This window comes from Felis catus, chromosome A2, assembly GCF_018350175.1.
Source record: "Felis catus isolate Fca126 chromosome A2, F.catus_Fca126_mat1.0, whole genome shotgun sequence".
NCBI lineage: Eukaryota > Metazoa > Chordata > Mammalia > Carnivora > Felidae > Felis > Felis catus.
The window spans coordinates 3,822,497-4,306,366 of NC_058369.1; the positions used below are offsets into that span (position 1 = coordinate 3,822,497).

General features: G+C 57.3%; 14 protein-coding genes and 6 long non-coding RNA genes across 56 annotated transcripts; 7 read left to right on the plus strand and 13 right to left on the minus strand.

Annotated features, from left to right (window-relative positions):
- Nucleotides 1-33,797: 33,797 nt before the first annotated feature.
- Nucleotides 33,798-129,669, minus strand: PTPRS (protein tyrosine phosphatase receptor type S). Of its 19 annotated transcripts, XM_023250849.2 has the most exons (39): nucleotides 100,772-100,919; nucleotides 94,518-94,704; nucleotides 88,009-88,154; nucleotides 87,401-87,542; nucleotides 82,031-82,219; nucleotides 80,697-80,705; nucleotides 79,004-79,021; nucleotides 76,473-76,583; nucleotides 74,569-74,580; nucleotides 65,469-65,738; nucleotides 63,424-64,005; nucleotides 62,326-62,459; nucleotides 61,921-62,065; nucleotides 54,202-54,260; nucleotides 53,955-54,069; nucleotides 52,604-52,797; nucleotides 52,415-52,441; nucleotides 50,005-50,122; nucleotides 47,656-48,261; nucleotides 47,117-47,214; nucleotides 46,219-46,472; nucleotides 45,702-45,795; nucleotides 45,395-45,610; nucleotides 44,888-45,045; nucleotides 44,371-44,382; nucleotides 43,987-44,099; nucleotides 42,530-42,577; nucleotides 41,344-41,441; nucleotides 41,134-41,257; nucleotides 40,474-40,649; nucleotides 40,276-40,395; nucleotides 38,785-38,939; nucleotides 38,423-38,708; nucleotides 38,091-38,269; nucleotides 37,327-37,453; nucleotides 37,039-37,164; nucleotides 35,982-36,136; nucleotides 35,651-35,786; nucleotides 33,798-35,096 (listed from the first exon to the last, which is right to left on the minus strand). In XM_023250849.2, the coding sequence occupies exons 2-39, from the start codon at nucleotides 94,606-94,608 to the stop codon at nucleotides 35,028-35,030; spliced, it is 5,712 nt and encodes a 1,903-aa protein (XP_023106617.1). In that variant the 5' UTR covers nucleotides 94,609-94,704; nucleotides 100,772-100,919; the 3' UTR covers nucleotides 33,798-35,027. The 19 variants fall into 19 exon arrangements, with proteins under 19 accessions (XP_023106617.1, XP_023106608.1, XP_023106607.1 ...); XM_023250840.2 differs by lacking the exon at nucleotides 100,772-100,919 and adding an exon at nucleotides 129,475-129,669 and having other exon boundaries at nucleotides 53,955-54,260; XM_023250839.2 differs by having other exon boundaries at nucleotides 53,955-54,260.
- On the plus strand, nucleotides 101,588-105,959 carry LOC123381877. Its single transcript, XR_006589416.1, has 2 exons — nucleotides 101,588-103,444; nucleotides 104,292-105,959. It is a non-coding gene; the product is annotated as an uncharacterized LOC123381877 (long non-coding RNA).
- Nucleotides 129,670-141,650: 11,981 nt separating the features above from the next.
- Nucleotides 141,651-145,287, minus strand: LOC123381878. Its single transcript, XR_006589436.1, has 3 exons — nucleotides 144,875-145,287; nucleotides 143,574-144,037; nucleotides 141,651-142,506 (listed from the first exon to the last, which is right to left on the minus strand). It is a non-coding gene; the product is annotated as an uncharacterized LOC123381878 (long non-coding RNA).
- A 37,435-nt stretch (nucleotides 145,288-182,722) lies between these two features.
- Nucleotides 182,723-186,397, minus strand: LOC109493827. Its single transcript, XR_006589437.1, has 3 exons — nucleotides 185,868-186,397; nucleotides 184,935-185,005; nucleotides 182,723-183,156 (listed from the first exon to the last, which is right to left on the minus strand). It is a non-coding gene; the product is annotated as an uncharacterized LOC109493827 (long non-coding RNA).
- Nucleotides 186,398-203,201: 16,804 nt separating this feature from the next.
- ZNRF4 (zinc and ring finger 4) lies at nucleotides 203,202-204,989 on the minus strand. Its single transcript, XM_011288395.4, has one exon. The coding sequence runs from the start codon at nucleotides 204,657-204,659 to the stop codon at nucleotides 203,298-203,300; it is 1,362 nt and encodes a 453-aa protein (XP_011286697.3). The 5' UTR covers nucleotides 204,660-204,989; the 3' UTR covers nucleotides 203,202-203,297.
- A 45,347-nt stretch (nucleotides 204,990-250,336) lies between these two features.
- LOC123381165 lies at nucleotides 250,337-253,121 on the minus strand. Its single transcript, XR_006587869.1, has 3 exons — nucleotides 252,998-253,121; nucleotides 250,711-250,886; nucleotides 250,337-250,487 (listed from the first exon to the last, which is right to left on the minus strand). It is a non-coding gene; the product is annotated as an uncharacterized LOC123381165 (long non-coding RNA).
- Nucleotides 253,122-261,057: 7,936 nt separating this feature from the next.
- Nucleotides 261,058-267,077, minus strand: LOC123381898 (ubiquitin domain-containing protein TINCR). Of its 2 annotated transcripts, XM_045044436.1 has the most exons (4): nucleotides 266,775-267,077; nucleotides 264,597-264,669; nucleotides 264,297-264,385; nucleotides 261,058-263,405 (listed from the first exon to the last, which is right to left on the minus strand). In XM_045044436.1, exons 1-2 carry the CDS (start codon nucleotides 267,032-267,034, stop codon nucleotides 264,663-264,665), a joined length of 267 nt encoding a protein of 88 aa, XP_044900371.1. In that variant the 5' UTR covers nucleotides 267,035-267,077; the 3' UTR covers nucleotides 261,058-263,405; nucleotides 264,297-264,385; nucleotides 264,597-264,662. The 2 variants fall into 2 exon arrangements, with proteins under 2 accessions (XP_044900371.1, XP_044900379.1); XM_045044444.1 differs by lacking the exon at nucleotides 264,597-264,669.
- Nucleotides 267,078-275,985: 8,908 nt separating this feature from the next.
- On the plus strand, nucleotides 275,986-278,630 carry LOC102899204. 2 transcript variants are annotated; one of them, XR_439637.4, is made up of 4 exons: nucleotides 275,986-276,779; nucleotides 277,145-277,385; nucleotides 278,187-278,286; nucleotides 278,385-278,630. It is a non-coding gene; the product is annotated as an uncharacterized LOC102899204 (long non-coding RNA). The 2 variants fall into 2 exon arrangements; XR_006589461.1 differs by having other exon boundaries at nucleotides 275,986-277,385; nucleotides 278,385-278,629.
- Nucleotides 278,631-282,100: 3,470 nt separating this feature from the next.
- Nucleotides 282,101-314,985, minus strand: SAFB2 (scaffold attachment factor B2). Of its 2 annotated transcripts, XM_003981706.6 has the most exons (21): nucleotides 314,718-314,985; nucleotides 313,617-313,704; nucleotides 308,923-308,987; nucleotides 308,636-308,839; nucleotides 306,817-306,879; nucleotides 305,855-305,882; nucleotides 304,427-304,937; nucleotides 303,951-304,000; nucleotides 303,309-303,409; nucleotides 298,517-298,666; nucleotides 298,315-298,427; nucleotides 293,785-293,915; nucleotides 292,498-292,589; nucleotides 289,690-289,826; nucleotides 287,901-288,191; nucleotides 286,882-287,022; nucleotides 285,645-285,687; nucleotides 284,531-284,661; nucleotides 282,985-283,076; nucleotides 282,782-282,848; nucleotides 282,101-282,488 (listed from the first exon to the last, which is right to left on the minus strand). In XM_003981706.6, exons 1-21 carry the CDS (start codon nucleotides 314,901-314,903, stop codon nucleotides 282,335-282,337), a joined length of 2,838 nt encoding a protein of 945 aa, XP_003981755.3. In that variant the 5' UTR covers nucleotides 314,904-314,985; the 3' UTR covers nucleotides 282,101-282,334. The 2 variants fall into 2 exon arrangements, with proteins under 2 accessions (XP_003981755.3, XP_044900318.1); XM_045044383.1 differs by lacking the exons at nucleotides 282,101-282,488; nucleotides 282,782-282,848; nucleotides 282,985-283,076 and adding an exon at nucleotides 283,096-283,363 and having other exon boundaries at nucleotides 314,718-314,984.
- Nucleotides 314,986-315,253: 268 nt separating this feature from the next.
- On the plus strand, nucleotides 315,254-352,206 carry SAFB (scaffold attachment factor B). Of its 3 annotated transcripts, none has more exons than XM_011287719.4 (21): nucleotides 315,254-315,573; nucleotides 318,711-318,795; nucleotides 330,482-330,546; nucleotides 330,629-330,835; nucleotides 333,474-333,536; nucleotides 336,217-336,244; nucleotides 337,186-337,696; nucleotides 338,116-338,165; nucleotides 339,004-339,098; nucleotides 340,817-340,966; nucleotides 341,044-341,126; nucleotides 341,474-341,613; nucleotides 341,778-341,866; nucleotides 344,300-344,406; nucleotides 346,594-346,884; nucleotides 348,036-348,173; nucleotides 348,389-348,431; nucleotides 350,751-350,866; nucleotides 351,072-351,178; nucleotides 351,601-351,667; nucleotides 351,875-352,206. In XM_011287719.4, the coding sequence occupies exons 1-21, from the start codon at nucleotides 315,385-315,387 to the stop codon at nucleotides 352,002-352,004; spliced, it is 2,754 nt and encodes a 917-aa protein (XP_011286021.3). In that variant the 5' UTR covers nucleotides 315,254-315,384; the 3' UTR covers nucleotides 352,005-352,206. The 3 variants fall into 3 exon arrangements, with proteins under 3 accessions (XP_011286021.3, XP_011286022.3, XP_044900310.1); XM_011287720.4 differs by having other exon boundaries at nucleotides 351,078-351,178; XM_045044375.1 differs by lacking the exons at nucleotides 315,254-315,573; nucleotides 318,711-318,795; nucleotides 330,482-330,546 and having other exon boundaries at nucleotides 330,701-330,839.
- A 4,564-nt stretch (nucleotides 352,207-356,770) lies between these two features.
- On the minus strand, nucleotides 356,771-358,709 carry MICOS13 (mitochondrial contact site and cristae organizing system subunit 13). 2 transcript variants are annotated; one of them, XM_006928288.4, is made up of 4 exons: nucleotides 358,578-358,709; nucleotides 357,738-357,846; nucleotides 357,396-357,447; nucleotides 356,771-357,008 (listed from the first exon to the last, which is right to left on the minus strand). In XM_006928288.4, the coding sequence occupies exons 1-4, from the start codon at nucleotides 358,604-358,606 to the stop codon at nucleotides 356,911-356,913; spliced, it is 288 nt and encodes a 95-aa protein (XP_006928350.1). In that variant the 5' UTR covers nucleotides 358,607-358,709; the 3' UTR covers nucleotides 356,771-356,910. The 2 variants fall into 2 exon arrangements, with proteins under 2 accessions (XP_006928350.1, XP_003981757.1); XM_003981708.5 differs by having other exon boundaries at nucleotides 357,669-357,846.
- A 157-nt stretch (nucleotides 358,710-358,866) lies between these two features.
- Nucleotides 358,867-363,263, plus strand: HSD11B1L (hydroxysteroid 11-beta dehydrogenase 1 like). 4 transcript variants are annotated; one of them, XM_006928286.5, is made up of 8 exons: nucleotides 358,867-359,082; nucleotides 361,014-361,109; nucleotides 361,191-361,321; nucleotides 361,747-361,858; nucleotides 362,188-362,279; nucleotides 362,456-362,549; nucleotides 362,679-362,844; nucleotides 362,924-363,263. In XM_006928286.5, exons 1-8 carry the CDS (start codon nucleotides 359,061-359,063, stop codon nucleotides 363,117-363,119), a joined length of 909 nt encoding a protein of 302 aa, XP_006928348.2. In that variant the 5' UTR covers nucleotides 358,867-359,060; the 3' UTR covers nucleotides 363,120-363,263. The 4 variants fall into 4 exon arrangements, with proteins under 4 accessions (XP_006928348.2, XP_006928349.2, XP_003981758.2 ...); XM_006928287.5 differs by having other exon boundaries at nucleotides 358,878-359,082; nucleotides 362,718-362,844; XM_003981709.6 differs by lacking the exon at nucleotides 358,867-359,082 and adding an exon at nucleotides 359,160-359,417.
- Nucleotides 363,264-364,796: 1,533 nt separating this feature from the next.
- RPL36 (ribosomal protein L36) lies at nucleotides 364,797-366,930 on the plus strand. The gene is made up of 4 exons (XM_011287701.4): nucleotides 364,797-364,932; nucleotides 365,108-365,202; nucleotides 365,723-365,857; nucleotides 366,798-366,930. The coding sequence occupies exons 2-4, from the start codon at nucleotides 365,110-365,112 to the stop codon at nucleotides 366,885-366,887; spliced, it is 318 nt and encodes a 105-aa protein (XP_011286003.1). The 5' UTR covers nucleotides 364,797-364,932; nucleotides 365,108-365,109; the 3' UTR covers nucleotides 366,888-366,930.
- Nucleotides 366,931-367,000: 70 nt separating this feature from the next.
- LONP1 (lon peptidase 1, mitochondrial) lies at nucleotides 367,001-387,182 on the minus strand. Of its 2 annotated transcripts, XM_003981712.6 has the most exons (18): nucleotides 386,730-387,182; nucleotides 384,025-384,113; nucleotides 383,288-383,407; nucleotides 381,333-381,564; nucleotides 379,722-379,783; nucleotides 379,040-379,169; nucleotides 378,576-378,659; nucleotides 377,228-377,448; nucleotides 376,353-376,491; nucleotides 375,093-375,271; nucleotides 372,954-373,041; nucleotides 372,520-372,642; nucleotides 372,313-372,429; nucleotides 369,684-369,824; nucleotides 369,112-369,277; nucleotides 368,326-368,543; nucleotides 368,067-368,231; nucleotides 367,001-367,366 (listed from the first exon to the last, which is right to left on the minus strand). In XM_003981712.6, exons 1-18 carry the CDS (start codon nucleotides 387,159-387,161, stop codon nucleotides 367,190-367,192), a joined length of 2,883 nt encoding a protein of 960 aa, XP_003981761.4. In that variant the 5' UTR covers nucleotides 387,162-387,182; the 3' UTR covers nucleotides 367,001-367,189. The 2 variants fall into 2 exon arrangements, with proteins under 2 accessions (XP_003981761.4, XP_044900328.1); XM_045044393.1 differs by lacking the exon at nucleotides 386,730-387,182 and having other exon boundaries at nucleotides 383,288-383,472; nucleotides 384,025-384,093.
- A 564-nt stretch (nucleotides 387,183-387,746) lies between these two features.
- Nucleotides 387,747-430,947, plus strand: CATSPERD (cation channel sperm associated auxiliary subunit delta). Of its 4 annotated transcripts, XM_045044397.1 has the most exons (23): nucleotides 387,750-387,930; nucleotides 390,090-390,144; nucleotides 390,972-391,048; nucleotides 394,801-394,873; nucleotides 395,610-395,724; nucleotides 399,724-399,791; nucleotides 401,600-401,713; nucleotides 402,138-402,425; nucleotides 405,044-405,127; nucleotides 407,264-407,414; nucleotides 408,296-408,391; nucleotides 410,552-410,634; nucleotides 411,860-412,036; nucleotides 413,457-413,570; nucleotides 414,334-414,423; nucleotides 415,181-415,239; nucleotides 418,454-418,532; nucleotides 419,933-419,985; nucleotides 422,470-422,544; nucleotides 423,341-423,469; nucleotides 425,072-425,255; nucleotides 429,374-429,531; nucleotides 430,653-430,947. In XM_045044397.1, exons 1-23 carry the CDS (start codon nucleotides 387,857-387,859, stop codon nucleotides 430,888-430,890), a joined length of 2,634 nt encoding a protein of 877 aa, XP_044900332.1. In that variant the 5' UTR covers nucleotides 387,750-387,856; the 3' UTR covers nucleotides 430,891-430,947. The 4 variants fall into 4 exon arrangements, with proteins under 4 accessions (XP_044900334.1, XP_044900332.1, XP_011285979.2 ...); XM_011287677.4 differs by lacking the exon at nucleotides 402,138-402,425 and having other exon boundaries at nucleotides 387,755-387,930; XM_045044399.1 differs by lacking the exons at nucleotides 422,470-422,544; nucleotides 423,341-423,469 and having other exon boundaries at nucleotides 387,747-387,930.
- Nucleotides 400,495-424,581, minus strand: LOC109493850. 2 transcript variants are annotated; one of them, XR_002740700.2, is made up of 4 exons: nucleotides 423,629-424,581; nucleotides 418,764-418,888; nucleotides 401,768-401,887; nucleotides 400,495-400,999 (listed from the first exon to the last, which is right to left on the minus strand). It is a non-coding gene; the product is annotated as an uncharacterized LOC109493850 (long non-coding RNA). The 2 variants fall into 2 exon arrangements; XR_002148304.3 differs by lacking the exons at nucleotides 400,495-400,999; nucleotides 401,768-401,887 and adding an exon at nucleotides 410,295-411,006.
- On the minus strand, nucleotides 428,263-434,686 carry PRR22 (proline rich 22). Of its 4 annotated transcripts, none has more exons than XR_002740692.2 (6): nucleotides 434,171-434,686; nucleotides 434,005-434,067; nucleotides 433,143-433,646; nucleotides 431,728-432,790; nucleotides 430,663-430,933; nucleotides 428,263-428,889 (listed from the first exon to the last, which is right to left on the minus strand). XR_002740692.2 is itself a non-coding variant. In XM_019816099.3 (3 exons), exons 1-3 carry the CDS (start codon nucleotides 434,298-434,300, stop codon nucleotides 432,526-432,528), a joined length of 1,314 nt encoding a protein of 437 aa, XP_019671658.3. In that variant the 5' UTR covers nucleotides 434,301-434,686; the 3' UTR covers nucleotides 432,508-432,525. The 4 variants fall into 4 exon arrangements, 1 of the variants encoding a protein (XP_019671658.3); XR_006589452.1 differs by having other exon boundaries at nucleotides 430,663-431,051; XR_006589451.1 differs by having other exon boundaries at nucleotides 430,663-432,790.
- A 137-nt stretch (nucleotides 434,687-434,823) lies between these two features.
- Nucleotides 434,824-440,249, minus strand: DUS3L (dihydrouridine synthase 3 like). Of its 2 annotated transcripts, none has more exons than XM_045044413.1 (13): nucleotides 440,035-440,249; nucleotides 438,668-438,941; nucleotides 437,901-438,555; nucleotides 437,509-437,550; nucleotides 437,232-437,384; nucleotides 436,854-436,970; nucleotides 436,588-436,653; nucleotides 436,400-436,510; nucleotides 436,053-436,149; nucleotides 435,781-435,856; nucleotides 435,282-435,470; nucleotides 435,078-435,206; nucleotides 434,824-434,983 (listed from the first exon to the last, which is right to left on the minus strand). In XM_045044413.1, exons 2-13 carry the CDS (start codon nucleotides 438,700-438,702, stop codon nucleotides 434,911-434,913), a joined length of 1,743 nt encoding a protein of 580 aa, XP_044900348.1. In that variant the 5' UTR covers nucleotides 438,703-438,941; nucleotides 440,035-440,249; the 3' UTR covers nucleotides 434,824-434,910. The 2 variants fall into 2 exon arrangements, with proteins under 2 accessions (XP_044900348.1, XP_011285991.2); XM_011287689.4 differs by lacking the exon at nucleotides 440,035-440,249 and adding an exon at nucleotides 439,611-439,847 and having other exon boundaries at nucleotides 437,901-438,413.
- A 7,633-nt stretch (nucleotides 440,250-447,882) lies between these two features.
- NRTN (neurturin) lies at nucleotides 447,883-461,874 on the plus strand. The gene is made up of 3 exons (XM_023250885.2): nucleotides 447,883-448,020; nucleotides 458,497-458,672; nucleotides 461,308-461,874. Exons 2-3 carry the CDS (start codon nucleotides 458,504-458,506, stop codon nucleotides 461,730-461,732), a joined length of 594 nt encoding a protein of 197 aa, XP_023106653.1. The 5' UTR covers nucleotides 447,883-448,020; nucleotides 458,497-458,503; the 3' UTR covers nucleotides 461,733-461,874.
- A 2,366-nt stretch (nucleotides 461,875-464,240) lies between these two features.
- Nucleotides 464,241-467,041, minus strand: LOC101093666 (3-galactosyl-N-acetylglucosaminide 4-alpha-L-fucosyltransferase FUT3). Its single transcript, XM_023250884.2, has one exon. The coding sequence runs from the start codon at nucleotides 465,763-465,765 to the stop codon at nucleotides 464,614-464,616; it is 1,152 nt and encodes a 383-aa protein (XP_023106652.2). The 5' UTR covers nucleotides 465,766-467,041; the 3' UTR covers nucleotides 464,241-464,613.
- Between the last annotated feature and the right edge of the window lie 16,829 nt (nucleotides 467,042-483,870).

The window sequence follows — 483,870 nt, forward strand, 5'->3', positions numbered from 1 at the left end:
GAGGCAGCAGGTCGCCCCCCCCCCCGCCCGAAGGACAACTCTGGGGGCGCCTGGGTGGCTCAGTCAGGGTCGATCTCAGCTCAGGTCATGATCTCACGGTTCATGAGACCGAGCCCCGCACTGGGCTCTGGAGCCTGCTTCGGACTCTGTCTCCCTCTCTCTCTGCCCTTGTCCCACTCACGCTCTCTCTCAAAAATAAATGAACATAAAGAAAGGTTTAAAAAAAAAAATTCTGTCTTTGACCCCTTGTTTGTCTGGGGCCAGTGGACACCTTCTCCCACTGCCCTCGTGACCACGACCCAGTTCCAGTGACGTCTGAGCCGAGGAGGGTGCCACACTGTGGGGTCTCCCAGGCCTGGCATGAGGCTGGGCCCCCAGGCTTTGTGAATGTGCCACGAATCCAACAGGTCCTGGGGGGGGGGGGGTTGGCACCAAGGCAGCTCCCTCCTTGGTGGAACCAACAGGACTGGGCGAGGCAGCCGGTAAGTATGGCTCATCCGGTGAGGTAGAAAGCAGGGGAAAGGGTGTTACGTTCGCACCGGGAGTCTTGAAGGAGATGATAGAGTGCCAGAGGGCATGGTCCGTGCAAAGGCCCCGGGGCAGGACCTGGCCTGGCATATCGGAGGAGCGGTGAGGGGGCCTGTGTGGCTGGGGCAGAGTGAGCGAGGTGGGGTGGGGCGGGACGGGAGGACAGGGAGGGGACGGGGCAGGTAGTGCACAGCCTTGTGGGCCTCCGGAGGACCTGGGCTTTGACCCCAGGGAGGTGGGACCCTAGAGGGCTGTGGGCAGAGGAGGCGGGACCTGACTCTGGTGCTCATGGGCGCCCTCTGGTGGCCGCTCTGTGGAGGCCGGGCTGCGGGGGTGGATGAGGCCAGGAGCCTGGGGACCGGGGCTGACGGGACTCGCTGAGCATCTGGAAAGGTGGTTTGGCCACAGGCTGGGGTGAGGCAGGCCAGGGGCAGGGAGAGCAGCTTGGGCTTACGGGAAGCTGGACACACGAGCCTGGGAGCGGGGAGGGGGAGCCTTGGGAGAGACCGGCGTGCAGGTGACATGTTTACGGGACACTCGAGACGGGGACCTGGGACTGGAGCCCTCCCCCCAGGAGCTGGTGCAGGACTGGGGACGAACCGCCAGCGACGTGGGGGACCCCAAACGGGGTGCTCGGTTTTTCCTCCCCGGCAAAGGGCGTCCTCGCGAGGTGGTGGCGTCCTGGACAGCGAGTTCCTTTGCTAAAATCACCTGCCACCGCCACCTTCACCCCACTTCTCGGATCCTCCTTTTCGGGGAGCCCCTGCCCCCAGCCAGGACTCTGTTTCCCCACCTGTTCCAGGCGCCTCTGAGCCTCCCCAGGGCCTGGCAGCCACTGTCTGTCCTCAGCCCCAAGGAGGGGGCTGCAGACCCAGGCGGTCTGGCTGCAGAGGGCCCGCCGTTTGCACCCCTCAGGTGAGCGGCCGTGCCCAGCCGGTGGGGGTGCCTCGTGCCCGGGCCCCGGGTGCTGGGCCGGGCCCTGGAGAGAAGTCCGGGGAGAAGGGAAAGACAGTTGCTGGTTCTCTGGAGTTTAGGGCTCAGGAACGCGGGGGGGGGGGGGGCAGGGCACAAATACAGAGGGTCGGCTGGTGGCCACAGCGACCTCTCAGAGCAGATGTCTGGGAGGTGACGTTTCAGGCATCTGAGCCCTCTTGGGGCGCCTGGGTGGCTCGGTTGGTTGAGCATCCGACTTCCGCTCAGGTCATGATCTCACGTCTGTGGGTTCAAGCCCTGCATAGGGCTCTGTGCCGACAGCCTGCTTCCAATTCTGCGTCTCCCTCTCTCTGTGCCCTCCCCCGCTCCGGGTCTGTCTCTCAAAAAATAAAAATGTTAAAAAAAAAAAAAAAAAAGGATCTGAACCCTCAAGGGACAGCCTATCAGAAAGACTGGGGACAGGTGCCCAGGATGTGAGTATATAGTCCTGGGACCGGCCTCAGCCACCCGTGGCCCTCGAGCCCAATCTGGCCTTCCGCTTGTTTTTGTCTTTTGTAAATAAAGTTTTATTGGCACACGGCCACGTCCATTCAGTTAGTTGTTACCTCCGGTGGCTTTTGCCCTCCAGGGGCAGAGCCCACCCTGCCTGCAAAGACAGACGCTCGGTATCGGGCCCCTTACGGAGAGCAACGCGCTCACCCCAGACTTGGGGTGAGCGGGAGGCCGCAGTCCCCACGCCCCCGCTGTGCCTGCATGTCCCCTGGTTCTCCCGTGGGGCCAGCCCTCGGGCCCCAGGCCCGTCTTGTCTCTCAAAGGCTCCCAGTTAGGCCGCCTGCACCGTTCGCACCCCACCCCCTCCGGAAGTGGAAAGAGAGACTTTGACCGAAGGCCCATCCGCTCAGTGCGTCAGTCAGGCGTCTGGCCCTTGACTTCCGCTCCGGCCATGATCTCACGGTTTGTGGGTTCAAGCCCCGCGCCAGGCTTCTGTGCTGACGACGTGGAGCCTGCTCGGGAAGTCTCCCTCTCCCTCTCATCCTGCCCTTGACCCTGCGCGCGCGTGCGTGCGCGTGTGCGCGCGCTCTCTCTCAAAATAATCTTTAAAAAATAAAAAATAATAAAGAAACACAGCACCCAAGGTGTGCATGGGATGTAGTGTATTTGAAAGTAATTTCTGTGGCACCGGCCCGTCTCAGTGGCCCCTACTGGCCCCTGGACACTTCGGCTCTGTTGTCCCCAAATCGCATCGGCCTGTGACCGTCAGCCTGGGCTTCAGGGCCCACCTGCATAACCCACGATGCTGTCCTCGTCTCCAGACCCTTAACCACATCTGCGAGGACACTTTTTCCAAATGAGGTCAGAGGCACCAGAAAGTGGGGCGTGGGCATGCATCTGGGGGGCCCCGGTCAAGCCGTTCCAGCGTCCTTTCCCCCCCACAGACCGAGTGACCCCTGCCTGGTCTCATGACTGTCCCCTACTTGACTGTGGGCCCCACGCGTGTGAGGACAGGGTCTTGGTCCCCTTTGCAGCCCACCATGCTGGCCCCAGGGCCTGGCGGCCGGATCCTTGAGTCCCGGTGTGGGTGGATGGGCTCCAGACAGCCTCGGGGGCTGGTTCCCTACAGGGGCCGTCGGGAAAGGGTCTCAAGAGACGAGGGAAGGGAGAGACTAGCCGGGTGAGGGGCGACCTCTCGGGGCACGCCCTTCAGAAGAGCTGTGACTCTCCTGTCACCGTCCGATGTCACACAGGTGGTAGCTGACGAAAAGGATCACGCAGGATGCGGTGGGAATCCCCGAATGGAAGAACCACAGGAAGCCAGCCGGGCTACAAATCGGGCTTTGAAAGGAGTGTTTCGACTGGATAGGGCGAGGCCCAAACCAAAACTACCTCGTGACACTAGGACACTCTAGTTAGAAAAAGCCGTGTCCCCACGGCCTAGCCATCCTGGAGCTATTTTGTGTAAATACGGAGGGTTGGACACATGCGTAAATTTAAAAAAAAAAAAAATTTGTTTGTTTTTGAGAGAGAGAGCGCGAGCGAGCACAAGCAGGGGAGGGGCAGAGAGGAGGAGAGAGGGAATCCCAAGCAGGCTCCGCGCCATCAGCACAGACCCCAACGCAAGGCTCGAACTCACGAACCGTGAGATCATGACCTGAGCCAAAATCAAGAGTTGGATGCCCAACTGACGGGGCCACCCAGGCGCCCCAGGCTTTGGGCTTCTACCCCAGGGAGGTGGGAGCCCTGGAGGGCTGTGGGCGGGACCTGACTCAGGTGCTCACGGGCACCCTCTGGTGGCCGCTGCGGGGAGGACGGACTGTGGGGGCGGGGGCGGGAGCCTGGGACCAGGGAGGCGGGGACTGCGCTGTTCCCGGCTGGGGATGACGGAGAGGACCAGGCGGAAGCAGAGAAGAGTTGTTGGGGGTTAGCACCTTGGAGGTCCCCGCTGACCCTGAAAAGGGGCCGTGCGGGTGGAGCAGGGGAGCGAATGCCTGGCTCGGGGTGGGGGGGGGGGGTCCCCAGTCTCAGACACAGAATTCCCCTGTTCTTTGGTGAAAAGCAATACTCCCTTACAGGGGTGGACTGTGATTTCAATAAATCAGTCCCCTGTGGTTGGACACTAGGATTGTTTCCAGTTTTTCCCAGTTAGGGACCATGCTACAGCCAGGCCACATTTGCGTGTCTCCTCTCTTGAATGCATTCCTTTAAAAAGAGCGGGGGGGGGGGTGGGGGGTGGGGGTGGGGCGCCTGGGTGGCTCAGTCGGTTGGGCGTCTGACTTGGGGTCAGGTCATGATCTCAGGGTTCGGAAGTTCGAGCCCCGCGTTGGGCTCTGTGCTGACGGCTCAGAACCCGGAGCCTGCTTCCGATTCTGCGTCTCCCTCTCTCTCTGCCCCTCCCCCACTCATACTCTCCCTGTCTCTCTCTCTCTCAAAATTAAATAAACATTTGGGGGTGCCTGGGTGGCTCAGCCAGTTGGGCGTCCGACTTCAGCTCAGGTCACGATCTTGCGGTCCTTGAGTTCGAGCCCCGCATCAGGCTCTGTGCTGATGGCTCAGAGCCCAGAGCCTGCTTCGGATTCTGTGTCTCCCTCTCTCTCTGCCCCTTCCCTGCTTGTCTCTGTCTCTCAAAAATAATAAACATTATAAAAAAAAAAAAAAAAGAGCGGGGTGGCGATCGCTGGCTGGAAGCATCTGTGAAATTACTTTTAATTCCTTCAGCCAGGTGACCCCCTCATACCCATGCGCCCCGCCGTGTGATGTGGGAGGATGCCACCTCCCAGCCCTCCGGACGGAAGCTGTGTCCCGGCTGTGGTCTTTGTCGGCGGGATAGGTGGAAAGTGGCATCTGACCATGCCTCCACGTCCCTTCCCCTCCCGATGAGTCAGGCCGAGCATCCTTTCACACACGATTAAAAAGCTTTTTGTCAGACCTGTCTTGAAACGTATTATTTCAAAAAGTCCCCAGTGACCGTTCCCATCACCGAGAGGGTTGATTTGATGTGCAATCTCTCTCCACGCTGTATCCGTCCAGCTCAGCGTCACTCGCCGAGCCCTGGGTCGGGGGCCACACCCAGGGCGACTCTCCTCTCATTTGATTGCGTGAAATTAGAAAACCCAAGCCCATAATTAGTGTGCGGTGACCGTGGTGGCAAGTGACTGGTGCTGGGCACCGGCTCCAACCAGGACCCGGAAAATGCAGGGACGGCCCGTCCAACACCTTTCTTGCTCTCCCCCCGCAGGCTGGGCCGGCGAACCTTCCCACGAGGGGGGCAGCCATGCACCCCGCCCCCCGACTTTGGTCCCGCTGACTTGCAGAGAATCCCCCACTTGGGTCTGCTGAACATTTGGACACCATCTCACTTTATTTTTAATTTTTTTAATGTTTATTTGTTTTTGAGAGTGAGCCCGAGCCAGGGAGGGGCGGAGAGAGAGAGAGACAGAGAGAGGAGAGAGAGAGAGAGCTCCACGGAGCCCGATGTGGGGCTCGAACTCAGGAACCGTCAGATCGTGACCTCAGCCAAAGGACACTAGACACTGAAAACACACGCCTTGGGGCGCCAGAGTGGCTCATTCGGTTAAATGTCCGACTCCGGCTCAGGTCACGATCTCAGGGTTTGTGGGTTCGAGCCCCTCGTCCGGCTCTGTGCTGACAGCTCAGAGCCCGGAGCCTGCTTTGGATTCTGTGTCTCCCCCTCTGTCTGCCCCTCCCCCGCTCACGCTCTGTTTCTGTCTCTCAAAAATAAATAAATGTTAACAAAATTTTAAATAAAAATAAAATATACGCCCTGATGGATCACCCGTCTGTGCCCCCAACCAGAAAAGAAAACCCTCGGGTATCACTGAGCGTCAGACGGCCGGTGAGGGAGCCGGTTTTCCAACAGCTCAGTCTCCCAAAGAGCCCCCGACTTGTTCCCGGGGGTGGGGTTGTCGGCCCCAAAGGGGTGGCCCCCGGGACACCCGAGGGGCCCAACCCGCCCCACGCCCCACGCCCCGCCTCTGAATGTCGGCAGCCGTGGACGTGGCTGGCGCACCCGCCGCCACAAGGAAACGTTCTCTCCCAAGTCGTCTTCCGGACACGCGGAGGAGCGCAAATCCTCCAGCGGGCAAAGCGCGGGTCTTTGTCGCTCAGCCGAAGACGGGGCCACGGCCATCGCGCTCATCACTTCCTTCCCCACTGTGTCCCCACGGGGAGGAAAGTCGCCCGCACAGGCCGTTGACCGCGCGGAACTTGTCGCTGACGAGTGCCCCCCTCCCCCACCCTGTCTCTGCGTAGCCAGTGGCGCCTCCTGGCTGTCACCGGAGGGCGCTGCTCACGCTCGCGGCCTATTTCCAGGTCGCGGTATTTACCTTAGGATTGTTAGCACATCTTTTTACACCTCGATGAACCACTTTCGAGCCACTGATTCGTTTTTGGTTTTGTTTTAAGCTTTTACGTAACATACAGATACGTACATGTAAGTGAATAATGACCTGGTGAATTTCGACAGTTGGGACAGCTGTGTGATCGGCCCCCCAGACCAAGAAGCGGAACACGCCCACTGCCCCCAGGAAGCTCCCCCACGAGGCCCTCCGGGTCACTGCGCCCCAAGAGGGTGCCCGCGTCCCATCCCTCGTCATCGCCCCAGATGCGCTTTGCCTGTTTTGGATTTTATATAGATCTGGAATCTCGCAGGATATCATTCTCTTTGTGTCTGGCCTCTTCTACGCAAAACTGTATCTGTGAGATTCATTCGTATTGTGTCTATCGGGAGGCAGTGTTTCCTTGTTCATTTTGCATGAACATCTGCGGGGTTTGCATGTTCTAGCGTATGAATAAACCATGATGCATCTATCCAATTCTACAGTTGCTGGGCATCTGGGTTGTTTCTATTTAGGGCGTCATGAATAGTGCTGAGAACCTTCCCCAACAGGTGCAAGCATTTCTGCTGGGTGCAGACCCAGGAAGGGGACAGCCGAGGCGCACCCTTTGCGCATTTTTCCGAGTAGCGTGACACGGAACTACCCGTGAGAAAGGCTACCCCAGGGACCGTGAGGGACAAAGAGCCAGAAAAGCAATGAAAGGTACTTGCCCACATGTACTGGCCAATGACGCCGTTGAGGCACAGGCGTAGTCTTTAAGGGAAAATCTCACGAGATCCTTGGGAAATGTGAGCTAGACCCCCCGTTTCAATGTTGCAAAGTCGTCTTGTCGCGTCTCCCTCGGAAGCAACCCAGCAACCCGGAGCCCGCACTCGGAATAACGTGGCTTCTGCGTCCGAACTCCTCAGCCCGGCTCGGCCACTCAGGTGCGTCAGGCCCGACTTGAATGTTCCTTCTCCAAGGACGGTTCTCCTGACCCTGGGCCAGAAGGAAGCCCTTCCTCTCCGTGTTCCCATTCCAGCTTTGGATAGATGGTCGTCGTGTCTTCACCCCCGCGGTGAGACATCGCAGAGGGCAGCTCGGGGCCTGGCCTGCGGCCAGTATTACAGGCTGACTAGGTTAGCAATCGACAATCACTCTTGGAAGACTTACCGTTCAGCGAGGTCCTTTGTGTGGCTTTTCTTCTGTGATCTTTGCGACAACCTTACGAGCACATTCTCATTTTATACAGACGAGGATGTGGAAGCACAGAGAGGTGAAGTAGCTCGCCCAAGGTCACACAGCAAGCAAGGGGCAGGGCTGGGGTTTGCATCCCGGATACCTGGGCCCGGAGCCCACATTTTCGGCCCCTTCGGCTGCGGTGCAAGTTGTAACCCAATTACAATTGCAGGAGGTGGGGACTGGGGGTCTACCTCATTCCGTTAGGGCTCCAGTGACCGACTACCACAGACCGGGCGGCTTACAAACAGTGCCCGTGTGTCTCTCACAGTTCTGGAGGCTCTAAGTCCAAGATCGAGGTTCTGCGTCTGGCGAGAGCTGCTTCCTGGTCCATAGTCCCCTGTCTCTCGCTGTGTCCTCACCAAGCAGCAGGACTGCGGGAGCCCCCCGGGGTCTCTTCTATAAAAGCATCGACCCCCTTCACGGGGGCCACACGCTTATGACCTAGTCGCCCCCGAAGGGCCCTCCTTCCCACCCCATCACCCCTGCGGTAGGATTGAAGGTATGAACTTGGGGAGGCAGGACACGCAAGGCAGTCCACGACGGAGATCTGTGGTTCGTGCGCCCGGGAAGTAATTTGCTCGTAGCTGTTTTCGTGAACCTCCTTTTTCACTTAACCTGACGGCGTGGACGTTTCCCATATCATTAAATATTCATGCCCCACATGTTAGTATCCATCTAATATTATAAATATTTTTATTTAGCCGTAATTGATATTCCATTAACGTACACGAAGTTATAAAGCTCCATAGGGTTGGCAAATAACATACCCCTGCCCCCTGAAATAAATAACTACCACCTGAATTCGGGGCGCCTGGGGGGGGGGCTCAGTCAAAGTCCTACTTTTGGTTTCGGCTCAGGTCGTGATCTCGCGGTCTGTGGGTTCGAGCCCCGCGTCGGGCTCTGTGCTGACGGCCGGGAGCCTGCTTGGGATTCTCTCTCCCTCCCTCTCTCTCTGCCCCTCCCCCACTCGCCCTGTCCCTCCCCAAATAAACTGAAAAAAAAAAATATTTCCCTCCTTCCAGAATATTCCCCCGGCAGCCCTCCATGCTCAGAGGCAACCACTGATCTGTTCTCTGTCCCCGTAGACTGGGGTTGCCTCTTCTAGAACTTTCTGTAAACGGAACCGGGCAGAACACAGGCATTTGTGTCTGCTCTCCCTCCCTCAGCTCCATGCATTTGAGATTCACCGAGGCTGTGGCGAGTTGCCCACGCGCATTCCTTTTGCATCGCTACGTAGCATCCCGCCCCGTGGCTGGGCCACGGTCCACGTGGAACGCTCACCGGTTGGCGACATCTGGCAATCACGCATGAAGTGTCTGCGAACTCCCTCACGCCTGCGCGTATCTCCACAGATACAGTTTTATAAGACTTTGCCCTTGGGGTTCGCTCTCACGGACACTTCTCCCGCCTGGGGACACTCAAGGCGGTTTCCAGCGTGGGGTGCTGGAATGCTAAAGAATGTTGCGGTGACCGTCCTCGCACCCGATCGTAGAGCAGAGAAGGAACGATGCATGGGGTCAGGGGTGCGGCAGGGGCGCTAATGGCCACCAGGGTGGCCGGAGGCAGGTAAGCAACGGCTCACAGAGGGGTTGGTGTTTTCTGGAAGATCGCTAGGGAGCACTAGGGGGATGCTGAGCCAGGAAAGGTAGGATTGGCCCAGGGTGCGTTGCAGGGACAGGTCAGGAGACCCCTGTGTTATCTCCTGAAGGGCCATCGCGATGGGACAGAAGAGCGGACCGCGGGCCGCTCTCGAACTCTTGCCTCGGCCGGAGTCAGTGCCGTGACCATCTGATAATGGAATCTGTTCGGAACAGCTGCCTGGTGACAAGTATAATAAAGCGTATTAATGAGGCCATTATTACTCCCTAATTAAAAGCTAATAACTAAGAGTTAATTGCCTTTAAAAGATGAAGCAAGGCTGGGCTGGGATTTATCTCTGTTTGCCTTTGCGTGCCTGGATAGGCTGATATTTGGGAACTAATTAATTGAATCAAATCTTAAGAAAACTAATAATGTCCTCATGCCGTTTGGGCCGTGAATTAAAAGGTGTCTGAGCGCCTTCATCTGGAGTCCTGTGCCCTCGGATCCTGCACTGGGGAGCCTGGGAGCTGGGCGAGGGCGAGGCGGGCGTCTGGGGGCACCTGCCCGTCCTTGGCCTCTGGGGGCCCGGGTGTCCCCGAGTCAGGCTGCCCAGAGCTGCCCACACACCAGACGGCCCAGCCAGGCCCCCGAGCGGCTTCCACTGCTATTAATAATTATTGTTACCTTTGGCCTTGACCTCACTGAGGACTCCCAAGAAATTGCAAAACACTCGTACAGAGAACCCCCAGTAATTGCATTTTACAGACGTCGTGCCTCACGGAAACCAGGAAATCCGCACAAACACAGTCACTCCGGCACGAGCCTCTCGCGACTTCACCAGGGAGCCTTTCTCAAGACTTTTTAAATCCACATATATACAATTTTCTTTTAATTTCTTCCCCCGGTGCTCATAAGGTTCAAACTTTGGGTCATTTAACCATACGATAGGTATTTAATGGTGTCCCTTCTGCCCTTCCTGTGCTGGTGGAAACCGGGGCTTCAGGCTTGGCTTTTAGGGAGCCCCCAGCCCGGGAGGAGATACAGTCGGAACCTCACCCCCCTCGCCCTATGGGGCCGGGGGTGCCAAGGGGACTGGAGTGGGGCCCCCAGAATGCTGCTTGGAGGAAGCCGCTGCCGGAGCCGGGCTTTGGAGGACGACAACAAGTTGTCTGGGGAGAAATGGCGACACGTAGGAAGGCACCGTGTTGCAAGGCGGGGTGGGGAGCCCAGAGCTGGAAGGCAGCAGGGGTTCAGCGGGACCTTGCACTGGGGGTTAAGAGGCTGCCCTCAGTGGAGAGCCACAGGGGGCCGTCTAAATCGCAGAGCTGGCAGAGCCCCTCGGCTGCTCAATCACCTTCCATGGCTCCCCATTGCCCCCAGGATAAAGTTCAAACCATTATGGGCACTGCTTACAAAGGCTGTGGGCATCTGGTCCCTGAGACCTTCGCCCCTTGATTTTCTGCCTTTGGTGCGTCTACACTTACGGTAACTATTGATAGGTAAGGACGCACCGCTGTCCCTTTGTCCACTGCTTCCTGGCTGTTTTGTAGATCTGATCTCCTTTGCTGCTTGGCGCGTTTTGATGTCTTGGGTATCGGTGTGTCTTAGACTGCTTCGTCCTGTTCTTTTGCAAAATTACTATCGGTTTTTCCTTTGTGGTTACCATGAAGCATCCATAAAGTACCCTAAAATCATAACACCCTATTTTTTGAGAGAGAGACAGAGAGAAAGAAAGAGAACATGAGCAGGGGAGGGGCAGAGAGAGGGGGAGACGCGGAATCCGAAACAGGCTCCAGGCTCCGAGCTGTCGGCACAGAGCCCGACGCGGGGCTGGAACTCATGGACTGCGAGATCGTGGCCTGAGCTGCCGCTTAATCGACCGAGCCCGCCAGGTGCCCCTTTCTCGCGATACTTTGAACGGGGCCGCCCGGTGCCCTCCCGGCCTGAGGGCTTGCTGCTGAGACGTCCACCTGTGGTCTGATGGGGGCTCTCTTGGGGCGGGGGGGGGGGGGGGGGGGGGAGCCCCGGCCTGAGCTGCGGGGTCGGAGGGGGCGCTGCCGGCCGGAGGGGACCGCCGGCTTGCTTCCGGCGGCGGGACGGGCACCGCCGCGGTCGGGCTCCCCCTTCGGGTGGGACTGGGGGCTTTGCAGCGGCTCCCGTGGGGGGAGGGGCGGTCTGCGCGAGCAGCCTCCCAGGTGCTCCCGGTCAGGCTCCCTGGCCCGATGGCAGGTGGGCTCAAGTGTGCGCGCCGGGGCTCGGGCCAGGCTCCGGGGCCGTGGGGTCCTTCCCCCCGGAAGGCCCGGCTCAGATTGCTGCCTGGCGGCCGCCTCGGAGGGGAGCAAGCTGCTGGTGGGGACTCCTGCTGGTCTGGCAGGCGGGAGCAGGTAGGAACTCGGTGGCACCACGCGGCCCCGGCTGACCCCTCCCCCCCCCCCACCCCGTCCCTCCCCGGGCACAAGCTTGTTGCCAGGGGTCAAGCCCCAGATACTCCCCTGCACACCCCGCGGTGCGAGACCAGAGCGGGAGTTCCCAAGGGGCGCCCCCCAACGCTGGGGGAGCCCGGTGCCCGCCCTGGACTTCCTGGCACCCCCTCGCTCCCCCCGCCCCAGCCCACCCCAGCAGAGGCGGCTTCAGGAGAGACCCCTGGAGCGGGGCTGCGCCGGCGTGGGGGAGGGGCAGCGCCGGCTCCCTCCGTCCCTCTGCTTCGGCCTCACCCCTGCGTTCTAGAATTTTCTCCCTGCTGTCTGGTCCCCCAGATCGTTTGTTGCTGTTCTCATGAGGGAGCCAAGTCAGCCATGGCCTATGTGGCCGTCTCGGTGACTTCGCTTCCTGATTCTCCACTTTTCGGTTTGTTTGTTTTTTGAGTTTATTTATTTACTTGGAGAGAAACAGCGTGAGCGGGGGAGGGGCAGAGAGGGAGAGAGAATCCCAAGCAGACGCTGAGCTGTCAACACAGAGCCTGACACGGGGCTCGAGCCCACAAACTGTGAGATCACGACCCGAGCCCACACCTCCACTTAACCCACGGAGCGGCCAGGTGCCCCTGATTCCCCGCTTTTATCCTTCAGGCCCACCGGCCTGGGGGTCCCCACCCCCACCTCCTCCAGGCCTGGGTGTTTCTTCTCTCTCTGCCCACGGACACCAGGGCCCTGGGCTCTCAGTTTGGATGTCGCCTGCTCTAGGAAGACTTCCTACTCCCTGATTGCGCTGGTGAGCTTCCTGCCAGGGACATCCGTGTCCGGTGCCCGGCTCCCCATCGGTCGGTGTTTGAGGGCGCCCGGGTCGGCTGAGCATCTTCGAGCATTCCCAAGGGGAGGGAGATGTCCTTGTGGACGGGGAGCGACATCCAGAAAGGGCTCGGGAGGACCGGCCCACGCCAAGTCCCGCAGGCAGGACTGGCCAGCGTCAGGCTCAGTGGACTTCAGCCATTCTCTCTCTCTTTCTTTTCTTTTTTTTTTTTTTTTTTTTAAATTTTGAACCGATTCTAGAATTCTGGGAAGTTGCAAAGACCGTACAGAGAGCAACTCTGGGCGTCCCTCGGCTGCTTCCCAGGGCTTAGTTCCCACCCAAGGGTCAGCAGGGAATCCACGGGGAAATTGACATGGCTACAATGTGTCCAAAATTGACGTGGCTACAATGTGTCTGATTCCGTGCAATTCATCACAGGCGCAGAGTCTGGATGCCGAGAATCAGAACTGCTGCCGTTTCTTTTATAGTCACTGCGGCCCCTGACCTCTTGTCCACCTCTGTCGTTTGCTCCTTTCAAGACGGGTGTATGACCGGGAGTCGTACGCTGGGCTGCACTTCGCGATTGGCTTCTTCCGCTCAAAGTCACGCCCTTGCAGATTCATCTGAGGCTTGTGCCTCTCGGTGGTTCGCTTGTTTTCCTTGCTGAGTAGTATTCCAGGGCCCACAGTGTAACTATTCGCCACCGGCGGCTTTTGCCTGTTGTGAATCAAGCTGCGACGGACAGGCAGGTCCAGGTTTTTGCGTGGACGCAAGCTTTCCTTTCCCTGGGATAAATGCCCAGGAGAACAAATTGGCGGGTTGTAGGGTCAGCGTTCAGTGTTTTAAGAAACTGCCAAGCTGGTTCCCAGAGGGGCTGTAGCATTTTACGTTCCCACCAGCAAAGCGTGACGCGGGGTTTCTCTGTATTCAGAGCATCTTTGAACTCCCTTCAGGATGGTCCTGGAAACCCCACATCCCTGACTCTTGGGGGAGGGTTTTCCTGGGCCTCCTTGGAAGAGGAGAAAACATGGGCTGGTGATTCGGTGTCAGGAGATTGCCTTAGACTTCTTTCTCCCTGGAGTGTGCAATGTACTGGATATTTGCATGCCCCCCCCCCCCACCGCCCCCATTCCTGTATCCAAGGCCTGTGCCCAGTAGAGTGGTATTTGGCGGTGAGGCCTTTGGGAGATTGTTGGGTTTGGGTGAGGTCACAGGGTGGAGCCCCCAGGATGGGATTAGTGCCCTTGTAAGGAGGTGAGGGGACCGGGGAGCACTCATGTGAGCGCACAGCAAGAAGGCGGCCTCTGCAAAGCTGGAGGAGGGCTCTCGCCCCCCCCCCCCACCGACCGTGCCGGGACCCTGATCTCGAAATTCCAGCCTCCAAAACGGTAACCCCACCTCCCCTCCCCTGTCCTTGGCAAACCAAATCTTCTCTTGGCCTCCAGGGTTTTGTCATTTTGCGGATGTCGTGTCCGGGAAGGCAGACCGCGTGCGACCCCCCCCCCCCGAGATCCCCTGTCTCCACCCTGCCTGGCTGCTGCGTGTATCGGGGAGTTTTCACCTCGTGGTGGCCGACTGATATTCCCGGTTTTGCTTTGCCAACGTGTCCAACCATTCAGCCATCAAAGGACATTTTGCTCTTGGCCGCAGCATTTGGCTGTTACGAGTGTCGGTGCAGGCTTTTTTGCAGGAACATATGTTTTCATGTCTGGGGGATAAATGCCCAGAAGCCTATCCATCGGGGGCCACATACAGCAGCTACGCGGTTAATGTCGGGAGAAACTGCTGATCCGGCTTCCTGAGCGGCTGTACCATTGATGTCCCCGCCAGGAACCAGTCTTTCCGCCTCTGCCCCAGCCTTTGGGGTGGTGACGCCTTTTTGGTCTTGCTCTTCCAAGAGTGCAAAGCGGTGCGTCGCCGTGGGCGTCGTTTGCGTTTCCGTGGCGGCTGATGGCGCTGAACATCCCTTCAGTGGTTATTTGACATGAGATCGTAATCTTGCGGAAAAATGATCGAGGCGTGGGGCGCCCGGCTGGCTGGCTCAGTCGTGCGGCTCTTGGCCTTGGGGACGTGAGTTCGAGCCCCACGTTGGGTGTGGAGCCCAAACACACACACACACACACACACACACACACACGTCAATACACTGAGGCTTCCCATACGGCAATGAGCATAGATCTCCAGCAATGCCCATATATATTTACATGCGCACAGGGCATTGTGACCACCACGCAGGCAAGGCCGGCCCCCAGAAGCTTCTCTTGTGTCCCCCCCTCCTTTTCCCCTTCTGGCAGCAACCGGTCAGCTGATATTAGAGTAGACTGATTACCATGGATTCTCCAGGTAGGCGCGAGGTCATCACCAGGATTCTTAAAAGTGGAAAAAGTGGGCAGAGAGAGAGAGAGAGAGAGAGAGAGAGAGATGTGATTTGAGAGGCGCTCCATCCATCCCTGCAGGCTCCAAAGATGCAGAAAGGGGCCACAGGCTAAGGAGCTTCTAGAACCTGGAGGGGGTAAGGGTGGATTCTCCAGGAGGAGCAAGCAAGTGCCCGAGACACCTGGATCGTCGCCCGTGACAGCCGTGTGACCAGGATGACATCCCTGCTCTATGAGTAATTCATTCCGTTTAGTTGACGGTGTCCGTTTGACGGATGGACCGCTTTGGTTCGTATGTTCTGTCGCTAGTGGCTGGACAACTGGGTCTTTCCACTTTGGGGCCGTGAGAAATAAGGCCATTGTAAGTCCTGGAACACGGTTTGCTGTGTGGTCATACGTGTTGATTTCCGTTGGGTAAATTCCTATGCGCAGGATGTAGGAGGAGTGAATAAGCACATCGTCAGTTTCATAAAAACCCTCAAAAAACACATTTTTATCAAGGGACGCCTGGTGGCTCCGTCGGTTGAGCATCTGACTTCAGCTCAGGTCAGGATCTCACAGTCTGTGAGTTCGAGCCCTGCCTCGGGATCTGTGCTGATGGCTCGGAGCCCGGAGCCTGCTTGGGATTCTGTGCCTCCCTCTCTCTCTGCCCCTCCCCTGCGCACACTGGCTCTCTCAAAAATAAAAACATGTTTAAAAATTAAAAAACAAACACACCGCTTTCCACAGCGGCTTCACCGCCCCTCGCGTCCCCGTCAGGATGACCTGTGCATTTCTGTTGCCCCGCATCCTCCCGAAACACCTGATCTCGGGCTTTTTAACGTTTAGATGTTCTAAAGCCGCAGCAGCCTCTGGCCACGCGTGGCGATTCGAGTTCAAATTAATTCAAATGAAGTAAAACTCAAAATCCAGGCCCTCGTGCCGCTCACACCCCACGTGCCCCTCGCTGCACAGCGGCTCGCGGCCACTGCGTCACAAGTCACGGGCAGAGAGCATTTCCATCCGCCGTCGCAGAAAGTTCCATCAGACAGGACTTTATGCTTATGGCTTTAATTTTCATTTTTCAGTATCGTCTTGTAAATCCCCCTTTTTCCTTAAAAAAAATTGTTTTAATGTTTTTATTGTTTTGAGAGAGAGCACGAGCAGGGGAGGGGCGGAGAGAGAGAGGGAGACACAGAATCGGAAGCAGCTCCAGGCTCCGAGCTGTCAGCACAGAGCCCGACTCGGGGCTCGAACCCACGAACCGGGAGATCACGACCTGAGCCGAAGTCGGATGCTTAACCGACGGAGCCACCCAGGTGCCCCGAATGGATCTTTTAAGACACAAATCTGATCACATGTCTCAGTTGCTAGTCTGTCAGCTTCAGGAGGGTAAGGAACTTGCTCAGATTTAATCACTGTTGAATGTTGAGTGCCAGGTATACAGTAGGTGCTCAATAGATGATTGTCGAATGAGTGACCAAATGGCTTCCCGCTGTTACAGCAGAGATTACGGCAGGCCCGCCCAAAAGCCATTCTCCCTCTCTTGTCACAGAATCCTGGTTTCATGCGGGGGACATTGCATCTTTTAATTACATGTAGCTTAAAGACTACATTTCCCAGCCTCCTTTGCAACTAGATCTTATGATTACCTTCTGGCCAATGAGATCCTAGCAGAGGTTTCCTGTGGGATTTCTAGGGAGGTGTTTTGTTTTGTTCAAGAAGCTGATTCAGATGGAAACTGCATCATTTTGTCCCTCCCTGCCCTGCTCCTGGAATGCAGGCAAGATGGCTGGGGCTCTGGCAGCCACTTTGGATTCTGCAGTGACTCTGAGACAGGTAGAGAGAGAAGCAGCAACCTGGGACACTGATGGCTATGAATGTGCTAACCAGGCCAGAATTGCTCACCTTCGGATGCCTTGCTTATCTTGTTTGAGCCACTGTTACTTTTGCTGTGTATCCTGGTTTGAGGTCCCCAGAAGGAGACCTTGAAACAAGGATTTTGGGGCAAGTAGTTAATGTGGGAGGTGATCCCAGGAAGCCCTGGGAAGGGGTGGACAATTGAGACAGGAAAGGAAGGGAGGCCAATGCATAGTGTGCTCAAGGGCAGGTGCTGCCTGCAGGTAAACGGGGCTCAAGTCCCCCCCCAGACCATGTAGCACACAACCTGAGTCGTCCCACCCAAAGGGCATCTTTGTGAGTGAGAGGTGAACTTTGGGGGGGCCCGTATATCTCCAGCACCCCTGGCTCACCCCGCACAGGGCTGACCTTGCCCCTGCAGCCAGAGCCAATCTCGTGAGCAGAGCTGGGGACTTCCAGTTAGCCTTTGGGGCGTTCAGATGAGCGGGAGGGTGTGGCTGGGGTGTGAACTGTGTCCACCGACTTCCAAGGCTGCCCCCTGCTCCGGGGACAGTCTCCTTAGTGTGAGTCTCCAAGTCCACATCCCTTTCTCCCACCTCTTGGGCCTTGCTCCGCACTACACTCCCTCTCCCCGCACCCCCCCCCCCCGCAACTTCTACTCCTCTGTTGGGTCTCTTGCATGACACCGCCTCCAGGAAGGCCCCCCTGATGCCCCCATCCAGCTTGAGCTCCCTGTTCCAGATTTCCACACCTTCTTGTGCTTGCCTTTGGGGAAATTCTCACAGCCGTATTACACAGTTACTTGTAGATGATTTAGGGTTTGTCTCGCGTGCCCGCTCCCCCAAAAGGTGCCGCGCCGTACCTGGGGTCCTCCGCCCGGGACAGGGCATACAGTAGGTGCTCAGTGTTTACAAGGCAACTCCTGTCTGCCAGGGGAAGGAAGTGTGGTTCGGATTTGGCACTCCCGGCACCCTCTCCTGCCGCCACCACGGTCCCCCTGGGGGCCCTTTGGCCCTTTACTCCAGAACTCCCATAATTGAAAGCAAATGTTCCCTCCAGAAGTTTACCATATCTGTGTTCATCTTCTGTGTGGGCTAATTTTATTAAAGTTCCCCAAAGAGAGAATTGTAAATTCATTAGCGTGCATCTTAGACCAGACCCTCCTGTACGCCGGGTAAAAAAAAAAAAAAAAAAAAGATTAGAAGTCAGCTGGGCCCGGTGATAATGAAACAGAAGATGCTCAAACATAATTCTTAATTAAACCGTAATGAGATAAGAAATTGTCGCCGGCTTGTGGGCCTGGCCCAAGTCCTCTGTGTTCCCGGCCTAACGCTGTGATTTATGATTCTCTCCCCTCATTGATGTAATTAGTTTTTCTTCCCTCTTAAAAAATCCTAAACATTTAGATTATACATATATATATATATATGTGAAAAAAATATATATGAAATACAGTCACACATGTAGGGCTGTTTGGGGTCTGCCTCCTGGTCCCTGAGCTCTGTGATCACCATGGGTTTGTATCTCCTGGGGTAATCCGGTAGCAGGTGACAGGACAGCCTCTAGCTGCCTTGCAGGGGATGGAATTTGGCGGCAGGATACGAAGGGGCAAATGGAAGTGACAGGACAGTGACGTTCGCCATATGGCTTCCTGTTATCTCGCCCCCCCCCCGCCCCCACCGCATGTTACTTGCTTTAGTTTCAAAGTGCGTGGAGAGGGGGTCACCCAGCCTAAACCCATCACTGTACCTTGGCACGGGGTGGTGGGGAGGACCAGTCCCTTCATGGAAAGAGGGCATCATGACACCCCAAAAGCACAGGCAGGGAGAGCCTCTGTGGAACAGCGCCAGGTGAGGTCGTGCATGGGGGGGTTGGGCCCCCGATGATGGCTGCAGGGGTTACGGCCGGCTGTTTGAAGACGAAGGGGTGTAGGGGGGGTCTGGGCCCCCAGCCGGGACGTCTCCTGCCCTGGAGCCGGGTGCACGGCGCTCGGCCGTCCACGCCACCACAATGATCGGAGTAATCGAAACCACAAATATTTGACGGGCCCTTTTTAATGCACCTGACGCCGGGGTCGACCACTGTATCAGTCGGTTACTGCTGTGTAACAAATGATACCCAAGCTCGCCAGCCGGAGAACACCACATTTATCGCACTGTTTCTCTAGGCCCCGGGCTCCCGGTGCAGCTTGGGTGGGTCCCCTGCTGGAGGGTCTCGCGGGCACTCATGAGGTTGTGGCTCGGGGCCGAGGCCTCATCTGAGGCTCAGCTGGAAAAGAATCTTCCTCAAGCCCCCTTCCCGTCCGTGGATGAGCCTGCTCCGGACGTCTCACGCACGTTTCACGCACGTTTCACGCACGCGGACTCACACGGGTGTGGCCTCTCCTGTCTGGTTCCCTCCCTGAGCGTCGTGTGTCCAGGGTCCGGCCGCGGGGTGGTGGGGGTGGGGCGCCTCGCTCCTGCTGGCGGCCGAATCGTGTCCCACCGTGTGGACGGGCCACGTGTTTTATCCATTCGGCGTAGGTGGACTTTTGGGTCCCGCACTTTGGCTGCCAGAACCTTCGGGCGGACACCCGGGCCCGGAGCCGCGGGGTCCCGTGACAGCCCCGGGTCCCCAAGCGGCCCGTTCAGTGCCCTCCCCAGCGGTGCTGGAGCGCTCGGGCTCCCCCACGCGCTCTCGCAGAGCCACCGCAGCGTCCCGGGTGGGGGCTCCCGGGGCAGAAGGGAGGGGGTTAAGCCAACGCAGTCGTCCCAGGACAGCAGGGTTGGCCATTCAGGACGCTCATTCAGCCGGAGCCCGTTGCTAAAAGGACCGGGCAGAGGGGAGGCCGGGCCGCGCTGGGGAGCAAAGCCCCGAAAGCAGCGGCCTCCCGCCTTCCCTTCCCGGGTCCAGCGGGCTCTCCGTCTGGGGGGCTGCGGGGGGTGGGGGGCAGCTCGGGGCTGCAGCCCCTCATTGTTTTGTCCTCATTGAAATGCAAAGAGAAAATTAGAATTCACCCGCTTCCTTTCCCCTTTCTTCTGGATTTTAATGAATTCAGCAGTTACAGGCTGAGCAGGGGGGAAAAAAAAAGAAAAAAGGCTTTTGAGGTGTTTTTTTTTTTTTTTTTTTTTTTTTTTTTTTTTTAAAAGGACAATGTTCGTTTCAAGGCTGGTCCTCGCTCTTCATCATCATTCAGCAGGACGTTCCCCCAGCGCTCAGTGGTCTGGGAAGCTCCCGGCCGGTCTGCCGCAACTCACTTATTTCGATTCACAAGGAGACTTTATAGAGCCACACACAGTGTCACCTGTGTCCGTGACAGATCATCACGGAAATCGGCGTGTGGGAGGATGTGTGTGCAAAAGACCCGTCTGGTAAAGGGCTGTGACCGCACGTGTGCAGGCAGCTCTTCAACGTTTATTTATTTTTTTGGGACAGAGAGAGACAGAGCATGAACGGGCGAGGGGCAGAGAGAGAGGGAGACACAGAATCGGAAGCAGGATCCAGGCTCTGAGCCATCAGCCCAGAGCCTGACGCGGGGCTCGAACTCCCGGACCGCGAGATCGTGACCTGGCTGAAGTCGGACGCTTAACCGACTGCGCCACCCAGGCGCCCCAGGCAGCTCTTAACCTTAAGCTCACATGAGGCTCAACGCGGAAAAGCTAGAAGCTCTCCCGCCAAGGTCAAGAATGGCCACTCCTGCTGTCTGCGCTCGACATCATCCTGGAAGCCGTAGCCGCAGCAGTTTGGCAAGAGAAAGAGAGAAAAGGCGTCTGAATGGGGAAGAAAGAAGAAAAATTGTCCGCGTATGCAGAGAGCGGTCGTATTTCTATACGCTAACGGTGAACTACTCAAAAAAGGAAATTAAGGAACCGTCCCATTTACGATGGCATCAGAAAGAATAAAATATAGGAGGGGCGCCTGGGTGGCTCAGTTGGTTACACGTCCGACTTCAGCTCAGGTGGTGATCTCACAGTTCGTGGGTTCGAGCCCCGCGTCGGACTCTGGGCCGACAGCTCCCAGCCCGGAGCCTGCTTGGGATTCTGTGTCTCCCCCTCTCTCTGCCCCTCCCCCTGCTGATACTCTGTCTCTGTCGCTCACTCTCAAAAATAAATAAACATTAAAAAAAAAGAAAGAATAAAATATAGGAATAAACGTAGCCAAGGAGGTGAAAAATCCGTCCCCTGAAAAGCATAAAGCTCTGGGAGAAGACACCAAAGCCACAGATAAATGGAAAGACATTCTGTGCTTGTGGACTGGAAGACAGAATATCGTCAAAATGTCCCCATCACCCAAAGCGATCTCTAGACTCAGTGTGATCTCTGTACACATGCCGGTGGCATTTTTTTTTTCTTTTGCAGAAGTAGAAAAAACCAAATCCTTAACTCTATATGGAACCACACGAGACCCTGAATAACCGCAGGAATGTTGAACGAGAACAAAGCCACAGTCATCAAACTTGCTGATTTCAAAGTATACCTCAGAGCTACGGTGATCGGAACAGTATGGTAGTTGCATAAAAACAGGAACGCGCGGGGTGCCTGGGTGGCTCAGTCGGTTAAGCGTCCGACTTCAGCCAGGTCACGATCTCGCGGTCCGTGGGTTCGAGCCCCGCGTCGGGCTCTGGGCTGATGGCTCAGAGCCTGGATCCTGCTTCCGATTCTGTGTCTCCCTCTCTCTCTGACCCTCCCCCGTTCATGCTCTATCTCTCTCTGTCTCAAAAATAAATAAAACGTTAAAAAAAACATTTAAAAAAAAAAAAAACAGGAACGCGCGTCAGTGGAACAGACCAGAGAGCCCAGAAACTGGCCCACGCTTCTACGATCAGCGGAGCTTTGACAGGCGTGCTAAGCCCACACAGTGGGGAAATGAGGGTCTCTTCCATAAATGGTCTTGGGGAAACCGGACAGCCCTGAGCAAAACAGCGGAATCCGATCCTTAACAAAAATCAACTCAAAATAGATTAAAGATGTAAGTGTGAATGCCTGAAATCGTAAAATACTAGAAGAGAACAGGGAAAAAGTTTTGTGACATTGGCCGGGCAATTTTTTTTTTTTTTTCCCAACACGACGCCAAGAACACAGACAACAGGGGCGCCTGGGTGGCGCAGTCGGTTAAGCGTCCGACTTCAGCCAGGTCACGATCTCGCGGTCCGTGAGTTCGAGCCCCGCGTCGGGCTCTGGGCTGATGGCTCAGAGCCTGGATCCTGCTTCCGATTCTGTGTCTCCCTCTCTCTCTGCCCCTCCCCTGTTCATGCTCTGTCTCTCTCTGTCCGAAAAATAAATAAACGTTAAAAAAAAAAAAAAAAAAAAAAAAGAACACAGACAACAAAAGGAAAAAGAGGCAGAAGCGATCACGTCAAACTAAAAGGATCCTGAGCAGCCAAGGAAGCCAGCCACAGAGTGAAGTCATAACATACGGAATGAGAGAAAATATTTGCAAAGAACACATCTGATAAGGGGGTCATCTCCAAAATATATAAGGGACTCCTACAACCCAGTAGCAACAAAAAACAAACAACCCAATTTTATTTCCTTATTTTTAAAAATTTAAGCTTTATTCATTTTTCAGAGAGAGCGTGAGGCGGGAGGGGCAGAGAGAGGGAGACACAGAATCCGAAGCAGGCTCCAGGCTCCGAGCTGTCGGCGCAGAGCCCGTCACGGGGCTCGAACCCACAAACCGCGAGACCATGACCCGAGCCGAAGTCGGCCCCTTAACCGACTGAGCCACGCAGGTGCCCCTGAAATTGATCTCAAAGAAATATCCGTGTCCCCGCGTTCATTGCGGTGTTATTCACAACAGCCAAGCTATGGACACAACCTAGGTGTCACTGAAGGATGGATGGATGAAGCTATGTATATATCTGCAACGGAATGTTATTCAGCCTCGAGAAAGAGGGAAATACCATCACTGGGGGTCACATGGAGGGACCTGGAAGACATTATGTTGCGGGAAATAAGCCAGACACAGAAAGACCAAAACTGCATGGTACTCACTTATATGTGGAATCTAAAAAAAGTCAAACTCCTAAAAGCAGAGAGTAGAATGGTGCTCGCCAGGGATTTGGCGGGGGGGGGGGGGGGGGGGGGGAGCAGGGGTGACAGGGAGGAGCCCCTGAGACGCTGGTGAAAGAATACAAACCTTTGGTTGCCCGTATGAGTATGTTCTGGAGATCTAGCATACAGCCAGGTCAACGCCCTAGATGCTGTTGGCGAGTTGAAATTTGCTAAGATTTCACCAGGGGGCGCTGGCGGGGCTCAGTCGGTTGAGCGTCGGACCCTTGATAGCGGCTCAAGGTCATGATCACCCGGGTCGTGGGTTCGAACCCCGGGGGCTTGTGGGAAATCTGGACTTCCTGCTCACCTTTGCGGTGAACCTAAAACAGCTGTAAAAATAAAAGTTCGATCATTTGGGGCGCCTGGGTGGCGCAGTCGGTTAAGCGTCCGACTTCAGCCAGGTCACGATCTCGCGGTCCGTGAGTTCGAGCCCCGCGTCGGGCTCTGGGCTGATGGCTCGGAGCCTGGAGCCTGTTTCCGATTCTGCGTCTCCCTCTCTCTCTGCCCCTCCCCTGTTCATGCTCTGTCTCTCTCTGTCCCAAAAATAAATTAAAAAAACGTTGAAAAAAAAAAAAGTTCGATCATTTAAATATATAGGGAATAATTATATTAATAAAAGTTTGCCTACCTAGGGACTTGAGCCTCGGGCCTGATATCCTTTTTTTTTTTTTCTAAAGTTGATTTACTTATTTTGAGAGAGCAAGAGTGAGTTGGGCAAGAGAGAGAGGAAATCCCAAGCAGGTTCCGTGTTGTCGGCACAGAGCCCGGCGCGGGGCTCGAACCCATGAACCGCGAGGTCGTGACCTGAGCCGAGGTGAGACGCTTAGCCGTCTGACCCACCCGGGCGCCCCTCTGGGAGGCCTCTTGAACACCCTCCCGTCTGTGTGCCGTGGCCCCTGTGTTCTACCTGGCAAAACAGAATAGAAATTCCGTTTCTGAGTGTGTTTCCCCCGCTCAGCAACACGCCCCATGAAGGCCGGGGGCGGTGGTGGTGTTGGCACGTCTTGTCCACTCTTGCCCCTCTCGTCGGTCCCCGGACACAAGGCTTGTTTGATATTTGAGCGCCGTGGGGCCGGGAGGCCCGGGTTCGAATCCTGGCCCTGCCCTCTTCTGGCTGGGTGGTCTTTGGGGAGTTGCTTAACCCCTCTGTGCCTCTGTTTTCGCATCTGCAAAATGGGTGATTACAGTAGCGTATCAGAGCGGTGTGAAATAGGACAATTACCACGCAATAAGCGGGAGTCGTCTTTGGGGACAGGGCCGGGGCCCCCGGGGGACTTGGCAAGATTTCGCAGCGTCTTTGTTCTTCTGGGCTGCTGCTAAGTCTCTAGGAGGCAGTCGTGGCTGGAAAAGGCTTTCCTTCCTTCCTTTTTTTTTTTTTTTTTTTTAATTCATTTGTAGTCACATGATCACCCTGCAAATGCATTTCCCATCATGAAGTCAGAGACTTACTGCAAAAACCAAAGTCCGGGTGCACCCAGCGTTCGCCCTGGCCTCCTCCTTGCCCTCTGCGCGGGGCTGGGTTGTGGCAGCCTTTCCGTGGTCAGCCCCAACGACCTTGTCACGTTGTGGGTCCTGATGCTGCGGGCGGGCCACCTGGACCCCGTGGGCCCGGGCTCCTTCCACGGTGTGATATGCGGGGCCTCTGGGCGCGGGTGGGGCTGGCTCACGACCCATGTGGGGCCTCTCAGTGCGGGTGGAGCTTGCTGGTGGCACAGCGGGGACCCAGGGGACGTTGTCCTGAGGAGCAGCTTCCAAGAAGCGAATGTCTCGTAAACCAGGCGAAAGCTAATGGCATGTCACGACCTCACCTGGGGGATCCCTCGGCACCACTCGCCCCGGATCCTGCAGGTGCAGACAGTCACGAGCCCACCCAGATCTGAGGGGGAGGGGACAGGGACTCCACCTCCCCGCTGGAGCCACGGCAAACAGCGTGTGGTCCTCGTGGAAACGGCCATACCGCAGCACAGGTGTCCTCCCAGTGCGTCCGTGTCGCTGCCCGATCTCATTTTTCCTGGGGATCTAAAATCACATATGTATCCTCGAGAAAAGATCTAGCGTTTTCTTTTCGATGTGGATACATTTGTTAATGTCTATGTTGAGAGAGACTGTGCGCACACACACAGAGAAGCACACACGAGAGGGGAAGGGGCAGAGAGAGACTCCCACTCTCATCAGGGAGCCGACCAGGGGCTTGATCCTGTGAGATCGGGACCTGACCCCAAATCAAGAGTCAGACACTCAACCGAACTGAGCCACCCAGGGCCCCGGATGTGGATATATTTATGATCCTTATTATTTTCTTTCTTCTTGTTGTGTCAAAATACACGTAACGTAAAATGTACCATCATAACCGCTTCTAAGCACACAGCTCAGGGCAGCAAATATGTTCACCTTGCTGTGTAGCCGGCCCCGCTGCAGACGTCCAGAACTCTGTTCTTGCAGATCTGAAACCCTGAACCTGCTCAACACTGACACCCCAGTCTCCCCTCCTCCCAGGCCCCGGCACCCACCATGATGATCCGGGATCTTTTTTATTTCCAACTTCTCATCGGCTACTGCTGTTGTTACAACTAGCCGATGACCATAAAAGAATTACCCTAACTTAAAGCAAAAATTTTTTAAGTTTATTTTGAGAGAGGCAGAGACAGCATGAGTGGGGGAGGGGCAGGGAGAGAAGGAGAGAGAGAGAATCCCAAGTAGTCTGTGCACTGTCAGCACAGAACCCGACGTGGGGCTTGAACTCATGAAACCTCAAGATCACGACCTGAGCTGAAACCAAGAGTGGGACGCTTAACCAACGGAGTCACCCAGGCACCTCAGACTTTCAAGTGGGCACTCAAATGGCCAGTTAACCTACAACAAAGGAGACACAAGCCTACAGTGGGGAAAAAGACAGTCTCTTCAACAAATGGAGCGGGAAAAACCACACCACGTTCTTCTCCCATACGCAAAAATAAACTCAAAAGTGGGTTAAAGACTTGAATATAATACCTGAAACCATCAAACTCCTTGAAGAAAATAGAGTCATTAAGCTCTCTGACATGGGTCTTCACGATATTTTTCTGAATCTTTCTCCTTGGGTAAGGGAAACAAAAGCAAAAACAGAGAAGACTCTGTTAAACTAAAAAGCTGCTGCACAGCAAAAGAAACCACTGACAAAATGAAAAGGCATCCAAGTGCATGGGAGAGAGATAGTTGTAAATAATATATCTGATAAGGGGTTGATATGCAAAATATATAAAGTACTCCTACAACTTAACCACAATAACAAAACTAAGCGACCCTATTAAAAAATGGGCAAAAGACGTGAATCGGCACTTTTCCAAAGAAAACACCCAGATGGGCTAACAGACACATGAGAGATGGTCCACATCACTCATCATCAGGGAAATACAAACCCAAACCACAAAACCACCTCACACCTGTCAGAGTGGCTAAAATCAACAACACAAGAAACAACAGGTGTTGGCGTGGATGTGGAGAAATGGGAACCTCTTGCATTGTCGGTGGGAATGCAAACTGGTGCAGCCTCCATAGAAAGCAGTATGAGGGCTCCTAAAAAATTAAAAATAGAACTACCCTATGATCGGGGTGGGGGGGGGGCGCCTGGGTGGCTCAGTTGGTTGAGCATCTGGCTTCGGCTCAGGTCACGATCTCACGGTTCATGGGTTCAAGCCCCGCATCAGGCTCTGTGCTGATGGCTCCGAGCTTGGAGCCTGCTTCGGATTCTGTGTCTCCCTCTCTCTCTGCCTCTCCCCTGCTCACGCTCTCTCTCTCTCTCAAAAATAAATAAACATTAAAAAAAAAAAAAGAACTACCCTATGATCCAGGAATCCCATTTCTCAGTGTTTATCTGAGGACAACAAAAACACTAATTCAAAAAGATACATTCACCCCTATAGTCATTGCAGCATTATTTACAACAGCCAAGATAGGGAAGCAGCCTAAGCGTCCAGTGATAAGGAATGAATAAGGAAGGTGTGGTGTGTGTCTACACAGAATATGACTCAGCCATTAAAGGGAATGAAGTCTTGACATTTGTGACAATGGGTCAGAGAGACAAATACTATGTGATGTCGCTCATATGGGGACTCTAAAAAAAAATAAAACAGAGACAGACTCACAGAGAACAAATTGGTGGTTGTCAGAGGGGAGAGGGGTGGGGGCGATGGGTGAAGTACGTGAGGATAATCAAGGGGTACAGACTTCCAGTTATACAATAAATAAGTCACAGGGGTATAACGTACAGCATAAGGAATAGAGTCAGTGGTACTGTAATAACTTTACACGGTGGGAGATGGTAATTAGACCTATCATGGTGATTATTTCATAAGGTATAAAAGAATCATTATCATGTACATCTGAAGCTAATTTAATATTGTAAATCAATTATAATTCAATAAAAATTATAACTATTTATTTTGGAATAGTTTTACACTCCCAAGTAAATTGCTAAAATAGTAGAGAGTTCCACGGGGCGCCTGGGTGGCTCAGTAGGTTAAATGTCTGACTTCGGTTGAGGTCATGATCTCCCGGTTCGTGGGTTCGAGCCCCACATCGGGGTCTGTGCTGACAGCTCGGAGCCTGGAGCCTGCTTGGGATTCTGGGTCTCCCTCTCTCTCTGCCCCTTGCCTGCTCACGCTCTGTCTCTCTCTCTCAAAAATAAATAAACATTAAAAAAAAAATAAAAAAATAGAGAGTTCTTGTGTATTCTTCACTCAGCCTCTTCCTCATGGCCCAGTGCATCGGTGAAATCAGGAAATTAACATTGATACAATGCCAGTAACTAATCTACAGACTTTATTCAATTTTTTTAACTTTTAAAAAATGTTCACTTATTTTTGACAGTGAGAGTGAGCAGGGGAGGGGCGGGGAGAGAGGAGACAGAGGATCCGAAGTAGGCTCTGTGCCAACAGCACAGAGCCAGATGCAGGGATCAAATTCACGAACCATGAGATCATGACCTGAGCCAAAGTTGAACGCTTAGCTGACTGAGCCACCCAGGCGCCCCCCGACTTTATTCAAATTGAAGCAGTTTGCCTCTCATGTCCTTTTTTCTGGTCCAGAATCCAACCTAGAACTACAAGATGCATTTTGCCATCACACTTCCTCAGTTTCCTCTGGTCTGTGATAGGCTCTCATTTCTTGTTTTACAGTCACGACACCGTCAAGGCTACTGGTTGGTTATTTTGTAGCAACTCCATCACCTCGAGTCTGCCTGGTGTTCACTCATGATTCGACTGAGGTGGTGCCTTTGGGGACAAGAATATCATGGAAGTGATCCCGGGTCCTTCCGTCTCAGTGCAGTGAATCATGCGGTGTGTGGTGTCGATAGGTCTGGTCGCTAGGGGGCGTTGACTTTGATCACTTGGTTAAGGTCTTGGTCGACAGGCTTCCCCGATGTTAAGTTCTTTTCCCTTTGTAATTAAAAAGCATCTTGTGGGGGCGCCTGGGTGGCGCAGTCGGTTAAGCGTCCGACTTCAGCCAGGTGACGATCTCGCGGTCCATGAGTTCGAGCCCCGCGTCAGGCTCTGGGCTGATGGCTCAGAGCCTGGAGCCTGTTTCCGATTCTGTGTCTCCCTCTCTCTCTGCCCCTCCCCCGTTCATGTTCTGTCTCTCTCTGTCCCAAAAATAAATAAAAAAACGTTGAAAAAAAAATTAAAAAAAAAAAGCATCTTGTGTGAAGATACTTTGAGACTATGCAAATACGCTGTTTTACATCCATCTTTTTTTTTTTACCCACTAACTTTATTATTATTTTCATTATTAAAATCCTCTCTTCTTTTCTGAAGCATCTATCCCATGGCTGACTTATACAAGGTAGTACTTGTACACATCCTAGTGCTACAAAACAATGACTTAAAAAAATCCCATCTTTCAAGCAAGTACTTGCAAACTAAAGGGAGGAGCCTAACTGGTTACACACACAGGTTAGAGAAGAGCCAGTGAATTCTGCCTGACTTTGCATAGAGAGTAAGAGTCGGATTCAAATGCCAAGTGTGGGAGTGTGGCAGACCTCGCTTTTATGTGGAAAATTACTTTTCTTCTGGGCTGTGAGCATGTGGTCCTAAAGGTCTAAAAATGACTGTGCCGAGCAGCTGATAAGAAATTGGATCAGAGCTCTCTGCGACTGGAAGTGTTCTTAGTTGAGCTGCCCCGACTTCAGAAATAAGCCAATGACTTTCGTTTTAACGTTTATTTGTGTATTTTGAGCGAGAACACGAGTAGGGGAGGGACAGAGAGGAGAGAATCCCAAGCAGGCTCTGTGCTGACAGCAGGGCTCGAACCCACGAACTGTGAGATCACCACCTGAGCCAAAATCAAGAGTTGGATGCTCAACTGAATGAGCCACCCAGGCACCCCGCCAATGACTTTTTATGATGGCTTCATAATCGGTATTTTACTGGATTTCCTTATTGCCTCTAACACAGTTTAAGGTGATTCTTCTGAGTTGTCTAGGTAGGCAATCCTATCTTTGGCAATATTAAAAACTTTGTCTTTTTCTTTTTCAAACTTGTACCTCATTTCTTGTTCTTGTCTTATTGCATTGGCTGGTGTCACCAGTATTACATGAAATAATTGTTCTGATAATGGATATTCGTTGTCTCGTTTCTGAATACAATGGGCACGTTTCTAAATTAGGGATTGACAAATTGTGACCTGTGGGCCAAAACCAGCCCACCACCTGTTTTTGTAAATAACATTTTATTGGAACACAGCCATGGCCATTCGGTTTGTCTGTGACAGCTTGAGTGCCTTGGAAGCCCAGCTGACTAGTTGTAACAGAGTACTTCTAGTCTGTAAAGTCTAAAATATTTATATGTGGTTCTTCGAAGAAAAAAGTTTGCCAACTTTGCTTCTGAAATTTCAACATTATCGATTATTAATTTATCAAGTTAGAGAAGTTTATCTGTAAAAATCTAATGCTTTGGGTAATATTTCTCCCTCTTCCTATGGATATATTATATTTTTTATTTTATAATTCCTCATACACAGAAGTGACTTAATAGCGTGTTCTTTATACCTAACTTAAAAAGCAAAACACTACACATAGTTGAAAATACCTACATACCCTTTGCTGAATGCGTTCCCCTTCATCTCGCCCAAAGGGAGCACTTACCCTGAATTTGTTTAAAATTTATTTATTTTTATTTTTTGAAGACAGAGTGAGAGCAGGGGAGGGGGCAGAGGGAGAAAGAGAGAGAATCTTAAGTAGGCTCCATACTCAGTCCTGAGCCCAATGTGCGGCTTGATCCCATGACCCTGGGATCATGACCTAAGCCCAAATCAAGAATTGGATGCTCAACTGACTGAGCCACCCAAGCATGCCTACCCTGAATTTGTTTATAGATGAGTTTTTCTGAGAGCTTCATAGTTGTAGCTCTTACATTTAGGTCTCTGAGCCATTTTAAGTTAAGTTTTGGATATGGTGTGAGGTAGGGGTCCAATTGTTCTTTTGCATGTAGATTTCCCATCGTCCCAGCACCATTTGTCAAAGACTGTTCGTTCACTGAATGGTCTGGACACCCTTGTCAAAAATCAATTGGTCATAGATGTATGGGTTTTCTGGATTCTCGACTGCATTCCATTGACTTATAGGTCTATCCCTATGCCAGCATCACAGTATTTTGCTTAGTGTAAGTTTTGAAATCAGGAAATGTGAGTCCTCCAACTTTATTGTTCTATTTCAAGATTGTTTTGTCTATTCTGTTTTATTCTGCTGTATGCCAAGATTTTTTGGTCTATCCTTTGCAATTCCAAAAGAGATTGAGAATTGAGTTTGTCATTTCTGTAAAAAAGATCTTCGGGATTTTTACAGGGATTGCATTGCATCGGTAGATTGCTTTGGGTAGTGTTGCCATAGAGATGAGTTTTTATATATTTGCTGGCATGTGTTTATCCCTAATACATATTTGCTTTATGTGTGTTAAAATGTACCAGGTTCAAGAAAATTAAAATGTTCCATGTTGGGGTGGCCTGGGTGGCTTAGGGAGTTAAACATCTGACTTCGACTCAGGTCACAATCTTGTGGTTCAAGAGTTCAAACCCTACGTCGGGCCCTCTGCTGTCAGCGCAGAGCCTGTGTTGGATCCTCTGTCTCCCTCTCTCTCTGCCCCTCTCCCACTCACACACATTCTCTTTCAAAAATAAATAAACATTAAAACAAAATTTTTAAAGGTTCCATATTAGTTAATGTAATGAAATTCTTGCAGCTTACCTGTTTTGCTCAGAGTGATTGTTTAATTTTTTAATATTTATTTTAGAGAGAGAGAGAGAGAGAGAGAGCACGAGTGGGGGGATGGGCAGAGACGGAGACACAGAATCTGAAGCCGCCTCCAGGCTCCGAGCTGTCAGCAAAGAGCCCGACCTGGGGCTCGAACTCAGGAGCTGTGAGATCATGACCTGAGCCGAAGTCAGACGCTCAACCGACTGAGCCACCCAGGCGTCCCTGTAGTTCCCCACTCATTAATTTCTGATTTTCTTAGTATTTTCCCTAGACTTTTGTTCTCTTTTTTTGTAGATGATCAAGGTGAAATCTTAACGAATTTATTTTGTTATTTTCCTCACCCATCTATAGCAAGGCTACCTATTTCCCTCTGAATACGTCCTTGCTTATTTCATTTATATTCAGTGACCTCCCTCCACCCCACAAATGCACTTAAGACTTAAAATTGATCGCCGAGTACGTTTTTGGTTTTTATTTGCAATGGTCTCGTCATCCAGCGCTGAACATCTTGTAGTACACGTGCGACTTAACTCCTGTTCAACGCTTCCATCTGTGCGGACTTGAGGAACCACGTATCCACGCTGATTTCTAATTCTGTTGCGTCGCGGGGAGCGAGTGAAGTCTGAAGGCGGAGGCCGCCTTTATCCTGACACACGGTCCGGTTGCGTGATGGCTCTCCGTGTTCGCACAGAATGTGCCTTTTCTGTTTGCTGGGCACAAAGTCCCGTCGTACGTGTGGAGTTGATCGCGTTTGCCACTGCGCTCCTGACCTCAAGATCCTTCCTGTTCTGCCAGCTCGGTCTTTTCCTTTGCCGAGTTAGGTTCAGTCTCCTGCACGGCCGTGGTTTGATCCATTTCCCCTCATGGGTGTTTTTGCTTTCAACGTTGTAACGTGACGTTGTTCAGGACAAAGGGTGTACTTAGGGTCTTTGAACTCCCCGGAGCGCTTTGGTCCCCAAGTCCTTGGTGATGGGCTCTGTTCTAGGCTCCGCCCCTTCCTGCCTGGGGGTGAGGTCGGCCGTGGGCAGGTGGAACGCAGATGCCTCGAACGCCCTCACGAGGGCTCTGGGACAGGGGCAAACTCACGTCCGGGCTCCACCGCGTATTATCAGTGTGATCTTGGGTAAGAGACCCGACCTGTTTGCGCCTCAGTTCCCTCATCTGTCCACCGGCGCATCGTTGGAAGGCTTAAACGATGCGGCACGAGCCGAAGCATACAGTAAGCGCTCAACGAATGGGGCTGAGGTCATGCTGTCCTGCTGTAGGGCCAAGGCGCCTGGAGATGCTGTCTCTGGTCACGTCTGTGGGTTTGAGGCAATTCCTTACGTGTCCTCAGTTTCCACGGAGCCTTTGGAACAGTGCTACCAGCACCAATAAGCATCTCAGGGATTGAGCCCCAGTGCTGAGGGTCACACGGGTTATCTTTCCCTGGAGACCCTCCTTGTCCTGTTTCCGGTTCGGAGGGAAAGGTAGACCCTGTTTAGAGGGCTCGGGAGACCAAAGAAGGAAAACAGCTGCTTCCTTGGAGGGGTGGGTTTTGAGGGCAGGATTCTCTGGGCAGAGCAGTCTTGGTCAAGTCCTGAACGATTCAGGCACGACCAGGCTTGGGGTCAGAATCTGACAGTTCCGTCCGTCCTTGTCCCACAGTCTGTTACTAAGAAGATCCCTTCCCCCCTACTTGTCATCAGGGCTCAGGAACTCTGCGGTGGTCCTGCTTCTTCCTAATCTTTCTCCCTTCACTGTCCACGGCCCCCCCCCCACCCTCTGCTCCTCCCCTGCTCATACTCTCTCTCTCAAAAAATAAACATTAAAAAAAAAAAAAAAAAACAGCAACCTCAAAACCGTCCAGAAGTTAAATCTTTTTAGCTTGCTTTCTTTTTTACCGAGATTTCTTCTTTTTCAGTTATTTGAATCGAAAGCTTGGCTCAGGTCTTTCTCGTTTTCAACATGTTCCAGGCTGTACACGTTGCTCTGGGTCTCCCTCTGTCTGCGTCTGACAGGTTACATGATGTCACCTACTATCCGAATTGCTGTTTCAAAAGCTTTGTGAGTTTCATGTCGATTCCTTCCTTAACCTGTGCCTTGCTTAGAAATGTGCTTTATGTTTTTTTACTTTAGTTTTTTTTATCGTAAGCCCTTCTCAAGGGAGGCTAACACCCCTTGAGGCCAATATCTGGTTATCTAGTACTTGTTTCTTGGGATTTGTGAAGATCTCCATTGCTGATCTATAGAAATGTTCTGCGTTGTGTCTGAGAATCCTGGGGGTGGGGGTATAGGGTCTGATAAATCTGTTTGAGCTTGTTAATGGCGTTATTTCCAACTACTTTATAGACTTTCTGACTCCTGGATCTGATGGTTTCTCAAACGGGTGACCCTACCCTTTCCTAGGCTGGGCCCCTGCCCCAAGGCCACCCTTTCTTGTCCCTGGAGCTCCTCTGTGACCACGGGAGGGATCGTTCAACCCACCCCCCGGCACCTCTGCCAGAGGACGAAGGCTCGGGCACACCCTCCAGCCCCCAGCGTCTGACCAGCTCAGTGTTTGGATCCAGTCACTGGGTGGCCCATGGCGTGGGGAGAACAGTGGCTCCAACCCCGTGCTTCCCTCCACGGACTCCGCTCCGTCAGGGGAGGGCAGCATGGCGTGGCACGAATCCCAGCTCTGGTTTAAACCCACTGTGTGACTTGCAGGCGGCACCTGTCCCCCTCTGAGCCTCTGTTTCCCCATCTGTAAACTGGGCTGATGACTGCCCTGTCAGAGCTGGCCCGGCCCCTCTGGTTCTGGGTTCTCAGATCCCAGTACGGCCCTTTAGACACCGTGTGACCTTGGACGAGCAACACGACCTCTCCGGGCCACGTTCTTTAGCAGACTGTTTACGCGATGGAAGGAGTACAGACCAGCTCTCCGGGCACCCGCCTGCCCCAGGGACGGGAGGGGACGGGATGGGCGGGGTTAGGACAAAGACTCCACCACCGGCCGGGGTCAGACGATCTTCCTTTAATACAAAGTCGATATATCTACATACGCAGAGGTGGGAAAACCACCCAACTGCTTCCGTTTGAATAAACAGTGTTGAAAGCGACGGCAGACCCACTCTTATACAAAGAGAAAAACTCACTTTCTCGGGGGTGGGGGGATCCCAGTCTTCTGCCCCGTAGTCCCAGAGGGAAAGGGTCCCTGATCCGCGCAGAACATGGTCTCTCTCTCTCCCGGAAGAAGTGGGACCCCCCCCCGTTTTGTCCAGTCCCCCCTCCACAAGGGCAGGAGACGGCTGGGGCTCAGGCGGCGGGGTGGGGGGGGTCGCTGCCCTCTCCTCGGAGGCAGCACCCACCCCGGTGGGTTTGAACCTGACGCTGGTGGGCCGGAGTCCCCCCGCTGCCCCACCCTCAGAACGGTCCTTGATATGTTTCAGAATTTAAAAAAGACAAGAAAAAAAAAAAGAAAAATGCAAAAAGGAAGAAACCAGGAGCAAAAGGGCCTTCTGTTCTTAAGTGGGGCCCACCTTCCGACGGCAGGAGAAGGAAGCCAGGCGGCCCTGGGGCTGGCTGACCGACCCCGCACGCGCAGGCCTGGGAACACAGCCGTCGCTCGAGAACGTTCTCTACGGTGAAAAAATAGACTGTCTGTGAACGGAACAGGAATACGCAAAGTCCTTCTTTTTAAATTTGTTGACTGGTAAGTCTTTTTTTTTTTTCTGTTTGTTTCTTCTTTAAAAAAAAAATGAAAAAAAAATACACTATTTAAAAAAAGAAATGTCACTGGATACAGTTACACTGAGTTGGGAAGGAAAGCTGAATCCTGCACCCCTTGCCCAGTGGGACCCCCCACCCCCCACACCAGGCTGCAGGGCAGGAGGGCTCTCTGGGGGCGGGGCGGGGGGGGGGGGCGGGGTAGGACCAGGGCTCGAGCTCACCGCCCTGCCCGCCTCCGGTTCCGGGGAGAACCCCTTGTTTGCTCACCGCCCCCCCCACCCCCCCCCACCCCGGAATCTCTCGGTTCAGAATCGGAAGGAAATGAGGAATGTGGCAGTAGCCGGAGGCGGTGGCCGGGCCGGCGAGGCTGCGGGGGGCCGCGTCGTTCCTGGAGGCCGAGCGGAAACGTGGCCGCTGCCCGCTCCTGCCCTGGCGGCCGGGGGTCCAGGTCTCCGGGGGCCCACCCGGCAGGGGCAGAGGCATCCAGGCCGGTGGCACGGGGCCAGCGGCGACCATGGCGTTAGGTTGCATAGTGGTCAAAGCTTCCGAGGTACTCCAGCGCGGCCTGGTAACAGAACTGATACTCGTCCTGCGGGAGGGAGGGAACCGCGGCTCAGGTCGGCGCCTCTGCACCTCCTTAGCCTGCCAGGGCTCCCCGCTGCCCTCGGGAGCAAGGCGGGCGGGCGCCCGGCTCCTGCAGCAGGGGCGAGTCGCACCTCTGCACAGTGGCAGAGGCTGGGCGCTGTCCCCGCATGCCCTCCCCCCCTGCAACAGTGCCCTCGGGGCTGGGAGTCCCACTGCAGCACTGTCTCAGGAGCGACGGGGCGGTCGCAGGGAAGTCCTTTCTAGCTCTGGGCCTCGCTTTCCCCATCTGGGGAGCAGGGGGACTTTGGGGTCCGTGGCCTGTGTCGGGGCCTGGCTGAGCCACGAACGTGCTGTGACTTTGGGAGCTGCCCCACGCCCTGGGCCACTCCCCGGCTCTGGATTTCGGTCTGTTGTCGTGTCAAAAGGTCCGACTAATCCCCTTCTGGCCCCAAACAGGTGCCGAGGACCTTCCCAGACGACCCAGGATGGAAGGTGACTGCCCCCATCTCCCGGAACAGGAAACTGAGGCCCGCCCGTCGCCTGGCCCGCCGCCCTCACCTCCGTCTGCACCATGGCTGGCCTCTGGGTTCGCAGCATCTTCACCGTCTGGAAAATGTCCACCACGCCCTCGTACCGCATGCGCTCTAGCACGATGCTGAGCGTGATGAACACACCCGTCCTGCCCACGCCGGCGCTGTTGGGGGAGGGAGGGGCGGGCACAGCCGGTCAGGGTCTGTTCCCGAGCGAACCCCGTGTGACCGCCCGATGCCTCAGGGACGCAGACAGCCCCAGCGGGACTGCCTGGGTGGGGCTTGAGGCTGCGCTCGCTAGGCCTCAGTTTCCCCAGCCGGGCAACGGGCGCGCTGGGGCCTGAGGGACCGCGGCTCACCTGCAGTGGACAGAGATGGGGCCGTCCTGGCCGAACTGTTCCTTGGTCTTGTGCACTTGGCCGATGAAGTCGATGAAGCCCTCCCCCGACTTCGGGACGCCCTGTTCCGGCCAGTCCGTGAACTGGAACTGCCGCACGGTCCGGGACTGGCCGTCCTGCAACGGAGGGGGTCCGGCCGCGCCGCTCAGGTCGGCAGCGGTCACGGCCGGCTTCCCGCCCGCGCCGGCCTCCGGCCCCGCCTTCCGCCACCGGCCAACGCCACCCTCCAGCAGCCCCCTCGTCCGGTGCTGCCCTCTCACGAGCCGCCACCCAGAGCTCCTCTGTCCCCCTCCCGTCCAGCGGGAGCCCCCCCGCCACGCCGTCGCCTTTCGCTTTCATCCTTCACCACCCACGGCTGCCACCCTCGCCGCATCCAGCAATACCGTCCACTGACTCTCCAGTCCCGCGTCCCGCCAATCCCGTGGGCCCGCCCCGCCCCGCCCCGAGCGCCGCGACCGACAGCTGACAGCTGTTCGGTTGCGTTCATCAGCCTTCGCCACCCGCTGGCAACGTCTCGACTGACCCGCCCCTTCGTCCCAGGCAATCCCCGCCCCCTCCCACCCCTACCTGCGTGACGCTCCGTCGCCCCTCCCCACTGCGGTGGGACCGCCCTGTCCCCGCTGCTCGCAGCCCACGGCCCGCACCCTCTGTCACGTCCCCCCCCCCCTGCTTTCAGCGCTGCGACACAGAGCTCCACAGACTTGCTGCTTCCAGGGGACACCCCGCTCGCTCCCTCTCGCACGGCCCCTTGGGCCTTGTTCCCTAGGGAGCAGCGCGGCACACGCTCCACTGTGGGACCCACACGGGACACGGCCCTCTCTTCCCCCTTGTGGTGGTAGCAGTGATCGTTCAGCTCGACGACCCGCTCTTCCTCCTCCCAACCCCCGATGCTTACGCCTACCCCCGGGCCTTTGCTTCTACCCCCAACTAGGGAAGCCTTCTCCGCCTCACGAGGTGGCGCTGAGCAGAGTCCGGCCCGGGGTTCCAGGCCCTCCCAGCCACCCCTCCCCATACTCACCCGGGCGTCTGTGACCTTGAACTCCCGCAGGATATACTGAGGCATGTTGTATTCCGCCATCGGATCCACTACAAAGTACTGGTAGCGGGCGGAGCGCTCGGCAGGCCAGTACTGGTGACATTTTTCCTGTTGAGAAGGCGGCGGTGGTCAGCTCGGGCCCCACCTCTGCTCCCTGGCCCCACCCTCGCCCCGCCCCCGGCCCCGCCCCAGCCGCGCCCTGGCTCCCGTGGCCCCGCCCCACCAGCGGCCCCGCCCCACCACGTGGCCCCGCCCCGCCCCCCGGCTCACCCTGCCCATCTCCCGCAGCTTGGTCAGCATCACCACGATGGTGGAGTTGTTCTCCCACAGCGCACGCCAGAAATCCTCCGTGGTCTCCGCCAGCGGCCCCTGCGTCGCGATGTAGGCCTTCTGCTGCCTGCGGTGTGGGGGTGGGGGGCACGTGAGATGCAGTGCCCGCCCCTGCCGCCTCAGGACCCACCGGTCACTGGGCCGTCTCCCCGTCTGTCTTGTTCGGTCCCCTCCATGAGCCCGTTGCGCACCCAGGGAAACCGTCAGCCTCGGAAGTTGCATCACCTCCCAGAGGCTGCCGGGCCTCCCCCGACCTCCCCCACCTCGTCAGGTGCCCGTAAACTCCTTCCGGGTGTCTGCACAGGTTGTTTCCTGTCACCCTCCAGCCTCTGAACAGGCGGGGACTTCTGCTGCCACACCCCACCCCTGTTGCCAGGGTGTCCCAACCTCAGCACTGACATTTGGGGCTGGGTCGTTCCCCGGGCTGGGCAGCGTGAGGCGTCCAGCAGCATCCCTGGCCTCCACCCACTCCCATTAGGACCAACACGTCCCCAGGCACTGCTCGGTTTTCCCTGGGCGGCAGAACCGCCCAGGTTGAAAACCAGCAACGGAAGAGGACGGAGGGAGAACCCTGTTACAGACAGCAGCCATCAGTTAAATACCCAGCTAAAGAGCCCCTCCCCCTCGGCTGAGCCTGCCCGTGTCCGGCTTCATTTCCCCCGTGAGGCTGGAGGCCCCTTGGGGGCGGGGCGAAGGCGAGGCACCTGTAGCCGTCGATGAAGCTGGCGTTGATGTAGTCGGAGCCCTCCACACCACGGATAGGCTGCAGGCAGACCCGTGTGCTCTCATAGGGCATGATGTTCACCAGGCGGTTCTTGAACTTGTTACAAGGCAGATTGGCACTGATGAAGCGGGATGTGTGGGCTTTGGAGTTGGCCAGCCGCTGCGGAGACCGGGAGGCCCGGGGTCACTGGCGGGGCGGCCTCCGGCCCCCGGGGCCGGGCAGGGCTGTGTGTTTGCCCGGCCGGAGCGCGAACGGCAGCCCCGATCCCGATCTCGGCGCCCCCCGCCGCCCCCGCCGGGGACGCCTCCCAACCTTGAACTCGAGCTCCATGCCGGTGACGTGCTCGCCGGGCTCCACCTGCGCCAGCTTCTGGATGTAGGCGTAGAGGCTGCGGGCGGGCACCTCCGTGTTGCCGCAGCCCACGGCCTCCAGCAGGGCCTCGTGGATGAAGCTGTACTGGTCCTCGGTCTGCACCATATAGTTGCGCTGGGACCGCATGAGGGTCACGTGGCCGTACACGTCCACCGTCTTCTCCGGCTTGATCCGCTCCAGCATGGCGTCGATGACGATGAAACAGCCCGTGCGACCCACGCCGGCGCTGCGGGGACACGCATCGCGGTCAGGGGCCCCCCGAGGGAGGGCCGGGGGCGGGGGCGGGGGGCGGGCAGGGGTACCTGCAGTGCACGACCACGGGGCCCGCGTCTGGCGGGTTGCAGGCCTTCACCCTCCGCAGGAAAGCCAGGAATGGCGTCGGGTACTCGGGCACCCCGTGGTCTGGCCACGCCGTGAACTGGAACTGCCGCACCTCGCGCTTCTCGCTGGAGCCGTTCTGGGGGCCACGGAGACACTGCCTGTCACCGCGGCCCACGACGCACGTGCAGAGGAGGTCAGCTTCGCGCCCCGCCTCTCTCCCCAAACCCACCCCCGGATCTCGGCCGGGGGCAGCTCCCTCCTCCCAGGTGTTCTGGCCAGAACTCAGAGGAGTGGCCCTTGACCCAGTGGCCCCCCCCCCCGCCGCCGCATCCAACACACGAGCCCAGACTGGTGGCTCTGCCTCCGTCTATACTCCCTGGTCCAGTCCCCTCTACCCTGGTCCCGCCGCTCCAATCCTCACCGCCCTAGTCTGTCCTCCCCGTAGTAGCCCCCAGAGAGCACTTGTGAGCACCTGAATCAGGTTGGCCCTCCTCTGCCCACCACCCTCCAGGGCTCCCATCCACCTTGGGGTAAGAGACCAAGTCCTCCCCAAGGCTCTGTATTCTCTGCCGGGTCCCCTCCCTGCCCTCCCCTCCTCGGTCACTCTGCCACAGCCATGATATAAGGCCTTCTCACTGGTTCTTCATCATGCCAGGCATGATCCTGCCCCAGGACCTTTGCACAGGCTGAGCCTCTGCCAGGAATGCGGTTTTCCCAGATCTCATGGCTCCCTTCCTCACCATCTCCAGGTCTCCCGACAGATACTTTATTTTTCTCCTTCTACGTGTTAAGATTTCTTACTTGACATATTTATTGTCGGTGCCTGGTCAACTAGACTTAAGCTCTGAAAGAGCAAGAGAGTTGGTCTGTCTTGGTCCTTGCAGCGTCTCAGCACCCAAATCAAGCCCTGACATACCACGTGTGCTTAGTTTTGACAGAAGACCTGGCTGGAGTCTGGGGAACATTGGGGTACCAGTAGCACCTCCGCTCCCCATAATAACAATTAAAAAATGCCCTCCAGATGGCAAATTGTCCCAATTGAGAACAAATGATATAGAGAGACACATGGAACCGTGTAACGGACAGCAGCCATCAGTTAAATACACGTCTAAAGATTCCCTCTGCCCCAGTCCTGACTACCCCAGCTGGCAGGGACTTTCTAGCTTTGTTTTCCACCCATCACAGGCCTAGACTGCGCGAGGCCAGAGGGCAAGGAGACAACAGGTTCATTGCTAAGTTGGGTTCTGCTGGTTTTGTCCTTCTGGTGTGGCTGGAGAGGAGAGGTGCCCTCCTCTGAGCCTCAGTTTCCCCATCTACGAAGCGGGCTACAAGACCATGTGGTCAGCCTGGGCCGACATGCCTGGTTTTCTGTGTCTCTCGGGGAGCTCCCAGGGCAGAAGCTGGGGCCTCCAGCCTTCCTCTTCCGCCCCCATCACCCCCTCCCACAGCTCCAGCCCCAGCCCGGGTCCTACCTTGTGCAAAGAGAAGGTCCGAACACAGAACGTGGCCAGCTCGATGGTGTCGAGCAGCGTGACCTGGATGAAGCCATACGTCTCCGTGCCCCGGTTGGGCCAGTACTGATCACACTTGATCTGTGGAAGGCAAGAGAACGGAGGTGAGCACGGGCGGGGGTTGGCCGGGGGCTCGGGGGCCGCAGGGTCCAGCCTCACCCGTGATTTCTCCTCTAGCCGCGTCATCATGACGATGGTGGCTGAGCGCTGTTCCCACACCATGCGCCAGAAGTCGCCGAAGGTCTCGGGCAGCGGCCCCTGTGTGGCAATGTACGCGTTCTGCCTCCGGTAGCCGTCCACATAGTTGGCATTGATGTAATCGCTACCCACAATGCCTACAGCCCGGGGAGAAGCCAGAGATCAACAGGGGTGCTGTCGTCTCCTACGCTGGTTCTCTCTGGCCCACCGCTTCCTGGAAGTCCTCCTAGACTGCCCCAAGCTCTCCCCAAAGAAACCACGGAGCATGAATTTTGTGGTTTCTCCACCTGAGCACTACAACCTCTGGGGGCCAGCTTTCTCTGTGGCGGGGCTGTTCTGTGCATCGCAGGGTCTGAGCGGCGTCTCTGGTGCACCCTCGAAACGCTCCTAGCTCCCTCTCCCCCAGCACGTGAATGCTTCCTGGGCATTGAGAACAACTGACACAGAGGGACGCGTGGAAACAGATTACGGACAGCAGCCATCAGTTAAGTACGTATCTAAAATACCCCAGTGGCTTCTGGCTGGGGCCATGACCAGAATCAGGCTTCAGCTTCCCCCTCCGTGTCCTGGCTCGTCCACACTTCAGAACAGGCAAGGGCGGGATGGGGCCCAGGCCGCTACCTTCGATGGGCTGGAGGATGACGCGGGAGTGGTCGTATGCGATGACGTTGGCGTAGCGGTTCTTGGGCTTGTTCACCTCCAGGTTGGAATGTTCCCACGTGAACTGCTGGCCTGGATCAATGGACTGCAGGGGAAGGGGAGGTGGGGGGCGTCAGGATGGGCGCTGGGGGGGTGGGGGGTCGGGGGGGGCAGGAGGCGGGGCTAGCTCACCTCATACTCCTGGGAGAGCTTGAGGCTGTCGTTGGCCTTGAGGCGGTCCGTGTGCTCCGCCATGTCCGCGATGGGGATCGGGGGGTGGCTAAGCATGCCTGGGGGGAGAGCAGACCCCGTGGTGCGGGCCGGTCACTTGGGAGCCAGCCTGGGGGGCGGGGGGCGGGGGGCTCTACGGTGTGAGTCTGCAATGGACGAGCCGCGGTTAGAGGGAGTGGCGGGGGAGGGGAGGGCTCAGGTCGGCCTGCGCTGGGGCCAGGACCCCCGGCCCGTGGGTCTGTCTGCAGGTGGAGTGTTCGAGGAGCAGCTCCAGCCGAGTCTGACAACCCCGGCTGACGACGTCCACCCATCTTAGTGATCCCAACCCAGCTGGGGACGCAGGGGCTGGGGAAGGGTCGCCCTGGAGGACCTCAAGCTCCCGGAGCCTCGTGGCAAGAAGTGGGCAAGTGACACAGAAATGGAAGAAGCCGACGGGGCTGGCCAGGCCTTTGGAGACACTGTTCCCCAGGGCAGGGGCCAGAGACGCCACCCCTTTCTGGGATCAGATCCTTCTGGGATCAGAAGGACTACAACGTCTTCTGCCGGGCAGAGCTGGGGAACTGGGGAGCAGGGGGCAGTGTGTGTGTGTGTGTGTGTGTGTGTGTGTGTGTGTGCGTGCTCGGGGGTCCCCGTCTGTCTGCGCAGCTGCTTGGAGCAGGTGCGGTGAGCCCCTGACCTCCGGGGGCTCGTTCCCTCATCTGGCACATGGAATGGTGACCCTTCGGCGGGAGGGGTTGCTGGAGGGAACGGGGCGGGGGCCTGGCTCTTTCTCCCCAGTGTCTGCGTCTGCACGACCCCTCTCCCCTCCCGGGGCCCGGCAGGCCGAGCTACAGGCCGGGCTACAGGCCGGGACAGACGTAAAGGACTGCCAGGCGGGCTTACGTACAGCTGCTGCCCTGGGCGCTCCCCAAGAGCCCTTATCTAAGGAGCGAGGGCTGTTTGCCCAGTGGGTCCCCCTGCCTGTCACGCCGGAGGACCCCCCCACCCCCACAGACACACAGTCACAACCAGCAACCTACGGGCCCAACGGACCAGACCCCCAACTCCCTTGAGAAGCCAGCACAGGACAGGTGGACAGAGATGAAAACAAACGGGGGTGTGGGGGTGCGCGAAAGGAAGCTGAGAACAGAGAGACACAGGAACTAACTTTCAAAGTGAAACCCCGGCTCCCTGAGGGGGCTGCTGAGGCCTGAATCTGCAGAAACAGCAAACAATAAATAAATGAAAACACGCAGGGGCCCCGCCTCCCCCCATCCCCCGCTGGACGCACGCACAATGGCCAGCCAACAGACGCAAAGGGCAGAGCAAACTGAAAGGACGAGGGACGCACGCTGCCCGGGCCCCGATCCGAGAACCTGCAGCAGCTGCCGTGTACCCCCTCTGACTGGACTTCAGCCGGTCCTGGCTCTTAGCCGTGACTTCGGGAAGATTCTGAGGCCCTAGGCTCTTTTGACGCATCCCCCCAGACCAACCCGGCCTTGGCGCCCGTTAGGGTCAGCAGAGACTTTAGATGAGTGGCAGGATGGTGAGGGAGGAGCTTGGGGGCAGGCGAAGGACATATGGGCCCATGCCGTGAGCTTTAAGAACAGCAACCGTCAGTTAAATATGTGTGTTAAAAATTAACATCTGGAGGGAAACGGAAAAAACCGATGTAACCCAGTCCAGACACAGAAGAAAAGTGGTACGTGAGAGGTGCCGCAGGAGACCCTCCACGATCCCTTATGGAGGACTGCAGCCATCAGTTACGCTTTGTCTTAGCCAAAGGGCTGAGCAGTGACTGCAGCCATCAGTTAAATACAGATGTTTAGAATCTCCTTTTGGTCGGAAACAGTTAATACGAGACGGGAGGCCGACAGGAAGCAGAGACTGGGTGAGTGTAGATGGTGGTTGTAATCGTGCTGTGAGCCCAGCAGGAGAATAGCAGCCATCGGTTAAATTAAAAACCCCTTACGTGGTGAGCAGCAGCCGGCATGAGCCCAGTAAGAGGGAAAAGATGAGAAAGTATGTGGGTCACTGCACGTAAAGACGATCGAGGACAAGACCCTGGTTGGTTCAGTCTCCCCGAGGCACGGCAGGCGACTTTAGCTCGCTCCCGCGACTCTACAGGGAACCGTCAGGAGGCGGGGCCGCACACAGGAGCCAGGCAGGGCGGGGGGGGGGGGGGGGGGGCACCATCGCTGTATCTCGCCACGGGGACATCCCACGGGAGGATGGGAAAAGGCCACGGGAAAACCCGAACACCCACCACCGAGGGGCCCGGAGACCGGAAGTGGGGACGGAAGCATGGCCCTTTCTGCCAGGAGAAACGAGGGGGTTTTGGTCGGTTTGAGTTTTAGGTGTCCTTTCTGCTCCCAGGGACGACCCCGACCACCAACTGAAGGCAGCGTTTTGTTTTTAAAAGCCTCACTCGGCTGTAACAGGAACCGCTCTGTGGAATCTCCAAGCTGAGGTCCACGCGGGAAGGTGGGCAGCGGGCGCTTAACTGCGCCGGAGGGCGCAGCAGGGGCAGAGGAGGGGCCGCCGAGCGCCAAGGCGGCTGCTTCCTCCTCCGCTCGGCTACGGCCCCTGGCGGTGAGGATCCTGGCGCCTGCGGGAGGCACGTACCTGGGGTCTGGAAGTTAATGCGTCTCATCTCCACGGGGTCCTTGGGGTGGTGGGGGGCGAGGTCAGCGTTGTTCAGTAGGCATTTGGTGCGGGGCTCTGAGTCCTTGCGTTTACTTCGAGGGGGCAAGCAGAGGAGCCCGTGAGCGTGCCAGCGTGTGCCCAGCGTGCCCAGAGACGCACACGTACGCATGTGAGCACAGGCGCCGCAAACGAGCGACCCAGCCGGGAGGAAAGGGACCGTGCACACGTGGGACTGGGGTTCCCGGGACCGCGCGCAGCCTGCCGGCACAGCCGAGGGTCCCCTCGCCCCGCGGGCACGGTGCCACCCCGTTCCTCCTCCTCAGCTCTTGCCCTACGTCTCCTAAGGATGGGGCCAACCCTTACCTGTCAGGTTTGCTGCTCCCGAAAGCACACGCGGGTGAGGAGGAGGGAAAAAGAAGACAGGTGAGGCCATGCTGGCCAAAAAGGGCCTGTTGGGGGACGCTGGGTGGCTTGCTTAACCCCTCAGAGCCTTGGTCTCCTCCGGAAAACGGGGCTAATGCTTCCTGCTCGGGTCCCCGCCACAAAAAGGAACGTCCCAGCCTTCCCTTCCCAAGCGGAGACGTGTCCTGTGTGGCCACTACACTCACTGTCCTTGTGAGACGAGGCAGAGGCGGCCTCCGCCCCAAATCGTCCCGCTGAGCGGAGCGTGGACCTTAAGAGGAACCGAATCACGAGCCCGCTGTGAACCCCGGCCCTTCCCCAGGCTGTGTGACTTTCACCAGGTGGCTTAACCTCTCTGGGCCGGAGTCTTCTCGTTTCTGTTCCTTCTACGAGAGCACCCTTCCCTGGACCTTCCGGACCCTGCTTCCTCTTCCAGGAAGCCCTCCCTCCTATCAAGCGGGGAGTGCGAGGGGCTCACTTCTTGTAGAGCAAGATGGCGATAACAATGCAGATGATGAAGACCACAGCCAACACGGGCCCAATCACCCAGATGAGGCCCTCCTCGCCGTCCACGATGGGCTGGGGGTCCGGGTTATCCAGCTGGAAGGGATCTGAGAAGGGGCTGGCCGCAAACGTCTGCAGGAACAGGGCGCGAGGGGCCCCCGTCAGTGCCCGTCCCGTGCCTCGTGGCCAGGTGGGTCGTCCTCAAACACAAACCTGTCTCCCTCCCCTACTCTAAAGCCTCTGATGGCTCCCCAGGACCCCTGACCCCGGGGACACCCCCCCCCCCCCCCCCGCCACGGCCTGGCCCTTGCCAATCTTTGCTCTCTCCCCTTCCCCCCTGCTCTGCTTCAGCCCGGATCGCAGAAGGCCGGGAGGATGGGGGTCTGGCTCGGAGGCCAGCGCCCTGGGGGCCGAGGTCACTTCGGGGCCCGCCCGCTCAGAGGGCGAGGCCGGACGCAGGCAGGCACCACTCGGGACTCACCGGCTCGCTCTTCTGTAGCACCGCGAGCACGAAGAGGACGTATCGGTGACCGGGCTCCAGGCCCCTGTTGTCAAAGCCGCCGTACTGCTTCTGGTCGCCCGGGTGGAAGGTGGGTGGCAGCACCGAGAAGCGGGCCGCGATGTAGGGGCGGGGCGCCTCCAGCTGGCGTGAGTGCCGCAGGCTGCGCCTCTGCAGCCGTGAGATGTCCTGGATGAGCTGCAGGAACAGAGGTGCGGGTGGCTCAGAGCCCGGCCGGCAGCGCCTGGGCACGCAAGAGGCAGGACGGGCCTGGGCCCCGGGCCCTCACCTCCTCCAGATCCATGTCTTCCGGGCTACCCAGAGGGGCCAGGAACTGGCCACCGCGAGACTTACGCAACGGCACCATCACAATGAAGTAATTCCTGTCGGGAGAAGGAGGATCGGGGGTGCGTCCAAGGGATGCCTTGGTTGGAGGTGGATGGGGGAGCCCCTGCTCTCTGCGTCTTCCCTCCTGCTACTCCCCTGTAGCCCCAGCCATACAGGACTAGGTCCTGACTCAAGCCTCCAGGCTTCTGAAGGGGTGGTTCCTTCTGCCTCGAAAGCCTATTCCGGTTCTATTTCTTGAACTCCTACACATCCTTCAAAGCCCCAGCTTCCATACCCACAACGTCCCCGTAGTCCTTAACTCTCCTCTGCTTCCCAAGCAGAGCTCTCCTCTCCCCGTTGGGAAACCCTCAACCCTGGGTGGATCTCATTCCTGGTATCCAGCGCCTGGCCCCGGTCACAAAGCTGGCTCATGGGGGTGGGAGGAATCTTTCGGGGCACTGGGGTGGTTTGGATCATACTGGACAGGCACGGGGCTCTGGCCGTCGGGCAGATACACCATGATGAAGCCGTCAGAGTCGGGCTTGGGGGCCACGCTGGGCTTGGCACTGAGCAGGTTGAAGGCGGTCCAGGCAGTGACTGTCTGCTGAAGGCCACCCAGGCTGCTGCCTCGGTTGGTCAACACAAAGTTGTAGAAGGTGTTGGGCTTGAGGTGCGTGATGAGCTTTTTGGTGGTACGGCCATCCACGTCCAGTGTGAGCCCGTTGTATTGGATCTGTGGGCCAAGGCTAGCTCAGCGGGGGCCTAGGGTGAGCCCCTGACCCTGGCTGAGCCTTGACCCCAGACTGAGCCATAATCCCAGCTGCACCTCAACTCTGAGCACTGATCCCAGAAGAAGCCTCGACCCCGGACTGAACCCTGACCCTAGACAGACCCTCAATCCCAACGGAGTCCCAGCCCTGACCGAGCCCTAATCCCAATCCTGTCTGAACCTCGACCCCAGGCTAAAACTCAATGCTAGACAGATCGTCAATCCCAGCTGAGCCCTGACCCCAGACTGAGCCTCAATCCTAGCAGAGTCCCAACCCTTGTTAACCCGTAACCTCAGATTGAGCCTAATCCCAGACTGAGCCTCAATCCCTCAATGCCAGCTGAGCCCTGACCCCAGTTCCCATCCCAAGTTAAGTGCTGACCACAGACCGAGTCTCAATGCCAGCTGAGCCCTGATCCCAAGATGAGCCCAGCTCCTGAGCCTCAATCCTCGCACTCGCCTGATCTCACTCAGCCCCGAGTCCAGCTGAATCCCCAGCCTGGTCCAAGCCGCGACTCAAGACCGACGGCCAACCCTGGCCAAGCCCCAGCCCCTAGCCTGGGCCGCCTGTTGCCTGTGGGGGCTGGGGGGGGGGCGGGGGTGAGCACCTTGTAAGGTGTGGGTGAGTTATAGTTGTCAGGAAACTCCCAGCTGAGCAGGACCGAGGTCTTCATGATCATCTTCACCTTGAAGTTCTTGGGCGAGACTGTGCGGGGCAGCAGCCAAGTGGGAGAGAGCAGAGGAGAGGCCCCGTGAGTGCGGGGGTGGGGTGGGGCGGGGCGGTGGGGCGGGGCGGGGTGGGGCGGCCCAGGCGCTCCCTGCCATCCGCTGTGCCTGTGCCCGTGGCCTTCCTGCCTGGCCCTGCCTGGCCCTGTCCCAAGTCCCTGCCGGGGAAGACGGCGCGGCTGCAGAGAGAAGGAGGGGCGGAGGGGGGAGGGGAGGGGGGGAGCGGGGGTGGGGGGGGGCGGTGGGGGCGCTGGTCCCACCTTTGCCAACGCCGGAGCCTCGGGGTCCGGACTCGCCTTGAGCGTCCACGAGGAAGCAGAAAAGTGACCACTTACCTGGGCGGGGGGAGAGGGAGGGGGCTGGGGTGGGGGTGGGCACGAGGCCCGGTCCGGCTCTGGTGCGGGGATCGCCGCGCGCCTACCTTGGTCCCGCAGGAACGTCCGGTAGCGGACGGGGGGGCTGTAGGGGCCGGGGCCCTGGCGCGTGTGGGCCCGAACTTGGAGGTCATAAGCCGTGTCGGGCTTGAGGCCCTGCAGCGTGAGCACGTTCTCGGCGCCCGGCTCGGCCACTGCCGGCAGCTCGGTCTCTCGGGCGGGGCCCAAGGCCCCGGCCTCCCGCACGGCCACCGTGTACTTGACGATGGCCCCGTTGCGCTCGGCGGGCACGGGCGGCAGCCACCGGAGCAGGACGGTGCCGGCCGAGGCGTTGCCGGCCGCCTCGAGGATCTGCGGGTGGCCGCGGGGCGCGTCCTCGGGGATGCTCAGGGCCTCGGCCGCCTCCTCGCCCAGGCCTCCTCGGCTGCGGGCCGCCAGCCGGAACACGTACGTGGCCCCCTTATGCACGCCCGGCGCCGTGTAGTGGTCCTCGGTGGGCGGGAACTCCAGCGTGGCCAGGGGGGCGTCCTCTCGGCCGAACTGCAGGCGGTAGCCCAGCACCTGGTCCTCAGCGGTGCCGGCCGGGGGCTCCCAGTGTGCCAGCAGGCTGCCCTCGGGGGTCTGCTGCACCGACAGGGTGGGGCGGCCCAGCACTGCGGGGAGACAGGGCGAGCGTCAGGGCCACAGGGCCATCCCGGCCTGGGAGCAAGGGCAGAGGGCCGCCGACTTTTGAAGAGGGTCTCGGGAGGGCCTCGCTCGGAAGCCAAGACGTGAGGGAGCCGAGGGTGGCGGCGGAAACGGTGTTCCGGGCAAGGGAAGCAGCCTGTGCAAAGGCCCTGCGGCGGCACTGTGCCGGGCGAGTGGGAGGGCGGGCGAGGAGGCAGGGGACTCGGGGGACCTGATGCAGGAAAACATCTACAGGTGTCGGGCGGGCGAGGAGGCAGGGGACTCGGGGGACCTGATGCAGGAAAACATCTACAGGTGTCAGAAGAGGCCCTTGGACGCTTATCTTTTGTTTTCGTTAGGAAGTCAGTCATCTTGTGCCTCACTGATCTGCCCCTTGCAGGATTAACACCCACGGGACACAGCAACGTCCACGACCCTGCCCTTGCCCCATGGTTCTCGCAAGCAACGTGCCAAGGTCCTGCTAAGCCCTGCAGGAGAGATGCTCTACAAAGAAAACCAACCCTGAGGTGCCTGGCTGGCTCAGGAGGTTAAGCATCTGACTCTTGGTTTCAGCTCAGGTCATGATCTCATGGCTTGTGGGTCGGAGCCCCGCGTCGGGCTCCCGCAGCTCGCAGTGGGGACCCTGCTTGGGATTCTCTCTCTCTCCCTCTCCCTCTGTCCCTCTCCCGCTTGCGCTGTCTCTGTCTCTCTCAAAATAGACAAATAAACTTTAAAAATCTTCAATAAAACCAGGCTTCTTCCCTGCAGGACTTATCAGGACCTTTTGGGAACTGTGCTCTGAGCAGCCACAGCATGTGTAGTGGGTTTTGTGATGCGACGTCCCTGCGAGAAGAGGAAACGATCAGGGGAGGCTGCTTGGAAGGGGTAACGAGGGTGCTGGACACAGAAGGATACAGAGGCTAGGCAGACGGAGGGAACCGCATGGGCAAGGATTGGCAGGAGCGTGGGGAGGGGTTGTGTCCCGCGGGCCTGGAACATCAGGCTATGTGGGCAGAGGGAGGGTCGCTGGGGAAGGGGTGGGTGCGGGACGCGTCGGGGAGGCCTCAGGACCCGTCACTCCTGAAACACAAGCAACTTGTTCTCCACCCCACACCTTTGCCCAGGCTGTGCCATCCGCCCAGAACCCTCTCCCCTTACACGGCTGCCTCTCCCTCCTCAGCTTTGGCTGGGGTAAAAACAGTCCCTCGGGACAGGCGGTAGGGGCCTGGAGGGGCCGGAGGGGGAAACTGAGGCAGGGCTGCACGGAGAAGAGGCGTCGCGGGCAGCGGGGACGATGGGCGCGGTAACTTTCAACCACAACCCACTCGGGGCCATCACCGCTGTGACGGGGGCAGCACGGGGGTGCTGGGGGTGCCCGGAGGGAACCCTGGACCGAGGCTGTGGCACGGGGGGCGGGGTGGGGAAGGCTTCCCGAGGAGGGGCGGGCGAATCAAAGACCTAAGGACGGGGAGCACGCAGCTGGCCCGGAGAAGGGTATCCAGGCAGAAGGAACAGCCCCGGAGAAGCCCGGAAGGGACAGAGGCCTGGTAACGGCTCCCACCTTTCCGGAACTAAGCGGGCAGGGAAGCCAGGGATGAGGACGTGGCAGGGCCGGACGCCCTCCCGAGGAGCCCCTGCACCTTGGCTCTCTGTCCCCGCTGCCCAGCGCAGGAGCTCAAGGACTCCGCGGGACGGTCTGGGGGTGGGGGGCCCGTGCAGGGGTCTCGTACCTGCTCCCTTGGTCACCACCACCTTGGGTTTGCTGCGAGCACCGTCGCCTTTCATGGTGTAGGCGGCTACCGTGATGGAGTAGGCGGTCTCGGGCTGCAGGTTTGTGATGACCATCTCCTGCGGGCAGGGACGGGGAGGGGTCGGCGACACAGTTGGGGCGGAGAGCGGCCCTGCCCATCCCCTCCCCTCCCCAGGCCGGGGTCAAGCAAGGCAGGCGGGGGGCCCGGTCCGCGGGCAGAGGCGTGCATCCGAGCGCATGCACACCCCCCAACACGTCACACGTCCGTGCTCAAACGGGCACACGCAGCCTGACCCCCGTCGTCTTCCACCTGGACGGGCGCGGTCACCCGGGGCTCCCACCCTTGCCGCTCCCTCCGTCCCGTCCCCCCCCCCCCGCAGCGGCCACCAGAGGGCGCCTGCAAGCACCCACCCTCCTCCCACCGCCCTGGGGCAGAGGGGCTACAGGTTGATGAGGCACCTGCGTCTCATAGGGAGCCTGAAAGCGACACGGTGGGGCCGTATTTACGTCACAGAAGTGGGGACAAGCTACAAATCAGGCCTGTCCCCCCCCGCCCCGCCCCCGAGAGCTGATGAGTAAACCTCTGTATCACCGCCGATACCCCGCCCCAGCCAGACTTGTAACTAGACGCATACCGTTGACCCTTGGACAACATGGGGGGGAGGGGCGCTGACCAGCCCCCCTGCCGCCCCGTGCAGCCAAAAATCTGCACACAACTTCTGACTCCCCCAAAACTCGACTACGATTAGCCTCCCATTGACTAGAAAAATGCTTACAGGTAACATACTCGATTTCACGCGTCTTGTATGTTTTTTTCTTTTAAAGTTTATCTATTTTGAGCGAGAGCGAGTGTGTACAAGCGGGGGAGGGCCAGTGTGTACAAGCGAGAGAGAGAGAGAGAGAGAGAGAGAGAGAGAGAGAGAGAGAGAGAGAATCCCAAGCAGGCTCTGCACTGACAGCACAGAGCCCGACGCCGGGCTCGAACCCACGAACTGTGAGATCGTGACCTGAGCCGAAGTCGGATGCTTAACCGACTGAGCCACTCAGGTGCCCCGTTCTACACTGTTTTCTTAGAGTAAAGCAGTTAAAGAAGAGACAGGAGATCTGAGGGAAAGAAAATACATTTATGGCGCTGTAATGTGTCCACAAAAAAAAAAAAAAAGTAACCCCAAAACAAAACAAAAAACCCAAATTCTGCATAAAAGTGAGCCTCCACAGTCCAAACCCACGTTGTTCAAGGGTCAAGTGTATTCACGGCCCTCTCCTGCACTGGACTGTGACCCCCAGGGGGGCGGGCTCAGGTCAGTCTCGGTCACCTCCACACCTGCAGCAGCTCCTGGCTACACAGGATCTACATACAGTAGGTGCTCGGTAAATGCTTCTCTGGCAAACGTCGGAGCCCTCCGACCCGCACGCGTATCTGCGTCCACCCTCACGCAGCTGCACGCGTGCCCACGTCCCCACGCATGCACACCCACAGACACGGTCCAGCATGCCAGGGAGCTGTGGGGCGGCCCCGGGTCAGGGGCAGGAGGAGGGGGACGGGGATGCACGGAGAGAGGGTCTCCTGCCCCTGAGCCGCACGTTTAGCCCCTCCCGGGGTCTTGGTGCGTGGGAGGGGTTGGGCCAAAACCGTGGTGGGAACTCCCCGCCCCTCCCTTCCCTGGGGGGTGGGACGGGTATCGATTGAACATCAGGCTTGGGGCTCTTCTGAGAGCCCGCGCCTCCGTGTCAGGGCTTCTAGAAAGACAGACGGAGGAGAGGAGGCATAGCCATGCCAACCGGCCCAGGGCCTCCTGAGAAAGCCCGAAAGGGTGGAAAGGGTACTGCAGGCCTCCTTTCCTGCCCTGGGCCCACTGACCCTCTGGCCACTCAAGGGCCCCGATCAAGTGGACGCTTTGGCCACAGAGAGAAACTTCGAGGTCAGAGAAGGCCGGGAAGGGTGATAAAACGGTCAGGCTGGGTTGGAGAGAGGCCCAGTCCGGAACTGCCAGGCCTGGGTCCAACCGGGGAGGCTGTGGGGTGCAGGGGTGGGTCGGGGCTGCAGGAACAGCTCGAGCCACAGGGAGCAGCGCTGCCGGCTGGACGGGCAGGGGAAGGAACAGTGTGAGCCCGGTCCCAGGGGCCATCCAGGTAAGAGGGCTGACATATATAACCTGTGGGTCACGTCCTGTGCCCTGCGTCCGGGACCCCTGCGGGGTTCCTGTGCCCATTTGCCTGACTTCAAAACCGAGGCTGCCTGCTCCAAGAGGTAACCAGTAGGCATCTGGGGCCAGGGGGGGAAGACCCTCTTACCAGGGAAGTGCAGGGGAGGGGAGGTGGGGACGGGGTCACGTCACTGCACGGCCCGCGGGAGAACACTGCAATGGCCGAGCAGGGGTGCTACTTACATATTCGGCTGTGTCATCTGTCTCCCACTGAGCGTGGGAGGCGGCGGCAGGGGAGAGAGGAGTAGGTGAGCAGGTGGCCAGAGACAGAGAGAGAAGCAGCAGCGAGAAGGCAGGAACGCAGGGTCCGGGGGGCCGCCCCGCCCACCCGGCGCCCCGCCCGCCCCGGCCCCGCCCCGGCGCCCCGCCCACCTGGGCATCGGCCAGCATGACGTCCTTGATGCGCGGCGGCCCGCGGGCCTCGGCGCCCTCCATGCGTACGTAGTGGACCTGGTAGCCGCGGATCTGGCCGTGCTGCCGGCCGGGCGCGGGCGAGCGCCACAGCACGCGGATGGCCGTGGCGTTGAGCGCCTCCGCCTCCACCTTCCGCGGCGGCGCGCTGGGCACTGGCGGGGGCAGGGGAGGGGCGGGCAGGGCCGTTACTGGGGCGCCCGGCCCTGCCCCGGGCAGCACCGCTGCCCCGTGCCAGGGAGCCAAGTGGCTGCCGGTTAGCTGGGATGCTCTGAGCGCTCACCACCAACGGGGGAGGGCGTGTGCCCCACTTACAGGTGGGCAGCCGAGGGCCCCCCCCCAGAGCCTAAGCCCCCTGCCCAGGGCCACACGACTCGAGCGGGCCCCGCACGCTCCATTCCCCAGGCTTTACCCACACTGCCTCGTCCATCGTAACAGCACCCTTCGAGGCAGGGGCTCTTACTCCCATTTCACAGATGGGAACTGGGGCCTCGATCGCAGGGTGAGGAAGAGGCAAAGCCGGGGCCGAACCCAGGCGTCCGGCTGCCCGTTCCCGTGCGAACCAGTGTGCGGCTAGCCCCACACCAGAGCCCTCCCCACCTGATGGGGGGGGGGGGGGGGCTGCGGGCCCCACCTTTCAGGCAGGCCAGGGCCGGGAAGGCAAGCCGGACTCCCGACGCCCAGGGGCTGCCGTCTTTCTGGACTGGCTGTTGCTTCAGGTCTCCCCGCGCCCCGGCTTCTACCGGAGGACCCCAGACCGGAGCCTCCCCCCACCCCGCAGCTCCGAACTTTCTAGCTAGAAGTCGGCCACGGCAGGAACGTTTGCACCACGGGGGTCGGCCGTGGCTACAGATCGGTGGCCGTGCCCCAGGAGCCGGCCGCATCACCGGCACGCCACAGCCGACCCACTTGCCCGCGGGGACGGCTCAGCCCGAGGGAGGGAACTGCCGATCTTATCTTATCGGCTCGTCCCCGGAGCCTAAACGCTAGGTTTCCGGGGGGTCAGGGAGCCTCATGAGCTTGCTGTGAGCAAGCACCGCTTCCGGGCTTTTCCAGCACCGGACCAAAATGCAGGGCTGCCACACTCCACTTCCCAGGCACGGGGCTCGGGGCTCGGGGAGAAAATACTGCCCGGAAGGGCCTGGGACGGACGATCCCAGGAGCAAGGAGCCCGGCATTCCTTGGGACGGCTCCCGGTCTCCCGTCTCCCCCTCAACACTGTGGCTTCTACCTTCCGACCACCAGCCAGCCCCGGTTCTGCAGAGGCGGAAGGCGCCGAGGCGGAGGGGGGTGGGCCGGGGTGGGTGCTCACCGTCCTCGTCGGTGCGGATGACCACGGGCGAGCTCTCGGGCCCTGGTCCCACCTCTGTGTGAGCGACCGTCGTGATGCGATACTCCGTCCACTTGTCCAGCGCCTCCAGCAGGATCTGAGTGGCGGTCGGGGGAATGCCGTTCACCTCCTTGGGTTGCGGATCCTCTGAGCCCAGCGGTCGGTAGCGGACGCTATAGCTCACCAGGGCCCCGTTGTGCGTTTCCGGCGGCGGTGGGCGCCAACTTACCAAAATGGCCGTGGAGCGCGTGCTGACGCATTTAACGTCTTGAGGGGGGGCTGACGGTTCTATTGGAGGGGGGAGAACGTGGGGGCGGGGAGGGGAGGCGGGATGGGCGGGGGGAGGGGGACGGGGAAACAAAAGATGGGAAAGAGAAAATAAAACAGAAGATGATAACAAACAAAACAGAACTAAACCAAAGAGAAGTCGAACCCAAAAGAAGCGGGTGTCAACCAAAGGTGAGATGGACGGGTGGGGGGAGGGGGGGGGCCGGGAGGGCTGGCCAAGAACGCTGCGCTCAGCACTGCACCCGCCCGGCACGCAGGCGGCCCTGGGGAGGGGGCGGCCACCGTCCCCGGGGGACGCGTGTGTGTGCGCGTGGGTGGCTAGGTGTGCGCGAAAAGCCCCGGTGGCGAAGCACCCGTCATACACGGGGCAGGTGCCAGGGCGGCACGGGATGGCGGTAGATGTACTTAGCGGACACCTACTGTGTGCCAGGGGAATAGCACTGTCAGTGCAAAAGCAGGACGAGTCCCCTCTGTTGGGCACCTACTGTGTGCTAGGGGGTGTGAAGGGCTTCATAGGTTTGGGGCACCTGGGTAGCTCAGTCGCTTAAGCATCCGATTCTGCACTTGGGCTCAGGTCACAGTCTCACAGTTCGTGGGTTTGAGCCTCGCAGCAGGCTCTGCGCTGACCGTGCGGGGGCCGCTTGGGATTCTCTGTGTCTCTCTGCCCCCTGCTTCTAGCTCTCAAAATAAGTTAAAAAAAAAAGCTGGTTTTGCTGTTTTTTAAAGAGCGTCGTAGGTTAACAGCAAAGACACCTACGTGGTGGACACCGGTCTGAATCAGGGGCTCCGGAGGCCACCCAAGGGCTGGCTTCCACTAGGACCGCCCTCTCGGCCTCACTGAAGACAAAACAGCGCCCACGTCTCGAGCACCTACTATGTGCCAGTGAGCATGCCGAGGGCTCTCGAGAGTAATAGCACGAGTGCCTGCTAACTGGACACCAGGCTCAGGGCCTCACAGGGAGCACAGCCCAAATTAGGCAACTACTGCATGCCAAGGTCGTGACGGATGACAGCTCTTCTGCGTGGAGCCCCTACTGTGTACCTGGCACCACACGAAGTCCTTCACAGATCAACGGCAGATCTTACTTACTCGGCACCTACTATGGGCTGGGCATCCTAACCACCCTCTAAACATAAAAATAGACCATTATGTGGCACCTACTGCATGCGAGGCACCGGGCTGGGGGCTTCATCGGGTAACAGTACTAGTCCCCACATACTGAGCACCTACTACGTGCCAGGCACCGGGCTGGGGGCTTCATCAGATTAACAGTACTAGTCCCCACATACTGAGCACCTACTACGTGCCAGGCACCAGGCTGGGGCTTCATCAGGTAACAGTACTCGTCCCCACATACTAAGCACCTACTACGTACCAGGCACCGGGCTGGGGGCTTCATCAGATTAACAGTACTAGTCCCTACATAATGAGTACCTACTACGTGCCAGGCACTGGGCTGGGGACATTATAACAGTACGAGTGCCCACATAATGAGTACCTACTATGCGCCAGGCACTGGGCTGGGGGCTTCATCAGATAACAGTACTAGTCCCCACATAATGAGTACCTACTACGTGCCAGGCACCGGGCTGGGGGCTTCATCGGGTAACAGTACTAGTCCCCACATAATAAGTACCTACTACGTGCCAGGCACTGGGATGGGGACTTTATCAGAAAACAGTAGTAGTCCCCACATAATGAGCACCTACTACGTGCCAGGCACCGGGCTGGGGGGTTCATCAGATAACAGTACTAGTCCCCACATACTGAGTACCTATTACATGCCAGGCACCAGGCTGGGGGCTTCATCGGATAACAGTATTAGTCCCCACATACTGAGCACCTACTACGTGCCAGGCACCGGGCTGGGGGCGTCATCGGATAACAGTACTAGTCCCCACATAATGAGTACCTACTACGTGCCAGGCACCGGGCTGGGGACTGTATCAGAAAACGGTACTAGTCCCCACATACTAAGCACCTACTATGTGCCAGGCACCGGGCTGGGGACTTTATCAGAAAACAGTACTAGTCCTCACATACTAAGCACCTACTACATGCCAGGCACCGGGCTTCATCAGATTAACAGTACTAGTCCCCACATAATGAGCACCTACTACGTGCCAGGCACCGGGCTGGGGACTTTATCAGATAACGGTACTAGTCCCCACATAATGAGCACCTACTACGTGCCAGACACCGGGCTGGGTTTCATCAGATTAACAGTACTAGTCCCCACATACTAAGCACCTACTACGTGCCAGGCACCGGGCTGGGGCTTCATCAGATAACAGTACTAGTCCCCACGTAATGAGCACCTACTACGTGCCAGGCACCGGGCTGGAGGCTTCATCGGATAACAGTACTAGCCCCCACACAATGAGCACCTACTACGTGCCAGGCACCGGGTTGGGGGCTTCATCGGATAACAGTACTAGCCCCCACACAATGAGCACCTACTACGTGCCAGGCACCGGGCTGGGGGCTTCATCGGATAACAGTACTAGTCCCCACATACTGAGCACCTACTACGTGCCAGGCACCGGGCTGGGGGCTACATCAGATAACAGTACTAGTCCCCACGTAATGAGTACCTACTATGTGCCAGGCACCGGGCTGGGGACTTTATCAGAAAACAGTATTAGTCCCCACATAATGAGTACCTAGTACGTGCCAGGCACCGGGTTGGGGACTTTATCAGATAACAGTACTAGTCCCCCATACTTAGCACCTACTACGTGCCAGGCACCGGGCTGGGGGCTTCATCAGGTAACAGTTCTAGTCCCCACATACTGAGCACCTACTACGTGCCAGGCACCGGGCTGGGGACTTTATCAGATAACAGTACTAGCCCCCACATAATGAGTACCTAGTACGTGCCAGGAGCTGGGCTGGGGGCTATATCAGGTAACAGTACTAGTCCCCACATGCTAAGCACCTACTACGTGCCCGGCACCAGGCTGGGGGCTTCATCAGATTAACAGTACTAGTCCCCACATACTGAGTAGCTACTACGTGCCAGGCACTGGGCTGGGGGCTACATCAGGGAACAGTACTAGTCCCCACATAACAAGTACCTACTATGTGCCAGGCACCGGGCTGGGGGCTTCATCAGAGAACAGTACTAGTCCCCACATACTAAGCACCTACTACGTGCCAGGCACCAGGCTGGGGGCTTCATCAGAGAACAGTACTAGTCCCCACATACTGAGTACCTATTACATGCCAGGCACCGGGCTGGGGGCTTCATCGGATAACAGTATTAGTCCCCACATAATGAGCACCTACTACGTGCCAGGCACCGGGCTGGGAGCTTCATCGGATAACAGTACTAGTCCCCACGTAATGAGTACCTACTATGCGCCAGGCACCGGGCTCCATCAGATAACCGTATTAGTCCCCACCTAATGAGCACCTACTACGTGCCAGGCACCGGGCTGGGAGCTTCATCGGATAACAGTACTAGTCCCCACGTAATGAGTACCTACTATGCGCCAGGCACCGGGCTCAGGGCTCCATCAGATAACAGTACTAGTCCCCACATGAGCACCTACTATGTGCCAGGCACTGGGCTGGGGACTTTATCAGATAACAGTATTAGTCCCCACATAATGAGCACCTACTACGTGCCAGGCACCGGGCTGGGAGCTTCATCGGATAACAGTACTAGTCCCCACATACTGAGCACCTACTATGCGCCAGGCACCAGGCTCAGGGCTCCATCAGATTAACAGTACTAGTCCCCACATACTGAGCACCTACTACGTGCCAGGCACCAGGCTGGGGCTTCATCAGGTAACAGTACTCGTCCCCACATACTGAGCACCTACTACGTGCCAGGCACTGGGCTGGGGGCTTCATCAGATTAACAGTACTCGTCCCCACATACTGAGCACCTACTACGTGCCAGGCACCAGGCTGGGGTTTCATCAGGTAACAGTACTTGTCCCCACATACTGAGCACCTACTACGTACCAGGCACCGGGCTGGGGGCTTCATCAGATTAACAGTACTAGTCCCTACATAATGAGTACCTACCACGTGCCAGGCACTGGGCTGGGGACATTATAACAGTACGAGTGCCCACATAATGAGTACCTACTATGCGCCAGGCACTGGGCTGGGGGCTTCATCAGATAACAGTACTAGTCCCCACATGAGCACCTACTACGTGCCAGGCACCGGGATGGGGACTTCATCAGAAAACAGTAGTAGTCCCCACATAATGAGCACCTACTACGTGCCAAGCACTGGGCTGGAGGCTTTACTGAAAAGCACACCAAGAGTTCCTAGCTGCTAAACACCTACGATGTATAAGGCACTGTATTCCGGGCCTTGTAGAACATGAATAGTTCTCACTTCTTAAGCACCTACTGTGTGCCAAGTGCTGTGCTAAGGGCCTTATACACAAATCGGAGCAGTTTTTCCTTCTGGAGCACCTCCTGTGTGCACACAGTGTCAAAGGTTCTGCAGGTAACGACTTCACGTTTTGAGTAGAACCTGCAGACCCCAAACCCCATGCTAGGTCCTGTGAGACTGACAACGGTTCCTATCCGAGCATATGCGCCCAGAGCAAGGCCAGCCTCTTTGAAGAAAGTGCCACTTATCGAGCACTTACTGTATGCCAGGCATTCTGCCAGGGGCTTCACGGAACCACGATCATAGGCCCCGTGTCTGGGGTTCCTACTGTGCAGGGGACACCAGGGTAAGCTTGTCGCAAATGACTAGCAGCTTCCATCTGGTGAGTGCCAATTAGGGGCCTCGCACCACGCCGATCTGTGTTTAGGTTTAAGAGAGCACTTATGAAGCACCTATTGTGTGCCAGGCAGTGTGCTAAGGGCTTTGCTAAGTAACAGTGATAGTTCCCACATATTAAGCACCTCCTGTGCATGTTACAGGCTTTCTGGAATAACACTAAGTCCCCACCTGTGGCGTATCTTGTACGAGACTGGGCTTAAGGCTGTTACTGACGTTAGACCTCACGGTCCGTGCGTCTTCTGGACACCGCACACCCTAAGCCCTTTATGCTCAAAATGTGCCCCCCTGATTAGCCATTCAATTCTCAAGACACTGTAAGTGGCTGGAGCGATCAACCCTCCAGCCTCAGGCCATGCTCCAGGTGGGGAAACGGGTGTCAAAGCCCATCGGCCTGCTTTTCTATAATCACTTTTTTTACTCCTGGCTGCCAGACCCCGCCTACCCGGGGTGCCTTTCACAGATCACCTCCCACTGAACAGATGAGGAAACTGAGGCCCCAAACCAGCAGGCTGCCTTCCCAAGGGCATGTGGCGAGAGCCGGTATTTGAACCGGGGCTCGGCTGTTGCCCAGGGGCTGTCTTGACTTGAGGACGGGGATTCGGACCTCAGCCTGTGTCCTTATCCACTCAGGCCAGTTGAGGACAGCTGGAGCCACCCTACCTCAACTGCCCATGACTCCAGAATTCTCCTTGCCTAGAGGGAGGTCCAGAGAGGTCACTGGCTTTGCTTCACGGCAAGGCATATAGAACCCTACCATCATGGCAACCCTATTTGTTCACTGAGCACGTGTTTACAGGGTACTCGTGACGTGCACACCCCGTGGCGGGGCTACCCAGTGATGAGAGACGTCCTCAAAGACATCAGGCTACGAGACGTCTCAGACGCCACTCCAGGGTCAACTAAAATGACCCTCCGGGCCCACTTAAAGTGAAATACCGGGGTTCCTTCCTCTGATATCAGATACTTGGGGCCCTCTCCCCCATTTCTTGACCAGCCACCCCAACCAAAAGTGCCTGGGGGAATCAGGCAGGAGTGGAAAAACCAACCAAGGGATGTGCCGGAAGGAATGGATTCGCTGAGAAAGGGAGGGAGGAAAAATAAAACCAAAACCATAACAAAATAAGAAACAACGGTGATGGTGATGATGATGAGAAAAACCATAATAAAAGAAAGAAAGACGCCTTCCAGAAAAAACTCCCAGTCTGGTTACCTACCTTCCGCTCTTCAACTGCTAACTTATAAGACTTTCTTACGAGGGAGGGAGTGGCGGAGTGCCGAGCTACAAGGCCAGACCGAGCTCTGGGTGGGTCTCCGGACGCAAGCAGGCCCCCAGTGTGGGCACGCTGTGGTTCCGGACTGGCGCCGACGAGGCGGGAAGGTGAGACGGTGTGGGGAGACCCACGGCTGAGCGGTCTGGCCTCCACCTACCCTTGAGTTCAGCCTAAGAAGCCCGCAGTCCCCGGGGGGGACATGCCTGGCCCTGAGTCTCGCTGTCAGCTCTCTCGGGCCCCACCCGCCTCGGGGGGAGAAGTGGGGAGCCCCTTCTCCCCCGCTCCCTGTCCTGGGCCGCCCCAGAGTTTCGCGTGGCTGGGCCAAAGCCGCTTTCCTGACGACCACGGAGGCCGCCTCCTTCACAATCCGGCCCAACCTGCGTGACGTCTTGGGGGGCGGGGGTGACGGACCCACAGACAGGCTCCGGTGGGAGGTAGCTCCCGGGGCCCCCATTTCCGGGGCAGGCGTGGCTCTCGGCCGCGGGGTGGAAAATTTAGGGGGGACCGTGGACCCTGTGCAGCCCAGAGCTGCTGGGGTATGCGGGGCACAGGCCGGGGGGGCACGCAGGGTGGGCCGTTTTTGTGAACCTGCTTGAGACCAGCGCGTACTCACCTTCGTGGCACCTGTGCCGGTCTCTCACGTGGCCGCCCAAGCCACAGGACACCCTCACTGATCGCCTCACGCACAAACACGCCCAGACGCCTGTGAGCTGCGGAGCGCTCGGCTCGGCACGCGGGAGGGGGGAGGAGGGAAGGGGGCCGGGGAGGGGAGGGGGGCAGGGGTGCCGCGTCTCCGAGGCCCCTGGTCCGCAGCGGCTCGGACCCCCAGGCCCAAGCTGCTGTCACCCGCGACTGACCCGTGACCCCCTGTGCGCACACACCCGGGGGAGGGGACTGGAAGGTCTGGACACCGAGGCTGCTTCCGGAACAAGGCCTGGGGTGGTGCTCTGCGACTGAGAAGGGGGAGGGGAGGGGAGGAGGGCCACGGCGGCGGAGGCCACGGCGGGCGAGGGTGAGCGCGGAGGAGGGGCAGAGGGAGAAGGGGAGGCAGACGGACAGCGGGATCTGGGGCCTGTCCAGGCCCTGAGCTCCGAGCAGGCCAGGAGGGCGGAGGCAGGGACCCCAGCGGGGCCCAGAGCCAGCTGCCGGCTGCAGAGTTCTGGCCAAAAGGCGACCACAGCAAAGAGCTCCAGGGACTCAAGAGCTCCTGGAGCCCGCACCCCCTGCCCTCCTGCTCCTGCCCCTGGCAATGGGGGGCCTGGTCTGGGGGGCAGGGCCATCTGGGGAGGCGTCTGGTCTCTGTGCGCCGGGCTCTCCGGGAACGACGGGGTGTGGGCGGGGACAGCCTCACACGGCCCTCCAGAGCACAGTGCGGCCGTTCCGGGGGCCCCAGGCGCAGGGCGGGAGGAGGAGAGAGAGGTGCAGTGGGCAGCGGCCCCCGACCTAGGGGTGAACCTCGTCCCCCAGGGCGACGGACACAGCGGGGCCTGCGGCAACCGCCGGCGCCGCGTGGGGGCGCACGCGCGAGGCCAGGCGCCCCCCCCACCCGCTGCGGCGTCCCGGCCAAGGTCAGCGTGTGCGGGTGGGGGCGGGGCCCCGCAGAGAAGGGCGGGGTCCGCGAGACACCTACTGGACTGGAGTGTGCGCTGTCGCACCACGGAGGTGAAGGCGCCCAGACCCTGCGGAGACCGCGCTGCCAGGCGGAAGGCGTACTCCGTGTTGGGCTTGAGGTCATCCACCACGAAGGCTGTGGCCGGGTCGAAGGTCCTCCCCACCTGGGGGCGGTGGCGGGTGGAGACAAAGAGACAGAGACGCGGAGATTGTGAAAGAGACACAAGGCGAGCAGAGACCGAGGAACAGAGACATCGATGAATCAGAGCGCAGAGCAGAAAGTAGGGCAGGGGGAAGGAGGAGGAAGAGGGACGCAGCGGCATCCACGGAGGCGGGGGGCGGGGCGAGAGCGGAGGAAGAGAGACATCGAGTCAGCGAGACCCGAGGGCGCCCCGCCCGGCCCCCTCCCGCCGGTGCCCAGTACCTCTCTGCCGTGGTCGCCTTCCCGGAACAGGAGCTCGTATTTGATGATGCTCTCCTGCCGTGGGGGGCTCCATGACAGCCCGATGCTCGTCTCCGACTTGGCCTCCGCCCTGAAGTTCATGGGCTGGCCGGGCACTGCAGGGAGGGGAGAGGGGAGGAGGGGAAACGGGGGGTGTGTGTGACTGGGTAAGGGTCCACTCCATAGGGTGCCCAACCCGCCAGGTGTCCCCAGGCTCCCAAAAAGGGCCCCGTGATGCTCAGCACCGCCCCGAAGGAAAAGCTGCTCTCGATCGTGTTCTGGATGCTTCTGGAATGTTCTCCACTGTGACTTCTCTTATTTTCCCAGGAGCTCCCTAACTGACAATTTCAATTTCCCCACCCTCTCTGCTTCCAGTGGGGAAAAAAAACCTCAAACACAAAAACAAAACCGAACCAAGAAAAACCCTCCTTTTCAAATCACGCGGGGCTCTCTTTGCTTCCCCTACATTAAATGGCAGAGAAATCGTGGGGACGTTTCGAAACACGGCCCCTCGTCCTGTGTCCGCTCTGTAACGGCAGTTCCAACGCTCCCGTCCCTGCACTTGGACAGCTGCTGGGTCTTTCTGGACTTGAGGTCCTGAAACCTGAGCCCGTAAGGAAAGGACCAGAAACCCGCGGACAGCTGGGGCCCCAGACACCTGGATGCCCCACCCCCACCCTGCCCGCTGGCCTGGGCGGGCAGGCCGCCAGCCGCTGCCTTTGAGCTCATGCGTTTCCCCTTTACAGTTTCAATCTCTCCGAGGAGAACGGAGAAGGGCAGTTCTCCAACTCAGACACGGCCGCCGGGACCTGTCTGGATGGCCGATCACAGCCCCGGGGCCTCGTCAAATCCAATTTCCCGCGAGGAGAGAGAAACGGGGGCTTTCTGGGACGAGGTCCTGCTTTGAGACGCCAGCCGGAAAATACCGAAAGCACCCCGCGCGGTGAATACGCCAGCTGCGGGCCTCCGGGCAACATAGCCAGCCGCGTGCTGCGGGGACGCAGGACCCCGGCCCCTAATCCCGCGGTCCCCGCCCCACCCCCACCCCCGCGGAGGCCACGCCTCCCCCAGGCCCCTCACCTCCCTGCTGCGTCTTGACCTGGATGGGGTCCGAGAGGGGCCCGTCGCCCACGGAGGTGAAGGCCAGCACACGCACAGTGTAGGTCTCGTCCTCCAACAGGCTGCCCACGGTGGTCAGCAGACTGTCATCCACGTTGTGTTTCTGCCAGTTGCCCACGGGGTGCTCGGGCTCCATGGTGTAATAGATCCGGTAGCCCCGGATCAGGCCGTTGGGCTCCACGGGCTCTTCCCACTGGATGATCATGGTGGTGGCGCTCAGCATGCGGGCCTGCACGTTCCGCGGGGCGCTGGCCGGGGCCTGTTCGCCCGTGCGGGTGACCACCGACTCGCTGGGGGGCCCCTGGCCGATGGAGTTGACGGCGGACACCCAGATCTCGTACTCCGAGTTGGGGCTCAGGCCCCCGATGCTGTAACGCGTCGTGGTGATGTCCTCCTTGATCTGGTACGGCCCGTCTTGGCTCTTGGATTTATATTCGATGACATAGTAGGACACGGGGTCTGGATTGCCGGAGTCCCACGTGATGGTGATGCTGGTGGCTGTGTTCTCAGTCACCACAGGCGTCCCCGGGGCTTTGGGGAGAGCTGTGGGTGGCAGGCACGGTCACACGTCAGGCACCCTGGCTGCGGAGCCCGAAGGCCCTCGCTGCGCCTTGACTTCCTCGCCAACGACCCCCGGGCCCGGTGACCCCCGTTCCCACCATCTGTAGGAGGGTTCGGCAAACTATGGCCCGAGGACCAGCAGCTGCTTTTATAAATAAAGTTTTATTAGAATACAGCCGCGCCTACGTATCACAAGATGGCTCCTTTCGTGTGACAGGGGCAGGGCGGGGGGGGGGGCTGCAGCAGAGACCACGTGGCCCGTAAAGCTGAAAATGCTGACTTAAAAAAAAAAAAATTTACCCTTGAAGAAAAACATTGAGTTTTGAAATTGCTGGTGCCCTGTCTCCGTGGTTTACTCTGCTCAGCCACGCTGTCTGTTCCCACAGCACACTTGCTGTTCCCTGTACCTGAAATGCTCCAACCCCAGAGGGGCCACACGGCCAGCTGTTTCTCGTTCCTTAAAGCTTCCCGCACCACCCAGGCCACAGGCACCCTCGCCCAGTGCTTAGCAGAGGCCGGAGTTTTGCTCACGATTCTACGCTCCTAGCACCTAGATGATCGTGACTTTCTCTCCCACTCGTCCCAAGTTCTTACACCACCCCGGCCCCAGGAGAGGCTCACTCGCTCAGCAAGATGACCAACAAACTAGCTGATGCTCATGTTTTCCATGGCCCTAGGACAGGGCTTGGCAAACTCAGCCTCCAAAGGGCCACACAGTTAACTATTTGAGCTTTGCAGGCCGGGTTGAGACGACTCAGCTCTGCTGCTGGAGCAGGAGAGCTGCCACAGACAAGGCATGGATGACTGGGTGTGGTTATGTGCCAATAAAACTTTATTTATAAAAAACAAGGGGAGGGCCACATTCAGCCGCAGGCTGTAGTTTGCTGGCCCCTGTTCTAGAGCTAGGAAATGATCTGGGGGCACCTTCCTCTGAATCTCATCACAAACTTGAGCCATCAGGAGACCCCCGCGGTCCCCTGTCCCAGCTCCAGCTCTCTGAGTCTGCACAGGCTGTTTGCTTTCCTTAGAAACACTCTTCATCTTCTTTGGCTCATTCCTGTTCAACTTTTAATCTTTCTCTGACCTAACTTTTCTGGGGGGCGGGGGGGGGGGTGAGACCCTCGACTCTGGGGGGTCTGAACAGGGCCACACGGTCCCCATCACAGTCCTGATCAGCTTGTATCGTGGCTGTCTGGCTACCTGGGCGTGTCACACGTCGGGCTCTCTGCTCGGCACAAGACCGTGCCTCAGTCCGCGGGGCCGGGCCCAGGATAATGGAAAACCGATAGACGTCTGTTCACAAAACAAGCGTCCCCTTCCCAGCCGCGAAGGACCAAAGCCGGAATGGTAACTCAAAGGCTCTCTACCTGGACCCCTGACCTGTGCCCGGGGCCTGGGGCCCAGGGATGACCTCGGCCTCCCTGTGCCCCATGGGCCACACTTACATTTCACTGTGATCTGGGCCACGGCCTCGATGACGCCCAGGCTGGACATGGCCACGCACGTGTAGTTGGCCGAGTCCTTGACGTCTGTGAGTTCCAGCACATTCCGCCCCACGGGCATGTCGTCTTCGGGCGTCAGGTCCTCGGCCCCCTGCATCCACTTGACGTACGGCATGGGCGAGCCCACGGCCACGCAGGTGATGTTCACGTTGCCGCCTGGCATGATCTCGTGGCTCATGGGCAAAATGGAGAATCGCGGGGCCACGCGGCGGACTGGGGGTGGGCGGCGGGCGGGTGGGAGCGAGATGCACAGGGTGGGGGGGTGGGGAGGTGGGATGCAGAGGGGAAAAGAAAGAAAAGCAGGAAGAAAGAAAGGAAGAAGGAAGGAAAGAAAGAAAGAAAGAAAGAAAAAAAGGAAAAAAAAAAGCGGAAAACAATTTAAATATAAACAAGGCTGTTCCCTTCCCCCCAGCTGAAGTTGTTTTTTTTTTTTCTTCCAAATGAAAAGAAAAGAAAAAAACCAAATTAAAAAAGCAAATTCCAACACAAAGAAACCAAAAACTTCAAAGGAAGGTACTCCACAAACAATATAGAGAGAGATATATCGATATATAATAAAAGAGACACAAAGCATTATTCCATAGCAACAGGGTTTCAGAGACCAGAGTGGCTGGTCACAGCACAGTTACGAACACAAAAATTTATCAGCTGTTTCTCATCTTTGCGGACAGACGTGGCTTCGGGGAGCAGCCCCTCCACCCGCTCTCCCAAGCGGGGAGCTTTGGAAGATTCTGGCTGCAGGCGGTGGGGGCTCTGAGGACGTCGGGGAGCGGGGAGGTCACGGAAACCAGCGGTGCTGGAAGGCAGAGGGGGCCGGGACCTCGGCCCCCCACCCTCGTCCCCTCCGGTGACTCGGGGGCCCTGCCCACTTCCCGGGGGGGGGGGGGCCCTCAAGGAAAAGATGAGAAACTCTAATGAAATTTTTGTGGTTTTGGGGTATAGAAACCCTTCTAAAAGCTTCTGTCGGATCTGACAAGTTTCCATTGATAGATGCAGCTCTCAGAATCACAAACAGCATGCAAAATAGGTTGGTTGAGAGGACAGAGAGAGAGAGGAAGAGAAAGAGAAAGAGAGAGAGAGAGAGAGGGAGAGAAAGAGAGAGGCAGAAGGAGGGACGGAGAGGTGATGCAAGGAAGAAGCCTGGTTTCAGGGGCCTTCGGTGCACATTCGTGGGTGCCAGAGACGAGAGACAGGAGCCACGGGAGAGACAGAACAGGAAGAGAGGCCCAGAGAGAGGGGGGCAGAGACAGAGGAGGAGGGAGGAGGGGGCCCACTGCAATCTACATATTAATTCTAGCGGATGTGACCCAATGTGACTTGTCACATTGTCACATCACAGCCCTGGCAGAATAGGATATTAATAATAATAATAATAATAATAATAATAATAAAACGAGGGAATGAGCTTGAACGTTGAGAAAACAGGGACATGTTCTGTGCGTTTCTCAGCGGGGAAGCGGGTGCAGCCTTCTGTCCCAACCTCGCGGACCGTGAAGGCGGCAGGAAGCATTTCGGGGGCTCCATTTTCGGAAGTTGGACGGGTTTCGGGGTGGGGGCGGGGGCAGGGCGCGGATGCTAACGGGACGCCTGAACTTCCAGAAAGGCGTGGCTGCTCCCCAGGAGCCGTGTCACTAACTGCAGCCCGAAGGACTCGGGCTGACCCAGCAGATCGTTGGAGCCAGGAAGAGGCCGTCCCTGGCTAAGAATCTCGGGACCTCAAGCCACGCGGGTGGGTCCCCAGCTTCGGGTGGGTCAAGGGGTCTTGTCTCGCACTAGAGAGATCACAGACTGGAGGCTCGACAAGGCCACACGGGGCCACGAAGTGACGTCTGGCACCCTGCCCCGCCTGATGTCACCTGCCGTCGGCAGGGGGTGGCTGGCAGGGGCCTGACTTGCCCTAACAGAGGAGGGGGCTCCGGGGGGAACCGGTTCCCGCTCTTCCAGCCCGGGGTTCCGAGCTGGAAGTCCCAACCCTTGCTCCCTGAATCCGGATGGAGGCAAAGAGGAGGCGGGAGCTCCGTGGGGGTGGGAGGCAGAGCAAAGCAGCGGCAGCCCTTCGGAAAAGGAAGCCCCACGAAAAGTCCAGTGTCACGTTGGAGACAGGATGGAGGCCGTAGAAGGTATCGCTGGGGGGGGGGGAGTGGGGGGTACGGGTGGGGGGAGACAGAGGGGCCATGCAGACGGACTGGGGGTGAGGGGCGGGGCGCTGAGATGGGGGGGTGGCTTTCTGGCAGGGCTGGGTGGAGGGTGGGGTGGGGGGGGAGTCAGGGGAGAACGGGGTCTGGCCAGCCAGCGGACGCGGTCCAGGCCAGCCGCCGGCATCCACAGCGAGGCACGAGCGGGATGCCCGACGCTGCGTTGTCATGGAAACAGAACATGATGGGGGATGAGTGTGGGGAGCTAATTAATCAAGGACAGAAAACGGCATCGACGTCCAAAGCAAAACCAGGAGAAACAAATGAAAGAACAAAGCGGAAAAAAGGAAAAAAAAAAAAAAAACAACTCAAAAAACCTCAAAAAAAACAAACAAAAAAAAACCCCCAACCGAACAACAACAAAAAAATCCCCTCGGAAACACAACCCCCAAAAGCAAGAAGGAAAAAAGAAAAAAAAAAGAACAAAACAAAACAAAAACACATGGAATGAGTGTGGGGCTGAAAATCGGGGTCTGAAAGGGAGGAGGGCCGTGGCTTTCCCAGGGAGGTGCCCCCCCGCCCCCAGCAGAACACAGGGTCTGGCCTGCCCGCCCAGCACCCAGGAGCCCCGGCTGAGGGTTCGAGGTGGCCACGGAGGTGAGATCCTCGCAGAGAAAGAACCTTCGGGGCAAACCAACCCAGCCCCACTTCTCGGGGACACCCTGGCCCTGGTCAGGGCTCAACGAACAGCCCTGATCACAGACTCGCTGACCACACAGCAAGGCAATCCCTCACGACCTCAGAACCTCCCAGAAAACCTCTCCAGGCAGAGGTGGGAGACGGTGACGTGGGTGAAAAAGCCCTGTGGTCTTGGGAAGGCCCCTCATCCTCCCAGAGCCTCGGTTTCTCCACCCATGAAATGGGGGCAATTGGGGACACGCTGAGAAGGCCATGAAGTTGACTGAGGCGTACCCCAGCACACAGAAGGTACTCAGCCTGGGCGAGGGGCCTGTGAAGATCCCTTCCGGCCTTCCAGGGTGGGGGGTGGGGCAGGGAGGTCAACTAGATTCTCCACCTCAACAGGGTTTGGGATGGATTAGTTAAAAAGGAAACAGAATTTCTATCGAATGCCCATCTCGTTTTATCCCTTCCAACTTTGTGTGGCAGATGAGACGAGGGACTGGAGGCTCAGAGAAGTGACAGGGCTAGCTGGAGGGCGCAAAGGAACTGGTGGGACCAGAGCTCCAAGCCAGGTATGCCTGGACCCTGCCTCTCAGGTAAAGCGGGTCTTGTCTCACCATGGCTAAGTGGTAAGACTTGCAGCGGGTAGGTGTCTCTTCTTGGCACCTGGCTCTTTCAACTCATGTCTTTACCTTCCGGGGGGCAGCAAAGAGGGCAAAAGTACCTCATCACCTATATATTCCAATCAAGTGAATAGTAACCAGTGGCCACCAGTTGAATACTACCCAGCAGCCGTCATAATAAACATCCAGAAGCCATTAGGAAGACGCCCATATTGAAAGGGATTATGAGAACGTCAAAGGGAGGAAGAGCCAGCTTTATGATTTAAAGGTTAAATAGGAGCCAAATTTATCCCCGTGTAAGGCTCAATATCTTGCCCCAAAGACCCCATACATATCTGAACTCATCTTAAAGTATCTCCCCGTGGGGAGCCTTGGAAGGTACCTCTGACTTTTTTCAAAAGCACGGACAAAGCACGCTATCTCCAATATGTAAAAGACCTGCTGTACGCGTCGTTCGTGATAAGTCAGTCCGTGCGGAAGGGCACTGGTCAGCAGTGGTCGTGTCAGTGCTCACGATCCCGAACATGGCCAGCAGCCATCAGTTAAATGGATCTGCCAAGATGCTATGAAGGCTGACGGCTGAGAACCTTTGCCTACGTGCTTTCTCATCTACCTCATCTGCTTCTAAGGGTGTGCTGTGCTGTGGAGGAAGAGGGCTGGTTTGCCACGAGTTTGGGGAGGATCATGCCCACTGGCACTAGGTGGCTCAGCACCCCCTGGGGGGGGGGGGCCTCAGTAGGCCTGTGGGCAACCTCCCGGCCAGCAAGGGCGGGGTGGCTGACACTGTGTTCTGCCCAGTTTGGTGCGGACACCCACCCACGACATCTTTCCACCCCTGGCTGCACGCTTGAGGTGCGGGTTAGAAAGTAACGTGGGTGCAGAGCCCACAGGACGGAGTGGCCCCGCGGGACCCCCGCCCCCAATTACCGACCTGAATGGAGGGTCCAGGCGGGTTATAAGGGGACCACACCAGCCTTGGTCCTCAGCATGCTCCAGCTGGCTCTTGTTTCCAGCTCTTCTCGTCACCGAGTAGCCGGGGGTCCCAGCGGGGGGGACCCGCGTGGGTGAGGGGGTCAGGAGGGTGGGCGGTGGGGGGGTGGCGGGTTGGGGGGGGTGGGTCGCTTCAAACCCCGATTCACATGGAAAAACAACTCAAAAACCGTCAAAGCAACCGGGAGACGACCCCTCCCCCAGGCAGGAAGAGGCAGAAACTCAAAAACCAAAAGGGGGTGGGGGTGGGGGTGGGGGTGGGTTCAGGGGAGAAAGGGTGGGGAGGGGTGAGGGAAAACTCAAAAGTGAGGTGATCTGGTTGTAGCACTAGGTAGGGAACTCAACAGTGTCAGACATCTCAACGATTCGGCAAGCCGCAGCTCCAAGGGGGGGTGGGGGGTGGAGGGGGGGGGGGAGAGCTCTGCCTGGCATTTTGGGGTCAGAGAAGCCACCGGGTTACTCCTCCAGACTCCAAAATGAGGGCGCGGGTGGGGAGGGTGGGGGGAGAGATGCCAAGAAGTGTTGCAGCCTCCACGGGTTTACCGAAGCTTAGATTACACCTGTCCGGGGAAGGGAGGGGGGTCCGAGTCTCATCGAGTCCAAAGCCGTTTCTCAGCCCCTCCGTGGAACCCCAGCCTGTGGCCCGGGGAGCGGGGGTGCTGCCCCGTGGCCTGCCTTGGGCGTCTGTCTGCTCCTGCCCCCTTTGCACAGCCCTGCCTCCTCCCTCCCACCACCAGCTCCCTCCGCCATCGAGATAGCGTGCAAGGCCCGGAGGGACCTGGCTGGACCCCGGCCCACGGGCTGACCAGCGGCCTCGGCAAGTTGTGAAGCATTTTTAGCTGGATGTTTTGCTGTACTGCAGACATTGATCTTCCTTTTTTTGGTGCCCTCTCTCTCTCTCTCTCTCTCTGTCCCCACTTATTATTTTTTTTTTTTAATTTTTTTGTTTGGTTCCAGCAGAAAATGGGTGGACATCTTGCCAATGGAATGACTTCCTTGCCACCCCTCGCTGCGACCGCCAGAGACGCAGGACTTTCCAGACGACAAGGTGTAATCTAATATTCCCCTCACTCCCCCCCCCCCGCCCCCCAACCGCCAAAACAGAGGAAACAGCGATGCAAAGGGTGTGAGGCAGGCAGCAGGCGAGAGGTTCGAGAGCTCAGTGTTCCTGCGGAACGCCCCCTCCCTGCCGCCCGCCAAGCCCAAACAGAGGAAGCCTGCCTCCCCACCCTGGCGCCCCCTCTCCCCTGGGGATGAGGGTGGGATGAGAAGGGCTGGTCCTGTCGGGGTCAGGTCAGGGGCCTCGGGGGCAGGGTAGGGGGAGGCACGGCCAGGCGTGATCAGCAGGGACCAGGAAACTCAACAACACGCCCCAACGGGAATCTTTCTGGAGATACGGGGATTTCAGGGGGCTTCCAGACCCAGTATCTGTATCTACTCCTGTTTCAGGGGGGCCGGGGGGGGGGGAAGATCCAGGAGGTAAGGACAACACCTAGGCGTCATATCCACCAATGACACGGCTTGGGTGCCAGAAATTTAACCTGAAGAACAACCTGTCCCAAAAAATTCCATGCTATGGTTTGATCTGCAAAGGCCTGGGGACGGGTCACAGAGTTCTGAAGAACAGGAGAAATCGGGGCAATCCAGACCCCCCACGGGCACTGGGCATCGAGTCCTAGTTTCTCAGCTCAGCATTCGAGACCTGTCATTAAATTATCCCAGCCCCATCTGACTTCCTCCCAAACCCTAAAGATACCCTGAGTGCCTGGACGGTGAGCCGATCTTCCCCAAGAGGGCTCTCCCCGCAAGCTCTCACGACACCAGGAGGGTGGCACACCATTTAACTGGGTCCCGTGCACCGTGGGTTCGATGAACCAAGCGCTAAAGACACCACCTTTGGCCACTGAGCGATCCCTTGAAGCCTGATGTTAAAGAGACAGCAAGAAAATTCACAGCCAGAGAGAATGTCATCTGATCACCTCGCCGCCTTGTCAAAAACCTAAGCGGCGGCTCTCCCTAGGGGGGTTCTGGAAGGGGCACGCTGGCTGTATTAAAAAAAGAAAAGACGGGGGCTTGGTTTGGATTTGGGCCTTTGTATCTCAGAGATCCATTTCAAGAGGAGAAGGACGTGGTCTGAACATCCCGCCCCCGGAACCACCGAGGGTCAGCAGAAGCGGGCTAACTATGAATGGGAGTTAGGCCTGGGGGGAGAGAATCCTTGCAGCTAGCTCTGCACTGGCAACAATGTAAAGGGAAAGGCACCGGTGAAAAATGACATCTGAGCACATGAACTGGCTTCTGCCCTACAAGTCGTTTCAAAGCGGTTTACCACGGCCGTCTTACCCAAACAGCGGACCTGTGAAGTAAGTACCTGGTGGGGCACGTGGGGTCCCCGAGGAAGGAAAGGGACTTGCTCAGATCGTACTGGAGCATTTAATTAGCTCAACGGGACTCTTCTGCCAACTACCGTGCGAGCCGGTGCAGGAAGGATCCTTCCGGTTCAGATCAATGGGACCCCAAGCGATCAGGTGACTGGCCCGAGGTCACACAGTCAGGGAGGGGCAGAGGCAGGCTTTGGATCCAGGTTGGCCGGAGCCCAAGACCCTCTGCCGCCCCTCGGTTTGAATTCACCGGGACCCAGCTTTGGTGGGGGCGCTGGGAAACCCGCTCCTCTGAGGGTCGGCCGGGTAGCGCTCGCACTGGGTTAAAAAGGAGACAGGAGAAACGAATCTCCTCTCACTGCATCTGAGGTCCTCTGGCCAACTTGGCCAAGGGGAGGGACAAGAGGGGAAAAACCGGTGACCCCAACAGGCTGGCCTCTTCTCTCAACTTCCACTTATGTTGTTGGGTAGGCAGCTGGGGGTGGGGGGGGGCAGGGGCTAGAAATCTAAATCGAGTTTTTATTTGGGGCTGGGGTAGCGTTCTCAAGGGCTTGCCTTTCTTTAGGGAGGGAGCAGACAGGAGTGTGCATCTCTGAAGGTTTGCAGGAGTGAGAGAGACTGGGGGAGGCAGAGACAGAGAGAGAGAGAAAGAGAGAGAGACAGAAAGAGAGAGAGGGAGATGCAGGCAGTGGGAGAGCAGGGGAGGCAGAGGGGGAGGGGGAGAGGCTATGTCCAAAGTTCCCCTGGGATTCTCCAGAATTCCACAGTTCTGATGCTCAGGTACTCAGAAAGTGACCGTGCTGTGTTGCTAGACAAGACGTCTGTGACTGGGCCCAGAGCCGGGGGGGGGGGGGGGGGGGTAGGTATGGAGGAAGCGGCCAACACCGCCTGGGAGGCGGAGGCATAGCACTGAAGGGTGGGGGGTGGGGGGGGATAAGCGGCCAAGTATTTCTTCCAAAGTCGGTCACACTACACCTGCTGACAGGCAGTTTTGTACTCGTGCCCAGCCAGGATGGGAACGTCATCACACAGCTGCCATCCTGAGCGCTGCCTACGTGCCAAGCGCGCATCGCTTCGGGGGAACGCTCCAGTTTAAGGTAGCCACTCCTCACATTTGGACTGCCGCCACGTGGATCTCAAAATGCTGGCTGCCCATTTAGCTGTGCTTCAAAGGCCCGCCTTCTGGGTTGTCTGGGAGAGCGGGGAGGTGGTCTCACGCCGAGGCAGAAAGACGGGAACGTGCCTGCTTAAGCCCCCTTCCGACGTGGCTGCGGTGTGGGGCTGAGGGCGCCAGCTCTGGGTAAAAGGGGGCTGTCCAGCGAGGGCAGGCAAGCCGGGCTGCTCTCCTCACACACCCCCAGCATCTATTATGCCACCTCCCTTGTGCCCCTTGAGCCCGGGCGGTCACTTTCTGCCCCAGCATCCCAGCTGTGGGACCCCGACCCGCCCTCCTGGATGGTAGCTGGGACAGGAACACTGGCTTTTAAATCACAATGCGTTTGGGGAACAACCACAGAACAGCTCAGCCCAAGAAACCGAAACCAAATAGCACGGAAACACGAGACAGAACCAAAGACGAAACGCTTCGGGGGAAGAAGGGGACGGGGCGAACGGGGATGGGAGGGGGAAAAAAAAACGAACGGGTCGGTTTTTTCCCCCCCAAGAACAAAACAAAACCCAAATCATAGTAATAATACTTAAATAAAAGGAAAGAAAGAAAATACGAAAAAAAACAAAGGAGAAAGAAAACAGAACAGGAGACGAGAAACACTCCAACAGAAGGCGCTGGGAATTCACCAAACCGACAAGAGTGGCATGCAGAGAAATTTTTACATTCTCCCAGCATGCATCAGGCCCAAGTTACCATGACGACGAGGGGTGCAAAAAACTTAGCAACAACATTACCAACGGATGCATAGAGGCGACCACAATGCAAGCATCGCATGTGTGCGGCCGGCCCTAGGCCGGGCTGGGCGCGGCTGAGATTTTCGTGTCTTTCTGGGTTTTTGCTCTCGCTTGGCGGTTTTTTTTTGTTTTGTTTTGTTTTGTTTTGTCCGCTTTGCGCTTACGATTCGTTATTCCGTCTTTCTCGTTTTGTCTGCGTGTGTCCGTGTGCGTGTCTGTGTGTGCGCGCGCGCGGGTGCGTGTCTGTGTGCGTTTCGTGTGTGTGCGTGTCACGTTCGGAATGTAAAAATGTGGGTAAAGAAAGTAAAAAAGAAAAAAACACACCAACCTTCTCGAAGCTCTGAGGGATGTAAAGGGGGTTTGATGCAGAACACAATGACATGGGGAGGAGAGAAAAAATAGGGGAGATACAGAGAGTAAAAAGAGGACTTCTCAAGGCTAAAAGCTGCACGTTTGTTGTTTTTTCTTTAAACCAAAAAGAAAAATTAAAATTAAAAAATAAAAACGAACAGCAATGAGACCTTTTTTCCTTTGCTCCACATATAAGATCTACATTTGTCCTCCACGATTCTCTTTTTTTTTCCTTTTTTTTTTTTTTTTTTTTTAAATTCAATTCGGGAGCGTCTGAGACCCAGGCAGAGATTGGGAGGCTGGACCCCCAAAAGATCGGAGGCTCATGCTGGGGACCCCACCTCCAGGGGGCTGAGGACGCGGGGGTCCCCCTCCCTCGTCGCACCCTCGCTAGAGGCCGCCCCCCCGCCCCCCCCACCCCGCCCCATGCCTGTTGTCCACGCTGTCCTTAAACGCTGCCAGACTTACAAACCCCCATCCCAGGTGTTTGCAGAGAAATAAGCAGGTTAGACGAAGACCAGTCAGTTGGAGTCGTGGACGCGCCATACAACTCACCAGAGGTGCCGTGGCAGAGTGGGTCGGTGGGTCACCCTGCCCAACCTCGCGCCCACGGCCCCCGCTCCCGCCCCCCGCGCGGCCTCCTCCTCGGGGACAAGACGTAACCCCCCAGGTGCATAACCAAGGAGCTGCTTCGGGGCCAGTGGGGGGCTGTGCCCGATGGGGACCAAGGTCGGGGGAGGGGAGGGGGGAGCACCCAGCCTCCCGGCTGGAGAACGCCGGGCGCTTGGTGCCTCAATCGGGGGAAACCGAGGCCCGGAGAGGTGTGGGCGCGGCCACGCCTGCAGAGCCAATCGGGGCCGCCCCCGGGGTTTGAACGGGGGGGGGGGGGGGGGCCTGTTTGCCGGCAGAAGCGGCTGTTTCTAGAAACCACGGATCGGATCAGAAACAGCCACCGGGAGGCGGGAAAGGGAGGACGGCAAACGGTGGAGGAGGAAGCGGATTAAAATTTCTGGAAGAACGGAAGAGACCCAGCGCGGGGATAAGAGGAGGGGCGGACGACGGAGGCCCCCGGGGACAAGGGGAGCACCCCCCCCCACCCCGGCGCCTCTGAGGGCACCCCAAGGGGCCCAGGGGGAAGTCCGCGCAGACGCCCCCCGCGGCCTCCTTGGGTGGGGGCGGGGCGCTGGGGGGGGCGGGGCGTGCCTGCGTGGCCCTGGCCTCGCTCGGGCAGAAACGCGTCCTTCCCCGGGGCAACTAGGGGACGAAGGGCACCAGGCTCTGGGACGGCCGCAGGTGCAGGGACCGGCGAGGGGGCGGGGCCTCAGAGACCCCTCCCCGGCTCTTGGATGGAGGGCGCTGGGGGGGGGGGGGGGGCGCGGGGCGGGCGGGGTGTGAAGGGGTGGGGGCTACGAGAGGCCACGGAGTCTGGAGAAGCAAAGCGAGCACACAGCAGAGGGCAGGCACGATACACCACAGAAGCCGACTCGGGTGGGCGGGCAGGCGGGCGGGGCGGGGCAGAGGCCTCCAGGCTCCCCTGGCCCCGTGGGCCCGAGACCGACCCCCCGGCCCTGCCCCGTTCCCTCCTGCCTCCCCACCAGGTCCTGCCGCCCACGGGGTGTGCGTCACCGGCACGGGGGTGGGGGGGGTTTCGCTGCCCCCCCCCTTGCGTCTGACAGGTAAGGAAACTGAGGCCCAGAGAGGGATGCCCCCCTCACCCGAGGTCCTGCCGTGACCAGGGGGTACAGCGGTGGTGGTGGGGGCGGGGGCCCTCCTGCTCGGGTCTGCAGGGAACAGGGGAGCCCGGAGGCTGTGAGCCCAAGGAGGGAAGGGGAACAGGACAGGACGGGTCCCTGCCTTCGACCTGGATACGGCGTTCCCTACCTCGCACGTAGAGGTTGGCGGGTGAGGAGTAGCGCACGCCAGCGCTGTTGGTGGCCACGCACTCGTATTTGCCTTGGTCCGTCTCCTCACTGCTCTCGATCTGCAGGGCCCCTGCGGGGAGAGGGGAGAAAGCCCGGCCAGTCAGGGCAGGCCCGGGCCTGGGCTGGGCGGGCCGTCCCAGAGCCCCGTCCGGCCCCTCTCTTGGTCTGTCTGGGCCACAGAGGCAGACAAAAGACAGGAGTTAGCCTAGAAACCCTGGGGGGGTGGGGGTGCAGAGGTGGGGGCCTCACCTGGCTCATCTCCCCCCACCCCGAGCCTAGCCCAACACCAGCCTGAACACACTGCGCTCTCCTGCAAACCTCCCCTTCTGTGAAAGCGGGCGGACGCGGGGCAGCGACCGCCGCCTCCAACTAGGACGCCGGGGAGGTCCGGGTCACGGAGGTGTGTTTGCAAGAGCGCGGAGTGAGGCGCTCCAGGCAGAGGGTGGGGGAGACTGAGCTGGCGTTCACAACCCACAGCAGTCGTCTGAAAGACCCTGGGGCCGAAGGGGCGGCCACAGGGTATGTGCACGTTCGTTCGGGAAGCTGCGGCTTGCTCTGTTGGTTCAGGCAGTGCCCATGAGTAAACGAACATGGGTCTGGGTTCCTCCAGTGTGTTTGAAACGGCAGGTCCCAAAGCCTGCCGCGCCCGTAAACAGAGACGAGGCTGCACTGGACGCTTAGGACTGGGTTGCCTCTCGCATCAGCTGAGGGAAAGGCTGTTGACACTGATCCACATCAAGTATGTTTGAAATCAAAAAGCCTCGCTCCAAAGCCTCCCGTCCCTGAAACTGATTAAAAAGGAGCTTGAATCTTCCCCGCGGTTGGATTCCCCCAAATAAATCTCAGAACCACAGGCCTGGGTTCAGGACCCTGGTGCTGATGGGTAATGAAGCGAACTTCCTCAAGTGTGTTTGCATGTACGGTCCCAGGGCCATGGCCGTCGTACGCGTGGGCTAAAACGGGAAACTTTTCAAGTGTCTGAAATCAGAGGTCTGAATGAAAAACCTAATGCCCACCAACTGAGGCTGCAACGCCACACGTGTGTTTGAAAACCACCAGCCAGGATCAAAGAATCTGTGGGTTGTGAGTGAATAAAAGTTTAAAGAAGAAGCCAATTCTCAAGCATATTGAACATCACAGGCCCAAACTAAAGGTCTTGATGCCTTATGAGGGTTCGAAAATGCGGCTGATTTCCCCTATGTTTGAAACCACAGGCCCAGATCAAACACCTAGCTCCCCGTCAATATATAAAAATGAACGCCAACTGCTCAGGAACATACGAAAGCCCGGGCCTCGATCAAACACTACAGTGCCCATGAGTAAATGAGAATGAGGCTAACGTTTCCTCCAAGGATATCTGAAAACCCAAGTCTGGAACAAATGCTCATTGTCACAAGTAAATGAAGCTGCCCTAACATCTTTACGCTTAAAATCGCAGACCTCAGTAAAATACTTGAACGCCCAGGAGTAATTAAAAACGAGGCAAAGGTTTCCACAAGTATGTTTGAAATCTAAGGCCTGGATCAAAGTTTCCGTTTTCATAACTAAACAAAACTGAGTGGACATCTCTACGTGTGTCTGAATCACAGGCCTGGACCCAAATGCTTCTTGGCCACGAGTGAACGAATGAAAGACGAAAAGAGTTATCTCCGGGTGCGTCTGAATCACAGGCATCAGCGTTCTTGGCACCAAGAGTCCAACAATCCAGTCCAAGCTCCCCCAGAAGACCCCTCCGCCCAACTGTGTTCGCGGTTGTCTCACGGAAATGATGTGTGCCCACAAATCAGGACCCCAGATTAGTTTCTTTGGGGGCTGTGGATACAGAATCTTCTCCCATTTCACACTTCCTACTTTCCCCCAACCTCAAGCCTCTGGGGAGGCAGGCAGGCAGGTTACTGTGCAGGCCCAGAGAGGGCAGGGAGCCTACTCTAGGTCACACAGCATTTCGTGGCAAAGCGAGGACCAGACACTGACGCTTCCCTAGGGCTCCGACCCAGGCCCATTCTAGTCCGTTCTAGTCAGCACTTGGGGGTGGGGTGGGGGGCTTAGCCTTTGAGACTGACGGTCTCTCTGCTCCCTCGGGCTGGACCCTCCTCTCAGAAGGAGCTGTGGAGCCAGAAGGCCCCCTCTGCGTGCTCGTTTTAGAGAAGGGAAGACTGAGGCTGAAGACAGACGAGGTCTGTGTACAGAGCAGCGATAAGAAACTGGCCCCCAGAGCTCTGGGGGAGGACACGGGAGGCATGGCCCCTTCCTGAGGAGACAGCCCCTTCCCTGCAGCCAAGTGGCCTGGAGGGGCCTCCGTGGGCCACACTCGGCCCCACAGCGACACACAGCGACACAGACACAGAGACTGGACAGACACTGGGCGGGGCGGCAAGGGGTAGATACGTGGGAGGGGCCTGGGTGCAGCCCCCCGCGGAGCCTGAGGGGCTGGGTGGGCAGCGAGAGAGCGCGTGAGTGGGTGGAGGGGGTAAGGAAAGAGCCTCTTACCTCGGATCGGAGTGCTTTCTGTAAGGGAAGCAGAGAGAGTCAGGTGAATTTCAGAAGGTGGTCCTCGGGGGCCGGGGGGCCCCAGGGAGGCCAGGCGGGGCCACAAGCCAGGCCTGTCCACTCTGCCCCCAGGGGCGTGGGGGACTGAGCCAGCCCTGAGCCTCTGGACCCTGCAGGCCTTGCCAAGAAGTCGAGGCCAGGCTCCTGGGAGCAGAGCTGGATCTGAGGGCTTGTGAGTCAGGAAGACTTCCTGTAGGAGGTGGAAATCTCCTGCGTCTAGAAACCCCTCTAGACTGGTATTAGGGCTGGAGTCCCTACGGCCCGGCCTGGGCCCAGGCAGGGAGGTCACGGACCTCCCTTCCTTCTTTCCTTCTGAAGAGGGACAGGGAGCGAGGGGGGACTTGGGAATCTTGTTAGCGACAGGGGGAGAGGGGTTAGTGCCCCAGGGCTGGGCGTTAATAGAGCAAAGGGAAGGCATTTCAGACAGGCTGAGTAATGGGGACAGGGAAGGGCAGCGAAAGGGGACAGAGGGCAGAGGGAGGGCCCTACGGCCTCCTCAACTTCCAAAAGGAAAAGAGGAAAGGGCCATTGGCTTGTTCACCCGGGCGCCGGGGGCAGGCGCGACTCGGGACACACACACACACACACACACACACACACACACACACACACACACACACACAAAAGGCGGTCCTGGGCTAGAGTTACATTCTGGGCCAAATCTTCCCGGGAGAGATCCAGCCGCCTTCCTGCTGGTGGATAGCTGATAACCCCAGGAACAAGGGGACCCCAGGCCGGGGCAGAGAGGCTCGCGGGACAGAACGCTGGCCCCTCCCACGTGGCACGGGCACACGGGCGGACGGATGGACAGACGGGCCAACCGAAGCCCAGAGGGTGGGCTGGGTGCTTTGAACCCAGCGCCCCAGCCTCCTAGGCCTCTGGATGATCTCTTACAAGATCCTCAACCCGACGAGGCCCCTTTCTCCTCGCTACCTGGGAGCAAATGGGAATCAGCCTCGGGTTGATGGGGGTCCAGAGGCCAAACAGCGAGACCTCCCGGGACGGCCAAGCAGCCCACGGCCGCTGTATCGGAAGGAAAGGACAGACCTCGCAGGTATGAAAAGGTGGCTCTGCTTCTGACCCTGAGGAAGAGGAGAAGGAACTTTCCCGGGCCAACATCAGTCACTCCCACGGTTGGTTCAGGGGATTCAGGCTGGGTGTTGGGAAAGGAAGTGCCTGGTGCTAGAAAACTCCTCCTCCGTCCCCTGCCCGTGTCCCAGCTCCCAAAACTTCTGTCACTTTATCATTTTCCAGCCGTGTCAAGGCTGCGGGGCTGTGCGGTGCAAAAGTCCCCTGACCCTAGGATTCCCTTCATCTTCCCCTTAGCCTCCGATCTGGGGTCTGAACGGCCCCTTGTGGCCTTGTGGGGTTTTTTTTGTTTTTCCTCTTTTCCTTTTGGGCTCCTCTCTCTGCAACCCCCTGCTGCCTGATTGGGGAGGGCTGGGCGGCCGGTGGGGGACGGACAGATGGACGGGAGGGGGGGGGGAGGGTCGTTAGTAAACATGCCACGTGGAGCGGGTCACAGTTACTGTCACAGTGGCTGTTAGTCTGGGGGAGGAGGGGGGGCGGGGGAGGGGTGGGGACGACGAGGGCGCGGCGTTAGTCGTTGACGCGGTGAAGAGACAGGACTTACCAAAGGTTTCTGAACGTTTACAACAGAGGGACAAGAAAAGAGAACAGGTACATTAATGGGCGCTCGGCGGACGCCTGAATCCTCTCCGGGGGCGGGGGCGGGGGTGGGGGCGGGGCCGGGAGGGGAGGGGGGACTGATAATCAGATTTATTCCGATCAATAAAGCAGCTTCTGTTCGCCGAGCACCTAGTACGTGCCAGGAACAGATGGACCCCTCGGAGGAGGAGGCCACCGGGCAGCGAGTGGGGGCGGCAGGAACAGCCAGGAGGCCTTCAGGGAGGGGTGGCTCAGGGCGGGCTCCTCAGGGGAAGCCGGGAGAGAAAGCAAAGAGGTGTGCCCCAGCGAGTGTCAGCACGGTGGACCGCAACACACGCGAGCGCACGCCCGCGGGCACGTCCCTACCTCGCGTCTGCACGCAGGCGGCCTAGGGGCGGGGCCTCGACGTGTGCAGGCGGGGACTCACCCAGCGCGCGCGTGCCCGGGAGGGGGAGTAGCGTGGGTGCACGAGCAGCCAAGATGCAGGGGGCAAGCCTTGCTCTGGGAGGGCGCGGGTGAGCCCACGCGCGGCTGGCGGGACCTGTGCTCAGTGTTGGCCCGCACTCGGGGTGGGGGGGGTGGGGGCGGGGGGCAGAAGCCGGTCAGGCCTGCGCCGGGGAGCCCAGACACGCACACGTGGACGCGTCACGAAGCAGGGGGACGAGTGACACGACACACACACGGGCCCCCCCTCCCCCGCCCCCCGAGACAGACAGACTCACAGATGGGGCACGTGGGTGCTATGCCGAGGCACAACCGTGGACCAGCCATCCCAAGGTGGCCGAGGCCCTGGGCTCCGGCCCAGCCGGGGCGGGGACACACAGGCTGGGCTGCCCGTCTGTGTCTCCTCCCCTCCTTACTGCTTCAGTCTTGGAGATGCTCTCTGCCTGTAGCTCTCTGTGGCTCCCCACTGCCTTACCTGTCTGAGGCCTCCAACGTCCTCCGGAGGGGCTCACGGCCTCAGCACTGGAAATACTCACTGGCCCTTGCCTTAGACATCTCCCCTCTCTACTCTGGCCCGGCCGGACCCCGTTCTATCCTCACTGGACACGCCTACGCCTTCGGCAGAGAAGGCGCTCTCCCTCTACCGCCTCCCGTGCCTCGCCATTATCTTGACGGTCCGTGCCCCGGGATGTACCCAGTGGCACAGAAGACGGCCATCCTCACCATTCCCCGTGGCTCCCCACACCGCTGCCTTTCCGTCTCCCGTTATAGTCCCCAGGGCTCGGGCCCCAGAGACGCTGCCCTCCCCCTACTGCCCTCTGTGGCTCCCGCATCCTCCCGGCCACCTGTGCTCACCTGACCGCAGCTGCTTTATGCGCCCGTTGCTGGCGCTGGGGTCCACGGGCAAGAAATCCTTGAACCAGGTGATCTCGGGGTCGGGGTTGCCGCTAGCAGCACAGAGCATCGTAGCCGTCCGCGTCCGTTCCACCACCTTCAGCTGGGGGCCCATGTCGATGTTGGGGAAACCGGGGGGCAGCTGGTCCTCTGAGGGTGGGGACAGGGGAAGAACAGGGCGGGGGCCCAGTTGCCGCACGGCCAGCCCTCCAGGGCGGGCTCGGGCGCCGGCAGGATCTCGGTCCGGCCCCTGCCTGGCCGGGGGAGCTCCTGTGGCCCGTTTCCTCCTGTGCGACGTGGATCAGCGCCACACGATGGGGGGGGGGGGGAACCAGGCCAGAGCTTCTCACCCGGGGCGAGTCTGGGGATGTCTGAGCATATTCTGATCGCCACAGCTGGGGCGGGGACCGGGGATGTTTCTCGACACCCCATGATGCCCCTGCTGCCCCCCCCAGATGATCCAGCCCCGATGTCAGCACCGCTGATCCTGGGGGTACTTTACAGCAACCAGAGGGAGTTTTAAAAACGTAAACCGCGGGCGTCTGGGTGACTCAGTCTGTTAAGTGTCTGACTCTTGGTTTCAGCTCAGGTCATGATCTCGCGGTTGTGGGTTCGAGCCCCGCGTCGGGCTCCGGGCTGACAGCTCGGAGCCTGGAGCCTGCCTCGGGTTCTGTGTCCCCCTCTCTGCCGCTCCCCTGCTCACGCTCTGTCCCTCTCCCTCTCTCAAAAATAAATAAGCATTGGGGCGCCTGGGTGGCGCAGTCGGTTAAGCGTCCGACTTCAGCCAGGTCACGATCTCGCGGTCCGTGAGTTCGAGCCCCGCGTCAGGCTCTGGGCTGATAGCTCAGAGCCTGGAGCCTGTTTCCAATTCTGTGTCTCCCTCTCTCTCTCTGCCCCTCCCCCGTTCATGCTCTGTCTCTCTCTGTCCCAAAAATAAATAAAAAACGTTGAAAAAAAATTTTTTTAAATAAATAAGCATTAAACAATACATAAAAACATCAACCGAACCCCACCCCTCCCCTGCCGCACGCCCACTGTGGTCCTCACCACCCTCCGGAGAGACCCAGGACCCTCGCCTCCCACTGCCCCACTGGTCTCGGCTGTCCCATTTTGAGCCTCCCTCACTCCAGAATATCTTAGTGACCGACTCTATTTATGGTGACGTATCTGTGTCACCGCTGTGTCCCCACTGCCCAGCGCAGGGCCTGGCACACAGTAGGCGCCCAATCAATGAGTGGAACGGCTCAGTCCCAGCTGCCATTAGCCTAGGAAAGTCACCACGCCTCCAGGTGTCAATGTCCCCGTCCCCTGGCCAAGGTCTAGTTTCTCTCCACGCTAAAGGGGGCAGGAGGGACACCAGGAGAAAATGCCCCTCTCCCTGGAGACCCTCAGCCCCCAACGTCCAGTGACCGGCAGGCACACGGCCGCGGGCTGAGGCGATGAGGCGGGCCGGCTAAGTGCCAGGCGGCCTTCGTCTGCGAGCTTGTTGAAGATCAGTGCGGACCCTGTGGCCTGACTGAGCTGGGGTCCCGCCACGGAAGGGAGGCGGCTCGGGGACCTCCCCCCGCCTCCACCTGCTGTCCCACCTCGGTTCTCCCTCTCCAGCACCTGGGCTCCAGGCCCCTTTTGCTCTGACCTCTAACACCTCCAGCTCCGGTCTGGCCTGCCATCCACAACGGACACAGGACTCCCCAGGCCCAGGGACGAGGCTCCTCCGTGCAAATCGAAACAGCCGCTAGCCCCGTTGTGGCCGAAACGAGCCCTCCCGCCACCCACAATTCGTCCGTCGGACCCCGAACCCCCGGGACCCCAGAATGTGATTATTTGGAGATCAGGTCTCTACGGGGGTGATTAAATTAGACTGAGGCCACTGGGGTGCGTCCTAATCCAATATGGTGTCCTTGCAAGGAGACGTGATGACACAGGTGTGCGGAGGGACGACCCCCGTGGGGACACGGGGAGAAGATGCCGTCTGCACGCCGCGGAGAGCAGCCCCACGAGGAAGCGGCCCCGTCCTGATCTCAGACCTCCCGCCTCCAGGACCGGGAGAGAATACGTTAAGCCGCCCAGAGGGGGCGCTATGGCCCATACTAGGAGGGGAGCTTTGGTGCCACCCGCCAGAGACCCCCAACCCTCAGCTCAGCATCTACGGTTTCCATGGGGCACATGCACCGGGGATGGAATGCAGCTAGTCGCAACGGCAAAAGGCCGGAGACAACCTAAACATCCCTCAACTCATTCCGTACAGGCTGGGCCCCCCACGGGACGCGATGCTGAAATACGCAGACGTCACCTTACGGAGCCTCAGACGCGTTGCTCAGAGGGCAGGGATCAACGGGAAAGACGGTACAGGCCAAGGATCAAAAACTACAGCCCCCGGGGCCAAATCCGGCCCCTTGCTCGTTTTTGTGAATAAAGTTTTATTGGCACACGGCCACGCCCATCTGCGTCCCCATCACCTACGGCGGCTTTCCAGCTGGGGCAGCGGAGCTGAGACGTCGCGACAGAGGGCGTCTGGCCTGCGGAGTCAACGATATTTGCTCTCTGGCGTTTTACAGAGAATGCTTCCTGCCACCTGGATGTCGCTGCTATTTGTGAAAGAGAAACGACGCGCACGTATTTGCTTACGAATGCCCAGAAGGAGCAGAGGCCTGGTGAGTGCTCTGGGGGACGGGGCTGGGGGGCTGGGGAACAGGTTGGAAAAAAGCCCCCGTGGGGGAGAGGTCTGAGCCCCGGGCATACGGTCAGGGGACAGAAAGCCAAGATGGGGCCAGGGAGAGGCAGGCAGGCGCAGCACCGTCCCGTTTCTCCAGGGGGACGGGAAAGCGGTGGCCCGCGTCCAGCCGCGCGTGGAGGCCCGACGGCCCCAGTCCCAAGTCCCGTCCACTGTGTAACCAGGCGCCGTGCAGGTATTTTCCTGTGCCCTCCTCAAAGATGGGAGCTATTTCACAGCGGGGGAAACTGAGGCTCGGACAGAAACATACCCGCCCCGGGTCCTACGGCTAGGACGCGGCAAGGCTGGGGCCCGGCTAAGCCCCGAGAAAACTGGGAGGGGCCGGCTGCAGAAGTCCCAACCCCCCCAGACTGGACCCGTTCGAGTCTGAGGAGCTGGCTGGACCCTGTCCACGGTGGGTCAGGCCCGGTTTGCTCTTCCTGGGCCTGAGGCCTGAACCCCAAAGGTGGTTCTGACTGGCTCCCGGAGGCGTCACGGGAAGTTTAGGCCCAGACACCGGGCCTCAATTCCTGGAGCTCAAAGCCGGCGTGCGCCCACCCGGGAAGCATCCACACCCCACGCGTGCTCACACGTGAGCCCTTCCCGCGAGCGTGCAGCCCTCGGGGGTCCCCGTGAGTGCGTGTGGGCGGCAGCCAGCAGGGTGGGGGGCAGGCGAGCGGGCGCCGGGGGAGGCTGGGCCGTCTGACGGCACCAGGAGCTCCTAATTAAACAAAAATGTTCGTCGCGTACCACATTGCGCCCGGTTCCTCGGAGTTTAATTAAAACAACAGCACGGGAGGCGTGAGCGGGGTCCACAATCAGATGGTGGGGGGAGGGAGGCGGGGAGAGCCGGGCCCAAGAGCCCAGACCTTCCCCGCTCGGCCGGGGGACCCTGCGGCTCGGGGCCCGGGTGGGGGACGCCCGGAGGACGGGCGCTCCTGGGTCAGAGGCCCCGGGGCTGGGCACCCGGCCCGGGCCCCGCGTCCTCCGGGCGGCCGGAGAGCGGAGCGCAGCCAAGGAGGCCTCGATGGGGGGCGGGGAGAGCAGACGGGTCTTTCCCAGACTCCCCGCGACTGGGCGGTTAATAGATTCACAGCGTGTCCTTTTAACTCTCCGAGCGCTTACAATGGAGGCTGGCACGGGACAGCGGGAGGCAGGCTGTTCCGTCTGTGCCCGGGAAAGGTCAGGGCAAGAATATCTATTGGGCAGAGGCGGGGCGGGCCGGGCTGGGCAGACTCCCCGCCCCCCTCCCCCCCTGCCCCAGGCCTCCCCCTGCAGGGTCTCGGGACCCACGCGAAAGAAAGTACAGGGCGTCCTGTTAAACAGACGGTGGGGGCAGAGCCTTCTGAGGGAGGGGCTCTGTGCAGATGACCCCCGGGGTCTGACGCAAAGTGGCCCTGACCCCCAGGGTCCGCTGCCCTGGGTGATGCCAGAGAATGCCACCCCGGGTAGCCACCTCCCACCAAAGGGCTGCCCGTGGCTCATGCTTAAAGCTAGGAGAGGGCCAGGGTGTCCCTGTAGGCGACACGCAGGACCCACCCACCCGAGGGGCACAGAGGGGCTGGTGGCAGCCGCCTGCTGGGCACCGGAGTGAGAAGAATGATGCCCGGTAACTGGTCAGCCAAGCGCTCCTTCCTGGTTCACGTAGCTACCCCTTGCGGCCAGCGTCATTTCCCTACTTGGGGGGTGACGAAGTGCAGCTCAGAGGGGTTTATTAACTTGCCCCGGGGCCACACAGCGCTAGAGGCTAAAACCACCTTGCAACAGAGCGGGCAGAAGAGAGAGGCTGGGGTGGGGGGTGGGGGGGTCTGTGGCGAGGCTGTCTGAAGGAGGAGGCTTTTTGTAAGGAGACAGAGATTTCCTGGTGCCCCCAGCCCCCCCCCACAAACGAGGCTTAGAAAACAGCCCAGCAAAGCAGGGTTCCCGAAGGATCTGTGTGCACGTATGGGAAGGGGGGGGTACCTGTTTGTGCCCATCCATTCCTTTGGGGGAACCACCCCTTACTGACCCTGCCTGTGTGGGCAGACACACCCTGGACTCCAGGGAGAACTCTGCCAAGCAGGCTATCTGCTCCTCGGGAATGGTCATCCAACCCAAGCTGGGCCAATGAGCAGTCATCCTGGGCCACCCCGTCCTCTTTGGGTTGGTGGCCCCGGAGCCTGGAGCGGATGGGGGGGGAATCCCGAGGACACAGTCAATATGGAAGCAGACAAACCCAGAGGCAGAGGGAGGGTGAGGGCTAAGAACACCGTACGAGCTCCTGGATCTAGCTGAACCTGAAGCCGGCCACAGCGTGGCCATTTTAATGACACGGATCGACGAATTCCCTTTGTGACGTGAACCAGGTTGAGGTGGACCAGGCTCTTGTAATCAGAGGGGCAAGATCGAGATGACGAATGGTGACAGCGCTAGTCCCTTAACGCGGCTCTCCTGAAAAGCCTCAGTAAATCCCTCCCGCCAGGCTCTGGACCCCGGTGGTGTGACAGGCTGGGGAAGGGACATCACGGTGCCCCAAAGAGACAAATCCAAAGCAAGACTTCCGATGCTTCTTCCTCTCAGGTTTGTCCCTCCCCCCCCCGCCCCCACCTACCCTCCCCACCCCCCCGGGAGGCCAGTACCTCGGAGGACAGTGAGTTTCGCGTGGACCGTGACCTCCCCGACCGAGTTCTGTGCCACGCACTCGTACACGTTCTCATCCCGGGGTGTCCGCAGTGGCTGGATCCTCAGCACGGCCCCCGCACTCTGGTCAAACTCGATCGTCTGCCGTGGGCGAGGGGAGAAAGGTGAGGCCGGCGACCGGGACAGGGGCTGGGCCTGCGTCCTCCACGGGCACCCCGTGCACAAATGCGCCACGGGCAGAGACTGGGCCCGGGGACGTGCAGGAGGGCGCGTGGGCATGTGGGTGCGTGAGCGGCACAGGGGAGTCCGTGTGACAGGCGCGTGAATCGTGCCGCGTGTACAAGTGCGGCTGATGCGTGAGACGAGACAGAGAGGGCGGGGCCTTGCCTGAGGCCACACAGCACACAGCCTGCAGGGCCGGGAGGACCCCTGAGCCGGCAGGCGGGGACACACGGCCGGGGAGGGGGGACAGTTGCTCTGGCCACGGAGGGTGGCAGCCCGTGTGACCCCTGGGAGATATTTCTGCGACGTCTGTGGCCGAGCTACGGCCGCCCCGCGTGCGGAGGGGGCTCTGCCGCCCGACTGTCTCCCCTCACCCCAGACTCACCTCAAAGCGTTGTGAATTGACCTTCTTGCCTTTCTTGTTCCAGGTCACCCGTGGCTTGGGGTCGCCCGTGGCCTGACACACGAAGGAGGCCACGCCCCCCGACACGCCGATCTGGTCCTTGGGTTCTTTGATGAACCTGGGGGGCTCTGGAGATACAGCAGGAAGAGGAGGGGTGTGGCGGGCCCAGGCAGGAGGCCAGGACCCCACGGGGCCACGCAGACGTGCCCTCTATCCCCGACCCAGCCACAAAGTACCACGTGGGCCCCGGGGAAGGGGAGGGAAAGGAGGAAGGCAGAGAAACGCTGAGTCCGAACGCCCTCCCCACGCCCACGCCCGAGACCACAGCCGCACACGCTCCCAAGTGCGCCCGAGACATGGGAGATGGGGAGCCCTCCCCCAAGACTCTGGGGTCCTCAGACTTGGCACCTGGAGGCCCCCAGTGGCGCCCGGCCAAGCCCTGGAGGGTCCTTGGCCCTAAAGACTTGGAAGGAGGTGACTGGTCTGATCCCTGCTGGGACCGGTGGGGAAAGTGAGGCACCAAGCGGAGTAGCAGCAGGTGACCAAGGGATGTGAGGTCAGAGCCCGCATTTTCAACCCGGGGCTCCAGCCTCTCAATCCCTGGGAGGCGTCCGTCCCAGCAAGAGGGGTCAGCGCTGGGAGCAGAAGTTCAGAAAGGGCGGTCTGGTTTCCTGAGGCCCAAGATGCTGACAACCAGCACAGCAGGCACTTACTGGGCGCCTAGTGTATGCAGGGGGCTAGCTCCGCAACATTTCACCCTCGGACAGCGCTGAGTGCCGGGGCCGCCACGGTCCCCACACGATAAAACTTTAGGCACAGAGAAGCAAGGCCTTTGCTTCGACGCACGGCCAGCCGGCGGCCGAGCCGAGCCGTGAAACGGGCTGGCTCACAACTGATCTGACGGACTCGGTCTCTCCAGAAGGTCTCGGGCGGGGCCTGCTGCGTCTTTAACCCCGTCCACAGCCTCGGCTCCGCCCCTTGGACACGTGACAGTGTCCGTGGAGGTACATCGCCATTACTTTCTTTCTTACTGACTTTTCACAGTAACCTCCAAATGGCCCAAAGGGACAATGGATTTCCTCTCCTAGCGATGCTACAATGTATCTCGTTCAACGAATTCAGTTACTCCCGAGACTTTTCCCAACAGCTTCCGGGGCTGGACCGGCTGGCAAGGTCCCTCGGGAAACAACGTCCGTATCCAACAAAAGGGGACCGGCTGAACGTATCCTGGGACCAGGGTGCGTCTCTCACTACTAGGGAAGGAACAGCACGGGACAGATGTTGTCGCGTGGGAAAAAGGACAGCGGATGTTCCTGTTTGCGTGAAAAGAAACATAAAAAGGGCCAAAGAGAAATGGGGCGGGGGAAAGGGAGCACGCGCGTGTGTGGAGATGAGGGCCGCCCCAGGAGAGAAACCAGGCGGCTGGACACAGTGGGAGAAGCCCTTCCGACCTGCTACCTTTTTGAGATTTACAACTATTTAAAGATAAATAGAAATGATTTTTTTTTTAATTTTTTAAAATGTTTATTTTTGAGGGGGGGGGACGGGGCATGAGTGGGGGAGGGACAGAGAGGGAGACACAGAATCCGAAGCAGGCTCCAGGCTCTGAGCTGTCAGCACAGAGCCCGACGTGGGGCTCGAACCCACGAACTGTGAGATCATGACCTGAGCTGAAGTTGGATGCTTAACCGACTGAGCCACCCAGACACCCCAAATAGAAATGATTTTTTAAGTTTACTTATTTATTCTGAGAGAGAGAGAAAGAGAGAGAGTGCATACACACGGGAGGGGCAGAGAGAAGGACAGAGAATCTCGAGCCTGATGTGGGGCTCGAACTCATGAACTGAGATCAGGACTTGAACGGAAACCAAGAGTTGGACGTTTCACTGACCGAGCCACCCAGGCGCCCCAGAAAGGATTTCTTAAGAAACAAGATTTTGAGGGGCCCCTGGGTGGCTCGGTCGGTTGGGCATCCGACTTTGGCTCAGGTCACGATCTCACCGTTCGTGAGTTCGAGCCCCGTGTCAGGCTCTGTGCTGTCAGCACAGAACCCCCTTCAGATGATCCTCTGTCCCCCTCTCTCTGCCCCTCCCCTGCTTGTACTCTCCCCCAAAACATGCATATTCTAAAAAAACGCAAGATTTGGATAAAAAGGTGAGCTGATAAAAGAAAAATATTAGGGAAGCAAAAGGCTGGGGTCCGAGGAGGAGCAGACAAGAGGCCGCCTCGAGCTATGTACAGCAATCCTGGGTCCCTAAGCCTCTGAGATCAAAGGAAACAGCAGAGGCCCGCGTGGGTTCGCTTGGAAAATTCTGGATGCCTGGAAGCCTGAAGCAGCTCAAGGAGGCCTCGGGAGCCCAGTCTTGGTGCCCACAGGCCCCGGCTTCTCCCACCCACGGCTCAGGCGAGGCTTTGAACAAGGGGTGCCCGTCCCAGTGGCCTGAGTGGCCTCGCCTCCCTTATTCAAAGCTCTGCTCCCCCTGATGTGACCGTGTGTGACTTTAGGGGCCATCTCTTGAAAACTGGCCGCCGTGTGCAGCCCCACGAAGCCGTGACTGTTCGTCATCTTGTGCAGATTCAGGGTTAAGAAGCTTCCGGGAGGTCACACGGCCCAGAGGACACCACCCGGGTTTGAACCCGGGGTCTTTCTGTCCACAGGCGCACGTCTTAGGCTCCTATCGCCTCCAGGCCGTGGGCCTGATTCAGATGTTTTGCTCCTTGCTGAGCCGGGGCTGGGCCGGCCCCTCCCTGGCTCTGACGGCCTCGGTCGCCCCTCCTCCAAGCCTCGGAACGGTGACTGGGGCCATATGTGTCCCCAGCCAGCGTCACGGAGGAAAGTCACTGTGGCCGGGGCAGGAATCTTACTTCGGGGGAAATCCTCCCTCGGGAGCCCCCGGAAGGAGGGGCAGAAGTGGGCTGCAGGAGGCATCCAGCTAGCCGTTGATGAGCCCGGACACGCTCCCCTAGGCCAGCACCTCCCCTGGGGAGCCTTCTCAGATTACCACGGGCTGGGTCAGGAGCTCCTCTGTGCACACGGCCGCCTGGGCGTCCCCCCTCACAGCCTTGACCACGCTGGGCCAAGATACCTGGTCCCGTGCCACTCGGCAGGGGGGGCACGGGGCCACCCCCACTCCCCGGTGACCCTTGAGAAAATGGGGCTCTTGACCTGAGCCCCCCGCTCTCTGCAGGGCAGACGCCCTCCCAGGCTACCCCCAGGCGGCTCTGGGGTGACACACAGCCTGGAAGAGACCGGTCGGCTCGCCGCGCCCCCACGCCAACATTTCGTGTGGACGCCTGGAGTCTCCCGTCTGGACAAACCCTCCCCTCCTCCTCTTGGCAAAGGGCCCCCCCCCGACACAAGAAAGGCACTCTGGGGTGCGGCCGTCCGTCCCGGGCCAGGGGACACCCAGCGTGATGCTTTCGCCGGGGACCCAGAGAGGCAAAACCAAGGCTCAGAAAGGGTGAGACCTGCTGGGGGTCACCCAGCTTGTGATGGACGAGAAGCTCCTGGGACCCCACCCGGGGCCCCTGGAAACAGCACCGTCGACGAACGGGGAGGTGGGTCCTCGGGACCGAGAGCGCCTCGGCATCTCCGTGTCACCCACGAGGAGACCTGAGGGTCAGGGGGGTGATACGAACAGCACGGAGGCTGCGTGGAACGCCCCGGCCCGAGTTCTGTGTTTCCAGCTCGGGTTCTGCAGAGCAGAAGCCGGACCAGAGCCGGAGACCCCACCCGCCGGGCCCCTCCAACCCGCCTGGGCCTGCCCCACGGCATCCTGGGAAGGCCCCGCAGGACCAGAAGCCCTTGCTGGGGCACAACTCGCTCCTCTCGGAGCCGGCTGGGGGCTCCCGCTGCCCACGTGGGCCCTCTGTGGCCTGAGAGCCCCCACCCTCAAGCTGGCGGCACAGATCACGGTGCCTGTAGCTCCCCCTACGCCCCGCGGGGTCCCAGAGGACACAGCGCCTGTGGAGCAGACCCGCCTCCGGGGGCAAGATGCCTCCGCCTCCGGGAGGAAGATCTGGGTCTGAGGGTCGGGCAGGAGCGACACCGCAAATGACAGGGCAACAACGACCCAGGGCCCACCAACGGAGCCCCCCTGAGCCAGCCCCAGCTGCCCACCTGGGTGACACTCTCCACCTGCTCACTGGGAGCAACGCAGTCACCTGGGCCCCGCCCTCACCCCGTCTGTGCTCCCTGCGGCGGCCACCAGAGGGCGCCCGTGAGCACCCGAGCCAGGTGCCGCCTTCCTCTGCCCGCAGCCCTCCAGGACTCCCACTCTCCCGGAGGAGAAGCCCCAAGTCCCCTCTGAGGCCCCCAAGGCCCTCCCCTCTTCCCTGTCTCCCCCTCGCTCACTCTACTCCAGCCACGCGGGCTTCCTCCAACATTCCTGGGTCCTGCCCCAGGGCCTTTGCACGTACTGTTCCCTCTGCTTCGGACACTTCCCCTCCCCCCCAGATGCCCACAGGGTGCGCTTCTCAGCTCCCTTAGGTCTCTGCTCAGATGCCACCTCCTTCCCTGATGTTCCCCCATCCCTTTAAAATGCAGCCCCCACCCTTCCTCTCTACACCCACATCCCCAGATGTCCACCATCCAACACACGCAGTGCTTCTCCCTCGCTAGATGATGAGCTCCGGAAAGGGGTGGGACGTTTTTCTCCCGCGTCTAAACCAGTGCTCGGCACACAGTAGGTGCTTATGAGAAACGCACCGAATGAGGGAGAGCACAGATCTGCCGTGGGCACACGACAGAGCCAGGATGTAAACCCAGGCCAGGGTAGTCCCCAAATTCTGTGGCCCCCCCTCAATCACAATCTCTGGCTCTGGCAGCCTCAGTTTCCCCAAGGCTGGCAAAAACCACCGCGCCAAGATGCCAAGGCAGTAACCGCGTTATTTACTCAACTCGCGGAAGTAAAACTCGTAGTTCTCAGCTGGGGGCGAGGCATTCTTGCCTGGGGTCACCTGTGGTCGGCACAACTGGGGGTGGGGGTGGGGGGCTCCTGGCGGAGAGTGGGTGGGGCCAGGGATGCTGCTATACCCTCCCCCCACCCCAGACAGTGCCCGGGACAACCGCCCCAGGGAACAAGCTGACCCTGCATTAAATAAATGAATGAGGGCCCCTGGGTGGCTCGGTCACTGGGCATCCGACTCTGGCTACAGCTCAGATCGTGACCTAACGGTTCATGGGATCAAGCCCCGCGTTGGGCTCCACGCTGACAGCAGGGAGCCTGCGTGGGATTCTGTCTCCCTCTTTCTCCGCCCCTCCCCCACATTCGTGATCTTTCTTGCTCTCTCAAAAATAAGTAAACGAACGAACGAATGAATGAAATACTAAAACACCTAGCACCTCGGCTTGCTGTTCCACCACCTGGAACAGAGCCCAGCGAGGCACAGGTCCTGGGAAGTGACCAGATGGATGACAGCCCGGCCGCGGCTGGAAGCTACTGGCCCGGGGCGGGGGGGGGGGGGGGGGGGCGGGGAGCGTGGTGTTGACAGTCAGGACACCGGGGCTCTCACAAAACACAGCCTGGCCACCTCCTGGCCGTCACGGAACGTCACTGTGGCTCAGTTCCCCCATCTGTACTACGGGAACAGTGACAGCAGCGTTCATCCCGTCAGGCTGCGGTGGCTGATCTGAACGCGTTCGGCATTTGCTAAAAAAACAACACGAAAGCAAGGAAAAGCACAAACAGACGCGGCAAGCGTGCGCGTCTCTGTGCTCACCCGGCGGCAGTGATTACCGCGCCCGTGGTAACGTGGGACCGTGGGCCTACTACGTGCCAAGCAGCCACGGGGCCTTATTGTGCGTCCTTGCCACGCGAATGCTGGGACGCAGACGTGTCTGTGGAAACGGAGGCTGAGAGAGGTTGAGCCACCAGCCCCAGGTCACACAGCAGGTGACGGCAAAGTCAGGATTCGCACCCCGACTAACCGCAGATCCCTGCTTCCTTCCTGCTGCCCTGACGGATACCTCTAGGCCCCTGACGGTAGGTCGGGTCTCAGCGTGGGGCCCAGGGCTGACCCTCATTCTTTCCACGTTACTGCCAGTACCGAAGCCTCGCCCGCCCCCAGCGACACCAGCCCCTTTCTTCACCTCCAGGCCTTTCTCCGTGCTCGCGCCTTCACCAGTAACGCTCTTTCCACCAGCGAACTCCTACACACCCACAAAGCCCCAGCTCCAATGCCCCCTCTCCCAAGAAGCCTCCCCTGGCTCCACCTGTGCAAGGTCATGGACCCAGCACGCTCGGCTCTAAGCAGGCCAAGTCTGTATTTAGCACCGGGCTCGGCACAGAGCCGATGACATCGTCGTTACCGGTATTGCTGTTTATGCCATCGTTATCCCTGGCCTCCGAACCTCCCGGGACCGGGGTCCGGTAGGCGCTTCAGGCAGCCTCATTCGTGGAGCACAGAGGCCCCGGGGAGGAGGCGGGGACACACGTCCACTCGCAAACGTGTACACTCAGACGCCCGCACACCCCGCAGGAGGCGCTTACCTTCTGCCGTGCAGCCTCCGACCAGCAGGACCACGAGGAGGCCCACGGGACCGACCACAGAGGCCACTCCGGGGCCCCAGGCAGGCACCATGCTGGGCAGCTACCTGCGACCTCCGACCTCCGCCCTGGAGGGCGACGGCCCCCCCGGTCCCTCACGAAGAGGCCTCAGCGTCAGACGGGACAGCGTCTGCAGAGACAACGGAGGGGCCGTGAGAGGGGAGAGGGGCAATCCGGGGGGCCTTCGTGGCGGAGGGAGGAGAGGAGGGTCATGGGGTTGGGGGAAAGGGTTACGGGACAATGGGGCGGGGGTCGCGGGGCGCTGGGGAGGCAGAAGGAAGGTGCGTGCCCCCCCCACATCCCCGCCCTGAAACCCACCCTCCGTGTGATGGTGTTAGGAAGCAGGGCCTTCGGTCACAAGGGTGGGGCCCTCGGGAACGGGACTAGCGCCTAGAAGAGACCCCAGAGGGCCCCCTCAGCCCCTCTGCCTCGTGAGCACGGGGCCAGAGGACCCTTGATCTTGAACTCCCAGCCTCCAGAACCGTGAGACACACGGGGCTGCTGTTTGTAAGCCACGGGGCCTGTGGGATTTTGCGTGGCCGTCCCAGTGGCCTGAGACGCCCCCCCACCCCGCCACCGGCCGCTGGCTGAGCCCCCCCCCACCAACGGAGCCCGGACCTCAGAGCCTCGCCGAGCCCCCAGGCAGGACGGAACACCTCCCCGCCCAGGCTGGGCCTCCGGAAAGACGAGGCCCCAGCTGGTGCTGCTGGCCGACTGGGCGCCCCGTTCAGCCCCCAGACAGATCGTCCCTCCGCCCACCTGCCGGCCCCTGCCCCCTGCCCTGTTCTAACGCCTCCGCGGCTCCCGCTGCCCCCAGAGGAAGCTGCTTCTGCTAGGACTTCCTCTCCCGGAGGCGCAGCCACACGGAGCTCAGTCCCGCCGGCGAGCCCTGGCCCTGCTGTGCCCTCTGCTGTCCCCCCACGGCTGCGTGACAGGTCTCAGCTCAGCTGTCACTTCCTCCAGAAGCTCCCCTCCCCACCCCCGCCGCCCGGTTCACATCCCGCAGCCTCCGACATGAGTAAGGCCGCCTTCCGCACCTTCACCCCAGGGTGCAAATCACACGCGAACGCGCATCGCTCAGAATCGGTTCCTCCGAGGATCTGAGCTCTGCCAGGGTGGAAGGGCCCCTGGTCACAAAGCCCCCTCCCCAGTCTTCTCCGCTTTGGCCAGAGCCAGGGCAGAGGGCCGGGGAGAGGCAGGGAGGGGCCCAAGGATGAGGCCCCCGTGGCCGGGTCGGCCCCACGCCCGCCCCGGGCCGTGCCCCGGGCGGGTCCGGGCCATGACCACAGGGATAGGTGCCACATAATGATGGAGCAAGTCCCTGTGATTCTGGCTCCCAAAATACCCAGCTGCGGTCGCCTCGCCCGGCCCCAGAGGGGCCCCAGGAGGAGGCCGGGCTGGTGGTGGCCTGATCATGGCTCGGGGTCGGGGGTGGGGAAGCCAGGATGGGAGGGGGAGGGTCAGGGGGACCCGCCCTGCACACAGTCAGACCAGACAGGGCGAAGGACGCCTGCACACGGGCCACAGACGGACCCCAGACCCACAAGTGCGTTCGCACAGTCAGGCGACAGAGACGGGTCCGCTCACGGAGTCGGGCAAATAACACCCGCACGCGGGCCACGAAACAGGCACAGAATCAGACCTCAGACGCACAGAGCCAGACGACACACACGCACAGGGTCACGGGCGGGTGGACGAACCGCGTAAAAAGCGGGGTCAGATCCGGGCCAGCGGCACCCGCGCACCCCGGACCCAGACGTGTGCCCGCGGTCAACCAGACGGACGCGCAGACACGCACGCAGCCTCACCACAGACACACACGGCAGGTGGGTAAAGAGAAGCCCAGGGCACAGCCCCGTCCCCTGTGCCCCCCGCCGTGGGGGGGGGGCTCCGGCCCAGACAACACGGGTCAGCTTGGGCGGGCCCTCGGAGAGCCTCTGGGGAAACTGAGGCCGCACAGAAAGCCTGCCTGGGGAAGGGGCGGGGGCTCAAACTCGGGGCTGCTGGGCCCACCACGGACCCCAGGGAGGGCGACCTCCTTCTCCCCCTCTGCCTGCCCGCCCCCAGAATGCAGGCGTGGCGCAGAGGTCCCAGACGGGCCCCGTGCCCGGGAGGGGCTCCAGGAGCAGCCGCCTTCAGAACAGGGCGGCCCCTAATTACCCCCTGGCTCCCAGAGCCCCGGCCTCGCAGGGCCCACGCCTTCTCAACGTCTGGGCAGGACGGGGCTAATCCAGGCACGGGCGCCTCCAAATCTGCCACGCCAGCCCGTGGAGGAAGGGCGCAGCCCTGGGGGCGTCCAGGGCCCCGGACGGCACAGCGGGAAGGGGGGGCAGGAGGCGGGGAGGGGAGCGTCACACGCCCCACAGAAGGGACAAGGTTCCAGGCTCCCTCGGGCCCCGTCCCCCTCTCCCCCTCCCCCCGGGGAACTTGCCACGAGGCGCGCCCCTGGCGCTGGCGGTGGGGTCTCCTGCAAGGGGTCGAGGAAAAACATCACTGAGTCCCATCAGTTCTGCCTTCCAACTCTAGCAGGTCTCTGCTCACGTCTTACCCCTTCCTCCACCTCCACCCGGTCCAGCCCCATCATCTCCCACCGGGGCCAATGCACCCAGCTCCCGCCCACGCCCCCACAGTCTCTCCTCCCCCCGAAGCCACAGGGCACCTGAATCAGATGCTGCTCTCCTCTGCCCATGCCCTTCCAAGGCTCCTACCTCCCCCGGGGCCAAAGCCCCAGGCCTCCCCTGACTCCCCAGGCCCTGCACCACCTGCCCCATCCTCTCCCTGTCCTTCCCTCCTCCCTCATTCTGCTCCAGCCATGCAGGCCTCCTTACTGTTCCTCCAACATGCCGGGCATGGTCCTGCCCCAGGGCCTTTGCATGTGCTGTGCCCACTGCCCACATTTAATATCATTCGGCTGAAAATTAAAGGGCGAATGGGAACAGGGAGGGTGTCTCGGCACAAAGAACAGCACGAGGAAGGGCAAGAAACGGAACCCAGAGATCCTAGGAGAGGGAGGGGAGAGATTTGGGCAGAGAGGTAGGTATGGACTGGACCCACAGGGCACGAAGGAGCCCTTGGCAGCTCTGAGCTGGGAGGGACCTGGCCGGGTTGACACCTGACCGAGCCTCCTCCCTGCCCCTCTTGCGGTAAAGCACCCTGGGCCGCCAATCCTGCCCCTGTTGAGAAAAAGAAACTGAGGCAGGTGCACTGGGGCTGAATAAGGCGGCAACCCCAAGCTCCTGGAGATGGCGTGGCCGTTAACAAGGAAGCAGCCACCCGTGGGAGTCGCAGAAAATAACTCAGATGGCAAACGAGGCTGGGCTCTGGGGAGGGGGGGGAGGGAGGGAGGAGAACCCTGGGAGGGGCCCCGCCCACCGCGCCCGGCCATCAGCGAGAGCGGCCTCCGTGGCAGGGGCTGCCTGTCGGAGGCAGGTGCCCCCCCCCCCTTCACAGATGAGAAAACTGAGGCTCACGGAGGCGCGGGGACTCGCCCCAGGCCCCTGGGTGGGACCCTGGGTCCAGAGCCCACGTTTAAACACATGACCGTGTCCTTCCCTGGCTGCTGTGTGATCTGAGGAAAGCAGATGATCCTCTCTGGGCCCAGCACAGGCTTCCGGGCTGCCTCTGGGGGCTCCGAGGCCTAGATACCAGGGCGTGGGTAGATACCCATTCTGGCCGGTCACCAGGGTGCGGGTCACGAGATCCCGGAGCCGGCCTCGTGTACCCACGCGGAGCAGGGAGCATAAAGGGGCAATTATGACCCAGGCCTGGGCAGCAAACAGGCTCCGTGCCACATGCACGAGGCTGTCCCCTGAGGCTTGAGGACACCCCAGTGCCTCTCCCTGCCCCCTCCTCAGGGTCCGCCCTGGCCTGGGAGGGGCTCACGGGCACAAGCCACCCGCCAGGGGATTTCCACGGCCCGTGGCCCACGGCCAGGGGCAGCAGGTAAGGCTGCAAACCAGGGAAGAGTCCCCAGCTCCGCACAACCTCCCCCGCCCCCCCACCCCCTCCCTCCTGCACCCGCAGACTTTCCTCCTGCCCAGAATCCCTCTTCTGAGGCCTCAGAGACCCTCGAGGGTAGGACCTGGGGTTCCAGGCTTCCTGGATCCCTGTGTCACCAAAGCGTTAAGGAGGGTCCAAACACCTCTGTAGTCACTGGTGGCCTCAAAGCGGGTCCAGCCAAGCCCCTCTCCCCCTTGGGGCCTCAATGTCCCCCACCTCACCCAGGAAGAGGCCTCAGGGTGGGGCCGAGGAGGGCCCGCCCTGCCACCTTCCGAGAATGGGCTGAGACCAGCCAAGGGAGCCGCCTTTAATTAACCATCAAAACGCACTGGGTGCTGTGTCCCCAGGGGTCCCCCGCAGTCAGGAGTGGACAGGAGGGGCGGATAGGGAGCCAAGCCCAGCCCCACAGGGAGGAATGGGTAATGCCAGCTGGGTGTCCCCAGTGTGTGCTGAGCCCTCTGACATGCTACCTTCTGTTTGACAGATGAGGAAGTGAGCTCAGAGAGGGGCGGCTGTAAGGTGAGGGGCACACAGCACGGAGGCCGCCCGGCTGGGCGAAGATCGCAGGCCAGAGGCCAGCTCTCGGTCGACCTCCGAGGTGCCCCGGCTGCCAACTCCACCCTTAAAGGTGTGATGCTGGGCCCACCCTGCTGCCCCTTCCCACAGACTACCACAGCCCCCAAGAGGCACTGGTCCGCCTCAGGCCTCTGGGCCTTTCGCAACACGGGCACCCTGACCCGGTACACCCTCCCCAAGCTGGCCCACCCGTGGACTCACCCTCCAGGGCACAGCCACGGATGTCCCCACCCCAGACTGAATCTTGACCCCTCCGGACTCCTCCCCCTATCCCAGGACCCTTCCTTAGCCCAGCCCTGACCCACCGTCCTGGGGCTGGGAGTGGCCGTGTCTGACTCTGTCCCTCCTCTGCTCTCAAACATTCCATGGCTCCCATCGATGTCCATTAAAATCCCGACTCCTATCCTCAGCCTTCAGAACTGCTGACCCCATCATGTTGCATGCCCAGCGCCTTGCTGGGCCAGGCTGGTGCCCCTAGCCACTGCCCTCTGGCTCACACAGGGGTAGGAGCACCTCCCAATCCTACTACCCAACACACCCTTCCTAATCCCCATCAAACTCCAGCGTTCACACCCATCCTCAGGTCTCAACTGAGCTGCCGCCCCCTCCAGGAAGCCCTCCTGGGTGTCCCAGCCTGGATCAAGGGCCCCCTCGGGGCTACCCCCACACCATGTGTGTCCCCCATCACAGGTCTGTCATCCTCCAAGATGGCAGCCCCGTCTGCACCCTGGGAACGTGCCCGGCCACTTGGCACTTTACCCACATCATCCCTGTGATCACGTCCATTTCAGAGGGGGAAACCGAGGCCAGAGGGAGACATCACAGGAAGAAGAGGCTGACAAGGACACGGCCTCCAGCTGTAACTTACTCGCGTCTGCTCTGAGGGTTTGCTGCACACTTAGGGGTGGAGAGGAGGTTCGGGACAGGGCGGGCAGGACTTGGGTGGCTGGGACCCCTAGCCCCAAAGTCACACAGCAAGACCCTCTGGGTGGCCCACGGCTCCGAGAAGGAATCCTGGGAAGCAGGACGCTGGAGGCAACAAAAGGGGGTGCTGAGATATGGGGCTGGTGGGCAATGATGGGGGACAGAGGCAGGAAGTGGAAAAGTGGGAGCTGACCCCCCCCAGTTCATTAAAGCCCCCAACAAGGTACAGCATTAACCTGAGATCTACAGACCCGAGGGGGTAGAGGGACAAGAGAGGAAAACTTTGTGAGTTTTTTGGGGGGACCCCAGTCCCGTTCCCAGCGGAGGGATGCAGAACCCCGATCAGGGCGCCCCTGGGCTGGCAGAAGGCCGCCCGGACCCTGGCTCCGCCCCCAGGAGGGTGGGGGAGGAGGTCGGGCTGGGGGCCAGGCGGGGGAGGGGACCCCGCGGAGCATAACGGTCCGGAGTTTTCCTAAGTCCCAGCGACTGGCCTGAATTGGGGGCGGGGGGAGGGGCGCCAGGCAGCAGGGGGCTGAGCTGTCCCTGGAGGGTGGCTGGACCGGCCCGAGCAGAGCGAAGGTGGGGGAGAACGCGGGGGTCCCCCCCCCCATCCCGGGAGCCTGGAGGGGAGGCGAGGTGGGGGACAAAGCCCAGCGCAGCCCGGGCCTCGAGACGGAAGGGGATCCGGGCGCACTCACCCCGCGGATCTCGGCGCGGAGATCGGGGCCCGGGCCCCCTCGGCTGGGCCCGCTGCCGCCCGTCCCTCGGTCAGCCCGGAGCGCGGCGCGCAGCTAGGACTCGGGAGAGGCCAAGGCCCCGCGAGCTCGGGCCCGGGGGCGGGCCCGGGGGCGGGGGCTGCAGGCGGGGCGGCCAGGGGGCGGGCCCAGGGAGGGGGCTCCGGAGCAGGGCGGGGCCCTGGCCGGAAGTGGGGCGGGGGGACTAGTGGGGAGCACCATCAGGGGGCGGGGGACAGCAGGAGGAGGCCTCCGAGGGGGTAACCAAGCTCCCCCAACATGCACACGCACGAAGCGGTGCCCCAAGGGGCACAGCCCGAGATACCCCCCGCTTCGTAAGCCTGATCCCAGAGGGAGCCCCCCCACCCCCACCCCGCCCCCCCTTCTCTGGCAGGCGCTGATCGTGGCCATGGCAACGGATGAAGGGGCTGGATGCGGGACGCGGCGGCAGAGGGCTCCCCAAACACAGCCAAACACAGGAGGTCGGGGAAGGGGCAGAAAGATGCCCTCCCAGTCTGGGCTGGAAGACAGAGGCCACGCCCCCTGCACTCCGAGCCCCACCCCCCACCGAGGGTGGGGGAGGGGCGCGGGCAGAAAGCAGCTCCCCCCGCCCTCCCCTGCTGGGGTCCGCTAGGATGAGCGGGGGACACCAAGGCAGAGGCCCCCACGCCAGCCACAGCCCTGAGGAGGGGGCGGAGAGTGCGCACAGGGCCAGATTGGAAACAGATGGGGCCACCGAGCCAGGTCCCAGACACCCCGGGGGGGCGGGGGGGGGCCGAGGGGAGGGGAGGGGGGGCGGGAGGAGGAGGGGCAGCCCCACGCGGGCAGCCAATCCGGGCCTGCGCTGCCGCCCCGTGCGGGTTTGAAAACTCCATCCGAGGGGCAGGGCATACAGAGGTCCTGCGGGCCCAGGGCGCTCGGGGGAAGCGGTCAAGGAGGGCCGGGGACCCTGGCGGAGACCCAGGAGCCACCGCAGGGGGCCGGCTTCCCCATCTGCTCCGATCCCTGGTGAAAATGCTTCCCGTTCCTTTAGGAATATGTATTGATTGGGCTCTTAGTGTATACCGTGCGCACACGTACGCGCTCCCGTCACCCCCACCATCACCCCGCTTTGCAAACGGGGAAGAGGGAGAAGTTACTTGCTCGCGGTCGGGAGGAACAGGGAGTCGAACCAAGGTTAGGGTCCAGAGGCTGAGCCCTTACCCACAATGCTGCAGGAGGCCTGGAGCCCAAAAAAAACAAATCGCTAAAATGTTAAGCCCCCTGTAGAAGCTCACTGCCCACTGGCGAGAAGGAGGCTAGCAGCCCAGGGGAGACCCCGATCAAGTTCAGGGACAACCCCCTCCCCTGGTGGCCTTTCCACGCCCAGCTGTGGCTGCCTCGGCCAGGGGTCCACCCCCCCACGGCTCCCCGGCATTGCTGCTGGGTGATCTGCCCGTTTGGCGCTCCGTGCCTCAGTTCCTCGCTCTGCGAAATGGAACATTTAACCCCACCTCCTCTGGCACTGGGGAGGCCCGTACTGGAGTCCCCAAAGTACCGAGCACACAGTAGGCGCTCTGCGAAGTGTGCGGCCGCAGACTGTTCACCTGCCCCCTTAGGTCCTACTAAGCTGACTCTTTGACATCTTCTCTCCCCCAGAGCCCGGACTCTGGGAGGCACACAGTAGGTGCTTTAAGAGGTGGGCCATCTGGCACCCCAGCATCACGTGGGGCATCCAGGAGGCGCTCTGTGTCAACACGGGTGTGGAGTCCCCCCAGTTCAGCAGGGCACACAGTGGGCCCTCAGGAAATGCAACCGGGAGCACAGTAGGTGCTCTGTCCAGGCACAGGGCTCATGCAGACCTCGGTTTGAATCCAGGGACTCCCCACGCGATCTCCAGTAAGAACCCGTACCTCGGGCCTCGGTTTCCCCATCTGTAACATAAGCCAGCTGTCAGGACGCCCAAGGCTGTGTGACCCGGGGCAAACATGCCGGAGGACCCGCCACCCTCCTCCCCAACTGGCCCTGCCCCGCCTGGGCCTCCTGCCCACGTCCCCCCGGAGATGACCTCTTGCCTCCCTGCGATGGTGGTGACCGCAGCAGGCTGGGAACACAGCCACCCCCCTGGTCAGGGTGGGGGGATCTGGGGCAGGAGTGAGGCCTGTATCTGGCCTCTCCCAGCGGAGGGGCCCATATCTGCACGGTGCCCTATTCGCCCCTCATCGTGGCTCTGATCACCCCCTCTGTTAACTGCCTGGTACGGGTCCACCTCTCCGGCCAGACTGGGGCCTCAGAGGGCAGCGCTGGGGCTGCCTCTGCCTTGATCAGAGCACATGCCCAGCACGGGGCCTGATGGCACACAGTAGGTGCTCAGCAAACATTTGCGTAAACAGTCAGGACCCTCCTGGCCCAGGAGAGGCCTCTCCAACCTTACTCTCCCCCCCAGAGGCCGCACTCTATGGTGTCTTCGTGATGGATCCGTTTTCCCCCACGTTCTTTTTTGACACAAACATTTCTGAACACCAGGCCCAGGTGAGGCCCTGGGGACACGGCAGTGGCGAAGACTGACAAAGATCCCTGCCCTTAAGGAGCCGACACTCCAGGGCAGGCAACAGATGGGAAACAGAAGAGGTAACAACCACTGTGGGTCAGCTGGTGGTAAGTCCTACAAAGATTTACAAAAAAAAAAAAAAAAGTGTGAGGGGATATTCCCGGCGGTGGGGTGTAGTATTAAAGAGGGGGCGTGGGGGGTAAGGTGGTGACATCTGAGCCAAGACCTGAAAGAGCTGAGAGAATATGAAGGAGACGTGGATGTTGGGGAGGAGCACTCCAGGCTGGGGGCGCAGCCGGTGCAAAGGCCCTGAGGCAGGACCTGGCTGGCATGGGGGAGGGGGAGTGAGGAGGTCCGTGTACTGAAGCAGTGAGCGAGGGGGAGGGGGGGAGGGCTGAGAGAGGACGGGGAAGGTCATGCAGGGCCTTCGGGGAGACAGGAAGGACTTGGGTTTTTGCCCCAGGGGAGGCGTGAGCCCTGGAGGGATGTAGGCAGAGGGCAGGGGCGGACTGAGGTGCTCACAGGCGCCCTCTGGTGGCTGCTGCGGGGAGGACAGACTGGAGGTGGGGGCCAGGGCCGAGGGGACCTCCGGGGCTCAGACCAGCGATAAGGGGGCTGAACCAGGTGGAAACAGAGAGTCGGGGAGGGGGGGAACATTCTGGACAGACCGTGAAGGTAGGGCCGGCCGGTTTTTCCCAAGGGCTGATTCAAGCCCCTGGAAGGCTAGGACAGCCAGCTCCGGGCAGACCCTCCCGGCCGCGTGGCCCGGCCGGTGCCCTTGAGGGCCGACCCTGGGAGCCCCCTGAACACGCAGTTGTTGCCGTGTCCTCTGAATCCACCCAGAAGGCAGCTGCCCTTGGGGAGGAGCGCGGGGCTCGATCACGTCAGCTCCCGCAGCTGGGACATTTGGGGGTAATTTTTTTCAAAATAACTTTCCTTCTAATTATAAAATAGGCGCGTGCAGCAGAAAATTAGGGAAAATCAGCATAAAGAAGAAAATAAGACTGGCTCACAACCCACCCCTCGCCCGGAGAGACACCGCCAGCACGTGGTCGTGTTCATTCATTCTGTCCACAAACCAGTTATTGGGCCCCTACTGTGTGCTGGGCTGAAGACCCCCCGGGCAGAGCCAGCTCCCCCGCCCCCCACCCCCCCACCCCCAGGGGGCAGGGACGGGACACCCACAGAGCCACGAACATTGTCCATAACATCATGCCGGGCGGTTACGCAAGAGGCCAAAAAGGGAACAGGATTCACCGCGTGGCCCTGAAAGCCGGGGGAGGTCTGCAGGGGCCTCTGGGGCGGGCCGGGATGAAGTAAGCCAATCAGACATACAAACACCTATGGGAACGGAGTTTCCGGCAGGAGGAACAGCAAGTGCAAAGGTCCTGAGGTTGATTGCCTCCTTCCAGTCTCCTCCGGGTGCAAATGGGCACTCTTCCTTTCCGAGCGGGGATCAGTATTACGTGGCCAGTTGCCCCCAGAGTTGAATTGGTCCCCGCTTGATCTCCATTAGAAGCGACGTTGAGAGACAGGGACCTCCACAGATGAGGCTGCGCCTCGTCATTTCCCGCAGATAACTTCCCCCGGCAAGGGACGACTCCGCCGGGAGACCCTCAAAGCCTTTGAAATGCGTCCTGATAGGGCTGTGGGCAAAACTGCACCCTGGGCACGTGTGGGCAGGACCCCCAGCCCTCCCCTGCCCCGCCCCAACCGTCCCACGTTCCTCACATTTGCGGCCAAGGTCCCTGAAAGTTTCATCGAGGGGCAGTCACCAAACTCCACGTCCTTCGCCTCCTGAGAAGAGACACTGGTTGGGCAGCTTTCTCTGTTCTCCTCTCCACCAGCTTGCCCCACGGCCCCTCCCACCCAGCATGGCACTCATGACCCGGGGCCCTGAGTGTGGACAGGCCAGAAGCCCACCTCGCCCACGCTCACATCAGGCTCCTGGTGCCGTGTCTGCCTGCCGGCCACACGGCAGGGGGACTGCCCACCACAGGCGCGCCCTGGCTCCCCGGCTGCCTTTCTCACCTGCTGGTTCCCCCGGGCCCCCCGCTTTCCTTTCCCTTTGGACAGATCCAGCACGCTCGCCTTCAGGTGTGGCTGGATCCAGCAACTCTGCTCCCTTTCTCAGCCGACGGCAGCCCCATCCTTTCAAGTTTCCCTCCTAAATGTCTTGGGACTTCGTCCATCTTTCTCCATGCAGCCTTCCCGCCCTGCCTGGCTGGACCGGTGCGGTCACCCGGATCCCCCAGCTCCCACCCTCATTGCCCGAAGCAGCTACCACAGGGCGCCCGTGAGCACCTGAGTCAGGTCCGGCCCTCCTGGGTGCACCAGCCCTCTGGCTGCTCCTCCAACCCACCGGGCCCAGCCCTGCCCCAGGGCCTTTGCACATGTTGTCTATGCCACCTGGAACATCTTCCCCGGACTTTCACGGCCGTTTCTTCCTCACCGTTCGGGTCTCCCTCAAACGTCACCTCCTCAGAGACGCCCTGACTAATCGCTGCAGCTGAGGCAGCCACCCTGTCACCGTTATCATACACCCTTCTAAATTTTTGTTTGTTTGTTTCTTCTTTCCACAACTTATTTTCATCCGAAAGAATCACCTGTTTACTATCGAGATCTCCGCTGTCCCACGTGGCTCGTTACGTGAAAAGTGGATAAAACTGAGCAAAATTTAAAATTCAGTTCACACTGGCCACGTCGCCAGCATGGCTGGGGGGGGGGGGACGGGGGTCAGATGCAGCACATTTCTAGAGTCACAGAAAGTTCTGGGGGCCCCCGCAGGAGACTGAAGTCGGGGAGGCGGGAAGGGTGGGGGGTGGGGCTGTGTCGGTTCTGCTCACGGCTGCGTCCCAGGGCCTGGCACACAGCAGGTGCTCCGTAAATGCTTTCTAAGTGACCGACTGAACACACGAATGAATGGCTTAAGCGACTCCGGGAAGCCCGGAGGGGCTGCTTTGCGAGACGGGGCAGAGGCCGGAAGCCTCCATCTGGGGCCATAAGCGGCGGTCTGACCCTGGGTCTCTACCTGGCTTGCGAACCAGCCGCCACATAAAGGACCGCTCCAGCCCCGAGGGCAGAAATGCGCCCCCTGCTGCCCGAGCCATAGCCAGCCTCCACTCTGCAGCTGACTCAGCTCCCCATGCCAGGCCCGGTCCTGCCTGGCACCCCATCTCCCACCTGAAACCAGCCGCAGTTGGCTTCTTGGATCTGGCTGTGTCCTCTCTGCACTCGCCAGGTCCCCAGTGAGGACGTGCCTGGTGTCCCCCCCCCCCAAACCCTCCCCTCCTTCTGCCACATCCCCCAATCCCTCATTAAATCTCTCATTCAACTGGCTCATGCCTCTCCCTTAAACTAATTTACTTTAGGCACTCGGTAATGCCGGGCGCTAACTGCCAAGCCTTGAAAGTCGCCAGAAAAAAATTGTTACAATGAAAATATGTACCCAGTTCTCCCATTTTCCTTGGATACTGTTGCTAAAGCCAGCAGCCGGCACGGTTATAAAGAGACTGGCAGGTGTTGGTGTTAAAGATCACTCTGCACCCGACTGAGCCTTTCTCCTTGAACTGTTGCGAAATGAAAGGGGAGTCACTGCTGGTCTGTGCAGCTCCGCGAGGCCGGATGCCTCCTCCATCACAGACCGCCCCCAAACAGCCCCATCCTGTGGCTGTGTCCCCCCCCCCCCCCCCCGCCTTGCCCTGTCCCCACAGGGCTCTGTGGTCTTGAACAAGTCCTCCCCGGCCTCTGGGCCTCAGCTTTCCCACCTGTGCAGAGGACTGGCTGTTCTGATGCCTGGGGCTGATTTTTGTGGGTTCGGGGGCCTTTAAAGATCACAGAAACTGAGGCACAGCCCAGAGAGGTGTCTGGGGCCAAGGTGGGTGCAGCCCTCGAATGATCTCCCTTGGGAAGGTGGGACCCAGTCTCGGTCACTGCTACACCAGGTGCGATCCTGAGTCCGGGGATCACGGCAGACGACCTGCGAGGGTTCTCTTCCAGGGAGGGACCGGGACAAAAGACAGCCATGCAAAGACGGGAGTAAAGAGGAAGTTCCGGGCAGAGGGAGGTTACGGACATGTGCAAAGGCCCTGAGGTGGAAGCCGGTACACGGAGCTCTAGGGACTGAAGGGACTGGTACAGCGGGGAGACAGGATGATCGCGATACGGGGTGGGGCATGTCCTTTGAAGAATGAACACATCTGAGGGATGCACCATCAGCACACTCCCGTGACAACTCTCCTTTTGCACACGCACCTGCATTTATAGAGCACCTCCTGTATACCCCTGTGCCAGGCTGAGCACAGGATGACCCAGGCGGCCCCTGCCCGACCTCAGGGAGTTCACCTATGAAGGAGGCAGGCTTCCAGGAGGCGGTGACATGCTCGCTAAGCACTTAGGATGTGCCGAGCACTCGGAACCGAGCCGGGCACACAGCAGATTGTCACCGAGCGCGCTGGCTGTTACTCCTGGGCTGGGTGTGCAAGAGGCAGCTCGCTGAACCCCCTCAGAGCCTGCTACTGTGACCCTCCCACTCTCCAGGTGGGGAAACTGAGGCACGGGACTGGGGCCCAGCAATGACTGGCGGAGCTGGGACTTGAACCCCAGCTGCTTCCCAACTTCCCCCACGACTTCTCCGTGCCTCAGTTTCCCCTCCCCGGCCTTGCTCTCCTGCCGCACCTCTCCAGTCACAGGGCCCCGGAATCCACAGCCTCTCTAACGGAGCCCATCTGGGGCTAAGCCGTCTACACTTGGGCAGGGGCTGGCTGCCACTCGGAGGCGTAAGGACAGACCACTGGCTCCCAACGTGGTATCTTTATTATTAGTCGTTAATCATCGCCCAGCGGCTGCCTCGGGCAGGCGGTGCTCCCTGGGAGCAGGGATGGGAGGGCGCACAGGCGCGCAGAAGGTCACCGGCTTGGGCTCAGCGAGTGTCTGGGGAGGTCTAACCACCAGGCCTTTTGCACCCTCTGTCCATCCGCCAGGAATGCTCTTCTCCTGAACCCTCTCTGGCTCCCTCTCCCTCGCCACCTCCGTTCAAGCAAGGCATTCCCAGACCCTTGACTTAAAATTCTGCACTCCCCATCCCCTTTCCCTGAATTTTCTCTTTCCTAGAGCAATACACCAGCCCCTGACATCTGACGCGGGGTGTTTTTTTTTTTTCTCCTTCTTCTGTGCTTTGTTTATTCTCCCTCCCCAACTGGAGGGCTAGCTCGCAAGAGGGCAGGAAATTTGCTTTTTTTTTTTAAAAATTCTTCCTGCCTGGAACACAGAGCAGCTGGCACACGGCAGACACATTTGTGGAAGGGAGGAAGGGAGAGTCCCTCTTCTCTGCCCCCAGAAGCCACCTCTGCTGCTGCTCGGTGCCGATCTCTGCGTATCTTTGCCACGAGGTCACGGAGCAGAGGTAACTCGAGAACCCAGTGAAACTGTATTATGTATCCTGTTTGTATCATTTCCCTGCCAGGCGCTCTTTCAAGTGACACGGTATCTATGGAGCCCACGCATCATCCCCAGACCCTCTGCTCACCTGCTGTGCAATCCCCCCCCTCACAGGGCTGCGCCCCTGTATCCCCGTCCCCTGCTGAATCCCCCCCCCACAGGGCTGCGCCCCTGTATCCCCGTCCCCTGCTGAATCCCCCCCCTCACAGGGCTGCGCCCCTGTATCCCCTGCTGATGGACCCTCAGGCTGCCTCCATTTTTCTCTCGACCTCACCCAATGCCGTGGTCAATGCCATTCAAGAATCAATCAGTTGTCAATGCCTCCCAGGCCCCGCAGGGGACCTCCTTCTTGGCGCCCAGGGGGTCGGGGTGGGAAGGGGGCCGCGCGCTCCCTTTGGGCCTGCTTCCACCGCCTCTGGGAACTTATCTGACGGACACATCACAACAAAAGACTTAACAGCAACCCGAGTCCGCCAGCGGGGGGACAGGGCAAGGAAGCAAAGAGTGATGTACAAGTTTAGCATCTCTTCGCATCATGAGATTAGTATCACAGCTGTGAAAAGAAATGGGGAAGCCAGATGTACAATTATGAAATTACTTGTAAGATGCTATATTTTTAAGGGGGGGGGGGGAAGACACCACCAAGGTACAGAACGGCCCGTAAAAGATGCTACCATGTGGTTAAACACAGGGATACACATCTACCCGCCCACTAAGTGCTCACAGATCTCTCTAGATAACCGTCCAAAATGGTAGCCATGCCCAGCAGCGGGTGGCTGTTGACGTTAAAATGGGATACAATGTATCGCTTCCCAGCCTTTTGGCGAAGATCAGGCGGAGAACGGAATACAAGGGGAAACTCAAGGCCTCAGGTAGGCTAGCCCCGTTTCAAACGCTCCCCTTTCAAGGGCACTGGCAGCCAGGGGCCGCCTTATTAGGGACGCAGGTACAGAGCGTTTCTATCAGCGCGCGGCTGACGCTGGACAGATCCAGGGAGCGCGGGGGCGGGGCAAACTTCAACCCACAGGCCAAACGTGGCCCTCCGGCTGTTTGTATAAATAAAGCTTTATTGGCACACAGCCACACCCATCCACTCCCCTGTTGAATCCGGCGGCCTTCGCAGAGACCTGCAACCTACAGAGCTCAGAAGCTTTACCCTCTGGACCTTTACAGGGAGTCTACTGACCCCTGTCCCGGAAGGAGCGCGGTGGCCGCTTGCAGGGAAGGAGTGGGGAGGGGGAGACACTGTCTCCACCGCGCATTCTTCTATATGCCCTCAACTGTGTGTCCCACGTGCACGGGTTCTCTGTCCAGAAAAATAAATGAAAAATGAGAGACGTTTCAAAGCGGCCGTGCTTCATTGGTCTTCCTGCTGGTGGCGCCCAGAGGGTCTGGTCCCCCCACCCCCCCCCCCACCCCGCCGTCGCCTCTCTGGATATCACAACAGCCCCAGACATTTTTGCCAAGCGAATGGACAAGGAATGGGACCTTGTGGTTTTAATCTGCGTCTCCTGGGCAAGAGATGGGGAATCTTTAAAGACGGATAAACGCTTGCCTGCTCATCGGCCGGGAGCCCCCAGACTCTCAAACGGTAGCAGCCGTCTGGGTCACCCAAGCATCCCACGTGGGGCCATGCAAACAGTCGGAGCCCAATAAATGTGTGTTGAGCGGAGGAAGGACTAAGGGAAACCGGGCCCAAGGCCACGCTGCATCACAAGGCGATGACGGTGGGCACTGAATGCCAAGCCAAGCATCCCCGAGGCAGTGCCCCCGATGGGACCAGTGCTGGCTGGGGGCCTGCGCTCAACGGTGGGGAGTATGGGCGGGGCGGGGGGGGGGGGTCCCACAGCCACGGGGGGTGGGGGAAACCGTGGGCTCCAGGCCGGGAGAGGGATTATACATTCATCAGAATCTTAAACAAAAGCCCCGCGGCCGCCTGTCAGCTAGGCTCTGGCTTTTATGGTAATCGGCGATGAATTACCCACAATGCCCGGCCAAGCGCAAGTGGTTCTTGGCCCAGATCCTAAACTAATTTTTATATGTTCGTGTGTATATAATTTCGCTTGCTCCCTCCCAATCCTCGCCCATCATTAGCGGGAGCGTGGGGGGGGGAGGGGCGGGGGCAGGGGCAGAGGAAACCCTGGGTGTAAAAGGGAGGAGGGTGCTCACCGAGACCCCCGTCCCTCGAGCCCGCCTGGCACCAGGCCCCGGGTGCGCGGAGGCGGGAGGTGAGTGCCAAGCTGGAGCCCGGGGGAGCCTGGAAACCACCAAGAACTTGAAGCTGGCAGCCCTGGGGGTGGGAAACGCAGAGGGAGAAGGGAGAGGAGCAAGACAGGAGGGCGCGTGGGCCCGCAAGTGGGGTCCGTGCCCGTGGGCAAGCGCCTCAACCTCTCTGGGCCGCAAACCCAGCCCCCTCCAGCAAATTCCAACACTTTTGACCCGCGAGCCCCCCTGGAGCTTGGTGCTGACAGCACTCCAACCTCAGCCCTACCCGCCTCCTCCAGGAAGCCCGCTCCAACGCCTCCGCCTCCGGGAAGCAGCGGCCCCTTGGCCTTCTGGGAACTTTGGCGGGGGTAGCACAGGGGCCCCCACGCCTGCCCCCGCTGTCCTTGAGGAATCAGCTTGATCCCGGCTCAACCCCCACCCTGCAGCCCCTGCTTCCCTCCACCCTCCTCTCCATCTGGTCCCGCCCCCGTCACCGCTCACCTGGACAAAGGCAGTCTCACTCCTCCTTGCCCCCCTCTGACCTTCACCCCCACCTCCGTCCCCCCCCCAGCCGCGGCCACCAGAGGGCGCCCGTGAGCCCGAGTCCCGTCTGCCCTCCTCTGCCCGCGGCGTTTCCAGGGTAAAAGGCCAAATGGGCCAGGTGGTCCACAAGGCCCTGTACGACCTGCCCCCTGCCCCGTCTCCCCCCTGCCCTCCCACCTCCCTCTCTCTCCCCTGAGCTCATTCTGCTCCATCCACACGAGCACCCCCCCCCCCGCTCCCTCCCATGAACAGGCCTGGTCCCGTCCCAGGGCCTTTGCAAAGGCTGTTCCCCCTAACCAGGAACACTTGTCCCCCAGAACCCCACACTGCTCACTCCCTCATCTCCCGCTGGTTGTACTGAAACGTCACCTCTTCAGGGAGGCCTGCCTTGATTGCACCGTTAAAATAACCCCTACTCATCATCTGCCTGCCCCCCCGTGGCTTTATTTGTCTTCCAAGCAAGGCATTCAGCAGGAACCTAGTTAAAAACTTTGTTTCTCGTCCTTCTCCCCGAGATTCTCCACGAGAGCAGGACTTTTTTCTTTTTTTTAATATTTACTTATTTGTAAGAGAGACAGAGAGAGGGAGACGGAGAGTCCCAAGCAGGCCCTGCGCAGGCAGCACAGAGCCCGAGGCGGGGCTCGAACTCCTGAGTGGCGAGCTCGTGCGTGACCCAAGAGCGGAAGCCAAGAGTCAGACGCTCAACCCCGGCTTTTAACTCGTCTGCTGCCCTCCGTTCCCAGCGCGTGGATTGGGGCCCAGCACGCAGACCGTGTTCAACAAATGCCCACCGGTGAATTTCCCCGAGAGACACTCCTGTTGCGCTCAACACTCCAAAGCCCTTCTCGGGGCGCGGGAGAAAAGTCGCAAGCCCCACGCCGTCCCCGAGGCACAAGTGTCTCCGCGGGGGCAGCCAAGGGAAGCGGACACCCGTTCCGTCCCGCCAGGCTGTGCCGGGGGAGGCCGGCGGCTCCGTGCGGCCGACCGGGAGGGGCCCAGCCAAGGCTACAGGCTGCAGTCCGCACGGAACCTCAGAGTCGCGCCCGACGCCCGCGTGGGACCAGGCTCGGGCCGTGGCAACGGGGCAGTGGTGGACGGGTCTCTGTCTGCGCCGGTGGCAAAGCACGCGGCCCGGAAGGAGGAGGCACCGGTCACCGGTTGGCGAAGGCGCGCAGCGTGGGGCCGTGGGCGTGGGGTGCGTGCAAAGCGGGGAGGAGAACCGGGGGCCCGTATCTGCCGCCCGAACAGTAGGGACAGCGCTGGCGGGGGGCGCCTGGGCGGCTCGGTCGGCTAAGCGTCCGACGTCAGCTCGGGTCATGATCGCTCGGCTCGCGAGTTCGAGCCCCGCGTCGGGCTGGCTGCATCGGCACGGAGCCTGCCCGGGATTCTCTCTCTCCCCGCCTCTCCCCTGCTCGTTCTCGCTCTCTCTCAAAACAAACAAACTTAAAGACAAGCAACAGTACTTGCTAACGTCTGAGACCCCACGCCGTGTGCCAGGCGTCGCTCGAAATGGTTCGCACGCTAACGCCGCGCCTAATTCTCTCCGTGTGGCAGAGGAGGGAACGGAGTCACGGGGGCGTCAGGCCACCCGCTCAAGGTCACAGGCTGGAGGTGGCGGAGGGGGGTCTGGGGTGAGAAAGGCCGCCAGCGGCCAAGCCTAACACCCGGTACACAGTAGGTGCCCCATAAGTGTCACGAAGACGCCCGAGGACGAAGCAGACCGAGGCGGGGCTGTGCCCCGGTGGAGACAGCAGGGGGCACCAAGGAGTCAGTGGGACAACCGTGGGGAGAGGGGACCAGGCCTGAGCGATCCGTGCAAACGTGTGGGAAACTGGGCATCGGGGAGCGAGGCGCCTGGCTTGGAGGGGAACAATTGGCTGCCAATCTCATTTCCTCCGGTGGCAGAGCTGGGCAGGCCTGGCCGGGGCCCACGGCTGGCACGGGGCCAGGGTCGGCAGGGACCTCCCCACCTGTCACCCATGATGTGTTCATCAAGAGCGAGGACAGCGTCATAACCATCCGCGGTGGCCGGCAGGAGGGACGCGAGGGGGCGCCTCGCGGGCGGGGAGGGGAGAGCTGGCCCAAGGTCAGCGTGGCCCCTGGCAAGCCTGTTCTCTCTCCCCGCCTCGGCTGGACCGATCCACCACTGACCCTGTGGTTTAGGGGGAGCCACGTGGCGGGAGGTCTGAGACCCTGGGTTTTAACGTGAATTCAAATCCCAGGCTCTGTTCCTCGCAAGCCATTTCCCTTCTGTGAGCCTCAGGTTTTCCCATCTGCGACACGGAGTGGCTGGGACAACCTTCGCAAGCCATGCGCTTTAGGTTCAGAGCAAGGGGAGTCTGACCTGTGGCTCAGTCTCCTCCCGGCTGTGTGGCCTCAGGCAAGTGGCTTGAGCAACTTGGCTCCGCTTTTTTTTCACCTAAAGAAGAAGACCCCTTGGGGCGCCTGGGTGGCTCAGTCGGTTAAGCGTCCGACTTGGGCTCAGGTCACGATCTTGCGGTATGTGAGTTCGAGCCCCGCGTCGGGCTCTGTGCTGACTGCTCAGAGCCTGGAGCTTGTTTCAGATTCTGTGTCTCCCTCTCTCTCTGACCCTCCCCCGTTCATGCTCTGTCTCTCTCTGTCGCAAAAATAAATAAACGTTAAAAAAAAAAAAAAGAAGACCCCTTGTTTGAGCACCTGGATCAAGCCATGCCTGCAGCTCGGCTATTCTGACATCAGCCTTCTCGGTTACAAGAGCCAATCGGTTCACTGGCTTTCTTAATAATGTGTTCGATTTGACTTTCTCCTTTCAGGCTGCAGGCTCGCCGTCCACCTGATAACGGAGCCTCATCAGTTCTGAGGCTGAGCCGAGGCGGAGAGAGAAACCCTGAAGGTTATCCCCACTCAGCAGAACTTCTTGTAGGACTTCAGAAAGACCCAGACCTCTGGGCCTCCGGCCTTTCAGAATGCAGTCACCCCAAAGTGACGCCCACATGGCATCATCCAGATCAGGGACAGAGGGCGGCGCCTGTTTACTGAGCACCTATCACGTGCCCGCTGGCTTGAATGCCTAGCATGGACCCATTAACCTGACATCTACCGTGACCTCTTGAGTGAGCGCCTGCTGTGGCCAGGCCCAGCGCCAGGCACGGGGGGATGCTGTTCCGTAAGGGGGAAGCGTCAGTGAAACGTAAGACTCAGGTCCCGAGCCCGGCTCTTCTGAATCGCCTTCCCCCCTGGACTTGTCCAGCTGGGGGTTCGCACACAGCGCCGGTCTCTGCTTCCAAGCCCCATGGCCTCGCATCTTCCACGGGATGACCGCCGTGGGGTTTGACCTCTGAGCGGCCGACACCCCTCCCTTGGCGGGCTCCTACCCACCCTCGCGGGGCCCGAACCCTGGGCTCTGTCGACCGACCCTCGGGGGGCTGCGGGGGTCAAGGCAGGAAGAGCCCCTCGGCCTGAAACTGCCCGGCACACGGAGCAGGCACGCAACAAATATCCCTGGTGGGAACGAACAGCGGAGTCCGATTCCACGGGAAAGGAGAATTCAGAGAGGGCAGGCGACAGCCGCAAGGTCACACAGCTGAGTAGGCGGTGAGGGCAGACTTTGAGTCCAGGCCCGACAGAGGGCGTTCACGCAGCTGACAGCACTTACCGAGTATTTTCCCACAACCGGACGGGGCAGGGACCCCGGCCGGCGTCTCAGGTAAGAGAACTCAGACGCACACAAGCCTTTAAATGCGTGTGGCCGATCTATAAATTAGCACAAGGCGATGGCTGCCAAGGGCTCTGGAACCTGCTGCACCCCAGCCGGGCCCGGCAGAGTCGGCCGGGAAGGCCAGCCGGCCACCAGGCGACACCTAGCTGTGTGACGCCGGGCAGATGCCCCGACCTCTCTGGGTCTCAGCGCTCCCACCCGTCGAATGGCTAGAAGCGTCGCTCCCAGAGCTGTCGTAACAATGAAACCCACGAAGCCTGCCTTCAGACTCTGTCCCAAATTTGCCTACTTGTCCCCGCTCCTCCGTCTCCGCCTGGTCCAGCAGCCGGACCCTCCCGCCTGAGCCACCTCAGACGTCACCCCTCCCAGCCCGCCCTCCCGGCGGCCGCCTCCAGAGGGCGCCCGTGAGAAGCGGAGTCAGGTTCCCCCCCCACCGTCCTCCGCCCACAGCCCTCCAGGACTCCCATCTCTCTGGGGGCAAAAACCCAAGTGTTCCCTGAGGTCCCCAAGGCCCTGTCCCCTCCCTGCTCTCCCCAGAGCTCACTCTGCTCCAGCCGCACAGGCCCCCTGGCTGTTCCTCCAATACACCAGGCCTGGTCCTGCCTGCCCCAGGGCCTTTGCACAGACTGTGCCCTCTGCCAGACCGTTCTCCCCCCCACAGAGCAACTTGGTTCCCTCCCTCACCTCCATCAGGGCTTTTTCACACTGTCCCCTCTTCAGTGAAGCTGTCCCCACAACCCCATTTAAAATGACAACCCTCATCCCTCACTCCCAAATCCCCTTTTCTCCTTGCTTTCTCTCATCACCACCTAACACGACGAGTATTTTATTTGGCTCCTAGCGTCTTCCCGATCGGACCGTGAGTCCCACCCAGGCAGGTGCTTCCTCCCCTGCTGGGTCCCGAAGAGAACCCAGCGGCCGGTAGGTGTCCCAGAAACTCGGCCAGGTGACCGGAGGACAGAGGTGTGAGGGAGGCAGCGGCCGCCGCTGAACCAGCCGCCGAGCCTCCAGCGGAAGCTTCCACGCCTCCTCGCGGGCGGGGGCCCTTCCTGTCCCCGTGCGGGAGCCATCCCCGGACTCTGCCCCCTGCCCTTTCCTGAGCCGGCAGCCCGACACCTGCTGAACAGGGCAGGAAGCAGAGGCGGCCCCCACGGTGCCTGCGGCCCGGGCCGGGCACGTCCCTCCGGGCGTCATAATCCCTGCCCGGTGGGAGGCAGGGCCCGGAGGCTGAGCCAGGGCCTGGAAGCCAAACACACCGACAGACAGACTGGAGGAGCGTCTACCTCCCTCATCCCGTTCCCAGGCACAGCCAGCACTTGGAAGGCGCCCGACATTCAGCGGAAAGACGTACTATCAAAAGCGCGAGATGGCCCTCACTCTGAGCCCGGCCCTGCCCTAGGGTTTCTCCGTTGCTAACTCACCGGACCCCCCCCCCCTCCAGGGACCCAGGGAGGGGAGGGTCTCCACTACCCCTATTTTGCAGAGGAGGACACTGAGGCTGGGAGAAGCGAAGTCACAGCAAGAAAGCAGCAGCTGGGCCTCAAAGCCAGGCCATCTGGTCCTCGAGTCCGGTTCCTAACCACGGTCTACGCGGTCTCAGTCGATGACGAGAGTAAACATGGCAGGAAGAGGTCCGTGACGTCTCCGGAGCATTGGCTGTGTACTCGGCCGGGAGATGAGGGGAAACCGCGGGGGAGGCGCCTCTCCCAGCTGCCTCCTGACAGACGAGCCAGCGGGATGGGCCCATTTAAAGGATGAGGACAACTGAGTCCCTGAGGGGGGAGGTGATTTCCCCAAGGTTCCCGGGAGTGGCAGGTACAGAGCTCGTGCCACATTGACACCACACCCTCCCCTCCGCGGGGTGGCGGGCGTCATTTCAGAGGGGCTGAATACCACGAGGTTGGCTCACATCTCGAGAACACCCACCGTGGGCCGGGCCCCGAGGGGACACCCGCAGGCATCTTGTTTCCACGTGGATAGACTGAGGCACAGAGAGATTTGGCCTCTGCCTAAGTCCTTACCGTGACGCCCCCATTCCACAGGCGGGTAAAACCAAGGCCCCGAAAGGTCCCACCCTGTGACCAAACCCCGATAGGTCCCCTTTCCAAAAACACACACGCACACACACATACGCTTCAAGGGAGTGTCCCCAGGGCCACGCAGCACACAGCCCATAGGACGGGTGTCAGGGATGGGACAGCGGCCCTGTGGATGGCTGGGCATCCTCAGGCATAAAAGGGAGGAAAAACACCGAGCACCAACATATTTTTAAAAATCCCACAGCAATAAGGAGGCCGGCCCGTCAGCACGGCGTCACCACCGTGGGCAGGCAGAGGAACCGAGGACGCGGCTATTTTAAAGGGGCTATTTCTGGAGGCGAGGTGAGAACGCGGGGGCGGGGGCGGGAGGAAGGATCAGGAGCTCCGCTGGGACCAACTTGCCAGTGAACCCGCCGACTCTGGGGGGCGGAGATGACAGGGGAGAGCTTGGGCCACGGCCATCGGCCTCCTGGGGAAGCCTCAGGCCTGCCTCTCTCGCCCCCCCGGGAAGAGAGACCTGTTTACGCAACACCCGTGCGCTGAGCCCTACTGTGTGCTCACTGGCTGCTGTGGCCACCAGGGAGGAGACGCCTCCCCCGAGGAGCCCCGGCCAGAGCGGGAGGCAGATGATAAGATACATACGGCAAGGAGCTCCCGTCAAAGCAGAGGGGGTCACGGGGGGAGATGGGCGGCAGAGGACAGGCCACGCTTTGCAAATGATAATTTTACCGACCGCCGTGCAGATAATAACGGGGAGGGCACGGAAGCCTCACTTAACAGGGAGCGGAGACCTGAAGGATAGAGAAAAGAGCACTGTGTCTGGAGGCTCACATGCTACCCCTATTAGGACCAAGCCGGGCTGCGGGAGAGGCGTGCTTTCTCTCCTATATAAAAGGAAGCTCCCAGGGTGGCCTTTAAAGGCCAGGGGGCCCACCTCACGATGTTTGGGACCCAGGATCCTTCATCGGTTTGTTTCTCCGTTCTCATCCATGATACCTGCCTCCTGGGCCAAAATAGCTGCCTGGATGCCTACCATCACCTCTATATTCCAGCTGGTGGGGGGTTAGGGAGGAAGAAGGGAGCATGTGCTACGCCCTTCGATGGCATTTCCAGGAAATTCCATTCATTTATCCCACCGGACAGATCCGAATCACGTAGCGCAGACCAGCTGCAAGGTGTGCTGGGAAGGGATTTGTTTGCTTTTTTCCCACCAGGTGGCCATGTGCCCAGATAAGTCATAGAGGAGTTCAACTGCCAAGGAGGGGAGGAGAAGGGATATGGAGAGACCCCACGACGAACGTGTGTGGCCCGAGGGGGTCAGCTCTCAGGTTTCCAACCGGTGCATCAGAATTCAGCCCCGGGGGAAGAAGAGGGAGGTCCCAGGGCCAGCCGGCTGCCTCCACGGCCTCCAAGCCGGGATGATTTTCACTCACCCCTGGGTCTGCCTCCCCAAAGACTCCAAGGTGGGCAACAGCGGCCAGAGCCCAAGTTCAGATCCTTCACTTCACAGCCCCCCAAAGGCAGGACCCCAACCCACGGTCTGTGCTCCCTGAACGCCAGGGCCCGAGGCACCTGCCGTCCGCCATCGTGGCTCTTGCCTGCCCGGGGAGGCCGCTGGGCCAACCCATCTCCTTCTCCCCAGTAAACAACTGTCAGGGAAAATAAATAGTTTGTAATAGGCTCATTAATTGAATTCAGGGAGAAGGAACCTTCTCCCCAGGCCGCTGGGAAAGAAAACCCTGGATGCCACGGGGAAGTCCAAGCATCTTGGTCGGAAGGAAGGTGGGAGGGGACCCAGGCGCCCCGCACGGCCGGGGGGGACCCCCCCCCCCAACACACACAGGTCCACCGCCTTCGGTAACACTGACACAACCAGCAAGGGGGCCGCTCCGTCCCGGGCTCCCTCCAGCCCGCCGAGGGGTGAAGTCTCCGGTGGGTGCTAACGCGGCTTTAACGCCTCAGTAACCCTTGGCCTCTGCTCTAAGCCTGCAGCAGCAACAAGATAATTTAACGTCGGGGGTTTTTTCTTGCTTTGTTTTTTTGGCTTTTTTTGTTTTGTTTTGTTTTGTTTTACTCTCACATTTATTTTTAAGGTTTCACCTACTTATGTCAAGGACGTATCAGGTTCCCGTTCACGAGAGTAAGACATAGTTTTCTCTTTTAAGCTTTAAAAAGAGAGAGGTTTAAAAAAAACTATCAGGTCGTCAGGAGGACCAGGCAGCCGCAGCGAGAGGTACATATTACGACGGTGGGTGGCTGAAATTTGGGGGGTGCCGGGCAGAGCACTGGCCAGGGAGTCCAGGGGCCTCGTGCAAGGTCAGGACTGACCCCCCCAAGGCCTCCGAGGCCCATGGCCACGCTGGCGCGATGGGTTTCCCCACTGCGGCTCAGGGGGGTCCTGGGGTAGCCTCGTGCCCCCATCAGTCGCAGGGTCAGCATGACAGGTGCTTTCGTCCGCCCCGGGCTGGCCACCGGCTCTGGGCCCTGCGGCGGGGAGGCTCCAGACATGACTTGACATCCTTGGGAGAAGCCAGACGCGGACCCAAGCGCTTGCCAGCAGCCCCAAAGCTTTTGTTCCCCAAAGTTCTGTGTGCAGGTCCCCCGATTTGCTGCCACAAGCCATTAATCATCACCATATGGTTCCGGACGATGCCGGGAGCCGCTTCCCCGGGGGGCCCTACACGCACCAGCACGTTCCAGACACGCTCAGCAGGGACCCTTCCAACCTCCCAAGAGACCGTCTCACTCTCCCATCTTATGGACGAGGAACAGAAAGCCCAGCCCAGGGACATGCTGCTCACGGGGCCAAGCCAAGACCCGAATGCAGGTTCTAAAACGCCAAACACGGTCCCCCAACGAAAGCTCGGCCTGTTCCAGGGGGCTCCGGGGCAACTTCTCTGCCCGTCTGGCCACACACGCAGAGTCTCAAAGGCACATCAGGGCTGGCCGAGTCTTAAAATCACCTGGCCCCGCTACAAGGCACTTTGGGGGATCCCTGGCCTTTGGGCTTCTTACCTTCTCCCCAGGAAGGTAAGATAAGAAACCTCACAGACTGTTTCGGGGCCCCCTGGCCCCCTGACACCGATCCTCAGGACCCCTGGATCTCAACAGCCGCCCATGGCTGCTTCGGGGCCAGACATCTCAGACACGTAGAGACTCAGAGAGGGCAAGCAACTGGAGGAAGTCACACAGCACCCGCCCTGGGGACCTGCTCTCCTGGCCTCCCTGCCCGGGGAGCTGCTGACGCAGGGCCCTCCCCCACCACGACCTGCGCGATCTGGGCCACGGGACACGCCGACACGAGTGGGAGACGGCAGTGGCTCCCGAAAGCCAGGCGGGCTGGTCCAAGGAGAGCCCTGGTAGAGCGCCCGTTCCGGAAGGGGCAGACAGACAGCATAAAACGACAACCGAAGCAAACGTGAGGGCGCTGGGGACACCGGCAGGAGACTTAAACCGAGGGCAGACCTTCCTGGTCTGCACAGGAGTGACGCCCCTGCTTGCCTGCGGCCCGACAGGCAGCCCCCACCCAGAAGAGGCTCCACTCCTTCCGGTGTCTCATCCCACCCCGTGCCTCAGTTTCCCCATCTGCAAGATGGGGCGACAGCTGCTACCTTCTAGGGCCACTCTCAGGATGCAAGGAGCAAATAGCAAAGCCGGAGAGAGGCCAGGTGCAGGGCGCGGGCTGCACGGGGGCGTTCAACGCCTGTTGGGGCAGTTTCCTTTCTGCTGTGGTTTTCTGGGAAGTCGCAGGTTGGGGGCTGTGTGCTCACCTGCCCTGATTCCTCGTGAAGTCGCGGGGCGGGAGGGCACAGCCGCACAGCCCCTATGGGTGCAACCTGGGTCCCCGCTGCGATGTTAACACGACACCATTTAATCCCCGTGATACAGCAGGGCAAGACGCACCCCCATCTTATGGATGAGAAAGTCAAGGCTCAGGGTGCAGGGAGTCACGGGTCGCCTCAGCCAGCTGGGAGGGACTGCGTGACGATTCCAACTCAAGAGTGTTCAGGCCTCCAGAAGCCGTTCCCGGTGAGGGCAGAGTCCAGGCTCCCAGGGCCAGGTGGAACAGCAGAAAAGAGGCCTGGACGGGGCGCCCCTCCGTGTGCCGGAGCCAGGAACCCCCGCCAGCCACGCTTTCCAGAATCCATACGTCAGGGGCAATTACCCGCTTCTGAAAATCAATTGGGCAAGTGGGGCCGGGACAGGTGTGCGGCGGGGCCCCATCAGCAGTCCCAGCACGATGGTGTGAGCGTAGGAGGCTGGCGGTCACGGGCACGCCAACGGCCGTCCTGCCTCATTTCCCCCGCCGCCACAGGTCTTGGGCATGAATCACGGTTTCCGAACCTCAGCGCTATTGACAGCTAGGGCCAGATCATTCAGGGGGGCGTCTGGACCCTGTTTGGGGGGGGGGGAGCCGAGCGGCATCCCTGGCCCCACGCACTCAGTGCCAGGAGCCCCCCACCCCCAGTGCTGACGATCACAGATGTCCCCAGACACGGCCCGGGATCCGCGAGTTACGAACGATAAACCCTGCAAATGACGCTGGTGACCAATGGCCCGGCCCCAGACCAGACAGGTATGTTCCGGAAAAGATGAGAGCGTGAGCCCCGGGTCCTGTGGCCAGAAGATAATTCACAGCTCTGCCCCACGGGACAAGCCGGCTCCCTCTCTGCACGGCATTTCATCTAAGTCAAGTTTATCATCATGACCGATATTAATATAATCAGAGCCAACGTGTATCGAGCGCGAACGCTGGCCCGGGCGGCCCTCAGCCCTCCCCCGCGAGTTATCTCGCCCGGGCCTCTCAACCCTGCCAGGTGGCGGTGACTCTGACCCCCGCACTGCCTCCCAGGAAACCGAGGCTGAGGCACAGCAAACGAGGGTCGAGGTCACGACCGGCAAGCGGAGGTGTTTTAAGGAAAGGAATGGTCCAAGGATGCAAAATGTCACGTAAAATCGGGATTTCTGGTTTTTCTCAGAAGAGCCAGGAGATCAGGCCGTGGAGACGTTTGGGGCCGGCGGGGGGGGGGGGGCCCTGCCGGGTGCACGTCACCCAGAGGCATCACCTGCCCAGCCCTGATGGGCACTGGGGTTTGAGAAGGACATGCCTGACCCGCCTTCCTGGCTCAGTTTCCTGCTCCGGACTGGAGTGAGTCTGACAGTCAGATGTCCCTGCAGTCAGGTGTGGGTGGCTGTGTGTCCGGGGCCAGCTCCTCTCCCTCTCTGGGCCTCAGCGGGACAGCTGTTTCACACGGTGTTTCCCCAGCTCCCAGGTCTCTGTTGGGAGTGACATTCACGCCCAAGCTCTCGGGGACGTCCAGCAACCTCTGGCCACGCTTGTTTAAAGGTCTTTTTCTTGTTTATTTAAGTACTCAGTCTCCCCCAGTAAACTGCAGGGTCCAAGGAACACGGAACCTCGAGACTGCCTCGTTTACTGCTGTATCCCCAGAATTTAAATTTAATTTGCTTTTCTTTAAAACAAACAAACAAAAAAGGACAAAGAAGGTACACAGGGCTTTCGGTCAGCGGGGCAGATTTTAGTTCCGACGTCCCTCGCGGAGATCTCAGAGCTGGAATTCGAACCCAGAGTCTGGCTCGGGGGCTCTCCAGCGGCCAGCATTGAACAACTACTCGCCGAATGCATGAACCCGTGAGTGAATGAATGAATGAATGAATGCACGCTCTTGCACCCGAGCCTGCAGAGTGACCCCTTTCCAGGGCGGCCCTCAAAGCCAAGACCTCTCCCTGGGCACTCTCTCAGACCCGCCACGGGCTTTGCAAGCCGATGGGAGGGGAGGGGGCCACCACTTGGGGTCTCAGAGCCTCCCCAGGCAGCCGCCTGCCCTCCCCGCCTGCCTGGCCGGGCCTCCCGCGCCTCCGGTCCTGCCGCAGAGGTGGGGTGGCCTTGATTAGGCAGCCAGTGACGGGGAACGCCCCAGTTTGCAGGGACTGAGTCATCCTGACATGTCTCCCGTGCTGGACCCCATCGAGGGGCTGCTGGGAAGCCCCTGCCAGGCAGGTCTGGCCACGTGACAACGCGTTGCTTTACCCGTATTAACCCACCCAGTTCCCCCAACGACATCGCACGACGGGTACCAATTATCCTCCGCTGTAGAGAGGAGACAACGGCAAATGGGAATCGAGTAACTGGCCCCCGTCACGCAGCCAGAGCGGGGATGCGGGCCCCAGGGAGCCCCAGTCCCGCGTCTGCGCTCTCACCCTCCCAGGAAGGAGCCCTAACGTCTCCCAGGTGCCCCAGCAGGTGGACCAGCATCACTTCTCTGACAACTGGGCAGAGCCAGCCGCCTGTCCCCGGGAGTTGAGGTTTCGGGTTCCAGCATCCGTTGGCCCCGGCAAAGACTCCTTGCTGTGTCGCTCCTCCGTGCGACCTCAGGCCAGCGAAAGACCTTCCTGTGCCTCAGTTTCTCCCTCTGCAAAACGGGGCTCTGAGCACGAAAACCGCACTAACGGGGGCGGGGGGCGGGGGGGAGGTTAAAGGGGACGAGGACGCTCCTGATAATGCTTGCTCAGCAAAGGGCCTGGCGCGGGAATCCGCTCCAAATCAGGCGGGGCGGCTATTATCATCCCCCCGACATCCCCTCATTTGCTGATCACGGGGTTAATTATAAGCGGCATTAAATTATACACACACAGACGCGTCGACCTCGCTTCCCCAGAACCCCTGAATTACTACCCAGGCGACAGCACGACAATAGAGCATCTTCCCAGCCCCTCTCCACGCAGCCTGCCTCCGTCCGAGGGTCCTGGGCCTCTGGGGCCGAGGCCGTGGTGCCACACGGGGTCCTGGTGTTGTAGGACCCACACAGCCAGCAAGGGTCCCCTCCGAGACCCGAGGGAGGTACTTTACCCGAAGCATCTCATGTCCCCGGCTCGCCGCGAAGCGGGCTATGATCGTCCCGATTTTAGAGGCGGAAGGAACAGAGCGAGGTCAACCAACCTGCAAGTCTGCACAGATCCAGCAGGACAGGGGCGGGGGCACAAGTCAGGACCCCGGAGCCAGAGGCAGAACCTCCTTTTGCAAGCGAGGAGGCTCCCGTACGGAGACAGGTGAAGGGGCAGAGGCGAGGCCACACGCAGGGGGGACAGAGGAAGGAGGGAACCCGGCAGGAAAAGGTGGGATTTTCGGTTCCCCCGGTGGGACAGGAGACTCCCGGCCTTCCTAAGAGAGGCTAAGAGCAGAGATTTAAACAAACACACATAAAACTCAAAAGCCGCAAACACCACCCAGGGAGCTGGGGACAAAATGGGCCCCTTGAAAAAAAGACACACTGGGGATTCAACCCCAGTGAAGGCAAGGGAGAAGGAGGCACAATCCAGGAACCCAAGCTCCGAGACACCCCCCACCCCGCCGCCCACACACGCACACACACACACACACACACACACACACACACACCCGAGGACACCAGGGTGTGAAAGGCAACACAATGCCAGACAAAAACCCGGTGTATTTTCAGGTACGGAACCCCTCTGGCCTGCATTCCGGGGACAGAAAAGGGGATTCGCGGGAGCCCGGAACAGCACCCCCACCCCCCAAGCCCACCTCTGGCCCGGCCAGGCCCCCCCCCGCCCCCCGGAAGGGGTGGGGGACCAGCGTCTCGTCGGAGGAGGGTACGGAGAGACAAAAATGTGGCAGTGCAAAGGTGAGGCCCTGTCCATGAGTCACGCCCGCCCGCTCGTTAATTTTCGCCTTTGCAGAAGTGTAAGCCAATTGATTTTTCATATTCCCCACGCACAACCCCCCCCCACGCTTCTGAAATATCAGCCAGAGACGAGACAGAAATAAATGGTACGTCGGGGTTCTTTTTTTTTTTTTTTCCTTTTTTTTCTTGAGTGTCTTTTCTTTCCTTAAAAAAAAAAAAAAAACCCCATATACTACACTTGACGGCTCGGGCTTCCAGGAGGCTGGGTGCGGGTGGGGGGGTGGGGGTGGGGGTAACAACCTGGACCCCAGGGCTGAGACCCAGGCGTCTGGGCTTCCTGTGTAGCTCAGAGCTAGGGCGTCCCTGTCTCTAGGCCGTCCCTCCTGCCCGTGACGGGGTAGTGTGCACTTGACCCTTAACCCTCTGCCAGCACCCCGTGCTCCCCACCCTGCGAGCCGAGCAGGCAGCTTTCTGGTGCCCGACCAAAGCCAGGGGAGGACAAGACAAAATTTTCCCAACGTGTGAAAAGCCCCGTAACCCTCATCCTCCCCCGGGGCCGGCAAAGGTGCGACACCTGTCCATGGCCCCGATCAGCACGGGGAATCCTATGCGGGCAGGACCGCGATGCCCTCATCTCGTCCCCTGCTTGTCCCCACCAGAGGCTGGGCCCACCCTGCCCGGCTGGCAGCTGGGGTGTCTCCCATTACCCGACCCGGGGAATCGTTTGCTGAGAGGAAGGACAGAGCAAGGGCGGTCTGAGCCACCTTCGCTGGAGAGGGGTGGCCTCCTCCTTGCAAATCCTGGGAGAGGGGGTGCCCGCCCGTGGGAGGGGCTGCACAGGAGAGCTGGGGACCCTGGCATCTCAGCACAAGAGTCTCCCTCCAGAAGCACGAGACCTCTGGAGAGGGACCACGGACCGCCACTCGCCCACGGAGTCCACTCCACTTCAAGAACCTTCCGCGGGCTCCGAATGACTTCGCAAATGGAACTAATGCAGTGGAGGGTGGCGGGGGGGGGTGGGGGATCGCTCTCAGTTGAAAACATTAAGGTTTGTCAATTATCCCCCAAACCCGCCGGGTTTATAAATATCCACCTTTATTTTTAGGGTTTTCCTCCCAATCCCGAACCCTCTAAATGTCCCCCTGTCTCCCCCCCCCCCCCCCCCCCCCCGTCAAGCACGCGGTGACTGTACTAAAGTCACGGGAAGCAGGTGAATGCAGGGCTTCTGTGAAAAAGCCACACTGTGCCTTGGAGCTGCGTCGTCCCCACGCATCCCTTGCCCCTCGTCCCTCCCGGGCCACCTAACTGACCATCGGTGGGGCCACACGGCTGCTGGAGTAGTCAGCAAAGCCACAGGTCTCCGGGCACCGGCCTCCAGGAAGCAGCAGCTGGAGGTGAGGGCTGTGCTCCCAACACCTGTGACACGCTCCCCAGTGCTGACCCAGAAGGCAGGCGGGGAAACCGAGTCATGCCCCGAGTCACGCCTGGGAACCCCAGGCACAGCCCCCAAGCTCCTCACGGGGTGACCCAGAGAGAAAATAGATGGGCAGCGATGGCTCCAGAAATGCCCACCCAGATGCTACCGCTATATCCCCGAGGTCCAGGGAGCTCCTCCCTTGCACCTGCTCCCCAACACCCCGGTCCAGCGCTACGGTCCCAGTGTTGGGAGAGAAATGCCTTAAGTCTCCACCTGTGACCCACAGACATTTCGTGAAGACGCCTGGAATCCCCTGGGAAGCAGAGAAACAAGAAAGGCGCTCAGAATCTCCGCTGGAGGGGACAGGGACAGAAGCACGGTCAACGCGCAATGACTTGTGCGGGCAGCAGGCAGGTGCCTGGCTCTCAGGGACCCTCTCCCTGCACCGCCTCCCCCCCCCCCCCGAAGGGACCCAGGAAGAGGAGGGATCCCCCAGGGGCCCAGCCACCACCCCGGCAGCGTCCTCCAAGGCCATACCCGGCCATGCCAGAATGTCCGTCCCGTCTCCTGTCTCCTGCAGGGGGTGGCGGGTGGGCCAGGCCACTGGCGTGACAGCACCAGCCCCGCTCACCCCCTGGGGGGCCGATGTCATCGGCTGGGGTGGCAGGAATAGAAAGCACATGAGCTCACCAGGCAGGCCGGGTCTCCCGCGACGATTTGTTTGCCTGAGCCCAATTATACCAACTCTCAAGGCAATCGAGGATGGCGGGTGGCATCCCCCAGGGGGCTGGGGGGGGCCCAGGCCCCAGGCAGAAGTGCACCGTCATGGTGAAGGTGCCCCCCCAGGCCCAGGGGATTGGGCAGGAGGATGCTTTCTGGAGAAGAACGGAGACACACACAGACAGCAAGGCAGCCAGAGGTGCTGGGCGGAGGGCACTGCAGGGGGCAGGGGGCAGGGGGCTCCGGCCCGGAGACCCAGGACCAAGTTGGTGGGCTCTGGGGTGCGGGGGCGGTGAGCAGCCGCCCCCAGCCCCAGCTGCCTGCCTTCAGCAGCCAAAGTATCAGCTGGCAGAGGAAGACGAGAGCTGACGGACAGAAGGCGGGCGAGATTGGCAGGAGGAGGGGGGCACAAAGGAAGGGACCCTGGGAGGGGGAGGGGAGTTATGCAAATGGCAGAATCGACCGAATCCCTCGGCCATTAATAAAAGCTCCAGCAACAGCGGCTGGTATCACACAAGAGTAGAGGCGCCGACGGGCTCTCTCTTCTCACGGGCGGAAGGCGGCACGGAGGGAGAAGCAGGGTGCCCCAAACAAAAGGGGCCCTTGCCCCCGGCACCCCAGGAACAGCAGTGATGGGGGACACGGAGGGAAAGCCAGAACACAGGCGGCCAGAGTCTGGGCCGAGGCCGCTGGGGCCCAGAGCAGGCTGGTACCTGTCCTTGGGACTCTCAGGGACCCTCCAGCTTTGTCCCCTGCTTAGACTGTTAACACACAACCTGGACACCTCAGACACCCCCCTTCACTAGCTAGGGTGGCCAGGCTAATTTTTCAGGGGGGGTGGGGGATTGGCCAGTGATAGAAGGACCCCATGCTCCGAATGGGGACTCCCTCGGATTGAGGTGGGGGAAATGGGGAATCCCAGTTGAGTCTAGGGAGGGGAGGGGAGGTGTCCCCCAGTTGGAGGCGCTGGGGAGGTTTGTTAATTTGCGAAATGAGGTCCCTAGGGGGTGACGAAATTTGATGAAGGGGCATTCTCAAAAGCGGCACAGGTACGGTACCACAGGAGAATTTGAAATAAGGGGAAGGGTCACTAAGAAGGAGGTTCCAGATTTGGGGGGGAGGGGGGATAGGAACTGTGGCTGAAAAAAAAAAATCCCAGTTTGCGGAAGGGTTCGCTGATTTGAGAATTCTGGAAAAAAAAAAACAGCTGAAGGGGTTCTCCGATTTAGGGGGTTTTCATGGAGGAAAGTGTCCACGATTTAGGGAGTGCTAAGGGGGATCCTAAATTTCGGAGAGATTTCCATAAGGAGCAATGAACTTGGCCGCAACCTGGCCGAAACCCCTGCGCCCAGGGCTCCGGCACCCTAACTCTGGGGGGGCTCTCCTGAGGGCACGCCCCCCCAGCCCCCCCTAACCCGGTTCCGACGGCTCCGCCCCCCCGGATGACGTCACCTCCCCTCCCCCCCCCCCCCCGCCGCCCCTAAGGGGGCTCCCGGGGCGCGCAAAACCCCCCGGGCTGCTGGCTCCAGGGGCGGCTTCCCCTCTCCCGGGATCCCCAAGGGGCCCCTAGCGCCGCGGAGAAGTCGGGGACCGGTGCGCGCGCCCGTCCGTCTGTCCGCCAGAGTCCCTGGGGCTGGGGGCTGAGCCTCGCCCCGCCTGGGGGGGGCTGGGAGGGGGCGCCGGGGCCGCAGAAGGGTGGGGCAAGGCCAGGGTGTCGGAGGGGCGGCCCCCCCCTCCCCAGGGATGGACGAGGCCCGGAGGGCGCTAGGGTGAGACGGTGTTGAGTCGGAGGTCTCCAGGGGAGGGGGACTGGAGAGCGAGGGCGGCGGGCAGAGCAGCCGCCCTAGGCGCACCGGCCGGTCCGCCCTCGCTCCCAGCTGGAGCCACCCGTCCCGGGCTGGTCTCCACTCGGGGCGCCCGCGAGCCCCCACCCCCACCCCCGGCACAGCGCCCCCTGCCTCCAGGACCCGCCCGGGGAGCCTGGCCGGGAGCCGCCGGGGCCAGCTCCCCCTCCGCACACACGCGCGTCCCCCCCTCCGCGCCTCTGCCCCGCCCGCAGCCCGGGGTGGTGCAGCCGGCGGCGCTGGGCAGCTTCCAACGCCGCGCTCCGGGCGATTCCAGCCCAGCCCCCTCCCCCGCCGCGGCGAAGCCCCCCAGCCCCGCCCGCAGAGCCCTCCCCGCGGCCCCTACCCGCCCCGGCCCAGCCCCTCGGGGGCATTGTTCGGACGCCGCTAGCCAGGCGCAGCGGCTGGGCGTGCAGCCGGCTGCAGCGGAGCATCCTCCGAGCACAATGGCCGTGCAGGCTTTCCCGGCACAAAGCCGGCGCGCTGCCCACTCCGCCGCCTCCGAGACCCCCCACTGGAGCGGCTGCAGGTTTTTTTGCACTCGAATTCACGTTTCTTTCCCCCTTTACCTGGAGGCTGGCTGGGCTGGGCTCCCCCGGCTCTGCCCCGCTTCACATCCTGGCTGTTGCATGGGATTCGAGCGGAGCCCGAGCGCCAGCGGCTCCCGGCGTGCGCGCGCCGGCCGGGCTGCCGGGCGGGCGGCGCGAGGACACTCACTGCGGCTCGCGCTCCCCTCGCGCCGGATCGCGCGCCCCCCCAGCCGGTGACGTCATCCCTTCCGCCAGCGCCGCCGCCGCCGCCGCCGCCGCCGCTGCCGCCGGCCGGGGGCGGGGCCGGGGCGGGGCCGGCCCGCGCGCGTCACTGCGCAGCCGCGCGGCGGCCACGCCCCCCCGGCCAATGACACGGCGTGGGTTGGTCACGTGCCCCCGGGGCGTTTAAAGGTCCGCGAGAGCACGTGGGGCGCGGGGCGCTGGGTTACGCGGGACGCGTGGGCGGTGGCGTCAGCGCGAGGGACTCCTCCGGCCCCGGTTTCGCGTCCGAGACCCCGGACGCTTGGCATCTAGGGCGTGGCGCCTGCCAGGCCCTGCTTTAAATGCCGCTGCGGCTCCCCCGGCACCCTTCGAACACATCCACGTTCGCACCCACTACCTGCCCGGGAATGTCCGTGCTCCAGCCCCCGGCCAGCTCTCTACGGTTCCTCCCCTCTGCGCCCTCCTGAACCGGGGGTCCTTGCCCCTGCTGTTCCTTCACCTGGAAGAGCGTTCCCCCGAGATCTTTTCCTTCTCCTTAGGATTTCTGCTCAAATGCCAGCTCCCGGGGAAAGCCCTCCCAGATCGCCGCCACCAGCCGCCCCACGCTCCGTTCCCTAATCCATCATTGTGGTTTAATTCTGGTCACACTAGGACGTGACTCCAAGGGGCCGAGGGAGCCCTGTGTATTGGCTGAATGGATGCGGGGGCATTTCCTACAGGGTGAGCGCGTTACAAACATCCCACCTAATTGCCATTCCCTGCTGCCCTGGAGTCAGAACCAAGCGCCATAGGAACCCCAGCTCAGACCGTGACTTGCGTGTAAGTCCCTGAGCCTCCGTTTTCCCACTTGCGAAATGGGTTTGCCCCTTTGGGTCTCAGTGTCCTGTCTGTGAACTGGGACAAAGTAGCCCCTGCTCATAAGACAGTGGAAGGATGAACAGTGGATAATGTGCTGCCTAGCCTGTAGTTGGTGCTAGAAAATAGGATGAGAAAAAAAAAAAAAAAAGACACACCAAACAAGAGACAAGTTTGGAACACCCTGAAAGCGTTTTATTTCAACAAGGTATGTCTTTGGACAGGGCGTTGTGCCCACAAAAGGACGCAAGTTTAGAATTTGGGGTTTTTTTTCTCCTCCAAAATCGTTGATTCATTCATTCCAGGCCAAAGATGCAGATATAAACAAAAGGCATTAACCCCGGGAACAAAATGAGAAGGCGGAAGTCATAAATAGGAGAAGAGAGAGGAGAGAATGAATAATTAAACAAGGAACCTAAATTAAGCTCGGAGTTTCCCGGCGGCCAGTGCAGCGGCCAGGTTTGCAGCGCCTATTTGGTTCTCCTTCCTAGCTGCATGACCCTGACCTAACCATTGACAATCTGGCCTTGGTTTCCTCATCCAAGCAATGGAGACCCAACCCCATCTTGATGGATCAAGCAGGATGGTCTGTGCACAGACGCTTAGCATGGTTCCTTATACACAGCAGGTGCTCAAGCCTTGCATGCCCCATGAAGGCAACGTGAGAGGACACTGCTGGCTCTGGACGGCTGGATATGGCACGAGTCCCAGCCTTATCACCTATGAGGGGAGGGGACCTCGAACAAGTCCCTCAGAACCTCGCTGTTCCCATCTGCAAAATGGGGCAACACCTCTACCTCTGAGAGTTCCTTTGTGAACAGCAAAGGGGTAAAATGCGATGCAGCATATGCCCCAGAAACCCACCCATTCAGGCCATCGATCTGTGTGCCACGCCACTTTAAGCATTGAGGACACAGGAGCAAACAAAACAATCTAAAAAATTCCGACCTTCCAGGAGTTAACAGCGCAGGGAAGGAGATAGATAATGTCTCACTCAGGGTCAAATCCCCAGTCCTACACGTGCTCCCGAATGACCGAATGACCGGGCCCCTGTCCCCTCCCTGCCCTCACCTCCTTGCTCACTCCACTCCGCCCACGGCTTTTCTTCGTTGTTCCTTGCAAACATCAAAGGCCTTTGCACTGGCTGTTCCCTCTGCCTCGGATGCCTTTCCTCCTGCTCTTCTCAGGGTCAGATCCCCCTCATCCTTCAAATCTCCGAGAGACCCTCCCTGACCGTCCTGCGGAAGTTCATTTCCACCGCAGTGCCGGCCTATTTATTACAGTTTGGAATGATTTTATCTTTTGGTCAGTTTGCTTGTTTTTGTCTGTCTCCGCATGTTGGCTGTGCCTCCATTTGCCCATCTGTAAATGGGGCATAGTAATCGTCTCCATCTCCTGGGGTTTTGGGGAGGCTTCAGTGAGTTACACCATGTCAAACACCCCCACGCCTAACCCAGAAGAGGTTCTTGACAAACGTGTCCCTTGTAAATGGGGAAAACAGGACAGCTAGCCGGGTGACCGTAAAAATTTAATACAAGGAGAACAGAACAGTCTAGTCTGAAATCGTCGCAGCCCCAGGAGTTTGACGAGTGTCAGAAAGGTTGTTAAGGATTCACCAAACCAAGCCTTCCCGTAAGCGTGAGAGAACCCAGAGGGAATGTTCTCCTCGGGGGTGTGGCTTAAGCCTCAAAGCCTCAAAGTGGAAAACACGGGTTGGGAGGTGGGGCCTGGTGGGTTCTGGGTCCCTTTTGGGTCGGCTTGCCTGGCCAGCTGTGGGTGTGGCTCATTGTTTGTTGGGGGAAAAGTTCGGGAAGTGCACATTTGCCTCTTCTGCTGGAGGGTGGGGAAGGCCTCCTCCTCCCTTGCCAGCCCAGCCTCCGCCCCAGCGTCTTCCAGAACCTGGTAATTAGCTCCGCTGTGCTTTGATGGAGGCCATGGCAAGGGAACCACGGGACCGTCAGCCGTCCATTGCTGTATATAAACAGGACCCCTCACGCCAACTTCAGGATTGTCTGCGCAGAACCCGGCCTTAAACCCCTGCAGGATTTGCCCCAATGGTAGCGATTTCACCATCATGAGACATTCCTTCCGATTAAACATTGTGCGCGGGGGCACCTGGGTGGCTCAGTCGGTTAAGGGTCCTACTTTGACTCAGGTCACGATCTCACAGTCCGTGAGTTCGAGCCCCGCGTCGGGCTCTGGGCTGATGGCTCAGAGCCTGGAGCCTGTTTCCGATTCTGTGTCTCCCTCTCTCTCTGCCCCTCCCCCGTTCATGCTCTGTCTCGCTCTGTCTCAAAAATAATAAATAAACGTTAAAAAAAAATTAAACATGGTGCGCGCTCTCCCTTTGCAAATTCACCTCAAATGCCAAAGAGAAAAGGGGCCTATGGGGACACCCCATTTGCTGCTCCCCTGCTCCTTACTGGGTTCCACGTGGGGCTCCTTTGGGAGGGGGGGGGTCTGCTTGTTTAGAACATCAGGTAAGCATGAGGGCTCTAGAAACAGAGGAACATGGGTTCGGATCCTGGCTGTGGCATTTGACAAAACTCACCATCTCTTCCTGAGGAAACGCTCAAGGCGCGGGAGGGCACTTCGTCAACCGGACAAAGTGCATCTCTCGTTAACATACTTAATGGTGCAAGACTGGACCTCTTCCCCTAAAGATCAAGAAGAAGACAAGGATGTCTGTGCTCCCCATTCCTACTGAGCCTTGTCCTGGAAGTTGTAACTTGGCACTTAGGCAAGAAAATGAAATCAGAGACACCCAGCCTGGAAAGGAAGACGTAAACCTACCTCTGTTCGCTCGTGACATCATTTTGTATAGAGAAAATCTTAAGGAGCCCACTGAGAGAGTATTAGAGCCAGTAAACCAGGTCCTCGGGGCTGCGGGATCTAGGATCAGTACGTACAAAAGGCATCGTGCTTCCTGCGCAGCGGCCACGAGCTAACAAGACAAGGTGAAGAAACCAATCCCATTTACAACTGATCAGAAAGAATAAGGCATGCATTTACCAAAAGAGATGAGAAACTTACGCTACAAAAGCAACAAAGTTTCGCCGGCGGGGGTGTGGGGGGGGGGTGGATTAAAGAAAAGATAAATAGGTGGAAAAGTGGCTCGTTTGTGGCTGGGCTGGAAGACTTAATGTTGTTGAAATGGCAACGTTCCCCAAATTGAACTACAGATTTGATCTCATCCCTTTCAGAATCCCAATTGGATTCTTTGTAGGATTGGACAATCTGATCCTAAAATTCACATGGGAATTCAAGGGACCCAGAATAACCGAACGATCTTGAGAAAGGACGCAGGTGGGGGGCCCACACTTGTCAATTTCCCAGTGGTATTACAAAGCTAGTCACTAAGACCCTGTGGTCCTGGCATAGGAACAGACATGTAGATCCACGGAATAGAATTGGGAGTTCGGTGGGGCGCCTGGGGGGCTCAGTCAATTAAGCGTCTAACTTTGGCTCAGGTCATGGTCTCACTGTTCTGGGTTCGAGCCCCGCGTCGGGCTCTGTGCTGACAGCTCAGAGCCTGGAGCCTGCTTCGGATTCTGTGTCTCCCTCTCTCTGCCCCTCCCCTGCTGGTGCTCTGTCTGTCTGTCTCAAAAATAAACATTAAAAAAATTTTTTTTAAAAGAATTGGGAGCTCAGAATAAACATCTAGGGTCAACTGATTTTCAACAAGGGTGTCAATTCAGTGAGGGGAAGAATGGTCTTTTCAACAAGTGGTCCCGGGAAGGCTGCATATCCATATGCAAAATTGTGAATTTGGACCCCTACCTCACACCGTATATAAAAATTCACTCAGAATGGATCGTAGACCTAAACATGAGACCTAAAACTCTTGGGTGAAAACATAGGCACAGATCTTTTTTTTTTTAATATTTTTTTTTTTTTTTTTTGAGGGAGGGAGAGAGAGAGTGTGCGAACAGGGGAGGGGAAGAGAGAGGGTGACACAGAGAATCCCAAGCAGGCTCTGTACTGTCAGCACAGAGCCCGACTCAGGGCTCAAACTCATGAACCATGAGCCCAAGACCTGAGCCAAAATCAAGAGTCAGATGCTTAACTGACTGAGCCACCCAGGCGCCCCTAGGCATGAGATCTTTGTGATCTCATTGAATGAACACACTTCATATGGGAGAATTGCATGGTGGGAAAATTATATCTCAATAAATTGTCATAAAAAAATCTTGGCTGTGCCACCGCTGCCTTGTGTGACCTTGAACAAACCACCTGTGTCTCCTTTTTCAACCTCACTTTCTTTGCCTTGAAATCAGGTATAACAAGCACCCTGACTTGGTCTTTTTGCAGGGGTCAACGGAGCCATGACAGAGGGAGTTATTTGGAGAAGTGTAAAGAAATAATTTAATCCAAATACCCACGAGGAGGGAACAAGGTTGACTTAACCAGGTCCAACCCTGCCAGGGAGTAGTATACAGCTACGAAAAAGGATTTGGTAGGTAGCACGGAGCCACGGGGAAGCATCTCCAGGATAATTTGCTAGTGACGAATGCAAGTGGAGAGCTTTGATTATCATGTTCTACTTTTTATTGAAGTTTTTAGCTTATTTTTCCATTATTTTAATATGGAGTGCATATATTTGCATGTTTATAAGCCCAGGTCAGCACCACCATCCACATTAGACAAGGAGGACTGATGGGTCCTTCAGATAATTGTTTCTTAAAGTGGCATGTTTCTTTGTGGTGACAGAGAGTTGTGCATCTCAGTTGGGTTGGGGTCGCATAAAGCTGAATGTATGATAAAATGGTAAAGAATAACGCACACAGGGACACCTGGGGTCCTGATCTCACGGTTGGTGAGGTCGAGCCCTGCCTCAGGCTCTGCACTGACATTGAGGAGCCTGCTTGAGATTCTCTCTCTCTCTCTCTCTCTCTCTCTGCCCCTCCCCTGCTCAGTCGAATGCCCACTCCTCTCTCTCAAAATTAATAAACTTTAAACACACTCACACACAAGAACGAGGCCGCAGGCACGCCTACGTGTGAGTGCATGGAAACTTCAGAAATCTGAACGAGGTCGGCGGGCTGCAGAACGTCAGTTTCCTGACGGTGACCGTGTTCCATGATTTTGCAAGATGTGACCCTTGGGAGAAGCTGGGTGAGGGGCCTCTGTACTACTCTCGCAACTCTTTGTGAAGCTATGATCATTTCCGAAGAAAAACGTTTGTAAAGGAGCGTACTGAAAGGCTGAGCAGCACCTCGCGGTGTGTGTGTGTGTGTGTGTGTCCCGGGTGGGGGGGTCTCCCGTGGCTGGGCGTGGGTGTGGCTTCCGGCGTTTGTGCCTGTCAACACTGCCTCCCTGGGGACCCGATGACAGTCTTCAGAACTGGCCTGTCATCTCCTACCGGCTGGTGCAGACAGGCCTCTTGTCTTACCCGTTCTCGGGGACACACTCCTGGGTTTTCCACTGGGGGGTGCGGTGGGGGGCTGTGCTGGACGTTGTATCCAGGGTCCAAGGGACACGCCCGGCCGCGCCGTCCAGACCCAGACGCGAGCCTCGCCAAGCCAGAGTCCCCCACCCCCACTTTTGCCACAGGCCCCAAGCTTGGCCACCTGGATGTCCGGGGGGGGGGGGGGAGGGGGGGCGCACGGGGTGATTTTGGCGTCTTCACATCGAGCAGCAAAATGCACAGAATCGCTGACTTCCGAAGCCGTTCGCTTCTATGTTCCTTCCAGGGGAAAGTCTTAGGTGGGTGCCGGGTGGCCCCCGAAAGCCTGCCTGCTCCGGTTTGCTGCCCACCGTTCCCAGGAAGGAGAGCGCTGGGCTGGCTGGGAGTCCGTGCAGAGAAGGCGGGAGAACACAGGCCGGGGCTCCCAGGCCGTGGCTTCTCCGACGACGTGTGTTGATTTCGCCGCTGGCTTTTCCTTCCTCGTCTCCGTCAACTTCAGCCTTAGTCGCCGTTGACTTGCTAGTCGTGCTCGCCTTTGTGGGCGCCTTCCGTTTGGACTCGCGCGCAGCCCTGGCCCCAGAAGCAGGCGAGTGGGCCGAAAGAAATTACGAAGTAACCGGTGGTCAAGCGCTCCCGAGAGACTGCTGTCTGAGGAACACCGGAGGCCAATACGGGCTGAATTATCTTGTTGAAAGTTGGCGATGCCCCAGGTAGTACGGGCCTTCCTGAGACCCATTTTGCAGATAAGGAGACTGAGGCTCCGGGACATCACGGGCTCAGGGACAGGACTGGGGCAAAGACCAGCCTGACTGCAGAAGCTGTGACCTTTGCTTCCCGGACGGTGTTCCCTCCGGGCTTTTCCCCCCACCCCCCCGGCCTGTGCCTCCTGCCAGCCTTGCCCTCTCTGTCCCTTTCTGCCCCTATTCCCGCCCTCCCGACCCTTCCAGCCCTCAGCCCTCGGCCTTACTTACGACTCACTTCCTGAAGTCGCTTCGAAAGCCGGGCTGGGGCCCTGGGATGGCAGGGGGCCCATCAATCCGTCCACCCCACAGAGCCAAGCACGAGGCGGGGCTTGCTGAACACCTGCTGCGTGGGACCTCCCCTCTGTAGGAAAAGGGTTAACTCCCTTCATTTGCATACCATGCCCAGGTGCATCTTGGGAATAGACTGCGGCGCCGCTGCGGTGGGGTGGGGGCTAGTCCTGGGGCACCCGGACAGGTACTTGAAGGGGGAGGGCTTTCTTCCGGGCACAGACGGGAGGCTCCGGGCTGGCGCCTGTGGACGGGATGAGGCACCGGTCACCCTTACCGCTGTGGGATGGGCCAGAGTGACATCCTCCTCCCCACGGCGGGACTCTCGCAGGGGGGGGCGGGCACTCGGGGGACGGTTTCGTCCCGGAAGGTTATGAGTCAGCCCTCAGCCAGTGTTTGGGTCTAGTGGTGCCTCCTGTCAAAAGGCGAGCGAGGGGCAGCCGGTGGCAAGGCAGCCCCACCTGCGGGGGCCGCTGTCCCTGTCGCAGGGTTGGCCTTTGGTTGACCTTCCTGGGGCGGTGCCCCGCGCCCAGTCGCTCCTTGGCACCCAGTAGGTCCTTGGTGGACGTGATGGTGTCGTCGGCTCACCTCCCGGCGGAAACCGGGCTCCAGGCGGGAGCGGGGGGCGTGACGCGCGGTGGGCAGTCTCGCGGGGGGCTGCGCTTGGCCCTTCCCCCGCCCCCCCAGCTCCCACCCGACCACGCGGCGAGGCGAGTGGGATCGTCCTGGCAGCGGCGATGTCGCGCAGGATAAAACGGGAAGTGCTAAATAAATCCGCTCGCCTGCGTCCCAGTTACCCGTGCAGCTCCTCTCCCGGTGCCTGGCACTTGGGGGGCCCTTGAGGGGGGCGCTTTTCCTGTGCCCGAGGGACTCGAAGAGGCTGCAGCGTCGCAGGTGCGGCGCCTGGCCCCCACCCCCCACCCCAGCCTATGGCCACCGTCTTTGTCCCCCAATATTGTCATGACTTTCCTCGGAACACACACACACACAACTGAAAGATTGGGACGTTCCGGAGCCGGGAGCGGGTAGCCCAGGGGAGGGGGGCAGGTGACAGACGCAAGACCTCAGGGACGTTTCATCTGACGGGCACCTGGCTGGGGGGGGGGGGGGGGGCTGCGGGCTTCCCGTGCAGCCGAGCAGCAGGAATCGTCTTCATGGGGTAAAACTGATGTTTTCTGCCCTTTTTACAGCAGAGCAAACCGAGGCTCGGAGGGGGTGGCGGTGCCCGGAGGCTCGCATGCTTGGGAGACGCAGGGCTGGGCTTTGGGCCCCGCGGCCCCCGAGCTCATTCCCTGATTCGTCCTTGCATCTGACAGATGCTTCCTGGGGGACACCTACTGTGGGCCAGGCCCTGGGGACACAGCAGGGGACAAAACAGGCAACACCCCCTGGCCGTCGTGTTACTAGGAGAGACAGATACATCGGGCAGATAAATGTACGGTGGGAAGTTCTAGGGCGGAGGGTTGTACGGTGGGAAGTTCTAGGGCGGAGGGTGGGGCAGGAAAGGGGAAGGGTTTTAAACAGGGGCGTTAGGGCAGGTCTCGTTATGATGGGTGAACGGAGGCCTGAAGGCAGTGGGTGAAGAACGTCCCAGGCTGTGGGCACAGCCACGCAAAGGTCCTGGGGCAGGGCAGGGCCAAGCATGTTGGAGGAGGAGGCCCTTGTGGCTGTAGCAGAGTGACAGAGGGCAGGGAGGGCCAGGGAAGGCCGCGCAGGGCTTTGGGGGCTTTTACCTCTTGCTTTAACCTCAGAGAGGAGGGCGTCCCTGAGGGCTGAGGGTAGAGGAGGGCGGCCCCTGACTGAGCTGCTCACGGGCGCCCTCTGGCTGCTGAGGGGGAGGATGACGGGGCCGGGGAGGGAGAGCGGGAGCCGGGGACCAGCGTGGAGGGGACCGCGCGGGCCCAGGTGCTGCCGCCTGCCCAGGACCCGGCCTGTGGCGTGTACCCGCCGGGGGGAGGGGCGCCCACAGCCCCCCGAGTTCTCTGGCTCCCGCCGCTGATGCCCCAGGTTGAGGTGTTCGAGCCCCCATGACTGAGTGAAGGGGCGCCTACTCCATCCCGGAGCACTTGAGCAGGAGTCCCCAGAGGGCGGAGCTGGGGACACTGGTGGCATCGCCCCTAGAGGCCTGTCAGACGCTGCCAGCCACTCCCAGTGTGTCCCAGACCCCGCCAAGGCCCCAGTGACAACCACGGCCCCCCGCTGATGACCCGAGTTAGAGATGTCACCAGAAATAGCATTTTCTGAGCACTACCTGTTCCAGATGCTGTTCCTGATGCTTCCCGGGGCCCCCTCGCAGCCCCAGGAGGGCTGTGCTGTTATGACCCCATTTTATAGGCGAGACACAGACAGGTTGAGGGCCGGCGCAGGCCCACACAGCAGACCTGGAATTGGAAACCAGGTCTTGGTGACACTGAGTGAACTGAGCCCAGGCAGCCCCGGGGTCACAGGTGGGCCCCCTCTGCGCCCCGCACCACAGGCCCCCGGAAAGTCGAGGGGTGCGAGGAGGACAGTGGATTTTCCAGAGCGGAAATCCCTCTCTGACATAGCTGGCCTTACACACCTCTAGCGATGGGACCCTCACTCCCTACATGGGAGAGCCACCTTCGTTTGGGGCATTGCTAAGAGTCATTTTCCTTTAATCTGGCCGGTCTACACCTTGTCCCTGGCCCTGGTCCTGCTGCCTGGAGGGTGCTCCGAAAGTCCCCCCTCCTCCCCAGCCCTTCCTTCCTCTCCCCCCTCCTCCCTCCCCTTCCCCCCTTTCTCTCCTCCTCCAGGCAGCCCTTCTGATTTTCTTCTAAGGACCAGGATGGGAGACCAGATGAATCCCTGGTTTTGGAGTCACACGCTTGCCACTGGGCAGCTCTGTGGCCCCAGACAAGCCACGTCGTCTCTCTGAGCCTCAGTTTCCTCGCTATTAAAGACAGGCCGATATTCCCTGTCTTGGTTGCTCCCGCGGCCCCAGCAGCCAACTCGGGGCCCGGCAAACAGCAGGTGCTCAATAAATGTTCGTCAAGTGAATGTTTTCCCCTTTCAATTGATGATTCCTCCCATGCCCCAAACCCGACCCTTCTCAAGAGCATCCTAGGACTCCACAGAGCGACTCCCCGTCCCCAGGACCCGCAAGGCCCAGCCAACCTCTCTCTGCCCTGTCTTCTTCTCCACGATGAGCTCCTTCCTGACTCACAGCCTTCGCACATGCCGTTCCCTCTGCCAGGAATGCTCTTCCCGAGCGCTCGGCTGTCCCTCCTTTGCCGGGTAGCTGTGGCCCTCCCGGCTTCCTGCCTCCTGGAACAGTTCGTGTTTAGATCATTAAGTGTGAGAGCTAATTGTGGAATTAACTGCGTAACATCTGTCTTCCCCTGCATCCTGCGAGCCTCGAGGGCGGGGCTTTTTATCGGCTTGTTCACACTTGTGTCCCCAGCCCCTAGGGCTCCGCCTGACACACATCGAGTACTCAATAAATACTTGGGAATGAAAAAACTGAAAGACACGTGTTATGCCCAGTTCCTCCGGCTTCTTACCCGCTCTCCGGTTTATCCGAGTTTTCTGAATTGAACACCGTCCCCTCCCGGTGAGATTCCCAGCAGAGAACGTGGCACAGTCACCTCCCTATTTTTACCCTCCATACTCCTGTTAATACAATCAAACTGTTCTCACTCCTCCCCCCACCCCCACCCTGCCCCGTTTCCTGCTTTTCTCGTTCGGGAGACGAAAACGTTAAAATGTGTTGACGTAGTCGGAAGTGTTTTAAGCCTTTAGACAATTCAGACCCGAGAATCAAGTGATGGCAGAGGAGAAAAAAAAAAAAATTCTTGTTTATTAGGAGGAGAAAGAAAATGCCGTTTCCATGAGACTGAGGCTCGTTCACGCCGGAATATAAAGATAGACACTTCCTGTCCTCGACACGCAAACTTCACCCGCAGCTGTGGGCGCCAGGCCCCCGAGGGACGCTGGGGAAAGGTGGCCGCAAAGAAAATGTAATTGCTGCGGAGTCAAAGCCCTACGTGTTCGCGGAGCCATGCCGAGACCGAATGAAGGTCGCAGAGGATGTGGGACGTTGTGGGAAGGGATTTGTCCTTGGTGCCCTCCCAGGAGGTCGGAAGGGCAGGGGCACAGCCCCCCACAGTCGGAAGGGGCCCTCACGTCCTGTCGTCAGTTATGCACGGGGTCTTGTCTCCATCACGGTCTTGCACGGATGTGTATCGTCTGGTGAAAACCTGGGTGCTTAGCTCTGTGAGCTTGGGCAGTCCACACGCCTTCCCTGTGCCTCAGTTTCCCCATATGCCACATATGGATGATGTTTACTGTTGAAATTTTAATATTCGCTATGATTCCTCGGTGTTATTATTAGCTCTACTTATGGTCTTATTGTTGCTTTGAAATTAAAAAAAATTTTTTTAGTGTTTATTTATTTTTGAGAGAGAGAGAGAGAGAGCGTGAACAGGGGAGGAGCAGAGAGAGAGGGAGACACAGAATCCAAAGCGGGCTCCAGGCTCTGAGCTGTCAGCACAGAGCCCGACGCGGGGCTCGAACCCACGAACCGCGAGATCATGAATTGAGCTGAAGTGGCCGCTTAACCGACTGAGCCACCCAGGCGCCCCTACAGTTGCTTTTCTAATACCTTTTCTGGGGTGTCTGCCCGGCCCCTGACCCGTCGAACTGCCCCTGACCTGCTGCCCCGGGAACACACTGCCCCCAGCCTTGCCCACCGTGTGACCCCCACCCTCCTGTCTCAACAGATTGGACCAGGGGCCCAGGCTGAGCCAATGGGATTATTTGCTCCGGGAGTTTAGAGAGAGCCTCCCAGACACTGCCGACCACGCCCTGCCTTGCGGGAGGGACAAGCAAAGCAAAGCACAAAGAAGGAATGAAAAGCTCAGAGACACGATGGAATTGGAGGTGTCGGGGAGACTCTAGCCAGGGTGGCTGGGGGCGGGAGAGCTCTCTCAAGAGCTAAGAGATGCCATGGTGGGCACAGAGGACAGCAAGGACAAAAGTAGGACCGGGAGTTTAGATTTCATCCTCGGGGTAATGAAAAGAAACTGAAGGGATTTTTTTTTTTTTTTTTAAACAGGGAAAGGAATGCATTTTGTGACCTAAAAATTTGTCAGTCTGGAAGACGAAGGAAGGAGCCATGTTTCCTGGAAAGAGGAGTCAGCCTGTGTTTACCCCACAACTCCAACTGCACACCTGCTCACTGATGGGAAGTTGCTGCTCGGGGGCTGTGTGGAGAGAGGTTCTGAGCCTGCGTCCCGGTTCTGCAGTGGAAAGAGATGCGGCAGTCCATTAGTGATGCCTGGATTCTGTCTCCTGGGGAAAGAGGTCTGTCGTTGATTGGTGATGCCTGTCATGGCAGCTGCATTGCCTACGGGGGTCTGTGTGCTAGGAGCGAAGGGGCACTTCTGCCCACAGAAAGGCCTTCACACCTTCCTGGAAAGGGCAACGGGATAGATTCCGGACTCAGACAGATCAGGGTTCAAGGGCTGGCCGGACGGCTTCTCCCTTGAGCCGACTTGAGGCAAGTTGCTTCCCTGTCACCGGATCGCATTCCCTCCTCTGCAGAGAAAGAACAGAGGTCTGGCCCTCGTGGGGTTGTTGTGCGGAACTGCACGAAGCGGTCCGTGTGGCCCGCCCGGCCCGCCCGGCCCGCCACGGGGCTCGGCTGCGGCTGACGTCGGCCTCCCCAGACCCCCCTTGCCGCAGCCCAGGGTCTGAGACCAAATCAGTTTCATCTCCAGACCCAGCTCGGGGCTGGTTCCAACTCTGCCCTCCAGGCCTGGCAGATACCCTCGGCTGCACCTTGCACCTGGGTTCTGTCTCCAGAACTGCCAGAGCCTCGGCGGCCACCACCCGATGTCATGCCCCCACCTGGTGGCAGGCGCACATGAAACAAAGGGGGGCCCAGGGACAGATGGGCCTTGGACTCCACTGTGTGTGTGGGCGTGGGGGGGGGGGGGCTCACACCTGGCCTCCGCTCGCTTCCCACCCCCCACCCTGGGCCAGCCAGGGAGGGTGCTCCCTGCCAACCTGAGTGGGGACTGTCCCTGTCTACGCCTGACCGCCTCCCAGCTCCTGGCCTGCCGTCCCATCATCAGTGTTTATGTGTGCAGGTGGCCGGGACCACTTTGCCGCCTCTGCTGCTTGGCACGGACTGGAGGGATCTTGGGGGGACTGTGAAGAGGGGGACCCCTCAGAAGCACCTTGCGGGAGCCTGACCCAGGGTGACTTGGGAAAGCAGTGCGTGTGGAGCTCAGGGGAGAGTTGGGACAACCGGGGGACCAGAAGGCGGAGGCGGCCTCTTCCAGCTCCCCGCCCCCACCCCCACCCCCACCCCCCCAGCCCGGCCCCTTGACTCCCGCTCCCACCTGCCGCCTGGACTGTCTCCACTCAGCAGCCAGAGAGAACATTTCAGAGCTCAAAGCCTACGCTGCCCTGCTCTGCCTGGATCCATCTATGGCTGCCATCGTCTCCGAGACTTCACTGCCTAGGAGGCTCCCCCAGCCCCTGAGACAGCCTCTTCCTCTCTGTGCCGCTCGCCTACCCTGTCTGGTCCTCTTTCCGTGCTAAGCTCTGAACTCGCCAAACTCGCTCTGTGTCCTCACGTGGGCCATCTCTGGTCTCACCTCTAGACGTCTGCATACGCCGTTCCTTCTCCCCAAACGCTCTTCCTTCCCCTCCGTACCCGGCCGGCTCTTCAACCTTCAGGCCTCAGCTCCGATGCCGCCCCTCCGTGGAAGCGCCCTCGATGCAGTTCCCCCCGGGGTGGGCCGGATGTCCTCGCCCGGGGCTCCCGACAGCTGCCCGTGGGTCTGCCGTCGGAGCTCTGATTGTCCCTCGTGTCCCCTGCTCACACGTGCCGTCTCAGTGACATTCGCCTTGGAGTCGCTTCCCCGAGGGTCCCCCTGACTCAGACGCAGACCTGCGGCTGAGGGAAGCCGATGCTTTGTGGCAACTGAACCTGGGTCCGCCTGCCAGGCGTGGGTTCAGGTCCCGCCGTGGCGCCCACGTGCCGTGTGACTTCGCATCTGCGGTTCCAGCTCTCGCGGATTGTTTCCTCACCTGCAGGAAGGGCTTGTTCAGTGAACAACTGCGGAACGAATGAACGGATGAATGAGTGAGGGAATTGTACCCGTCAGCCTGTTCGACACACGGCAGCCAGGGTTTCCTTAGAACTTGACTCAGAAGGTCAAGTCACTCCTTCCCTTCCCTGGCCTCACCTCTTCCCTCTCCCCGGCCCCCCCCCCGCCCCCACCACCTTGCTCATTCTGATCCGGCTACCCAAGCCTCCTCACTGCTCCTGCAACACGCCAGGCATGGTCCTGCCCCAGGACCTTTGCACGTGCTGTGTCAGCCTGGCCCAGTTTCCAAGAGTCTTGGCTGGACTCCCAGCTTCTTATCACTGAGCCCTCAGCCTACATGTCACCTCCACGGAGAAGCCTTCCTTGATCGCCCTGGGAACACGCCCGGTTGTTTCCCGCCCGTATTCATTTCCTTCTTAGCTCCAACCCCCCCCCCCGTCCGCTAAAAATCCCCGCGTTTGTCAGCGATCATCTTGCTGTTTAATACCCGTCTCTCCCGTGTCACCTCGGGCAAGTCCCTGCCTTCCTCTGCGCCTTAGTTTGCTGGTTTGTCAAAAGGGGTGGGGTATGAGCCACGAGACGGTGAGCCCCCAACTGGCCATCTTGTTCTGTGCTGTGTCCCAGCACCTAGAACAGCGCTCGGCGCACGGTAGGTGCCCGGGACGTAAAAGGATCCGTGGAGAAACCCCCCCCCACCCCTGCAAACTTCCAGCCTGCTTCCCCCACTAGTTTTCCCCCTCCCCCCCCACCCCCCATTCAGCCAGCCAGCGGACCCTCTGGAGCAGGACAGAAGGACTAGGCACTTCCGAACTTCCCAGGAGGACGAACACTAATTAAGCACTTACTGTGTACCTGGCCCCTTTCCAAGCCCTTTATCAGTCTCCACATTCACTTCTCCCACCGTCGTACGGGGTGAGAAGGAACATGAACCCCACGTTCCGGGCAGGAAAACTGACGCGCTCAGAGAAGGAAAGCCTTCCGGAGGCGCGGGGCTGGAAAGGACGCGTGGAACAGTGTCGTCTGCAGAAAGCAGGAGGGAAAATGCTGACGACGTAACTGTCCGTCCCCGGGGACCGGCTCCAACAGTCTGGCTTTCATAGCCCCCAAAGCGTTGCCGACAGGTGTTCCAACAAAAACTTGTGCGCGCCTGTTCTGAGCGGCGGGACCTCGGGTCGCGGAAAGGTGGAGACGACCCATTAAATGTCCATCGACAGATGACTGGACAAACACGACGCGGTCCATCCGTGCACTGGAATATTATTCATCCTTAAAAAGGAAGGGAACTCTGCCACCGGCCACCGCGGGGATGAACCCCAAAAATATTGTAAGTAAGCCAGACGCCCAGGGGGTCCCCAGAGGAGTCCCGTTCACAGAGACAGAGTGGACGGTGGGAGCCAGGGGTGGGGCAGGGGGCGGGGAGTCCGCGTTTCATGGGGACAGAGTCTCAGTTCTGGGAGATGGAAAGTTCTGGAGGCGGGTGGGGGGGGTGGGGCTGCACGACAGTGTGCTTGTGCTTAACTGAGCTGCACCCTTAAAAATGGTTAAGGTAAAAAATAAATAAATTAAAAAATAAAAATAAACTTTAAACAATGGTTAAGGCGGTGACTTTTATAAGGTGTGTGTTTTAGCCCAATAAAGGAAAAAAAGCCTGGTTGGTTCTCTCGGAGGGGCGGCGGGATGTTGCCAAAAAGGAAGAATCCGCTTACCAACAAGAGATTCTCTCGGGGCGCCTGGGCGGCTCCTTGGTTAAGCCTCCGACTCTTGGTTTTGTCTCAGGTCACGATCTCACGGTTCGTGGGATCGAGCCCCGCGTCCGGCTCTGCGCGGACAGCGTGGAGGCTGCTTGGGATTCTCTCTCTCCCTCTCTCTGCCCCTCCCCTGCGCGCGTGCACGCGCACACACACACACACACACACACACACGTGCTTGAAGAAAGCAGGTAGGGAAGGAAAATACACAGGCCCTTGTGCGTGCACACGCGGTTTTGAAGGGAACATAGAGGACCCGTAACAATGGCTGCCTCCGGGGATGGGCGCTGAGTGGCTGGGGCCAGTGTGGGGAGGGGAGGAGGATTGTTTTCGCTCACCCTGTGCGTTGCTTTCGGAGTCCAAGAGGCAGAAAAGCATGACGGTAAAAAGCCCAGCTCTGCCTTTGACCGGCTGTGTGACTTCGGGCAAGTCACTTAACCTCTCTGTGCCTCGGTGTCCCCACCTACAAAACAGGAGTGGTGAGGGCCGTTCAGGTGAGGACAGAATGAATTAACACCAGGCAGGGGCTGAAAATAGAGCCCGGCACACGGCAGGTGCCACCCAAGCATTGCTCTTGACCTGTGCACCCCTGTTCCATTTTTACCAATCCAAACAAAGAAATATCTAAGACTAAATTTTTTGAGCATTGAATGAATGGCGCGTGGAGAGCGTCTGGCACCCAGCTCACGGCCGGCATCTGCCATCCCCGACCTGGTGAGCTCACCCCTTCTCCTCCCTGCTCCTACCCTCAGCCCCCAGGGACCCAGCCTCAGAGCAAGTGACGCAACTTGGGGAAACGGAGTCCCTCTGGCCACAGGCGCTCCTGCGACACCTCGCCTGCATGGGGTGTTGCAGGGGAGAGGGGGGGCTCTCCTCGCATTTTGTTCTCAGGGGAGGGTTGAAGGTGGGAATCAGCTCCCACTTGCCTTCATTAGCGTCTTGAAGGAGCTGGTTGCTGCGGCCTGGGGTGGAGCCCGGCCCAGGGCGCCCCGGGAGGAACCCCATTCACCCTGGCACCACCGCCTGGCCTGCCCACTCAGCCTCTGGGCTCAGCTTCACCTGGGTTCTCCTCCAGACTTTTCTTCTCGCCGTGGGCCCCTCTTCTCTTCTGTGAGTTAGGGCTAATAAAAACGTCTCCTTTCCAGGGCTTTTGGAGTATCGTTGCGGTTATTAATTATTTCATTGGGAGAAAGTGGTTTTAAATATGACCCCACTTGTGATCCCCGAACTATTTCTATGCATAGAAACATGTGTGAAGCACACACGCCACAATGTCAGGAGTGGTTATGTCTGCGAGCTTCAATATAAACAATAAGTATTATGAATGTTTTTTATCATCATTATTATATAATAACTTAAATAACACTTGTAATTTGCTTATTAAATAACAACTTAATAATAATGCTTATTAAGCAGCTACTATGTGCTACGTGCTTTAGATGCTGAACTCATCTAGTCTGGAGGTGGGGTGTGATGGTGACCCCATTGTACAGACAAAGAAACCGAGGCCCAGAGAGAGGATCTGGCTTAAGGTCACACAGCATGGCAGGACAGAGCTGGGACAAGGCGCCTCTGCGAGGTACCCACTTCCCCGACGTATCCAATTCTGTCCCCTGCCCCCTGAAGGGATTTTTTTTCAGCTTATGTGAATGCTGTGGGCCCCAAAACTTGAACCCCAGAACCGTTCCTTCAGAGAAGGGCTCAGTTGGAGGGAGCTCTGCCCAACCCTGAGCACAGCCCACAGCCAGGGGGCAGGAGGGGACAGCTTGTCTGGCTCTGATCCATTCAACAAACTCAGGGTGATGATGGTGGGCAAGGCAATGGGGGAGGGAAGCATGGAGGCAAATCTTAGCATTCCTTTGAGGATCTCAGGAGAACAAGAGGGGGCAGGGGAGGGAGCAGGACAGGCCTGGAGGTTGAGCAGACCATAGGACGCAGCATGTGTAGACACTGAAGTGATGGGCGAAAGAATGGATGGATAAAAATGGACGGACGGACGGATGGATGGTGGATGGATAGATGGATAAATGGATTGGTAGAGAGGTAGTTGGATGGATGGATGGATAGATGGGTGAGTGGGTGGGTAGAGTGGTAGTTGGATGGATAGGTGAGTGGGTGGGTCAGTGGATGGATGAGTGGATGGGTAGAGGAATTGGATAGATGGGTGGGTGGATGGATGGATGGATGAGTGATGATGGATAGAGAAGTAGTTGGATGGATAGGTGGGTAGTTGGATGGATGGATGGAAGGATGGATGGATAGATAGATGGGTGGATGAGTAGAGGGCTAGTGGGATGGATGAGTAGGTGGGTGGATGGATGGATGAGTAGAGGGGTAGTGGGATGGATGGATGGGTGGATGGGTGGGTGAGTGGTTGGATAGGGGATGGATGGGTGGGTAGGTGGGTGAGTGGTTGGATGGGGGATGGGTGGGTGGGTGAGTGGTTGGATGGGGGATGGATGGGTGGGTGAGTGGTTGGATGGGGATGATGGATGGATGGGTGGGTCGGTGGGTGGGTGGATGGATGGGTGGGTGAGTGGGTGGATGTGTGCATGAGTAGAGGGGTAGTGGGATGGATGGATGGGTGAATGGATGGATGGATGGATGGATGGATGGATGGATGGGTCAGTGGGTGAATCGGTGGGTGGATGGATGGATGGGTGGGTGGGTGGGTGAGTGGTTGGATGGGGGATGGGTGGGTGGGTGAGTGGTTGGATGGGGATGATGGATGGATGGGTGGGTTGATGGGTGGGTGGATAGAAGGACAGATGCATAGATAGATGGGTGGATGAGTAGAGGGGTAGTGGGATGGATGGGTGGGTGGGTGGATGGATGGATAGGATGGATAAGTGATGGATAGAGAAGTCATTGGATGGATGGGTGGGTTAATGGATGAGCAGATGGACAGAGAGGTAGTTTGATGCATAGGTGGATGGATAGATGGATGACTGGATGGATAGAGAGGTAGTTGGATGGACGGGTGGGTGGACAGACAGCACTCCTAACTATAACGACAATAGCCAAGGGTAGTACATACCATTACCACATAGTATGTTCTGAGCACATGACCTCACCAAACCTCAGACTGATGCTTTCACTCCAGAGTTGGGGCATCTGAGGGTCAAGAGTCCTTCCTGCTGCTGTCCTGAGTCTGCCCTTGTCAAGGTGATCTCCCAGTGTCCAAACCCAGCAGTCGCCTCTCAGCCCCGTCCCACACTGACTCCCAGCAGCATCTCACCTCGCCAGTCCGTCCTCCTGGGAACTCTGTCCTCACTGGGCCCCTGGAGCCTGCCCCCACCTGGCTTCCTCCTGTCGTCTCTGATGGACCCCAGCTTCTCACCTTTTCTGCTCAGTTTCTAAACCCAGGACGGCCCTTGGACATCTCTCTCTCTCCCCGGCCCCCCCACCCAGCCCCATGGGTTCAAATACCTTCTTCCATCATGGAACACCAGATTTACGTCTTCAGAGGGCATCTCTCCCCCCAGCTCCAGACTCTAATTTCCAGCTGGCCCACTGATATCCTCCCGTGGGCCCCCACAACACGCCGAAGTCAAATCTCAACTCCGACCGCCCCCACCGGCTCGCCCCTCCCCCAGCCGCCCCATCTTGGCTGACGCCCATTCCACCCCGCCAGGTGTCCGGGGCAGACACTCTGGCATCGTCCCCAGCTCCCCTCATTTCCCCACACCCCGCAACCAGTTCCTTAGAGAATTCCACGGACGCTACCTTCACAGTCTATCCAGAAAGTGCCCCCTCCGCCTCCCTCCTCCGCATCGGCTGGCCCAGCTCCAGAAACACCAGCCCAGCACCCTAGTCCCAGGCTCCCACGCTCGCCCCTGGCAATGGGCCCTCCCTGCGGGGAACACCAGAGGGCGCCTGTGGGCACCCGAGTCAGGTGCCGCCGCCCTTTGCCCGCAGACCTCCAGGGCTCCCCCCTCCCTGAGGTAAAAGCCCAAATCCTCCCCGCAGCCCCCAAGGGCCCGCACAACCTGCCCCGTCTCCCCCTCCCTCCTTCCCCCTCTGATCCCTCTGCTCCAGCCACACGGACCGCTTCACTGTTCCTCCAACACGCCAGGCGCAGTGCTGCCCCAGGACCTTTGCACAGGCGGGTGCCCTCTGCCTTCCTCCCCACCACCTCCTTTGGTCTCTACTCACACTCCACCTTCTCCCTGGGGCCTCCCCCGACCACCCTATTTAAGATTTACTCTGTTTGAAATCTCAGCGCTGAGCCCTTCCCCACAAATCTCATCCGCCTTTGCGGCTTGATTTCTTTCCCTGAGCCCTCACCGCCTCTGACCCGCTGTCTGTTTTACGTGTTTACTTTTGAGCGTACGACGTCAGCTCTTGAAAGCGGAGATTTTCATTCTGTTCTGTTTACCGTTTCCTCCCAGCACCTACGACAGCGTGTGACACGCAGCTAATATTTGTTGAATAATTAAATACTTAAGGGAAGTCCCAGTGCATTGAATACGCATCTACTGTTGCCGTAGTCGGGAAGATTCGTCCAGGAAAAGAGAAACTGCGAGCAGAGACAGGTGGGTAAGCCCGTGACCAGCGTGGACCAGGCTTTCCTGACCTCAGCCCCAAAACGTGGCAGCAAAAGGAAGCCCTGTCCGCTCCTCCAGCGGGCTGGGGACTGAGACGGGGGCCTGGACCCCCCGCCCCCGGCCTCGGCTCTCCCGCTCACCCCTCCCTCGGGCTGCTGACTTTGAGGAAATTTCTCTTCTGAGAATGGTCGCGGAAGCCTTTTGCACCCTCGGCCGGTGGCACGTGAGCCTGGGAAAAACACGGAAAGGTCAATGTCTATAATTGAATTTTCCCCGAGATAAAAATAGCATCTTTGTAATCGTTTCAAGGGTGCTGAGGGAGGGAAGCAGGGAGGGAGCGCGAGAGAGCCAGCCGCATGCGGCTGGGAAGTTCCAGGCTCTGGTCTCAGCCCACCTGAGCGCGCGGGCTGAGTGACCTTGGGCACGTCACCTGCCTGAGTGGCTTGGGCCGGCTTCTCCCCGGGGAAACTGGTGTGTGTGTGTGTGTGTGTGTGTGTGTGTGTGTGTGTGTCTGATTGTCCTAGCGAGTAGCTAAACTGTCCCCGTTAGCGCTGGACACGGGAAGGTTCCTCATCACCCGCCCTCGCGTCTCCGCCACTCCCTCCCTCCACTCCCACGGGCCTCCCACCTGGAGCCCCTCCCTCCCCTCCCCTGTCCAGACCTCAGGTGCGCTGCTTGGGGGGGAAGTCACTTCCCTACACCCAGCCTCGGTCCCCTCATCTGTCAAACTGACATCCTGGGCCCTTTGTCCATCATCAGGGCCACGTGTGGCAGCATTCGGTCCCGGGCTTGGCACGGGGTCATCTCCCGGAGGACGGGGCTCTGACTGGATGCGTGCACCTTCTTCTGGGCCCGCCGTCGAGCCTCTGCGTGAGCTGTGTCTCCTGCCTGGTGGCCCTCCCTTTCTTCCCCCCGCTTTGGGTGGATCTCTTCCCCTCTCCGGGACTCCGTTTTCCTGGGAAACGAACACGGAACAACAGTGCTGAGCTCACAGTGTGACAGTTAAAGAAGTAACGTCCATGAGGCACAGTGCCTGGTACATAGTAGGCGCTCAATAAATGCTCCGCAAACAATATTATTGCTATTATTCTTAAAATTTTTTTTAACATTTATTCATTATTAAGAGACAGAGTGTGAGCATGGGGGGGTGGGGGGGGCAGAGAGAGAGGGAGACACAGAATCCGAAACAGGCTCCAGGCTCCGAGCTGTCAGCACAGAGCCCGACGCGGGGCTTGAACCCACACACCCTGAGATCATGATCTGAGCTGAAGTCGGACGCTCAGCTGACTGAGCCACCTAGACCACCCCCCCCCCCACAAACAATATTATTATCCTTGATCCTGGGGGACTGGAGGACCCACCAGCCGCAGAACAGGCACAAGCCGAGGACGGATGAGCCACGGAAACCACACGATTGCAAACTGCAAAGTCCCTGTGAAACGTCACCCAGCCAAGTCCGTCCCCTTCGAGGACAAAAGGGATTCTTCTCCTTTTGTGGTGCCCCATGAAGCAAGCTATTTACCCCTTCTAGGCCCCTGATTTGCCAGTTGTAACGGAGAGGAGTAGGCCAGGTGCTCCCGGAGGGCTGTTTGGTGCATCTTGACTTTCCCCCAAGCTAGATATGACAGCTGGAGACATTTTTATGGGGGGGGGGGGCAGCCCTTAAATCTCCATTTGCACCCAAGGGACACCTGTTCTCAGGCCTGTCCCGATCATCTCACACCCAACTCAGGCATCGGCGAAAAAGGTCTTGCAACGTCAACACGCTGGGTTGGGAAAAAAAATAATATATATATATTTTTAAGTAGGGTTCACACTTAGCACGGAGCCCAACTCGGGGCTCGAACTCACAACACCGAGCTCAAGACCTGGGCTGAGGTGGAGAGTCAGACCCTTAACCCAATGAGCCCCCCAGGCGCCCCTGGGTTGAGAAATTCAGCAAGTCTTGATACACTGCTCGTGAACGAGCCCGACGGGTACCTTCTGAGCTCCTACTGTGTGCCAGGCTGCGCTGAGCGCCAGGGACAGTGCAGTGACCAAGACAGAAAACCCCCGGCCCTCATTTGAGGGATTCGTCCAATTGCATCTATGGCGAGGACCAGAAGGAAGCAGGTGCAGAGAGAGCACGTGTCCACAGGCACAGAGAGAAGACAGGAAGGAAACCGGTGGGAGCAGGAACCGTGGTTATGGGGGACGGGGGGGAGAGGCGGATGTCCAAGGAGTGGGTGATCCCCATCAGAAGCGGATCCCGGGGCGCCCGGGCGGCTCAGTCGGTTAACGTCCGACTTCGGGTCCGGTCACGATCTCACAGTTCGTGGGTTCAAGCCTCACGTCCGGATCTCTGCTGTCAGAACGGATCCCCTGTTCCCCTCTCTCTCCCTGTCCCCACCCCCCCGCCCCGATTCATTCTCTCTCAAAAGTAAATACACATCGGGGCGCCTGGGTGGCTCAGTCGGTTGAGCGGCCGACTTTGGCTCAGGGCATGATCTCGCGGTCCGTGAGTTCGAGCCCCGCGTCGGGCTCTGCGCTGACAGCTCGGAGCCTGGAGCCTGTTTCCGATTCTGTGTCTCCCTCTCTCTCTGCCCCTCCCCCGTTCATGCTCTGTCTCTCTCTGTCTCAAAAATAAATAAACGTTAAAAAAAAAAGTAAATACACATTAAAATAAATAAAATAAAAGGACGTAGGCCACCATCCGTCACTGTTCTGTTTTCGCGTGTGTGCAAATTTCCTCGACGCCGAGAGGTTTACGTAAAAACTTCCGATAAAGTCGTTTTTCCCCAGGAAGCGTCTGGAGACGTGAACACGTATGAAGCTGCCAGGGTGTTATTTCCTGGCCTGTAATGACAACACATCAGACACCCCCTAAACGCTTCACAATAGAAGATCAATTTAAAAACCAGTGTGTGACCGTCAGATAAATTGCACTGTGTGGAATCACATCGAAAACAGACCAAAAGGAAGCGGACCTAGACGTTGGCGCTCCGGGGGCAGATGACAGCCGAGTTCCCTTCCTCCTCTTTAGCTCGCGGGGATCTTCTGAATTTTCTGCAGCGGGCAGATTTCCGTCTGTGGTCGAACAACATCAGCGAAGTCGTGTTTTCTTAAAGAAAGAGGGGGGGCGCCTGGGTGGCGCAGTCGGTTGAGCGTCCGACTTCAGCCAGGTCTCGATCTCGCGGTACCGTGGGTTCGAGCCCCGCGTCGGGCTCTGCGCGGACAGCTCGGAGCCTGGATCCTGCTTCTGATTATGTGTCTCCCTCTCTCTCTGCCCCTCCCCCGTTCATGCTCTGTCTCTCTCTGTCTCAAAAATAAATAAATGTTAAAGAAAAATTTAAAAAAAAATAAAGAGGAAAGAGGGAAACGGGGGGGGGACCCCAAGAAAGTTGGGGGCCAGTTGAGGCATGAGCCTAACTCCATCGTTACTGTGGCACTACTAAGGGGGGACCTTGGTTTTCTCACCTGTAAATGGGGAGAAGGCTTGTAAGGCCACGTGGGTCGGCGGTGAGGGTCCAGGCTAGCCGTCGCGGGAAGCTGTCACCTCTTGTCTAGAGGCCACTCCTCCTCTGGCCTCCTGGCCCCCCGTCTCTGTGCCCGGCAGACCCAGAAGTCACCAATGAAGCCTCTCCCCTCCTTGCTTGGATCTTTTTCCATTCAATGAGGCAGATAGGGTGGCATGGGCTCGCTTGGCAAATGAGGGAACTGAGGCATGGGGCCCCTGTCTGGGCCTTTCTGGGCCTGGGTCGCTGTGTTACCCAGCTACGGAGGAGCAGACCCAGGATTTGAACTCCTGCCGGTCTAGCGCCCGAGGCCTAACTGCTGTACCACCCGGCTCCCCCCCCCCCAATCCCCGTCCTCTCCCTGCCCTCCCCTCCTCCTCTCTCCCCCTCACTCCCTCTCCTCCAGCCACGTGGGCCTCCTCCCTGTCACTCTAACATGCCAGGCACGGTCCTGCCCCAGGACCTTTGCACGGACTCCTCTTTCTGCCCGGAGTGCTTCCCCCTCCAGAGACCCTCCCGGGTCTCTCTCCCGGCTTCACTTTTCTCCATTGCCCTCTCCAAACCATTTGCTATTTTCCACATCGATCATTGCCTTGAGTCCCCATCAGATTCGTTAGCAACCCCACCGGGATTTACCCACTGCTGCAAATCGCCAAGCCCACCACAGGACTTTGCGCCCGGCAGGTGCTCAATAAAAGCTGGTTGAATGAATGAGTGACTGAATCCCGGAAGAGGGACGGCCGTTCGCGCCCCATTCACACCTGGCCACAGCCCATCCCCCCCCCATCGCTGGGCCTCGAGGGCCTCGCTGGGGCAGGTGCCGGGTGTAGCTGGCAGGTGGACCCGCGGGGCAGGGACTCCCGTCCTGGAACGCAACCCCAGCGGAGGGCTACACGGGTGTGTCCCAGGATGTGCCTGCGGGGTTGCTGGGGGCACGTGACCCTCAGGGGGGAACACGGGGCATAAAGCAGGGAATGTGCACCTTACGGAAACCTAGGTGGCCGTTAAGTAAGAAGCCCGGAGGGGGGGGGGGCCTGGGACACGGGTCATCGGCTTCTGAGAGTGGGAGGCTGTCCGGCAAGCAGAGCTCAGGAGGACTGACCAGCTGTGGGGCGCTGGGTAAGGTGTGCTGTGCGAATTCTCCCATCAGACTCCCCCATTTGACAGGTGGGGACACGGGGGCACAGAGAGGTTAAGCCCCTGGCCCGAGGTCACACAGCCAGCCTACGGCACAATTGGGAATTAAACGCGAGTTCTCTGATGTTCCCATCGGTGTTCTTACCCTCTCCGCCCCGTCTGTCCCTTTATTCCCTCGACGGGCACGTGCTGACCACCGTGTGCCAACCCTGTGGCGGACGTCAGAGAGCCCGCGGAGCACAGGACGGGTGATATTTCCACCCTCCTGGAGCGGCGGGGAGCTGGGGAGACACAGAAATATCCAAGGGGACAAATGCTCAAAATGGTCATTTCCATTTTTTTTTAACGTTTATCTATTTTTGAGAGACCGAGAGAGACGGAGCGTGAGCGGGGGAGGGGGCCGAGAGAGAGGGAGACACAGAATCGGAAGCAGGCTCCGGGTTCCGAGCCGTCAGCACAGAGCCCGACGCGGGGCTTGAACCCACCGACCGCGAGAGCGTGACCATGACCTGAGCCAGAGTTCGACACTTAACCGACTGAGCCCCCCAGGCGGTCCCAGAATGGCGATTTCAAACAGTGATAAGTGATGGGCAGGAGAGAAGCAGGATGATGGGGGGGGGGGTGGAGGGGATGCAACTTTAGCCTGACGGACTGGGAGGGCCTCTCTGACCTGGGGACATCTGAGTTGAGACCTGAACAATGAGGAGACAGCCATGGGAACCCGTGGAGGAAGGGTGTCCCGAGCAGGCAGAATAGTCCGTGCAAAGGTCCTGGGGCGGGACCCCACCTGGTGTGTGGCAGGGACAGCGAGGAGGCCCGCGTGGCTGGAGCAGAGCGAGCCAAAGAGGTGGGGAGAGAGGGAGGAGGGGAGGGCAGGGAGGGGACAGGGCAGATGGTGCAGGGCCTTGGGGGCTGCTGGGAGGACGTGGGCTTTTCTCCTGAGGGAGCTGGGAGCCCTGGAGGGCTGTGGGCGGAGGAGGGCAGGACCCGATTTCGATTTCGAAACAAGTGCTCCGCCAAAGAGCCGCACTTGGCCCGGCTGCTTCCCTAATCCCTAGGTGATTCCTCTCCGAGGTCCCCGGCGTGTGGGCGACTGGGTGGGAAAAAGCCTGTGGTTTGGTCGGAGAGGGTGGCGGGCTCGTCCGGTTTCGCCCAGACCTTCCCCGGTGTCGGTGCCATCCTGGCTTTCACGGGCTGGGTGGGGGAGGGGAGGCCCCAGGCTGCTTCCAAACTGCGTGACAGCAAAAGTGACCCGAGGCATTCCTGCCCGGGACGAAGGAAGGAAGCTCACAGCAAGCCCCGGCGGGAGAGGCGGCTCTTGTGGGGCTCTACAACCTTCTTTGGCTCCCGCTGCCCTCTGGAACCGATCCTACCCCTTCCCCTGCAGCCCAGGATGCCCTGCGGGACTTAGCTCCACCCCTCCTGAGTTACCCTCGGTCTCCGTCTTTGCTCCGGCTTCCAGACCTTCGAATACAGTTTTCCCAGAACTCCTTTCTTGGCTCACCCGGAGCACTCCCACTTAGGGCCCCTGGTGGCCGCCCTCGATAGACAAGCATCTGTTTGAGTTCCTGCTTTCGGTTATCTGGGGGTATACGGCCTCACCGTTCTTTAAACACACGGCCCTGCCTCAGGGCCTTGGCACGGGCCACGGCCAACAGCCCCCGGCTCCCCGTCTGCCCCACGGGTTGCAGGGCACATGCTTGAGGGCAAATCCCCACCTGGGGGGTTACAAGGGCTGGGTTGGGACATCCCACCGGCCTCCTCCGCATTGTTCAGAGTCAGTAACGCTCACCTCATTAGGTCATCTCACCTTGTGCGTCCTCTTCTGATATTCTCTTCGTCATCCACGCCGTCCCACGCTCGCCACGCCTGGGCCAGGGGCCTGGCACCTCGCAGCCTCCAGGACTCGGCGGTGAGCGCCTCCTGGCAGGCTGCCCCGCCGCCGTTTGTCGTGCCAACGGCCTTGGGTGCCGGCCTTTGTTCCCCCGGCCCCTGTCCACCCGCTGCGGCAGGCCCCACGGACGTCCCCATTTTACAGATGAGAAAAGACGAGGCTCGGAGAGGGTCTTCGGCTCTCGTGTGAGGCCCCGCAGGGAGATAGATCCAAGTCCACGCAGCCGGACTCCGGTCCCCAAGGCCGCACCTCCTGGCTCTGAGCCTGGGACGCACGGTGGCATTTTGCTTTATTATTTCCCGGGCGCCCTGTTAATTGTCCAAAGCACGCGATTAGCACATCCTTTATATACGGCCCGATGTCTAATTGTCCAGACCGCGGAACCGGTGACTCAAAGCCTCCCTAATTGTCTTCTCTGCACAATTAGTACCTCGTTATATATGGCTCTGTGGTTGCCCGCTCTTCTATAGGCTGCCGGCCTCGCTTCTAATTGTCGGGACGCTGTAATCAATGCCTGCACTAGGGCGTCCTCCCCGCTCTGTGTGGTTAGAGCCACACGCGTCCCTGGGGTGGGGGCTGGCAGTGCTCAGAGGAGGAAAGCGGAACCCCTGCCCACAGGGGGGTCGCCGTCCAGTTGAGAGGGCAACAGGCGAAAGCGGGGTTCCCGTCACGTTTGTGGGAGCCGCAGAGCCTCGGTGTAGAGCGGGGACGCGGAGCAAGGGTGCCCTCTGCTGGAGGAGGGGCCCTCGAGGATGGGTCGTGCGGGACGCATAGGAGTTTGTGAGGCAGAAGGGAATTCTGAGCAGAAGGAACAGCACGCACGTAGGTGCGGGTGTCGCAAAGAGCTGGGCATCTGCACGGCACGGGGCGGGGGGCTGAGAGTTACTGAAGTAGTCTGGCTGGGGTGTGGAATTAGGGCGGGGGGGGCACGTCGGGAGAGATTTAGGATGAGTTCGCCGAGAGAGAGAGAGAGAGAGAGAGAGAGAGAGAGAGAGCAGAGAGCCGGAAGCAAGAGGCCCGCCTTGGTTGCTATATCAGCCACCGAGCCGCGGGGGGACTCGTTACGTGGCATCATCGCAGCCGTAGCTGACTGCTACAAGGCTCCGTCAACAGGGTCAGGACGCTCCGGGGTCAGGCGCCTGCCGGCCGCCGTGGAAGCTGAGCCCCGTCGCGCCCCACGCACCTGTCCCATCCGGAGGAGCCCCACGCGGCCCCACCGGAAATCTCCAACTAGACGGGCGCCGGCCTCCTGCAGCTGCTCCCTGAATTAAGAAACTCGAGGGGTTCCAATAGGTTCTGTGCTCAATTAGCCATGAAACTACCAGGGAAAACCTAGCTCGGGGCGGCGGTGGGGGGGGGAGGGAGAAGATCCGCAGTGATATATCTCCTGGAGGGGGACAGAAAAGAAGATGCGAGAGCTCAGCAGCGGAATGTTCTATAAGAACCTTTTAAAAGCAAACACAGGAGACATGAGCAGTTTTTAAAATGACAGGCAATACAATGGAAGATAATATATTTAAAACCCATATCAGTTGTTAACAGACCATAAAAATACAGCTACATTAATCTGAGCTGTCTGTCACGGGCCCTCAGAGCAGCTGCGTGATTTTATAGTTTCGCTCCTGGAGGTTTCCTTGACACTTGCACAAATACATCTCAATTTATTTGGATAAGGACAATAGAAATATTGCACTTCTCCCCCTCCCCCCTCCCCCCTCCCCCCCTCCCTTTTCTCGCTCTGCCACCTCTCCCCCAGACGGCCGGGAGATCCCCTCTGGAGCTGGCCACGCAAACGTTGGTCTTTCCTTGGAGAAAAGTCTCCGTGGGTCTGGGGCCCCCGAACCTCGAGGCTGCGGGGAAAGGGGGGCCAGGTTGGTGCCTGGTGTCGCCGTGTGTCGGCGGGCACATGGCCCGCCCTCTCAAGGTCTAGTTGAAAAAGACCCCGTACGCGTCTGTTTCCCCCCCTCCGAGGCGCTTTCGGGGCAGAGAGCCCTGCGCACACGTGGCTAAATCCACACCCTCTCGGGGTCCCCTGTGCCCGACCGCCAACACCACCGTGGCTGCTGTTCCCTCCTAGTCCTCCGTCGCTCACACGGGTCCAACCGCTGGAGCCGCTCCACTCGTCTGCCGGGCACCCCCCTGCCTCAGGGCCTTTGCACTTGCTGCTTCCGCTCTCTGGAATGTCCTCCCCCCCCCCCCATTCTCCCTACAGCTGGCGCTTCTTCCTGCCTGAGCTCTCGATGCCACGCCCTCCGAAAGCCCCCCCCCCCCCCAAGAAGCTTCCCGGTCCTTCCCTTCACGTTCCCTCACGTTCTGGTGACTTGCCGGCACTTACCTGCTTGGAAAGTATCTTATTTACCCACGTGTTAGTTTGACATGAAGCCTGAGGCCACCGAGGCCCGAGAGTTTTCTGGGTTTTGCTTTCCGGCGGGTTTCTTGGTCTGTTTCGGTCACTGCTATCTTGGCGGGGGGGGGGGGGGGGGGGGCAGTGCTTGGTACACAGTAGGTGCTCAATCCATCCCTGTCGAGGAAAGGAGTAAAAGGAGGCATGAGAAGCCCACCCCGGCAGGGGCAAAGGCTCGGACGCGGGGATCTGTCCTCGGAAACTGTGACCCCAAGCCCCTGGTGTAGGGCCCCCAGCTTCCTCCCCTTCCGGGGAGGGGTCACACCTGGTGACTCCAGCAGGACGCACACCACGGCCAGCGCCACCCTGGCTCCCCACGCGCCCCGCCCCTGCCGGAGCCGCAGACGGCCTTCCGGCCAAGAACGAGGGTCCCCGTCTCGGGCCCCGCCCCGCCGCCTCCGCTTCCGAGGCGCCCCAGATGTCGCCACAGCAGACGAGACCCGCCTGGTGCCCAGGGAGGCCCGGCACAGATGGGATGAAACATCTGGGCCGCGTGTCGCCGGCAGCTGGTGGGAACCGGGAGGCTGCGAAACGCGCTGACGTCTCCAGGAGGTTGGGTGGCCCTGAGTCCCCTCCGGTCCCACCATCTGTCCGCGGCCAAAGCTTGCCTCTGGAGTCCTCTGGGCCGGGGAGGAGAGGGCCCCAAACCCGCCCGGCACCCCTGGTTCCTCCGTCTCCCTCCCTCCTCACCCCTCCCAGACCCGGGGCTTTATCTCCAAATTATACTCTGAATCCAAGCACTTGGCCCCCCTCCACCGCCACCGCCGGGCCGGGCCTCCAGCATCGCTCGCCTGGACTGGTGTAAGAGGGCTCCTTGGGTTTGGTCCCAGCGGCCTCCCTGCCCCCCACCCCCCTCACTCAGCCTGCTTCTGCCACACCGGCCTCTCTGCTGTTCTTTGAACACATCAGCCACCGTCCTGCCCCAGGGCCTTTGCCCACGCTGTTCCCTCTGCCTGGAATGCTCTTCTCCCCACACCTCCCCCACGGCCAGCTCCTCCTCCAAGTCTCTGTTCAAATGTCACCTCCTCCCAGAAGCCCTCCGGACCTCCCTGGCATCGTTAATCTCTGCCTTAGTCTATCAGGGCCGTTATAACAGAATTCCACAGACCAAGTGGCTTAGAAACACACATTTCCTTCTCGGTTTCGAAGGCTGGAAGTCCGAGATCAAGGCGCTGCAGATTCAATGTCTGGGGAGGGCCTGCTCCCGGTTTGGAGGGACGGCCGTCTCCTCACTGTGTGCTCACCCGGAGGAAGGCGTGAGGGAGCTCTCCGGAGTCTCCTTCAGAAGGGGACTTGGCTGCATTCATGGGGGGCTCCCAGCGGGCCCCCCCCCCGATACCATCACACTGGGGAGTCGATTTCAGTCTGCTGACTGCACAACATTCAGTCTACAGCAATGTCCACGTCCTCCCTGCCCCATGTCACCCTCTGCCCCAGCCACACGGGTCACCTCGCAAGACACCATCCGGGCGCCCGGCCTTTGCTCTACCCGGCAGCTCCCTCTGCCTCCTCCCTTGTGCCTGGCAGGCTCCTACTCCTCCTCTCACCCCGTTTAATTAATTTTTTTAATGTTGACTTATTTCTGGAGAAAAAGACAGAGTGTGAGCGGGGGTGGGGCAGAGAGAGAGAGGGAGACGCAGAATCCGAAACAGGCTCCAGGCTCCGAGCTGCCAGCACAGAGCCCGACGCGGGGCTCGAACCCACGGGCCGCGAGATCATGACCTGAGCCGAAGTCAGACGCTTAACCGACCGAGCCACCCAGGCGCCCCAATTAGCCCCGTTTTGAATGTCCCTTCTTCCAATCTCCCCACTTAGCCCCCCTCCTGAGTTCCTCCCTGGATTCCCCCTGACCCCAGGGACCTGAGTGGGTTTCTGTCCGGCTGAGCCTCCGCGTCCCCGGGCCCCTGGGACAGCTCTCCGCACACGAGCGGCTGTCACCAAATGTCCCCGCTCTGCCAGAACTCGTTCCTCCTCCCCAGCCTGCGTTTCCTTCCAGAATCTCCACGCCTCGGAGGCAGCTTGGCCGCAGCGTCCGTTTGGAAGGAACAGAGTGGCTGGGGGTCGGAGGGGACCATCTCGAAGCCGGGCTTGCGCGGTGGGCTCACCTCTTCTATGTGGCCTGTCAGTTTCTCTGGATGGTTCCACGCTCTCTGACGGACATCGTGGAAGGGTCTGGAGCCCCCGGGCCACCCCGTGGCAGCGCCCGTCTCTCCCTCTGGCTGCCCAGCGTCCCAGCCCCTCCTGGCAGCTCCCGCTCAGCCCCAGACCCCCGCGCCCATTTCCAATGGCAGATGTCACCTTGGGACACTCAGTCACGTGATCAGAAGCACCCAAGGAGCCTAGTGGTGAAAATTGTTGACCCCGGAGCCACGGGGCCCGAGTTCAAATCCCAGGCTGCCACTCGCAGTCATTCTGTGCGATCTCGGGCAAAGCACTTGACCCCTCTGGGCCTTGGTTTCCCCATCTCTAAAATGGGGCTATGGTACCTTTAACCTTGTCCTAAGGATGTAAGGACTTACTCTGCATTTGTGTCAAAAATAGGGCCCACACATGGGAACCTCCCAGCGAGTATTAGCCACTCTACTTCTTTTTTTAGACCCCCCCCCCCCACCTCCCTGGGGCCCAGGGCCAGCCTGTTCTCACCTGCTCCAGAGTACAGGGTCATGGCCTCCAGCCCCTGCTCTGTGGCAGCCATCACTGTTGGGAGAAGGTTCCAGAAGGAGAGGGAGAGGCTGCCTGGTGGTTCCTCTCAGCTCCACGTTTACAGAGCGAGCCCAGGGCATTTAACTTAAAACAGAGATGGGGGGGGCATGGTGTGTTTGGGGGGGTTAGGGGTTAGCGGCTAAAGGTTCCGGCCCCACCCGGGGGTTGGTGGACACTGTCAGCAGCCCCAGGAGTTAAAAGCCAAGATTCCACCCGCACGTCCAACTCCACGTGCTTGGGGGGCCTGGAAACTGTTTCCATGACACCCAGGAGCCCGAGTCCTTTGAAGGGCCCGGTCCGAGGGTGAGGGTTTTGGGGGGGGGGGGGTAGGGGGTGTCGGGGAGGGCTTGCTCGGTAACCGTGGCAACGCCAACAGCGGCAGGAGGCCAGCCCAGCCGGCACGGAGGCGCCCGCACCCCGGATCCCAGCGCCGCCACGGCCCCTGGAGCGCAGACGGTGAGCCGGAGGCCCAGAGACGCCGCTCATCTGCCCCGGTCGCCCACCCGATTTGGAAGCGGCACCGGGCGCTTGCCCACGTTGGGGGGGGGGGGGCGGGGATCACGGGAAGGGGCGGGGCCTCAGGAGGCCACGCGGAGACCTCCGGGGCTTGGCCTGGGCAATCCGGGAGGGCTTCCCGAAAGAGGTGGGCGTTTCCCCAACTTCGGCCCCACCTGTTCCGCGGTTTGTTTGGTGTTTGCCTTCCAGCTGCCTCACGTCCTCTCAAGTCCGTGTCTTTGAAAACACAGTCTCCGCCTCCCTCCTGGAAATGGAGAGCGGCTCGCACCTGTCACAAATAGCAGGCGGGCGGCGAAAACACGCGGGATGGAAACAAAACGTGGTCGGTTCATCCAGCGAGGCGTCTGCGCAGCCGCCGCCGCCGCCGCCGGCACTTTGCTTACGAGGGGGCGAGGGGGAGGCCCGAAAGGGTTAAATCAGTCCCCGGGGGGAGGCTCCCTCCTGTGCATCATCAGAGGGAGTCAAAGAGGGCTGGGAACGGGAATTATGCGGTTTATTAAGTAATCCAGAGTCCCTGTGGGCCCCAGCATCCAGGGGGATCTGACCCACCAGAGGATTTGGTTAGGTGGAAGGGATAGGCATCTGGGCAGAGGGCACAGTATCAGCAAAGGCTCAGGGCGGGGCTGCAAGAGGAGTGGGGGCAGCCCGGAGAGGCTTTGTCCCCGGGCCAGAAGACACAGGGCCTCCTGGTCTTTCTGGTGTTTTCCAACAGGGGAGGGGGGAAAAAGCACATGAACTTTCCAAGGTCCAAGCCGGAGGGCGTCCTGGGGCTGTGGGTTCTGAAAGACTAAGGGGTGGAGCTTTCTGGGAGCTGAAAGTGTTTATCTGGAAGGTGATTCCAGGAAGCAGGAAAAAGTGGGGGGAGGTGGAGATTGGCAGCGTAAGGAGCCAACAGGGGGGCACTGATGACCAGGTGGCTGTTGTGGGCATCCGGGGCTGACATTTTGGGGACCTCTGGTAGCCTGTGTAGAGCAAGCCTCAGAGTTGGCCCATTCGTATATTAAAGGCTCTGACAAGTTCTGCAGAAGAGATACCTGTTGAACAATTTCCCAGATGAGCGTGAACATAAACTCTATCCACAGCAGTTTCCTGGACACAATTTTGGAGGCCTCTCATCATACCGCTGCCCTCTCTTGGTCTCCTCTTGTATCCAGACTGCAACATGAGACAGAGAAAGGCCAAGGAAACTAACAATGAAATAAAAAGTAACAGTCACAATTATTATTCCTACAAAAGCACATTTATTGGCTTATGTATCTGGAAAGTCCAAACTGTCTGCTTTCAGGCATGGCTGGATCCAGGAGCTGGAATGATGCTATCGATGCTACTTTAAACACACGTGCCTTTACTGTTGACATATAAATTCAAAAAAATGTATGTAACTCGATAGGTTTTGACACGTGTGTATTTGCGTGAAGCCATCACCCAAATCAAGATGAGTACAGCACCCCCCAAACTCTCCTGATGCCCCCTTTATAATACCTTTCCAGCACATGAAGAAACCATAGCAGGACATGTACTTGGAGAGCATGAAACCGGGTGGCTTGGTCAGGGCTCTGTTTCGTTGCGAGCAAATGGGCTTAAACACGTCTAAGCAAAACCAGCACGTGAGCGGGTTCCGGCGACGGCAAAGGTTCCCAATTTCAGGCAAAGCCTGGATCCGCGAGTTGAGATGGTGTCGTCATTGGAAGCCGGTCACTTCCTGTGTCTCAGCTTGACTTTCCTCTGAGTGGGCTTCACTCACAGGTCAGGCATCCCATTCACGGAATAAACAGAGACCCCAGGCTCCAAGCTTTTTTCTCTCTTTCCAGTCAACACCCCCCCCCCCCCCCAGCAGAAACGGAAACCCTCCTCTTGGTCCCAGCGAAACCCGTGGCTGATTCTGATTGGCTGGACTCGGGTCACATGGCTGGCCCTGAACCAATCGCTGGGGCCGAGGGATGTGAGGTTTCCCCCGCTAACCTGCTTAGGGTCGGCCCAGAGTCAGAAGGGTGAGGGTGTGGGGCCAGGCTGTGAGCGGGGGAGCAGGGATGTCCCCAAAGGCAGAGCCACCATTTGTCACCCCCAGGCGCCTGGACTGGCCCGAACAGCTAGGGTTTAAAGCTTAGGCTCGCCATAATGGGCTGTGTGACGCTAGGGAAATGGCTTGCCTTCTCTGGAAGGCTGTTTCTCCATCCAGAAAAAGAGATCGGTGGGTGACTGCGATGGGTCCCTTGACACATGGAGCTGCACCGTGTCTGGGGCGCCCAGGAGCCTGGGGACACCGCCGCCTCCCTCCTGCCTCTGTTCCGTGGCCCCATGAACCACGGGCCCGGATCGCTGAGCGTTTATTATGCGCCACACAGATACACAGCAGGGGCCGCCGCAGCGCTGGGAGTCGCGGCCCATCCGAGAGAAGAAATTCATAGGCAACGTAACCCACCTACACAGGCAGTTTCAAAAACCCTGACTTGCTCCTTATCATACAAGGGAGAAATAAAAATAACACCCTTTGGTATAAAGTTCGGTGTATTTCAACGTGTAAATGCGCCAGCACAATGGTGACAAAAGCCACCGCAAGGCCGGCCGAGGTAGCCCCCGCCTGGCTCACCTTCGTGTTTCTTTCCTGGACCAGGGCGGTTGCCCCGACGCTGGTCTCCAGTCCCTCCCTTCCCCCCACGGCTGTCATTCCCGCAGCGGCCACCAGAGGGCGCCCGTGAGCACCCGCGTCAGCTCCCGCCCCCCTCTGCCCGCAGCCCTCCAGGGCTCCCCCACCACCACCCGGAGGTAGAAGCCCAAGTCCTCCCCGCGGCCCCCTAGGCCCGGCACGACCTGCTCCTGTCCCCTCTCTGCCTCTCCTCCTCCCTCTCACCCAGTGGCTCACTGTGCTCCAGCCGCATGGGCCTCCTCTCCGTTCTTTCATCACACCCGGCCCGGTCCTGCCCCAGGGCCTTTGCACAGCCACACCCTCCACCTGGACAGCGCCCTTCCCGGATGTCCCCATGCCTGGTTTCTTCTCATCCTTCAGGTCTCAGCTCCACTGTCACGTGTCAGACCTCCTCCCTGTGCCCCCCGGACCCCCGCTAGATGCTCCCCCCTTCATTGTCACATCCCTCCACTTTGCCTTCCCTGCCTGACGCTTTCTGATTTTCCTTTAATTCCCTGATTTCTTTGTTGTCTGACTCTCCCCCATGGTCTGGGAGCCCCGAGGGAGGAACTAGGACAGTGCCCAGAGCGTGACAGACATCCAGTCAATAGGTGTGCATTCCACAGGGCACCTTCTCGTACCCACTTTCCGGGTGAGGACGCTGAGGCACAAAGAGGTCATCTTCCTGGAGTGAGAGCCAGGCCCGAGGCACTCGGGGACTAACGCTTGGCTCTGAGGCTGAACCCCGGCTCCCTGGAGGCCCCAGACTGTGGGAGGACGCAGAGAGGAGGGGCGAGCAGCAGAGAAGGAGTTAAACCTCCCCCCCCCGCCCCACCCCCACCACTTGAGTCACCAGGCCTGGGTCACTTTGTGCCGAATTCACACATCCACACACGGTTTCTGGCTCCCTTGGCTCGCCCGCCCCCCCGGGGGGAAGCGTGTTCGTTTCCATGGCGACCGTGTTGTCGCCAGTGTGACTGGGGCTGAGTGACAGCCACGGGGGCCAGATGAAGTCGCTCGCCACCCACGCAGGAGAGACAGGCGCGGGCCCAGAAGTGCCGGCAGCAGGGAGGGACTCGGGGGTTCACTTGAGCCACCAACAGGCAGGAGCTGTGGGGCGCGTCCCCCCCGCTGGCTGCCGCCCGCCATCCCGGCTCCGAGCCTTTGCTGTCGGAGCGATTTAGCTGGTTCTGGGGGTTTCCAAGGGAGCTTAGATCTCAGATGCGTCAGCCCGTGTTCTGAAGGAGCGACTGCATCTGATCCATGTTTATAACTGTCACTCCCAGCGCCGGGCCCGGACTCCGGGAGGTGCTCCAGGCGTGTTGGAGGAGGACGGGGAGAGGGAGGGGGGAAGGAGTCATGGCCAAAGCACTTTAGTTCTTACCTACCGCTGGGTATCTGCCAACAGTTCCCTTATCAGCCAGCCGCGTCCATTATCAGTTAACCTTTTCGCCGTCAGCTCTGTGGTTAGCGGCTCACCCCTCGGCCATCATCTTTCTCAGAAAAGGACCTGGCGCCTCAGACAGCGGGGCTCTTGCCCTGAGATCCCCTCCCGCAGGTGAGGGGCAGTTCCGAGACCGCAGGGAGTCGCCAGGGGAAAAAAACCGTGAGCTTGGCTCTCAAGGAGGGATTCTCACACCTGTGCACCTGCCCTGAACCTGACGGGTCCGCCTTGGGCTGTAATGAGGTCCCCATCACAGGAGGTAATCAAGGCGAGCTGTTGAACCGTGCCCAGGAGGCTGTGTGTGTGTGTGTGTGTGTGTGTGTGTGTGTGTGTGTGTGAGGGCGGAGGGGGGGAGGACTGGAGTCGGAAAATTCCAAAACACCCTTCCTTCTGACTCTAAGATGTGGTGCTGATGCTGAGATGCCAAGACGGCATGCTGGAGGTCTCGGCCGTCATTCCGAGATCTTGTGATTAGTCATGATTCACCGATTGCACAAACGTTTATTCACCAGGTGCTGCTGTGAGCTAGGTCCCGTTCTAGGAGCTGGGGACACAGCAGGGACCAAGACAACAATAGCTGCCCCGTGGGACTGACAGTCTGGGGTGGAGGAGGCAAGAAACAGTTAAAGCAGTGGGGGGTCTCCCAGCAGGGAGGGAGACTGGCAGGGGGAAATGAGTAGGGAGGAGCGGTCTGGGACTGACTGCCGGCCGGAGGGAGAGTCTAGCCAATAAGGTCTCACGTGAGCCAAAACCCAAGACGATGAAGGAAGGAACCAGGTGAGCGAAGGAGGTTCCAGGCAGAGGCAACAGCAGGGGCAAAGGCCCTGGGGCAGGAACGAGCCTGGTGTGTTTGAAGCACAGGGAGGAGATGATAGAGGAGGGTTGGAGGGGAGGGACATTGAAGAACTTCCCGCTGAGAAGCCGCTATCTGAGCTGAGAAGGAGACCCGACCCCCAAGAGCCAGGGATTTCCGGACGGAGGGGACCAGCACCTACAAGGGTCCTGGGGTAGGGGTGAGCTTGGAGAGAGGGAGAGCGGCACACACAAAGACTCCTTCACTGCTGGGTGCTACGGGTTGCATGGTGTGTCCCCCAAATTCATACGCTGAAGTCCTGACCCCCGAGACTCTAGAACGTGACCTCCTTTGGAAATAGGGTCGTTGCAGATGTAATCAGTGCAGTTCAGGGGAGGTCACGCTGGAGGAGGACGGGTCCCCGATCCGATATGACTGCTGTCCCTACAAAAGGGGGAAATTGAGATGCAGCACGTGTATGGGGAGACTGCCCGGTGACCACGGAGACGGCCACCCATGAGCCACGGAACACGGTCGTCACACGAGACCAGCCCTACCAACGCCTCGGTCGTGGACTCACAGCTTCCAGAAAAGCGAGACAGTAACTTTCTGCTGTGTAAGCCATCCGGCTTACGGTCCTTTGTCACGGCAACCGCTGGAAACCAACACAGGGGACGGGCCAACGAGTGAACAAATGACGGCCCTTGGGAAGTCGGGAATTGTGTTTGCCAAGCTCAACGTCTGCCCGCCTCGCCTCTGACCGGAGCCGCGCGATGCTGGGAACACCCAAGCCAGGGGGCCGAATCCCCAGCTGGTGTCTCCGGGAGGAAAGAGCCCAAGGTGCCCCGTGGTGCCCGGGCCCTCTTCTGCCCCAAGACATCCTCCGCGGCCACCGCCCCCCGGGGAAGTAGGGACTCACTGTCCTTCTTCCGGGTGAGGAACCTGAGGCTCAGAGAGGGCACGGGGAGGTAGATACCGCTACAAAGATGTCCCATGGAGCCCTGTGTCAGCCCCTCCCCTGCCTCTAGGGAGTAGAACGGGGCAGGCACGGCGGGTGGCACTGAACAGGGCTGGTTGGCAGCGGTCCCGCCCCAGTCACCCCTTCTCACCACCGTCCACCTGCGGCTGACACCCTGCCACCAGCCCACCGCACACGACCCTGTTGAGCCACGCCTGGGCTCCCGGCCCGCAGCGCCCGAGAGCGCGAATGCACCGTGTCTCAAGCCACTGAGTTTGGGAGCCACTTTTCCCCGGGAGACGCTAACCAGGAGGGCGATCCCTTAGCAAGGCCACACGGTAGGAGGGGGTCAAGTGGACCGTGAACAGCGGGGCTCCACAGAGACGGGTCCAACCCCTTGCTCTCAACGATGGCCAACCGACCCCTCGCCCAGACTCGCTGTGGGACTGAGCGCTTTGGATCCCGACCCTCCGAGGTGCAAGGCTGCAGGACGCCCTGGTTTGTTTGTAAGTTTTACTTAAACCCCAGGGTGTCTGCGTACGGTGTGGTGTCACTGATTCAGTATCTCGGTACAACACAACCCAGTGCTCATCACAAGCCCCCATCACCCGTTTCTCCCATCCCCCACCCCCACCCCAGGGACCAGCAGTTTGTTCTCTGTAGTCAAGAGTCTGTTTCTTGGTTTCTCTCTCTGTCTCTCTTTTCCCTTTGCTTCTTCAGAACCCACTTGTTTGAAAATTGCCTCACATTCTGTTCCTTGAATTCACCAAGCTCTCTCCAACCTCAGGGCCTTTGCACTTGCTGTGCCCTCTTCCTGGAGCGCCCTCCCCGTGGCTTGCTCCCTCGCTTGCTCGAATGTCACCTCCTCAGAAAGGCCCTCCTGATTCCCCCTTCCCTACCTGAGGTCACCCCCCACCCCAGTACATCACGTCATTTTGTTTTCTTTAGACTCTTTATCATGGACTCCTGGGTGGCTCAGTCGGTTAAGCCACGGTTGGTTCAACTCACGATCTCACGGTTCGTGGGTTCGAGCCCCGCGTCCGGCTCTGTGCTGACATCCGGCAGCCTGGAGCCTGCTTCAGATCCTGTGTCTCCCTCTCTCTCCGCCCCTCCCCTGCTTGCGCTCTGTCTCTCTCTCTCTCTGAAAAATAGGTAAACACTTAAAAAAATTAGAATCTTTATCAGAAAGAATTTATTTCAGAAATGTTCTTTAAAAAACTTTTTATCACGTGTGCGCTCCATAAAGGCAGGAACTTTCTGGTTTTTTTCTTCAAAATTGATTTATCTATCTTGAGAGAGAGAGAGAGAGAGAGAGAGAGAGAGAGAGAGAGGAAAAAAAGCACGAGCCAGGGAGGGGCGGGCAGACAGAGAGGAGAGAGAGAGAATCCCAAGCAGGCTCTGCGCTGAGCCTGACGCGGGGCTCGAACCCACGGACCGTGCGATCGTGACCTGAGCGGAAACCAAGAGTCGGACGCTTAACCGACTGAACTATACCGAGGCGCCCACGGAGGGGCGCTCGTCTGCTTGGGCCACTGCCGCGTCCCCGGCGCTCGGTCAGGCCCCCGGCGGACGTTCACGGGAGCCCCCTGGGGGCGAGCTGGGGCCTCGACTCTGTGCCTTCCCGGCTCTGAGCCTCAGCCCACCCTCCACTCCAGGGGCAGCTACCCCGCCACACAGGGGCCGCCGCCCGCCCGGGTGTGTGCGAACCAACGCCCAGGGCCGGGGCCACCGCCCCCGGGGGTGTCCTGCTCGCCCGGGGACGTGTCGCTGTCTGTGGTGCTGAAGGGCTGCGGCGAGACCACCTCCCGCGCCCGGCTTGTTACAGCTCCTTGGGAGGAGGAAGTCCACGATCCGGGCGGTGGGATCTGGGTTTTCAGGAGCCCACCCAGTTCCTTCACAGAACTCCCTTCCGAGACCCAGTCTTGGCGGCTCCCCGTGGGAAGAGCCTCCCTTCCGGGGGACCCTGAGCTCTCCAGCCCGGTCCTGGCGTGAGCCTGGTGGCGTCGACCCGAGGGAGAATCCCAGGTGGCGTCAATGACAAGGGTGACGGGTCCATCCGGCCTCTCTGTCTTTGTGTCTCTGTCTCTCTCTGTGTCTGTCTCTGTCTTTATCTCTCGTCTCTCCATATCCCTCTCTGTATCTTTTGGTGACTCTGTCTCTCTCTGTATCTCTCCGTCTCTATTTCTCTTTCTGTCTCGCTGTCTCTTCCTGTCTCGTTCTCTCCTCCCAGCCACCACCCTGAAAGTTCTAAGCTTTCGTGCCTCCCGCAAGGGACCCACCTCTCTCCGGCCACTCGACATGGGGGCAAAGTGAAGACCGTAGCGTCTCACCCTGCCTTCACACCTGCCATTCCAAGCAAAAGTGCATAGAGGGTCACCATGTCCTGCCCAGCTCTGCCTCTGCCCCTCCCCCCGTGACCCCCAAGTCGCAGGCTCCCCGTCTGTACAATGACGTGATTGGTAGATGGGTTTTTAGCACCTCCCTGATTCCCAAGGGCCACTCCCTGCCGCCTGCCTAAAAAAAAAAAAACAAAAAAAAACAAAAAAAAACCTCAGTCCCCAAACACCTGGAAGCCGAACATGAGGTGTGTGAATAATTTATCTTGTGAGTCATTTTAATATTTTATAATAATTGTGATGAGCTGTTTGGTTTTATGGAGCTGTTTGGGTGTCATTAAGACACAGCCAGGGATGGGCCACGGCAGCATCTCGGAATCGGCCAAGGTGACATGTCCCCAGGGAGGTACCCAGCGGCAGCCGAGGGAAGAAGGCAGTCTCAAGCGATGGTGAGGGGACCACGTACCGCTGGTGGCCCATGGGCTCTAGGTGACCAAGACTGTAGCTGTGAATTAGCTTCACCTTCTTGTTCTCACTCATCCGTTTCATCCAAGCACTTACTCGCTTGCACATGTAAACCGTCTGTTAGGGACGGAATGTTTACGCTCCCACGCCACCTACCAAATTCGTATGTTGAAGCCCCAATCCCCAAGGGGCACTTGGTCGGGGAGGCTTTCGGGGGTTAATCAGGAATAGATGAGACCTTGAGAATAAAGCCCAAATAGTAGGATTAGTGCTCTCGTAAGAAGGACACGGCTCTTTCCTCCATGCAAGGACGCGGTTAAGCAGTTGTCACAAGCCAGGAAGAGGGTCCTCACTGGGAACCAAATCTGCTGGCACCTTGACCTTAGACTTCCCAGTCTCCAAAAATGTCTGCTGTCACCACTCCATGGTGTTAGGGCCACCAGAGCAGACTATGAGACTCTCTGAGGGTCCTTCATTGCCCTTAAATGAAGTTCAAACTCCCCATGATGGTCTAAAAGACCCCCCCCCCCAATCCAGCCCCTCTGTGACTCTCCTGCCCTCACTTTCCCCCCTGCCCTCCACTCTGCTCCAACCACACTGGCCTCCCTGCTGCTCCTCCAACACACAAACACATTCCAACCTCAGGGCCTTTGCACTTGCAGTGCCCTCCTCCCAGCATGCTCCGCCCCAGCTCTTCCTGTGATGAACTCCTTCTCCTCCTTTAAGCCTCAGCTCACATGCCGCCCCCTGGATCGCCCAGTAGTGGGATCTGGAGGGGGGTGTGCAGCGGGAGGCTGCGCTCGGCAGGGAGTCCGTGTGGGCCAAGGCTTGGTGCCCAGAGAGCTGAGACGGAATCGGCTGAACGTAAGGATGTGCAGGTGGAGAGGCGGCTGGGTTTGGGAGGACCAAGCTGGGGGAGAAGATGCCGGGAAGAAAGGCTAGGAGCTGGGCTGGAGAGGGTGTTGACGATCAGGATCGGTAATTTGGGCTCCATCCTGGAGCAGCCCAATCCTAGCCGCAGTCACCGGGCCTGCTCTGATCTGGCTCCTTCCACGTCTCAGAGGGAGCCCCAAAGCAAGGGACAGACAAGCCCGCACGTCGCCCAGCAGTGAGCGGCCAGACTCTTCGGGAGCTCAGACGGCAGACCTCGAGACGACGGAGCCCTGGGGGTGGAGACTTTCCATCTGCCCATGCCCCTCCCCGGATCCGCACTGAAATCGGTCCCCACCCCGGCCTCTGCCCCAGGAGAGGCTCATCTGCATAGACAAAAGCCCACAGCCTCCCACTGGCCAATTCCTGTTGCGCTCAACCAATGGGAAGCAGCATTCCTGTTGCGCTCAACCAATGGGAAGCAGCATTAGGAGATCCGCTCGCGAGAGAAGAGACGGATGTAGTTATTCCCCCGACTCCTCTGGGGCGCGCCTGCTGAGCGGCTGAGCCCCTTCCAAGTGTGGGCTCCCACCGCGTTGTGCCGGTCACATTCCCCGTGCGCCCATGCAGACCCCCCTCCACCGTGGCTGCAGCCCCCAGGTGCTGCGCTATACCATGACCTGCCCGCACCTCTGTAAAAAAAAAAAAAAAAGAAAGAAAGAAAAAGAAAAAAGTTATTTATTCAATGTGTCCCTAGGGGCCCTGCTTGAGTGACTGTCCATTTTCTCCAGGACTGTGAATGATTCAGTTACCGTCAGTGTCTTGGCCCTTTTCTGTCAGGTTCAAGCATTGCATGACAAGCCATAGAGTTATTAGACATTATTAAACAATGCTCCCCTCCCCTCCCTTCCCTCCGGTACAATTGGAATCTTGGGACCCCAGCCTCGGCAGAGTTCCAGACAGTGGAAGTTCCAGTGGAGTTAGAAGCCTGGAAACCACAGAAGTGCAGGAGGATGGGTCCCTTGGAAGAATTTGGACGGTAACATTCTCAGATAATGGGCCGCATTGCAGAGAGGGTCTAATCCACGCACACGCACACACAGAAAAAACAACCACCCACGCCCCATCTCCCATAGGTTGGAGCTCCCCAGGGAAAAGGCTGCCAAGCCACAGGACTACACTTCCCAGACATCTTAGCTGTGGCGTGGTCACGTGACATGTTCTGGCCAATGGGACGTAGAAGTGGTGAACCCTATTCCTGACCCCGTTTCTTCTGCTGCTGTAGCAAATGACCACAAACCTAGTGGCTTACAACGACCCAAATTGCTATCTGAGAATTCTGGAGGTTAGAAATAGAAAATGCATCCAGGGGCGCCTGGTTGGCGCAGTCGGTTAAGCGTCCAACTTCAGCCAGGTCACGATCTCGCGGTCCGGGAGTTCGAGCCCCGCGTCGGGCTCTGGGCTGATGGCTCAGAGCCTGGAGCCTGTTTCCGATTCTGTGTCTCCCTCTCTCTCTGCCCCTCCCCCGTTCATGCTCTTGTCTCTCTCTGTCCCAAAAAAATAAATAAACGTTGAAAAAAAAATTAAAAAAAAAAAAGAAAATGCATCCGAAGGAATGCATTCTCTGAAGGCCGTAGGGGACAGTCTGTTTCCTTGCCTCCTCCAGCTCCAGAGGCTCCTCACATTCCTGGCTCAGGGTCCTGCATCACTCCCACCTCTACTCCTGACTTTGCCCTCTGACTTTCCAGGTTCTCATAAGGACCCTTGTGATGACATCGAACTTACCCAGATCATCTCCGCATCTCAAGACCCTTAATTTAATCACATCTGCAGAGTCTCTTTGCCATCTAACAACATAATCACAGGTTCCAGGGCTTAGGACATGGACAGTCTTGAGGGGCCACTACGCAGCCGGCCAGAGTACTTTAAGAAGCGAGTATTTCTTTTCTATGCTGTCATTCCCATTGATGAGCTGCAGGAGGTGACCTCTGAAGCCTGGGAGAAGACAGCCTCACGAGACAGAAAGTCACAAATCCCACCAGCAATGCATATGACTTCCAACTTCTCCACATCCTTGCCAACACTTGTTATTGTCTGTCTTTTTTTATGCTAGCCATGATGCTGGGCGTAGAGTGATTTCTCATTGTGCTTTTGATTTTTAAGTCTCTGATGACTAATGACACTGTGTATCTTTCATGTGTTTATGTGCCATTTGTGTGCCTTCTCTGGGGAAAGGTCTATTCGGATCCCCTGCCTATTTTTAAGTTGGGTTGTCTTATTACTGAGTTATGAGTCCCTGCATATTCTTAGATACAAGTCCCTTACCAGATACATAATTTGCAAATATTTTCTTCCATTCTGTACATTGTCTTTTTCACCTTTTTAAAAAAGTTTATTTGTTGAGAAAGAGAGAGAGAGAGAGCGTGCACGTACATGCAAGTGGCGGAGGGGCAGAGAGAGAGGAGAGAGAGAGAATCCCACGCAGGGTCTGCACTGTCAGCACGGACCCAGATTTGGCGCTCAGTCTCACAAACTGTGAGATCATGACCTGAGCCGAAATCAAGAGTCAGATGCTAAACTGAATGAGCCCCCCATGCGCCCCCCCCCATGTTTTTATAGTTTTAGCTTTCACATTCGGGTCTATGATCTATTTTGAGTTAATTTTTTGTGTGTGGTGTGAGGTAGGGGTCCAGCGTCATTCTTTTTCTGCACGTGGATGTCCAGGGTCTCAACTCCGTTTGCTGAAGAGATTACTCTTTCCTCCGCTGAGTTGTTTGGTCCTTTTTGACAATCAATCGACCACAAATGTGGTCAATATTCCCTGTTTGCTACCCTTGATCTGTATGCCTATCCTTCTGCCGGGAGGAGATCATCTTTATTACTCCAGATTTGCTGGACACACAGACAGTGGGATTTCCATATGATTTTGGGGGATTAGCTTGTCAACCTCTCTCTCTCTCTCTCTCTCTCTCTCTCTCTCTCTCTATATATATATATATATATATATATATACATATAGCTGAGATTTGGTATATATATATATATATATATATATATATATATATATATATATATGTTAGCTGCGATTTGATAAATATGTGTGTGTGTGTGTGTGTGTGTGTGTTAGCTGAGATTTGATAGGGGCTATGTTGAATCTATAGATCAATTTGAAAGTATTAAGAATAGTACATCTTAGGGGCGCCTGGGTGGCGCAGTCGGTTAAGCGTCCGACTTCAGCCAGGTCACGATCTCGCGGTCCGTGAGTTCGAGCCCCGCGTCGGGCTCTGGGCTGATGGCTCGGAGCCTGGAGCCTGTTTCCGATTCTGCGTCTCCCTCTCTCTCTGTCCCTCCCCTGTTCATGCTCTGTCTCTCTCTGTCCCAAAAATAAATAAAAACGTTGAAAAAAAAATTTTAGAAAGAATAGTACATCTTAAAAAAACCAATAGTACATCTTGTGATACTGAACGTGGAATAACTTCATTCAGATCTTTTATTTCTTTCTTTTTGTAGAGAGAGCTAAAGAGCGAGTGCATACACGTACACACACGCGCGTGCGCGAGTGGGGCAGGGGCGGAGGGGGGGAGAGAATCTTAACGAGGCGCCACGCCCAATGCCGAGCCCATCACCAGCCTTGCTCTCACAATTGTGAGGTCATGACCTGAGCCAAAAATCAAGAGCCGGATGCTTAACCGACTGAGCCCTCCAAGCGTCCCTGGCCTTTCATTTTTTCTCCACAGTATTTTGTAGTTCTCAGAGTATAAGTTTTGCTCTAAGAATTTACTCCTAAGAATTTTACTCTTTGATGCTATTTTACTCTTTGAAAGAAAATCGCTTTCTTAATTTTATTTTCAGAATAGTCACTCCTGACTTACATATAAATCTAATTGATACTTGGGTAGTGACTTTGCAACCTGCGGGTTTGCTGAGTTCACTCATTATCTCTCGGATTTGTGCGTGTGCATGTGTGTCCTTTAGGATTCCCTCTATATAAGACCATGTCGTCTGCAAACAGAGATAGTTGCATTTCTTCCTTTCACCCTGAATAGCTTTTCGTTCTCGCCCTTCCCCAACTGCCCTGGATAGAACCTTCAGTACAAGGTGGAATAGGAGTAGTGAGAGTGGACATCCTTGTCTGGCTCGTGAGCCTGGTGGGAAAGCATTCATCAAATATGATGTTAGCTGTGAGTTTTTTTTAAAAATAGATGCTCTCGTTCGGGCTTAGGAAGTTTCTTTCTATTCCCTTCTATTTTTTGAGTGTTTGCCTCATGAAAAGGTGGTGGGTTTTGTCAAATGCTCTTTCTGCACCTGTTGAGATGACAGTGTGGTTTTTGTCTTCTATTCAATCGATATGCTATATTGAGTTCTATGAAGTTTCACACACACACACACACACACACACACACACACACACACACACACATATTCAGTCAGCTGGTTCGGATACAGAGCAAAACTTCTTCTTCCCCCAGCCCCCCGCACGTGGCCCCCTTGCTTGCCCTCATGCCTCCCCCCAACCCTAATTCTTGCTTGCCATCACTGCTGTTGGGTGTTTTTGAAAACGTCATCGTATTAGTTTCCTACAGCTGCTGTAACAAATGACCGCAAATGTGGTGGCTCCACACAGCCCACGCTTAGTCTCTTAACAGTTCTGGAAGCCGGAAGTCTGAAAGCAGGCTAACCAGGCCCAAATGGAGGGGTTGGGAAGGCTGCACTCCCTTCCAGCTCACCTGGGGAACATGCTGTTCTGTTATGGGCTGAATTATGTCCCCGCCAAGATTCGCATGCTGAAGTCTTTTTTTTTTTTTTCAATTAAAAAAAAAAAGTTAATGTGTATTCATTTTTGAGAGAGACAGAGTACAAATGGGGGAGGGACAGAGAGAGACAGAATCCGAAGCAGGCTCCAGGCTCTGAGCTGTCAGCACAGAGCCCAACTCAGGGCTTGAACTCCTGAACCGCGAGATCGTGACCTGAGCCGAAGTCGGATGCTCAACTGACTGAGCCACCAGGCACCCCTGCAGAGAGGTCTTAACCCCAGCACCTCAAGATTGGGGTTGGGATTCTAAAGAGGCGATTAAGGCAAAATGAGGTCGTATAGGTGGGCTGGCGTCCTTATGAGAGGAAATTAGGACACTGACAGGCAGGGAAAAGACCACGGTAGGACACGAGCGAACACAGCCACCTACAAGCCAAGGGGAGAGGACTCAGAAGAAACCACGCCTGTCCACACACACCTTGATCTGAGGCTGCCGGCCTCCAAGCTGTGAGAGGATGCATTTCTGTGGCTTAAGTCACCCAGTGTGTGGTTTGTTGCAGCACTGTGAGCAAACTAGTACACGTTCCTTACCTCTTCCGGCTTCTACGGCGGCCAGCATCCCTTGGCTCGTGGCCACATCGCTCCGATCGCTGCCTTGATGGTCACACATATAGCCAAATCTCTCTCTGCTTCCCTCTAACAGAGGCTCGTGTGAGTGCCTTCGGAGCTACCCAGATTCCAGGATCATCTCCTCAGCTCAAAAGCCTTCATTTACTCCCGTCTGCAAAGACCCCCTTTGTGTGTGTGTGTGTGTGTGTGTGTGTGTGTGTGTGTGCCATAGGAGGCAACATCTACGGGCTCTAGGGATTAGGACCTGGATACCCTTGGGGACACCATTAATGGGCCTCCCACAACTGCATCTATGGGGAAAACCAATATGTCGTGTTTTGCGCCCGACTTCCTACACTCGGCACAGTGTCTCTGAGAATCACCCGAGTTGTTGCTCGAATCACTGTTCCTTTACATAACTGAGAACCATTCCATCGTGGGCTGGGCCACACCTTGTCTGTCCATTGATCCTCTGAAGAACATTGTAGTTGTTTCCAGTTTGGGGCAGTTGTGAATAAAGATGCTATAAACATCCACGTACAGGTCTTTGTACGGACAAAAGTTTCCATTTCCCCTGGGTAATCCGTTTCGTGCTGAAAAGCCACGTCAGGGCCCCACGGTAGATGTATGTTCACCTGTATAAGAGACCGTCAAGTGGTTTTCCAGAGTGGCCGAGCCACTTCCTGTCACGGCCAGCGTCGCGTGAGCTCTGGTGGCTTCCAATCCTTGCCAACACTTAGTATTGTCAATGTTTCTTATCTACCGCTCGAATACACTAATATGAGTGCAGGGGGATCTCATGAAGGCTTTCGTTCGAATTTCCCTAATGGCTAATGACATTGAACACTTTTGTCATGTTTTTATTTGCAATCTATATATCCTTTGGTGAGGAGTTCAAGCCGCTCGCCAACCCCCTCCATTTTTCCTTTTTATTCTGAGAAAATCATACAACAGGCAGATAACACAGGAACACAGGGGAGCAAATATTCATGACTTTGGGTGAGGCAGTGATAGGATCCTCAAAGCACAGCGACCGAAGGGGGGGGAGAGGAGAAGAGAAATGAATTGGATCACATCCCAAATTAAAATATTTGTGCTGCAAATTTTGCCACCAAGAAAGGACAAGAACAACTTATAAAATGGGAGAAAATGGGGGACTTATATCCAGAATATATAAGGCACTCTTAAAATTCAAAAACAAAACAATAACCCAACTTAAAAATTTTTTTAAATGTTTTTATTTTTGAGACAGAGAGAGACAGAGCATGAACGGGGGAGGGTCAGAGAGAGAGGGAGACACAGAATCCGAAGCAGGCTCCAGGCTCTGAGCTGTCAGCACAGAGCCCGACGCGGGGCCAGAGCCCACAGAGCACGAGATCATGGCCTGAGCCAAAGTTGGATGCTCAACTGACTGAGCCACCCAGGCACCCCTCAATAAAATTATTTAAATTTTTTTTAACATTTATTTACTTTCGAGAGAGAGAGAGACAGAGCACTAGCAGGGGAAGGGCAGAGAGAGAGGGAGACACAGAATCTGAAGCCGACTCCAGGCTCTGAGCTGTCAGCACAGAGCCTGACGCGGGGCTCGAACTCATGGACTGTGAGATCATGACCTGAGCTGAAGTCGACGCTTAACCGACTGAGCCACCCAGGCGCCCCGCTAACCCAACTTTTTAAATGAGCAAAGCATTTGAATAAACATTTCTTCAAGGAAAACGTACAAATGACCAAAGAGTACATGCAGAGATGATAGGGAGTATTAGTCACTAGGGAAATACAAGCCAAAACCTCAGTAAGACCACTTTGTACCTCCTAAGATTGCTTTAAAAAAATAAATAAATGAGAGTGGGGCACCTGCATGGCTCAGTCGGTTCAGCGTCTGACTCCTGATTTTGGTTCCGGTCGTGATCTCACAGTTCGTGGGATCGAGCCCCACGTTGGGGTTTGCACTGACAGCCAGAGCCTGCTTGGGATTCTCTCCCTCTCTCTGTCTGCCCCTCCCCTCTCTCCTCTCTCTCTCTCTCCCTCTCAAAATAAATAAATAAACTTTAAAAAAAAGATAGACAATAACAAGTGTTAATGAGGACAGGGGGAAATGGGGACCCTCACCCACTACGGACGCTGGTGGCGTTCCGAACTGGGGCCGCCATTTCAGAGAACAGTCTGGCACTTTCTCAAAACGCTAAACCAAGAGTTACCTTATGATCTAAAAATCCCAGAGAAATAAAAGTGTACATCCATGCTAATTCTCACCCGCAAATGCTCATAGCGGCGTTATTCGTAATGCCAAAACATGGAAAGAACCCTGAAGTCCATCAATAGGTAAATGGATAAATAACGTGTGGTACATCGTACAATGGAATTTTATGCGGCCATAAAACGGAACGAAGCACAGATACGTTTTATAGCGTGGACGAACCTTGAAAACACTATATTCAGGGAAAAAGCCAGACCGCGGGGTGTATCATTTCATGCACAGAAATGTCCAGAAGAGGCAAATCCAGAGACAGGGAGTCGGTTACGGTTGCCGGGAGCGGGGGCAAAGGGGAAATGGGGAATGATTGCTAATGGGTTTCTTTTTGGGAGGATGTGACAAAAATGTTCTGCAATTATGTTATGATGGTGGTCATGTAACTGTGAATATACTGAAAAACCACTCACTTGCACGCTTCAAGTGGGTAAATTGTGTGGCGTGTGAATTATCTCAATAAAACTATTTAAAAAATTTTTATTACGTTTCTTTATTTATGAGAGGCAGAGAGAGACAGAGCACGAGCGGAGGAGGGACAGAGAGAGAGGGAGACACAGAATCTGAGCTGTCAACACAGAGCCCGATGTGAGGCTCGAACCCACGAACAGTGAGATCATGACCTGAGCCGAAGTCGGACACTCAACTGACTGAGCCACCCAGGCGCCCCTCAATAAAACTATTTAAAATTTTTTAAAACATTTATTTATTTATTTATTTGAGAGAGAGAGAAAGAGAGAGAGAGACAGAGCACTGGCAGGGGAGGGGCAGAGAGAGAGGGAGACCCAGAATCCAAAGCAGACTCCGGGCTCTGAGCTGTCGGCACACAGCCCGATGTGGGGCTCAAACCCATGAACCATGAGATCATGGCCTGAGCCAAAGTCGAACGCTCGACCGACTGAGCCACTCAGGCGCCCCACCAATAAAACTATTTTAAAAAGAAAAAAATGAATACCGTAAGGTCTCATATTTATTTCACTCACTTGCCCCCAGTGGTAGCATCTTACAATGTCATAAACAGGAAACTGACATTAATACAATCCATCAAGGGCCGCCTGGCTGGCTCAGTGGGCTCTTGATCTCTGGGTCGGGTTGTGAGTTTGAGCCCCACTTTTGGGGTAGAGATTACATTAAAGAATAAAGGGGCGCCTGGGTGGCTCAGTCTGTTAAGCGTCTGACTCTTGATTTCGGCTCAGGGCATGATCTCACCATTTGTGAGTTCGAAGCCCGCGTAGGGCTCTTTGCCGACAGTGTGGAGCCTGCTTGGGATTCTCTCTCTCTCCCACTCTCTCTGCCCTCCCCAGATCGTGTGTGCGCGCGCTCTCTCTCTCTCTCTCAAAATAAATAACCATTAAATGTCATCGCGTGTGTAGACTCATATGACCGGCATCACAGTCAAGACAGAACAGATTCAATTACAAGGTTCTTTCGTGGTACGCTTCTGTAGCCAAAGACTCCTCCCTTCCTCCCCGCTGGGGACGACTTGTGCGTTCTCCATGTTATGATTTTGTTATTTCAAGAACGCCGTATCAATGATTTCTACGGTATATAACCTTGTGACCCTGGATCCTTTCACTCAGCATGATTCCCTTGAGATCCACCCAAATCATTACACTTCTGACTAGCTCCTTCCTTTTCTTCACTGAGTAGTATTTCTGTGGTCGGGATGGACCCCTGTTGGCTTGCCATTCACCTATTGAAGGACATCCATTTTTCCCCCCCACCAGGGTTGGGCTATTTCAAACGAAGCTACACCGAACATTCTTGGACAGATTTATGTACCAACACAAATTTTCACTTCTCTGGGCTAAAGGCCTAAGAGGGCAATCGTTGGGCCAGACGGCAGGCACGCGTTCAGTCTTGTGAAACAAAACACAACTCTGCCCGTCTCTTCTCCAGAGTAACGTTTCACATTCTTGTCAGTGACGTGGTTTCCCCACATCTTCACCAGCATTCCGCGTTACCGCTACTGTTTATTTTACCCATTTTGACATGCCCATGGCCGCTTTGATTTCCATTTCCCTAATGGCTGTCGGTGTTCAACATCTCTTCATACACTTATTCGCCATCAGCTCATCCCCGGCAGTGCCAATGCCTGTTCCCGTCGCTGTCCATTTCTCAGCTGGGCTGTTGATTTTCTTACTGTGGAGTTTTGAGGGTCCTTTCCCTCTTTAGCTGCATACCCTTTGGTGGGTATTTGCAGGTGTTTTCTCCCACCCTGCAGCTTGTCTTTGTGTCCTTTTCACGGGCTCTTTCTCAGAGCAAAGGCTATTAATTTGGGTGGGGTCTAACATCAATGTTTTCCTTTAGAGATCATCCTTTGGTGTCACGCCTGTGATCGCTCCCCAAGTCCAGGTGCTGAAGATTTCCTCTTGTTCTCTTCTAAACTTTTAATGGGTTTACATTTTACACGTGGCTCTATGATCCGTTTTGAATTACATTCTGAGTGTGTGTGATGCCAAAGGGAGTGCTTGCGTGAGGGGAGGTATAGAAGGGAAGAGGACAGAGGTGAGTCACGTAGCTCACGGCAGCCTCGCTCTGGGCCTCAGTTTCCCCCTCCAGTCAACAAGCGGACCAGACCAGAGGACAGATAAAGTCAGTTGTAATTAAATGAGGCCTCGTCCCCCGATAGTTGACTCCAGGCTCCCCCGGCCTCTGAAGCCAACCCAGGTCAAACTCCAGCGCCTCCAGAATGCGTCTGAGCCTGGGACCCAGTGCTCAGGTTTCAACTGTGCCTGGGAGGAAATGGGACTTAGTGGGACAGAGCAGGACTCTGAAATACCATGGCTCCTTTCCTCCCGATGGCAAAATCAGATCATTTTTCAATTCAGTCATTCTCCTTCATACATAAAATTTGCCAAGAGCCACTTTCCCGAAAATCTAAATTGAAAGTAAATAGCACGGGGACAATTCTCAGTGATAAAACCGGCGATTCTGGAGCTTCTTGGGATAATATTTATTCTCCCCTCTCACTAATGGCTCCAGCCGCCTCCCCAGGTTATTAAAGTAATGCGTTTGCTTAACCTGACTGGGGCCACATCCCACCCGGGGCTGATTGGACCCCGTGTGGAGTCCCCCACTGCCACCCCTCCGCTGGACAATTATATTCACCACTGCTGCTTTGCAATTATTATAAATCAGAGAGAGCTTTGGCCTGGATTTGTTTTTCTTTATTGAAAATGTTTAAACTTCATGCATTGCAAATGTCACCGCCCCGGAGTGGATTTAACTCTTTCTTCGAGATTCCAGACTCAGAGGGTTGGTTCTCAAGGGATTGTTCTGGGGATGGTGCTAGGATCATCCGCGTTTTCCAGATGAGCAAACTGAGGTCCAGGAAGGATGCCACGCAGCTGTTAGGGCTCTGCAACAAAACTGCCCTGAGAAATTTCGTGTGGGCGCCAGTGGCGCTACATTCCCGGTGGGGAACATCTGAAAACACTGACATCGCCAGCCGTCTCCAAGATGACCACCTCCAAAGTTGGGGGTTATGTCCGTCCAGAGCTGTCTCTCTAGGCATATACAATCACTCACGAGCCAGATGTTTACGGAGTTCTCACTGTGTGCCGGGCCCTGTTTTGGGCACTGGGGACCCAACAAGAAACGAAACAGACTTACACGAGGATCACTCCAGGCCAAGAGCACAGCGTGTGCAAAGGCCCCGAGGCAGGACGGTGCCTGGCACGTTGGAGGAACAGGGAGGCTGGAGCAGAGGACAGGCAGGGGTGTTGGGGTGAGAGATGAGGACAAGGAGGTCAGAAGGGAGCAAGTGGGGCACAATCAGGCGGGGACGAGTGAAAATGTAATTCCTAAAGGTGGCCAAGGTTTGCTGGAGATGGTGGGGCGGGCGGGAGGGTGTCTCCAGGATCCTGGCTGAGCAGCTACACGGACGGGGCTGCCTTCGGCTAAGAAGGGGGGTGTCGGAAGAGCAGGTCTGGGGGCCCGGTCAAGCCCAGTGTAGCCTGTTGAGTACAGGACCCCCGGGACCCCCCCCCCCCCCCACGTGGAGACACAGCTCCAGACACCACCTGGACCTCAGGGGAGGTCGGGGCTGGACACAGGACTGTAGCCATTGTTGGGGCGTCGGGGGATTAGAGCCCCGAGAGCGGACCACGCTAGAGGGGAGCGTGGGGTGTGGGAGGGGCTGGCAAGTGCAGGGTAAGGGGTCAAGACTCTGACCGAGGGGGTGGGGACGCAGCCACCACTGACCTTGATGAGAGGGGGATTTCAGGGATGGAAGCTGGGAAGGTGTGAGAAGCGGGTGGAGTAGAGGTGAGAGAGGGAAAGAGGTGGGGACGGCCAGTGTAGACGACTCTTTCAAGGAGTTATGCGCGGTAGTGGGAGGGGCCCCGGGAGGGGCCCCGCCCCCGCCCCCGCCCCGCAGAGTCAGAGGAGTCAGAGGCACGGTAGGACCCGGCGCTGTTTCTGGAATCCCATCCTGAGTGGCGCCTGGTGACCCCGATGCCGCGTCCATCCCGCCTCTGCAGTCCTGTCCGCAAAATGGGCAGGAGAGTAGCGCCTCCGCCCGGGCGCCGGTCCCGGCACTGGCCGGCCCGGCCACCCCCAAAGTGCAACCCGGGAGGTGAGGGCCCCTGCTTTGGCTGGGGGGGAGGGGGGTACAGCTCCCCCACCCCCACCCCTGGGGGAAGCAGCAGCCTGTCCCGAGGAAAAGGAAAAACGCGGTGAGATACCCGGTGAGAAAGGGTCCCACAAGTCAAAGTGCTTTTTCAAAAATAAATCGCCTGATTAGCATAAGGTATGCAAATGTATGCTAATGTGACAACTATTAAAAGATTCCAAATGTCATCGAGGGAAAAACACACCGGTCTGGGGCGGGGAGGGCGGGGGACGGGAGGAGGGGACGCAGCCGGGACTCAGGAGAAAGGTCGAGGCTGGGGCCCTAGTTATCAGACGGGTTATTCCAAGTCCCATCCCGGCCAGACCCCTGCGCCCCCAGCTCTCTAAGTGCGTCCCCGGGTACGCGGTGCCCAGCAGGTACACACTTTGTCCAGGGCGCGAAGCCAACCTACCGTCCGGGAGCAGAAAACCAGCACAGGTGACAAGCCACACCAGCTTTCCCGAGAAGACTTTAAAAACAGAGTATCCCCCACAACCAAAGACACCCCCAAGTCTCCCAAGGGCCTGGACGTGTATGTGAGACTCTTCTGCTATCACCCATACCCTCTTTCACTTAGGAGAAAATGTCCTTCCCCCGCTTTTATTCTGAGGCGGGCAGACAACACTATCCCCTGACATGAGGACTGAAAGCATGTTCAGCTGAGAAAACAACATCAGAGAGGTGCAGCGATTGTCCCCAGGCCACACAGCGACTGTGAGACTATCCAAGCCTCCGATCACCCCACCTTTCTGCCACCTCTGCTGATGTTTCCCGAATGTTTTCTCTCAAATGGACCCGCTTCTCCAAATCTGGAATCTAGGTAAAAAGAAATGGTTTATCATGACTGTAAATCAAAAACCAGCATCGATGGCCGTAAGTAGAAGCTAACTCAATAAACACAAAATCATATTATTAGCTTCTGACGGAGAGATGGTTCTCTCTGACGTTCCGAGCTGGGCTTTGCGCTCTCTTTGTCCAAAAAGGGAGAGAACCAGGTGTCGGAGAGGTGTTGAAGACTGATTAGCACCCAATGAGGACATTCTTCTTCCCCGTGGGAGTCAGGGCATTTAAAGTGGTTTTACTGTCACCTAAAACCATCTCACGGTCACCAGGCTGGTGTCCACCTCCAAGACAGCCAACGGTCCTGATACCTGAGAATTCTAGAATAACGGCCAGGATCCTATTTGGAGGTTCACACTATTAGCATCCACATCCACGCACTCATCCATTTTTCTTTTTCTTTCTTTAATTTTTTTAATGCTTATTTGTTCTCGAGAGAGAGAGAGCAAGGAGGGGAGAGGCAGAGAACGAGGGAAACACAGACTCGCCAGCAGGCTCCAGGCTCCCAGCTGTCAGCACAGAGCCCGACATGGGGCTCAAACCCACAAACCGTGAAAATCATGACCTGGGCTGAAGTCCAACGCTCAACCGCCTGAGCCACCCAGGAGCCCCCACTCATCCGTTTTTCCATCCATCCACCCATCCCCCATCCCCCCACCCACCCATCCACCTTCCACCCACCCACCCATTCGGTACCCATTCGCCCTCTACCCACCCATTTATCTACCCATCCTCCCGCTCGGCCCCTCGGGAAGTATTTATCCAGCACCTACTGCATACCAGGCACTGTTCTAGGCTATGGAGCCACAATCGTGACCAAGACAAATCACATTCTTACCCAGCAGGCGCTTCTCAACTCGTGACGACGTTTTCTACCCCTTGAGTAACTCCAGGAGGTGGGTTGGGGCATTTCGCTAGACAGTCCCGTGGCCAGGGTCATCCCGGGTGGCCATATGTGGCCCTTGCCCACCTGCCGCCTTCTCCCCACGTTCAGGGAGGCAGCAGCGCCTCGGTTTTGCTGCCGCCTGGGGGCGCCACCCCGTGTTACGGGCCGCGAGAGCCTCTGCCGAACCCGCGGGCAGCCAAGAGCGCCTTCCCAGCACCCCTTGCAGTTGGGGCAGACACGTGACTGAGCTGAGCCAATGGGACGCGGCGGGGGGGCGGGGAGTGAGGAGTCAGCCACTTCCGGTCCGGGGTGGGGGGCGGGGGCAGCTTGCTAAGCAGGAACACCTGTTTGCGCCTCACGTGCGCAGCACACGTCTGCAGGGTCACGTGGCTGGGGTCCGCCGCCTCGTCCTAGTGTCACAGCCGAGAGTCTTACCGCAGCCAAGCGGCGTCTTTCCCGCTCTCCAAGCCTGGGGTCTCGTGGGCCCCACCCCCAGCTAGAGGCGGGGCTTCCGTGACTTCGGCCAATCACCGACTCCTGTTCCTACTGGCCTCGTGATTGGGTGAGCCGTGGTCACGTGGCCGAAGGCGAGCTTGGATGGTTTCCAGGGAGCCCCACGTTGGGGCTCGCGGGCTGCTGGGGCCAGTGCGCGAAGCCAGAGAACGGGGGGCCTCCGATCTTTGCTACTGGGAAAGAAAAAAAGAACTTCACTTATTATTATTATTATTATTATTACTGTTATTATTAATGATGGGTTACTATTTTTTAGTGCTCTGGCCTTCTTTCTGACTGGTCCAAACTGAGAAACGTGTTTCTGCAGCTCTAACCGCCCCGACGATGCCCTGCCCTCCGTCTCCAGCCAGATACGGCCACAGAGCCAGCCTTCTCTTGGGTGGGCCGGACACCTTCTCTTGGCCGTCCACCACGTACAACCTACCCGATCGGCAATGCATCCACCCCTCTTCCTGCCCCTGCCCCTCTTCTCCTCCATAGCTCTCCATGGCTCCCCTGTGTCCTCAAGAACAAATCTGGGTCATTTTGTAAAATGCCTCCTAGCCTAGCTACTCCACTCTTGCTTGCCCCGCCCCTCCTTCTTACTCATCTTTAAAAGTCATCCCTCCAGAAAGCGTCCCCTGACCCCCTACCAATGCTGGGGGGCCTGCCGCAGCAGCATGAGCTTTTCCCATCTCGGGCCCGCCACTGCCTGGGTGTGTGTGTGTCCTTGAGTTCCAGGAGACCAGGGCTGTCCCGTTCACCACTGTCGCCGGTCCCCAGCACAGTCCCTGGCACCCAGTGGAGGCTTGATAAATCTTCCGGAAGGAATGACTGGCGATTGGAAAGAAAGAATGCCACCGCCCGCAGCGGATGCTGTGGGTGCGCCCACAGCACTCACACTGGGGTCCCTGCCGACGGCATCTTCCTGCGGCCACCTGCCATTGAGGCTTTCTCAACCGGGGTGCCTGGCAGGCAGGGAGCATCCGCCTCGAGAGGCAGCCCCAGGCCAGTGACAGACAGGTGCTGGGGGATAAACACTCCCCGGGGATGGAGGGGGGGGGCAGCTCGAGCACACGCTTCACTGTCTCCCAGGGGTTCCCAGGGGCACTGGGTCCCAGTTGAGCCCCGGTTATCTCCTTCCCTGCCTTCTCTGCCTGCTCGAGGCCCCTCCTGGCGCCTCCTGGGACCATCTCCCGCGTGTCCTCTCTGCCCCCAGACCCTCCTCTCGGGACCTGCTTTCAGGCAGCCCAGCCTCGTGGTGCAGAGAAAATCTCTCAGCTCCAACCCACTTGCCAGCACTTGCTGGGAGAACTTTGACGTGCTTTGCGGGGGGGGGGAGGGGGGGGGGGCGGCACAGAACAACAAAAACACTGCTTCCTGCTCCCTGTCAGCCCTGGACTTTGCTGTCTGCACACACAGACTGCGACATTTGTAGTTGTGTATTAATTGCGGGTTGTTTTTTTTTTTTTTTTTCCCGGAGAACGAGATGCTCTCCTGCAACGTGTGTGTGTGTGTGCGCGCGCACGCGTGTGTGCTTAATGACTTTCTCATTTTGAGATCGGGCCAGATAGCTTTTTGAAGAAAATCTGCCCAGAGCCTGGAACATATAGAAAATTCTCGCAGCTTAATAGCACTCCCACCCATCCCGCCCATCCATCACAGACGCACCGCGGAATGAAAAACAAGCACATTGATTGGATCTATTTCTAATCGACAGCCTAAGATACTGTTTGAAATCTGCCGTTAGTTGGAAGAAGTTGGAAGGGGCTGCGTCTCATTTCTCAAGGGCGTGGGGGCTGTGGGAGAAGAGAAGGAATCGTGGCGACATTCAGCGAGCATGACCTGGCACCTACTGGGTGTTGCATCCCCGGCTGGGTGCTGGGGACACAGAGGTGACCCCCCCGCCCTCCTAATGGGGGAGGCAGACAGGTCACCTGTGATCCGCGATCAGAGCCATGATGGAGAGTACTGGTCAGGCAGCTCTGGCGGGCACAGAGTGGGTGCCTGATCCAGCCTGGGAGATCAGGGAGGGCTTCCTAGAGTCCAAAAGAGAGAGAGAGAGAGAGAGCGCGAAAGGTAGAGGAGGAGTTAGATGTCAAACCAAAATATGAAAAGGGAAGAGGGCTTCGGGGAGGGCCAACAGCGTGTGCAAAGGCCCCGGGGCAAGTGAGGGTCATTTGGTGTGGCTGGAGGGTGGGGCAAGTAGTGAGAAATGAGGAGTGAGATATTGGCAGCCCCTTGAAGGCCATGGGAGGGCGTCTGGATTTCCCCCCCGGAAACAGTAGGGAGCCGTGGAAGAATCTAGAACAGGGGAGTGAGTGACATTTGTTAAAAATCATCTTGGCATAGAATTATCCTAGGACTTAGCAATTCTGCTCTTAGGCAGATCCCCAAAAGAATTGAAAGCAAGGACTCGAATGAACAGAGTGTCTGTTTGGGGCGATAATTTTTTTTTGGAACTAGTGGGGATGGTTATACAACATTGTAAATGTACTTAATGCCACCGAATTGTACACTTAGAGAGGGTGAAGACGGCTGAGTTTTATGTTATGTATATATTACCACATTTTTTTTAAAAAAAGAGCTACAATTAAAAAAGAAGAAGAAGGGGGGGGAGGCATTTTGGCTGCCGCGGGAGATCCGGGATGGATCTGCAGGGGTTACAAGCCAGAGCAGAGTGGAGACCCGGCAGAGGGTGAGAAGTGGGCGGCTGGGGGTGTGTTCTGGCAGTTGGCGCTGACAGGAGGCCAGGAGGAGGTGCGATGCCAGCTTCCTTGTGGCCCCACCTCCAAAGGTGGCCTTTGCAGGCAATGGGGCCCCCGGTTCGCATTCTCTGGGGGCCCAGGCACCCACCTTCCCTGCAAGTGCCCTGGCCTCTCCCCTCCAAAGTCCACCCTCTGTGGCCCAGCCCGGGGAGCCCCCATGCAAGGAACCCCAGACGAGGATGAACGCCACTGCTTGGGTGCCCAAACCAGAGATGCCGGGGAGAAACTCAATCTCTCTCCACCCACCTTCCCTTACAAGGTACAGATGTAATGCCTGCTTTTAAATTCAATTAAGTCAGATTCAGTTCTGCTCTTGGAATACATTACCCAGCTGGAGACAGCAGGGGGAAAAAAAAAGACAGGAAAACACACACACACACACAAAACACAACACAGACCTATTTAGAGATTTCCCTCTAAATGGATTTTAATTCTCTCAATTTATCAGAGGCCAGAGTTGCTGCTGACAGCCGGCGTTCATTGTCTGCGAACCCAGTTTCAGCGGCAAGGAGGGGTGTGGAGAAGTTGGGTGAGACTCTGACGTTCGCTTCCGGTGGGGGCGGGGTGGGGCGCGGGACCTGGGGTCACCCAGACCAGGGTCCCAGTCCCAGCTTTGCCACTCGCTGGTGATGTGACCTCGAGCCAAGAGTATCACACGCTCTCGGTGCCTCGGTGTCCGCGTCTGTGAAATGGGGACAGTCGTCGTGCTGGCCTCCGAGGGCAGCAGGTGAATAATGGACCATCACAGAAGATTCAGGTCAGGCCCTGTGCGCAATGCCTGGAACATTCTGAATGTTCAGTACGTGCAAGGACGATGATGGTGACGATGCGGCAGAAGACGGTTGTCGGTGACTGACGTTACTTTCCGACTAGAGGCGCGGGCCTGTGCGAGGACCGGCAGGCTTGAGCCCTGATTTCAAAGGCTGGGAGGCTTTGGGTGGGGGTGGGGAAGGAAAGGGAGGATGGGAGGGCGGGGGTGGGGTGGCCTGGCTTAAGCAAAGGCGTGGAAGTTCAACCAAAATCGGAAGGTACTGGGGACAGGACGCTGAACAGCTTTGGGGCCAGACAGGTCGGGGAGAAGGGTGGATACAGACACGATCGGACAGCATTAGATTCCTTTCCAGAAGCCCCACCCCCGCCTCTATCAAGAGTCACCATCCTGTGTTCTGTGGCCAAGCACAGACACGGCCATGATGCCAGCGCGCCAACGGGAGGCAGTGCCGTGACCTGTCCTCTGTCCTGGGATGCCCACCTCTGGCCTTGGGCCTCACGAGCGAGTGGGAAGAAAGCGCCTTCTGCCGCTCCCATAGTATTACGCAGCTGAGTGGGGGGCAGGGCCTTGACATCCACAGGCTGCAGGCCAGCCTGGCTAGCTCAGCCCTCAGCCTCCCATTTCACAGATGGGCAAACAGAAATCGGGGAAAAGAAACGGCCATCCTGAGGCCTCAGAACTGACAGCTTCCCCAGGAGACCTGGGTCCTAGACAGGCTGCACTTTCTGACCTAGAGGAGGCTTCCCGGCTGGGCCTCGGGTTTTGCCATTTGTCCAGCAGGAGGAATAAGCAAAGGCCTCTCAAGGGTCCTTCGAGGTGCCCTGTGCTGAGAGGCTCATCTGGAGGTCTGGTCCGGGGGCCTGTGTCTTCATAAGAGCCTGGTGAACAAGAATGGGGGATTGTTGGACCAGAATCGGAGAGTTTTAGGACAAAAGGTGTCCTGACTACATAGGGACCTCCGCTCTCCTGGGCCCACGTCCCTCAAGGGTTTCGGCGGGCCGTATGTGGCTTCTCGGAAGGGTTGCTTCATCCGCCGGGGGCCTCTTCGGATCCCGGGCCCATGGTCCCTTGCCTGGCCCTTCGTGGGACGGCCACCTGGGGAGGGGAGGGGGCATGCAAAGCTACTCGGTAACCAGGATTGGGGTAGGAAAGGCAAAAGGAAAAGACAAAATACAATTACCCTCAAGGGCGCCGCCTGGGAGGGGCACAAAGTGGATTCAGAAGGCCAGAATATTCCACATCTTGATCTAGTGGTGTCTACGCAAGTCTCTACCTGAGGAATGATGCCTCAGGCTGCACACTTAAGACTCCGGGTATGTTGGGCACGGATAAAAAGGAGGGAAAAAGGACTCGGAGAGATCAGCTAAGACAGACAGCGAAAGAAAGCAAACGGCTGAGAGACCCAGAGACAGACGCAGCGAGACAGGTGAAGACGCTAAGAGATGGAAACAAATCGAGAGAGACAGAAAGTCTGAGGGAATTGAGAAACAGAGACAGACGGGAGAGAGACAGAACCAGGAAGTGAGAGAGACCTACACGAAGAAAAAGGGGGGTGGGAGGGGGAGAGGAGAATCCAGGTTTCAGGGCAGAAAGGTGGGAAGAAGGAGGAAGTGGGGAAGAAAACAGAAAGAGAAGGGCCAAAGCCAAGGACAAAAAGAGAAGGAAACAGGCAAAAGGCCTGAGAGAGGGGGAGGGTGGCCCGGGAAGCCAGGAGCCGTCACACACACACACACACACACACACACACACACACACACGCCAACATGTCCTTAATTGTAATTACACGGGAACATTCAGTTTGTAGATGCAGCAGAAATGAAAACGCGCCTAGCCCATTAATCTAATGGCTGTTAGTCAATCACTCTTCAAAAGGGGCTCCGAGGTGGCTGCGGGGGGCGGGGGGGGGTGGCAGAACGGAGGAGAGGCCCTCGGGGAGAGCCTGAGGGGCAAGTCGGGGGAGAACCAGTTTCTTGGCTGGGGGGATTCAGAGCCTTGCAGGGAGCTCCCAGCCTGGAGGTCTGGGCGGCCAGGAAGTCTCATCCGCGAGGCTGTGTTGGGGGAGATCCACTGTACCCCCCCCCCCCCATCACCGGAGGGATCGAGTTAAGTCTTTAACTTCCCCGCCCCCCCCCCCCGGGGGTGGGGGAAGGCTTCCTGGAGCAGGGCTGCCTAAACTGTGCTAAAATGAGGCAGGCAAGGGAAAAAGGAAGGGAGAAGGGCCTTCCAAGTAGAGCGAACAGCTTGTGTAAAGGTTGAGAAGGAAACACACAGACAACGTTAAGCGTGAGCTGCAGAAGCCACACCACACAGGGCCTTTTCTGGCATCCCGAAAAGACCTTGTTGTTCCCACGGTGATGGGGTCAAGTGCAGATCGGTATTTTTAGATGTCTCTGCGGATGGAGGCAGATTCGGGGGGGGGGGGGTCCTAAGATCTTTGACTTACTCAAAGAGAGCGAGCTCGGGGTGCCTGAGTGGCTCAGTCAGTTAAGCGTCCAACTCTTGATTCCGGCTTGGGTCCCGATCTCCCGGTTTGTTTGTGAGATTGAGCCCTGCATCGGGCTCTGCGCTGACGGCCTACATGGGATTCTCTCTCTCTCTCTCTCTCTGCCCCTCCCCCATTCTCTCTCTCGCTGTCTCTCAAAATAAATAAACTTAAAAAAAAAAAAAAGAGTGAGCTTCTCAGTCCCAAAGGCGTGCAAGAAAAAGCCAGGTAACCCCCCAGGGGTACATGGTGGGGATCTGGGTGTCGGGTGCAGGCTGAAATTTGCATCATCCGGATTCTCAGCCAGGAAGGTGGGAGGACCCTGCAGGCAGGGGTGCAATGTGTTACTCGTCTCACTTGGGGGGCACACCAGTGAGGAGTGGGGGGTGTGAATGAGTCAAAGACACCTGGGCGGGAGGCTTGAGTCAGTGCCCAGTGTATACCTCTCCCCGCCACTCTCAGCCAGGGGTGACTCACTCATTCATTTGGTCTGGGCTGTGGAGGCCTAGGGGAAGTGGGGGGGGGGGGCCACCCCATCATCCAGCCACTACTCACTGCTCCTGCTCACTGAGTACCTCCAGTGGGCCGAGTCGTGTGCAGGAACCAAATTTCTGCCTCCCTGCAACCCAACAGCTCTGGAATGAAATCTCCTGGGTTCACTTATGCCTGGGACAGGCGCAGTCCCCTCCACCCTGGTTCCAACCTGGCCCCCCTCCCAGGATGCCCTCCCCGCAGCGGCCACCAGAGGGCCGCCGTGAACACCTGGGTCAGGTCCCGCCCTCCTCTGTCCACAGGGCTCCCACCTCCCACAAGAGAAAGCCCAAGTGCTGTCTGTGGCTCCCAAGGCCCTGAATGACCTGCGACGGTCCCCTCCCCGCCATCCCCTCCTCCCCCTCTCCCCTCCGCTCGCTCTGCTCCAGCCACACGGGCCCCTTCGCTGTTCTGGCAACATGCCAGGCTCCGTCCTGCCTCAGGGCCTTTGCACAGGCTGGTTCTCCTCTGCCTGGAACGCTATTCCTCCAGATCTTCTCGCAGCGTCTTTTTATTCAGCCTGAGCATCACCTCTTCAGGTGAGCCCTTCTTGCCTGTTGGGCTAACGTAGCATCCCAGTCTCTCCTCCCATTTCTCCCTTGCTTTTATGTCCCTGGCGGCGCTACAGTTCTCGGAAATGAAGGCGTACCTGTTGACCTTTGTTTCCGTCACTTAAGGTCCAGGGAACTGAACTGAGGACCGCTGTGGTCTCGGCACACAGTAAGTAGCCAATACGTGTTTGGTGGCCGACTGGATGAATCTCTACAGCACCTCCCTAGGTTGTGGGGACTTTTGTCAACCTCACTTCACACAGTGGGGACCTGAGGTTCCCAGAGGGGCAGCCTGCGACCTGCGGGTGCTCCCAGGCTGCCCAGGGCTGGAGGCTACGCCGGGAATTCTTGGGAACAGGGGTGGTGTCTCCGGCACAGATGAGCAAACCGAGGTTCTGTTTGACCGGGGGCGGGGGCGCAGCGCACGCCGCCATGGGGACAATGTGGCTGCGTACGGAGGAGGGGGCTCCTAATTTAGTGGAGAGGACCCTGTCGTCCCCCTTCCTGCTTTCTCCCTAAAAACCGGCCTTGGGATGGCCAGGCGAGGGGCGACACCGAGTAAACGGCAAAGCGCTTGTCATAAAGACGCGCTCACAGCCCGGCGGATACGGCAAATTCCTCACCCCCGCGCTCCCGCCCCTCTCCTCCCCTCGCCTCTCCCCTCCTCGGTGCCTCCCCGAAGGCCCCAGCAACCTCCCGCAGGTCGCTGAGAGCTGAGCCCGGAGCCCGCCCACCGGGAGCCCGCAGCCAATGGCCGTGCTGCCTGATGAAGTAATGCGCCCCCTCCGCCTTCCCATTGGCTGGGCTGGAGGCCGAGCTCCCCGCGCCGCGTGCGGGGCGCGGGAAGGGGTCCCTGCAGCCACGCGCACCTCCTGGGGGTACCTGGGCACCTGCACCCTCTCCTGTGGGACATCTGCCTGCCCCTGCCCTTCTCAAGGCTCATGCTGGGCCTAGAGACCCCTGCGCGCCAGCTCCTGGCCACAGGGGCGCCCCAGTCCTCCCGTCTGAGCGGGAAGGCTGGGCGCACGGAAGGACCCCACCCTAGCCTCCGGCGATCAAAGGACCCCAGAAGTTTTGACCGACCTTTCTGGATAATTGCACATGAGTTCAGTGTCCACCGTATGCCAGCCCGGGGCCCCCTGGGGGATAGAGTGCTGACGAAGTCGCACCCGGGTCCCCGTCCTCCGGGGCTTCACAGAACCCTGGGGAAGAGGGACACGACACCACAGTCGCCGGTGCGGCTGCGGACCGAGGGTGGGAAGGGTAGGCAGCGGCCGCGATGTCCCCGCAGCTGGGCCGCGCGGTCCGCGGCGGCCGAGGCAGGGAGGGCGGAGGCGGGCGGAGGGGGAGGCAGGAGGGGCTCTCCTCTTAATTATCTCGTTCACTCGTTTATTCACTGGGAGCTCCGGCGCGTTGGGGGGGGGGGGGCTGCGCCTTTTTGTTCTCTGCAGTCAACAAACATTTTTTATCTGGCTCCCCACCCCCCACAGCACACACACACACACACACACACGCACACATATACACACGCGCGCGCGCACACACAGCCCACTGGTTCTTTTGTATACTTTTCTTCCTTTCTCCCCCTGCCTTCTGAACCAGGCTAATGGCTTTTTTTTTAATTGTAGGCGTGTAGATTTTTATTTTTTAACGTTTATTTATTTTTTTCAGAGACAGAGAGAGTGTGTGCGCAGGGGAGGGGCAGAGAGAGAGAGAGAGGGAGTCACAGAACCCGAAGCAGGCTCCAGGCTCCGAGCTGGGCTCAGCACAGAGCCCAACTGGGGCTGGAACGCGCGCGAACTGCGAGATCTTGACCTGACCCGAAGTCGGAGGCTTAACGACTGAGCCACCCAGGCGCCCCATAGGCGGGTAGATTTTCAAGTGTAGATTTCAGCTGCCTTTTTTCTTAACTTTCTTACTGAGGTGTAACCCCTCCATGCCACAAACACACACATCGTTAAGTGTACAGATCCATGCCTTTTTAAGCGGGGGACCCGAGGCCAGCGCCTGGGTGGGGGAGGTGAGTTTTGCAAGTGCAAGGTCGACCCCTGTTACTATTTGGAATTATGACATTTTGTTCATCCTGGATTTTTTTTTTTTGCATTAATTTTTATTTTCAAAAATATCTGCAGTCTTAAAAAAAAAAGGAGGGGACGCCTGGGTAGTTCGGTTAAGCGTCTGACTTCCGCTCAGGGCATGATCTCGCGGTTTGTGAGTTCGAGCCCCGCGTCGGGCTCTGTGCTGACAGCCTGGGGCCTGGAGCCTGCTTCGGATTCTGTGTCTCCTATTCTCTCTGCCCTTACTCCGCTCACACGCTGCCTCTCTCTCTCTCCTCTAAATATAAATAACATTAAAAAATTTTTTTAAAGATATTTGCAGTGAAATATTACTTACCTTGACTGCTGAGTTCTATGGTGCTTCCTTGAATTTGGTCACTGAGAACCGTGCCTCCCCCCCCCACCCCCCTGCCCTGCCCCCCCCACCCCCCTGCCCTGCCCCCCCCCCACTCCCGCCAGGTAACTCTGGCTTCGTCATCACAGATTATTCTGGAAATGCATCTAAACAGAATCACACAGGGCACAGTCTTTGGAACCCGGTTCCTTTCGCTCCATGTCATGCTCTGGAGGTGCCTGCAAAGTTGCCACACGTCTGAGTAGCTCATTCCCTTCCGGGGCTGTCACTGCAGTGTGTGGACAGAGCTGGTGTGTTGATCTAGCCACCGGCTCCTGGGCATTTGGGTTGTTTCCTGTGTTTGGCTGTTCCGAATAAAGCTGCTACGAACATTGTCACACACGTCTCCGTGGGGACATATGTTTTCATTTCTCTTGGGCAAACACGCAGGAGTAGGATGGCTGGGTCATATGGTAGGTGTGTGTTTAACTTTGGAAGAAACTGCCACCCGGTCTTTCGAGCGGCTGTAGCATTTTGCCTTCCCACCGGCGGCCGGAGGGGGTGGGGGAGGGGGCACCTGCCAGCCTGGGTTTGGGGCAATTTTTTTTTTTTTTTTTACTTTTTCTTAACGTTTATTTATTTATTTGGAGAGAGAGAGCGGGCGAGCGGGGGAAGAGCAGACAGAAGGGAGAGAATCCCAAGCCGGCTCCCTGCTGTTGGCACAGAGCCGGATGCAGGGCTCGAACTCACGAACCGCGAGATCGTGACCTGAGCGGGAATCAGGAGCCGGACGCTTAGCCGACTGAGCCACCCCGGCGCCCCCAGGGGGGGCTTCATGCTTTTGAGCCTTTCCTGAGGGGTAATCTGACAGCTCCGTGAGTTTTGACAAATCTACACGCTGTGCGGATGGACAGCGTCTGAAGCGCCCCAGAAAGCTCCCTGAGACTTGTGTTTGTAATCTGCAAGGCGAGGGCCAGAGAAGAATAGAGACCTGGCTTCGTCTCTTGTTTTCCCATACTTCGTGCTTCGTTTATGAAGTTCCCTCCGCGTGTCTCCAAATGAACCTCTTTGCCCGGCTTTCTCAGAGAGTGGGGGGCGGGGGGGGGGCCCTAATGTGAATTCTCGTGAGTGGTCTCCAGTCTATTTAATGCTTACTTTTAAGATTTGACAAATAGTGAGTACTTCCTGTGGCCAGGTGATAGGGCGAGCACTTTATATACATTAAATATCAACGAAGTTATGCTTTACCATCCCCATTTCACAGACGGGAAGACTGAGGTACTCAAAGGCCATGTCTCCGGCCCTCGGCCCAAGTCCCAAAGCGGGCAGGGCTGGGATGTGAACCAGGCCCTGTGCTCCCCGTGCTCTGGACCTCTGCAGGCATCTCCTCCTGGCTCCCGGGCCCGTGACAGCACTCCATAGACATTGGCCACAATCCCTCACCCACCATCCCAACATCGAAAAAGCTCCAGAAATAGGACTGCCTGGGCGGCTCAGTTGGTTGAGTGTCGGAGTCCATCTCAGATCCCGTCTTGATCTCACAGCCGCGAGTTCAAGCCCTGCCCTGAGCTCCGTGCTGGGCATGGGGCCCACTTGAAAAAACAATAGAATAAAATAAAATATAAGATAAAATAAAATAAAATAATAAAAAGCCCTGACAATAGAGGTTTTTCATCAGCATGGCTTTAAAACTCATTGAACATCAAGAGTTAATAGTCTTGGGGCCCCTGGGTGGCTCGGTCGGTGAAGCGGCCGACTTCGGCTCAGGTCATGATCTCGCGGTTTGTGAGTTCGAGCCCCGCGTCGGGCTCCGTGCTGACGGCTCAGAGCCTGGAGCCTGCTTCCGATTCTGTCTCCCTCTCTCTCTGCCCCTCCCCTGCTCAGGCTCTGTCTCTCTCTCTCTCTCAAATAAATAAACATTTTTTAAAAAGTTAATAGCCTTAGCTACTAATCAGCTTTCCTTATCTCATTTATTGTGAATATTCCCATTATGTTGCCCCGTGTTTCACGGGGACGGCGAGTGGACCGCCCAGGCCCAACCGGGGGTCTTAGGGTCTCACACAAGATGTCTTAGGTGTCTCGTGTCACTGTCCTAAGATCTAGGACATTCTGAATTCCAAAACATATCCGGTCCCAAGGGTTTCCGATAAGCTCTATGATTAGTTACTATTAAATACTTGCATGCCGACCGTCCCAGGCAGTGGGGACACCGCAGGGACCAAAGCGGACCCCGCCCCCGCTGGGGTCACAGGCCAGTGGGGGAAGAAGGCAGACACCATAGCAGGCAGTTACGACATGGGTAACTAGGTCCGCAGTGGAGGCAACACAGGCCTGGCAAGGGCTCCGGGGACTCGGGCCGAGGTATCGGGGAGGCTTCCTGGAGGAGGTGTTACCCGAGCAAAGACCTGAAGGTGAAGAAAGGGGTAGTGAAGGGGGGGGGGGCACCTGGGTGGTTAAGTATCCTAATTAGAATTCGGCTCAGGTCGTGATCTCACGTCCGGCGGACGGCACGGAGCCTGCTTGGGCTTCTCTCTCTCTGCCCCTCCCCTGCTCACTCTGTCTCTCTGTCTCTCTCTGTCTCTCTCTCTCTCTCTCAATCAAAATAAACATGAAAAAAGAGGCAGGGGGTGGGGGGGACTGGTGAGGGACGTAGGACAGGGAATCCCAGCTATAGCCCGTATTTAAGGGCCTGAAAGCTGTCCTTTGGGATGCAAACTATCCCGGGAAAGGCAAGAGCACCGAGGCCCGAGGCCCGTGACTGCTTTTCAGGCACGCCCACGGGCTGCAGAATCCCGCGCCCCAGCTCTCTGGGCTCAGAGGAGGGTTTGGGGGGCCTTGCCTGGTGGCCAGACGCCTGCGGGGTCTCCTCGGGGCTCAGCTCTAAGCTGTTCGGACCTCATTATGTTCCAAGAGGCGTGGGCAGTGTTCGCCCCATCCTCGATGCCAGGGAGACCCCCCGCCAGGGGAGGCTGGGGCTGGGGGCCTCACCCCATCCAACCACTCTCCCCTGGCCTTGCCGTGTGGCCTATCTGAGGCTGAAGACTTTTCTTTGGGGAAAAGCCTTCGCTCTGCAAATATGGCAACTCTGTGGATCATCTATTCATTTCTTCTGCTTCCTGAGCTGGAGATCTGAATCCCCCCTTTTTTCCTTTTCTCTTACCCTCCCCCTCCTCCACACGTCAGCCAATCCTGTTGCCTCTGCCTGCAAAATTTATCCTAAATCTGCCTTCTTATCCGCCCCCCCTGCCTCCGTCCCCACCTGGTCCAGCCTCCATCGCGACTAGTCCTGCCTCAGGGCCTTTGCACTGGTCCTTCCCGCTCCCTGCGTATCCTTCCCCCTGCTCTCATATCTCCATTTATTTCCTTTGCTTTAAAAAATGTACGTCAAGGACGTCAGCTTCGAGACGGCAGTGACTTGGGTTTATCTCTGTGACCGTTGGGTCCCCAGCTACTAGCACAGTGCCTGGCACACAGCAAGGGTTCAGTAAAAATTCCTTCCGCGACGGAAGGCATGAATTCACGGAAGCTCAGAACACAGCCTGGTTGTGTTCCCAAGTCCTGGATGGGAGCATTTAGCCGTGGACACAGATAGAGATATTAGGGGGGGAAAAGGCTCCAAATTTTGGTTGCCTCCCTCTGCCTTTAATTATTTTGTCGACAAGGCTCACAATTCAGCAAGTCAAGGTGGCATTTGAGAGGGACGGTTCCCTTTAGCGTAGCTGACAGCTAATTTGTGGGAAGTTTAATTACAGGCGGCGTTAATTAACTGACAGAATGCTGGGCGAGGAAGGCAGCCATCTGTTCCTAAAAACGCCCTGTTCCTCCCCTCCTGGGCCCCGGCTGGGAGGCTGGGAGGGGTGGGCAGGGAAGAGGACAGGGCGTGGAGAAGAGGCGGGGACAGAGGAAGAGGAAGGAAGGAGGGCCAGGTGATGAATCACAGGCTTCTCACCCCTCTTCCAGATGCCGCTGGGGTGAGGTCTTGGCACTCCGCCTCCTCACGGCCTCCACCATTTCACAGTTGCCTCCGGGAGCCGCGGGGAGGGGGGCAGTAAGTTCCTTGGAATCTGCTTCTTGCTGGTCGCATCACGAGGAGCAGAGGGTGTGGAGTAGTGGAGGTGAAACAGCATGCGGTCCTCAGCTCAAACTGGAGCGGATGGGCACCCGCCAACGGAGGTCGGGAGGAGACGCTGGGCCAGAGGCCCCGGGGTGCAGGATGCCCTGAGAAACCTGGCCTGGGAGAAATGGGTCAGTCTGCCCCTCCTGCCACCGTTCACTCCTTCATTTCACCCGCTCTCCGCGAGGATGGCAGAGAGGCGACGCACACGGCCTCCAAAGACGGGCTTCCGCGGTTCAAAACCAAACCCAGCTTTGTCCCTTCTGAGCCGTGTGCCCCGCGGCAAGTCGCTTAAGCCTCCCTGAGCCTCAGTTTCCCCATTTGGCCACACTCCACCCCCCCCCGACGCCCCGGACAACGCAGATGGAACGCTGTCCGCGCGAGCAGGAGGCGGCCTCTCCTGGTGCCTACTTAGAGCAGCAGCCAAGGCGGGGCCGATGGGGCTGGCGCAGGCTGGCCTTGCTAAGCTGGCGGTCCTTGGCAGTTCTCGGCCCCCCTGAAGGCGGCTGGAGAAGGGCCCAGGCCCGGCTGTTGGGGGAAGTGAAGAGGCTCGGACGAAGCCGAGGCCGCTTCTCAGAGGAGGCAGGTTCCGATTCGGGGCAGGGGCTCCATGTCCACTTATTAGGCACCTGCTGGATGCCAGACCAGGCCTCTGCCCCCGCCGTTCTGGCTGCCGGGGTCACTTGCCCTTCGCACGGCGCCGAGTCCTGCTTTCTGCTCTCAGTCTAGAAGACGCCACTGCCAGGAAGCCCCCCGCGTTCTCTGGGTTGGGCCGAGCACCTCCCTTTGGGCTAACGCAGCGCCCGAGTTTCCCCAGCACATGGCTGCTCACCCAGTATTACGGCTGGGCTGCGGGCGGGTCGCCTGGCCGACTGCCACACACAGATGGAACACGCGGGGCCGGGTACTGTGCTTAGCATCGTCCACACCCGGGGAGCCCCGCGGGGCCGTTGCTACCGCTGTCCCCACTTTACGGATGGGGAGACTGAGGCTCAGAGAGACTTCACAGTGGAGGCCAGTAGTGTAGCCTCTGCTTGTGGCCTTAGGGCCAGGAGCAGGGCGGGTGTGAGGTCCTTGTCACAAAGCTGTGGCTCCCCAGGGACCCCGTGCAAGGGCCTCAGCCCACCTCTGCGCACGCACGCGCACGCCACGGCCAACACCCTGTTTTTTGCCCTCTTCGATCCAGGAAGGGAGACCCTTTCCCTCAAACCGCCTCGGAGGCCCCCAGCTTCGTCGTGCAGGGCGGACAGCAAGGCACGAGTGGAAAACACTTAAGTGCCCGTCGCGCGGGAAACCTCTGACTCCGCTCACACACGTTCGCCTGTGGGGGCCAGACCGCCGGCTCCAGACCCCACCAACACTCCTACACCGCATGACCCCAAGCAAGCCACTCGGCCTCTCCGGGCCACGGCTGCCTCGTCTGCAAGATGGGGACCTAGCAGTGGCGCCCAGGATTTTCTCAGAGCTACTTAAAACCTGTCCAGCGGTCTTACTCAGCGCCTCAGAGTCAAAACCGAATTCTCTCCCCAAATTTACAAGATCCTGCGCAAGCCGCCCCCTCCCTCCCTCCCCTCCTCCCTGTCTCCCCCTCGCTCCCCCTGCTCCAGCCACACGGGCCTCCTTGCTACAGCTCCTCCAACACGCAGGGTCTGGCCCTGCCCCAGGGCCTTTGCATGGGCCGTGCCCTCCGCCTGGACTACTCTTCCTGCACACGCACCTCCTCCCCACCATTCGTGTCAGCAGCGTCAGATCGAATGGTCCCTCCCTGACCTTCCTGATCGTGCTTGGCACGGGGCCATACAACTGTCCCGCACTCATTGCCCCGAAGGCCCCTTAATATGGCCCAGCCCTTCTCAAGGGGTGTGGGAGCCCCTTATCTGCTTGCCAGAAAATTAAACCACATCTGAGCTGATCTCCGAATCCAGCTGCAAAGTCCCGGGAGACAGGGGACAGAGAAACATGCTAAATGGCACCCCAGGGACAGGCTTGGCGAAACCCCGGCTGGAGACGTCACCACATATGACCCATAGGGCTTCAACGAATACATCGCAAAGCAAAAGTAAGGGGGGGGGGTGAGAATGGGAGGAGCTGTCCGTTAAGACTTAGGACAGCACCGGGGCTCTGTTGGTGGAGCCGGGGACTCGATCTCGGGATTGTGAGTTCGAGCCCCACGTGGGGGGTAGAGACCGCTTAAAAATAAAATCTTCAAAAAAAAAAAAAAAGACCTAGGAGACCGCCGGCGACTCTAGATTTTACGTAGATCCTGAGCCAGACAGCCCAAAGAAACACACACCACGGGGTCCGCATTTCCGTGTGTCTCCTGGATGGATGTCTGAGGCTGTTAGGGAATCATTATTTTGAACACGATACTGAAGTCCGCGGGGTTTATTATTATTATTATTAGTTTAGAGGGAGAGTGTGCGCGAGCAGGAGACAGGGGCAGAGGGAGAGGGAGAGAGAGAGAACCTTAAGCCCAGAGCTGGACACGGGGCTCGAGCCCATGACCCTGGGATCAATCCAATCCCCACCCCCGCTGAGAGACGCTGCTTTCGAAACACCCCATGCTTCCAGATGAAACCCATCTGGCATTGGCATCAAAATGACAAGGGAGGGGGTGAGTGGAAGGGCGCAGGAGTTGAGAGCGGCCCTAGATAGACACTGGCCAAATCTGAGTAATGGGTTTGTGGCAGGACGGTGGGGGGGGGGGGGGTCATTACTTCCATCCTCTCCACGTGGAGGCGTTTGACATTCTCCACCAAGAAATTTTGCAATGGTGGGGAAATTCGGATAAAAGCTGGACGTGAGTTCACCATAACGTGCCCACGGTGCTTTCTCGGGCCACGTGAGAGGTGTGAGGGGTACGTGGGAACCCTCTGGAGTATCTCTGCCACTCTTCTGGAAACCTAAAATCAGTGCGAAGTAAAACATTTTGAAACACACACACACACACACACACACACACACAGAATGTTGAAATGCGTAACGAATAAGCCAACCGGGGGTCAGCAGCCCGCGTGCCCGGGATTGGACCGGAGGCGCGGGGTGTCCCAGGGCCACCTTCGGTGACCGCACGGCGACTCCCCCCACCCCGCCCCCAGGATCCAGCCTCAGGCTCCGCCGGGATCTGCCACACGGGCAGCAGGAGGGGCCTGAAGCCGGTGGTCTCACAGCAGCCAGGGCGAGAATCCGCTTTGAGACCCACTTTATTCTCTCTAGACTAGAAACACTCCGCATTTCCACCCTCCCTGCCCCGATCTGGGTCGGCCAGGGGCCGCGGGGCCTCACGGCGGCTCTGGGGGCCTCTCCGGGGACGCAGTGGCCTCGGCGCGGCCGTGCGAGCCGGCTCGGGCCAGCAGCCGCAGCCTCCGGGAGCGCAGCCGGGCCTGGACGGCCCAGAGCGGGGGCCGGTGGCCGGGCAGCGAGGGGTCCTCGTCGCCCAAGCTCTCGACGGTGGAGTCGGAGCCGTCCTCCGTGCCGGCCAGCGACTGCTGGCACACGGGGCAGGAGCGGCGGGCGGCCTGGGCGAACCAGGGGTCGATGCACTTGCAGTGATAGGTGTGGGAGCAGGGCAGGATCTTGAGCCGGTCGCCCTCCTCGTAGTCGTCCAGGCAGATGGCACACAGGTCGTTCCTCCGCGTGAAGGTGCGGACCCGGGCCTTCCGGCGGGCCTGCGTCTGGGCCGCCGGCCCCCGGGGCCCCAGGGACCCCAGCGAGGCCCACAGCCGTCGCAGGACGAAGACGGCGGACGCGAGCAGGGCCAGGGCGCGGCCCAGCACCCAGGACGCGGCCGGCACGGGGTGGCGGTCCGGCTTGGGGCACGGCGGGTAGTCGGGCAGCCGGAGGACGTGGCCCGCCCTGTCGCAGCGCACGATGAGCCGCAGGTCCCGCGAGGCGGCCTCGCCCACGAACACCGAGGGGATGGCGATCTGGCGTCGCGGCTCCTCGAACCCGGGCGCCGTGCGCACCAGCTCGTCGGAGCGCGCGTCGCGCACGACGGCCGCCTCGAAGCCGGCCCGCTGCGCGTGCAGCGCCTTGAGGTCGAACTTGCAGTCGTTTGGGCGGATCAGCACGATGGCGCCCAGCGAGCCGTTGCCCGGCCGCGGGCCCGCGATGGGGCGGCACGCGTCGGCCGGCTCGGCCTCCGTCAGGTAGCCCCGCACGCCCTCGGGGGCCCGGGGCACCCTGAACAGGGCCGGCAGGTCCGCGAAGTCCAGGGTGCTGGCGTTGCCCTCCGGCACGGCCCGCACCACCGCCCCCGAGGGCGCCAGCAGGGCCAGCAGGATCAGGGCGACCGCCACCCCATGGCCGTCCCCCCTCCGCCTCCTCCGGCCGCTGTGCGCAGCTAGGTCCCGCCGGGGACCGCAGACGGGAGGCGTGCGGGCATCTCCGGGGCCTCCCAGGGCGCCCGTGGCCCGGGTGGAAGGGAGGCGAGCTCGGAGGGGGTGCTCAGAGGCGGGTGAGCGGGGCAGCCGGGCCCCGGGCGGCCCCAGGCAGAAACTGCTCCCGGTGGCACCCAGCGTGCATCGGGCGTGTCTGTGAAGGCCGGTCTCAGGAGCGGTCGACCCGCCCGGGAGGCCTTGCTGGAGGATGGCACTGAGGCCAGGGGCCCCCAGGGTTCCAGGTGCCGCTGGCCTCTGTGACATCGTCCTGTTACATCCTGTCCCCAGGAGCCCCCGGTTGCCTAGGGCTGTGGCCGGGACAGAACTCCTGGGTCTCAGAGCCGGTGGCCCGAGCAGCTTCAGAGGAAACCTGTGGGAGGTTCAGAGCATGCTCAGTTCCTGGAGCCCGTAAGGCTCAGCGGTGCCACAGAGCGGCCCCCGGTGGCCCGGACCCGGCACTCACACTCGTCCTCTACAGCATCATCTCCCCAGCCTCCCAGAGACCCACCCAGGAAGGTGCCCCCTTTTCAGATACCCAGAAGGACCCAGACTTGTTCACGACACCCTCCCCCCACGAGGTCAGTTCTTAAAACCCAAATTCCAAGCTTCCTCCCTCTCTCCCCCTCTACTCCCTCTGCTCCAGCCACAGGCACCCCCTCACTGTCGCCACAACACGCCAGGCCTGGTCCTGCCCCAGGGCCTTTGCACAGGCTGTGCTCTCTGCCTAGAGGGCCCTTTCTCCGGGGCTGGCTCTTTCTCAGGACTTAGGTCTGAGTTCATAGGTCTTTAGAGTTTAACTAGATTTGATTGAGGGGGTGGGGGAGAAGGGTGCCAGGGGCAAGGGGGGGCTGGCAGGAAGGGGGGGGTCCCTGACCCACTGCCTGGTACGCCTTCAGTCCTGCACCAGCTTTACTCTCCCACCTCGGTGCCTCTTCCCCAGCCTGGTCCCCAGCTGTGTCCCCATCCTCCGCCAGAGCCCTGGGTGACAGCCTCCCGGCCTCCCCACCCCTTCTCCCCCAAACCCCCCACCCCGAGTCTGCCTCCTCCTGGGCTAGGCTAGCCTGCTCAGGTCTGGATGGCCGGTTCTGCCGTTCACAAGCTGCATGGCACCAGGTAAATCACTCGACCTCTCTGGGCCCCCGGTTCCAGGTCTGGAAACTGAGCACAATGATGAGGAACGTCCTGTAAGACGGACGGTGTGAGCGGTGAAGGAGACGAAGCTCAATCAGCGCTCGGCTCTGGGTCTCACGTCCTCCCTCTCCCGGACCTGACCTGCCTCTGCTTTGAAATCCTTCTAGTCAGGGATCTGTCTAAAATCCCAGCCTCTGGTCTCCCCGTGGCCCCCCAGTGCCCTCCAGATGAAGTCCAGGCTCCTCTGTGTGGCCCACAAGTCCCCCCACCCCACCCCTGCCGCCCCCCGGCCACTCACGGTGGTCAGGACCCTGCCAATCTCTTAAGCCCGATGCTTTTCAACGCTCCGACTGCATCGTGATTCCTTGACCTCCGGGGCCTTGCAAATGCTGCTTGTGGTGCCCGGAAGGGCATTCTGTCCCCTCATGGCACTTTGCCAGCCTGACTACTTGCTCTGTGGGATTTCTCGGCGGCCCCATGCCTCCCAGGACGGCCCTCAGCCGGCAATGGAGGAGACAGGGACACACGGGCAGAAGGCCATGTGGCCACAGAAGCAGACACCGGAGTGACGTGGTGGCCACGGCAGAAGCCAGGTTGGGGGGGGGCAGGACAGGGGACAGAGTCTCCCTGTGAGCCCTGGGAAGGAGCCCGCCCTGCCGACACCGACGTGGGCTGAGGACGGGTTTCTGCTGTTGGAGGACCTTCCCCCAGCCCCGCCCCAGGGGGTGGCACAGGTTACAGCGGCCCTAGGACAGGAATAGCCCCTGGAATCCTTGTCCCCGACAAGGCGAGGTGTCACCACGTGGAGGATGGAGGGTGAGTAAGGATGCACTTGGTGTCAGAGGGCAGGGAACAGCATGCTGGGAATGAAAGAGAGTAAGAAGGTCTTCAGAGGAGGGAGGGAGGGAAGGAGAGGGAGGGAGGGACGGGGGGGAGGGGGGAGGGAAGGGGGGCTGCGTGTCTGGAAAGAGGGTCTGACCCAAGGACAGGAGAGGGTGGGCAAGGCCACGGAGGACGATGGGAGCCACAGAAAGGCTGAGAGGGAGGGCAGGACCACATTGCCTTTTCCATTTCCACTCTCTAGATTCCTGCACTGCTTGGCTCTTGTGCGATGGGAACGAATTCACTGATTGCTCCTGAAATAAAAAGCAATTTGTGTTTCTGCAAGAGGCCTCTGGCTGCTGGCTGGAGAGGGACAGGGAGGCTGGGAAGCCACGGAGGGGACGGGCACTCAGGGAAGGGACTCAGAGGGGACAGTGGCCCGGAGTGAGGAAGAGGACAGCAGGTGCTTGGGGCTGAGTGACGTTACCCCTGCCGAAGCCCTTCCCCCTGGGATTCCTCCCCGAAGTCCCTTGGTGCCCCCGCCTTTCACGTCATTCGAGCAACTGATTTCCCTGAGGGACAGGTCCTTGTCCCCGCTGGGATTTTAAAACCTCATCTGGTTTTCTGAGTCTTTGTATTTTGCAAACCCCATCTCTCCGTGGCAAGATATTTGCGCTTTCTGTGACTCTCACGAAGTTTGGAGAGAAAGACGACAGGAGAGCCGATATTTAGGGAACGTTTTGGTACATAAAGGAACGGACGGACGAGGATGGGGGGGGGGGGAGACGGAGAAAGCGGTTCGCCAAAGACCGCGGTGGGTGACGACGGGGCGTCTCGGCTCCCTCGGGCCTGCCGTGGCAAAGTACCACAAACTGGGCGGCCGAGGACATCGGGGATTAATGTTTTCGAAGTTCTGGAGACCCGAAGTCCAAGATCAAAGGCTCGGCCGCGTGGCCCTCCTTCTGGAGGCTCCTCTGGGTTCTGGAACCTTCTTGGCTCACGTGCAGGTGGCCTGGAACGTGCCAGCAAATGAACACCCCTGGGCGCGGCCGGGGACCCAGGACCGAACACCCCGTCTCTCCCCCTTCTCAGATGCCAGGGCTCTGGGGTGCGCATCCCGCGTCACCTCCTGGAGGACCCAGTTGGGCTGAACTCCCAGCTGCCCCCCGACAACGTGCTTGCCAAGGTGCTTCCTTTATCAGATGCCCTCCCTTTCCTGTCCCCCTCCCTCCCTCTCCATCTGTCCGTTTCTGTGCCAGCCAGGGGGCGGCTCTTTTGTCTCACCCCTCTTCCTCCTCCTTTGTCTCTGTGTCGGTACCTCCGCTGTCCGACTCTGCCCTCTGTCTCTGCCCTCTGTCTCTGTCTCTGTGTGGGTCTCCCTTTGTGCCGCTGCGTCCCTGGCTCCTTTCGACGCGCTGGGTGCCGGATATACAGCCTTGACGGAGACAAAACCCCCGACCTTACGGAGATTCTGTTCCAGCCGAGAAGAGGGAAGTCAGCCAGACAACGAATTAACTCCATGAATAAACCAGCCGTCAGGTGAAGCAATTTCAGGGTGTGAAACGCAGTGAAGGAAACAAAAGTGGGGGCAGCATGAGGTGGGGCAGTTCGAGGAAGGTCTCCCCAAGGCAGGCGCATTCGAATGGGGGCCCGAAGAGAGGAACGACCTTTGCTTCTAGAACATTCTTGGGGTGCCACCAAATCACACTCCCGCAAGTCGACCTGGGATGTGCTGGCTGGCGTCATTTCGTTTGGTGCATTTGTTCATCAGATATGTGCTGGGCACCCACCGTGTGCGAGACCCTGGGCTGGGCGCTGGGGACACGGAAGTGACTGTCACCAACCCAGTCCCCACCGCCCAGGGGCTCTGTCCAGTGGAGGAGGAAAGCGACCCACAAGGGAACGGGCATATCTCACGTGGCGATCGGTCCCGTGACGGGAGTCAGACAACAAAGAGACAAGCCCAAGTGTCTGAGGAGTCAAGGTCAACCCCGACGAGCTGGGCGGAACTCGTGGGCCCAAGTGTGGGGACCAGCGGGGTAGCTCTCCCAAGAGACTTCGCTAATTTGAAAAGTAAATTAACTTTCCAGTGGGGGGATCCTGGCAGACACCGGGGTAACCACGGGATCAAGGTTAACATCACCGGGGATGAGACACGTCGGCTTCGGGCGACTCCTGGCCCCCCGCCCTGAGGAGGACGCAGCGTCCCCTCCGTGGGACCCGGGCCACGCTGCCCAGCCCCGGCTCGTCCTGAGCCGATATCAGACAGACCCGAACGGAGGGGCGGTCCCCCAAACTCTTCCAAAGGTCAAGGTCGTGGAAGATGAGAGACCGCGGACATGTGACAACGAAATACAGTGAGCAGCGCTGGCCGGGGTCCTGGGCCGGTCAAACCCCGGATGAGGTAAGTTTGTTAGCAACGTTGTACCCACGTTAATTTCCGGGTTTTTTGCCCATCCTACCGGGTTGATGTAAAATGTCATCACTCGGGAGAGCTGGGTGGAGGGTGTCCAGGAACCTGTACTTTCTGCAGCGTGTGGTGATCCCGTTCTTCTGCGAGTCTATGATTATTTCAAAGCAAAACATTCAAAAAACCCAAACAGCCTTAAGGAAAAGAAGAAGAAGGAAGGAGGGGCGCCTGGGGGGCTCAGTCGCTTAAGCACCTGACTTCGGCTCAGGTCATCTCGCGGTTTGTGAGTTCCAGCCCCGCGTCGGGCTCTGTGCTGACGGCTCAGAGCCTGGAGCCTGTTTCAGATTCTGTGTCTCCCTCTCTCTGACCCTCCCCCGCTCATGCTCTGTCTCTCTCACTCTCAAAAATAAATAAACATTAAAAAAAATTTTTTAAGGAAGAAGGGAGGAGGAAGAGGCGGGCGGAGGAGAGGAGGAGAAAGTCTCAGAAGGAGATGGTGGCTGGCATAGAAGGTGGTCAGGGAAGTCCTCTCCGAGTGGGTTGTCATGTAAACCAAGACCTGAAGGGTGAGGAGGAGTTGGCCAAAGGAGACGGGGTGGGGAAGACCAGAGTTCCCAGGAGCAGGAACAGCACACGGGCAAAGGTCCTGTGGCAGGAGGGGTCGGTGTGTCTGAAGAAACGTGAAGAACAGTGTGGCTGGTGTGGGTAACTGCCTTGATCCCAGAGGGTCTTGCGGATAGAAATGGGCATTTTGCCTTTTACTGTAAGCGCAACGCAAAGCCCATGTATCTGGGTTCCCCTGAGACAAGGATTCGGGTACAAGCAGTTGACGGGGTAAGTGATTCCAGGAAGCCCAGGAGGGCCGTGGGATAGTGAGAGAGGGAGGGGAAGGAGCCAGAAATGGGGGTGGGGGGAAGGCGGCACTCATGAGCAGGTGACCGTGGTAGGCAGAGGGGGTCAGTCCCATCCGGGACTTCTGGGAGACAGCGCAGAGGGGGGAGGGAGCTGGGGTATTTATGCTCCAGCCACCGGCCGGAGGCTACGAGAGGGAGTGACAGGATTCTGCAACACTTCTAGCCTGCACGGGCGTGAGCAAAGCAGGTTCAGGCGGAGGGTCAGAGCTGGGATGCCAGCCAGCAGCACGGGGAGCTGGTGGGGGGGACCAGGGGACCCCGGAAGGCCATCGACGGCATCGGCCACAGGGCCTTTACCCTTGCACTGACCGATACAGCAGCCGCTAGCTATGCGTGGCTATTTCAGTCCATTTCAATGAAGCAAAATTGAACTCAGTTGCTCGTTCACATGCGCCACGATCCAAGTGCTCCACAGGGAGCACACAGGGGCGGTGACGGTATGGGGCGGCACAGGTCTAGAACATTCCATCCTCAACGAAACATTCTACTGGGCAGTCCTGCGCTGGAGCATTTTAAGCGAGGGAGGGACACAACCCGATAGAGGGTCGAGGAAAACCCTGCTGGCTGCTGAGGAAAAGCAGCCGGTTGGGGTTAAAAACGGAAACCGGGAGCCTAGGGAGGAAGCAATCGGGGTGGATGTAACAGAGGCTCGGACCAGTGCAGTAGCAGGCAGGGGTGGGGCAAAGCTTGTCGGAAGCAGCATCACGGCGTGGGGGGGGGGAGCCGCGTGACCATCTGAAGGTAAGAGGAGGAAGGGGAGGGGAGTCTGGCCCCTGCTGTGAGCCCCAGGTGGGAACAGGATGGCCGTCCCCAGGACGGGGACCCGGGAGAGGAAGCCACTTCAGAGATGGACACGGAGTTCCGTCTGGGCCCTGCTGGGCCTGAAGGTCAGGGGAAAACCCAGGGGGCAGCCGGGCTCCGATGGCAGAGGCCGGGGTAGACACAGGAATCTGGGCCCGCGGGGCCCGCTGGCCACAGGCCCAGCTGGCAACCACTGGGCCGTGATGTAACTCGTCAGGCAGAAGCAAAGCCTCGTCCCCAGGCTCGAAGGCACAGCTTGCCTAAATGCTAACAAGTTTTGCCTCCAAATGGTGGCGGGGTGTGTGCGTGTGTATGTGTGTATTTAATTCTGGAATGAATTTAATTCTAATTCCGCCGACTTTGGGGATGGGAAACAGCTGTCTTAATGAGTTAAACAGTGGGTTTAAAATAGCGAGCATCTGTTCGCCGTCTGAGCCAGCACCCGCCGAGGCCACTCGGAGGCTCCGAGCTTCCAGTTCGGGGGCCCTGGCTGCGGCTCTGGGGACGGGAGGGAACACGGCCCAGGATGTGGATTCAAATCCAGCCCCACCACTGGGGAGATCGCCGCCCCCGACCCCGGGGGGTTTCTGCTGACGTACCTGTACCAAGGGGGCTGTGTGCCCACCACACTGAGCGGGACCCTGTGCTGGGACCACAGCCGTCAGACGGGTCCTGCGGGGCGGCAGACCATGAGCACAGACCCCTGGCTGTGCGGCCCGAATCCCTCGTCTGGAAGTGGAGATAACCTCGTCAGTGTCCTCGTCTGGAAGTGGAGATAACGACAGTTCCTAACTAACGCAGGGAGTTGTGGGGGGAAAAAAAAGTTGAAAGGAGCTACCACAGGTTAAATGCGTGCCTGGAACAGTGCCTGACAGACAGTAAATAAATATATAACAGAATTTCAAGGAGCAAAGAGGCCCAGGGAGAGGAAATAACGCCACAGAGAGGCCTGGGTGGGGCTGACTTGGATGGGGAAGTCAGGGAGGTGAGCGGTCCAAGCAGCGGGCACAGCAGGTGCGAAGGCCCTGAGGCAGGCCCATGTTTGGAGACAGCGTGAATAAGGAGGAGGCCAGTGTGGCCGGAACAGAAGGAGCAGGGCCAGAATTCAGACCCGGCTTTGGTTGCATTAAAGGGGTTTCAGTTTTCTCCCAAAGGCACTAGGGAGCCACTGAGGGTTTCAGGCAGAGGGGGAGTGAATCCGATTTGCAGCCAGACTTCTGGCTCTCGTCGTCCGGGCTTCTGTGTACATTTATTGAGCACCTACCGGAAACCAGGGCCTCAGGGGACAACACCGTGCGGAATGAGACTTGCTCACGGCCAAGTTGAGAGAAAGGGAGATACTGGGTACGCCCACGAGCTTCCATTCACAGCTTGGCGTGGGGGTTTGAGTCCCAGCTCTGCCACCGTCCTGAGGCCCCCCCTTCTTGTCACGGAGTTGCCTCACGGATGGAACCAGACCTACGCCTAGACTTTCACGCGCACGGCCGTCAAATTTCAAACGCATAGCCCTAATCTTAAAAAGTGGACCGCGCCCCAACCATACGACCCAGGAATCCCACTGCTGGGATTTACCCAGGAGAGACGGGAGCCCCCGTCCACACACAGACATGCACCCTCCTGTTCAGGGCGGTAGTATTCCCAGTTTTTTGTTGTTGTTTGAAAGTAGGGGTTTCTTCTCTTTTTTTTTGAGAGCGAGAAAGAGACGCCGAGCGAGAAAGCGCGCCTAAGCGGGTGAGAGGCAGAGAGTGAGGGAGACACAGAATCCAAAGCAGGTTGTGGGTGCAAAGCCTGATTGATGCAGGGCTCGAACCTACGAACCGTGAGATCATGACCCGAGCGGAAGCCCGGCGCTCAACCCACTGGGCCCCCCACCCCCCACCCAGGCGCCCCAAGCGCGGCAGTATCCCCAACAGCCCAACCCGGAAGCCACCCAAACGTCCACCGACAGGTGAGTGAATGAGGAAGCAGCGATTCATGCCAACCATGGAACATTCCTCAGCCAGAAAAAGAAAACAGAGCCCGGAGACACACAGCAACCCAGAGGAACCTCAAAGCCATGAAGCTGGGCCCCAGGAGCCGCGCTCAAAAGGTGCTCTCTATAGAACAGCTAGAAAATGCAAACGAATTTATAAGGACTTCAAGCAGATCGGTGGTTGCCTAGGAAGGGGTGGGGGCGGGGGGTGGGACAGCATGGAGGATACTGGGGGGACGCAGGGATGAAGACCTTTGGGGTGAAGGCGTGAAGGACGCGCGCGCTCACCGTCCCGCTGGCTTTACGCGCGGCAGCGAGCCGTGCACACGCGCGCATGCGCGCGCCCGCGAGTGCTCACGTGCGAGAGAATACGTCCAACTGCGCCCGTCCAATATTTGCAGGTTTTTGCCTGCCAGCCCCCCCCCCCCCAAAGCTGTAAAAACAAAGTGAGACAACTACGAAACATTCACTTAGCTCAGCACCCAGGGTGCAGGGGGTTCCGGCTGGGTTGCAGACTCCGTGGCCCTAATGGTGAAGGGGCCTGGGGGTGGGGGGCGGGGCATCCCAGGGGAAGCTCGTCCAGGGTCACGAGCTTGCCCGCATTCCTCCCCCTCTGCACGCCCTCCGCCGGGAGCAGGAGCCTGGGCCTCGCCAGCCTGCGCTTCCCCCGCCCGGGGCCGCCGCCGAAAGTAATTTCTTAACGCGCTGCTCTCTGCCAACGAGACGCAAGATTAATTACAGCCACAAACACACTGGGCACCACCTAAATATTTCATAGATCTGCGTGTGCGCGCACACACGCACACGCTCACACGCAGCCAGCGGGCTGGCTCTTGGTTTTTTTCTGTTTTTCTTTTGCTTTTCTTTAAAGGGGGCTGCAGGCAGACACGTGGGGAGACTCCTCTCCCCTCCCCTCTTCTCTCCTGGGTCTTTCCTCCCTTCCTCCCCCCAGAGGGGTCTCCAGGGGGTGGGAGCCTTCTTAGGGTTCAAGGAAAGGATCAGTTCCCCTGGCTGTCTCTGTGCAAGGCGCCGGCTGTGCTCGTAGACTGGAAGAGGTGGCAGGGCCTCTTGGCCATGACCTTGCTCTTGGGAAAAACCGGAGGCCCCTGGGTCATGAGGGGAGATGGCCAAGAGTCCCCTCCCCCTTCCCGAAGAGCCAGTCAACGTGCATTTCTTCGCGTGGCAGGCGATCACTGGGGCACCGAGTGGGGACAGGATCAGAGAGACCCCTCGACTCCTCGGCTGTGTAACCTTGAGTCAGTGCCTTCCCCTCTCTGAGACTTGGTTTCCCCATCTGCAAAATGGGGGGATGACAGTTCCCTATGTCGCAGGGCTGCTGTGAGGCCCAAATTAGATATAAAATCCCTATAAAGTCCTCAGCCTGCCACAAAATATACACATCTGAGGTTTGATCGATGCGGCTCTCACGAGGGAGGCACGATTACTGTTTGTTGAGCTCCGGGCCCTGTCCCGGGGGTGGAAATGGAACAGCAAAGGAGACGGCCCCAGCTCTTACACCCCTCCCCATGCCCAGACTTCACCTCTTCTTTTTTCACCCTTGCACTTTATATATGGAGGCTCACGGGGACTCCGCGCGGGACGTGGACAAAGGAACTCAAAGATGCCTCAGCAATCTCAAGGCCTCTTCTTTTTGCTGATGGGGAGACTGAGGCCCAGGGAGGGGGCAGGGAGGGCTCCCAGGCCTCCACCCCCGAGCCCAGCCCTCAGTCTCAAGTGGGGCTCCGCATAGGCCCGGTCGAGTCCTCGCCCGTCCCCAGCCCTGCAGCCACAGGAGCTGCCTGCCTGCAATTTACCAAATGTGACAGGGTCTTGGCCCCGATGGTACAGCCTGAGCCAGTGGCACCTGCAGGGCCATCACCTCCCGCTCCCGGGTCTGAGCGATGGACCGAGGGAGCGAGAGTCGGGCAGGTACCGTTGGTCAGGGGACAGCTGGGGACTCTCACCGACCCCAAGGATGGGCAGATCGGGACCTCGCTAGCCAGCTATGGAAACTGAGGCTCCGAGGACAGAAAGTAAGTCGTCCTGGATCATATGGGTATTCGTCGGAGTCCCCCTGGTTGCTGGGCCGGGGGGCTGCAGAAGAGCCTTCCTGGGGCTCATGCCCAGTGGGGAGGATGCACAGCAAACAATAAACACTACAAATAATCGTGTGGTGTGTTGGTGTTACGGGGAGAGGGAGCAGGGAGAGGGGGATGGGATGGGGACCGGGCCTCACTGAAGGGGTGACATCGGAGCAGACAGCCCAGGGAGGTCGGAAAAGTAGCCAGGTAGCTGGAGGAAGGGCATTGCAGGCAGAAGGTCCGCCCATGCAAAGGTCCTGGGGCAGGAGTGGGTCTGGTGTTCTCCAGAAAAAGCAAGGAGACCAGTGTGGCTGAAGCAGTGTGAGGAAAGGGGAGAGAGCGGGGAGGGGAGGACAGGAAGGGGACAGGAGCGGGTCCTGTAGGGCCTCAGGGACCGCAGGGAAAACTCGGGCTTTCCCCCCAGGAAGGTGGGAGCCCTGGAGGGCTGCTGGCAGAGGAGGGGGGACCTGACTCGAGTGCTCATGGGCACCCTCTGGTGGCCGCTATGGGGCGGGAGGGGGCAAATTTAGCACAGGTGGTCTGGGAAGAAATCTCTAGAGAGGTGCGCTTTGAACTCGAGGTGAGTGAGCAGCCACCCTGGAAAGACCTAGGGTGAGAAAGGGCACACCAGGCAGACGTCACGGCCAGAGCAAAGGCACTGAGGCAGGAACAAGCTTGGACTGTGTGGAGTAGCACCGAGATGGAATGAGATGGGAGGGGACAAGATCGGGACCACGCAGAGCCCTGTGGGCCCCAGGGAGGAGTTTTGGTTTTAGTGGAAGGCAACAGGGAGCCATGGGAGGGCTTTGAGCAAGGGGGGGGGGGACACAATATGATGGATGATGTGGTAGACAGAATAATATCCCCGAAAGGATGTCTCCACCCTAATCCTTCGAACCCACGAGTACGGCACCTTACGTGGTGCAGTGGGGTAAACAGTGTCCCCCCAAAGTTCAGACCCACCCAGAAGCCCAGAATATCACCTTATTCGCAAATAGCGTCTGCAGACGTAATCAGTTGCGGATCTCGGCATGGAATCATCTGGGTCCAGGGTGAGCCTTAAATCCAATGACCGGTGGGTGTCCAGGCAAGAAGAGGAGAGGACCCAGAGACCAGGAGAGAAGCTGGAGGCAGAGGTGGCGGGTGGCGGCCACAAGCCCAGGAACACCTGGGGCCACCTGGAGCCGGAAGAGGCGGGAAGGACCCTCCCCTAGAGCCTTGGGAGCGAGCGCGGCCCTGCCCACAACTGGATCTCCGACTTCCGGCCTCCAGAACCTCCAGAGAATAAATCTTTGTTGTTTTAAGCCATCCATTTGCGGTACTTTGTTACGGCGGCCCCCAGGAGAAAGGAAATTTGCGAGTGTCCCTGGAGGAAGGATGTCGACATGAGGAAGTTTCGATCAGCCATTGGGCCCCATGTGATCACCTCCGGCAGAGACATGGGCAGACCCAGTGCTGCTGGCCCTGGAGCAGGGGCCACCGGCCAGGGATGCGGCGCCTAAAGCGGGGGGACGGGCCCCCTCCCTGGATCTCCCGGGAGGAACCAGCCCTGCCCACGCCTGGGTTTTTAGCCCACGGAATCCCTCGTGGACTTCTGGCCTCCAGGAGCGTAAGATAATAGACGTGTATTGTTAAGCCCCTAAATCTGTGGTCATGTTACAGCAGCCACAGGGAGCTCGTACGGGTGGTTTCAGTGGCCTCCATTTGGAAGGAGCGCCATCGGGGGCCCCTGGGTGGCCCAGTCAGTTGAGCGTCTGACTTCGGCTCAGGCCGTGATCTCGAGGTTCATGAGTTCGAGCCCCGCGTCGGGCTCTGTGCCGACGGCTCGGAGCCTGGAGCCTGCTTGGGATTCTGTGTCTCCCTCTCTCTCGGCCCCTAATCCACTCATGTTCTGTCTCTCTCTCTCTCTCTCTCTCTCTCTCTCTCACAAAAAAAAAAAAAAAAGATGAAATCTGGCCACGCTGGGCTTACGTTTTCTTGTGGCAACAGGCTGATGCCAAGAGGTACCACCCCTTTAATTGATGCAGGGGCCTCAGTCCCCCAGGGAGGCCACTCATCTGGGTGACAGTCACCACCACCCGCTGACCCGGGAACCTTCCTCTGGTTTAAAAGTGTTAATAATAGTTTGGTGGCTCCTTGATAAGTTACCCATAAAACTACCCTATGACCCAGCAATTCCGCTCCTGGGGATACGCCCAACCTCGCACACAGGTGCTCACGGCAGCATTATTTATAACAGCCGACAGATGGAAACAACCGGAACGTCCATCTACTGACGAGCACATGCAGAAAACATGGCCCCTCACACACTGGAATATTCTTTAGCCGCGAGCAGGAGCGAGGCGCCCACCCCCACCGCCCCACGGCCGGACCCTGGACACACGACGCTCAGGGAGGGAACCAGACATGAGAGGCCACACGGGGTCTGAGTCCACGTGTGTGAAACGTCGGGAACAGGCTCATCCGCGGAAAGGAAGGAGGCTCGTGGGGGGCGGGGCTGGGGGAAGGATGGGAGGTGACTGCTGGATGGGGCCAGGGTTTACCCTGGGGTGATGGAGCCTTCTAGAACTAGATAGAGGTTGCAGTGGCCCAACATGTGAATGTGCTCAATGCCATTAACGGTACATTTCATGGTATGTGTATTTCACACAATAAAAACTTATTTGAAAGTGTGAAAAGGGGGGTGCCTGGGTGGTTCAGTGGGTTGACTGTCCAACTCTTGGTTTCGGCTCAGGTCACGATCTTGTGGTTCGTGGGTTCGGGCCCCGCATTGGGCTCTGTGTTGACAGCACTCTGCTTAGGATTCTGTCTCTGCCCCCATTTCGCTCACGTGTGCTCTCTCTAAACAAACAAACTTTTAAAAATAAAAATAAAAAATGTAAAAAAGTGGGGCACCTGGGTGGCTCCGTTGGTTAAGCATCCAAGTCTTGGTCTCAGGGTTGTGAGTTCAAACCCCGTATTGGGTTCCACACTGGCGTGGAGCCTACTTAAAAAATAAAAAATAAAAACATGCAAAGAAGTAATATTCTGGGGTGCTGAGTCTTCTTTTGGGGTGACGGATGTGTTTTGGAAGGAGAGAGAAGCAGGGCGGCGTTGGGACGCGGCGTTGGGACGCGGCGTTGGGACGCGGCGTTGGGACGCGGCGTTGGGACGCGCTCCACTGGACTGGTGAATTTCGCCTTACGTTTGTGAATTTCATTTGGATTAAAACAAAGTAACAGTAAAACAAAACAAAATAAAACCCTGGGCAAAAACGCCCTGGCCTTGGGCGAACCCCGTTGGTAGGCTGGTGCAAATGCTTCCAGAACTTTCTCCTCCCCTGTCATTGTTCTGCAGCTTCCTCTTGCCCCGCCCACGTATCCCAGAGGTCAGTCCACATGGGCTCCCAGAGCCGACCCCAACCTTCACCATGTATCCTGCCTGCGTCGTGTTCCCTCATATACGGGCGTCAGGGGCCGCCCACCCCTGGTGGTGAGCTTCTTTCTGGTGGTTTCCACATATTTGCACTTCAATGCTGAAGCAAAGGTGAATAGGTCTGTAGAAGGTGGGTAGAGACGGAGTTTGGTTTCTTGTGAGTGTCACTGAATGCCACTGACATCTCCCCTTGTCCCCATATACGTGAGGGTGCTCCTTCCATGTGCTCCTCCCCTGCTCCAAATCCTCCCAGGGCTCCCTAGTGCCCCTGGACTAAAACCTGAAATCCTCCCTGCGGCCCCAAAGGCCCTGCACGACCTGCCCCGTCTCCTCCCCTCTCCCCTGCTGCCTCACTCTGCTCCAGCCACACGGGCCTCGCGGTTTCTCCTTCACGCCAGGCACGGTCCTGCCCCAGGGCATTTGCACAAGCTGTACTCGCTGCCTGGATTTCTCTTGCCGCTCACCCCCTTCTCCAGGCAAACTCCTCATTCTGCAAACCACAGCGCCAATGACATTTGCTCATTCCACACGCATCGAGGGGAGAGAGAAAGGGGAGGGTGTCGGGGTGAGAATGTGGGACTGTCCAAGGGAAGAGGCCAGGTAGAGACTGGTGAGGAGGGGGGTGAGGAGCCAGGCCTGGACCCTGGTGAAGGGAGGGAGGGGGCTGGAGGCCGAAAAGTCTGCTGGGCCGGGTGGGGCCAGCTGGCCCCCGTCGTGTGGAGCCCCCCCACCCCGGCCCCCCACCAACGTGCTAGCTCTCGCACATCAACACTCGCCAGAGATGCGGCAAGTATTTTCTCTCCGGCTGACACTTTTGGCAAAATACAATCGCTCCAGCTTTTTTCCTGTGCAAAAAACATGTCCATCAACACCGTCCCCGCGGTGCCTGCAGGAAAAGGAGGCCGCTGAATCTGGTCCGGGGATTGCAAGAGGGGCTCCGGGGAGGGGGAGACGCAGCTGCCTCGTCTCTCTCTGCGGTTGGAGGGCGACAGAACGATAGGAAAAATGGTGGCTGCTCGCTGAGCGCTCGGTCAGAGCCAGATGCGCCCCTGTCTGCCCGCCCAGCTCCACGGGTATCGTGAGCCCCGTTTTTCAGATGAGGAAGCTGAGCCCAGAGAGGGGAAGACACATCCCCACGGCCACACAGCAGAGCCAAGATTTGAAGCCAGACCGTACTTCACTTCCCCAAAGATGCCTGGAACAGCTCCTGCCCAGACGAGAGGGGGGAGGAAAGACAAGGGAGGTTGAGGGATCAGCACACGCAAGGGCTTCAGGCGGGCGCCATTCACCAGCTTCAGGTGTGTCCAGCAGCCCTCAATTAAATCAGTCTGTGGCCATGTGGCGCCTAGGAGATGGAATGCTCTTGGCGTCCCCTCGCTGGCCAGTCATACCTTCTTCGACTGCCTCCATCGTCCCCGTCACATCCGAGTCCCCACAGACCCCTAAGCCAGGGGTGCATGTGAGCCGTGCAACCTGAAGCAAATTGCCTAACCTCTCTGGGCCGCAGTTTCCCTGTTGGTTAAAATAGAAAACAAATCCGTGCCTCCCCATTAAAACAGCTAACGTTCCAAAACCACTTTGGACGCGGCCTGGCACGCCGTAGGTGCTTAGCGATGTGGAATATAATTAGATAAAGTGATTCCTGACCAAGGACTGGGCTGCCCCGGGGGCATCTTCCTTTCTGCCCGCCCACCCACCCAACCCGGGGAAAGTTCCGACCTCTAGAAAGGCAACAGGAAGATGGCTCCGGTCCTGGAGTCCCAGCTGCTGCCTGTTCTCATAGCAAGGGACTGACTTTTCTAGAACGGTGCCCCTCCTCCTAGTTTCCATCCGGAGCCAGCACCGCCGCATAAATCCCGCTTTATGGCTGTTATTGACGGGGAGCGGGGAGAGCAGCCCTAGCGAGGCCCAATTAATTTTCCCGTCTGGCATCTGTGTGCCGGGTGAATTTCTGAGCTCCTGGAGGGAGGGGACAGAGCGAGCTGGGGACAGGCCAGGCTGAGGACAAGGTCGTGGGCAGGCGGGGGCATTCTAGACCCCCGTCCTAGGAGCACTGTTCGGGGAGTCCCAGACTCGGAACCCCACGCTCTCGTCTGGAGCGTAGAACAGAACGTGGCTCTAAATCCTGAGGATAGGGCAGGGTTGGCGATTTTTAATTGGGATAAAAGCGAGAGTTTCACTGCAGAGACGTTTGAGCAAAAAACACAAAGGAAGTGAAAGAGGGAGGAAGAGCTTGCCAGCAGCGGGAACAGCCAGTGCAAAGGTCCTGGGGCAGGACCCTGCTAACATGTCCAGGGACCAGGGAGGAGGCACGTGTGGCTGGAGCAGAGAGATGGAGGGGGAGAGAGGGAGGAGGGGAGGGGAGAGAGGGAATGGGGGCAGGTCACACAAGGGCTTCTGGGACTCAGAGAGGACTTGGGCCTTCCCCTCCCCCCTCCCCCCAGGAAGGTGGGAGCCCTGGAGGGCTGTGGGCGGAGGAGGGCGGGACAGGACTCACAGGCGCCCTCTGGCGGCTGTGAGGAGAACAATTCGGAGATCCACAGTGAAAACAAAACCCAGTGACTAAATTCTCCTGCTTCGGGGCCCCAAGCTGTGAGCCCACGGCCTCCTCTCTCTTTAAAAGGAAAATCAGGGGCGCCTGGGGGGCTCAGTCGGTTAAGCGTCCGACTTCGGCTGAGGTCATGATCTCGTGGTTTGTGAGTTCGAGCCCCGCGTCGGGCTCTGTGCTGACGGCTCGGAGCCCGGAACCTGCTTCGGATTCTGCGTCTCCCTCTTCCTCTGCCCCTCCCCCACTTGCACTCTCTCTCTCAGAATAATAAATAAGCATTACAAAGCATTTTTCAAAAAGTTTTAGAAGGATGGAAAGGGAATTGAAGAGAATCTATGTTCCCTTTCTTTGGTGTAATGAGAGAATGGTTAAGCGGTGGTGTATCAGTTAGCAACTGCTGCGTGACAGATTCTCCGAAACAGCAACTTCAATTTTTTTTATGTTTATTTATTTTTTTTTAATTTTTTTTCAACGTTTATTTATTTTTGGGACAGAGAGAGACAGAGCATGAACGAGGGAGGGGCAGAGAGAGAGGGAGACACAGAATCGGAAGCAGGCTCCAGACTGCGAGCTGTCAGCACAGAGCCCGACGCGGGGCTCGAACCCACAAACCGTGAGATCGTGACCTGAGCCGAAGTCGGACGCTCCACCGCCTGAGCCCCCCAGGCGCCCCTCAGCTACTTCTCTGCTCTCATCCCCTAACTCTGAGCCCCCCTTTATGACCTCAAGACTAAGCACAACAACTACAATGATAGTAATCATGACATTTGTTGAGCACTTTCTGTGTGCCAAGCCTTACTGAAAATGCTATAAATACATCAGGGTCGGCCCAAGGTCAAATACAGCCTCCCCCCTGGTTTGTTTTTTTTTTTTTTACATTTTTAAATGGTGGGGGAAGAAAAATCAAAGAATAATATCTTGGGCCACCCAAAAATGATGAAATTCAAACTTCAGGGTCCGTGAATCAAGTTTTTTGGCACACAGCCACTCATGGCATCTGTTGCGCGATGGCCGAGTGGACCGTAGGGCCTGCAAAGCCTAAAATTGGGACTTTCTGGCCCTTTCCAGAAGGCTGGTGGTCCCTGCTGTCCGTGCTGTCCGTGTATTAACTCTTTATAACAACTCTGTAAGTTAGACACCATTGCTGTCTTTGGTTTATACAGATAGGGAAACTGAGGCACGGGGGGTTAAGTGGCTTGGCTACAGTCTCAGTGGATAAGTGGCCAAGCGCAGGTTTGACCCCAGGTCTGCCGGACTGTCCACACAGTGTTCTCAGCTCTACACCATACCTGGCCATGCCCTCTGGGCCCCCCCTCAGCACTTAGGGCTGAGAGTGCCCGGTTCCAGCTGTTTCTCCCCACCAACCCGGGGAGGAAGTGGGTGGTCAGCCGGTGCCCGAGACAAGCTTCCTCCGGGCCATCCGGGAAGACAGCCAATTAAGAGCGAGTCAATTAAACAAACTCCATGCTGACCGTTGCCCCGTTTTTCTGACCTCGGCCAAGGGGCTCGCGTTCTGGACTCAGCCAGAACTTGGGTTCGAGCAAACGCATTTGTGGGCAGATCTGAGAAGGGGCTGCGGGATCAGGAATCCATCCGGAGAACTCAGACCCGGCCCCCTGGGAGCCTTGATATTGGATCGTATGATCTGAACCCCCTCCCCCCGCTTAGGGAAGGGGGTGCTGCGTGAGTAAACACTGGGAGGGGAGAACCTCTTTTGCGGAAGGTGAACTGCTCGGTGGGACTGGCAAGTGTGAGCGGAGCAGTGAGGAAAGGAGGCTGTAATTTGCTCATTTTGCCTGTCAATCAAGTAATGAAGTTGGCTGTTTCTTTGTCGCGTGCCATTGGAGAGATGTGACCCCTGGAAATGGAAAAAGTGTTACCATGCAGACCCTTCCTGGGGCGCCTTGAGGTGGGGGGGAGCTCCATCAGTTGAGCATCTGACTTCGGCTCAGGTCATGATCTCACAGCTCGAGAGTTCGGGCCCCACGTCGGGCTGTGTGCTGGCAGCTCGGCGCCTGGAGCCCGCTTCGGATTCTCCGTCTCCCTCTCTCTCTCTCTGCCCCTCCCCTGCTGTCTACATGGAGCCTGAGAACAGAGCAACGCAGAGACAGCAGAGCAGAGAGACAGAGAGAAATGGGCTCCTGGATCCAGCCACGCCTGAAACTCACACACACCCGGACTTGTCACTTACAACCTGGGTTTTTCTTCACGTGGCTTATGCGTGGTGACAAATAACGCCCTCACCAAGCACTTCCCGATCTCCCACCTTCTGGGGGCTGGAAGATGACCTCATCGTTCGACAAACTTCATTCCACCTCTTCCCAAACTCCGCGGGGGAGACTATACTTCCCTGCCCCACTGATGTCAGGCCCAGCCGTGTGCCTTGCTTTGGCCAAGGCAATATGAGCAAAAGTGGCAGTGTGAACACTTCTGAGCCCGGGCCCTAAGAGGCACTGCGTGTTTCTGAGTGCCCTCTCCATTCCTGCCTTTAGCCATGAGACAAACAGGCCCCGAGGAGCCACCAGTCCAAGGAAGATCGGCAACACACGAACCGGATGTGGACCCGATTCCCAGGGTAGAACGCAGTCCAGCTGGCCTGAGGGCGTGAGAATGAAACAAGTGTTTGCTGTTGTGCCACAGAGTCTTGGTGGATGCTTGTCACACAGCCATAGCTGACTGTTGCATGAGCATACAGGTGGGAAACGATCTGTGTCGTTTCAGAACCTTTACTGCCACCGAGAGACCTTCCGGAGTTCATTCTGTGTGCCGCGGAGACCACAATTTTCTTTTTTTCTATATAAAAAAAATTTTAGAGCTTATTTATTTTATTTTGAGAGAGAGTGTGTGTATGAGTGGTGAAGGGGAAGAGAGAGAGAGAGAGAGAGAGAGAGAGAGAGAGAGAGAGAGAATCCCAAGAAGACTCCACGCTGTGAGCACAGAGCCCAACACGGGGCTCGAACCCACAAACCACGAGATCGTGACCTGAGGGACGCCTAACCGACTGAGCCACCCAGGCGCCCCGTCTACCTGTTGGAATTTAAATCAGCCCGGCTTCCCCAGGGTGGCCTCGTGGAATCACCACCCGGTGCTTCCGTTCTTTCCACGAGCTCACCAGGGTCACGTGGGAGGGGCCTTCCGGCCCCCAGACACCCAGAACTCGGTCCTCAGAGAGTCTGAACGTCCCCTCCATCGCTCTGCTCGCCTTTGGGACACACCCTCCCACGTACCTGCTGGTGGCTATCCCCCACGGACTCTGGGATGCCACCACGCAGAAGATCCGCCTCCGTTCCACATCCCGCAAAGGAAGACATCAGCCCTGCTGGCAAAATCACGGCCCCCGGCCAAGAAGACCCATCCCGATCGCAGAGATGTTAAAACGTGAGAATCGCACGCCTCCAAATCGGCAAAACGTGGTGTGGTCGTTGCTGCGTGGCTGTCTCTTCTGCTGGACCCGGCAGGCAGGACGTGGCTTATTTTGGTCACCGCAGAGCGCCCAGTGCCCAAGACAGGTGTGGTTGAATGAGCGAATGGACCGTCTGGCCCGACGCGAAGAAGTTTCAGGCACTGTCTCGCGGTATCCTCACCACGCGGGCACCAGCACTCTCTGCGTTTTTAAAGGGGAAACTGAGGCTTCTAGAGGGATAGTGACTTGGCCAAGGCCGCGCCATCACGCCTGAGGCTGACCTCCGAGCCTGAGGCCTGCCTCCGGCCCCGGCCCCCTGCCTGCCCGTTCCAACGTCCCCCCGACACCCTTCTCCGCCAGCCACGCTTCCCCAGAACCTGTCTCGTGAAAACCAAATCACGCCTGCCTGAAAGTCGACATCGAAATTACTGCCGAGCCCTTGACTCTGGGTAATTAAGAGCATTTTGGGACGCCTTGCTTGATTAAAAGCAGATCATCCGTTCAGAATGAAAATTCAGAAGGCAAATTGCTTTTGTTGCCTTCACGATGCTATTTTAAACCCACGAGGCTCTCCAGCTAATAAAGGCCCGTCACTCGGGCTGTCGGCCTGCTCGGGGCCCATTTGCATGGCTCCCCGACGCGACACTCAGACCTGGAGGGACCCCTGTCGGGGCATCAGACCTCAGCGTGGCCCCACACCTGCTCCCATCTCAGGGACACCCTGATGTTTGCCTGGCCCCCCACCTGGCCCCACTGCCCCACTTACAGACCCCGCCCTCTGCTCCGGGTCCCAGCCCCTGCCTCCTCCCGCAGCCTTCTTGCCCCCCATTGTGGCTCTCAGCACCCAGGTTGTAACTGCCCAGTCACGTGTCCCTCCACCCCCCTCCTCAGACCGTGAGCTGGTGTCGCCAGTGCCCAGAATAGATCATGTCACTGAGGAGGTAAAGAATGAATGAATGAGTGAGTGAGTGACTGAGTGAATGAGTGAGTGAGTGAGTGAGTGAATGAGTGAGTGAACGAGTGAGTGAACGAGTGAGTGAACGAGTGAATGAATGAGTGAATGAATGGGTGAATGAATGAATGAGTGAGTGAATGAATGAGTGAGTGAATGAATGAATGAGCGAATGGGTGGATGAGTGAATGGGTGAATGAGTGTGTGAATGAACGAATGAGTGAACGAATGAGTGAATGACTGAATGAACGAGCGAGTGAGTGAATGAATGAGTGAATGAGTGAGTGAATGAGCGAATGAATGAATAAATGAATGAATGAGTGAATGAGCGAATGAATGAATGAGCGAATGAATGAGCGAATGAGTGAGTGAATGAGTGAGTGAATGAATGAGTGAACGAGTGAATGAGTGAATGAGTGAATGAATGAGTGAACGAGTGAATGAGTGAATGAGTGAATGAATGAGTGAACGAATGAGTGAGTGAGTGAGTGAATGAATGAGTGAATGAGTGAGTGAATGAGTGAATGGATGAGTGAATGGATGAGTGAGTGAATGAATGAGTGAACGAGTGAGTGAATGAGTGAATGGATGAGTGAGTGAGTGAATGAGTGAATGAGTAAATGAATGAGCGAATGAATGAATAAATGAATGAATGAATGAGTGAATGAGCGAATGAATGAATGAGCGAATGAATGAATGAATTCATCTGTTGGAGTGGGAGGAGCCAGGGGCGGATCTCAGACATCAGGCTCTCAAACAGCCCCACCCCTCTCTAAAGCTCGCCCTCTGCAGGACGAGACCCCCCCACTCCTACTACTTTGTCCCCTCCCGTCCCCAGCCTGTGGCAGGGACCCCCATGGGAGCCCGGGCCAGCCCGCCAGTTCCCCCCCCCCCAGGCGGGGGTGTGGGGGCAGAAACCGCAAAGGGGCCGCGGGCGTGCCTCGGGGGGTGGGGAGACAGTGTTGCCGTTTGGGGTGAAAATGCCACGAGCACCGACAGCATCTGGAAGTATCTAAGCCAGGAGCACACACTTTGGCCAGAGGAGCCTTTACTAAGAAAGAGTAACAATGTAAAGAGGCAGCGGGGAGGCTGGGGTGGGAGCCGCCCTCCACCCCCTCGCCCCCAGGGGACAGCAGGACCTATCTGGAGACATTTGTCGCTGTCACAGCCGGGTTGAGGGAGCTCCCAGCATCACGTGGGTGGGGGGCCAGGGATGCTGCTCAATCACCCCAGGATGACGCCCCTCCCCCCCCCCCACACACACAGAGTGACCTGGCCCCAGGTCGATGTCAGCAGGGCTGAGGTGGCGTGGGGGGCCCCTGACGCCAGCTACTATTTAGGGACACTGACTGCACCAGGCTTGTCCGGGGGCTTTTCTGTTTTAACTCCCCGGGCGGTGGGCGCAAACAGCAGCCCATTTTCCAGAGATGGAAAACCAAGGCCCAGAGCCGCACAGTCACGAAGGCCACACGCCCTGTTAGAAGGTCAGCCATGCAAGGGCCAGGCAGGTGGCCTGTGTCCTGTTGGCTGCTGGGTCCCCGGGGCCTAGCGCAGGAGCCCGTGCGATAGCAGGTGCTTCGGAAAGGCCGCGGGAGAGCAGAGCCGGGATCCCAACCCAAGCCAGGCGATCCTTTGGTGTCGGATCCGGGTTCTTCTGACTGCAAAAGCCTCCCTCTCAGCTGAGAGACCCTCCTGCTGCCCCCCCCCCCCACCTCGTGTCCCTGCAACTCCTGGGACAGCTGAGCCCCCGGGTTCCAGGAGGCCGGGGGCGGAAGCTTAACTGCCCTTATTGTGGCCTCTGAAAAGGGAGCAGGTGCCCGCGGCTTTGCCAGGAGGCCCCGGTCGTCGCTGCCTTTGTGCCCGAAGCTGGTGGAATCCTCCGCCCGAACGGGCTTCCTTTCAGTCCGAGGATTCCACGTTCCACTTCTGCTGCCACATCCTCGCCTGAAAATCCCTCATTCTGCTCCGGCCCCGGCCCCGAATGCGGGCGCCTTTGTTCCTCTTTTCTTGGCCTTGTCTGCGTTAATCGCTTCCTCCCGGAGCTGTGGGAGGAGGGGGGGGGGGGGTGGCGAGAATAAATAAATATGGAAGGTAAAATAAAAGAGCTTCTCCCAGCTTCGGGCGGCGGCTTCGCGGAAGGGGATTTTCACCTGGCACTTGGAGACATTGACAAAGGCGGGCGAGGGGTGCGGGGCGGGCAGGGGTGGGGCGTCGGGGCGCGGCTTGGGGCGGGCGCACTTGGCCCCTGCCGCAGCGCACTGAGATATTCACAGAAACACACTCATCGGGCCTGTCTTCACGAAGATCTCGCTGCCAGCCCTTCATTAACCCGTGCCCGGGAGACCGCCATCAACGCTCCCCAGGCCTGGAGAAGGAAGGGAGGTGGCGGGGGGAGAGGGGGCAGGAGGGGATGGGCATCAGCCCAAAGTTGGATGGGGGTTTGGGAAGCAGAGACCCCCCGGGCGCCAGCCTCCTCTCTCTCTCTTTCTCTCTCTCTCTCTCTCTCTGTGACTTGCTGTGTGACCTTGAGGAATCCACCTGCCCTCTCTGTGCCTTGCCAATAATCAGCCCTTTCTGTTCCCAGCCTGGAGGGCCGTACTCTCTAGGAGTGCTTACAGAGTGGAAGGTACTTGCTCAAAGCCACCCAGCCATGGAGACGGAAGCCCTCAGTTCAGGGGCTCCTTACCAGAGGCCAGTCAGGGCGTCCAGATGGAGAACAAAAGCCACCGCGGCAACATCGTCCCAAGGCTCGGTCCCACGTGGCCTCCGGAGCCCCTCCTCCCCCTCTGGACCTTTTCTATAATAATAATTCATCCAGTGTATGTTGATTCATGCAGTTATTCAGGCCAGAAGATTGGTTGAGCTCCGTGTGCCAGGCTGTGTGCTGGGCACTGGGGACACAGCAGCGACCAAGGCAGAAGGTCCCAGCCTTTCCGGGCGCGGGGGGGGGGGGGGGGGGCTCACAGATGGTCACATGACTCGGCAGTTCCAGCCCCCAATGTGATGAAGTCTTCACTGGGGACACACAGGCGCTGTACCGCGCCCGTTTCTCAGATGGGAGCACAGAGGCTGCTCGGTGGCTGGCGGGTATGGCCTGGCCAGGGTCACAGGGCAGGGGGGAGCAGGGCGGGGATCAGGGCAGACCAGGCCACCCCGGGCACCCACCACCCTTCCGCACAAATACCCTTTACCCCGGGACGGGTTAGAGCGAATGAAGCCTGTCCTCACCGGTATTTCGAGGAGGAAAGGCTGTCAGAGCCGCCCCGTGAAAAGTGAAAGCTTCCCAGCTGCTGTAGCCGAGGACCACGGCTCAGTGAAACACCGCAAGTTTGGTGCCTCCTGGTTCTTTTTTTTTTTTAAGTTTTATTTATTTACTTATTTTGAGAGAGAGAGAGCGCGCACAAGTACAAGGAGGGGAGGGGCAGAGAAAGAGAGAGAGAGAGAGAGAGAGAGAGAGAGAGAGAGAGAGAGAATCCCAAGCAGGCTCCACGGTGTCGGCACGGAGCCCGAGGTGGGGCTCGAACTCACCAACCGCCGAGATCATGAGCTGAGCCCAAACCAAGAGTCGGGACCACCCGGGCGCCCCCCCCCCGCTTTATTTTAAGGTTTATTTATTTGAGAGGGAGAGAGAGGGAGCTAGGAGGGGCCGAGAGGTAAGGGGACAGAGGATCCAAAGCAGGCCCCGGGCTGACAGCAGGCGAGCACGACGACGGGCTTGAACTCGCAAAACTGTGAGATCATGACCTGAGCTGAAGTCTGATGCGCAACGGACGGAGCCACCCAGGCGCCCCTGTCAGTGCCCAGTTCTTGAAAGTAAGAAGGCCAAGAATCTCCTGGAGCTGACCCTGGCGTGGGCAGGGCTGGTTCATCCCAGGAGGGGGCGGGAGTGGGGGTGGGGGGGGTAGGGCTGGTTCATGGGGGGGGGTGCAGCAGTGGGGGGGCAGGGGCGGCCTCCCCCCCCCCCCGCTTCCAGAGGCCACGCCCCCTTCATCCTTAACACCTATCCCTCCGGCCTCTGCTTCTGGCCACGCATCCTCTCTGACCCTGACCCTCCTGACTCCCTCCTGGGAGGGCTCTGGTGACGCCTTTGGCCCCTGGATAACCCAGGATAACCCCCATTTGAAAATGCTTACCTTGATCCCGTCTGCAAAGTCCCTTTTGCCGTGTAAGGGGCATAATCAGAGGTCCTGCCCGCCACGGCCACCCTCTGAGGGAGCGTGGCCCCGAGGGAGTCAGAATAGAGGGTCTGGGCAAAGCCTTGGCATCAGGGGGCCTCAGTGTCCCCGTCTGTAAAATGGGGTCAATCGTCCACCTCGGCTCTTAGGGCCCTGGAGAAGCGTTGCTCAACCATTTAACGCCAAATATTCAGAGGGACCAAGACTCACGTGGGCCCTGTACCCACGGGCAGGATGACGGACACCAAGCATGGGGGGATATCCGTGACCCTGGCTCGATGCAGTGAAACGGGGTCAGGGAGGCCCTCCCTGAAGGGGGGAACCTGTGAGCAAACCCAGCTGAAAAATGGGGAGAACAGTAACAACCGTTCACAGACTTGGGTGAGGAGGAAGCGACTCCATTCATGACCCACTCTGGGCTGGAAGCACAGGAAGGCAGATACCACAGGCTCAAAACTCGCCCCTAATGACCCTGCACCCCTCCCCTCCCCCCCACCCCCACCCCCACCCCCGGCTCTGCCGCCTTCCTGGCTGGGGAGTCTCGTGTTGTCAAGAAACGAACGAACGGGCTTGATCTCGCAGCCTCGCCCCAGGATCCGCTCACGACGGGGGTGGGGGTGGGGGGGGTGCAGGAGGGGGCACCGAAGCCCCAATGACAAGGGCAGAATTAATCCCGACTCCGTCTGCAGGTCTATTCGATAACACACACTTGTTCAGTCCCTTGAGGCTGCTGAAGAAAGTGCGGATTCAAATCCTGCTGGTGGGGGGCCCCGGTTCTGGGTTCAAGCCGGGGAGGGGGAGGCACTGCGGGATCTTCAACCCAAATCCTGGACCTCTGCTCCCTGCAGACGCTTCCCTGCTCTTCTGTTCCGCCCACGGGCTCCGGTCCTTCTAAACGTCCCCTCCAGCCCCGTCTGGTGTCCGTCCTGTAGGGACACAGACGCCCCGCTCCCGTGGAACTGAGCGCTGCAAGGGGCCAGGGAGAGGTGGGAGGCAGGGATTTGACCCCGTGCTATGGCTCCGGTGCGTATCTCTTCCTTCAGTAGATATTTATTGAGCGCCTGCTGTGTGCTTGAGCCCATGCAGAGTACAGGGGACACAGAAGAGACCGGGATGGATTTTTGTTCTTTTTTAATGCTCGCCCTTGTGTAAGGACACGGACAGGCTGAAAAATAGGGCGATGGGGCTAATTTGGGAGGCCGGTGCACAGGACAAGGGGGCCTGACCCGGTGAGGGGAGGCATCACAGAAGGCTTCCTGGAGGAGGTGACTCTGAGCAAAGATCTGAAGGACGTGTCGGAAGGAGCCAAGAGAGGGCATTTTAGGGGCTGCAGCAAAGTCCCGGGGAGGGGGGGGAGACCATCACTCCCTCGGGTAATTGGAGGGGGCATGAGGGATGCTGGGGGACCAGGGAGGAGGCGGAGGTGGGGGCCCCGGTGGAGGCAGAAAGGAGGAGACTGATGGAAGAGAGGCTTTGGAAGGAGGGCAGGCAGAACCCGGGGGCGGACAGGCGTGGATGGAGTGAAAGGCCGACATCCGGGTCTCCGACTCAGGGATGGGGCGATGGGGCCACCTCGGGCCACCAGAGGAGGAGCGGGTCTGAGGGGAGACACGGAGGCCAGCTTGGGTCCTGAGGATAGAGGCACTGGGGTGCCCAGGGGAGAAGCCCAGGGTAGAGGCTGGGCCTGCAGGCAGGGGGCTGGGCTGGTTGAACCCTGGCTTCTGTGTCCACCCAGAACACGCTTCCCCCCAAACCTCCACCCAACTGACACACTCTTCTCCCTCCAGGTCTCAGCCTAGAAGACACCTCCACCGGGAAGCCCCACGGGGTTCCCACCGTGCCTAAGCTTCCCCCATTACCGCGAGGAGGGTGCTCTGCCGTCACCGCCTGCTCGTGGTGAGCCCTTAAGGGCGGGGGCCGCGCCCATCTGAGTCCCGCTGTGTCCCCTGGCACCCGGTCAGCACCCTAGACAACCGTGTCTCTGGCTTTGTCACCATTACACGCCCGGCACCCCGTGGAGCCCCTGGGGTAACTCCCCGCCAGGCATCCAGTCCCGGGCGCTTGGAGCGTCTCAGGTGCAAGCGAGACCCCGGTCATTTGCAGCCGAGCGAGGCCCCAGAAGAAAGCGAAACCTGAGGACACATCAGAAGCACCGACAGAGACCATTTCGCAGGCGAGGGCTCCCGCTGCCCGCCACACGCGATTCCGTGCAAGCGAGTGCGCTCTTCCCAAGGTCATTACCTGGTTCATTCTGAATTATCGATTCAAGGTGCCCCGAAGGCAGGGCCCATCCTTCCACTGACAGGTATGAATTGAGCACCGACTGTGTGCCAGGTGGTAAATCCTAGGCACTGTGGATGGGGTGGCGGCCAAGAGTCTCACCGCCAGCCCTCGTGCAGTCATTGGACTACAACGGGAGAGACGGCTAAGGGCCGTGTCAGCAAATACACAAACAAGGAAATGTCAGACGACGATAAGCTCAGGGCTAAAAGAGATAGAATGACGAAGTTGAGAAACTCAGGAATGCCGGATGAGTCAGGGACATCAGGAAGGGCCTCCTAGAGGAGGTGATGTTTGAGCTAAGAGAGTTAGTTGAAAGTTGAGATCGGAGCCAGCCATGTGGATATCCGGGCAGAGGGCACAGCACATGCAAAGGTCCGGGGCCAACACCATGCCCGGTATGTTGGAAGAACACAGAGAAGGTCCATGTGGCTGGAGCAGAGTGAGCTATGGGGAGGTGGGGGGAGGGAAGGGCAGGGAGGTTAGGGGAGCAGCTCATACAGGACCTTGTGAGCTGCTGGGAGGATGTGGGCTTTTATCCGGAAGGAAGGAAGGAAGGAAGGAAGGAAGGAAGGAAGGAAGGAAGGAAGGAAGGAAGGAAAAGAAAGAAAGAAAGAAAGAAAGAAAGAAAGAAAGAAAGAAAGAAAGAAAAAGGAAGGAAGGAAGGAAGGAAGGAAGGAAGGAAGGAAGGAAGGAAGGAAGGAAGGAAGGAAAAGAAAGAAAGAAAGAAAGAAAGAAAGAAAGAAAGAAAGAAAGAAAGAAAGAAAGAAAGAAAGAAAGAAAGAAAGAAAGAAGGAAAGAAAGAAAGAAACTTGAAGTTGACCTTTGAGGGTTTGGGGAGGATAAAATGATCCTCACCTCCCACACGGCCCTGGGCAGACCCCGGAGTCCCCTCTTGACCAAGCCCCTGCCCCACCCGAGACCTCACCTTGGCTACCCCACCCCCACAGGATGACCCCGCTGGGCCCCCCACACTGTCCCCACCCTTGTCCTGGCTCCCGCCTCACACACGGAGTGCCCCACAGAATCACTCATGTAGCTCCCCTCCCCCTTCTGTCCCCACACCTGCCCGGCCTGGGGCGGGGGGCTGGGAGAGAAGCCACCTATCCCCAGCGCCCCCACCTAGTTTCTGGAGGGACAAGGTCATGACCACAAAGAGAACCATAGTGACTGTCACAGTGTCTGGACTCCACCCGTGCGCGCCAGGGAGGAATTCCTTTATTCCTTCCACAAACGCTGGCCTGGTGTCCACTTGGGGTCCGTCGGAACCAGGCCGAGCCCCGACTCCAGGCGGCCCCACGCTGGGTCTCAGTTTCCACATCCATCCCCGAAAGAGGCCGGGCCCCTCCCAGGCCCACCACCTCGAGATCCTAGACCCCGAACAACCTAAGTCCCGCTATGGGGCCTGGGGCGACAGACCCATGCTGGCTCGGCAGGGTCCCAAAGAACAGGGGTCCCGCCCCGCCCTCGCCCCTCAAAGCTCCCAGGACTGGAGGTGTCCAGGGGCCCCGGGGGGCAGCGAGTGAGGTCCTGGAGGTTTCCAGGGGCCCCGGGCAGCGAGTGAGCTGGTAGGGTTAAGGCCTCGGCAGAGGAGGAACCTGCAGCTCTAGTCTGGGAGGCCCTGCCGGGAGCTCTATCTCCTGCCCAGCGGGGGCCGCATTAGCCGCTCAAAACCCATTCTGGGAAATTAGAGCAGAGACCTCCGCGACAATCACGGGTCATTCTCGTCTCCGGTTCCCAGGCTCTCCCGCAGGGATGATAGCCCAGCAGCCAGTCTTAGGGGGGATGTGGGGGGACTGAGGGGTCCCAGCCGGCCGGCTCTGGGCCTGAGGCCTTCTGCAAGCAAGACAGAGAAAGAAAAGTGGGATCATTGAAGGATCTAAGGGCGTCAGGTCTCTGCTCCAACACCTTCCGTGGCTCTCAGCTGCCCAAGACTTCCGTCCAAATGGATCGACCTGACAAACAGCCCAGGGGACAAGCTTGCTCCGCCATCCCTCTCCATCTCTCTTCCCCCTGAGTTTGTGGGTTTTCTGACTGTCCCCCGACCCCAGCAGCCCACGAGGCAAAGCGGGGCCAGGTCTGAATTTATTTCAGGAGGGTGGACTTCAAGAGTGGCCTGATGCAGCATTCCAGCTGGGCCTCAAGAGTCAAAGTCCACTCTCTCTTCTGAGATCGAATCCCAGCCTCTTCCCCAAATTCCCCAAGTTTTTCCACCCCCAGGTTTTTGCCCACACCTGGCAGGCCTGTTCCACCACCCCCCACCCCAACCACCCTCTCCCCCTAATTCCTTGGCAGAAATGTCCTGTCCAAAGACAGCACAGCCGTGGGGTCAGAGCAAAGAGAGGTCAGGAAGTTGTCTGCTGCCCAAGCCCACTCTTGTCTGCCCTTCTCCAGGCCTCAGCGTCCCAGGCTGGAAAATTAGAGGGGGTGACTCCGGGATCCTTAGGACCCCAGCCGACATTAGCACTGCTTCCTGTGAGCCCGGCCAGGAAGGAGGGACCAAAGTAGGTCCTCTGGTCTGTGATGAGGTGGGATTTCGATCCTCAGCTCCCGCGTGAAGTAGGTACCGCTGTTAGCACCCTTTCACGACTTGACCCAGAGACGTCCCTCCTCTGGCAGAAGGTCACACAGCCGGTGGGTGGTAGAGCTGGGACTTGACTGTGGACCTCATTCCAGACCCTACGAACTTAGCCCCCAGGTACAGCACCTTTGGGTCTCCTGGCCAAGGTTTCTGGGCTCAAATCTTTAATTCAGGCAACCAGGAGAGGGGTAGAAGGAGGCCTTTTCTCCCAGGAATGCGTCTCCAGTTGTGAAAAGGAGTCAGTGGACTCAGTTTACCTCCTGGGGAGTCCCCCTTCCCCTGCAGCCTCCCCCACGTTGCCTACGACGATGCCCCGTCATCTCAGAGACGGGAACACTCAGGTTCACCAGGCAGAAGCCATCTTCCCAAGCTCACCGGCCAGCCAGTGCTGCGGTGGCTTTTGTCAGGCAGGGCCAGCCGGCGGCACAGTCCCAAGTGACCTTATGGAGACAGGCCCTGGCCTTCATGACCTTGTGAGTCTCCTGCACTGATTCACGGCTGACTCCTGTGGCAGCCGTGGAAATCAGTGGAAGCATCAGTGAGTCATAAAAGACACCGCAACTTCTTCGCTGCTCTCTCTTGCATCAACCGCGCTGGGGGGTGGTAGCCGCCATATTGAGGGGGGGACTAGCCGCCGTATTGAGGGGGACGTAGCCGCCATATTGAGGGGATGTAGCCGCCATATTGAGGGGACGTAGCCGCCATATTGAGGGGGACGTAGCCGCCATATTGAGGGGATGTAGCCGCCATATTGAGGGGATGTAGCCGCCATATTGAGGGGGACGTAGCCGCCATATTGAGGGGATGTAGCCGCCATATTGAGGGGATGTAGCCGCCATACTGAGGGGAACATAGCCGCCATATTGAGGGAATGTAGCCGCCATATTGAGGGGGACGTAGCCGCCATATTGAGGGGGACGTAGCCGCCATATTGAGGGGGACGTAGCCGCCATATTGAGGGGATGTAGCCGCCATACTGAGGGGAACATAGCCGCCATATTGAGGGGATGTAGCCGCCATATTGAGGGGGACGTAGCCGCCATACTGAGGGGATGTAGCCGCCATATTGAGGGGATGTAGCCGCCATATTGAGGGGCATGTAGCCGCCATATTGAGGGGCATGTAGCCGCCATATTGAGAGGAAGCTGAAGCAGAGCTAAGGCGCTGCGCGCATGTCGGGGAACTGAGGCCCTCTGCCTGCAGCCGTGTGGGGAAGCCTGCTTCCATCCAGCTATTCCAGCCCCAGTCGGACCTTCAGATGAGACAGCCCCAACCAACAGCTTGACTGTGACCTTGTGAGAGATCGCAAGCCAGAGCTACCCGGCTACATGGCCTCCAAATTCCTGACCCACAAAACCAAGGGCAGCAATATATTATTATTTTCAGCCGCTACGTCTTCAAGGGGTCTACACAACGGTCGTAACAAGAGCAAATCCCGAATTCTTCGTGGCTTTAAGACAGCTAAGGTTTAGGGGCCTGGGTGGCTCAGTCGGGTAAGCGTCTGACTCCTGGCTTCGGCTCAGGTCCTGATCTCAGGGTTCATGAGATCAAGCCCCGCATGGGGCTCTGTGCTGGCAGCAGGGAGCCTGCTTGGGATTCTCTCTCTGTCCCCCTCTCTCTGCCCCTCCCCTGCTCGCACTCTCTTCCTCTCTGTCAAAATGAATAAATAAGACTTAAAAAATAATAAAATCTTTAAAAACAAACAAACAAAAGGCGGGTGTAGGAGTTTGCGAGGGCTGCGGTAATAAGGTACCACCAGCCCAGTGGCTCAGACAACAGGAAGTTCATGCCTTGCAGTTCTGGAGGCCAGAGGCCCAAGCTGACCGTGTTGGCAGGACCCTACTCTCTCTGAAGGCCTAGGGAAGGATCTGTTCCTCCCTCCCAGCTTCTGGTAGCTTCTTGGCTCGTGGCAGCAGAACTCCAAACGTCACATAGCCTTTCCCTTGTGTGCATGTCTCTGTGTCCAAATTCCCCCTTTTTTATAAAGGCATCGGTCACAGCACATTAAGGGTCCACCCTGATCCCATATGACCTCATCTTAATTAATCACATCCGCAATGACCCTGTTTCCAAATAAAGGTGCCTTCTCTGGTGTTGGGGCTTAGGGCTTCAACATACGAATTGAAGAAGACACAGTCCAACCCATAATAGCAGCAGCATACAATCGTACCCCATTCCTCGCAAGACGAGAACTGGAATCCTACAAACAGCCTTTGTAACCACAACACATGCATGTACTGAGTGCCTGCTGTATGCTAACCTCCTTATGAGGCACCCCACACATGCTTGCTCACCCACCTCGCAAGACAACCCTGCCGAATAGGGACTCTGATCCCATTTTTATGGTTGAGGAAACTGGAGCCCAGAGATGGCAAAGCACTTACCTTATGCTGCACAGCAAGTCAGAGGTAGTGCCAGAGAAACACCCATTCCACAGTTTGCCATCCTTCGTCCCACCGAGTCTGTGGGTTCCCTGAATTTCCTCCAACCTCAGTAGCCTACAAGGCAAAGCTGGGCCAGGTTTGTGTTTAATTGAGAAGTAGGGTGGACTTCAGGGAGGGTTTGATCCAGTGTTCCAACAGGTCGGCAAGAATCCAGGTTCCTTCTCTCTCTTCCCTCTGTCACATTCATCCTAAATCTGCTTCCCTAAGGGTTGAAGGGGGAGCTGCTGACAGCTAAGGGGATGGGGGGGCGGGGAGAGAGAAAGAAGATTCACGAACTGGCTGCACTTGTATCTGTCCTGTTCTACTTATTTTCATCAACCTTAGCATCTATATGCATCTATAACAATTCTGTCTCCCTCTCTTTCTGCCCCTCCTCCACTCACCCTCGGTCTCTCTCTCAAAAATAAATATCTTTTAATGTTTATTTATTATTTTTGAGAGAGAGAGAGAGAGTGTGTGTGTGGGCACGAGCAGGGGAGAGGCAGAGAGAGAGGGAGACACAGAATCCAAAGCAGGCTCCAGGCTCCACGCTGTCAGCACACAGCCCCACGTGGGGCTCAAACCCATAAACTGTGAGATCACGACCTGAGGTGAAGTCGGACGCTCAACCAACTGAGACACCCAGGTGCCCCCCCCCAGATAAATAGATATTTTAAAAACCAGAAATAGTACCTTTATTCAACTCACCACAAATTATTCAAATTCCAGTGGGCCAGCTCTGCCCTACTGGGACCGTCCACCTCTCCCTCTCCCTCCTTATGGCCGCTAGCCTCTCTCCAAACTCCTCCCTCCTCTCTCAAATTACAGAAGAGCCTAGTGAACTGGGGTGGGGTGGGGGGGAATGTCTCTGTGAGTAGAAGTTCGGGCAACTTGTGCCAGGCTCCGCGCTCTGTGTGTTCTCCGTGTTGCTGCCATTTAAGCACCATGGTGCTCTTATCAACCCCATTTTACAGATGAGTAAACTGAGGCTCAGCGAGGTCAAAGTAGCTTGCCCACAGAAAGAGGAAGTCCCAAAGCCAGGCGTTATAGGTTGAATCGTGTCCCCCCCCAAAGTTATGCTGAAGTCCTAACACCCAATGCCCGTGAACATGACCTTATTTGCAAATCGAGTCTTGGCCACCATAATTGAGTTAAGATGAAGTCATTAGGGGTGGGCCCAAGTCCAGGGTGAGTGGTGTCCTTACGAGAAGGGGGAGGCGGAGAGCCGGGCCCACACCCAGAGAGGACAGTGTCACATGAAGACTCTCAGGGAAGACGCCCGTGGGAGGGTGGGGGCAGGGACGGGAGGTCTGCCCCCAGACGCCAAGGATGCCCCGGGGCCACCAGAAGCTGGAAGAGGCCGGAAGGCTCTTCCTCTGGAGACTTTGGAGGGAGCAGGGCCCTGCCAACATCCTGATTCCAGACCTGTAGCTTCCAGAACTGTGAGAGCATACACGTGTGCCCGTCTGTGATACTTTGTCACAACGGTCACAGGTATAATCGAAAGCAACAGCCTTCCCAGACTGAAGGATCCGTGCCTGTTAACAGAGGATTCCCCTAACCCTGCCCCCCACCCCCGGAGCCACGCGAAGCCCGACCGGCTTTTGCTCTGTCCTCCTCCGCGGGGCCACTAGAGCAAGGTTGCGATGCCGCCTCTCGCCAGCAGAGGCCGCTCACACACGGCCCTTAAAGCCGCACCCCTGCCTTGGTTCTCGGACTGCCCTGGTCCCCCAGATCCTGTCCTCCCCGCGACCGTCCCCCCTCCCCCCCCCCCCCCCCCCCCCCGCCAGGGCCCCTGCTGCGACATCACGTCCTCAGAGTAGCCTCCTGTGATGGTTCATTCACAAGAAGAGAATTCTCCCTCCTTTCCCATCCCCCTCCCTCCCTCCCTTTTTCCCTCCCTCCCTCCCTCTTTCCCTGACTGGTTGAGCTGGGACATCCCTCTTCTCCTGCCCTCCCTGGGACTTACTGGGGCTTACACCACCTGCTTTCCTGGGGCTCCAGCGTGCAGGCAGCAGACCGGACGACTCGTCAGCCTCGGTGATCGTGCGAGCCAATTCCTTACGACAAATCTCCTTCTAGACACGTATACGTCCTATTGGTTTTGCTTCTCTGCAGAACCCTGACTGATACACAGCCCTGCGACTTCCCTGTCCTAGCTGCTCACGACCACCGGCCCCCTCCCGCCCAGCCCCGTCCTTTCCCATTTTATTTCCTCCACTGAGCTCTGAAATCACCATCTTCCCTTTCTTATTTACACTCTGACTCTCCCTCCCCTGACTTGAATTTCAACCACACGAGGACAGGCATTTTCCCCATCATCTCCGGGGCTGGATTCCCAGCACTTAGCACGGTGCTTGGTATACCGTAAGTGCTCAATGCATAGCAGCTGGATTGAACCGCCGCCTCCAGGATCCGAGGACCCAGAGGGCACGCGTGATGGTGGAAGAAATAAACGGCCCGCTTTCTCTGGATTACAACCGTCGGCCACAGACACAGGACTCGAGCCCGGGTCTCTCCACCACCACAGCATGCCTGGTCCCTCCCAGCTTTGGAATAATCAGGACACAGGGCTCGGAAGAGAAGATGGGGTACCCCAAAGTGCCCTCCATGAGAGGCCCCCAAGGCAGGGTTTCTCCACCTCCGGGGCTGCTGACACTCATTCTCTGGGGCCAGCATCCTTGGCCCCCACCCACTCGGTGCCAGGCGCTCCCCCCATGTGACACCCACAGATGGCCCCAGACATCACTCAGCGTCCCCTGGGGTGGCGGGGGCAGAACTGTCCCTGGGTGAGAACCCTGTCCACCTCCCCGCTTCCCGCACTGTCCTATGTACCCGCGGCACTCGGGGGGGGGGGGGGCCGGGCCGGGAAGGCCCGGGGAGCCCATGCATCTCGGGCTGGGCCGTGCTGGCAGACCCCGTGGTTTCCAGACCCAGGGAAATTGGATTAACTCGGAGAAGCCAGCCAAGATGATCCGTCATGCCATCTGAAGGACAGCGTATTGATCTCCACGTGGCGAAAAAATGAAATGATATCCCTTTTTGTTATTTAAAACGCTGCTTAAGCAATTTCGTAATGGAACAGCCCGGCCCGGGTCCAGGAGCTCCCTGGCTGGCCGGCTGCGCCCCCGGATCGGGCGGAGGACCGGGGAGCGTGGACGCGGCCCTGTCTTCCCCTGGGTAATTGATGACCCCCAGGGAACAGCTCCATTTTTGCCAGCGACGGGCGCAGCTTTGATTTATTAAAGACATAACAATTATGAAAATAGCTGATTTATAATCAACTTGCCCGGGGCCCTAATTGATTTCTGGGGCAAAATTTAGAACGGGAGGTATTGACACCTGGGGAAAGGAGGCACCAGGCTTGGGGATGCGCCACGATGGGGTGGCTGGCGGGGCCGCCCCGGGGGCAGGAGGGACGGGGACGGGACTGGGCCTGCATTTTTCAGGGACACACTTACGCTTAATGGAGAATTCTTTGTGATTTATCCGGGCATTTTGTATTTTATCTGACAGTCCTACCACGATGGTCAGGATCCCAGTTCCCAACAGACCCACCCACGAGGCCCCATTCACCCGATGAGGAAGTAGAGGCAAGAGGATGTTCAAGGCCTGCCCAAGGTCACATAGGGGCTGACTTCAGACTCAAACCCAACCCTGGGGTCTGAGCCTTCCAAAGCCTAAGCTCCTTTCAGAGGGAAGGGATTTCCTTCCTATGCAGGGACAGGTTAGACCGGCGGCAGGGACCAGGTCTGGTGACAAATGGACATAGCTTCAAATTTCCCCAGTTCAGCCTTGTTATTATTGCTGTGCACCCTTGAAAAAAGAGCCTTGCCTCTCTGTGCATCGGTCTCCAGAACTGTGAATGGGCATGACTGCGCTATCTCCGTTACAGGGTGTTGAAAACAGAGACAAAAAGAGAGACAGCCACAGAGGGAGTCAGAAAGACAGGGTCAGAGAGACTGAGTCAAGGCAGAAAGGGAGAGAGCGCGCACAATAGGGAGGCATGCGCCCCATTTGGAGACAGGGTGGCCCCAGAGCAGGGAGAATTAAGTCTACGAATAGGAAGGTTCAAGCAGTTTCTGGAAGGCAGGCAGAGAGCAAATCATAAGCCCGTGGGACACAGAGCTCACGGCCCAGCGGCCGCCCGTGCCCACTCCCCGTGATGGCCCTGCTGAGCAGTTTTAAGTATCGTTAAAGATAAAATAATTTTTCCCCCTCTGAGCCGTGTGATTGACGAGGTAATGGGCCCCGCCGACGGGGGAGAAGGTCAGGCTGGAATGTAATCAGGTTTTTCCAGAGCGATGCATAAACATGATGGCACAGAGGCTGGGGAAGGAGGAGGGACTTGTCCCCAGACACTCTGAGCTTTCAGAGGCATGATGAGCAGGTGATAGTGGGCATGATGAGCCAGTGATAGTGGGGGACCAGGAGGGCTTCCCGGAGGAGGTGTGGTTGCTGCTGGGATTGCAAGAAGGCGTCCTGGGCAGGGGAGACTGCAGAGGCAAAGGTGTGGAGGTAGGACACGTCTCTTCACGCACCTTCCGGCCCCCACCTGATCTCACCGCCAGAACACACAGCTCACTGCATTATGCCCAGCCCTCCATAAACCTTCTGTGGCCCCCAGCCACCTACTCCAGGGTTCAAATCCTGGCTCCCCCCTCTTATTACCTGTGTGATCTCGAACGTGTCAGCGCGCCCTCCCAGCCTCAGTCTCCTGATCTGTAAAACAGGATGGGTATAGTCCTTCCCCACCCGGGGACGTGGTAGGAGAACGCAAAGAAAGGCACACTCATAGCAGCGCCTTTGGCCGCGAGTTCTAGAAAAATCCAAGTTATTCTGTTTCAACGTTAAAAAAAATTTTTTTTTTTCATTTTATACAACAAAACACTAAGGTCTTTATTCAAAAAGCGCTTCTGCCAAGAACCAAGCTGATCGGTCCTTCTGTAGTCTCTCTTTTACCCTTTTTCTTTTTTCTCTCCCCAGCTCGTACCATTTCCTGACACTGTATTTGTTCATTACCCCCTCCAAGCGTCAGCTCCCCGAAGGCAGAAATTTGTGTCTGTTTTGTTCACGTGTTCTCAGTGGCATATGGAAGGTGTTCATTAGGTGTTTCCTACATAAATGGATGGCTTGCTTCTTCATCCAGGGATGATATACTCAGCTCTTCAAGAACATAGACCCGTGTCTTCCTCAGTACGTCTACCATGTTGCTCCTCATGGATCTAAAGTGATTGCCAAAGCTGACCGTCACACCCTCGTGCCGGCCCCAGGAAGGCAGAAGGGTGGCAGGACAAAGGCTTTCTCCAAAGGACTGTCTCCTTTAAGGAATCTTCCCAGAAGCCACTCCCAACATCTCATTGGCCAGAACTCAGTCACATGGCCATGCCTGGCTAGCTAGCTGCAAAGGAGTCTGGGAAATGTAGTCTTTAACAGAGTGCCAGCCCTCCACCCCCTCCAGCCAGCCGTGATTGGCAGGTGAGGAAGAAGGTGAGTATGGGAGTTGGGGGGGGGGGGTGGAGGGAAAGAACGAGGGACGTCCCTGGATCCTCGCAACGTCCCCGGACCCTCGCGTCTGACAATACCTGTATTCATTTTCTAAGGCTGCTGTAACAAATTAGCACATGTTATGAAGTTTTTAGTAAAATAACAGGAAAATGCACGATCCTGCGCTTCTGGACGTCAGCTCTCGCGGGGCTAGAACCAAGGTGCAGTCAGGGCGGGTTCCTTCTGGAGTCTCCGGGGGAGAACCGCTTCCTGCCCGTCTTCCAGCTTCCAGGGGCGCCCGCATCCCTTGGCTCCCGGCCCCTCCTCCCATCTTCACAGCCAGCCAAGGCTGGTCGAGTCTTCACCCTGTCCTCTCTCTGCTCCCCCCTCCCCGGCCCCCCTCTTCCACGTTTTAGGACCCTGGGGACTACACCGAGCACCCCGCACCCCTGACACCCCAGCATGTTCTCTCTCTGGAAGCCAGCTGGCTGGCTGGCCATGCCCCCTGCGGATTGCAGCCTTTGCCCTCTCGGGCCTCCCCAAGGGGAAAAATACCACCGCACCCATGGCCCAGGTCAGAACATCGAGGCCCCCAGACGCCAAACCGCTAGCCCCAGGGTGTTCCCCCCACCCCCCTCCCCACCTCGAGTCCCATAAATTCCAAAAGCTGGGATTTAGACCCACGGACGGTCGTGCGATCGCAAAGCCCGTGCCTCCTCCGCCACCATGCTGTGCCGGCCACTCTGGTGATTTGTATCATTGCTATTATCGGGGATGGTCCCTTACTACGTGGGCACCAGCCTCCGGGGTTCACGTCTGAGCTGAGCCGCTAGAGGAGGGTGTTACAAAGGAGAGCGCGCAGGCGCAGGGAGGTCGAAGGGCACTCCAAGGTCGTCCAGTGCGTGGTAGAGCCAGGACTTGAACCCCAGTCCACCTGGCTGCGGACCACTGCCCTCCCCACCACGGAGGAGAGAGCCGCTACCTGACAGAGGCCGCAGAGGCCCCTGCTGGGTTATCGGGCGGCACCAGGGGGCTCGGTGGGCCTTTTTCCTGGCAGAGGCTGGGGAAACGGCGGTCACAGGAAGCCGGCCAAGTGCTGAGTCTGCAAAGCGACATATCTCCACAAAAGCCACTGGCCACGTGGCCATGTGGGCCCAGGGCTCTGCAGATGATCAATCTCGCCCCCTCCCTCCCTCGCTGCCTGCCACCCTCCTGCCTCCACCCCGGGCGCCCTTCATCCCTCCATCCCCCGCTCTCCGCCCAGCTTCCCGCATCCTGGAGGGGGCATCGTGCCAGGGCCACCCAGGCAAGGACAGCCAGCCCGCCCATGACAGAAACACTCAGCAGCAGGATGCACCAGCCAGAGAGCAGGGCGTAGAAGCAGCAGCCGTGGGGGCCACGGGCTGGGTCCTCATCTCCACTCCTCCTGTTGTGCTGGGCTGGGAGTTGATATTGCGACGTCTCCGTGTTTGTCTGCAAAGTGGGTTTTGCAAAAAAGAATCTGCCCCGTAGGGCCGTGAACTGTTGCAACCGCTTCAGATGGTGACAGTGGATACATCCTGCATCAGGCCCTGGGAGCTTTCAGGGCAGCCCCGGAAGGCTTCCTGGAAGAGGCAACGTTTGATCTGGGCCTTACGATCCTGGAGAAACTGAGGGGAGGGGGAAGTCCTGGTGGGCGAGTGGCGGGAGCAAAGGGGTAGAGGCTGGAAGGTACACAGGGCGTTAGAGCATCAAGAGGAGAGGGGGGGAATAAACCGCCAGGCCTCCAACACCAGGTGGAAAAGGTCGGGGCTCTGCTGTAGGTCATGAGAAGCTGTGCAAAATTCTGGGGTGCCCGGGGCTGAGCCGTGACTCAGTGAGGAGGAATAAGATAAGCGTACGGGTGCCGGGAGGCACAGCGGGGCGGACTGACTTTCCCGGGGCCACAGAACAGCCAAGTTCCAGGGCCGGGATTTGAACCCGGAAAGTCTGGCGCTGAGGTAGGAGGGCTTCTACCGCTGGCTCCGGCTCCAGCCCTGAAGCTGCTTACGCAGCCGCTCTTGTGTAATGCCTCCCAGATGTCCTTCTAAGAAGAAGAGATCTGGACAGAGACACACACAGAGGAGAGACCGTGTGGGGACACAGAGAGAAGGCGCCTTCTCTAAGTCAAAGAGAGAGGCCTCGGGGAAAGAAAAAAAAAAAAAAAACCAATCCTGCCAACACCTGCGCTCAGACTTCTGGCCTCCAGAATTGTGAGAAAATAAATGTCTGTTGTTTAAGCCGCCTAGTCTGTAGTACTTGGTGACGGCAGCCCCAGCAAGCTCCTATGGTGCCTGTGAGAACAGCTTCGCCAGCTCTGGAACTTCAGCAGTCAGGACTGTTTGGTCTGCAAGTGACACACACACACACACACACACACACACACACACACACACACACAATGACTGGAGCCAGATTCTTCTTAAGCCAGAAGACAGCTATTCTAACAAAATAGACAGCTGCAGGCATGGTGCGATCAAGGGGCTCAAATCACGCCCGGGTCATCTGTTTCCCTTTCCAGGAACTCCCATTCTCAGGGGAGCGTTTCCCTCGTGGTGATCAGACCAGGCTCCCACCGGCTCAGCAAACTCTGAGGCAGAGGGGAAAGTGTGTTCGCCCCCATAGCAGAACTTTCCCCCCACCCCCCAGGAGCTCACTCTGATGGTGGGTGGCCCTGAGCCAATCACTGAAGCCAGAGGTTTAGCATCCCCCGACTGGCCGGCACTGGGTGTCTTCGCTGGGGCATCCCCAAAAAAGGGACACTGAGGCAAGGATTTGGGGCGGTGGGGCAGGAGGGGACAGGTAGTTTATGGGTTGATCCCAGGAAGCATCAAGGAAGAGGGGAAAGTGAGGTGGGCAGGGAAGTGGCCAATACAGGGGTACTGGCGAGCTGGTGGCTGTGGAGGGGTCTCTAGGATACGGTAGAGGTCGTGCCTTGGAGTTACCCCAACAGTAGGGTCAGGTGGCTGCACTATTTACCCACCGACTCCCCGAGGGCTGCGTTAACTCTCCCGCCTTCTGGCCTGGCCTGCCCAGGGCCGAGTGAGCTCCGGCAGCCGGGAAAAGATCTCCAGAGAGCGGGTTGCCTGTTTCGGCCGTAAGCAGGCTGGCGTGCAAAGGTGAGTTCAAGGGCATATGGGTGGGGCTGCTGCACTTGGTCATCGCTTCCGTACCTGGCGCCCAGGCTGAAGCCAACCCTGCCTGAACCTCATAAAGTAAAACCAAGTCCAGGGAGGTCTCTTTCCCAGGGAAATCCAAGGCTCTGTTCCAAGGAAGGATGCGGGCCAGGTCAGTTCTCCTTCATTCTTCCCACGGATCTCGCACATTCCCACTGGCTGCCTTCTTGACATTTCCCTCAAATTGTCCAAGACCCCCGAGACCCTTCTCAGTCCCCAGCTCGGTCACGCTTTCAAACATCAGACGGGGGGAGGGCCAGATGGTGGGATAGATGGGCCATTCCTGCTGTTACTTCTGTGGCTGCCCCAAGGTGATGGTGTTGAACACGTGTTTGTGCAGTCCTGCTTCCTTCTCCCTGCTTGTCCTAAGCCAGATCCTTGCACGCACCCCAGTGGGGCCCCAATCACCAAGCTACACACCATGACAGAAGTGAGTGACGTAGGACTTCCATCCCCACCATGCCCTGCATTGGAACCCAGTCCCCTCCTTCTTTCCTTGTGACTAAGTCCCCACTGGGACATCACTGAGTGACCTTTCCCGCCCTTAGATCTCCATCAGGGCCACCTCAACCCACCAGAGAGAACCTCAGATGGGAAGGAGCTCTGCACATCAAGGAGTTTGGGGAGAGGTGTATCAGCTAGCTGTTGCCGTGTAACAAATGGGTCCAAACTTAGCGGCTTAAAACAACACTCATTTATCATCTGACAGTTTCTGTGGACTGGGAGCCCAGACACAACTTAGCTGCTCCTCTGCTCCAGGATCTCTCAAAAGGCTGCAACCAAAGGGTCAGCTGAGGCCACAGTCGTCTCCACGTTCAACCAGAACGGAGTCGAGGCCTCGAATGCTCCCGTTCCCTCTCCTGGAGCCCAGCTCCGTGCGAGCAACCCCAGGCTGGTCTGCCTAGACGAACATCCTTGATCATCATGGAAGATGATCGCGGAAGAAAATCTAGCTGTCCCAGCTGGTGGCCAGCTGACCCCCAACAAGAGCGCCCAGCCGAGACCCTCGGAGCTGACTACTTGAGTGCGGAGTCGGGACCGAGGCTGGATGAGACGAGGAGAATCGCCCAGCTGATCTGCAGACTCGTGGACCCAAGTAAATGCTCAGTGCTTTCGGCTGTTGGATTTGGGGCTGGCTCGGCGGATGACGGCATCGTCATCACCGTCCACCATAATCATGGGCACCCACTTAAACATAAGGAGACAGAGGAGGAATCCCTCACTCGGCTCTCCCCAGAGAAAGGAGTTCTGCTTCGTAGAGTTTAGCTGTCTCCACTCTACAAAGGAAAGGTGGCCGGCAGTTCCTTCTGATTAAAACATGTTAAATTCCACTTCACCAGGCATCCCCCTAGCCTCCTTTTCCGTCCACCTTCTCGGGAGGGCTCAGGAGCCGGGGAGGCTTTTCCCAGGCTTGCAGGCAGAACCGGGGCCTGGCCAGGGGCTCTCAGAACCTTCTGGCCTAGGGGTCCGTTAAGGGGACCCCTCCCTGCCAACCCAGTCCCGGCTACTGGCCGTGGAGGCTCGCTGAGGATCCGCTGGCCTTTCCTTTCCAACACCTGAAGCCCTCTTTTTTTTTTTTTTAATGTTTATTTATTTTTGAGAGGGCACAGGCAGGGAAGGAGCCGACAGAGGGGGAGAAAGGATCCGAAACAGGCTCTGTGCTCACAGCTGCGAGCCCGAGCCCAAGGTGGGGCTCAAACTCACGAACCGTGAGATCACGCCCCGAGCCGAAGTCGGACGCTCAACCGACTGAGCCCCCCCAGGTGCCCCTCCTGAGGTCCTCTTAAGACGGAGGGCCAATACGTGCCGGGGAATGGCAGAACAGACTTCTGGAAGCCTCCGGCCAACGCACCGGCAGATGGGGAGCAAGACAATTTGCGTTCCGGGCTTGGCCGTGACTGTGGGCTCATCGCTGTCCAGGAATGCTTGGCGAATCAAGGATGTCTCCTGCCCATTCCCCAGGCCTATCCCTGAGCCCGCCGGGCCTCCTTCAAGGTCTGGCCCCGAACAGAGCTGCTGGGACTTACCCCAGCACTGCCAGTCTCCTTGGTGGGTCCTGTGGCTGAATATGTTTAATATCACCCCAGAAAGCAAGGGCTCCCAGCCCCACCGCTCATGATCACTGAGCATGAACTCTAGAGCGTAGAAAGCTTAGAAAACCTGGAAGGGATGAGGGAGTGACTAGAAAACCTTGGGGCACCTGGGTGGCCCAGTCGGTTAAGCCTCCGACCTGGGCTCAGGTCATGATCTCACGGTTTGTGGGTTCGAGCCCCGCGTCAGGCTCCGTGCTGACAGCTCAGAGCCTGGAGCCTAAATGAACGTTAAAAAAAAAAAAGGGTGGGGGCGGGGCGCAAGGAAAGGTTTTGCCTCCCACGGGAGGGGGGGACCCCACCTTCTGCTCGGAAGGTGGCTTGGAAACAGCGTCGGGAGCCAGTTTAGGGAAACCTGGGTCCAGGGAGGAGGAGAGTTGCCCAGCAGCAGACGGCAAGGAGGGAGCCTGGCCAGAACTTGAGAGGCTCCGGCACAGGCTGAATGAATGAGAAAGTCCCACCAGATCCCTCTCCAGGGAGAGGCGGACTCTGCTCGGGGCTCCTGGCAGGGGAGGCTGAACGTGAAGGAAGTGTCTTCTCTCCTTGCCCGAGCCTTGGGAACGTCTCCCGGGGGAGAGGTGGCGCCAGCTGCCGAGGACGTCCCTGTTAAGTCTCCGATCACGAGATTCGGTGATTTCATTATTGTCTGCAAAGCTCCCGGGAGGGTTCGCGCGTGCAGATAACCACCCGTGATACGGGGCACCGGAGTCATCAAGGCTCCCCGAGGCGGCTCAGGTAGTGGGGCCACGGCAGGTGTGCAGAGATGGCTTTGCCCGTCACCTCTGTGTGGAGACAGGGGCTGGGGCCAGAGCAGGGGCGTGGGGGACGTGGCCAAGGTCACGCAGCCAAAGCCAGAGAGGGGCTAGATAGATACTCCCCGGCAGCCGCCAAGGGTAAGCCTGACTCAGGTCTTTCTTCCCTCCGCCCACAGCCCTCCGGGGCTCTCCCCTGCCTGGGGTAGCCGCCCAAGTCCTCCCCTCCCCGTGCTCTCTGCACGACCTGCCCCATTCCCTCCCCTCCCTCCCTTCCCTCTCTCTTCCTCCCTGCCCAGGCCCTGGTACTTAATGCGTGCTCAGAAAAAATGAAAGGGCCTGTCTGCAGAATAAATGGGCACCTTGAACACATTTGGAATCTGAAAGGATCTTCTAGTGCACAGTCGCTGCTTGGACTCCTCTCCGGATGAGGGGCTCACTACCTTCCAAAAAGCTCCCGTTTGCTGTCAGAGCTGTTCTGGCCGATAGCAGTGTCCTCGGCAAAGTCTGGGCTGGGTGTGTGTGTGTCTGTGTGTGTGTGCGTGTGTGTTGAAGGATGGGGAGGCGACACGAGGTCGTGAGGGGGACATTCTGGAACGTTCGCAGAGGGGTCACTGTTTTGAAACAAGTTGAAAGCCTGAGGCCATCGGGTGAGGTGAGCCCAGGCTGACTTTCTCCCGGCCTCTCCCCTCCGCGTCTCTGTGTCTCTCCTATTCCCTGTTTGTCTCCGCGTCTTTGTCTCTGGGTCGCTGTGCTGTTCAAAGTCACACAGACGGGAACTCAGCTTCTCAGCCCCAGAAGAAAATTGCTGGGCCGCGCCAGCAGCAGAATAATTGAATCCGCGGGTGGCCCGGGATTGAATGAATCGAGAGGGGTGGAGGCGGGAGGGCTGGGGGGGGTTGCATTCCGAGACAGGAGGAGATGCTTAGCCATAGACATTGGGGAGTGGGGCACAGGAACGGGGTGGGGGGGGGCGGGGGTGGTGGTGAGGGGCTGTGAGAGCGCTGGAGATACTAGGAGATCCGGAGGGCCCTGCTCAGTGGGAGTTTAGCATCTAGTTGGAAAGATAAATGTTACATTGTTGAAATTGTGACAGTTCCTTAAGACACACTCCGCCGGCTCTGGGATATATAACCCCGGAGCGGGAGCGGGGAGGGGGGGTGATAATCAGGTTGGGAGGACATGACAGGGCTCCAAAGGGGAACAGTGTCACAGGCAGAGGGAACAGCATACGCAAAGAAGAGCTAGATGCCCCACGGCTCAAGGGCAGGGCACGTGAAGCGGGCCCTGGACACGATGTGAGGACCCTGGACAAGGAGTGGGTTTCAGGGGAGGTTGCACCACCCATCGTCCGTCCATGCGTTCATTCATTCATTCACTCATTCGTTCATTCAACAAAGGATTGTGGAGCGCCCAGGTGCCGCTCTGGGTGCTGGGGATCATCAGGCTGGCCACGATGCCGGGGAAAGCCCTCCAGGAACGGGGCTTTTCCTTATTGATCTCGCTTGTTTTCTCTCTCTTCAGCTGTCAGCTTCGTACAGGCGGGGACATCTTCCTTCCTGGCCGGCCCGTCTGTCCCCTGCTTCGCCTCCAGAGCCTAGAACAGTGCCTGGCACGCAGGCCACTCTCGCGAGCGATTCTGAATTAGTGAACGAATGAATGAGCGAGCGAACGACTGAACGGGCGTCGTTCCCGTCAGAAGGGCCAGGTAGGAAAGCAATCAGAGCCTCCGGCCACTTCAAGAGGCCCCTCTAGGAGGTCAGAGCTGAGAGATGTGGGGTCAGGGCCTCCTTGATTACTGCGATTCTAATTAACTCCTGGGCCGAGAGGGCTGCCCCACTCGGAGGAATTATAGATAAGTTGGCTTCCAAGTGTTTGAGCAGCGGCTCTAACGGGGGCGGGCGGCGGCTCCCCCCTCTGCCCCCACCAGCCAGCTGGCCTGGGAGGCGGGCGCCGAAAGAGGTCATTTGCATAGGCAGGTAATTGGTTTTGCAAATAAATCTGGTTCTTGAAATTTGTAGATTAGCAATAATACGTCTCCAGATGAGAGAAAAAGGTCACGGATGAATAAAACAACAATTAAACTTTCGGGAGATTATTAAACTAAACAGAAACCTGGCACAGGGCGGCCGAGGGAATAGGGAGCGAGGCCGGGAAGGTGGAGAGGGTCTGGGGTGGGCGGGGGGGGGGGGTGGTGGTCTGCAGCCTCGGGGAGCCAGTTGATGTCCTCACCTTCCTGCCTCGTGGGATCACCGTCCGTAGGCCAGGCTCTGCACACAGTGGGGTATTTCTCAGTAGAAACCTGAGGCCGGGGGCGGGTGGAAAAGAAGACACCCGAGGCCACGCAAGGCAGGATTCGAACCCGAGACCAAAGCTTTGCCCCACCCTGGGTGGCAGTGAGCCTCGCCCAACAGCGGGGAGGAAGCGAGAGGGGTGCAACTCCACCTCTGTCTGCTCTTGGCCGTGTTCCCGGGGCCCTCCCCCCCCCCCCCCCGCCATGCCTCATCTCTCCACACCTCTACAATCGGGGCCGGAAGAACTTCGGGTGCGATTTTAAATTTGCACGTGCCTTTATACTTGCGTGGCATTGAAATGCGACACAGCGGCCAGGGGCCCAGGCACAGGGGCGCCTCTTGGGTCACCCCCGGGCTCTTCTCGGCTGCTGCAAGCATCAGAAATGTGTTCAGGCATCAGGAATGTGCTCCAGGAAACACAAGCAGAACCTGAACCAAAACTGGTGAGTAGCTCGCGGTGGCGGGGGGGGGGGGGGGGGGGGGGGGCGGGAGAGAAAGTTGGAGAAAGAGGCCGACAGAGAGGAGATGGGAGCCAGGCGGGCAACGCGGCCATTTTTGCCCACCACCAGCATGCGACCGTGGGTGACTCACCCTTCCCCCTGGGACCTCAGTTTCCATATCTGCGAAAGGGGAATTCTTTATATACTCAGGGCTGTCGTTCAGAATATTTCCTGAGCCCCGACTGAGGGCCAGGCACTGGTCCAGGCACTGGGACCGCGACAGCGAACATAAGAGGCGGAAAGCTCTGCCCTGGTCCAGCTCACGGCCTGGTGGGGGAGACAGAGCAAGTAAACCTACAGGGCTTTAAAGAGTGCAAAGTGCTCGGAAGAATATGAGGGCAGGGAAGGCTTCTGGAAGGGGCAGGAAGAGGGGAGGGAGGGCAGGTTGTAATTTTAAACAGGGCATTCGGGGAAGGTCTCGGAGAGGGTGACAGCTGAGCAGAGAGCTGAAGGACGGGAAGGAGGGAGCCATGGAGGGATGTGGAGAAAGAGCATCCCAGGCGGAGGGAAGCCTGTGCAAGGGCCCTCGTTGGGCAGGACTGAGTCTGGCATGCTGGAGGAACAGTAAGGAGGCTCGTGTGGCTGGAGCAGAGTGAGCGAGGGGGAGAGGGAGCAGGACGGGGTCGTGCCAGTCTCCTTGTCCAGAGATCGAGGAGAAAGGGCATCGCTCTGCTAGGATCATGGAAACAGTGACAAAGGTCCACTCTTCCTTCCCAGCCCCCTCAGTGGCAGAGGCTGTGAGCTGGCCCTTGATATTCATTCTGTTTTCTCCTTTAGAAATAGAATCTGCCCAGGGGCGCCCGAGGCGGGTGGGGGTGGGGGTGGGAGGTTCGAGTCCTGCGTCGAGCCCCGCACTGTCAGCACAGCACAGAGCCTGCTTGGGATTCTCTCTCTCTCTCTCTCTCTCTCTCTCAGCCCCTCCCTTGGTCTCTCTCTCTCAAAATAAATGAAAGAAAGAAGAAAGAAAGAAAGAAAGAAAGAAAGAAAGAAAGAAAGAAAGAAAGAAAGAAAGAAAGAAAGAAAAGAAAGAAAAAGAAAGAAAGAGAACCTTCCCCGCTAAAGACTATACTTCCCAGCCCCCCTTGCAGCTCAGCGTGACCACTTGGCTACAGAGTGGACGACAGGATATGAGCATAAATCACGCACGTAACCTCCAGGTTGTAACCTCAGCACGGACGCACAGGCCCTCCTCCAACCCTTCTCCCCTCCCGCCTCCGCCCTCTCGGCTGGGAGGTATTTGTGATGGCAGGAGCTGGAGCAGCCACTATGGTCCACAGATGGGAGTTCAGCTGAGGGGCTAGAGGAACAAGGTAAAAGAAGTCTGGTCCCTGGTGATTGTGGGGCCACCGCGGCAGCCTGGGATGATGCCGGGACAGTGAGGACGCGAACAGTGAGCTTCTCTTTCACTGAAGCCACGGTCTTAACGGTTTCACAGACGGGGTCATGGAATCATGGCAACAACAGGTCTCCGATAATCAAAAGTTTTGCGCACCGTCACCACCCATATTGCAGGCCCCGGACTTCCTCTCTTCCCCGCTAACCCTCCCCTGCTGCAAACTGCCCAGCGCCCCATCTCCGCCTCCTGATTTCCCCGGAAGTCCCCTGTGCGCGGCCCAGCCTTGCTGCAACCAAGCTGTAGCGTGCCAAACGGGCCACCATGTGGCCGGCCGCGGAACTGCCCTTCCCGGCTCCGGAAATCCTGCCCACTGCTTCCCCAAAAGCAGACCAGAGAGAGCCGGTGGCCTCGGCCGGGTCCCGCAGCCGGGCCACCCACCCTCTGCAAAGGAAGCAGATGGCTGAGCCTGGCCCACGGAGGGCTGTGGGGACGCACAGTCGGAGCGGCCACCCCTCCTCCCCCCCAGGACATCTCCGCATCCCACATGGATCGTTTCATTCCCTGGCTCTTTCCACAAAGCCTGAACGCGGGCTGTGTGCCGTGTCCTTCTCCCGCCACCGGGGCTAGAGCGCGCTCTCTCCTCCCTCCAAGAGCTCGCAGGTTAGCGAGACGAGGCGCCCAGAAGAGGGCCGAGCTGGGCTGGGCGGGACTCGGGCTTCCCGGAGGAGGCGATGCATCCGCTGAGGCAGGACGGGCGGAGGGGGAGAAGGCAGCGGGGCCCACGCGGAGGGAAGGGCGGGCCCCGAGCAGCGGCGGCTGCGGCGGCTGCGAGCCCCTGAGAGGCATCCAGGGGGAGTCAGGGCGGTCAGGGGAGCCGAGGGCGACGGGGAGCCAAGGAAGGATTCAGGGCAGCGCCGCAGGGAGATCAGATCTGCCTCTGGGGACGATCTCGGGGAGCGGGGCCGGGCCCCGGGGCCGCGCGTCCCCGCCGCATCCTCCTGCGCCCGGGCGCCAGCGGGAAGGGGGGGCCGGGAGGGGGTACCTGGCGGCCAAAAGCCCAGCGGCTAATGAGCCCGGTGCGGCGCGGGCTATTTTTAGCAGCAGCGACGCGGGACGCCTAATCGCTCCGGCCGGCTCCCGCCAGGCTGCCATGGAAACGCTCGGCGCCGCCGCCGAGCGCGGATCCGGGCCGCGCGGCCTCCCGCTCGTCCCCCCTCCACCCCCACCCCCACCCCCACCCCCACCCCCACCCCCTCCGCTCCGAGCCTCGGCCGCTCAGCTCTGCGCCCGGCCCGCCCCGCACGACGGCGGGGACCCGGGCGGCGGCCTCAGCTTGCCCCGTGCGCCCGTTGCACCCGTTTCATCCAGCGGCATTTGGCCGAGGAGGGTAAACGGTCGGCCTCGAGTCGCACGGCTTGCTCGAGGTCGAGCTGGGACTTGAACCCAGGACGGCTGGCCGCGGAAGCTGAGCACTGCTCCATGATTGGCCTACAGCGTGTATCTGAACCGGAATTTGGGGGGTTTGTGCTTGTCCGCGGAGGAGGGCCTCGTGAATGGTGGTCTCTGAGGGGGGGGGGAGCCGGGGGGGGGGAACCGGGGGGGGGGAGGGCGGGGGGGGGCACCTGGTCTCTACCACCCACCTTGCTTATGGGAAACAGAAGTGAGAGAGAGGCTTTGCTCCTACGGGGGACAAATGGGGGCATCGAGGCTGGGCCCCCAGCCGCAAGTTGCCCGATGCTGATGCCTGAAGCTGGGGTCTGTCACCTCCGGGGGATGGGGGGAGAGAGAGACAGAGAGAGCGAGCTATTGTGCAGGGCTGATGTCACGGGGATGCCCACCCCTGTTTCCCACAGTGGGAGCCAGCGGGGAGGGAAGAACAAAGTCCCACCTGGGCCAAGAGGTGGGGAGGCCAGCAGGGCGTCAGAGTGGTCTGTAACATGGGATAGCTCGTGGGCGCCTGGTCGACTCAGTCGGTGAAGTGTCCGACTTCAGCTCAGGTCATGATCTCACGGTTCACGAGTTCGCGCCCTGCGTCCCGCTCTGTGCTGACAGCTCGGAGCCTGGGGCCTGCTTCGGAGGCTGTGTCTCCCTCTCTCTCTGCCCCTCCCCCGTTCATGCTCTCTCGCGCTCTCTCTCTCTCTCTCTCTCTCTCTGTCTCTCTCAAAATTAAATACACATTTAAAAAAAACATTGGTGATTTTGTTCCACGTGGCCTTTGTTTTGCATTGGTTTGAACTCTTGAGACTATGACTTCAAATAGTATTTATCTCGCTCACGGGCCCTGTTGGCGCCTCTGATCCTGGCCCGGTGAGAAGCGCCAAGGTTGCTCAGTCCCCCGCCTGGCCCATGTAAGTCCTCCAGGACCGTGGCCGTCACTGTAGCTAACATTTTCAGAGAGCCACGTGCCACACTCAACGGCGGGATCTCATGTGACCCGGAGCGCTGGTGATTATTCACTCTTGTTGAATATTCAGCCTGGTGCCCTGGGACCTGGGGCCTTGGTGGACCCACCTGCACGCCCCCCCCCCCCAGGTATTTTTATCAATCCCGATCGGTGGACGGGAGGGCGGGACAGAGGAGCATTCTGACTCTGGGGTGCAGTTGGCCTGAGCTGGAAATCCCACCTCTTCGCCCCCATCCTGCCTGCCCCCCCTGCCCCCCGCCACCCACAGTTTCCTGAGCCATGAGGAGCATGCTCCCTGGGAGGAGGTGCTGGGAGGCTGGGGGTGCAGAGGGGGACACAGAGTCCCTTGAATTTGCCCCCACCGTTCCCCGGTCACCCCAGCGGCAGGAAGGGTGGGGTGGGGGGAGGCCAAGGTCACCATGCCCCTCTCCCAGCCTGGCTCTAATTAGCCGTGAAATGAATTAAACATGAGGCGGGGGGGTCTGGGGGTGTTATGAAATCGGGGGGCGGGGGTGAGAGAGAGAGAGAGAGACAGGAGGACCTCAGCCTTCCCACCTGCATTTTGGACCTTTGGTAGTCAGAGAAAGCCTGGGGGGTTGGCCGGCTGTCCCTCAGGGGTCACCTTGCCCCGCTTGGCACCGTTTAATTCTCTTGCCCCAAGGAAATGGTGAGATTCCCCCCCCAACCCCACCCCGGCAGCCAGCTGACCAGAAACAGGCCCAGAGAGGGAGGTAGAGAAGAGACAGGGAAGGGGGCGGAGCCTCGGTGTCCCCGTGGGTCCCACCCTCCTCCCCCCTTCTTGCCCACCCCGCTCCTCCTCCCATAACACTATTGCTGCCTTTGTAACCTCGCCCTTCCAGATCCACTCCCCCTCTGACAATGGCGCTGTCCCCATCTCCACCCTGAGGACCGGCCGTGTGACCTCAGCAAGGCTGGTTTGCCTCTCAGCGCCTCAGTTTCCCCATCTGCACAACGGGGGAGGGGCCGTGGACCCAGGAGGCGACTCCTGTCACCAGCGTCAGAGTTGAGTCACCAGGCCTTGTCCCCGGCCCCCCACCCCCCTGGTGTGTGACTTAGGTCGTCGGTTCTCCCCCAGCCTCAGTGTCCTGCCCTGTAAGATGGAGAGATAACGGTGCTTGAAGGAGGGAGACGAAGGACAAGCGAGGGGCCCCTCTCCCCACAGACTCCAAGAGCCACGGGTGGCCCCCTCCCCCACCACTGATATCCTACCCGCCCGAGGGGTCAGGCTGGGCGGAAGACAGGGTGCCCACGGTGGGGTGGGTGAAGCCTCAGTGCGGGGTTCACAAAGAAAGCCTCCTGCAGGCAGACTTGCGCCCTGAGTTTTGAAGACCGAGGAGGATGCACACACCAGAAGGAAAGGCATTCCTTGTGGAGGGAACGGCCGAGGCGAATGCTTGGAGGCAGAAAGAGAAAAAAAAAAAGTCACAAATTCTGGTCTCAGCTGGAACCCAGAGTGGCTCCCCCTGGACAGAGCAGCCTGGTGGGGCTTTGCAGGACAAGATCTCAAGTCAGAACCCACCCTGATGCGGACAGCGGGGCTCAGGAAGGCAGATCCTAGAGTCCGAGAAGCACTTGCAAAGTGGGGGGTCATGAGAGCTGGCACCCCCAGAGCTACTGTTAGGACAAGAAGAGCTGAGCCAACTGTGTAAACACTCAGCGCATACTCAAGTACTCACAGGGCGGCTGCTGTTACTACGGTTCCAACCAGGACCACGCAGATCATTTTTAACAGTTATATATTCATTTCAATGTATATCCTCCCAAATTTATGGACACCATCTACTCCGCTCAAAAAAATATATATCTGGGTTTCCACGGTAGGATATAAAGGTGCATTTTTTAAATAAATATATTTTGTTGGAAAAGAATGGGGAGGAGATTGGGGGGGGGGGAGCGGGAAATGATGGAGCGAAGGAGGGAAGCCCGGAGTCTGGGAAAGGCTCGGGTAATAGATTTCTCTGCCTGCTCCTGGGCCCCGTAATTAATCCTGAGGGGCTCATTAAGTTCCGGCTTCCGCTCCAGCCACTCAGCGGCCTCCCTCCCGGTCTCCCCTCTCCCCCGGGGAGGCCCAGCCTGGCCTGCCCCTGCCAGGGCCTCCCTCCTGCGGTGCTGCTGGGCCCCCAGATCCCTGGGCTTAATCATGGAGAATTAAGGTTCAATCAGAGGCCTTTACGGTGGGGAGGGGAGGCTGTGCAGAGGAAGGGCCTCCCAGGTGCCGCAGAACCCGGAATAGGGCGAGGCAAGCGAGGCAGGGTGGAGCCGGTGCGGTGCGGGGTGAGTGCCTGTCAATACTTAGCACTTTGATACTTTGTTCATTGTAGATGTTTTTGCATTCATTGGGAGTAGTTTTTACTTTTTATCTCTTCGTTGTGCTATCAAAATAGTACTTATCCAGACGGCTGACTTTGGCGTCACCTCTTAAGTTGTGTGGAGAGTCCGTGGTGCCTCTGTGGCCTCACCTTATCCGGGTCCTGATAGCTGCGGGGAGCCTGGAGCTCCTAAGTAAGCATCCTGAGGCCAGAAGCTGTCAGAGGACGGATGGTCTATTACTGGACTGATTTATTTTTTATTTTTTTTAACTTTTTAAATCTTTATTTATTTATTTTTAAATGTTTTAATTTTTTTTTTTTTTTTTTTTTTTTTTTTTTTTTTTTAATTTCTGAAGGAGAGAGAGACAGAGCATGAACCGGGGAGGGGCAGAGAGAGAGGGAGACACAGAATCCGAAGCAGGCTCCAGGCTCTAAGCTGTTAGCACAGAGCCCGACGCGGGGCTCGAACTCACGCACCGTGAGATCACGACCCGAGCTGAAGTCGGCCACTTAACCAACTGAGCCACCCAGGGGCCCCTGGACTGATTTTATAGCTGGGAAAAAGGCCCAGAAGGGCAAGTCACGGGCCTCGGGTTACTTGGCTAAAAGAACGCAGAGGCGGGATTTGAACCCTCGACGGCCTTCCGGGGCTCCCACCTTCTTTGGGATAAAAGCCCGAATCCTGTGGCCCCCAGGGCCCCCGCAGGACCTACCTCCAAGAGCGATGAGATCAAAGGAGGTCGGGGACCTGACTCGGGTGCTTACGGCCGCCCCCTAGTGGCTGCTTCCGGGAAGAGGACCCCACCTTGTACGGGTCGGGGAGGAGGGAACCCGAGCAGAGGGGACCGCGCTGGTCCACGCGGGCAATGGAACCGTACTCCCTGATCCCATACTGTCCAGTGTGGGAGCCACTGGCCTTTCAAATGTGACTGGTGCAAATCGACATGTTCTCCAAGCACAAAACACACATCAGGTGCTAAAGACTTGGTGGGAAAAGAATGTTAAGATAGCTCATTAACAATTGTTTATATCGATTGCATGTTAAACTGACGTTTTGGCTGTATTGAGTTAAAGAAAACAGATCAAAATTGGGGCGCCCGGGTGGCTCAGTCAGTTAAGCGTCCGACTTGGGCTTAGGTGATGATCTCGCGGTCTGTGAGTTCGAGCCCCGCGTGGGGCTCTGTGCTGACAGCTCAGGGCCTGGAGCCCACTTCTGATTCTGTGTCTCCCTCTCTCTCTCTCTCAAAAGTAAATAATAAAAATTTTTTTTAAAAAAAGATATCAAAATTCATTTCACCTGTTTCTTTTCACTTTTTTTTCCTCTTGTGGCTACCGGAAAGTTTAAAAACATTTGTTGTGGTTTATTGATTTTTGAGAGACGACAGAGAGAAAGCATGAGCGGGAGAGGGGCAGAGAGAGAGGGAGACACAGAATCCCAAGCAGGCTCCTAGCTGTCACCACAGAGCCCGACGCGGGGCTGGAACCCTGAACCGTGAGATCATGACCTGAGCCGCAGCCGGACCCTCAACCGACTGAGCCACCCAGGCGCCCCTACCAGCAAGTTCTAAATTACATCCGTGGCTTCCATGATCTTTCTACCATTTAGATGCCTTTCTATTAGGCATTTAAATTCTAATGCAGCGGCCTTTTCACTCACTGCCCACCAGGGGACGCTGTGTCCTTGCAGTGGGGTGGGGCAATCTGGAATCTAAAGGAAAAGGAAGTAGTAACTCAGACAGTTGCTCCTTTGTGGTCGTTGCCTTGGATCAGTTCTTATAACCCAGATATATGTTTGCCATCTGCCATGGCTCACCATCTAAGGGGGGGGGGGGCAGAGCCACCTGTGGGTAAGGATTCTGCCTCCCACCCTGACTCCGGTTTATTCGGCCAGGGTCAGGGGGAAGAATTAGGCCTCCAGAGTCAACTCACAGATTCTGCAGCATTTATTGTAGAACCAGTGCGTGCTCCGCTCTGTTAAGGTGATTCCTGCAACGAATCCCAAGCAAACTGAGGTTCAGAGAGGGAAAGCGGGTTGCCCAAAACAGCCCCGCAGAGCCAGGCTTTGCACCCAGCTCCATCTGGCTCCAGTGTCTTCCGGGCCTCTCCCCCCAGCCAGCTGCCTCTCAACCTCTTAGAAACTCCTGAGAAATGTTGGGCAGGAATGATGGTGAGGGCACACTATCTGTCCACATCGGACTGGCTCAGCGGGGCGGTCAATAATTAATTCTGAATTGTTCCCATTTATCACAGTGGCAGGAGCCGGAGCGCATGGAATCCTAATCCCAAGCTTCTGTGCCCCTTGGCCAGCTGGAGCCGGACACAGTGCTGACGGCAGGGGTCCCTCACTGAGCCTGGGAAGGGAGGGTGTTCCCGGCTCCCCACTCCCTTACTAAATGCTGTGCGATCCAGCAGTGACCAGATGAGACCCCGTCCCAGCCTTTGCGGTGTCACAGGCTCGTGGGAAAAATACATACTGCATAAGTAATAATGTAAATAATTAATGCGACAAAGGAAAGAAACAGGATGGTGTGAGAATGCGAAACTGGGGGGACGTGACTTGTTTAGGGCCTCCTCAAGGAAGTGACATTGAGCCTGCAAGTCGGCAGATGAAAGGCGGTGAGAGGGGGCTGCGTACACAGGAACAGCACATGCAAAGGCCCTGTGGCTAGGAAGAGTTTCTCCCATGTGGGACCCAGCAACAGCAAGAGGCTGAGTGGGTCTGGAGGTCAGAGCACAGGGGTGAGGTCAGTGCCAAGTCGGGAGCCCTGTAGAGCCAGGTCTGGAGCCCTCAGGGTAAGGCCAGCAGCCTGCAGTGGGTACCAGGGGCCATCAGGGGAAGGGACACGCAAGTTTCTCTCACGTTCTTGGGGGCTGGCAGTAAGGCTGCTTCCACGCCAGGTGAGGCTGGGCAGCTGAGTCTGCTATTGTTTTGTTTCTTCTTACAACTGTTTCCTCCTTGGAGGATTCTTTCAAACCCAGTTGGGGGTGGGGGTGAGTCAGGATTTCTCTGCCAACAAACAGCCGATACCACGCGAGCAGCTCCTGGCCCAGGCACTCCTTCCCGGGGCAGGTGGGGAAAGAGGCCCGGAGAAGGACAAGGATCCCCAAGGTCTTTCGGTGGAGGACTGTGGGCTTAGCCCAGAGGTGGGGGGTTCTGGGATCCCAGGAGCGGACTCCTCCCCGTAGCTTCGTGGGTCTTCTGCTGGCCCTGCAGTCTCATGAGAGCCAACAGGTGGTGTTTGGGCCACCACACCGTCCCCAGCGTGCTGACGATCGGAGGTGTTCAGTCAGTGACTGCGATTCACCAGCCCAGCAGCTTTGGAAAACGCCCCCGAGGTCATGCTCAGGGCATGAGGGAGGTTCCTTTCTGAGAGGGGGTGTGAGAGACAGAGAGAGATAAGCAGCCAGAGATGTGGGGAGAAAGAGACGAACGGAGAGACCCAGATAGAGATCTTGGAGGGAGACAGAGATAAAGAGACACAGTGGGGGGAAAAAAAAGAGAAAAGAGAAAAAGAAAAAAAGAGGGAAAAGAAAGGAAAAAAAAGAGAAAGAAAAAAAGAGAAAAAGGCAGTGAAATGAGACACAGAGATGGATGGAAAGTGTGTGTGTGTATCAGGACCACCACTCACCTGAACAGGAGACATTGTGTGAATTGTAAAAAAGTATCCCCTTCCTAGGGCCCTCTCACCCCTCAGCTGGGTGCTTTTGTGCAGTGAACAACCTGTCCCGCCGTCTGTGGCAGCTGGAGCAGGGTCTCTCTTGGTCTCTCTAGCAGCCAGCACGGGGCCAGGCACACGGAGTACGCTCAGTACGTGCCCAGTGAACAAAGGAACAGACTCAGCGAATGCCAAGACCTGGCTGGGCGTCGCAGAGGGAGTGGGGCCGAGAACCAGCTCCGGGAGTCTGGGTGCCGGCAGCTTCTGGCTGGGCGACTGATGCCTCCTCTGGGAACCGCCTGGATTTACTTGCCGCCCCGGAACCCCCTCCCCGGCCTGGAACTCTGGGAGCACAAACCAAGCGGGCAGCCAGGGCGGGGAGGTGGCCCCGCCCCGGGACGCGCTGGGCCCCCGCGGAGGCGGTGGCTGCCAAGTCTCACTCGAAACTCCTTGCCGCCCAGACTTGCTCCTGGGGTGGAGCCGGGAGCCTGAGAGGCCCCGGGGCGGGGTTGGGGGGAGGGACCAGGCCTCCCCTCTTTTCACAGCCCAGAGAGGGGTGACCCGGGCGACCTGGTTGGGGTCAGCTAGAATAGGAGTCGAGGGAAAAGGTGTTCCTGGGGAGGGCAGAGCTTGCACGGTCCTGGAGGGGGGGCCGAGACAGGCACTCCCGGGCAGAAGCCCCAAGACCAAGTTAGGGGACTTGAACTTGACCTTGTTTTCACGTGATCTTTTATTCACACACACACGCCAAGAGGGCCCTTCTCTGCCCGGTCCCAACCTGCTGATGTGATCCCGGGGCCCCAGGCAGGATCTGTCAGGCTGAGAGGAGGGAGACACCCCCTAGTTCCACGCATGAAGCCCATCCCAGTGGGATCGGAGGCTGCAGGACCCGGAGGCCGACTGGGAGCAGGGCAGAGTGCGCACAGCGGTGGGGCATTCGTGCGAGGACCTTGAGAGTGTAGGAGCGTGCCAGGTGGAACAGACCAGAAAGGGCATTCTGGGCACAGAGCGTGCACATGCAAAGGTCTGGAGCCGTGTCATTCCCAGGCAGGCGCCAGAACTGCGCCCGAGTGGGCAGTGACCCTACAGGCCTCAAGGGGTCAGGGAGAGACCTAGGGTAACAGAAGCCCAGAGGGAAATGGAGACTCTTCGCGGAGGATCAGAAATGACCGCACGAACAAGGGGGAGTTGTAGCTGGGCTTTGCAGGATGACTAGGAGTTTGCCAAACAGAGAAGGCAGGGCATGCCAGCTGGAGGGGGGCGGAATTCAAAGGCCATGCTGATGGAGTAGCAGGAGAAAGGAGGGCCCGAGGGGTAGAATCAGGCGGTGTCAGGTTTCTCCAGACCCAAGGTCGCGGTGGGCACTCAAGGGCAAACCACACCGTAGGATGATTTCACGGAGCTCTGCCAGCCTTGCCAGGCCTGGAGCCTCCTCAGAGTCCTGCCGGCTCCAGCCACTGTCCCCTGTCCTTCCTGGGTCACAGGCTCTGTCCATTTTAGTCCGTGACGACATGCGGTGGGGGCACCGCTTTCTGCATGTGGCTCTGGGACCTCAGGCCAGGCTTGTGCCTCCCTGCAGCTCCGCTTCCCCATCTGGAAAACGGGAACGCGGGGAGCTGCTTGTGTCGCCCTTTGCGTTCGCCTCAGGACTGGGAGGCATCCAACAACCCAAGTGACGAAGGAAGAAAAGTGGTAACAGGAAGAAAGGGAAGGAGGGGGAGAGACGGGAGCCGGGAGGGGAGGAAGGGAGGAAGGGGGAAGGGAGAGGCTTTGAACCCCTCCCCCAGGCGACCGGCCACGGCCAGGTCCAGCATTACTATCTCAGAACACGCCTGAGCTGTCGAGGCTTAAGAAATGGGTGGTGATTTGCATGTGATTTGCATAGTGTTTGTTAAATGTCAAACCGGCCTGAAACGCTCCCCCCCCACCCCCGCTGCCGCCCCCACCTTCAGTCAAGAAGCAGGAAACCCTCCCCTTCCTCCATCAGGGACCTCCGCCTGGGTTGGAACCCCTCCGTTCAGGGGCTGCTGGGGCAGCCGCCCCGAGAAGGATGACCTCGGACACCCCATCTGTAAAACGGGTCATAATCCCAGCCACCACCACGCGGTGGTCCGTCTCCAGTAAGTCGAGGCCGGCCGAGGATGGGGCACCGACTGGGGCACGCAGTGGGGGCCGAGGAGTGGAGCTGGGTGGTCCCCAAGAGCCCCCTCCCTTCCTGTCCAGCTGGGGCCCAGCCTTCTACCCAGAGGGTCCTGTCCCCAGAGTTCCCACACCACGTCGCCTGGAATGCCCCCGTGATCACCGCCTGTGCCTCATGGCTCTACGCGGCCCAGCACCCCCCAACCCCACCCATTCAACCAGACCCCTTCAGACCCAACGGGGAGACCCCGTGTAAGGGACAAGGCAGTGGGATTCAGGGGAAGGAGGACACCGCCGAGGGAGTGGGCACCATTGCGGGGGTGAGAGGGCTGGGGTCCCCCCAGTCTCCACCTGTAGCCATTTGAGATTTCGCCAGTAACTGGCTGCACCCTCAGGCCCCCACGCAAAGGCTGTTCGCAGTACAGGGGGCTTGGGGTGGGCCCCAAGGAGGACAAAGTGCTCACTGACTGGTGAGAAGGGAATCCGAGAAGACGTCCCGGAGGAGGCTGCAATCTCAGGTGAGCTGGAGTGGCCGAGAGGAGCATGAAAGGTGCTTCAGGCAGGGGGCACAGCTTGGGCAAAGGTGTGGCCGAGAGAACGTCCAAGGTGAAGGGATGACGTCCTCACGCGCCTCGCCTCTCCCCTCTGTGCGTCTCTTCGGATCATACCCTCTGGCTGCACACGGGAGCCTTCCAAGATGGCACCGGGGGTCCCACTGCAGACTGCACACTGGAGGCCCCCAGCGGGGAGCCATGGCCTCGGGGTCACACAGGCTCCTCCCTGCTGCCTGGGCTGGAGTAGCAACATCCCAGGTGGGCGTCAGGGACTGGGCCTCCCCCTGGGTGTGATCAGGTGTGTCTGGGGCAGCAGGCATCAGCTGGTCAGGCCGGGATGTCACCGCACGCCCCCAGAAGCCCGGAACTTGAAACAGCAGCAAGGAGGGAACAGAACAATTTCAATCCAGGCCCGTGGAAAGGTGAAACACCAGCTGTCTGGCCAGTTTTCCTTCTTCCCTTTCCCTAACATCCTCGACTTGGCAGGTGAGGCATGTAGCCATCTCCTTCTTCCCGCTGGCCCCGGTGCCTACCGGGAGGCGGGGACACAGGGATGGCAGGAGCCTGGCTGTTTGGAGCCCCCTGGTGACCATCTCAGGAATTGCAGGCAAAGTGCAATTCAACTGACCCTCTCGACCAGACCCCACTCTTGCCTCCTAAGAAGCCCAGCGCGGAGTGCTTTGCCCGAGGTCACACAGCAAGTCGGGGCAACATCATTCCTGCTAGCTAGGGGCAACAGATGTTGGTCTACTGGTAAGTGAGAGAGTAAGGCCCACGTCCTTACCCAGGGGGCAAAAATCATGAGGGTGTGCCGTGGGGTGATAGTCAACAGAAGTGAGTCCCTTCTCTCTGGGCCTCAGTTTCCACATCTGTGGTCTCTACACTCTACAGTGTCCTTTCTGTACTAGGGACAGAGGCATCTGGCCGGCTTAGTGGGTACAGCGACTCTTAATCTCAGAGTTGTGAGTTTGAGTCCCACATGGGGTGTAGAGGTTACTTAAGAAAAAAAAAATCTTTTGGACGCCTGGGCGGCTCGGTCAGTTAAGCGGCTGACTCTTGGTTTGGCTCAGGTCACGATCTCGCGGTTTTGTGAGTTCGAGCCCCGCGTCCGGCTCCGTGCTGACAGCGTGGAGCCTGCTTGGGATTCTCTCTCTCCCTCTTTCTCTGCCCTCATGCTGTCTCTCTCAAAATAAATAAGTAAATCAAAATAAAAAAGTAAATCAATCTTTAAAAAAAAAAAAAAGTACTGGAGACTTACCCAGAGTGAAGTCGGGGCTCCTGCCCCAGCCTGCTCCCTCAGCCGTCACCTCCAGTCCCCTTGGTCATGCCTCCACCTCCGCCAACTACCTGAAAGACGGGGACAGAAAGACACATGTGGCAGGCCAAATGCAGCCCTCACCTTGGCACTCACGGCCGTGATGTGCTCAACGTCCCGCCAACGCATCTTCAAGCACCCGCCCAGGACTCACCTCCCCCCCACCCCCCACTTCCAGGCACTGCCAGGGCTCCGGGAAAATGTGCTAAGCAGCCCCTCAACAAATATTTATTGAGGACCTACTCTGTGCCGGGCACTGAACTGGGAACACAGCAGAGAGCAGGAGGGACAATAGAGTGTTCATCGAGTTTACAGCCTGGGGGAGGAGATGAGGTGAAAAAACTGATGAAACATAAAGACGTCAGCTGCCGATAAGTGCTAGGGAGACAGACAGAGCAGGGGTGGGGGGTGGGCCCTGTCAGCAGGATGCAATTTTAAACCGGGTCATCAGGGAAGACTGAACCGTGACGATACCCGAACTAAGGCCTGAAAGCGCTGAGTAAGGGAGGAGGGCAGGTGGAAAGCATTCCAGGCGGATGGAACAGCCAGTGCAAAGGCCCGGAGGCAGGACCCTGCCTAGAGTGTTGGAAAAACAGTGAGTTGGCTCTCTCGTAGTTCAGTCTCCACCACCGCTTACCTGGACCTCTGCCCTGGTCCCCAGGTTTCTGCCCTCACCCCCCCCCCCAGTCTGTCCTCCCTGCAGTGGACACCAGAGGGCGCCTGAGTAGAGCCTCCTTTCCTCTGCCCACCGCCCTCCAGGGTTCCCATCTCCCTCACGGTAAAAACCCAAGTCCTCCATGAGGTCCCCCAAGGTCCTCCATGATCTGCCTCCACCCCTCCATGGCCACCCCTCCTCCCTCTCTCCCCCTCGCTCACTCTGTTCCTCCAACACACCAAGCCTGGTCCTGCCCCAGGGCCTTTGCACGAACTGTGCCCTCTGCCCAAACTTTTCTTTGCCTGCATATCCACTTGATTCCCTCCCTCACCTCCATCAAGACTTTACTCAAACTGTCACCTCCTCAGTGAAGCTGTCCCTACAACCCTGTTTAAAATGACAACCCACAGGGGGCACCTGGGTGGCTCCGTTGGTTAGGCACCAGACTTCAGCTCAGGTCATGGTCTCACAGTTCGTGGGTTTGAGCCCCACACGGAGCTCTGCACTGAGAGTGTGGAGCCTGCTTGGAATTCTCTCTTTCCCTCGCTCTCTGCCCCTCCCCCACCTGCACTTTCTCTCTCTCTCTGTCTCAAAAATAAATACACTTAAAAAATAAAATAAAATAAAAAATAAAAAAACATAAAAAGACAATAAAAGACAATAAAATAAAATAAAATAAAATAAAATAAAATAAAATAAAATAAAATAAAATAAAATAAATCCTCGGGGCACCTGGGTGGCCCAGTCAGTTAACCCTCTGACTCTTGATTTTGGCTCAGGTCATGATCTCACGGCTCATGAGTTGACAGCCCCCATCCCTCCACTCTCGAATCACCCCCCCCCCCCGAGACCCTCCTTCCAGAGGACCTGGGGAAGGCGGCTGTCCCCGCAACCTGGAGCCTCCAGGACCGGCTTCTGAGGCTCCCGCTCTCAAAGCATCACCCCAGGCTTGCAGATCAAACCTCAAGGGCCAAACCTGGCAAGTGTGACCTCCGTAAACCACGGTTACACATCTGGCTTCAGTCCATCCCCTGCCCACACTTCCAAGCCGGCCTCTGCCCTGGGACCAACCCCTGCCCACGTCTACCACCTCCTTGTCCCTCCTGCCACACGGCAGCCTTCACCATCTCCCGGAGCCGCCCCAGGCCTCTCCATGTGCGTGCCTGTCCCAGATGCCCTTCTGCGCAGACCCCTCCTTGGGCAGAGACACCCCTTTGGAAAACTCAGATGGCCGGGTCAGAGTGCTGGCAAGAAGCGTGTGGGCAGGGCTGTGGGGGATGGCAGGGAAGGCAGAGAGACGCAGAGAGACAAGAGGGTCACACAGGCACAAGCAGCAGAGACGGCCACGGACAGAGGGACGGAGACCGGAAGAGTGACCGGAAGTGAAACACACAGGGCCAGCGCCACTCAGAGAGGAAGGAGACTGGGGCGGAGGGACGGCAAGGAAGACAGGGCAGGTCAGAGAGAGGGGGCAGAGCCTGAGAAGAGGCATCGCGAAGGGGGGCCAGGCCCCTGCGTGCCGGCCTCCCGCCTCCTGGCAGCTGCTTCCCACAGTGGCCGGCGCTCGGGCCCTGGAGAGGCCCTGCGCCCGCCTCCCGCCCCGAACCCCGGCCCCGGGACCCCAGCCCGGCCCCGCTCCCCGCTCCCCACCGGGGCCCCCAGCCCGCGGCCCTCCCGCCTCCTTGCAGCCCCGCCCCGCGCCCCACCCGGGACCCCCGCCCCCGGTCCTCCCGCCTCCCCCCGCCCCGGGACCCCCGCCCCGCCACCTGGGGTCGCTGACGAGCAGCAGCACGGAGCCGTCCTGCAGGCGCACGTCGCGCACCGTCTGGTGGTCGTCCAGCCGCCGCGCGTTGTAGTAGAAGGTGCGCTTCCAGGAGCACACGCCCTGGCCCACGAGCTGCGCGCGCAGGTCGCTGAGCGTGTCCCGCGGCCGCACCGTGAGCGGCAGCAGCAGCGCCTCGTCCGCCAGGTGCACCTTGATGTGGTAGCGCTTCCAGCGCGACAGGCCCCGCCGCAGCCCCTCCATGGCGCGCGCCCGGCGCTCCGGCCCCGGCCCGGCCGCCCGCCCGCCCCCGCGCCCGCGCCCGCGCCCGCCCGCCCGTCCAGGCACGCCCGGCGAGCGGGCGGGGGCCCCGGAGGGCGGGACGCGGCGGCGGCGGCGGCGGCGGCGGCGGCGCCCGGCCGGGGCCCCTCGCCGCCGCCCCCTCGCTCCGGCGGAGACGCGCCCCGGACACCTGCGCGCCAAGGGCGCCCCGAAAGGAGCGCGTCACGCAGATGAGTCTGGACACACGCGAGGCGTCGGCCCGAGGGGAGGGAAGGGAGCAAGAGGGGAGCCTGGCGGGCCATCTTAGACCGAGGCGAGGGTCAAGGGAGGCGTCTCTGAGGAGGCGGCGTCTGGACGAGGGGGGCGCGCCGGCCCTGGGAAGGGTCCTCCTGCGGGCGGAGGAGGGAGCGGCCAGTGCAAAGGCCCCGGGGCAGGGTCCCGACCGGGCCGCCGCCGGAGGAGCGGTGCGGTGCGGAGGAGGCCTCTGGCTGGAGCGGGGGCGGGGCGGGGGCGGGAGGGAGGGAGGTTAAAAAGACAGGCGAGGGGTGAGGGGAGGAAGACTTGGGCTTTTCCTCCGAGGGAGATGGGACCCCTGGAAGGCTGTGGGCATTGGAAGGAAGTGACTGGAGTTTACGCTTGTTACCCATTTATTCCCTTATTTCCTTCCAGACACATACAACAAGCACCTAGTCTGGGTCTGGGCTGGTCTGGGCAGTGCGGGGCAGCAGAGAAGTCTCAACCTAGGGTCCTGCCCTCGGAGGTCTCCCAGTTGGGGAGGTGGGGACACAGAGCAGGACACAGACACTCCCGGCCCTGTGCACTCAGGGCTTGAGAAGTAGGAGCTCCCAGGCTGGGAAAGGCCAGGAGGTGGGGATGGCTTCCCAGATGGGTGGGCATTGGAGCTTGGGCTTTGGCAGATGAGTAGGAGTTCAACGCTCCCACTAAGGAGGCACCTGCCCACGGTCACCAACTATTAGTTCAATGTGTGCCTAGTGGGGAGGCTGTGAGCAGGGGATCGCCTACCCCCAATTCCTTGCTTGTTCTCTCCCCCCACCCCCACCCCCACCTTGCAATCCCTTTCTCAGGCCCAGTTGGCCTCTGCAGTCACACTGATCCAAGCGCTCTCTTCCCAAAAGCCTTCCCCGATTGCTGCCTGCCCCTACCCACTGTCATACCTGCCAGGACAGAACTGACCGGTTCTGGTATCCAGGATTCTGGCTTGACCTCAATGACTCTAAGTCTGTACTTAGAAGCCAGTTTCCCTGGGCTCCCTGGGAAGTCCTGCTCCAGCAGTGGCTGGGAGGGCAGGAAGAAGGGAGGGAGGAGGAGGAGGGAAGGAGGGAGGGAGAGAGGCTGAGGCCGGCACAAGACAGAGTGTGGGCTCCAATCCTGACCCTGCCTCTTGGAAGTTCCTGAGGAAGGAACGTACCCTCCCTGGTCCTGGAGGTCCCCATCTATCCAGTGGGAATTGCTATGAGGATAAATTGCTGGGGGTGAAGTACTTAGAATATTCCTGAAGCATAGTCGCTCACTAATTGGCTATGCTGAGGGAGTAGTCACAGAGAAGTGCAGTTTGACTCCTCCAAGAAAAGCAGATGAAAACAAAAATAGCAAACAGAAAAGTCACCTGCTCAGTGACAGATGGGGTTCCAGGTATATGATTTAAAAAGAAAGAAAGAAAAAAAAAAAGCTTCTCTTAATTGTCACCTGGTGCGATCATCTCCCATTTTACAGATGAGTAAACTGAGGCCCAGAGAGGCTGAGTGACTTCTCTGAGGATACACAGTGAAAAATGGCAGAACCAAAACCCTAGCCAAGTGCTCGCTGGCCACCTAACTTCATGAATCACGCCACTGTGCACTTGCTACCCAGCGTGTTACACAGTCATCAGATTTCAGGTGCAGATTTTAAAAGCAAAATAAATTTCAGGTGGGTCCCCATCCCCTGAATGTGCCTTCCCCCTGCAAAAAAAAAAAAAAAAAGACAGAGGCTATAAGACTACTAGAAGAGAACATGGGAGTTCAAAATAATAACAATCCCAGTGTGTTGAAGCATGACATTAAGCCTGAAGCCTTTAATTAAAAGATTAGTAATTGATGGCATACAAATATAAAATTCCTGCGTGTGCACGCGTGTGCACACACACATCACACATCCTAGGTCAATAGACAAAGTTAGGAAAACCTTTCCAAGACATGCTAGATGAAAAGCTGGTTTCCTTAATATGTAAAAAGCTCCCAGAAATCAATAAGTAAGGGCCAACAACCCAATAGAAAAAGCAGCAAAAGACAGTCTTTGGAAAGGAAATATGCATGTCTTCTAAGCATATGAATGGAGCTTCTTTTCACTCACAGTAAACGAAATGTAAAACGAAACTACCACGAAATACCCTTTAAAAAAAAAAACGAAATCTAACGAGTTGCTAGAGATGAAAAAGTTTGATCGTTGACCATGTTGCTGGGCCCAGCTTTGGGAGAAGGGCAGGCTCACGCCTTGGGGTTCGGAGTGCAAAATGGCGTAATCTCTCTAGTGACAGCTACTGAAACGACAAACCAGCCGTATGTCCCTTCTGGTAGTCTGTCCATGGGCCCGAGGGCAGATTATCACACAAGCGCTGAGCCACTTACGCGTAGCCCGCAGCAAACTGTGAGGCCGGGCCCATAGGTCAAAGGAGAGAAACTAAGGCCCACAGAGCAGAAATGGGAGAACGAGGACCCAGGCTGGTGCGCCCTCTTTCTAGGGCAGGTGGACGGGCCGGCTCGACCGGCACCCCGGCCCCGGCCACCTCCCTTGTCAGGCTAAGCTTCAGGCTCTCCCATCGCACCCGCTGGTGTCTCCAACAGGTCAGAGCGAGGCCCAGGGACGCTGGGAGCATACGGAGGCCAAGCCAGCCACGCCGAGCCCTGTGAGTGTTGGGTGCCAGTTCCAATTAATTCTGACTTTCTCATTAAGCCGTTAGGAAAGCTAGGTGGCTGTAGGCAGTAGCCCTCTGCCTGGGCCGCCGGATTAAAGGGATCATGGTTTCTGTCTCAAGACACTATATTATCTGTCACGGGCGATTATGGGAGACCCAGGCGGACAGTGACAAGCTCAGAGAAGCCCTGAGTTCCGGAACCTGGGAAGCTCAGAGTCGTGGGACCGCTGAAATTGCGGACTCCCAGAATCTTGGAATGCCTGGCGTTCTAGACCCGCAGAATACATCCCCCCGAACGTTCCAGAATTGGAGAACGATGGCCACTGAACCTGGCATCACAGAATTCTGGAATCCCAGATGCTCTTGTGATGCGGAAGAGATTTCTCACCTGGTTTTATCCCCTTGGATCGGGGGTCTCTCACACCGGAAGCCCAGAGGCTGAATCTGGTTGGCGTGTGCGTAATGCTTTTGAAAAAAGATCTGGGGAGTGAGAGTTTCCACGTAAGCAGTCGGAGCTCCACTGGTGTCCCTAGACCAAGTGGCAGCCGTGGGCGCTCTGTGGCTGCGTTCTCTACAGTCCCTACAAGGTCCCGTTCACTCCTTGACCCCTGAAGGGCGCGTTTGCTCTCACTGGACCAGTGATAGTACTCACTTTGGTTTTTCATTTTACGACCAAGAAAGTGAGTTCCAAGGGGCAGCTTTTTTGCTAAGGTCCCCCCCCCTGCCCCCCAGGGAAAAAAATCACGTTCCCGGCGCCACATCAGAAGGCAGGGGCAGAGCCCCTGGAACGCGGCAGGAGTGAGCTAACGAGAGGGTTCAGGCGCCTCTCTAGCTGGGAGGCAAAGGGAGAATGTGGTGTGGGGGTAGGAATGGCTTTGTGAAGGGCATGGGACGGAGTTTGGATTTTCTTCTAAGGGCAGTGGGGAGCCATGGGAGGGTTTGAAGCAAGGGAATGGCATGATCTATTCTATGCATTAGAAAACACCCTGACAGTGCTGAGTCCATCTCAGAATATGGATACATTGATCCTTAGCTAGGAAAGGCCTTGCCTCAGGTCAGGGTGCTCTCCATAGCTACCACTTCTTGGACCTCTGGCCCCCCCCCCCCCAATAACATTTCATCGCTAGGAGGTCTGGCAAATGAGGGCTCACGACGGTCTCTGCTGGTAAGTTGTGTTATTCTAGTCTATCTCTCTTGTGGCATCCTTCATATATAAAGAGCTGTCAGAAACAAATAAGAATAGAGAGACACATGCAAAGAACATGGATGTTACTTTGGACGCCCAGAAGATGTAGGCGGGAAATTATAAAAGACAGGCTCACATACAAAAGTGTTTAATCTTCTAGAATTCTCCCACTCTTATATTTGAGACAGATATCTGATCCCTGATAATATTTGACTTTTCGAGGAAACAGAAGCTCCCCTGGGGTGGGGATTTTTGTGTGTTTTGCTCACTGCTGGGTCCCCAGTGCCACTAACAGCACCTGGATCTGATTTATATACCCAGCACAGTCTAGACTACTCATTTTTCTGTGCACTGGAGTTTGAGAACCACTGAGCTAGACTTCACTAAAAAGGAAGTTTGGTGCGGAGAGATATCTGAGCATCCACTCTATTTAGGTCTTTTAAGACAACCAGTGGGGGCGCCTGGGTGGCTCAGTCGGTTAAACGTCTGACTTCAGGTCACGATCTCGCGGTTCGTGAGTTCGAGTCCCGCATTGGGCTCTGTGCTGACAGCTCAGAGCCAGGAGCCTGCTTCGGAATCTGTGTCTCCCTCTCTCCCTGCCCCTCCCCTGCTCATGCTCTGTCTCTCAAAAGTAATAAATAAACGTTAAAAACAAAATTTTAAAAATAAATAAAAGACAACCAGTGAATCCCTAGGATTGGCAGGGAGGATTTTCAGGGCCTCCCACTGACCCCACAGCTTAATGGATGTGCTTGTCATTCTAAGGAATAAGTGGGATGATTTCTGACGCCTACTAGTCCATAGACTGGGCCAGACTGTGTCCAAAGAGCTTTACAAACACTCAGCTCAGTCGCTTCAGAGTGAAGCTCTACGTTAGGTGCTAATGTTTAGGCCCATTTTACAGATGAGGAAACTGAGCCCCTGGCATGAAAGCAGTGTCCCAGCAAGGGCCTGGCACAGAGTAAGTGCTTAGGTTTAGTAGAACCGAAATCGTACTCAGTCAGCATGTGAACACAAGTTCTTAGCTCTCTGGGAAGCGTGTCTTCTAGGGGCCTGTGAGAGACTGCGGTCCCGTGGAGCATCCGCAAATGCTCCCTAGGTTCAGCGCTCGGATTCCCTGGGTGACTCAAACAGATGTGGCAGGTTTCTGGTGTCGTGGAGACGTGCTGCATATAGTCACCTCCCCCCCCCTCGCCGCCCCAAGACTAACACAGACACCGCAGCGTCTGGGGGCACACACACACCTCGAGGCAAAGAGGCCTGCAAGGTACATACCCCAAGACAAATACACGCACGCCCACCCACATGAAAACACACACTTAGACGCACACATACCCCGGACCAATGCAAACACACACCCCAAGGCAGACACACGCAGGCCGGGGCCTTGGCCTGACCTGGCCGGGTTAGGGAGGCTCTGGACAGCCTGGATCCCAGCCCTGGCTTCAGCCCCCACCTCTGTGCCTTCACCCTGGGGCCCAGAGCCACCCGCTAAGGCGGGGGCGGACTGGGGTGGGGGTGGGGGACCAGTGCAGGCGCCGCTAGCGGAGAGAAAGGAGCAGGCGGGGCAGGCAGGCCAGCTGAGGGCACAGAGCGCAGCTCTTGGGCGCCACCCGGTGGGCATGGGGGGCAGGGGGCACGGCACCCCCTCAACTCCACAGTTTTGCAGGTCTGTGGGTGCCTCTGGGCCCGTGGGGGGGGGGGCTTTGTCTCTGAGTCCGTGTCCCTTTCTCTCTGTGTCTCGCTCAGCCTCTGTCTCCCTTCTCTGTAAGTCTCTGTCTTTTGCTCCCTCTTCCTCCCCTCCCCACATGCCTCCCCCTGCCTCTGGAGCCCCAGCCCTCCTCCACAGAGGAGCCTGAGTGCCTCCAACGACCCCTCCCTACCCACCCCTCTTATCAGCAGCATCTCCTGTCTCCGGTCCTCCGACGGCATCTTGGCCCTTCCTGTCACCCATGGGCTGCCAGCATGACTCAGTCCAGGTGGGGTGGGGTGACCGACCTCGTCAGCTTTGCCAGCCCGCCGCTCCCACAGCCTCCGTTCTGGTCTCCGGGGAGGGGACCGCATCTGCGCCCTCCGCCAGAACCTGGTGCAGGAACCCACCTTGGCTCACGCTTTCCCTGGGGCTGGCCGACGCTGGCTGCCCGGAGGAGGGGAGAAGTGCTACTTGTCTGGAGGGGAGGGGCACGGAGACGATGAGGGTTTGAACGCCCTAAGCCAGGAAGGGCCTAGAGAGACAGTGATGGTCACCCTTGAACCCTGTGAGGAGGACAGGGGTCTCAACTGCCAAAAACCCACCATGGGCCCTCCGCCCCCCCCCCCACCATCGCCCATGGGCCTGCTCCCTGGGCAGCCCAAGCCTCAGAGCCCAGTCTGACCCCAAGGTCCCCAAGCTTTTCACTCTATTCCTTTAAGGTGCCACACCCTTTCCCCCCTGGGGGATTCTGCGCATTCTGTTCCCTCCCCAGATGCCCTTCCGGTCACCTCCTCCAGGAAGCCAGCCTCACCCCACCCGCTGCTTGAAGCCATCTGTTGAACATCAGAAAGCAGGTCTGTCTCAGTCACGGTCATGGCGGTGTCCCTGGCACGGAGCCCGGCTCACAGGAAGGGTCCGGGAAGCGTTTGCTAAACAGAGGAGGGAAGGGTTCAGGGCTGTGCCTTCGAGCCCAGATGTTTCTTCTTGCCTTGCTGGGGAGACCCTGGCCGAGTGGGTGGCTTCCCGCTCTGCGCCCTGTTTCCCCGGGATGGGGAGTGAGGGGACGTTTTCTGGGCCACTGGTGAAATCTACCCTGCTGGGTTTCATTTCAGCCGAGTCGGTAAATATTTGGTCCTCTGCGGCCAGCAGCATCTAGGCGGGGGAAGCTTCAGTGCCTTTTATGAGCCTTCCCGCAGGCGCCTAACGCGAGGTTTCCGTGGCGGGGTATGTGGGACGCCCAGGCAGCGTCACAGCTGGCTGCCGTGAGGTGGGTAGGACTGTGGGGCCGCAAGAAGCCACCAGAGGCTTCTAGCACTTAACCCCGCCGTGCGCGGCATCGGGAGGCCAGACCCGGGCCTCTCGTTTTGCAAACGGCTGATGCCACATCATGAGATGACAGGTGGGGTTGAAGTGGAGACTGAGCAGCATCCCCTCCCAAGTCCGAAGGACATACTGAATGCTTAGGGGGAGGTATTTCCGGCAAGGAGGTGGAAGGCCTTGTGTACGGGTAGCTCTTCTCGAAGAATCAAAGGCCACTCTTGACCATCAAAGGCGAAGCACCTGCTGTGTGCGGAGTACTGAGCAGTGTAAATGCCCCGCCTCCTTGGGTCCTCAGAAATCACGCAGCCCCTGTTACACTGACACGAGTCAGAGGGGTTCAAGGTAACTGGCTTGAGGTCACCCAGCTGGCGAGGGGCAGAGCTGTTGAGTCTGACCTTCCGGCCTGGCTTGGTCTCATCACCCAACCCTCCCGGCAAGGGCCACCGTGTGGATACCCTGGAAACCACAGCGCTTCTCAATGGTCAGGATCCCAGGGGCGACTGGAAGGAAGGCCTGAATCAGACCAGCAGTTCTGAGTTGGGGCCCGGGAACCTGCACGGGAAGCTTGCATCTGCCTCCGACCCAGGTAACTCTGGCTAGAGTCCCTTCACAGAAACGGCAGCCTCTTTACTGTATCCGTCCGAACGCGTTTGCAGCGTCCCCTCTGAATCTCGGGGGAGACTGCCACCTGCTGTTTCCTGAGGACGCCGCTGAGACGGTGAGGATTTGAGGGCCCCCATCAGGCACTAACCTGGGGGAACTTGCCACCAGCCCTTGAGAGAGACCCCACAGGCCAAACAAGGGGTCAAGCATTTGGAAAACTTGAAAATACAAGATTATTGTGTAGTTTTCTTCCTCCTCTCCGAGACTTGATGAGCATTTAGTGTGTGTCTGCCATTGCCCAGGTGTATTGGCCGTATCTTTATTTTCTGCTGTTTGATGCTTTGACACTGGGGGCCTTACTCACCCTGGAGGCACAGCCCCTCCCGGGGGCCAGCTAATTCCCAGATAGCAAACGACCCACCGACCCACCCTGGACTGCCTCTCACATGCAAACTAACCATCACAGAGCCCAAGCCCCAACTCTGTCCTCTGGAGGCTGTCCCAGTCAGGGCCAATGTCCCCCTGCCCTATCACCCCAGGGCCCAGGACCACACAACTAGGCCATTCCCTACACCCCAGAGCCCTCTGGCCTTACTCAGACTAGCAGTCCTGGGCCTGCTGACCCGGCTTCACTGTTCCTGCTGGCCGAAACCACACTCAAGTCTTTGTCCACTCTGTGCCCCCCTGCACCCCCCAACCCCCGCCCCCTCCGCCTGACTGACCCGGGCACTTCCCCGTGTGGCCCTGCACGCCCCCACCCCTGCTCCTGCCGTGGCATCAGTGAGTAATGACCTTTCTATGTATGTATGTATTTATTTATTTAATGTTTATTTTTGAGAGTGAGTGGGGTAGTGACAGAGCCATCCGACGGGGACAGAGGATCCGAAGCAGATTCTGTGCTGACAGCAGAGAGCTCGATGTGGGGCTTGAACCCACGAGCTGTGAGATCATGACCTGAGCCAAAGTCAGGTGCTTAACCGACTGAGCCACCCAGGTGCCCTTATCTATTTATTAAAAAAAAAAAAAAAAAAAAAAAAAAATTATTAAAAAAAAATTTTTAATGTTTTTATTTACTTTTGAGACAGAGAGAGACAGAGCAGGAGCAGGGGAGGGGCAGAGAGAGAAGGAGACACAGAATCCGAAGCAGGTTCCAGGCTCTGAGCTGTCAGCACAGAGCCCGACGCGGGACTCGAACCCACGAACTGTGAGATCGTGACCTGAGCCGAAGTCTGACGCTCAACTGACTGAGCCACCCAGGTGCCTCGACCCCTATTTATTTTTTTAAAGTAATCTTTGCACCCAACGCGGAGGGCTCGATCTCACCACCCCAAGATCATGGTCGCACACTCTACCACTGACCACGCCAGCTGCCCCAGGCCACCTTTGCAGCGGCGGTCATCCGCTGATCTGCTGGCCTCGTCAGCCCTGAAGCACAATGGAACCTACGTCTTGAAACGCCTGCCGCTGGAGACACAGCTGAGAACGAGACAGCGAATGCCTGCGGACGTTGACATTCTGGTGCCGGCTGTGGACAGAACGCGATGAGGACAGGCAGGTGTGACAGTGACCAGGTGGGAAGGGAGGCCTCGGGGTGGGTGGAATCTGAGCCCCGACCTTCAAGGTCGGAAGGGGTGGTCAGCGTGGCCAGTGCCACGGCATGGCCCTCACTTCACTGGATCCTGTCCTGAGAGCTTCCCGTGGAGCAGGACGGGGTCCCGTTGGGCCAGGATTTGCTGCTGGAGGCGACACTGGTGGCAACAAGGAGCCAGTAACAAGCCAACAGCCACGGGCCATCCTGCTGCTCCCGGTCACCTGCCTTTCCGGGAGTGATCTGGGGGCCTCGGCACTGCTTTCACCTTCGCGGGGGCCACTTCCAGCCCCGATGGCATCAGGGACACCGGAAGTTACCCTTGAGGTCAACTCCAAAGGTTAGGCGCACACACAGAGTAGCGAGTCACCCTCGAGTCCGGCCTGCAGGGAGGAACTGTCACTTCAGCACCACGTGACCTCAGTACGTGGCCCCCGCATCCCAGGGTGGACCCACGAGCAAGTGTCTGTCGGGCGCTGTCGGGCCGCGAGGAGGTCCTGGATTCCCAGGGGGGGTCCAATCTGATGACACGAACCCTTAAACTTGGAGGCTCTTCCCTGCCTGTGGTCGGAGAAGGGACTCCGGCAAGGCCAGGCTCTGCGGATGGGCGAGGGGCGGGGACGGGGCACGGGAGGGGGACCCGGAAACCCAGGGCACCTGTTCCTGTGCCGCAGCCTCCCCAAGGAACTGGCCCTGCCCACCCTGAAGTGTGGGGCTTTTGGCCTCCAAAACCGGGGGATGATGAGTTGGTGCTGTTTCGAGTCACTGAGTTTGTCGTAATTTGTTAGGGCAGCCGCAGGAAAACGCACACACCCAATTATCCTGCAAGTATTGTGTGAAACGCTCCAATCCCAAAACGAGCACAGCACTCTGGGGACAGGAGGAGATCACCGTTGCTGAGAACCCGGCGCCCCAGCGACCAAAGGAGGCTGCCAGCACACGGGGTGGGGTGGGCCTGCTGTGGCCATCCATCAAATCCTGCCCGGATGAAGGCAGCACACACCCCGTAAGCAGTGGGCTCCAGAAGGGGTGAGTCACTTTCCCAAGGACACACAGCTCCCAAGGTGGAGCTGAGCTGTGGACCCACCTGACAGGGTGACAGCCCAGATTCAAACCATGACTCACCATCCTGTGACCACATGACTCAAGAGGGGGGGGATCTTACCTGGTGGGAGTAGGGGCCGGGGAGGGGGGTAGATGGGGGGCACGCCCCCAGGAGTATCGGTGGAGGCCCCACCCCTCACCCCCAGAAAGCCGCTTTATTTTTTGAAATTCTTTTCAATGTTTATTTTTGAGAGAGAAACAGAGCATGAGTCGGGGAGGGGCAGAGAGAGAGGGAGACACAGAATCCGAAGCAGGTTCCAGGCTCCGAGCTGAGCACAGAGCCCGATGCGGGGCTCGAACCCACAAACCGTGAGATCATGGCCTGAGCCGGAGTCGGAAGATTCACCGACTGAGCCCCCCAGGCGCCCCTCCGGCAAATCGCTTTGGAGGCACTATGTCCCCACTAGCTGGCGACTTTTGTGTCCGTATTTTTTTTTTTTAAAACCCAAAGGGCTTTTTATAACTTTGTGTTTGAGATTTTTTTTGACTAGAAGTAACACACACAATTTAAGACTGGCAATCATCATGCAGGCTTGGGAATTCCTGCAAAGTGAGAAAATTTCACCTAGCAACTGTTTTGAAATGTAATGAAATCTGTATGAGTACAAAATTTAGCAGTTGATGAGGTTGACACATTTTTGTAGACGTGGAGACATGTGATAAGGTATTAATTCTGATTTGGGTTTTATTTGGGGAGCTGATAATCTCTTTCTTCCTTCTCTCCAGGCCTCAAAACTTCTTCCAGGTTCTCTGAACAGCACGAGCAAGCACCCCAGGACCTTTTCCTGAAGGGCCTCCCAGTGCCTGTCAACATTAAGCACTTACTGTATGCCAGCAACAATTCTGAGTTTTTCACGTATTTGACTAACTTAATCTTCACAAAGACTCTTTATGGTAAATACTACTATTGTTTTCTTCTTCCAGGTAAGGAGGCCAAAGCAGAGGGACCATGAACTCCCTGCGGGAAGACAAGGCAGATGGGGTGGATCCTGAGCCCGCCCTCCTGGCCTCCACACCCAGTGCTTCCTGCTCCGATGGTAACCCACAGAACCCCCATCTTCAAAAAATACTTTTAGTGGCCCTGGGCGGCTCAGTCGGTTAAGTGTCCGACTTCAGCTCAGGTCATGATCTCGCGGTTCATGGGTTCGAGCCCCGCATCGGGCTCTGTGCGGACAGCTGGGAGCCTGGAGCCTGCTTCGGATTCTGTGTCTCCCTCTCTCTCTGACCCTCCCCTGCTCGCGCTCGGTGTCTCTCTCTCAACATTTTTTAAATTGTGATAAAATACACATAAAATGTAACCATTTCTAAGTGCACAGGTCAGCAGCACCAAGCACATTCACACTGTCGTGCAGCCACCCCCACCAGCCGTGTCCAGAACTTTCCATCTCCCCAAACTGAGACTCTGTCGCCATGAAGCACTGACTCCCCGCCCCCCCCACCCCACCCCTGGCTCCCACCATCTACTCTCTGCCTTTGCGGACGGGACTCCTCTGGGGACCCCCTGTGCGTGGGGTCACGCGGGATGTGTCCTTCTGTGTCTGGCTCCTGTCCCTGTGCACAGTGACCTCCAGGGCCGTCCACATGGTGGCAGTTCAGTGCGTGGATGGACACAGTTTATCCTTACCACCGCACACGACTGTCATAAACCCCAGAAAACCCGTGTTGGTGACGTGGAAAAGGCGCAACTTTTCCACATCGTGGAGAACAGGTGGTTCCTCCAAAGTTAAACACAGAATTACCATAGGAGCCAGCAATCCCATGCCTAGGCACCTACCCAGAATGGGAAATGTGCGTGAGCAAATACACGTGCTCCGGCCTTCACCATAAGCAACGTTCACAGGAGCCGAAAGTGCAAACCATCCCCGTGCCCACTAGCAGGCCCCTTCTAGAACACACGCCTGGTTCCACCTTGTCTCTTGACATAAAAATCAGACCTAATAGAACCCAACTACAATTAGAAAAAAATATGATGCTCGGGGCGCCTGGGTGGCTCAGTCAGTTGGGCGGCCAACTTCGGCTCAGGTCAAGATCTCGCGGTCCGTGAGTTCGAGCCCCGCGTCGGGCTCTGTGCTGACAGCTCAGAGCCTGGAGCCTGTTTTGGATTCTGTATCTCCCTCTCTCTGACCCTTCCCCGTTCATGCGCTCTGTCTCAAAAATAAAGGTTAAAAAAAAAAAAATTAAAAAAAAAAAAAGAAAAAAAGAAAAAAAATACGATGCATTTCAGACACAAACAGAAGAAAGAAGAGACTATCACTGCTCAGGGGCAGGGCCCAGTTATAGTGCGAACATGACCCGGTGCTCAAGTTGCACGCGCGCGCGCACAGCTCCGATCCTGGATGGAGGCGGCTGGGAGGCATTTAGACTGCAGCAGCCCCCGCAGCTCTGGTCACAGAAATGGGGAACTCTTGGGAAGGTCCTGGACTCAAGTGTTGAGCAATGCTCCACTTGCCCAGAAGTCACGTCCCAGAGGGGACGCCTGGGCGGCTCGGTAGGTTTAAGTGCTCGACTCTTGATTTCAGCTCAGGTCATGATCTCAGGGTTCGTGAGATCAAGCCCCAAGTTGGGCTCTGTGTTGCCAGTGCGGAGCCTGCTTGGGATTCTCTCTCTGCCCCTCCCCAGCTTGTGCTCTCTTGAAGCCAATAAACTAAAAAAAAAAGGAAGTTGCATCCTGGGAAGATCTGTATGTATGAAAACCGTGAGGAGCACTTACGGGGGGTAAACTCTGCCAACCCCGTTGCTGTGCTGAAACGCTGGCCTCCAGGGCCTCAGAACGCAACTGTACTTGGGGACAAAGCCCTTATGTGAGTGATGGAGTTAAAATGAGGGCATTCGGGTGGGCCCCAACCCACGTGACCAGCGTGCGCACAGCAAGGGGCAATTTGGCCAAGGACACGCACGCAGGGAGGCCGATGGCGGAGGCGGAGTTCAGGGTGACGTGTCGACAAAGCCAAGGGACGCCGAAGATGGTCAGCGACCCCCCAAAAGCTGGGCGAGCGTACGGAACGGACTCTCTCAGCCTCGTAAGGAACCGGCCCAGACGACACGGGGACTTCCGGCCTCCAGAACCGTGAGAGAATAGACTGGTCTCAAAGCACCCCGTTTGCGGCACTGTGTTCCCGCAGGCCTAGCAAACGCTGCATCCACGTAAGCCAGACCCAGGCTGCAGGCTCGGCTGCCTAGGAAGGGGCTGTTCTTGCCCCCGCGGCTCTCCAAGGCTCCCCTGGGGCAGCTCGGCAGCGGTGCCCCGGCTGAGGGCCACGGGTCACACCCTCGGTCACCCTTTCCCCCTGAAGGGCGGTCGCCCAACTGCAGCCAGGTGACAAGATCTCAAAACGGGTCTCACCCACACCCCCAGGCTGGGTATGGCTTTGATCACCCAACATGGGAAGCTCAGACCCGTTTCTAGACTCTGACTTGCAGAGAAGAGACGGGGCCCCATGCAGGAGGTGACGCGGAGACAGCATCGTGCCCACCTGTCATTGGAAAACGACTCCGAGGGCCCCCGTGGTGGGGGGAGCCACGAGGTACTTACTTGCTGCGATTCAGACGAGCAGGACGCCAAAGGCCAGCGCTGACCTGCCTTTAACGGTCTAGATTCCGCGGCAAGCTGGGCAGATTTTCAGATCGCTCTTTTAAAACTAAACACCCCAGCGGGAACACAGGCTACTCCGGGAGAACTGGTGATTGTTCAGTAGCCTGTGGGGTGGCTGTCCTAGTTACGAAGGGAATCCAGGTTCCCAGCAGGCGGCACTGAGGTTAACTCTCACCACGCCGGATCACGGCCAGGATTTGTGGGAAGCAGGCCCTCCGGCTTACCCCCAGACCCCCTCCCCACCCCCCGGCACAGATCCCTTGGATGCCCCAGCGTGCCCGGGGTCACCTATGCTCTCGGCTGGCATGGGCTCAGCTGTTCTCTGGTAGAAACTCTTCCTGTGGAGTCACACAGGAGGGGCCTGGATCAGAGGACTCATGTACGGCACTTATGGCTGGCCAGAGGCCTTGTCTGGCAGGCTTTGACGAAGAAAATTAGAATTGTTTACAGTGACAAATGAGGAAATTACATATTAAATGCAGGGACTGCCCTCAGCCAGACCCCAACCCCGCACACCATCACTGGACACCCCCCACCCCAGGCACACCAGCTCGAGGGGTGAAGCGACTGGTCTGTAGGCCCCACGATGCACCCCCCGCCCCTTGCCATTAAGGAATCCTAATTCTGGGGCACCTGGGTGCCTCAAGTTAAATGTCCGATTTCGGCTCAGGCAGGTCCCGATTGCACAGTGAGTTCGAGCCCCACGTCGGGCTCTGTGCCAACATATCGGAGCCTGCTTCCCATTCTGTGCCTCCCTCTCTATGCTCCTTCCCCCCACTCGTGCCCTGTCTCCCTCGGTCTCAAAAATAAATGAACATTTACAAAATAAAAAGAAATCCTGATTCTGATCCCAGCCCTGCCGCCTCCTAGAAGCTCTAGGACCTTGGGCAGGTGACCCACACCCGTTTCCTCATCTGTAAGGAGGGGAGATGGACGTCCCACTCCCCGGGGAGGCCAGGAGAACTGGGTACGGGAGCCTCTACACACACATCGGTGCCGCTGAGGTCGGAAGTGTTCTCTGTCCCGCAATCACTGTGACACACACCGGTGCGAACCGTAAACTTTTATTAATGGAAAATGGAATGCCTTATTAACAGAAATCTTGTCTTAAAAATGGCAGAGATCACGTTTATTAAAAAAAAAAAAAGTGAATTCACATTGTATTGAGCTACAACATGGTGGCAGGATTTGCTTTTTGTTTCTTAAAAGATTCCACAAGTTCAAGGTAACTCTGGCTGAGATTCAACAGTGCATCTGCCTACCTGGAAACTCGGAGTGGGGTTTAGTAGCGGCGGGTGAAGTGGGGATACGGGTGGGGGTGGGGGTGGGGGTGCGGAACTCTGCTGCCCCGGTCCTGGCCGGCCAGTCCACCTTCCAGTCCGCCACCGGGCACCATGTGACCCTGGGAATGCCCGCCTTGTGCAAAGCCGCCTCGCCTAGGAACAAAGGCACACGTTTGTCCCCTTGAAGTGCTTGCCGCTCTCACCGTTCTGTGGCGCAGCGCATGGCTGTGCAGCCTTTACGGCCCGTTGGCTCTTCCAGGTGAGGGAAATCAGAATCACAGACTGAGCTCCGGGTAAGTGTCCGGTGCGACTTGCATAAGCTGCCAAGAGCTGCTTTTCGGGTTTGTTTTCAAAACATTCAACCCGGCAAACTGACCAAACGTGCAAAGGGAGAGGAAATGAGGAGTGGGAACAAATCAATTTTATCTGAGCGCAAAACTCCTTACCCCGACATCCCGCCCCGATTTGCCATGTGTCCTGGCCCCGAGGGCCCAGAGAGGCCCCTCTCACCACCTGGAAGAAAAGAAAGACTTTGCACACACTCCCTTCTTAGAAGCGCCTGGAAGCCTCTGCAACCGCTGGAGGGACCAGTCCCCAGGGAGCGTCCTGGGAACCCTCCTTCTACTCCTGGGCACAGGTCAGCCTGTACCTTGCCACCGCGCGTGCTCCCGGCCCGCCGTGCCTGCGTCCACCGAACCCGGCCACACGCGCTCCTGATGCTCCGCCCAGTCACGTCCAGCCCTGTGTCAAAACAAAAAGCCGACCGGAGAGTGTCCCACGTGCCTGCAAGGGGAGGCCGTAGCATGGCCGATCCTGCCCGATGTCACGCGTTTCTGAGAGACAACGGCGAAGCGGGAGGACGGACACGCCCCCACGGAGACCCACGTGGCCAGTAAGCACCCGGAGCAGCTCGGCGCAGCCACGTGCATGGACGTGAGACCTCCACGCGACCCGCTGGGTTGGCCGGTGGCAAAGGGACAGACGCTGGGCGCTTCGGAGGACGTGGAGACAGCGATCCTCACACGTGGCTGGTGAGAACGGACAACAGTGCGGCAGGCTGACCCCGGGACCCAGCGAGTCCACCCCTGGTCATCTACCCCAGGGGAATGGGAAACACATTCATGGAAAGACCCGCGCACAAATATGCTTAGCAGCAGGATCCTCTGACAGCCCCAAGGTGAAACCACCCCAATGGCCAGCAGCTCATGAGCGGGAGACGCAAAACGTGGTCTCTCCACATGTGGCCTGTTACTGAACCCCAAGAAGGAATACGGCTCTGACCCAGGTGACCGTGTGACCGGACCTTGAAAACACTGTGCTGAAAGAAGTGGGACACAAAAGGCCGTGACACGTGATTTCACTTGTGTGAAACGCCCACAACAGGCCAACCCAGAGACAGATGGTGGATCGGGGTGCAGGGGCTGCGGGGTGGGGGGGGACCGGGGAGTGACTGCTAATGGAGCTTCCCTTGGGGGTGGACTGTGGTGATGAGCGTACAACTCTTGAATACATTAAAAAACATCAAATCGCACACTTCAAATGGATGAACCATATGGCACGTGAATAAAGCTCAAAAGAGCTGTTTAAGAAAAAAAAAAGTTTCAGACAGAAAGTCCAAGTGATTCAAACCAAAACAGAAGTCCAACGTGCGGCCACCAGCGGCCACCAGGCGTGTCCAGGAAAGCTTCCCAGACTCAGGCTGAGTCTGGAACGGTCAGAGTACCAGCTGCCAGGCCGGCCAGTGCGCAGAGCCGTGGGCGAGGAGCCCACCAGAGCCCCCAACATCTGTCCTCGAGGGTGAAGGCGAGACTGCCTCATGCTGGGTGATAGCCACCCAGCCCTACAGTGACGGTGCTCAGTGTCCCCTCTTGTCTGCAGAGGAGCTCCCCGGTTACATCTCCCACGGACATTTAAGGCAAAACGGACAAAATGGCATTCAAGGACCGAGAGCTCAACGGGTCACCTGGGGAAGAAGACTTTTCATCGCTCCTCTACCGGAGTGGTGCGCCCTTCGCTCAACCCCTGAAAACCCACCTCGAGATGAGGCAGAACCTTCTGACATGCAAAGACCTGCCTTAAAAACACCTACAGGCCCCTGGGGCACAGGGGCGGGGATGTCCTGGGGCAAGTCTACGAAAGGATCCAGGGCGGTGTCCCTCAGCAGGCAGGGACCCCCAGAGCTGCCCGCTGCTTACCTGGGTGGGGGCGGCGGCCCCCGGCCCTCACTCATCCTCTTGTCGGAGCCGTAGCCCCCCCAGCCGTCTCGGGAGTCTCGGCTATGGCGCTCTGGTGGTCCTCCGTGGCCGTGGCGTTCATCTGAGTAGTGCTGGAAGGCACAAGAGGGACAGGGCACCCTGACCATGCCATTCTTGGACGGGCCTGTGAACCTGCAGATCCTGCTGCAGCCGGCCGGGGTGTGGCCCCAAGGGGACCTGTCCGGGCCCCTTCCAAACCTCACACCTCACCACAGAAGCTCCTGGTGGGCCCTCTGCTTCCTGATCCCCTCCTTGCTCGACAACTCTTGGGCACCCCTAGAGCTCCATCTCTGGCACCACATAAAGTGCCAGCGGAGGCCTCTCTGGCCCTGTGAGCTCGGAGAGCCCTGCACTTGACGGCACTTGATGGCTCTGCTGAAGGGTCCTCTGAGAGGGTCACTTAGTCCTCCCCAGAAGAATCAGGACACTTCCTTCTTGCTGATGCCAGGAGGGCCCCTCCCACACCCCGGGACAGGCAGTGTCCTCAAACCCCTGTGTGCACCATTCTATGGAGGCAGCAGAGGCCTGTCTATGTGACACTGGAGGCAGGTGCTGAGGACGGGAGCCACTCCGTGCCCCCGGCCAACCGCCAACCAATCCTGTGCTCAAAAACCCAGCACGTCTTTGTAGCGAGACATAATCGCATGATGTTCCCTCAAAAAACACCCCAGTATTTTAAAAAGGCATGATTCTGATGCCCATCCCCTACCTCTCTCTTGGAGAGCTCCCCTTTTCTCTGAGCATCCCTCACAGGGCACCTGCAGATTACCAGAGACACAGGAACCCTCCCCTGCCCCAACACAGGCAAAACGCCTCCCCCATTTGGGATATTGTGGGGCAGCTCACAATACTGAGACTCAAAGACACTCTAAGCAAGTGGACAACCCAGAGGTGCTTGCGATCTATAGAGCCAACTGAACAAAAACAAACCCTATGTACTGGAAACACACGTAGAACTCCGTAATCAGAAAACAATTACGCACACTTCACTCACCCTCGCCCACTCCAACACAAAAGCAGGGTGCCCCCAGGCTTAGGGTCGGGTTTTACTTACTTGCCCATCTCGCTCTCCCATCACTGACCTTGAACCTTCCCTCCTGCAAAAGGGAAACATCTCATTCCAGCAGCTGCTGATGGCACTAGACAACATTTCGGCAGGCCACACACAAGAGTTTCCCACAATTGGGGTACTTATTCTATTTCACCAAGTAAGAACTGTAATATGCTGGCCTGTGAAAAAAAGCTGGCTTGCATCTAAAGCCTTCTTCCAGGGAGTAGGAGTGAAGCTGGATCCTAAGAAGGTGGGAATAAAAATTTTACTGAACTAAAGTCCCTTGGAGGGATCTCAGAAACAGAGGCCCACACCACGAAGCCAAAGACTAATATATCTGGACTGGTGACAAAATCTAGGGTCTAACAAGAAGCCTTTAGAGGATCCCTAACCTCTGGTTTGACCCAGTCAGTACACATGATTCACAGGATTCTCAAACCAACTCCAGGCATGATTCATTAAATGACTGGCTTCTCAGCCCATCTCCCCCCTGCTCTCCCTTCCCTTACGGAAGAGCTAATGAACGGACAAATGGTTCAGGGATATGCGGCCCAGGGGACCATGATGAGAACCCCAGAGAGAGAATTCTTAAACTAGAAAATCGAGGGCTGCCTTTCTAACAAACTATATATGTATTTCTCATTTAAGAAGACACTGACAAAGGAACCAGCTAAAAAAAAAAAAAAAGAAAAAATCTTCTCAGACACAGCCAGCCTAGTAAACTCTCTCCCATGCTGTCCGGTCAGTTCTTACACAGTATGCCAACCCAGGAGCCCATGTCAGTCAGGGAACCCCATGGATGTGGACGCCAGCCTGCCCTGCCTGCACAGACTCAGGTGCCTTTCTGAAAACTTCTGTAAACGGCATCCTCACCATAAAAACAAGGAGGGACAAGGCGGAGGAGCAGAGGCTGGGCGAGAGCCCCGGGGAGCTGTGAGGCCCAGAAAGTGGGCCGTGGGGCGCTGAGACATAGGAATTGCCCCAAGCCCCCAATCCGTGAAGGGGGCAACGAGTGAAAGGAGTGGAGGGCCTTCCTACCATACAAGCTGAGGACACCCTAAGTGAGCCCCGAGTCCAACATCCTGCTCAAGGCCTGTGCTTCTAAATCCCACGTGCAGCCGGTCAGCCAGCCAGCAGGAGCCTCACAAATAAATGAGACATCAGAGAATGAACAGAGACCCATCCCTGCATCGGGCTCAGTTGGCTGTGTCCGTGGCTTCGGGAGACGGTGGGTGCTGACCTGTCAGCCACGTGGTCCTGGTACTGGGCCCGGTCTCGATGGTCAAAGTCGTGGAAGCGGTGATCGGGCCGAGGGAAGTCTGGGCGGTACCTGTCCTCCATGGCCACACGCTTTCCTTCCGGCCAATAAGCATCATCTCGCCTATTTTTTGTTTTTAAAAGGATATGAATTGCATTTATGAGCGAGAACGAGGGAAGTAGGGAAGGGGGTGGAGGTGGGGAGAGGAGCTCTCTCCAGACCCGGTATCATTTAAAATGTCCTGCAGGGCTAATCTCTAAACATTCAATCATTATCGCTTTGATTTGATAAATTAAAATCCCCCAAACTGCCAAGAGGCACGCCAGCATTCTCATCTGACAGTCCTGAAAGGAGGGCTGCTGGGAGCTAATTGTATCACAAGGCTGTTAATACCTTGATCCCCGCGTGAGCTCAGATGCAAGTGAAATGAAATATTTGATTCTTCTGGAATGGCATTCTGAGTTGCCACATTTTCACCTTCCTGTCTTCTATGGTAACCTGAACCTCCCTCTGAGTTTTTTTTGCAAAAGCAAAGGGAATTAGATCGGGTGATAGTGAACTGCATACGGCTCAGGATGGCATCCAATTATCTTCCTCCTGATTTTTTACCAGAAAACTAGGCTCACGGGTGGTGGGGTGATGGGTGACCGTCAATTAAGAAGCTCAGAGGAGCTGGAGACCAATAAACCTACTTTGTGAACGGGAAGGCAATTTCTTCTTCCGAGTGCAGCCCAGTGCCTCTCCCCATCCCTGGCCGACCGGCGGCCGCGGCGAGCGCGGGCCTACCCACCGCCCCACCGGGAACCACAGTGTGGATGCAACGGGAGGCCCTGCTAAGCCACAGCACGGCGACCCCTTCAGCAAGCGGCCACCGTCAAGACTTTGCGAGCAACTCAGGCAAACACCGCAGAGCCCCGCGACGGCGTCCAGAGGCACCGGATGCGGTGGGAGAGGGGCCCCGACTTTCCAGGGCAGGGGGGCAGCCGAGGCCGGGTCCTCACCGGCCGTCGTCGTAGGGCCTCCGCAGCACCGGCCGCCGCTCCTGCTCGTAGCGCAGCTGCTCCTGCTGGCGCCGCAGCTCCTCGCGCTCCCGGTGGATGCGCTCCTGCTCCTTGCGGCGCTCGCGCTCCACGCGCATGCGCTCGCGCTCCAGCCGCTCCCGCTCCATGCGCTCGCGCTCCAGGCGCTGCCGCTGGCACTGGAGCTGCAGGCGCTCCCGCTGCAGGCGCGCCTTCTCCTTCCGCTCGTGGAAGGCCTCCAGGCGCTGCTCCCGCTCCCGCTGCTCCCGCTCTCTGCGGGGACACACACGCAAGGCCGCCCTGACGTCCCCGCGCACACCCCCGTGACCGCGCGCCGGGCTGGGCCACGAACCCCAACCTCCGGACTCTCCCTTCTCACAAAAGCAAAGCCAAGGGTGCGCAGGCAGGGAGGGGGCGAAGAGACCCAGTTCGGCGTCCAGGCCAGGAGGACTAAGCCACACATTAAAGGGAGAAGAGTGGGGCGCCCGGGGGGGCTCAGTGGGTTAAGTGTCCGACTTCGGCTCAGGTCATGATCTCACAGTTCGTGGGTTCGAGCCCTGTGTCGGGCTCTGTGCTGACAGCTCAGAGCCGGGAGCCTGTTTCACATTCTGTGTCTCTGTCTATGCCCCTCCCCCACTCATGCTCTGTCTCCCTCTGTCTCAAAAATAAACAAACATTAAAAAAAAAATTTTTTTTTAAATAAAGGGAGAAGAGTAAGAAACGCGGAGGAGAACTGCTACTACGAAAGCCGCCGTGCACACAGAAAACCCTGGAGGAACAAGTAACTGAGCGATGCCCCGAAACAGCCTCTGAGCAGACCTGGGGGACTGTGGGGCCAGGAGAAGGCTAGGCATGAGCAAAGGGGGCCGATGCTATGCGGCCCGGCACCAGGTCTCCTCACCGGCCCCTGCATCCTGGGAGCTGGGGGGGGGGGGGGGGGGAGCAGGAACAGGGGGAGACAGGGACAGGGTACACCCCCTCTGCATCCCAGAAAGGAGTCGCTGTCACTCCTCGTGCCCGCCCTCAGCGACTGGAAAGGCTCCAAAGCCGTTGGGAGCCAGTCGGAAACAAAAGACATCTGAATGGTGCTTCTACTTTCTAAAGCTACATATGCAGAGAGACCAGAACCACACTACTCGGGAAAGCAAATATAGCACAACCGGAGCAGTTTCTACACGACCCGCTTTCACTCAGACAAGTCCTCCTAATACCATGGTGTGAGGCGTGAGGCTTTCGTTCTGCCGAGCAGCACGTGAAGGAAAATGACAAGGGAGCTATGGACGGAAAACGGCAGAAGGCGAAACTGGGAACGGCAGGCCGACTTCCATAAACTGTCTCAACAAAAAAAGGTGTGCGTGGCAAAGAACATCTCGTGGGACCGAGGCCGCCTGAGAACGCTACTCCTCTGAGTAACACCTCTAACAAAAGCACCACATCCCTTGGCTGCACTTTGGATCTTATCTACGTGCCGTTTGGCAGTGAAGACTGAGACCTCAACACTGGAGACCCTCCCACCAAAGGCACGCGTGGATGAGCTCACTCCACGTGCCGGGGCCCACCAGGGGCCAGGAGAGGTGCTGCTAGACAGACTCCAGCTCTGACGATCGCCGTGCCGAGGCTGACCGCCGGCCCTCGCCACCCTGGCCCTTCTGTCTCCGGGGACACACGAGGCAGTCATCAAGCCTGGGCGGGCAGGAGACCCGCTCAGGGAGAAAGGCCGAGCACCCCCAGGGGAGCCCACCAACCGGCCAGCCTGCCAGGACCCACTCACCGCCGCCTCTCCGTCTCTCGGATCTCCCGTTCCCGCTGCCTCTGGCGTTCACGCTCCCTTTGCTCTTTGATTTTATCAAATGACAAGATGTCTCTCTTCTCCTTGCTTTCCGATTTGCGATCCTGACTCTTGGAGCTCTGTTTACCAAAATTGGCCGGTTAACACCAGAAAAATGCCAACAGACGCACAGTGAAAGTTACATTTGCGTATCTAGGGTAGACAAAAATTCTTCTGTCCCACGTGGTTTCCGGGAAGGCCCTGCCAACAAAGGGCGTCATGGAAGGGGAAGGGGGGATGACACCCCACAAAACCTACAGGCAGGTTTCTTTAGTGCGGCAGAGCCCAGGACTATGTGTAGTCTAGAACAAGGCCTCACAGAGCCACGGGGCGCGTGCATGCTGGATGCACAGCTGCATGACGGACCACACTTCTCAGCCGCTGACTCGGGCCTCAGGCAGGCAGCCTTCGAACAGAACAGGTCAAAGATGCTTAACGTAAAAGAGCGCTCCTCGTCAGCTCCAGATCATTAACGGGCAACTTCCGTGCCACTCTCATTTCCAGGACAGGGCACGAAACCTTAACTACTGACTCCTATTCCTGCCTGAGGCCTTCAGGGGCCACGACACCCAAGCTGCCCACGGTCACTCTCCCAGGAAGCTTTTATAGCTCAGAACGCAGGGTAACCTGCTGACCCACAGCCTCAGAGTCTCTAGAGAACGGGCCTGGGAGACATTTAAAAAAAATTTCCTTAGCTTACTTTCTTAGTTACCTCGTGGGTGGTGGGAGAAAGACAGGCAGAAGTTTTGAACAGAAATTTTACCAAAAAAAACAAAAAAAAGAGAGGACCATCTCATCACAGAAAGATCCATAACCCAAAACACCACGATGACCCCCCTTTGTCGAGGAGACGGGCAAAGTGACTGGAGTCTGATCACACACACTGTAGGTAGAAGGCAGGGGGACAGACACCCTAAGTGTCCAGGTGAGGGTGCAACCTCGTGCCGAGGCCAGCGCAGCACCGGGGTCTCGGGGTCAGAGCCCTGGGCTCACCACCTCCCACTTACTAGCGGCCAGGGCACCGGACGCAGCCACGGACTGTAGTATCCTGCTGCCTTCCGGAAGGGCACTCTGCTAACACCCATCCCAAAGAATGACATCCGTGTCCCTCTGCACCTAGAAACCCACAGTATGCCAAGGGGTGTGCACACAAATGTCCCACCACAGCAGTTCTCAGCAGGGGACGAGAGACAACCAAGTATCCGTAACCAAGAGCCTGGTTAAAACGATCACGGCTTCCTAAAGAGAAAGGACAACACCTGTGCACCCCGGATGGCTCTCAAGGTCACCATGCTGTGGTCACGTGCTGCACGACTCCATCTGTACATGTTCTCAGAACAACAACATTCCAGAGATGGGAGACAACCGGTGTTCCCAGGGCTGGAGGTGGGCTGGTGGTGTGGGTGTGACAGGCAGGGGATCCCTGTGGTGACAGGCTAGTCCTGTATCTTGATGGTGGTGCTCACAGCGGTCCACACCAGTAACAGAAAAGTCCTAGCACTACGTAGGCACATACACGCCGGATACCAATGTCACCGTCCTGGCTTCGCTACTGTGCTACAGTGACACAAAAGAAGTCACTAGGGAAAGCTGGGGGAAGGGCACCCAGGACCTCTGTACTATTTCTGCAACTTCCTGTGAAACTACCATTATTTCGAAATCCAGCATACACGCTGGGTGCTCAGCTGGGTGAGCCTCCGACTCTTCGTTTTGCCTCGGGTTATGAGATTGAGCCCCCAGTCGGGCTCTGTGCCGAGCGTGGAGCCTGCTTGCGATTCTCTCTCTGCCCCTTCCCCACTCGCACTCTCTCTCTCAAAGAGAAAAGAAAGGAAGTGCGAGGAGTCCATGTGAAAGCGAAGAGGCTTCTGTCCTACTTCTGTTGTCATCCTCCTATACGATCTGAAGATCTGAATGTTCTCATCGTGCGCATGTTACTATTTATTTTTTTAACGTCAGAGTTACTTAGGTGGTGAGATTATGGTTTATCTAGGCCTCCTTGAGAGATTTTTCTATTTTAGTGTCTTTACGGTTTTCACGTACCCCAAAAGGAAAATGACGTCAGGAAGGGATGGATTAAAAATCAAACGTTCATTTCAAAAATAAGTCTCAGCACCACAAACGGTTCTTGGATGAATACTGCTAGCTCAGCATTCACTGGAAGGGGCCGGCTCTCATGAATGGTTGAGCTAGAACCTTCAGGCGGTGAGCAGAGGGGTTTGTTTTTCGGAGTGGAAAAAACAAAACGAGGAACCACCAGCTGGTCCAGCTACGTGTACCACTTAAGAAATGGGAGGTCCGCTCTCTGACGTGAGTCGATTTTCCAGCGGACTCCATTTTCCTTTCTTGTTAACGTCACAGAAGATGAAGCATCGCCCAAAGCGATGAATCAGCTACCACTAGGTTAACCAAAGAGCAGAACCTGCCTTCTGCCTTGAACAGCCTGGGTCCTGCCCATTCTACCCAATGGTCGGCTTTCTGCGAATCGATTCTTCCAGAAGATGGCGTAACCTGACAGAGAATCGGGGTCAACACATCGTGTGAAGTGAAAACATTCGGTGCTGCTTTGAAATAAGTTGTAGAATCTTTGAGTCTGTACGTGCCATCCAACGGCTAATAATATGCCTTCTGAATACATCAAAGAACTCTTAAAATTTGAAAGGCGAAACAAAGCTGTGTTCGTAGTGCAGATCAAAGTGGTCGTTAAACCACCCTCAGATCAGTTGGACCTGAGATGGCAGAAGCAATACTTACTCTCTCTTTCGACCTGCTTGTGGTTTTCACGCTAATGACAGGCTCTCCTTTCGATTTGTCCATCACGACTGTCCGTTCCATTCCTCTGCTTCCTTCAGGGAAAGAAACAAAAAACCAGCCATCCATGAAAACCTGCTGAGGCCCCCCCTTCCAAAGAGCAGGCAGCACATGGGCTGACCGGGGGCCTGCCAGGCTCCCTCGAGTGACTAACGCTAACCTCTGGAGCCTCTGCGTCTCCTCCTCCTTCCCGTTCTGACACGAAGCACCCACTACCGACACGAGGCACTCCAGGTCTCTGCTCACCTGGAATGAAGCGGCCGGGATTTCCTCACACCTTGCAACATAAATCTAAGCCAAGGTGCGTTCTGCCACGCACACACATCCAACCCACAAGCTTCCTTTACCCTCGCGCTAAATCCTAGCAGCTCCAGGAGAACCAATTTTGGTTTTTTTTTTCTCCTCCACATCCTGGAACGCTCTGCAGAATTCAGGCCCTCATCGCAATCGGACGGTTGGGCTTCCCTTCGTTCATCCACAGCAATAAAGGCCTCCAAATAGAATCTTCCCCTCGATGACACAATAACCACTCTAACCACCAGGACTATTCCTGATTTGGGGAGGTTTGCCATACTTGAGGAACATTTTAAAAACACGTTCCTCGTGAGACTGCCGGTAAATTACACCAAACGCCAAAGATCTAATTTGTAACGCTCTGTAATGCGCTGTACCCAGTTCCCATGCTCCAGATGGCTGAATTTTGTTTGTTTTATTGGGGAGGAGAGGAGGCAGGCGCAGGGAGAATTGGTTTTATTTTTTCCAGACGACATTCCGCGGAGCCTCATGCAAATCTGAAGGCGTGGAACACGATGAACTTTACAAAATGTCAAGAGGTGGCACGCCCCAAGTGCAGCTACGTCAACGGGTACAGAGGTTCTGAGTTTGCACCGTATCTCCGGTTTTGACTCTATCTGCCTTTAACACACACGCAGAAGCCTGACCACATAACTGCATCCAATCGGTTTCAAGAACCAGGAAGCGTCTCCCGCGCATACCCGTCTGCACTCCTGCCAAATGTTACGCAGAAGAGCGAGAGGCCTAGTCGCGGGGCCGCCAGTGAGCAGAAGTCACCGGGGAGAGCGTCCCCACGTGTGTGACGTCACCAGACACTCCTTCAGGCCACGTCACCCTGGGGCTGCGATGCGTTCAGAGCCGCCTGTCAACAGAACCCGCGGTCCCCCCTGCCCCGAGCTCCTCCCTTCTTGTGGGCACGTGGAAAGCTCTGCTCACCTGATTTGGTGACTCTCGACCGATTTGCAGGTCCTGGTTTCGGCTCATCCTCTTCCTTTTCTTCCTTCTTAATGTCTTCAGGCTTTTTTTCCTCCTTTTTCTCCAACTTCTCTTCCTTCTTAATCACGGTTCTGTTGAAAAACATGGTCACCAAACTTGAGTTCCTGGGACTCGGGCGGCAGCTCACACCTCTTCAGACTTGCACACAAAACCAACCAGCCTGGCGGCAGGCGGACGGACACGACTCTCGGAAAACCGCGGTAGGGACAATATCCTCTTGAGAGGCAGAGCCCTCATTCCCCCGGGAGATCTCTGCCACATCTAGAACCGTCAGGACGGAACTGCAGGCTTGCGGCTATTTTTGCTAACTGCTCGATGCCCGGGGATAGCAGAGCGGCTCACGGGCACACACATGGGAAACTACGTCCGAATGCGCGTTAAAAACTAATTTCAAGTTTCGCCGTGTGTGGAAAAAAACATTTTTTCCAAATTAATACAGTATAAAATAGAAAGGAGGGGTGCCTGGGTGGCTCAGTCGGTTGAGTGTCCCTCAGGTCGTGATCTCAAGGTCCGTGGGTTGGAGGCCCGCTTCTGGCTCTGTGCTGACAGCTCGGACCCTGGAGCCTCCTTCGGATTCTATGTCTCCCTCTCTCTCTCTGCCGCTGCCCTGCTCAGACACTCTCTCTCTCTCGCTCTCGAAGTAAGAAACGTTAACAAAAAACTTAAAAAAAAAATGAAGTAAAATAGAGTGGAGGTACGGGATGAGGACAGGAGGTGGCGGCTTACACGAAGCAGCGGGCCACAGGCCTGTAACAACACGCCTGGTCATTTCTGCATATTGTGGGGGAGTTAAAATGGCAGGCTACGTACGTCCCAGCTTGTGCAGCAACTGCTGTCACATTTCAACCCGGAGGCCGCTTTTTTCTAAGCAGTGAAATAAATCCTCGTCGCCACCCAAACTTGTCTCCCTTATTCCCTAACGCTGTTATCTCGGGCGATCAAATCTCACACTCCTTAAATGCCCACCGTGTGCCAGGCCCCTCGGGTTCCCTGACCAGGTCCCTGCCCTGTCTTCCCTACAACCCAGGCAGGGCTCAGCCTGTTGGGAGAAACCTCTCCCAAGGTCACTCTTCCTCCCTCCTCAACTTCCACAGCACGTCGTCTTTAAAATAATAATCACACTTTAAGAAAAACCTCGTTTAAAAAAATTTTTTTAATTTTTATATTTTAATTTTTCAGAGAGAGAGAGAGGGCACGTGCAAGCAAGCTTAAGCGTGTGAACTGGAGAGAGGGGCTGAGAGAGAAGGAGAGAATTTTAAGCAGGCGGCACATTCAGCGAGAAGCCTGCTTGGGATTCTCTCTCCCTCTGCCCTGCCCCTGCTCACACTCTCGCTAAAAATAAACTTACAAAGAGTCCAAACTCAACCCACTGAGCCACCCGAGGTGCCCCTATTTAAAATTTATGAAAATGTAAATACACACAACAATTGATGGTGTGTACTAGAATCAAGACCTGTTATTTGGGGGCGCCTGGGTGGCTCAGTCAGTTAAGCATCCGACTTCGACTCAGATCACGATCTCACGGTTCCTGGGTTTGAGCCCTGTGACGGGCTCTGTGCTGAGAGCTAGGAGCCCGGGGCCTTGTTTGGATTCTGTGTCTCCTTCTCTCCCTGCTCCTGTTTCTCTCTCTCCCTCTCCCCAAAATAAACAAACGCTTAAAAAAAAAAAGTGGGGGGGGGGGGTGGCACCCAGATGGCTCAGTCGGCTAAGCGTCCGACTTCGACTCAGGTCATGATCTCACAGGTCGTGAGTTCGAGCCTCGCATCGGGCTCTGTGCTGACAGCTCAGAGCCTGGAGCCTGCTTCAGATTCCGCATCTCCCTCTCTCTCTGGCTCTTCCCCGCTCATGCTCTTTCTCGCCTTCAAAAATAAGTAAAAACGTTAAAAGAAAAATTAAAAAAAAAAATTTTTTTTTAAGCACATCGGTTTCACAAAAACAACAAAGCCAAAACCCAAAACACCATACGTGTGTCAACTTACTCAAGGAACTTCCCTGTGACGGCCACCACAGGGCCTTTCCTGACCATCCCTGGGCTCCACCGCCCGTGTCTCTGCTGAGTGGTGCCTGGGTAGCCTCACAGCCTGGCGTCACCGGGACGGCACTACAACGCTGCACCGCAGCGTCTCACCTCACATCCGTGTCGGGGGACACACACAGACGTGGCTCCCTTCCACGGCTACGCGGTCCACGTCCCTTCCCCTCTGACAGAGGCGGAAATCGTTCTGGTGACTACGTGACTCCAGATAAAGCCGTGACGAATCACGGGTGACGCACGGCCCTCGCTATCCTGTGGTGGCGCCTTCTCTCTCCGAGGAGACCCCTCCTGCTGTCCTGTACTCACGCGGCACCTCCCGCACGCAGAGAAACCTCTCGGTAACCAGAGTTAAAAATGTAATTTCGAAAACACGAATGCATACGGACACAAAAAGGCTGGAGGGACACACGGGAAGGGGCCACCCTCGGGCAGGGGCTGGTGCTGGACACGTGCGTGTGCTTTCCAAACGGCAACCGCAGCAAACGCACCACTCATCCGAGACCGTGAAGACGAGCCACTTCTTCGGAAAAGTTTCTCTCCTTCGCTTAGACTACCTACTGAACCTAGAGATTCTCGAAAGGAAAGGTTAATGAAGGTGTTCACTGGAAGAAAAAAACTGTGGTTCAAACATACTGTGAATTCCTCAATCTCCCAGTCAGATCACTTCAAGGCAGTGTGGCTGTCAACGGCCCCGAGTTCACTGCCCGCCGCGACCGAACCCTGGCCTTGTCACTTCTTAGCTGGGCTGCTCTGTGTGCCCTTCAGCCGGGCAGTCCCCGACCCGGAGCCTGCTCCCTCTGCGACACGAAACTCTTCCAGGGACCAAGGGAACCACCCGATGCACGCTAGCCAGTTATTAGCCCCTTCCTTTCGTCCAGACACACCTCACTGGGTGGTCAGAAAAATCACTGAGGGAAATGGATTCCCAAACACCAAGAAGACCAAGAATTCTGAACAGCTACCGATATCTGACAAATACGGTTTTAGAATTGCGGACAGAACAGGTCTCTTTGGAGAAGCTGCTGACAGAATCGCTGGTCTCGCTTGTAAATACACGAAGGCTACTCTGACACTTAGTACTCACGGGTCTACAGACTAATTTGGAATGAAGAGCGGCAATTAAACTGTTAAAAATGGAGTTGAACTTAGGAGTGTTAACGATGTCCGCACCTTCGCTCAACGTCCGTTTTCTTAACATAAAAAACAAAGGCAAAACTGAATCACTGAGACGGACAGATTTCTCAGCAACGGGTTCAATCTGCAGGGAGAATGCCCCCAGGTGTGCAAGAAGGTTGCACAGACAATATGAACACACCGTGCTGGGCACTGAGAACTGTATCACCATCACGCACCTCACGGAAGCCTACCTCCTCCAGGAGATAAACCTATTAACTTTGAGAAAATTTGTAAGCAGGCAATGCCTACTCTGAATGACCCGTCTGTCCCTACTTCCATCTTGGTTAAAGATACAAATCACCTCCTTCATAGATGGCATCCAGACCCACAGTTCCCCAACTTCTGTGCCAAGGTACCCCTCAGGGTGCCACAGTGAACTCACAGGTGCCCTGAGGTACCAGATATTTTTGAGGGACACGGTAATACCTGACGGTGGTCAGACACCGCACAAACTACTAGCTCGACGATATTCTTTTCGGTACTAGTTCAGGTTACGTTCCTTTGGATGACGCTACGTTTTTTAAAAGTGGCTGTGATAAAAAGCAGGAACTGAACGAAAACCATTCTGGATCAGGAAACGATTCCAAGGTTTGAGAGACTGTGCAAGGACCCAGAACATTAACAGTGAAATAAAAATCATTCTTTCGGGTCGCCTGGGTGGCTCAGTCGGTTAAGTGTCCGACTCTTGGTTTCGGCTCAGGTCATGACCTCACAGCTTCATGGGTTCAAGCGCCACGTCAGGCTCTGCAGTGGCAGAGCGGAGCCTGCCTGGGATTCTCTCTCACCCCCCGCCCCGCCCTTCCCTCACTGGCACGGTCTCTGTTTCTCAAAATAAACAAACTTAAAAAAATTACAAAATTATTATTCTTCCATTTTGCGTGTCATTTTTTTTCCCAACAGATTACTAAGTTGTTTAGACACAAACGCTTATTAAGGATCCCCCGAACACATTTCTTACAGTTACGTGTTACTTCACTCGACAGCTTTACAGAAACAATACTCAAGTGGCAGCAAGATGCACAAATCGGACACTTCAGTGAGAAGCTGGAGAGGCAGGCTGTCCTTGGAGAGGAGGAATGACCCTGTGGCTGTCACCTGCCCTCTTCCCGCCCACTCCCAAGAGAAAAGTTAAGAGAAAGGCAACGCAGGGCTTCCACTCACAACCGTGAGATCAAGACCTGAGCTGAGATCAAGAGTCGGACGCCCCACTGACTGAGCCCCCCGGGCGCCCTGAGAAAGGTTTGAAATCACCACTTTACTTTTCAATTTTGATCTCCACGGGATGATGTCTGTCAACACTAGTTAGTTTTTCCTTCTTCACTTCACACTCTTTTCTGTCGGACAGCTTTTTCCCAGCCGGTTCATTTTTGGCCTAAAACACAAGACGGACAGAAATGGCTCACGGTCCAGGTCTTCTCGCTTGTCGGCTCCGTGGGTTACGGCAGGCAAGAACGGCCTCACCTTCTCGACGGAGATCATTCTTCCGTGAAGCTCAGTTCTGTGGAGATGACTGATGCACTTTGTAGCCTCATCAGATGTCGACATGGTGACAAACCCATAGCACCGAGCTCCAGGACTGCGGGCGTTGGTCACCACTTTGGCCCCGACAACCTTCACGAGAAAGGGCACGCTTATTCTCCCGCACAGATCACCACACAATCTGTCAAAACTGATGAGCAGTTAATTGATCATCGGAATTACTTCCACTACTTTTTACTTCTCCACAAACTGGTGGTTCTCCAGGACTAGTTACGCAAGTGGTTCTAATCCATCCCATCAAAATACAATTGTTTTCGATGCAAGATCGGCCCTCGGAGTGACAAAAAACAAACAGGAACAGCTAAAGACATTTAAACTTCACCAACCACAACTCATTAATTAATCAAAAGTCCTTCCCACTTGGATCATTTTCTCCAACTGGACTTCTACTTCCAGACAGGCTGGCGCACCAAGTAATTACCCTCCGGCTGCCTGAAACTAGAAAACTAGAGGAAAAGCAGGCAACAAGGGTTTTCGGACGCCGCACACCAGGCCACACGGGATGGTGACCTGCAAGAGAGGACACGCGGAGCCGTATGGGTGCCCGGGCTCACTTCCCAGAAGTACCTGGCCACGGGCAGAGAGGGGCGACGGCCCACGGAGGGGTGAGGGGCGGTATCCCGGAGCGGCGCACAAGTCAACGTCTGAAACAATCGAGGCAGCGAGAGCCCAGTATCGACGAGGGCAGCGCCGCATAAAGACCGCTGCGGGGAGCCGCACACCTGTGAGGAGCCCACGGGCGGCCAGGGGCGAGAGACCCACCCGTAAGAAGAGAGCAAGCAATCCCCACGGCTGGGCTGCTCAGGGCCTCAAACGATTCACTTTTTCCAGAGTGAACCCAGCAGCTGGAGTGGAAAAGCTTGCAATTCACGGGGCACGAGGCTGAGAAGCCAGAAGGGTGCCGCCCCCGGAGCCGAACTAACCTAACCAACCTGCTCTGACCTAACGAAGCCGGACAGCAAATCTGAGGAATAAATGAGTGAACTGTGTCCCAGCAAAAGCTCAAGAACACTTATAGGGACATACGAGTAACTAGAACACACGTAAATCACGACGTCTGACGTCCGATCGAAAATAACCAGGCAGGCCCAGAAGCAGAAAGGGACTCTAATGAAGAAAACAAACCAACCAATAGAGAAAGACCCAGAAGTGACTCCATGACAGAATTAGTCAACAACGATGTTAAAATTATTTTGGCTATATCCTAAACCCTCAAGAAGCTGGAGAAACCACTCAACATGCCGGGTAAACACACAGAAGGTATTTGAAAATACCCAACCCGGAATTTTGGAGCTGGAAAATACATCAGAGGAGACGGACAGCAGACCCGGCAGAAAAAAGGTAAGGGAACTTGAAAACATAGCAACAGAAGCTACTCGAAATAAATGGAGGGAAAAAGACAAAACACGCCAAAACAAACCACAGCAACAGCGGGCTTTACGATAGCGCATGGGTCGTCAAAGGCAAGAAGCACAGGAAAAACTTAGTGGATGAAACCCCAGAATATTCGTGGCAGCGAATCACTCCAAGCCAGTGATCAAGAGAATCTTACAGGTAAGCCAGAGGAAAACAGACACCCGTGCCCTAAGGAACGAAGGTGAGACCCATAGCCACAGGTCAGATGACATGAGCCGGAAGGAAGGAGGCAGCACTGCTGTCCAGAAAAAAAAAAAAAAAAAAAAAAAATCAAGGAACCTGGAATTTGGCACCCGGCAAACAGAGTTTTCCAAACGAAGGCAAAAGAATGACATTCCCAGACCCACAAGAGCAGTGGAAATTATCACTGGCAAGCCTGTACCTTAAGGAAGGTTTAAAGATAGAATAAAATAATACCCAACAGGAACTTGGATGTCAACGAAAGGGAATAAAGAGCACCTCAAAAGATACACACGTAGGTAACTGAAAAGTCCCTGTTTTTTCTTATTTATGTACCTCTTTAAGGTGTAAGCACAAAGCATATTACACACGTAAATAAGCCAATAACGTACTGCGTTATTAAATAGAAAACAGACCACGATGGCAAGACCAAAAAGGCTGGGAGGGAAAATGGCGGTGCACTGTTACAAGGTTCGCACGCCTCCAGGGAACCAGATTATCACTGAAGGGACAGACTGGGCTAAATTGAGTCTTCTTTTTTTTAAGTTTATTTATGTATTTTAAGAGGGGTGAGGGGGGAATACACACAGGGGAGAGGGAGAAAGAATCCTAAGCAGGCTCCGCACTGTCAGCACACAGCCTGATGTGGGGCTCGATCGTACGAACCGTGAGACCGTGACCTGAGCCAAAATCAAGAGTCAGACGCTTAACTGACCGAGCCACGCGGGCACCCCAAGTTGAACCTTGTAACAGAATTCCTAAATGCGGCTATCAAAGAGAAATGTTATAGTTCAACCAATAAGTGAAAAAAAAGAGTCAGAAAAAAAAAATACCTTGAAACAAACGAAAAGTAAACCCAACACACAATAATTATGACATGTAGCAAAAGCAGTGAAGAGTGAAGTTCACGGTGATGGAAGTCCACATCCAGAAACAAGGAAAAACTCAAATAAACAACTAAATTTTACAACCTCCAGAAACCAGGCCATAGTAACACTAGTCCCATACACGAGTTACAGCTAGGGCAGAACAAATCATAAAAAGCACTCAATGCAAAAGGCAGCAAGAGAAGCAAGGAGGCCAAGAAATAGGTCAGAGAGAAGACAGAGCCAGAGCCGACTCAAACCCCACTATGCTCGTGCTCGTGTTACACGTGAATGTTCCCATGGGATGTGCAGAGACCCGAGGGGAGAGCCCGCACCTACGCGAGTGCAGAGCCCTGAGTCTGGCCCCGACCACCTGATTCAGGTCAACGTGAGCAAGTCCCCTCCTCTCTCCGGACCTCAACGTCCCCACCTGTGCGATGATGGTGGGGGTGGGGTGGAGGAACGTTCCATCATCTCTAGGTTCGCAGCAGACTCGGGGGTCCGTGTTCCCACCCGCAGGTGTGGAGCAGCGCTGCTCTCTCAGTAGAGGAGAGCCCTGCTCCGTCCAGAGCACCTCACACAGGGCCAAAGGGGACTTTCTGAAGGGGACAGATGTCACTTCTCTCAGAGACGAATTTCCCATTCTTCACTCTCCTCAAGGTCAAGGGGCCGAGCCAATTGTGGGATCACATGACTTCCTCACCAAACTAAGTACCCTTGCAAGGACATCGCTTCTGATGCCCACGAGAGCAGAATCCAAGACAACCTCACCTGTCCCTGTCCCCTGGCCTCGCCCTCTGCCCCCCACAGCAGCCTCCGATTAGTTGATCCAAAATACAGACTTGTCCCACCACAGGGCCTCCATGCCACTGCTCTAGTCCACAGCTGAGACCTGTGGGCAAGGTCAATTCCAGAATCACCCAGGCCTCACTTAAACAGCACTTACTCGGCAAGGTGCGCCAAACCCCAGACCCACATCTAAATCTGGTGTCCCTCCCAAACGCTGATGGCATGCTGTTAACTTCCCTGAATAAACCCATCGTTTAGGCTGTGTTTACTTTTTTTTTCAATGTTCACTCTTCAGAGAGAGCAAGCAAGCAGGGGAGGGGCAGAGAGAGGCAGACCGAGGATCTGAAGCGGATTCTGTGCTAACAGCAGAGAGCCCAGCCCGATGCACGGCTCAAACTCAAACCGTGAGATCATGACCTGAGCTGAAGCCACCCAAGCACCCCTGTTGTATTTACTTCTTCAACGATTTCCCCATCAGACTGTTAAGACCTATGAGGACGTGACCTTCTATGTGCTGTTAGGCTTCATAATTGGTGTCTAAGTCAAGTAAATAACCGACAAGTAGGTTACGGCGTCAGTTTGAAGCCCTTGTGAAAGACATTCACTGTGAAGAAAAATTCATCTTACAAACACTGCTTCTGGGTCCTGTCCACTTAGGTCACTGACACATTTGCTGACGTCTAGTCAGGGACACAGACCTGAGCAAAGACAGGCCCAGGGCATCCAGGACATCTGTGAAGCTCCGCCTGGACTCCCGGCAGCTTCTCCATGCTGGGGGTGTGTGTGTGGGGGGGGGAACCCCACACCTGCTCCCCCCCTTGGAGGGCCACTCCCCACAGGCACCCACAAGACCAGGGCAGTCCTCCTGCCCTAAAATGAGACTGCTTCACTATCTAATTCCAGGATGATGAAAATCGGTTTTAAGTGTTCTCGAGTCCTCAGAAGGCTTCTAAATTGTATTATTTTCTTCCTGCCCCTGTGGACAGCGTATTAGTTGATATATTTTTAAACCACTATCGTGTTCCAGTTTTTGAACTATAGGTTTAAAAACGCCGGAATATATAAAGTTAACTCGTCACTTACTGTTCAGGAAAAAAATCCAGCATGCCAGCTTTTAAGTTGTATATGGGCCACAAAAACAGCAGTTTCTTCAAGACAAGTTAGAATGAACCACAGCAACGTTTAGACTGCAGCTATTTACATACATTTTCTGTGACACAACGAACTACCTGTTGGCTGTTCCCCACTCTCAAGTGGGAAACAAGGCCCACTACCTTGTGGGGTTCTGTTTTCCATACACAAGTATGTGTGCACGTACACACACATGTAGAAATATACAAGCCCAAAAAAACAAAAAAGACCACCGACCAGATTAACGATAGAAAAAAGAACTCCCCAAACTCTGAGCTTATTTTTTAATGCCAAATCGAGGCTGGGCGGCAGGACGTTAAGGGAGCACGTACCTTTCCATACTTGTTGAATAGATTCTTCAGATCTGTCGCTCGAGTTGTGGAGGACAGTCCACTGACCCACAGGTTCCTGCCAGAGCTGCTTCCGGTACGACCTGGGGCAGGAGGCAAAGGATCAGGCTTTGCCTCCAGGCCTAACAGGAAGCACGGCGTGCCTCAGAACGTGGCCCTCTCTTAAACCCCAGCCACATCCAATTTCAACTCTTCTGGTTTAGAAACGTAATTACTGCCAACACACGGAAGACCAAAAATACGGACTGTGGAAACGGCTTCCTTACTCAAGGAATCCTCAGGTCCACGTCAGTTACAAATGGAAATGACTACTGGTGCCCAATTCTCACCCAAGGTGGCAGTTTCTACAACCTTGTCCCATTATTATAATGGGCAGAACAGGATGAGAATAGGACACAGTGCAGTCAGACTTTCAGTATCTCATAAATGACACCCACGACCGAGACAGAAACCACAGAAGCTCACCAACATTTACATCTAGTCTCTCAAGATACTGCTAGATGGAACTTCCGGTAATCCTCAATCAAACCAACTACTGGATCCCAAATGTGGGTACCTGTAGGCCCCTCCCTCCCGAAATAAGGGATCCACAGGCGGCTCCCTGCCACATAAGTTAAATCATACCTTTTTCATCTTTAATGATTGGCTTTATATCTTTTTCTTCCTTAAAAGAGCTAGAGACAAAAGTTAATGTTACTCACACAGGAAAAAAATGAAAGAGAACTAAATTAAAAGTATGGTATGTGCTAAAACTGAATACCTACCAGAAAATTAGTCTGAAATAAAATTTTAAGACACCTTTGCAAGCTTTTATAGGAAATCTGACCCCCAAAATACAATGTCAGATTCTTAAAAGTCAATTGGATTTAGCCGAAGATAAGAGTTAACAATTTAAGAACACAACCGTTAATAGGTTGAGAAAAAGAAAAGAAATAGGTTCACCCATTAAAAATACACAGAGAGATATAAAACATCGTTTAGAAGTAAACTACAATTGCATCAGTCTGGCTGGCCAATTGCAGAAAAAACAGCTTATGTGTGTCATTAAATGACCAATGAAAAGGAGATAGCGTCTGGTCTAAAACTGAGAAAAAACAAACCTCATTTTCTGATCAGCGCCCTCACTGGCTGAGGACTCTTTAGGAGCCGGAGGGACTTCATTACAAGCTTCAAAAGCAAACTTCTTCACGTCTTCTTTGCTATCTCTGGGGTCTGGGCTTGAGGCTTCCTGGGGCGCTTCCGCGACCTCCTCGCTAGAGGCTTCCGTGTGCTCTGAGGCTTTACTACTCTGCTCAACTGGCTTCTCTAGCCCTACAGGCTCACAGTCCGTCCGCGCGCCATCGCCCGGCTGCTCCACGGGCTCCCTTTTCACTACCGCTAACAGGGTGTCTGCCCTGCTCGCCTGAGCTCGTGCTGTTGACTCGCTGGCCAAATCTAAGTCACCCTCCTCCGGATGGGCGCTGCCAAAAAGGTCCTCTTCCTCCGCAAGCTTTCTGTCTGGCCCCACGCTACTTGTATCCTGTGCAAAGGGCTGCTCCAGCTCGGAACCTTCTTCTTTTACTGGCTCAGATTTACAAGTTTCCCCCAAAATGTCGAGTATTTTCTCATTTTCTACGGATTTAACAGGAATAGAATGGCACAAGGTTTAATTACCAGGGAAATAAAGCAATCACAAATGCGGAACCGGCACGGCTGCCACGCTAACACGAAGAGAACCGCTAGCTACACAGAGATTGGAAAACCCGCGGGTACACAAAGTTACACTGGTTACACTACCTGCGCTCCAACCGACTGCTACAGTAAGCCGCTACGCTACATGGAAGAGAAAAGGCCCCCACAGATTTAAACACCTACAACCACGTGGCTGCTTCTCGACAGTCTTCGTCAGGTTTTTGTTCAAGTGTGGGTCTTCGACTTATTTTCCCAGTGTCCGAGGTGCGGAACCGAATGCGATCACCGTTTGACGACAGCTCAGTTTCCAAATTTCTTCGAATTTCTTTTAACGGGACAGTCCGACATGAAACCCAGAATCTCTTCCGACGGCAGGAGATAGACACGCAGTCCGGAAGGGGAGTGACATGTTGGAAATTTTCCTGAAGAAACTGTTTCCTCTTCTAGAATCCAGTCACTTCTCGGGTTAAAAGTGCCCTGACAACCGCTTTTTATCCTGCCTTAACTGTTATCACTCAGAAAGACTGGGGCAAAATATCACAAGATCTGTTTCATGTGTAGAAACACATGGAAGAATCACAGGGGGAAATTACTTAAAATGCCACTCTACGTGGTTAGAGAGATGAAAATAATCACTACATCTCACCAAATATATTTGACCTCCAGAAACCAGAACGGCACTTCCACAGATCTGGTGATACGAGTGGGTTTCCAATCTCTGATCCTCGTACGATCTGGATTGTCCACCATTAAAATAATTTACATGACCATACACAGCTTAGAATATATAGACAGCTTGAAAAACAAGAGTGGGAAAACTTTCAAACCATTAACTGTCGTGTTTCTCTTATCAGTACCTGGCTCCAAGAGAGGTTCTTCAATATCCTATTTGGAAAAAAGAAAAGAGAAAAAAATCCACAAGGCACTTAGAAACAGGGCAGATACCTTTCCCTAGCAGACACAGCTTCAATCAAGTGTGAATAAATGCCTGTTTCAAACGACTTTCTCCAGTGGTTCCAGTCTAGACACCGTGTTGCATTCTAGGATGATTTCCATGAGAACAAACCCATTTTGCTGGCTTCTTTCTCCCCAGCAAAGCCTGGCAGGCAGCAGTGACACTTGGCCTATTCGAATTCCCCGGGGAGGGTGTGGCCACCCCACCCAAGTCTGAGCTGACCGAAGGGCCTCTGGAGAGGGCAACAACTGCCACAGTGAGAGGTCACACAGTCGACTACTGCTTTATACATCATGCCAGATTTGAGTAAGATCTAGTTCTCTCCAAAGAAGCTGTTATTTATCACTGGAACCTGTCAACAAAACCATCTGTTTTCTCAAATCCTTTCCCTGGCTCCCCACTGTACTTAAGACAGCGGGCCAAATCTTTTCCCTGACCCCAGATGGGGGTAGTCAGGCCCACCAACGTCTGCAGTCTCACTCCTGCATCCTCCACCCCTACAACCAGCCATTCTCCTTTCGGGCCCAAAGTCCTCTTTCCCCTTTCTCTGGATTAACTCCTGACCTATGTGTCAGGCCTCAATTTGGGTTGGGCTCCTCCGGGAAGCCTTTCAGGAGTTTTTATTGCCTTCTCCCTGATGAACTTCTTTTCTTTTCTAGTTACTTTCTTTTTGGTTATTAACATGCCCCCAGTAGGATACAAAAAGCAAGACTGTAACTTGTTTGGCTTAACCTCTTACTCCAGGCACTTTGGCTCAAAATCAGTGTTCAAATCAATTTTTTACAGACGCACATCCTTTTTCACTATGGAATATTAAACACTCGCCTGATGTTTCCAACCACGCACAAGCAGGTGGTAACTTACCGGAGGTACTTTGAAGTCCAATGATGAAGCATCCAAAGTATTCTCGAAGCCCTCCCCATCCACCTGAAAGACAAAAATGGAAGACCGCTTAATGGAGACAAAGTTATGAAGGTCAAGGCCTATATACCTCACCAGTTGTTTTTTTAATGTTTATTTTTGAGACAGAGAGAGACAGAGCGTGAGCAGGGAAGGGGCAGAGAAAGAGGGAGACATAGAATCTGAAGCAGGCTCCAGGCTCTGAGCTGTCAGCACAGCTCGAACTCATCAACTGATGAGATCATGACCTGAGCCACCCAGGCACCCCATACCTCACCAGTTTCTAAGTGACTTACATGTCTGTTTCCCTCTTAGCGCCCGCCGCCACCTGCTAGTGCCACCGGGTAGTTCACCATTGGATTATTCAGTTTATCGTTGGCCTCCCTGCCTCCTCTGACAGGGTCTCACACAAGGTGGCTGCTGTCGGTGCTGGCCCACAAACATACAAAGTCATTTCCCAGGCAGTTTCTATTTACTGGTGGTCCACATACGTGACCCAGACATTTTTCCAAAGCAGAACTCAAAAGGAAAATGAAAAACTTCACACCTCCCCTTTCCCTTGGTAACAATACCTTTAAAAACAACATCTACTGGGCACTTTCTCCTAGGGGCTTTATTTGAAACATTTAACCAAACTGGTATCTTCTGTATTCAATTTGAAAACTTTTTAACCTTCTTAAGTGAAATACAAAAATACGCTTTCCCGAATGTGCTTCCTTTTCCAGGTTTGAAGCTTATGACCTGGGTGATCTGATTAACCAAGAAGAAACCAAGTTCATGCTTGGAAATAATTAACACACAACAGGATCGCACTGAGAGAGGACAGCAAAACAGCTGCCCAATGGCACCCTAGGCGGAGATGCAGTGATATTTGGAGTTTGTGATTTTTGACCTTTACGGTTTAAGGTTTAAAGTTCAGTCTTACGAGGGCACTTTTTTTCCCAGTTTAAAGCCAGAACAGTTAAGGCGGGGGGGCGGGGGGGGGGGGGAAGGGAGGGGGACCCAACAAACACAAACAAAAAATACCAACCAAACTAAGAGGATGGAGTATGCCAAGGTGGTAAGGCTAAAATGGCAATCAGTTTTAGGAAGGCCACCACAGAGAGGTCTCTGCCAAATACTAAAAGTCAAAGCTTGAGAAAGCAACACTGCTAACAAGATTAAAGCCCTCCCTTATGCACAAGGATATGAAAAGTGGTTTTCTTTAGGGGCGCCTGGGTGGCTCAGTTGGTTAAGTGTCCAACTCTTGGTTTTGGCTCAGGTCACGATCTCATAGTTTGTGAGATCGAGCCCCACGTGTGGAGCCTGCTTGAGATTCTCTCTCTCTGCCCTGCCCGTTTGTGCTCTCTCTCTCAAAAAACAAAACAAAACAAAACAAAACAAAACAAAACAAAACAAAACAAAACCACCAACAGGACAATCCAAATGATGAACTTATGACCTGTTTTGTTATCATCCCACACATTTTTAAAACCTTTTTTCCAAAGGAAAATACTTTGACCAAGTACATCAGTCTTTTAAGACTTATGCGTAGAAAGTGCCTCCCGCCCATTTATCAAAATATTCCTCAGAATTCTAGACAAGTTCTCTGGTAGTTAACATCAGACTTCTACGGAGTTTCAACGGATGTAACTTGCCACGAAGGTTTAGACACCGAGTTCAGTGTCTATGGTGGATGCGGTCTAATCAACCAGCAGGGTGTTCTTGCTCACGTGCGCAGCACGTGAGCACTGGGGAGCCTCGGGGCTACTGGCACATTCCACCGTGTCTTCAAGTTACCTACAGCGTGCTCTGTGAGCTGCGCGGGGAGCTCTCGCAGCTGTGCCGCCACATATTCTTTGCTGTCACACAGGGAACCAAGAATGCTGTCCGTGCCGTCCTCCCCAAAGTCGGGAGCGGTGCTGTTTTCAACTTCGCTCTCTTCCAACACACCGACATCCATCACGTCCATATTCCGCAAGCTCTCTAAACCTGTCTCCATATCCTCCTGGAAAGAGAAGGAAACGCGTCAACGACCGGGGGGCTGGTGGTGGCACTCCTGCTGGCATCTCTGCCTTCGATGCCACGTACCTGCCCATCTCTGGAATCTTCTTCCAGGCCGTTGTCTTCTGTGCCTTCTTCCTCCATCTTTTGTCCTAATTACAAAATAACCTTTCAGTTAGATTAACATTTAGGTTCTCACCTCCTAATTAGTTTATGCACGCTAACAGATTTCAACCTGGGTGAGGATACATCATAAGCAAACAGAAGAAGTACCCATTCTCCCACTGTGTGGAATTTTGCTGCAACCGGGACGTGGAAATCGAGGATTTCTATACTATTGTCAAAGCATTTTGGTTTTGCACAAGATATCTAACTTTAAAAGACCTCAAAACCACTCCAAACTAAAAAAACCACCCCAAAAGAAAAACGAGCAAAGGATGAACGGGCATTTTCCAACAAACAGACACTTACAAATGCCAAGTCCACCTGGTGATCAAAGAGCTTCATCCCAAAATAACACGAGATTAAGCTGCTGCTTCTCCCACACACTCCACCCACGTCAGGCAGGCTGACCACCTCTCCTCATTCTCCGGCTCAGGAACTTTTCTTTGCAAGGTACAAAGGTAAAGGCTACCACAAAGTCAATGGTCGTCCTGGATCTTGTAAACGCAGAACTACTTAGGATTAATGCTAAATATTTCCAAGGGGGGGCTGGAGGAGGAGGATGGAAACTTCTAGGCTTAGAAGAGAAGTAAAACCTTTGGGCTCCATCGTGGATCAAAAAGCCTTAAAATTGTACAAACCTTTCATTCTAGAAATTCCCTCTATAGGGGCATGTGCTAACACTAAAATGCCTGACAAAGAACAAAACCAAAAGTACCCTATCTAGAAATATACATAGCCCAAGCATTCGAAAGGGAAACACATCATGACAGTCTGTTCACTCGTGGGACACCAGTGGCTGTCAACAGGGGAAGTTGGGTGGAATTTGGCCATGACTGGAAACATTTTTGGTGTCCCAACTGGGAGATGTTCCTGGCATCTAGTGGGTAGTGAGCAGGGATGCTGTTCAACCTAAGATAGTGCACAGGACGGAAAGAACTCCTTACCCCAAATTGTCAACAGTCCCAAGTTTGCGAAACACTGTGGCACACCACAAAGGTCTTAAAAAAAAAAAAAAATCATGCTTCTAAAGAATATTTAAGAATACGTGAAAATGCCTATACAATAAAAAAAAAAAAAAAAAGAAGAATCAGGTACAGTACGTCTACTTTTACTAAATAGCACATAGAGGTGCTTGGGTGCCTCAATCAGTTAAGTATCTGACTCTTGGTTTCTGCTTAGGTCATGATCTCACGGTTCCATGGGTTCAAGTCCCGCGTTGGGCTCCGTGCTGGCAGCATGGAGCCTGCCTGGGATTCTCTCTCTCTCTTCCCGCCGGCCCTCCCCCCCACCCCCCCATCGCTAGCAGGCCTCTCAAAATAAACTTAAAAAAATAGCACGTACATGTTTGTATACATCCAAATGCAAAGACGTATTTACAGTACATACGTAAAAGTAACAAAGGCAGTCATCAACAGGGTTCAAACACAGTGGTAGAGTTAGAGATAAAATTTTACTTTCACGTGTATACGTTTTACATGTTCTAAGCTATCTAATACAGCTTCTAAAGTATCTAAACCCTTCCATAATTTTTTGAAATGAGAAAATTAAACAGAAGAAACCTCAATCTTTGAGTACAGATCCAAACAGTATGTACCCCTGCACGCGCCCTCCGGGCCACCGTTAACTCTCACTCAAAACGTGTAGCTTTGGGGCGCCTGGGTGGCTTGGTCGGTTAAGCGTCCGACTTCAGCTCAGGTCATGATCTCACGGTCCGTGAGTTCAAGCCCTGCGTCGGGCTCTGTGCTGACAGCTCAGAGCCTGGAGCCTGTTTCAGATTCTGTGTCTCCCTCTCTCTCTGCCCCTCCCCCATTCATGCTCTGTCTCAAAAATAAATAAACGTTAAAAAAAAAAAAAAAAAGTGTAGCTTTATCACCTGTCAGGCACTGTGCTCTTTATATTATTAACACTCCCACGACACTAGCAGGTTTATTAGCTGCATCTGACAGCTGAGAACTTGGTTCGGTTCTTAAAGACTCAGCTGCACTGGTTCCCGTTATATGGGAATCCAGCACTCCCTTTCGCAACATTCGCTCTAAAAACGTTTGGCAGCCGGGGCACCTGGGTGGCTCAGTCGGTTAGGCGCCTGACTTCGGCTCAGATCATGATCCCACAGTTCGTGAGTTCGAGCCCCGCGTTGGGCTCTGTGGCGACAGCTCGGAGTCTGGAGTCTGCTTCAGATTCTGTGTCTCCCTCTTTCTATCCTTCCCCTGCTCGTGCTGTTTCTCAAAAAAGGAATAAACGTCAAAAAAAAAAAAAATTTTTTAATGTTTGGTGGCTGCACCCACTTTCAGGCCCTCTAACTAGTAGCCCGCTGTACCCACAAAGGACGGAAACAGGACAGATGCAGACCGAGAAAAGCCCTCCCTAAAGGCCAACAGAACGACAAAAGCTGGGCAGGGGCCACGCCCCAATTCCAAGGGTCTGGTTTCAGCAACTAAAAGCTGAAGGGGTGGCGGACAAAGATGCTAGAAAACCTAATTCAGAATGGTAATCTTTCAAAATCACATCCACAAGCTTCAAAAATTTGCCTGTCTAAAGTTTAGCTACTTTTCACTTTGACGTAACCTTTGAAGATCTAATTTCAGCCAAGACACAAGAGGGTCTGGCACTTCATAGCAACACCCACATGTGCAGACACCTGCAAAGAGCATGCCAGCTGAACAACTTGCAGGAGCTGCCCTCGGCCCCAGGACCCTTCTGGTGACTTCTCAGAAAAACAAAGGGGAAGGGACCGGTGCCCCTCCAATTCCAGCTACAGTTGTACTAGTACAAACGTTTCTTTATACCAGCAGAAATAAAGACCACCAAAGCTTTTTTTTTTGACAAAATGGTAAGTCCCAGCAGTTTTAACATCACCTAAACTGCAACCCACATGTTCAGACACGCACTGGAAGCACTCAGCCACGATCCGGTTTGTCTAACAATGCAAAGATCCCTGTTAAGAGCCAAGAACATTTTTGACTTGTAAGCCTCGAACCTCGCAAGTTTTAAATGAGCACCTACATTAAGAACTTTGAGACACAACTTCTAACAGATACAGGGCTCTCAATCTGCATTCTCTTGACTAATCAGTATAGATACCAGACCATTACAAGAGCAGTAACAGCACGTTAATGTTTTAAAATTCGGCTTAAATGGAAATCCCTAAGGCAACCTAACTCAGAAGTTTAACCTTTCAAAACACACAAAGTTTTTAAACAGATGAGTCATGCAAAAGCCCTTCTAGAACAGCCCTTCTAAAAAGTAAACTGAAGTCACTGAAAACGCTACAAGTTACTTTCTCCTCTTGTAAGCGGTGTGCTCCGCTGCCTACATTTAACTCTTTCCAGATGAGCAGGGTATAGCCCACGGTGAGAATTCTTGCGGTGGCACCTTTCAAGAAAATAACCCACATCACACGCAAGTTCCAAAATCAGATTGTCCTTATCCATACAAAAACCGAGAACGAAAACCAATGACGGTAACAAGATTTCAAAGCTTTGTGGAACTAAATACTTCCAGAAACAGCTGGTCCCGTCCACGAAAAGAAATGAACCACTGACAGATGTCACAAACCAGAAGACTCTTGGAAACACCCTCGATGAAAGAAGCTAGGCACAAAAGGCCACGTATTGTGCGATCCTATTTACGTGGAACAGAACAATTACACACTTCCGGCAGGGGAGGGGGGCGGGGAATGGGGAGCAAATGCTAATAGGCACAAAGACTTCTACATAGGGTGATGGAAACGTTCTAGAATCACGTAGCAGTGACACAGCCTTATGAATATACTAAGAAGTAACGAATTGTGCACTGTAAACAAGTGAGTCTTATAGTATTTGAATCACGTGTCAAAAAAAAAAAAAAGGGAGAGAGAGAGAAAAAAAAATATCTGACTGCTGAGCACCTGGCAAGCTCGGTCCACGGAGCATGTGACTCTTGACCTCAGGGGTTTTACGCTGGGTGCAGAGATTGCTTAAAAATAAAGTCTTAAAGCGAACAAGAAACAACTCACTAGCGGAAAATAGGCTGGGTGTAAACGCTCCCAACAATCTATTTTGGACCCTTTGAGCAGCTGGGTTCTATTTAGTCTCCTGCTGGTGTCCTTTCCCTCGGTTTAAAGCCTAGTTGGGGCGCTTGGGTGGCGCAGTCGGTTAAGCGTCCGACTTCAGCCAGGTCACGATCTCGCGGTCCGTGAGTTCGAGCCCCGCGTCAGGCTCTGGGCTGATGGCTCAGAGCCTGGAGCCTGTTTCCGATTCTGTGTCTCCCTCTCTCTCTGCCCCTCCCCCGTTCATGCTCTGTCTCTCTCTGTCCCAAAAATAAATAAAAAACGTTGAAAAAGCCTAGTTTATGAACCGAGGAGGAAGCCACAGCAGGTTTAAGAGCGGACCTTACCCTAATTCAGCGTAAATCCCAACGACAAGAGCCCAGGTGTCCCACTTAGTACCCGCAAAGTCTCTTTCGTCTTCCCAGAACTACTCGCAAGGTGATGAAAACAAAAACCGAGCGGAATCGTCAGGCGGGAACCCCCAAAGCCCCCCTCCCCGCCCGCGGACAGAAACGGTGGGGCAAGACCAGTTCCGCTAGCAGGTTCTCTGAGCACCGGGCCTCAGGCGGCAACAAGCACAAGCCGCTACCTTTGACGCATCTCTTTGCCGGCTTCTTGCTGGTGGCTTCCAACGCGATGCCAAGTTCATCGGGATCCTGCCCTTCTTCCTTAACCGCCTGTGAAGCAGAGATAAAATTGAACAAAGTTGAGGAGCGCGGCAGGGCTCGCGTCGTTCTCCGTAACGCCTCCCCCGCCCACAAAGTCAGCGCCTTGCTCGCACAGAGCCACGCGGGTTCTGCTACGTGAGCCGCAAGCCCTTCGCGAGGCTTGCACGTCTGGGTCCTCGCTGGGTCCGAAGCACCGGGGGATGTGCGAGCGGGGGTCAGTGACGGTTCTAAACGGGCCCTAAAAATCGCCCCACCTTCCGCTTTAGGGTAACCAGCAGCGACCCTGCGCTAGACGCACCTTCTGTAAAAACTCTCGACTGGTGGTCGACAAGGGGGGGACCGGACAGGACTGGGATCTCGATGGTACACTCAAGTCCTGCAAGGAGCCTGTTCTGGTTGGGGAGACGCCCCCCCCCCCCCCATACTCGGGGTTGGGATAAACGCGGGCGGGGGCGGTGCATAAACGCAGACGCGGGGAGACGGAGCAACACCTTACAAAGGATGTTGGGGAAACATCTCAAGCAAACCGAGAAAGACGCCAAGGCGCCCGCCAGCCAGAGGACGACCCTGGAAGAAGAGCCATCGAGCGCAAGACCTACGGGCGAAGACCCTGCAGTAGGAACCAGCACAGCTCCCTCTCCTGCAACATCCCAAAGGCTCCTCAGTCATCCGTTCTCCAGGAGGGGAAACTGAGGCGCAAGGGAGAAGAAGGCGCCTATCCAAGGTCACAGAACCAAGTCTCCAACCGGGGCCCGGAGCAAGTCCAGGGGCCAGTCGCGGGCTATCAAGACGCGCCTTCGGCACTCGAGGGCACTGGTTGGCAGGAGGATCAAAGGCGAGACACAGAGAGGGGCGGTGACGGACCAAGGTCACACAGCCGGGCCCCCTGGTCCCCGCGAGCCCGGGCCGGGGTCCGACACAAGGGGGGAGTGGAGGAAGGAGGTCCGCGAACCGCGGTGACAGGCCCGCGCGGGGGCGTGCCCCGACCTCCTGCTCCACCCCGGGACGTCGAGCCGCCTCACCTTCTTGAGCCGCTCCATCAGGACGCTCTTGTTGCCGCCCGTGTCCAGGTTCCGCTTCTTCAGCTCCGCCCGCAGGTCGATCACCCGCAGGTCGCTCAGCCGCCGCGTCCCAGCCTCCGAGGCACCCGACCCCACAGCGGCTGTGCCAGAACCCGACTCGCCGGAGCCTGCCAGAGTCTCCGCCATCCCAGGTTCCGCGTCCCCGCCACCTCCTCCCCACACCGCCGGCGGCTGTAGCGGCTCTGAGCACAAAATGGCGCCGCCTAAGAGGAAAACGCACTCGCTTTCTCCCGCCCCGCTTTCCGGCCGCGCATGCGTGCCACACATGCCAGCTTTATTAGCAGCACGCGCGCTCGCGCGTCGACCAACCGCACGTCCCCCACCGCAACGCGCAGGCGCCGTAACTGCAGCACGCATGTGTCGCGGCCGTCCGCGGCGGGAGGCCGGCGAGCTGCAACGCGCCTGCGCCCAGCCCGGTGAGCGCTCACCACGCATGTGCAGACGCGACCGGCAGCGTCGGCTCCGCGCCGGGTGCGCTTGCGCAGAAGCCAGGCGCGCCAGGGCGGCTGGAGCGGTTCCCTCGCAGGCGGCGCCATTTTGTGCTAGGAGCCGAGATAAAACCGGCCCGGTTCTGTGTGAAGTGGGCGGCGGAGCCAGGGTCCCTGGAATGGCGGAGACTCTCTCAGGCCTAGGCGATTCGGGTGCGGCGGGCGCGGCGGCTCTGAGCTCTGCCTCGTCCGAGACCGGGACGCGGCGCCTCAGCGACCTGCGGGTAATCGATCTGCGGGCGGAGCTGAGGAAACGGAATCTGGACTCGAGCGGCAATAAGAGCGTTTTGATGGAGCGGCTCAAAAAGGTGGAGCGGGGGCCCTGGGGGCGGCAGGAGGTGGCGGGCGTGGGGGTCCTCGCGGCCGCGACGGGAGTCCCCTGGTCTCTGGGTCCGCCTCCGGCCCTTTTCGGGGCCTGCGCCTGGCCTGGCGCCGCGGGCTTCTCCCCGGCTCCTCCGAGGCCTCAGCGGGAGCGCCCAGCCCCAGCGGGTCCTGGGTGCGAAGCGCAGCGCCGCTCAGGAGACAGAAGGCAACCTCGGCGCGACCCGGGGACAGCGCCGCGGCCTTGCGGCGGGCGGCGGGGCACCTAGGCCGGGGGCCCCTGTTTTCCGCACCAGCCGCTGCGCGGAGGGCCTTCCTCTCGTTGTCCCATCGCAGCCAGCGAAAATGACAGGAAGCCCGGACACCCTGTTTTCCCGGGCGAGGTCGGGGGACTCGGCCAAGGTCACACGGCCGCGGAGACGAGGCGGCGGGACTGGAACCCGCGCCGGCCGCCGGGCGTTCTCCGAAGATGGAGATGCGCCTTGACCCGTGAGGGCCGACGCGCCTCGACCAGAGGGCTAATCCCCAAAGGCGTGCCAAGAGCGCTTCCAAACGCTTTAAAAAAAAAAAAAGACAAAAAAAGCGGGTTATGGGCTTGCCAGCCGCAGGTCCAGAAAATCCCGGGGGAGGGAGGGCAGCGTTTACAGGGGCGACCGGGGCCGTAGAGACGGTGGCGGGAGGAGCGCGGAGGCCGCGTCAGGCCTTCACCCGGGCGCAGGCAGCGTGGGGGCTCCCGTCCGGGCGTGTGGACGCCGGGCTCCGCGGCCCGGTCGCGGGCGTGGAAGCCCGGGGACGCTCCCCGAGCCTGTGTGTCCCCGGACAGAAGGGACGGGGGCGCCCTCGTGGTCGGATCAGCCGAGGTCGCGCGAACCGGGCTTGGCGCGGTGCCTGTGGCACGAGAAGGGGCGGCGGTGGGTCCGGCTCACTCTGCCCCCCCCCCCCCCGTGCGGCTTGTTTGCAGAGGCGGGATTGTCGTGACCCCCACCGTGAGGAGCCCCGAGGGGCCGGCGCGGAAAGCACGCGTTAGCTACACGTCTGGGCCCTTCGGTTCCCCTTTCCGCGCGTCGCGCTTGGCTCTTTGCCTTTTCCCCTCCGCCCGGCATTATCTGGGGCCGTCTCCCGGGGAATCTCGGCCTCCCCGGCCGGCGGCCCCGGCAGGCGACGTGATTTGTGATTCTGTCCCCCCTCCTGGCTCCCAGACAGTCGGGTGTCACGGCTTTATTTGTTACTGACCACCGTTCAGAGGAAGCGGGGGTTTCCTATTTTCCGAACGAGGAAGCTCGGACTTGCGAAGCAGGAGTCGATTAGCTCCGAGTCGGTTGGGCCTTTCTGGCCGGAGCTTGTGTTTCTCTCGCCATGGATACCGACCTCCTTTGTTCGAGACTCGGCCTAGTCCGTCAGCCGAGACGTGTACCTTGGCGGAAGTGCCCGCAGGCCGAGGGCTGGCACCTGGGGAGTTGGGGTCGGCTGCTTAGCCGCCGGGGCCCCCCGTCGGCAGGGGCCAATCGGGACCTCTACCCTTTTTTCACCCCAGACGGTCTGCGAGGCTGATAGGACGGCGTTGAGCCTTCCTGTCACGTTGGTGGCTGAGACCGGCTGGTGTGGGGCTTCGGGGACCCTCCCGCACCGTCCTCCCTGAGCCGGCTTTGCTTCCTCCTCTGCCCCTTCCTTTTCTCAGGGATGCGGAGATCGTGCAGAAATGCCGTCCGCGTTTGTGTTCATCCGCTCCCCTGCCCCAGCGAGTCCGGAGCTACTGCTCCTCCTTTCCTTCTCTGTTTTTAGCACCTAGTGTCCCTTCTCCAGCCATTTTTCCAGGAAGGAAATGAGGAAGAGGCGGAGGGAGCACAAGGCGTGTAGTTCACCGAGCTCTGTAAGGCTGACTCAGAGCCCGCAGTGCCCCTAGAGATGGTCCTGTAAACACGGCACCCAGGGGAGGCGGACCCCAGGGGAGGCGGACGGAGGGGCAGAACGGGACGCCTCGTGTCTGGGGGCAGTTCTCTGTTCCCCCTGCGGGAGGGATTCCAGAATCCTCCGTGGCCAGGAAGAACATGGGGGCCTTCTGGTTGTGCTCTCCTGGGTCCCAGAGCGGAACTTCCACTTCTTCCTCCTTGTCTGGCTTTGGAGAGAAGGGACTTTCTTTGCTCCTGGTGTGGGCTGGATGTGGAAGCTCCTAAGACCCATTTCAGGTTCAGCCTTCCACGCCGGAAAACTCCTTCCAACCTGAAATTCCTGAAGCCACCGACAAATAAAACACAGCGTTTGCAGCAGGTTTAAATAGAACTCGTGCTCACAGGAGAGCGTAGCACCGAGAGACAGGGTTCTGGGTAAAGCCGGAAAGCACAGCCCGGCGTCCGTGGAGGTCATCAGCGACCTGCCCGGTTCCAGTTTGCCGAGTGCCTCCTCGGTGCTGGGCATATTGTGCCCATGTTGTGCCCATATTGTGGGTGTGGGCTGTTCAAGTGAAGGACAGGCTCTCGGGATGGGAGGTCCGGCTTGCCAGGAGAGCCTGATAATCCTGTATCCTTTCAGGTGGGTCCCCTAGCGGTTAAGAGCGAGACCTTTGGAGTCAGTCAGAGGTGTGGGTGACCTGATGAGGTAGTACGTGTCAGTTCAGTCTTGTGCCGCACACGCTATGATCTCAGCCCGCGAGCGTTAGCACGTAGTCTGTCCAGACGGTGCTAAGTGTAGGCACGGCATGGAGAGGGGGTCACAGAGGGTCAACAGCACATTGCTGGGTGAAGTCGTAGGGAATGGAAGAGAGTGCTTTTCCCTTTTCGAGTTCTTCTTGGTCCAGGAACAGAATAAACTGGGTTGTGGTGATGATAGTGTTAAAACAGCTGATTGTTGAGTGCTGGATTTACACAGATGATAGAGTTCTCGGGATGACCTTCTAGGGTGAATACTTTCATCAGCCTCACGTTCCAGAGGGAACTATTCAGAGTGAGTAAACGTGCCTCAATCCATACAGCTAAGGACTGGTAGAGTCTGACTCCAGAGTCATTGTTCCAACATAGAGCTAGACCACAGAGGGGTTGGGGGGCAGCCCTTTCCTGAAGTCTCCATGAAAGTCAAGTCTGCATGTTGCCTTTTTTGGTTAACTTTTTCTTTTTAACCTTCCCTTTAGGCAATTGAAGATGAAGGGGGTAATCCTGATGAAATTGAAATTACCTCTGAGGGAAACAAGAAGACGTCAAAGAGATCCAGCAAAGGTATTGAGAATCTTACAAGCACTGCTAACTTTAGGAGCTCTCTTCACAATTACTTTCTCTGCTAATGTGCCTGCCTGCTTACTTGGCTGTGTTTGCGGCCTGTGGACTGCCCTGTGACTCCAGAGGGCCTGGAATGAAGCTTTGCGTTTCCAGTAAGATTCTTCTAGTATATTTTGTTTCTCTGGTATTTAGGAACTCAGAGCGGGAAGGGTATTTACGTATTTGTTCATTTTACTCTGTAGGTTTCTCAGCAGCTCTTGTTTGTCCAGACTCTTAACTTTCTTCTTTACATAGAGAGTATTTAGGACTGCTTGGGTCTCCTATTTCTCTGACTTGCAAAACATAACTTCTTTTTTAAATACCACCTGGCCAGAACAAGGCTCGTCACTCTTACAGCATTGCTTTCAAAATGGCCTACTGCAGAAATGCCACATTGCACGTGGCATTAATGATCTTCACTATCTCACCCAAATCTCTGTTTCTTTCTTCACCCCTACCACCTTCCTCTACTACATCCTGGGATTTAGTCAGGCCCCAGACGTGTTTCCTTTCTTGAACCTCTTTGCCTGAATTTACGTGTTGCACCTCCCCTTTTTCCCCCTCTGTCTGCATTCAAGTCTTTGTCCATCAACAGACAACTGTGATCCCATCGGCAACAGCTCTTCCCTCCTTAGATCTTCTACAGTGCGATGACCTGCCTCCTTATACTTTGCTTTAATGCTTATGTCACCTTGTCAGTGTTGAGATTGTGGAGGGCAAGGGCTCTATCTTCCTTGTCTTTCTTTTTCTTCAGTGTTCACTCAGTAATTTAATTCAGTAACATTCAGCTACTCTTTTAAGAAAGAATCCATTAAAACTGAGCATTTGAACTGTTCTGAAAGTTCTGTTGATAATTGGTGGTTTTGTTGCTCAAGCCCAAAAACAAAATGAAATCTTTATATTGTCTGGCCAGTGGTGAAGAATTGGGTTTGAAATGTCTAAGACCAATGTCAGTCCCACTGTGTGGTGTGAGCTCTTGGAGAAAAGCAGCCAGGTGACTTGACTTTGGAATGAAGTCACTTCTGTGGTTTATAGTACATTGTGCACTTTTGGCTTTGTCCAAGTAAATGTCTTTGCCAGGGCAAAGAGTACTGGAAAATCACAGAAAGATGGTCACCCTGGAGGGAAATAGAGCCTGTTGGATCTCTTTTTCTTTTTGATTGGAAAAAGAAGAAAGAAAGAAAGGAAGTAAAGTATTCTAAGTGGGTATTTTGTTTTTGATGTTTTTTAATCTTTATTTTTTTTTAAAACATTTATTCAGTTTTGAGAGATGGAGAGAGACAGAGCTTGAGTGGGGAAGGGGCAGAGAGAGAGGGAGACACAGAATCCAAAGCAGGCTCCAGGCTTTGAGCTGTCAGCACAGAGCCGGATGCGGGGCTTGAACTCACGAACCGTGAGATCATGACCTGAGCCAAAGTCGGATGCCTAACCGACTGAGCCACCCAGGTGCCCCAGTTTTTGTTTTTTAAACACAGACATGTATTAAGTAAAATGTAGAAGTTCCTTTTTTCCCAGTTATTAGAAGGTTGGGGATACTTTCCTGGACTTTCCTGTGTATATGCAGTCTTTAAAAAAATGCACAAAGACACGTATACAGCTGTACAAATATATTTTTCTCTTTAAGAAAATAGGTCTGGGACACCTGGGTGGCTCAGTCAGTTAAACGTCCAACTTTGGCTTAGGTCGTGATATCCCAGCTTGTGGGTTTAAGCCCCGTGTCAGGCTCTGTGCTGGCAGCTCAGAGCCTGGAGCCTGTTTCAGGTTCTGTGTCTCTCGCTCTCTACTGCTCCCCCACTAGTGTTCTCTCTCCTTTCAAAAATAAACTTAGGGGGGAAAAAACCAGAAAATAGGTATTAATTTACGAAATATTTTGTGGGTTGCTTCTTTCACTTACCATTTTACGGGCATTCCGGTGATTACAGGTAAAAAGACCTGATTTCTTAAATAGCTTAATAGTAATGTTTCATATCAACATTCCACAACTTAGCTCATCAGTTTATTACTAGACTGTTGAGATTTTTTTTCCCAGTTTTTACTTGGTATTTTCAGTGATCTTTGCTGCCGTGAATCAGAAATATCTTTGTGTATTTAAGGGAATATCTTTTTTGGTAACTTTTAATAGAAGAAGAATTGTGGGGTTAAGATATGTGCCTTTTATGTTAAAATAGCTACTGACAAATGGGGGCCCCTGGGTGGCTCAGTCGGTTAAGCGGCCGACTTCAGCTGAGATCATGATCTCGCAGTCTGTGGGTTCAAGCCCCGTGTCAAGCTCTATGTTGGCAGTTCAGAGCCCGGAGCCTGCTTCGGATTCTGTGTCTCCCTCTCTCTCTGCCCCTACCCTGCTTGCTGTCTGTGTCTGTCTCTCTGTCTCTCTTTCTCAAATAATAAGCATTAAAAAAAAGCTACTGACAAATGGCTCTTCAACAGGCTATACTGTTTAATATCCCTACCAACCACAGGGAGGGGGAGTGTCTATTTAAACTCTCCCTCAATGTTGAATAGTATGTATTTTTTTAAATGTTGTCTCTTATGTAGAAGAGAGGTATCATATTTATCTGCATTTCTCCACAGGTAGTTTTCATTTGTATTTCTTTACATAGATTAAACAGCTTCTGGTAATTGGCCATCTGTATTTTCTTAATTGCCTTTTCATTTCATGCCCTTTGCCCACTTTTCTGCTGAGTTTGTTTTACTGACTTTTGAGGACTCTCTATAAAAACATTGCAATTGTTTTTTCCTATTTTAAAATTTAAACTTGTTCGTGATGTTTAGGTTGTTTTATTTAAATTTTTTTTTTTAGTTTTATTTATTTATTTTGCGAGGGACAGAGAAGAGAGAGAGAATCCCAATCTGCACTGTCAGCACAGAGCCCAACGCAGGGCTCACCCAAGAACTATGAGATCATGGTACCAACAGTTGGGCACTAAACTGTCTGAGCCACCCAGGCACCTCAGGTTGTTAAAGTTTTAATTTTTAACACAGGCTGCACTGTCAACCTACCCATTCTATATGGTTTCTAGATTTTATGTTGTGTTTTAAAAGGCCTTCCTTTCCTTTAAAACTGTAAAAAATATTCTGTATTGTAGAGCAACGTTTATTTTATTTTTTAATTTGGGTGCTTAATTCATTTGGAATTTACTTTTGCGTATGGTGTGAGGTAGGTAGGGATCCAAGTATATGGAACAGTGTTATCCAATTCCTTGTCCTTTCCCAGTCACATTCCCTTGAGCCCCCTCACACCCTCCCTAAAAAACATTTGTTGTGATTACTTGCACGGTAGATTACTTTTGCCTCTTCTAGGACTTCGTGTCAAACAGAACCATTCAGTACAAACTCTTGCACCAGGGTCTTTGGTTGGCATAATTCATTCTATTCTGGAGCTCTGCAGTACATTTTGATGTTTGATAGGGCAAGTATGTAAGTTCTACTGAATTATGTTCAACAACTTTATTGCATTTTAGCAAGATTTTTTTTAATATGTATTTTGAGAGAGAACTTGCACACTCGGCAGGCATGCGTAAGTGGGGTAGGGGGCAGAGGAAAAGGGAAACAGAATCCCAAGCAGGCTTCATGCTGTCAGTGCATGCCCGATGCAGGGCCCCATCCCACCACCTCGAGATCATGACCTGAGCTGACATCAAGAGTAGGACACATACCTGACTGAGCCAGCCAGGGGCCGCCACTTCAGCAAGATTTTAATGAAAATAAAGTTCTTTTTTCTGGCCCGATTGGTGGACAAACTCCATGGTTTAAAATCTGCATGTTGGTTATTTTAATCAGAATCTTAGAACGTATGTCTGAGGTAATCTCAGCATTTGTCTAGTGTAGGGTCATACCAGTAATCTGTTAGGTAGAGTTTTTTTGTTTTTTTTTTTTTAATTTTTTTTTTTTTCAACGTTTATTTATTTTTGGGACAGAGAGAGACAGAGCATGAACGGGGGAGGGGCAGAGAGAGAGGGAGACACAGAATCGGAAACAGGCTCCAGGCTCTGAGCCGTCAGCCCAGAGCCTGACGCGGGGCTCGAACTCACGGACCGTGAGATCGTGACCTGGCCGAAGTCGGACGCTTAACCGACTGCGCCACCCAGGCGCCCCGAGTTTTTTTTTTTTTTTTTAATGTTCATTTCTTTTGTGATCAAGTGCATGTGCGTGAGGGAGGGAGGGGCAGAGAGAGGGAGAGCGAGAATCCCAAGCAGGCTCCAAGTTGTCAGCGGGGCTCTGTCTCCTGACCCTGAGATCATGACCTGAGCCAAAACAAGAGTTTAATCAGCTGAGCCACCCAGGCACCCCTAAGCAGAATGTTTTAAAATAATTGTCAGAAAAGTAAATTTAACTGGAAAAAGCAAAACTGATACGTTTGCTTTTTAGCCAATACGTGATCCTGTGCTGCTGATTTGTTTGACACAAGTTAATATTAGAGAAAAGATGTAAGACTGAGAAATTTTTGTGTATCCTTTGTCCAGATTCCCCAGATGTTAGGATTTTACTACCTTTTTTTATTCTCCTCCCAGCCTTCGTGTGTATGTATACATATGTATGTATGTTTTGTTTTGTTCCTGAATTATTTGAGAATGATTTGCTGGCATGTGCCCTTTTGCCCTACATACTCCAGTATTGCCTAAAAGCAAGGGTATTACGTAACCATAGTCATCAAAATCAAGACGTTAACATCGATAAAGTTGTCTAAGCTCAGACCTTATTTAGACGTTAGGCTCTTCACGGCTCAAAAGGAAGAAAAAGCCAGGGTCATGCATTGCATTCAGTTGCCATGTCTCTTTGGTTTCCTTTTATCTGTAACGGGGGTTTTTTTTTGTTGTTGTTGTTTTGTTTTTTGTTTTTTTTGTTTTTTTGTTTTTTTAATGTTTATTTCGGTGGGAGGGGAGGAGGGAGGGAGAGAAAAAGGGAGACACAGAGCTCGAGGCAGGCTCCATGCACTGTGCGGTGAGCACAGAGCCCGACACCGACACCAGTCTCCAGCTCATGAGCTGTGAGATCATGACCTGAACTGAAGTTGGACATTCAACCGACTGAGCCCCCTCCCCAGGTGCCCGTCTGTAACAGTTTTTAAGATTTCTATTGTATTCTTGATACTGCCATTTTTGAAGACTACAGATCAGTTATTACGAAGGCTAGTTTGTTTGTTTTTTTAATTGGGGTTTGTTTATTCATTCATATTTCTTTTCCTCATTAGGTTCAAATTATACACTTTGGTCAGCAGTACCAACAGAAGTGTTGCTCTTCTTGGTGTATCCTCTCTGGAGGTACATGCTGTCCATTTGAGTAACTGACTTAAAGTGGTGTTCCTCCCTTTTCTCCACTGGAAAGTTACTATCTTACTCTTTGTAACAGTATCTATGAGAAGGATACTTTGAGACTTTTGTTCATATCTTGTTCATTCTCCATTACTTTTGGCATCCATTAGGTTAGCCATTGGTGAGTTTTTAAATGTATTATTCTATCTACATTTATTCGTCTGTTTTCTGCCATAAGGGATGGCTTGCTCTTCTCCTTTATTTATCAGTGTGAATTTAGAGATTCTTACTTTGTTCAGTAAGTTGTTAAACCTTATGATGATTATTTTGATGTTCAGATTGTTCCAGTGAGAGCCCTCCAGTCTGACTCACGTGTCTTTTGACATGTCCATGTCACTCTTTGACCACTTTCTTATTTTCTGGCACAAGAGGGTATTTCTCTAGTACTTTCCTGCTGTACCTTGGGAATCAGCCATTTCTTCCAGGCACCCATGTTCTTTTTTGTGGAGAGCAGTACCCTGCTACTGTGATGTCCATTCCTCGTGGGCCAGTGCTGGGTTTGTAAGGTCTGTTGGACTGAATGTGCCTCATGAAATGAAATACTGTTGAAGCAATCAGATTAGCCAGTGACAGCTTCAGAAATATGAAAAAATAAAGTTCTGGCTAACGGGAACAGTGTACCAACTGAACTTGCTAGCTAGTTAAAATTGTTTATTCTCTTGGATTTTGGAGGTGGCAGAAATACTTGTAAATCAAAGACAAGGTGGGTGTAAAAGGTAGTATGTTTAGTGTCCTTAAATAGCAAAGCTAATAGCAATATTCAAAACCTGTGACATGACTAATTTTGAGAACATTTTTCTAGATGTGATGATTTCATATTAGAAAGTTGTCAGTTATTCCTAAAGTGATCTAAAAAGAAAATGTATAAGAATAACTAAGTTGTGGGGCGCCTGGTGATCTCAGCTCAGGTCATGATCTCACAGTTCACGGGTTTGAGCTCCACGTCGGGCTCTGTGCTGACGGCGTGGAGCCTGCTTGGGATATTCTCCCTCCCTCCCTCCTCTCCGCCCCTCCCCTGTGCATGCACACTCTTGCTTTTCTCTCCATCAAAAGAAATAAACAAATATTAAAAAAAATAAAATAAAATAAAATAATGGAAAACCAGTGATGTAGAGTTGCTCTAATTTTAATAGGATATCAGAAACTGGGAATTTTGAGGATTTGTTCCTCTTAAAAATGGCACTGAGGGTTTTTCAGTAGATGATGCTGGAACAGCTGGCTGTCTATCTCATGGTGGGAAAGGATCTGTTCTTCCTCCTTCCAGGCCAAATAGAAAATTCTGGCTAGGATGGTACTTTGATAGTTACCCTGGTGAAGACCTGAAATGACACTAAAACCGACAGACAAGAAGGCTAATAAACTTAGCTGCACAAAAGGTTTAATCCTCTCAGCAAAAGACGACGTAAATAACTCAGATGCAACAGATTGAGAGCAAGTATTATAGAATAAGGAAAATAAGTACCTGGGGTCTCATTTGGTTAAGTGTCTGACTTTGGCTCAAGTCACGCTCTCATAGCTCATGAGTTTGAGCCCAGTGTCGGGCTCTGTGTTGACAACTTGTAGCCTGGAACCTGTTTCGGATTCTGTGTCTCTGTCTCTCTCTGCCCCCCCCCCCCCCGCCCCCATTCGTGCTCTCTCTCTCTCTCTCTCAAAAATGGATAAACACTAAAATTTTTTTTAATAAGGAAAATTCACAGTCCAGTTGACAAAGTAGAGATTATGAACAAGTGGTTCATGGATCAAAGAAAAAACATTGGCCTGTATAATGAAAAAAGATTCTTTTGCGGGTAATTGAAGGAAAGCAAAGAAAAAAATAGAGTTCTCATTTTGGCCTCTCACCCTGGCAAAATTTTATACCGTTCTAATATTCCATGTTAGCAAGGATGTGCGGAGTTGGCAGTTTTTGGAAATGATTTAATGAATCTTTTCGGGCGCGCCTGGGTGGCTCAGTTGGTTAAGCAGCCAGCTTCGGCTCAGGTCGTGATCTCACAGTTTGTGAGTTCGAGCCCCGCATCGGGTTCTGTGCTAACAGCTCAGAGCCTGGAGCCTGCTTCGGATTCTGTGTCTCCCTCTCTCTGCCCCTCCTCTGCTTGTGCTGTGTCTCTCTCAAAAATAAATACATGTGAAAAAAAATTTTTTTAATAAAGCCTCTTTGCGTGGGAGTCCCTAACCTAAGGAATATCCACAGTACAAAATAAAAGATGGAGGTGGATTAACATGTAGTGCAAGAAAACGAGACTGAATCTTTTATTCGTGAAGTAAAAATGACAGTGAGGAGTGTGACTGTGTTTGAGCATATGATTGCATAAATGTTTGTGTAATAGAATACATTTTATTTTATTTTTTTAAGTTATTTACTTAAGAGAACGAGCAGGGGAGGGGCCGAGACAGGGAGAGCGAAGCAGGCTCTGTGCTGACAGCAGAGATCCTGGCGCAAGGCTCAAGCTCAGGAAAAATGAACCACCCGGGCACCCCTAATCAGATACGTTTTAAAAGTAATGACCTGCCCGCATGCATCTGGCCACTCGTGCTTTGGGGGGACCCTGGCAGAGTCGGAGGAGGCAGTTAACTGGTGAGTCCTGAGGCAGAAAGAAGCTCAGGGGAGGAAGAGGAGAGGGCATCCCAGGCAAGAGGGCAAGGGACAGGTTCCCGCTCTACAGGTTACCGATGCCAGAGCAGAGTGAGTAGAGCAATACCTTGTAGTTAGGAGCTGTGAACAAGGATGCTGTTTACTCCGGAGGAAGGATTTGAGGGGCCTCCTTTTCTCTTGACAGAACGATGGCACTTTGACCTATTCTGGAGAGCTGTAGTTTTCATTTTTACCCATTTTGGATCGACTTAAATACCTGTCTTCTCTTTAGAAGAGTGGCTTTTCCCAAGTAGTTGCTCTCAGTAAGCTTCCCGACCAGCGTTACGCTTTTTGTACTGAAGCCTGTTCTTCCGAGCACACGTTCTCTTGAAGCGCCTGGGTGGCTCAGTTGGTTAAACTTGCAACTTCGGCTCAGATCACGATCTCGTGGTTCGTGAGTTCAAGCCCTGTGTCGGGCCCCCATCTCGGGCCCTGTGCTGACAAGCTCAGAGCCTTGACCTGGCTTCCGATTCTGTCTCTCTGTCTCTCTCTCAAATAAATATTAAAAAACAAAAAGCAAACCACATACATGTTCCTCTTGACCTCTCTTTTGATTTCTTTTTTTTTTTAAATGTTTATTTATTTTTGAGAGAGAGAGCATGAGCGGGGGAGGGGCAGAGAGAGAGGGAGACACAGAATCCGAAGCAGGCTCCAGGTTCCGAGCTGTCAGCACAGAGCTCAATGTGGGGCTCGAACCCACAAACCATGAGATCATGACCTGAGCTGAAGTCGGACGCTTAACCGACTGCGCCACCCAGGAGCCCCTCTGCTGATTTCTTACTTGAGAGAGCTCCCCCGTGAGGAGTCTGGGCTGCAGTGTGCCCGTGCTGCTGCTCTGGAGCAAAGGTGACTGTGAACGTGGAAAACTGATTTTGCTTGTGGGAAACCTGCTGCCTCTTGTGGAAGGGAGAGATCAGTAAAGGGTTGCAAGTTCACGGTGACCTACTTAGATTTTTCCTAGTAACTAGGATGTACGAGGTATATATTCTAGAATGATACCAGCTTTATCAAATATAATCCATGGACATGCTGCTAGTGCATCTTCTTGGTATATTTATATATAAAGAGCGCTGGGTTGAGTTCCAGACATTTTTTTAAAGCTTAAGGCATATTTTGCCATGGAGATATTATAAAACGCTAACGGTGTTCCCCGCCAGCCACTAAAGACTATTTGCACATAATGTTTTGAATGGTGCTGTTAGTGTCATGTTCTTGGGTGGGGGGGGAGGGTTAATGTTTATTTTTGAGAGACAGAGTGTGGGTGGGGGAGGGGAGGGGCAGAGAGTGAGGGAGACACAGAATCCGAATCAGGCTCCAGGCACCGAGCTGTCAGCACAGAGCCTGACCTAGGGCTCGAACTCAAAAACATTGAGATCATGACCTGAGACAAGTCTGACGCTTAACCCAAAGAGCTACCCAGGTGCCACACGCTCTATGTTTTTAAAGAAGGTATTCCTAAAAAACTTTTCAGATTTCCTGATATTGCTGAATGAAATTAGAATATGGAAAAATCAGGGAACAGATGTTATAAGGAAATTGTTACTCCTGAGGGTTTTTTTTAGAAAACTCAATTACGGTATCCATGATTAGGTTTGTGTTTTTGCCGCCCCCCCCTCCCCCGCCCTTTGCCCTAAATGTTAATGCATCTTGCACACTCACAAGATAAATCCTTAAATGTAAGCAAGTTAACGTTTCCCTTATGTGACGGAAAACCAGCTACTGGCTTTAAGAAACTGATCTTCATTTTGGGAAAAAGGTCTTGAAGGAAGTAAGTTTTTCTGAGGATTTGTGACTGAGTAAAGGTAGCTGATCAGCAACCCTTGCTGCATCCTTCCAGAAGCTGAGCTCTGCCTCCGTGACCAGGAGCTGTAGCTCCAAAGCATATGAGCTCACTGCATTACACTCTGCTGTTGAGACTCGTCCTCCACAGCGTACTTCGTGTACTTCGTACCTGGGATTTCATTCTTCGTGACGAAAAGGGTTTAATTTTAGCAAGCCTGTTCTCGGACCAAAAATTCCACTTCTGCCCTATAGTTTTCATTACTACCATGGCTAATGATTTCCCTTTTCTCTTTAGATCTGTCATTTCTAGTATCATTTGCATTTTTTCTATTGTTTTTATTCATCTGATAATTTGTATAAAAATTAAAGGCATTGGCCACATAATTACTATTTAGATGAAAGTGCCAACTTGCTGGCCATTATGAACTGTTGTCTTCAGAACAGATTGTGAATGTAGCAGTCTATTCATAAGAAACATTAAGAGGTTGAGTGAGAAGAGTTAAGGGGTGAGTCCAGCCTCCTGAACAAAAAATGCAACCTAAGATAAATTGTGGTGAAGACAGTATTCCTTTTTTTGCCTAGTGCATTGACGAAGGTAAAAATTAATACCTGATTTTACCAAAGATTTGGGAAGATTGGCAATTTCATTCATAGTTGATGGAGCTGTGTGAATTGGAGTGACCTATCTTGATAATAGGTAGGATCTTTTTTTCTTTTTTAATAAAAGCCTTAAAAATACCCTTTGTCTTGGGAATGCCCTTTCTAGAAATATGTTCTAGAATGGTAATTGCCTATGTGCAGAAAGAATTGCCAGGAGGTTCTTGGGTTGCTTGGTCGATTTCGTGTCCGACTTCAGTTCAGGTCATGGTCTCACAGTTCCTGAGTTTGAACCTCGTGTCAGGCTCTGTGCTGACAGCTCAGAGCCTGGAGCCTGCTTCCAATTCTGTGTCTCCTCCTCTCTCTGCCCCTCCCCCATTCGCGCATGTGCTCTTTCTCTCTCTCTCTAAAATAAATCAATGTTTAGGGGTGCCTGGGTGGCGCAGTCGGTTAAGCGTCCAACTTCAGCCAGGTCACGATCTCGCGGTCCGGGAGTTCGAGCCCCGCGTCAGGCTCTGGGCTGATGGCTCAGAGCCTGGAGCCTGTTTCCGATTCTGTGTCTCCCTCTCTCTCTGCCCCTCCCCCATTCATGCTCTGTCTCTCTCTGTCCCAAAAATGAATAAACGTTGAAAAAAAAAATTAAAAAAAAAAAAATAAATCAACGTTTAAAAAAACTGCCAGGATGTTCATCTTCATAAGCTTTTTCTTGAATTTCTACCTGTATGTATTAATTAGATCAATGGTGGTATCTCTAGATGATGCCGTTAAGGAACATGGAAATATGTTCATAAGATACTGACAAGATCACAGAATGACCGTACAGTGCCATTTTTGTAAGCATCTTACGCATATGTAGGTAACAAGATAGGAGAGGATGTCTGTGTATGTAAGTATATGATAACACGGGGACTAATAACTCCAGGTGGTAAAATTATGAATGGTTTTTCCTTGTTGCTTATTTATGTTGTTTTGTGTTAGTTTCTGTAGGAAAATACGCTTGCTCTTTCTTAACTAAAAAGCAGCACACTGTGTGAAATACTCTTTTCCCACAACCACAGTCACTCAACACGGAGGCCAGGCCTTAAAACAGGTCTGATCTGCCCCGACCTTCCTATGCACTCATTTCTAGCTCCTCACACTTGCACAGCCACTTGTTGAGAACAGAACTCTTCTGCCTGGGGTCCAGTCCCAAATGGTCTTACCATCCCTAAGTTGGGAATTGCCATGGTGTTGGTGTCTACTTCTGTAATGCTTAGGGCCTGTAAAAGTTACTGCTTCTGGAATATAGATGTCACTGATCTCATGGTGTAAATGATTCTGTCTCCAGGACGTAAACCAGAAGAAGAGGGTGTGGAAGACAATGGACTGGAGGAAAACTCTGGGGATGGACAGGTATGTGCAGCGTTGTTAGTGAATCAACTTGGTGGATTGACCCATGGCAGTCATGTGATGGTTATATTTTGTTTTGTCACAGGAGGACGTTGAAACAAGTTTGGAGAACTTGCAGGACATCGACATGATGGACATCAGCGTGTTGGATGAAGCAGAAATCGATAATGGAAGCGTTGCAGATGGCGTAGAAGACGATGATGCGGATAACCTCCCAGAGTCCCTGTCCGATAGCAGAGAGCTAGTCGAGGGAGAAATGAAAGACCTTCCTGAGCAGCTTCAAGAACATGCTGTAGGTAACTCGGCAGGGTCTCTATCTAGGATGTACCAGGATTCGTCAGTTCCTCAAATATCTTGGTAGATGATAAGGTTTGCGTTTGGAATTGGGTCCTTTTAAAACCAGTTCGTCTGTTCACGTGTAAAATTCAGACAGTTCTGAAAACACACTTCGTTTGGAAAAGTAGGGTCTTGGTGAGGTACGCGAGTAGGTGCTATTTATTTGCATAATGCAGTCTTAAACATTCGGGGGCGCTATTCAAGACCTTCCTATTCTAGGAGGTTGGTCTACGGTAATATGGTTCAGAAGCCTCAAAAATACCAAAATACAGGTTGAAAGTTGGTCTTTTCCTGTTAAAGAACCGTCTGGTACCCTCCTTCTAGTCACCCTTCCATAATAAGCTTTGACGGTTTTTAAGCCTTAGTTTTTTCATGTTAGAAACAAATCAAATTATAATACAGTTCTAATGGGTGTTTTTATTGAATGTTGTCTGCCAGGCATTAGGCATGATGTCCTTTAATCTTTTTGACACAACAGGACATATGTAAATGACGTTTTGCCTATTTTCTCCTTGAGGAAATTGGAGAGTAAAGGTAAAGATCCAAGAACACATAGCTCATAAGAGAGTAAGAAGACCAGGCTGATGACAGAGTCCGTGTGCTTAACTCCTACACCGTGTTGACTTGGTGCGAAAAATTTATTAGATTATTGTATTTCTGTGAGGATGAATGTTGACTAGATGGAAAAGGCGGTAAAAATTAGAAGATGTGAGGCATCTCGGTAGGAATGCTTATGTGTGGGTTCCTGGGAGGCACCTCCTTTCTATAGTGGTTCTCAGATGTCTTCTGGTGGGTGCCTCCTGAGTCATCCTCAGGGAAGGAACCTCTGTTCTCTGCTAGTGGAATGGATCCTGAGTATCCTTAGAGGTAGCAGACTGTCCTTGGAATGGAAAGTGTGATTCTGAGAAATGACTCTCATTTTGATACAAATAGGGTATATAATTTTAGTTTTTGGCGTGAGTCTCATTCAGTGGCTTTCCTCAAAAGTACCCCAAACGCTAGAGCAGTGAGATGAAGTACTTACCCTTCCTTGTTAGCTGCTGCTTCTTGAAGTTGGTTTTTCTCTCTGATTAGAAAATAATACATTCAGTCCCAAAAGCCTGGAAGTGTCTCGAGTGTCTGTCAGTGATGGTTAAATAATTATGATTGATGGAAGTGGTATAGTTTAAGAACTAAGACCATTCAGTAAAGGTCTGCCACTTAATTTGTTGTGCGACCTTGGGCGAGTTAGTTAACCTCTCTAGACCTCACTTGCAAAAATAATTGGTTTGGGGAAGATTGAAAAGATAAATGTTTCTTACCAGCTTAGATCCAAAGTCCTCATACTGGCCAAAGATCTGTTGAAACATGATCCACTCCATGATCCATGGCCACTCCTGTTGGGGACAGTCTTCTGTGGTTGATTTCTCCAACAGTACAGTAGAATAATCATGGCAAAGACCGTTTGGCCCGCAAAGTCTCAGATATTCACCAGCTGGCCCTTGACAGGACGAGTCTGCTGACCCTGCTTTAGAGCAGTGCCCAGCATACAGCCGCACCATAGGGTCATTGCTGTTGTCGGTGTGAAATATTATCACCACTTCCGCTATTATAGTTATTACTTTTAATGTAATCACGTACATGAACTAATTAGGTTTATAGGAATTAAAACAATCTCCAAGAGGAAAGTGAAGCTATGGCAGGGTACACAATGTGTGGCCACTTGTGCAGAAAAAGGACAGATGGTCTTGCACTCTTGGGAGCACACACAGACGATCTGGAGACAGCTGCGTCGGGAAGGAAGGAGTGGTGCAAGGGTGGCTTCCTAGCCAGATAAACGTAATAGCCGTACGTGTTCTTTAGCAAATACTTGAAACATTATTGTCCTCCCTAAAACATAACCAGCTTGGGGTGTTATGGCAAGCAGTTAAGATTATTTTGGTTCGCCCAGTAATTTTATGGATCTCCCTCATGTGTATGGGGAACCCCCACCTTATTGGGTAGAGCCCGCCTCTTAGAAGATCAGTCCACCAGTCGTTCTTCCCCAGCAGAGGTGCCTCTGGAGCACCTGACTTTGCAGTCCTGTGTTCCTATCCCCACACTCCACTTTGGAGATTGATGAGGCTAGGAGGCAGGTACTCAAGGGATCCATCCCAGTCCAGGCCGGAGCCACCTTGGGGCAGCAGGCTCAGTAGCCGTAGCATTCAGGCTTGGAGAAGTGGCGGCCCGAGAAATCTGAGAATCCGTCCCGCAGTCTGGTTCTGGACATTGTTCATGGGAGAGCAGCCCCCGAACTTGGGGTTCCGACTGACTTGGGAGAGTCTGTACTACCTAATTTTAATCTCTTTTTAGATTAAACCTACTGTTTTTCCTTTTTCTTTTGGCTCGTGTCTTAAAGTCCTCACTGGTACCATTTTAGTGGGTTTCACGCTCTATCTGCAGGTATATACACTTGGAATGTTTCTTTAAACTGAGGTGAAGTCAAACTATAATGCTCTTTTGATTCCTGCACTGTGTCAGGAGTGATTTTCATCGCTGTTATTTTTCATTGTATGGGTGTACCGTTGGGTTACCCTGTATTGACAACATAAGCTGTATTCTCGTTTATTTTGCAGATGGAGGACAAAGAAACTCTAAACAATTTAGATACTTCATCATCTGACTTCACTATATTGCAGGTAAATTGTATGTCTCAATAATTTTAGAATCCAAGATGAGACTAGCATTTCTGGCAGCCACTTCAGATGTTGTATGGCACTGCTAGGTACAAGGCATTGTGAGGTGTGTTTGTCCCTCTGGCACCTTCAGAGAGGGTTTTACTTTCCACTTTCTCCAAGTACAATGTGCCTGTTGCAAAGGACTCCTCGTCTTTCCTTCCCCTTCGAGCTCCGTGGCTTCTGTACAGCCAAGAGGAGGGCCCGTTTGGGAAGGTCTTGTTGGTTTCATTGCCGGCGGAAAGACCACCTGTCTGATCTGTTCTGGGTGGTGTCCTCTGTTGGGTGAGATGGGGTGGGGGTGGGGGGGCCGAGGGGAGCACTCCCTCCCTAGGAGAGATTCTCGGGGTCCAGATGAGGATGCAGGAGGGGTGGGGTGGCCAGAGCAGTGACGTCACAGCTGGGAAGGGTGGAACCTCGGGGGTTCTGGTTCCGTCTACGGGAATTCTCTCACAGCAAATGCAGAGCTTTATTTTGACGACTCTATCATCTTGACTGTATCGTCTGTGTAAATATTAAATCTTAGATGAGAACAAATGAGATGTGGACTGACTTTCAGGTAGGATTTCCATACATGTGGGTCTTGAGTTTCCTTTTAATTTTCCAGCAAGCCTGCCTAGATAAAAACTGCTGGAATAAACTTATGTGGGAAGCTGTCTGATTTTCATTGGAAAATTTTGCAAGGAAATAAAAACATAGTATGTGCCAGTTTTTGTTTTTTGGGGTTTTTTGGTGTCATTTTTCATTTACCTGTACTGCTTAATTAGAAGCCGTCCTTCAGACACAATCCCCATTTGCTTCTGCCAGGCAGGGGCAAGGGTGGTTATTGGCAAGCCAGAATCCCAGCTGCGAGGAGGGTGCAAACCTCAAGAAAGTGCGGTGGAGCCCAGTTTACCTTTAGTCCTGATGTCTCGCTGCAGCTGCAAAGTGATACCACCCGTTTCCTGGCTCCGAAAGGAAAGGAGGAGCCGGGTCTTGCCATTTGCTCTAGTTTTTTGTTTTTTGGGTTTTTTTGGTCAAAGACTCCCGTGTTAACGTGGAAAATATATAAACCCTTCCAGAGACAAATAGAGGTACATTAATTTCTTTCTGGAGAAAGTTAAGGAGAGAATTCTGTCTAGAATGATCTTTGGCTTTAGTTGTAGGCTTAATTCCCAGGGTGGGGTACGTTGCATGAAAAAAAATACATAAAACGAAACAGAGAAGTGAACAGTTCCACAGTGCTTTCCCGGATGGCAGACTAGTTCCCAGTGGAGGTGCAGACCATTCCCCTCCATCCCACAAGCATGTGTCAGGTGTGTATACAGAGATGAATGAGAAGAAAGGGTGGTCACCATCTTCCCGGAGCCCTTCCTCGCCATGGGAAGTACCTCAGCAGGGTCGAGCAGAGACCAGGACTGGTGTGGACTCCCACCCACACAGCCATTGCTTAGATTCTGGCTGTGCTGTGTGTCCTTGAGGAAGTTTGTCAGTCACTCTGTGCCAGTCTCCCTGTCTGTGAAAAGAAGTTTGATACTGATAGTTCCAACCTGTTAGGATTGTCTGATTAACGTGTGTGTGTGTGTGTGTGTGTGTGTGTGTGTGTGTGTGTGTGTGTGTGTGTGTGTGTGGTGTTTAAATTTGTGCGTGGAACCTAGTCGGTGCTCCTCAGTATTGCCTAAAGTCCAGAATGACCGGCCTTACGCAGAGGGAATGTCAGTGTGGAGGACCGCATGTTGACAGAGGGGCTCTTCCATAGTGGGCAGCCTCTGAAGCCATTAGGAGAAGCCTTTCTATGAAGAGATGGCCCCCAAGCCAAGTGCTGAGGGAGGTGTAGGACTCGCCTGTGGGTGGGGCGGGGACACGTGGGCCTGCTGGCGGAGAGAGGGTGTGGGGGCCATCGCTGAAGGCTTTAGGCCAGGAGGAACTGTATGCTCACCATGGCGGTAAAGTGCAGGCATATGGGGAAGGGATAGTGAGACCAGATGCTGTTGTAGGTGAGGAGTGGCCATGGTCTGGACGGACAGGGCTTTCTGGGAAGGGTTTGAAGGCTATTTAGGGATTAGAGGGGGCCCCGTGGCAACGCTGGTTGGAAAAGCTGGGGCGGGGGGGGGGAGTAGCGTGTAATGCTGGACAGCACTCAAGTGACAGGCAGGCAGAGGTGAGGTAGTAGGACCACGTGAACTAAGAACAGAGGTCCAACCACCTGTACCTATGTTCCCTCACGCTTCTGAATTTTTAGAAATTAGCGCTACGTTGAGTGAAATGTCAGGCATTCTGTTACACGCCACAAGTAGACAAAAACACCGCTCTCTTGGCTTTTAAGAGTTCAGTCTAGGGGGACCGACAAGCCGTGATGATGTCATCACCACTGAAAGTGATACGATTGCCAGGTGCTGGGGAAACAAGGCAAAAGAAACAGTATCCGCAACCAGGGCCGAGGCCCCTGGAGAGTAGCCTACATTGGGGAGCTTGGGGCGGAGGGGAGGGAGGTGGCGTGTCTGAGGGCAGGCTCTTTCCTGAATGCGCGAGCAGGTTCTCCACCTGGTGCAGTTGTGAGTTTCCTAGTCTGTACTTCAGAAATCCCCCCTTTTAGTTAGTTTCCAGTGTAAATGAACTAGATTGCGTTCATCTGGCACAATCTTATTTATGTTTTTTGTTGCAGGAAATTGAAGAGCCATCCTTGGAGCCAGGTACTGTTAAATGAAAAACTTACCAGCGGGGGTTTGGAACCATTCTAGCTTTCCACCTTCTCTAATTTAAATTCTTTAATTTTAAAAAGTTGCCTTACTGTAGTATACATTGTTCTAAAGGTTTACGATCCAGAACATACCAGGATCATAGAGATTGGAAACCCAGCCATATCACCAGATCTGTGAAAGTGGCTGACTTCTCATTTTACAAACTGTATTGGTGAGATGAGACTATCTCATGCCTTTTTAAACGTAAACGGCATTTAAACACGTAGAAAGAGTTTGCATGCCTCTCAAGAGCTAATAACCTCTGCACCCCACAAAACAGATCTTGTGATATTGGGCAGTGTCTTAACTTTGTGGTTTTTAATTCAGGCAGTGCAGGTAGCTGTAGGGAGATGCGTTTTAAAACATTGAGACATAACTGGATTCCAGAAGAGGAAAGAGTTTCTTCATGAGAATTCCAAACAAATACCGTTCACTTTCTGGACTGCAAATATCTCAGATCACCGATGGAAGAGATTCTGGTTTTCATGTTGGACTGTTCTGTTAAAAGAAATTCAAAGAAATTTGGAAATTGAGCTGTTCAGTGAATGGTGATACATTCAGTTAAGCAACTTGGACTTTGGAAGCTAAATTTGGAAGAGTTCTATGTAAACGACGACAGAATGAAGACTGTCAAGAATCAGCCAGAAGGTTTTGGGGGTTAAATCTCTGGGATGCTTTTCTCTTCCATGTAGCGTAGCGGCTTACTGTAGCAGTCGGTTGGAGCGCAGGTAGTGTAACCAGTGTAACTTTGTGTACCCGCGGGTTTTCCAATCTCTGTGTAGCTAGCGGTTCTCTTCGTGTTAGCGTGGCAGCCGTGCCGGTTCCGCATTTGTGATTGCTTTATTTCCCTGGTAATTAAACCTTGTGCCATTCTATTCCTGTTAAATCCGTAGAAAATGAGAAAATACTCGACATTTTGGGGGAAACTTGTAAATCTGAGCCAGTAAAAGAAGAAGGTTCCGAGCTGGAGCAGCCCTTTGCACAGGATACAAGTAGCGTGGGGCCAGACAGAAAGCTTGCGGAGGAAGAGGACCTTTTTGGCAGCGCCCATCCGGAGGAGGGTGACTTAGATTTGGCCAGCGAGTCAACAGCACGAGCTCAGGCGAGCAGGGCAGACACCCTGTTAGCGGTAGTGAAAAGGGAGCCCGTGGAGCAGCCGGGCGATGGCGCGCGGACGGACTGTGAGCCTGTAGGGCTAGAGAAGCCAGTTGAGCAGAGTAGTAAAGCCTCAGAGCACACGGAAGCCTCTAGCGAGGAGGTCGCGGAAGCGCCCCAGGAAGCCTCAAGCCCAGACCCCAGAGATAGCAAAGAAGACGTGAAGAAGTTTGCTTTTGAAGCTTGTAATGAAGTCCCTCCGGCTCCTAAAGAGTCCTCAGCCAGTGAGGGCGCTGATCAGAAAATGAGGTTTGTTTTTTCTCAGTTTTAGACCAGACGCTATCTCCTTTTCATTGGTCATTTAATGACACACATAAGCTGTTTTTTCTGCAATTGGCCAGCCAGACTGATGCAATTGTAGTTTACTTCTAAACGATGTTTTATTTCTCTTTATTTTAAACTGATTACATAATCTTTTTTCTTTTCTCAACCTATCATGGTTGTTTTCTTTAATTCTTCCTAATTATCTTTAGCCCAGCAGAATTAATTAACTCCTATGGGTCTGAAATCTTATGGTTAGGTCAGATTTCCAATACAAGTTTGTCGGGGTATCATTTTTTCAGAACTAAATTTCGGGTAGGTATGCAACCTCAGCACGTGTTTTATAATTTTGAGTTTGTTTCCTCTCTGCTGCTTCCTTCTGGAGTGACATTATCTTTTGTCTCTAGTTCTGTCGAAGATGACTCGGATACAAAAAGGCTTTCCAAAGAGGAAAAGGGTAGGTCACCGGGGCGACCCCAGTCTCCTGGAGCATGTTGGGCCTTGGCAGCAGTGGGGTATCTGCTTCCGGTTCGTTGCATATGGTGTTTCTTTCCCAGATGTGCTTTGGGGCCTCTCGTGAAGCCTTTCTCCCCTCCTCTGCTACTCATTTGCAGGTTCTGGGTTATAGAGGGCAGGACAGGTCCTCAGAGTTAACCTGTCGATCGGAAGCAGACACTTGCTTTCGAGGGAGCACTTTGAGCTCATCGATCCTGACTGGCCCTCTGATTTGCAGACTTCCTTAGCCTCAGTGATACTTGTAAATGGGAATAAATGTTCTGACTTCAGCTATCGTGGGGTTATCTAGTACCTCAGGTTTATCAACAGCTTCGCTCTCTATTAAAATCGCTAACGGAGACGACGTTTTGTTGGTTCGGATTCCTTCTTAGCAGTCTAGAAGAAGAAATCCAGATGAGGCATAGGTGGGAAGGTATATATGACAAGAAGGAGAAGCATCTGGATTGGGTTCATCCTGATAGCAGCTGTTCTATGGGCAGAAGCCACTCCACCGGGCTGCCTAGTGCCATTTGGCGACTTTCTATGTGAACCAACCTCCCACGTTCCTGATAGCCCCTGGTTCAATGCTGTTAAACTGGCTTTGCTCACCACCCTGGTAGACCTGGTGTGCGTTTCCCAGCGTTGTGTGAGGACGCGGCAGGCCCTCCTGTCTTAGCCGGCTTGGGTTGTGCTGGCATCTGGGAGAAGTGGGGAAGTGTCTGGTTTGGAATGACTTTAGTCTTTAAGACTTAGGATCTCGTGAGTGTGGTGGTTTTGACCAGACTTTTCTTTTGAAATAGGTCGTAGCAGTTGTGGTAGAAATTTCTGGGTTAGCGGACTTTCTTCTACCACCAGAGCCACAGATTTGAAGAATCTTTTCAGCAAATATGGGAAGGTAAGACCAAGGGGTCATCGAGGAGAGAAAATGTTTTTAAGCCAATGTAGTACGGCCTTTACATGCAGATGATTGTCCCCTCTCGGGGACTGCTTTGAACGACGCCATGCCGTTCTTTGGCTCATGTTTGCTCACAGCCTGTGGCGGGTCTGTCCCTCTACCGCTCGCGGTGAGAGAGGTGGAAGCTCCCAGAACCTACGCCTGCTCCGTATTGTTTCTCCCTTTTCCCGGGCCCCAAAGCCACCACGTAAATTTTAGAGGGTTTTCTAAATCTGTTTCTGTGGTGTTGAGTCTTCAACTTCAGCAGTGGTGGCAAAGGGCAGGGTGGGGAGGTGCTGTCAGCACTTCTGCGAGATGGTGGTCACTGTGGAACTGGAGGAAGGCTGTAGAAAGGGGTTGTAAACAGGGCCTTTAGGGTCAGACTGGTCTGGGCAGCTGTGGGCCCAGCTCTGCTGCTCACAGTCGAGTGGCCGGGAGCACGTCATTTCCCCTGTGTGAGCTCCCGTCTGCTTGAGGGCCCTCAGAGGTGCTGGCTCCTTCGGATGGTGTGTGTAGCTGTTGCAGAGCTGTTGGTGCCCCGGCCCGTGTCCCTCAGCCCGCCTGCTTTCACCCACAGCCGGGCTACTTCTCCTCTGCCTGATTCCCCTCCTCGCTCAGCCCAAGAGCGGTGGCCATGATGGATAGAGGCACCCGCCTCCCCCACCCCTCCAGGCCGGCTGCGGTTCCGTGTTTGACTTAGAGTACCTGCGTTAGCTCTCTTCCCTTCTCTTTTTCACCACCTCCCCATGTGCTTTCTAGATTCACCTCCTAAATAAACTGCTGCATCCAGGGTTCATTTTCTCAGAGGTAGCTTTTGGGGCAAGCCAAAGTGAGACTTAAGCACAGGCCTCTGTTTATAGTAAGGATTCAACAATTTATAGCGGAGAAAACCAATAGTATTTGCTTTGGTTATCGATGTCTGGGAACCAAAAAGAGTGAAATTAAATATGATGGGGTTGTAGAAATAACTAATGATTCCCTGGGCCTCGGTAATGCGTGGTGGGCCTCTTTCACGATTCCCCTGTGGCCCAGATGGGTACTCTCAGCAGGGACATGTCACCTTGGAGCCTGCAGTGTCTTGGGTTCGTTCTCAGCTTAATGTCCTTGAGTAGGGACAGCCCACTCGGAAACTCTCTTGGGTCTGAGTGTCCGTGTGGCATAATGAGGGTGAATACTGGCTTATGTGGGACCTCCCCTGAGCCAGAGTGCCTAACCTTAACTTGCCAGGGTCACTGGGAGAAGTAAGTAGTGTGCAAAGATGTGGCTCTCATGCCAGAAACCTCTCCTACCGAATTTTGTCATCGCTCGGAGTAAGATGGGTTTAGCGTCCTTACGTCAGTCTCCACGTGCACATCTGTCTTCCTGCTTCACTGCCCACACGGCTAACGGAATGACAGCTGAGGTCTGATCCCCAGAGGGAACGGCCGGAAGTGGGGCAGATCCACAGAGTCGTCCCAGTGAGGCAGTAGCGTCATCCTCCCTAGTTGTTATGTGCCACTTGTCAGGCACCGGGTGACGGGGCGTCGCCCACAGTCCTCGTTCCAGGGCAGGTGCCGGGACTCATGCATCAGAGGAAAGCAGCGTGAACGGGGATGTCCTGTGCGTTTCACGCAGCGGGTGTTGGGGGTCTGTGAGTGGGGGCTTTGTGTCTGAGTCCCGTTCGTGTGCTTTCCTTTGAGGTGGTGGGCGCTAAGGTTGTGACAAACGCCCGGAGTCCTGGAGCTCGCTGCTATGGCTTTGTTACAATGTCCACAGCAGAAGAGGCCACAAAATGCATTAACCACCTGCACAAAACAGAGCTCCACGGGAAGATGATCTCCGTGGAAAAAGTAAGTGGTGGTTTTCTTACCGGGATGTGACCCTTTGAGGAAATAAGGTAATACTTGCACTTGATTCTTTTTTTCAGGCGAAAAATGAACCAACTGGGAAGAAAACTTCTGAGAAGAGAGAGGGTGAGGGGAAGAAGGAGAAGTCCAGCACCAGTGACAGGTATCGCTCTTCTCTGAGGGAACTGTGGACAAGATGGCCTTTCTACGTTTCGCATCCTGCACGTTTTCCACGGACAGGGAGACCGCAAGGCCTCCCCTTCCTTTAGTTTATACTAACGTTTGGTGGAGGGGGTTCACCTTCAGTAGCTCCCTGAGAGGATTCCTTCCTTCAGCCCCTCTTCCCAGGGTGCTTGGGGAGAGCAGGCGCCTCCCCTTGTCGGGCCTCGTCCCGCTGACGCCCAGGCAGCCTCCTGGTCACGTGGCGCTCACTGCAAGAGTCTCGTCGTGGCTGCTTCGCTGCCTAAATGTTGGACGTAACGTGCGTCTGTTCTGGGATGTCATTTGTAGATCTGCGAACCTCAAGAGGGAAGATAAAGCTGATAGAAAAGAGGACACTAAGAAGGGTGAAGACGTAAGCGGAGAAAAGAGTAAAGATCAAGATGATCAGAAACCTGGCCCCTCGGAGCGATCTCGAACCACAAAATCAGGTGCTGTCACTGGTGATGTCACCCTGTGCTCTGTTCCCGGCTGGTGTGGTTTACGGTTTGCTGTCAGCAGTGCATACTAGATTTCTTTTTCATAGAGAGAAATCCTTTTTGTCTAATCTGGGAGTTTTCTGTTTCTTCCATTACACAACTCCTTTCTTCTGTAGGAAGTCGAGGAACCGAGCGGACCGTAGTGATGGATAAATCTAAAGGGGTGCCTGTTATTAGTGTCAAGACTTCAGGATCCAAAGAGAGAGTGAGTATCAATTTTCTAACTAGAGTATTTAGTGTTTCTCTTATTTCACTTATTTATTTTTTTATTCTTAAAGTTTATCTTGAGAGAGTGAGAGCAGGGGAGAGACAGAATCACAAGCACACTCCGTCCTGTCATCACAGAGCCTGACACAGGGCTCGAACTTGCAAAACATGAGATCATAACCTGAGTGAAAATCAAGAGTCGGACGCTTGATTTCCGGTGACTGATCCACCCAGTTGCCCCCCAAAACGGAAAGAGTTTAAAAGCTTTTGTTTGTGCGTAACTTTGTTCTGATGAGAATTTTTGTTTTCTTATTACCTAAAGCTAATTTTAAAGTTCAAATGTGAACTAAAGCCATGACAGAGTTAGAGCACTGTTTCATAAAATTAAAATATGGGAATAGTTGGCTTCCCCCACCCGAATCCACATGTAGGTGGCCATTTTCATGGTCTCCCTTGAAAGTGGTGGCAGCTCTCCATCACACATTCCTAAACTCCTATGTAACCCAGCTGGGGTTTCATGCCCTTCTGAGTTGGATCTCCACTTGGGCTCGGTCCCGTGTTCTTTCTCCACGCAGATGCTCCAGAGAACACAATTCACAAAGTACCTGTCTTGGGTCCTTACCATTTCACTCTGCCTGCTGTGAGGGCTTAGGAAGCTGTCAGTGTCCCTAACTTCACTTTTTGGGTCTGGCAACTTGGATAGATATGAGGCCAGGGTCCTCAAGACCACCCACATTCACCAGTTCACCCTCAGGGCCACGGGGCTTGGCCTGTGATGGTCCTCACAGCTAAGATTGCCTACAGTGGTGCAGTAAGGATACACAGCCCAGTCATGGGGGAAAAGACACAGAGTCCAGAGAGGACTTGTGCAGGCTCCCTCGTGCTCTCCCCTTCGTGTGGCCTATGCTCTTGCCCAGGGAAGCCCGTTAGCCTGTTAGTGTCAGCACCCAAGGTTGTTATTTGGGGGCTGGTTACCTAGACGTTCTGCTAGATATATACCGAAATTTGTGACTTCTAAGAGGAAAGCAGGTGTTGAGCAGAAACCACAGTGGGCACAGTCTAGGCACAGTGACCACCCTGGGACTGTCAGCTGGAGACACTCTGAATGCCAGGTTCCTAGGCGCCAGCCTCGGGCCTGCCATGTTACCCTGTGCTGTGAGATGGCGCTCGTTTTGGCTATTGCAAGCCAGTGTTCCAGTTCTGCAAACTTCCAGCGTGCTTATTTTTGTGCACATGTTATAGTACATGTGTCCTCTTTTACAGTTATTTTATGTAAAATGAGTGGAAAATGGCAAAATGGAAGTATGAGTTCCAGGGCTAAGATGGGTAGATCTCATAAAGATAACACAGTCACACAAATCAGGAATCCTCTGCTCTACTAGAGGTAGCCATGGTTGGGCACTCACTGCATGTTTAATTAGGAAGGAAAAGAACAGGGGTAAAGAGTTGAGAGTAAGGAGTTTAGTTTATGTTATGTTATTTTTTCAATGTTTTACTTATTTTTGAGAGAGAGAGAAACCGAGTGCAAGCTGGGGAGGGGCAGAGAGAGAGGGAGACACAGAATCCGGAGCAGCTCCAGGCTCCGAGCTGTCAGCACAGGGCCCGACATGGGGCTCCAACCCATGAACCACGAGATCATGACCTGAGCTGAAGTCGGACGCTCAGCCGACTGAGCCGCCCAGGCACTCCAAGGAGTTTATTTTAATTTTTTTTTTAATGTTTATTTATTTTTGAGACAGAGAGAGACAGAGCATGAACGGGGGAGGGGCAGAGAGAGAGGGAGACACAGAATCTGAAACAGGCTCCAGGCTCTGAGCCGTCAGCACAGAGCCCGACGCGGGGCTCGAACTCACGGACCGCGAGATCGTGACCTGAGCTGAAGTCAGCCGCTCAGCCGACTGAGCCACCCAGGCGTCCCTCCAAGGAGTTTATTTTAGATGAAGAAGACCAAGTATTAAAAAAATTGGTTTTGGGGCACCTGGGTGGCTTAGTTGGTTGAGCGTCTGACTCTTGGTTTTGGCTCAGGTCATGACCTCACAGTTTGTGAAATCGAGCCCCTGTTTGGGATTTTCTGTCTCCCTGTCTCTCTCTGCCCCTCCCCTGCTTTCATTTCCTCTTTCTTAAGATAAGTAAATACATTTTTTTTTTAAATTGGTTTTCATCATCTAAAAAGTTTTAGAGAGATAATACTTCTATTTTGACCCTGTTGAAAATTCTCGTTGGATATTTTGGCTTGGTGATGACGTTTTGATTTTTAAGTATGGGCAGGAAAACGTGAAGTCTCTTAGGAGGGAACACCCTGTTACCTGGTTGTCCCATTAAACGTTAACGTTCATTTCCAATCTTCGTGTTGGATGCTTGGATGTGGACTCGCCTGGTTCTTCCTGTTGTCATTTCTACCTTAACTCGTGAATATTTTTTGGTGAACCAGGTTTCTAAGAGCCAGGATCGCAAATCGGCCAGCAGAGAGAAGCGGTCTGTTGTGTCTTTTGATAAAGTCAAAGAGCCTCGGAAGTCGAGAGACTCTGAGTCCCGGAGGTGAGTCCGTGTCCAGCAGTGTTCCTGGTTTGCTTCTGTCTCTGGACTAGTCAGACCGTGTCACGGGGGCATATTTTCAGAGCCCCCTGTGGGTGGGATATTGCTGTAAACCCTGTTGCTCCTTTAGCCTTCAATAGACTTGCTGTGCTCTTCCATCCTGTGGTTACTTTCAAATGATCTTCTCATGCAGACAGGCCCATCTCTCGATGATTCTGGGAGGTAACGGCAGGGAGTTGAAAGGCCTAGCAGTGCTGGTTCACACACCCGGGGTGCCCCCAGAGCGGTTGGGAGAGAAACAGTGGGACACACGCAGGGAGAGAGCAGAGATGTCCCCATCCTTAAAATAGCTAAAGAAAAAGTCTCCGGAAAATTTAAAAGCTAAACACAAGCAGTACTGAACACACTGTATGACAGTTTTTTTTACAAAGAAACGATTCTTAAACTATAGTTGAAAAAATAAACAGCGCTCGTAAAACTGGCAGAGTAAGAACGAGTAGAGGGGGCGAGGCACGGCCTTTCTGGTGTGCGTGCACTCACGGCTTCCTGCTGCGCAGGGACGGGCGCCGGACAGAGGGCCCTTGTGTTGAAGTGACGTAGGGCCACAGAGCTGACCCGTGCGCATGTGGGGACTTCATATGTCAGTAGTGACGTTTCTCACCAGGGACAAAAGGATGGGCTCTCCCATCCTTTAATAGCTTCAAGTCACTTGGCTATTCTTTTGGTCGGCCCTCTGGGTCTGCAGCTCCCGTCAGTGACAAAACAGTCCCCGTCAGCTGGTGACAGAACACAAACATGAAAGCTGACAACACCCGTATACAGCGGAAGTTGGTGCGTTCAAGAGTTGGGGGCCGGAAGGAGAGGTTGACCGAGAGAAAATGTAACTTCTGTCTGTACGTGAAAGATCCACGAGGGATGGGAATAAACGTGATGCGAAGTAAATGTAAGGAGGCAAAAAAAACCTGCTAGGAAACGGACAGGAGCGAGTTGACAGAAGGGACGGGTCAGGTGCCGCGGGACTCAGGACGAAGGGAGGCTTCACTGGGCACCGGGAGCGCTCGTGGAAAGAGCAGTGAGACCAGTTTTTGCTTCTGCCGGTTTGGTTGGGTGCACTGTGTGCATTCCAGTGTGGTGGTCGGGGGCGCGGCCCCTGGAGAGGGATTCCGCGGAGGCCCGCGCGGCTAAGTCTAGTGCCCCAGGCCTAGAAGTGCCACTTCTCCAGACCTGCCCTAGAGGAACTTGTGCATGAGAAAGCCTCCGATTGTGTGAGGTTGTGAAAGTTAGGAGACCATCAAAAGGTCTGCCTCTGGGTGCTGCTTGTATAAACCGTGGCCTGTCCGCTCCACGGGGCCCTTCCTGAACCCTTGCCCTCGACCTGTAAAGGCGGATGTGGGAGGGCCTGGACGTGTCGCATTAATCAAGGAGGCTGTAGCCATTCTTGTCCAAAACCCGGCAGTGAGGCAAGAGTATGCGTTTCTGCCGGTGTAAGTAGGTGTCTGTAAAGGCGTAGCAACGGGTGGAAAGGGGACAATGTGGCCACTGTCTTCCATGTCACACGTACAGGGACTGGCAGGAAATGCGCTGGGGTGTAGCTGGTGTCCCTGACAAGAGCAGAGCTGGCCGCGCCCTCGGGCTGCGTGGGCTCCCCGGCCCTTTGCTCGGCCACCACGGGCTGCCTGTCGGTAAACTCCTCTGAGTTTACAAATATTGTCAGGATTTCAATTCTAGTGCACTCGCCCCATCCCGGGGTGACTGAAGCTCATTTAGGGACAAGAGGTCCTGACCGAGACTTAATTTCCTGTGGCAAGTGTGTTCTGTTTCTTATTTTTAATGGACTGTTTCATGGAATCAGATGTTGATCCGCAGAAAAGGTTTTGGGAAGTGAGGTTCAGCTCCTATCCTAGAAGAGCCCCTTTGTGCCCGTGCCTCTCTGCTCTGATTCCCGCCGGCCGGGGACCGAACTGGGGGGCACCGAGCCGGCGGCGGAGCCCGTGCCGGCACCTCGGGGCTGCCGCCGCACCGACGCCCTGGCCGGTCGGGAAGGCGCGGCCCCGGGGCCGCGTTTCTGCAGCTCCCGGGGCCGGTCCGCGCTCCGGGCGGGCGGGAGCCGTGGCTCCCGTGTCCCGGCCGCCCGCCTGGCCGGGTGATGCCACCGGCACCGCGGCCCCTCCAGCAGCTGCTCTCCCGCAGGGTGCGCGAGCGCAGCGAGTGGGAGCAGCGCATGCAGGCGCAGTGGGAGCGGGAGGAGCGCGAGCGGCTGGAGATCGCCCGCGAGAGGCTGGCCTTCCACCGCCACCGCCTGGAGCGCGAGCGCATGGAGCGGGAGCGGCTGGAGCGCGAGCGCATGCACGTGGAGCACGAGCGCCGGCGGGAGCAGGAGCGCATCCACCGCGAGCGCGAGGAGCTGCGGCGCCAGCAGGAGCTGCGCTACGAGCAGGAGCGGCGGCCCGCGGTGCGGAGGCCCTACGACGTGGACGGCCGGTGAGCCTAGCTGCCCTTAGCCGCCACCCCGGAGGCGGCCTGTGGCCTTTAGGATCGGGTGAGGGTCCCCCACGTCGCGCTTCCGCGAGATTCTCGTTTCAGAGGCCGCACGCGTACGGGCTACAGCTCGATTTGACGTCCTGTTGTTCGTCGGGCACCTGAGATCGTTAGGGGTCAGTGGGGAAATGGGTAGAGCAGCGCCTAAGAAAGCCTCACGTTCAAGTCCTAGCACAGAACCCCCGAGGGAAGGGAGTTCTTCAGCCCGGGGCCACATGCGAGTCAAGTGCCGAGGGGGGTGACCCGCGACCGGAAGAAACTTCCTTTAGGCCTCTGTGTAGGCTTTGTCATCGTAGCCGTGTGTTGTGGCTCGTTTCCAGTAATATTAACTTAAATTCCCTGGACATACCGACATGACTTGGGCATACTCCAACGCTAGCCCCAGTGAAAAACGGGCCCGGTTTCAGTCCTTGCTGGTGGGAGTCCAGGGTGGTAATCCCAGCACTGATACGACCAGCTTTTCTGCACGCATTGCCACTCGGGAAGAACCACGTTTTGTATTCCTCCCTCTATCGTGTGGATATTGCATGGATTGTGTGTAATATCCCGCAAGACTTCTTTCGAGGGCCTTCAGGCTCTTTTAGGATTTTTGATGCCTTTGTGCAAAACACCGCTGCTGGGAGTCCGTTACGGTCATGCATGTTTTTGAAACAGTATATTTCAGGTGCCTCTCAACGTCCCCCCACTGGTGTCTTTGCTGGGTTAAGTCCACGTTGGAGGAAAAGAGGTAGTGCACTGAGGAGAGCTGGGGGTCACGACTCTCGCTTGCTGTCCTGGTAGATTGAGGCCGTGTGCTGTTCCCGGAGGCGACCTGCGGGTGTGCAGGTGTGCCCACGTCCCCTCCTGTTAGGGAAACCAAAGCTCTTCTCTTTAGGGTCAAGTGAGGCTTGTTGGATAGAATAGAAGGGGGTCCTTCAGTCGGATCCCACATCACCCTACTGGCCCCTCTCGGCTTGTGTAGCAAAGACAAAAAAGTTAATTCTCATTCTGTGGAATGATAGGAGCCAGGGACAGTTTGAGGGTTCAGTTCACCAGCTCCGCAAAGGTTATGAACTTGAAGGAGAAATTATATCACTTCTTTATTCCCCCTCCAGGCGAGACGATGCCTACTGGCCGGAAGCAAAGCGGGCCGCTCTGGATGAGCGCTATCATTCTGATTTCAACCGCCAGGACCGTTTCCATGACTTTGACCACAGGGACCGGGGCCGCTACCCTGACCACTCTGTCGACAGGTCAGCCAGGCTCCCAATGACCCTGCCCATTTGTACAAGTTCTCTTTTCCTCTCGTTCTGAATGATGAAGGACTAGGGTTGGCCTTTCTAGGCTTTGAGACCTTCAGGCTGTGAATAACCTGGGTTCGGTTTGGGAAATGTTTTCTATTGGGGGAGGGGGTGTCTAGCCGACCTACCTTCTCTTCTTATGTTTTCATTTAAATTTCCTTTTTCAGGAGAGAAGGTTCAAGATCCATGATGGGAGAAAGAGAAGGACAGGTGAGTCAGAAACTTGAGTTGCAGCCACGGTTTTTGCCGTGGAATCGATTCTGTCTCCGTGCTGTCTCCCTCCTCAGCTGAGGTTCGTTCACTTCTGAATAGCGAAGTAGCTAAATGCCGTATCTGTATCAGTGTCTAAGGAGCCTTGGGTGAGTCTGAAGGGTTCCATCGTCACCGTCTGCACAGCTCAGCCCATGAGAGGCCAGGGGCCCGTGCTTTGCAGGACTCACATGTTAAAAAATATGCTGGAGTTTCTTCTTTTACTTGTCGAACGTTTAGATTAAGAACTTCTCCACGTCGCGCTGACTCTTTAGTGGGTTTACTTGGAATATCGGGGGGTGCGGGGAGGAATTCCGGAAGGTTGTGGTCAGGGCGGCATGGGGGCACAATTGCTGCCCGTGAGTTTCCTTTCCCTGCTGGAGCGCGGCTCTGTCTGCCCTCCTTCCTCGCTTCCTGAGGGCGTGGCTGGGGACTTCGTAGTCCTGGCCGTACCCAGCGGGTCCCCTGCTACCTCCGGAGCGGTCGTCGCGTACCTCTTTTTCCTCTTCTTGGAGGTGAATCTGAAGAGCAACTGAATCTACACTCGCTCTTGGCGGTTCTCTTTGGGGAAGTGGGGCTCGGTGGTTAGATGTCCAGGCTCTGGAACCAGAATCAGAGTCGCATTCTGGTGTCAGCACTGTGCTGAGCACGTGTCTCCCAACTCTGAAGTGAGGGTGCTCACTGCCCCCTGCTCAGGGTGTGGGGGCTAAATGGGTTGACAGCCATGTCTACACCGGTTGGCCCGGCTCCTGACACGCAGCTGCTAATCCCTGCCTGCTCTCTCCTGCCGCTATGGGCTGAAGCGCTCCCAAACCTGAAAGGATGTTTTCTCTTGTGTGTGCTGTCCTTAGTAACCCTGGTGCTGCCCTGGATGCAGGCAGTGACATGGGACACAGAAGGGGACACGAACACAGGCTCTCAGGGTCTTGCTGAGCCGTTACACCAGCTGGTCAGTGGGCAGGAGAGTGTGGCTACCCTGTGAAAAACCGGGCAGAGCTAGAGATCGGCTTTGTGCAAAGTGTTCTCTGTCGGTTCGGTGTCTTCGGAAGGCTGCCGAGAAAAGCTTGCTTGTTCGGAAATATTTGCGTTTGTTGAAAGGAAGTGGTCTGAATCATGAGCTGTTGTTTTTTTTGTTGTTTTGTTTTTTTACAAGCTGGTGTGTCCTGCAGGTTCCTTATGGAAGTGGGGCTTTGGGGTCTCATTTAAGCAGCTGTTGTCCTGCCCGGACACTTTGGCTTTGGCTTTGTGCCTGGAAGGAACAGTGCTGTGTTTGTCCATCTGGTACAGTTGAGCCCCACCTCCCCCACTTTGGTTGAGGGAGGTGTCCGCACACATTTGGGAACGCGAGGCCCGTGGAGGCAGGAGGCGGAAGCACACGTGGCCAGGGCTCCTGTGTGACAGGCTGGCCCCGGCTACGGCCCTGGCGAGCTCCTGGCTTAGCAGGCGCAGAAGCGCGGACGCGTGCAGCCACAGGGCAGCCGGAGCATCCATCCAAGAGGCTTCATTACCAGGACTCCTTTCTAGGCTTTCTCGCTTAGAATGTGGTCTTGGGGCAAAAGACCACAGGGCTACAGATTGGGTTTGTGGGATCATGAGAGCAACGATGGAGCCGAAGCCGCCTCACCAGCTCCCTAAAGCTCGGGGCGTCCTTCCGGCAAGCAGGGCAGGCTTCGGGTGAAGGGCCAGTGGTGAGCGTTTGTTGAGAACAGCATTTCCTAGAACGAGAAACAGCCATTCCTAGAAGGGCTCTCTCTTCCGTCCTTCCGATGGCACGTAGAACAGGGCCAGGCCAGCAGGTTCCACGGACCACGCCACAGAGTGGCCGGTGGTCGGTCCGGTGAGGCGCCAGGTCTGGGGTGAGTGTGAAAGGATCCCTAGTGGCCGTTTGGTTCTGGAGGTTCCTAGGGGCTAGAGCACCGGGCCTGGGTGCACTGCTTGTCTGTCTGTTCCTGGCACAGGGCGGCCACTAGGCCCCAGCGCCTTCTCTCCTTCGGTGCCTGAAGTCTCTCCTTTTGGATTAGGGTGGATCTCATCCCTCGGTTTCTTTCTCCGTTGTTTACATTCTTCAGTTTTCCTCACTTGTCCGTGAGCAGACTTCGAGGATGTGGCTGTTGAGCAAGCCGAAATGGCCTCTGTGGCACACGACCGTGTGTAGAATGCTCGCCAGTGCTTCTGAGTTACTGTCACTGTCGTCGTCATTATCAGCTTGTTGGCCCCAAGGCCTTGGGATCCAAGCTTGATACCGAAGCCTTCTTTCTGTTCTGGCTCTTTCACGTCCAGCATTACCCTGAACGCCACGGAGGACCAGAGCGCCATGGGCGGGACTCCCGGGACGGCTGGGGATACGGCTCTGACAAGAGGATGAGCGAGGGCCGGGGGCTGCCTCCTCCACCCAGGTTTGTGTCCCACCCCCCACAGCACCTGCAGGGGCCTCACACGCCCCTGGCAGGACCGGTGTGTGTTCCTGAGGATCCCTGGCTCAGGGAGAGAGGATGGGGACCGGGAACACAGAACGCGAAACCCACCTTCCGGAACCCGTGGCGCCTGCTATTCTGCAAGGCGCAGAGGGGGCAATCCAAATCAGAGGCATCTTTTCCTAAGGGGCAGACGTGACTGGGGGGACCACGGCCGAAGAATAGAGGATGACCGTGCGTGGCAGGGTGCTGCTGACGGAGGCATGGTAGACAGGGACCACAAGAGGTGGCAAGGTGAGGACTGGCTCTCAGCCGGGGACGTGTCTGTCTTCGTGGGGGAGCACCTGGAAGGCTCAGCTCCACCTGCTTTACGCCCGTCTTTGCTCGTCTCCCTGCTTCTCGAGGGCGGGAACGGCTTCCTCTGCTGTCCCTCCTTGGGGTCCTGCTCATTACTGGCTGGATGTGGGGAGGGAGGGCGAACGGACAGAAGCCGTCTGGCACGGGAAGAGCGATGTGGGCACAGGTAGCTCCTCTCTGCCGCCGCTCGGCGAGGACGGCCGGCGTGTGCATCCGCGGGGGCCTGCGGGGTCTGGGTCCGCTGGGTGGCTCAGGAAGGGTACTGGAGTCACGGGAGCCCCGCGTCGGTGTCCTCTGCGCTCCACGTGCGCTCCACGGTGCGCAGAGGCACCGTGTGACCGGCATCTCTCGTCTCGCAGGTGGCGAAAGGAGTATGTCCGGGCACTCTGGGCCAGGTCACATGATGAACCGGGGAGGGATGTCAGGGTAAGGTGTTGTGCCGCCCGTCCAGCTCAGCCCTCTCCCCTCTGCACGGTGGCCCGCCTGGGCCACCCGTGTGCGAATGGTCCGGGAGGCGCCCCACCGACCTCCTCCCTCTGCCCGCTGGAGGCGCTGCTCCCGGAACACGGGGGCGTGTGGGGCGGGCCCCTCGGTCCCGGGAACGACACGGGAACCGTGTGTGTCGTGTCGTAGGCGCGGCAGCTTCGCCCCAGGCGGGGCCTCGCGGGGCCACGTGATCCCACGCGGCGGAATGCAGGGTGGATTCGGAGGCCAGAACCGGGGGAGCCGCCCCAACGACACCCGCTTCACTCGCCGCTACTAAGCGCTTGGATTCCTGTGTTCTGTCACGTGGCAACAAGAGTATGTTCTGTTAGGAGTTTCTCTTAAACTGTGTACAATAATTTTTTTTATCTGCTGCCATATTGTAGCTCAATACAATGTGAATGTTTTTTTGTGTTCTGTTTTTTTTTTTTTTTGGTTTTTGTTTTTTTGTAATAAATGTGTTTCTGTTCACATACCCTTTATTTAAAGCGTCGTCTCTCTTCATTTCACGTGTTTTTGTAAGTTGAATCACACTCGGCATTGCTTACTTAGTCATGGTTCTTCCTTCGGGGAAGGAGGACGGAGGACGGACGGGGGCAGCTTTAAAGGGACCATTAAGGTTTCCGGAAGCAGTCTGCTGGTGGCGCTCACCTGCCGCCTGCTGAGCCTGGGCCGTTTTGTCCCTCTTCCTCCGGGGCCTCTGATTTACGCCAGAGCTTTCTGTCCCCCGCACCCTGCCTCCCATCCCTGGCTCAACAGGCCGCTGTGCTTTTCTTTTAATCGGGTGAAAGACATCATGTGAAATTTACCATTTTAACCATTTTTAGGTAGACAGGCCCGTGGCAATAGCGTAGGCACACCGTTGTGCCACCACCACTGACCTCCATCCACAGAACCTTCTATCTTCCCAAACACAAACCCTTATACGCTGCTCCCCAGCACCCACCTTCTACTTCCTGTCCCTGTGGCTTTGACCCCCTAGGATCTCCTGAGTGGAACTGCATCCTGGGGTGGAGGGGGCGGGGGGGGGGGGAGCGAGAACACAGTGTGGTGCCGAGGTGTGCACCTGGGACCGTGCTGCCAACTCACGTGGTCCACAGGCTCCCTTGCTGTGGCTCCCAGGTCTTGCAGGGGGAGGGGGTGCAGGGGAGGTGTGGAGGGAGGTCCAGCCCACCCACGTAGGACACCGGTAGCGCAAGGGAGGCCTGCTGCTGCTTGGTCTGTGGGAACCAACCAAGGCTGGTTGCCCCTCTGGGCTCCCGTCTTTGACACGTCCAAGTAGGGTCTGGCCCTGTTTCGGGCCTGGGGATGCCCAACCACTGGGGCAGCCTGGGCTCCTGTCCCCCCACAACCCACAGCTAGGGGGAGACAGACATGAGATCAAGCCCTCAGATGTGGGGGGCCAGACGAACCCCCTCTCCGGAGGGGCTGCAGACGACCCCACGCCAATCGCTGGAACCTGGACATACGGCACCTAACGTGGCCAAGGGGCTTTGCAGATGAGATTCAGTTCAGGACCCGGAGACGGAGAATTCCCTGGGGTTACCAGTGCCACCACCAGGGTCCTCACGGGGGAGCGGGGAGGCGGGGAAGCCGGAGACCGGCAGACTACACGGCCGGCTTTGGAGACGAAGCGGCCTTCATCCCAAGGAGTGCAGTGGCCTCTAGAAGCCGAAAAGGCAGGAAATGGATTACTCCCCCTGGAGCGCCCAGAAGGAGCCAGCCCCGTCCACACCTGCATCGTAGCCCAGCGAGACTCGTGTTGATCTGTGGTGCAGTCAACATGGGTTGCATCAAGCCCCTCAGTCTGGTCGCTGGTCACAGTGGACACGCGACTGCTACAAACTCCCGAGGCCGTGGTTAGCTGGGATGACCGTCCCCAGTGGGCAGACACCCGGCAGCACCTGGAGACACCTGTGGCTGTCGGGACTGAGGAGACAGGGTCTGCGGGTATTTGGGGGGGGGGGGGGTGCTGCTCGACACCTACGGTGCCCAGGCTGGTCCAAGCACATGAGATGCTGAGCTGGGGAGACGCGGCCCCGAAACGGTAAGTGCCATGATGGGACACCCACAGGGCGGTCACGAGGCCCAGACTCAGCCCCGGGGTGGGAAGGAGGGATCAGGGCAGACTTCCCGGAGGAGGCGGAGGCCGAGCTGTATGTGGGCAGAATGAGTAGGGTCCGGAGGAAGGGTGGCAGGAGGGCTGTGGTGAAAACCAGCTGTGTTGTAGGAAACGGCCCTTTGAGGAGTCTGGGCTCAAGGGGAGGGCAGCAGGGAGCCATGGAAGGTTTCTGAGTAGGGCAGTGACCCGACCTTGGGACATTGGGAAACAGATTGAAGGGGCAGGTGGGAAGACCAGGGAGGTGGTCTTGGCACTGGTGACAGATACAAGGGGACGGAGGAGTTTGGGTCTGGCTGCACGAGGGGATGGAGGAGTCACGAATGGCGCCCCAGTCTGCAGGCTGGTGGCTGGGTCCGTGTGAGCAGGGTGCCAGCAGCCGGCTGACCCCTGGCCCGGGCTGTGGGTGCACACCAGAGCTTGTTTCGGGGGACGCCCCCCATCGTGCCCCCAAACACAAGAGCCATCCAGGCAAGCAGGAAAGCTGGCGGGGGGCCAACAGGGTAGACGGAAACCTCAGGCTTGGGGAACCTTGTGGGCCATCCCCCCAGGGCTGCCGGGAGCCTGGGGGGCCTCGAGCAGCCGGAGCAGCCGGAGCGGCGCCCTGGGGGTATCGGATCTCCTCCGTCAGGTGACCCAGCCCTGCTTGCTCTGCGCTCTCCTAACAGGTGCATCTGCCTCAGCCCGTTTCCTCAGCTGCCCCGGGCCTGGCTGTGCGCAGCCGTGGGGGTGGCCGGGTGCTTCCCCAAGCCCTTCCTGCCCACCCAGGCCGCCCCAGGCCACCTCCGCCTTTTCGGAGCCCCCGCTTCACGGCCCCCTCCCCACCTGACACAGGTGCGTCCCGCAGGGACGGCAGTCGCTCCCGTGACCAGCCCTACTGATGCCAGCCGGCAGAGACGCTGCCCAAAGCCCAGAACTCGAGGGACCTGCGGGACTCAGCTGCCTGGATGGAGGTGAGGGGCCCCGGAAGGGCCGAGCACGTTCCCAGGGTGGCCCATTAACGACCTGCCTCCAAAGGCTGGTTTCCCTTCCTGTGTGCTCCGCTGGGAGTTGTTCAAGAGCACGGCAGGGTGGCCCTGGCAGGCCTCTCTCCCTCCGGGTCTGCCTCGCCTTGTGAAATGGTGGTGAGGGTAACGGGAGGGTCGTGAGGACGCAAGGAGCCTCACGTGACACGTGCTACAGCCCTAGCTTCGCGTGCCCTGAGCACAAACCCTCCAGTTTTCAAAGGCCTTTTTTTTTTTTAAGTTTATTTTGAGAGAGTAGGGGAGGGGCAGAGACAGAGAGACGGAGAGACAAAGAGACAGAGTGAGCATCCCAAGCAGGCTCCACTCTGTCAGCGCAGAGCCCGACGTGGGGCTTGAACTCACGAACCACGAAATCGTGACCTGAGCTGAAATCAAGAGTTGGACGCTTAACCGACGGCGTCACCCAGGCGCCCCACAAACCCTCCAGTTTTCAAAGGCCCAAGATTGGGTCATGGGAGTGAGGCAACTGGAAATCCTGTGCCCAGGGGAGGGCGTGAGCTAACTACCTACTACCTGGGCTCCAGGCGGAAGGAGCAGGGCTTGGACCCGGCCACGCACGCGGGTTTCTCCATCTGTACGATGGGCCCCCCATCTGCTTCCTTCCCTGTAGAAGGGCTCCGTGGATGGGGGGGGGGGGTCAGGCTAGGGTGCGTTACCGGGCTCACCTCTGAACCTGGGCTTGCTCCCTCCTGGGAGGTCCCAAGGATCAGGGATGTTCCCCGGCCCCACTCGTCCCGCCCTTGCCCTAGACTTGCTCCTACCCCTGCCACGGCCCAGGCAGGATGGGAGGGGCCCACTGGCCACGGGGGGGGGCCACCTACACTGTTCCTGGAAAGCAGAGTGGCAGGTCACTTTGGGCTCTCCCTCCCCAAACGCAGCAGGCCAGGCCACCCATCCCCTACCACACTCCTCCCCACACCTCCCGTGGACCTGCGCCAGCTTCTCATCCCCGAAGGGCCTGCAAAACGTCGTGGCTTCTGGTCTCTGCGTTCCTCACGTGGAACCGCCGTCCTCTCCTTGCTCATGGGCCTAGGGGAGCCCGACCACTAGACCAAGCCACAGAACTCCCACAACTCTCAGGCACGGGGGATCCCATCCCAGCTCAGGGCACCATTACCCAGGCCTGGTCTCCGCTCCTGGAGCAGCAGCCCGGGCCAGTCTCTGCCTCCCACCCAAGCCCGCGGCCGACTGCCCGTCTGGGGCACAGGTTTCCTCCTGCTGCCATCACGGTGGGATGCCCTCGGGGCTGGGAGTATTTTCAGGGTCCGCCCTCTTGTCCCGCCAGGTGGGGAAGAACACTCAGGTCACCAGGCAGCCGATCCAGGGCAGAAAGGCTTCCCAGGGGAGCAGGGGACGCTGGGAAGGCAGGACCTCTGTGGGCCGGGGAGCCCCCTCCACTGCAATGACCGTGAAGCCTGCGGTCCCCAGGAATCCCCAGACCATGGGGGATTGAGGGTGGAAAGCAGGCAAGGGAGGGCCAGGACTAGACTAGACACGGGTGATCAGTGAGCTGAGCCAGTCAGAGATTGGGCGGCCACACGAGCTCCCGGCCACGGAGACAGATGAATTCTGCTCACTCTGCCGAGTCCCCACCTCCAGACCGCCCCATCAGGGGCTCAGCCCTCCGCAAACTGAGACCCCCAACCTGGGCGGGCCATCAGCACTTGCTCATTCCTGGGCCCGGAGCACTGCCTACAGAGCACCAGGGCCAAGCGTCGGCTCTCAACCCCCACACCAGGCTGGGGACTCAGCGGGCAGGGCCCAGACAGCAAAGAGGTGAACCAATGCCTGTGGTCAAAGTTAAGCTCTGACGAGCCGCTAGGCACCAGAAGGAGCCCAGGTCCCTGCGCTCTGGCATCAGCCGGGCCACCCCAAGCCCCTAGGGCAAGCACACGGGTCGGGAACACTTCCAAAGTCCTTTATTGGGCCAGCAAGGCCGGGAGCTGCCCTTGGCGTGGGGTCTCAGTCCCAGTCTGGAGTCTCCAGCTCTATGGCATCCCTGCCCCTGTTCCTGGCTGGGGCAGGTGGCCTCCTCTGACAGGCTACTTGATTCGCTCCTTCAGGTAGTCCCAGCCCTCCCTGGAGTACTCGCAAGCCTTGGAGGGGGCCGCCGACAGAGCCGACATCACCTTAATGATGCCTGTGGGGAGGGAGGGCCCAGTGCCTTCAGCCTCAGGGCTCAGCCACCACTTCCCCGCTCCCCCCGGAAACCCTAGCTCCGCAAGCCTTTGAGAGGCCCCAGTTCCAGCCTGGTCAGTTCCACGCGGGGAAACTGAGGCAGAGATGGGGCAGGGCCTCGCCTTGTCTGAAGTCACACGGTGAGCTCCAAAGTGACCTGTCTTCAACGGAGGCCCTATCTTGCTCCCACCCCCCTGAAATCTCCACCCCTTGTCCTCTCTTAGATCTGCAGGGGGTGCACAGAGCAGGAAGGAGAAAGATGGAGAGGAATGGCCAGGAAATGGGGGCAGGGGGTGCTGACTGGGGTTATCAGGGGCCGCCACCCCCAAGCCCAGGGACCGGGGCCTACCTGAATTCCAGGAGTCGCGGATGTGAAAGTTAAACTTTGGAGGGGCTGGGAGCTGGGAAGAGAGGGGAGAAGGGGCAGGTGAAAAGGGGAGGGCCCAGGAGCCCCAGCCCCCTCCGGAGGCAGCGGAAAGCAGCACAAAGCCCACTGCAGAGAACACCACGCAGGGCTGGAGGGACCAGGGACCAAAAGCCACCCCAGAACTGACACCCCCCCCCCACACACACACACAGCCCCCACCCCCAAGCCTTAGCCTCACTCCCAGTCCCAGGGTACCTGGGGTATCTTCAGACCTGTCTGCTCACACACGTACTGGCTGAACTGGTACAGGGCTGGGGGGACTACCTCTTCTGCCTTCTGAAGGACAGCCTGGCTCTTGTCACTTGGCCCCAGCAGCTCCTGGTCATACACCAGGTAGACGGCACCCCCGGCCACACTGCCCTTGATGAGGAACCTGCAGGCAGAGAAGGGAAGGACAGCAGCTCAGTAGCTCATGGGACGCCAGTGGCCACCCTCGGGGCTCCAGGCCCACTTTGGGGAGGAGTTGGACTCCCGGGGCTGCCACAGTCCTCAGAGCGCCACACCTGAAGCCAGGCAGCGGAAGGCACTTTGGAAGCGCAGAGGCTTGCCTGACGCCTACTACGCCCATTGAGTGTTGTACTCAATTTACCCTGCAAAGCGGAGCTACTCGGCCCCGTTTACCTGGGAAACTAAGTCCCGGAGGGGGACCGTGGGTCACGCGTGATCCCGCACAGAGCAGGGAACAGTGAAGACTTAAGACCCCTGACTTTCTGTCTTCCAGCCCCGGGAGGCACGACCCGAGCGCAACCCTCGAGGGGCTTCCAAGGGACCCCGGTCATTTCTTGTATGTCATACGTCGCTCTGGGCACGCGTTAACTTCCTGAAACAGCGCGTGCGGCATTCCCACCTTACAGAGGAGGCAACTGAGGCTCCGAGGGGTCTCGGACACAGACAATCAGGAGGCAAGGGTTCGCTGGGACGCGGGAAGGAGGCGACAGGAGATCTCGGGAAGCCCCTCCCCGCCTGAACCTCAGTTTCCCCATCTGGGCGATGGGGGACCTGACACCACGGAATTCGAAGATCCAGTCGGGAGCAAACCGGAGGGGGTGCCCACAGGCGGGGACTTTTTCGGGGGCTCCGAGCCCGCCCGGCGGCCCCACGCACCTCATCAGCGACCACACTCGGGGCACCATGGTCCCTCGGCTCCGCGCGCAAGGACACTCGACTCGCTCGCCGCTTCCGGTGGCGGCGCCGCAGAGGCCTCTGGGAAACGTAGTCACCCTAGTCGGCCGCAAAGGCCTCCGGGAGTCGAAGTCGCTCGAAGGCTCGGAGACTCCGGAGAGGGACGGCGGCCCTACAGCGAAAGGATTCTGAGAAGTGTGATCTTCAGAGCCCGGGAGCCGCAAAGCTGCCTGGGAAATGGAGTCAGCAGGGCCCCGTGAGGCGCCGGATGTCTCGCCTGGCCGCAAAGACTCCTGGGAAGTGTAGTCCCGCCCGGCACGGTCCCGGCGGCGTGAGGGGGAAATAGGTGTCCGGCGTCTAGAATGAGGCCGGAGCGTAACCCAAGAAGATGTCGGAGCCCGGGAGATCCACCCGCGCCCGCGCGGGGGAATAAGGGCCCAGGCCCAGGAAGAGTGTGCCAGTGAGATGGTCGTCACGGCAACGAGAGGTCGGAATTGTGCGAGGGAAGCTGGCCCTCGGCCACGTGATCTGGGTCGGGGTGGGGCTTTCGTCCAGGGGGCGGGACCAGGACCACGACTGGGAGGGGGCTAGCCTGGCCCTTGCCCGTTGCCCGGCAACGCCCGGGCGCTAAGTCTCCGTGTCCAGGCCCCTCCCCCTGAGGAGGTGGGCTCGGTGTCACGTGACTCGGGCCCTACGGGAGGGGGAGTGGTCGGGGGCCCGGCCGGACGCGACCACTTAGGGAGGTCCGAGGGGCGCGCGCCTCGTTCCCTGGCCCGGACCCCAGCCCCTCTGCACCGCGGGGAGAAACTGAGGCCCGAGTGGGTAAGTGCGAGGTTGGGAGCGCGCAACACGGCCCACGTCCTTTTTGTCCAGAGGGGAAACTGAGGCCCAGGGAGGTCAGGGGACCAGTACGTTCTGCGATCGTCTGGTTCCCCCTATTCGTCCCCCATCGCAGGCCGACTGCTTCATGCATGCATACATGCATGCATCCATCCATCCATCCACCCAGGCGGCCATTCATCCACCCGACCCCACCTCCCCCTGCGTGGCTGCTGTGGTCAGGGCCAGGATCGGAAGAGGGTCAGGTTAAGGGTCAGGTTGAGGCGCTTCACAGCCTTTCCTTGGAAGTGCGGAGAGGTGGGGTGGCTGCCGCGACTGGGGAAGGGCGAGGAGTTCACTTTTCTGAGAACTGAGGGAGGTTCATAGACGGGAATGGTGGAAGAGGAGAATGGACAGGCGGGCCAGGGCCCGACCCGCTGGGCATTGTGGGCTGAGGTTAAGATCTTGGTCTCTATGGGGTCAGTGGTGAGCCCTAGGAGGGTTTGGAGCAGGAAGGGGAACATCAGACTTCTTTGGACAAAGATCCCTTTGGCTGCCTGAAGGGGGGGGGAGGGAGGGCATATGAAGATGGGGGAACCCGGGGCGGGAGGCAGCTGCAACTTTGGGGTGGGGGCAAAGGACTGATGGCTGGATCTAGTGAAGATCTGAGGACACCCCAACCCCACCATTTCTCAGTTCTGGAAGTCCCCTGTCTTGTCCTCCTGAGTTTGAAGGATTGAAACCCCAAGATGGGATGGACCTGTGCCTTTCCCCGGGGGGGAAATGCATGTCCCTCCCCCCCCCCAAACATTAAACACTTGGCCTGTTTCTCTTTCACCTTCTCCCTGGAACGAGTAAATTCACTCCCACAGCTGACGTCACATCTTAACCCTGATGGCATAGGTTCTTGTGTCTCCAACCCAGGCCTCAGACTCCTTCTGGATGTCCCTTGGCAGAGTCATGTTTCTGCGCTCCCCCAGCTCCTACCCGCAATGTTCCTCCTGTCACTCAGTGTCCATCTGGTGCCTGTTGAGTACCTGCTGAGTGTCTGGCACAGTTTGGGGCATTGAGGACCCAAGAGTGAACAAAGCAGAAACAGGTGTCCGTTTCTTTCCTGCCTCATGGAGCACGACAGTCTAGGGGGAGATCAGTTTTGCTCTGACTTTAAAGAAGCGGGAGAGCAACTCGTTGGGTTCTATTTGGGGAGAGCATTCGGGGCAGAGGGCACAGCCAGTGCAAAGGCCCTCAGGCAGGATGGAGACTGGCTGGTTCCGAGGAAGGAACGGTGAGGAGGCAGGTGTGGCAACCGGCAGCGGCAGCGTGAGCAAGAGGGGCTGGGCCTCTGACCCTCAAGGAGCCTGGATGTCGAGCAGGGCGAGGCAAGATGTGACTTGGCCGCTGGGGGGAGGGTGAAAGCCCAGCAGAGGCGAGGGGATTGGAGCAGGGGAGCCGTGTAGCCTGGTGACCTGGAGCAGGTGGTGGCTGCGGAGACGGAGAAGCGAGGGCAGGGCCTGGAGCCTCTTCACACAAGATCACACTTGAGGAAATGGGTGCGGCTGTCAGCCAGGCCTGTGCCCGCCACCCTCTCTCCCGCCGCAGCCCCTGCAGCCCCGGGGAGCGCCATGAAGGTACTGCTCTTCACCGGGCTGGGAGCCCTGTTCTTCTCGTATTACTGGGATGACAACTTTGACCCTGGTGAGTGCCTGGTGGGGGAGGGAGGAATCTGGCCAGCTGTCCGGTGCACCCCCAGGGTTGACCACCCCCCCACACTGCCAGCCAGCCTCCAGGGAGCCCGCGTGCTGCTGACGGGGGCCAGTGCGGGCGTCGGGGAGGAACTGGCATATCACTACGCCCGCCTGGGCTCCCACCTGGTGCTCACTGCCCACACGGAGGCCCTCCTGCAGAAGGTGAGACATCCCATTTCCCGTTTGATGGCCGGGTGCGCGTGGGTGGAAAGCGGGGCCCGGGCTTGCTGAAATCCTTGCAACGGTCCAGGCTTCCTGTGTGACCTGAGGCCAGTTGTTTAACCGCTGTGCCTCAGTTTCCTCATTTGCAAACCGGAGACAATAAAAGTACCTTCTCGTGGGTTATGGTGTTGGGTTGGTACAGTGAAACAGCGGGGGTAAAACCGCGAGGGTTCCTCAGTCAGTGGGCGGATGGGTAGTGTCCACAGCCCGTGCTGAGAATTGAGAATGAATGATGGCGGATGTTGAAGCTCGGAGTAGGGGAGGGGGCTTTAGGCTGGGGCCCCAGTGGCCTAGCAGGTGGCGGGGGGGTGGGGGTGGGGGCCGGCTGCGGTGGACGGGCCCACGGGCAGCTCTGGCCCCCCCAGGTGGTAGGGAACTGCCGGAAGCTGGGCGCTCCCAAGGTCTTCTACATCGCTGCGGACATGGCCTCCCCTGAGGTGCCCGAGCGCGTGGTGCAGTTCGCGCTGGACAAGCTGGGTGAGGGGCGGGGCCTTCGGGGCAAGACCCGAATGGGGTGGGGCCGTGGTAGTCGGTGGGTGGAGGTTTACGGGGTCCGGGGCGTGGCCAGGGGCTGGAACTCTGGACCGGGCCTTATTGGATCAGGGACGAAGCCTGGCAGGATGCAGGGAGGAGGGCCCGGTCTCTTTGCTATTAGGCGGGGCGCCACCCGGGGCCGAATTCACTGGGTCGGCGCTCTGGCCGAGGCGTCGCTAGTTCAAGGCGACGGCGCTAGGGGCGGGGTCTCTTCGGGCCCAGGGGCGGAGCCTCAAGGACTAGCTCCTTGCTGATGGGCCTCTCCGGGCCAGGAGGACTGGACTACCTCGTGCTGAACCACCTCGGCGCCACCCCGGCAGGCTCGCGGTCCAGGAGCGTCCAGGCCACACGCTGGCTCATGCAGGTGCTCCGCCCCTCCTCGGCCAGCGCCCCGTCCCTCCAATCCCCAGACTCCACCCCCTCCTAAATCCCCACCGCAGGCCCTGCCCCCCGCCCGAGGCCCCGCCCACGCCTCAAAGCCCCGCCCCTTCCGGGCTCGAGTTTCTCCGCGGCTCGGTGACTCGCGGTCGCCACCTCCAGGTGAACTTTTTGAGCTACGTGCAGCTGACTTCGTTGGCGCTGCCCAGCCTGACGGACAGCAAAGGCTCTCTGGTGGTCGTGTCCTCGCTGCTCGGTGCGTGCACGCGGGGCGGAGAGTCGGGAGGCCACAGGGCTCGATGCGGCCGAGCCCCAGGGCAGGAAGGCCCCCTGGCGGAGGGGGAGCGGCGGTGGTCACTCAGCTGCTGCCCTCCCGCCCTCCTAGGCCAGGTGCCCACATCCTTCTCCCGCCCCTACTCGGCAGCCAAGTTCGCTCTGGACGGCTTCTTCGGCTCTCTGCGGCGGGAGCTAGACGTGCAGGACGTGAACGTGGCCATCACCATGTGTGTCCTGGGCCTCCGGGATCGCGCCTCCCCCGCCGAGGGAGTCAGGTGAGGCCCGGGACCATCAGGGGCAGGGGCAGTGAGGGGCCGCCCAGCCGCAGTTTCCACCGCACCCTCCTGTCCCCAGGGGCGTCACGAGGGCCAAGGCGGCCCCAGGGCCCAAGGCGGCCCTGGCCGTGATCCGCGGCGGCGCCACACGCGCCCCCGGTGTCTTCTACCCATGGCGCTTCCGCCTGCTCTGTCTGCTCCGGGGATGGCTGCCGCACCCGAGGGCCTGGTTCATCCGCCAGGAGCTCAACGTCACCGCTGCCGCTGCTGCCTGAGCTGCTGCGGGTGGCACCCCTTCAGCTTCCCAGAGAGGGGAACCCTCTATGCAGCCGTCCCGGAGCCGGGACACGAACCGAGACACCTCGGAGACGGTGGCCGTGGCTCAAGACAGAGTCATCAAGACAGAAAAGGAAAACCGAGAAATACTACCAGCACCTGGAAACACGGTCACCACTCCCGGTGTGCAAGTGCTGATCGTGTGCCAGGCACCCTGTCAGTGACCTGGAAGGCATGACCTCAGCCTTCCGGGCCACCACTGATGACATGGTTGCTGCTTCCGTTTTGCAGACGAGAAAACTGAGGCTCAGAGAGGTGATGTGACTTTCGCCACGGCCCTGGCCGTGTGAAACAGGGCACACCACCCCTGAGCCACCCTGGGAACCCCATCCATCTCCCACCTGGATCCTCTGCAGCCCCGATCTGATCTCTTCTTTCCACTCAGTTTTGGAGCATTCCCCTCCCGTTGCCCCAAGCAAGGGACAACCTTGAAACTGTCCACCTGCTGATGGGTTCTGAGGTGGGGGAGGAGGGAAAGACGGTGTTCTGGGCTGGACCCAGCTTCCTGTTTCATTATAAAAATCCTTCTACCCTTGCACATGTGTGTTCAAATTGCTTGGTCCTTCCAGTTTGCAGGTGGCAGGTGGGTCAAGAGGAATTTGTGTATGGGGACCAGACTTGTCAACCCTATTTTAGAGGGGAGAAATGGAGGCCGAGTGAGAGGCAGCCCTTGCCTAGCAAGTCACGGGTGAAAGGAAGGGTACTGACTGGCACAGAGGTTTTATTTGCAGCATGAAGTACAGGGGTTGCGCAGCAATAATGATAATGTGTACCAGGCACTAAGCCCTTGGCATTGCTGATCTCATGGCATCATCACAATCTGAAGCTGGTGTTGCCACTGTTCCCATTTCATAGGTAAGGAAAGGTGCTTAGAGAGAGGCTGGACGTCCGTGGCAGGAGCTGGGATTCTCTACCTGCACATCACTGATATTTATATCAGTGAAAACGTGACGCCTCCTCTCCCTAAAATGATAAATTAGTGCACTTGCATAAGGAAAAAGCAACTATACAAATAAAAACTGTAGAACAAATACAATGTTACAATAGCTGTTGGCTATGCAGGGCTCTAGAATGAGCAAGGGTTACAAGGGTTAACCCCTAACAGATCAGCCCCAAACTGGGACCATCATTTGGGGATAAGTAGAATTGAAAGATAAAAAACCAGAAATTTTGTTTTGTTTTGTTTTGTTTTGTTTCAACCCTGCCTGCTGTCCCGGAACCAGCTAAAATTACATCAAATTATATCAAGTGCCATCAGGGGGCACTATACCACATCTTCAGTTCTAAGAATTTAGGATCATATAGGTTGAAACCAAAATCTGTTTATGGAAGTTTTATTTTGTGCCAAGTACCATTGTATCTTAAACAGTTTGGGATAGGTACTATTACTGTCCTTTTACAAATGAAGAAATTCAGGTGCCGGGTGGTAAAGTTCCTGGCGCAGGGTCAGCAAGCCAGTGGCCAAGGTGGGATTTCGGCCAGGAGCCTGCAAAAGTAGGATTCGGACTCTCAACCCACCGGCGAAGGGAGTCACCGCAGCCACGGCCGAAGCTAGTGCTGGTCTGCTAGTGGAAGCGCGCATGCGCAGGGAGATGGTTCGCGCATGCTCATGGAGACCGCAGGGCCTCCAGCCGCCAGGGGGAGTGCGCGGCGTTCCTGCCTCTCTGGCTCGCTCGACCCGCGGAAGCTAGATATCCCAGAGTTCCGCGGGCCTACAGCCCTTCCGCCGCGGGAGCCATTGAGGAGCAGCAGGTTAGTCCGGGGTTCGGTGTGTGGGATCTGTTGCCATCCGGCCTCCGGGGCCCCGGGGCGGCTCAGGGCTGCGCCTGGGTGCGGCGAGCGAGCCCCGGGGAGCCGGGACGCGGGGTTCCGGGCGGCGGGGACCGAGCCCGCACTCATCTCTTTCCCTCCCCATCCGCGTCTGCAGCCATGGCTTTGCGCTACCCTATGGCCGTGGGCCTCAACAAGGGCCACAAGGTAACCAAGAACGTGAGCAAGCCGAGGCACAGCCGCCGCCGCGGGGTGAGTGCGGGTGCGCGCGTCGGGGGGAGGCGGGTAGGTCCCCGGCGACAGTGGTGGGGCGCAGGCGGGGACTCGTGGGCGGCGTGGAGGGTGTGAGACTCGCCCGAGCAGCGAGTGGAGACCCGTGCGAATCGCCTGCGTGAGGAGCGCCCACCTGGGCCGCACACCTGGATGCGCCCCGCGCGGGTGTTTGCCGGGCGCACGGGGCCTGGGTCGAGGGGTCGAGGCCGGAATGTGGAAGGAAAGCGGAGGCCCTGTTAGGCTTGTGATCTCCGCTGCACCGGGTTTAAGGGCTCCGTCGTTAAGCTGCGACTCCATGGTGCCCAGCTGCGCCCCCTGGGAGAGGTTTCCGGGCGCAGGCAACAGCCTAGGTCAAGGCCGGGCGGGAGGGCCCTGTCGAGAAGGCTGGGAGTCGGGGGTGCGGGTGAGGAGGAGTCACGCTACCGTCGTGGCGCTCAGCGCCCCGGGTGGCGTGGGCTCCGAGCGCCTCGCGCTGACGGCCGTCCCCCCCAACCCCCAGCGCCTCACCAAGCACACCAAGTTCGTGCGGGACATGATCCGAGAGGTGTGTGGCTTTGCCCCCTACGAGCGGCGAGCCATGGAGCTGCTCAAAGTCTCCAAGGACAAGCGCGCGCTCAAGTTCATCAAGAAAAGGGTAGGTGGATGGGGCGCCTGGGGGGCTCAGTCGGTTAAGCCGGGGCTTCGGGTCGTGATCTCGCGGTAGGGGGAGCAAGCTCCGCGACACCTCCGGCTCTGCGCTGACAGCTCGGAGCCTGTGTCAGATTGGAGGGATCTCGCTCGCTCTCTTCCTCTCGAGCCCCTCTCTGTCCCTCCCCTGCTTGCGTGCTCCCAAGAATAAACGTGGAAAAAGAAGGTGGTTGGGGTGCCTGGGTGGCTCATTCAGTTAAGGGTTGACTCTTGGTTTTGGCTCAGGCGGTGATCTCCAGGCTCCACGGGTTCCAGCCCCACATGGAGCTCTGCACCGGGAGCAGGGAACCTGCCTGGGATTCTCTCTCTTCCCTCTCCCACTCGCACTGTCCTGTCTCAAAATAAGTAAATGTCACGGTCGCCTCGGTGACTCAGTCTGTTAAAACCTCCAGCTTTGGCTCAGGTCATGACCTCCTGGTTGGTGCATTGGAGCCCCACGTGCTGACAGCTCGCAGCCTGGCTGGGATCGTGTCTGCCTCTCTGCCCCTTACCTGCTTGCGCTGTGTCTAAATATTTAAAATGTTTCAAATCTGAGAACCCAGTTTTCCCCTAATGATAGCTTTGAAAAAAAGGTGGGGGGGGGGGATAGGTGGACTGTTGGCAGGGCCGGGGCTTGGGGCCCAGACTGACCGCTCCGTCTCTTTTTCTTTCTTTCTTTTTCCTTTTTTTTCAACGTTTATTTATTTTTTGGGGACAGAGAGAGAGCATGAACGGGGGAGGGTCAGAGAGAGAGGGAGACACAGAATCGGAAACAGGCTCCAGGCTCTGAGCAGTCAGCACAGAGCCCGACGCAGGGCTTGAACCCACGGACAGTGAGATCGTGACCTGAGCCGAAGTCGGACGCTTAACCGACCGAGCGCACCCCACTCCGTCTCTTTTCTCGGCAGGTGGGGACACACATCCGCGCCAAGAGGAAGAGAGAGGAGCTGAGCAACGTCCTGGCGGCCATGCGGAAAGCGGCAGCCAAGAAGGACTGAGCCCCCCTCCCCTCTGTACGTAATAAAGCCTTTTTGGAACTTGGGGGTCTTGTATTGGTCTGGGGGAAGGGGCGCGGTGGTGACGTGGCATACAGACACAAGCAGCCGGCCGGTACCGGAAAGGGTTTTAATCATAATTAAATAGTTCATATATGCCAGACTCCGTGATTAAGCCATAATTGAGGTCCTTGGACTCCAGCCGCTCCCGAGCCTCCTGGGGGCTCAGCTGCCCAGAGTCCCCGGCCCTGGCGCATTTTCGGCCCGGACGGGGCCCGTGAGTGCCAGCAGCGCCCGGGCTGCGGTCACCGCTCCACCGCCACGGCCTCCGCCTGCTCCTCGGGGAAGGCGATGTTGAAGATCTCCCGGTAGTGTTCCACGAAGTGGACCTCCAGGCCCTCGGTGATGAATGCGGCCAGGTCATAGAAGTCCTTCTTGTTCTCGGCTGGCAGGACGATGCAGGTCACTCCAGCTCGCTTTGCCTGGGAAGGAGGGGACCGGCCGGGAAGTCAGGGCGGGCAGTGGGACGGGGCTCGGCCCAGACGGCCAGGCTGCACTGCATGAGCTAGCTCACAGATCAGGAAACTAAAGCCCAAACCACATCAGTGGCCTCCGTTCCAGGAACCTGCTCTCCCAGAGCCCCACTTTTCTGGATTAATCCACAGTCACCGTTGCTTTACCTTTAGCGGTTTGGCACGGGAGCCTTACAGAAACATGCATTTAAGCACTTCTAGGCTCAGTGCACATCCCGGCCTGCTCCCTTGTCCTTTCCTGGGCCCTGGCTCACTGGGAGGGCCCCACAGCCTGATGAGGCCCTTGGACAATGGTTCCCATCTGTCCCCAGGCTCCATCCAGGGACACGGTGCACGTTCCACTCACAAGTGAGGAAAGGCCTGGAGAGCCTCCGCAAAGCCCCCTGCCTGAGATGGCTGTCTGTCCCCATCTGTGGACACCCTACCTTCTAGGCAGGTGGGGGGTAGGGTCAAGGTGGGGGAAAGGGAGGGGTCCCTGCAGAGAAGTGGGAGTCCGGACACAAGAAGCCCCGGACCGAGGGTCTGGTCGGAGCAGACCCCTCCATTCCCCGGAGGCCCGTGTCCCCTGCCTTCTGTGCATCTGGGCGCTTAGGCCAGAGGGTAGCAGGTCCTACCTGCAATGCAACGGGGGGTGGGGGGGGACGCTCACCGCGATGGTCTTCTCCTTGATGCCGCCCACTGGCAGGATCTTGCCCCTGAGGGAGACCTCGCCCGTCATGGCCAGGTTTGGTCTAACTGGCCGGTCCGTCGCGAGGGAGAGCAGCGCCGTGACGATGGTGCAGCCGGCACTCGGGCCGTCCTTGGGGGTGGCGCCCTGGTGGGGAGATGCGGGCAGCGGGTGGGCAGGCAGGACAAGGCGGGGGCACAGGCGGCGGGGCTGTCCCCGGAGGCGGGAGGTGGAGCCTCACCTCGGGCACGTGCAGGTGGATGTGGGAGGTCACCAGGTAATCGTTGGCCGGGTCGTGCTGCATCAGGAAGGCCCTGGCGAAGGTGTAGGCGATGCGAGCACTCTCCTTCATCACGTCCCCCAGCTGGCCTGTCACCTCCAGGCTCCCGTCCTTGTCCCCCTTGCCGTCCTTGTCTCGTGGCCGCCGAGGGGAGGTCTCCACAAACAGCGTAGAGCCTCCTGGGAGACCAGCACGCAGAGCCTGTGAACTCTGGGACCCTCGGGTTCTAGGGACCGTGGCTTCCCCAACCCTACCGGTGGGGCCACCTAGCGGATGCCCCTTCATTAACACTGTCCCTTCGCTAGCTCTCCGCGGCCTAGGGCCTGCTCATCTGATGCAGCACCTGCACCGGCCCTACGGCCTAAGGGCCGACAGACGCCGACCCTCTTGCCCACTTGGCTGGTGCGGCTGCTTAACTGAGGTCCGAAGAAGCAGACTGATTCACGGTTCAGAGCCTGCCTCTCGCACACCCCAGCCTCCCTGTTGGGCCAGGCAAGGTCACCGGGACCCCATCTCCAGGGCTCCCCAAGCAAGGGGAGAGGGCCTCCCGTCAATGCGAATAAAGCTTGTGCGAGGATATTGCCACCTGGCGGCCGCATCTTTTTCCTCCTCGATCAGCCCCTGATCCCTTGGGCCTCCCTTCAATGCCAGTGTATCTTGGGGGGACGCCAGCTGACCGCACAGGAACCGGCGTGAGACGTTCTCCGGGACCCCCCACCCCCCACCCCACCGTCCCGGGCTGCTCACCCATGGCAGTCCAGGCCAGCCCCATGACCACGCCGGGGGGCGTCACGTCGTACATGCGCTCCACGGTGAACACGGGCTTCCCCACAAAGTCCTGCAGGTTCTCGGGCGTCACCTCCACGAGCTCGGCCTCGCCACTCACAATCTTGTAGGCAGACTTCCGTAACACCTGGGGGGGGGGGGAAGGCAGCGGGGTGGGTGCGGCCCCCACCCCGCTGGTCTTGAATCTTTAACATCATGGTAAAGTACAGAAAATGAACCTTTCAGCCATTTTTCAGTTTACAGCTCCGTGGCATAAGGGCATTCACGCGGTCGTGCAACCGTCTCCAAACTTTCCATCTCCCCAAACGGACTGTCCCCATGAAACGGTGACTCCCCTCCCCCTGCCTCACCCCACCCTTGGAGCCCACTATCTACTGTCTCTGTGGACGGGACTCCTCTAGGGACCCCGGTGAGTGGGGTCACGCAGGACGTGTCTCAGAGCTGGCATCCGGTCCTCACGATTCTCCACCTGCCTGGCCAGGCCGCAGAGCCAGCCCGCCCCCCCGCAACCCGTGCCGGCCCGCCCACCTCACCTTCTCCACCTGCTTCTGCAAGTTGCGCACGCCGCTCTCCCGGCAATACTGCTTGATGAGGAGGGTCAGCACCTCTGGGGACAGCTTGGCCTTGCTCTCATCCAGGCCACACAGGGCGCGGGCCTGAGGCACCAGGTAGCGCTGGCAGGGAGGGGGACGCTGTCGTCAAGACCCCCAGGGCCTCAGGGCCTCTCCTGTGGGCCCCGCTTACCCCTGAGCCTTCCCAAGACCCCAGGCTGCCTAAAGATCACAGAGGTGGGCCCAGCGCCTGCCCGCACGGAGCTCTCGGCCCCCAGTGGGTGGCTGGGGGACAGCTGCCCAGGGAGGCGACCTCAAAGCTGAGACCTGAGGGTAAGGAGCCAGCCAGGCTAGGAGGGAGGGAGGCGGGGAGTCTGGGCGGAGAGCACGGCAGGCGCCAGGACCCCACACGTGAGCCCGCAGCTGCCCAGCCCGCCGCCTCCGGAAGCTCCTGGGTCTCTGCCCAGATCCCAGCCCTGCCCTTCCTCCAGATGTCATCTGAGATGCCACTTCCCCAGAAAGGTTTCCCTGATCCCTGGGCTCAGCCCACGTACACACTGAGGACCTGTGAGTCAGGGCAAGCGGCCGCCACCCTGAGCACAGACAGAAGTGGGGAGGTCGAGGGACTCCCATGTCACCCACAGCCCAGCCCAACTCCCTCCACACAGCGGTCATGGGACAGTCCTGAGCGCCAACTGGAGGAACAGGAGGGGAGACACGGGGACACAACCACACATGTCAGTACGTACATCTGACATGGGTTGGCCAGAAGCCTCTGGGAGTCCGTGTTTCTCTTGTCATTTTAAAGGTTCAAAAGCAGTCCCGGCCCAGGCCCCCAGGCTGCCCCTCCTTGGCCGGGCGGAGACCCCAGTACCCCTGTAACCACCTCAGCCAAGAGCTCCTCTTGCCCACCTCCTACCCCAGGGGAGAGGAGACCACGGTCAGCCCCTGACGGCTCTGATGGACTCAGGGAGAAACGTGCTCAACCCCTTTCCACAAAGAAGACGCAGTCAGAAACCGAGACTCCCGTCCGGAAGAAAACCTGGCTCTCTGCTCTGCTCAACATCCTCCAAGGGTGTGAATCCAGTCTCCAGCCTCGGAAGACTGCTAACGTCTAAGAAGCGCACAGAGCCCCGGATCCTGGGCTCGCCTCGGCCTAGGAAACGCGTCACGCACACACAGAACTTGACCCAGCCGGCAGGAAGACGGCAGCTTCGCACCCGCACCCGCACCCACGGCTGCAAGCGTGCAGGCACGGAAGCTGGCTTCCGAGGGGCCCAGGGCCCGCACTGGGGACAGATGCGCTGCGGGACGAGGCAGCAGCACGCTCACGAGGGAGCTTGCTAACAGAGCTGAGCACACAGCCCCAGACGGTGCACGGGTCCCCCGTGCCCTGAAAGCCCCAGAGACCGTGTTCTCCCCAAAGCTGTGCTCACGGGCTGTCTTTCTCTTATTCCTGTTCTGGGGCCCGAGACAGTGGGGCATGAGGAGAAATCTGGGGGCGCCCGGGTGGCTCAGCCGGTGAAGCGTCCGACTCCTGGTTTCGGCTCAGGTCACGATCTGGCGGTTTATGAGTTCAAGCCCCACGTCGGGCTCTGCGCTGCCAGTGTGGAGCCTGCTTGGGATTCTCTCTCCCTCTTTGCCCCTCCTCCCCCTGCTCACACTTCTGTGTCTCTCAAAATAAACAGACCTTAAAAAATTTTTAAAAGAAGAAGTCTGTCCTTGGTCTTTGACCCCAGGTCCTGATATAAGAGCTTCCCAGACCCTGTCGTTTTCTGAGTGACCGGGTGAGAAGGACAGCTGTTGGGATCTATAAGCCCCAGTGAGCTTGTGCCAGTGAGGTGGCCCCTGTTGAGGGCCAGAGGACCCAACCATGGGGATAGAGGGATGGGATTTTCAGCCTCACCCCTGACCCCCAGGGAGAGGGGAGGGGCTGCGAGTAGAGTCCATCACCAGTGACTAAGAATTCACTTGATGCACCTAAAACAGCCTCCGTAAATACTCTAGACAAGGGAGCCGGGTGAATTCGGACTCACTGGGTGGTGTGGAAGGGTGGTGCACCCAGGGAGGGCACAGAAGCCCCTGCCCCCTACTTGGCTCGATATATCCTTTTTGGCGGTTCCCTGGCTGTACCCTTTCCAATAACCCGGTACCTAAGTAAACCTCTCCAGGGTTCTGTGAGCTGTCCTAGCAAATCCTCAAACCCAAAGAGCAGGCCGTGGGAACTCCAGATTTACAGCCAGCTGGCCAGAAGAAAGACCTGGAACATGCAACTGGCATGTAAGTGGGCAGTCCGAGGCACCGAGCCCTTCCCCTGCAGGGTCTGACCCGAGCCCAGGCAGGACCAGGATCCGACGGGTTACCGGACACCCCACCGGAAGACGGGGTGGCGCAGGGAAATGCCACGTTGGCGTCAGAGCTGTGCCGTTACACGGTTCACAGCAGGCCCCGCCTTGCTCTCGGCGATACCTCACTGCACAGGCGGGCAGATCCTGGCCACCCCCTCTCCGAGCAGGGCCACTGTGGGCTGTCCGTCCCCCTCTGGTTAGGTGGCGGGCACTTAGCGGGGCTGCCGCTCTGGTCCAGGGCTGGGCGGGGGTCCCGGCCTCACCTCTGCGATGGCCAGCTTCTCCTGGGCCACGTAGCCAGACACGTTGATCATCTCCATCCGGTCCCTCAGCGGCTCTGGAATGGTCTCCGTGACATTGGCCGTGCAGATGAACAGCACCTGGGGAGGCGGCAGGGAGGTACTGGAGGATTGGCACCTGCCTGGCACCTGCCGCCCCCACCGGGCCCAGGCCCCCTGCAGGACGCACACCTTGGACAAGTCCACAGGCACATCCAGGTAGTGATCCAGGAAGTTGGCATTCTGCTCAGGGTCCAGCAGCTCCAGCAGTGCTGACGAGGGGTCCCCCTGGTAGCCCCGGCCGATCTTGTCCACCTGAAGGGACGGCAGACGGCTTCGGCCCCTTGTCCGGCTCCCCATGTCTCCTGACTGGACGCCACCGGTGGGAGGGCGCCAGGTGGGACCGGACTGCGCCCAGGGGGAGGGACGGGGCCGGCCCAGAGCGGAAGCAGAAGGGTTCCCCCGAGGCTTGATCTGGGACACTCTCCCCCTGGTCAGCACTGCCCGGAGCTCTGGCCCAGGAAGGCCCGAGGGACAGCGTCTGGGGAAGGGCACCGGGAACGGAGGCCGCGCTGCCCTGTCAGCTCTGAGCCTGGGCCCGTGCCCCGCCCTTCGTCCGTGCGCACCTCGTCTATCAGGATCAAGGGGTTCTCCGTCTTGGTCTTCTTCAGGCACTGGATGATCTTTCCCGGCATGGCGCCCACATACGTCCGCCTGGGGGGCAGGGCACAGCAGGAACGGATGGCACCTCACCGGCCTGGGGCTGGTCACGCGGGCACCCGCAGGCCCAGCTCACAGACAGGACCTCGGCGAGCCAGGTGCCCTCCAGGGGCCGCAGTGGAGGCAGAGCACGTTCACCCCAACCACCTGTTCGCCCCAGCAATGGGAAGGCCGCCCCGCCCCCCACCCCCCGACTCAAGGCACAGACACAGACTTGAAACCAGGTCCCTCTCAGGGCCATCCCCCCAGCCAGCACCTCCTATCCAGATGGTGAAACCCAGCCCACGGTGCCCACCTCACAGAGCAGGGAAGGTCAAGAGCAGCCAGGTGCCGGCAGCAAATGTCCCCCCTCCCAGGTCCTCCCCAATGGCAGGCGCAGCACGGCCTCCCGGGCCTCGGGGCCACAGTGCCCAGGGCCTGGCCCCAGCTGGCGCTTGCCGGGTGTTTCTTGACCATCCTGTCCCAGCTCTGCGGGTGTCTGGCACTCACAGAGCATAAAGCAGGCACGAGCCCTGTGTCTGTGAGGTTAAGGCCCGGCAGCGGAGACAGATGGTCGGCCAGGTAGAGGGGGAAATCACGAGGTAGAGAAACTTTATCCACACTACAAAAACAACAGAAGGATGGGGGTCCTGCAATGCCATCTCAGAGGCACACTACTCTAAGACAGGGATAAAGAATGCTTCAGGGAGATGCCCAGAGCAAAATAAGTGAAGAGGCAAACTGTGCGGGTATTCGAAGGAAGTTTTCTGGGTAAGAAAACAGCCTGTGCAAAGGTCCTGGGGCAGGGGCAGGACCAGGCCCAGAGTGCTGGAAGCTCATATGGCTTTCAGAGTAGAGTGAGTGAGGGGGAGAGAGGGAAGGGAACAAACAGGGCAGGGTGTGCTAGGCCTTCCAGGCCTCAGTGTGGATCTGGGCTTTTACCCCGAGGGAGGAGGGAGCCCAGGAGAGCTGTGGACAGAGAAAATTCTGCTGCTGTTACTAAAGGACAGCAGAAGTTCCCTTCCTCATCCTTGTTTGGGGATCCCAGACAGACATCAAGACAGAACACCTGCCTGCCCTCCTGGGCCCCTTTCCCCCAGTGACTCACCCCCACTTGTCACAGACCTATACTTGTTTGAAACCTCAGCCAAGACCCCTTCGCAGCCTGGGTGAGTGGTCCTTGTGCACACTCTTGGGCCTTCTGAACCAGGGGCCAAGGGGCCACCAGGGGCCAAGGGGCCACCAGGGCCTGCCTCTGCCTCCCCCACCCAGCTCAGACTCCAGCCCCGAGCCAAGAGCCGGCACAGCCGCCCCTCTGCCTTTGGGGCAGGCCCGAAGGCCCCACGCCTCCCGGGCGCCCTTGCACCACAGGCCCTCACTGACTCCTCGCCCAGCACCGTGAAGGCCTCATCCACTCCCGTCCCCCAGGGCCCTGCCAGACTCCGGACGCCTTGTCTGAACTCCTGGAGCTCCCGAGATACTCGTACACCTGTTACGCCTGCGTCTCCCTAAAGAAACTGCTCCGAGAACCACCCTCAGCAGGGGCTGGCGTGGCGGGAGGCCCCGGGAGAACACGACATCCTGACCGCCCTGACAGAAGGTGCCATGCACACGGCCAGGCAGTTCTGACACCCTGGACCCAGGATGGCAGCCGCTGCCTGGGCCTGGCGAGGGAGCAAAGAACCAAGAGCCGTGCCGAGACCTCACTGGTGTGCCGCCCCGTCCTCGCTGGGACGACCACCTCGCCCCTCGCCCTGGCCCACAGTCCCTGGTCCTGGGGCTGAGCACGCGGCCCCGGAACTCTGGCCGCAGCACTGGGGGCACTGAGTGGGCGGACGGGAGCTGGATCCACCGGGGTATCTGTCCACAACCTGGCGAACAAACGCTGGGGGTGGTCCGCCCTCCCGGTGCTGAAGGCGAAGGCTTTGAGCCCACGTTCGAGCGGCTGCACTCGGTCACGTTACTGCAGCGCAAGCACAGGGCCCCGCTCACCGCTGACGCCCCCTCTAACACACAGGAAGAGAGCCGGGGCGGGGGAACGAAGCCCGACAAGAGGCCGGACCTACCTGTGCCCTTTGATCTCGGCCACGTCGGTCATGCCGCCGACGCTGAAGCGGAAGTACTCGCGGTTCAGGGCACGGGCGATGGAACGGGCGATGCTGGTCTTGCCCACGCCAGGCGGACCGTAGAAGCAGAGGATCTTGCCCTGGGTGGAGCCTCGGAGCTGGCTGACGGCGATGAATTCCTGCGGGCAGAGGTGGGCTCCCGTGAGGCTCGCCGCCCTCTCTGCAGAGCAAGGGGCCCCGCCTGACGTGGGCCTCAGCACCGTCACGCCGCCTTGCAGGGTTCCGGGGGCCGCGGAAGGGACAAGGCGGATCCTAGAGGGGCTGAGCTGACTGAAGGGTCACATGCCCCGGGGAGGGCAGGGACCGACCGTGGGGGACACGGCACCAGGCCCGGCTAGTGTGTCCCCTTCCTCCCACATCCTGGACCGTCCCGATCCTCTCTCTGCCCCAGCCACAGCCTACTGGCCCTGGGGCCAGGTCCGTCTGTCATCTCGGGCACTCTTGTCCCCCTCAGAAACCGGAGGCCCCTGGAGCAGGGAGCCTGGCCCAGACTGCCCTTGCCACCTCTAGCTGCAGCCCTCCACCTCTCCTTCCTCACCGGGATGGGGGTGAGGGGGGTGGTCTGGGAGGCAGGGGGGTGCAGGGGGGCGTCACCAGGATGGGGGCGGGTGGGGGTGGCCTGGGAAGCGGGGGGCAGGCGCCACCGGAATGAAGGCAGGGGGGTGGCCTGGGAAGCAGGGGGTGCAGGGGGGCATCACCGGGATGGGGGCGGGGGGGGTGGGGGGACGGGGGGGCAGCCTGGGAAGCAGGGGGTGGGTGTGGAGGGGCGTCACTGGGATGGGGGCGGGGGGCGGCAGCCTGGGAAGTGGGGGGGTTCGGGGGGCATCACCAGGATGGGGGCAGGCAGCCTGGGAAGCAAGGGGGGTGTGGGGGGGGCATCACCGGGATGGGGTTGGGGGGGGCGGCCTGGGAAGCAGGGGGGAGGTGTGGGGGGGGCATCACCGGGATGGGGTTGGGGGGGCGGCCTGGGAAGCAGGGGGGAGGTGTGGGGGGGGCATCACCGGGATGGGGTTGGGGGGGGCGGCCTGGGAAGCAGGGGGGAGGTGTGGGGGGGGCGGCCTGGGAAGCAGGGGGGAGGTGTGGGGGGGCGTCACCGGGATGAGGGTGGGGGGTGGCCCGGGAAGCATGGGGGGGGGGGGGTCACCGGGATGGGGGCTGGGGGTGGCCTGGGAAGCGGGGGGGCGGCGCGAGGGGCCTCACCAGGATGCGCTTCTTGACGTCTTCCATCCCGTAGTGGTCCTCCTCCAGCACCGCCTGGGCCCGGGCCAAGTCCAGATTCTCGTCGCTATGCTTGCCCCAGGGGATGGACGTCAGCCAATCCAGGTAGTTCCGAGTGACGCTGCCACGGGACAGACCAGGGCCGGTGAGCGTGGCAAATCCACATCGCCAGCGCCTGCGAACCCGCTGCGCGGACCACACCGAGCACCTCAGCCGGAAGGGCCGCCGACCGCCTGGGAAGGCCGTCCTGGCAGAGGCCACACTGTGGGCCCCGGCCCAGGTCCCAGGACAAGCGCTTGGCCCGTTTCCCGAGCCAGACGTGGCGCGCGCGAGGACTGGTCAGAAGCCTGTACCGTGGAGGCGGCAGCGGTAAACGCGAGACAACCTTACCCAGAGCAAGTGGGAAATGGGCCCGGCCGGTGGCAGGTCAGCGCGGCCACGAGAGACCCCCAGGCTGGGAGCCGTGTGCCCACCGGACAAGGCCGAGCCCCCAGGAAGACGCGCGGACCTCCAGGCCCTCGGAGAAATGCCAGAGGGGCCACAAGCAAGCACCGCTTTGGGCCGACACCCCAGAGTTCAAATTCCCGTCCCCCTCTACCAGCTCAGAGGCCCCGCTCGCTGACTTGACTTCTCTGAACCTCAAATTCTCCAGCTGGGAGACGGAGTGACAAAGAAGTCTGTTCCGCCCAGGGGCACCAAGACAGGGCCGTCATACGTGAAGCGCTTCTCAGGCGCCCACCGTAGCCAGAGTGCGCCCAAGGGACCCGACCTCCCAGCTTCTGGGTCTGGGCGGAGGAGCGAGAAGGGGCCGCCCCGAGGGCGGGGGTCCCGTGGAGCACAGCCCCCAGGGTGCTCACTTGAACTCGGAGGAGTGGTTGTCCAGCAGGCCGAGCTTGCTAAGCTCCTCGTCCACCACGTCCATGACGTGCTTGGGGACCACGAGCTCCTTCAGCCGCTCGCGGAACTTCTCCTCGATGGCGTCCTTGTCCTCCTTCTCCAGGCCCAGCTCCTTCTTGATGATCTTGAGCTGCTCTTGCAGGAGATACTTGCGGTGCGTCTGCTTGATCTTCTCTTCCACCTGCAGGGCCCGGAGGCTACTGTCACAGCGCGCGGGAGGGAACACGGGCGGGTCTGCAGACCCAGGCGGGCCGGGGCGGGGCCGCTGCTTCCTCAGGACACGGGAGGAGGAGAGTCCACGAGGCCGCCTCCAGCTCCCCCTGCCTCGAACCTAGTCTCCCTGAGTGGGGCCCCAAAATAAACTCTCGGTGCCGGATGAGCAAGCGATTTGCTCTTTGATCCCGACCGTGACTCCAGCGCGCCTCCCACGGGCACGGAGCTCCTCTGGACGGACAGGACAGCAGGCGAGGGCTCGGAGGCCGGGCCGGGCCCCAGTGCCGCCTACAGCCCCCACCCCTGCGTCCCGTTGGGGGTGCGTTAAGAACTGCCTCGGGGGGGGGGGGCAGGGGCAGCCTCCAGGGGGTGCCGTCAGTGAAGCGGCCGACTTCGGCTCAGGTCATGATCTTGCAGTTCATGGATTCGAGCCCCACGTCGGGCTCTGTGCTGACAGCTCAGAGCCTGGAGCCTGCTTCTGATTCCGTGTCTCTCTCTCTGACCCTTTCCTACTCGTGCTCATTCTCTCTCGAAAGTAAGTAAAAAACATTAAAAAAAAAAAAAAAAAAAAACCAACTGCCTCATGGGGTGCCTGGTGCGCTTAGTCAGAAGAGCATGCAACTCTTGATCTCAGGGTCATGAGTTCAAGACCCACCCTGGGGGTAGAGACTGCTTAAATAAATAAGCGTATACGTAAAAAAGAATTACCTCGTGCTGATAACTAAGGGTTAAAAAATTTCCCAGTTACAGATGTGATGTGGAAGGTTTTTCTCAAATAAAGCTGAGTGAAAAGTCACTCAACTGTGAATGGCGAGCAACTGAAAATCCAGGCAGCCCACAGAATCGCCCGCAATCGGGAAGGTGGGCCGCGAAACGCAGAGTCGTGGGGAAACCGATTTTCAACCTCTCCCGGGCCGGTTCCCCATTCCCAGCATCTCCGTGGGACTCTGTCCCGACGGGGGACGTCCCGAGACCACAGGCTCCAGGCTCAGCTGCCAGGACCGGCCTCAGGGTTTGGCGTGCAGAGCCTCCCGAACCGGCCGCCCCGCACGCCGCCGCCCTCCCCGCAGAGGCGAGTCGGCAGCCCGGGCTCACCTCGCGCCCCAGGCGCTGCTGCAGCTTGCTCAGCTCAAACTCCTTCTTGAGGAGGGAGAGGGCCTTATACAGCCGCTTGGGGATCTGCCGAGAAAGGGAAGACGCGGGCAACGGTCAGAAGCCGCCTCTGTGCCTGCTGAGGGTGGGGGGGCAGGCACCTCGCAGACGGGGCGCTCACAGGGCGGACCCCCCCTGGCCACGCCGTACCCACCGGTGGCGCACGCCCTCGGACCTAACGTGCCCAGTTCCACGAACACCTCCTACAGGTAAACTGCAGGCCCACAAGCTGTGGTCCGGAGCGTTCGTAGCGGCCAAAGACTGGCAGCGAGCCGAGCACGCCACCCGGTGAACACAAGGCACCGCCCACAGGGCCGCCGAGCAGCCACGAGAGAACAGGGACCCGTGCACAGGGGACGTGAAACCGGAAAGCAGAGCCGCGGACAAGCAGGCCAGGGTGCACTCACATTGGTCTCCTCCAGGACATCCTGCAGCTCGTGCGACTCGGCTCCGGTCAGCGCGGCCCCCATGTCGCTCAGGTAGATGGGGTTGTCCACCACCCTCTGGCCCGCCTGCATCATCTGCAGCACAGACTCTCTGGAGGGGACAGAGGCCCCGCGGGGACCGCTGCAGCCGGTGGCCCGCATCCCCTCTCCCCGGCAGCACGGGGCAAGGCCCTGGGATGCCGAGAGCCGGGCGGCAGGGCGAGCGAGGCCACCCGTCCCAGAGCCGAGAGACTAACGTCCCTGTGCCCAGACACGAGCCCCTCCAGCAGCCGTGTGGTGCACCCCTACCCCCCCCACCCCGGCCCGCCATGAGATTCTCTCCAGCCGCAGCTGATGACAAAAAGGCTTCCGACCAAATCCAAGCCCTCGTCAGCACAAAGGAGGCAAAGGCCCCGGACTGGGTAGGCCACCCCCCTCCCCCCCGCCAGGGTCCCCTTGCCGCAGGGGAAGCAGGATCTCCTCACGCAGGGCCGGGCCCTGTGCCACGAACCCCCGCGCCAGCAAGGTTCTCTGTCAGGACGACGCTCTGAGAAAGCTTCCCGCCAACCCAGCGGCACAAAGAGGCAGGCGACCCCAGCCCGGCCCCAGGGATGGGGGACGGTTGGCCGTACACTCAGACGGCAGAGGGGGGCCGGAGACCAACCTGTAGAGCGGGTTCAAGGCAATGATGTCCCGGATGGTCTTCACAATCTCGGCGGTCAGGGCCTGGCAAACGGGGGGGGGGGGGGGGGGGGGGGGGGGGCGCTGCCGTCGGTCCTGGGGCCAGCAGGGGCTGTGGCCCAGGCCAAGGATGGCCTCAGGTGCCCAGGCGCACGGCCTGAATCCAAGTCCCAGGGACTCAGGACCCGGGCAGGAGAAACGAAAACCAACACCTATCTCCTCCAGCACGCCAAATCCTGACCTCAGGACGAGCCGTTTTGAGGGAAAAAGAGGGGTGGGGGCTTCTTTATTCCCTTATTTCAAGCACGATCCCCCTTCTCAACCTCAGCACATCCTGGTCTGACTTCTGTCTGGGGACGTGCCTGTGATTCACCAGGGCTCCCAGCCTGCCCCCTCCCAGCACCTCGCCCCAGGCTCCCCGAGGCAGAGGATCCCCCCTGCGGTGGACACGATGGGACAGTCTAAGGTATAACGCCCAGAACCTCATGATTTCCAGAAGGCACGGTTCCCAGCACGCCACACCCCAGCGAAGGCACCAGTGGGCACCGAGAGCGGCCGCGTCCCTTCACCACAAGCACGTGGCCCCTAGCAAGCTGACCTTCCAGAAAGGACCTGCAGAAGGCAGCTAGAGGCCCACGGTGCCTGCAGCCCCGTCAAGTCTCCCTCATCTGTCCCCCGCAGCATCTTTGAGTTTGGCCCCGTTTCTCTCCCACCACACGACCCTTGTAGGAACCTCGGAGCTGTGCTGTCAGTCTAGCAAGCGGCGGGAGCTACTCGCACTCAAATAAATTAGCGCCAGACGGGACTGGACATTTCCCTCCAACCACGGGGCTAACGGCGTGGAGCCAGAGAACATGTGCACCACCACGGGGAGCTCTCCAGGACAGGACAACACTGCTCCGAGGGCCCCCGTGTGGCTCGTGGGTGTGACAACAGCAAATGCAGCCCCTCCCGGTACCGGGGACAGGCGTCACCAACAGACCGCAGGACCCCTTCCCACCAAGGCCAGAGGTCCCCCCAGAACTCTGTTCAACACCGCGCTGCAGGCTCAGACCAAGGCCGTCAGCTGCGCGCGGCGTGTTCTCGGGGAGACCATGCGCACGTAACCTTTTCTTGTTCGTCCCCACCCACTGGCGGGGGTCACCCTGCCTCTAACACACCAGAAGAACAGGCGGAAGGACACGTTCTGCCACCCGGACAGCTGGCTCGCTGCTGGCAGGCCTGTGCCGGGGGTCAAGGTGGCCAGAAAGCTGCTGCTCTCCCGTCTTGAAGCCACGGGGAATGGTGGGTGGGCCCTGCTTCCCTCCCCAGCACCCCGGGCTTCAGGGGAAGGAGCCAGTACGGAAAGCAAGGCTGAGGGCTCCCGCACAGCAGACAGGGCTGGGGCCGGCCCCTGGTTCAAGTCCTGCCGCCTTCATGAGCAGCTAAGGGCCCCAGCGCATCTCCTTTGCCTTCTGGATGCCAGTCCTTCCTAGGACTTCTGCGGGGGGAGTACGTTTTGCATCCCGCAAGAACCCGACGGCCGCGACAGGCTGGAGCGTCGACGAACACCCACCCCGCCCAGGGGAGCTCCCTGGGCAGCTGCCCGCCGTACCTTCACTTCTTCCGTGACCTGGAAGTCCTCGTGGACGACATTCTCCACCTCCACCATGAGCACCTCGCCGGGGGGAGCCGAGGCGGACTCCACCATCACCTCCGTCGGGTGCCCGGAGCTCAGGCCCTCCTCCGCCTCCTTCTTGCTGCGTTTCGGCTTCCTGCGGGGCTTCTGCTTGTTTTCGGCCTCGGCCTCCTCCGGCTCCACCTCCAGCTGTCTGCTGATGTGAATCCTGCAGACAGAAACGAGGCCGGGGTGAAGCTGCCGGGGTGGCTACAGGGCCAAGCTGGGGACCAAGCCGGTGTCTCAGAACCCCAAGACCGGCACGGCGCCCCCCCACCCCCGACACCGCGGGCCTCCGGCTGACCCGCCCAATCCGTGCGCACGCCAACACCCTGCCGTCCTCCAAGAACATGTGACGGGTGAGCCAGCGGTGACCGGCTCTGGGGCCCACCTCAAGCCGTCAGCTCAACCAAGCAGGACCTCTGGGACTCCGCCTGCCCTCCCTCGGCCCCAAGCTCACCGTACGGTGCTCCTTCGTGCGGTTCGGGCCTCGATTCGAGGGCACCTCCGCCGAAGCCCTCCCTGACCACTCCACGTGTGGTCTGTCCCCCATCTGTGCCTGCCTACCGTCACCCCATCTGTCTTTGCTTCCCTCCAAAAGCACCCACCACCATCAGAACTCAGCCCGTGACCTGTTTGGATGCTCATGCCCTCCCCGCTGGGGAGAAGGGGGTGTTGGCCTCTTTCTGCCCACACCCAGGTGCCCAGCAGACACCAGGCCCCAGGGGTCGAGTGACACATTGAATGCAAACGTGCCATTCCACCTCTGGGCCCTCTCCTGTCACCCACGCCACCTTCCCCAGAGGGCGGGCCTGGGAGCTGGCGGGGCGCGGACCCCACCCCCGGCTGACATCAGCAAGTTGCACAGAGCTGCCTCTGGAGCCCGCGGGACCCACTCCATAAGGCGCCTCGTAGGCGAGGACGGCACTCAGCAGCCACCCCAGTTTTTATTCATTTTGGTTGCATTCCCTCCCCTCCCCCCACGAATCCCCCCAGGAGACAGCGGCAACCACTTTCCCGAAAACAGCCTCTAACATGAGCAGATGAAAACGGGTGTGGGGCTCCGTGCGGTGGGGATGTCAGTGGGACCTTTCACAGAATCAGTGCGTGGAGCACCCCGCTTCCCCGAGTGTGTTCTGGGGTGCTGCCTTGCTGACCCCAGACAAGGCTCTGGGAGAGAAAAGAACCGGGAACTCTCGCTTCGACAAAGGGCGAGCACCTTCGATGAGGGGCTATCTGCAACATTTACTACATAACGGCTCAGGACTCAGAAGTGTTTCCCACGTGGATGTGACCGTGACGCTCCGGACGAGCACCTTGAGGACCGATGCTCCTTGGCGCACCTGTGAAAACTGGACAGCGTCCACCCAGCCGAGATGGCACATTTTTCACAATCAGCTCTGGCCGAACAAGGATTTAAGCTGGGCTCACCACTGTGAGCGGCCCTTCAGCAGAGTGGAGGTGGAAACCACACCGCCCGAGAAGGAAAGGTGTCTGCTCGAGTGAAATACGACAGTGCTAGGCTGGATATCCAGCAGGACCTGCTGGCTGACGCAGACAGGGCACCGGAGGAGAAGTATCCCCAACTGGGAACATCTAACACCCAGACGCACCCAGACAACTTGCTGTCTGTACCCGGGATGCTTTTGTGAATAATGTGCATGAAAGATACAGGTTGTCACTGATCACCCACGCTGCCACTCCAACAAGGGGACTCCGAGGAGGGAGGGATCCAGGAGTGATCCATCTCGGCCACCTGCCGTGGCAAGCTTTGGCCCAGTCCCTGCCGTGGCAAGGCGACAGGGCTGAGCGAGAAGGGTGGTCCGTGCTGGCACCTGGGGGCACTCGGGGCCTCTCTTCCTGCCCCATCACACGCACTCGGGGCCCCGCACCTTCTGTGTCCCATGACGATCATGCGCAGCTTGTCCCCGAGGTCCTGCATCTCGTGGATCTGGACAAACGTCCCCGTGTGGTAGACTTCATCCAGGCTCTCGACCACGTCCGACTCGTTGCTAAGGGACAGGGACACAAAGGAGCGTCGGCACGGGCCCTCTGATTCTCGGCAGGCTGCCTCGGACTGAGAGGGAGGAGAAGAGAAGAGAAGCACCCCTACCAGCCGCAACTGAAAATGGAGAGCCACCGCCTCGCTCCCACAGGTGCTCAGGGCCCAGCAGGGCGCCTGCTCACCGAGGGCCGCCCCTGGCGGCTGCCGACGAACACAGGTGAGCAGCTCCTGGCCAGGTCGGCTGGAAGGGCAGGCCCGGACAGAACGGATTCCACTGCACACCTCCCACTACCGAGCCTTCGAATGTACCTTCTAACTCAGAAGTGGAGCGGACTGCCACCGAGAGTCAAGGGATCTGCCCACCTAGCCCTGCGCTGAAGCAGCCTCGCGGGTGTCTCTAACACTTAGGGTCCTGGAGGTTAAAATCCACTCCCCCTCCCCGCCTCGCATCTTGACAATGCACGAGGCCAAGTCTTCAGCCTAGACTAAAAAGTATGCTTGGCTCTCAGCCTTATGCTCGGCAGGTCAAAGGTCAGAGGTCCGGCTACTCTAGGGAGCAGGATTTGTGGTGAGCTACACTCCAGGGCAACTTCAACGAAGGAGTGAAGGAAAAGTTACACTTACTTGTCATCTCTCTTTAGAAAGACGCCGGCATACGGCTGGGCAAGACGGACCTTCCTTCTTAGCAGCTCAACCAACTTCTTATTTTTAACCTAGCATGACAATGACCCCAAAGTGAAATCCAGGTTTCCTAGCTGACATTTTGACAGCAGCTCTCGCGTTTTCTCTATCGTTCTCGGGGATATGCTAAAAGCCAAACACACAAAGGCGTGGGACAGATTGGCAGGGCTGCGTTCCTCAGTGGTTTCCGCTGCTTTCTAAAGAAAAGTCAGAGTAGACCAATGGTGAGAACCAAGAAAGTGATTTAACGTCCCATTTCAAGAGTTGTTTCAGGGGCAAAATGTCTAGACTATTATGATTTTATCAATGACAGAAAATCAACACTGAACGCGCATAATTCAAACGTGGCCCATCCCACAGGCTGGTAACTTCCTCCAATTTTCACTGAAAGGATTTCCCAATCCCATCTGTACCCTTTTCATCAACGACTGAAAGCTCCAGAATGACACTATCTTGATGTCATTTCAACGGCAGGGAGAGGGCTCACGTCTTCTAGGAAACATCTGATGGGGCAGGAGCACAGACATCTGTAAGGCTCAAGTGATTTCCATCCAGCAGACATTAAATCCCACACCAGATTACAATGACACTTAACGGCCCTCAAACTTCAGCCTGCACTGGGATTCCCTGGAGGACTCGTTAAGACAGACGGCTGAGCCCCAGCCCTGAAGTTTCTTGAGGAGGCCTGGAGGAGATCTGACAATCTGCACTTCAAACAAGCTCTCAGGTGATGCTCACGTGGCCGGTCTAGGCACCACACTTTGAGAACAGCGCTTTAACTCATCCCTTAACAGGGACTCTTACGGTTCAGGACTTCCTCACCTCACAGATGCACCTTTCCCAGGGAAAAGGTCCAGGACAGCCAGGAGGGGTACGTGGCCCACCAACACTTAAGAGCCACCGATCTATACTGAGGGGACACACGACTGGGGCAAATTAGCCACATACAGTGTCAACCACAAAAACACGAGTAGACGGAGCTTTGCCAACTCGGTCCCATGGAAGTTTCTCCAGTTTGCCCTCTGCTAATAGCTGCTGCATTTCAGCCCCTGTCCCATCACTGACCAGGTAACAACGACAGAAATACAGGGCATACCCTGTGCCAGTCTCAGGCTTTCCACAGCAATTCATTTAACCCTCCTGGCTAACTCCGGGGCGGGGCAAACAGAATCTCTTGGAAGAATCCTACCTCTGGGGACAAGAGGCATTTGCCACTTTGCAGGGCTGAGGGGACCCTACCTGGTGAACACTCCTGGCCCCAGAGGTCGGCTGGGGTTGAGGACAGGAGAAAGGCCCCCAGGGCAAACTTCTGAGAGGTCAGAAGAATACCATACAGGAAACAGTAGCACCAGCTTCTGAGATAGAAGGCTATAGCCCTGACAAAGGTGAACTCCCCTCCCCCATGAGCTCTGAGAATTGAGGTACAATTATGATGCCCATTTTGCAGATGAGAAAATGGAGGCACAGAGGAACAGCTTTCTGAAGGTGAAGGAGCTTGGATGGTGGAGCCAGGATATGAATCCACAGGCTCTGGGGTCTGCAAGTAACCACTACTCGAAACCAAAGAAGGCCCTCGGAATAGCTGCTCAGACACCTCAGAGGAGGTGGCAGGGGCTCTTTCGGTCCTGAGATTTGTTTAGCAGAGACTAGAGTGTAGGGAAAGGTTGGAGATGAACGCAGAGGCTGACTCATTACATGACCTTGCTCGGACAGTTAAGAGATAACCATTTTCCACCACAGACTCTAATCTCCACGTCATTAAAAGAAAAAAAAAGAGAAGAAAGAAGGCATTCGGGTCCTTTGTATTCTAAAACCTCAAGTCCCTTGCACTCGTGTTGCTTTCGATTACATCACCCAGGTCCACCCTCCCCACCCCCCATGGCTCTTAGTCTGAAATGATCTTGCTTGCTGTCTCTTCCATCAGAACACAAGTTCCTTAGGTACAGGAACTGCATTTGACTTGTTTGTTACTGTATCCTCAGTGCCGGCTACGCGGCAGGAGCTGAAGAACTCTCTACTAAACGAATAAACCGAGGCTGCGCTCCTCTGAGAGCATCCTTCCCCCTAAATCTCCTGTACTCTTTTCCTGACTCTGTTATCCCTATAATATGTATTACCTTCCGACATACAATTTATTTACTAACCTGATTTATTGCCTTTTGTATCCCACATTCTAGTGGGATAACCTCCAAAGGCAGGAATTTTTATCAGTCTTATTCACTGCTGTATCCCTAAAAACCTCACCTGGCATGTGGTAAGTGGTCAAGAAATGTTTAGGAAAGGAATGAATCCTGATCCCAAAGAGGCTCCTAGCTAGGTGGCAACCACTACCCCCCCCCCCCCCCCAGCTGAGAGTGTTACAAAACATTTACCCAAACGCGCAGAACAGTTCCGGTCTTTCCCAGCATCGGATTTCTACGACTGGGTGGGACTCTAACTGGGCAATTCCAAACTCAATCTGAAAGGGAGAGGAATCTGGCTCCAACTCACCAAACTAATGAGAAGACAAGGACACGAATTCCAACTTTTAAGAAGCTTCATGCGTGAGAAAAGTTGTGAGGCATGAAGGTGCTGCTAAAGGATCCCTCGGTCCAACCCGCTGCTTGCAGAGGTGGGGAAATGGAGGTCAAGACGGGGGCGCTCATTACCTCGATAATCTTGATGAAGCGCGGGAACACCGGGTTGCGGGTGACGGCGATGAGCGGCAAGTGCGGGAACACGTCCGGAATCGTCATGGGCGTCAGCGCCGTTATGATGGGGCCTTCCCCGCCTCCCGAGCTGCTCCCCGCGCCCGCGGCCCCATCCTCGGCACCGCCCTCGGGGGCATCCTCGCCGCCGGAGAATGCGCCACCGCCGCCGCGGCTGTTCGCCTCCCAAAGTCCCCGCCACTGGCTCGCGGCCGCAGGGCCTCGGCCCCACAGCGCCCAGGGAGGCGAGGCGTCGCAGGCCCGCCGGCCTCTGGGCAACCACGCTCCGGCCGCAGTTGGAACCCGCCCCCCGGCGGCGGCCAGCAACGGCCGCCGCAGCGCCCAACACCGCGCCGCGCCCCACAGCCGCACGTAGCCTGTGCCCGCCGCCATGGCCCGGCCATCCTGGCGACGCACGGCACTTGCGTCACTTCCTCTCGCCCGGCTAGTGCGCACGTGAAGCCCGGCGCGTGCCTGGGCGCCGGCGGGGGGCGTGGAACCAGAAGCGACGGGGGTGGGGCTTGCAGGAGCGTGGGGCGGGGCCCAGTCTTCCCGTTACATTCCCTCCCCTCCCCCGGCCTCCCAGCTGACGCGCTCAAAGCCCTTTTGGGTCACGTGGGCGGGGGGGGGGGGGGCGTTGGCACGCTCCAGGGCCCCTGGAGCCACTGGTGCTGCAAACGCACCTGTAAGAACTTGTAGGCAGCCCCGTGTATACACTTGGGTTTTGGCGCACGGGCGACAGGCGCTCAGGCTGCGGAGCGCGTCCCGGTGGGCAGATTCGGGCTTCCCGGGGAACGCTGTGCGCATGCTTACACCAGCCTGCTCATGCGCGGCTGTGTGCGGGGGCCCAGGTGCTGAGTTCAGGGGACGACGAACGCACGCTCCAACCGGAGAGAGCGTGAGCGCCAGGGCGCTCACGTCCACGGGGGGCGGTTGAGGTGGGCGGCTCCGCGTTCCCTGGGAGACGAGGTGCGCCTGCGCTGGCGGCCGAGTGCGCAGGCGCAGGCTCCAGTCGGCGCCTGCCCAAACCGTGAGGCGACACCCAGCGGCGGTTGAGGTGCCTTCGCGCCGGCGGTTCTTGATACGAGATGCTGGTGTTGATGTTGGTGGCGGCGGCGACCTTGCGGCTCTGCTTGGTGGCCGGAGCTCGGCAGCTGTGCCGGTGGGGCTGCCCTCCCCGGGGAGGGGTGTTGCCCAGGGTCGGGGAGGGGGCCGGCTTGTCCTGGAGCGGAGGCTTCCCAGTTTCTGGTTCTAGGGATCGAACTTGGTGTTGCCCCTTCTTTCTCCCCAACTGCAGCCCTTCACCAAGTCCCTCCACTGCCACATCAAAGCTTGGGCCCGATTCCCACCCCTTCGGGCCACGTCCGCCGCCACCGCCCCAGGCCGTGCGCTGCTTTCCCTCGCCCGCTCTGGCCGCAGGAGGGATTTGTAAACGAGTCTGATCTCGTCTTTCCCCTGCCCCGAGTCTGTGGCACCCAGGATAAAGCCCAAGTTCCTTGCGCGGCCAGCGTTTTCCCGCATGATCTGGCCCAGGCTTTCCTCGACAGCGGCGCTGCTGACATTTGGGGGCCGTCCTGTACATTGTAAGATGTTGAGCAGCATCCCTGGCCCCCACCCACCACCGCCGGTAGCGAGCGCTTCCTTCCCCAGGCTTGACAAACAACCAAAAATGTCTCCAGCTACTGCCAAGTGTCCCCTGCAAATTTGAGAGCCACTGATGTGGCCCCTGCCCGCCCGTGAATCCGTGCTCCAGGCATCTCAAGTCAAACTCCGTCCAGCCTTGGGGATGGGAGTTGGTGTTTGCTACTCGTTCTGCCTGGCACACTTTTCCTTCCATGACTGGTTCCTCATTCTGATCCTGACTTAAGTAGCACCTCTTTTCTTTTTTTTAATGTTTATTTATTTTTGAGACACACACAGAGCACGAGCAGGGGAGGGGCAGAGAGAGAGGGAGACACCGAATCTGAAGCAGGCTCCAGGCTGTGAGCTATCAACACAGAGCCCAACATGGGGCTGGAACTCCTGAACTGTGAGATCATGACCGGAGGGGAAGTTGGACCCTTAGCTGCCTGAGCTACCCAGGGGCACCCAGCGCGCCCCCCCCCCCCCACCACCACCGGTTTTTGCTATCAATCACTAACTTCTGTTACTGTTTTGACAATTTTTTTGTCTACTGCTGTCAGTAGAATATCAGCTCCATGAGGGTATGGAGTATTTATCTCCTTACTCAGAACATGTTTAGATTTTGGTAAATAGCAGATCAGTGAATACTGTTTGCAGGGTGCCACGGAGCTAGTCAGATGCTAAAGCCGAGTTCCTGCCCTCCGGCAAACCCTGCCTGAAGTAAGCTGTTCGGCAGGGCCCTGTCTGCCCATGGGATAGTAGATGTGAGCTTCTAGTGCATGGCCTAACTTGACCTTTACAACAAAGTCCATGGGGCAGTAATTCCTTAACGTTCAAATAATTTTTTTTTAAGATTGTTTTTAAATATTTATTTTGGAGAGAGGAAGAGACAGTGCAAGCAGGGAGGGGCAGAGAGGAGGGAGACCCAGAAGTCAAAGCAGGCTCCAGGCTCTGAGCAGTCAGCACAGAGCCCGACGCGGGACTCGAACGCATGAACCGCAAGGTCATGACCTGAGCCAAAGTTGGAGACTTAACCGACTGAGCCCCCCCGGAGCCCCAACCTTGTTTTATAGATGTGAAAACAGACCCAGCAAACTTAAAGACACACTTACCCAAAGACACAAAACCACCAAGTGAAAAGTAGAGGTCTCCAGCAAGTTTTACCGGTGGGATTGGTCTCCACGCTTGAAAAGACGGGTTCTATCCAATTCTCCCATTTCGTCACCCTGGTTCTCCAGGTGTGGTCCTCGACCAGCAGCATCAGCATCAGCATCACCTGGGAATTTGTTAGAATTCCCTGGATCTACTGAATCGGAGGTGGGGCCCAGCAGTCTGTGGTTTATCAAGCCTCCAGGTGCTTTTGCCACACGTCAAGATGCTGTACCAACACTTTCCAGCCACCAGCACCGTCTCCCTGCCCCCGGCCACAGCCAAAAAACCCCCCAAAAACCTGGGAGTAGGAGTTCCTAATATGGGGTCTGCAAATGCGCCTTTATGAGCTCTTGGGAATTACGTCCCCATTTTTGTGTATACCTATGTCTGTGGGAGAGAAAGGCCCACGGTTGCACCAGATTTCCCAGGGGCTCCCGTGACCCTAAAGCATCAGGAACAGGTGCTTTAGAGTTAGCCAAGAGGTACCTTGGTAGGAGTCATGCTGAAGAAAAATGACAGATGGTCTCTCTTGTCGCTTACCTCTAGTATTCACACGGTGAGGACAGGAAAGGTGTTTCATGTGAGTCAGCAAATTCAAGGGGTATGTGGCTCCCACGCTTCAGTCTCATTTTTCACTTCCAGAACTAACACTTCCTAGTGTTTCTTGGGTGTCAGGGTTGTGTCAGGCATAGAACACGATCTGATCCCCACCCCTGCGCTTTGAAGTAGAGATTCATCTTTCCCATTTCACTAAAAAACTAATTGAAAGAGACCAACTAACACGAAGAAAGCCAGGAGGGGGAAGTGGGTTTAGAACTCAGATCACCTGAGTGTTCCTCCAGTTTCATTTAATTTGAACTCTGGAGTAACAGGAAGCCGACTGTTACTTTGCTTAAATAACGCAGTGCAAGAGGGCACTTTTTTTTCAACCTCTGTGCCCTACGATGCACAAAGAATTAGTTCATCAGCTAAAGTGCGTTTCCTCCTGACATGGCATTATTTCAGAAGCGATTTCTGCATTTCTAAATCCTCTCCAAGTGCCTGCTTTCTACCTTGTTAGCTTTATAATTCCTCGTCCTCTGACCTCTCTGTCAAATAATTGATCGTATGTATGTAAGTAAGCAGTAACATACATAAGGAATGAGATATGAATCATGAGCCTGTGAATCGCTTTTAACTTTATCTTGACCTAATTATAGATTCACGGCAAGTTGCAAATACAGCACAGAGATGTCTCAGGTAGTACCCTTCACCCGGCTTCCCCTCCCCACCGCATGACATCTGACGTAACCAGAGTGATATAAAAACAGGAAAATTACATCCACCTACCTCAATTCCGCCTTTACACTTTCAATGTTTTATCTTTGGAAATTGCTTTTCATCGGGTGCTTATTACTGATCTTTAGATTTGTGTGACTGTCTCTCTAGGACCATCTGTATTTTTCATCGGGGACACCACGCTTGATTAAACATCCTTGCAAGAAAAACACAGCCCTGTATCTAGGGTAAGTGACCGTTTTATGTCCCGTTACCGTCCTTTCTATTAAAACGTGAGATCTGCCCTCATTCATTCATCCATTCATTCAACAAACGTTACGGAAGATGGCTCTCCGTCCTGTGTTGCTGGTTACTGGTCTGTAGGGAGCTCGGAGTTGGTGTGGGGGCCAAAGGAAGAGAGAGGAAAACACCGGCAAATAAACTAAAATAATGACAACACTGCGGTGCCTCCTGTCAGGGATCCTTGATACGATTAGTCATCACGGGGGCCCGAGCACGCAAAGCAGTGGCAACACCGTGACGGCGGAGTCACTCGGGGATCACATGTCCAGCAGCCAGAGGTTCTGGTGAATCCGGTGGAGAAGAGAAAGGGCGGTCAGAAAGCAGAAGACCTAGAGGCTGAGGAAGGCAGGAGCCAAGGAGGGGAGGGATGTCACAGAGAAGGCAGGGCAGGTGGGGAAAACAGCCAACACAGCAGCGGGGCAGATGGGAGAGGAAGCAAGGACACAGAGGTCCAAGGTTGATGGCACTCTCTCCGGAAGCCAAGACAGACCGAAGAGAGAAGAAAGGTCACCAGAGAGAGAGAGGCTGCGTAGTGAAGGAGGCAGAGTCTGGACATGACCGCTGGTGGGAAGGCCTGGCCGAGGGGATGGCCACGGAAGGGGGGAGAGATGGGGCCAGGCCCTGGGCCAAGTGAGGACTCAGCTACTCCTGATAAGATGTGAATTCTGTCCTTCCTTGAAAGTTGATCTGCCACTCGTGGCTATCTAAAGTTTCCATCAGCAGCTGAATGGATAAACACAGGGTGAGGCACCCACACACTGGAACGTTATTCAGCTTTAAAAAGGAAGGACATTCTGGGGCACCCAGGTGGCTCAGTGGGTTGAGCCCCCGACTCTCGACTTCAGCTCAGGTCATGATCCCTGGGTTGTGGATTCAGTCCCCTGCATCGGGCTCCACATTGAGCGTGGAGCCTGTTTAGGATTCTGTCTCTCTCCCTCCGGCCCTTTCTCCGGCTCATGCGCACTCTCTCACTCGCTCTCAAATAAAAAATAAAAATAAAAAAGGGAAGGACATCGTGCCACCATGTGGATGGACCCTGGGGTCACTGTGCACAGTGACAGAAGCCAGACACAGAAAGACACATCCTGCGCGACCCCACTCGTGAGGGGTCCCTAGAGGAGTCCCGTCCGCAGAGACAGAGAGTGGATGGTGGGAGCCAGGGGTGGGGTAGGGGCAGGGAATCAGTGCTTCATGGGGACAGAGTCCCAGTCTGGGGAGATGGAAAGTTCTGGAGACGGATGGCGGGGGCAGCTGCACGACAGTGTGACTGTGCTCGGTGCCACCAAACTGCACCCTAAAGAAATGATGATAATGGTCTATTTTGTGTATATTTTATCACCATTAAAATAAGCTTGAAATACAGATTTTATATTGTGTGTATTGTACTGCCATTAAAAAAATTAAACAAAAAATTTAATTAAAACTAAATACAGTGAAAAAGCCACAAACTAACCACATTTCAAGCACTCAGTGTACCTGGTGGCAACCGTGTCGGACAGCTTTCCATCGTCATGTCTGCTTTAGAGCAGGAGTCACAAACTGTGGCCTCCCAGGCACATTCAGCCTGCCATCTGATTTTGCCGGGCTGGCAAGATAAGAATCGTCTTTGCATTTTTATATGATTGGAAAAAAAATCAAAAGTAGAATCATATTTTGTGACGTGAACTGATGTGAAATTCAAATTTTTTTTTTTAATGTTTACTTACTTTCGAGAGAGAGAGAGAGACAGAGCGTGAGCCGGGGAGGGGCAGAGAGAGAGGGAGACACAGAATCTGAGCTGTCAGCACAGAGCCCGACACGGGGCTCGAACCCACAAGCCGCAAGATCATGACCCAAGCCGAAGTCAGATGCTCAACCGACTGAGCCACCCAGGCGCCCCATGAGACATTCTAATGTTTAATAAAATTATGGAATGTCACGTTTTGCCTATCATGCTGGTGAGGATGAGGGCAAACGCGGATGAGGCCAAAGTGGGTCCCCCTCCTGTGGGGGACAATTTGGCAGAATCTGTCAAAATGGTCAGCACATGTTCTCAGACACGACGATCCCGTTCCTTGCCAGTTAACCTAAAATTATAACTTGTTGATGTTCCTAGAGCATATGCTTCCTGAGACCTTTGGGTGGAGAACAGGAAGCAGAGAGGGGAGACAGCAGAAGGACACAAGTGAGGGGCTGAGGCTGTGGTCCAGAGAGAGACCTGGGAGGCAGCACTGGAGGGAGACAGGGTTAGGAGAACAGGACATGGAATCTAGTGGCTCAGAGGAGGACGAGTCTTGGGGGTGGCTCCACCCAACAATCCATGATGTTCTTTTCTCCCCCAGTGTTTTATTGGTTTTGATGTCAGCTGGATACTTGCTGAAAGTATCTAACCCTGTAAAAGAAACAATATAAAGGTAAAAATAACAGAGAATCCTATCACTCTCATTCAACTATGTATTGGAGGTACCAGCCAATGCACTATGACAAGAGAAAAACGTGAAATACAAAACACATTAGAAAGAGACAACATTTTGCCAAATCCAAAGAACTAACCAGCAGCACTGAGTACAGCAAGATGGCCAAACACAACACAGATATTAAAAAACATCAACACCTCTCAGGGCACCTGCGTGGCTCCATCGGTTGAGCATCTGACTCTCGGTTTCAGCTCAGGTCATGATTTCACGGTTTGTGGGTTTCAAGCCCCATGTCAGGCTCTGTTCTGTCAGCACCAAGCCTGCTTGGGATTTCTCTCTCCCTCTCTCTCTGCCCCTCCCCTGTTCACATGTGAGCCTGTGCACTCACTCACATTCTCTTTATCTCAAAAAATAAACATTAAAAAAAAAATCAACACCTCTCTCGTAAACTAGCCATGAACACTCAAAAAAAGCAGTTATGAAAAACATCATTCCCAGTGACAACAAAAACTTTAAAACACATAAGAATCAACTCAGCAATTCCTTTCTGTCTAAAACCATAAAACTCTCCTGGAGGGGGCAGGAGAAAGAGCTCTGGATAAGGAAGCCATATACCATGTTCATGGATGGCCTTTCACTTCTTTCTTTCTTTCTTTTTTAGTTTATTTATTTTGAGAGAGAGAGAGAGAGAGTGCAGAGGAGGAGCACAGATAGAGGGAGAGAGAGAGAATTCCAAACAGGCTTTGCACTGCCAGCGCAGACCTCAATGCGGGGCTCAAACCCACAAACCGTGAGATCATGACCTAAACCCAAATCAACAGTCTGATGCTTAACCGACTGAGCCACCGAGGCACCCTGATGAATTTTCACTTCTTAAAAGTTTTCCTGCCTGAGGGAACACATTGTTTTTTTCATACACACACATTCCTAGTCTGAAACCTTTTACTTCAGTGGGATTAGAATCATATAAATGGCAAAACTGAAGTTCATCCTGGGTAAGGCAAGTGTCACATATATAAAAGATATCATTTATATAATTTTATATTTGACATGGTCACCCTTTTAAAATAATGTTATTTCAAGAATGCAAATATCCAGTCTATAGAAGTTTACTCATGCAAAAACAGATAGATAGATAGATAGATAGATAGATAGATAGATAGATAGAACTTAAATGGTTCCTTGTTAAAAAAAAAAGGGGGGGGGTATTTTGTTTCAACAGAACATTTTTAGAGTGCCTATCTTTGTCTCTTTTCTTGTATGAAATTGTCCTAATTTAACTCTTTTATTGTCTATTTCAGAAGACAAATTTTTTTCACAAGAGATAATTTCAAAAGTAGTCTCCTTCCACTTTCCCTCCCTACATCAATAAAGGTAGTTATCTTACTTAACCATCTGAAAGATTCCCAACATAAGTAACTCTTGGGGGGTGGCGGGAGGGGGGAGATACAGTTTGGAAATATCACACTAGTCTGTTTTTGTAAGCCTGGGGGCTTATATTACAATGTACCTCTTAAAAGACATTAAGAGCAATTTCTAAGCCAGAGGAAGGGTTGATTCCTATTCTATTCTATCTATTCTTTTCTATTCTATTCTATTCTATTCTTTTTCCTGAAAAAAAAAGAGACAATTCTGAAGAGAATTGTGGGAAGTGTGTGAGTTAAGGATAGATTACATACAGTAATCTTGGGCCCTCCCTTAATTGTCCTAAAGCAAAACAGAAAAACCTTTACCCTCTTGAGAAATTCTACCACTGGCCCCTAGCCGAAGAAGGTTTTGCCATCAATTAAAATGCCAATATTTCTCTTATAAGCGACATGTTTATCATTTATGTTCATCGTTTGTTACTTACTCTTTAGGCTTTACCCTCAGAGAAAGTTTTGGTAAGGAAGAAGGGGATTAGAGAGAATTCAGGTATCCGAGGGCACCGAACACCAACTCCAACCGCCCAGTTTTGGCCCCGACCCCAGGATATACCGTTCCCAGCACCTAGGAACCACACAGCTCTTGCTATAGCATGCATGTCTCTTAAATGCGCATCTAGATGTCTCACTTCCCGAATCCTCTCAAAAGATGCACTCACGGATCTCCTACGTGTCGTTATTTTTAGGTCGGCATACCAGAAGTAACATCGGCACATATCGCTGGCTCGGTGTTGCTGTTAGTAGTGGATCAAAAAGTCTATGTTTATGATTACGAAGCCAATTCCTGGAACGCATCTATAGGTATATGTGTGGTTTTCAAAAAAATTTTGTTGGCGATCATCCGAGAACAGGTTGTTGATTTTGGAAGTACAAACAGTGCTGCTCCTTGGATGTCAGCCCCTGGACATCACCTTGTTCTTTAAAATTCAAATGAAAATTGGTTACACGGTGGGAACCTAGTGTTTCTGTCCAGGATCGTGGTCACGAGCCACAAAATCCCGCTCTGACTGATTGGAGTCAATGAGGGACATCAACGGGAACTGCGTGGGAGTGGATGTCAGGAAGGATCGAGGAGGGCCGAGAATGGCTTGTACGCACTTGGTGACAAGCCTGGGTGATGGGAATATTCAGTCCCACCTACTGCACGTTAGGGACAGAGAACAGGAGAGAAGGTAAGCCATATGAAGAGAGAGAAAGAAGAGAACCATCCCGTAGCATGCAAGGCGGCGAGGTCGAGAACGAAGACAAGGAAGATACTATTCTTTGGAAACGAAGGATGGTTGGGTACCCATTGAGATGAGAAAGAAAGAGGTCCATCAAGGTTTCTCAACCCTACTGCTGCTGACATTTAGGGCCAGGTCATTCTCTGGGGGGAGGGGGGCTGGCACCCTGGGCACTGTGGGGTGTAGGGCATCCCTGGCTCCACCCACCCCATGTCAGGAGCGCCCCTCCACCGATGCATCCTGATGCCCCAAATGTCCCCAGACATCACCGAGTCCAGAGCCACCGGGCTGGTAGATCGCCATCTGGAAACCCGTTCATCTTTTGCTTCACTTGCGTTAGTTTTGGCAAAAGATTGTGGGCCCCTCGAGACGGAACCTGGCCCAGCCAGTGTGGTACCTGCCAGGTGTTTGCTGAGCCCTGGCCGGCGAGGGGCCTGCAGCCCTGAGAGGGACCGAGAAGCACAGCAGAAGAGCCACACCTTGGCTTGGCCTCTGTCTGACTTTTCTCGAGCGAGTTCCAGGGTGACCTCCGAGCACAAGGTGACCGAATACACGGATCCCGGGTACGTGGGGGCCGTGCGCAGGCGCGGTGTGGACTGTACGTAACCCCGAGTGGGGCTGCGAACCCGACGGTAGTTCCAGGCCACAGAAACTGCTCTGACCAGCCTTGGGGCCCATCGATTTTCACATCCAAACCAAATACAGAGCTGCCTCCAGAGCATGAGCCCATCCATTCTTTACAGCACTCACTGCCCGCAGCCAAACTGCCTCCTGGCCCTCCCCGCTTCCTCCCTCCCAACTCTCCCAGGCTGGCTCCCTCTAGCTCTGCAGCCCTGTCCTCTCGCCGACCTTTGACCTTCGGTTCGGTTCTTTTCAATCTTAGCTTCATGCCTCTTTCTCCTTTGGCGGGAGGTGGTGCGGGGGAGGGAAGCATAAAATTCACATAAAAACTGGCCATTTCCAACCATCTTAAAGGGTACAAAGTACTCGGGCATTTAGAACATTCGCAGTGTTGCACAATCGTCACCTCTGTCTAGTTCCAGAACATTCCGTCACCCCAAGAAGAGACACTCCCCCATTAGCTGGCACCTCCCCCCCCCAGCCCAGTCCCAGCCCCAGCCCCTGGCAGTCACGGTCCCCCTTCCTGTCTGTGGATGAGCCTGTGCTGGACGTTTCACACACATGGACTCACACCCCTTGCGGCTTTTTTGTATCTGGTTCCTTCCCCCAGCGTCGTGTGTTCGAGGTTCCTCCCCGTTTTAGCGGGTGTCACTGCCTCTCTCCTTTTTAAGGCTGATTAATGTTCCCCCGTGTGGATGAACCACTTTTGTTTATCCGTTCATCAGCTGGTGGACGTTCGGTTGGTTTCGTTCTCTTGGGTATTCGCGAATAGTGCTACGATGCACCTTTGTGCGTGAGTTTGTGTGTGGATGTAGGTTTTCAGTTCCCTGGGGTAATATAACCGAGGAGAGCAGGTGCCGGGCCATGTGGAAACTCCATGTTTTAATTTATTGAAGGAACCGTAAGGGTTCCTCGTAACATAAGTCAGTCTGCTCTCCGTCCTTCCCCTTTTCTTCATAACTTTCTTTAATAGCATCCAAAGGGCTAACTCCCCACCCTGGCTCCCACCACATACCTTCTGTCTCTGTGGACGAGACTCCCCTGGGATCATATAAGTGAACTCATACAGGATTTGTCCTTTCGTGTCTGGCTTATTCTACTGAGCATCATGTCCCCAAGGCTCACCCATATTATAATAGGTGCCAGAATGTTCTATCTCTTTTTTTTAAGTTTATTTATTTATTTTGAGAGAGAGAAAGAAGGCATGAATGTGGGAGGGGCAGAGAGAATCCCAAGCAGGCTCTGCACAGTCAGCACAGAGCCCAGTGCGGGGCTTAAACTCACAAACTGTGAGATCATGACCTGAGCTGAAGTCAGATGCGTAATGGACTGAACCACCCTGGTGCCCCAGAATGTCCTGCCTTTTTAAGGCCAATTAATATTCCGCTGGGTGTATACGTGATGTTTCTGTTCACCCATTCATCTGCCGCTGGACCCCTGGGTTGCTTTCTCCATGTTTCAGTTATTGTGAATAATCCTGCCATGAAGCATGGGGGCGCGTGTGCAAACATCTCTTTGTGTCTCTGCCTTCAGTTCCTCTGGGCGTAGACCCAGAAATGGGATTTCCAGAACTCTATTTTCAATTTTTTTGAGGCACCGTCACCCTGTTTTCCACGCCACAGGCACCAGCTTACATTCTCACCAACGGTGCACAAGGGTTCCAGTCACTCCCCACCCTCGCCAACACTCGTTTGCTGTGTCTCCGATAATAACCATCCTGATGCGTGTGTGTGCTATCTCACTGTGGTCTTGCTTTGCATTTCCCTAATGATCAGGGATGTCGAGGGCACCTTTTCATGTCTTGTTGGCCACGTGTATATTTTCCTAGGAGCTGAAGCTTCTGCTTTTAAACTAGAATCCACAAGGGGCGCCTGGGGTGGCTCAGTCGGTTAAGCGTCCGGCTTCTGCTCAAGTCAGGATCTCACGGTTCATGAGTTCGAGCCCCGCGTCGTCGGGCTCTGTGCTGACAGCTCAGAGCCTGGAGCCTGCTTCGGATTCTGTGTCTCCCTCTCCCTGCCCCTCCCCAGCTTGTACTCTGTCTCTCTCTGTCTGCCTCTCAAAAATAAACATTTAGGGGCGCCTGGGTGGCTCAGTCGGTTAAGCGGCCGACTTCGGCTCAGGTCATGATCTCACGGTCAGTGAGTTCGAGCCCCGCGTCGGGCTCTGGGCTGACAGCTCAGAGCCTGGAGCCTGTTTCAGATTCTGTGTCTCCCTCTCTCTGACCCTCCTCCGTTCATGCTCTGTCTCTCTCTGTCTCAAAAATAAATAAATGTTGGGGCGCCTGGGTGGCGCAGTCGGTTAAGCGTCTGACTTCAGCCAGGTCACGATCTCGCGGTCCGTGAGTTCGAGCCCCGCATCGGGCTCTGGGCTGATGGCTCAGAGCCTGGAGCCTGCTTCCGATTCTGTGTCTCCCTCTCTCTCTGCCCCTCCCCCGTTCATGCTCTGTCTCTCTCTGTCCCAAAAATAAATAAACGTTGAAAAAAATAAATAAATAAATGTTAAAAAAAATTTTCTTTAAAAACAAAAAACAAAAATAAACACTTAAAATAATTAAAATAGAATCAGTGAACGCCTCGCCAAGAGAAAGGAGCCTTTCCTACCCTTTTGGCAGGGTCCTAAGAGTTCCTGCAAAGCCAGTGGTACTCAGCTCTGACGGCTGTGTCCCTCAGGTGACACTTGCCATCGTCTGGAGATACTGCCCACAACCGAGAACGATCTGGCCCCAAGTGTCAGTAGGGTCAAGGCTGAGAAACCCCGCTCTTCCCTTCTCCCTGGAAATTAGGGAACTCGTGTTTCTTATGATTTATATTTCTTTCTAAGTAGTCTCCATGCCCAGCATGGGGCTCGAACCCACAACCCAAGCCCAAGAGTCGCATGCTCTTACAACAGCCAGCCAGACGCCCCACAAACTCGTGTTTTTGTTTTTTTGTTTTTTTGAATGCTCTTTTCCTTTTAGGTATAGAACACCCTGTTTCACATATTTCTGGTGATAATTGTTGTTACAGCGGGCATCCCTTTTGTGTGGTGAGTATACAGTGTGTAGCCTGCCCATTTTTACAGTGCTTTGAACATAGATAATTAAGAATGGAAATAAGGACAGAGTAAGCCATGAGAGCTGGCACATCAGGTCCCAGGATGGGCTCGGGCAATGTCTCTTCTCCCCGGTTCAGGAGAGGGATCCCCTGGCTGGCAGGAATATACCCACCTTTGTTCCTTTTTTTTTTTTTAATGTTTATTTATTTTGAGACGGAAAGTGTGTGCACAAGTGGGAGCAGGGCAGAGAGAGAGAGAGAGAGCAGCAGAGAAAGAATCCCAACCTGGATCCCAACCGTGAGGAGAGCCCAATGTGGGGCTTGATGTCATGAACCACAAGATCATGACCTGAGCCGACATCAAGAGTCGGATGCTCAACAGACTGAGCCACCCAGGTGCCCCCTACTCTCTCTCTCTCTCTTTTGTTTTAAATAAGTTTCTTCCTTTTTTAAACTTGCTATTTTGAAATAATTACAGACCCTACAAGAAGTCCCATGCCCCCTTTACCAATGGTTCTTCCAATGGTTCCATCTTATGTAACTACAGTATAAAACTAAAACTTGGGGGGGGCCCTGAGGGGGCACCTGGGGGGCTCAGTCAGTTAAGCATCCAATTTCAGCTCAGGTCATGATCTCACAGTTCGTGGGTTCGAGCCCCACATCAGGCTCTGTGCTGACAGCTTCAGATTCTGTGTCTCCCTCTCTCCCTGCCCTTCCGCCATTCATGCTCTGTCTCTGTCTCTATCTCTCTCAAAAATAAACAAACGTTAACAAAATACTAAAAACTAAAACTGGGAAAGCGACATGGAAATAACACGTGTCTGGTTCTATGCCATGTTTGAAGTCACACGTGTGAAGTCCCAGAACTGCCACTACCCTCAAGATACTACGCTGTTCCATCACCCCAAAGCTCTCCATACATCCCTGCCCCACTGTCCCCAACCCCTGACAAACACTAAGCTGTTCTCCTTCGCTATAACCTCATCATTCCAAGAGTGTTCTATACATGCGATCGTACGACATGTGACTCTGGGGACCAGCTCTTCTCGGCAGAATGCTCCGGAAACTCGTATTGAACCCACTCCGCTTCGTTGTTGAGTAACACTCCACGGAGTGAACTTGGTTGTTTCCATTTTGGGGGTTATTACGAACAAAGCTGCCATGAAGGTTTCATTCTTGTGCGCACAGAAGTTTTCATCTCTAGGATAAACACCCAGCAGTGTGATCACTGACATCTATCTCCTTCCCCCCCCCCCCCATGGAGATGTAATTGAGATACAACAATGTGTCAATTTAAGGTGCACAGTATATTGATTTGATACACGTATAGGTGGCAGTAAATGCCATCATAGCATTCACTTAACACCTCCATCACACGATTACCCTTTTTGGTGTGTGGTGAGAACAATTAAGATCTAGTCTTTTAACAACTCTGAAATTGGTAATACATGTTGTTGCCTGCCATCGCTATGCTGTGCACTAGACTCTCTAGAACGTATGTGTCTGTCAGTTGCAAGCTCCACTCTTTCTCTACTTTTAAAGAGACTGTTTTATGGGGCACCTGGGTGGCTCAGTCCGTTAAGCGTCTGACTTGATTTCGGCTTAGTTCATGACCTCAGGGTTTGTAAGTCTGAGCCCCGTGTGGGGCTCTGTGCTGACAGCACTCAGCCTGCTTGGGATTCTCTCCCTCTCTCTGCCCCTCCCCTGCTTGCTCTCTCTCTCTCTCTTTCTCAAAATAAACAAACATTTAAAAAATTTAGGAAAAAAAGTAAAGAGACTTCTATGTGTCTGTTCTTCCAGGATATAAGTAATTCCGTGTTTGCTTATTTGCATGGAGATCAGATATCTCAGACCAATGTGTATTTCTCAAACACCCGGGGATACACATTTCAGAAGTTTGCCTACGAAAGACAGGTATGTTCAATTTGGTAAGAACGTGAACAGCAAAATCAACAAATAGATATTTACCTCCTGCATGGTGGGGGTAATCAGCAGTCGCTGGGTGGCCAAGGGCTTTTCTCTCTTTAAAGAGTCCAACTGGCTGGGAGGGTAGGGGAAATTCAAGGTCCAAGGAGCTGGCTAGGGAGACTAGGGAGTTAGGAAAGGATACAAAAGGTGTTAGGTCATAGGACACTGTGGTAAAGCCACAGTAAAGGCTGCACAATAATTATGGCCCTTAACCCCAGGCCCATCCAAAGATCCGTACCATCAGGTAACATCATCATCCCAATTATACAGACGAGAGAACTGTCCTGGGTCGAATATATGCCCCACCCTCCCCAAATTAGGTTCATCCAGAACCCCAGAGACCTCAGAGTGTAACCTTACTTGGAAACAGGGTCTTTGCAGATTTAGTCAGTCAAGATGCGGTCACACTGGACCAGGGTGGGTCCTAAATCCAAAGGGGCTGGTATCTTGTAAGAAAAGGAGAGGACACGGGGAGACCCGCACGGAGAAGAGGCCGTGTGAAGACGCAGGGAGACCCTGCAGGGGTGCGGCTACAAGCCAAGGGATGCCGAGGATTACTGGCCACCACCAGGAGCTGGAAGAGAGGTGTGGCGTGGCTTCTTCCTCAGCCTCGGCAGGAGCCGGCTCTGCCAACACCAGACTTCTGGCTTCCACAAAGGTGACGGTAAATTTCCGTGGGTTTAAGCCATCGAGCACATGGCAGCCCCAGGAAACCGATAGAGGGTTGAGGGCCCAGAGGAATGCAGGGCAGGGCTGGGATCCCAACAGCCGGAGTGGACAGGCTGCTGGGGTAGCCCAGGGGATGAGGAGATTTTGTTCTGATGCAGAGAATGGCCTCACCCCCCAAACACTCGGGAAGTATGTGCAAAGGAAGGAAGAAAGAGTCTACTCTGCTCACAAACTCTGTGTCCCAAACGCTCTTTCTCTGCCCTGCCCAGGAGTCCCAAGGGAGCCTAGAACCTAACCGACTACACACTTTCATCCGAAAGTAGGCCTAGAAGGACTCAGGGTTAACATGTGTGATTCGTTGAAAACTGTCATCACTAGAAACACCGAAAGGTAGATAGGTAGTAGATGATGGATAGATCGATAGATAGATAGATAGGTAGATAGATAGATAGATAGATAGAGATAATAGATAGATGATAGATAATAGATAATAGATAATAGATGATAAAGTGATAGATAATAAATAGGTAGATGATAGATGATAGATATATAGATAGATAGACAGACAGACTGATAATAGGAATTGGCTCACACGGTTATGCGGGCAGAGAAGCCCCCACAGTCTGCCATCCGTGAGCTGGAGAACCAGGAAGTCTGGTTGTGCTGTTCAGTCTGAAGACAAAGGCCCGAGAACCAGGGAACAGCAATTCCCAGCGTCTGAAGGCCCAAGAACCAAAAACTCTGGTGTCCAAGGGCAGGAGAAGATGGACATCCCAGCTCGAGAAGAGAGAAAAATTCACCCTTCCTCCCCCTTTGTTCCACGTAGGCCCCCGACAGATTGGGTGATGCCCACCCAGACTGGTGAGAGTGGCCTTCTTTGTTGGGTCTACTGAATTGAATGCTAATCTCTTCCAGAATCACCCTCACAGACACACCCAGAGATAATGTTTTACCGGCTCCCTGGGCATTCCTTAGCCCCGTCCAGCTGACACATACAACGAACCAACACGAGTCCACCCCTGGTCAGCTTGGCATCCATACACATCTCCGTACTTCATCTCCAAATAAAGACACTGACAAGGTCGTCATTCTGCCCAACACAATACAACTATCCTAAGTACAACCAAAAATGCACTCCTCCCCTCTCCAGGGGAGAAGGTCAAGTTCTAGGTGATGTTTACTCTTCTCCGCGATGTCCCCTTCACTCAAACACCAATTATTAATACAGTAGTCTTCCCGCTGTGTGTGCGCGCATGCGTGCATGTGTGGTTATTGTTATTTTTGTGCCGAAGGGCTGAGATTCCAAGCAATCGTGATTCATCCCCTTGGGGTTCTGCCAGCAGGGAAGGAGTCGGCGTGTCTGGTGGGGAGCTGATGGGCAACTCCTGCCAGGTGGGATGGATTGACTGCCTGCTTTGGTCAGCTTGGGCCACCACAACAGACCCCACGGACTGGGTGACTCAAGCAACAGACATTCATTTCTCCTAGTTCTAGAGGCTGCAAAGTCCAAGATCGAGACACTGGCAGATTCAGCCCTTGGTGAGGGCTCTCTTCCTGGCTCACAGATGGCCACCTTCTTACTGTGTCCTCACACAGAGAAGAGAGAACACCCTAGTGTCTCTTACGAGGAAGCTAACCCCATCATCAGGGCTCCACTCTTATGACCTCATCTAAACCTAATTACCTACCCGAGGCCCCACCTGCAAGGACTATCCCATCGGGGTTGCTGGTTTGAATGTTTGTGTCCCTCCCCCCAAAATGTATGTGCTGCCATTCTAGTGCTTTATGTGATGGTATTAGGAGGTGGGCCTTTGGGAGCATTTAGATCATGAGGGTGGAGTCCCCATGATTGGGATTAGTGCCCTTATAAAAGAGGAGACCACAGAGAGCTTGCTAGCCTCCTTCTGCCATGTGAGGACACAGCAAGAAGACTGTAACCCAGAAGGGCCTTCACGTGACCCATGCTGGCACCTTGACCTCAGATTTGCAGCCTTCACAACTGTGAGCAATAAACTTCTGTTGTTTATAAGCTACTGCGTGGCATTTTGGCCAAAATGCACTAAGCAGCCAAACTGTCCATTAGCAGCCAAAATGGACCAAGACGGGGGGTTATGACTTTAACATGCGAATTTGGGGGGGGGGGGACACAATTCAGTTCATGGCACTGTCTATACTAGAAAATTCCCCTTAATAACTTAAGAGGCTTAAATAAAATAATAGTCTTTCTCTCTCTTACCTGGAGATGTCTGGAGGCAGCCAGCTGTGTTGTCCCATTGCCCCTAGGTTAGGGCCCTTGGGTGACCTCATGCCTCCACTTGGCTTCCAGACACTTTGCTGACCAACCAGAAATCAGGCATGAGGAACCAAGGCAGGACGGAATGATTTAGGCAAGCATCTGGCAATCTGGGTCACGCCACTTCCCCCAGCACCCCCCAAACAAGGCTGCCTTCATTCAAGTTTCTGTCCCACATGCTACATTTCCCTAGAGGGGAAATAGACCAGAACAAAATAGACTTTCCTTCATTTTAGCTTATTAGGTAATCTGGAGCTAAAATCAAACACGTTAATGATTTCTTCATATGTGGTGTGTTTCTGTTTGTTTCACAGGCAGAACTAGCCGGGTCTTTGGGTGGGGTCTTCTACTTTCACTCCTTGTCACAGGTTGGGCTGCTTCTCATTGACCAAGGGAAGGTGAGTAGCTTTGGACGGGGATGAAAGACTTAACTGACCTTTGCCCGAAGCCAGGTTTTCGATAAAACTCACACACTTGGATTTTCATGTCTGAAATCCATCTAGCTTTTCATTTACCTGCCTATCCATGTATCCATCTACCTATCCATCCATCCATCCATCCATCCATCCATCCATCCATCCACCTATCCTGCCTACTTATCCATCCATCCCTTCATCCATCCACCCATCCATCCCTCCATCCATCCATCCATCCATTTACCTACTTGTCCATCCGTCCATCCATCCATCCATCCATCCATCCATCCATCCATCCACCTATCCTGCCTACTTATCCATCCATCCCTTCATCCATCCATCCATCCCTTCATCCATCTACCCATCCATCCATCCCACTATTCCTCTACTCACCCATCCATCCATCCATCCATCCATCCATCCATCCATCCATCCATCCACCTACCCATCCATCCCTCCATCCATCCATCCATCCATTTACCTACTTGTCCATCCATTCATCCACCCACCACTCCACCTACCTACTCAGCCGTTCATCCATCCATTTGCCTACCTATGCATCCATCTACCCACCTACCCACTCACACACCCACCACCCATCTCCCCCCGCATTCATGTGTCCACTCCGTCATGCACTTGGCAGTATTTAAGTGGTGTCCAGGAGGTGCTAAGCACTGTGCTGAACACTAGGGATACAATACAAGGTGTGGTGCATGTGTCACTGTCCGCGCAAAAGATCGTCTTAAATGTTTCATGTTGAACTATTGGCTAAAGATTATTTTCACGTGTATTCAGAAACTTGGCATATGAAACAGATATCACAGATACCCTGTAGAATAAGACTGGAAAGTGCATTTGAAGAAAAAAATATTAAGTCAGAAAAAGATTGGGTACAGTCAGTACCCAGGCATTTCAGATACTGTAAGTGGGATGTACAGCTCTGTGGTTCAGGGGAGCCCTGCTGTGAGGAAGCTTCCAGAATTTGGGCTGACCTCCGTGGCTGAAAGCCCCTCACCCCCTGATCAGGTGCGTGGTCCCGTCCCCACGTGAGTGCCCTCATTAGCATAAGGTTCCCTGGGCCGTGCGTCGCTCTGGAGTGAGTGCGGTGGTGTCCACGTGGTTACCACCTGCACACGATTTCTCAGGCCTGCCTACCCACAATCCCAGAGGCTTTGGCTGGCAGGTGTCTACACTAGGGGTTTGCTCGCTGCACATTTGCATTCCTCGCCACTGGGCCCTTGACCCCAGGTCTCTGTCTGTAGTCCAGCTGAAGTCTGTTGAGGTGCCTTGACCACAGCCTCCTTAAGGAGAAGGAAGAAACCAGCAGGGCACATCTCTCTGCTTGGTACTCAGTACTCAGTACTCAGTGCTCAGTGGTTTTCCGCTCCTGGCTTCCCTTCCCCCTGGCCCCTGAGTGCCTGAAACTTTAGGAGCCTTTGGTTTGGGGCTCCCTCTGCAGTGAGGGGAGCCCCTCACCTGACCCCACGGCCCTCAACATGGGGGAGGGGTGGCCGGGAGCTCTGCGCTGTCTCTGGCCTCCCCTGTCAGCGATTCAAGTCTGACCCCCTTCGTGTTTGCTGTGTTGTCTTAGTTGGCTCCTCTGCCATCCGGCAGCCCAGCCCGGGGACAGGGGACCGGAGCCAGCCGGCGTATTACACAGGGGGCCTGGGTCGGGCCCGATGCGCGCTCACAGGCCCAGTGGGTCATGCAGACGGGCCTGGCCCCCGTGTCCTCGAGGTGGGGGCACTGGGGGCCGCGTGCCATCCATCCTGCCCTGAGCGCTGTGTCTCTGGCAGCCCAGAGGGAGGGGGCAGGGCTCTTCTGCCTCGGCCCTGTGTGCCCTGTGGCAGGAATAGTTCTTTGGGGCCATCCCAGGCGCTGTGGGTATGGAACAGCACCCCCGCCTTGTCCACTCCACGCCAGGAGCTTCCCCAGTCCCGACTGCCCCACACGTCCCAGACATCGCCCAGTGTCCCCTGGGAGCAGGGCCGCCCCAATGAGAACCACTGGCCCCGATAATAAGGCTTGAAGGAAGCCCCAGTGACCAAGCTCGCGGACGCCCTCGACCCAGTGACTCCTTCTGTCACCCCCCGGGATTCAGCGATCTCTTTCTCTCAGGCTATGTTCAGCTACTCAGAACACCCCCTGAACCGCAGTTTGGGGCTGCCCTTTGACTACAACGGGACCCTTGACATCCTCATCACCCCGGGCCAGAAAGGCATTCTGATCTTCTGGTTTGAGAAGAGCCTGTTGGTTTCTGGAAACGCAGGTGAGCGAGGCCCGGGCTTGGGGCCGCCCTCGGTGTCCCCACGGTGTCCCCTCGGGTGGGGAAAGCACAGCGGGTTTTTCTCTCCCTTGGCTTGAGCAGACTGGGACCAACCCATTCCCACTGTGAGCCCTCACTGTGTCCAGCACCCCACCACACCCCATTTCCTGCCTCCTCTAGTCTTTAGGGCCATGCGGGCAGGTTCTGAAAGTCACCCCTCACCCCAGTCACCTAGGACAACCCTGGTCTTCCAACCAGGAACCACGGGTTCACGACTCTGGGACGTGGCTCAGGGCTTCCCCTGGCCGGGAAAAGTCACCGCACCTCCGGCTGGCCTGCTACATGAGTCCCAGCCCACCAGCCAGCATGAGACAGGGAGCAGAAGGCAGCCCCACCCCGGGAAGGCGGACTGTCAGGGCCCCCTAGGCACAATGTGGCTGCAGGGGCACCTACAATCGCAGCCCGCTTCACAGCACCAGTCAGGCCGCCTGAACACCGTTGTCCTCCCCCCACCCCCACCCCCGCCCCAGCCCCACCCCACGCAAGGAAAGGGCTCAGGGCTGACTGGTCCATTCGGGGCGCTCATTCCAGAAAGGAAGCTCTGATTCCATGTTACCCATATAGTAAAAGGCATTCCAGGGCATTCACGCCTCCCGCAGTGAGAAAAGCAGTTCTCCGGAACCCTGCAGCCGGCGCCCGGCGTTCCTGTCCCACCCAGGCTTGCTTTGCTCAAACCTAAGCGCATTCTGGGCGACGCTCCACGGCGGTGCGGCCCCGGGCCGTGTTTGCCTCCATTCGGTTACCCCTTGAGTCGCTAACCAAGGGCTGGGGTGGGCGGGCGGCGGGGGTCCCTTTCCTCATGATCCTGCCCTGTCGTCTCATAGGTCAGCTCGTTTACCCTGTCCCCGTGGACGAAGAACCCCGCATCTCGTATTCTTCCGTTTCGGAAGCCAACGTCACCATCCACAACATCGCTGCCAGTGCGTGGCCAGCCTACGGGTAGCTTTCTAGAAGGTGCCCTACACTGGGCTTGTTCGCCGCCGACCCCGCTAGATCCAGTCCGGCCCAAGCCAAACCACAGTGTGATCATCGCACGTTCGAGAGCAGCTCCCGCCATAAACTATTGTGCCTTTTTACCACGATGGACCGTTCATCGAGTGCTCGCTTCCTAAGGCCGCTACCACAAATGCCCACAAACTGGGGAAGGAGGGTGGGGGGAAGGTTCTAGAGGCCGGAAGTCTGACATCAACATGTGGGCTGGCCCGTGCTCCCCGCAGAGGCTCTAGGACAGGATGTGCCCCAGGCCTGTCTCTCTGGGTTGTAGACGGTCCTTGTCCCCTATGTCCGCACACTGTGCCCCCTACTGGGCATGTCTCCATGTCCATATTTCCCCTTTAAAAAAAAAATAATAATTTTTTTTTGGGGGGGGGGGGTGGAGCAAGGCAGAGAAAGAGGGAGACACAGAATCAGAAGCAGAGACACAGAATCTGAGCTGTCAGCACAGAGCCCAACGCGGGTCTCGAACCCACAAACTGAGAGATCATGACCTGAACCAAAGTCGGACACTCAACGGACTGAGCCTCCCAGGTGCCCCATGTTTCCCCTTTTTATAAGGATGCCAGTCATATTGGATTAGGACCCACCCTGATGACCTCGCTGGGACTTGATCATGTCTGGAAAGACCTGATCTCCAAATACAGTCACCTGCTGAGGTCCAGGGGGTTAGGACCCCAATCTGTCTTTGTTGGAGGGGACACGTTTCAACCCCCACCAGCTGGCATCCCCAGGATTTCTTTGCAACCAAATCATTGTCCTGGTGCTGTCTTAAAAGATGACATTCGCCCGAGTAATTCTCCTCACACGGTTCGTGGGTTGGAAAGGCAAATAGTGGAGTAAACCGGGCGAAGGGGGCCGTCGCTTGAGTTTTAAGTCACTATTTCCCTCTGTCTGCTAATCGCTGCATTACATCCTACTATGTTCCTATATCTACTTAAAATTAACTCATAATTATAGAAATCCATGATACAGCATTTCCTTATAATTAAACCAGTGGTGCATGGTCCCTTAGAGGAATTTTTCTTCTTAACATTACAAATACAATTAATTCCTGCATACCTGAAACCTTCTACCTGTTATACAGCCAAGTCCCCATTTCGTCAACCTGGGGACACTCGGCGGTGTCTGGGGACATCCGTGGGTGTCTGGGGACATCCGTGGTTGTCTCATCGGGGGGCGTGCTCCTAGTATCTACTGGGTAGAGGCCAGGGACGCTGCTTAACATCCTATAGTGCCAAGACGCAACCCACCCCCACCCCCAAACTACCGCAAAGAAGGATCTGGTCCCTAACCTCACTAGCGCCAAGGTCGAGAAACCCTCAGTACATTAATTCACTCCCTGCTCCTCAAACACACCTCCACTTTTCTATATCAGAGGCTTTCCCCAAGGTTCAGCTTAAGCCTCACTTTTTCTGAAAGCTCCCTTGTCTTCTTTTTTTAAGAATAAAAATACACATCCGGTCATGTTGACCCTTTCAGAAAACCTTTTAGTGCTCTCCCGTGTTCCTTGGAACTCTGTGTCTGCGAAAGACCAGAAACAACCTCCAGGCCCACCCGTGGAGGACCGGTTAGTTCAGTTCTAGTTCATCCGGGCACATGCATACACACGGAAGACAACAATTTTTGTTTAGCATCCGACTCTGGGTTTCTGCTCAGGTCATGATCTCAACGGTTCGTGAGTTCGAGCCCCCCATCAGGCTTGGCGCTGATGGCTCAGAGCCTTCTTGGGACTCTCTGTCTCCCTCCCTCTCGCCTACCCTCCTGCTCATTCTCTCTCTCTCTCTCAAGATCAACAAACTTCAAAAAAAAAAAAATACAGTTTTCTTAGAACGCAATCACGTCTGTTCATTTACAACCGGTCTGTAGCTGCTGTCACAGAGCTGAATACTTGTAACAAAGCACCTGACCAGCAAAGCAGAAAACATTTGCCATCTGGCCTTTTACAAAAGAAGTTTGCTGACCCCTGGTCTATATGATGGAATCGGGCGTAATTGTTTTTTCACAACTTGTTACATTTGTTACAGTTTTGTCCACGGAAACAGCCCTCAGTTCCATTTTGTTCTGTCTTGTTTCTTTTCTCCTAGATCAGAATGAACTGGCAGTCTTAACTCGGGAGAACAGTTTGTATTATGGCAGCCTTGGAATCCTGCCAAGTTCTCTAATCAAAGTAGGTACATTCAAAGTGCTGTTTATCGCCGTGTCGGTGAGGAATTACGGTCTCCTTCTCAAACTGCCGATCCTTTTCTGAAGGCGGGAAATCACTCTAGTTATGAGAATAGTACTGGTATTTTAATAACAACAGCAATCGTTTAATGATTTTAATTAATATGGGATTTACGGCCACAGCAGCTAAAACTTACTGGGCGTTCAGGATATAGTAGGTGCTGGTCTGAGCGGTTTCCCTCTGTTAACCCCATTTAGTCCCGACCATCGTCTTAGAAGTAGAACCTCGGGGGCACCTGGGGGGGCTTGGTTGGCGGAGCATGTGACTCTTGATCTTGGGCTGTGAGTTCAAGCCCCACGTTGAGGGTAGAGATAACTAAAAAAGAAATAAACAAATAATCGTAAAAAAAAAAAAAAAAAAAAAAGAAGACGAAGTCGAAGAACCTTGTATTGTCCCCATTGGACAGACGGAAAAACTGAGTCACAGAGAGACCGGAAGCGGTGATGCCAGTTATTTCACATCCCCTTTTACGTCATGCCTGTCTAATTTTATTTCACTCTCACAAAACCCCAGGAAGGAGATAATATCGTCCAACTTTTACAAGAGAGGAAACACTGAAGTTCAGATTTCTCTCTTTCCTAAGGGCCCGTAACTCATTAGCAGCTAAGCCAGAAAAGAAATGTGAGGACTGTTAAAGTTAATTTATTTTTGAGAGAGAAAGTGAACGTAGGAGGAGCAGACAGAGAGGGAAAGAGAGGGAGAGGGAGGGAGGGAGGGAGGGAGAGAGAGAGAGAGAGAGAGAGAGAATCCCAAGCAGGCTACATGCTGTCAGCACAGAGCCTGATATGGGGCTCGAACTCACAAACTGTGAGATTATGACCTGAGTCAAAACCAAGAGTCGGACACTTAACCGACTGAGCCACCCAGGACCCCGTCACACTGACACATTCTTGACAACCACGGCATTTTCTGGGGGAGGGTCATTAGCTTTCGTCCGACTTTGCAGAGCGGTCCGCGGGGCCTGTGGATAAGTCTAGAATTATTTCCTGCGTATCCTCTCTGCTGAGGAAATACGGAGCTTCCATCATTAATCACCAAGGAATGAATGAAGCGTACTGATGACTTTATCTGGTCTTCCTTCTAAATTTAAACCTGAATCATGAGATAAAATTTACATCCTCAAAAAACACCTAGAACGACCCGATCTCCCAAGTTGCTTTTCTCTTAGTTTTCAGGCCAAAACATCTGGTCCCAAGAGGCAGCCGTGATGTTCACTGATGTGGGGCAACTGGAAATACTGACCCCGCTTCCCGATCCAATGTTTCCAGCTTTTGATTTCCAGAGGTGCCCTATGAACGTTCAGGAGATTCTCATGGATCCCCAACTCCAAGTTGACGTTTGCAAAGTATGTGATCGTAACTGTTTAGATCAATGTTCCAGGCACCCTTTCTTTTCTTTTTTTTTTTTTTTAACGCTTATTTTTGAGAGAGAGAGAGAGAGAGCATGGGGCAGGGGCAGAGAGAGAAAGAGACACAGAATCTGAAGCAGGCTCCGTGGTGAGAGCAGAGAGCCCAATGCAGGACTTGAACCCATGAACTGTGAGATCATGACCGGAGCTGAAGTCGGCCGCTTAACCGACCGAGCCACCCAGGCGCCCCTAGGGTGTCCATTTCCAAATGGCCTTTGGATCCACGGCATTTAGCGATATGGGAAACTACTGAGTGTATCGATCTATGAAAATATCCTCTTATGAAATGATGGTGCTAGGAGACGGGAGTGATTTGTTTCTTCTTTCCTCTACTTGCCACAATAAACTATCAGTCCCCAGCCATGGGGATTTTCTTGTGGGCCCTTGAACTCTTCTGGGGAAAAAGGCTGTGCCATTAGCACGTAGTTTTCCCAAATCCCACCCCCACCAAAAGCCCCACCCAAACCAGCAACTACACAGTGTAACAAAAACCCACGGGGGACGGGGCGCCTGGCTGGCTCAGTCGGAAAAGCATGGTGAGTTTTGATCTCCAGGTCGTGAGTTTGAGCCCCACGTTGGGCTACAGCCTACTTTAAAAACAAAAACAGGGGCGCCTGGGTGGCGCAGTCGGTTAAGCGTCCGACTTCAGCCAGGTCACGATCTCGCGGTCCGTGAGTTCGAGCCCCGCGTCGGGCTCTGGGCTGACGGCTCAGAGCCTGGAGCCTGTTTCCGATTCTGTGTCTCCCTCTCTCCCTGCCCCTCCCCCGTTCATGCTCTGTCTCTCTCTGTCCCAAAAATAAATAAAAACATTGAAAAATAAAAGCAAAACGCAAAAATCCCCCGGATGAAAGCTGGGCAGCAAAGATAAATCACACAGTAGTAGATAATAAGCTAAAATGTAATAACCCAAACCCGACAGACCCATCCTCCAATGCCCACCTGCACCAGGAAAATCCAGACTGTGAGAATCTACGGGTCCAGCAGCCGGGGGGGCTTCAGAGATGAAGAGACACGAAGAGGGCGGGGTAAAGGGGGAGCCTGTGGATTGCAAGGGGCTTAGAACAATGTTTCAAAACGGGCCGGACCAAGTTACATCACTTAGGGATGCGCACTTGGCAAAGAAGCAACTATGGCAAAAATCAGGTGTGGGGGGGGGGAGACTTCTAGAAAGAGGAGGCTCGTCTGCAATGGGGTGGGCCGCGAGGCTCTACGGAGGGGTGGGGCGGCTGCAGGATCCGGCAGGGAAGACAGTGGCGTGCATGAAAGACTAGAAGGTTCCATCCCCAGGGGAGACCGCTGCCTGCCCGCCCCCGCGCATCTGATGCGACGGATTGATTTGCGCGGCGTTTCTGCCCAGGTAGAGCTTCTGCAAGGAGAATTTGACAACAAGATGTACAGCATCGACATGAACAGCAAACTGCAGCTCACAGCGCTCATGATTCCGCGGCCAGGCAGGTCACCGGTCCCACTGGTAAGGCCACCTCCTCCTGACGCCATCCGGTGCTTCTGGTACTTCCGGTCCCCCCAGCGTCGCAGGCCCTGCGAGTCCCCTGGCACCGCCGGGGAGAGCCCTCACCCGTGACGCTGTGGAGAAACGGCCTCCGCCCTGCTGGCCTCCTTCCCCAGGGCCTCCGTGCCTCCTTCTCCATCCTGCTTCTGGGCTGTTCTATGCTTCCCACTCCTCTTCCTCTTAGCCCAGCCGGACCCCGCTTCCGTGCTTCCGGCCAGCAGCCCCGACTCCCGCCTCCCCTCACAGGGCGGGAGGTGCTCAAGAGACAGTGGGGGTCCCCAGACCTGAAACCCAAGTGACCAAGCCCAGACTCTCGGGGGGGAGGGTGCGGATTAATGTAAGGCCATGGGGTGAAGTCCAGCCAGGGGAGGCCAGGCTGGCTCCGGCTCTTATCTCGGGCTCTCCCCTCGGCCTCCTGCACAGGACAGGCCTCCTTGGGGGATCCTCCGGGGGGGGGGGTGCAGACCCACCAGCAGGGACGGGTTTGGGTCCCACAGCTCCAAACTGTCTGCAGTGCCGGGGCTCAGAGGCCACACTGGGGGGTAGACGAGGTGGGGCAGGGGCATGGGGATCGGAGGGGCGGCTGCCTTTGCAGAGCAAGCTCGGTTTTTAGTGTGAAGGGGCACAGGGGTCCCCTGTGGTGAGATCCCAGTGGCGCCCTTTTGTGTCCCCCGGCCCCAGTAAATGGTGTGCGTCTCCTTCCCCACCCCCCACCCCCCACCAGGCAATGGTGAGCAACCCCCACTCCCTGGGGCTGCAGGTGGCCATCTACGAGGACGGCTACACCTATGACGGAAACACCAAGCACAGACTGGTGAGTGGCGCCCCCGCCCCAGGCCCAGGTCAGTGCAGGGAAGGGCACAGCCTTGACTGGGCCCAGCCAGGTCCGGCCGCCTGAAGGCTTCCTCAGCCTGAACTTCCTTCCTCGCCCTGGATAAGGCGCTAAAGCATCTGGAGAGGACTTGGCCCTGCTGCTCCCCGCCCCTCCCCTGCTCCCTGCAGGCAGGAAGCACAGGGGACAAGCAGGAGGGCGTGACAGAGAGCCTAACATAGCCCCAGGGAAATCTGGGTAGCTGGGTAAACTGAGGCACGAGGATGGAGGTGAAACGGGGGGCGGGGGGGCAGGAGGGTCCTGGCAAAACAGGAGGCCAGGGTGCTCCACAGGGCCGAGCCAGGCCTCACGGTCACACCGTGGAGTTTACACTTGACCCCGGAAGCCTAGGGTAGGGTTGGGCGGTTTCCACAAAACGGGAGCCTGACAAGGCATCAGTCAGCCACAGGGGGATTTTTGGACCGGTCCCCGTCACCTCCTAAAGAAGAGGGGAAACAAAGTCACCCCTCACTCCGGGTCCCTCAGACAAAGGCAGCCAGGAAACGAAGAGGCTTGGGGTTGGTCATTTCTATGAACTTCTAGAAGCCTCTCACCGGTGGTACAATTAGAATCAAGAGGCAGCTGGATGCTTTCCAGGCTCCTCCTCCCAAAGCCCCGTCCTACCTCAGTGTCCCCCCCGAGCCCCGATCCTCAGCCACCCCGGGCTGCCCCACCGTGGTGTTTGTTCTCGGTTCCACAGAACATCTCCCTGAGGCAGCAGCACCACTGGGGCAGGGCCAACCCCAACTTCACCTCCAGGTACGCGGTCGCCTAGATGGGAGTGGGCGGCCCCCGTGTATGGGGTTCCCTTGACAGATCTGGGAACGCGGGGCCGAGATCCAGACTCCCTCCCTCCAAGGACAGTCAGGCCAGAATAATCGGCAACACTTTCTAAATGGTGGTTCCTCAAAACATTGAACATAGAATTACCATATGGCCTGGCAATCCCGCTTCTGGGTCTACACCCGGAAGAATGGGAAGCAGGACCGGAAAAGATATGTGCACACCCGTGTTTACAGCAGCCTGATTCACAATCACCAAAACGTGGAAACAGCCCCGTATCCGCAGACGGCCCAGTAGGTGGACACAGTGTGGCCCATCCACACGCTGGGATATCACCCAGCCTCAGGAAGGAGGGAGGTCCTGCCGCCTGCCACCACGTGGATGGACCCTGAGGACACTGTGTGCGGTGACAGAAGCCAGACACAGAAGGACACGTCCTGCGTGACCCCACGCACAGGGGGTCCCTAGAATATGTATTTCAACAAGTCTTCATTCTACGTGTGGAATTTTGTATCACTGTATCACATATAATAGGAATTTGCTAAGACATCGGAACTAAAGTATTCTAGGGGCGCTTGGGGTGGCTCAGTCGGTTGAGCGTCCCACTTCGGCTCCGGTAACAATCTCGTGGTTCGTGAGTTCGAGCCCCGTATCGGGCTCTGTGCTGACAGCTCGGAGCCTGGAGCCTGCTTTGGATTCTGTGTCTCCCTCTGTCTCTTTGCCCCTCCCCTGTTCACACTCTGTCTCTCTCTCTGTCAAAAACAAATAAACATTAAAAAAATATTTAACTCGGGGCGCCTGGGTGGCGCAGTTGGTTAAGCGTCCGACTTCAGCCCAGGTCACAATCTCACGGTCCATGAGTTCGAGCCCCGCGTCGGGCTCTGGGCTGATGGCTCAGAGCCTGGAGCCTGCTTCCAATTCTGTGTCCCCCTCTCTGTCTGCCCCTCCCCCGTTCATGCTCTGTCTCTCTCTGTCTCAAAAATAAATAAACATTTTAAAAAAATATTTAACTAAATTTTTTATGTACTTGGCAATTAAAAAAATCAACCAGATCTCCCAGTAGAGATTTTCAGACCACATGCTCAGACCATAGTCCAACAAAACTAGAACTGAATGGCCAGAAAAACAAAACCAATGACAAAAAGCCCCCTTTCTTGGAAAGGAAGAGACGCTTTTATAAATAACCCTTGAATCCTAGAATCCATGCAACACGGCTGAAACATACTCAAAGGAAAATCTGTACCCTGAGCACTTTTATTATGAGGGGGAAGAACAGACTGAAGACGCGTGAAGTAAACATTGAACTTAAAGAACCAGGGGAACCACAAAAAGAAGGGAGTTAATGATGATACAGTCTGAAATGTATTAAACAGAGGGCAAAAAGACAGGATAAAGTCAAAGTGACACATAAAGCTGGTTCTTCAGAAGCCCAGTACACAAGGCGACCCCGCAATCCTGACGAAGGAGGAGAGAATTGAAACAAACAGTAGAACAGAAAGTGACAAGGGTGGAGACTTATCAAAGAATAAGGGGAGGGGCTTCACCCAACTCAAAAGCTCCCACACAGTGAAGGAAGCCACCCACAAAATGAAAAGGCGGCCCACTGACCGGGAGAAGACGCCGATGTCCAAAACATGTAAGGAACACGCGCAACTCAAGAACAACAACGACAACGCAATGAAAAAATGGGCAGAAGATCTGAAGAGACGCTTTTCCAGAGAAGACATCCAGATGGCCAACAGACACGTGAAAAGATGCCCCACGTCACTCAGCCTCAGGGAAATGCTGATCAAAAGCACATCGAGACACCACCTCACACCCGTCACGATGGCTACAATCAACAACACAAGAAACAAGGGTTGGCGAGGATGCGGAGAAAGGGGCGCCCTGCACTGTTGGTGGGAATGCAAACTGGTGCAGCCGCTCTGGAGAACAGGACGGAGGCTCTTCAGAAAATGAAACGGAGACCCACCACACAACCCAATTCCAGGTCTATTTGAAGAAGACCGAAACGCTAATTTGAAACAATACACGCGCCCCTTTGTTTGTCGCAGCATCATTTACAAAAGCCAAATTATGGAAGCCGTCTAATCTAACCAATCCATCTAGAGGTGAATGGATAAAGAAGACGTGGTGTATGTATACAATGAAATACGCCCCCAGTTATAGAATAAAGAAGTCATGGGGATGTATTGAACTGCCTGGGTAACACGGTCAGTAATGTTGTATTAACTTTGTATGGTGACAGACGGTAACTAGCCTATTAATGGCGATCCTTTTGCAATGTATGCAGACATTAAATAACTATGTTGTATGCCTGGAACTAATATGATATTGCGTTTCTTTAAAGAAAAAAAATTTTTTTTAAATTTTTTTTTTCAACGTTTATTTATTTTTGGGACAGAGAGAGAGACAGAGCATGAACGGGGAAGGGGCAGAGAGAGAGGGAGACACAGAATCGGAAACAGGCTCCAGGCTCTGAGCCATCAGCCCAGAGCCCGACGCGGGGCTCGAACTCACGGACCGCGAGATCGTGACCTGGCTGAAGTCGGACGCTTAACCGACTGCGCCACCCAGGCGCCCCAAAGAAAAATTTTTTAATGCTTTTATTTTTTGAAAGAGAGACAGAGACAGAGACAGAGATGAGTGGGGGAGGGGCAGAGAGAGGAGAGGGAGACACAGAATCCGAAGCAGGCTCCGGGCTCTGACCTGTCAGCACAGAGCTGGACGCGGGCTCGAGCTCGTGAACCGCGAGATCACGACCTGAGCCGAAGTCGGACGTGCAACCACCTGAGCCACCCAGGAGCCCCAATATGATATTGTATTGCAATTATACTTCAATGAAAAACAGAACAAGAAAACATTACACGTAGCTAGGTGATGATAATGTTGTGATACGTAACTAGGTAATAATAATGGATGTCAGATGTGGTTTTCAAGAAGTTATTATACGTAAATGAATAAAACTGACTCAAGAAGAAGTAGAAACTCAAGGGAGGGTGGGGCCACCACGTGTGAGCAGAGGTTCTCCATCAGTATTCTGGAACAAATGGATGAATAGATGGATCATGAATGGATGGATGATGGATGGATGGATGGATAAGTAAATCGGTGGGTCGGTGATTGTTTTTAACCCTGATACTATTTGTGACACTGATGTGCGATAATACACACTCCCATTGCCTCGCAGCATAAAGAAACCCACAGTATCTACCATCACTCTGGACGTAGCCAACAAGGAAATTTCATGTGTGGACCTGAAGCCACTGGTATGTCCCAAATTTTCACTGTCCCATATTCTTTGTTGTTAGCGTTAAGAATAATGGTGGTGGGTCTCCCCTGGATTTTCCCTGAGGGGCTGGCCGAGCCCATGTTCAGGATTTGAAAATGGAGGTGATCTGGTCCCAGTTGCCAGGGTCACTCCCTTCCCCCCCCCCCCGCCATTCCCCACCCCCCGCCGCCCCGCAACAGCACCCCCAGGTCTGCCCCTCAAGACTCACCATCCTAGGAGCAGGTGTCTCGTCTCATTCCTTGATCATCCCCAGAACACCTCTGGCCAACTCTGGTGACAGCACTCCTTGGTGCTCCCAAGAGAACGGAAAACCGCACACATCCACACGGAAACCTGTACACATATATTCACAGTGGCCTTATTTGTAATAGTCAAAAGGTGTTAGCTACCCAAATGTCCACTGATGGGTGAACCAATAAACACAGGGCGGTCCGTGCTGACACCCACCACAACATGGATGGATCTTGAAGACGTTACGCTCAGTGAAAGAAGTCAATCCCAGAAGTCCAAATACTGTCTGATTCCACTTTTCTGAGGTCCCCAGAGCAGTCCTGTCCACAGAGACAGATGGTGGGCACCAGGGGTGGGGCAGGGGGTGGGGTGTCAGGACTCATGGGGACAGTCTCAGTTTGGGGAGATGAGAAGGTTCTGGAAACAGTTGGTGGGGGTGGGTGTACAGCCGTGTGAGTGTGCCTGATGGCCTTGAGCTTTGTGCTTAAAATGGTTAAAGATGGTACATTTCATGTTATGTGTATTTTACCACATTTTTTAAAGTTTATTTATTTATTGATTTACTTATTTATTTAAAGTTTATTTATTTATTTGGAGAGAAAGAGAAAGAGAGAGAGCAGGGGAGGGGCAGAGAGAGAGAGAGAGAGAGAGAATCCCAAGACAGCAAGGCTCTGTGCTGTCAGCACAGATGTGGGGCTCGATCTCACGAACCATGAGATTATGACCTGAACCAGAAAGGAGTTAGACGCTTAACCAGCTGAGCCACCCAGGCGCCCCTTTACCACGATTTTTGTAAAATTGATAGGAATATTGCATTCTGTCCCGTGGTAAATCCACGTTTGTCTTCTGTATGCCAAGTATTGTCCCACATTTATAAACTGGCCTCTGGTTGGAACTAAGATATAAGCTAGTGACAGGGGACTTAACTGCACGCCCATAGCTCTGGCAAGCCCTTAGGGCTTGAGCTCCGCGGGGCCAGGCCCAGTTACAGTGAGTCCCGGGAGACTGGGTCACCGTGTCAGGATCTGGGCACACCGTTTCCTGTCTCTCCTGGGTGTGAGTGTCCCCACGTGGGTTCTTAACACAGCCGGGCCGTCAGCGGCCCTCACCGACCCCGGTCAGCATCCCTGCCTCTCTCCTCCGCAGACGGCACTCATTTCAGTGGGTTGTGACCAGGAGAAAAAGATCGTCATTCAGAAGTAAGTGTGTCGATATGGGGGGGGGGGGGCGGGGACTGGGACGTGACAAGCTTGGTCACAGTAGTTTCACAACCGTTGAAATCGGGTGACATTTTCCTGTGCGTTTTTATGTATATTTAACATTCTCATAAGAAATAGTTAAATAATGGGGCACCTGGGTGGCTCAGACGGCTAAGCGTCTGACTTCAGCTCAGGTCATGATCTCGCGGTTCGTGGGTTCGAGCCCTGCATCAGGCCCTGTGCTGACAGCTCAGAGCCTGGAGCCTGGATTCTGTGTCTCCCTCTCTCTCTGCCCCTCCCCTGCTCACGCTCTGTCTCTATCTCTCAAAAATGAGTAAATGTTAGGGGGAAAAAATAAATAGTTAAATAATGAATACTGATAGGCTGAGTTTGGTTTCTGGCACAGTGTTCTCCCCTCCTTTACCAGCTTGTTGATATTTACACTTTGCTCTCTCTCCTAATCATGTGCTTGTTCATTTTCTTTTCTTTTCTTTTCTTTTCTTTTCTTTTCTTTTCTTTTCTTTTCTTTTTCTTTCTTTCCTTCTTTCTTTCCTTCTTTCTTTCCTTCTTTCTTTCCTTCTTTCTTTCCTTCTTTCTTTCCTTCTTTCTTTCTTTTCTTTCTTTCTTTCTTTCTTTCTTTCTTTCTTTCTTTCTTTCTTTCTTTCGTCTTTTACGAGTCCCTGAATTCCTCATTTTGATTAAAATTGCTTACGGTTTTTGGTTTTAATTGGTTGCTGATATTTTGGGGGAACTTTGCTCCAGTTTCCACAGTTACCCCCAGGGAATGCAGCCCTGAGAATCCAAGGCATAAAAAAAGGAAGAAACCAGTAGATCAGCCAAATTGCCATACTTTTCCCCTGCAGGCAGTGGCGTGCTGGTAAATGGGTGACAACCAGTTCTGGGTGGAGGGGGAGGCCCCGAATTGCAGCCCTTGCCAATTCCTGTGGTGTGAATACTCCCGTGTGGATTTCAAGTACCATCGTGAATGATCCACCGGCTCACAAAATTCCAGCAGATTTAATGTTTGGCTCTCAGGAGCTAGTCGGGGCCAGCTTCAATGTCCCCGGCTCAAGGGCACTAATAAACACAGGTGATGATTTTACCACATTTCCCCCAAATGGAAACATTTTGTTGAATCAACAAATGATATATTTATACACAAGGACATAATGTGCAGGGAACATTTTTTAAACAATATACAAATAGCTTTTGCCATAAAGAGCGTGGGGAGGATATTTGCACATGCATAACCAGCAATGGACTTGTAAACGGACTGTATTTGGGTGGGGGTGCCTAGGTGGCTCAGTCGGTTAAGCATCTGACTCTTGATTTTGGGTCAAGTCACGATCTCACGGTTGGTGAGTTTGAGCCCCACGTTAGGCCGTGCACTGACCGTGCAGAGCCTGCTTGAGATTCTCTCTCTCCTCTCCCTCTCTGCCCCTCCCACTCGCACTCTGTCTCTAAAGAAATAAACCTTTAAAAATATCTCATAAAATAAAAAACTAAAAAAAATAGATTTTATTTTTTAAGTGATCTCTACGTCCACCGTGGGGCTCAAACTCATCACCCCAAGATCAAGCGTCACACGTGCTACTGAGACTTTATGAAGAATTCCTACCAATTAATAATTTAAAAAAAAAAAAACTAATTTTTTAAAAATGGGCAAAAGTCTTGAACAGGCACTTCCAAGAAAGAAACAAGAAAGGAATCCAAACGGCTGGTAAGCATGGGAAAAGGTGCCGAAAATGCGGTCAGCCTCACTTCATAGGGAAAAGAGAATGAAAACTTTTATTAGAGACCACCACTCTCATCCACCAGCGTGGTGAAATTTACAAAGCCCGGCCAGGAGCAAGTACTGGTAAGGACCGGGAGCCCCTGGCAGCCTCCGGGACGCACAGACTTTGCCGCGGGTATGTACGTTTCTCAGCTGCTTTAGAAAACACATCTGTTGACCCAGCAATTCCAATCTGGCACGTTTACATTGGCAAGGGTTCCAGAATGTTCTCAGCGGCATTATTCCTAATAGCTCCAAGCTGGAAGCAGGCCAGCTCGAATCCCATTGACAGGAAATAAACAGGTGCAGTGGCTCGATGCAATGGACTATCCTAGCCGTGTGCCAGGGATGTGGAACAGAAGATTCGAAACGACACACACAGCATGATTCTAGTCCTTAAAATCTGAAACGGGCCCAAAATAAACCATATTGCATAAAGAGGCAGGCACAGATGTAACACTACAAAGAAAACCCAGGAAATGATGGTCTCAAGAGCCAGGACACCCAGCGCCTAGGTCCTGGCCTCTGATGTCGGTCTCCCACACGAGTTCTGGCTCCTTGGAGAGATTCTGGGCCTGGTAGGGAGGATGGAAGTAAGAAAGTTCTCCAAAATCAAACCAGCGGGGGTATACGCGTCCAAGGGAAGAATTCACAATCCTTTGGTGCTCTGTGGGTTCTGGAAGCTTCTCACCGCTTTTTCTCGCTTGCAGCAAAATCTCAGCCTGTTCCAACGGCATCCTGGACCCCGTGGGCCTTCAGGACAACTACAGCTACATCATCGAGAAGTGAGCCTAAGGTTCCCGTTGGTGAAACCTTTGATTGTCCCTCCCTTTGACTGTCCCCCAGCCCCAAAGACAACTCAGAAATCGTTTTTAAACTGATCTCCCGACAGAAGGGAATCCGGGGCGGGGAGAGGACAGGTAGGAGAGGTGCCGGGCCTGTGGGAGGGCCACTGTGATGTGGCTCAGTTCTGCCCACCTACCAGGCCACCTTTCTGCCATCTTGCCAGCCTGCCACCAGCTCATGGGGCCCGGGCACCTGTTCCTCTGAGCTGACAGCCCAACACTGTCCGCCAAGGCAGGAGGGGGTGAGGGCCAGGGCGACCCTCTGTGCAGTGCAGCTGGTCCCCAGGGCCACCAAGTGGGCATGGGGTGGGATGGGTGGGACTCGACCCTTCTTGGAACCCGGGGAACAGCATGAAGACACGCGTGTGTTTTATACACCACGGCCCCCCGGATACAAGCCAGGAGTCAGTCACCTTCCGGTCCACACCCACAGCCAAGGCCCAACCCGGCCAGTGAACCTGCACTCAGACCTGGGTGGGGGGGCACGGACAGGTGCGTGACACGGACCTCCGGGGAGAGAGAAAGGTGACGGGTCGCACTCGGAGATACAAAGAGCCTGAGAGAGAGACGGAGACAGGAGGAGAGACAGAGAGAGGGCCAGAGATAGGAGAGGCACGGAGATTTATTTTAAGGACTCGGTTCCCACGACTGCACAGGTCTGGCACGCCCACAGTCTGATGGGGGAGGAGGCTGGCGGCGCAGGGCCATCCACTGCCCCCTCCCCGTGTCCGCCTAGGGAAGCGTATGACCCCAACTTCCGGGGACAGATGTCCCGCGAGGACCTGGTGGTGAACTATCTGTACGAGAAGCTGGGCTGCCCCCGCCTCGTCTACTACAACACCCCCTGGAGGCCGGTGGTGGAACTGTAAGACCCCGCAGCCCGGGCCCTCAGACAACGCGCCCCCCTCCGCACCCCTCTCACCGCCGCCCTCCCCACCCCTCTCTCCACACCTTCCCCCGCCCTTGTTTTGTCCCCTCCCTGCAATCTCTCAGCTCCCGCCGCCGCCGCTATAACGAAATTTACCGCCGACTGGGGGCTCAAACAGCAGACAGTGATTCTCTCAGGGTTCCGGAGGCCAGAAGGCCGAGGTCAGAGCGTGGACAGGGCGGGGGTCCCCCTCCTGGGGAGGCTCCCTCCTTGGCTCACAGCCGGCCACCTTCTCTCGGCGTCTTCCCGCGCGGGACACTGCGTCTCCTCCCCTTCCTGTGGGATCAGGGCCCTCCCTGAGGACCTCGTTCCACCTTAATTGCCGGTGTAGAGGCCCCACCTCCAAATACAGTCCCCGGGGGTGGGGGGCGCTCTGGGGGACACGGTTGAGTCCGAGCATTCATTTGCCCCCTCTGTGGATTCTGCCGTCTTCCTCCATCACGCCCCCTGCACACCCCACCCTGCGTGATGGCTACACTTTGGTGGGTACTCATGAGCCGGGGGAAGGGGGGGGTGTGGAGGGGGGGTACGTGGGGCCAGTGCGCCTGAGGAAGCAGCTTTTCCATTTCACTGAATGCCAATCGATTTAAGTAAGCACTTGGAGGCCGGGGGCTCAGCTCAGTGCCCTGCAGACCATCTGACTAAAGAGTAGTTGATTGAAGGCAGCAGGCACCCACTCACACCTGCAAACAGGCGGGTTCGTGGCCTTGATCCCGCGCCCGGGTGAGGCTGTGGGCTGTGCACACGGGACCGGGCCCGGCCCGACGGCCGAGCCCCACACTCAGAGCTGCCACGCGGCGGGGACGCAAACCCACACGGGGTGTGAAGATCAAGGGAGGCGTCCGGGCAGAGGAGGGGTGTAAGCTCCCGCCTGGCAGGAGAGCACAGGACGTGTGCCAAAAAATAATGATTTAGAACAACCCTCATTAACGGCCCTAATATACACCTTTTGAATGTCGGCAGATGTCGTTAGAAAAATGTCAGAGGACAGCTGTGAAGGGTTTTCTTTGTTGGTTCACTTGCTTATTCATTCATGTATTTTTTAAAAAAATTTTAATATTATTGAGGGAGAGGAGAGAGAGCACATGCGGGAGCAAGGAAGGGGCAGAGGGAGCGACAGACAGGATCCGATGTGGGCTCTGTGTTGACAGCATAGAGCCCGATGTGGGCCTCGAACCCACGAACCACAAGATCATGGCCTGAGCCAAGGCCGGACGCTTCAGCGACTGAGCCCCCCAGTCGCCCCTCATCTACTTCTTTACCAGTGCCATTTTTTGCCTGTAGAACATCCCATCAATTTCTTCCAGTCTCTGCTTCTCACAGAGGCCTCTGGTGGCCACCCCACAGGACACCGTGCCCGCGCCCCCCCCCCCCACCTCCTGGCCCTCCCCCATCCCACCTGCTGCTGGTCCCCTGCCAAGTGGCAGCCGGGTGAGGCCAGGGGACCTCGCGTGCCGCTCCCACCGTCCCCAGAACCGTCTCGTGACATCTCGGGGCTCCTGCACCCCCCTGCAGCCAAGCCCTGCGCGTGTGTCCTAGGTGGCGGGAAGGAAAGTTCCAGGAGGTGACGAAGGCAGAGTTCGTCCTGCTGGAGGTGAACGGGCTGTTCACGTACACGTACTCCCTGACCGCCCAGATGGCGCTGTGCAGATCCCAGCCGCAGAACTGGACCACCATCCTGGAGAGCGCAGGCGACAAAAGGCCCTTCGCCTGGGACCGAGAGGTAGGGTTTACTCTTCTTCCAAAAGGGGTCTGAACAACCCGTTGTCGGTCACCTGAGGGTGGTGATGACTGGTCACGTGGCGGGGGAGGTTCCGCGGGGGGGCAGGGGGAAGTGTCAGCCCACAGGGGGGCTGCCATCACGGAATATTTACTGGACGGCTTATAACAACAGACATTTGTTTCTCACGGGTCTGGAGGCTGGGAGTCCAAGTTCAAGGCGCCTGTTGGCTCTGTGTCTGGTGAGGGGCCTCTTCCTGGTTCATTGACCACTGGCCTCTCCCCGTGTGCTCACAGGGCGCAGGGGCAGGGAGCCCTCTGGTGTCTCTCTCATCAGGGCACTCATCCATTCATGGGGGCCGCACCCTCTGACCTGATCCGACCCCGAGGCCTCACCTCCCCAAACCACCACCTTGGGGGGCAGATTTCAACACAGGGATTTGGGGGGTGGGGGGGACACAGACCTTCCACAGCAAGGTGGCTGGGGGTGGGGATGCCCGCTAGGACATCTGGGGACTATGAAGTGAGCAAGCTCTCTCAAGGGAGTTGGCCAAAGGCACCGAGGCATGCTCATAATATGCAAGCTTCCAGAACCATCCAAATGCCTATCACCACTGGGACCGATTAAATTCACAGTCGTTCCTGCCGCGGGAGCGTTTCTGCCGTGCACATGGGGTCTCGCACAATGGAGAAATAGGGCGTGATGCCAGTGTAAGGAAGGGACCCCGCGGGCCCTCTTGGCAGTCTTCCGATTTCACACGAACCGCTTCTAACCGCTCAGCCTCCGGATGCCAGGGCGCGGCCGCAGCGCAGCAACGCCGCCAGCAGGTGGCGCTCGCTCCCCACACCTGATGCCCGTTCCCGCGCGTAGACACTGGACTCCTCCGCTTTCTTGAACATTTATCTTTTTGAGACAGAGCACGAGTAGGGGAGTGGCAGAGAGAGGGAGACACAGAATCCAAAGCAGGTTCGGGGCTCTGAGCTGCCAGCACAGAGCCGGAAGCGGGGCTCAAACCCATGAACCGAGAGGTCATGACCTGAGCCGAAGTCGGCCGCTTAACCGACTGAGCCACCCGGCCGCCCCGGGCTCCTTTTTTTTTAACCCTTTCTTTCTTAGCTGGGCACCTTCGAAGTGTTCTCACACTCCTTGTGTTGAGCGAGTTGGATCATTTATTTTGTTGGGAACAATGATTCTACTTGGGTTTTTTTTATTTTTTGTTTTTTTTTTTCAATCCAAGGTGAACTTCACCTAAACTATAGGAACCGTTTTAAAATGCACAGCTCGGGCATTCTGTGGGTTCACACTGCCGTGCAAACACCACCTCTCTGATCATTTTCTTTAAAGGAGAAAGCCACATACATATAATTTGTTTATTATTTTCCGACTGTGCCCGCATATAGCGTTGCATTCTTTTGATTAGTGCTGTCATTCAACGTAGCATGCATTTACCAGTTTGTCCCGTTACTTTTTTTTTTTTAATATGGTCTTTATATGGCCCAGCTTTTTCAATTGTGTTTACTCCTGAAGGATTTAAAAAAAAATTTTTTTAACGTTTATTTACTTTTAAGAGACTGAGAACGAGCAGGGGAGGAACAGAGAGAGAGGGAGACCCAGAATCCGAAGCAGGCTCCAGGCCCTGAGCTGTCAGCACAGAGCCTGACACGGGGCTCGAACCCTCGAACCATGAGATCACGACCCGAGCTGAAGTCAGTTGCTTAACCAACTTAGCCACCCAGGCGCCCCTGTGTTCTTTTTGTTTTTAATTCTGAGAACTTCCAAACCTCCAGAAAAGCCGAAAGAGCAGTGTGAGGGACCGTTAGCCATTATGGAGTGCTGCAGAAGAAACCACCCCAAACCCAGCAGGGTCGTCCTCCCAGTCCTGCACCTCAGACCTGTGGCGTCAGCCAGGACCGCCCCTGCGGGGACCATTCAGCTGGGGGGCGGGGTGTCCAAGAAGGCCCCTCTTCCGTGTGGGGCTTCTGTTAGCCAGCCACTGGGTTGTCCGTGTGCCGTCCTCCCCAGCAGGGTAGCCTGGGCTCCCTTACAGCATGACCTCACGGTTCCAGATCGGAAGCTTCCAGACCCCTGAAGTCCCAGGCCCAGCCCCTTCCCCCAGCATCCCCCCCACCCCGCCCCAGGCCTGTTCTACTGGTCAGAAGTAGTTTCCAGGGCCCACCCAGACCCCACCTCTTGATGGGAAGAGCTGTGTGCACGAAGGGGAGGAGGCATGGGGGGGGCTTCTTCCTTTTAAAGTCACATGACCACCCTCCACAGGACGGGTGCTCCAGAGTTTTTCTGCTGCCCAACAGCCGGGCACGGGATGTTTCCGGTCTCTCACTTCTACCCACCAGCTTGAGTCCCTTGGTCCTGCAGAACTGTTTTCAGGTCAGGGAAGTGCCTACTGGCTTATAGGCGGATGCCACCAAGGCCCCCTCCGTGGGTGGTGTCACGGTGCCTCTCACCACAGCACACAGACACCTGTCTCTCCACAGCGCACCAGCTAGGTGTACTATCTCGGGAGGAACTTGTCTGTTTCCGCGTGCACTTCTTTCACGGTGGACCAGGCTGTGTCTTTTCCTGTTTGAGGGCCATTTTCACTTCTCTGCACTGTGGATTGTGTTCAGTCTGTGTCCATTTTTTCTGCTGGGATTTCAGACTCTCCTCACTTTTCAAGAGCTCTTTATAGATCTGTGAAGTTAACCCTTTACTGCAATGAGTTGCAAATATTTCCCTCAGTTTATCTTTTATGTCTTTCAGGTTTTCGCTTTTGCCATGCAAAATGAGTCTTTTTTTTTTTTGAGAGAGAGAGAGAGAGGGAGGGAGGGAGGGAGGGAGAGAGAGAGAGAGAGGGAGGGAGAGAGAGAGAGAGAGAGAGAGAGAGAGAGAGAGAGAGAAAGAGAGAATCCCAAGCAGGCTCCATGCTATCAGTGCGGATCCTGACTCGGGGCCCGATCCCACAACCCTGGGGTCGTGACCCGAGCAGAAATCAAGAGTCAGATGCTCAACCAACTGAGCCCCCCAGGCGCCCCAGTCCTTTATTTTTCATATTGCTGGGCTATTACTTTGACTCTCTTGCTTTAAAATTTTCTTGCTCTTCTTTTGTCTACAAGCCCAGCTCCCTCCCTTCTGGGTCCACCAGCAAATAGTGCAGAAGAGAGGGGTCTTCAGCTCGGGCAGGCAGCCTGATGCACCTGTTGAGTTTTCAGGGAGGTTCCCCCTTTATATGAAATCCTGGGATCTGAAGACGGGGCAGAAAAGCTCCTGCCCCCACCCAACCACATCTTGGTGCCACGACCACGCTCGGTGGCCATGCCAACAAGAAGCCCCAGGAAGGTGGCTGGGTCTCCTCTGTATCTTCAGTTTTCCCAGGTGTCTTAGCTGGCCGGGGCTGCTGTAGCAAAAACACCACGAACCGGAGATTTATGCTTCCCCAGCTCTGGAGGAACTTTCCCAGGCGTCTGGGACCAACGTGCTGGCAAGGCTGTTTCCTTCTGAGAGCGAGACTCTGTGCCAGGCTTGGCCGCTCGTGGTTTGCTGGCCCCCTTTGGCGTTCCTTGGCCTGTAGACACACACCGCAGTTTCTGCCTCTGTCTTCACACTGATGTTCTCCCTGTGCATGCCTGTGTCCAGACGTCCCCTGTTTATAAGGATGCCGGTCATACTGGATCAGGGCCCATCCTGATGACCTCACTTTAACCAGATTTACGTGAAAAAGACGCCATCTCTGGATAAGGTCACATTCTGGGCCGTCGGGGGTTAGGACTCCAACATGCGACGGGGGTGGGGGCTCACCTCAGCCCACAACACCAGTTGTACGTGTAGCCGGCAGCACCCAGACCCAGACTCAGGACTGTAAGGGATTCTGTGAAGCTGCCGCCCCTATAGCTTGGGAAGGCCCAGAAGCAGGGGGGCAGGATAAAGACCGAGCAGCCATCCACGGCGTCCCCCGCGAAGGCCACGAGCCACCTGCCCGCCAGCACCTGGCCCTGGACGCCCACCCATGAGCGTTTGGTGAGACGTGTCGCAGGCGGGGCCGTGCACGCACGGGGCGCATCTGCGGGCGCTGGCCCGGCCCTCCCCGGCCCCTGAGCTGGTGGCCACGCCTCTGTCCTTCTCCCCAGAACTACATCAGCTGCCATGACCCCGACAACGACGCCCCTCTGAGATGGCCCGATGTTCCGTATCAGATCTTGGGAGGCCCAACAGCAAACAAGGTTATTTTTGACCAAAGGAACGGGATCTATGTCTTCTTCCTTTCTATCGTGGATCCCTACTACAGGTGAGCAGGGGCGGGTCGCCCTGCGCCAGAGGCCTGGGGGCGGGGGGATGGCTCCCCTAGGGCAGGTCACACACGTGAGGGACCCACCTTTCTCCCACCCCTTGGCGTGTCCCGGATAAACACCAATTTTCCCGGCAGCCCAGACTGTCCCTGGGAAGGATGATACTTTTAAGTTCTGAAAGACATCTGTTCACTTGCTAAATAAGTCCTTACTCAGAGCCCATGCTGGGCGCTGGGGCAACAGCAATGACCAGCGGCCACGTCCCCGCCCTCGGGGACCAGAATCACCCCCGCAAACCACATCCCGCTGGTGGAGTGCAGGAGCTGACTCTTAAATATGCAGGGGTTTGGGAAGCTAACTGTCTTTGCACTGGTAGCCTGAGGTCAGCTACAGGGGGAGAATTCACACCATGGGAATCGGCGCTCCCTACAAATGGTTACCACCCCCGTGCGCGAGGACGTTTCTACGTGTGCTGGTCTGGATTATGAACGTCTCCCACCGGACGGGGCACTAGGGGACAATCCCCCGCATCATCTGTCCTCTCCAAATACAAAGTCCGCCTCTCTAAGCACATGGAGACCCTGCCTTCCCTTGAGAGCCCACACCCTGACCTAGGGGGGGCCAACTCTGGGATGGCCATGGGCGGGAGGCTTGGGGTGGCACATCCGGAGGAGAGAGGGGACTGCCTTCGAGCCCGTCACCTCCTCTCTCCGCACCGCGCTGCCAGCTGAACCCTGCCGAGTTCTCCTATACGCTGGGTCCCCTCTCCTGGGATGCCCTTCCCTCCTGGCCTGCTACCCCCGCCTGCTGGGTGCCTGTGGCCCCATCGTGCCCGCCCTCCGCTTCCGGTCAGCAACGGGTTGGTCTGTTTGCCTCTCTAGGTTGAGCCTGGGCACGGAGTTGAGGGGACACCCTGTCCCCAGAGGAGGGGAGGACAGGGATGCTGGGAGGGAAAACATGACTGTCGCCAAAGCACTCGGATACAAGCTGAAGTGAACACACATGGAACTCGGTGTCCCAGCCCAGCACCCGGGCCCCAACCATCCCGTCTTGGGTTTTAACACATTTACCGGGGTGAAGGGCAGTGCCCCATGGCCTCTCCCCAACCGCCCCTTTGCAGTTACTGTCACCTGGAGACCACCTTCAGCGTCTACGTCTACGGGGCCTTGCCCCCGTCCATCATCCCGACGACGGTCACCATCATCCCGCTCATAATGGCCATGCTGCTGTCCGTGTGGTCGGCCTACATGATCCCCAAACTGCTGCACACCGAGAAGGGCCTCAGGCTCAAGGAGTTCTGGATGAATCTGTGCAGGAGACTCAGAAATCTTTGCCCGTGTTTCCAAGGCAGGCGCTGAGCGCACAGCGGAGGAGCCCAGAGTTGTCTTAAAACAAAGCATTCTGGAAAAAAGCCAGCGGCAGCGCGTATCAGGTGTGGTTTGTTTTCCCGACACCCACCGTCACCGTCTCTCTCCACGTCCTCACGTCAGAGTTCCTCTGCACGTGGCACCTACATGGGCTGGGACAAGAGGTGGGCAGGCCGGTGACATAAACCAGCACAGGCATCGGGGGGACAAGAGGCAAGTCTCCGAAAAGCAGGAGACGCGGCAACGTGTCCTGTAGAGGACAAGGCCCAAGTACAAGTGGGGGGATGTCTGTAGGAGACCGCGACCTGCGGGATTGCATTTCCTGGGTACAAACCCTAACGTGTATACAAACACGTACACGTGTGTTTTGCTATGTGCACGAACATGTCGGGCAGATTTCGCATGTGTACGTGTATACCTGGGACTCGTGTGCGTACGTATGCACGTGTCCACGCATGTGCGTGCAATGCACGTATACACCCATAGCGTGTATTCACCCAGGTTACACACACACGGGCACAGACCTATACACGTGTATAGACATGCATGCCTGTTCTACACAGGCATGTAGGTAGCACGTACACGTGTGCACAGACGTGTGCACACGCGTATATACAATGTACACGGGTACGTGTAGTCTACCTACCCGTTCACCGGGGTTTCCCTCCCCACCCACCGCCTCATTCTGAACCCCAGGCGGCCTGGGACAGCCATCCCGTCCTAAGTCCCATGACTTTCCCGATTATTCTTAGGTGTATATTGTGGGCGTCCTCAGTTGTCCCAAACAGTCGCGATACAGTGGTGGGGAACCTCCACGCGCACACCTACCCCGCCCTCCCTGGGTGGGCGTCTCTTGGCAGCGGACATTTCTCCAAGGAAACCGAACCCCTCCTCTTACGTCATGTGCCAGGGCCTTCCCTTCACCGAATGCCCTGGAGTTTCGTCTCAAAGATACCCCAGATGGGGCTGCGGGGAGAGGGGACCTCAGAAGGAAGCTGGGCGAAGTGAGCTCCCGGCCTCTCTGTCCAGGCCCAGAACAGGGCCGGGCGGGTTAAGCGCAGACGCGGCCACACAGCCCGCAGCACGGTCCCAGCAGCTGTCTCTCCCCCGAGCTTGGGAATGAGGGTTCAGGGAAGGGGGGCCCACGCCAGCCACCCCCAGGGCTACCCCGGCAGAGCCCAACAACGAAGGTCCCAGGGACCCAGCCCAGGCCCTGGGGCAGGAGGTTCCCTTCCTCCTCTGCAGGGGGAGAACGCGGGGGGTGGGGGGAGGCCTCATCTCCCACCCCTCTCTGGGCAACCCGTTCACCACTCGGGCAACAGATCCTTACAGAAACGGACGGCATCTCCCCACCTTCCAGAAGCGCCCATCCCTGCAGGCTGACTCCCAATTTTCCGGGGCTCGGAGAGGGGGGGTTTAGGATTCCCCGGGACTCTAAGCCTCCGCAGCTCAGCTCTGGAAGCCCAGCACCCAGGAGGCGCCGAGGGGCTGCTGGGCCTTCGCGTGCGAACCAGCGCCCCCGCGACAGGACGGAGGAGGGGACAGCCCCCCACAGCCAGCCTCAGCCCACCGGCCCCGGGCCCTGATGCGACCGAGCCGACAGTGAGCCGAGGGGTCAAATCCATTTTAATGGGGGCCGGCTCCCAGGTGCTGCCTGGGCCCCGAGGGGGCGGCGCTGGCCGGGCCCGCAGGCTGCTTGCCCTTGCCTCCCTGCCTCCCCTTCTTGGCGGACGAGGTGCCGGCCTTCCTCCTGCCGGGCAGCTCAGGTCGCAAGGCAGGGGCCACGGTGCTGGCGGCGGGGGGCCCTGGGCGGGGCGCCGGCTCCTCATCAAGCGCCTTGAAGCTGAAAAGGCAGCCCACGTTGGACACGGCGTCCAGGATCTCGGGCACGCTGTAGTCAAAGGACAGCAGTTCGTCCGGCAGGTGCAACGAGTGGATGTCACCGGACGCGTCGTCTCCGCCGCCCCCGCTATCCGGCAGGGCCGGCCCGGGGGCCTCGCGTGGGGACCCCTCGGGCTCGGCGCTGCCTGGCAAGCAGTCGAAGAGTTTCATGGCGTCTTCCAGAAGCACCTTCTCAGGCAGCACGAAGGCCCTGGCCGCCTCGGGGGCCCTGGCCTTGCCCGCCCCCAGCGGGGCCGCCTCGGCCTCGGCCACCTTGGGCTCCCCAGGGCCCGGCGGGTACAGCGGGGCCGGCCCGGCCCCACCGCCCTGCAGCTCATCGGAGGGGAAGGCCAGGGGCTCACCGGGCCCATGGAGCTGACTGAGGCTGCCCTTGAGGTGGCCATAGGCGCCGGGGGGCAGCGCGGCCTCGGCGGGGAGCGTGATGAGCAAGGGAGGCAGCTTGTTCTCCTTGGGGGCAGGTGGGGGCGGCCCTGGGCCGGCCTTGAGCAGGGGTGGGGGCAGCTCCATGAAGGCGGGGGGCCCCCCTTCCCCCACAAAGCCCAGAGCCTCCGGCCCCGGCCCCTCGGGGGGGAAGTAGGGCACGAGGTACTGGGGGCCCCCGGGAACGGGCAGGTAATGCGGGTAGGGCGGGGGTGGTGGGGCCGGCACTGGGGCTTTGAGGTAGTGCTGGGGCTCTAGGAGGTAGGTGCCTGGCGAGGCGGGGCCCCCCGCCGGACCCCCGGGGGGCCCCCGACCGCCCACTGCCGTCAGCCTGTACAGGGACGACTGGCCGAAGTCAGTGGTGGCCCACTCGATTCGGTAGATGCGGGGGTCAAAGAAGCACCCGCAGGGTGCCATCTGGAAACCTGCAGGCCAGGGAGGGAGTTCTGAGAGGAGCTCTGGGAACCCCCGTGGGGGAGGAGTACAGGGGGGATGGGGGAGAGGCACAGCCCAAACCTGCAGGGCCCATTTGAGGGATGGGGACACAGCTCCTGCCTTTGGGGACCCATCTGGGAGTCAGGGGCCCTGGGCATCATTTGGGGGGGACCTGTCTGGGAATGGGGGGCACAGGCTTTGCCCTTGAAGGCCTGAGAGACAAGAGACACAGGCCTTACCTTCTGGGGGCCACCTAAGGTCAGGGGCATGGGCAAGACAGGCCTAGACGGCTCCACGTCCCCCCCAACCCCCCCGAGTCCTCGTCAAGGGTCGCGGGGAGGCTGGTACCTGCCGGAGGGGCTGGAAACACCTCTTTCTCCGGGTTTAGGGGCTGATACAGGTTGGAGGAACCTGGGGACAAAAGCAGGCAGGTGGGTGGGGGCCCGAGCCCCGGTCCCCCACCCCATCGGGCACCCCCACGCCCGCCCCACATCTAGCGCCCTCCGACTCGTACCCACAGTAGGAAGAGGCTCCGTGCAGGTGGGGAGAGGCTGACTGCCTGGCCCCTCAGTGCCATCTGGGCCCTGGGGGCTGAAGCCTTCTTGGGGAGCTGTGGGCGCATAGAAGGGTTTGGGGTGCTGCATGGGGAGGCAGGGGTCCTGGCCCGGGCAGGCCAGGAGGGCAGCAGGTGGGAGCACTGGCGGCCCACCCGGAGAACAGGTTCAGAGTCCTACAGAGTTCTGTTTGCCTGGTTACTCTGGGCAGCGGGTTCCAGGCTGCGGCCCGCCCACTGGTCGGGATTCCGGCGTCAGGGGTTGTGGGGGGGACGGCCAGAGACAGGCCTCACAGACGGCAGGGCAGACCCCGGACTCCCATGTGCTGCCTCCGGCAATGCTCTGGACTGCTCCAGAGCGCCTTCCTCCAGGCAGCCCGCCCGGACCCAAACCCACGCAGGCCGAGGCCCCCGCCTCGTGAGCCCTTGTGCCTTCCTTGCGGTTTGAGCCTCTCTGGGCGGCAGCGGCGGGCGGCACAGGGCTGGGCCCATGGGGACGGCCGGGGACTCTCGCGGATGAGAAAGAAAAGGGAACCGAGGGGGACAGGGACGGCCCGGTGTCGAGACAAAGCTGACCGGAGCGGGACGGGGAAGCCTCGGGGTGACAGAAAGGCCTGGGTTTTAAAAGAATAAAATTTATTGTCTGCTCACGCAGCAGGAGACCCCGCTGGGCCCTCAGACGCCCCTTCCCACCCCCACGACTACTTGTACGCGTTGGCCTTGTGCTTTGGCAGAAAGACGAAGTTGGGTGGCACGGGTCCCAGCAGCATCTCACTGCGAAGAGGGCAGAGGGCAGAGGGCAGGGTCAGGCCTGGGGCCCCCTGACCCCCCCAGCCGTCCACACCGCGGCACCTCGGTTTCCTGGCACCTGATTCGGATCCAGTCGGCCGCCTTCTGGCTGGCCATGAGCGTCTCCAGGTAGTTGCGGCCCAGGTAGTAGGGCGGCCGCTCGTTGATCCTCTGCGGGAGCCGCTCCAGCAGGCCCACGGGCACGTACCTGCAGGTGGCGGGCGTGGGGTCAGGCCAAGCCGTCCACCCACAGCCCCCCAAGCCGCACAGCGCGGGCGCCCACCTGCACAGGAAGGAAAGCCACTCGAGGAGGAATCGCCGGGTCTTCTCCACGCCCTGCGTGTCTGAGCCCCAGTGCTCCAGGCCGTAGCGCGTGAAGTCCTGCAGGATGGCCAGGCGCTCGGACGACGAGATGTCCCAGTGCCGCTGCTCCTTGATCTCCGTGAACAGCCACGGCTTCAGCAGGGCACCGCTGCGGGCGGGCAGGGCAGGGGGCCGTCAGGACGGAGCCCTGGTCCCTGCCTCGCAGCTAAGCTCACCCGACCACCAAAGCCCAAGAGTGCCAGCCCACGCAGGCGCGAATGCCCGGTCCCCTCCCGACCGCCGCCAGCGGCCGGGACCCCATCTCTCCGCCCTGTGTCCTGGCAGAGCCACCTGCTGGGGACGGAGAGCGGGGGGGAACGAGGCAGCGAGGCTGGGGGCGGCGGCGGCTGTAACAAAGCTCGGGTGCGCCGGCGCCTTCCCCACGCTCTGTGATACTTCCACGCACGGAGCACACTCACCGGGCGATCATGATCCCGGCGACGCCAGTCTGCATGGCACGGTTGGCATCCTCATACGACAGGATGTCCCCGTTTCCTGAGGGACAGAGGCCGGGGTCTCAGGGAGCTGCGTGTCGATGGGAGCTCTGGGAGAGCTCCTGCCAGCCCAGCGACACCCACGGGGGCAGGGAAGGGTCCCGGCGGTGAGGGGGGGCGGGGAGGGGGGTCCAGGCATGCGGCCCGAGAGAGAGCAGGGCTGGCGGGAGGGCTGAGCCAGGTGGCGGGGGACCCACCGAACAGGGGCATGGGGCTGGCCGCTGTCACGCACTGCTCGATGTACTGCCAGTCAGCCAGCTTGGTGTAGCGCTGCTCCCGAGATCGGCCGTGGAGCTGAAAAGGAAGCCACGGCGCGGGGAGGGAGGACCCAGGAGGCGGAGAATCAGACACAGAGAAAGAGACCCAGAGAGATCAAGAGGGACGGGCTGAGAGGGAGAGACAGAGAGACAAAGAGACAGACGGAGACAGAGATGAAGGGAGAGCCAGAGAGCAAGAGGGAGAGACGGGCAGAGAGGGACCATTAATTAGGAAGGGCGGCCGAGCGCTCCCGCGGCCCCGACACCCTCTGTGCCCCGAGACCCACCGTGACCAGGGCCGCGCCCCAGTCCCGCAGCTCGGGCAGCAGCCGGTGCGCCAGGTTCACGCGCTCCTGGACGCCCGTGCGGATCTTCACCGTCAGGGGCACGTCCAGCACCTGCGGCGATGGCTACAGTCAGCGGGGCCCGGGGCTGGGCTGGGCTGGGGACAAGGCAGGGACGTCGAGGCGCGTACCTGGTTCATGCCGCGGACGATCTGCTGGAACTTGGCCGAGCGGTTCATGAGGGCACAGCCCCCGCCCTGGGAAAAACGGGCGGCTGGAGCAAGGGAGGCCGGGACGCAGGCCGGGCCTGACGCCCTTCTCAGCCTCTGCTGCCCAGACGGGCAAACCGAGGCACAGAGATGCCCGCGGGTCTCCAGGGACTCGGCAGGGGGCAAGGCCAGATCCCAGGCTTCTGCCCCACCCACACCGTGGGGGTCCAGGGCCGAGCGGCCGTTACCTTCTTGTACACGAGGTCAATGGGGCACCCGACGTTGATATCCACGAAATCCACCTCGATGGTGCGGTTGAGCAGCTCGGCGCACTTGGTCATGGTGTCAGGGAAGGCGCCCTCGAGCTGTGGCAGGTGGTGAAGAGTTGGTTCAGACCGCCCCCGCCCACCACGGGGATCCGGACAGCAGCCCCGTCTTCCCGCAGTGGCCCCGGGCCAAGGCCCTCAGCCCTTGACAGGGCATCGGGTCAGCGCTCCGGCCCACGGCTGAGGCAAGAGGGGTCTGGGAGTGACTGAGTCGGAGATCCGGCCCCGAACCCTGCTCGAAAACCAAGCAGCCAAGAGCCCCTCGGCCCTTCCCGCCTCCCTCCCTCGGGCAACACCCACCTGGACGCCAAAGACATCCTCGCACTGGTGGCGTCTGAGCAGAGCCCACTCGGACGTCTGGCCCTGCAGCAGGTTGGTGCACACGGCCATCTCCCCACACGTCACGTCGGCCCCGAAGCGCTTACAGATCCGCCGGAAGGGCAGGTTCCCGCACTGGGGGGCGGCGGGGGGAGACGCACACACGTGAGGACGCGGCAGGTGGGGACCCCGGCCGCCCGCCCCAGCCCCAGGACCCACCAGGCAGGGGAGGTCACTCGGCACCGTCGGGCTGACCTACCGTGGTGAGGGGGGCCAGGTACAGTTTGCCGTGGATGTCCAGCTGCAGGGCAGAAAACACAGGGAAGCTCGCCCCTCCGGCCGGGCTGGCGAGGGCTCTGGAGCCTCCCCTCTCCCCGGCCTAGCACCTGCCCTGCCCTGCCCTGCCCCGCCCGGCAGCGCCCCCCTCCGCGCCTCAGCACACGTCAACGCACCCCTCCACGAGGACCGCTCCGTTCTCCGCGCGCTCCTCTGCTGCAGAGCTCCGACCCGACTGCCAAAACCCCACCCCGATGCCCCTTCCTGCAGGAAGCCTTCCCCTCTGCCTCCCTCCGTCCCAGCCCTGACTGTCTGTCCAGCTCTCTCTGCCCCCGCCGCTACCGGTGCCCCGAGCAAGAAGCCCGAAACACGTACCTTTCTCTTCTCACAAGGCCGCGGCCTGACTACGTCCTCATCCGTCAGGGGCCCACGGGTCCACACCGAGCCGCTGGGAAGGGCACCGGCGTCCGGCCCCGGGAGGGCCTGCTGGGTGTCACCACTGTCCTGCCCGGGGGCGCTTTCGGCCCCCGCGACCTCGGGGACTGCGGCAGCGGGGGAGGGGCCTGGCACCCGGTCCCTGCTCAGCTGGCGTAGGGCCTGCTCGGCGCGTTCAAAGCGGACCTTACGCTTTCGCAGCAGCTGCTGCAGGGCCTTGTCCAGGCCGTTGCGCACGGCCGGGGCCTGGACCCACTCGTCCCGCACCAGGTTCTGGCCGTCGGGTCCCAGATGCGCCCCGGCGAAGCGGCAGGTGACCCCATAGGGACACCTGCCGAAGGTCTCGAACAGCACACAGCGGGGGCCCAGGTCCGACGGCTTGGTTTCCAGGTAGCGGCCCACGTCATGCAGGAAACGGCAGCGGTCACCAAAGAAACACTTTGCGGCTGATTCCTGCGTGGAAACGAAGAGGCGACGAGGGAGGACGGGAAGGGGCTGAGACAGCCAGGCAGCCCGGCTGAGACCCTCAAATCCCTCCCCTCCTGGTTGTGTGTCCTTGGGCGCACGGGTGACATCATCGAGCCTGTTAGTCCAGCTGAAAGATGGGAATAATGATGCCACTTATGTCATAGCTTCCTGACGATCAAACTGGGGGCATGGCGGCTCAGACCGCAGGTCTCTGGGACTTTCAAGCAACAATTACTCACCTGGACCAGGGAGGGGCAGAGCCTATTATTGTCATAGTGGGTGGGTTTCATGTGGGGCCGCCCTTTGTTCTGGCCCCGGGCTCTCTTCTGAACCTGCGGCTGCTCCCCAGGTTCAGCTGCCTCCCCCGTCTGCCCATCTTCCAGTCGGATCCGCTTGGCCTCAGGTTCAACCAGGTCACTGCCACCAGGGTCCCCTGCCTCGGTTTCCTGGCTGGGCTTCTCCTGCCCTCTGGCTTCCAGAAACTCGTGGAACTGCTCCTTGGTGGTGAGGTATCTGCCAGTGGAGAGGCGGTGGGAGAAAGGGCTTGTGGAGGGAGTCCTTTCTGGAGCTCAGTCGCAATGCACGCTGGGGAAAGGGGCTGAGAACGCCTGTCCCTGCTTAAGTGCTTCTGCTGATGGGAAGCGCACTACTTAGAACCCGCCGACTACTGGCCCGGATGCACCTCGAGGCCACAGGCAGGACCTATTTTGTGCCTGGGTCCCACTGCCCACAGCGCTGAGCCAAACCACAAACAGACCTGAACGTCCCTGGCCACGCTCGGCCAGAGAAAACTACACGTCCCTGCATGCCTTGCAACGGGGCCACAGCCGCCACATTCCCCAGCGTGCCCCGCGGCCCTCGCTTCAGACACAAGCCCGAGGTTGGCCGGAGGTGCCCCAGTGCCATTCCCGCCGTACGCGGAGACTACAGTCCCCAGCACGCACTGCGGCCCCGGCCGCAAACCCTGCCCGCCCCGGCAGGCACCGTGCGGGGGTCCTCAGCACACGTGACAGCCCCCAACGCGCGCGGTGTCCGGAGGCGCCGCGGTCCCCGCGGGCGGTGGGACGGCCCAGACCGAAGAGCCTGCGAGCTTCCCGTGTGGGCTGCTGCCCCCGTCGCCCAGCACGCCTTGCAGCTGCCGGGAAGGCCTCGTGAGGTTCTCCCCCGGCCCCGGCGACTCACTGAGGTTTAATGGGCGCCACCCCCCGTTCCGGCGCGCTGGCTCCCGAGTCGCCGCCGCCACCACTCTCTGCTGGGGCCTCCGCCGCTCCCTCCGCCATCGGCCCCCCTCACGCCCGCCTCGGAGTGTGGCGGGAAGGCCTTCCGGGTCGCGAGTGCGTCTTCCCGGTCGGGCTGGGGAAACGCGCGGGCCGGGGCGCTCCAAGTGACGCCATTGTACGAGCGTCGACGCGTGGGGGCGGAGCCTCGTGGGGGCGGAGCCTCGGGTCCCAGGCCCGGGGGTGCGGCTGAGCTGTTGGCGGGGCGAGCAGGTGCTTCTTGACTCTCCCGCCGCACGCGGGCCCCCCCCGGCGGGCCGCAGTCGGCCCACAGGAGTGTTTAAAAAACTTTAAAGCTGGGGCTTTAAGCAAACTTAAATTCCACCTACTTTTACGCGGGGGCATTCATTCGACAGGTAATTAGTTGAGTGCCCGCGTGCCACGTGCTGTCCTAGATGCCAGAGCTACAGCAGCGACTGAAACAAGACGAATCCCTGCCCTTGAGCGCTCGTGTAGGAGCCGAGGTGTGGGCGGAGCGGTTTGTCCCCCGTCGCTGGCCTCGGCTGCCCTCTGTAGGACAGTCTGGGAATAAGGCGGTGGAATTAGTGGAATCCAAAACCGGGAGAAGCCACTGCAGTCCCTTGCCGAGCTGTGCTTGGGCCGGGAGCTCACTCCTCCCTCCTAAGATGCCCGTGCTATTGTTCGATGAGGGTCCATCAGGAGTCTCCCCGCACCGTCCGGCAGGCTCCCCAGCTCCCTAGGGAGATAGTTGGATAGGTGGGCAAACTGAGGCCCACAGAGGGCTGCCTGAACGTAGCCTCCCCTCTTCGGGGCCTCCAAGGGCTCCCTGGGTCTGCCTTGCGATGGCCTGCCCTTTCTGTGTAAGGCAATCAAGGAAGGCTTCCTGTAAGGGGAGGAGAGGGTACTGTGGACTGCCCATTGATAACAACATAAATATTGATGATGTAACATTAATTGCTTATTATAATGGAGTATTAATTATTTACCAGTAACTAAACAATTATTGAGCGCTTACTTCATCTAAGCCCTTTTCTTGCATTAACTCACTTATTCTACTCTCTGACCTTGTGTAGAGGGAACAGGCATTCATCCCAAATCCACCTGAATCCATGAGTCCCAGAGGTTGCTGGCCCAGGGACCGCTCCACCGTCCTGAGCCAGAGCCCGGGGAATCAGCTGCCCGCCTCTCCCCCCACAGCCTGTGGTTCCTGTGTCCTGCTCACTCGACCTCCAGAGTCTCTCTCTAGTCCATCACCACCTTTCTGGGCATCAGTCTTCCATCCTGCCCGTGAGAGCCCCATCCTGCCCCTCCCAGCCACAAATCTGACCACGGCCTTCCCCTGCTCCCAATCCTTCCATGTCTCCCCGCTGCCCCAGCCCTGTACCACAGCCCCCAAGTTCCTACAGGACCCAGCCCCTGCTGCCTTCCCAGCTTCATTCCTCACCACCCCCTCAACTCAAGCATCGAGTTCATTCCAGACCTCCCACGAGCCAGCCCTACCTCTCAGCCTCTGCATATGCCGTTCCCTCTTGCGAGAAGTCTCTTCCCTGCTCCCAATTACCTTGTTCATTCCACTCACCCTCTAGTTCTCCCCTCCTCTCCCTCCCTCCTCCTTCTCCTCCAGAAGCTTCTCTAACTGCCCCCTGCTGGGGATACTGCCCCCTTCAGGCTCTGCGGCACACCTGAGCATGTCCCCCCAACCCCCCCCCCCCCGGGAATCATGGCCCTCATCATCCTGTGGCCTGCCAGGCCACATACCATCTTCCCCACTGGATTATGAGTTCAGAGAGGGTAGGAGTTGGCTCCACCTTAGTCACTCTGTGTCCCCAGCACTCAGCACCAGGCCCAGCACACAGTAGGTGCTCAATGAACACTTGCCAAGTGAACGCATCTTTTTTTTTAATGCTCATTTTAAAGAAAGAGAGCGCAAGTGGGGAGGTGCAGAGAGGGAGGGAGACAGGGGAGGATCCTGAGCACAGTCGCTGTGCGCTGACAGCAGCAACCCCAGTGCGGGGATTGAACTTCCCGAATGGTGAAATCATGCCCTGAGCCAAAGTGGAACCTCAACTGACTGAGCCACACCTACGCACCCCTGAATTAATGCGTCTTATCATGGCTGGGAGACTGAGGCACAGAGGGGCTGGGAATGCTCTAGGGGATCCTGCCTTCACTGAGGCTGTGGCAGGGGATGAGAACTTCCAGGTGTCGCCCTGGAGAGTGTGGGGACGTTTCAGAAGATGTCCTCCCTACCTGATTCAGCCCTGAGTCATCCTCTGAATGCCTTTTTTTTTTTTTTTTTAAGTTTGTTTATTTATTTTAAGAGAATAGGAGAGTCCCAAGCAGGCTCTGTGCTGTCAGCTCAGAGCCCGATTCGGGACTCGATCCCGTGAACTGTGAGATCACCAACTGAGCCGAGATCAAGAGTCAGATGCTCAACCGCCTGAGCCACGCTGATGCCCCTGGATGCCCTATCTGGACTCATTTGAAGAAGGAGGAAGGAGGCAGGGGCACAGGGGATACTGTACAGATGGGGACACGGAGGCACTCGGATGCGGGGAGGCAGGGCCCAGGGCAGGCGCTGCTGGCACTCTGGCCGGTCACTATGTATGCTGCGTGCACTCTCTCTCCCTCCCTCTGTCTGCCTAGGGGTCTCTGTCTGTCTCTCTCCCTCTGCTTCTGTCTACATCTCTCTCTCCGAGTCCCTCTTCTCTGTCTCCCCGCCCCCTCCCCGTGTCTCTCCCCCTCCATGTCTCTGTCCCTCTTAGCCAGGCCGGATGGGGTGGGAGCAGCAAGGCGGGTGCGGCCCGGGCTCCGTGCCCGACTCAGCCGGGGCCACCCCGGATTTGTGGCTGCGCCTCCTTTATCTGGGACTGCAGCTGCCCCTTATCTTCTGGCTTCAGGACACGAGACAGGGATTAGGGCAGCCCAGGCCAAGGACACGAGACAGCAGTTGGGCGGGTGGATGGCAAGAGCCAGGGTGCTGGGGTGTGTGTGTGGCACAGGGCGCCCGCGAGCCTTGGCAGCTGGGGCTGCTGTGAGTGTGTGTGTGTGTGTGTGTGTGTGTGTGTGTGTGTGACTGCTGAGTGTGTGTGACTGCGGGGTGTCTGTGGATATAATTGTGTTTCTGAGTGTGGGTGAGTGTTGATGTGTGTCTGTGAGGGTGTGTCTGTGCTTATTGTATGTGTGTCTGTGACAGTGTGTAGACATCTGTGGCTTTTGCGTGTGTGTGGCTGTGCCTCTGTGAGCCCCAGCCCCGCCCCCACCCAGCTGCCTGTCCCGCCGCCCGGGCTCCCTCGGGCCGGCCTGATGGCTTTCCCACTTGCTGACCTGGGGCCCCCGGGGACATGGCCCCTGACCTGTGGCCTGTGGCTGCAAATGGCCCTGCGGAAATGACTGCCAGCCCTCCTGTTCCCGTCCTCCCCCGCCTGGAACCGGCCGGCTCCTTCCTGCCACCCACAGGCCTCAAGGGCCCCATCCTGGCCGAGGCCACCAGCTCTAACCGGCCCCCCTGGACCCTAACTCTGACCCTGGGCTGTGTCCCCCTGTCGGGGCTGAGGCCTCTCTCCACTCTCAGCGTCGTCCAGCGTGGGGATGATGGTCAAATTAAGAGCCTCTTAATTAATTGACAAGAGCCTCTTGTCAAATTAGGGGAGCGTCTTGGCCACCATCCCAGTGACCCCTGACAAGCCCTCTCATTTCCCCGTGGGAGAACGACACTACCCACCACTCAGGGTCTGCACGGGGCACAGGGCAAATATGGGAGCAATTTCACAGCTGAGGAAACTGAGGCCCAGCAAACTCAGTTACCAGCTCACTGTGGGATAGGGCCACGTTCAGGGTATGGAGATGGCTGAGGCCTGAACAGACAGAAGACACAGAGGCCTCCGGGCCACCCCCACCCCTGTAGGACCGGTTCCTGGGGGTCCTGGGGTGTAGCCCTGGGCCCGCGGGGCCTGGACCAGCTCCTGATGCTAAGATGGAAACTTCTCCACCGGCCAAGTCCGTGTCTTGGCCAGCAGCCGCTGGCCTCCCAGAATCTCTGCATGGGCCTCCACCAGTGAACAGAGCGCTCCCCTTGGGAGCAGTGACTGCCTGGGGAGGGCAGGGGGCCAGCCCCGGGGGGAGGGGGTCAGGGGTGGAGGAGTGGCCAGGGCAGGGGCTGAATGTTCTGGAATCATCCGGCCCCAGGTTGGAGCCTCTTCTCTACTGTGTGACCTTGGGCCAGCCTCTTGACCTCTCTGGTCCTTGGGTTTCACAACTGCTGAGCGAGCACAGAGCAGTGTGGGGGGCGGGGGCATTGCCCAGAGCTACCTGGGGGAGACATCTGAGGCGGCAGTGAGTGCGTGGAACTGATTCCCAGGCAAACACCACGGAGGCCAGGCAGGTGGCAGAGCCGGGTTCTGGGTGCACCTGTGCTGTCCCACCCCCCGCCGCAGCCTTGACCCTGGGGTCAGCAGGCTCGTGTCACCGCAGGGGCCGAGTGCCCCCTGCTCCTCACTGAGCCTCGGATTCCCTGCGCCTCTCCGTGTGCTGGGGAGACCGCAGTCCCCTGCACTAGATGCGCGACGCTCGCTCGAGGCTCAGTTCCACCCACCCCCGCCCCACAGCAGCCACGGTCTGGGAGAAGGAGGGTTTAAAAATAAAGCGTCGTAAATACCCGTGTTTCCTGCAAATAGAACCGGCCCCTGGATCCCCTTGGCCTCCCGGGCAGCCGGGCCCAGACAGCTCCTTTGAGGGGGGTGGGGGCCGGAGGGAGGGCGCGCCCACGGCGCCCCAGTTCCCAGCTGCCGTGTGAGTCAGCCAGCGTGACGGGGTGTCTGTCACCGCCTGGCCAAGGGGTAACGAAGTGTGTGGGTTGGTGCCACAGAGCGGCCAGGGGTGCAGGGCTGTGTGAGGCGACGCGCTGGTGTGTGAGGGTGACAGGAGGGAGTGCACCTGCGTCCTGTGGCCCGGTGGCGCTGGCCGGGGCAGAGCAGGCTTCCTGGGGGCCTGAGTGGGACGGGGTCTCCGAGGGCGTCCCGGTGTCCCACCTCCTGCCTCCGTCTCGCCCCACCCACCGTGGCCTCCGCCGGGAGCCCCTGCCCCTGCCCACCCTGGAGGAAGAGGCGAATCTTTCAAGTTGCTGTTGCCATGGCGACCATTTTACGAGCGTCCACATGCTGGGCACATGTGTGTGTCCTGCGCCCCATGTGTCTGCACACCCCCACCCCCATGGCCCCCGCCACGGCGGGGAGGGAGCGACAGGCAGCGCGGGGCGAGCGGGAGGTGGCCAAGGGGCAGCTGGTGACAGCTTAACGGTGGCTGTGGGGCGGGGGGTGGGCTCCTGGCTGCGCTGCCTGTGCGCCGAGGGGCGACGCCTCCCAGACTGGCCGGGCGCGTGTGCGCGCGCATGTGGGGGTGGCTGTGGGGTGGCGACCGCACACTCGGGGTGGTGCGTGTGTTGTGAGTTATTGGGTGAAAAGTACCCACGAGGGCTGTGTGCGCGTGCACGGCGCGGGGGGTGCGTTGTGTCCACGCGTGCCCGCAGTGGATGTGGAGTGGGTCACGCGCCACGCCCACGCGTGTGTCCGTGCGAGTTGTATGTATTGGTGCCGCGTGGCGTGTAAATATGCACGAGCAATCAAGGAGCCACTTCGAGGGCCAGTGAGCTACCTGGGTCTGTGTCTCCACTGGGAACGTCGTGCGTGTGTGTGTGTGTGTGTGCGTGTGTCAGGGAGCAGTGTGAGCTTTGGGTCCATGTGTGTAAGTGTCCGGCTGGAGGCGAAGTGAGGACACCTGTGTGTGTGCCCGGACCTGTCCTCAGGCAAGGACTTGGGTGACTGCGGCCACCCTGTGTGTGTAGGGTCAGCGCTGTTGTCATGAGGGTGTCCCAGGACTGTGAGAACAAGGATGGCCCTGGGCGTGACCCTGCCTGGATCAAAGATCTGGGGTGGGTCTCCGTGCGAATGGTCATGGGTGCCATACCTCTGTCTCCAGGCCAGGGTGTGCGTGTCAGTGCACACGGTGACGACAAGAATGGCAGGCGCTTGGGGCGCCTGGGTGTCTCCGTCGGTGAAGCGTCCGATTTCAGCTCAGGTCATGATCTCATGGTCCGTGAGTTCCAACCCCGCGTCGGGCTCTGTGCTGACAGCTCGGAGCCTGGAGCCTGTTTCCGATTCTGTGTCTCCCTCTCTCTCTGCCCCTTCCCAGTTCACGCTCTGTCTCTCTCTGTCTCAAAAATAAATAAACGTTAAAAAAAAAATAAAAAAAAAAATAATGGCAGGCGCTTGGGCACCACTCACCACCAGCAAGGCATGGTTACTCACGTTTACTTACTCAATCTTTACTACAACCCTACTAGGATCTACCGATAATACCCCGTGTTACAGATGGGGAAACTGAGGCACGTGCAAGCGGTATCGGCCCAAGGCCGCAGGGAGCAGACACCTGTCTTTCCCATCCTGGACCAGGACCGGGCGGACCCGATGCCACGACTTCTCTGATACCTGCTCATCCTTATGCCCCCACTCTACCCACACGCTCACGCCCCGGCAGACTCCTGCTTGTTGAGCCCACACCCAGACATCCTACGCCGCCATGAGCCCCCGTACAGGGGGTGAGGCTGCCTGAGCGTCCCCCCATCACCGCGTAGTGATGCAACCTGTACAAGCCCTTTGGGGGTGTGCGTGCGTGCACGCGTGTGTGTGTTGAGGGCGGGGTGGGGGGAGGGTGTGTGTGTGCGGCGAGTCCTGGGAAGGTCTAACGCCCATATAAACCCCAGGGTTGCTGGCATCGGAGGAACGCGGGCGGCCTGGGCCAGAGTGAGGAGGCCCCAAGAAATCGGGCGGCAGTAGAGAGAAACCAGAACACCCGGCCCAAGGAACGCGGGAGGCGGCCGGGACCGCGCGGGAAAAAGCCCTATGCGGGGGCCGAGGGCGGGTGTTTTTCGGTAACTAGGCCGGGGTGGGGCGGGGCCACGGAGGTTCCAGCCCCGCCCACCCCTCCTCTTCACCCACCCCCTTGAGTCGGCTGGGGCCGCCAGGGGGCGCTTTAGGAACGCGGAGCCGTCGAGGAGGGGGCGCGGTGGGTTTGGGCTCGCAGGTGGGAGGGGCAGCGCGGGGTCTTGATTCCCAGGAGAGCGCCGTGGAGCGCCTGGGGTGGGAAAGGGATCCCCCGCAGGGCTCTGAGGTCAGAATGGGGAGAACGGCCACTTGAGGAGGGGCTCTGTGGCTGCGGGTATCATCGGTCTTAGGGTATCGATCACTGTCTCGGGGAAAAAACTTCAGGTCTTAGTTCCTTAGAACGGCTTTGTCATGGGGGGGTGGGGGCTTCTTCAGCTTTCTGGAAAGAGGACCCGGAGCAGGACTGGGAGGACCCCACAATCATCAGTGGGGTGGGAGGAGATCGTGGGCCGCTGTCACCGCCGTCTTGGGTAGTGCTGTAACTCTTAATTCCCTGGAGGGGGATCTGGGGGCGGGGTGCTTCTTGGGGACCCAGATTCATGGAAGATGCGCCGTCGGGGTCTCTGGAGTAGGGGTGGAAAACGGCTAATTAGGGGGCAGCTACTCTGGGAGCTTCCTTCAAGGGCTTCCTTGGTGAGGGTACATCTTGGGGCCCTGCCTTCCGGAAGGCAACCAGGCAGGACCTGGGAGCCTGGCAGTAAAACCAGGTCCTCAACCGAGCGTGGGGCGCTGAAAGCCGCGGGTACTGGCGTCGGGGGCGCTGTACCTCCTTTCCCAGAAGGGGGCCCTTGTGGGGACGTCTTGGGGCCCCGGCTTTCCCAGAGGGGCGCCGCCGTTGTCTCCGGGGCCCGGGGAGATCACCTTCACCTCTGCACCCCAGCCACCTGCGCTCCTCCCGCCCCCCCCCCCTTAGGCGGGGGCGGCTCCCGTCCCGGGAAACCCGAGCCACCGCCCCTGGCCCCGCCCCCGGCCCCGCCCCCGGCCCCGCGCCGGCCAAGCCGTCCGCGGCGGGAGCGGCGGAGGCGGCGGGAGAGCGCGCGGTGGAGCCGCTCCGAGCGCCCCGGCCCCTCGCGCCGCAGCCCCGGAGCCCAGCGCCGCGCGCCCAGGCCGCCCGTGCCGTCCGTGCGCCCCCGCACCCAGCGCTCTCGGAGCCGCCGGCCGTCCAGGGCACCCCCAGCCCCAGCCCCAGCCCGGCCGGGATGGCCGCAGCCCGCGGCTGATCGAGCCCGGGGGGGCCCCATGGGCCGGCCCGCGCCGCGTCCCCTCCGCGGCCGCCCCCTCCGGCCCGGGCCCCCCCGGGCGCCGCGGGCCCAGGCGGCCCGGATGGCGGTCGCGGCGGCAGGGGCAGGGGCTGGGGCCGGCGCGGGCGGCAGGCGCGGCCACCACTGACGGGTAGTCGGGCACCCCGAGCAGGTAAGCAGGGGCAGGCGGGGGACCCGCAGGGCACCGGTGGTGGGAGGGGGGACCGGCCCCCTGGACGGAGGTTTGGGAGCTTACTGGGGCTCGGGATAGACCGGTGGCTTCCCTCCTCCAGCCATGAACCGGTATGTGTCTGAATGTGGGGTCAAGGGGGCGACAGGTCCGCGCATGGCCGGGGGGAGAGGTGGGCAGGGCGATCTTGGGTGCCTCCCCAAGCCAGGATCTGGCCAGGGTCCTTGTCCGACGGGACGAGAGCGCCTCCGCCTCCTTGGACCCCCAAGCGTGCGTCTGAACAGGGGTTGAAGCGGGGGCAGCCGAATCCTCTCCCCAGCCTCTAGGAGAGCGAGACCCAGACAGCCGCGCTGCCTTGTGGTGTGCACGGGGCTGTGGGGGGCGGGCATTCGGATCCGCAGACCCCAGCCGGGGAGCTGCCGTCGCGGCCCAGCTGCCCGCAGAAGTAAACATCTGTCAGTGGTGCGTTCCAGCCGCCGCCGCCTCCGGGGACACGGTGTCCTCCGGTAAGGGCCCGGCGCTCTCGGCTCCTGGAGCCGCCTGTTCAGCCACAAGAGGGCGCGAAACCCTTATTTGGGGGGGGGGGGAGGGTAGTCCCTTAAGGGCAAAGCCTGGATTTGAAGGAGAGGGGGCCGTGCCTTCCTTGCTTTTTAGAAAAGGCATTTCTTGCTCAGGATAGTCTCACAGTTCTCCCAGAAGGTGCAGTTTGTGGGCTAGGCGTCATTAGGCAGAAGTGGCTGCAGACAGTGGGTGGATTTGGGGTGGGACTGGAGAAGGCAACGGCCACTTCCAGGGATTGGCGCGCCACTACCCTCTCCCCCAAGAAACAGCGTGCACTGTGGTGTCCTCACTTGCTGGGCTCAGCGGGCCTGTGGTGACCTGCAAGTCTGGGACCTGGGACCCCAGCCTGGATCTGGGGAGCAGGGCCAGGGTCCTGGGAGGCGGGGGGGGGGGTTGCTGGAGGCCAGACCCCTGACTTTCCTCACTCCTGCCTGCCCGCCCTGCCCTTTCTCTGCCCAACATCCCCCCCTCTGTGTTCCATGACACTCTTTGTCTGTCTTCAAGTGCCCCAGGCTGAGGAAGCCCCAATGGGGCGTGACTGGTCTAGGCGGATGTCAGTGGAGGGACGACTCCCAGCTTTACCAGTTTACCCCCACCCTAACCCCTTGCCTTGGGGCCTTTTGGACACCCCTCCCCATTCCCTTCATCCTTGGATTCCTGAGGTTCAGGGTTCTGAAGGCCCCCACCCCCAACCCCGGGCTTTGTAGACCACTCCCAGTGACGAGCTGCAAAGAGCTAATTCTAGGGGTACAGGGAAGAAAAGGAAACACCCCCCTCCGTGGCAGGGCACACTGGCTGAAATTCTGCCATCAGCGCTTGTCCCCTTAGGTTTCAGGCCTCAGTTTTGGGGAAAGGAGCAGAGAATATAGCTTCCAAGAGTCTGGGGCAGGAGAAGAAACGAGTTTCCAGCCAGGCACAAGGACACAATCAAGAGATTGTTCCCACAGATGTTTGTTGGAGGGTGACGGTGTGGCTGACTGTTGGTGTCAGGGCTCCTGGGCCTTGTCCTTCGAGGAAGACAGACGTAGACCCAGGGTGGAGCCCAGAGGGAGGAGCAAAGGGTCTCCTTCAGGATAGGAGGATCAAGGGAAACTTCCTGGAAGAGGGGCACTGGGGCTGGGGCTGTGAAGGATAAGTAGGAGTTTTCCAAGTGGGAAAAGAAAGGGCATTCCAGGCAGGAGGAACTGCACATGCAAAGATCTGGAGGCAGAAAATGGCATTGCCGGTTTCGGAAAATCCAGGGTGTCTAGGTGAGTGTGGGAGGGAGAGGCTGTTCTGAAAGGTTGGCACAGGGAGAACTGGGCTGGGGCATTCAAGGACGGATTCCTGGAGGTTAGGGCTGGAAACACAGAGGCGAGAGGAATGGGCCTTTAATGCCTCTGGCATCACTGGGCCCAGCCTTCTTTGCTGAGGCTATAGATTCCTCTGCAGACGCATCCTTCCTGGTCCCCAAGGTGGAGCAGGGAGTCTGGGCCTCTGGGGGGAGGCCCACGTGGGGAGATGGAGGGAAGATGGGGTCTTCACTCTGCTTAGTGAGCACCAAGTAAGCATTGGGCAGGCCCAGGAGGAGGCTGGTTCTCCCCCGTTCACAGCTGAGGAAACTCAGGCTGGGCTAGCCAGGGGATCGTTCCTTCATGCTCCACGGATCTCCCAAGCATCGAGCTACTATGTGCTGGGTTGAAGCACAGGATCGGACAAGCCTGGTGCCTGATACACCTGGGGGTGGGGGTGGGGGTGGATGAGAGGCTCCCGATGAACCAGCCAGCCAGATCTTTGCGTGTGCAATTCCTGCTCCTTGGAATTCCCCTTCTTTTCCCACTTGGAAAACTCCTACTCATCCTTCACAGCCCCAGCCCCGGTGCCCCTCTTCCAGGAAGTCACCCTTGACCCCCCTATCCTGAGGTACACCCTTTGCTCCTCACTCTGGGTCTACCCTGAGTCTAAGTCTGTCTTCCTCGAAGGACGAGGCCCAGGAGCCCTGCCACCAACGGCCGCACCGTTACTGTCCCCAGACACCTTTGGGAGGTTACTTTCAGGGGAGGTAACAGCCACACTTGCACTTCAGCAAAGGTATCCAGGAGCAGAATGATCTTCCCTTCAAATCCAAGGGAGACCGGGCTTCGGGCTGTTGCCGGAAGAAATCAGACCAGGGGCTCCCGCCTGCCACGGGTGGGTCTCACTTCCCAGTTGGGGAAACCGAGGCCTAGAGAGAGGGCACCGTCTGAGGCTCAGAAGCTCAGTGTGTTGGGGACCTGAAGCAGGATCTGAACTCTGGGGACTCAGGTGCCCTGGTTCCCAGGAAATCAGCGTTAGGGTTTGAGTCACGCCTGAGGTCTGTGCCTCTGGTCCCCCTTCTGTCTAATGGCCAGCTTGGAGTGCCACCGTCCGGGCTACTTGCAGAGGACCCGCGTCCCTTGCGCCGCCCTCCGGGCCCCACACCAGCTGCTCAGCCGTGCCAGGCCTAATTAGGCTGATTCTGTTATCCCACCCCAGGGAGCCCCTCCTGCCCGCCCCGGACGCCTGCAAGGCCAGCCCCGGGCCAGCCTGGCCAGTCTGGTATGGTCAAGGTGGGAATTTTTACAGGCCGGCCGCACGCAGAGGGCGGGGCCGGAAGGGGCGGGTCTGAAAAGCTGGGGGTCCCAGCGCACAGGCTCCCCAGCCCGGCCTCCCTGAGAACACACCTGCGTAGCCAGGTTCTGGAAGAGGACTCCAGGCACCGGTGGGGAACCGAGCCCCGGTCCCGCGGGTCACACGACCCCATCGTCTCCCCGCCCTCACCTCCCCACACCTAGGCAGCTTCTCCACCTAGAACACTCGCTCCAAGTCTCCACTTGGTCTCCGCTCCAATGCCGCCTCCTCTGAGAAGCCCCCCTTGCCCACTCCACCTAAAGGCCGCCCCCGCCCCCCCCCCCCCCCAGTCACTATCGCTTCGCCTTGTTTCGTTTTGTTCTTGGAACTGCCAGCATCTCAATTACCTTGTTTATTTCGCACTTGTGACCCCCCTCCCTGATTGGCTGGGGAGGAGCGTGGCAGGGGTGCGGCCCAGGTTAGCCTTGGTCAGCCCGCGTTCTCCGCTGGGTGCCACACACAGTAGGCACTCCATAAGTGCTGATGTGGCGTGTGGGGGGCAGAGCTCAGCCCGGCACATTGGGTTTGCTGCCATGTGGGCACTTGACTCGCTATTTCTGCGGTGCTGTGTGTCTTTGCCAAAGCCTCTTACTCCTGTGGATTTCAGCCCCACCTTCTCCCAAACAGCAGGACCTGTCATGCCCTCCCACTGCCCCCCTGCCCCTCAGCGTTACCCCTGCTACCCAGGTCCCAGGGACCGTGGAGGCGTTCGAGAGAACAAGTTCAGAGTCAGACCTAAGTTCAACCTCAGCTCAGCCACTTATTTGCTGCGTCACCTTGAGCAAGGTGCTCTATGTCCCTGCTCCTCAGCTTCCCCGTGTGGGAAATACCAACATCTTTTCCAGGGTCTGTGGGCACAATTAAACACGCGGAGAGCACTTAGCACACTGTTTGGCACTAAATTAACATAACAGCCAACGTGGCAGGGCGTTGATGTTGTTATTGTTGTTATTAGAGAGGTCATACGGTACAGTGAGGAAGAGTGTGGAGGGGGCATCGGGGCTGGGACTTTGAGGGATGAGGAGGAGTTTGCCTGACCATCTGTGTTCAGATCTCAGCTTGGCCACTTACACTCTGCTTGACCTTGAGCCGATACCTTCACTTCTTTGGACCTCGGTTTTCCCAACTACGGAATGGAGAGAAAATAGTCCATACCTCACTGAGTCACTATGAGGAAAGTGCTTAGAACAGCGCCAGTAGGGGGCGCCTGGGCGGCTGCGCGGGTTAGGCCTCCGACTCTTGATACCCACTCGGGTCATGATCTCACCACGGTTGAGATCCAGCCCCACCTGGGGCTCCAGCAGAATGTGGAGCCTGCTTGGGATTCTCTCTCCCTGCCCCTCCCCCACTCATGCTCGCTCACTCACTCCATGAATGAACGAATGAATGAATAAAATAAAATAAAGTAAATAAATGAAAAGAAAAAGAAAGAGGGGCGCCTGGTGGCTCAGTCGGTTAAGCGTCCAACTTTGGCTCAGGTCATGATCTCTCGGTTCCTCAGTTCGAGCCTTCCATCGGGCTCTGTGCTGACAGCTCAGAGCCTTCTTGGGATTCTGTCTCCCTTCCCGCTCACACTCTCTCTCTCAGAAATTAATAAACCTTTTTAAAACATTAAAAAAATCAACAGCGGTAGGCTTGTTCACTAGTGCTGGTGTTAGCTATTCTTATAGTCACTCCACCAGCACAGGTGTCCCCAGAAGTCACTCCGTCTATACATCCATTGGCTTCGCCTGGGTGAAGACAGACCCGGAGCGCCTGAAGTCAAGCTCAGAAGCTCAGACTTGATTCTCAGAGTAGCAGGGAGCCAGCGATGGTTCTAGCAATCAGGCAACAGAGAGCTTCTGGCTTGGGGGAAGCAGAGAGGCCGGGCCCCCACCTCTGGCTGGGCCTGGAAGGTTGGCTGGGGGTGTTTGTGACTGCACCCCCCCCCCCCATGAGGCCGCCCCACAGGCTGGCCCCCAGCCCCTGCAGACGCAGCATCGGAACCAGCTGTGCTAGCCAGATGTTCCTGGTTTACCCCCAGATGTGTGTCGCCGGCTCGCGGCTGCCCTGGCTTCCCCACCTCCACCAAGGGGCGGGGCTGGGCCCTGGGGCCTCCCAGGGAGGGGGCACATTTTTGTGGGCTGCGGAATTTGTTTCTTGTTTTGCAGGACCATTGAGTCCTGCCTTGAGAGAACCTAAGTCCTGCCCCTGCTGGGACCTCAGTTTCCCCATCACTGGGACCTCCAGGAGCCATCTGGGGGACGGAGAGGAGCCGGGCTGCCCTAGAAACGGGCCCGGCCACCAGCCCTGGAGCTGTCCGCGCGGAGGGAGGAAGCGTGCCAGCACGTTGTCTGAGGCCCAGCCTGCTGCCATCGGCCGGGCCTGCGGGACTTCACTGAATTAGATGGCCCTCCAAATGTGGGAGGGTGTCTCGGGCAGCTCGTTGTACGGATGGGGAAACTGAGGCTCAGAGCGGCAGCAGCTGGCCCCATGGCATCCAGCAGGGAGGAGGCAGAGCAGGGATCGGAAATCAGCCTGTCTAGAATCTAGAACCCCGGATCTGCAAGCCTCTTCTCACAAGCTCACCCATACGTGCGGGCCGCCCACACATCCGTCCTCATGGCTGCTCGGCCCGTGGGCAGTGACGACGGTCCCAGCAGCCACCGGTCAGGCTCCCCTGGGTCCTCGCTAGTGTTCTGGGTGCTGAGTGGCCCCCTTCGGGGAGATGCCCCCCCCCCCCGCATAGGAAGCTCGGGGATGTGTCCAGGGGTGAGGTGGAGAAGGACAAGGCTGGACGCGGAGGGAGGCACCCTGTGAGCAAAACTATGGGGACTGCAGAGCTGGAGCAGGTGCGTGCCGTTGTGAATAGAAATACTGAAGCCTGCCTGCCCTTGCCTTGAAAGAACCCGGCCCAGGCTGTCCTTCCCAAATCCCCCAGTCCAGAGAAGACAGCTGTGGACCCAGACGCTATGCCAGCAGGACTGGGTAAGAGGGAGGGACTCACGGCTGGGGATCCAAGAGGGGAAGCAGGGATGGCTTCCCGGAGGAGGGCATGTGGGAGCCAGGGCTCTGAAGGATGAGTAGGAGTTTGCCAGATGCAGGCAGGCCCCGCTTCTAGGCCTCCCTCGGACTGCAGAGATGAGTGGACGGAGGGAAGGGTCCCCTCCCAGCCTTCCTCTCCCTGGGAAGGAGCATGAAGCAGGTACCTCCCTGAGGCCAGGAGTTCTGCAGGAAGGAGACTGTTGATCTTAGGAACACATATGCCTGGCCTGCGTCTCCTGGGAAGCTCCATGGAAAGGTGGAGCCTCAGGGCGTTCCCTGGACACTAGGATAATGAGCAGCATTCTTGGCACTAGCACGGAAGCTGCTAGAAACACCCACATGCCCACACCCTCACCCCGGCTGTTCCTTGGGTGATCGGAAGCGCCTGTCTGGCTGTGTGACTTTGGGTTACTCATCACCCCTCTCTGAGTCTCCTCCCAGCCCTGGGCACGTTGTGGCCTCCGGCTAGATGTGGAAGTCCTCCTTGATCCCAATGGCGAAGTTCGGACTGTCACGGCCCCTAAGAACGCTCCCGTCCCTGGGCAGTGAGGACTCTCCAGGGTCGGGATATTTTCTGAAGGTTGAGAAGAGACCGCTGGCCGGGCCCCGTCTGGGCAGCGTGGGAGGCACCCGAGCTGCGTGGACCTGGGCCGTGTACCAGTCGTCAGGACGGGGCAGTTCACTCCTGGGTCAGCAGCCTCCCTCCCGCTCACCTAACTCACGGCACTCCGCGTCTATGCCGCTCGCTCGCCCCCGGAACGTCCAGAGCTGACCGCCTGGCAACACCAGCGGGTGTTCACACGCGTGCCCCCATGTGTGTGAGTGTGTGGCCGGGGTGTGGGAGTGGCAGGAGCAAGCACGGGCGGCCCCAGTTAGGCCCCAGGCCAGGATGCGCACGCGGCTGGACACCCCTGAGCCTGCAGGTATGTGTCCCTGGGCGCGCAGAGGTCCCAGTGCGTGCGTGCAAAGCGTGCATGTGCCACCGTGCCCGTTCTCCGTGCAGCATGCCGGAGACGACGTGTGTCTTTCGGGAGAGTCTGAAAATGCTGGTGTGGGAGCCCCCAAGGGTGCAAGAGGCTAAGAACACCCGAGTGGCTGGGAGCGCGAGCACTCGGGGAGGTGACAGCTCCCCGGATCGGGTGCAAGCGAAGCCGGCCTATCCCGGGTGAGGGCGTACCAGTGTGAAAGCGTGCAAGTGTGTGAGCCGGTGTGAGCGTGGCTGTCAGAGCGTGGGGGTGTGGGTGGCAACATGCCCCGGGGTGGGGGTTCGAGCACGTGAGTAGCGGGACGGAGTGACCCCGGTAGTGATCCGTGCCGCGTAGCGGGCTGAGCTGGTGACTGTGTTCAAAAACGAGGGTGTCACCACGTTTTCAGGTGGCGGTGTGAACACATCCGAGTTACTGACCGCGTTTTTGTCCGTCGGTGTCATCTTGCTTGAGGAAGACTTGTGAACATGCCTGGGGGTGTAATAATGTTGCTGGATGTGTGTGAAAATGCCCCAGCCCATCAATGTGGTCGTCTTTGTATATGGATGTGAGAACAGCCACGCGAGTGAGCGGGATGGGGTGGTCGTGCGAGTCCCAACGTGTGTGGAAACGCCCGAGTGCGTGAGGCCCATCGATTCGAGGGGATGAGTGTGAAAACACAGAGCATCAGTGGGACCGTGTTTGAGTGGCCGAGGGACAGCCGGTCCCAGCGGGCGCAGGCAGGCGTGTCTGGGTGTGTATGGGAGTGAGGACACCCAAGCGTGCCTCCGAGGACAAGAAGGCCGAGCGTGTGACCCCCACGTGTGCTGGGAGCGCACGGCTCCAGGTCCGGGGGCTCCACGACACCGAGAGGCTGATGGTGGACACCGGCCCCTCCCCAAGCCATCGGCCACACCCGCGGCACCCCTCTGGCTCAGGTCCCAGCCAGAGACAAACCAGTTGGGTGACCCCCGTGCTGAAAGGCCTATTGTTAGCAGCCGCTTATCAGCTGCGCCTACTGGCCCCCTCCAGCCTCGGCCCTCTGCTTTCCGGCCCCCATCAGGACTCCGGGGGGTCCCGTGGCTCCAAGGACACCAGGGGCTCCCGTGGCCTGGCCTTCTCACGGCCAGAGTCCCATCGGGCCTGGCAGCGTCCCACCCCCTCACCCCCACCCCGAGGGAAGCCCTGAGCAGAAACAGAGGACTAGAGCCGGGCATCATGCAGGGGCCTCGTTCAGCCTCACAGGGAAACTGAGGCACCCCCCATCTCCCCGCCTCAAAACGTGGGTGTGAGAGGTGGCGGGGTGCTGGGCGTCCAGAGAGGGCCTTGCCCAGGTGAGGCCCACGGAGACCCGGCATAAAGCAGGGGCACTTTTAGAGCAAAGGGGCGCGGTGTGGGCACCTGACAACTTCGGGGGGGGTCTCCCGCTTGCTGTACAAATTTGACAATGAAATATTCTCCCCGCGGCCCCCGCCGCCCTGCAGGACCCGCCCCGGGCCCCTCTCCGGACTCCCCTCCCCCCTCACTCACTCTGTTCCAGCCACATGGGTCACCGCTGTTCCTCCCACGTGCCAGGCACAGCCCTGTGACCTCTGATCTCCAGGCTGGCCCCAGGTTGCTTGCACGCCCCCTGTGGGGGAGGAAGCTCATTCTCCACCAACACCACCGACAGCCGCGCAAACGGCCCTACCAAACACCCCCAAAGCGGCAAGCCCTCAGGATGACCCAGCATCCGCTCCCAAGCACAGCACAGCCCATGCGTGGGGGTCCCGCCAAAGACCCCGGGTTCGAATCCCAGATGCTTTCCTAGCTGTGCCCTTGGGTAAGGCCCTACCTGCTTTGGGCCTCATTTTCCCCAGCTGTAAAACGGCGATCATGGCGCCTCCTTCGTGGGCTCAGCACGGGGTCTGCTACACAGCAGGCGCTTAATTAATGTCCCCTGCTGCTGGGTGGCGGTTGTAGGTCCTGCGCCCGCGCCTCCACGGGGCGGGGGCGGGGAGAGGCGGTTCCAGACGCCCTGCGCTTAACCACCCAGGGCGGCGCCCATGCAAAACCGAGGTGCAAATCTCACGCAAATCCCGGCTGCGCGCGGTGGCCGGCAGCACTAGCGGCCCGAGGTGCGCGCGCGGGGGTGCCCGGCACCCGACAGCCGCGCACAGGCGCTGCTGACCCGCGTCCAGCCCGGCTTTCAGCGCTCCGTGCAAATGTTTACACCGGGCCGGACGCCAGGTCCCGCGCGGGCCGGCACCAGACGGCCAGGCTGGGAATGTAAACCAGCGGCCGGCAGAGGTCCCGGCGCGGGTGGGCGGGGGTGCGCATGCGTCGTGAAACACCTACTGTGTGCACTCAGGGCGGACTTGCCTAGGCGATCCCAGCAGGGAGTCCTCGGTGCCCTAACGGGGGTGGGGGTGGGGGTGAGCTCAGGGCACTGTGGTGGCCCAGAGGGTGCACACCTGCGCCGCCCGGGGCTGGGGAGTATGAGCAGCCACAGAAGGCTTCCACGGGGAGGCGCCCTCCAGGCGGAGACTGGGAGGGGAATGGGGGGCTGGGAGGAGGAGGGGAAGAGAATATTCTGGGAGGAAGGACCAGCTTGTGCGAAGCCTGGGGGTGGGTCGAGTGCAGCTGTGGTCCATGGATGCCCCTTCTGGGCATCAGTTTATGTGTCTGGGTGGGGGGGACCCGGGCTCAGAGAGGGACAGGAAGTCACTCCCAAGGACCTCACTAGGTGAGGAAGTCTCAACCCCAGGGATCCTGCCTCCTAGAACGTGCTGTAAATCACCAAATCTCCACCACACCCTGGTCCCACAGTGCCCCCTGCTGGGAGTGGCCTCCCCTGCTTCCAGTCTTCCCCCAGGCTCACTGGGCTCCGCCCACCCCAGCCTCCCGGGTGCTTTGGCCAACCTCAGTCCAGCCTCAGGACTTTTGCACAGGCTGTTCCCCCGCCTGCGATGCCATTCTCTTCTGCCTGGCCAACTCCTACTATCGTTCAAGTCTCAGCTTTCCACACTCCTCAGGGGAGCACTGTGGGACCCCCCAGGTGGGGGTGGTTCCCCCGTTCCCCCTGGCACCCCGCCCACCCCTTTCCTTGGCAGCATTTTTCACAACCTTGTTCAGTGGCTCCTAGATGAATCATTTCTAAATGTTATATCTGATCATTAAGCAGAAGTGGTTTGAAATCAGGGGCCCCACCATGTCCCCGGTGTCTGGCCCAGTGCCCCGTGCCCGTTTGTCGCCTGAAAGACGGACGGAGGCCATGTGGCTGCCCATCCCGTGCCCGCAGGCCGAGTATGCAGCGCTGGAAGGCGGCAGCCTTAGCCTCGGTGCTCTGCAGCTCCGTGCTCTCCATCTGGATGTGTCGGGACGGCCTGCTCCTCAGCCACCGCCTGGGACCCGCGCTGTCCCCACTGCGCCGGCCACCTCGCACCCTGGACGCCCGGATCGCCCGTCTGGCCCAGTGTAAGCCCCTCCCCGTCGCGGGTCAGATGGCGGGATCCAGGGGCGGGCACAACAGTGGAATTTCCGGCAGGGGCCACGGAGGCTTATTTAGATGGGGTGTAGGGGGTGCCAGTCTTCCCAGCGGCCTGGCAGGGGTGGCATGGGGCGGGGGTGGTGGCTGAGAACCAGGTGGCGGGGGGTCTCTTGGCTCAGCTGTCATAAGGAATTAGGCTCTGGCCCCGAGGGGACCAAGGGACCAGATGGAGATTAGACCTGGGCGTCGGGCCCGGAGGCCCCCACCGCACAGCGGGGAGTGTGCGGAGACGGAGGCTGCACCCGAGTCCCCACTGACCTGCCCGGTGGACAGAGACCAAGCGGAGGGGGAGACACGAGAGACCTAGAACTGGGGAGAGAAACAGAGGCATAAAGGCTCAGAGACAAAGAGACAGGAGTTGGGAGAGATGACATACTAGAAGGCGGGGGATGCAGACTTGAAATACGGCCTCCCCCCCCCCCCCCCGGAGGGGCGTGGCCCCCACGGCCCAACTTCCCACTCCTTCCAGGCACCTGCCCTGTGCCCTCCTGCCAGGCATGGGCCGGGCATGGGTCCCACCTCTTGTGTGCGCACGCGCGCACGTGTCCACGCGGAGCCGCGCGGGTGACCGAGGTGTACGTCTGGGCGCGTGCAACGGGCCTGTGGGTGGGGCGACGGGCACGCCTGCGTGCAAGTCCTCGCCGGCCCTGTGGGCCCACACAATCCTCCTTTCTTGTGCTTACAATGGACAAGGGTAGCCGGCGGCACGGGCTCCACTTCCGTCGGCCGCTTGGCCGCTTCTTCCTGCGGCGTCAAAGAACTTCCAGGACACGGGTCCCAGACACCCCGGATGAGGCCCCAAAACGCTAGTGTTCCAGAACCCGAGGGCACAACACCCATGGTGAAATCTCAGGCACCGGGAAGGGGCTCGGTCCGTGGGCCGGTGATTTCCTCCCTGGACCCCGTCCCTGGGCACAGCCCTCCTAAGGGAAGCGAGTGACCACGGACTCCCCTCAGAGCCCCAGTGTTAGGCCCCGAGACCAATGCGCTGATGGTGAAATTTCACGGTTGGGGCGGTGGGAGGGGGAAGGGCAGAAGCTGCTGCTGACCTCACCCCTATGTTCCAGCCCCTGTACCGGTGGCCAGGCCTGCTGGAGGGAGGCAGGGCAGCAACACCAAGAGATTATTCACTGTTTATCTGAAATTCAAATTTAACTGGGCATCCGTGCTTTATCTGGAAAACTCTCTAAATGTATACCTTAGGGCTGGGCACAACACGGTGGAATTTTAGGCAGCATTAAGTGAGGCAGGCCTGAACCTGACCCCAGAGCCCCCCCAGTCCTGCCCTGGACTTCAGGAACTGGATACATGATGCTCATTGGATCCACGCTTTCCACTGTCCAGCCTCAGCCAAAGCAGGGACCCTACGAGCCTCCTTGAGCAGAAGGGGACACTGAGGCCCGGAGCAGGGCCATCACCTACCTGAGTTGTACAGGGCTGAAAGTGGCAGAACTAGGGTTTGACTCCTGAGACACCCCCCCCCCCCACCGTGGGAACAGACAGACTCTCCCACTTGGGCCACGCCGTAAGCTATTTCTTTGGGAGCCGGGGGGGGGGGGGGCCGGCCTGGGGGCCCTTAGGGGGCTAAACTCAGGATCTCTTTTCCCAACCACAAGTATGAGGCCGCCTGCGGAGGGCTCGGGAACCCCTCCCTGCAGTCCCACAGTCCGCACCACCTGCCACGTCTGTACTTCTGTCCTGAGGCTGCAGGGTACTGGGGCAGGCCCGGCCGCTTGGGAAATCAATTTAGGCTACGGGGCCCTGGGAATCGGTGACTCGGGGCACCTCCCGGCGACCGTGGGAGAAGAGGACTGGATGGGGGCCAAACTTGGGCACACGATGGAGGCGGGAAGAAGGCTGTTTGGGCTTGTCTGTGTCTCTGCCACCTGCTAACAGTGTGGCCTTAGGCAAGTCTCTGTCGGGTTGGATGCTCAATTTCCTTACCTGTACCACGGGGGTGGCTGTGACATTAGGTGGTGCCACGCGCAAGGCCTCACATGCAGGCCTGCTGCTCCTCTGCTCCTGCTGAAGCCCAAACTTCTGACTCAGTACTGTGGATGGAGAAACTGAGTCCCACCACGCCGTGGAACAGGAGGAACGGGGCGGCGGGCGGGGGGGGGGGGCATTTGGGGGTGGACCCCAAAGAGTGACGTAGAGACTCGTTAACAGCTCAACCAAGGGTGAGCGGTTGAAGCCTGGTGTGGAGCTCCCCAACACTGGTCAGAAAGGGTGTGCCGGTTCCCCGGGACAGCCCAGCATAGGGGTGGGGCCAGCGGGGGACCCAATCAGGGACAGGGATTTGGCCCAGGATACCCCCCCACAGCTGAGTGCTCCCTTCCTTCCCTGCCAAGAGGAGGGAGCAGCTCTGTGAAAGGGAAAAAGTCCCAGTGCAACGGTGCTTAGGGACAAGGTGCACAGAGAGGGTGGAGGGGGTGGGGGGTGGGGGGATGCGACAGCTGCGCCAGCGCCCCAGCGCGGGGCTGTTTTTGCCGGGGAACAGCGAGGGTCCGGCGCGCCCCCCCCCCCCCAGCCACCCGCTGACGCAGCCCTTTGTCCCCGCAGATCGCGCACTGCTGCAGGGCGCCCCGGACGCGGTGGAGCTGAGCGAGCTGACGCCCTGGGTCGGAAGGCCCCCGCGTCCGCGCCGTCGGGCGGGGCCCCGGCGGCGGCGCGCGCGTGCGCGGTCGGGGACGCGGCCGTGCGGGCTGCGCGAGCTCGAGGTGCGCGTGAGCGAGCTGGGCTTGGGCTACGCGTCCGACGAGACGGTGCTGTTCCGCTACTGCGCAGGCGCCTGCGAGGCGGCGGCGCGCGTCTACGACCTGGGGCTGCGGCGGCTCCGCCAGCGGCGGCGGGTTCGGCGGGAGCGGGTGCGCGCGCAGCCCTGCTGCCGCCCGACGGCCTACGAGGACGAGGTGTCCTTCCTGGACGCGCACAGCCGCTACCACACGGTTCACGAGCTGTCGGCGCGCGAGTGTGCCTGCGTCTGACCCTACCTCACCGGCGCCGGCGCGACGGCGCCCACCGTCCCGCCGGGCAGGCCCCGCGGCCGCAGACTGCCCCTGCGCAGACGATGCCGTCGAGGCCCCAGGACTGTCCGATACCCGCTCCAGATAAAGTGTGGAAAGCGGAGCGTGCGTCGTGATTCCGCGTGCCGGGGGTGCCCACCTCTCCGAGGGACCCGAGGGCGGGGGGGAGAAGGCGCCAGCTGCGCTGGGAATGGGGGCGGGGGCGGGCTCCACCTGCTGGATGGTGGGAGGATCCCGTGGGCTTTGGGAGAAAGGAGGTGGACAAGAGGGTCCTCCTCCCGTGGGACAAAGAGCCGAGTGGGGCGAGTGGGGGCAACGTCGGCCGGGACCGTCCTTCCCACTCGCCTGCAGGTCCCCGGGCCCCTTCCCCGACGTGTCCCTCGTCCGCCGCCCCGTCAGGCGAGCTTGTGGGTGGGAAGAGAGAGCCCAAGGCGGATGACGAGTCCGAGGTCCAGGTGGACCCGGCCTCCCTCCCCTAAAGGGCCTCCTCAGGCCGGTGGGCCCCCACCGGAGGGAACCGAGCACTATCTCCTTCACTAGCTAAAAATATATGCGCGCTGCCCATCTCCCTGTGGGGATAGGTCTGGGGCGGGCGCCAGCCCTGTCCAGCCCGAATCCGGCGCCTGCCCGGGCAGAGCGGGTCCCGGGGGACGTAGGTCCTGGGCCCATAAAAGCCCTGGCCGGAGCTCCGGGGGGATTTAACGACGCGTCCCCTGGGAGGACAGAAAAAGCCCGGCGCGCTGTTGAGGTTTGCCCGCGGTGTCACCTTGATGCTTGGCAAGCCTGGGACACCCCAGGGTGTTGGGTTCCCAGACGGTAGGGAGGGGTGGGGGTCCCAGGCTTGGAGGAGGGCAGGGCAGGGGGCGGGTGCTGGGCCCCTACACTGGCACCCTGGACCAGAGGGCGTGGACCGTGGCCTCCTGGACCTCCCAGTGAGGTTCTGGAGGGGCAGCCCCCTCCCCACCCCAGACAGCCTTCCTGAGGATGTGCTGCCCTCTCCTCTTCCCTCACCCCCAGCTCCACCGAGGCTTCCTAGGGCACAGCCCCTTCCCTCCTTCACTCTTCCCGGAGACGGGCCCTGTCCTCTCCCACACAGCAGAGCGCAGGACCACCTTCTAACACCATGTCCCTCCCAGACCCAGTCCCGTATCCCGAAGCTGGAGGGACCAAATCAGAAGGTGCCCCAGGAAGGTTCATCCAGCCCAGCAGGAACATCCCTAGTTCCCTGCTGCCCAGGTCGCCAGCTGCAGCTGGCCACACTGAAGGCAGCTAACGGGCAGGACTGCCAGGGGCCCCGAGGGCAGGGCGGGCAGCCAGGCCCCAGCCCATGGGTGGTCTGCCTGGAAGGAAGTCTCAGAGCTGAGGCTGGATGGGGTCCCCGCCCACCCGTGCAGTCTTCTGGCTCTGAGGTTTGGGGTGGTGGATTCCTGTTAGTTTGGGCTGACTCAGCTCAGCCGTGGCAGAGAAGCAGCCGGGGTCCCTATCTGCTTGGAGCAGAAGCCAAGCCTCAGTTTCCCCGTCCCAGATGGCCTTGAGCCACAGAGACAGAAGGTGCTCAGCCCAGGATCCATAGTGGGAAAATCGACCTTGGAGCCCAGGTCTGTGGCCCCTGAAGCCAGATGACCTTGTGTGTGTGTGTGTGTGTGTGTGTGTGTGTGTGTGCACGCGCGTGTGTGTGGATGGAGGAGCGAGTGTGTGCATCCTGTCGGGACCTCCTGGCACCTCGGTTCCTCATCTCCCACTCAGTTCCAGGATCCCAACCACAGGGCGCTGGCCCAGACCACCAGAGAATTGGAACATATACCCGACAGCCCCCACAGATCCCTGGGGCTGGGTTCCCTGTAGTGCACACGCACACACGCACACACACACGCACGCACTGAGACTGGGCACCTACATGGGGCTCGGCAGAGCTGATCACACACAGACGCCCGGCCCTCCCACATGCGTTCAGTCGTCACGGTCAAGACTGCACGCTACGAGTGACACCTCAAGGTCACCGCTCATCTGTAAAGCACATGGGGTCTGGCTTTCGCCCACACACAGCGGGGACACTCACGCCAATGGTCACGCTCCCCGCCCCGCATGGTCGCCACATGTCACACAAGCCCGCCTGACTACTCGCACGGCACCACACCCGCCCCTCCCCCCTCCTTCGCCGGACAGCCCCTGGCCCCCAGTGACCCCCCCAGGCAGCCTGGTCCCCACTCCCCACTGCCTGATGGGCTTGACCTCGGGGGCTTTTCCCTCTTGTGACATCCGGGACCAGGCCATTCGTGGTTGTGGGGGATGTCCTGGGCACCCTAGGCTGTTGCACAGCATCCGTGGCCCCCCACCCACTCGAGGCTATCGCCCCATCTCCAGCTGTGACAGCCACAAGCCTCACGGCACCTGGCCGAGTGTGCCCTGGAGGGCAGAGCCACCCTGGGGTGGGAGCCGCTGTTGTAAAAGAAGGGAGAAGACCTCGGTTTTCCCATCTGGAGTCTGGTGCCAATATTGCCCACCTGCCACCCCACAGGCGGTTAACAACAGCAAGGGCAACCACAAGCGAACCCAGCAGAACCGCGTCCAGCGGCCGGGACCCCCAGGCCGGTTCCCCAGGGCCTGAGTGCCTTCGTGGGTGGGGTCCCCAGCGGGTGAGGCTCCTGGCAAGTGGGTGAGACCCCCCGGCGGGGGCGGGGGGGAGGCCCCTGGCAGGAAAGGTGGCCCGGGCCGGTCTCCCGGCAGCAGAGGTGGCCAGCGGGTGAAGCGCCAGCTAAGCGAGCTCCCCGGCCCCCCGCGTCCCGGCAGGTGTGTCCCCAGGGGTGTGGTGTGGGGCGACCCCCGCCCCGGCCCGGCCGGCTCACGTGAACCAGGCAGCTATGCTGGGCACAGTCTGGTAGGTGGAGTCCTGCTGCAGCCTCCGGCAGGCCTTGCAGAACATCAGGGCCCAACTGAATGACCGAGGCCGCAGCGTCTCCCTCCAGCGGAAGTAGCTCAGGTAGCGGGCGTGGTCCTTGTCCAGCGCCTGCAGGTACCGGCCCAGTTCCTCGGCGCTCTGGAAGTCGTGGACGTGGATGAAGGCGTCGGGGGGCAGGAACTGTTCGTAGTCACTCCTGCTGGGGCCCAGCACCACGGGCACGGCCCAGGCTTCTAGGGCGTTCCGCCACAGCTTCTCGGTGATGTAGTCGGGGTGCAAGGAGTTCTCGAAAGCCAGGTAAAACTTGTACCGGGACAGCTGCTGGGCCATGGCCTTCTCCGGCAGCGGCTTGTGGGAGCGCCCATACACGTCCACTTGGACGTGAGCTTTCAGCAGGTGGTAGTAACGCACCCTGGCTGAGTCTTCCCTCCAGTTGGACACCACCCAGGCCACCAGCTCCGTCTTGGCCGAGACGTTGACCACCGTGGAGGCCGGCTGGCCGGGCCACGGCTCCAGCCAGCCATAGGGTGTGAAGATGTCCGAGTCTCTGCGGTAGGACATGGTGAGGTTGAAGTATCCGTCCAGGGCCTTCAGTTGTGCGCAGTGGCTGGGCGATTCCATGCTGTACCAGACCCAGCGCTGGCCCGGCGGCCGTGGGGATGTGGGGAGCTGCTTCCTCGGGTCGTAGCTGACCTCGCGGTGATGCACCAGCACCGCGTCCGCCTGAGGGTACGCGCTGCGGTCCGCAGTCAGCCGGCAGTCGGCCGTGCCCGGCCACAGCTCCGAGCAGCGGGACAGAGGCACGGGGTGGTTGAATGGCCATGTCCACAGCAGGAGCACCAGGGGCGGGCGGGCAGAGGACCCAGGGGGGGTCGGGCAGGGCGCCCCCTGGGAGGACACCATCCCTGAGGACCCGTTGGGAGCCGCGTCGAGAGCTTCTGCCGCATCGGCCCCCGACCTGGCGGACCACAAGGGCGTGTCTTGGGACACTCGCAGGTAAGAGAAGAAGCACAGAGCCAGAAACAGTTGCAGCAGCAGCCCAAGGAGACACTGTTGCCAGGGCCATCGGGTCTTGGTCCAGCCGAGTGCATCCATGGGTCAGAGCAGCTGGGAGGAGGGGGGAGTGGAGACGGCATCGTTGATAACAAAGGAGACAATCGTGGGTCACCAGCGTGTCAGCCAGGTGACGTACGTGAGTCCTGAGGCTGGCACTGTTGTTACCTGTATTCTGCGGTTGAGGAAACTGAGGCCAGGTGACTCAGAGGGAGACAGCGGCATCGCCGGTGTCCCAGCAGACAGCGCCTGGCCCTGAGCCCAGTGTCTCCAGCCACCTGGCCGCATAACCTATGTGGGGAGGGGTCCCAGGGAGGTGGCATTGGTCCCAAGGGCCCTCAGGTCCCACCTTGACCCTGCCCTTCCCATAGTGTCCCAGCCTCTTCCCCAGTGCCCTGGAGTGGAGGCTTGAACCTGGGGATCTGTCCAGGAGGGGTACAAAGGGCTTGGGTTTGAAGGTTAGGCGAGAGCTCGCCAGGTAGAGTAGAGCTTCGGGCACAGGGCGTTCCTGGCTCCTGGCCAAAGCAACAGCCAATCCTGAGGTCTGCCGTGAACGGGGAGCGTGGCCGGTTTGTGAGGAGAGCAAAGGAAGTGCTTAGAGGTGCCAGCGTGAACCTGATGTTGGATTTACTCAGTGTTTCTTTCAGTAGTGCTCCGAGATAGCCCCTCTGGTCCCGTGCTGGGGGGTCCCGCCCGCGTCCCTGCATTCCCGGATCCTTCCTGTGCCCGCCTGTGGTCACAAAGTCCTCCCAGACCGCAGACCCCAGACCCCAACCGCTAGAGCAGAAATCTAGAACCTTGTCTCTGCCCCAGCAACCTCCTTCAGCCCAGCCCCTCCCGTCCCCCGTTTTAGATGAGAAAACTGAGGCTTGGAGAGACTGATGCATGTCTCGCCCAAGTACACTGAGCCACAGGCATCATGACCCAGAGCCCAAACTCTCCCTCTCGACATAACCCCCAACGTGTCCCCCACTCTGTCCACACATCAGGCACTGTCAGCAGGGCCCTCTGCCATCGGGGCAACGCTCTGTGTTTGCAGCCTCTGATCCAGTGGCCGCCAGCCCCGTAATGCTATGGAGCCTTTGAAATGTGGCCGTCGTGTCTGAGGAACAGAGTCTTTAACGCTAATTTCAATTGAAAAAGTGAGTCAAAAACTGCTTCAAAACAAAGTAGGGGCGCCTGGCTGGCTCGGTTAGTAGAGCAGGCGACTCTTGATCTCAGGGTCGTGCGTTCGACCCCGTGTTACGTGCAGAGGTGATTTTAAAAAATCTTTTAAAAAATGCTTATTTATTATTTAACGTTTATTTATTATTGAGAGACAGAGAGACACAGAGCGTGAGCAGGGGAGGGGTAGAGAGAGAGGGAGAGACAGAATCCAAAGCAGGCTCCAGGCTCCCAGCTGTCAGCACAGAGCCCGACAGCAGGGCTTGAACCTGTGAACCGTGAGATCGTGACCTGAGGCTAAGTCAGACGCCCAACTGACTGAGCCACCCGGGCGCCCCTTGTCTCTCTACTCTTTTTAATACAGCTGGTAGAAAATTAAAAAAATTACAGGGGCGCCCGGGTGGCTCCGTCGGTTAAGCAACCGACTTCAGCTCAGGTCATGATCTCCCGGTTGGTGAGTTCAAGCCCGGTGCTGGGCTCTGTGCTGACAGCGCTCGGAGCTTGGAGCGCCTTTCGGATTCTGTGTCTCCCTCTCTCTCTGCCCCTCCCCCGCTCCTGCTCTGTCTCGCTCCTCCAAAAATAAACAAACATTAAACAATGTAAAACAAAATTATGCATGTAGCACAGCAGCTCCGTGGCCGCTCAGAAACCTCGAGCTAGTTGCCTTTGCAGCCAGCAGTCCTTACTCCCTGAGGTCTGCAAAAAAGAACTGAAAACGGGGACTCAAATATTTGTACACCTGTACTCCTAACAGCATGATTCACCAACACCGTAATTTGGAAACAACCCAGATGTTCTCTGAGGGATGAATGGGTACACAAAATGAGGCCCATCCTCACCAGGGAATGTTAGTCTCAAAAGGAAGGATATTCTGAGACCTGCCAGTAGTGTAACGAACCTCGAGGGCACTGCCCTTCTCTTGTAAGAGAAGCCGGACATAGATTCCGCGATCCTACTTCCACGAAACATGGAGAATAGGCAAATTGAGAGGGACAGAAAGCAGATTACAGATTACCAGGGGTTTGGGAGGGTGGAAAGGGAGCCCGGAGTCTTTGCTACCTGGGATAGAGTTTCTATTTGGAGTGACAATAAAGTTTTGTAAATCGATGTGTTGGCTGCCCTGCCGTTGTGAACCGCACGCTTGAAAATGGTTAAAACAGCACATTTTAAGTCAGGTACCTTTTGCCACAATTTCTAACATGATGTAACATTTTGACAGGCAATGTTACATTTTAATGTTTATTTATTTATCTTTGAGGGAGAGAGAGAGAGAGAGACAGGGACCCTTAACAGCCAGAACCACCAGGGCGCCCCTATTTTAAAATGTAACATCTGGGGGGGGGGGTGGTTCTTGAGTGGCTCAAACATCAGACTTTAGCTCAGGTCATGATCTCACGGTTCGTGCGGCGGTTCGTGCATCGGCCTCTGTGCTGATGGCTCAGAGCCTGGAGCCTGCTTTGGATTCTGTGTCTTCCTCGCTCGCGCTGCCCCTCCCCCACTAGCACTCTGTCTTTCTCTCTCTCTCTCTCAATAAATAAACATTAAAAAAAAGTCATAAAATGAGGTTAACTATCAAATTGTACACCTCAGATGGGTGAATCGTACTGGGTGTGAATTATAGATCAGTGAAGCTGTTTCAGAAAATGTCCTCGGTGGCTGGCGGGCCAGTGCTCCCCGGGGAAGGGGGGGGTGGTAAAGCTGTCGGGGCAGCGTGTGGCACCTGGCAGGTGGCCTTGAATGATGGAAAGGAGTGGAGTGCAGAATCACGTATTTGTGCCAACACTTCTGGAAGGGAACCCAGCACACAGGCTTTTCAGGAGATAGCCGAGACAGGACTGGGAAAGGGACAGAGCTTTGCCCATATGCTGCCGTGCGTCTCAGGGCTTCTGGCCCTGCACCAAAGGTTAATACGTAGAAATGTAGCGAAAATGAATATAGAAATGTAGCGAAAATGAATATAGCCGGTGCTTTTCAGTATGGGTGTGGCACCCCTCCTGGGAGACAGGAGGTCCTTGGCAATGACCTTGAAGGAGCACAGATCTGGTGGGGGGAGACGGGGGGGTTCCCACCCAAACTGAACCCAAGATATTTTTTTCTTGGAAACAGAATGAAAAAATGCCCTTGTGCTATGAAGCCACACAGATCGGCAAAAAACAAAACAAAACAAAAAGCGAGCAAACAAAAACCACAAAGAAAGAAAGAAAGAAAGAAAAGAAAGGAACCAAATGAAAACCCAGCCCTAAACTTCCCTGCATTGTAAGTCCTTTTCCCACCAGACAGGCCAGAGAGAGTCCCAGGTCTGGAACTCCAAAGGGCTCGAGGTTACCAATGGAGGCCAGGGCGCGGGGGGCTCTGAGGTCTGGCGAGGCCTGGCACCTACCTCGGAAGTTCCTGTGCCCCACCCCACCACCCCACCACCCCACCGCGGGCCCCCCTGGACTCTGGAAGGCCCCAGGAGGGCAGCCAGCAAGCCTCACTCAGGGGGGCATCCGATCCATTCCGGCAGGGGTTACATTTGCCCCAGGAGGCCTTACCTGGGGAGGGGTGGCTAGCAGCTGACCAGGAATTTGAGGACTGAGGAGAGCTGGTTCCTCAGGGTGTGGATTAGACAACGCCAGGGAGGAGAAGGAAATATACTTGTCACGGCAGCACGGCTCAGCCCAACCCCCAGAGCTTTCATCAGGTGACCCGGGGTGCCCCGTCCCAGGAGCCAGGCCATCGCCGAAAAGCGACCGTGGGACTCCCCTGAACTCGGCTGTGACACAATGATTGATAAGGACTGCACGTATATTTGGCCATTCAAACGACCCAAATTGATTTCTCCGATATACTTGGTCTTCATCCGTGGTTCCTGAAAATGCTTCGGGGCCATAAAAGTGAAATGGGTGTCTTGTCCTTCCGTGAGGTGACTTTTGGACCCACCCGAGGGTGGGAGCCTGGTGCCAGGAGGTTGAATCAGCCTGCGCCCCGTGACTAAGGCTATTGTGCCTGTGTGTAAAGAAGGACAGGGTTCGGAAAGATTCCAGGTTGGTACGAAGGTGGACGTAGGCCCAGTGTGGCTTGCCTGGAAGGGCCAAGAGACCCTAAGCCCTCCCGGGTACCTTGCCTTGTGCCTCTGTCCACCCGGCTCTTGATCCGTACCCTTTGTCCTATCCTTTAAGGATCGGGTAAATGTTAAATGTTTTCTCGAGTTCTGTGAGCCGCTTTAGCAAATTAATGAAACCTTAGGAGCGGGTCCTTGGAAACTCGTCTCTAGCTGGTGCGTCAGAAACACAGGTAATGGCCTGGGCTGGTGGCCGGTACCTGAGGTTGGGAGGGGGGGGGCGGGGGCGGGGCAGGCTTGGAGCCGTGAGCCCCTAACTTTGTGGGATCTGATGCTGTCCCTGGGCGGATGGTTTTGGAATTGAATTGGATTCTCTGAGAACTGCCTGGTGTTGTTATGTGTGTGGGAACCCCACCCCCACATCGGAATCGGGTCCGGGAACGTGCAGAGTTGAATTCCCCTTAAGATCCTATCACGGATGGCATTAGAAACTGGGGACTAGAGTCACTGCCTGGCCTCACCGGTGGCCCCGAGGCTTGTGTGGCTTTGGGCATGCAGTGGGCCCATCCTTCAAGGGAAAAGGCTGACCTAAATCACTGGTTCTAGAAGTGGGTTCTGCCCAGGGGTGGGCAGGGGTTCCCTAGAGGGTGGAGAGGGGCAGGTGAGCAGAATGTCCAGCTACCCATTAGTTTAGCCCTTCAACGAACATTTCTTGACTTCTGGCTACATTCCAGGCCCCAGGGATACTGCAGGAAGCAAGTGGGGAAAAAAAACCAACAACAAAAAAACCCATAAGGAAATCGTAAGCGAGCATAAAACTATAACTTGCAACCAGTGAGGAAGATGGGGCCTGGCCTGGCCTTCCTGGATGTGTGAGCTGTGACCTAAAGCCCCATAGGAGTTCTTTTTGTAAAAAGGAGGGAAGAGCTTTCTGGGCAGAGGAACAGCCTGTGCAAAGGCCCCGAGGCAGCAAGGAACAGAGGAATGGAGGGATTCAGTAAGGCTGGGTCTCCCCGAGCAGGAGAGAGGCCAGAGCTGGTGCGGAGGCCAGGCCACACGGAGTCGTGTGTGGCCATGGTCAGCCAGGCAGTGCTCGACACACAGGGGAGAGAGGAGGCAGGGAGACCGCAGGGAGGAGGCTGCTGCAGGCTGGTCAAGGCCTGAGGTCTGCCTCTCAGGTGTCATCCCTTCCTTGTGTCCAGAGGAGACATCGTTCCCGTGAGGCAGCTTCCTACTGCCTGGAGTGTAGTCATCCAAATGTCTAGCCATCCTGGGCCAGTGGGGCCGGTGGACGTTTGGGAGGCTGGAGGCCGCGCAGGGCCGGGCGTTTACAGAGGAGGCCGACCCAAATCTACTCCTGAAGTATTTGGTGACTTATTAAAATATAACTCACGGAGCTTTTGGTCTTAATGTCACCGTGTACTGGGACCACGGCCAAGCCTTGATATGGTGACACCTCAGCCTTCCCAGAGCCACGCTGCTGACGGGGAGACCAAGGGCCCGAGGAGCAGTCCTCGTCCTAGTCACTTGGAATCTCGAATGCGCTAAGGAGCCTCTGGTAACTCATGCTGATCTGCCGGAAGCAGAGTTGTGCTCCCTGCCCCCTTGTTACAGCCTAGTCGTCCTGCAGGCCACGGGGCCGATCTGTCCTCCAGGGAGCCTCCCCGGATTGCCTCCCCCTGCCCTCCCAGCCGGGTCACATCCTGCTTCTGGCTCCCGCCGCTGCTGATGTTCCCTGTCATAGCTTTGGCCACAATGTGCTGCTTTCCCTGCTGGGCTGAGAGCCAGGCCAGGAGGACACAAAAGCCGGAAGAACGAGACAAGCTTGAAGACAGAGTCAGAAATCAGGTTGCAGGGGCACCTGGGGGGCTCAGTCGGTTAAGCCTCCGACTCTTGGTTTCGGCTCAGGTGGCGATCTCACGGTTCGTGGGATCGAGCCCCGCACTGGACTTTTCACTGACGGTGTGAAACCTGCTTGGGATCCTCTCTCTCTCCCTCCCTCCCTCCCCCACTTGCTCTCTCTCTCTCAAAACAAATAAACACTTTTAAAAACCACAAAGAAATCAGTTGTATCTCAAGGGTTTAAACCCCGGGGCGGGGGTGCCTGGCTGGCCCAGTCGGTAGGACACGTGACTCTTGATCTCAGGTTTGTGAGTTCAAGCCACACGGTGGGTGGAGATTACTTAAAAACACAATCTTCTGAAAAAAGTGAAAAATAGACCCCCCAGGGCAGGTGTCTAGTGGGGGCCATAAGGTCCCGTCTGTTCCACATTTGCGATCGACGCTTGGCTGCCTAGGTCCGTCACGGTGTTGGGTGGGAGCCCTGGTCTTGGCTTTCAGCCAGCGAGGGATCTGGGACCCTGCGCTGCCCCTCTCAGAGCCTCGCTGTCCCTCCTCGGGCACACTGGGCGTGTGGGCATGTGCCAGCATCGCTGGCAGTGCTCGCCGTCACCGTCTCCGGAAGGAAGGAGCGCCCCATCGAGGGGAGGATCCAAGCGGGGTGGCTCTGCCGTGGAAGTCACTGATCAGACACTGTGAGATGCCCCGGAGGAGCCAGGAGCGGCCTCGTCTGCCCCCGGGACCGGGCCAGCGAGGTTCGAGACGCCTCCGCCTGAAGCTCCTGATGGGCTGGGACGGCAGCCCGATGGAGGTCCTCCCTGCTGCTCCTGTCCCGCGGGCGGTCCTCCCCGCCGCTCCCCTCCCACCTGCTTCAGGGCCCCCTGGTTCAGATGCTCTTGTCACCAGTGGCCAGCGAGGTAGATGGAGGCGGTCCACAGATAGACGCTCTCCACAGAGGGTCCCCACACGCAACTCTGCCCCAGGACCCCAAGACCCCTGTGGTCCACCTGGGCTCTAGACGTCGGTCACTAAGTCATGGGTGGGGTGCAGACTGGAGCAGGAGGGGTGCTGACGGAGATTTTCCACGCACCAGCCCCCCGAAGCTGCCTGCCTGGGCACCCCAGAGGGCAACAGGAGGCTGGAGGTGCTCCTGGGGTCAGTGACTGTAGCCAGGCTGAGCCCCTGACTTCAGGCACCCCAGCCACAGAGCAGGGGAAGTTGGTGACTGGGGTTCATGGGAGGCCTGGGCGGCTCCTGGTCACTACAATTCTGCCCACCCCTCCCTCTGAGTCCTGCCATTCCGCAGGGGCCGGAAAGGAACCCCCTGGGAGTCACAGGGGTCGGGGACAGGTCACCTCCCAAACCACCCCAGCTGGCACGGTGGTCGTCCTTGGCGGCCGCCGGGCACGTTTGGCTCAGTGCCCTTTGCCCTGGTTCCTCCCACCCGGAACACCCTACCTTGCCCTCATCCTCTTCCTTCTCAACTTGCTTCCGGGGGCCTCCGGCCACTGTCCCTCTTTTCATTTAGTTTTATGGCCTCAAGCCACCTGTTCTGCCTACAATTTTATTTCACACTCTATTGATATTTTTATGGCCTGCGTCACAAGGCTGGGAAGTCGGATGTGGGGCTGGGATTTGAACCTATGGGCCTCAGGATATGCAGCTGGACCAAACACCAGCTCCTGGGGTCAGAGGACCCCCTCCTGCCCAAAGCCAGAGGGAGCTAGTGCTTCTCCTGAACTTGCTGTGTGGCCTGAGAGATCTCCTGACCCTCTCTGGGCAAGGCTTGCCTAGCCTGGGCAGGCCTCCCTAGGAAGGAAACTGGTCCCAGAGCCCAGACTGGGGGGGACCCCCTCCTTCAGGCTCAGGACAAGCTGGCACGGGTGTGTGGGATGAGGCGGGGCTGTCTGTACCCCCCAGCTGGGGTCTCTGCCTGCATCGGACCCCCCAGCGCCTTGCTCCCTAGGCTGGGTGGGTGACGGGGTTGCCAGCCGGCTGGAAATTTCTTTCCCCGGGGGCCTGAGGGCTGTGAGCCAAGGGTGGCTGGCAGGGGGCCCCTTGGCCTGGGATGTGTGATCTGAGCCACATGAGAAGGTGATGGGGGTGCAGGCGTGGTGCTTGGGTATGACGGGGGCACCTCCCCTGATACTGGCCCAGGTGGCCGGGGCCCAAGTAAGGTTCCCCTCTGAGGCTTAGAGAAAATTCCAGAAAGAGGGAGATGTTCAGCTCCCACACATCAGTTCGATTGGAGGCAGTGGCCCCAGGGACGAAGGGGTCCCTGGGCTCCAGCCTGTGCCCCCCCACCCCAGGGACCGGCCCTGCCCCCGCCTGCAAGGATGCTCTGGGCTGGCCTCCCAGGTCTCCTGGCTTGCGGCCAGCGAGTGAGGAGGGCGGCCCCAGGCGTGGAATGCGGGTGGCAGGCGAGCAGCCCTGGGGTTACCGGCGGGCTTGTCAGAGGTCCCCCAGGGCCCCCATACCCTCACCCATCAGTGTCCCTTTATCCCCTCACCTGGCCCCAGTCGAAGGCGCTGCAAGGATTCCCAAGTGCCCACTGTACAGACAGGGAAACCGAGGCTCACAAAGTGCCCGGGGTTTACCTTTTCCCCCTCAACCAAAAATCCCCCCCCAAACAAAAACCAAACAAAAAAAACCCACCCTGTCTCCCTTGGCTCTTGCTCTCTCTGGACAGCAGCAATTTTCCCCAACGCTAGAATGTTCTGGGATGTTCTGGAAGCCCCCATTTAAAGTCAGAATCCACCTGTAGCTCCTAAGTGGTAGACCTGTCTGTCTGACCTCAGAGCTCTTGACCACAAGAGCTTTGGAGAACAGACTTCCTTTTTTTTCTTTTTTGTAATGTTTTAATTAATTAATTAATTAATTATTGAGAGAGAGAGAGAGAGAGAGAGAGCATGAGCAGGGAAGGGGCAGAGAGAGAGAGAGGGGGAGACACCGAATCCCAAGCAGGCTCCAGGCTCTGAGCTGTCAGCACAGAGCCTGACGCGGGGCTCAAACTCACAAACCGCAAGATCATGACCTGAGCCGAAGTCGGACGCTCAACTGACTGAGCCGCCCAGGCGCCCCTCGGGGAACAGACTTTGGCCTCTGGCAGCTGTGTGACCTTTGGTGAGTTATGTCACCTCTCTGGGCTTTAGTGACCTTCTCTGCAAAAGGAAGCAACCCGGGCACCCTCTTCAGGTGGGCTGGCACACCACCATCACCCTCCTGCGATCCTCAAGGGTCCCTGTGGGGGCAGAATTGCAGGCAGGGGCTGGAAACCCCCAGGCCTGGGCCCCTGGCCCTTTCTGGACCTCAGTTTCCCCCTCCGATGATATTCTCAAGAACGCAGCCTCCTCCTGCCCATTGTCAGGTGCTGGGGGCTGCTCTGCGGGGGCGGGGGGAGTGCAAGGTGACAGAAACCTGGCATCCCTGTGCTGCCCACCCCCCTCCGCCTTTCTGCACCCCGGCCCCCCGGCCCGTCGGGCTGCGCCCTCCTCTGGCACCCTGGCCCTCCCGGTTCACGTGGCTTAAATTTCAGCGTGCGGTGGGTGAGGAGGCGGGGGCTGGACACGCTTCATTTTCCGATTTCTGGAAATAAAAGCTGTGGGGCCCTCTATTGTCGAGTGGAAAAAAGCTGTTGCAAAACTGTGCGCGAAGAAACAATAGCGCCTAGGTGCATCCCCGCCGCCCGGTGTCGGGAGACAGAAAATTCCAGGGAATACTGGGGGCTGGGGAACAAAGGGCCCTTTTATCCCCCTCTCTCACTCTGGGAAGGTTTTGTGGGAGCTCGTGTGTGGCGGCTTTAGAGTCAGAAAAGCCAACGAAGGTGTTTTGCAAGACGGAGAATGGTTCAGAGATCTGTTGGGACAAGGAGACAGGAAAGCGTAGATTTTGTTTGTTTTTGGAGGATGTCTTCCAGCCAGCATTCTAAGACACCTGTCCCTCCACTGGCGGAAACCTGAGCCAGGAATGCCAGCGACCCGGGCACCGGGCCTGGCCCCGCAGGGCGCAGGTAGAGACGCCACGTGCAGAGGATGTGCCCAGAATTTGCCCTGCCTCCGCCCCCCCAGCCCCCCGGCTGCTCCGGCAGGCGGCCGTCCTCCCCTTACCCTGGCTCTCCGAATGTTCCTGGCCAGGAAGACCTAATCGACAGTGGGACCCCACCTGCAGCCGCTCGGGCTCCCCGGCCCAGCGGCGACCCCGGCCCTCCCCTCGAGCTGGAGGGTGCCGGGTCGAGGACTTGGCCTGCGAAAAAAAGGTAGAGCCGGATGGTGAAATTTCAGGCGACATCTCATCCGTCCTCTGCTCAAGACCCTCCAGGGGCTGTCATCGGTCTCGGGGGCAAAGCCTGGCCCAGGTCCTGCTGCGTCTCCCCACGTGCCTCCTCACTCATCAGACCCCAGGACCTTTGTATGTGCTATTTATTCCCTCAGCTTGGAACCCTTTCCCCGATACCCATATGGCTTCCTCAAATGTGGCTCCCTTGAACCGCTGTCTTTCCGTCTGCCCCCGCCAGCACTCCCCGACCCCTCTCCTGCTTTGTTTTCCTCCACCACAATTACCACCATTTCACTGGGCCATGCATTTGACTTATTTATATCATTTGCTCCTGCCTCTCTCCCACCAGAATGTCAGCTCCAGGAGGGATCCTGGCCTGCTTTGTTTCCTTCCTGCTGAGTCCCAGCATCTTGAACGGTGGCCGACACACAGGAGGGCCTCAATAAACATGCCTTGGATGAGTGGATGAGTGAATGAATGGATGAATGAATGAACCAACCAACGAACGAACAAATGAATGGAAAGTACTAAGCACCACCAGAGCATTCTCCTGTTTCCTGGCTTGTCCTCGCCTCCCCGCCCAAGACCAGGAGCCCTGTGGGGACAGCCTCTGGGTCCCCAGTAGGTACTCGGGAAGCAGGTCCTGGATGAATTACAGCATCTGAGTCGACACGGACAGAAGTTGGGGATCTTACTTGGGAAATGACAAATGAAGCCTCTGGGGGACGCCGGACTTTGGGGCAGGAGTGACCCTCGCCCATCCTCTTCCTTGCCCCCCACCCTGACTGCCCTGCCGCTGGCCGTCTCCAGGCGGCCTGCAGGTGAGATGTCCCTGACCCTGGGTGACACAGGGCAGGCGACGTGGGGATGGTGCCCGGACGGCAGGCGCAGGCAGGCAAGGAATGCTTTGGCCAACAGGAACGAATAAACAGGCTCCTTGGATGTCAGAGGTTGGGGAGGGATGCTCTGAACCTACACGCTTGGCTGAGGATGTTTGGACAAGGCAGGCGGCCAGGGGGTGTCATCAGAGCTAAAATTAGCCTCTGATTCCCGCTCAGCCCCTCCCTCTGGGACCGGGAGAGAAGCCAGAACAGGCCATCACTTAAGTGAGGGCCAGCGTTGTGCCAGGACAGGCTCCTCGAATATGTGAATGCCTTTCATCCTCTCAACGGCCCCGATGGTCGGGTCCAGGTGGCAGCAGTGGTGGTGTCCCCATACCACAGGTGAGGAGACTGAGGCGCAGGGAGAACGCTTGGTTCAAAAAGTCCTAGCACTTGCAAGGGCCAGAGCTGGGATTCGGGGACTGCGCCCGCACCATCGGGGCTGTGCGGAAGGTCGGGGAGATAACAGACCTCACTCGGTGGCTACTTGCGGGAGGCCGCGTGCGGCCCCTCCTTTCCTCTCCCCCAGGGACCTCACCTGAGTGACAGCTCCAGCACCCAAATTACGACACATCCATTGCAGTTGACAGGTAGCTGTGGCCTCAATATCTCCCATCCTACCGGGCCCCCCCTGGAGCCTCAAGGCCAGCATCTAAGCGGAGGACCCACCTGACATGAGCCCCCCCCCCCCCACCGGCATGCCCTGGGAGCAGGGTCCCTCTGACTGGTCAATGGGGACTCACCCATAATGCAGGAAGGACAACTGAGGCCCGTTATCCATCCAGATGGGATTAGGAAAGGCTGCCAGATGGCATCCAGTTGAATCTGAACTTCGGAGAAACAATGGATCATGTTTTAGCGTAAGTGTGTCCCACAGATTGGATGGGACGGATGCTAACATGCAGTAAAATGTCGTTCATTGTTTACCTGAGGTTTAAACTTAACCGGCCATCTGTATTCTTGTTTGCTTAGTCTGACGACTGTAGCTGGCGGGGCAACGGGCGTCTGGGGAGGGCGGGCAGGTAATGAGGAGGCTGAATAGAAGCCACAGAAGGTGCTCGGATGGCCTCTCAGCAAAGGGACCTCTGATGAGTTTCCCAGGGGCTGGAGAAGAGGGCGGGAGGGAGTGGGATGGAGAGGGATCCGAGGCGGGGGGGGGGGGGGTGGGTCTCTGTCCACACTCCGCGGCCTCCGGGTCCCACCTGCTCTGGCTCATTGTTCATTGTTAATGGTGGTCACTGGGGCAGAGTGTGGGCAGGGGAATGCCTGGGACCGAGGCCCCCGCAGCAGGTGGCCTCACTAATCGGAGCCAGAGAGTGAGTGGGGGCGGGGGGGGGGCGGGGGGGCATTCAGGGGCAGGAAGCGGACCCCCACCCACACCCTGCCATTTCCTTTTACGTGGAGACGGGAGACCCGGGGCTGTATGTCTACTGCTTTTCTGTTCCCTCCACCTGTCCCCCTCCTCCCCCGGGGGGGGTCCTCCTGGGCCGGGGGTGAGGGCTGTCCTGGCTCTCCTGGCTCCCTCCCACCCTCTGGCTCGCCACGGACCAGCCCCAGCCGAGTGTGCTACCCATGGGGGTTTACTGAATCCCCACAGCCATGATGAAGAGCAGAAACCGAGGCCCAGGGAAGGGGCTAAATGGCTACCCGTGGGGTAGGAAACCGGACTCTCCCGTGCCCGGAGCCTGTGCTCTTGGCTTACGGCCCTTTCTGTCTTCTGAGCCACCCTCCATGCTGTTCCTCCTGCCTGCGTCGCTCTTTTCCCCTTCTCCTGGGAAGCTCCTCTGCATGCTTCAGCACCCCCTCCTCCGGGAAGCCTCCTTGCACACCCAGGCCAGGTGGCTCCTCTGGGTCGTCCTCTGCCTGTGCAACCCCATTACAGTCCTAGTCAGCCTGAGTTGGAACGGCCCGGTCACATGTCTGTCTCCCCCACTAGACTGTGAGCCTTGGGAGGGTCCAGACCCACTAGACGGGATCTACCTTGGTCACTACTGTGTCCCCAGTGCCCAGCACGGGGCCTGGGACACTGCAGGCAGAAGTGCTCTGGAATCAGCCACAAGGCCCTGGCCCTACCCTCATTTGCTGTAAGACCCCGGGCAAGCAGCTATCCCTCTCTGAGCCTTGGTCTCTCCATCTGTAAAAGGGGGTAACAGCACATCCTTCCTAGGCTGAATTGCAGCGAAATCATGTTAAAGGTATCAGGACCGTGCCTGGCTCCCGGAAGGAGGCATCGGCAAATGATTATTTATTAAAAATTTTTTTGTAACGTTTATTCGTTTTTGAGAGAGAGAGAGAGACAGACAGAGCGTGAGCGAGGGAGAAAGGGAGACACAGAATCCAAAGCGGGCTCCAGGCTCTGAGCTGTCAGCACAGAGCCCGACGTGGGGCTCGAACTCAGGCTGCGTGAGATCATGACCTGAGCCGAAGTCGGACGCTTGACCTGCTGAGCCGCCCGGGAGCCCCCGCAAATGGTTATTTAAACATTTAGACAAGATACCGCTGCACACACCTATTGCGACGGCCAAGATCTGGAGCTCTGACAACCCCAAATGCTGGCAAGGACACAGAGTGACGTTTCTTCCGATCCAGCAAGTGCACACCCCACCCCGGTATTTACCCGAAGGAGTTGAAAGCTTATGTCCACGCAAAAACCTGCACACGGATGTTTGTGGCAGCCTTAGTCGTAATTGTCAAAACTCGGGAGCAACCCGGAACGTCCTTCCGTAGGCGAGTGGGCAAACTGTGAGACATCCAGACAACGGAATGTCATTCAACGCTAAAAAGAAACGAGCCATTGAGCCACAGAAAGACACGGAGGAAACTTACATGCCTATCCCTAGAAGGCAGTCGGCCTGAAAAGGCTACACACTGTATGATTCCAACTCTGTGACATTCTGGAAAAGCAAAGCTGTGCAGACAGTGAAAAGGTCAGTGTCTGCCGCGGCGGGGGCGGGTGGGAAAGGATGAAGGGACAGAGCCCGGACGATCTGGGGTGGGGGGCAGTGAGACGACGCTGCATGATCCCGCAAAGGTGGCTACCTGCCATGATGCATTTGGCCAGACCCAATGAATGCATGCACGTCACCACCAGGGAACCACCTGTCCACTCTGAACTTTCATTGATAACAACGTATCAATGCAGGTCCGTGAGTTGTAACAAAGGTATCACAGTAATGCAAGACTGCAAAAGGGGCCACTGTGTGTGCGCGTGTGTGCTTGCGGGAGGGGAGTTGGTAGAGAGGAACTCCCTGCCCTCTACTGGCTTCTTCTGCAAACTTAAGGCCGCTCTAGAAAAGAAAGTTCGTTAATTTAAACAAGTTCGGGAAGTGGGCGGCTGTATTCACCAACATGCAAAACGTGTATAACAGGCACTCCTTCAACTCTGCACTAGGACCAGTAGCAAAAACCTGGGAAGCAAGGAACGTCCTTTGAAGGGGCTGACGATGTAGTCACAGGATGAAATATTATGCAGCCGTTAAAAGCAAGACGCTCGAGTCTTTACTGTGCAGGACGAAATCCAAGATGTGCTACCATCAGGAAACCAGACTCGGGTCTACGAAACAGCAGGGGCGGTGCGATCTACTCGCCGGGGGAGGAAAAGAAAATATACAGACACGTTTGCCTCGGCATGGAACATTGCTGGAAGGAGAAACCAGAAACCGGGCTGGCGGCCTCTGGGGAGGGCGGCAGGGTGTGTGTGGGGGGGTGGCGGCTGGGGAGAGAGGTATTTTTTTGGAACACCCTTTGGCATATTGTAAATTCTGTGGCTTCTGTCGGTTTTACCTATTGAAAAAAAGAAACTGTAGAGTATGTTTTAGCAAGGCTGCTGTGGGGGGGGGGATAGTAAAATAAAAAGCATTTGGATGGGTTTCTCAGAAAGGAGGGAGAACTTTAGGCCGGGCCATGGGTCTCCCCTCCAACTGGGCTGAGAGCCCTCCCGCCCGCCTGTCTGGTCCCCCCCAGAGCCTTGCCCTGGCTCACACCTTTCCTCCCCCGGTTCAGGGAATGCTTAGAGCCCAGCGGGGCCCCTGGAGGTGCGAGAGAGGGGCTGAGCTGGGGCTGAGCTGGGGCCGACCACCCAGCCCTCCGTGAAGCCCCCAGGCCGCTTGGCTGGCTCTGAGGAGGGACCCCACACGGGGCTGGGAGCTGCCCAATCCGAGGAGGACCAGAGCAAAGGGCGAGGGATAACTGCAGGGGAACCGCGAGACGTCTCGGGGGGTGGTGACTGTTCTGTGCCTCAGTTTCCCCACCAGCAAAGCCACCCTCTGGCTGTGGCTGCCTTGTATCCACAGAACTGGGGGGGGGGGGCTCTGCTGTGTTCTGAGCCCTAGATGTCAAGCCAGACAGGGGTTTTGGGGGGGCAAGTTCTGCCCCTGACTTCGAAACCCCTGAAGTGAGGGGACCAGCCTGGCTTTAGGCTTTGAGGTGGGGACATTGGCTGAGGCTCCCCACCAGAACCCAGTCGGAAGATCCCCACCCGCCCCTCCATGATGAGGACCTGTGGGCACAGCTGTCTGATGCCCCAAGGCATTCAGGGCTCAGGCCCCCCCTCCTAGGGCAGTCCTTTTGGGTGTGTTCACATGGGCGGGCGCGGCTCTGGGTGGGGTCTTTGCCAGGACAAGAGAAATGGCAGGGCGGATTTCCTGGTATCCTAGGAGGCAGGGCCCCCTGGACGGCAATCTCGGCCTTGACTTGCTGTGTCCCACCTGGGAAACACGACCTGACTTTGGCCCCTCTCCTCCCTTCACGACGACCCCATGGTGCATCGCCCCCTGCTGCACGGCCTCCTAGCTGTTACTGGGGCAGTGCACCGGGCTCGACCCAGCCTCAAGACCTCCACCCTCTCTGTTCCCTCTGCCTGGAACACCCTTCCTCCACAGCACCCCAAGGCTGCTTTCTTCTGGGAGCTCCCTGAGCACCCTTAGCTAAAGAGACCTGCCCCCCCTTCCTGCCTTTTGTGTCAGCATGATCTCTCTCTCTCTCTCTCTCTCGCGAGCACAGTTCTGTGTAAAACATGCTGGCCTGTTTGCTCATTTTAAAAACTGCTCTTTTCCTCTTTTTTCCCTTCAAGACCAGGCTTTGGGCCGCCCCCCCCCCCCCCCGGCAAGGAGCGAGGTCATTGGTGTTGTCGGTTGATGTGACCCCCACCCAGGCCCCAGACCGTGCATGGCACACACAGGTTCTCAGTCAATACGTGTAAGTGAATTTCGAGTCTTGACTTGAGATTTGGGTATGGGTGGTTTCTCTTGCCCCGCCCCCCACAGCTGTCATCGAATGGGGGTGTAGTGAACGGGACCCTGACCAGGGCTGGCACTCAGGAAGCAGGGCTGGGCCACACATTTATGGAGTCCTGCTGTGTTCCTAGGCTGGTTGTTGACCCAAGGGTGTGACAGCCAGGGTAAGTCCCTCAAGGAGATACACGTGATGATGATGATGATGATGTGGGATCTAGAAGCTTCGAAGTGCTATGGGCAAAGACTAGAAGAGGGTAAAGTGTGTGTGGGGATTCGGGGAGGCCTCAGTGAGGAGGTAACATTTGAGCTGAGAACCGAAGGGAGGGAGGGGGTAGCTGTGGGGACACGTGGGGGAAGAGGGTTCCAGGCAGACGGCACAGCAGAGCCATGGTCCTGGGGCAGCCCTGGGCCTGGCGTGTTGCAGGAACAGCGAGCAGAGTGGGCAAGGAGAGGGAGGAGGGGAAGGCAGGGAGGGGACAGGCAGGTCACGCAGGGCCTTGTGGGCCTCAGACTTTGACTCCGAGGGAGGTGGGAGCCCTGGAGGACTGTGGGCAGAGGGTAGGACTGGGATGCTCATGGCCACCCTCTGGTGGCTGCTTCGGAGAAGACATCGTGGGGGGAGGACAGTGTGCTGTTGCAGGAGGGTGATGATGGGGGCTGGCCCCTGCTTGGGGTCCTGGAGATCCAGAGTGGATCTCGAGACTGCAGACTCTGGCACCTGGGGGGCTCAGTCGGTTGAGCGTCAGACTTCAGCCCGGGTCATGATCTCTCAGTTCGTGAGTTCAAGCCTTGCATCAGGCTCACTGCTGTTGGCCTGCCTGCGCTCTCCCCGCTGATAAATAAGTTATTAAAAACAAACAAACAAAAAAGACTGTGGACTCACAAAGGGGTGAGAGGGAGAAAGAATTAGCCCCTCAGGCCCTATGGGCCCCTCTCAAAAGATAGACTGGTATGTCCCACCCCGGACCAAAAGGCACCCCCAGCCCACATCCAACATAGCTTTTTAAATTATTATTTTGTTTATGTTTTATTTATTTTTGACAGAGAGAGCATGAGCGGGGGAGGGGCAGAGAGAGAAGGAGACACAGAATCCGAAGCCGGCTCCGGGCTCCGAGCTGTCAGCACGGAGCCCGACGCGGGGCTCGAACCCACAGAACGCGAGATCATGACGCGAGCCGAAGTCGGACGCTCAACCGACTGAGCCACCCAGGCGTCCCACCAACATAGCTTTTTAAAGGAATCGGTGGGGAGTGTTGCTTTCGAGATCACTTGGCCTTGTCCCACTGGGTTGCTTGTACCCCAATCACGACCGCTTGGGAAGTGTTTCGGAGACACGTTGCCCAACAACGGCTAGTAATAACCACAGAACTAACGCCACGTGCCTGCTGTGAGCCGGGCCTGCTCTCTGGGCCTCGGTTTCCTCATCTGTAAAACAGGACCAGTGAGAGCTCTCTCTGAGGGCTGCTGCAAGGATTAGATGGGCTAAGAGTACCAACGGAGCCTTCCCGGCGGCTGGGAGAGGCTCTCGCAGTCTCCTTTGTCTCATTTAAGCCGCTCCCGGTTTCTTGGCCGAGACCCCCGGCTGAGCCTGCAGGGCTGAGGCAGCCCTTGCAGACTTGCTCCCACTGGGCCGGTGTGCCTCCAGGGAGGGGGTCTTTGGGGAGTGTGTGTCCCACTGCCCCAGAGGTCTGCCCTGGTGGGAACACGACCC

Coding starts and splice junctions, on each gene's coding strand:
- SAFB2 (XM_003981706.6), bottom strand. CDS start 314,903: ATGGCGGAGACTCTGGCAGGCTCCGGCGAGTCGGGTTCTGGCACAGCC. Junction 306,880..308,635: donor CGCAGCTCACAGAGCACGCT/GTAGGTAACTTG, acceptor TTTGTCTTTCAG/GTGGATGGGGAGGGCTTCGA. Junction 292,590..293,784: donor GTCGAGAGTCACCAAATCAG/GTGAGCAGAGCT, acceptor CTTTCCCTGAAG/GAAGCAGAGGAATGGAACGG.
- PTPRS (XM_023250840.2), bottom strand. CDS start 94,608: ATGGTGCCTGCCTGGGGCCCCGGAGTGGCCTCTGTGGTCGGTCCCGTG. Junction 47,215..47,655: donor GACGTTCCTGCGGGACCAAG/GTAGGCGCGCGG, acceptor TGCCCCGCACAG/TCTCGCCCAAGAACTTCAAG. Junction 45,611..45,701: donor AAGACATGGATCTGGAGGAG/GTGAGGGCCCGG, acceptor CTGTTCCTGCAG/CTCATCCAGGACATCTCACG.
- LONP1 (XM_003981712.6), bottom strand. CDS start 387,161: ATGGCGGCGGGCACAGGCTACGTGCGGCTGTGGGGCGCGGCGCGGTGT. Junction 372,430..372,519: donor TGCCTGTGGACTTGTCCAAG/GTGTGCGTCCTG, acceptor CCGCCTCCCCAG/GTGCTGTTCATCTGCACGGC. Junction 368,544..369,111: donor GCTGGCCTGGACTGCCATGG/GTGAGCAGCCCG, acceptor CTGGTCTCCCAG/GAGGCTCTACGCTGTTTGTG.
- DUS3L (XM_011287689.4), bottom strand. CDS start 439,708: ATGGCGGAGGGAGCGGCGGAGGCCCCAGCAGAGAGTGGTGGCGGCGGC. Junction 436,654..436,853: donor TTGACCTCGTGTACAAGAAG/GTAACGGCCGCT, acceptor CGTTTTTCCCAG/GGCGGGGGCTGTGCCCTCAT. Junction 436,511..436,587: donor TCGTCCGCGGCATGAACCAG/GTACGCGCCTCG, acceptor CCATCGCCGCAG/GTGCTGGACGTGCCCCTGAC.
- CATSPERD (XM_045044397.1), top strand. CDS start 387,857: ATGCTGGTGTTGATGTTGGTGGCGGCGGCGACCTTGCGGCTCTGCTTG. Junction 412,037..413,456: donor TCCAAGTTGACGTTTGCAAA/GTATGTGATCGT, acceptor GTTTCTGCCCAG/GTAGAGCTTCTGCAAGGAGA. Junction 422,545..423,340: donor TACAGCTACATCATCGAGAA/GTGAGCCTAAGG, acceptor GTGTCCGCCTAG/GGAAGCGTATGACCCCAACT.
- LOC101093666 (XM_023250884.2), bottom strand. CDS start 465,765: ATGGATGCACTCGGCTGGACCAAGACCCGATGGCCCTGGCAACAGTGT.
- MICOS13 (XM_003981708.5), bottom strand. CDS start 358,606: ATGGTGCCCCGAGTGTGGTCGCTGATGAG. Junction 357,847..358,577: donor CGAGTGTGGTCGCTGATGAG/GTGCGTGGGGCC, acceptor CTCTGCCTGCAG/GTTCCTCATCAAGGGCAGTG. Junction 357,448..357,668: donor CAGGTCTGAAGATACCCCAG/GTACCCTGGGAC, acceptor CTCTCTTCCCAG/CTCCCAGCCCCTCCAAAGTT.
- SAFB (XM_011287719.4), top strand. CDS start 315,385: ATGGCGGAGACTCTCTCAGGCCTAGGCGATTCGGGTGCGGCGGGCGCG. Junction 315,574..318,710: donor TGATGGAGCGGCTCAAAAAG/GTGGAGCGGGGG, acceptor CCTTCCCTTTAG/GCAATTGAAGATGAAGGGGG. Junction 346,885..348,035: donor CCCTACGACGTGGACGGCCG/GTGAGCCTAGCT, acceptor TTCCCCCTCCAG/GCGAGACGATGCCTACTGGC.
- PRR22 (XM_019816099.3), bottom strand. CDS start 434,300: ATGCAGCACCCCAAACCCTTCTATGCGCCCACAGCTCCCCAAGAAGGC. Junction 434,068..434,170: donor GGAGCCTCTTCCTACTGTGG/GTACGAGTCGGA, acceptor TTTTGTCCCCAG/GTTCCTCCAACCTGTATCAG. Junction 433,647..434,004: donor GTTTCCAGCCCCTCCGGCAG/GTACCAGCCTCC, acceptor CCTGGCCTGCAG/GTTTCCAGATGGCACCCTGC.
- LOC123381898 (XM_045044436.1), bottom strand. CDS start 267,034: ATGGAGGGGCTGCGGCGGGGCCTGTCGCGCTGGAAGCGCTACCACATC.
- HSD11B1L (XM_006928286.5), top strand. CDS start 359,061: ATGGTCGTCACGGCAACGAGAG. Junction 361,110..361,190: donor GGATGACAACTTTGACCCTG/GTGAGTGCCTGG, acceptor CCACACTGCCAG/CCAGCCTCCAGGGAGCCCGC. Junction 362,550..362,678: donor GGTCGTGTCCTCGCTGCTCG/GTGCGTGCACGC, acceptor CCGCCCTCCTAG/GCCAGGTGCCCACATCCTTC.
- NRTN (XM_023250885.2), top strand. CDS start 458,504: ATGCAGCGCTGGAAGGCGGCAGCCTTAGCCTCGGTGCTCTGCAGCTCC. Junction 458,673..461,307: donor GATCGCCCGTCTGGCCCAGT/GTAAGCCCCTCC, acceptor TTGTCCCCGCAG/ATCGCGCACTGCTGCAGGGC.
- RPL36 (XM_011287701.4), top strand. CDS start 365,110: ATGGCTTTGCGCTACCCTATGGCCGTGGGCCTCAACAAGGGCCACAAG. Junction 365,203..365,722: donor GGCACAGCCGCCGCCGCGGG/GTGAGTGCGGGT, acceptor CCCAACCCCCAG/CGCCTCACCAAGCACACCAA. Junction 365,858..366,797: donor TCAAGTTCATCAAGAAAAGG/GTAGGTGGATGG, acceptor TTTTCTCGGCAG/GTGGGGACACACATCCGCGC.
- ZNRF4 (XM_011288395.4), bottom strand. CDS start 204,659: ATGTCACAGAGGCCAGCGGCACCTGGAACCCTGGGGGCCCCTGGCCTC.